This window comes from Eleutherodactylus coqui, chromosome 11 (assembly GCF_035609145.1).
Source record: "Eleutherodactylus coqui strain aEleCoq1 chromosome 11, aEleCoq1.hap1, whole genome shotgun sequence".
Classification (NCBI taxonomy): Eukaryota; Metazoa; Chordata; class Amphibia; order Anura; family Eleutherodactylidae; genus Eleutherodactylus; species Eleutherodactylus coqui.
This window is the reverse complement of record NC_089847.1, coordinates 57,459,712-57,959,935: the sequence shown is the minus strand read 5'-3', so window position 1 is coordinate 57,959,935 and position 500,224 is coordinate 57,459,712. Positions and strand designations below refer to the sequence as shown.

General features: G+C 43.4%; 335 non-coding genes across 335 annotated transcripts; 193 read left to right on the top strand and 142 right to left on the bottom strand.

Annotated features, from left to right (window-relative positions):
- Positions 1 to 3,336: 3,336 nt before the first annotated feature.
- Positions 3,337 to 3,418, bottom strand: TRNAS-GCU (transfer RNA serine (anticodon GCU)). Its single transcript has one exon. It is a non-coding gene; the product is annotated as a tRNA-Ser (tRNA).
- A 2,157-nt stretch (positions 3,419 to 5,575) lies between these two features.
- Positions 5,576 to 5,657, bottom strand: TRNAS-GCU (transfer RNA serine (anticodon GCU)). The gene has a single exon. It is a non-coding gene; the product is annotated as a tRNA-Ser (tRNA).
- Positions 5,658 to 11,173: 5,516 nt separating this feature from the next.
- On the bottom strand, positions 11,174 to 11,255 carry TRNAS-GCU (transfer RNA serine (anticodon GCU)). The gene has a single exon. It is a non-coding gene; the product is annotated as a tRNA-Ser (tRNA).
- Positions 11,256 to 19,010: 7,755 nt separating this feature from the next.
- TRNAS-GCU (transfer RNA serine (anticodon GCU)) lies at positions 19,011 to 19,092 on the bottom strand. The gene has a single exon. It is a non-coding gene; the product is annotated as a tRNA-Ser (tRNA).
- A 19,311-nt stretch (positions 19,093 to 38,403) lies between these two features.
- On the bottom strand, positions 38,404 to 38,485 carry TRNAS-GCU (transfer RNA serine (anticodon GCU)). The gene has a single exon. It is a non-coding gene; the product is annotated as a tRNA-Ser (tRNA).
- A 2,121-nt stretch (positions 38,486 to 40,606) lies between these two features.
- TRNAS-GCU (transfer RNA serine (anticodon GCU)) lies at positions 40,607 to 40,688 on the bottom strand. The gene has a single exon. It is a non-coding gene; the product is annotated as a tRNA-Ser (tRNA).
- Positions 40,689 to 42,822: 2,134 nt separating this feature from the next.
- Positions 42,823 to 42,904, bottom strand: TRNAS-GCU (transfer RNA serine (anticodon GCU)). Its single transcript has one exon. It is a non-coding gene; the product is annotated as a tRNA-Ser (tRNA).
- A 2,121-nt stretch (positions 42,905 to 45,025) lies between these two features.
- Positions 45,026 to 45,107, bottom strand: TRNAS-GCU (transfer RNA serine (anticodon GCU)). Its single transcript has one exon. It is a non-coding gene; the product is annotated as a tRNA-Ser (tRNA).
- Positions 45,108 to 46,120: 1,013 nt separating this feature from the next.
- TRNAS-GCU (transfer RNA serine (anticodon GCU)) lies at positions 46,121 to 46,202 on the bottom strand. Its single transcript has one exon. It is a non-coding gene; the product is annotated as a tRNA-Ser (tRNA).
- Positions 46,203 to 48,323: 2,121 nt separating this feature from the next.
- TRNAS-GCU (transfer RNA serine (anticodon GCU)) lies at positions 48,324 to 48,405 on the bottom strand. Its single transcript has one exon. It is a non-coding gene; the product is annotated as a tRNA-Ser (tRNA).
- Positions 48,406 to 78,007: 29,602 nt separating this feature from the next.
- Positions 78,008 to 78,089, bottom strand: TRNAS-GCU (transfer RNA serine (anticodon GCU)). Its single transcript has one exon. It is a non-coding gene; the product is annotated as a tRNA-Ser (tRNA).
- Positions 78,090 to 80,202: 2,113 nt separating this feature from the next.
- TRNAS-GCU (transfer RNA serine (anticodon GCU)) lies at positions 80,203 to 80,284 on the bottom strand. The gene has a single exon. It is a non-coding gene; the product is annotated as a tRNA-Ser (tRNA).
- Positions 80,285 to 80,892: 608 nt separating this feature from the next.
- On the top strand, positions 80,893 to 80,966 carry TRNAT-AGU (transfer RNA threonine (anticodon AGU)). The gene has a single exon. It is a non-coding gene; the product is annotated as a tRNA-Thr (tRNA).
- A 9,182-nt stretch (positions 80,967 to 90,148) lies between these two features.
- TRNAS-GCU (transfer RNA serine (anticodon GCU)) lies at positions 90,149 to 90,230 on the bottom strand. Its single transcript has one exon. It is a non-coding gene; the product is annotated as a tRNA-Ser (tRNA).
- A 608-nt stretch (positions 90,231 to 90,838) lies between these two features.
- Positions 90,839 to 90,912, top strand: TRNAT-AGU (transfer RNA threonine (anticodon AGU)). Its single transcript has one exon. It is a non-coding gene; the product is annotated as a tRNA-Thr (tRNA).
- Positions 90,913 to 101,298: 10,386 nt separating this feature from the next.
- Positions 101,299 to 101,372, top strand: TRNAT-AGU (transfer RNA threonine (anticodon AGU)). Its single transcript has one exon. It is a non-coding gene; the product is annotated as a tRNA-Thr (tRNA).
- Positions 101,373 to 105,676: 4,304 nt separating this feature from the next.
- On the top strand, positions 105,677 to 105,750 carry TRNAT-AGU (transfer RNA threonine (anticodon AGU)). The gene has a single exon. It is a non-coding gene; the product is annotated as a tRNA-Thr (tRNA).
- A 3,716-nt stretch (positions 105,751 to 109,466) lies between these two features.
- TRNAS-GCU (transfer RNA serine (anticodon GCU)) lies at positions 109,467 to 109,548 on the bottom strand. The gene has a single exon. It is a non-coding gene; the product is annotated as a tRNA-Ser (tRNA).
- A 1,619-nt stretch (positions 109,549 to 111,167) lies between these two features.
- On the top strand, positions 111,168 to 111,241 carry TRNAT-AGU (transfer RNA threonine (anticodon AGU)). The gene has a single exon. It is a non-coding gene; the product is annotated as a tRNA-Thr (tRNA).
- A 2,596-nt stretch (positions 111,242 to 113,837) lies between these two features.
- TRNAS-GCU (transfer RNA serine (anticodon GCU)) lies at positions 113,838 to 113,919 on the bottom strand. Its single transcript has one exon. It is a non-coding gene; the product is annotated as a tRNA-Ser (tRNA).
- Positions 113,920 to 114,957: 1,038 nt separating this feature from the next.
- On the bottom strand, positions 114,958 to 115,039 carry TRNAS-GCU (transfer RNA serine (anticodon GCU)). The gene has a single exon. It is a non-coding gene; the product is annotated as a tRNA-Ser (tRNA).
- A 1,038-nt stretch (positions 115,040 to 116,077) lies between these two features.
- On the bottom strand, positions 116,078 to 116,159 carry TRNAS-GCU (transfer RNA serine (anticodon GCU)). Its single transcript has one exon. It is a non-coding gene; the product is annotated as a tRNA-Ser (tRNA).
- A 608-nt stretch (positions 116,160 to 116,767) lies between these two features.
- Positions 116,768 to 116,841, top strand: TRNAT-AGU (transfer RNA threonine (anticodon AGU)). The gene has a single exon. It is a non-coding gene; the product is annotated as a tRNA-Thr (tRNA).
- A 357-nt stretch (positions 116,842 to 117,198) lies between these two features.
- Positions 117,199 to 117,280, bottom strand: TRNAS-GCU (transfer RNA serine (anticodon GCU)). The gene has a single exon. It is a non-coding gene; the product is annotated as a tRNA-Ser (tRNA).
- A 1,039-nt stretch (positions 117,281 to 118,319) lies between these two features.
- TRNAS-GCU (transfer RNA serine (anticodon GCU)) lies at positions 118,320 to 118,401 on the bottom strand. The gene has a single exon. It is a non-coding gene; the product is annotated as a tRNA-Ser (tRNA).
- A 608-nt stretch (positions 118,402 to 119,009) lies between these two features.
- Positions 119,010 to 119,083, top strand: TRNAT-AGU (transfer RNA threonine (anticodon AGU)). The gene has a single exon. It is a non-coding gene; the product is annotated as a tRNA-Thr (tRNA).
- A 2,167-nt stretch (positions 119,084 to 121,250) lies between these two features.
- Positions 121,251 to 121,324, top strand: TRNAT-AGU (transfer RNA threonine (anticodon AGU)). Its single transcript has one exon. It is a non-coding gene; the product is annotated as a tRNA-Thr (tRNA).
- A 1,477-nt stretch (positions 121,325 to 122,801) lies between these two features.
- Positions 122,802 to 122,883, bottom strand: TRNAS-GCU (transfer RNA serine (anticodon GCU)). Its single transcript has one exon. It is a non-coding gene; the product is annotated as a tRNA-Ser (tRNA).
- Positions 122,884 to 123,949: 1,066 nt separating this feature from the next.
- On the top strand, positions 123,950 to 124,023 carry TRNAT-AGU (transfer RNA threonine (anticodon AGU)). Its single transcript has one exon. It is a non-coding gene; the product is annotated as a tRNA-Thr (tRNA).
- Positions 124,024 to 125,500: 1,477 nt separating this feature from the next.
- On the bottom strand, positions 125,501 to 125,582 carry TRNAS-GCU (transfer RNA serine (anticodon GCU)). The gene has a single exon. It is a non-coding gene; the product is annotated as a tRNA-Ser (tRNA).
- A 607-nt stretch (positions 125,583 to 126,189) lies between these two features.
- On the top strand, positions 126,190 to 126,263 carry TRNAT-AGU (transfer RNA threonine (anticodon AGU)). Its single transcript has one exon. It is a non-coding gene; the product is annotated as a tRNA-Thr (tRNA).
- A 1,047-nt stretch (positions 126,264 to 127,310) lies between these two features.
- TRNAT-AGU (transfer RNA threonine (anticodon AGU)) lies at positions 127,311 to 127,384 on the top strand. The gene has a single exon. It is a non-coding gene; the product is annotated as a tRNA-Thr (tRNA).
- Positions 127,385 to 128,429: 1,045 nt separating this feature from the next.
- On the top strand, positions 128,430 to 128,503 carry TRNAT-AGU (transfer RNA threonine (anticodon AGU)). The gene has a single exon. It is a non-coding gene; the product is annotated as a tRNA-Thr (tRNA).
- A 3,257-nt stretch (positions 128,504 to 131,760) lies between these two features.
- On the top strand, positions 131,761 to 131,834 carry TRNAT-AGU (transfer RNA threonine (anticodon AGU)). Its single transcript has one exon. It is a non-coding gene; the product is annotated as a tRNA-Thr (tRNA).
- A 1,045-nt stretch (positions 131,835 to 132,879) lies between these two features.
- On the top strand, positions 132,880 to 132,953 carry TRNAT-AGU (transfer RNA threonine (anticodon AGU)). The gene has a single exon. It is a non-coding gene; the product is annotated as a tRNA-Thr (tRNA).
- Positions 132,954 to 137,359: 4,406 nt separating this feature from the next.
- Positions 137,360 to 137,433, top strand: TRNAT-AGU (transfer RNA threonine (anticodon AGU)). The gene has a single exon. It is a non-coding gene; the product is annotated as a tRNA-Thr (tRNA).
- A 356-nt stretch (positions 137,434 to 137,789) lies between these two features.
- Positions 137,790 to 137,871, bottom strand: TRNAS-GCU (transfer RNA serine (anticodon GCU)). Its single transcript has one exon. It is a non-coding gene; the product is annotated as a tRNA-Ser (tRNA).
- Positions 137,872 to 138,479: 608 nt separating this feature from the next.
- On the top strand, positions 138,480 to 138,553 carry TRNAT-AGU (transfer RNA threonine (anticodon AGU)). Its single transcript has one exon. It is a non-coding gene; the product is annotated as a tRNA-Thr (tRNA).
- Positions 138,554 to 140,030: 1,477 nt separating this feature from the next.
- On the bottom strand, positions 140,031 to 140,112 carry TRNAS-GCU (transfer RNA serine (anticodon GCU)). Its single transcript has one exon. It is a non-coding gene; the product is annotated as a tRNA-Ser (tRNA).
- Positions 140,113 to 140,720: 608 nt separating this feature from the next.
- On the top strand, positions 140,721 to 140,794 carry TRNAT-AGU (transfer RNA threonine (anticodon AGU)). The gene has a single exon. It is a non-coding gene; the product is annotated as a tRNA-Thr (tRNA).
- A 1,047-nt stretch (positions 140,795 to 141,841) lies between these two features.
- On the top strand, positions 141,842 to 141,915 carry TRNAT-AGU (transfer RNA threonine (anticodon AGU)). Its single transcript has one exon. It is a non-coding gene; the product is annotated as a tRNA-Thr (tRNA).
- Positions 141,916 to 142,271: 356 nt separating this feature from the next.
- On the bottom strand, positions 142,272 to 142,353 carry TRNAS-GCU (transfer RNA serine (anticodon GCU)). The gene has a single exon. It is a non-coding gene; the product is annotated as a tRNA-Ser (tRNA).
- A 1,038-nt stretch (positions 142,354 to 143,391) lies between these two features.
- On the bottom strand, positions 143,392 to 143,473 carry TRNAS-GCU (transfer RNA serine (anticodon GCU)). The gene has a single exon. It is a non-coding gene; the product is annotated as a tRNA-Ser (tRNA).
- A 608-nt stretch (positions 143,474 to 144,081) lies between these two features.
- Positions 144,082 to 144,155, top strand: TRNAT-AGU (transfer RNA threonine (anticodon AGU)). The gene has a single exon. It is a non-coding gene; the product is annotated as a tRNA-Thr (tRNA).
- A 1,047-nt stretch (positions 144,156 to 145,202) lies between these two features.
- TRNAT-AGU (transfer RNA threonine (anticodon AGU)) lies at positions 145,203 to 145,276 on the top strand. The gene has a single exon. It is a non-coding gene; the product is annotated as a tRNA-Thr (tRNA).
- Positions 145,277 to 146,322: 1,046 nt separating this feature from the next.
- On the top strand, positions 146,323 to 146,396 carry TRNAT-AGU (transfer RNA threonine (anticodon AGU)). Its single transcript has one exon. It is a non-coding gene; the product is annotated as a tRNA-Thr (tRNA).
- A 356-nt stretch (positions 146,397 to 146,752) lies between these two features.
- Positions 146,753 to 146,834, bottom strand: TRNAS-GCU (transfer RNA serine (anticodon GCU)). The gene has a single exon. It is a non-coding gene; the product is annotated as a tRNA-Ser (tRNA).
- A 1,038-nt stretch (positions 146,835 to 147,872) lies between these two features.
- On the bottom strand, positions 147,873 to 147,954 carry TRNAS-GCU (transfer RNA serine (anticodon GCU)). The gene has a single exon. It is a non-coding gene; the product is annotated as a tRNA-Ser (tRNA).
- A 1,039-nt stretch (positions 147,955 to 148,993) lies between these two features.
- TRNAS-GCU (transfer RNA serine (anticodon GCU)) lies at positions 148,994 to 149,075 on the bottom strand. The gene has a single exon. It is a non-coding gene; the product is annotated as a tRNA-Ser (tRNA).
- Positions 149,076 to 149,683: 608 nt separating this feature from the next.
- Positions 149,684 to 149,757, top strand: TRNAT-AGU (transfer RNA threonine (anticodon AGU)). Its single transcript has one exon. It is a non-coding gene; the product is annotated as a tRNA-Thr (tRNA).
- Positions 149,758 to 150,803: 1,046 nt separating this feature from the next.
- TRNAT-AGU (transfer RNA threonine (anticodon AGU)) lies at positions 150,804 to 150,877 on the top strand. Its single transcript has one exon. It is a non-coding gene; the product is annotated as a tRNA-Thr (tRNA).
- A 356-nt stretch (positions 150,878 to 151,233) lies between these two features.
- Positions 151,234 to 151,315, bottom strand: TRNAS-GCU (transfer RNA serine (anticodon GCU)). Its single transcript has one exon. It is a non-coding gene; the product is annotated as a tRNA-Ser (tRNA).
- Positions 151,316 to 151,923: 608 nt separating this feature from the next.
- On the top strand, positions 151,924 to 151,997 carry TRNAT-AGU (transfer RNA threonine (anticodon AGU)). Its single transcript has one exon. It is a non-coding gene; the product is annotated as a tRNA-Thr (tRNA).
- A 356-nt stretch (positions 151,998 to 152,353) lies between these two features.
- Positions 152,354 to 152,435, bottom strand: TRNAS-GCU (transfer RNA serine (anticodon GCU)). Its single transcript has one exon. It is a non-coding gene; the product is annotated as a tRNA-Ser (tRNA).
- A 608-nt stretch (positions 152,436 to 153,043) lies between these two features.
- TRNAT-AGU (transfer RNA threonine (anticodon AGU)) lies at positions 153,044 to 153,117 on the top strand. Its single transcript has one exon. It is a non-coding gene; the product is annotated as a tRNA-Thr (tRNA).
- A 1,047-nt stretch (positions 153,118 to 154,164) lies between these two features.
- Positions 154,165 to 154,238, top strand: TRNAT-AGU (transfer RNA threonine (anticodon AGU)). Its single transcript has one exon. It is a non-coding gene; the product is annotated as a tRNA-Thr (tRNA).
- Positions 154,239 to 154,594: 356 nt separating this feature from the next.
- On the bottom strand, positions 154,595 to 154,676 carry TRNAS-GCU (transfer RNA serine (anticodon GCU)). The gene has a single exon. It is a non-coding gene; the product is annotated as a tRNA-Ser (tRNA).
- A 1,038-nt stretch (positions 154,677 to 155,714) lies between these two features.
- On the bottom strand, positions 155,715 to 155,796 carry TRNAS-GCU (transfer RNA serine (anticodon GCU)). The gene has a single exon. It is a non-coding gene; the product is annotated as a tRNA-Ser (tRNA).
- Positions 155,797 to 156,404: 608 nt separating this feature from the next.
- On the top strand, positions 156,405 to 156,478 carry TRNAT-AGU (transfer RNA threonine (anticodon AGU)). The gene has a single exon. It is a non-coding gene; the product is annotated as a tRNA-Thr (tRNA).
- Positions 156,479 to 157,524: 1,046 nt separating this feature from the next.
- Positions 157,525 to 157,598, top strand: TRNAT-AGU (transfer RNA threonine (anticodon AGU)). The gene has a single exon. It is a non-coding gene; the product is annotated as a tRNA-Thr (tRNA).
- Positions 157,599 to 157,954: 356 nt separating this feature from the next.
- On the bottom strand, positions 157,955 to 158,036 carry TRNAS-GCU (transfer RNA serine (anticodon GCU)). The gene has a single exon. It is a non-coding gene; the product is annotated as a tRNA-Ser (tRNA).
- A 2,848-nt stretch (positions 158,037 to 160,884) lies between these two features.
- TRNAT-AGU (transfer RNA threonine (anticodon AGU)) lies at positions 160,885 to 160,958 on the top strand. The gene has a single exon. It is a non-coding gene; the product is annotated as a tRNA-Thr (tRNA).
- A 1,045-nt stretch (positions 160,959 to 162,003) lies between these two features.
- On the top strand, positions 162,004 to 162,077 carry TRNAT-AGU (transfer RNA threonine (anticodon AGU)). Its single transcript has one exon. It is a non-coding gene; the product is annotated as a tRNA-Thr (tRNA).
- A 356-nt stretch (positions 162,078 to 162,433) lies between these two features.
- TRNAS-GCU (transfer RNA serine (anticodon GCU)) lies at positions 162,434 to 162,515 on the bottom strand. The gene has a single exon. It is a non-coding gene; the product is annotated as a tRNA-Ser (tRNA).
- A 608-nt stretch (positions 162,516 to 163,123) lies between these two features.
- TRNAT-AGU (transfer RNA threonine (anticodon AGU)) lies at positions 163,124 to 163,197 on the top strand. The gene has a single exon. It is a non-coding gene; the product is annotated as a tRNA-Thr (tRNA).
- Positions 163,198 to 163,554: 357 nt separating this feature from the next.
- On the bottom strand, positions 163,555 to 163,636 carry TRNAS-GCU (transfer RNA serine (anticodon GCU)). The gene has a single exon. It is a non-coding gene; the product is annotated as a tRNA-Ser (tRNA).
- A 1,039-nt stretch (positions 163,637 to 164,675) lies between these two features.
- On the bottom strand, positions 164,676 to 164,757 carry TRNAS-GCU (transfer RNA serine (anticodon GCU)). Its single transcript has one exon. It is a non-coding gene; the product is annotated as a tRNA-Ser (tRNA).
- Positions 164,758 to 165,365: 608 nt separating this feature from the next.
- Positions 165,366 to 165,439, top strand: TRNAT-AGU (transfer RNA threonine (anticodon AGU)). Its single transcript has one exon. It is a non-coding gene; the product is annotated as a tRNA-Thr (tRNA).
- Positions 165,440 to 166,485: 1,046 nt separating this feature from the next.
- Positions 166,486 to 166,559, top strand: TRNAT-AGU (transfer RNA threonine (anticodon AGU)). The gene has a single exon. It is a non-coding gene; the product is annotated as a tRNA-Thr (tRNA).
- A 356-nt stretch (positions 166,560 to 166,915) lies between these two features.
- On the bottom strand, positions 166,916 to 166,997 carry TRNAS-GCU (transfer RNA serine (anticodon GCU)). Its single transcript has one exon. It is a non-coding gene; the product is annotated as a tRNA-Ser (tRNA).
- A 608-nt stretch (positions 166,998 to 167,605) lies between these two features.
- Positions 167,606 to 167,679, top strand: TRNAT-AGU (transfer RNA threonine (anticodon AGU)). Its single transcript has one exon. It is a non-coding gene; the product is annotated as a tRNA-Thr (tRNA).
- Positions 167,680 to 168,725: 1,046 nt separating this feature from the next.
- TRNAT-AGU (transfer RNA threonine (anticodon AGU)) lies at positions 168,726 to 168,799 on the top strand. The gene has a single exon. It is a non-coding gene; the product is annotated as a tRNA-Thr (tRNA).
- Positions 168,800 to 169,846: 1,047 nt separating this feature from the next.
- On the top strand, positions 169,847 to 169,920 carry TRNAT-AGU (transfer RNA threonine (anticodon AGU)). Its single transcript has one exon. It is a non-coding gene; the product is annotated as a tRNA-Thr (tRNA).
- Positions 169,921 to 170,967: 1,047 nt separating this feature from the next.
- On the top strand, positions 170,968 to 171,041 carry TRNAT-AGU (transfer RNA threonine (anticodon AGU)). The gene has a single exon. It is a non-coding gene; the product is annotated as a tRNA-Thr (tRNA).
- Positions 171,042 to 172,089: 1,048 nt separating this feature from the next.
- On the top strand, positions 172,090 to 172,163 carry TRNAT-AGU (transfer RNA threonine (anticodon AGU)). Its single transcript has one exon. It is a non-coding gene; the product is annotated as a tRNA-Thr (tRNA).
- Positions 172,164 to 173,210: 1,047 nt separating this feature from the next.
- TRNAT-AGU (transfer RNA threonine (anticodon AGU)) lies at positions 173,211 to 173,284 on the top strand. Its single transcript has one exon. It is a non-coding gene; the product is annotated as a tRNA-Thr (tRNA).
- Positions 173,285 to 173,641: 357 nt separating this feature from the next.
- TRNAS-GCU (transfer RNA serine (anticodon GCU)) lies at positions 173,642 to 173,723 on the bottom strand. Its single transcript has one exon. It is a non-coding gene; the product is annotated as a tRNA-Ser (tRNA).
- A 608-nt stretch (positions 173,724 to 174,331) lies between these two features.
- On the top strand, positions 174,332 to 174,405 carry TRNAT-AGU (transfer RNA threonine (anticodon AGU)). Its single transcript has one exon. It is a non-coding gene; the product is annotated as a tRNA-Thr (tRNA).
- A 1,046-nt stretch (positions 174,406 to 175,451) lies between these two features.
- On the top strand, positions 175,452 to 175,525 carry TRNAT-AGU (transfer RNA threonine (anticodon AGU)). The gene has a single exon. It is a non-coding gene; the product is annotated as a tRNA-Thr (tRNA).
- Positions 175,526 to 176,572: 1,047 nt separating this feature from the next.
- On the top strand, positions 176,573 to 176,646 carry TRNAT-AGU (transfer RNA threonine (anticodon AGU)). Its single transcript has one exon. It is a non-coding gene; the product is annotated as a tRNA-Thr (tRNA).
- A 1,046-nt stretch (positions 176,647 to 177,692) lies between these two features.
- Positions 177,693 to 177,766, top strand: TRNAT-AGU (transfer RNA threonine (anticodon AGU)). Its single transcript has one exon. It is a non-coding gene; the product is annotated as a tRNA-Thr (tRNA).
- A 1,047-nt stretch (positions 177,767 to 178,813) lies between these two features.
- Positions 178,814 to 178,887, top strand: TRNAT-AGU (transfer RNA threonine (anticodon AGU)). The gene has a single exon. It is a non-coding gene; the product is annotated as a tRNA-Thr (tRNA).
- Positions 178,888 to 179,934: 1,047 nt separating this feature from the next.
- Positions 179,935 to 180,008, top strand: TRNAT-AGU (transfer RNA threonine (anticodon AGU)). Its single transcript has one exon. It is a non-coding gene; the product is annotated as a tRNA-Thr (tRNA).
- Positions 180,009 to 180,971: 963 nt separating this feature from the next.
- Positions 180,972 to 181,045, top strand: TRNAT-AGU (transfer RNA threonine (anticodon AGU)). The gene has a single exon. It is a non-coding gene; the product is annotated as a tRNA-Thr (tRNA).
- Positions 181,046 to 182,091: 1,046 nt separating this feature from the next.
- Positions 182,092 to 182,165, top strand: TRNAT-AGU (transfer RNA threonine (anticodon AGU)). The gene has a single exon. It is a non-coding gene; the product is annotated as a tRNA-Thr (tRNA).
- Positions 182,166 to 183,212: 1,047 nt separating this feature from the next.
- TRNAT-AGU (transfer RNA threonine (anticodon AGU)) lies at positions 183,213 to 183,286 on the top strand. Its single transcript has one exon. It is a non-coding gene; the product is annotated as a tRNA-Thr (tRNA).
- Positions 183,287 to 184,333: 1,047 nt separating this feature from the next.
- On the top strand, positions 184,334 to 184,407 carry TRNAT-AGU (transfer RNA threonine (anticodon AGU)). The gene has a single exon. It is a non-coding gene; the product is annotated as a tRNA-Thr (tRNA).
- A 357-nt stretch (positions 184,408 to 184,764) lies between these two features.
- Positions 184,765 to 184,846, bottom strand: TRNAS-GCU (transfer RNA serine (anticodon GCU)). The gene has a single exon. It is a non-coding gene; the product is annotated as a tRNA-Ser (tRNA).
- Positions 184,847 to 185,454: 608 nt separating this feature from the next.
- TRNAT-AGU (transfer RNA threonine (anticodon AGU)) lies at positions 185,455 to 185,528 on the top strand. The gene has a single exon. It is a non-coding gene; the product is annotated as a tRNA-Thr (tRNA).
- A 1,047-nt stretch (positions 185,529 to 186,575) lies between these two features.
- On the top strand, positions 186,576 to 186,649 carry TRNAT-AGU (transfer RNA threonine (anticodon AGU)). Its single transcript has one exon. It is a non-coding gene; the product is annotated as a tRNA-Thr (tRNA).
- A 1,047-nt stretch (positions 186,650 to 187,696) lies between these two features.
- TRNAT-AGU (transfer RNA threonine (anticodon AGU)) lies at positions 187,697 to 187,770 on the top strand. Its single transcript has one exon. It is a non-coding gene; the product is annotated as a tRNA-Thr (tRNA).
- A 1,047-nt stretch (positions 187,771 to 188,817) lies between these two features.
- Positions 188,818 to 188,891, top strand: TRNAT-AGU (transfer RNA threonine (anticodon AGU)). Its single transcript has one exon. It is a non-coding gene; the product is annotated as a tRNA-Thr (tRNA).
- Positions 188,892 to 191,059: 2,168 nt separating this feature from the next.
- TRNAT-AGU (transfer RNA threonine (anticodon AGU)) lies at positions 191,060 to 191,133 on the top strand. The gene has a single exon. It is a non-coding gene; the product is annotated as a tRNA-Thr (tRNA).
- Positions 191,134 to 192,180: 1,047 nt separating this feature from the next.
- On the top strand, positions 192,181 to 192,254 carry TRNAT-AGU (transfer RNA threonine (anticodon AGU)). The gene has a single exon. It is a non-coding gene; the product is annotated as a tRNA-Thr (tRNA).
- Positions 192,255 to 193,301: 1,047 nt separating this feature from the next.
- TRNAT-AGU (transfer RNA threonine (anticodon AGU)) lies at positions 193,302 to 193,375 on the top strand. Its single transcript has one exon. It is a non-coding gene; the product is annotated as a tRNA-Thr (tRNA).
- Positions 193,376 to 194,422: 1,047 nt separating this feature from the next.
- Positions 194,423 to 194,496, top strand: TRNAT-AGU (transfer RNA threonine (anticodon AGU)). The gene has a single exon. It is a non-coding gene; the product is annotated as a tRNA-Thr (tRNA).
- A 1,047-nt stretch (positions 194,497 to 195,543) lies between these two features.
- Positions 195,544 to 195,617, top strand: TRNAT-AGU (transfer RNA threonine (anticodon AGU)). The gene has a single exon. It is a non-coding gene; the product is annotated as a tRNA-Thr (tRNA).
- Positions 195,618 to 197,785: 2,168 nt separating this feature from the next.
- Positions 197,786 to 197,859, top strand: TRNAT-AGU (transfer RNA threonine (anticodon AGU)). Its single transcript has one exon. It is a non-coding gene; the product is annotated as a tRNA-Thr (tRNA).
- A 1,047-nt stretch (positions 197,860 to 198,906) lies between these two features.
- Positions 198,907 to 198,980, top strand: TRNAT-AGU (transfer RNA threonine (anticodon AGU)). The gene has a single exon. It is a non-coding gene; the product is annotated as a tRNA-Thr (tRNA).
- Positions 198,981 to 200,635: 1,655 nt separating this feature from the next.
- On the bottom strand, positions 200,636 to 200,717 carry TRNAS-GCU (transfer RNA serine (anticodon GCU)). The gene has a single exon. It is a non-coding gene; the product is annotated as a tRNA-Ser (tRNA).
- Positions 200,718 to 201,503: 786 nt separating this feature from the next.
- Positions 201,504 to 201,577, top strand: TRNAT-AGU (transfer RNA threonine (anticodon AGU)). Its single transcript has one exon. It is a non-coding gene; the product is annotated as a tRNA-Thr (tRNA).
- Positions 201,578 to 201,934: 357 nt separating this feature from the next.
- TRNAS-GCU (transfer RNA serine (anticodon GCU)) lies at positions 201,935 to 202,016 on the bottom strand. The gene has a single exon. It is a non-coding gene; the product is annotated as a tRNA-Ser (tRNA).
- Positions 202,017 to 202,624: 608 nt separating this feature from the next.
- On the top strand, positions 202,625 to 202,698 carry TRNAT-AGU (transfer RNA threonine (anticodon AGU)). Its single transcript has one exon. It is a non-coding gene; the product is annotated as a tRNA-Thr (tRNA).
- Positions 202,699 to 203,745: 1,047 nt separating this feature from the next.
- TRNAT-AGU (transfer RNA threonine (anticodon AGU)) lies at positions 203,746 to 203,819 on the top strand. The gene has a single exon. It is a non-coding gene; the product is annotated as a tRNA-Thr (tRNA).
- A 1,047-nt stretch (positions 203,820 to 204,866) lies between these two features.
- Positions 204,867 to 204,940, top strand: TRNAT-AGU (transfer RNA threonine (anticodon AGU)). The gene has a single exon. It is a non-coding gene; the product is annotated as a tRNA-Thr (tRNA).
- Positions 204,941 to 205,297: 357 nt separating this feature from the next.
- Positions 205,298 to 205,379, bottom strand: TRNAS-GCU (transfer RNA serine (anticodon GCU)). The gene has a single exon. It is a non-coding gene; the product is annotated as a tRNA-Ser (tRNA).
- A 608-nt stretch (positions 205,380 to 205,987) lies between these two features.
- TRNAT-AGU (transfer RNA threonine (anticodon AGU)) lies at positions 205,988 to 206,061 on the top strand. Its single transcript has one exon. It is a non-coding gene; the product is annotated as a tRNA-Thr (tRNA).
- Positions 206,062 to 207,539: 1,478 nt separating this feature from the next.
- TRNAS-GCU (transfer RNA serine (anticodon GCU)) lies at positions 207,540 to 207,621 on the bottom strand. The gene has a single exon. It is a non-coding gene; the product is annotated as a tRNA-Ser (tRNA).
- A 608-nt stretch (positions 207,622 to 208,229) lies between these two features.
- On the top strand, positions 208,230 to 208,303 carry TRNAT-AGU (transfer RNA threonine (anticodon AGU)). The gene has a single exon. It is a non-coding gene; the product is annotated as a tRNA-Thr (tRNA).
- A 355-nt stretch (positions 208,304 to 208,658) lies between these two features.
- TRNAS-GCU (transfer RNA serine (anticodon GCU)) lies at positions 208,659 to 208,740 on the bottom strand. Its single transcript has one exon. It is a non-coding gene; the product is annotated as a tRNA-Ser (tRNA).
- A 608-nt stretch (positions 208,741 to 209,348) lies between these two features.
- TRNAT-AGU (transfer RNA threonine (anticodon AGU)) lies at positions 209,349 to 209,422 on the top strand. Its single transcript has one exon. It is a non-coding gene; the product is annotated as a tRNA-Thr (tRNA).
- A 355-nt stretch (positions 209,423 to 209,777) lies between these two features.
- On the bottom strand, positions 209,778 to 209,859 carry TRNAS-GCU (transfer RNA serine (anticodon GCU)). The gene has a single exon. It is a non-coding gene; the product is annotated as a tRNA-Ser (tRNA).
- A 608-nt stretch (positions 209,860 to 210,467) lies between these two features.
- TRNAT-AGU (transfer RNA threonine (anticodon AGU)) lies at positions 210,468 to 210,541 on the top strand. Its single transcript has one exon. It is a non-coding gene; the product is annotated as a tRNA-Thr (tRNA).
- Positions 210,542 to 210,898: 357 nt separating this feature from the next.
- Positions 210,899 to 210,980, bottom strand: TRNAS-GCU (transfer RNA serine (anticodon GCU)). The gene has a single exon. It is a non-coding gene; the product is annotated as a tRNA-Ser (tRNA).
- Positions 210,981 to 211,588: 608 nt separating this feature from the next.
- TRNAT-AGU (transfer RNA threonine (anticodon AGU)) lies at positions 211,589 to 211,662 on the top strand. Its single transcript has one exon. It is a non-coding gene; the product is annotated as a tRNA-Thr (tRNA).
- Positions 211,663 to 212,019: 357 nt separating this feature from the next.
- TRNAS-GCU (transfer RNA serine (anticodon GCU)) lies at positions 212,020 to 212,101 on the bottom strand. The gene has a single exon. It is a non-coding gene; the product is annotated as a tRNA-Ser (tRNA).
- Positions 212,102 to 212,709: 608 nt separating this feature from the next.
- Positions 212,710 to 212,783, top strand: TRNAT-AGU (transfer RNA threonine (anticodon AGU)). The gene has a single exon. It is a non-coding gene; the product is annotated as a tRNA-Thr (tRNA).
- Positions 212,784 to 213,139: 356 nt separating this feature from the next.
- On the bottom strand, positions 213,140 to 213,221 carry TRNAS-GCU (transfer RNA serine (anticodon GCU)). Its single transcript has one exon. It is a non-coding gene; the product is annotated as a tRNA-Ser (tRNA).
- A 608-nt stretch (positions 213,222 to 213,829) lies between these two features.
- On the top strand, positions 213,830 to 213,903 carry TRNAT-AGU (transfer RNA threonine (anticodon AGU)). Its single transcript has one exon. It is a non-coding gene; the product is annotated as a tRNA-Thr (tRNA).
- A 357-nt stretch (positions 213,904 to 214,260) lies between these two features.
- Positions 214,261 to 214,342, bottom strand: TRNAS-GCU (transfer RNA serine (anticodon GCU)). Its single transcript has one exon. It is a non-coding gene; the product is annotated as a tRNA-Ser (tRNA).
- Positions 214,343 to 214,950: 608 nt separating this feature from the next.
- On the top strand, positions 214,951 to 215,024 carry TRNAT-AGU (transfer RNA threonine (anticodon AGU)). The gene has a single exon. It is a non-coding gene; the product is annotated as a tRNA-Thr (tRNA).
- A 1,476-nt stretch (positions 215,025 to 216,500) lies between these two features.
- TRNAS-GCU (transfer RNA serine (anticodon GCU)) lies at positions 216,501 to 216,582 on the bottom strand. The gene has a single exon. It is a non-coding gene; the product is annotated as a tRNA-Ser (tRNA).
- Positions 216,583 to 217,190: 608 nt separating this feature from the next.
- Positions 217,191 to 217,264, top strand: TRNAT-AGU (transfer RNA threonine (anticodon AGU)). The gene has a single exon. It is a non-coding gene; the product is annotated as a tRNA-Thr (tRNA).
- A 355-nt stretch (positions 217,265 to 217,619) lies between these two features.
- TRNAS-GCU (transfer RNA serine (anticodon GCU)) lies at positions 217,620 to 217,701 on the bottom strand. The gene has a single exon. It is a non-coding gene; the product is annotated as a tRNA-Ser (tRNA).
- Positions 217,702 to 218,740: 1,039 nt separating this feature from the next.
- Positions 218,741 to 218,822, bottom strand: TRNAS-GCU (transfer RNA serine (anticodon GCU)). The gene has a single exon. It is a non-coding gene; the product is annotated as a tRNA-Ser (tRNA).
- A 608-nt stretch (positions 218,823 to 219,430) lies between these two features.
- Positions 219,431 to 219,504, top strand: TRNAT-AGU (transfer RNA threonine (anticodon AGU)). Its single transcript has one exon. It is a non-coding gene; the product is annotated as a tRNA-Thr (tRNA).
- A 1,047-nt stretch (positions 219,505 to 220,551) lies between these two features.
- On the top strand, positions 220,552 to 220,625 carry TRNAT-AGU (transfer RNA threonine (anticodon AGU)). Its single transcript has one exon. It is a non-coding gene; the product is annotated as a tRNA-Thr (tRNA).
- A 355-nt stretch (positions 220,626 to 220,980) lies between these two features.
- Positions 220,981 to 221,062, bottom strand: TRNAS-GCU (transfer RNA serine (anticodon GCU)). The gene has a single exon. It is a non-coding gene; the product is annotated as a tRNA-Ser (tRNA).
- Positions 221,063 to 221,670: 608 nt separating this feature from the next.
- Positions 221,671 to 221,744, top strand: TRNAT-AGU (transfer RNA threonine (anticodon AGU)). The gene has a single exon. It is a non-coding gene; the product is annotated as a tRNA-Thr (tRNA).
- A 355-nt stretch (positions 221,745 to 222,099) lies between these two features.
- TRNAS-GCU (transfer RNA serine (anticodon GCU)) lies at positions 222,100 to 222,181 on the bottom strand. The gene has a single exon. It is a non-coding gene; the product is annotated as a tRNA-Ser (tRNA).
- A 1,037-nt stretch (positions 222,182 to 223,218) lies between these two features.
- TRNAS-GCU (transfer RNA serine (anticodon GCU)) lies at positions 223,219 to 223,300 on the bottom strand. The gene has a single exon. It is a non-coding gene; the product is annotated as a tRNA-Ser (tRNA).
- Positions 223,301 to 224,338: 1,038 nt separating this feature from the next.
- TRNAS-GCU (transfer RNA serine (anticodon GCU)) lies at positions 224,339 to 224,420 on the bottom strand. Its single transcript has one exon. It is a non-coding gene; the product is annotated as a tRNA-Ser (tRNA).
- Positions 224,421 to 225,458: 1,038 nt separating this feature from the next.
- TRNAS-GCU (transfer RNA serine (anticodon GCU)) lies at positions 225,459 to 225,540 on the bottom strand. The gene has a single exon. It is a non-coding gene; the product is annotated as a tRNA-Ser (tRNA).
- A 1,037-nt stretch (positions 225,541 to 226,577) lies between these two features.
- TRNAS-GCU (transfer RNA serine (anticodon GCU)) lies at positions 226,578 to 226,659 on the bottom strand. The gene has a single exon. It is a non-coding gene; the product is annotated as a tRNA-Ser (tRNA).
- A 2,158-nt stretch (positions 226,660 to 228,817) lies between these two features.
- Positions 228,818 to 228,899, bottom strand: TRNAS-GCU (transfer RNA serine (anticodon GCU)). The gene has a single exon. It is a non-coding gene; the product is annotated as a tRNA-Ser (tRNA).
- Positions 228,900 to 229,507: 608 nt separating this feature from the next.
- TRNAT-AGU (transfer RNA threonine (anticodon AGU)) lies at positions 229,508 to 229,581 on the top strand. The gene has a single exon. It is a non-coding gene; the product is annotated as a tRNA-Thr (tRNA).
- A 357-nt stretch (positions 229,582 to 229,938) lies between these two features.
- Positions 229,939 to 230,020, bottom strand: TRNAS-GCU (transfer RNA serine (anticodon GCU)). The gene has a single exon. It is a non-coding gene; the product is annotated as a tRNA-Ser (tRNA).
- Positions 230,021 to 230,628: 608 nt separating this feature from the next.
- On the top strand, positions 230,629 to 230,702 carry TRNAT-AGU (transfer RNA threonine (anticodon AGU)). Its single transcript has one exon. It is a non-coding gene; the product is annotated as a tRNA-Thr (tRNA).
- Positions 230,703 to 231,059: 357 nt separating this feature from the next.
- Positions 231,060 to 231,141, bottom strand: TRNAS-GCU (transfer RNA serine (anticodon GCU)). Its single transcript has one exon. It is a non-coding gene; the product is annotated as a tRNA-Ser (tRNA).
- Positions 231,142 to 231,749: 608 nt separating this feature from the next.
- Positions 231,750 to 231,823, top strand: TRNAT-AGU (transfer RNA threonine (anticodon AGU)). Its single transcript has one exon. It is a non-coding gene; the product is annotated as a tRNA-Thr (tRNA).
- Positions 231,824 to 232,870: 1,047 nt separating this feature from the next.
- Positions 232,871 to 232,944, top strand: TRNAT-AGU (transfer RNA threonine (anticodon AGU)). Its single transcript has one exon. It is a non-coding gene; the product is annotated as a tRNA-Thr (tRNA).
- Positions 232,945 to 233,299: 355 nt separating this feature from the next.
- On the bottom strand, positions 233,300 to 233,381 carry TRNAS-GCU (transfer RNA serine (anticodon GCU)). The gene has a single exon. It is a non-coding gene; the product is annotated as a tRNA-Ser (tRNA).
- Positions 233,382 to 233,989: 608 nt separating this feature from the next.
- On the top strand, positions 233,990 to 234,063 carry TRNAT-AGU (transfer RNA threonine (anticodon AGU)). The gene has a single exon. It is a non-coding gene; the product is annotated as a tRNA-Thr (tRNA).
- A 357-nt stretch (positions 234,064 to 234,420) lies between these two features.
- On the bottom strand, positions 234,421 to 234,502 carry TRNAS-GCU (transfer RNA serine (anticodon GCU)). Its single transcript has one exon. It is a non-coding gene; the product is annotated as a tRNA-Ser (tRNA).
- Positions 234,503 to 235,110: 608 nt separating this feature from the next.
- Positions 235,111 to 235,184, top strand: TRNAT-AGU (transfer RNA threonine (anticodon AGU)). Its single transcript has one exon. It is a non-coding gene; the product is annotated as a tRNA-Thr (tRNA).
- A 1,047-nt stretch (positions 235,185 to 236,231) lies between these two features.
- On the top strand, positions 236,232 to 236,305 carry TRNAT-AGU (transfer RNA threonine (anticodon AGU)). Its single transcript has one exon. It is a non-coding gene; the product is annotated as a tRNA-Thr (tRNA).
- A 355-nt stretch (positions 236,306 to 236,660) lies between these two features.
- TRNAS-GCU (transfer RNA serine (anticodon GCU)) lies at positions 236,661 to 236,742 on the bottom strand. Its single transcript has one exon. It is a non-coding gene; the product is annotated as a tRNA-Ser (tRNA).
- Positions 236,743 to 237,350: 608 nt separating this feature from the next.
- TRNAT-AGU (transfer RNA threonine (anticodon AGU)) lies at positions 237,351 to 237,424 on the top strand. Its single transcript has one exon. It is a non-coding gene; the product is annotated as a tRNA-Thr (tRNA).
- Positions 237,425 to 237,779: 355 nt separating this feature from the next.
- On the bottom strand, positions 237,780 to 237,861 carry TRNAS-GCU (transfer RNA serine (anticodon GCU)). The gene has a single exon. It is a non-coding gene; the product is annotated as a tRNA-Ser (tRNA).
- Positions 237,862 to 238,900: 1,039 nt separating this feature from the next.
- Positions 238,901 to 238,982, bottom strand: TRNAS-GCU (transfer RNA serine (anticodon GCU)). Its single transcript has one exon. It is a non-coding gene; the product is annotated as a tRNA-Ser (tRNA).
- A 1,905-nt stretch (positions 238,983 to 240,887) lies between these two features.
- On the top strand, positions 240,888 to 240,961 carry TRNAT-AGU (transfer RNA threonine (anticodon AGU)). The gene has a single exon. It is a non-coding gene; the product is annotated as a tRNA-Thr (tRNA).
- A 356-nt stretch (positions 240,962 to 241,317) lies between these two features.
- TRNAS-GCU (transfer RNA serine (anticodon GCU)) lies at positions 241,318 to 241,399 on the bottom strand. Its single transcript has one exon. It is a non-coding gene; the product is annotated as a tRNA-Ser (tRNA).
- A 2,735-nt stretch (positions 241,400 to 244,134) lies between these two features.
- TRNAT-AGU (transfer RNA threonine (anticodon AGU)) lies at positions 244,135 to 244,208 on the top strand. The gene has a single exon. It is a non-coding gene; the product is annotated as a tRNA-Thr (tRNA).
- A 358-nt stretch (positions 244,209 to 244,566) lies between these two features.
- TRNAS-GCU (transfer RNA serine (anticodon GCU)) lies at positions 244,567 to 244,648 on the bottom strand. Its single transcript has one exon. It is a non-coding gene; the product is annotated as a tRNA-Ser (tRNA).
- Positions 244,649 to 245,434: 786 nt separating this feature from the next.
- TRNAT-AGU (transfer RNA threonine (anticodon AGU)) lies at positions 245,435 to 245,508 on the top strand. The gene has a single exon. It is a non-coding gene; the product is annotated as a tRNA-Thr (tRNA).
- Positions 245,509 to 245,863: 355 nt separating this feature from the next.
- Positions 245,864 to 245,945, bottom strand: TRNAS-GCU (transfer RNA serine (anticodon GCU)). The gene has a single exon. It is a non-coding gene; the product is annotated as a tRNA-Ser (tRNA).
- Positions 245,946 to 246,553: 608 nt separating this feature from the next.
- Positions 246,554 to 246,627, top strand: TRNAT-AGU (transfer RNA threonine (anticodon AGU)). Its single transcript has one exon. It is a non-coding gene; the product is annotated as a tRNA-Thr (tRNA).
- Positions 246,628 to 246,985: 358 nt separating this feature from the next.
- Positions 246,986 to 247,067, bottom strand: TRNAS-GCU (transfer RNA serine (anticodon GCU)). The gene has a single exon. It is a non-coding gene; the product is annotated as a tRNA-Ser (tRNA).
- Positions 247,068 to 247,853: 786 nt separating this feature from the next.
- On the top strand, positions 247,854 to 247,927 carry TRNAT-AGU (transfer RNA threonine (anticodon AGU)). Its single transcript has one exon. It is a non-coding gene; the product is annotated as a tRNA-Thr (tRNA).
- Positions 247,928 to 248,282: 355 nt separating this feature from the next.
- Positions 248,283 to 248,364, bottom strand: TRNAS-GCU (transfer RNA serine (anticodon GCU)). The gene has a single exon. It is a non-coding gene; the product is annotated as a tRNA-Ser (tRNA).
- A 786-nt stretch (positions 248,365 to 249,150) lies between these two features.
- Positions 249,151 to 249,224, top strand: TRNAT-AGU (transfer RNA threonine (anticodon AGU)). The gene has a single exon. It is a non-coding gene; the product is annotated as a tRNA-Thr (tRNA).
- A 355-nt stretch (positions 249,225 to 249,579) lies between these two features.
- Positions 249,580 to 249,661, bottom strand: TRNAS-GCU (transfer RNA serine (anticodon GCU)). The gene has a single exon. It is a non-coding gene; the product is annotated as a tRNA-Ser (tRNA).
- Positions 249,662 to 250,269: 608 nt separating this feature from the next.
- TRNAT-AGU (transfer RNA threonine (anticodon AGU)) lies at positions 250,270 to 250,343 on the top strand. Its single transcript has one exon. It is a non-coding gene; the product is annotated as a tRNA-Thr (tRNA).
- Positions 250,344 to 250,701: 358 nt separating this feature from the next.
- On the bottom strand, positions 250,702 to 250,783 carry TRNAS-GCU (transfer RNA serine (anticodon GCU)). Its single transcript has one exon. It is a non-coding gene; the product is annotated as a tRNA-Ser (tRNA).
- Positions 250,784 to 251,569: 786 nt separating this feature from the next.
- On the top strand, positions 251,570 to 251,643 carry TRNAT-AGU (transfer RNA threonine (anticodon AGU)). The gene has a single exon. It is a non-coding gene; the product is annotated as a tRNA-Thr (tRNA).
- Positions 251,644 to 251,998: 355 nt separating this feature from the next.
- Positions 251,999 to 252,080, bottom strand: TRNAS-GCU (transfer RNA serine (anticodon GCU)). Its single transcript has one exon. It is a non-coding gene; the product is annotated as a tRNA-Ser (tRNA).
- A 608-nt stretch (positions 252,081 to 252,688) lies between these two features.
- On the top strand, positions 252,689 to 252,762 carry TRNAT-AGU (transfer RNA threonine (anticodon AGU)). The gene has a single exon. It is a non-coding gene; the product is annotated as a tRNA-Thr (tRNA).
- A 355-nt stretch (positions 252,763 to 253,117) lies between these two features.
- TRNAS-GCU (transfer RNA serine (anticodon GCU)) lies at positions 253,118 to 253,199 on the bottom strand. Its single transcript has one exon. It is a non-coding gene; the product is annotated as a tRNA-Ser (tRNA).
- Positions 253,200 to 253,807: 608 nt separating this feature from the next.
- Positions 253,808 to 253,881, top strand: TRNAT-AGU (transfer RNA threonine (anticodon AGU)). Its single transcript has one exon. It is a non-coding gene; the product is annotated as a tRNA-Thr (tRNA).
- Positions 253,882 to 254,926: 1,045 nt separating this feature from the next.
- On the top strand, positions 254,927 to 255,000 carry TRNAT-AGU (transfer RNA threonine (anticodon AGU)). Its single transcript has one exon. It is a non-coding gene; the product is annotated as a tRNA-Thr (tRNA).
- Positions 255,001 to 255,356: 356 nt separating this feature from the next.
- Positions 255,357 to 255,438, bottom strand: TRNAS-GCU (transfer RNA serine (anticodon GCU)). The gene has a single exon. It is a non-coding gene; the product is annotated as a tRNA-Ser (tRNA).
- Positions 255,439 to 256,046: 608 nt separating this feature from the next.
- Positions 256,047 to 256,120, top strand: TRNAT-AGU (transfer RNA threonine (anticodon AGU)). The gene has a single exon. It is a non-coding gene; the product is annotated as a tRNA-Thr (tRNA).
- A 355-nt stretch (positions 256,121 to 256,475) lies between these two features.
- Positions 256,476 to 256,557, bottom strand: TRNAS-GCU (transfer RNA serine (anticodon GCU)). Its single transcript has one exon. It is a non-coding gene; the product is annotated as a tRNA-Ser (tRNA).
- Positions 256,558 to 257,165: 608 nt separating this feature from the next.
- On the top strand, positions 257,166 to 257,239 carry TRNAT-AGU (transfer RNA threonine (anticodon AGU)). The gene has a single exon. It is a non-coding gene; the product is annotated as a tRNA-Thr (tRNA).
- A 356-nt stretch (positions 257,240 to 257,595) lies between these two features.
- On the bottom strand, positions 257,596 to 257,677 carry TRNAS-GCU (transfer RNA serine (anticodon GCU)). Its single transcript has one exon. It is a non-coding gene; the product is annotated as a tRNA-Ser (tRNA).
- Positions 257,678 to 258,285: 608 nt separating this feature from the next.
- TRNAT-AGU (transfer RNA threonine (anticodon AGU)) lies at positions 258,286 to 258,359 on the top strand. The gene has a single exon. It is a non-coding gene; the product is annotated as a tRNA-Thr (tRNA).
- Positions 258,360 to 258,714: 355 nt separating this feature from the next.
- Positions 258,715 to 258,796, bottom strand: TRNAS-GCU (transfer RNA serine (anticodon GCU)). Its single transcript has one exon. It is a non-coding gene; the product is annotated as a tRNA-Ser (tRNA).
- Positions 258,797 to 259,404: 608 nt separating this feature from the next.
- On the top strand, positions 259,405 to 259,478 carry TRNAT-AGU (transfer RNA threonine (anticodon AGU)). Its single transcript has one exon. It is a non-coding gene; the product is annotated as a tRNA-Thr (tRNA).
- Positions 259,479 to 259,833: 355 nt separating this feature from the next.
- On the bottom strand, positions 259,834 to 259,915 carry TRNAS-GCU (transfer RNA serine (anticodon GCU)). Its single transcript has one exon. It is a non-coding gene; the product is annotated as a tRNA-Ser (tRNA).
- A 608-nt stretch (positions 259,916 to 260,523) lies between these two features.
- TRNAT-AGU (transfer RNA threonine (anticodon AGU)) lies at positions 260,524 to 260,597 on the top strand. The gene has a single exon. It is a non-coding gene; the product is annotated as a tRNA-Thr (tRNA).
- Positions 260,598 to 260,952: 355 nt separating this feature from the next.
- TRNAS-GCU (transfer RNA serine (anticodon GCU)) lies at positions 260,953 to 261,034 on the bottom strand. The gene has a single exon. It is a non-coding gene; the product is annotated as a tRNA-Ser (tRNA).
- A 608-nt stretch (positions 261,035 to 261,642) lies between these two features.
- Positions 261,643 to 261,716, top strand: TRNAT-AGU (transfer RNA threonine (anticodon AGU)). The gene has a single exon. It is a non-coding gene; the product is annotated as a tRNA-Thr (tRNA).
- Positions 261,717 to 262,071: 355 nt separating this feature from the next.
- On the bottom strand, positions 262,072 to 262,153 carry TRNAS-GCU (transfer RNA serine (anticodon GCU)). Its single transcript has one exon. It is a non-coding gene; the product is annotated as a tRNA-Ser (tRNA).
- Positions 262,154 to 262,761: 608 nt separating this feature from the next.
- Positions 262,762 to 262,835, top strand: TRNAT-AGU (transfer RNA threonine (anticodon AGU)). Its single transcript has one exon. It is a non-coding gene; the product is annotated as a tRNA-Thr (tRNA).
- A 356-nt stretch (positions 262,836 to 263,191) lies between these two features.
- Positions 263,192 to 263,273, bottom strand: TRNAS-GCU (transfer RNA serine (anticodon GCU)). The gene has a single exon. It is a non-coding gene; the product is annotated as a tRNA-Ser (tRNA).
- A 608-nt stretch (positions 263,274 to 263,881) lies between these two features.
- On the top strand, positions 263,882 to 263,955 carry TRNAT-AGU (transfer RNA threonine (anticodon AGU)). Its single transcript has one exon. It is a non-coding gene; the product is annotated as a tRNA-Thr (tRNA).
- A 1,046-nt stretch (positions 263,956 to 265,001) lies between these two features.
- TRNAT-AGU (transfer RNA threonine (anticodon AGU)) lies at positions 265,002 to 265,075 on the top strand. The gene has a single exon. It is a non-coding gene; the product is annotated as a tRNA-Thr (tRNA).
- A 1,047-nt stretch (positions 265,076 to 266,122) lies between these two features.
- On the top strand, positions 266,123 to 266,196 carry TRNAT-AGU (transfer RNA threonine (anticodon AGU)). The gene has a single exon. It is a non-coding gene; the product is annotated as a tRNA-Thr (tRNA).
- A 357-nt stretch (positions 266,197 to 266,553) lies between these two features.
- On the bottom strand, positions 266,554 to 266,635 carry TRNAS-GCU (transfer RNA serine (anticodon GCU)). The gene has a single exon. It is a non-coding gene; the product is annotated as a tRNA-Ser (tRNA).
- Positions 266,636 to 267,243: 608 nt separating this feature from the next.
- Positions 267,244 to 267,317, top strand: TRNAT-AGU (transfer RNA threonine (anticodon AGU)). Its single transcript has one exon. It is a non-coding gene; the product is annotated as a tRNA-Thr (tRNA).
- Positions 267,318 to 267,672: 355 nt separating this feature from the next.
- On the bottom strand, positions 267,673 to 267,754 carry TRNAS-GCU (transfer RNA serine (anticodon GCU)). Its single transcript has one exon. It is a non-coding gene; the product is annotated as a tRNA-Ser (tRNA).
- A 1,038-nt stretch (positions 267,755 to 268,792) lies between these two features.
- On the bottom strand, positions 268,793 to 268,874 carry TRNAS-GCU (transfer RNA serine (anticodon GCU)). Its single transcript has one exon. It is a non-coding gene; the product is annotated as a tRNA-Ser (tRNA).
- A 608-nt stretch (positions 268,875 to 269,482) lies between these two features.
- TRNAT-AGU (transfer RNA threonine (anticodon AGU)) lies at positions 269,483 to 269,556 on the top strand. The gene has a single exon. It is a non-coding gene; the product is annotated as a tRNA-Thr (tRNA).
- Positions 269,557 to 269,913: 357 nt separating this feature from the next.
- On the bottom strand, positions 269,914 to 269,995 carry TRNAS-GCU (transfer RNA serine (anticodon GCU)). Its single transcript has one exon. It is a non-coding gene; the product is annotated as a tRNA-Ser (tRNA).
- A 608-nt stretch (positions 269,996 to 270,603) lies between these two features.
- On the top strand, positions 270,604 to 270,677 carry TRNAT-AGU (transfer RNA threonine (anticodon AGU)). Its single transcript has one exon. It is a non-coding gene; the product is annotated as a tRNA-Thr (tRNA).
- Positions 270,678 to 271,724: 1,047 nt separating this feature from the next.
- On the top strand, positions 271,725 to 271,798 carry TRNAT-AGU (transfer RNA threonine (anticodon AGU)). The gene has a single exon. It is a non-coding gene; the product is annotated as a tRNA-Thr (tRNA).
- Positions 271,799 to 272,845: 1,047 nt separating this feature from the next.
- Positions 272,846 to 272,919, top strand: TRNAT-AGU (transfer RNA threonine (anticodon AGU)). The gene has a single exon. It is a non-coding gene; the product is annotated as a tRNA-Thr (tRNA).
- Positions 272,920 to 273,966: 1,047 nt separating this feature from the next.
- TRNAT-AGU (transfer RNA threonine (anticodon AGU)) lies at positions 273,967 to 274,040 on the top strand. Its single transcript has one exon. It is a non-coding gene; the product is annotated as a tRNA-Thr (tRNA).
- A 356-nt stretch (positions 274,041 to 274,396) lies between these two features.
- Positions 274,397 to 274,478, bottom strand: TRNAS-GCU (transfer RNA serine (anticodon GCU)). Its single transcript has one exon. It is a non-coding gene; the product is annotated as a tRNA-Ser (tRNA).
- A 608-nt stretch (positions 274,479 to 275,086) lies between these two features.
- Positions 275,087 to 275,160, top strand: TRNAT-AGU (transfer RNA threonine (anticodon AGU)). Its single transcript has one exon. It is a non-coding gene; the product is annotated as a tRNA-Thr (tRNA).
- A 1,045-nt stretch (positions 275,161 to 276,205) lies between these two features.
- Positions 276,206 to 276,279, top strand: TRNAT-AGU (transfer RNA threonine (anticodon AGU)). Its single transcript has one exon. It is a non-coding gene; the product is annotated as a tRNA-Thr (tRNA).
- Positions 276,280 to 276,635: 356 nt separating this feature from the next.
- On the bottom strand, positions 276,636 to 276,717 carry TRNAS-GCU (transfer RNA serine (anticodon GCU)). Its single transcript has one exon. It is a non-coding gene; the product is annotated as a tRNA-Ser (tRNA).
- A 608-nt stretch (positions 276,718 to 277,325) lies between these two features.
- TRNAT-AGU (transfer RNA threonine (anticodon AGU)) lies at positions 277,326 to 277,399 on the top strand. Its single transcript has one exon. It is a non-coding gene; the product is annotated as a tRNA-Thr (tRNA).
- A 1,027-nt stretch (positions 277,400 to 278,426) lies between these two features.
- Positions 278,427 to 278,500, top strand: TRNAT-AGU (transfer RNA threonine (anticodon AGU)). The gene has a single exon. It is a non-coding gene; the product is annotated as a tRNA-Thr (tRNA).
- A 1,045-nt stretch (positions 278,501 to 279,545) lies between these two features.
- Positions 279,546 to 279,619, top strand: TRNAT-AGU (transfer RNA threonine (anticodon AGU)). The gene has a single exon. It is a non-coding gene; the product is annotated as a tRNA-Thr (tRNA).
- A 355-nt stretch (positions 279,620 to 279,974) lies between these two features.
- On the bottom strand, positions 279,975 to 280,056 carry TRNAS-GCU (transfer RNA serine (anticodon GCU)). Its single transcript has one exon. It is a non-coding gene; the product is annotated as a tRNA-Ser (tRNA).
- A 608-nt stretch (positions 280,057 to 280,664) lies between these two features.
- On the top strand, positions 280,665 to 280,738 carry TRNAT-AGU (transfer RNA threonine (anticodon AGU)). Its single transcript has one exon. It is a non-coding gene; the product is annotated as a tRNA-Thr (tRNA).
- A 356-nt stretch (positions 280,739 to 281,094) lies between these two features.
- Positions 281,095 to 281,176, bottom strand: TRNAS-GCU (transfer RNA serine (anticodon GCU)). Its single transcript has one exon. It is a non-coding gene; the product is annotated as a tRNA-Ser (tRNA).
- A 1,731-nt stretch (positions 281,177 to 282,907) lies between these two features.
- TRNAT-AGU (transfer RNA threonine (anticodon AGU)) lies at positions 282,908 to 282,981 on the top strand. The gene has a single exon. It is a non-coding gene; the product is annotated as a tRNA-Thr (tRNA).
- An 8,938-nt stretch (positions 282,982 to 291,919) lies between these two features.
- On the top strand, positions 291,920 to 291,993 carry TRNAT-AGU (transfer RNA threonine (anticodon AGU)). The gene has a single exon. It is a non-coding gene; the product is annotated as a tRNA-Thr (tRNA).
- A 1,476-nt stretch (positions 291,994 to 293,469) lies between these two features.
- On the bottom strand, positions 293,470 to 293,551 carry TRNAS-GCU (transfer RNA serine (anticodon GCU)). The gene has a single exon. It is a non-coding gene; the product is annotated as a tRNA-Ser (tRNA).
- Positions 293,552 to 296,398: 2,847 nt separating this feature from the next.
- Positions 296,399 to 296,472, top strand: TRNAT-AGU (transfer RNA threonine (anticodon AGU)). The gene has a single exon. It is a non-coding gene; the product is annotated as a tRNA-Thr (tRNA).
- Positions 296,473 to 298,641: 2,169 nt separating this feature from the next.
- TRNAT-AGU (transfer RNA threonine (anticodon AGU)) lies at positions 298,642 to 298,715 on the top strand. Its single transcript has one exon. It is a non-coding gene; the product is annotated as a tRNA-Thr (tRNA).
- A 2,638-nt stretch (positions 298,716 to 301,353) lies between these two features.
- On the bottom strand, positions 301,354 to 301,435 carry TRNAS-GCU (transfer RNA serine (anticodon GCU)). Its single transcript has one exon. It is a non-coding gene; the product is annotated as a tRNA-Ser (tRNA).
- Positions 301,436 to 303,162: 1,727 nt separating this feature from the next.
- On the top strand, positions 303,163 to 303,236 carry TRNAT-AGU (transfer RNA threonine (anticodon AGU)). Its single transcript has one exon. It is a non-coding gene; the product is annotated as a tRNA-Thr (tRNA).
- Positions 303,237 to 304,282: 1,046 nt separating this feature from the next.
- Positions 304,283 to 304,356, top strand: TRNAT-AGU (transfer RNA threonine (anticodon AGU)). Its single transcript has one exon. It is a non-coding gene; the product is annotated as a tRNA-Thr (tRNA).
- Positions 304,357 to 305,401: 1,045 nt separating this feature from the next.
- TRNAT-AGU (transfer RNA threonine (anticodon AGU)) lies at positions 305,402 to 305,475 on the top strand. The gene has a single exon. It is a non-coding gene; the product is annotated as a tRNA-Thr (tRNA).
- Positions 305,476 to 305,830: 355 nt separating this feature from the next.
- Positions 305,831 to 305,912, bottom strand: TRNAS-GCU (transfer RNA serine (anticodon GCU)). Its single transcript has one exon. It is a non-coding gene; the product is annotated as a tRNA-Ser (tRNA).
- A 1,731-nt stretch (positions 305,913 to 307,643) lies between these two features.
- On the top strand, positions 307,644 to 307,717 carry TRNAT-AGU (transfer RNA threonine (anticodon AGU)). Its single transcript has one exon. It is a non-coding gene; the product is annotated as a tRNA-Thr (tRNA).
- A 356-nt stretch (positions 307,718 to 308,073) lies between these two features.
- TRNAS-GCU (transfer RNA serine (anticodon GCU)) lies at positions 308,074 to 308,155 on the bottom strand. Its single transcript has one exon. It is a non-coding gene; the product is annotated as a tRNA-Ser (tRNA).
- Positions 308,156 to 308,763: 608 nt separating this feature from the next.
- TRNAT-AGU (transfer RNA threonine (anticodon AGU)) lies at positions 308,764 to 308,837 on the top strand. Its single transcript has one exon. It is a non-coding gene; the product is annotated as a tRNA-Thr (tRNA).
- Positions 308,838 to 309,883: 1,046 nt separating this feature from the next.
- Positions 309,884 to 309,957, top strand: TRNAT-AGU (transfer RNA threonine (anticodon AGU)). The gene has a single exon. It is a non-coding gene; the product is annotated as a tRNA-Thr (tRNA).
- A 1,477-nt stretch (positions 309,958 to 311,434) lies between these two features.
- TRNAS-GCU (transfer RNA serine (anticodon GCU)) lies at positions 311,435 to 311,516 on the bottom strand. Its single transcript has one exon. It is a non-coding gene; the product is annotated as a tRNA-Ser (tRNA).
- Positions 311,517 to 312,124: 608 nt separating this feature from the next.
- Positions 312,125 to 312,198, top strand: TRNAT-AGU (transfer RNA threonine (anticodon AGU)). Its single transcript has one exon. It is a non-coding gene; the product is annotated as a tRNA-Thr (tRNA).
- A 1,046-nt stretch (positions 312,199 to 313,244) lies between these two features.
- Positions 313,245 to 313,318, top strand: TRNAT-AGU (transfer RNA threonine (anticodon AGU)). Its single transcript has one exon. It is a non-coding gene; the product is annotated as a tRNA-Thr (tRNA).
- Positions 313,319 to 313,673: 355 nt separating this feature from the next.
- Positions 313,674 to 313,755, bottom strand: TRNAS-GCU (transfer RNA serine (anticodon GCU)). Its single transcript has one exon. It is a non-coding gene; the product is annotated as a tRNA-Ser (tRNA).
- Positions 313,756 to 314,363: 608 nt separating this feature from the next.
- Positions 314,364 to 314,437, top strand: TRNAT-AGU (transfer RNA threonine (anticodon AGU)). The gene has a single exon. It is a non-coding gene; the product is annotated as a tRNA-Thr (tRNA).
- Positions 314,438 to 315,482: 1,045 nt separating this feature from the next.
- On the top strand, positions 315,483 to 315,556 carry TRNAT-AGU (transfer RNA threonine (anticodon AGU)). Its single transcript has one exon. It is a non-coding gene; the product is annotated as a tRNA-Thr (tRNA).
- A 355-nt stretch (positions 315,557 to 315,911) lies between these two features.
- TRNAS-GCU (transfer RNA serine (anticodon GCU)) lies at positions 315,912 to 315,993 on the bottom strand. The gene has a single exon. It is a non-coding gene; the product is annotated as a tRNA-Ser (tRNA).
- A 1,040-nt stretch (positions 315,994 to 317,033) lies between these two features.
- TRNAS-GCU (transfer RNA serine (anticodon GCU)) lies at positions 317,034 to 317,115 on the bottom strand. The gene has a single exon. It is a non-coding gene; the product is annotated as a tRNA-Ser (tRNA).
- A 608-nt stretch (positions 317,116 to 317,723) lies between these two features.
- On the top strand, positions 317,724 to 317,797 carry TRNAT-AGU (transfer RNA threonine (anticodon AGU)). The gene has a single exon. It is a non-coding gene; the product is annotated as a tRNA-Thr (tRNA).
- A 355-nt stretch (positions 317,798 to 318,152) lies between these two features.
- On the bottom strand, positions 318,153 to 318,234 carry TRNAS-GCU (transfer RNA serine (anticodon GCU)). Its single transcript has one exon. It is a non-coding gene; the product is annotated as a tRNA-Ser (tRNA).
- A 1,040-nt stretch (positions 318,235 to 319,274) lies between these two features.
- On the bottom strand, positions 319,275 to 319,356 carry TRNAS-GCU (transfer RNA serine (anticodon GCU)). Its single transcript has one exon. It is a non-coding gene; the product is annotated as a tRNA-Ser (tRNA).
- Positions 319,357 to 319,964: 608 nt separating this feature from the next.
- TRNAT-AGU (transfer RNA threonine (anticodon AGU)) lies at positions 319,965 to 320,038 on the top strand. The gene has a single exon. It is a non-coding gene; the product is annotated as a tRNA-Thr (tRNA).
- Positions 320,039 to 320,393: 355 nt separating this feature from the next.
- Positions 320,394 to 320,475, bottom strand: TRNAS-GCU (transfer RNA serine (anticodon GCU)). Its single transcript has one exon. It is a non-coding gene; the product is annotated as a tRNA-Ser (tRNA).
- Positions 320,476 to 321,083: 608 nt separating this feature from the next.
- On the top strand, positions 321,084 to 321,157 carry TRNAT-AGU (transfer RNA threonine (anticodon AGU)). Its single transcript has one exon. It is a non-coding gene; the product is annotated as a tRNA-Thr (tRNA).
- A 355-nt stretch (positions 321,158 to 321,512) lies between these two features.
- Positions 321,513 to 321,594, bottom strand: TRNAS-GCU (transfer RNA serine (anticodon GCU)). The gene has a single exon. It is a non-coding gene; the product is annotated as a tRNA-Ser (tRNA).
- A 608-nt stretch (positions 321,595 to 322,202) lies between these two features.
- On the top strand, positions 322,203 to 322,276 carry TRNAT-AGU (transfer RNA threonine (anticodon AGU)). Its single transcript has one exon. It is a non-coding gene; the product is annotated as a tRNA-Thr (tRNA).
- A 355-nt stretch (positions 322,277 to 322,631) lies between these two features.
- Positions 322,632 to 322,713, bottom strand: TRNAS-GCU (transfer RNA serine (anticodon GCU)). Its single transcript has one exon. It is a non-coding gene; the product is annotated as a tRNA-Ser (tRNA).
- Positions 322,714 to 323,751: 1,038 nt separating this feature from the next.
- On the bottom strand, positions 323,752 to 323,833 carry TRNAS-GCU (transfer RNA serine (anticodon GCU)). The gene has a single exon. It is a non-coding gene; the product is annotated as a tRNA-Ser (tRNA).
- Positions 323,834 to 326,053: 2,220 nt separating this feature from the next.
- On the top strand, positions 326,054 to 326,127 carry TRNAT-AGU (transfer RNA threonine (anticodon AGU)). The gene has a single exon. It is a non-coding gene; the product is annotated as a tRNA-Thr (tRNA).
- Positions 326,128 to 329,418: 3,291 nt separating this feature from the next.
- TRNAT-AGU (transfer RNA threonine (anticodon AGU)) lies at positions 329,419 to 329,492 on the top strand. The gene has a single exon. It is a non-coding gene; the product is annotated as a tRNA-Thr (tRNA).
- A 356-nt stretch (positions 329,493 to 329,848) lies between these two features.
- On the bottom strand, positions 329,849 to 329,930 carry TRNAS-GCU (transfer RNA serine (anticodon GCU)). The gene has a single exon. It is a non-coding gene; the product is annotated as a tRNA-Ser (tRNA).
- Positions 329,931 to 332,783: 2,853 nt separating this feature from the next.
- On the top strand, positions 332,784 to 332,857 carry TRNAT-AGU (transfer RNA threonine (anticodon AGU)). Its single transcript has one exon. It is a non-coding gene; the product is annotated as a tRNA-Thr (tRNA).
- A 356-nt stretch (positions 332,858 to 333,213) lies between these two features.
- On the bottom strand, positions 333,214 to 333,295 carry TRNAS-GCU (transfer RNA serine (anticodon GCU)). The gene has a single exon. It is a non-coding gene; the product is annotated as a tRNA-Ser (tRNA).
- A 608-nt stretch (positions 333,296 to 333,903) lies between these two features.
- Positions 333,904 to 333,977, top strand: TRNAT-AGU (transfer RNA threonine (anticodon AGU)). Its single transcript has one exon. It is a non-coding gene; the product is annotated as a tRNA-Thr (tRNA).
- Positions 333,978 to 336,146: 2,169 nt separating this feature from the next.
- TRNAT-AGU (transfer RNA threonine (anticodon AGU)) lies at positions 336,147 to 336,220 on the top strand. Its single transcript has one exon. It is a non-coding gene; the product is annotated as a tRNA-Thr (tRNA).
- A 356-nt stretch (positions 336,221 to 336,576) lies between these two features.
- TRNAS-GCU (transfer RNA serine (anticodon GCU)) lies at positions 336,577 to 336,658 on the bottom strand. Its single transcript has one exon. It is a non-coding gene; the product is annotated as a tRNA-Ser (tRNA).
- A 608-nt stretch (positions 336,659 to 337,266) lies between these two features.
- On the top strand, positions 337,267 to 337,340 carry TRNAT-AGU (transfer RNA threonine (anticodon AGU)). The gene has a single exon. It is a non-coding gene; the product is annotated as a tRNA-Thr (tRNA).
- A 3,291-nt stretch (positions 337,341 to 340,631) lies between these two features.
- On the top strand, positions 340,632 to 340,705 carry TRNAT-AGU (transfer RNA threonine (anticodon AGU)). Its single transcript has one exon. It is a non-coding gene; the product is annotated as a tRNA-Thr (tRNA).
- Positions 340,706 to 341,061: 356 nt separating this feature from the next.
- Positions 341,062 to 341,143, bottom strand: TRNAS-GCU (transfer RNA serine (anticodon GCU)). The gene has a single exon. It is a non-coding gene; the product is annotated as a tRNA-Ser (tRNA).
- A 608-nt stretch (positions 341,144 to 341,751) lies between these two features.
- TRNAT-AGU (transfer RNA threonine (anticodon AGU)) lies at positions 341,752 to 341,825 on the top strand. The gene has a single exon. It is a non-coding gene; the product is annotated as a tRNA-Thr (tRNA).
- Positions 341,826 to 344,459: 2,634 nt separating this feature from the next.
- Positions 344,460 to 344,541, bottom strand: TRNAS-GCU (transfer RNA serine (anticodon GCU)). The gene has a single exon. It is a non-coding gene; the product is annotated as a tRNA-Ser (tRNA).
- Positions 344,542 to 345,149: 608 nt separating this feature from the next.
- Positions 345,150 to 345,223, top strand: TRNAT-AGU (transfer RNA threonine (anticodon AGU)). Its single transcript has one exon. It is a non-coding gene; the product is annotated as a tRNA-Thr (tRNA).
- A 2,170-nt stretch (positions 345,224 to 347,393) lies between these two features.
- Positions 347,394 to 347,467, top strand: TRNAT-AGU (transfer RNA threonine (anticodon AGU)). Its single transcript has one exon. It is a non-coding gene; the product is annotated as a tRNA-Thr (tRNA).
- A 2,172-nt stretch (positions 347,468 to 349,639) lies between these two features.
- On the top strand, positions 349,640 to 349,713 carry TRNAT-AGU (transfer RNA threonine (anticodon AGU)). The gene has a single exon. It is a non-coding gene; the product is annotated as a tRNA-Thr (tRNA).
- Positions 349,714 to 350,069: 356 nt separating this feature from the next.
- Positions 350,070 to 350,151, bottom strand: TRNAS-GCU (transfer RNA serine (anticodon GCU)). The gene has a single exon. It is a non-coding gene; the product is annotated as a tRNA-Ser (tRNA).
- A 608-nt stretch (positions 350,152 to 350,759) lies between these two features.
- Positions 350,760 to 350,833, top strand: TRNAT-AGU (transfer RNA threonine (anticodon AGU)). Its single transcript has one exon. It is a non-coding gene; the product is annotated as a tRNA-Thr (tRNA).
- Positions 350,834 to 353,001: 2,168 nt separating this feature from the next.
- Positions 353,002 to 353,075, top strand: TRNAT-AGU (transfer RNA threonine (anticodon AGU)). The gene has a single exon. It is a non-coding gene; the product is annotated as a tRNA-Thr (tRNA).
- Positions 353,076 to 354,122: 1,047 nt separating this feature from the next.
- Positions 354,123 to 354,196, top strand: TRNAT-AGU (transfer RNA threonine (anticodon AGU)). Its single transcript has one exon. It is a non-coding gene; the product is annotated as a tRNA-Thr (tRNA).
- Positions 354,197 to 356,355: 2,159 nt separating this feature from the next.
- TRNAT-AGU (transfer RNA threonine (anticodon AGU)) lies at positions 356,356 to 356,429 on the top strand. Its single transcript has one exon. It is a non-coding gene; the product is annotated as a tRNA-Thr (tRNA).
- Positions 356,430 to 357,475: 1,046 nt separating this feature from the next.
- On the top strand, positions 357,476 to 357,549 carry TRNAT-AGU (transfer RNA threonine (anticodon AGU)). Its single transcript has one exon. It is a non-coding gene; the product is annotated as a tRNA-Thr (tRNA).
- A 1,047-nt stretch (positions 357,550 to 358,596) lies between these two features.
- On the top strand, positions 358,597 to 358,670 carry TRNAT-AGU (transfer RNA threonine (anticodon AGU)). The gene has a single exon. It is a non-coding gene; the product is annotated as a tRNA-Thr (tRNA).
- A 1,047-nt stretch (positions 358,671 to 359,717) lies between these two features.
- On the top strand, positions 359,718 to 359,791 carry TRNAT-AGU (transfer RNA threonine (anticodon AGU)). Its single transcript has one exon. It is a non-coding gene; the product is annotated as a tRNA-Thr (tRNA).
- A 1,476-nt stretch (positions 359,792 to 361,267) lies between these two features.
- TRNAS-GCU (transfer RNA serine (anticodon GCU)) lies at positions 361,268 to 361,349 on the bottom strand. The gene has a single exon. It is a non-coding gene; the product is annotated as a tRNA-Ser (tRNA).
- Positions 361,350 to 363,077: 1,728 nt separating this feature from the next.
- TRNAT-AGU (transfer RNA threonine (anticodon AGU)) lies at positions 363,078 to 363,151 on the top strand. The gene has a single exon. It is a non-coding gene; the product is annotated as a tRNA-Thr (tRNA).
- A 3,264-nt stretch (positions 363,152 to 366,415) lies between these two features.
- On the top strand, positions 366,416 to 366,489 carry TRNAT-AGU (transfer RNA threonine (anticodon AGU)). Its single transcript has one exon. It is a non-coding gene; the product is annotated as a tRNA-Thr (tRNA).
- Positions 366,490 to 369,753: 3,264 nt separating this feature from the next.
- TRNAT-AGU (transfer RNA threonine (anticodon AGU)) lies at positions 369,754 to 369,827 on the top strand. Its single transcript has one exon. It is a non-coding gene; the product is annotated as a tRNA-Thr (tRNA).
- A 4,359-nt stretch (positions 369,828 to 374,186) lies between these two features.
- Positions 374,187 to 374,260, top strand: TRNAT-AGU (transfer RNA threonine (anticodon AGU)). The gene has a single exon. It is a non-coding gene; the product is annotated as a tRNA-Thr (tRNA).
- Positions 374,261 to 375,307: 1,047 nt separating this feature from the next.
- Positions 375,308 to 375,381, top strand: TRNAT-AGU (transfer RNA threonine (anticodon AGU)). The gene has a single exon. It is a non-coding gene; the product is annotated as a tRNA-Thr (tRNA).
- A 3,264-nt stretch (positions 375,382 to 378,645) lies between these two features.
- On the top strand, positions 378,646 to 378,719 carry TRNAT-AGU (transfer RNA threonine (anticodon AGU)). Its single transcript has one exon. It is a non-coding gene; the product is annotated as a tRNA-Thr (tRNA).
- A 4,359-nt stretch (positions 378,720 to 383,078) lies between these two features.
- Positions 383,079 to 383,152, top strand: TRNAT-AGU (transfer RNA threonine (anticodon AGU)). Its single transcript has one exon. It is a non-coding gene; the product is annotated as a tRNA-Thr (tRNA).
- Positions 383,153 to 385,319: 2,167 nt separating this feature from the next.
- On the top strand, positions 385,320 to 385,393 carry TRNAT-AGU (transfer RNA threonine (anticodon AGU)). Its single transcript has one exon. It is a non-coding gene; the product is annotated as a tRNA-Thr (tRNA).
- A 1,048-nt stretch (positions 385,394 to 386,441) lies between these two features.
- Positions 386,442 to 386,515, top strand: TRNAT-AGU (transfer RNA threonine (anticodon AGU)). Its single transcript has one exon. It is a non-coding gene; the product is annotated as a tRNA-Thr (tRNA).
- A 4,816-nt stretch (positions 386,516 to 391,331) lies between these two features.
- TRNAS-GCU (transfer RNA serine (anticodon GCU)) lies at positions 391,332 to 391,413 on the bottom strand. Its single transcript has one exon. It is a non-coding gene; the product is annotated as a tRNA-Ser (tRNA).
- Positions 391,414 to 393,141: 1,728 nt separating this feature from the next.
- Positions 393,142 to 393,215, top strand: TRNAT-AGU (transfer RNA threonine (anticodon AGU)). Its single transcript has one exon. It is a non-coding gene; the product is annotated as a tRNA-Thr (tRNA).
- Positions 393,216 to 395,416: 2,201 nt separating this feature from the next.
- Positions 395,417 to 395,490, top strand: TRNAT-AGU (transfer RNA threonine (anticodon AGU)). The gene has a single exon. It is a non-coding gene; the product is annotated as a tRNA-Thr (tRNA).
- Positions 395,491 to 397,691: 2,201 nt separating this feature from the next.
- TRNAT-AGU (transfer RNA threonine (anticodon AGU)) lies at positions 397,692 to 397,765 on the top strand. The gene has a single exon. It is a non-coding gene; the product is annotated as a tRNA-Thr (tRNA).
- A 2,166-nt stretch (positions 397,766 to 399,931) lies between these two features.
- TRNAT-AGU (transfer RNA threonine (anticodon AGU)) lies at positions 399,932 to 400,005 on the top strand. Its single transcript has one exon. It is a non-coding gene; the product is annotated as a tRNA-Thr (tRNA).
- Positions 400,006 to 402,206: 2,201 nt separating this feature from the next.
- TRNAT-AGU (transfer RNA threonine (anticodon AGU)) lies at positions 402,207 to 402,280 on the top strand. Its single transcript has one exon. It is a non-coding gene; the product is annotated as a tRNA-Thr (tRNA).
- Positions 402,281 to 404,481: 2,201 nt separating this feature from the next.
- TRNAT-AGU (transfer RNA threonine (anticodon AGU)) lies at positions 404,482 to 404,555 on the top strand. The gene has a single exon. It is a non-coding gene; the product is annotated as a tRNA-Thr (tRNA).
- Positions 404,556 to 406,756: 2,201 nt separating this feature from the next.
- Positions 406,757 to 406,830, top strand: TRNAT-AGU (transfer RNA threonine (anticodon AGU)). The gene has a single exon. It is a non-coding gene; the product is annotated as a tRNA-Thr (tRNA).
- Positions 406,831 to 422,677: 15,847 nt separating this feature from the next.
- On the top strand, positions 422,678 to 422,751 carry TRNAT-AGU (transfer RNA threonine (anticodon AGU)). Its single transcript has one exon. It is a non-coding gene; the product is annotated as a tRNA-Thr (tRNA).
- Positions 422,752 to 424,916: 2,165 nt separating this feature from the next.
- Positions 424,917 to 424,990, top strand: TRNAT-AGU (transfer RNA threonine (anticodon AGU)). Its single transcript has one exon. It is a non-coding gene; the product is annotated as a tRNA-Thr (tRNA).
- Positions 424,991 to 426,035: 1,045 nt separating this feature from the next.
- Positions 426,036 to 426,109, top strand: TRNAT-AGU (transfer RNA threonine (anticodon AGU)). The gene has a single exon. It is a non-coding gene; the product is annotated as a tRNA-Thr (tRNA).
- Positions 426,110 to 427,585: 1,476 nt separating this feature from the next.
- TRNAS-GCU (transfer RNA serine (anticodon GCU)) lies at positions 427,586 to 427,667 on the bottom strand. The gene has a single exon. It is a non-coding gene; the product is annotated as a tRNA-Ser (tRNA).
- A 608-nt stretch (positions 427,668 to 428,275) lies between these two features.
- On the top strand, positions 428,276 to 428,349 carry TRNAT-AGU (transfer RNA threonine (anticodon AGU)). Its single transcript has one exon. It is a non-coding gene; the product is annotated as a tRNA-Thr (tRNA).
- Positions 428,350 to 428,705: 356 nt separating this feature from the next.
- Positions 428,706 to 428,787, bottom strand: TRNAS-GCU (transfer RNA serine (anticodon GCU)). The gene has a single exon. It is a non-coding gene; the product is annotated as a tRNA-Ser (tRNA).
- A 608-nt stretch (positions 428,788 to 429,395) lies between these two features.
- On the top strand, positions 429,396 to 429,469 carry TRNAT-AGU (transfer RNA threonine (anticodon AGU)). The gene has a single exon. It is a non-coding gene; the product is annotated as a tRNA-Thr (tRNA).
- A 356-nt stretch (positions 429,470 to 429,825) lies between these two features.
- On the bottom strand, positions 429,826 to 429,907 carry TRNAS-GCU (transfer RNA serine (anticodon GCU)). Its single transcript has one exon. It is a non-coding gene; the product is annotated as a tRNA-Ser (tRNA).
- A 1,038-nt stretch (positions 429,908 to 430,945) lies between these two features.
- Positions 430,946 to 431,027, bottom strand: TRNAS-GCU (transfer RNA serine (anticodon GCU)). Its single transcript has one exon. It is a non-coding gene; the product is annotated as a tRNA-Ser (tRNA).
- A 1,038-nt stretch (positions 431,028 to 432,065) lies between these two features.
- TRNAS-GCU (transfer RNA serine (anticodon GCU)) lies at positions 432,066 to 432,147 on the bottom strand. The gene has a single exon. It is a non-coding gene; the product is annotated as a tRNA-Ser (tRNA).
- Positions 432,148 to 434,305: 2,158 nt separating this feature from the next.
- TRNAS-GCU (transfer RNA serine (anticodon GCU)) lies at positions 434,306 to 434,387 on the bottom strand. Its single transcript has one exon. It is a non-coding gene; the product is annotated as a tRNA-Ser (tRNA).
- A 1,605-nt stretch (positions 434,388 to 435,992) lies between these two features.
- TRNAS-GCU (transfer RNA serine (anticodon GCU)) lies at positions 435,993 to 436,074 on the bottom strand. Its single transcript has one exon. It is a non-coding gene; the product is annotated as a tRNA-Ser (tRNA).
- Positions 436,075 to 436,682: 608 nt separating this feature from the next.
- Positions 436,683 to 436,756, top strand: TRNAT-AGU (transfer RNA threonine (anticodon AGU)). Its single transcript has one exon. It is a non-coding gene; the product is annotated as a tRNA-Thr (tRNA).
- A 1,476-nt stretch (positions 436,757 to 438,232) lies between these two features.
- TRNAS-GCU (transfer RNA serine (anticodon GCU)) lies at positions 438,233 to 438,314 on the bottom strand. Its single transcript has one exon. It is a non-coding gene; the product is annotated as a tRNA-Ser (tRNA).
- Positions 438,315 to 439,919: 1,605 nt separating this feature from the next.
- TRNAS-GCU (transfer RNA serine (anticodon GCU)) lies at positions 439,920 to 440,001 on the bottom strand. Its single transcript has one exon. It is a non-coding gene; the product is annotated as a tRNA-Ser (tRNA).
- Positions 440,002 to 441,039: 1,038 nt separating this feature from the next.
- On the bottom strand, positions 441,040 to 441,121 carry TRNAS-GCU (transfer RNA serine (anticodon GCU)). The gene has a single exon. It is a non-coding gene; the product is annotated as a tRNA-Ser (tRNA).
- Positions 441,122 to 441,729: 608 nt separating this feature from the next.
- On the top strand, positions 441,730 to 441,803 carry TRNAT-AGU (transfer RNA threonine (anticodon AGU)). Its single transcript has one exon. It is a non-coding gene; the product is annotated as a tRNA-Thr (tRNA).
- Positions 441,804 to 447,760: 5,957 nt separating this feature from the next.
- On the bottom strand, positions 447,761 to 447,842 carry TRNAS-GCU (transfer RNA serine (anticodon GCU)). Its single transcript has one exon. It is a non-coding gene; the product is annotated as a tRNA-Ser (tRNA).
- A 3,278-nt stretch (positions 447,843 to 451,120) lies between these two features.
- On the bottom strand, positions 451,121 to 451,202 carry TRNAS-GCU (transfer RNA serine (anticodon GCU)). Its single transcript has one exon. It is a non-coding gene; the product is annotated as a tRNA-Ser (tRNA).
- Positions 451,203 to 452,240: 1,038 nt separating this feature from the next.
- Positions 452,241 to 452,322, bottom strand: TRNAS-GCU (transfer RNA serine (anticodon GCU)). The gene has a single exon. It is a non-coding gene; the product is annotated as a tRNA-Ser (tRNA).
- A 1,038-nt stretch (positions 452,323 to 453,360) lies between these two features.
- Positions 453,361 to 453,442, bottom strand: TRNAS-GCU (transfer RNA serine (anticodon GCU)). Its single transcript has one exon. It is a non-coding gene; the product is annotated as a tRNA-Ser (tRNA).
- A 1,516-nt stretch (positions 453,443 to 454,958) lies between these two features.
- On the top strand, positions 454,959 to 455,032 carry TRNAT-AGU (transfer RNA threonine (anticodon AGU)). Its single transcript has one exon. It is a non-coding gene; the product is annotated as a tRNA-Thr (tRNA).
- Positions 455,033 to 455,388: 356 nt separating this feature from the next.
- On the bottom strand, positions 455,389 to 455,470 carry TRNAS-GCU (transfer RNA serine (anticodon GCU)). The gene has a single exon. It is a non-coding gene; the product is annotated as a tRNA-Ser (tRNA).
- Positions 455,471 to 457,198: 1,728 nt separating this feature from the next.
- Positions 457,199 to 457,272, top strand: TRNAT-AGU (transfer RNA threonine (anticodon AGU)). The gene has a single exon. It is a non-coding gene; the product is annotated as a tRNA-Thr (tRNA).
- A 3,716-nt stretch (positions 457,273 to 460,988) lies between these two features.
- On the bottom strand, positions 460,989 to 461,070 carry TRNAS-GCU (transfer RNA serine (anticodon GCU)). Its single transcript has one exon. It is a non-coding gene; the product is annotated as a tRNA-Ser (tRNA).
- A 5,088-nt stretch (positions 461,071 to 466,158) lies between these two features.
- TRNAT-AGU (transfer RNA threonine (anticodon AGU)) lies at positions 466,159 to 466,232 on the top strand. The gene has a single exon. It is a non-coding gene; the product is annotated as a tRNA-Thr (tRNA).
- A 4,828-nt stretch (positions 466,233 to 471,060) lies between these two features.
- Positions 471,061 to 471,142, bottom strand: TRNAS-GCU (transfer RNA serine (anticodon GCU)). Its single transcript has one exon. It is a non-coding gene; the product is annotated as a tRNA-Ser (tRNA).
- A 2,158-nt stretch (positions 471,143 to 473,300) lies between these two features.
- Positions 473,301 to 473,382, bottom strand: TRNAS-GCU (transfer RNA serine (anticodon GCU)). Its single transcript has one exon. It is a non-coding gene; the product is annotated as a tRNA-Ser (tRNA).
- A 608-nt stretch (positions 473,383 to 473,990) lies between these two features.
- TRNAT-AGU (transfer RNA threonine (anticodon AGU)) lies at positions 473,991 to 474,064 on the top strand. The gene has a single exon. It is a non-coding gene; the product is annotated as a tRNA-Thr (tRNA).
- A 356-nt stretch (positions 474,065 to 474,420) lies between these two features.
- On the bottom strand, positions 474,421 to 474,502 carry TRNAS-GCU (transfer RNA serine (anticodon GCU)). Its single transcript has one exon. It is a non-coding gene; the product is annotated as a tRNA-Ser (tRNA).
- Positions 474,503 to 478,468: 3,966 nt separating this feature from the next.
- On the top strand, positions 478,469 to 478,542 carry TRNAT-AGU (transfer RNA threonine (anticodon AGU)). The gene has a single exon. It is a non-coding gene; the product is annotated as a tRNA-Thr (tRNA).
- A 1,046-nt stretch (positions 478,543 to 479,588) lies between these two features.
- Positions 479,589 to 479,662, top strand: TRNAT-AGU (transfer RNA threonine (anticodon AGU)). Its single transcript has one exon. It is a non-coding gene; the product is annotated as a tRNA-Thr (tRNA).
- Positions 479,663 to 480,018: 356 nt separating this feature from the next.
- TRNAS-GCU (transfer RNA serine (anticodon GCU)) lies at positions 480,019 to 480,100 on the bottom strand. Its single transcript has one exon. It is a non-coding gene; the product is annotated as a tRNA-Ser (tRNA).
- A 1,036-nt stretch (positions 480,101 to 481,136) lies between these two features.
- TRNAS-GCU (transfer RNA serine (anticodon GCU)) lies at positions 481,137 to 481,218 on the bottom strand. The gene has a single exon. It is a non-coding gene; the product is annotated as a tRNA-Ser (tRNA).
- A 2,848-nt stretch (positions 481,219 to 484,066) lies between these two features.
- Positions 484,067 to 484,140, top strand: TRNAT-AGU (transfer RNA threonine (anticodon AGU)). The gene has a single exon. It is a non-coding gene; the product is annotated as a tRNA-Thr (tRNA).
- A 356-nt stretch (positions 484,141 to 484,496) lies between these two features.
- On the bottom strand, positions 484,497 to 484,578 carry TRNAS-GCU (transfer RNA serine (anticodon GCU)). The gene has a single exon. It is a non-coding gene; the product is annotated as a tRNA-Ser (tRNA).
- Positions 484,579 to 485,186: 608 nt separating this feature from the next.
- Positions 485,187 to 485,260, top strand: TRNAT-AGU (transfer RNA threonine (anticodon AGU)). Its single transcript has one exon. It is a non-coding gene; the product is annotated as a tRNA-Thr (tRNA).
- A 356-nt stretch (positions 485,261 to 485,616) lies between these two features.
- Positions 485,617 to 485,698, bottom strand: TRNAS-GCU (transfer RNA serine (anticodon GCU)). The gene has a single exon. It is a non-coding gene; the product is annotated as a tRNA-Ser (tRNA).
- A 608-nt stretch (positions 485,699 to 486,306) lies between these two features.
- Positions 486,307 to 486,380, top strand: TRNAT-AGU (transfer RNA threonine (anticodon AGU)). The gene has a single exon. It is a non-coding gene; the product is annotated as a tRNA-Thr (tRNA).
- Positions 486,381 to 487,408: 1,028 nt separating this feature from the next.
- On the top strand, positions 487,409 to 487,482 carry TRNAT-AGU (transfer RNA threonine (anticodon AGU)). Its single transcript has one exon. It is a non-coding gene; the product is annotated as a tRNA-Thr (tRNA).
- Positions 487,483 to 488,528: 1,046 nt separating this feature from the next.
- On the top strand, positions 488,529 to 488,602 carry TRNAT-AGU (transfer RNA threonine (anticodon AGU)). The gene has a single exon. It is a non-coding gene; the product is annotated as a tRNA-Thr (tRNA).
- Positions 488,603 to 488,958: 356 nt separating this feature from the next.
- TRNAS-GCU (transfer RNA serine (anticodon GCU)) lies at positions 488,959 to 489,040 on the bottom strand. Its single transcript has one exon. It is a non-coding gene; the product is annotated as a tRNA-Ser (tRNA).
- Positions 489,041 to 489,648: 608 nt separating this feature from the next.
- Positions 489,649 to 489,722, top strand: TRNAT-AGU (transfer RNA threonine (anticodon AGU)). The gene has a single exon. It is a non-coding gene; the product is annotated as a tRNA-Thr (tRNA).
- Positions 489,723 to 490,750: 1,028 nt separating this feature from the next.
- Positions 490,751 to 490,824, top strand: TRNAT-AGU (transfer RNA threonine (anticodon AGU)). Its single transcript has one exon. It is a non-coding gene; the product is annotated as a tRNA-Thr (tRNA).
- A 1,046-nt stretch (positions 490,825 to 491,870) lies between these two features.
- TRNAT-AGU (transfer RNA threonine (anticodon AGU)) lies at positions 491,871 to 491,944 on the top strand. Its single transcript has one exon. It is a non-coding gene; the product is annotated as a tRNA-Thr (tRNA).
- A 356-nt stretch (positions 491,945 to 492,300) lies between these two features.
- On the bottom strand, positions 492,301 to 492,382 carry TRNAS-GCU (transfer RNA serine (anticodon GCU)). Its single transcript has one exon. It is a non-coding gene; the product is annotated as a tRNA-Ser (tRNA).
- Positions 492,383 to 492,990: 608 nt separating this feature from the next.
- On the top strand, positions 492,991 to 493,064 carry TRNAT-AGU (transfer RNA threonine (anticodon AGU)). The gene has a single exon. It is a non-coding gene; the product is annotated as a tRNA-Thr (tRNA).
- A 356-nt stretch (positions 493,065 to 493,420) lies between these two features.
- On the bottom strand, positions 493,421 to 493,502 carry TRNAS-GCU (transfer RNA serine (anticodon GCU)). The gene has a single exon. It is a non-coding gene; the product is annotated as a tRNA-Ser (tRNA).
- A 608-nt stretch (positions 493,503 to 494,110) lies between these two features.
- TRNAT-AGU (transfer RNA threonine (anticodon AGU)) lies at positions 494,111 to 494,184 on the top strand. Its single transcript has one exon. It is a non-coding gene; the product is annotated as a tRNA-Thr (tRNA).
- A 2,576-nt stretch (positions 494,185 to 496,760) lies between these two features.
- Positions 496,761 to 496,842, bottom strand: TRNAS-GCU (transfer RNA serine (anticodon GCU)). Its single transcript has one exon. It is a non-coding gene; the product is annotated as a tRNA-Ser (tRNA).
- A 608-nt stretch (positions 496,843 to 497,450) lies between these two features.
- On the top strand, positions 497,451 to 497,524 carry TRNAT-AGU (transfer RNA threonine (anticodon AGU)). Its single transcript has one exon. It is a non-coding gene; the product is annotated as a tRNA-Thr (tRNA).
- A 356-nt stretch (positions 497,525 to 497,880) lies between these two features.
- On the bottom strand, positions 497,881 to 497,962 carry TRNAS-GCU (transfer RNA serine (anticodon GCU)). The gene has a single exon. It is a non-coding gene; the product is annotated as a tRNA-Ser (tRNA).
- Positions 497,963 to 498,998: 1,036 nt separating this feature from the next.
- TRNAS-GCU (transfer RNA serine (anticodon GCU)) lies at positions 498,999 to 499,080 on the bottom strand. The gene has a single exon. It is a non-coding gene; the product is annotated as a tRNA-Ser (tRNA).
- Positions 499,081 to 500,224: the final 1,144 nt, after the last annotated feature.

Sequence of the window (500,224 nt, the reverse complement as noted above, 5' to 3'; positions counted from 1 at the left end):
TTGCATGCAGAGCACAATGGATTAGCAGTCCATCGCCTTAACCACTCGGCCACCCCATCAACAAAAGTACCTTTACCGAACCCACATTTGGAAAACAGTCGTGATGATTCTTAGGCTTCATTTTCTTTCCACATGCAACAGCGCCGTACATCAGACATTGGCTCAGCAGGTCTTGTTTTACATCCAACGTGATGACCCATGCTAATGGCATACATACTAAACATTCAGTCCTCTCTGCTTCTCATTTATGTTGGCATTTCCCTAGCATTCCCTAAATCTGTCAATTCTGCCTTCTATCTAACTTTTAAAGTAAAATAGGCCACAATTCATGCAAGGCAAATGCATGGATTACATACCTATGGACAAGTTATCCATGTCTTTTCCAAAAAGGATCGTCCCAAGCCGATTTCATTTAGAATTGTCACGATGCAAAATGACAGAGAACTGCATGCTGCTGCCAAGTATGTGATGGGACTCGACTTCCTTGCTGTTCTATAGTGGTAGCCACCTGAAACTACATGCTGCATAGGATCTGTTCACACTTAATTTGCCATCTCTGTGACAAATAGCAAAACTTAGAACCACTCCTCAAAATCATCCTACATTTAAAAATTCTTCTCCTGGACCATCCTTGCCATCTTTCTGGTTTTCCACAGTTTTGCTCATGGGAGCTGTGGCTTAGTTGGTTAAAGCACCTGTCTAGTATACAGGAGATCCTGAGTTCAACTCTCAGCAGTTCCTTGCTCTCTTATTCTGCTCAATAATCAGCTGTTTTTTCCAAAAGGGAGATGTTCATTAGCCAATGACATTAAAGATGCTCGTCCCACATCCCTAGAATACTCCACCCGAGTGGCAAAGAGTCAGCTCTGGTTTAGTTTTAACAAGTAGATGGTTGCAACGTTTTGCAAAATGTAGGATGTCATAAGGCACGATAAATTAGAGGTGCCGATTCACTATTGCCTGACTGATACGCTACATAATGCCTGTAAATATGTTTAGAGACTTCAATAGCATCCTTCTTGAACGGTGATGGTAAATTTTCTTCCTCGGGGCATTGCTTGCGCTGAGCATAGAGAATTTTCCAAAAAGGAATCATACGACGAGGATGGGATTCGAACCCATGCGTGCAGAGCACAATAGATTAGCAGTCCATCGCCTTAACCACTCGGCCACCCCATCAACAAAAGTACCTTTACCGAACCCACATTTGGAAAACAGTCGTGATGATTCTTAGGCTTCATTTTCTTTCCACATGCAACAGCGCCGTACATCAGACATTGGCTCAGCAGGTCTTGTTTTACATCCAACGTGATGACCCATGCTAATGGCATAAATACTAAACATTCAGTCCTCTCTGCTTCTCATTTATGTTGGCATTTCCCTAGCATTCCCTAAATCTGTCAATTCTGCCTTCTATCTAACTTTTAAAGTAAAACAGGCCACAATTCATGCAAGGCAAATGCATGGATTACATACCTATGGACAAGTTATCCATGTCTTTTCCAAAAAGGATCGTCCCAAGCCGATTTCATTTAGAATTGTCACGATGCACAATGACAGAGAACTGCATGCTGCTGCCAAGTATGTGATGGGACTCGACTTCCTTGCTGTTCTATAGTGGTAGCACCTGAAACTACATGCTGCATAGGATCTGTTCACACTTAATTTGCCATCTCTGTGACAAATAGCAAAACTTAGAACCACTCCTCAAAATCATCCTACATTTAAAAATTCTTCTCCTGGATCATCCTTGCCATCTTTCTGGTTTTCCACAGTTTTGCTCATGGGCGCTGTGGCTTAGTTGGTTAAAGTGCCTGTCTAGTAAACAGGAGATCCTGAGTTCAACTCTCAGCAGTGCCTTGTTCTCTTATTCTGCTCAATAATCAGCTTTTTTTTCCAAAAGGGAGATGTTCACTAGCCAATGACATTTAAGATGCTCGTCCCACATCCCTAGAATACTCCACCCGAGTGGCAAAGAGTCAGCTCTGGTTTAGGTTTAACAAGTAGATGGTTGCAACGTTTTGCAAAATGTAGGATGGCATAAGGCACAATAAATTAGAGGTGCCGATTCACTATTGCCTGACTGATACGCTACATAATGCCTGTAAATATGTTTAGAGACTTCAATAGCATCCTTCTTGAACAGTGATGGTAAATTTTCTTCCTCGGGGCATTGCTTGCGCTGAGAAGAGAGAATTTTCCAAAAAGGAATCATACGACGAGGATGGGATTCAAACCCATGCATGCAGAGCTCAATGGATTAGCAGTCCATCGCCTTAACCACTCAGCCACCCCGTCAACAAAAGTGCCTTTACCGAACCCACATTTGGAAAACAGTCGTGATGATTCTTAGGCTTCATTTTCTTTCCACATGCAACAGCGCCGTACATCAGACATTGGCTCAGCAGGTCTTGTTTTACATCCAACGTGATGACCCATGCTAATGGCATACATACTAAACATTCAGTCCTCTCTGCTTCTCATTTATGTTGGCATTTCCCTAGCATTCCCTAAATCTGTCAATTCTGCCTTCTATCTAACTTTTAAAGTAAAACAGGCCACAATTCATGCAAGGCAAATGCATGGATTACATACCTATGGACAAGTTATCCATGTCTTTTCCAAAAAGGATCGTCCCAAGCCGATTTCATTTAGAATTGTCACGATGCAAAATGACAGAGAACTGCATGCTGCTGCCAAGTATGTGATGGGACTCGACTTCCTTGCTGTTCTATAGTGGTAGCCACCTGAAACTACATGCTGCATAGGATCTGTTCACATTTAATTTGCCATCTCTGTGACAAATAGCAAAACTTAGAACCACTCCTCAAAATCATCCTACATTTAAAAATTCTTCTCCTGGATCATCCTTGCCATCTTTCTGGTTTTCCACAGTTTTGCTCATGGGCGCTGTGGCTTAGTTGGTTAAAGCGCCTGTCTAGTAAACAGTAGATCCTGAGTTCAACTCTCAGCAGTGCCTTGTTCTCTTATTCTGCTCAATAATCAGCTTTTTTTTCCAAAAGGGAGATGTTCACTAGCCAATGACATTAAAGATGCTCGTCCCACATCCCTAGAATACTCCACCCGAGTGGCAAAGAGTCAGCTCTGGTTTAGGTTTAACAAGTAGATGGTTGCAACGTTTTGCAAAATGTAGGATGGCATAAGGCACGATAAATTAGAGGTGCCGATTCACTATTGCCTGACTGATACGCTACATAATGCCTGTAAATATGTTTAGAGACTTCAATAGCATCCTTCTTGAACGGCGATGGTAAATTTTCTTCCTCGGGGCATTGCTTGCGCTGAGCATAGAGAATTTTCCAAAAAGGAATCATACGACGAGGATGGGATTCGAACCCATGCGTGCAGAGCACAATGGATTAGCAGTCCATCGCCTTAACCACTCGGCCACCCCGTCAACAAAAGTACCTTTACTGAACCCACATTTGGAAAACAGTCGTGATGATTCTTAGGCTTCATTTTCTTTCCACATGCAACAGCGCCGTACATCAGACATTGGCTCAGCAGGTCTTGTTTTACATCCAACGTGATGACCCATGCTAATGGCATACATACTAAACATTCAGTCCTCTCTGCTTCTCATTTATGTTGGCATTTCCCTAGCATTCCCTAAATCTGTCAATTCTGCCTTCTATCTAACTTTTAAAGTAAAACAGGCCACAATTCATGCAAGGCAAATGCATGGATTACATACCTATGGACAAGTTATCCATGTCTTTTCCAAAAAGGATCGTCCCAAGCCGATTTCATTTAGAATTGTCACGATGCAAAATGACAGAGAACTGCATGCTGCTGCCAAGTATGTGATGGGACTCGACTTCCTTGCTGTTCTATAGTGGTAGCCACCTGAAACTACATGCTGCATAGGATCTGTTCACACTTAATTTGCCATCTCTGTGACAAATAGCAAAACTTAGAACCACTCCTCAAAATCATCCTACATTTAAAAATTCTTCTCCTGGATCATCCTTGCCATCTTTATGGTTTTCCACAGTTTTGCTCATGGGCGCTGTGGCTTAGTTGGTTAAAGCGCCTGTCTAGTAAACAGGAGATCCTGAGTTCAACTCTCAGCAGTGCCTTGTTCTCTTATTCTGCTCAATAATCAGCTTTATTTCCAAAAGGGAGATGTTCACTAGCCAATGACATTAAAGATGCTCGTCCCACATCCCTAGAATACTCCACCCGAGTGGCAAAGAGTCAGCTCTGGTTTAGGTTTAACAAGTAGATGGTTGCAACGTTTTGCAAAATGTAGGATGGCATAAGGCACGATAAATTAGAGGTGCCGATTCACTATTGCCTGACTGATACGCTACATAATGCCTGTAAATATGTTTAGAGACTTCAATAGCATCCTTCTTGAACGGTGATGGTAAATTTTCTTCCTCGGGGCATTGCTTGCGCTGAGCATAGAGAATTTTCCAAAAAGGAATCATACGACGAGGATGGGATTCGAACGCATGCATGCAGAGCACAATGGATTAGCAGTCCATCGCCTTAACCACTCGGCCACCCCGTCAACAAAAGTGCCTTTACCGAACCCACATTTGGAAAACAGTCGTGATGATTCTTAGGCTTCATTTTCTTTCCACATGCAACAGCGCCGTACATCAGACATTGGCTCAGCAGGTCTTGTTTTACATCCAACGTGATGACCCATGCTAATGGCATACATACTAAACATTCAGTCCTCTCTGCTTCTCATTTATGTTGGCATTTCCCTAGCATTCCCTAAATCTGTCAATTCTGCCTTCTATCTAACTTTTAAAGTAAAACAGGCCACAATTCATGCAAGGCAAATGCATGGATTACATACCTATGGACAAGTTATCCATGTCTTTTCCAAAAAGGATCGTCCCAAGCCGATTTCATTTAGAATTGTCACGATGCAAAATGACAGAGAACTGCATGCTGCTGCCAAGTATGTGATGGGACTCGACTTCCTTGCTGTTCTATAGTGGTAGCCACCTGAAACTACATGCTGCATAGGATCTGTTCACACTTAATTTGCCATCTCTGTGACAAATAGCAAAACTTAGAACCACTCCTCAAAATCATCCTACATTTAAAAATTCTTCTCCTGGATCATCCTTGCCATCTTTCTGGTTTTCCACAGTTTTGCTCATGGGCGCTGTGGCTTAGTTGGTTAAAGCGCCTGTCTAGTAAACAGGAGATCCTGAGTTCAACTCTCAGCAGTGCCTTGTTCTCTTATTCTGCTCAATAAGCAGTTTTTTTTTCCAAAAGGGAGATGTTCACTAGCCAATGACATTAAAGATGCTCGTCCCACATCCCTAGAATACTCCACCCGAGTGGCAAAGAGTCAGCTCTGGTTTAGTTTTAACAAGTAGATGGTTGCAACGTTTTGCAAAATGTAGGATGGCATAAGGCACGATAAATTAGAGGTGCCGATTCACTATTGCCTGACTGATACGCTACATAATGCCTGTAAATATGTTTAGAGACTTCAATAGCATCCTTCTTGAACGGTGATGGTAAATTTTCTTCCTCGGGGCATTGCTTGCGCTGAGCATAGAGAATTTTCCAAAAAGGAATCATACGACGAGGATGGGATTCGAACCCATGCGTGCAGAGCACAATGGATTAGCAGTCCATCGCCTTAACCACTCGGCCACCCCGTCAACAAAAGTACCTTTACTGAACCCACATTTGGAAAACAGTCGTGATGATTCTTAGGCTTCATTTTCTTTCCACATGCAACAGCGCCGTACATCAGACATTGGCTCAGCAGGTCTTGTTTTACATCCAACGTGATGACCCATGCTAATGGCATACATACTAAACATTCAGTCCTCTCTGCTTCTCATTTATGTTGGCATTTCCCTAGCATTCCCTAAATCTGTCAATTCTGCCTTCTATCTAACTTTTAAAGTAAAACAGGCCACAATTCATGCAAGGCAAATGCATGGATTACATACCTATGGACAAGTTATCCATGTCTTTTCCAAAAAGGATCGTCCCAAGCCGATTTCATTTAGAATTGTCACGATGCAAAATGACAGAGAACTGCATGCTGCTGCCAAGTATGTGATGGGACTCGACTTCCTTGCTGTTCTATAGTGGTAGCCACCTGAAACTACATGCTGCATAGGATCTGTTCACACTTAATTTGCCATCTCTGTGACAAATAGCAAAACTTAGAACCACTCCTCAAAATCATCCTACATTTAAAAATTCTTCTCCTGGATCATCCTTGCCATCTTTATGGTTTTCCACAGTTTTGCTCATGGGCGCTGTGGCTTAGTTGGTTAAAGCGCCTGTCTAGTAAACAGGAGATCCTGAGTTCAACTCTCAGCAGTGCCTTGTTCTCTTATTCTGCTCAATAATCAGCTTTATTTCCAAAAGGGAGATGTTCACTAGCCAATGACATTAAAGATGCTCGTCCCACATCCCTAGAATACTCCACCCGAGTGGCAAAGAGTCAGCTCTGGTTTAGGTTTAACAAGTAGATGGTTGCAACGTTTTGCAAAATGTAGGATGGCATAAGGCACGATAAATTAGAGGTGCCGATTCACTATTGCCTGACTGATACGCTACATAATGCCTGTAAATATGTTTAGAGACTTCAATAGCATCCTTCTTGAACGGTGATGGTAAATTTTCTTCCTCGGGGCATTGCTTGCGCTGAGCATAGAGAATTTTCCAAAAAGGAATCATACGACGAGGATGGGATTCGAACGCATGCATGCAGAGCACAATGGATTAGCAGTCCATCGCCTTAACCACTCGGCCACCCCGTCAACAAAAGTGCCTTTACCGAACCCACATTTGGAAAACAGTCGTGATGATTCTTAGGCTTCATTTTCTTTCCACATGCAACAGCGCCGTACATCAGACATTGGCTCAGCAGGTCTTGTTTTACATCCAACGTGATGACCCATGCTAATGGCATACATACTAAACATTCAGTCCTCTCTGCTTCTCATTTATGTTGGCATTTCCCTAGCATTCCCTAAATCTGTCAATTCTGCCTTCTATCTAACTTTTAAAGTAAAACAGGCCACAATTCATGCAAGGCAAATGCATGGATTACATACCTATGGACAAGTTATCCATGTCTTTTCCAAAAAGGATCGTCCCAAGCCGATTTCATTTAGAATTGTCACGATGCAAAATGACAGAGAACTGCATGCTGCTGCCAAGTATGTGATGGGACTCGACTTCCTTGCTGTTCTATAGTGGTAGCCACCTGAAACTACATGCTGCATAGGATCTGTTCACACTTAATTTGCCATCTCTGTGACAAATAGCAAAACTTAGAACCACTCCTCAAAATCATCCTACATTTAAAAATTCTTCTCCTGGATCATCCTTGCCATCTTTCTGGTTTTCCACAGTTTTGCTCATGGGCGCTGTGGCTTAGTTGGTTAAAGCGCCTGTCTAGTAAACAGGAGATCCTGAGTTCAACTCTCAGCAGTGCCTTGTTCTCTTATTCTGCTCAATAAGCAGTTTTTTTTTCCAAAAGGGAGATGTTCACTAGCCAATGACATTAAAGATGCTCGTCCCACATCCCTAGAATACTCCACCCGAGTGGCAAAGAGTCAGCTCTGGTTTAGTTTTAACAAGTAGATGGTTGCAACGTTTTGCAAAATGTAGGATGGCATAAGGCACGATAAATTAGAGGTGCCGATTCACTATTGCCTGACTGATACGCTACATAATGCCTGTAAATATGTTTAGAGACTTCAATAGCATCCTTCTTGAACGGTGATGGTAAATTTTCTTCCTCGGGGCATTGCTTGCGCTGAGCATAGAGAATTTTCCAAAAAGGAATCATACGACGAGGATGGGATTCGAACCCTTGCATGCAGAGCACAATGGATTAGCAGTCCATCGCCTTAACCACTCGGCCACCCCATCAACAAAAGTACCTTTACCGAACCCACATTTGGAAAACAGTCGTGATGATTCTTAGGCTTCATTTTCTTTCCACATGCAACAGCGCCGTACATCAGACATTGGCTCAGCAGGTCTTGTTTTACATCCAACGTGATGACCCATGCTAATGGCATACATACTAAACATTCAGTCCTCTCTGCTTCTCATTTATGTTGGCATTTCCCTAGCATTCCCTAAATCTGTCAATTCTGCCTTCTATCTAACTTTTAAAGTAAAATAGGCCACAATTCATGCAAGGCAAATGCATGGATTACATACCTATGGACAAGTTATCCATGTCTTTTCCAAAAAGGATCGTCCCAAGCCGATTTCATTTAGAATTGTCACGATGCAAAATGACAGAGAACTGCATGCTGCTGCCAAGTATGTGATGGGACTCGACTTCCTTGCTGTTCTATAGTGGTAGCCACCTGAAACTACATGCTGCATAGGATCTGTTCACACTTAATTTGCCATCTCTGTGACAAATAGCAAAACTTAGAACCACTCCTCAAAATCATCCTACATTTAAAAATTCTTCTCCTGGACCATCCTTGCCATCTTTCTGGTTTTCCACAGTTTTGCTCATGGGAGCTGTGGCTTAGTTGGTTAAAGCACCTGTCTAGTATACAGGAGATCCTGAGTTCAACTCTCAGCAGTTCCTTGCTCTCTTATTCTGCTCAATAATCAGCTGTTTTTTCCAAAAGGGAGATGTTCATTAGCCAATGACATTAAAGATGCTCGTCCCACATCCCTAGAATACTCCACCCGAGTGGCAAAGAGTCAGCTCTGGTTTAGTTTTAACAAGTAGATGGTTGCAACGTTTTGCAAAATGTAGGATGTCATAAGGCACGATAAATTAGAGGTGCCGATTCACTATTGCCTGACTGATACGCTACATAATGCCTGTAAATATGTTTAGAGACTTCAATAGCATCCTTCTTGAACGGTGATGGTAAATTTTCTTCCTCGGGGCATTGCTTGCGCTGAGCATAGAGAATTTTCCAAAAAGGAATCATACGACGAGGATGGGATTCGAACCCATGCGTGCAGAGCACAATAGATTAGCAGTCCATCGCCTTAACCACTCGGCCACCCCATCAACAAAAGTACCTTTACCGAACCCACATTTGGAAAACAGTCGTGATGATTCTTAGGCTTCATTTTCTTTCCACATGCAACAGCGCCGTACATCAGACATTGGCTCAGCAGGTCTTGTTTTACATCCAACGTGATGACCCATGCTAATGGCATAAATACTAAACATTCAGTCCTCTCTGCTTCTCATTTATGTTGGCATTTCCCTAGCATTCCCTAAATCTGTCAATTCTGCCTTCTATCTAACTTTTAAAGTAAAACAGGCCACAATTCATGCAAGGCAAATGCATGGATTACATACCTATGGACAAGTTATCCATGTCTTTTCCAAAAAGGATCGTCCCAAGCCGATTTCATTTAGAATTGTCACGATGCACAATGACAGAGAACTGCATGCTGCTGCCAAGTATGTGATGGGACTCGACTTCCTTGCTGTTCTATAGTGGTAGCACCTGAAACTACATGCTGCATAGGATCTGTTCACACTTAATTTGCCATCTCTGTGACAAATAGCAAAACTTAGAACCACTCCTCAAAATCATCCTACATTTAAAAATTCTTCTCCTGGATCATCCTTGCCATCTTTCTGGTTTTCCACAGTTTTGCTCATGGGCGCTGTGGCTTAGTTGGTTAAAGTGCCTGTCTAGTAAACAGGAGATCCTGAGTTCAACTCTCAGCAGTGCCTTGTTCTCTTATTCTGCTCAATAATCAGCTTTTTTTTCCAAAAGGGAGATGTTCACTAGCCAATGACATTTAAGATGCTCGTCCCACATCCCTAGAATACTCCACCCGAGTGGCAAAGAGTCAGCTCTGGTTTAGGTTTAACAAGTAGATGGTTGCAACGTTTTGCAAAATGTAGGATGGCATAAGGCACAATAAATTAGAGGTGCCGATTCACTATTGCCTGACTGATACGCTACATAATGCCTGTAAATATGTTTAGAGACTTCAATAGCATCCTTCTTGAACAGTGATGGTAAATTTTCTTCCTCGGGGCATTGCTTGCGCTGAGAAGAGAGAATTTTCCAAAAAGGAATCATACGACGAGGATGGGATTCAAACCCATGCATGCAGAGCTCAATGGATTAGCAGTCCATCGCCTTAACCACTCAGCCACCCCGTCAACAAAAGTGCCTTTACCGAACCCACATTTGGAAAACAGTCGTGATGATTCTTAGGCTTCATTTTCTTTCCACATGCAACAGCGCCGTACATCAGACATTGGCTCAGCAGGTCTTGTTTTACATCCAACGTGATGACCCATGCTAATGGCATACATACTAAACATTCAGTCCTCTCTGCTTCTCATTTATGTTGGCATTTCCCTAGCATTCCCTAAATCTGTCAATTCTGCCTTCTATCTAACTTTTAAAGTAAAACAGGCCACAATTCATGCAAGGCAAATGCATGGATTACATACCTATGGACAAGTTATCCATGTCTTTTCCAAAAAGGATCGTCCCAAGCCGATTTCATTTAGAATTGTCACGATGCAAAATGACAGAGAACTGCATGCTGCTGCCAAGTATGTGATGGGACTCGACTTCCTTGCTGTTCTATAGTGGTAGCCACCTGAAACTACATGCTGCATAGGATCTGTTCACATTTAATTTGCCATCTCTGTGACAAATAGCAAAACTTAGAACCACTCCTCAAAATCATCCTACATTTAAAAATTCTTCTCCTGGATCATCCTTGCCATCTTTCTGGTTTTCCACAGTTTTGCTCATGGGTGCTGTGGCTTAGTTGGTTAAAGCGCCTGTCTAGTAAACAGTAGATCCTGAGTTCAACTCTCAGCAGTGCCTTGTTCTCTTATTCTGCTCAATAATCAGCTTTTTTTTCCAAAAGGGAGATGTTCACTAGCCAATGACATTAAAGATGCTCGTCCCACATCCCTAGAATACTCCACCCGAGTGGCAAAGAGTCAGCTCTGGTTTAGGTTTAACAAGTAGATGGTTGCAACGTTTTGCAAAATGTAGGATGGCATAAGGCACGATAAATTAGAGGTGCCGATTCACTATTGCCTGACTGATACGCTACATAATGCCTGTAAATATGTTTAGAGACTTCAATAGCATCCTTCTTGAACGGCGATGGTAAATTTTCTTCCTCGGGGCATTGCTTGCGCTGAGCATAGAGAATTTTCCAAAAAGGAATCATACGACGAGGATGGGATTCGAACCCATGCGTGCAGAGCACAATGGATTAGCAGTCCATCGCCTTAACCACTCGGCCACCCCGTCAACAAAAGTACCTTTACTGAACCCACATTTGGAAAACAGTCGTGATGATTCTTAGGCTTCATTTTCTTTCCACATGCAACAGCGCCGTACATCAGACATTGGCTCAGCAGGTCTTGTTTTACATCCAACGTGATGACCCATGCTAATGGCATACATACTAAACATTCAGTCCTCTCTGCTTCTCATTTATGTTGGCATTTCCCTAGCATTCCCTAAATCTGTCAATTCTGCCTTCTATCTAACTTTTAAAGTAAAACAGGCCACAATTCATGCAAGGCAAATGCATGGATTACATACCTATGGACAAGTTATCCATGTCTTTTCCAAAAAGGATCGTCCCAAGCCGATTTCATTTAGAATTGTCACGATGCAAAATGACAGAGAACTGCATGCTGCTGCCAAGTATGTGATGGGACTCGACTTCCTTGCTGTTCTATAGTGGTAGCCACCTGAAACTACATGCTGCATAGGATCTGTTCACACTTAATTTGCCATCTCTGTGACAAATAGCAAAACTTAGAACCACTCCTCAAAATCATCCTACATTTAAAAATTCTTCTCCTGGATCATCCTTGCCATCTTTATGGTTTTCCACAGTTTTGCTCATGGGCGCTGTGGCTTAGTTGGTTAAAGCGCCTGTCTAGTAAACAGGAGATCCTGAGTTCAACTCTCAGCAGTGCCTTGTTCTCTTATTCTGCTCAATAATCAGCTTTATTTCCAAAAGGGAGATGTTCACTAGCCAATGACATTAAAGATGCTCGTCCCACATCCCTAGAATACTCCACCCGAGTGGCAAAGAGTCAGCTCTGGTTTAGGTTTAACAAGTAGATGGTTGCAACGTTTTGCAAAATGTAGGATGGCATAAGGCACGATAAATTAGAGGTGCCGATTCACTATTGCCTGACTGATACGCTACATAATGCCTGTAAATATGTTTAGAGACTTCAATAGCATCCTTCTTGAACGGTGATGGTAAATTTTCTTCCTCAGGGCATTGCTTGCGCTGAGCATAGAGAATTTTCCAAAAAGGAATCATACGACGAGGATGGGATTCGAACGCATGCATGCAGAGCACAATGGATTAGCAGTCCATCGCCTTAACCACTCGGCCACCCCGTCAACAAAAGTGCCTTTACCGAACCCACATTTGGAAAACAGTCGTGATGATTCTTAGGCTTCATTTTCTTTCCACATGCAACAGCGCCGTACATCAGACATTGGCTCAGCAGGTCTTGTTTTACATCCAACGTGATGACCCATGCTAATGGCATACATACTAAACATTCAGTCCTCTCTGCTTCTCATTTATGTTGGCATTTCCCTAGCATTCCCTAAATCTGTCAATTCTGCCTTCTATCTAACTTTTAAAGTAAAACAGGCCACAATTCATGCAAGGCAAATGCATGGATTACATACCTATGGACAAGTTATCCATGTCTTTTCCAAAAAGGATCGTCCCAAGCCGATTTCATTTAGAATTGTCACGATGCAAAATGACAGAGAACTGCATGCTGCTGCCAAGTATGTGATGGGACTCGACTTCCTTGCTGTTCTATAGTGGTAGCCACCTGAAACTACATGCTGCATAGGATCTGTTCACACTTAATTTGCCATCTCTGTGACAAATAGCAAAACTTAGAACCACTCCTCAAAATCATCCTACATTTAAAAATTCTTCTCCTGGATCATCCTTGCCATCTTTCTGGTTTTCCACAGTTTTGCTCATGGGTGCTGTGGCTTAGTTGGTTAAAGCGCCTGTCTAGTAAACAGGAGATCCTGAGTTCAACTCTCAGCAGTGCCTTGTTCTCTTATTCTGCTCAATAATCAGCTTTATTTCCAAAAGGGAGATGTTCACTAGCCAATGACATTAAAGATGCTCGTCCCACATCCCTAGAATACTCCACCCGAGTGGCAAAGAGTCAGCTCTGGTTTAGGTTTAACAAGTAGATGGTTGCAACGTTTTGCAAAATGTAGGATGGCATAAGGCACGATAAATTAGAGGTGCCGATTCACTATTGCCTGACTGATACGCTACATAATGCCTGTAAATATGTTTAGAGACTTCAATAGCATCCTTCTTGAACAGTGATGGTAAATTTTCTTCCTCGGGGCATTGCTTGCACTGAGAATAGAGAATTTTCCAAAAAGGAATCATACGACGAGGATGGGATTCGAACCCATGCATGCAGAGCACAATAGATTAGCAGTCCATTGCCTTAACCACTCGGTCACCCCGTCAACAAAAGTACCTTTACCGAACCCACATTTGGAAAACAGTCGTGATGATTCTTAGGCTTCATTTTCTTTCTACATGCAACAGCGCCGTACATCAGACATTGGCTCAGCAGGTCTTGTTTTACATCCAACGTGATGACCCATGCTAATGGCATACATACTAAACATTCAGTCCTCTCTGCTTCTCATTTATGTTGGCATTTCCCTAGCATTCCCTAAATCTGTCAATTCTGCCTTCTATCTAACTTTTAAAGTAAAACAGGCCACAATTCATGCAAGGCAAATGCATGGATTACATACCTATGGACAAATTATCCATGTCTTTTCCAAAAAGGATCGTCCCAAGCCGATTTCATTTAGAATTGTCACGATGCAAAATGACAGAGAACTGCATGCTGCTGCCAAGTATGTGATGGGACTCGACTTCCTTGCTGTTCTATAGTGGTAGCCACCTGAAACTACATGCTGCATAGGATCTGTTCACACTTAATTTGCCATCTCTGTGACAAATAGCAAAACTTAGAACCACTCCTCAAAATCATCCTACATTTAAAAATTCTTCTCCTGGATCATCCTTGCCATCTTTCTGGTTTTCCACAGTTTTGCTCATGGGCGCTGTGGCTTAGTTGGTTAAAGCGCCTGTCTAGTAAACAGGAGATCCTGAGTTCAACTCTCAGCAGTGCCCTGTTCTCTTATTCTGCTCAATAATCAGCTTTTTTTTCCAAAAGGGAGATGTTCACTAGCCAATGACATTAAAGATGCTCGTCCCACATCCCTAGAATACTCCACCCGAGTGGCAAAGAGTCAGCTCTGGTTTAGGTTTAACAAGTAGGTGGTTGCAACGTTTTGCAAAATGTAGGATGGCATAAGGCACGATAAATTAGAGGTGCCGATTCACTATTGCCTGACTGATACGCTACATAATGCCTGTAAATATGTTTAGAGACTTCAATAGCATCCTTCTTGAACAGTGATGGTAAATTTTCTTCCTCGGGGCATTGCTTGCACTGAGAATAGAGAATTTTCCAAAAAGGAATCATACGACGAGGATGGGATTCGAACCCATGCATGCAGAGCACAATAGATTAGCAGTCCATCGCCTTAACCACTCGGTCACCCCGTCAACAAAAGTACCTTTAGCGAACCCACATTTGGAAAACAGTCGTGATGATTCTTAGGCTTCATTTTCTTTCCACATGCAACAGCGCCGTACATCAGACATTGGCTCAGCAGGTCTTGTTTTACATCCAACGTGATGACCCATGCTAATGTCATACATACTAAACATTCAGTCCTCTCTGCTTCTCATTTATGTTGGCATTTCCCTAGCATTCCCTAAATCTGTCAATTCTGCCTTCTATCTAACTTTTAAAGTAAAACAGGCCACAATTCATGCAAGGCAAATGCATGGATTACATACCTATGGACAAGTTATCCATGTCTTTTCCAAAAAGGATCGTCCCAAGCCGATTTCATTTAGAATTGTCACGATGCAAAATGACAGAGAACTGCATGCTGCTGCCAAGTATGTGATGGGACTCGACTTCCTTGCTGTTCTATAGTGGTAGCCACCTGAAACTACATGCTGCATAGGATCTGTTCACACTTAATTTGCCATCTCTGTGACAAATAGCAAAACTTAGAACCACTCCTCAAAATCATCCTACATTTAAAAATTCTTCTCCTGGATCATCCTTGCCATCTTTCTGGTTTTCCACAGTTTTGCTCATGGGCGCTGTGGCTTAGTTGGTTAAAGCGCCTGTCTAGTAAACAGGAGATCCTGAGTTCAACTCTCAGCAGTGCCTTGTTCTCTTATTCTGCTCAATAATCAGCTTTTTTTTCCAAAAGGGAGATGTTCACTAGCCAATGACATTAAAGATGCTCGTCCCACATCCCTAGAATACTCCACCCGAGTGGCAAAGAGTCAGCTCTGGTTTAGGTTTAACAAGTAGATGGTTGCAACGTTTTGCAAAATGTAGGATGGCATAAGGCACGATAAATTAGAGGTGCCGATTCACTATTGCCTGACTGATACGCTACATAATGCCTGTAAATATGTTTAGAGACTTCAATAGCATCCTTCTTGAACAGTGATGGTAAATTTTCTTCCTCGGGGCATTGCTTGCACTGAGAATAGAGAATTTTCCAAAAAGGAATCATACGACGAGGATGGGATTCGAACCCATGCATGCAGAGCACAATAGATTAGCAGTCCATCGCCTTAACCACTCGGCCACCCCGTCAACAAAAGTACCTTTACCGAACCCACATTTGGAAAACAGTCGTGATGATTCTTAGGCTTCATTTTCTTTCCACATGCAACAGCGACGTACATCAGACATTGGCTCAGCAGGTCTTGTTTTACATCCAACGTGATGACCCATGCTAATGGCATACATACTAAACATTCAGTCCTCTCTGCTTCTCATTTATGTTGGCATTTCCCTAGCATTCCCTAAATCTGTCAATTCTGCCTTCTATCTAACTTTTAAAGTAAAACAGGCCACAATTCATGCAAGGCAAATGCATGGATTACATACCTATGGACAAATTATCCATGTCTTTTCCAAAAAGGATCGTCCCAAGCCGATTTCATTTAGAATTGTCACGATGCAAAATGACAGAGAACTGCATGCTGCTGCCAAGTATGTGATGGGACTCGACTTCCTTGCTGTTCTATAGTGGTAGCCACCTGAAACTACATGCTGCATAGGATCTGTTCACACTTAATTTGCCATCTCTGTGACAAATAGCAAAACTTAGAACCACTCCTCAAAATCATCCTACATTTAAAAATTCTTCTCCTGGATCATCCTTGCCATCTTTCTGGTTTTCCACAGTTTTGCTCATGGGCGCTGTGGCTTAGTTGGTTAAAGCGCCTGTCTAGTAAACAGGAAATCCTGAGTTCAACTCTCAGCAGTGCCTTGTTCTCTTATTCTGCTCAATAATCAGCTTTTTTTTCCAAAAGGGAGATGTTCACTAGCCAATGACATTAAAGATGCTCGTCCCACATCCCTAGAATACTCCACCCGAGTGGCAAAGAGTCAGCTCTGGTTTAGTTTTAACAAGTAGATGGTTGCAACGTTTTGCAAAATGTAGGATGGCATAAGGCACGATAAATTAGAGGTGCGGATTCACTATTGCCTGACTGATACGCTACATAATGCCTGTAAATATGTTTAGAGACTTCAATAGCATCCTTCTTGAACAGTGATGGTAAATTTTCTTCCTCGGGGCATTGCTTGCACTGAGAATAGAGAATTTTCCAAAAAGGAATCATACGACGAGGATGGGATTCGAACCCATGCATGCAGAGCACAATAGATTAGCAGTCCATCGCCTTAACCACTCGGTCACCCTGTCAACAAAAGTACCTTTAGCGAACCCACATTTGGAAAACAGTCGTGATGATTCTTAGGCTTCATTTTCTTTCCACATGCAACAGCGCCGTACATCAGACATTGGCTCAGCAGGTCTTGTTTTACATCCAACGTGATGACCCATGCTAATGTCATACATACTAAACATTCAGTCCTCTCTGCTTCTCATTTATGTTGGCATTTCCCTAGCATTCCCTAAATCTGTCAATTCTGCCTTCTATCTAACTTTTAAAGTAAAACAGGCCACAATTCATGCAAGGCAAATGCATGGATTACATACCTATGGACAAATTATCCATGTCTTTTCCAAAAAGGATCGTCCCAAGCCGATTTCATTTAGAATTGTCACGATGCAAAATGACAGAGAACTGCATGCTGCTGCCAAGTATGTGATGGGACTCGACTTCCTTGCTGTTCTATAGTGGTAGCCACCTGAAACTACATGCTGCATAGGATCTGTTCACACTTAATTTGCCATCTCTGTGACAAATAGCAAAACTTAGAACCACTCCTCAAAATCATCCTACATTTAAAAATTCTTCTCCTGGATCATCCTTGCCATCTTTCTGGTTTTCCACAGTTTTGCTCATGGGCGCTGTGGCTTAGTTGGTTAAAGCGCCTGTCTAGTAAACAGGAAATCCTGAGTTCAACTCTCAGCAGTGCCTTGTTCTCTTATTCTGCTCAATAATCAGCTTTTTTTTCCAAAAGGGAGATGTTCACTAGCCAATGACATTAAAGATGCTCGTCCCACATCCCTAGAATACTCCACCCGAGTGGCAAAGAGTCAGCTCTGGTTTAGTTTTAACAAGTAGATGGTTGCAACGTTTTGCAAAATGTAGGATGGCATAAGGCACGATAAATTAGAGGTGCCGATTCACTATTGCCTGACTGATACGCTACATAATGCCTGTAAATATGTTTAGAGACTTCAATAGCATCCTTCTTGAACGGTGATGGTAAATTTTCTTCCTCGGGGCATTGCTTGCGCTGAGCATAGAGAATTTTCCAAAAAGGAATCATACGACGAGGATGGGATTCGAACCCATGCATGCAGAGCACAATGGATTAGCAGTCCATCGCCTTAACCACTCGGCCACCCCGTCAACAAAAGTACCTTTACCGAACCCACATTTGGAAAACAGTCGTGATGATTCTTAGGCTTCATTTTCTTTCCACATGCATGAGCGCCGTACATCAGACATTGGCTCAGCAGGTCTTGTTTTACATCCAACGTGATGACCCATGCTAATGGCATACATACTAAACATTCAGTCCTCTCTGCTTCTCATTTATGTTGGCATTTCCCTAGCATTCCCTAAATCTGTCAATTCTGCCTTCTATCTAACTTTTAAAGTAAAACAGGCCACAATTCATGCAAGGCAAATGCATGGATTACATACCTATGGACAAGTTATCCATGTCTTTTCCAAAAAGGATCGTCCCAAGCCGATTTCATTTAGAATTGTCACGATGCAAAATGACAGAGAACTGCATGCTGCTGCCAAGTATGTGATGGGACTCGACTTCCTTGCTGTTCTATAGTGGTAGCCACCTGAAACTACATGCTGCATAGGATCTGTTCACACTTAATTTGCCATCTCTGTGACAAATAGCAAAACTTAGAACCACTCCTCAAAATCATCCTACATTTAAAAATTCTTCTCCTGGATCATCCTTGCCATCTTTATGGTTTTCCACAGTTTTGCTCATGGGCGCTGTGGCTTAGTTGGTTAAAGCACCTGTCTAGTAAACAGGAGATCCTGAGTTCAACTCTCAGCAGTGCCTTGTTCTCTTATTCTGCTCAATAATCAGCTTTATTTCCAAAAGGGAGATGTTCACTAGCCAATGACATTAAAGATGCTCGTCCTACATCCCTAGAATACTCCACCCGAGTGGCAAAGAGTCAGCTCTGGTTTAGTTTTAACAAGTAGATGGTTGCAACGTTTTGCAAAATGTAGGATGGCATAAGGCACGATAAATTAGAGGTGCCGATTCACTATTGCCTGACTGATACGCTACATAATGCCTGTAAATATGTTTAGAGACTTCAATAGCATCCTTCTTGAACGGTGATGGTACATTTTCTTCCTCGGGGCATTGCTTGCGCTGAGCATAGAGAATTTTCCAAAAAGGAATCATACGACGAGGATGGGATTCGAACCCATGCGTGCAGAGCACAATGGATTAGCAGTCCATCGCCTTAACCACTCGGCCACCCCGTCAACAAAAGTACCTTTACTGAACCCACATTTGGAAAACAGTCGTGATGATTCTTAGGCTTCATTTTCTTTCCACATGCAACAGCGCCGTACATCAGACATTGGCTCAGCAGGTCTTGTTTTACATCCAACGTGATGACCCATGCTAATGGCATACATACTAAACATTCAGTCCTCTCTGCTTCTCATTTATGTTGGCATTTCCCTAGCATTCCCTAAATCTGTCAATTCTGTCTTCTATCTAACTTTTAAAGTAAAATAGGCCACAATTCATGCAAGGCAAATGCATGGATTACATACCTATGGACAAGTTATCCATGTCTTTTCCAAAAAGGATCGTCCCAAGCCGATTTCATTTAGAATTGTCACGATGCAAAATGACAGAGAACTGCATGCTGCTGCCAAGTATGTGATGGGACTCGACTTCCTTGCTGTTCTATAGTGGTAGCCACCTGAAACTACATGCTGCATAGGATCTGTTCACACTTAATTTGCCATCTCTGTGACAAATAGCAAAACTTAGAACCACTCCTCAAAATCATCCTACATTTAAAAATTCTTCTCCTGGATCATCCTTGCCATCTTTCTGGTTTTCCACAGTTTTGCTCATGGGCGCTGTGGCTTAGTTGGTTAAAGCGCCTGTCTAGTAAACAGGAGATCCTGAGTTCAACTCTCAGCAGTGCCTTGTTCTCTTATTCTGCTCAATAATCAGGTTTTTTTTACAAAAGCGAGATGTTCACTAGCCAATGACATTAAAGATGCTCGTCCCACATCCCTAGAATACTCCACCCGAGTGGCAAAGAGTCAGCTCTGGTTTAGTTTTAACAAGTAGATGGTTGCAACGTTTTGCAAAATGTAGGATGGCATAAGGCACGATAAATTAGAGGTGCCGATTCACTATTGCCTGACTGATACGCTACATAATGCCTGTAAATATGTTTAGAGACTTCAATAGCATCCTTCTTGAACGGTGATGGTAAATTTTCTTCCTCGGGGCATTGCTTGCGCTGAGCATAGAGAATTTTCCAAAAAGGAATCATACGACGAGGATGGGATTCGAACCCATGCATGCAGAGCACAATGGATTAGCAGTCCATCGCCTTAATCACTCGGCCACCCCGTCAACAAAAGTACCTTTACCGAACCCACATTTGGAAAACAGTCGTGATGATTCTTAGGCTTCATTTTCTTTCCACACGCAACAGCGCCGTACATCAGACATTGGCTCAGCAGGTCTTGTTTTACATCCAACGTGATGACCCATGCTAATGGCATACATACTAAACATTCAGTCCTCTCTGCTTCTCATTTATGTTGGCATTTCCCTAGCATTCCCTAAATCTGTCAATTCTGCCTTCTATCTAACTTTTAAAGTAAAACAGGCCACAATTCATGCAAGGCAAATGCATGGATTACATACCTATGGACAAATTATCCATGTCTTTTCCAAAAAGGATCGTCCCAAGCCGATTTCATTTAGAATTGTCACGATGCAAAATGACAGAGAACTGCATGCTGCTGCCAAGTATGTGATGGGACTCGACTTCCTTGCTGTTCTATAGTGGTAGCCACCTGAAACTACATGCTGCATAGGATCTGTTCACACTTAATTTGCCATCTCTGTGACAAATAGCAAAACTTAGAACCACTCCTCAAAATCATCCTACATTTAAAAATTCTTCTCCTGGATCATCCTTGCCATCTTTCTGGTTTTCCACAGTTTTGCTCATGGGCGCTGTGGCTTAGTTGGTTAAAGCGCCTGTCTAGTAAACAGGAGATCCTGAGTTCAACTCTCAGCAGTGCCTTGTTCTCTTATTCTGCTCAATAATCAGCTTTTTTTTACAAAAGCGAGATGTTCACTAGCCAATGACATTAAAGATGCTCGTCCCACATCCCTAGAATACTCCACCCGAGTGGCAAAGAGTCAGCTCTGGTTTAGTTTTAACAAGTAGATGGTTGCAACGTTTTGCAAAATGTAGGATGGCATAAGGCACGATAAATTAGAGGTGCCGATTCACTATTGCCTGACTGATACGCTACATAATGCCTGTAAATATGTTTAGAGACTTCAATAGCATCCTTCTTGAACGGTGATGGTAAATTTTCTTCCTCGGGGCATTGCTTGCGCTGAGCATAGAGAATTTTCCAAAAAGGAATCATACGACAAGGATGGGATTTGAACCCATGCGTGCAGAGCACAATGGATTAGCAGTCCATCGCCTTAACCACTCGGCCACCCCATCAACAAAAGTACCTTTACCGAACCCACATTTGGAAAACAGTCGTGATGATTCTTAGGCTTCATTTTCTTTCCACATGCAACAGCGCCGTACATCAGACATTGGCTCAGCAGGTCTTGTTTTACATCCAACGTGATGACCCATGCTAATGGCATACATACTAAACATTCAGTCCTCTCTGCTTCTCATTTATGTTGGCATTTCCCTAGCATTCCCTAAATCTGTCAATTCTGCCTTCTATCTAACTTTTAAAGTAAAACAGGCCACAATTCATGCAAGGCAAATGCATGGATTACATACCTATGGACAAGTTATCCATGTCTTTTCCAAAAAGGATCGTCCCAAGCCGATTTCATTTAGAATTGTCACGATGCAAAATGACAGAGAACTGCATGCTGCTGCCAAGTATGTGATGGGACTCGACTTCCTTGCTGTTCTATAGTGGTAGCCACCTGAAACTACATGCTGCATAGGATCTGTTCACACTTAATTTGCCATCTCTGTGACAAATAGCAAAACTTAGAACCACTCCTCAAAATCATCCTACATTTAAAAATTCTTCTCCTGGATCATCCTTGCCATCTTTCTGGTTTTCCACAGTTTTGCTCATGGGCGCTGTGGCTTAGTTGGTTAAAGCGCCTGTCTAGTAAACAGGAGATCCTGAGTTCAACTCTCAGCAGTGCCTTGTTCTCTTATTCTGCTCAATAATCAGCTTTTTTTTACAAAAGTGAGATGTTCACTAGCCAATGACATTAAAGATGCTCGTCCCACATCCCTAGAATACTCCACCCGAGTGGCAAAGAGTCAGCTCTGGTTTAGTTTTAACAAGTAGATGGTTGCAACGTTTTGCAAAATGTAGGATGGCATAAGGCACGATAAATTAGAGGTGCCGATTCACTATTGCCTGACTGATACGCTACATAATGCCTGTAAATATGTTTAGAGACTTCAATAGCATCCTTCTTGAACGGTGATGGTAAATTTTCTTCCTCGGGGCATTGCTTGCGCTGAGCATAGAGAATTTTCCAAAAAGGAATCATACGACGAGGATGGGATTTGAACCCATGCATGCAGAGCACAATGGATTAGCAGTCCATCGCCTTAACCACTCGGCCACCCCGTCAACAAAAGTACCTTTACCGAACCCACATTTGGAAAACAGTCGTGATGATTCTTAGGCTTCATTTTCTTTCCACATGCAACAGCGCCGTACATCAGACATTGGCTCAGCAGGTCTTGTTTTACATCCAACGTGATGACCCATGCTAATGGCATACATACTAAACATTCAGTCCTCTCTGCTTCTCATTTATGTTGGCATTTCCCTAGCATTCCCTAAATCTGTCAATTCTGCCTTCTATCTAACTTTTAAAGTAAAACAGGCCACAATTCATGCAAGGCAAATGCATGGATTACATACCTATGGACAAGTTATCCATGTCTTTTCCAAAAAGGATCGTCCCAAGCCGATTTCATTTAGAATTGTCACGATGCAAAATGACAGAGAACTGCATGCTGCTGCCAAGTATGTGATGGGACTCGACTTCCTTGCTGTTCTATAGTGGTAGCCACCTGAAACTACATGCTGCATAGGATCTGTTCACACTTAATTTGCCATCTCTGTGACAAATAGCAAAACTTAGAACCACTCCTCAAAATCATCCTACATTTAAAAATTCTTCTCCTGGATCATCCTTGCCATCTTTCTGGTTTTCCACAGTTTTGCTCATGGGCGCTGTGGCTTAGTTGGTTAAAGCGCCTGTCTAGTAAACAGGAGATCCTGAGTTCAACTCTCAGCAGTGCCTTGTTCTCTTATTCTGCTCAATAATCAGGTTTTTTTTTACAAAAGGGAGATGTTCACTAGCCAATGACATTAAAGATGCTCGTCCCACATCCCTAGAATACTCCACCCGAGTGGCAAAGAGTCAGCTCTGGTTTAGTTTTAACAAGTAGATGGTTGCAACGTTTTGCAAAATGTAGGATGGCATAAGGCACGATAAATTAGAGGTGCCGATTCACTATTGCCTGACTGATACGCTACATAATGCCTGTAAATATGTTTAGAGACTACAATAGCATCCTTCTTGAACGGCGATGGTAAATTTTCTTCCTCGGGGCATTGCTTGCGCTGAGCATAGAGAATTTTCCAAAAAGGAATCATACGACGTGGATGGGATTCGAACCCATGCATGCAGAGCACAATGGATTAGCAGTAAAGATGAGCGAACGTGTCCGTTACGGACACATCCGCACCCGGACACCGGCTTTGCCGAACACTGCAGTGTTCGCGCGTAAGGGTCCGGGTGCCGCCGGGGGGCGGGGAGATGCGCGGCGGCGCGGGCGGCAGTAGCGGGGAACAGGGGGGAGCCCTCTCTCTCTCCCTCTCCCCCCCACTCCCCGTCGCACACCCCCGCGCTGCCACGGCGGCCCCCGAACTTTTTCGCCCGAACACTGAAGTGTTCGCAAAGTTCGGTGTTCGGGCGAAAAAGGGGCGGGGCCGAACGTGTTCGCTCATCTCTAATTAGCAGTCCATCGCCTTAACCACTCGGCCACCCCGTCAACAAAAGTACCTTTACTGAACCCACATTTGGAAAACAGTCGTGATGATTCTTAGGCTTCATTTTCTTTCCACATGCAACAGCGCCGTACATCAGACATTGGCTCAGCAGCTCTTGTTTTACATCCAACGTGATGACCCATGCTAATGGCATACATACTAAACATTCAGTCCTCTCTGCTTCTCATTTATGTTGGCATTTCCCTAGCATTCCCTAAATCTGTCAATTCTGCCTTCTATCTAACTTTTAAAGTAAAACAGGCCACAATTCATGCAAGGCAAATGCATGGATTACATACCTATGGACAAATTATCCATGTCTTTTCCAAAAAGGATCGTCCCAAGCCGATTTCATTTAGAATTGTCACGATGCAAAATGACAGAGAACTGCATGCTGCTGCCAAGTATGTGATGGGACTCGACTTCCTTGCTGTTCTATAGTGGTAGCCACCTGAAACTACATGCTGCATAGGATCTGTTCACACTTAATTTGCCATCTCTGTGACAAATAGCAAAACTTAGAACCACTCCTCAAAATCATCCTACATTTAAAAATTCTTCTCCTGGATCATCCTTGCCATCTTTCTGGTTTTCCACAGTTTTGCTCATGGGCGCTGTGGCTTAGTTGGTTAAAGCGCCTGTCTAGTAAACAGGAGATCCTGAGTTCAACTCTCAGCAGTGCCTTGTTCTCTTATTCTGCTCAATAATCAGCTTTTTTTTACAAAAGCGAGATGTTCACTAGCCAATGACATTAAAGATGCTCGTCCCACATCCCTAGAATACTCCACCCGAGTGGCAAAGAGTCAGCTCTGGTTTAGTTTTAACAAGTAGATGGTTGCAACGTTTTGCAAAATGTAGGATGGCATAAGGCACGATAAATTAGAGGTGCCGATTCACTATTGCCTGACTGATACGCTACATAATGCCTGTAAATATGTTTAGAGACTTCAATAGCATCCTTCTTGAACGGTGATGGTAAATTTTCTTCCTCGGGGCATTGCTTGCGCTGAGCATAGAGAATTTTCCAAAAAGGAATCATACGACAAGGATGGGATTTGAACCCATGCATGCAGAGCACAATGGATTAGCAGTCCATCGCCTTAACCACTCGGCCACCCCGTCAACAAAAGTACCTTTACCGAACCCACATTTGGAAAACAGTCGTGATGATTCTTAGGCTTCATTTTCTTTCCACATGCAACAGCGCCGTACATCAGACATTGGCTCAGCAGGTCTTGTTTTACATCCAACGTGATGACCCATGCTAATGGCATACATACTAAACATTCAGTCCTCTCTGCTTCTCATTTATGTTGGCATTTCCCTAGCATTCCCTAAATCTGTCAATTCTGCCTTCTATCTAACTTTTAAAGTAAAACAGGCCACAATTCATGCAAGGCAAATGCATGGATTACATACCTATGGACAAGTTATCCATGTCTTTTCCAAAAAGGATCGTCCCAAGCCGATTTCATTTAGAATTGTCACGATGCAAAATGACAGAGAACTGCATGCTGCTGCCAAGTATGTGATGGGACTCGACTTCCTTGCTGTTCTATAGTGGTAGCCACCTGAAACTACATGCTGCATAGGATCTGTTCACACTTAATTTGCCATCTCTGTGACAAATAGCAAAACTTAGAACCACTCCTCAAAATCATCCTACATTTAAAAATTCTTCTCCTGGATCATCCTTGCCATCTTTCTGGTTTTCCACAGTTTTGCTCATGGGCGCTGTGGCTTAGTTGGTTAAAGCGCCTGTCTAGTAAACAGGAGATCCTGAGTTCAACTCTCAGCAGTGCCTTGTTCTCTTATTCTGCTCAATAATCAGCTTTTTTTTACAAAAGCGAGATGTTCACTAGCCAATGACATTAAAGATGCTCGTCCCACATCCCTAGAATACTCCACCCGAGTGGCAAAGAGTCAGCTCTGGTTTAGTTTTAACAAGTAGATGGTTGCAACGTTTTGCAAAATGTAGGATGGCATAAGTCACGATAAATTAGAGGTGCCGATTCACTATTGCCTGACTGATACGCTACATAATGCCTGTAAATATGTTTAGAGACTTCAATAGCATCCTTCTTGAACGGCGATGGTAAATTTTCTTCCTCGGGGCATTGCTTGCGCTGAGCATAGAGAATTTTCCAAAAAGGAATCATACGACGTGGATGGGATTCGAACCCATGCATGCAGAGCACAATGGATTAGCAGTAAAGATGAGCGAACGTGTCCGTTACGGACACATCCGCACCCGGACACCGGCTTTGCCGAACACTGCAGTGTTCGCGCGTAAAGGTCCGGGTGCCGCCGGGGGGCGGGGAGATGCGCGGCGGCGCGGGCGGCAGTAGCGGGGAACAGGGGGGAGCCCTCTCTCTCCCTCTCCCCGCCGCACACCCCCGCGCTGCCACGGCGGCCCCCGAACTTTTTCGCCCGAACACTGAAGTGTTCGCAAAGTTCGGTGTTCGGGCGAAAAAGGGGCGGGGCCGAATGTGTTCGCTCATCTCTAATTAGCAGTCCATCGCCTTAACCACTCGGCCACCCCGTCAACAAAAGTACCTTTACTGAACCCACATTTGGAAAACAGTCGTGATGATTCTTAGGCTTCATTTTCTTTCCACATGCAACAGCGCCGTACATCAGACATTGGCTCAGCAGGTCTTGTTTTACATCCAACGTGATGACCCATGCTAATGGCATACATACTAAACATTCAGTCCTCTCTGCTTCTCATTTATGTTGGCATTTCCCTAGCATTCCCTAAATCTGTCAATTCTGCCTTCTATCTAACTTTTAAAGTAAAACAGGCCACAATTCATGCAAGGCAAATGCATGGATTACATACCTATGGACAAATTATCCATGTCTTTTCCAAAAAGGATCGTCCCAAGCCGATTTCATTTAGAATTGTCACGATGCAAAATGACAGAGAACTGCATGCTGCTGCCAAGTATGTGATGGGACTCGACTTCCTTGCTGTTCTATAGTGGTAGCCACCTGAAACTACATGCTGCATAGGATCTGTTCACACTTAATTTGCCATCTCTGTGACAAATAGCAAAACTTAGAACCACTCCTCAAAATCATCCTACATTTAAAAATTCTTCTCCTGGATCATCCTTGCCATATTTCTGGTTTTCCACAGTTTTGCTCATGGGCGCTGTGGCTTAGTTGGTTAAAGCGCCTGTCTAGTAAACAGGAGATCCTGAGTTCAACTCTCAGCAGTGCCTTGTTCTCTTATTCTGCTCAATAATCAGCTTTTTTTTACAAAAGCGAGATGTTCACTAGCCAATGACATTAAAGATGCTCGTCCCACATCCCTAGAATACTCCACCCGAGTGGCAAAGAGTCAGCTCTGGTTTAGTTTTAACAAGTAGATGGTTGCAACGTTTTGCAAAATGTAGGATGGCATAAGGCACGATAAATTAGAGGTGCCGATTCACTATTGCCTGACTGATACGCTACATAATGCCTGTAAATATGTTTAGAGACTTCAATAGCATCCTTCTTGAACGGCGATGGTAAATTTTCTTCCTCGGGGCATTGCTTGCGCTGAGCATAGAGAATTTTCCAAAAAGGAATCATACGACGTGGATGGGATTCGAACCCATGCATGCAGAGCACAATGGATTAGCAGTAAAGATGAGCGAACGTGTCCGTTACGGACACATCCGCACCCGGACACCGGCTTTGCCGAACACTGCAGTGTTCGCGCGTAAAGGTCCGGGTGCCGCCGGGGGGCGGGGAGATGCGCGGCGGCGCGGGCGGCAGTGGCGGGGAACAGGGGGGAGCCCTCTCTCTCTCTCCCTCTCCCCCCCACTCCCCGCCGCACACCCCCGCGCTGCCACGGCGGCCCCCGAACTTTTTCGCCCGAACACTGAAGTGTTCGCAAAGTTCGGTGTTCGGGCGAAAAAGGGGCGGGGCCGAACGTGTTCGCTCATCTCTAATTAGCAGTCCATCGCCTTAACCACTCGGCCACCCCGTCAACAAAAGTACCTTTACTGAACCCACATTTGGAAAACAGTCGTGATGATTCTTAGGCTTCATTTTCTTTCCACATGCAACAGCGCCGTACATCAGACATTGGCTCAGCAGGTCTTGTTTTACATCCAACGTGATGACCCATGCTAATGGCATACATACTAAACATTCAGTCCTCTCTGCTTCTCATTTATGTTGGCATTTCCCTAGCATTCCCTAAATCTGTCAATTCTGCCTTCTATCTAACTTTTAAAGTAAAACAGGCCACAATTCATGCAAGGCAAATGCATGGATTACATACCTAGGGAAAAATTATCCATGTCTTTTCCAAAAAGGATCGTCCCAAGCCGATTTCATTTAGAATTGTCACGATGCAAAATGACAGAGAACTGCATGCTGCTGCCAAGTATGTGATGGGACTCGACTTCCTTGCTGTTCTATAGTGGTAGCCACCTGAAACTACATGCTGCATAGGATCTGTTCACACTTAATTTGCCATCTCTGTGACAAATAGCAAAACTTAGAACCACTCCTCAAAATCATCCTACATTTAAAAATTCTTCTCCTGGATCATCCTTGCCATCTTTCTGGTTTTCCACAGTTTTTCCTCATGGGCGCTGTGGCTTAGTTGGTTAAAGTCTAGTTCAACTCTCAGCAGTGCCTTGTTCTCTTATTCTGCTCAATAATCAGCTTTTTTTTCGAAAAGGGAGATGTTCACTAGCCAATGACATTAAAGATGCTCGTCCCACATCCCTAGAATACTCCACCCGAGTGGCAAAGAGTCAGCTCTGGTTTAGTTTTAACAAGTAGATGGTTGCAACGTTTTGCAAAATGTAGGATGGCATAAGGCACGATAAATTAGAGGTGCCGATTCACTATTGCCTGACTGATACGCTACATAATGCCTGTAAATATGTTTAGAGACTTCAATAGCATCCTTCTTGAACGGTGATGGTAAATTTTCTTCCTCGGGGCATTGCTTGCGCTGAGCATAGAGAATTTTCCAAAAAGGAATCATACGACGAGGATGGGATTCGAACCCATGCATGCAGAGCACAATGGATTAGCAGTCCATCGCCTTAACTACTCGGCCACCCCGTCAACAAAAGTACCTTTACCGAACCCACATTTGGAAAACAGTCGTGATGATTCTTAGGCTTCATTTTCTTTCCACATGCAGCAGTGCCGTACATCAGACATTGGCTCAGCAGGTCTTGTTTTACAATCAACGTGATGACCCATGCTAATGGCATAAATACTAAACATTCAGTCCTCTCTGCTTCTCATTTATGTTGGCATTTCCCTAGCATTCCCTAAATCTGTCAATTCTGCCTTCTATCTAACTTTTAAAATAAAACAGGCCACAATTTATGCAAGGCAAATGCATGGATTACATACCTATGGACAAATTATCCATGTCTTTTCCAAAAAGGATCGTCCCAAGCCGATTTCATTTAGAATTGTCACGATGCAAAATGACAGAGAACTGCATGCTGCTGCCAAGTATGTGATGGGACTCGACTTCCTTGCTGTTCTATAGTGGTAGCCACCTGAAACTACATGCTGCATAGGATCTGTTCACACTTAATTTGCCATCTCTGTGACAAATAGCAAAACTTAGAACCACTCCTCAAAATCATCCTACATTTAAAAATTCTTCTCCTGGATCATCCTTGCCATCTTTCTGGTTTTCCACAGTTTTGCTCATGGGCGCTGTGGCTTAGTTGGTTAAAGCGCCTGTCTAGTAAACAGGAGATCCTGAGTTCAACTCTCAGCAGTGCCTTGTTCTCTTATTCTGCTCAATAATCAGCTTTTTTTTACAAAAGCGAGATGTTCACTAGCCAATGACATTAAAGATGCTCGTCCCACATCCCTAGAATACTCCACCCGAGTGGCAAAGAGTCAGCTCTGGTTTAGTTTTAACAAGTAGATGGTTGCAACGTTTTGCAAAATGTAGGATGGCATAAGGCACGATAAATTAGAGGTGCCGATTCACTATTGCCTGACTGATACGCTACATAATGCCTGTAAATATGTTTAGAGACTTCAATAGCATCCTTCTTGAACGGTGATGGTAAATTTTCTTCCTCGGGGCATTGCTTGCGCTGAGCATAGAGAATTTTCCAAAAAGGAATCATACGACAAGGATGGGATTCGAACCCATGCATGCAGAGCACAATGGATTAGCAGTCCATCGCCTTAACCACTCGGCCACCCCGTCAACAAAAGTACCTTTACCGAACCCACATTTGGAAAACAGTCGTGATGATTCTTAGGCTTCATTTTCTTTCCACATGCAACAGCGCCGTACATCAGACATTGGCTCAGCAGGTCTTGTTTTACATCCACCGTGATGACCCATGCTAATGGCATACATACTAAACATTCAGTCCTCTCTGCTTCTCATTTATGTTGGCATTTCCCTAGCATTCCCTAAATCTGTCAATTCTGCCTTCTATCTAACTTTTAAAGTAAAACAGGCCACAATTCATGCAAGGCAAATGCATGGATTACATACCTATGGACAAATTATCCATGTCTTTTCCAAAAAGGATCGTCCCAAGCCGATTTCATTTAGAATTGTCACGATGCAAAATGACAGAGAACTGCATGCTGCTGCCAAGTATGTGATGGGACTCGACTTCCTTGCTGTTCTATAGTGGTAGCCACCTGAAACTACATGCTGCATAGGATCTGTTCACACTTAATTTGCCATCTCTGTGACAAATAGCAAAACTTAGAACCACTCCTCAAAATCATCCTACATTTAAAAATTCTTCTCCTGGATCATCCTTGCCATCTTTCTGGTTTTCCACAGTTTTGCTCATGGGCGCTGTGGCTTAGTTGGTTAAAGTGCCTGTCTAGTAAACAGGAGATCCTGAGTTCAACTCTCAGCAGTGCCTTGTTCTCTTATTCTGCTCAATAATCAGGTTTTTTTTACAAAAGGGAGATGTTCACTAGCCAATGACATTAAAGATGCTCGTCCCACATCCCTAGAATACTCCACCCGAGTGGCAAAGAGTCAGCTCTGGTTTAGTTTTAACAAGTAGATGGTTGCAACGTTTTGCAAAATGTAGGATGGCATAAGGCACGATAAATTAGAGGTGCCGATTCACTATTGCCTGACTGATACGCTACATAATGCCTGTAAATATGTTTAGAGACTTCAATAGCATCCTTCTTGAACGGCGATGGTAAATTTTCTTCCTCGGGGCATTGCTTGCGCTGAGCATAGAGAATTTTCCAAAAAGGAATCATACGACGTGGATGGGATTCGAACCCATGCATGCAGAGCACAATGGATTAGCAGTAAAGATGAGCGAACGTGTCCGTTACGGACACATCCGCACCCGGACACCGGCTTTGCCGAACACTGCAGTGTTCGCGCGTAAAGGTCCGGGTGCCGCCGGGGGGCGGGGAGATGCGCGGCGGCGCGGGCGGCAGTGGCGGGGAACAGGGGGGAGCCCTCTCTCTCTCTCCCTCTCCCCCCCACTCCCCGCCGCACACCCCCGCGCTGCCACGGCGGCCCCCGAACTTTTTCGCCCGAACACTGAAGTGTTCGCAAAGTTCGGTGTTCGGGCGAAAAAGGGGCGGGGCCGAACGTGTTCGCTCATCTCTAATTAGCAGTCCATCGCCTTAACCACTCGGCCACCCCGTCAACAAAAGTACCTTTACTGAACCCACATTTGGAAAACAGTCGTGATGATTCTTAGGCTTCATTTTCTTTCCACATGCAACAGCGCCGTACATCAGACATTGGCTCAGCAGGTCTTGTTTTACATCCAACGTGATGACCCATGCTAATGGCATACATACTAAACATTCAGTCCTCTCTGCTTCTCATTTATGTTGGCATTTCCCTAGCATTCCCTAAATCTGTCAATTCTGCCTTCTATCTAACTTTTAAAGTAAAACAGGCCACAATTCATGCAAGGCAAATGCATGGATTACATACCTATGGACAAATTATCCATGTCTTTTCCAAAAAGGATCGTCCCAAGCCGATTTCATTTAGAATTGTCACGATGCAAAATGACAGAGAACTGCATGCTGCTGCCAAGTATGTGATGGGACTCGACTTCCTTGCTGTTCTATAGTGGTAGCCACCTGAAACTACATGCTGCATAGGATCTGTTCACACTTAATTTGCCATCTCTGTGACAAATAGCAAAACTTAGAACCACTCCTCAAAATCATCCTACATTTAAAAATTCTTCTCCTGGATCATCCTTGCCATCTTTCTGGTTTTCCACAGTTTTGCTCATGGGCGCTGTGGCTTAGTTGGTTAAAGTCTAGTTCAACTCTCAGCAGTGCCTTGTTCTCTTATTCTGCTCAATAATCAGCTTTTTTTTCGAAAAGGGAGATGTTCACTAGCCAATGACATTAAAGATGCTCGTCCCACATCCCTAGAATACTCCACCCGAGTGGCAAAGAGTCAGCTCTGGTTTAGTTTTAACAAGTAGATGGTTGCAACGTTTTGCAAAATGTAGGATGGCATAAGGCACGATAAATTAGAGGTGCCGATTCACTATTGCCTGACTGATACGCTACATAATGCCTGTAAATATGTTTAGAGACTTCAATAGCATCCTTCTTGAACGGTGATGGTAAATTTTCTTCCTCGGGGCATTGCTTGCGCTGAGCATAGAGAATTTTCCAAAAAGGAATCATACGACGAGGATGGGATTCGAACCCATGCATGCAGAGCACAATGGATTAGCAGTCCATCGCCTTAACTACTCGGCCACCCCGTCAACAAAAGTACCTTTACCGAACCCACATTTGGAAAACAGTCGTGATGATTCTTAGGCTTCATTTTCTTTCCACATGCAGCAGTGCCGTACATCAGACATTGGCTCAGCAGGTCTTGTTTTACAATCAACGTGATGACCCATGCTAATGGCATAAATACTAAACATTCAGTCCTCTCTGCTTCTCATTTATGTTGGCATTTCCCTAGCATTCCCTAAATCTGTCAATTCTGCCTTCTATCTAACTTTTAAAATAAAACAGGCCACAATTTATGCAAGGCAAATGCATGGATTACATACCTATGGACAAATTATCCATGTCTTTTCCAAAAAGGATCGTCCCAAGCCGATTTCATTTAGAATTGTCACGATGCAAAATGACAGAGAACTGCATGCTGCTGCCAAGTATGTGATGGGACTCGACTTCCTTGCTGTTCTATAGTGGTAGCCACCTGAAACTACATGCTGCATAGGATCTGTTCACACTTAATTTGCCATCTCTGTGACAAATAGCAAAACTTAGAACCACTCCTCAAAATCATCCTACATTTAAAAATTCTTCTCCTGGATCATCCTTGCCATCTTTCTGGTTTTCCACAGTTTTGCTCATGGGCGCTGTGGCTTAGTTGGTTAAAGCGCCTGTCTAGTAAACAGGAGATCCTGAGTTCAACTCTCAGCAGTGCCTTGTTCTCTTATTCTGCTCAATAATCAGCTTTTTTTTACAAAAGCGAGATGTTCACTAGCCAATGACATTAAAGATGCTCGTCCCACATCCCTAGAATACTCCACCCGAGTGGCAAAGAGTCAGCTCTGGTTTAGTTTTAACAAGTAGATGGTTGCAACGTTTTGCAAAATGTAGGATGGCATAAGGCACGATAAATTAGAGGTGCCGATTCACTATTGCCTGACTGATACGCTACATAATGCCTGTAAATATGTTTAGAGACTTCAATAGCATCCTTCTTGAACGGTGATGGTAAATTTTCTTCCTCGGGGCATTGCTTGCGCTGAGCATAGAGAATTTTCCAAAAAGGAATCATACGACAAGGATGGGATTCGAACCCATGCATGCAGAGCACAATGGATTAGCAGTCCATCGCCTTAACCACTCGGCCACCCCGTCAACAAAAGTACCTTTACCGAACCCACATTTGGAAAACAGTCGTGATGATTCTTAGGCTTCATTTTCTTTCCACATGCAACAGCGCCGTACATCAGACATTGGCTCAGCAGGTCTTGTTTTACATCCACCGTGATGACCCATGCTAATGGCATACATACTAAACATTCAGTCCTCTCTGCTTCTCATTTATGTTGGCATTTCCCTAGCATTCCCTAAATCTGTCAATTCTGCCTTCTATCTAACTTTTAAAGTAAAACAGGCCACAATTCATGCAAGGCAAATGCATGGATTACATACCTATGGACAAATTATCCATGTCTTTTCCAAAAAGGATCGTCCCAAGCCGATTTCATTTAGAATTGTCACAATGCAAAATGACAGAGAACTGCATGCTGCTGCCAAGTATGTGATGGGACTCGACTTCCTTGCTGTTCTATAGTGGTAGCCACCTGAAACTACATGCTGCATAGGATCTGTTCACACTTAATTTGCCATCTCTGTGACAAATAGCAAAACTTAGAACCACTCCTCAAAATCATCCTACATTTAAAAATTCTTCTCCTGGATCATCCTTGCCATCTTTCTGGTTTTCCACAGTTTTGCTCATGGGCGCTGTGGCTTAGTTGGTTAAAGTGCCTGTCTAGTAAACAGGAGATCCTGAGTTCAACTCTCAGCAGTGCCTTGTTCTCTTATTCTGCTCAATAATCAGGTTTTTTTTACAAAAGGGAGATGTTCACTAGCCAATGACATTAAAGATGCTCGTCCCACATCCCTAGAATACTCCACCCGAGTGGCAAAGAGTCAGCTCTGGTTTAGTTTTAACAAGTAGATGGTTGCAACGTTTTGCAAAATGTAGGATGGCATAAGGCACGATAAATTAGAGGTGCCGATTCACTATTGCCTGACTGATACGCTACATAATGCCTGTAAATATGTTTAGAGACTTCAATAGCATCCTTCTTGAACGGCGATGGTAAATTTTCTTCCTCGGGGCATTGCTTGCGCTGAGCATAGAGAATTTTCCAAAAAGGAATCATACGACGTGGATGGGATTCGAACCCATGCATGCAGAGCACAATGGATTAGCAGTAAAGATGAGCGAACGTGTCCGTTACGGACACATCCGCACCCGGACACCGGCTTTGCCGAACACTGCAGTGTTCGCGCGTAAAGGTCCGGGTGCCGCCGGGGGGCGGGGAGATGCGCGGCGGCGCGGGCGGCAGTGGCGGGGAACAGGGGGGAGCCCTCTCTCTCTCTCCCTCTCCCCCCCACTCCCCGCCGCACACCCCCGCGCTGCCACGGCGGCCCCCGAACTTTTTCGCCCGAACACTGAAGTGTTCGCAAAGTTCGGTGTTCGGGCGAAAAAGGGGCGGGGCCGAACGTGTTCGCTCATCTCTAATTAGCAGTCCATCGCCTTAACCACTCGGCCACCCCGTCAACAAAAGTACCTTTACTGAACCCACATTTGGAAAACAGTCGTGATGATTCTTAGGCTTCATTTTCTTTCCACATGCAACAGCGCCGTACATCAGACATTGGCTCAGCAGGTCTTGTTTTACATCCAACGTGATGACCCATGCTAATGGCATACATACTAAACATTCAGTCCTCTCTGCTTCTCATTTATGTTGGCATTTCCCTAGCATTCCCTAAATCTGTCAATTCTGCCTTCTATCTAACTTTTAAAGTAAAACAGGCCACAATTCATGCAAGGCAAATGCATGGATTACATACCTATGGACAAATTATCCATGTCTTTTCCAAAAAGGATCGTCCCAAGCCGATTTCATTTAGAATTGTCACGATGCAAAATGACAGAGAACTGCATGCTGCTGCCAAGTATGTGATGGGACTCGACTTCCTTGCTGTTCTATAGTGGTAGCCACCTGAAACTACATGCTGCATAGGATCTGTTCACACTTAATTTGCCATCTCTGTGACAAATAGCAAAACTTAGAACCACTCCTCAAAATCATCCTACATTTAAAAATTCTTCTCCTGGATCATCATTGCCATCTTTCTGGTTTTCCACAGTTTTGCTCATGGGCGCTGTGGCTTAGTTGGTTAAAGCGCCTGTCTAGTAAACAGGAGATCCTGAGTTCAACTCTCAGCAGTGCCTTGTTCTCTTATTCTGCTCAATAATCAGGTTTTTTTTACAAAAGCGAGATGTTCACTAGCCAATGACATTAAAGATGCTCGTCCCACATCCCTAGAATACTCCACCCGAGTGGCAAAGAGTCAGCTCTGGTTTAGTTTTAACAAGTAGATGGTTGCAACGTTTTGCAAAATGTAGGATGGCATAAGGCACGATAAATTAGAGGTGCCGATTCACTATTGCCTGACTGATACGCTACATAATGCCTGTAAATATGTTTAGAGACTTCAATAGCATCCTTCTTGAACGGTGATGGTAAATTTTCTTCCTCGGGGCATTGCTTGCGCTGAGCATAGAGAATTTTCCAAAAAGGAATCATACGACGAGGATGGGATTCGAACCCATGCATGCAGAGCACAATGGATTAGCAGTCCATCGCCTTAACCACTCGGCCACCCCGTCAACAAAAGTACCTTTACTGAACCCACATTTGGAAAACAGTCGTGATGATTCTTAGGCTTCATTTTCTTTCCACATGCAACAGCGCCGTACATCAGACATTGGCTCAGCAGGTCTTGTTTTACATCCAACGTGATGACCCATGCTAATGGCATACATACTAAACATTCAGTCCTCTCTGCTTCTCATTTATGTTGGCATTTCCCTAGCATTCCCTAAATCTGTCAATTCTGCCTTCTATCTAACTTTTAAAGTAAAACAGGCCACAATTCATGCAAGGCAAATGCATGGATTACATACCTATGGACAAATTATCCATGTCTTTTCCAAAAAGGATCGTCCCAAGCCGATTTCATTTAGAATTGTCACGATGCAAAATGACAGAGAACTGCATGCTGCTGCCAAGTATGTGATGGGACTCGACTTCCTTGCTGTTCTATAGTGGTAGCCACCTGAAACTCCATGCTGCATAGGATCTGTTCACACTTAATTTGCCATCTCTGTGACAAATAGCAAAACTTAGAACCACTCCTCAAAATCATCCTACATTTAAAAATTCTTCTCCTGGATCATCCTTGCCATCTTTCTGGTTTTCCACAGTTTTGCTCATGGGCGCTGTGGCTTAGTTGGTTAAAGTCTAGTTCAACTCTCAGCAGTGCCTTGTTCTCTTATTCTGCTCAATAATCAGCTTTATTTCCAAAAGGGAGATGTTCACTAGCCAATGACATTAAAGATGCTCATCCTACATCCCTAGAATACTCCACCCGAGTGGCAAAGAGTCAGCTCTGGTTTAGTTTTAACAAGTAGATGGTTGCAACGTTTTGCAAAATGTAGGATGGCATAAGGCACGATAAATTAGAGGTGCCGATTCACTATTGCCTGACTGATACGCTACATAATGCCTGTAAATATGTTTAGAGACTTCAATAGCATCCTTCTTGAACGGCGATGGTAAATTTTCTTCCTCGGGGCATTGCTTGCGCTGAGCATAGAGAATTTTCCAAAAAGGAATCATACGACGAGGATAGGATTCGAACCCATGCGTGCAGAGCACAATGGATTAGCAGTCCATCGCCTTAACCACTCGGCCACCCCGTCAACAAAAGTACCTTTACCGAACCCACATTTGGAAAACAGTCGTGATGATTCTTAGGCTTCATTTTCTTTCCACATGCAACAGCGCCGTACATCAGACATTGGCTCAGCAGGTCTTGTTTTACATCCAACGTGATGACCCATGCTAATGGCATACATACTAAACATTCAGTCCTCTCTGCTTCTCATTTATGTTGGCATTTCCCTAGCATTCCCTAAATCTGTCAATTCTGCCTTCTATCTAACTTTTAAAGTAAAACAGGCCACAATTCATGCAAGGCAAATGCATGGATTACATACCTATGGACAAATTATCCATGTCTTTTCCAAAAAGGATCGTCCCAAGCCGATTTCATTTAGAATTGTCACGATGCAAAATGACAGAGAACTGCATGCTGCTGCCAAGTATGTGATGGGACTCGACTTCCTTGCTGTTCTATAGTGGTAGCCACCTGAAACTACATGCTGCATAGGATCTGTTCACACTTAATTTGCCATCTCTGTGACAAATAGCAAAACTTAGAACCACTCCTCAAAATCATCCTACATTTAAAAATTCTTCTCCTGGATCATCCTTGCCATCTTTCTGGTTTTCCACAGTTTTGCTCATGGGCGCTGTGGCTTAGTTGGTTAAAGTCTAGTTCAACTCTCAGCAGTGCCTTGTTCTCTTATTCTGCTCAATAATCAGCTTTATTTCCAAAAGGGAGATGTTCACTAGCCAATGACATTAAAGATGCTCATCCTACATTCCTAGAATACTCCACCCGAGTGGCAAAGAGTCAGCTCTGGTTTAGTTTTAACAAGTAGATGGTTGCAACGTTTTGCAAAATGTAGGATGGCATAAGGCACGATAAATTAGAGGTGCCGATTCACTATTGCCTGACTGATACGCTACATAATGCCTGTAAATATGTTTAGAGACTTCAATAGCATCCTTCTTGAACGGCGATGGTAAATTTTCTTCCTCGGGGCATTGCTTGCGCTGAGCATAGAGAATTTTCCAAAAAGGAATCATACGACGAGGATGGGATTCGAACCCATGCGTGCAGAGCACAATGGATTAGCAGTCCATCGCCTTAACCACTCGGCCACCCCGTCAACAAAAGTACCTTTACCGAACCCACACTTGGAAAACAGTCGTGATGATTCTTAGGCTTCATTTTCTTTCCACATGCAACAGCGCCGTACATCAGACATTGGCTCAGCAGGTCTTGTTTTACATCCAACGTGATGACCCATGCTAATGGCATACATACTAAACATTCAGTCCTCTCTGCTTCTCATTTATGTTGGCATTTCCCTAGCATTCCCTAAATCTGTCAATTCTGCCTTCTATCTAACTTTTAAAGTAAAACAGACCAAAATTCATGCAAGGCAAATGCATGGATTACATACCTATGGACAAATTATCCATGTCTTTTCCAAAAAGGATCGTCCCAAGCCGATTTCATTTAGAATTGTCACGATGCAAAATGACAGAGAACTGCATGCTGCTGCCAAGTATGTGATGGGACTCGACTTCCTTGCTGTTCTATAGTGGTAGCCACCTGAAACTACATGCTGCATAGGATCTGTTCACACTTAATTTGCCATCTCTGTGACAAATAGCAAAACTTAGAACCACTCCTCAAAATCATCCTACATTTAAAAATTCTTCTCCTGGATCATCCTTACCATCTTTCCGGTTTTCCACAGTTTTGCTCATGGGCGCTGTGGCTTAGTTGGTTAAAGCGCCTGTCTAGTAAACTCTCAGCAGTGCCTTGTTCTCTTATTCTGCTCAATAATCAGCTTTATTTCCAAAAGGGAGATGTTCACTAGCCAATGACATTAAAGATGCTCGTCCTACATCCCTAGAATACTCCACCCGAGTGGCAAAGAGTCAGCTCTGGTTTAGTTTTAACAAGTAGATGGTTGCAACGTTTTGCAAAATGTAGGATGGCATAAGGCACGATAAATTAGAGGTGCCGATTCACTATTGCCTGACTGATACGCTACATAATGCCTGTAAATATGTTTAGAGACTTCAATAGCATCCTTCTTGAACGGTGATGGTAAATTTTCTTCCTCGGGGCATTGCTTGCGCTGAGCATAGAGAATTTTCCAAAAAGGAATCATACGACGAGGATGGGATTCGAACCCATGCGTGCAGAGCACAATGGATTAGCAGTCCATCGCCTTAACCACTCGGCCACCCTGTCAACAAAAGTACCTTTACTGAACCCACATTTGGAAAACAGTCGTGATGATTCTTAGGCTTCATTTTCTTTCCACATGCAACAGCGCCGTACATCAGACCATCAGACATTGGCTCAGCAGGTCTTGTTTTACATCCAACGTGATGACTCATGCTAATGGCATACATACTAAACATTCAGTCCTCTCTGCTTCTCATTTATGTTGGCATTTCCCTAGCATTCCCTAAATCTGTCAATTCTGCCTTCTATCTAACTTTTAAAGTAAAACAGGCCACAATTCATGCAAGGCAAATGCATGGATTACATACCTATGGACAAATTATCCATGTCTTTTCCAAAAAGGATCGTCCCAAGCCGATTTCATTTAGAATTGTCACGATGCAAAATGACAGAGAACTGCATGCTGCTGCCAAGTATGTGATGGGACTCGACTTCCTTGCTGTTCTATAGTGGTAGCCACCTGAAACTCCATGCTGCATAGGATCTGTTCACACTTAATTTGCCATCTCTGTGACAAATAGCAAAACTTAGAACCACTCCTCAAAATCATCCTACATTTAAAAATTCTTCTCCTGGATCATCCTTGCCATCTTTCTGGTTTTCCACAGTTTTGCTCATGGGCGCTGTGGCTTAGTTGGTTAAAGTCTAGTTCAACTCTCAGCAGTGCCTTGTTCTCTTATTCTGCTCAATAATCAGCTTTATTTCCAAAAGGGAGATGTTCACTAGCCAATGACATTAAAGATGCTCGTCCTACATCCCTAGAATACTCCACCCGAGTGGCAAAGAGTCAGCTCTGGTTTAGTTTTAACAAGTAGATGGTTGCAACGTTTTGCAAAATGTAGGATGGCATAAGGCACGATAAATTAGAGGTGCCGATTCACTATTGCCTGACTGATACGCTACATAATGCCTGTAAATATGTTTAGAGACTTCAATAGCATCCTTCTTGAACGGCGATGGTAAATTTTCTTCCTCGGGGCATTGCTTGCGCTGAGCATAGAGAATTTTCCAAAAAGGAATCATATGACGAGGATGGGATTCGAACCCATGCGTGCAGAGCACAACGGATTAGCAGTCCATCGCCTTAACCACTCGGCCACCCCGTCAACAAAAGTACCTTTACCGAACCCACATTTGGAAAACAGTCGTGATGATTCTTAGGCTTCATTTTCTTTCCACATGCAACAGCGCCGTACATCAGACATTGGCTCAGCAGGTCTTGTTTTACATCCAACGTGATGACCCATGCTAATGGCATACATACTAAACATTCAGTCCTCTCTGCTTCTCATTTATGTTGGCATTTCCCTAGCATTCCCTAAATCTGTCAATTCTGCCTTCTATCTAACTTTTAAAGTAAAACAGACCACAATTCATGCAAGGCAAATGCATGGATTACATACCTATGGACAAATTATCCATGTCTTTTCCAAAAAGGATCGTCCCAAGCCGATTTCATTTAGAATTGTCACGATGCAAAATGACAGAGAACTGCATGCTGCTGCCAAGTATGTGATGGGACTCGACTTCCTTGCTGTTCTATAGTGGTAGCCACCTGAAACTACATGCTGCATAGGATCTGTTCACACTTAATTTGCCATCTCTGTGACAAATAGCAAAACTTAGAACCACTCCTCAAAATCATCCTACATTTAAAAATTCTTCTCCTGGATCATCCTTGCCATCTTTCTGGTTTTCCACAGTTTTGCTCATGGGCGCTGTGGCTTAGTTGGTTAAAGCGCCTGTCTAGTAAACAGGAGATCCTGAGTTCAACTCTCAGCAGTGCCTTGTTCTCTTATTCTGCTCAATAATCAGCTTTTTTTTACAAAAGGGAGATGTTCACTAGCCAATGACATTAAAGATGCTCGTCCCACATCCCTAGAATACTCCACCCGAGTGGCAAAGAGTCAGCTCTGGTTTAGTTTTAACAAGTAGATGGTTGCAACGTTTTGCAAAATGTAGGATGGCATAAGGCACGATAAATTAGAGGTGCCGATTCACTATTGCCTGACTGATACGCTACATAATGCCTGTAAATATGTTTAGAGACTTCAATAGCATCCTTCTTGAACGGTGATGGTAAATTTTCTTCCTCGGGGCATTGCTTGCGCTGAGCATAGAGAATTTTACAAAAAAGGAATCATACGACGAGGATGGGATTCGAACCCATGCATGCAGAGCACAATGGATTAGCAGTCCATCGCCTTAACCACTCGGCCACCCCGTCAACAAAAGTACCTTTACCGAACCCACATTTGGAAAACAGTCGTGATGATTCTTAGGCTTCATTTTCTTTCCACATGCAACAGCGCCGTACATCAGACATTGGCTCAGCAGGTCTTGTTTTACATCCAACGTGATGACCCATGCTAATGGCATACATACTAAACATTCAGTCCTCTCTGCTTCTCATTTATGTTGGCATTTCCCTAGCATTCCCTAAATCTGTCAATTCTGCCTTCTATCTAACTTTTAAAGTAAAACAGACCACAGTTCATGCAAGGCAAATGCATGGATTACATACCTATGGACAAATTATCCATGTCTTTTCCAAAAAGGATCGTCCCAAGCCGATTTCATTTAGAATTGTCACGATGCAAAATGACAGAGAACTGCATGCTGCTGCCAAGTATGTGATGGGACTCGACTTCCTTGCTGTTCTATAGTGGTAGCCACCTGAAACTACATGCTGCATAGGATCTGTTCACACTTAATTTGCCATCTCTGTGACAAATAGCAAAACTTAGAACCACTCCTCAAAATCATCCTACATTTAAAAATTCTTCTCCTGGATCATCCTTGCCATCTTTCTGGTTTTCCACAGTTTTGCTCATGGGCGCTGTGGCTTAGTTGGTTAAAGTCTAGTTCAACTCTCAGCAGTGCCTTGTTCTCTTATTCTGCTCAATAATCAGCTTTATTTCCAAAAGGGAGATGTTCACTAGCCAATGACATTAAAGATGCTCATCCTACATTCCTAGAATACTCCACCCGAGTGGCAAAGAGTCAGCTCTGGTTTAGTTTTAACAAGTAGATGGTTGCAACGTTTTGCAAAATGTAGGATGGCATAAGGCACGATAAATTAGAGGTGCCGATTCACTATTGCCTGACTGATACGCTACATAATGCCTGTAAATATGTTTAGAGACTTCAATAGCATCCTTCTTGAACGGCGATGGTAAATTTTCTTCCTCGGGGCATTGCTTGCGCTGAGCATAGAGAATTTTCCAAAAAGGAATCATACGACGAGGATGGGATTCGAACCCATGCGTGCAGAGCACAATGGATTAGCAGTCCATCGCCTTAACCACTCGGCCACCCCGTCAACAAAAGTACCTTTACCGAACCCACACTTGGAAAACAGTCGTGATGATTCTTAGGCTTCATTTTCTTTCCACATGCAACAGCGCCGTACATCAGACATTGGCTCAGCAGGTCTTGTTTTACATCCAACGTGATGACCCATGCTAATGGCATACATACTAAACATTCAGTCCTCTCTGCTTCTCATTTATGTTGGCATTTCCCTAGCATTCCCTAAATCTGTCAATTCTGCCTTCTATCTAACTTTTAAAGTAAAACAGACCAAAATTCATGCAAGGCAAATGCATGGATTACATACCTATGGACAAATTATCCATGTCTTTTCCAAAAAGGATCGTCCCAAGCCGATTTCATTTAGAATTGTCACGATGCAAAATGACAGAGAACTGCATGCTGCTGCCAAGTATGTGATGGGACTCGACTTCCTTGCTGTTCTATAGTGGTAGCCACCTGAAACTACATGCTGCATAGGATCTGTTCACACTTAATTTGCCATCTCTGTGACAAATAGCAAAACTTAGAACCACTCCTCAAAATCATCCTACATTTAAAAATTCTTCTCCTGGATCATCCTTGCCATCTTTCTGGTTTTCCACAGTTTTGCTCATGGGCGCTGTGGCTTAGTTGGTTAAAGCGCCTGTCTAGTAAACTCTCAGCAGTGCTTTGTTCTCTTATTCTGCTCAATAATCAGCTTTATTTCCAAAAGGGAGATGTTCACTAGCCAATGACATTAAAGATGCTCGTCCTACATCCCTAGAATACTCCACCCGAGTGGCAAAGAGTCAGCTCTGGTTTAGTTTTAACAAGTAGATGGTTGCAACGTTTTGCAAAATGTAGGATGGCATAAGGCACGATAAATTAGAGGTGCCGATTCACTATTGCCTGACTGATACGCTACATAATGCCTGTAAATATGTTTAGAGACTTCAATAGCATCCTTCTTGAACGGTGATGGTAAATTTTCTTCCTCGGGGCATTGCTTGCGCTGAGCATAGAGAATTTTCCAAAAAGGAATCATACGACGAGGATGGGATTCAAACCCATGCGTGCAGAGCACAATGGATTAGCAGTCCATCGCCTTAACCACTCGGCCACCCTGTCAACAAAAGTACCTTTACTGAACCCACATTTGGAAAACAGTCGTGATGATTCTTAGGCTTCATTTTCTTTCCACATGCAACAGCGCCGTACATCAGACCATCAGACATTGGCTCAGCAGGTCTTGTTTTACATCCAACGTGATGACCCATGCTAATGGCATACATACTAAACATTCAGTCCTCTCTGCTTCTCATTTATGTTGGCATTTCCCTAGCATTCCCTAAATCTGTCAATTCTGCCTTCTATCTAACTTTTAAAGTAAAACAGGCCACAATTCATGCAAGGCAAATGCATGGATTACATACCTATGGACAAATTATCCATGTCTTTTCCAAAAAGGATCGTCCCAAGCCGATTTCATTTAGAATTGTCACGATGCAAAATGACAGAGAACTGCATGCTGCTGCCAAGTATGTGATGGGACTCGACTTCCTTGCTGTTCTATAGTGGTAGCCACCTGAAACTCCATGCTGCATAGGATCTGTTCACACTTAATTTGCCATCTCTGTGACAAATAGCAAAACTTAGAACCACTCCTCAAAATCATCCTACATTTAAAAATTCTTCTCCTGGATCATCCTTGCCATCTTTCTGGTTTTCCACAGTTTTGCTCATGGGCGCTGTGGCTTAGTTGGTTAAAGTCTAGTTCAACTCTCAGCAGTGCCTTGTTCTCTTATTCTGCTCAATAATCAGCTTTATTTCCAAAAGGGAGATGTTCACTAGCCAATGACATTAAAGATGCTCGTCCTACATCCCTAGAATACTCCACCCGAGTGGCAAAGAGTCAGCTCTGGTTTAGTTTTAACAAGTAGATGGTTGCAACGTTTTGCAAAATGTAGGATGGCATAAGGCACGATAAATTAGAGGTGCCGATTCACTATTGCCTGACTGATACGCTACATAATGCCTGTAAATATGTTTAGAGACTTCAATAGCATCCTTCTTGAACGGCGATGGTAAATTTTCTTCCTCGGGGCATTGCTTGCGCTGAGCATAGAGAATTTTCCAAAAAGGAATCATATGACGAGGATGGGATTCGAACCCATGCGTGCAGAGCACAATGGATTAGCAGTCCATCGCCTTAACCACTCGGCCACCCCGTCAACAAAAGTACCTTTACCGAACCCACATTTGGAAAACAGTCGTGATGATTCTTAGGCTTCATTTTCTTTCCACATGCAACAGCGCCGTACATCAGACATTGGCTCAGCAGGTCTTGTTTTACATCCAACGTGATGACCCATGCTAATGGCATACATACTAAACATTCAGTCCTCTCTGCTTCTCATTTATGTTGGCATTTCCCTAGCATTCCCTAAATCTGTCAATTCTGCCTTCTATCTAACTTTTAAAGTAAAACAGACCACAATTCATGCAAGGCAAATGCATGGATTACATACCTATGGACAAATTATCCATGTCTTTTCCAAAAAGGATCGTCCCAAGCCGATTTCATTTAGAATTGTCACGATGCAAAATGACAGAGAACTGCATGCTGCTGCCAAGTATGTGATGGGACTCGACTTCCTTGCTGTTCTATAGTGGTAGCCACCTGAAACTACATGCTGCATAGGATCTGTTCACACTTAATTTGCCATCTCTGTGACAAATAGCAAAACTTAGAACCACTCCTCAAAATCATCCTACATTTAAAAATTCTTCTCCTGGATCATCCTTGCCATCTTTCTGGTTTTCCACAGTTTTGCTCATGGGCGCTGTGGCTTAGTTGGTTAAAGTCTAGTTCAACTCTCAGCAGTGCCTTGTTCTCTTATTCTGCTCAATAATCAGCTTTATTTCCAAAAGGGAGATGTTCACTAGCCAATGACATTAAAGATGCTCATCCTACATTCCTAGAATACTCCACCCGAGTGGCAAAGAGTCAGCTCTGGTTTAGTTTTAACAAGTAGATGGTTGCAACGTTTTGCAAAATGTAGGATGGCATAAGGCACGATAAATTAGAGGTGCCGATTCACTATTGCCTGACTGATACGCTACATAATGCCTGTAAATATGTTTAGAGACTTCAATAGCATCCTTCTTGAACGGCGATGGTAAATTTTCTTCCTCGGGGCATTGCTTGCGCTGAGCATAGAGAATTTTCCAAAAAGGAATCATACGACGAGGATGGGATTCGAACCCATGCGTGCAGAGCACAATGGATTAGCAGTCCATCGCCTTAACCACTCGGCCACCCCGTCAACAAAAGTACCTTTACCGAACCCACATTTGGAAAACAGTCGTGATGATTCTTAGGCTTCATTTTCTTTGCACATGCAACAGCGCCGTACATCAGACATTGGCTCAGCAGGTCTTGTTTTACATCCAACGTGATGACCCATGCTAATGGCATACATACTAAACATTCAGTCCTCTCTGCTTCTCATTTATGTTGGCATTTCCCTAGCATTCCCTAAATCTGTCAATTCTGCCTTCTATCTAACTTTTAAAGTAAAACAGACCACAGTTCATGCAAGGCAAATGCATGGATTACATACCTATGGACAAATTATCCATGTCTTTTCCAAAAAGGATCGTCCCAAGCCGATTTCATTTAGAATTGTCACGATGCAAAATGACAGAGAACTGCATGCTGCTGCCAAGTATGTGATGGGACTCGACTTCCTTGCTGTTCTATAGTGGTAGCCACCTGAAACTACATGCTGCATAGGATCTGTTCACACTTAATTTGCCATCTCTGTGACAAATAGCAAAACTTAGAACCACTCCTCAAAATCATCCTACATTTAAAAATTCTTCTCCTGGATCATCCTTGCCATCTTTCTGGTTTTCCACAGCTTTGCTCATGGGCGCTGTGGCTTAGTTGGTTAAAGCGCCTGTCTAGTAAACTCTCAGCAGTGCCTTGTTCTCTTATTCTGCTCAATAATCAGCTTTATTTCCAAAAGGGAGATGTTCACTAGCCAATGACATTAAAGATGCTCGTCCTACATCCCTAGAATACTCCACCCGAGTGGCAAAGAGTCAGCTCTGGTTTAGTTTTAACAAGTAGATGGTTGCAACGTTTTGCAAAATGTAGGATGGCATAAGGCACGATAAATTAGAGGTGCCGATTCACTATTGCCTGACTGATACGCTACATAATGCCTGTAAATATGTTTAGAGACTTCAATAGCATCCTTCTTGAACGGTGATGGTAAATTTTCTTCCTCGGGGCATTGCTTGCGCTGAGCATAGAGAATTTTCCAAAAAGGAATCATACGACGAGGATGGGATTCAAACCCATGCGTGCAGAGCACAATGGATTAGCAGTCCATCGCCTTAACCACTCGGCCACCCTGTCAACAAAAGTACCTTTACTGAACCCACATTTGGAAAACAGTCGTGATGATTCTTAGGCTTCATTTTCTTTCCACATGCAACAGCGCCGTACATCAGACCATCAGACATTGGCTCAGCAGGTCTTGTTTTACATCCAACGTGATGACCCATGCTAATGGCATACATACTAAACATTCAGTCCTCTCTGCTTCTCATTTATGTTGGCATTTCCCTAGCATTCCCTAAATCTGTCAATTCTGCCTTCTATCTAACTTTTAAAGTAAAACAGGCCACAATTCATGCAAGGCAAATGCATGGATTACATACCTATGGACAAATTATCCATGTCTTTTCCAAAAAGGATCGTCCCAAGCCGATTTCATTTAGAATTGTCACGATGCAAAATGACAGAGAACTGCATGCTGCTGCCAAGTATGTGATGGGACTCGACTTCCTTGCTGTTCTATAGTGGTAGCCACCTGAAACTACATGCTGCATAGGATCTGTTCACACTTAATTTGCCATCTCTGTGACAAATAGCAAAACTTAGAACCACTCCTCAAAATCATCCTACATTTAAAAATTCTTCTCCTGGATCATCCTTGCCATCTTTCTGGTTTTCCACAGTTTTGCTCATGGACGCTGTGGCTTAGTTGGTTAAAGTCTAGTTCAACTCTCAGCAGTGCCTTGTTCTCTTATTCTGCTCAATAATCAGCTTTATTTCCAAAAGGGAGATGTTCACTAGCCAATGACATTAAAGATGCTCATCCTACATCCCTAGAATACTCCACCCGAGTGGCAAAGAGTCAGCTCTGGTTTAGTTTTAACAAGTAGATGGTTGCAACGTTTTGCAAAATGTAGGATGGCATAAGGCACGATAAATTAGAGGTGCCGATTCACTATTGCCTGACTGATACGCTACATAATGCCTGTAAATATGTTTAGAGACTTCAATAGCATCCTTCTTGAACGGCGATGGTAAATTTTCTTCCTCGGGGCATTGCTTGCGCTGAGCATAGAGAATTTTCCAAAAAGGAATCATACGACGAGGATGGGATTCGAACCCATGCGTGCAGAGCACAATGGATTAGCAGTCCATCGCCTTAACCACTCGGCCACCCCGTCAACAAAAGTACCTTTACCGAACCCACATTTGGAAAACAGTCGTGATGATTCTTAGGCTTCATTTTCTTTCCACATGCAACAGCGCCGTACATCAGACATTGGCTCAGCAGGTCTTGTTTTACATCCAACGTGATGACCCATGCTAATGGCATACATACTAAACATTCAGTCCTCTCTGCTTCTCATTTATGTTGGCATTTCCCTAGCATTCCCTAAATCTGTCAATTCTGCCTTCTATCTAACTTTTAAAGTAAAACAGACCACAATTCATGCAAGGCAAATGCATGGATTACATACCTATGGACAAATTATCCATGTCTTTTCCAAAAAGGATCGTCCCAAGCCGATTTCATTTAGAATTGTCACGATGCAAAATGACAGAGAACTGCATGCTGCTGCCAAGTATGTGATGGGACTCGACTTCCTTGCTGTTCTATAGTGGTAGCCACCTGAAACTACATGCTGCATAGGATCTGTTCACACTTAATTTGCCATCTCTGTGACAAATAGCAAAACTTAGAACCACTCCTCAAAATCATCCTACATTTAAAAATTCTTCTCCTGGATCATCCTTGCCATCTTTCTGGTTTTCCACAGTTTTGCTCATGGGCGCTGTGGCTTAGTTGGTTAAAGCGCCTGTCTAGTAAACTCTCAGCAGTGCCTTGTTCTCTTATTCTGCTCAATAATCAGCTTTATTTCCAAAAGGGAGATGTTCACTAGCCAATGACATTAAAGATGCTCGTCCTACATCCCTAGAATACTCCACCCGAGTGGCAAAGAGTCAGCTCTGGTTTAGTTTTAACAAGTAGATGGTTGCAACGTTTTGCAAAATGTAGGATGGCATAAGGCACGATAAATTAGAGGTGCCGATTCACTATTGCCTGACTGATACGCTACATAATGCCTGTAAATATGTTTAGAGACTTCAATAGCATCCTTCTTGAACGGTGATGGTAAATTTTCTTCCTCGGGGCATTGCTTGCGCTGAGCATAGAGAATTTTCCAAAAAGGAATCATACGCCGAGGATGGGATTCGAACCCATGCGTGCAGAGCACAATGGATTAGCAGTCCATCGCCTTAACCACTCGGCCACCCTGTCAACAAAAGTACCTTTACTGAACCCACATTTGGAAAACAGTCGTGATGATTCTTAGGCTTCATTTTCTTTCCACATGCAACAGCGCCGTACATCAGACCATCAGACATTGGCTCAGCAGGTCTTGTTTTACATCCAACGTGATGACCCATGCTAATGGCATACATACTAAACATTCAGTCCTCTCTGCTTCTCATTTATGTTGGCATTTCCCTAGCATTCCCTAAATCTGTCAATTCTGCCTTCTATCTAACTTTTAAAGTAAAACAGGCCACAATTCATGCAAGGCAAATGCATGGATTACATACCTATGGACAAATTATCCATGTCTTTTCCAAAAAGGATCGTCCCAAGCCGATTTCATTTAGAATTGTCACGATGCAAAATGACAGAGAACTGCATGCTGCTGCCAAGTATGTGATGGGACTCGACTTCCTTGCTGTTCTATAGTGGTAGCCACCTGAAACTCCATGCTGCATAGGATCTGTTCACACTTAATTTGCCATCTCTGTGACAAATAGCAAAACTTAGAACCACTCCTCAAAATCATCCTACATTTAAAAATTCTTCTCCTGGATCATCCTTGCCATCTTTCTGGTTTTCCACAGTTTTGCTCATGGGTGCTGTGGCTTAGTTGGTTAAAGCGCCTGTCTAGTAAACAGGAGATCCTGAGTTCAACTCTCAGCAGTGCCTTGTTCTCTTATTCTGCTCAATAATCAGCTTTTTTTTACAAAAGGGAGATGTTCACTAGCCAATGACATTAAAGATGCTCGTCCCACATCCCTAGAATACTCCACCCGAGTGGCAAAGAGTCAGCTCTGGTTTAGTTTTAACAAGTAGATGGTTGCAACGTTTTGCAAAATGTAGGATGGCATAAGGCACGATAAATTAGAGGTGCCGATTCACTATTGCCTGACTGATACGCTACATAATGCCTGTAAATATGTTTAGAGACTTCAATAGCATCCTTCTTGAACGGTGATGGTAAATTTTCTTCCTCGGGGCATTGCTTGCGCTGAGCATAGAGAATTTTACAAAAAAGGAATCATACGACGAGGATGGGATTCGAACCCATGCATGCAGAGCACAATGGATTAGCAGTCCATCGCCTTAACCACTCGGCCACCCCGTCAACAAAAGTACCTTTACCGAACCCACATTTGGAAAACAGTCGTGATGATTCTTAGGCTTCATTTTCTTTGCACATGCAACAGCGCCGTACATCAGACATTGGCTCAGCAGGTCTTGTTTTACATCCAACGTGATGACCCATGCTAATGGCATACATACTAAACATTCAGTCCTCTCTGCTTCTCATTTATGTTGGCATTTCCCTAGCATTCCCTAAATCTGTCAATTCTGCCTTCTATCTAACTTTTAAAGTAAAACAGGCCACAATTCATGCAAGGCAAATGCATGGATTACATACCTATGGACAAGTTATCCATGTCTTTTCCAAAAAGGATCGTCCCAAGCCGATTTCATTTAGAATTGTCACGATGCAAAATGACAGAGAACTGCATGCTGCTGCCAAGTATGTGATGGGACTCGACTTCCTTGCTGTTCTATAGTGGTAGCCACCTGAAACTACATGCTGCATAGGATCTGTTCACACTTAATTTGCCATCTCTGTGACAAATAGCAAAACTTAGAACCACTCCTCAAAATCATCCTACATTTAAAAATTCTTCTCCTGGATCATCCTTGCCATCTTTCTGGTTTTCCACAGTTTTGCTCATGGGCGCTGTGGCTTAGTTGGTTAAAGTCTAGTTCAACTCTCAGCAGTGCCTTGTTCTCTTATTCTGCTCAATAATCAGCTTTATTTCCAAAAGGGAGATGTTCACTAGCCAATGACATTAAAGATGCTCATCCTACATTCCTAGAATACTCCACCCGAGTGGCAAAGAGTCAGCTCTGGTTTAGTTTTAACAAGTAGATGGTTGCAACGTTTTGCAAAATGTAGGATGGCATAAGGCACGATAAATTAGAGGTGCCGATTCACTATTGCCTGACTGATACGCTACATAATGCCTGTAAATATGTTTAGAGACTTCAATAGCATCCTTCTTGAACGGTGATGGTAAATTTTCTTCCTCGGGGCATTGCTTGCGCTGAGCATAGAGAATTTTCCAAAAAGGAATCATACGACGAGGATGGGATTCGAACCCATGCGTGCAGAGCACAATGGATTAGCAGTCCATCGCCTTAACCACTCGGCCACCCTGTCAACAAAAGTACCTTTACTGAACCCACATTTGGAAAACAGTCGTGATGATTCTTAGGCTTCATTTTCTTTCCACATGCAACAGCGCCGTACATCAGACCATCAGACATTGGCTCAGCAGGTCTTGTTTTACATCCAACGTGATGACCCATGCTAATGGCATACATACTAAACATTCAGTCCTCTCTGCTTCTCATTTATGTTGGCATTTCCCTAGCATTCCCTAAATCTGTCAATTCTGCCTTCTATCTAACTTTTAAAGTAAAACAGGCCACAATTCATGCAAGGCAAATGCATGGATTACATACCTATGGACAAATTATCCATGTCTTTTCCAAAAAGGATCGTCCCAAGCCGATTTCATTTAGAATTGTCACGATGCAAAATGACAGAGAACTGCATGCTGCTGCCAAGTATGTGATGGGACTCGACTTCCTTGCTGTTCTATAGTGGTAGCCACCTGAAACTACATGCTGCATAGGATCTGTTCACACTTAATTTGCCATCTCTGTGACAAATAGCAAAACTTAGAACCACTCCTCAAAATCATCCTACATTTAAAAATTCTTCTCCTGGATCATCCTTGCCATCTTTCTGGTTTTCCACAGTTTTGCTCATGGGCGCTGTGGCTTAGTTGGTTAAAGCGCCTGTCTAGTAAACTCTCAGCAGTGCCTTGTTCTCTTATTCTGCTCAATAATCAGCTTTATTTCCAAAAGGGAGATGTTCACTAGCCAATGACATTAAAGATGCTCGTCCTACATCCCTAGAATACTCCACCCGAGTGGCAAAGAGTCAGCTCTGGTTTAGTTTTAACAAGTAGATGGTTGCAACGTTTTGCAAAATGTAGGATGGCATAAGGCACGATAAATTAGAGGTGCCGATTCACTATTGCCTGACTGATACGCTACATAATGCCTGTAAATATGTTTAGAGACTTCAATAGCATCCTTCTTGAACGGTGATGGTAAATTTTCTTCCTCGGGGCATTGCTTGCGCTGAGCATAGAGAATTTTCCAAAAAGGAATCATACGACGAGGATGGGATTCGAACCCATGCGTGCAGAGCACAATGGATTAGCAGTCCATCGCCTTAACCACTCGTCGACCCTGTCAACAAAAGTACCTTTACTGAACCCACATTTGGAAAACAGTCGTGATGATTGTTAGGCTTCATTTTCTTTCCACATGCAACAGCGCCGTACATCAGACATTGGCTCAGTAGGTCTTGTTTTACATCCAACGTGATGACCCATGCTAATGGCATACATACTAAACATTCAGTCCTCTCTGCTTCTCATTTATGTTGGCATTTCCCTAGCATTCCCTAAATCTGTCAATTCTGCCTTCTATCTAACTTTTAAAGTAAAACAGGCCACAATTCATGCAAGGCAAATGCATGGATTACATACCTATGGACAAATTATCCATGTCTTTTCCAAAAAGGATCGTCCCAAGCCGATTTCATTTAGAATTGTCACGATGCAAAATGACAGAGAACTGCATGCTGCTGCCAAGTATGTGATGGGACTAAACTTCCTTGCTGTTCTATAGTGGTAGCCACCTGAAACTACATGCTGCATAGGATCTGTTCACACTTAATTTGCCATCTCTGTGACAAATAGCAAAACTTAGAACCACTCCTCAAAATCATCCTACATTTAAAAATTCTTCTCCTGGATCATCCTTGCCATCTTTCTGGTTTTCCACAGTTTTGCTCATGGGCGCTGTGGCTTAGTTGGTTAAAGTCTAGTTCAACTCTCAGCAGTGCCTTGTTCTCTTATTCTGCTCAATAATCAGCTTTATTTCCAAAAGGGAGATGTTCACTAGCCAATGACATTAAAGATGCTCATCCTACATTCCTAGAATACTCCACCCGAGTGGCAAAGAGTCAGCTCTGGTTTAGTTTTAACAAGTAGATGGTTGCAACGTTTTGCAAAATGTAGGATGGCATAAGGCACGATAAATTAGAGGTGCCGATTCACTATTGCCTGACTGATACGCTACATAATGCCTGTAAATATGTTTAGAGACTTCAATAGCATCCTTCTTGAACGGTGATGGTAAATTTTCTTCCTCGGGGCATTGCTTGCGCTGAGCATAGAGAATTTTCCAAAAAGGAATCATACGACGAGGATGGGATTCGAACCCATGCGTGCAGAGCACAATGGATTAGCAGTCCATCGCCTTAACCACTCGGCCACCCTGTCAACAAAAGTACCTTTACTGAACCCACATTTGGAAAACAGTCGTGATGATTCTTAGGCTTCATTTTCTTTCCACATGCAACAGCGCCGTACATCAGACCATCAGACATTGGCTCAGCAGGTCTTGTTTTACATCCAACGTGATGACCCATGCTAATGGCATACATACTAAACATTCAGTCCTCTCTGCTTCTCATTTATGTTGGCATTTCCCTAGCATTCCCTAAATCTGTCAATTCTGCCTTCTATCTAACTTTTAAAGTAAAACAGGCCACAATTCATGCAAGGCAAATGCATGGATTACATACCTATGGACAAATTATCCATGTCTTTTCCAAAAAGGATCGTCCCAAGCCGATTTCATTTAGAATTGTCACGATGCAAAATGACAGAGAACTGCATGCTGCTGCCAAGTATGTGATGGGACTCGACTTCCTTGCTGTTCTATAGTGGTAGCCACCTGAAACTACATGCTGCATAGGATCTGTTCACACTTAATTTGCCATCTCTGTGACAAATAGCAAAACTTAGAACCACTCCTCAAAATCATCCTACATTTAAAAATTCTTCTCCTGGATCATCCTTGCCATCTTTCTGGTTTTCCACAGTTTTGCTCATGGGCGCTGTGGCTTAGTTGGTTAAAGCGCCTGTCTAGTAAACTCTCAGCAGTGCCTTGTTCTCTTATTCTGCTCAATAATCAGCTTTATTTCCAAAAGGGAGATGTTCACTAGCCAATGACATTAAAGATGCTCGTCCTACATCCCTAGAATACTCCACCCGAGTGGCAAAGAGTCAGCTCTGGTTTAGTTTTAACAAGTAGATGGTTGCAACGTTTTGCAAAATGTAGGATGGCATAAGGCACGATAAATTAGAGGTGCCGATTCACTATTGCCTGACTGATACGCTACATAATGCCTGTAAATATGTTTAGAGACTTCAATAGCATCCTTCTTGAACGGTGATGGTAAATTTTCTTCCTCGGGGCATTGCTTGCGCTGAGCATAGAGAATTTTCCAAAAAGGAATCATACGACGAGGATGGGATTCGAACCCATGCGTGCAGAGCACAATGGATTAGCAGTCCATCGCCTTAACCACTCGTCGACCCTGTCAACAAAAGTACCTTTACTGAACCCACATTTGGAAAACAGTCGTGATGATTCTTAGGCTTCATTTTCTTTCCACATGCAACAGCGCCGTACATCAGACATTGGCTCAGCAGGTCTTGTTTTACATCCAACGTGATGACCCATGCTAATGGCATACATACTAAACATTCAGTCCTCTCTGCTTCTCATTTATGTTGGCATTTCCCTAGCATTCCCTAAATCTGTCAATTCTGCCTTCTATCTAACTTTTAAAGTAAAACAGGCCACAATTCATGCAAGGCAAATGCATGGATTACATACCTATGGACAAATTATCCATGTCTTTTCCAAAAAGGATCGTCCCAAGCCGATTTCATTTAGAATTGTCACGATGCAAAATGACAGAGAACTGCATGCTGCTGCCAAGTATGTGATGGGACTAAACTTCCTTGCTGTTCTATAGTGGTAGCCACCTGAAACTACATGCTGCATAGGATCTGTTCACACTTAATTTGCCATCTCTGTGACAAATAGCAAAACTTAGAACCACTCCTCAAAATCATCCTACATTTAAAAATTCTTCTCCTGGATCATCCTTGCCATCTTTCTGGTTTTCCACAGTTTTGCTCATGGGCGCTGTGGCTTAGTTGGTTAAAGTCTAGTTCAACTCTCAGCAGTGCCTTGTTCTCTTATTCTGCTCAATAATCAGCTTTATTTCCAAAAGGGAGATGTTCACTAGCCAATGACATTAAAGATGCTCATCCTACATCCCTAGAATACTCCACCCGAGTGGCAAAGAGTCAGCTCTGGTTTAGTTTTAACAAGTAGATGGTTGCAACGTTTTGCAAAATGTAGGATGGCATAAGGCACGATAAATTAGAGGTGCCGATTCACTATTGCCTGACTGATACGCTACATAATGCCTGTAAATATGTTTAGAGACTTCAATAGCATCCTTCTTGAACGGCGATGGTAAATTTTCTTCCTCGGGGCATTGCTTGCGCTGAGCATAGAGAATTTTCCAAAAAGGAATCATACGACGAGGATGGGATTCGAACCCATGCGTGCAGAGCACAATGGATTAGCAGTCCATCGCCTTAACCACTCGGCCACCCCATCAACAAAAGTACCTTTACCGAACCCACATTTGGAAAACAGTCGTGATGATTCTTAGGCTTCATTTTCTTTCCACATGCAACAGCGCCGTACATCAGACATTGGCTCAGCAGGTCTTGTTTTACATCCAACGTGATGACCCATGCTAATAGCATAAATACTAAACATTCAGTCCTCTCTGCTTCTCATTTATGTTGGCATTTCCCTAGCATTCCCTAAATCTGTCAATTCTGCCTTCTATCTAACTTTTAAAGTAAAACAGGCCACAATTCATGCAAGGCAAATGCATGGATTACATACCTATGGACAAGTTATCCATGTCTTTTCCAAAAAAGATCGTCCCAAGCCGATTTCATTTAGAATTGTCACGATGCAAAATGACAGAGAACTGCATGCTGCTGCCAAGTATGTGATGGGACTCGACTTCCTTGCTGTTCTATAGTGGTAGCCACCTGAAACTCCATGCTGCATAGGATCTGTTCACACTTAATTTGCCATCTCTGTGACAAATAGCAAAACTTAGAACCACTCCTCAAAATCATCCTACATTTAAAAATTCTTCTCCTGGATCATCCTTGCCATCTTTCTGGTTTTCCACAGTTTTGCTCATGGGCGCTGTGGCTTAGTTGGTTAAAGCGCCTGTCTAGTAAACTCTCAGCAGTGCCTTGTTCTCTTATTCTGCTCAATAATCAGCCTTATTTCCAAAAGGGAGATGTTCACTAGCCAATGACATTAAAGATGCTCATCCTACATCCCTAGAATACTCCACCCGAGTGGCAAAGAGTCAGCTCTGGTTTAGTTTTAACAAGTAGATGGTTGCAACGTTTTGCAAAATGTAGGATGGCATAAGGCACGATAAATTAGAGGTGCCGATTCACTATTGCCTGACTGATACGCTACATAATGCCTGTAAATATGTTTAGAGACTTCAATAGCATCCTTCTTGAACGGCGATGGTAAACTTTCTTCCTCGGGGCATTGCTTGCGCTGAGCATAGAGAATTTTCCAAAAAGGAATCATACGACGAGGATGGGATTCGAACCCAAGCGTGCAGAGCACAATGGATTAGCAGTCCATTGCCTTAACCACTCGGCCACCCCATCAACAAAAGTACCTTTACCGAACCCACATTTGGAAAACAGTCGTGATGATTCTTAGGCTTCATTTTCTTTCCACATGCAACAGCGCCGTACATCAGACATTGGCTCAGCAGGTCTTGTTTTACATCCAACGTGATGACCCATGCTAATGGCATACATACTAAACATTCAGTCCTCTCTGCTTCTCATTTATGTTGGCATTTCCCTAGCATTCCCTAAATCTGTCAATTCTGCCTTCTATCTAACTTTTAAAGTAAAACAGGCCACAATTCATGCAAGGCAAATGCATGGATTACATACCTATGGACAAATTATCCATGTCTTTTCCAAAAAGGATCGTCCCAAGCCGATTTCATTTAGAATTGTCACGATGCAAAATGACAGAGAACTGCATGCTGCTGCCAAGTATGTGATGGGACTCGACTTCCTTGCTGTTCTATAGTGGTAGCCACCTGAAACTACATGCTGCATAGGATCTGTTCACACTTAATTTGCCATCTCTGTGACAAATAGCAAAACTTAGAACCACTCCTCAAAATCATCCTACATTTAAAAATTCTTCTCCTGGATCATCCTTGCCATCTTTCTGGTTTTCCACAGTTTTGCTCATGGGCGCTGTGGCTTAGTTGGTTAAAGTCTAGTTCAACTCTCAGCAGTGCCTTGTTCTCTTATTCTGCTCAATAATCAGCTTTATTTCCAAAAGGGAGATGTTCACTAGCCAATGACATTAAAGATGCTCATCCTACATCCCTAGAATACTCCACCCGAGTGGCAAAGAGTCAGCTCTGGTTTAGTTTTAACAAGTAGATGGTTGCAACGTTTTGCAAAATGTAGGATGGCATAAGGCACGATAAATTAGAGGTGCCGATTCACTATTGCCTGACTGATACGCTACATAATGCCTGTAAATATGTTTAGAGACTTCAATAGCATCCTTCTTGAACGGCGATGGTAAACTTTCTTCCTCGGGGCATTGCTTGCGCTGAGCATAGAGAATTTTCCAAAAAGGAATCATACGACGAGGATGGGATTCGAACCCAAGCGTGCAGAGCACAATGGATTAGCAGTCCATCGCCTTAACCACTCGGCCACCCCATCAACAAAAGTACATTTACCGAACCCACATTTGGAAAACAGTCGTGATGATTCTTAGGCTTCATTTTCTTTCCACATGCAACAGCGCCGTACATCAGACATTGGCTCAGCAGGTCTTGTTTTACATCCAACGTGATGACCCATGCTAATGGCATACATACTAAACATTCAGTCCTCTCTGCTTCTCATTTATGTTGGCATTTCCCTAGCATTCCCTACATCTGTCAATTCTGCCTTCTATCTAACTTTTAAAGTAAAACAGGCCACAATTCATGCAAGGCAAATGCATGGATTACATACCTATGGAGAAATTATCCATGTCTTTTCCAAAAAGGATCGTCCCAAGCCGATTTCATTTAGAATTGTCACGATGCAAAATGACAGAGAACTGCATGCTGCTGCCAAGTATGTGATGGGGCTCGACTTCCTTGCTGTTCTATAGTGGTAGCCACCTGAAACTACATGCTGTATAGGATCTGTTCACACTTAATTTGCCATCTCTGTGACAAATAGCAAAACTTAGAACCACTCCTCAAAATCATCCTACATTTAAAAATTCTTCTCCTGGATCATCCTTGCCATCTTTCTGGTTTTCCACAGTTTTGCTCATGGGCGCTGTGGCTTAGTTGGTTAAAGCGCCTGTCTAGTAAACTCTCAGCAGTGCCTTGTTCTCTTATTCTGCTCAATAATCAGCTTTATTTCCAAAAGGGAGATGTTCACTAGCCAATGACATTAAAGATGCTCATCCTACATCCCTAGAATACTCCACCCGAGTGGCAAAGAGTCAGCTCTGGTTTAGTTTTAACAAGTAGATGGTTGCAACGTTTTGCAAAATGTAGGATGGCATAAGGCACGATAAATTAGAGGTGCCGATTCACTATTGCCTGACTGATACGCTACATAATGCCTGTAAATATGTTTAGAGACTTCAATAGCATCCTTCTTGAACGGCGATGGTAAACTTTCTTCCTCGGGGCATTGCTTGCGCTGAGCATAGAGAATTTTCCAAAAAGGAATCATACGACGAGGATGGGATTCGAACCCAAGCGTGCAGAGCACAATGGATTAGCAGTCCATCGCCTTAACCACTCGGCCACCCCATCAACAAAAGTACATTTACCGAACCCACATTTGGAAAACAGTCGTGATGATTCTTAGGCTTCATTTTCTTTCCACATGCAACAGCGCCGTACATCAGACATTGGCTCAGCAGGTCTTGTTTTACATCCAACGTGATGACCCATGCTAATGGCATACATACTAAACATTCAGTCCTCTCTGCTTCTCATTTATGTTGGCATTTCCCTAGCATTCCCTACATCTGTCAATTCTGCCTTCTATCTAACTTTTAAAGTAAAACAGGCCACAATTCATGCAAGGCAAATGCATGGATTACATACCTATGGAGAAATTATCCATGTCTTTTCCAAAAAGGATCGTCCCAAGCCGATTTCATTTAGAATTGTCACGATGCAAAATGACAGAGAACTGCATGCTGCTGCCAAGTATGTGATGGGACTCGACTTCCTTGCTGTTCTATAGTGGTAGCCACCTGAAACTACATGCTGTATAGGATCTGTTCACACTTAATTTGCCATCTCTGTGACAAATAGCAAAACTTAGAACCACTCCTCAAAATCATCCTACATTTAAAAATTCTTCTCCTGGATCATCCTTGCCATCTTTCTGGTTTTCCACAGTTTTGCTCATGGGCGCTGTGGCTTAGTTGGTTAAAGCGCCTGTCTAGTAAACTCTCAGCAGTGCCTTGTTCTCTTATTCTGCTCAATAATCAGCTTTATTTCCAAAAGGGAGATGTTCACTAGCCAATGACATTAAAGATGCTCATCCTACATCCCTAGAATACTCCACCCGAGTGGCAAAGAGTCAGCTCTGGTTTAGTTTTAACAAGTAGATGGTTGCAACGTTTTGCAAAATGTAGGATGGCATAAGGCACGATAAATTAGAGGTGCCGATTCACTATTGCCTGACTGATACGCTACATAATGCCTGTAAATATGTTTAGAGACTTCAATAGCATCCTTCTTGAACGGCGATGGTAAATTTTCTTCCTCGGGGCATTGCTTGCGCTGAGCATAGAGAATTTTCCAAAAAGGAATCATACGACGAGGATGGGATTCGAACCCATGCGTGCAGAGCACAATGGATTAGCAGTCCATCGCCTTAACCACTCGGCCACCCCATCAACAAAAGTACCTTTACCGAACCCACATTTGGAAAACAGTCGTGATGATTCTTAGGCTTCATTTTCTTTCCACATGCAACAGCGCCGTACATCAGACATTGGCTCAGCAGGTCTTGTTTTACATCCAACGTGATGACCCATGCTAATAGCATAAATACTAAACATTCAGTCCTCTCTGCTTCTCATTTATGTTGGCATTTCCCTAGCATTCCCTAAATCTGTCAATTCTGCCTTCTATCTAACTTTTAAAGTAAAACAGGCCACAATTCATGCAAGGCAAATGCATGGATTACATACCTATGGACAAATTATCCATGTCTTTTCCAAAAAGGATCGTCCCAAGCCGATTTCATTTAGAATTGTCACGATGCAAAATGACAGAGAACTGCATGCTGCTGCCAAGTATGTGATGGGACTCGACTTCCTTGCTGTTCTATAGTGGTAGCCACCTGAAACTACATGCTGCATAGGATCTGTTCACACTTAATTTGCCATCTCTGTGACAAATAGCAAAACTTAGAACCACTCCTCAAAATCATCCTACATTTAAAAATTCTTCTCCTGGATCATCCTTGCCATCTTTCTGGTTTTCCACAGTTTTGCTCATGGGCGCTGTGGCTTAGTTGGTTAAAGCGCCTGTCTAGTAAACTCTCAGCAGTGCCTTGTTCTCTTATTCTGCTCAATAATCAGCTTTATTTCCAAAAGGGAGATGTTCACTAGCCAATGACATTAAAGATGCTCATCCTACATCCCTAGAATACTTCACCCGAGTGGCAAAGAGTCAGCTCTGGTTTAGTTTTAACAAGTAGATGGTTGCAACGTTTTGCAAAATGTAGGATGGCATAAGGCACGATAAATTAGAGGTGCCGATTCACTATTGCCTGACTGATACGCTACATAATGCCTGTAAATATGTTTAGAGACTTCAATAGCATCCTTCTTGAACGGCGATGGTAAACTTTCTTCCTCGGGGCATTGCTTGCGCTGAGCATAGAGAATTTTCCAAAAAGGAATCATACGACGAGGATGGGATTCGAACCCAAGCGTGCAGAGCACAATGGATTAGCAGTCCATCGCCTTAACCACTCGGCCACCCCATCAACAAAAGTACCTTTACCGAACCCACATTTGGAAAACAGTCGTGATGATTCTTAGGCTTCATTTTCTTTCCACATGCAACAGCGCCGTACATCAGACATTGGCTCAGCAGGTCTTGTTTTACATCCAACGTGATGACCCATGCTAATGGCATACATACTAAACATTCAGTCCTCTCTGCTTCTCATTTATGTTGGCATTTCCCTAGCATTCCCTACATCTGTCAATTCTGCCTTCTATCTAACTTTTAAAGTAAAACAGGCCACAATTCATGCAAGGCAAATGCATGGATTACATACCTATGGAGAAATTATCCATGTCTTTTCCAAAAAGGATCGTCCCAAGCCGATTTCATTTAGAATTGTCACGATGCAAAATGACAGAGAACTGCATGCTGCTGCCAAGTATGTGATGGGGCTCGACTTCCTTGCTGTTCTATAGTGGTAGCCACCTGAAACTACATGCTGTATAGGATCTGTTCACACTTAATTTGCCATCTCTGTGACAAATAGCAAAACTTAGAACCACTCCTCAAAATCATCCTACATTTAAAAATTCTTCTCCTGGATCATCCTTGCCATCTTTCTGGTTTTCCACAGTTTTGCTCATGGGCGCTGTGGCTTAGTTGGTTAAAGCGCCTGTCTAGTAAACTCTCAGCAGTGCCTTGTTCTCTTATTCTGCTCAATAATCAGCTTTATTTCCAAAAGGGAGATGTTCACTAGCCAATGACATTAAAGATGCTCGTCCCACATCCCTAGAATACTCCACCCGAGTGGCAAAGAGTCAGCTCTGGTTTAGTTTTAACAAGTAGATGGTTGCAACGTTTTGCAAAATGTAGGATGGCATAAGGCACGATAAATTAGAGGTGCCGATTCACTATTGCCTGACTGATACGCTACATAATGCCTGTAAATATGTTTAGAGACTTCAATAGCATCTTTCTTGAACGGTGATGGTAAATTTTCTTCCTCGGGGCATTGCTTGCGCTGAGCATAGAGAATTTTCCAAAAAGGAATCATACGACGAGGATGGGATTCAAACCCATGCATGCAGAGCACAATGGATTAGCAGTCCATCGCCTTAACCACTCGGCCACCCCGTCAACAAAAGTACCTTTACTGAACCCACATTTGTAAAACAGTCGTGATGATTCTTAGGCTTCATTTTCTTTCCACATGCAACAGCGCCGTACATCAGACATTGGCTCAGCAGGTCTTGTTTTACATCCAACGTGATGACCCATGCTAATGGCATACATACTAAACATTCAGTCCTCTCTGCTTCTCATTTATGTTGGCATTTCCCTAGCATTCCCTAAATCTGTCAATTCTGCCTTCTATCTAACTTTTAAAGTAAAACAGGCCACAATTCATGCAAGGCAAATGCATGGATTACATACCTATGGACAAATTATCCATGTCTTTTCCAAAAAGGATCGTCCCAAGCCGATTTCATTTAGAATTGTCACAATGCAAAATGACAGAGAACTGCATGCTGCTGCCAAGTATGTGATGGGACTCGACTTCCTTGCTGTTCTATAGTGGTAGCCACCTGAAACTACATGCTGCATAGGATCTGTTCACACTTAATTTGCCATCTCTGTGACAAATAGCAAAACTTAGAACCACTCCTCAAAATCATCCTACATTTAAAAATTCTTCTCCTGGATCATCCTTGCCATCTTTCTGGTTTTCCACAGTTTTGCTCATGGGCGCTGTGGCTTAGTTGGTTAAAGTCTAGTTCAACTCTCAGCAGTGCCTTGTTCTCTTATTCTGCTCAATAATCAGCTTTATTTCCAAAAGGGAGATGTTCACTAGCCAATGACATTAAAGATGCTCATCCTACATCCCTAGAATACTCCACCCGAGTGGCAAAGAGTCAGCTCTGGTTTAGTTTTAACAAGTAGATGGTTGCAACGTTTTGCAAAATGTAGGATGGCATAAGGCACGATAAATTAGAGGTGCCGATTCACTATTGCCTGACTGATACGCTACATAATGCCTGTAAATATGTTTAGAGACTTCAATAGCATCCTTCTTGAACGGCGATGGTAAATTTTCTTCCTCGGGGCATTGCTTGCGCTGAGCATAGAGAATTTTCCAAAAAGGAATCATACGACGAGGATGGGATTCGAACCCATGCGTGCAGAGCACAATTGATTAGCAGTCCATCGCCTTAACCACTCGGCCACCCCGTCAACAAAAGTACCTTTACCGAACCCACATTTGGAAAACAGTCGTGATGATTCTTAGGCTTCATTTTCTTTCCACATGCAACAGCGCCGTACATCAGACATTGGCTCAGCAGGTCTTGTTTTACATCCAACGTGATGACCCATGCTAATGGCATAAATACTAAACATTCAGTCCTCTCTGCTTCTCATTTATGTTGGCATTTCCCTAGCATTCCCTAAATCTGCCAATTCTGCCTTCTATCTAACTTTTAAAGTAAAACAGGCCACAATTCATGCAAGGCAAATGCATGGATTACATACCTATGGACAAATTATCCATGTCTTTTCCAAAAAGGATCGTCCCAAGCCGATTTCATTTAGAATTGTCACGATGCAAAATGACAGAGAACTGCATGCTGCTGCCAAGTATGTGATGGGACTCGACTTCCTTGCTGTTCTATAGTGGTAGCCACCTGAAACTACATGCTGCATAGGATCTGTTCACACTTAATTTGCCATCTCTGTGACAAATAGCAAAACTTAGAACCACTCCTCAAAATCATCCTACATTTAAAAATTCTTCTCCTGGATCATCCTTGCCATCTTTCTGGTTTTCCACAGTTTTGCTCATGGGCGCTGTGGCTTAGTTGGTTAAAGCGCCTGTCTAGTAAACTCTCAGCAGTGCCTTGTTCTCTTATTCTGCTCAATAATCAGCTTTATTTCCAAAAGGGAGATGTTCACTAGCCAATGACATTAAAGATGCTCGTCCCACATCCCTAGAATACTCCACCCGAGTGGCAAAGAGTCAGCTCTGGTTTAGTTTTAACAAGTAGATGGTTGCAACGTTTTGCAAAATGTAGGATGGCATAAGGCACGATAAATTAGTGGTGCCGATTCACTATTGCCTGACTGATACGCTACATAATGCCTGTAAATATGTTTAGAGACTTCAATAGCATCCTTCTTGAACGGTGATGGTAAATTTTCTTCCTCGGGGCATTGCTTGCGCTGAGCATAGAGAATTTTCCAAAAAGGAATCATACGACGAGGATGGGATTCGAACCCATGCGTGCAGAGCACAATGGATTAGCAGTCCATCGCCTTAACCACTCGGCCACCCTGTCAACAAAAGTACCTTTACTGAACCCACATTTGGAAAACAGTCGTGATGATTCTTAGGCTTCATTTTCTTTCCACATGCAACAGCGCCGTACATCAGACATTGGCTCAGCAGGTCTTGTTTTACATCCAACGTGATGACCCATGCTAATGGCATACATACTAAACATTCAGTCCTCTCTGCTTCTCATTTATGTTGGCATTTCCCTAGCATTCCCTAAATCTGTCAATTCTGCCTTCTATCTAACTTTTAAAGTAAAACAGGCCACAATTCATGCAAGGCAAATGCATGGATTACATACCTATGGACAAATTATCCATGTCTTTTCCAAAAAGGATCGTCCCAAGCCGATTTCATTTAGAATTGTCACGATGCAAAATGACAGAGAACTGCATGCTGCTGCCAAGTATGTGATGGGACTCGACTTCCTTGCTGTTCTATAGTGGTAGCCACCTGAAACTACATGCTGCATAGGATCTGTTCACACTTAATTTGCCATCTCTGTGACAAATAGCAAAACTTAGAACCACTCCTCAAAATCATCCTACATTTAAAAATTCTTCTCCTGGATCATCCTTGCCATCTTTCTGGTTTTCCACAGTTTTGCTCATGGGCGCTGTGGCTTAGTTGGTTAAAGTCTAGTTCAACTCTCAGCAGTGCCTTGTTCTCTTATTCTGCTCAATAATCAGCTTTATTTCCAAAAGGGAGATGTTCACTAGCCAATGACATTAAAGATGCTCATCCTACATCCCTAGAATACTCCACCCGAGTGGCAAAGAGTCAGCTCTGGTTTAGTTTTAACAAGTAGATGGTTGCAACGTTTTGCAAAATGTAGGATGGCATAAGGCACGATAAATTAGAGGTGCCGATTCACTATTGCCTGACTGATACGCTACATAATGCCTGTAAATATGTTTAGAGACTTCAATAGCATCCTTCTTGAACGGCGATGGTAAATTTTCTTCCTCGGGGCATTGCTTGCGCTGAGCATAGAGAATTTTCCAAAAAGGAATCATACGACGAGGATGGGATTCGAACCCATGCGTGCAGAGCACAATTGATTAGCAGTCCATCGCCTTAACCACTCGGCCACCCCGTCAACAAAAGTACCTTTACCGAACCCACATTTGGAAAACAGTCGTGATGATTCTAAGGCTTCATTTTCTTTCCACATGCAACAGCGCCGTACATCAGACATTGGCTCAGCAGGTCTTGTTTTACATCCAACGTGATGACCCATGCTAATGGCATAAATACTAAACATTCAGTCCTCTCTGCTTCTCATTTATGTTGGCATTTCCCTAGCATTCCCTAAATCTGTCAATTCTGCCTTCTATCTAACTTTTAAAGTAAAACAGGCCACAATTCATGCAAGGCAAATGCATGGATTACATACCTATGGACAAATTATCCATGTCTTTTCCAAAAAGGATCGTCCCAAGCCGATTTCATTTAGAATTGTCACGATGCAAAATGACAGAGAACTGCATGCTGCTGCCAAGTATGTGATGGGACTCGACTTCCTTGCTGTTCTATAGTGGTAGCCACCTGAAACTACATGCTGCATAGGATCTGTTCACACTTAATTTGCCATCTCTGTGACAAATAGCAAAACTTAGAACCACTCCTCAAAATCATCCTACATTTAAAAATTCTTCTCCTGGATCATCCTTGCCATCTTTCTGGTTTTCCACAGTTTTGCTCATGGGCGCTGTGGCTTAGTTGGTTAAAGCGCCTGTCTAGTAAACTCTCAGCAGTGCCTTGTTCTCTTACTCTGCTCAATAATCAGCTTTATTTACAAAAGGGAGATGTTCACTAGCCAATGACATTAAAGATGCTCGTCCCACATCCCTAGAATACTCCACCCGAGTGGCAAAGAGTCAGCTCTGGTTTAGTTTTAACAAGTAGATGGTTGCAACGTTTTGCAAAATGTAGGATGGCATAAGGCACGATAAATTAGAGGTGCCGATTCACTATTGCCTGACTGATACGCTACATAATGCCTGTAAATATGTTTAGAGACTTCAATAGCATCCTTCTTGAACGGTGATGGTAAATTTTCTTCCTCGGGGCACTGCTTGCGCTGAGCATAGAGAATTTTCCAAAAAGGAATCATACGACGAGGATGGGATTCGAACCCATGCGTGCAGAGCACAATGGATTAGCAGTCCATCGCCTTAACCACTCGGCCACCCTGTCAACAAAAGTACCTTTACTGAACCCACATTTGGAAAACAGTCGTGATGATTCTTAGGCTTCATTTTCTTTCCACATGCAACAGCGCCGTACATCAGACATTGGCTCAGCAGGTCTTGTTTTACATCCAACGTGATGACCCATGCTAATGGCATACATACTAAACATTCAGTCCTCTCTGCTTCTCATTTATGTTGGCATTTCCCTAGCATTCCCTAAATCTGTCAATTCTGCCTTCTATCTAACTTTTAAAGTAAAACAGGCCACAATTCATGCAAGGCAAATGCATGGATTACATACCTATGGACAAATTATCCATGTCTTTTCCAAAAAGGATCGTCCCAAGCCGATTTCATTTAGAATTGTCACGATGCAAAATGACAGAGAACTGCATGCTGCTGCCAAGTATGTGATGGGACTCGACTTCCTTGCTGTTCTATAGTGGTAGCCACCTGAAACTACATGCTGCATAGGATCTGTTCACACTTAATTTGCCATCTCTGTGACAAATAGCAAAACTTAGAACCACTCCTCAAAATCATCCTACATTTAAAAATTCTTCTCCTGGATCATCCTTGCCATCTTTCTGGTTTTCCACAGTTTTGCTCATGGGCGCTGTGGCTTAGTTGGTTAAAGCGCCTGTCTAGTAAACAGGAGATCCTGAGTTCAACTCTCAGCAGTGCCTTGTTCTCTTATTCTGCTCAATAATCAGCTTTTTTTTTTACAAAAGGGAGATGTTCACTAGCCAATGACATTAAAGATGCTCGTCCCACATCCCTAGAATACTCCACCCGAGTGGCAAAGAGTCAGCTCTGGTTTAGTTTTAACAAGTAGATGGTTGCAACGTTTTGCAAAATGTAGGATGGCATAAGGCACGATAAATTAGAGGTGCCGATTCACTATTGCCTGACTGATACGCTACATAATGCCTGTAAATATGTTTAGAGACTTCAATAGCATCCTTCTTGAACGGCGATGGTAAATTTTCTTCTTCGGGGCATTGCTTGCGCTGAGCATAGAGAATTTTCCAAAAAGGAATCATACGACGAGGATGGGATTCGAACCCAAGCGTGCAGAGCACAATGGATTAGCAGTCCATCGCCTTAACCACTCGGCCACCCCATCAACAAAAGTACCTTTACCGAACCCACATTTGGAAAACAGTCGTGATGATTCTTAGGCTTCATTTTCTTTCCACATGCAACAGCGCCGTACATCAGACATTGGCTCAGCAGGTCTTGTTTTACATCCAACGTGATGACCCATGCTAATGGCATACATACTAAACATTCAGTCCTCTCTGCTTCTCATTTATGTTGGCATTTCCCTAGCATTCCCTACATCTGTCAATTCTGCCTTCTATCTAACTTTTAAAGTAAAACAGGCCACAATTCATGCAAGGCAAATGCATGGATTACATATCTATGGAGAAATTATCCATGTCTTTTCCAAAAAGGATCGTCCCAAGCCGATTTCATTTAGAATTGTCACGATGCAAAATGACAGAGAACTGCATGCTGCTGCCAAGTATGTGATGGGACTCGACTTCCTTGCTGTTCTATAGTGGTAGCCACCTGAAACTACATGCTGTATAGGATCTGTTCACACTTAATTTGCCATCTCTGTGACAAATAGCAAAACTTAGAACCACTCCTCAAAATCATCCTACATTTAAAAATTCTTCTCCTGGATCATCCTTGCCATCTTTCTGGTTTTCCACAGTTTTGCTCATGGGCGCTGTGGCTTAGTTGGTTAAAGCGCCTGTCTAGTAAACTCTCAGCAGTGCCTTGTTCTCTTATTCTGCTCAATAATCAGCTTTATTTCCAAAAGGGAGATGTTCACTAGCCAATGACATTAAAGATGCTCGTCCCACATCCCTAGAATACTCCACCCGAGTGGCAAAGAGTCAGCTCTGGTTTAGTTTTAACAAGTAGATGGTTGCAACGTTTTGCAAAATGTAGGATGGCATAAGGCACGATAAATTAGTGGTGCCGATTCACTATTGCCTGACTGATACGCTACATAATGCCTGTAAATATGTTTAGAGACTTCAATAGCATCCTTCTTGAACGGTGATGGTAAATTTTCTTCCTCGGGGCATTGCTTGCGCTGAGCATAGAGAATTTTCCAAAAAGGAATCATACGACGAGGATGGGATTCGAACCCATGCGTGCAGAGCACAATGGATTAGCAGTCCATCGCCTTAACCACTCGGCCACCCTGTCAACAAAAGTACCTTTACTGAACCCACATTTGGAAAACAGTCGTGATGATTCTTAGGCTTCATTTTCTTTCCACATGCAACAGCGCCGTACATCAGACATTGGCTCAGCAGGTCTTGTTTTACATCCAACGTGATGACCCATGCTAATAGCATAAATACTAAACATTCAGTCCTCTCTGCAAGGCAAATGCATGGATTACATACCTATGGAGAAAGGCCACAGGCCACAGGCCACAATTCATGCAAGGCAAATGCATGGATTACATACCTATGGAGAAATTATCCATGTCTTTTCCAAAAAAGATCGTCCCAAGCCGATTTCATTTAGAATTGTCACGATGCAAAATGACAGAGAACTGCATGCTGCTGCCAAGTATGTGATGGGACTCGACTTCCTTTCTGTTCTATAGTGGTAGCCACCTGAAACTCCATGCTGCATAGGATCTGTTCACACTTAATTTGCCATCTCTGTGACAAATAGCAAAACTTAGAACCACTCCTCAAAATCATCCTACATTTAAAAATTCTTCTCCTGGATCATCCTTGCCATCTTTCTGGTTTTCCACAGTTTTGCTCATGGGCTCTATGGCTTAGTTGGTTAAAGCGCCTGTCTAGTAAACTCTCAGCAGTGCCTTGTTCTCTTATTCTGCTCAATAATCAGCTTTATTTCCAAAAGGGAGATGTTCACTAGCCAATGACATTAAATATGCTCATCCTACATCCCTAGAATACTCCACCCGAGTGGCAAAGAGTCAGCTCTGGTTTAGTTTTAACAAGTAGGTGGTTGCAACGTTTTGCAAAATGTAGGATGGCATAAGGCACGATAAATTAGAGGTGCCGATTCACTATTGCCTGACTGATACGCTACATAATGCCTGTAAATATGTTTAGAGACTTCAATAGCATCCTTCTTGAACGGCGATGGTAAATTTTCTTCCTCGGGGCATTGCTTGCGCTGAGCATAGAGAATTTTCCAAAAAGGAATCATACGACGAGGATGGGATTCAAACCCATGCATGCAGAGCACAATGGATTAGCAGTCCATCGCCTTAACCACTCGGCCACCCCGTCAACAAAAGTACCTTTACCGAACCCACATTTGTAAAACAGTCGTGATGATTCTTAGGCTTCATTTTCTTTCCACATGCAACAGCGCCGTACATCAGACATTGGCTCAGCAGGTCTTGTTTTACATCCAACGTGATGACCCATGCTAATGGCATACATACTAAACATTCAGTCCTCTCTGCTTCTCATTTATGTTGGCATTTCCCTAGCATTCCCTAAATCTGTCAATTCTGCCTTCTATCTAACTTTTAAAGTAAAACAGGCCACAATTCATGCAAGGCAAATGCATGGATTACATACCTATGGACAAATTATCCATGTCTTTTCCAAAAAGGATCGTCCCAAGCCGATTTCATTTAGAATTGTCACAATGCAAAATGACAGAGAACTGCATGCTGCTGCCAAGTATGTGATGGGACTCGACTTCCTTGCTGTTCTATAGTGGTAGCCACCTGAAACTACATGCTGCATAGGATCTGTTCACACTTAATTTGCCATCTCTGTGACAAATAGCAAAACTTAGAACCACTCCTCAAAATCATCCTACATTTAAAAATTCTACTCCTGGATCATCCTTGCCATCTTTCTGGTTTTCCACAGTTTTGCTCATGGGCGCTGTGGCTTAGTTGGTTAAAGTCTAGTTCAACTCTCAGCAGTGCCTTGTTCTCTTATTCTGCTCAATAATCAGCTTTATTTCCAAAAGGGAGATGTTCACTAGCCAATGACATTAAAGATGCTCATCCTACATCCCTAGAATACTCCACCCGAGTGGCAAAGAGTCAGCTCTGGTTTAGTTTTAACAAGTAGATGGTTGCAACGTTTTGCAAAATGTAGGATGGCATAAGGCACGATAAATTAGAGGTGCCGATTCACTATTGCCTGACTGATACGCTACATAATGCCTGTAAATATGTTTAGAGACTTCAATAGCATCCTTCTTGAACGGCGATGGTAAATTTTCTTCCTCGGGGCATTGCTTGCGCTGAGCATAGAGAATTTTCCAAAAAGGAATCATACGACGAGGATGGGATTCGAACCCATGCGTGCAGAGCACAATTGATTAGCAGTCCATCGCCTTAACCACTCGGCCACCCCGTCAACAAAAGTACCTTTACCGAACCCACATTTGGAAAACAGTCGTGATGATTCTAAGGCTTCATTTTCTTTCCACATGCAACAGCGCCGTACATCAGACATTGGCTCAGCAGGTCTTGTTTTACATCCAACGTGATGACCCATGCTAATGGCATACATACTAAACATTCAGTCCTCTCTGCTTCTCATTTATGTTGGCATTTCCCTAGCATTCCCTAAATCTGTCAATTCTGCCTTCTATCTAACTTTTAAAGTAAAACAGGCCACAATTCATGCAAGGCAAATGCATGGATTACATACCTATGGACAAATTATCCATGTCTTTTCCAAAAAGGATCGTCCCAAGCCGATTTCATTTAGAATTGTCACAATGCAAAATGACAGAGAACTGCATGCTGCTGCCAAGTATGTGATGGGACTCGACTTCCTTGCTGTTCTATAGTGGTAGCCACCTGAAACTACATGCTGCATAGGATCTGTTCACACTTAATTTGCCATCTCTGTGACAAATAGCAAAACTTAGAACCACTCCTCAAAATCATCCTACATTTAAAAATTCTACTCCTGGATCATCCTTGCCATCTTTCTGGTTTTCCACAGTTTTGCTCATGGGCGCTGTGGCTTAGTTGGTTAAAGTCTAGTTCAACTCTCAGCAGTGCCTTGTTCTCTTATTCTGCTCAATAATCAGCTTTATTTCCAAAAGGGAGATGTTCACTAGCCAATGACATTAAAGATGCTCATCCTACATCCCTAGAATACTCCACCCGAGTGGCAAAGAGTCAGCTCTGGTTTAGTTTTAACAAGTAGATGGTTGCAACGTTTTGCAAAATGTAGGATGGCATAAGGCACGATAAATTAGAGGTGCCGATTCACTATTGCCTGACTGATACGCTACATAATGCCTGTAAATATGTTTAGAGACTTCAATAGCATCCTTCTTGAACGGCGATGGTAAATTTTCTTCCTCGGGGCATTGCTTGCGCTGAGCATAGAGAATTTTCCAAAAAGGAATCATACGACGAGGATGGGATTCGAACCCATGCGTGCAGAGCACAATTGATTAGCAGTCCATCGCCTTAACCACTCGGCCACCCCGTCAACAAAAGTACCTTTACCGAACCCACATTTGGAAAACAGTCGTGATGATTCTAAGGCTTCATTTTCTTTCCACATGCAACAGCGCCGTACATCAGACATTGGCTCAGCAGGTCTTGTTTTACATCCAACGTGATGACCCATGCTAATGGCATAAATACTAAACATTCAGTCCTCTCTGCTTCTCATTTATGTTGGCATTTCCCTAGCATTCCCTAAATCTGTCAATTCTGCCTTCTATCTAACTTTTAAAGTAAAACAGGCCACAATTCATGCAAGGCAAATGCATGGATTACATACCTATGGACAAATTATCCATGTCTTTTCCAAAAAGGATCGTCCCAAGCCGATTTCATTTAGAATTGTCACGATGCAAAATGACAGAGAACTGCATGCTGCTGCCAAGTATGTGATGGGACTCGACTTCCTTGCTGTTCTATAGTGGTAGCCACCTGAAACTACATGCTGCATAGGATCTGTTCACACTTAATTTGCCATCTCTGTGACAAATAGCAAAACTTAGAACCACTCCTCAAAATCATCCTACATTTAAAAATTCTTCTCCTGGATCATCCTTGCCATCTTTCTGGTTTTCCACAGTTTTGCTCATGGGCGCTGTGGCTTAGTTGGTTAAAGCGCCTGTCTAGTAAACTCTCAGCAGTGCCTTGTTCTCTTACTCTGCTCAATAATCAGCTTTATTTACAAAAGGGAGATGTTCACTAGCCAATGACATTAAAGATGCTCGTCCCACATCCCTAGAATACTCCACCCGAGTGGCAAAGAGTCAGCTCTGGTTTAGTTTTAACAAGTAGATGGTTGCAACGTTTTGCAAAATGTAGGATGGCATAAGGCACGATAAATTAGAGGTGCCGATTCACTATTGCCTGACTGATACGCTACATAATGCCTGTAAATATGTTTAGAGACTTCAATAGCATCCTTCTTGAACGGTGATGGTAAATTTTCTTCCTCGGGGCACTGCTTGCGCTGAGCATAGAGAATTTTCCAAAAAGGAATCATACGACGAGGATGGGATTCGAACCCATGCGTGCAGAGCACAATGGATTAGCAGTCCATCGCCTTAACCACTCGGCCACCCTGTCAACAAAAGTACCTTTACTGAACCCACATTTGGAAAACAGTCGTGATGATTCTTAGGCTTCATTTTCTTTCCACATGCAACAGCGCCGTACATCAGACATTGGCTCAGCAGGTCTTGTTTTACATCCAACGTGATGACCCATGCTAATGGCATACATACTAAACATTCAGTCCTCTCTGCTTCTCATTTATGTTGGCATTTCCCTAGCATTCCCTAAATCTGTCAATTCTGCCTTCTATCTAACTTTTAAAGTAAAACAGGCCACAATTCATGCAAGGCAAATGCATGGATTACATACCTATGGACAAATTATCCATGTCTTTTCCAAAAAGGATCGTCCCAAGCCGATTTCATTTAGAATTGTCACGATGCAAAATGACAGAGAACTGCATGCTGCTGCCAAGTATGTGATGGGACTCGACTTCCTTGCTGTTCTATAGTGGTAGCCACCTGAAACTACATGCTGCATAGGATCTGTTCACACTTAATTTGCCATCTCTGTGACAAATAGCAAAACTTAGAACCACTCCTCAAAATCATCCTACATTTAAAAATTCTTCTCCTGGATCATCCTTGCCATCTTTCTGGTTTTCCACAGTTTTGCTCATGGGCGCTGTGGCTTAGTTGGTTAAAGCGCCTGTCTAGTAAACAGGAGATCCTGAGTTCAACTCTCAGCAGTGCCTTGTTCTCTTATTCTGCTCAATAATCAGCTTTTTTTTTTACAAAAGGGAGATGTTCACTAGCCAATGACATTAAAGATGCTCGTCCCACATCCCTAGAATACTCCACCCGAGTGGCAAAGAGTCAGCTCTGGTTTAGTTTTAACAAGTAGATGGTTGCAACGTTTTGCAAAATGTAGGATGGCATAAGGCACGATAAATTAGAGGTGCCGATTCACTATTGCCTGACTGATACGCTACATAATGCCTGTAAATATGTTTAGAGACTTCAATAGCATCCTTCTTGAACGGCGATGGCAAATTTTCTTCTTCGGGGCATTGCTTGCGCTGAGCATAGAGAATTTTCCAAAAAGGAATCATACGACGAGGATGGGATTCGAACCCAAGCGTGCAGAGCACAATGGATTAGCAGTCCATCGCCTTAACCACTCGGCCACCCCATCAACAAAAGTACCTTTACCGAACCCACATTTGGAAAACAGTCGTGATGATTCTTAGGCTTCATTTTCTTTCCACATGCAACAGCGCCGTACATCAGACATTGGCTCAGCAGGTCTTGTTTTACATCCAACGTGATGACCCATGCTAATGGCATACATACTAAACATTCAGTCCTCTCTGCTTCTCATTTATGTTGGCATTTCCCTAGCATTCCCTACATCTGTCAATTCTGCCTTCTATCTAACTTTTAAAGTAAAACAGGCCACAATTCATGCAAGGCAAATGCATGGATTACATATCTATGGAGAAATTATCCATGTCTTTTCCAAAAAGGATCGTCCCAAGCCGATTTCATTTAGAATTGTCACGATGCAAAATGACAGAGAACTGCATGCTGCTGCCAAGTATGTGATGGGACTCGACTTCCTTGCTGTTCTATAGTGGTAGCCACCTGAAACTACATGCTGTATAGGATCTGTTCACACTTAATTTGCCATCTCTGTGACAAATAGCAAAACTTAGAACCACTCCTCAAAATCATCCTACATTTAAAAATTCTTCTCCTGGATCATCCTTGCCATCTTTCTGGTTTTCCACAGTTTTGCTCATGGGCGCTGTGGCTTAGTTGGTTAAAGCGCCTGTCTAGTAAACTCTCAGCAGTGCCTTGTTCTCTTATTCTGCTCAATAATCAGCTTTATTTCCAAAAGGGAGATGTTCACTAGCCAATGACATTAAAGATGCTCGTCCCACATCCCTAGAATACTCCACCCGAGTGGCAAAGAGTCAGCTCTGGTTTAGTTTTAACAAGTAGATGGTTGCAACGTTTTGCAAAATGTAGGATGGCATAAGGCACGATAAATTAGTGGTGCCGATTCACTATTGCCTGACTGATACGCTACATAATGCCTGTAAATATGTTTAGAGACTTCAATAGCATCCTTCTTGAACGGTGATGGTAAATTTTCTTCCTCGGGGCATTGCTTGCGCTGAGCATAGAGAATTTTCCAAAAAGGAATCATACGACGAGGATGGGATTCGAACCCATGCGTGCAGAGCACAATGGATTAGCAGTCCATCGCCTTAACCACTCGGCCACCCTGTCAACAAAAGTACCTTTACTGAACCCACATTTGGAAAACAGTCGTGATGATTCTTAGGCTTCATTTTCTTTCCACATGCAACAGCGCCGTACATCAGACATTGGCTCAGCAGGTCTTGTTTTACATCCAACGTGATGACCCATGCTAATAGCATAAATACTAAACATTCAGTCCTCTCTGCAAGGCAAATGCATGGATTACATACCTATGGAGAAAGGCCACAGGCCACAGGCCACAATTCATGCAAGGCAAATGCATGGATTACATACCTATGGAGAAATTATCCATGTCTTTTCCAAAAAAGATCGTCCCAAGCCGATTTCATTTAGAATTGTCACGATGCAAAATGACAGAGAACTGCATGCTGCTGCCAAGTATGTGATGGGACTCGACTTCCTTTCTGTTCTATAGTGGTAGCCACCTGAAACTCCATGCTGCATAGGATCTGTTCACACTTAATTTGCCATCTCTGTGACAAATAGCAAAACTTAGAACCACTCCTCAAAATCATCCTACATTTAAAAATTCTTCTCCTGGATCATCCTTGCCATCTTTCTGGTTTTCCACAGTTTTGCTCATGGGCTCTGTGGCTTAGTTGGTTAAAGCGCCTGTCTAGTAAACTCTCAGCAGTGCCTTGTTCTCTTATTCTGCTCAATAATCAGCTTTATTTCCAAAAGGGAGATGTTCACTAGCCAATGACATTAAATATGCTCATCCTACATCCCTAGAATACTCCACCCGAGTGGCAAAGAGTCAGCTCTGGTTTAGTTTTAACAAGTAGGTGGTTGCAACGTTTTGCAAAATGTAGGATGGCATAAGGCACGATAAATTAGAGGTGCCGATTCACTATTGCCTGACTGATACGCTACATAATGCCTGTAAATATGTTTAGAGACTTCAATAGCATCCTTCTTGAACGGCGATGGTAAACTTTCTTCCTCGGGGCATTGCTTGCGCTGAGCATAGAGAATTTTCCAAAAAGGAATCATACGACGAGGATGGGATTCGAACCCAAGCGTGCAGAGCACAATGGATTAGCAGTCCATTGCCTTAACCACTCGGCCACCCCATCAACAAAAGTACCTTTACCGAACCCACATTTGGAAAACAGTCGTGATGATTCTTAGGCTTCATTTTCTTTCCACATGCAACAGCGCCGTACATCAGACATTGGTTCAGCAGGTCTTGTTTTACATCCAACGTGATGACCCATGCTAATGGCATACATACTAAACATTCAGTCCTCTCTGCTTCTCATTTATGTTGGCATTTCCCTAGCATTCCCTACATCTGTCAATTCTGCCTTCTATCTAACTTTTAAAGTAAAACAGGCCACAATTCATGCAAGGCAAATGCATGGATTACATACCTATGGAGAAATTATCCATGTCTTTTCCAAAAAGGATCGTCCCAAGCCGATTTCATTTAGAATTGTCACGATGCAAAATGACAGAGAACTGCATGCTGCTGCCAAGTATGTGATGGGACTCGACTTCCTTGCTGTTCTATAGTGGTAGCCACCTGAAACTACATGCTGCATAGGATCTGTTCACACTTAATTTGCCATCTCTGTGACAAATAGCAAAACTTAGAACCACTCCTCAAAATCATCCTACATTTAAAAATTCTTCTCCTGGATCATCCTTGCCATCTTTCTGGTTTTCCACAGTTTTGCTCATGGGCGCTGTGGCTTAGTTGGTTAAAGTCTAGTTCAACTCTCAGCAGTGCCTTGTTCTCTTATTCTGCTCAATAATCAGCTTTATTTCCAAAAGGGAGATGTTCACTAGCCAATGACATTAAAGATGCTCATCCTACATCCCTAGAATACTCCACCCGAGTGGCAAAGAGTCAGCTCTGGTTTAGTTTTAACAAGTAGATGGTTGCAACGTTTTGCAAAATGTAGGATGGCATAAGGCACGATAAATTAGAGGTGCCGATTCACTATTGCCTGACTGATACGCTACATAATGCCTGTAAATATGTTTAGAGACTTCAATAGCATCCTTCTTGAACGGCGATGGTAAATTTTCTTCCTCGGGGCATTGCTTGCGCTGAGCATAGAGAATTTTCCAAAAAGGAATCATACGACGAGGATGGGATTCGAACCCATGCGTGCAGAGCACAATGGATTAGCAGTCCATCGCCTTAACCACTCGGCCACCCCGTCAACAAAAGTACCTTTACCGAACCCACATTTGGAAAACAGTTGTGATGATTCTTAGGCTTCATTTTCTTTCCACATGCAACAGCGCCGTACATCAGACATTGGCTCAGCAGGTCTTGTTTTACATCCAACGTGATGACCCATGCTAATGGCATACATACTAAACATTCAGTCCTCTCTGCTTCTCATTTATGTTGGCATTTCCCTAGCATTCCCTAAATCTGTCAATTCTGCCTTCTATCTAACTTTTAAAGTAAAACAGGCCACAATTCATGCAAGGCAAATGCATGGATTACATACCTATGGACAAATTATCCATGTCTTTTCCAAAAAGGATCGTCCCAAGCCGATTTCATTTAGAATTGTCACGATGCAAAATGACAGAGAACTGCATGCTGCTGCCAAGTATGTGATGGGACTCGACTTCCTTGCTGTTCTATAGTGGTAGCCACCTGAAACTACATGCTGCATAGGATCTGTTCACACTTAATTTGCCATCTCTGTGACAAATAGCAAAACTTAGAACCACTCCTCAAAATCATCCTACATTTAAAAATTCTTCTCCTGGATCATCCTTGCCATCTTTCTGGTTTTCCACAGTTTTGCTCATGGGCGCTGTGGCTTAGTTGGTTAAAGCGCCTGTCTAGTAAACTCTCAGCAGTGCCTTGTTCTCTTATTCTGCTCAATAATCAGCTTTATTTCCAAAAGGGAGATGTTCACTAGCCAATGACATTAAAGATGCTCATCCTACATCCCTAGAATACTTCACCCGAGTGGCAAAGAGTCAGCTCTGGTTTAGTTTTAACAAGTAGATGGTTGCAACGTTTTGCAAAATGTAGGATGGCATAAGGCACGATAAATTAGAGGTGCCGATTCACTATTGCCTGACTGATACGCTACATAATGCCTGTAAATATGTTTAGAGACTTCAATAGCATCCTTCTTGAACGGCGATGGTAAACTTTCTTCCTCGGGGCATTGCTTGCGCTGAGCATAGAGAATTTTCCAAAAAGGAATCATACGACGAGGATGGGATTCGAACCCAAGCGTGCAGAGCACAATGGATTAGCAGTCCATCGCCTTAACCACTCGGCCACCCCATCAACAAAAGTACCTTTACCGAACCCACATTTGGAAAACAGTCGTGATGATTCTTAGGCTTCATTTTCTTTCCACATGCAACAGCGCCGTACATCAGACATTGGCTCAGCAGGTCTTGTTTTACATCCAACGTGATGACCCATGCTAATGGCATACATACTAAACATTCAGTCCTCTCTGCTTCTCATTTATGTTGGCATTTCCCTAGCATTCCCTACATCTGTCAATTCTGCCTTCTATCTAACTTTTAAAGTAAAACAGGCCACAATTCATGCAAGGCAAATGCATGGATTACATACCTATGGAGAAATTATCCATGTCTTTTCCAAAAAGGATCGTCCCAAGCCGATTTCATTTAGAATTGTCACGATGCAAAATGACAGAGAACTGCATGCTGCTGCCAAGTATGTGATGGGACTCGACTTCCTTGCTGTTCTATAGTGGTAGCCACCTGAAACTACATGCTGCATAGGATCTGTTCACACTTAATTTGCCATCTCTGTGACAAATAGCAAAACTTAGAACCACTCCTCAAAATCATCCTACATTTAAAAATTCTTCTCCTGGATCATCCTTGCCATCTTTCTGGTTTTCCACAGTTTTGCTCATGGGCGCTGTGGCTTAGTTGGTTAAAGTCTAGTTCAACTCTCAGCAGTGCCTTGTTCTCTTATTCTGCTCAATAATCAGCTTTATTTCCAAAAGGGAGATGTTCACTAGCCAATGACATTAAAGATGCTCATCCTACATCCCTAGAATACTCCACCCGAGTGGCAAAGAGTCAGCTCTGGTTTAGTTTTAACAAGTAGATGGTTGCAACGTTTTGCAAAATGTAGGATGGCATAAGGCACGATAAATTAGAGGTGCCGATTCACTATTGCCTGACTGATACGCTACATAATGCCTGTAAATATGTTTAGAGACTTCAATAGCATCCTTCTTGAACGGCGATGGTAAATTTTCTTCCTCGGGGCATTGCTTGCGCTGAGCATAGAGAATTTTCCAAAAAGGAATCATACGACGAGGATGGGATTCGAACCCATGCGTGCAGAGCACAATGGATTAGCAGTCCATCGCCTTAACCACTCGGCCACCCCGTCAACAAAAGTACCTTTACCGAACCCACATTTGGAAAACAGTTGTGATGATTCTTAGGCTTCATTTTCTTTCCACATGCAACAGCGCCGTACATCAGACATTGGCTCAGCAGGTCTTGTTTTACATCCAACGTGATGACCCATGCTAATGGCATACATACTAAACATTCAGTCCTCTCTGCTTCTCATTTATGTTGGCATTTCCCTAGCATTCCCTAAATCTGTCAATTCTGCCTTCTATCTAACTTTTAAAGTAAAACAGGCCACAATTCATGCAAGGCAAATGCATGGATTACATACCTATGGACAAATTATCCATGTCTTTTCCAAAAAGGATCGTCCCAAGCCGATTTCATTTAGAATTGTCACGATGCAAAATGACAGAGAACTGCATGCTGCTGCCAAGTATGTGATGGGACTCGACTTCCTTGCTGTTCTATAGTGGTAGCCACCTGAAGCTACATGCTGCATAGGATCTGTTCACACTTAATTTGCCATCTCTGTGACATATAGCAAAACTTAGAACCACTCCTCAAAATCATCCTACATTTAAAAATTCTTCTCCTGGATCATCCTTGCCATCTTTCTGGTTTTCCACAGTTTTGCTCATGGGCACTGTGGCTTAGTTGGTTAAAGCGCCTGTCTAGTAAACAGGAGATCCTGAGTTCAACTCTCAGCAGTGCCTTGTTCTCTTATTCTGCTCAATAATCAGCTTTTTTTTCCAAAAGGGAGATGTTCACTAGCCAATGACATTAAAGATGCTCGTCCCACATCCCTAGAATACTCCACCCGAGTGGCAAAGAGTCAGCTCTGGTTTAGTTTTAACAAGTAGATGGTTGCAACGTTTTGCAAAATGTAGGATGGCATAAGGCACGATAAATTAGAGGTGCCGATTCACTATTGCCTGACTGATACGCTACATAATGCCTGTAAATATGTTTAGAGACTTCAATAGCATCCTTCTTGAACGGTGATGGTAAATTTTCTTCCTCGGGGCACTGCTTGCGCTGAGCATAGAGAATTTTCCAAAAAGGAATCATACGACGAGGATGGGATTCGAACCCATGCGTGCAGAGCACAATGGATTAGCAGTCCATCGCCTTAACCACTCGGCCACCCTGTCAACAAAAGTACCTTTACTGAACCCACATTTGGAAAACAGTCGTGATGATTCTTAGGCTTCATTTTCTTTCCACATGCAACAGCGCCGTACATCAGACATTGGCTCAGCAGGTCTTGTTTTACATCCAACGTGATGACCCATGCTAATGGCATACATACTAAACATTCAGTCCTCTCTGCTTCTCATTTATGTTGGCATTTCCCTAGCATTCCCTAAATCTGTCAATTCTGCCTTCTATCTAACTTTTAAAGTAAAACAGGCCACAATTCATGCAAGGCAAATGCATGGATTACATACCTATGGACAAATTATCCATGTCTTTTCCAAAAAGGATCGTCCCAAGCCGATTTCATTTAGAATTGTCACGATGCAAAATGACAGAGAACTGCATGCTGCTGCCAAGTATGTGATGGGACTCGACTTCCTTGCTGTTCTATAGTGGTAGCCACCTGAAACTACATGCTGCATAGGATCTGTTCACACTTAATTTGCCATCTCTGTGACAAATAGCAAAACTTAGAACCACTCCTCAAAATCATCCTACATTTAAAAATTCTTCTCCTGGATCATCCTTGCCATCTTTCTGGTTTTCCACAGTTTTGCTCATGGGCGCTGTGGCTTAGTTGGTTAAAGCGCCTGTCTAGTAAACTCTCAGCAGTGCCTTGTTCTCTTATTCTGCTCAATAATCAGCTTTATTTCCAAAAGGGAGATGTTCACTAGCCAATGACATTAAAGATGCTCATCCTACATCCCTAGAATACTTCACCCGAGTGGCAAAGAGTCAGCTCTGGTTTAGTTTTAACAAGTAGATGGTTGCAACGTTTTGCAAAATGTAGGATGGCATAAGGCACGATAAATTAGAGGTGCCGATTCACTATTGCCTGACTGATACGCTACATAATGCCTGTAAATATGTTTAGAGACTTCAATAGCATCCTTCTTGAACGGCGATGGTAAACTTTCTTCCTCGGGGCATTGCTTGCGCTGAGCATAGAGAATTTTCCAAAAAGGAATCATACGACGAGGATGGGATTCGAACCCAAGCGTGCAGAGCACAATGGATTAGCAGTCCATCGCCTTAACCACTCGGCCACCCCATCAACAAAAGTACCTTTACCGAACCCACATTTGGAAAACAGTCGTGATGATTCTTAGGCTTCATTTTCTTTCCACATGCAACAGCGCCGTACATCAGACATTGGCTCAGCAGGTCTTGTTTTACATCCAACGTGATGACCCATGCTAATGGCATACATACTAAACATTCAGTCCTCTCTGCTTCTCATTTATGTTGGCATTTCCCTAGCATTCCCTACATCTGTCAATTCTGCCTTCTATCTAACTTTTAAAGTAAAACAGGCCACAATTCATGCAAGGCAAATGCATGGATTACATACCTATGGAGAAATTATCCATGTCTTTTCCAAAAAGGATCGTCCCAAGCCGATTTCATTTAGAATTGTCACGATGCAAAATGACAGAGAACTGCATGCTGCTGCCAAGTATGTGATGGGGCTCGACTTCCTTGCTGTTCTATAGTGGTAGCCACCTGAAACTACATGCTGTATAGGATCTGTTCACACTTAATTTGCCATCTCTGTGACAAATAGCAAAACTTAGAACCACTCCTCAAAATCATCCTACATTTAAAAATTCTTCTCCTGGATCATCCTTGCCATCTTTCTGGTTTTCCACAGTTTTGCTCATGGGCGCTGTGGCTTAGTTGGTTAAAGCGCCTGTCTAGTAAACTCTCAGCAGTGCCTTGTTTTCTTATTCTGCTCAATAATCAGCTTTATTTCCAAAAGGGAGATGTTCACTAGCCAATGACATTAAAGATGCTCGTCCCACATCCCTAGAATACTCCACCCGAGTGGCAAAGAGTCAGCTCTGGTTTAGTTTTAACAAGTAGATGGTTGCAACGTTTTGCAAAATGTAGGATGGCATAAGGCACGATAAATTAGAGGTGCCGATTCACTATTGCCTGACTGATACGCTACATAATGCCTGTAAATATGTTTAGAGACTTCAATAGCATCTTTCTTGAACGGTGATGGTAAATTTTCTTCCTCGGGGCATTGCTTGCGCTGAGCATAGAGAATTTTCCAAAAAGGAATCATACGACGAGGATGGGATTCAAACCCATGCATGCAGAGCACAATGGATTAGCAGTCCATCGCCTTAACCACTCGGCCACCCCGTCAACAAAAGTACCTTTACTGAACCCACATTTGTAAAACAGTCGTGATGATTCTTAGGCTTCATTTTCTTTCCACATGCAACAGCGCCGTACATCAGACATTGGCTCAGCAGGTCTTGTTTTACATCCAACGTGATGACCCATGCTAATGGCATACATACTAAACATTCAGTCCTCTCTGCTTCTCATTTATGTTGGCATTTCCCTAGCATTCCCTAAATCTGTCAATTCTGCCTTCTATCTAACTTTTAAAGTAAAACAGGCCACAATTCATGCAAGGCAAATGCATGGATTACATACCTATGGACAAATTATCCATGTCTTTTCCAAAAAGGATCGTCCCAAGCCGATTTCATTTAGAATTGTCACAATGCAAAATGACAGAGAACTGCATGCTGCTGCCAAGTATGTGATGGGACTCGACTTCCTTGCTGTTCTATAGTGGTAGCCACCTGAAACTACATGCTGCATAGGATCTGTTCACACTTAATTTGCCATCTCTGTGACAAATAGCAAAACTTAGAACCACTCCTCAAAATCATCCTACATTTAAAAATTCTTCTCCTGGATCATCCTTGCCATCTTTCTGGTTTTCCACAGTTTTGCTCATGGGCGCTGTGGCTTAGTTGGTTAAAGTCTAGTTCAACTCTCAGCAGTGCCTTGTTCTCTTATTCTGCTCAATAATCAGCTTTATTTCCAAAAGGGAGATGTTCACTAGCCAATGACATTAAAGATGCTCATCCTACATCCCTAGAATACTCCACCCGAGTGGCAAAGAGTCAGCTCTGGTTTAGTTTTAACAAGTAGATGGTTGCAACGTTTTGCAAAATGTAGGATGGCATAAGGCACGATAAATTAGAGGTGCCGATTCACTATTGCCTGACTGATACGCTACATAATGCCTGTAAATATGTTTAGAGACTTCAATAGCATCCTTCTTGAACGGCGATGGTAAATTTTCTTCCTCGGGGCATTGCTTGCGCTGAGCATAGAGAATTTTCCAAAAAGGAATCATACGACGAGGATGGGATTCGAACCCATGCGTGCAGAGCACAATTGATTAGCAGTCCATCGCCTTAACCACTCGGCCACCCCGTCAACAAAAGTACCTTTACCGAACCCACATTTGGAAAACAGTCGTGATGATTCTTAGGCTTCATTTTCTTTCCACATGCAACAGCGCCGTACATCAGACATTGGCTCAGCAGGTCTTGTTTTACATCCAACGTGATGACCCATGCTAATGGCATAAATACTAAACATTCAGTCCTCTCTGCTTCTCATTTATGTTGGCATTTCCCTAGCATTCCCTAAATCTGCCAATTCTGCCTTCTATCTAACTTTTAAAGTAAAACAGGCCACAATTCATGCAAGGCAAATGCATGGATTACATACCTATGGACAAATTATCCATGTCTTTTCCAAAAAGGATCGTCCCAAGCCGATTTCATTTAGAATTGTCACGATGCAAAATGACAGAGAACTGCATGCTGCTGCCAAGTATGTGATGGGACTCGACTTCCTTGCTGTTCTATAGTGGTAGCCACCTGAAACTACATGCTGCATAGGATCTGTTCACACTTAATTTGCCATCTCTGTGACAAATAGCAAAACTTAGAACCACTCCTCAAAATCATCCTACATTTAAAAATTCTTCTCCTGGATCATCCTTGCCATCTTTCTGGTTTTCCACAGTTTTGCTCATGGGCGCTGTGGCTTAGTTGGTTAAAGCGCCTGTCTAGTAAACAGGAGATCCTGAGTTCAACTCTCAGCAGTGCCTTGTTCTCTTATTCTGCTCAATAATCAGCTTTTTTTTCCAAAAGGGAGATGTTCACTAGCCAATGACATTAAAGATGCTCGTCCCACATCCCTAGAATACTCCACCCGAGTGGCAAAGAGTCAGCTCTGGTTTAGTTTTAACAAGTAGATGGTTGCAACGTTTTGCAAAATGTAGGATGGCATAAGGCACGATAAATTAGAGGTGCCGATTCACTATTGCCTGACTGATACGCTACATAATGCCTGTAAATATGTTTAGAGACTTCAATAGCATCCTTCTTGAACGGCGATGGTAAATTTTCTTCCTCGGGGCATTGCTTGCGCTGAGCATAGAGAATTTTCCAAAAAGGAATCATACGACGAGGATGGGATTCAAACCCATGCATGCAGAGCACAATGGATTAGCAGTCCATCGCCTTAACCACTCGGCCACCCCGTCAACAAAAGTACCTTTACTGAACCCACATTTGTAAAACAGTCGTGATGATTCTTAGGCTTCATTTTCTTTCCACATGCAACAGCGCCGTACATCAGACATTGGCTCAGCAGGTCTTGTTTTACATCCAACGTGATGACCCATGCTAATGGCATACATACTAAACATTCAGTCCTCTCTGCTTCTCATTTATGTTGGCATTTCCCTAGCATTCCCTAAATCTGTCAATTCTGCCTTCTATCTAACTTTTAAAGTAAAACAGGCCACAATTCATGCAAGGCAAATGCATGGATTACATACCTATGGACAAATTATCCATGTCTTTTCCAAAAAGGATCGTCCCAAGCCGATTTCATTTAGAATTGTCACAATGCAAAATGACAGAGAACTGCATGCTGCTGCCAAGTATGTGATGGGACTCGACTTCCTTGCTGTTCTATAGTGGTAGCCACCTGAAACTACATGCTGCATAGGATCTGTTCACACTTAATTTGCCATCTCTGTGACAAATAGCAAAACTTAGAACCACTCCTCAAAATCATCCTACATTTAAAAATTCTACTCCTGGATCATCCTTGCCATCTTTCTGGTTTTCCACAGTTTTGCTCATGGGCGCTGTGGCTTAGTTGGTTAAAGTCTAGTTCAACTCTCAGCAGTGCCTTGTTCTCTTATTCTGCTCAATAATCAGCTTTATTTCCAAAAGGGAGATGTTCACTAGCCAATGACATTAAAGATGCTCATCCTACATCCCTAGAATACTCCACCCGAGTGGCAAAGAGTCAGCTCTGGTTTAGTTTTAACAAGTAGATGGTTGCAACGTTTTGCAAAATGTAGGATGGCATAAGGCACGATAAATTAGAGGTGCCGATTCACTATTGCCTGACTGATACGCTACATAATGCCTGTAAATATGTTTAGAGACTTCAATAGCATCCTTCTTGAACGGTGATGGTAAATTTTCTTCCTCGGGGCACTGCTTGCGCTGAGCATAGAGAATTTTCCAAAAAGGAATCATACGACGAGGATGGGATTCGAACCCATGCGTGCAGAGCACAATGGATTAGCAGTCCATCGCCTTAACCACTCGGCCACCCTGTCAACAAAAGTACCTTTACTGAACCCACATTTGGAAAACAGTCGTGATGATTCTTAGGCTTCATTTTCTTTCCACATGCAACAGCGCCGTACATCAGACATTGGCTCAGCAGGTCTTGTTTTACATCCAACGTGATGACCCATGCTAATGGCATACATACTAAACATTCAGTCCTCTCTGCTTCTCATTTATGTTGGCATTTCCCTAGCATTCCCTAAATCTGTCAATTCTGCCTTCTATCTAACTTTTAAAGTAAAACAGGCCACAATTCATGCAAGGCAAATGCATGGATTACATACCTATGGACAAATTATCCATGTCTTTTCCAAAAAGGATCGTCCCAAGCCGATTTCATTTAGAATTGTCACGATGCAAAATGACAGAGAACTGCATGCTGCTGCCAAGTATGTGATGGGACTCGACTTCCTTGCTGTTCTATAGTGGTAGCCACCTGAAACTACATGCTGCATAGGATCTGTTCACACTTAATTTGCCATCTCTGTGACAAATAGCAAAACTTAGAACCACTCCTCAAAATCATCCTACATTTAAAAATTCTTCTCCTGGATCATCCTTGCCATCTTTCTGGTTTTCCACAGTTTTGCTCATGGGCGCTGTGGCTTAGTTGGTTAAAGCGCCTGTCTAGTAAACAGGAGATCCTGAGTTCAACTCTCAGCAGTGCCTTGTTCTCTTATTCTGCTCAATAATCAGCTTTTTTTTTACAAAAGGGAGATGTTCACTAGCCAATGACATTAAAGATGCTCGTCCCACATCCCTAGAATACTCCACCCGAGTGGCAAAGAGTCAGCTCTGGTTTAGTTTTAACAAGTAGATGGTTGCAACGTTTTGCAAAATGTAGGATGGCATAAGGCACGATAAATTAGAGGTGCCGATTCACTATTGCCTGACTGATACGCTACATAATGCCTGTAAATATGTTTAGAGACTTCAATAGCATCCTTCTTGAACGGCGATGGTAAATTTTCTTCTTCGGGGCATTGCTTGCGCTGAGCATAGAGAATTTTCCAAAAAGGAATCATACGACGAGGATGGGATTCGAACCCAAGCGTGCAGAGCACAATGGATTAGCAGTCCATCGCCTTAACCACTCGGCCACCCCATCAACAAAAGTACCTTTACCGAACCCACATTTGGAAAACAGTCGTGATGATTCTTAGGCTTCATTTTCTTTCCACATGCAACAGCGCCGTACATCAGACATTGGCTCAGCAGGTCTTGTTTTACATCCAACGTGATGACCCATGCTAATGGCATACATACTAAACATTCAGTCCTCTCTGCTTCTCATTTATGTTGGCATTTCCCTAGCATTCCCTACATCTGTCAATTCTGCCTTCTATCTAACTTTTAAAGTAAAACAGGCCACAATTCATGCAAGGCAAATGCATGGATTACATATCTATGGAGAAATTATACATGTCTTTTCCAAAAAGGATCGTCCCAAGCCGATTTCATTTAGAATTGTCACGATGCAAAATGACAGAGAACTGCATGCTGCTGCCAAGTATGTGATGGGACTCGACTTCCTTGCTGTTCTATAGTGGTAGCCACCTGAAACTACATGCTGTATAGGATCTGTTCACACTTAATTTGCCATCTCTGTGACAAATAGCAAAACTTAGAACCACTCCTCAAAATCATCCTACATTTAAAAATTCTTCTCCTGGATCATCCTTGCCATCTTTCTGGTTTTCCACAGTTTTGCTCATGGGCGCTGTGGCTTAGTTGGTTAAAGCGCCTGTCTAGTAAACTCTCAGCAGTGCCTTGTTCTCTTATTCTGCTCAATAATCAGCTTTATTTCCAAAAGGGAGATGTTCACTAGCCAATGACATTAAAGATGCTCGTCCCACATCCCTAGAATACTCCACCCGAGTGGCAAAGAGTCAGCTCTGGTTTAGTTTTAACAAGTAGATGGTTGCAACGTTTTGCAAAATGTAGGATGGCATAAGGCACGATAAATTAGTGGTGCCGATTCACTATTGCCTGACTGATACGCTACATAATGCCTGTAAATATGTTTAGAGACTTCAATAGCATCCTTCTTGAACGGTGATGGTAAATTTTCTTCCTCGGGGCATTGCTTGCGCTGAGCATAGAGAATTTTCCAAAAAGGAATCATACGACGAGGATGGGATTCGAACCCATGCGTGCAGAGCACAATGGATTAGCAGTCCATCGCCTTAACCACTCGGCCACCCTGTCAACAAAAGTACCTTTACTGAACCCACATTTGGAAAACAGTCGTGATGATTCTTAGGCTTCATTTTCTTTCCACATGCAACAGCGCCGTACATCAGACATTGGCTCAGCAGGTCTTGTTTTACATCCAACGTGATGACCCATGCTAATGGCATACATACTAAACATTCAGTCCTCTCTGCTTCTCATTTATGTTGGCATTTCCCTAGCATTCCCTAAATCTGTCAATTCTGCCTTCTATCTAACTTTTAAAGTAAAACAGGCCACAATTCATGCAAGGCAAATGCATGGATTACATACCTATGGACAAATTATCCATGTCTTTTCCAAAAAGGATCGTCCCAAGCCGATTTCATTTAGAATTGTCACGATGCAAAATGACAGAGAACTGCATGCTGCTGCCAAGTATGTGATGGGACTCGACTTCCTTGCTGTTCTATAGTGGTAGCCACCTGAAACTACATGCTGCATAGGATCTGTTCACACTTAATTTGCCATCTCTGTGACAAATAGCAAAACTTAGAACCACTCCTCAAAATCATCCTACATTTAAAAATTCTTCTCCTGGATCATCCTTGCCATCTTTCTGGTTTTCCACAGTTTTGCTCATGGGCGCTGTGGCTTAGTTGGTTAAAGTCTAGTTCAACTCTCAGCAGTGCCTTGTTCTCTTATTCTGCTCAATAATCAGCTTTATTTCCAAAAGGGAGATGTTCACTAGCCAATGACATTAAAGATGCTCATCCTACATCCCTAGAATACTCCACCCGAGTGGCAAAGAGTCAGCTCTGGTTTAGTTTTAACAAGTAGATGGTTGCAACGTTTTGCAAAATGTAGGATGGCATAAGGCACGATAAATTAGAGGTGCCGATTCACTATTGCCTGACTGATACGCTACATAATGCCTGTAAATATGTTTAGAGACTTCAATAGCATCCTTCTTGAACGGCGATGGTAAATTTTCTTCCTCGGGGCATTGCTTGCGCTGAGCATAGAGAATTTTCCAAAAAGGAATCATACGACGAGGATGGGATTCGAACCCATGCGTGCAGAGCACAATGGATTAGCAGTCCATCGCCTTAACCACTCGGCCACCCCGTCAACAAAAGTACCTTTACCGAACCCACATTTGGAAAACAGTTGTGATGATTCTTAGGCTTCATTTTCTTTCCACATGCAACAGCGCCGTACATCAGACATTGGCTCAGCAGGTCTTGTTTTACATCCAACGTGATGACCCATGCTAATGGCATACATACTAAACATTCAGTCCTCTCTGCTTCTCATTTATGTTGGCATTTCCCTAGCATTCCCTAAATCTGTCAATTCTGCCTTCTATCTAACTTTTAAAGTAAAACAGGCCACAATTCATGCAAGGCAAATGCATGGATTACATACCTATGGACAAATTATCCATGTCTTTTCCAAAAAGGATCGTCCCAAGCCGATTTCATTTAGAATTGTCACGATGCAAAATGACAGAGAACTGCATGCTGCTGCCAAGTATGTGATGGGACTCGACTTCCTTGCTGTTCTATAGTGGTAGCCACCTGAAGCTACATGCTGCATAGGATCTGTTCACACTTAATTTGCCATCTCTGTGACATATAGCAAAACTTAGAACCACTCCTCAAAATCATCCTACATTTAAAAATTCTTCTCCTGGATCATCCTTGCCATCTTTCTGGTTTTCCACAGTTTTGCTCATGGGCACTGTGGCTTAGTTGGTTAAAGCGCCTGTCTAGTAAACAGGAGATCCTGAGTTCAACTCTCAGCAGTGCCTTGTTCTCTTATTCTGCTCAATAATCAGCTTTTTTTTCCAAAAGGGAGATGTTCACTAGCCAATGACATTAAAGATGCTCGTCCCACATCCCTAGAATACTCCACCCGAGTGGCAAAGAGTCAGCTCTGGTTTAGTTTTAACAAGTAGATGGTTGCAACGTTTTTCAAAATGTAGGATGGCATAAGGCACGATAAATTAGAGGTGCCGATTCACTATTGCCTGACTGATACGCTACATAATGCCTGTAAATATGTTTAGAGACTTCAATAGCATCCTTCTTGAACGGCGATGGTAAATTTTCTCCCTCGGGGCATTGCTTGCGCTGAGCATAGAGAATTTTCCAAAAAGGAATCATACGACGAGGATGGGATTCGAACCCATGCGTGCAGAGCACAATGGATTAGCAGTAGAGATGAGCGAACACCAAAATGTTCGGGTGTTCGTTATTCGTAACGAACTTCCCGTGATGCTCGAGGGTTCATTTCGAACAACGAACCCCATTGAAGTCAATGGGCGACCAGAACATTTTTGTATTTCGCCGATGCTCGCTAAGGTTTTCATGTGTGAAAATCTGGGCAATTCAGGAAAGTGATGGGAATGACACAGTGACGGATAGGGCAGGCGAGGGGCTACATGATGGGCTGCATCCTAAGTTCACAGGTCCCACTATTAAGCCACAATAGCGGCAAGAGTGGGCCCCCCCCTCCCAACAACTTTTACTTCTGAAAAGCGCTCATTAGCATGGCATACCTTTGCTAAGCACCACACTACCTCCAACAAAGCACAATCACTGCCTGCATGACACTCCACTGACACTTCTCCTGGGTTACATGCTGCCCAACCGCCCCCCCTCCCCCCCCACAGCGCACACCAAAGTGTCCCTGGGCAGCCTTCAGCTGCCCTCATGCCACACCACGCTCATGTCTATTTAGAATTGCGTCTGCCATGAGGAGGAACCGCAGGCACACACTGCAGAGGTTGGCACGGCTAGGCAGCGACCCTCTTTAAAAGTGGCGGAGCGATAGCCCACAATGCTGTACAGAAGCAATGAGAAATAGAATCCTGTGCCACCGCCATCAGGAGCTGCACACGTGGGCATAGCAATGGGGAACCTATGTGCCACACACTATTCATTCTGTCAAGGTGTCTGCATGCCCCAGTCAGACCGGGCTTTTTAATTCATAGACACAGGCAGGTACAACTCCCTATTGTGAAGTCCCTGTCGACCCACAGCATGGGTGGCTCCCTGGAACCCACCGGCGGTACACAGAAATATCCCATTGCATTGCCCAACACAGCTGAGGTAGTAATGTCGTGCTTAATGCAGGTGGGCTTCGGCCCACACTGCATGCCCCAGTCTGACTGGGGTTCTTTATAAGTGTACAGATGTAGTAAAAAGTCCGTGTGCACCTACAGCATGGGTGGGTGCCAGGAAGCCACCGGCGGTACATAGAAATATCCCATTGCATTGCCCAACACAGCTGAGGTAGTAATGTTGTGCTTAACCCTTTCCAATCCAATTTGTATATGGTTTTCCTAGGGGGCTTACTCTTTTTCTGCTGTTATACAACGGCGCTATATGCTGGCTAAAGCCAGTACTGCATGAGCTGACACGTAGGATAGGCTCCGACAGCAGAGAGGCTGGCAATATACAGTAAGAGAACCCCGACGGACGTCTACCAACAACGGAGCTGTACAGCCTTAAACCCTAATGTCTTCAAAGGTCACACAGTGGACTGGAAAGGGTTAATGCAGGTGGGTTTCGGCCCACACTGCATGCCCCAGTCAGACTGGGGTTCTTTACAAGTGGACACATGTAGGTTAAACTCCCTGTGGACCCACTGCCTGGGTGGGTGCCAGGAAGCCACCGGCGTTACATAGAAATATCCCACTGCATTGCCCAACACAGCTGAGGTAGTAATGTCGTGCGTAATACAGGTGGGCTTCGGCCCACACTGCATGCCCCAGTCAGACGGGTTCTTTAGAAGTGTACAGATGTATTAAAAACTCAGTGTGCACCTACAGCATGGGTGGCTCCCTGGAACCCACCGGCGGTACATAAAAATATCCCATTGCATTGCCCAACACAGCTGAGGTAGTAATGTCGTGCGTAATACAGGTGGGCTTCGGCCCACACTGCATGCCCCAGTCAGACGGGTTCTTTAGAAGTGTACAGATGTATTAAAAACTCAGTGTGCACCTACAGCATGGGTGGCTCCCTGGAACCCACCGGCGGTACATAAAAATATCCCATTGCATTGCCCAACACAGCTGAGGTAACGTCAGCTGTAATGCAGGTGGGCTAAAAATTAATTTGATTACACTGTAGGCGAGGGCCCACAAAAATTGCTGTATCAACAGTACTAATGTACATCCCAAAAATTGGCCATGGCCAGCCAAGAGGGCAGGTGAAACCCATTAATCGCTTTGGTTAATGTGGCTTAAGTGGTAACTAGGCCTGGAGGCAGCCCAGTGTAACGAAAAATTGGTTCAAGTTAAAGTTCCAATGCTTTTAAGCGCATTGAAACTTATAAAAATTGTTCAGAAAAATTATTTGAGTGAGCCTTGTGGCCCTAAGAAAAATTGCCCGTTCAGCGTGATTACGTGAGGTTTCAGGAGGAGGAGCAGGAGGAGGAGGAGGAGGAATATTAGACACAGATTGATGAAGCAGAAATGTCCCCGTTTTGGATGGTGAGAGAGAACGTAGCTTCCATCCGCGGGTGCAGCCTACGTATTGCTTACGTATCGCTGCTGTCCGCTGGTGGAGAACAGAAGTCTGGGGAAATCCAGCCTTTGTTCATCTTGATGAGTGTTAGCCTGTCGGCACTGTCGGTTGACAAGCGGCTACGCTTATCTGTGATGATTCCCCCAGCCGCACTAAACACCCTCTCCGACAGGACGCTAGCCGCAGGACAAGCAAGCACCTCCAGGGCATACAGCGCTAGTTCAGGCCACATGTCCAGCTTCGACACCCAGTAGTTGTAGGGGGCAGAGGCGTCACCAAGGATGGTCGTGCGATCCGCTACGTACTCCCTCACCATCCTTTTACAGTGCTCCCGCCGACTCAGCCGTGACTGGGGAGCGGTGACACAGTCTTGGTGGGGAGCCATAAAGCTGGCCAGGCCCTTAAAGACTGTTGCACTGCCTGGGATGTACATGCTGCTCGATCTACGCACATCCCCTGCTACCTTGCCCTCGGTACTGCGCCTTCTGCCACTAGCGCTGTCGGCTGGGAATTTTACCATCAGCTTGTCCGCAAGGGTCCTGTGGTATAGCAACACTCTCGAACCCCTTTCCTCTTCGGGAATCAGAGTGGGCAGGTTCTCCTTATACCGTGGATCGAGCAGTGTGTACACCCAGTAATCCGTCGTGGCCAGAATGCGTGCAACGCGAGGGTCACGAGAAAGGCATCCTAACATGAAGTCAGCCATGTGTGCCAGGGTACCAGTACGCAACACATGGCTGTCCTCACTAGGAAGATCACTTTCAGGATCCTCCTCCTCCTCCTCCTCCTCCTCAGGCCATACACGCTGAAAGGATGACAGGCAATCAGCCGGTGTACCGTCAGCAGCGGCCCAAGCTGTCTCTTCCCCCTCCTCCTCATCCTCCTCATGCTCCTCCTCCTCCTCCTGTACGCGCTGAGAAATAGACAGGAGGGTGCCCTGACTATCCAGCGGCATACTGTCTTCCCCCGCCCCCGTTTCCGAGCGCAAAGCAGCTGCCTTTATGGTTTGCAGGGAATTTCTCAAGATGCATAGCAGAGGAATGGTGACGCTAATGATTGTAGCATCGCCGCTCACCACCTGGGTAGACTCCTCAAAATTACCAAGGACATGGCAGATGTCTGCCAACCAGGCCCACTCTTCTGAAAGGAATTGAGGAGGCTGACTCCCACTGCGCCGCCCATGTTGGAGTTGGTATTCGACTATAGCTCTCCGTTGTTCATAGAGCCTGGCCAACATGTGGAGCGTAGAGTTCCACCGTGTGGGCACGTCGCACAGCAGTCGGTGCACTGGCAGCTTAAAGTGATGTTGCAGGGTGCGCAGGGTGGCAGCGTCCGTGTGGGACTTGCGGAAATGTGCGCAGAGCCGGCGCGCCTTTACGAGCAGGTCTGACAAGCGTGGGTAGCTTTTCAGAAAGCGCTGAACCACCAAATTAAAGACGTGGGCCAGGCATGGCACGTGCGTGAGGCTGCCGAGCTGCAGAGCTGCCACCAGGTTACGGCCGTTGTCACACACGACCATGCCCGGTTGGAGGCTCAGCGGCGCAAGCCAGCGGTCGGTCTGCTGTGTCAGACCCTGCAGCAGTTCGTGGGCTGTGTGCCTCTTATCGCCTAAGCTGAGTAGTTTCAGCACGGCCTGCTGACGCTTGCCCACCGCTGTGCTGCCACACCGCGCGACACCGACTGCTGGCGACATGCTGCTGCTAACACATCTTGATTGTGAGACAGAGGAGGAGGAGGAGGAGGAGGGTGCTTTAGTGGAGGAAGCATACACCTCCGCAGATACCAGCACCGAGCTGGGGCCCGCAATTCTGGGGGTGGGTAGGACGTGAGCGGTCCCAGGCTCTGACTCTGTCCCAGCCTCCACTAAATTCACCCAATGTGCCGTCAGGGAGATGTAGTGGCCCTGCCCGCCTGTGCTTGTCCACGTGTCCGTAGTTAAGTGGACCGTGGCAGTAACCGCGTTGGTGAGGGCGCGCACAATGTTGCGGGAGACGTGGTCGTGCAGGGCTGGGACGGCACATCGGGAAAAGTAGTGGCGACTGGGAACTGAGTAGCGCGGGGCCGCCGCCTCCATGATACTTTTGAAAGACTCCGTTTCCACAACCCTATACGGCAGCATCTCAAGGCTGATGAATTTTGCGATGCGGACGGTTAACGTTTGAGCGTGCGGGTGCGTGGCGGCGTACTTGCGCTTGCGCTCGAACACTTGCGCAAGCGACGGCTGAACGGTGCGCTGAACTATACTGCTGGATGGGGCCGAGGACAGCGGAGATGAGGGTGTGGGTGCAGGCCATGAGGCGGTAGTGCCTGTGTCCTGAGAGGGGGGTTGCATCTCAGTGGCAGGTTGGGGCACAGGGGGAGAGGCAGGGGTGCAAACCGGAGGCGGTGAACGGCCTTTGTCCCACCTTGCGGGGTGCTTGGCCATCATATGTCTGCGCATGGTGGTGGTGGTGAGGCTGTTGGTGTTGGCTCCCCGGCTGAGCTTTGCGCGACAAAGGTTGCACACCACTGTTCGTCGGTCGTCAGGCGTCTCTGTGAAAAACTGCCAGACCTTAGAGCACCTCGGCCTCCGCAGGGTGGCATGGCGCGAGGGGGCGCTTTGGGAAACACTTGGTGGATTATTCGGTCTGGCCCTGCCTCTACCCCTGGCCCTGGACACCGCACTGCCTCTTGCAACCTGCCCTGCTGATGCCCTTGACTCCCCCTCTGAAGACCTGTCCTCCTGAGTAAGCGTTGCACACCAGGTGGGGTCAGTCACCTCATCGTCCTGCTGCTCTTCCTCCGAATCCTCTGTGCGCTGCTCCCTGGGACTTACTGCCCTTACTACTACCTCACTGCAAGACAACTGTGTCTGATCGTCATCGTCCTCCTGACCCACAGAAAGTTGTTGAGACAGTTGGCGGAAGTCCCCAGCCTCTTCCCCCGGACCCCGGGAACTTTCGAATGGTTGGGCATCAGTGACGATAAACTCCTCTGGTGGGAGAGGAACCGCTGCTGCCCAATCTAAGCAGGGGCCCGAGAACAGTTCCTGGGAGTGCTCCTGCTCCTGAGCAGGTGTTATTGTAGTGGAGTGAGGAGGCTGGGAGGAAGGAGGAGCAGCAGACAGAGGATTCGGATTGGCAGCAGTGGACGGCGCAGAACTGCGGGTAGACGATAGGTTGCTCGAAGCACTTTCTGCCATCCAGGACAGGACCTGCTCACACTGCTCATTTTCTAATAACCGTCTCCCGCGTGGACCCATTAATTGGGCGATGAATGTGGGGACGCCAGAAACGTGCCTCTCTCCTAATCGCGCAGTAGTCGGCTGCGACACACCTGGATCAGGAGCTTGGCCTGTGCCCACACCCTGACTTGGCCCTCCGCGTCCTCGGCCGCGTCCACGTCCTCTAGGCCTACCCCTACCCCTCAGCATGCTGTATTACCAGTGATTTGATTTCACAGGCAGGAAATAAATTGGCGCAAGACTGCAGGCCAAATATAATTTTTGCCCTTTTTGGAAAACGAAAGGCCCCACTGCCTCTAGTGAATGAATTATCTAAGTTTAATAACTGTGCTGTGTCCCTGCTTATGTGTCACAGAACGTGAGGGTAGCAGAGTTATTATAACTCTTGGAGAGCAGGTATTTTTTTCCCAATTAAGGAAAGCAAATGGCGAAGCCAGCAGTAAAGCGTAGCTGGGTGCGTATGATTTAGCAATGTTTTTCACGCAGCTCACACGTCTCCACAGGCGTAAGGACGGACAGAGGCTGGACAAATAGATTTGTTTTCAGTTTTTTCCCACCAACAGGCAGCACTGCGTATATTCAATGAACATGAGAAGTTTAATAACTGTGCTGTGTCCCTGCTTATGTGTCACAGAACGTGAGGGTAGCAGAGTTATTATAACTCTGGCAGAGCAGGTATTTTTTTTCCCAATTAAGGAAAGCAAATGGCGAAGCCAGCAGTAAAGCGTAGCTGGGTGCGTATGATTTAGCAATGTTTTTCACGCAGCTCACACGTCTCCACAGGCGTAAGGACGGACAGAGGCTGGACAAATAGATTTGTTTTCAGTTTTTTCCCACCAACAGGCAGCACTGCGTATATTCAATGAACATGAGAAGTTTAATAACTGTGCTGTGTCCCTGCTTATGTGTCACAGAACGTGAGGGTTGCAGAGTTATTATAACTCTGGCAGAGCAGGTATTTTTTTTCCCAATTAAGGAAAGCAAATGGCGAAGCCAGCAGTAAAGCGTAGCTGGGTGCGTATGATTTAGCAATGTTTTTCACGCAGCTCACACGTCTCCACAGGCGTAAGGACGGACAGAGGCTGGACAAATAGATTTGTTTTCAGTTTTTTCCCACCAACAGGCAGCACTGCGTATATTCAATGAACATGAGAAGTTTAATAACTGTGCTGTGTCCCTGCTTATGTGTCACAGAACGTGAGGGTAGCAGAGTTATTATAACTCTGGCAGAGCAGGTATTTTTTTCCCAATTAAGGAAAGCAAATGGCGAAGCCAGCAGTAAAGCGTAGCTGGGTGCGTATGATTTAGCAATGTTTTTCACGCAGCTCACACGTCTCCACAGGCGTAAGGACGGACAGAGGCTGGACAAATAGATTTGTTTTCAGTTTTTTCCCACCAACAGGCAGCACTGCGTATATTCAATGAACATGAGAAGTTTAATAACTGTGCTGTGTCCCTGCTTATGTGTCACAGAACGTGAGGGTAGCAGAGTTATTATAACTCTGGCAGAGCAGGTATTTTTTTCCCAATTAAGGAAAGCAAATGGCGAAGCCAGCAGTAAAGCGTAGCTGGGTGCGTATGATTTAGCAATGTTTTTCACGCAGCTCACACGTGTCCACAGGCGTAAGGACAGACAGAGGCTGGACAAATAGATTTGTTTTCAGTTTTTTCCCACCAACAGGCAGCACTGCGTATATTCAATGAACATGAGAAGTTTAATAACTGTGCTGTGTCCCTGCTTATGTGTCACAGAACGTGAGGGTAGCAGAGTTATTATAACTCTGGCAGAGCAGGTATTTTTTTCCCAATTAAGGAAAGCAAATGGCGAAGCCAGCAGTAAAGCGTAGCTGGGTGCGTATGATTTAGCAATGTTTTTCACGCAGCTCACACGTGTCCACAGGCGTTAGGACGGACAGAGGCTGGACAAATAGATTTGTTTTCAGTTTTTTCCCACCAACAGGCAGCACTGCGTATATTCTATGAATAATAACTGTGTTGTGGCCCTGCCTATACAATTCTTTCCCTGCAGTATCAATGGAGGGTGGAATGCTCTGCAGAGGCGATTTTGAGAAGCCCAAAAAAAATGCAGCACAGCTAACAGCAGCCTGGACAGTACTGCACACGGATAAATATGGCCCTAGAAAGGACCGTTGAGGTTCTTGAAGGCTACACTCACTCCTAACACTCTCCCTGCCTATGCAGCACTTCTGTCCCTAATGCCAGGTGCAACGGTCTGCAGAGGCGATTTTGAGAAAAAAAAAAATCCCACTGCTAACAGCAGCCAACACACAGCTATCAGTGGCCCTAATAAGGACCTTTGGGGGGTCTTGAAGCCTACACTAACTACCAATTCTTTCCCTACAGCAGCTCCGGTATAAACAGCACTGTCCCTCATCTAACTCACACCGCATCTGAGGCGAGCCGCGGGAGGGGCCGACTTTTATATTAGGCGAACACCTGATCTCGCCAGCCACTCACAGCAGGGGGGTGGTATAGGGCTTAAACGTTGCAGGGGGAAGTTGTAATGCCTTCCCTGTCTTTCAATTGGCCAGAAAAGCGCGCTAACGTCTCAGGGAAGGAAGTGAAAGTAACCAGAACACCGCATGGTGTTCGTTACGAATAACGAACATCCCGAACACCCTAATATTCGCACGAATATCAAGCTCGGACGAACGCGTTCGCTCATCTCTAATTAGCAGTCCATCGCCTTAACCACTCGGCCACCCCGTCAACAAAAGTACCTTTACTGAACCCACATTTGGAAAACAGTCGTGATGATTCTTAGGCTTCATTTTCTTTCCACATGCAACAGTGCCGTACATCAGACATTGGCTCAGCAGGTCTTGTTTTACATCCAACGTGATGACCCATGCTAATGGCATAAATACTAAACATTCAGTCCTCTCTGCTTCTCATTTATGTTGGCATTTCCCTAGCATTCCCTAAATCTGTCAATTCTGCCTTCTATCTAACTTTTAAAGTAAAACAGGCCACAATTCATGCAAGGCAAATGCATGGATTACATACCTATGGACAAATTATCCATGTCTTTTCCAAAAAAGATCGTCCCAAGCCGATTTCATTTAGAATTGTCACGATGCAAAATGACAGAGAACTGCATGCTGCTGCCAAGTATGTGATGGGACTCGACTTCCTTTCTGTTCTATAGTGGTAGCCACCTGAAACTCCATGCTGCATAGGATCTGTTCACACTTAATTTGCCATCTCTGTGACAAATAGCAAAACTTAGAACCACTCCTCAAAATCATCCTACATTTAAAATATCTTCTCCTGGATCATCCTTGCCATCTTTCTGGTTTTCCACAGTTTTGCTCATGGGCACTGTGGCTTAGTTGGTTAAAGCGCCTGTCTAGTAAACTCTCAGCAGTGCCTTGTTCTCTTATTCTGCTCAATAATCAGCTTTATTTCCAAAAGGGAGATGTTCACTAGCCAATGACATTAAAGATGCTCGTCCTACATCCCTAGAATACTCCACCCGAGTGGCAAAGAGTCAGCTCTGGTTTAGTTTTAACAAGTAGGTGGTTGCAACGTTTTGCAAAATGTAGGATGGCATAAGGCACGATAAATTAGAGGTGCCGATTCACTATTGCCTGACTGATACACTACATAATGCCTGTAAATATGTTTAGAGACTTCAATAGCATCCTTCTTGAACGGCGATGGTAAATTTTCTTCCTCGGGGCATTGCTTGCGCTGAGCATAGAGAATTTTCCAAAAAGGAATCATACGACGAGGATGGGATTCAAACCCAAGCGTGCAGAGCACAATGGATTAGCAGTCCATTGCCTTAACCACTCGGCCACTCCATCAACAAAAGTACCTTTACCGAACCCACATTTGGAAAACAGTCGTGATGATTCTTAGGCTTCATTTTCTTTCCACATGCAACAGCGCCGTACATCAGACATTGGCTCACCAGGTCTTGTTTTACATCCAACGTGATGACCCATGCTAATGGCATACATACTAAACATTCAGTCCTCTCTGCTTCTTATTTATGTTGGCATTTCCCTAGCATTCCCTAAATCTGTCAATTCTGCCTTCTATCTAACTTTTAAAGTAAAACAGGCCACAATTCATGCAAGGCAAATGCATGGATTACATACCTATGGAGAAATTATCCATGTCTTTTCCAAAAAGGATCGTCCCAAGCCGATTTCATTTAGAATTGTCACGATGCAAAATGACAGAGAACTGCATGCTGCTGCCAAGTATGTGATGGGACTCGACTTCCTTGCTGTTCTATAGTGGTAGCCACCTGAAACTACATGCTGCATAGGATCTGTTCACACTTAATTTGCCATCTCTGTGACAAATAGCAAAACTTAGAACCACTCCTCAAAATCATCCTACATTTAAAAATTCTTCTCCTGGATCATCCTTGCCATCTTTCTGGTTTTCCACAGTTTTGCTCATGGGCACTGTGGCTTAGTTGGTTAAAGCGCCTGTCTAGTAAACAGGAGATCCTGAGTTCAACTCTCAGCAGTGCCTTGTTCTCTTATTCTGCTCAATAATCAGCTTTTTTTTCCAAAAGGGAGATGTTCACTAGCCAATGACATTAAAGATGCTCGTCCCACATCCCTAGAATACTCCACCCGAGTGGCAAAGAGTCAGCTCTGGTTTAGTTTTAACAAGTAGATGGTTGCAACGTTTTGCAAAATGTAGGATGGCATAAGGCACGATAAATTAGAGGTGCCGATTCACTATTGCCTGACTGATACGCTACATAATGCCTGTAAATATGTTTAGAGACTTCAATAGCATCCTTCTTGAACGGCGATGGTAAATTTTCTTCCTCGGGGCATTGCTTGCGCTGAGCATAGAGAATTTTCCAAAAAGGAATCATACGACGAGGATGGGATTCGAACCCATGCGTGTAGAGCACAATGGATTAGCAGTCCATCGCCTTAAACACTCGGCCACCCCGTCAACAAAAGTACCTTTACTGAACCCACATTTGGAAAACAGTCGTGATGATTCTTAGGCTTCATTTTCTTTCCACATGCAACAGCGCCGTACATCAGACATTGGCTCAGCAGGTCTTGTTTTACATCCAACGTGATGACCCATGCTAATGGCATACATACTAAACATTCAGTCCTCTCTGCTTCTCATTTATGTTGGCATTTCCCTAGCATTCCCTAAATCTGTCAATTCTGCCTTCTATCTAACTTTTAAAGTAAAACAGGCCACAATTCATGCAAGGCAAATGCATGGATTACATACCTATGGACAAATTATCCATGTCTTTTCCAAAAAGGATCGTCCCAAGCCGATTTCATTTAGAATTGTCACGATGCAAAATGACAGAGAACTGCATGCTGCTGCCAAGTATGTGATGGGACTCGACTTCCTTGCTGTTCTATAGTGGTAGCCACCTGAAACTACATGCTGCATAGGATCTGTTCACACTTAATTTGCCATCTCTGTGACAAATAGCAAAACTTAGAACCACTCCTCAAAATCATCCTACATTTAAAAATTCTTCTCCTGGATCATCCTTGCCATCTTTCTGGTTTTCCACAGTTTTGCTCATGGGCACTGTGGCTTAGTTGGTTAAAGCGCCTGTCTAGTAAACTCTCAGCAGTGCCTTGTTCTCTTATTCTGCTCAATAATCAGCTTTATTTCCAAAAGGGAGATGTTCACTAGCCAATGACATTAAAGATGCTCATCCTACATCCCTAGAATACTCCACCCGAGTGGCAAAGAGTCAGCTCTGGTTTAGTTTTAACAAGTAGATGGTTGCAACGTTTTGCAAAATGTACGATGGCATAAGGCACGATAAATTAGAGGTGCCGATTCACTATTGCCTGACTGATACGCTACATAATGCCTGTAAATATGTTTAGAGACTTCAATAGCATCCTTCTTGAACGGTGATGGTAAATTTTCTTCCTCGGGGCATTGCTTGCGCTGAGCATAGAAAATTTTCCAAAAAGGAATCATATGACGTGGATGGGATTCGAACCCATGCGTGCAGAGCACAATGGATTAGCAGTCCATCGCCTTAAACACTCGGCCACCCCGTCAACAAAAGTACCTTTACTGAACCCACATTTGGAAAACAGTCGTGATGATTCTTAGGCTTTATTTTCTTTCCACATGCAACAGCGCCGTACATCAGACATTGGCTCAGCAGGTCTTGTTTTACATCCAACGTGATGACCCATGCTAATGGCATACATACTAAACATTCAGTCCTCTCTGCTTCTCATTTATGTTGACATTTCCCTAGCATTCCCTAAATCTGTCAATTCTGCCTTCTATCTAACTTTTAAAGTAAAACAGGCCACAATTCATGCAAGGCAAATGCATGGATTACATACCTATGGACAAATTATCCATGTCTTTTCCAAAAAGGATCGTCCCAAGCCGATTTCATTTAGAATTGTCACGATGCAAAATGACAGAGAACTGCATGCTGCTGCCAAGTATGTGATGGGACTCGACTTCCTTGCTGTTCTATAGTGGTAGCCACCTGAAACTACATGCTGCATAGGATCTGTTCACACTTAATTTGCCATCTCTGTGACAAATAGCAAAACTTAGAACCACTCCTCAAAATCATCCTACATTTAAAAATTCTTCTCCTGGATCATCCTTGCCATCTTTCTGGTTTTCCACAGTTTTGCTCATGGGCGCTGTGGCTTAGTTGGTTAAAGCGCCTGTCTAGTAAACAGGAGATCCTGAGTTCAACTCTCAGCAGTGCCTTGTTCTCTTATTCTGCTCAATAATCAGCTTTTTTTTTCCAAAAGGGAGATGTTCACTAGCCAATGACATTAAAGAAGCTCGTCCCACATCCCTAGAATACTCCACCCGAGTGGCAAAGAGTCAGCTCTGGTTTAGTTTTAACAAGTAGACGGTTGCAACGTTTTGCAAAATGTAGGATGGCATAAGGCACGATAAATTAGAGGTGCCGATTCACTATTGCCTGACTGATACGCTACATAATGCCTGTAAATATGTTTAGAGACTTCAATAGCATCCTTCTTGAACGGTGATGGTAAATTTTCTTCCTCGGGGCATTGCTTGCGCTGAGCATAGAGAATTTTCCAAAAAGGAATCATACGACGAGGATGGGATTCGAACCCATGCATGCAGAGCACAATGGATTAGCAGTCCATCGCCTTAACCACTCGGCCACCCCGTCAACAAAAGTACCTTTACCGAACCCACATTTGGAAAACAGTCGTGATGATTCTTAGGCTTCATTTTCTTTCCACATGCAACAGCGCCGTACATCAGACATTGGCTCAGCAGGTCTTGTTTTACATCCAACGTGATGACCCATGCTAATGGCATACATACTAAACATTCAGTCCTCTCTGCTTCTCATTTATGTTGGCATTTCCCTAGCATTCCCTAAATCTGTCAATTCTGCCTTCTATCTAACTTTTTAAGTAAAACAGGCCACAATTCATGCAAGGCAAATGCATGGATTACATACCTATGGACAAGTTATCCATGTCTTTTCCAAAAAGGATCGTCCCAAGCCGATTTCATTTAGAATTGTCACGATGCAAAATGACAGAGAACTGCATGCTGCTGCCAAGTATGTGATGGGACTCGACTTCCTTGCTGTTCTATAGTGGTAGCCACCTGAAACTACATGCTGCATAGGATCTGTTCACACTTAATTTGCCATCTCTGTGACAAATAGCAAAACTTAGAACCACTCCTCAAAATCATCCTACATTTAAAAATTCTTCTCCTGGATCATCCTTGCCATCTTTCTGGTTTTCCACAGTTTTGCTCATGGGCGCTGTGGCTTAGTTGGTTAAAGCGCCTGTCTAGTAAACAGGAGATCCTGAGTTCAACTCTCAGCAGTGCCTTGTTCTCTTATTCTGCTCAATAATCAGCTTTTTTTTTCCAAAAGGGAGATGTTCACTAGCCAATGACATTAAAGATGCTCGTCCCACATCCCTAGAATACTCCACCCGAGTGGCAAAGAGTCAGCTCTGGTTTAGTTTTAACAAGTAGACGGTTGCAACGTTTTGCAAAATGTAGGATGGCATAAGGCACGATAAATTAGAGGTGCCGATTCACTATTGCCTGACTGATACGCTACATAATGCCTGTAAATATGTTTAGAGACTTCAATAGCATCCTTCTTGAACGGTGATGGTAAATTTTCTTCCTCGGGGCATTGCTTGCGCTGAGCATAGAGAATTTTCCAAAAAGGAATCATATGACGTGGATGGGGTTCGAACCCATGCGTGCAGAGCACAATGGATTAGCAGTCCATCGCCTTAACCACTCGGCCACCCCGTCAACAAAAGTACCTTTACTGAACCCACATTTGGAAAACAGTCGTGATGATTCTTAGGCTTCATTTTCTTTCCACATGCAACAGCGCCGTACATCAGACATTGGCTCAGCAGGTCTTGTTTTACATCCAACGTGATGACCCATGCTAATGGCATACATACTAAACATTCAGTCCTCTCTGCTTCTCATTTATGTTGACATTTCCCTAGCATTCCCTAAATCTGTCAATTCTGCCTTCTATCTAACTTTTAAAGTAAAACAGGCCACAATTCATGCAAGGCAAATGCATGGATTACATACCTATGGACAAATTATCCATGTCTTTTCCAAAAAGGATCGTCCCAAGCCGATTTCATTTAGAATTGTCACGATGCAAAATGACAGAGAACTGCATGCTGCTGCCAAGTATGTGATGGGACTCGACTTCCTTGCTGTTCTATAGTGGTAGCCACCTGAAACTACATGCTGCATAGGATCTGTTCACACTTAATTTGCCATCTTTCTGGTTTTCCACAGTTTTGCTCATGGGCACTGTGGCTTAGTTGGTTAAAGCGCCTGTCTAGTAAACAGGAGATCCTGAGTTCAACTCTCAGCAGTGCCTTGTTCTCTTATTCTGCTCAATAATCATTTTTTTTTTCCAAAAGGGAGATGTTCACTAGCCAATGACATTAAAGATGCTCGTCCCACATCCCTAGAATACTCCAACCGAGTGGCAAAGAGTCAGCTCTGGTTTAGTTTTAACAAGTAGATGGTTGCAACGTTTTGCAAAATGTAGGATGGCATAAGGCACGATAAATTAGAGGTGCCGATTCACTATTGCCTGACTGATACGCTACATAATGCCTGTAAATATGTTTAGAGACTTCAATAGCATCCTTCTTGAACGGTGATGGTAAATTTTCTTCCTCGGGGCATTGCTTGCGCTGAGCATAGAGAATTTTCCAAAAAGGAATCATACGACGAGGATGGGATTCGAACCCATGCATGCAGAGCACAATGGATTAGCAGTCCATCGCCTTAACCACTCGGCCACCCCGTCAACAAAAGTACCTTTACCGAACCCACATTTGGAAAACAGTCGTGATGATTCTTAGGCTTCATTTTCTTTCCACATGCAACAGCGCCGTACATCAGACATTGGCTCAGCAGGTCTTGTTTTACATCCAACATGATGACCCATGCTAATGGCATACATACTAAACATTCAGTCCTCTCTGCTTCTCATTTATGTTGGCATTTCCCTAGCATTCCCTAAATCTGTCAATTCTGCCTTCTATCTAACTTTTTAAGTAAAACAGACCACAATTCATGCAAGGCAAATGCATGGATTACATACCTATGGACAAGTTATCCATGTCTTTTCCAAAAAGGATCGTCCCAAGCCGATTTCATTTAGAATTGTCACGATGCAAAATGACAGAGAACTGCATGCTGCTGCCAAGTATGTGATGGGACTCGACTTCCTTGCTGTTCTATAGTGGTAGCCACCTGAAACTACATGCTGCATAGGATCTGTTCACACTTAATTTGCCATCTCTGTGACAAATAGCAAAACTTAGAACCACTCCTCAAAATCATCCTACATTTAAAAATTCTTCTCCTGGATCATCCTTGCCATCTTTCTGGTTTTCCACAGTTTTGCTCATGGGCGCTGTGGCTTAGTTGGTTAAAGCGCCTGTCTAGTAAACAGGAGATCCTGAGTTCAACTCTCAGCAGTGCCTTGTTCTCTTATTCTGCTCAATAATCAGCTTTTTTTTTCCAAAAGGGAGATGTTCACTAGCCAATGACATTAAAGATGCTCGTCCCACATCCCTAGAATACTCCACCCGAGTGGCAAAGAGTCAGCTCTGGTTTAGTTTTAACAAGTAGACGGTTGCAACGTTTTGCAAAATGTAGGATGGCATAAGGCACGATAAATTAGAGGTGCCGATTCACTATTGCCTGACTGATACGCTACATAATGCCTGTAAATATGTTTAGAGACTTCAATAGCATCCTTCTTGAACGGTGATGGTAAATTTTCTTCCTCGGGGCATTGCTTGCGCTGAGCATAGAGAATTTTCCAAAAAGGAATCATACGACGAGGATGGGATTCGAACCCATGCATGCAGAGCACAATGGATTAGCAGTCCATCGCCTTAACCACTCGGCCACCCCGTCAACAAAAGTACCTTTACCGAACCCACATTTGGAAAACAGTCGTGATGATTCTTAGGCTTCATTTTCTTTCCACATGCAACAGCGCCGTACATCAGACATTGGCTCAGCAGGTCTTGTTTTACATCCAACGTGATGACCCATGCTAATGGCATACATACTAAACATTCAGTCCTCTCTGCTTCTCATTTATGTTGGCATTTCCCTAGCATTCCCTAAATCTGTCAATTCTGCCTTCTATCTAACTTTTTAAGTAAAACAGGCCACAATTCATGCAAGGCAAATGCATGGATTACATACCTATGGACAAGTTATCCATGTCTTTTCCAAAAAGGATCGTCCCAAGCCGATTTCATTTAGAATTGTCACGATGCAAAATGACAGAGAACTGCATGCTGCTGCCAAGTATGTGATGGGACTCGACTTCCTTGCTGTTCTATAGTGGTAGCCACCTGAAACTACATGCTGCATAGGATCTGTTCACACTTAATTTGCCATCTCTGTGACAAATAGCAAAACTTAGAACCACTCCTCAAAATCATCCTACATTTAAAAATTCTTCTCCTGGATCATCCTTGCCATCTTTCTGGTTTTCCACAGTTTTGCTCATGGGCGCTGTGGCTTAGTTGGTTAAAGCGCCTGTCTAGTAAACAGGAGATCCTGAGTTCAACTCTCAGCAGTGCCTTGTTCTCTTATTCTGCTCAATAATCAGCTTTTTTTTCCAAAAGGGAGATGTTCACTAGCCAATGACATTAAAGATGCTCGTCCCACATCCCTAGAATACTCCACCCGAGTGGCAAAGAGTCAGCTCTGGTTTAGGTTTAACAAGTAGATGGTTGCAACGTTTTGCAAAATGTAGGATGGCATAAGGCACGATAAATTAGAGGTGCCGATTCACTATTGCCTGACTGATACGCTACATAATGCCTGTAAATATGTTTAGAGACTTCAATAGCATCCTTCTTGAACAGTGATGGTAAATTTTCTTCCTCGGGGCATTGCTTGCACTGAGAATAGACAATTTTCCAAAAAGGAATCATACGACGAGGATGGGATTCGAACCCATGCATGCAGAGCACAATAGATTAGCAGTCCATCGCCTTAACCACTCGGCCACCCCGTCAACAAAAGTGCCTTTACCGAACCCACATTTGGAAAACAGTCGTGATGATTCTTAGGCTTCATTTTCTTTCCACATGCAACAGCGACGTACATCAGACATTGGCTCAGCAGGTCTTGTTTTACATCCAACGTGATGACCCATGCTAATGGCATACATACTAAACATTCAGTCCTCTCTGCTTCTCATTTATGTTGGCATTTCCCTAGCATTCCCTAAATCTGTCAATTCTGCCTTCTATCTAACTTTTAAAGTTAAACAGGCCACAATTCATGCAAGGCAAATGCATGGATTACATACCTATGGACAAGTTATCCATGTCTTTTCCAAAAAGGATCGTCCCAAGCCGATTTCATTTAGAATTGTCACGATGCAAAATGACAGAGAACTGCATGCTGCTGCCAAGTATGTGATGGGACTCGACTTCCTTGCTGTTCTATAGTGGTAGCCACCTGAAACTACATGCTGCATAGGATCTGTTCACACTTAATTTGCCATCTCTGTGACAAATAGCAAAACTTAGAACCACTCCTCAAAATCATCCTACATTTAAAAATTCTTCTCCTGGATCATCCTTGCCATCTTTCTGGTTTTCCCAGTTTTGCTCATGGGCGCTGTGGCTTAGTTGGTTAAAGCGCCTGTCTAGTAAACAGGAGATCCTGAGTTCAACTCTCAGCAGTGCCTTCTTCTCTTATTCTGCTCAATAATCAGCTTTTTTTTCCAAAAGGGAGATGTTCACTAGCCAATGACATTAAAGATGCTTGTCCCACATCCCTAGAATACTCCACCTGAGTGGCAAAGAGTCTGCTCTGGTTTAGTTTTAACAAGTAGATGGTTGCAACGTTTTGCAAAATGTAGGATGGCATAAGGCACGATAAATTAGAGGTGTCGATTCACTATTGCCTGACTGATACGCTACATAATGCCTGTAAATATGTTTAGAGACTTCAATAACATCCTTCTTGAACGGCGATGGTAAATTTTCTTCCTCGGGGCATCGCTTGCGCTGAGCATAGAGAATTTTCCAAAAAGGAATCATACGACGAGGATGGGATTCGAACCCATGCGTGCAGAGCACAATGGATTAGCAGTCCATCGCCTTAACCACTCGGCCACCCCGTCAACAAAAGTACCTTTACCGAACCCACATTTGGAAAACAGTCGTGATGATTCTTAGGCTTCATTTTCTTTCCACATGCAACAGCGCCGTACATCAGACATTGGCTCAGCAGGTCTTGTTTTACATCCAACGTGATGACCCATGCTAATGGCATAAATACTAAACATTCAGTCCTCTCTGCTTCTCATTTATGTTGGCATTTCCCTAGCATTCCCTAAATCTGTCAATTCTGCCTTCTATCTAACTTTTTAAGTAAAACAGGCCACAATTCATGCAAGGCAAATGCATGGATTACATACCTATGGAGAAATTATCCATGTCTTTTCCAAAAAGGATCGTCCCAAGCCGATTTCATTTAGAATTGTCACGATGCAAAATGACAGAGAACTGCATGCTGCTGCCAAGTATGTGATGGGACTCGACTTCCTTGCTGTTCTATAGTGGTAGCCACCTGAAACTACATGCTGCATAGGATCTGTTCACACTTAATTTGCCATCTCTGTGACAAATAGCAAAACTTAGAACCACTCCTCAAAATCATCCTACATTTAAAAATTCTTCTCCTGGATCATCCTTGCCATCTTTCTGGTTTTCCACAGTTTTGCTCATGGGCGCTGTGGCTTAGTTGGTTAAAGCGCCTGTCTAGTAAACAGGAGATCCTGAGTTCAACTCTCAGCAGTGCCTTGTTCTCTTATTCTGCTCAATAATCAGCTTTTTTTTCCAAAAGGGAGATGTTCATTAGCCAATGACATTAAAGATGCTCGTCCCACATCCCTAGAATACTCCACCCGAGTGGCAAAGAGTCAGCTCTGGTTTAGTTTTAACAAGTAGATGGTTGCAACGTTTTGCAAAATGTAGGATGGCATAAGGCACGATAAATTAGAGGTGCCGATTCACTATTGCCTGACTGATACGCTACATAATGCCTGTAAATATGTTTAGAGACTTCAATAGCATCCTTCTTGAACGGCGATGGTAAATTTTCTTCCTCGGGGCACTGCTAGCGCTGAGCATAGAGAATTTTCCAAAAAGGAATCATACGACGAGGATGGGATTCGAACCCATGCGTGCAGAGAACAATGGATTAGCAGTCCATCGCCTTAACCACCTTTACCGAACCCACATTTGGAAAACAGTCGTGATGATTCTTAGGCTTCATTTTCTTTCCACATGCAACAGCGCCGTACATCAGACATTGGCTCAGCAGGTCTTGTTTTACATCCAACGTGATGACCCATGCTAATGGCATACATACTAAACATTCAGTCCTCTCTGCTTCTCATTTATGTTGGCATTTCCCTAGCATTCCCTAAATCTGTCAATTCTGCCTTCTATCTAACTTTTAAAGTAAAACAGGCCACAATTCATGCAAGGCAAATGCATGGATTACATACCTATGGACAAATTATCCATGTCTTTTCCAAAAAGGATCGTCCCAAGCCGATTTCATTTAGAATTGTCACGATGCAAAATGACAGAGAACTGCATGCTGCTGCCAAGTATGTGATGGGACTCGACTTCCTTGCTGTTCTATAGTGGTAGCCACCTGAAACTACATGCTGCATAGGATCTGTTCACACTTAATTTGGCATCTTTCTGGTTTTCCACAGTTTTGCTCATGGGCACTGTGGCTTAGTTGGTTAAAGCGCCTGTCTAGTAAACAGGAGATCCTGAGTTCAACTCTCAGCAGTGCCTTGTTCTCTTATTCTGCTCAATAATCAGTTTTTTTTTCCAAAAGGGAGATGTTCACTAGCCAATGACATTAAAGATGCTCGTCCCACATCCCTAGAATACTCCACCCGAGTGGCAAAGAGTCAGCTCTGGTTTAGTTTTAACAAGTAGATGGTTGCAACGTTTTGCAAAATGTAGGATGGCATAAGGCACGATAAATTAGAGGTGCCGATTCACTATTGCCTGACTGATACGCTACATAATGCCTGTAAATATGTTTAGAGACTTCAATAGCATCCTTCTTGAACGGCGATGGTAAATTTTCTTCCTCGGGGCATTGCTTGCGCTGAGCATAGAGAATTTTCCAAAAAGGAATCATACGACGAGGATGGGATTCGAACCCATAAGTGCAGAGCACAATGGATTAGCACTCCATCGCCTTAACCACTCGGCCACCCCGTCAACAACAGTACCTTTACCGAACCCACATTTGGAAAACAGTCGTGATGATTCTTAGGCTTCATTTTCTATCCACATGCAACAGTGCCGTACATCAGACATTGGCTCAGCAGGTCTTGTTTTACATCCAACGTGATGACCCATGCTAATGGCATAAATACTAAACATTCAGTCCTCTCTGCTTCTCATTTATGTTGGCATTTCCCTAGAATTCCCTAAATCTGTCAATTCTGCCTTCTATCTAACTTTTAAAGTAAAACAGGCCACAATTCATGCAAGGCAAATGCATGGATTACATACCTATGGACAAATTATCCATGTCTTTTCCAAAAAGGATCGTCCCAAGCCGATTTCATTTAGAATTGTCACGATGCAAAATGACAGAGAACTGCATGCTGCTGCCAAGTATGTGATGGGACTCGACTTCCTTGCTGTTCTATAGTGGTAGCCACATGAAACTACATGCTGCATAGGATCTGTTCACACTTAATTTGCCATCTCTGTGACAAATAGCAAAACTTAGAACCACTCCTCAAAATCATCCTACATTTAAAAATTCTTCTCCTGGATCATCCTTGCCATCTTTCTGGTTTTCCACAGTTTTGCTCATGGGCGCTGTGGCTTAGTTGGTTAAAGCGCCTGTCTAGTAAACAGGAGATCCTGAGTTAAACTCTTAGCAGTGCCTTGTTCTCTTATTCTGCTCAATAATCAGCTTTTTTTTCCAAAAGGGAGATGTTCACTAGCCAATGACATTAAAGATGCTCGTCCCACATCCCTAGAATACTCCACCCGAGTGGCAAAGAGTCAGCTCTGGTTTAGTTTTAACAAGTAGATGGTTGCAACGTTTTGCAAAATGTAGGATGGCATAAGGCACGATAAATTAGAGGTGCCGATTCACTATTGCCTGACTGATACGCTACATAATGCCTGTAAATATGTTTAGAGACTTCAATAGCATCCTTCTTGAACGGTGATGGTAAATTTTCTTCCTCGGGGCATTGCTTGCGCTGAGCATAGAGAATTTTCCAAAAAGGAATCATACGACGAGGATGGGATTCGAACCCATGCATGCAGAGCACAATAGATTAGCAGTCCATCGCCTTAACCACTCGGCCACCCCGTCAACAAAAGTACCTTTACCGAACCCACATTTGGAAAACAGTCGTGATGATTCTTAGGCTTCATTTTCTTTCCAAATGCAACAGCGCCGTACATCAGACATTGGCTCAGCAGGTCTTGTTTTACATCCAACGTGATGACCTATGCTAATGGCATACATACTAAACATTCAGTCCTCTCTGCTTCTCATTTATGTTGGCATTTCCCTAGCATTCCCTAAATCTGTCAATTCTGCCTTCTATCTAACTTTTAAAGTAAAACAGGCCACAATTCATGCAAGGCAAATGCATGGATTACATACCTATGGACAAATTATCCATGTCTTTTCCAAAAAGGATCGTCCCAAGCCGATTTCATTTAGAATTGTCACGATGCAAAATGACAGAGAACTGCATGCTGCTGCCAAGTATGTGATGGGACTCGACTTCCTTGCTGTTCTATAGTGGTAGCCACCTGAAACTACATGCTGCATAGGATCTGTTCACACTTAATTTGCCATCTCTGTGACAAATAGCAAAACTTAGAACCACTCCTCAAAATCATCCTACATTTAAAAATTCTTCTACTGGATCATCCTTGCCATCTTTCTGGTTTTCCACAGTTTTGCTCATGGGTGCTGTGGCTTAGTTGGTTAAAGCGCCTGTCTAGTAAACAGGAGATCCTGAGTTCAACTCTCAGCAGTGCCTTGTTCTCTTATTCTGCTCAATAATCAGCTTTTTTTTCCAAAAGGGAGATGTTCACTAGCCAATGACATTAAAGATGCTCGTCCCACATCCCTAGAATACTCCACCAGAGTGGCAAAGAGTCAGCTCTGGTTAAGTTTTAACAAGTAGATGGTTGCAACGTTTTGCAAAATGTAGGATGGCATAAGGCACGATAAATTAGAGGTGCCGATTCACTATTGCCTGACTGATACGCTACATAATGCCTGTAAATATGTTTAGAGACTTCAATAGCATCCTTCTTGAACGGCGATGGTAAATTTTCTTCCTCGGGGCATTGCTTGCGCTGAGCATAGAGAATTTTCCAAAAAGGAATCATACGACGAGGATGGGATTCGAACCCATGCGTGCAGAGCACAATGGATTAGCAGTCCATCGCCTTAACCACTCGGCCACCCCGTCAACAAAAGTACCTTTACCGAACCCACATTTGGAAAACAGTCGTGATGATTCTTAGGCTTCATTTTCTTTCCACATGCAACAGCGCCGTACATCAGACATTGGCTCAGCAGGTCTTGCTTTACATCCAACGTGATGACCCATGCTAATGGCATACATACTAAACATTCAGTCCTCTCTGCTTCTCATTTATGTTGGCATTTCCCTAGCATTCCCTAAATCTGTCAATTCTGCCTTCTATCTAACTTTTAAAGTAAAACAGGCCACAATTCATGCAAGGCAAATGCATGGATTACATACCTATGGACAAGTTATCCATGTCTTTTCCAAAAAGGATCGTCCCAAGCCGATTTCATTTAGAATTGTCACGATGCAAAATGACAGAGAACTGCATGCTGCTGCCAAGTATGTGATGGGACTCGACTTCCTTGCTGTTCTATAGTGGTAGCCACCTGAAACTACATGCTGCATAGGATCTGTTCACACTTAATTTGCCATCTCTGTGACAAATAGCAAAACTTAGAACCACTCCTCAAAATCATCCTACATTTAAAAATTCTTCTCCTGGATCATCCTTGCCATCTTTCTGGTTTTCCACAGTTTTGCTCATGGGCGCTGTGGCTTAGTTGGTTAAAGCGCCTGTCTAGTAAACAGGAGATCCTGAGTTCAACTCTCAGCAGTGCCTTGTTCTCTTATTCTGCTCAATAATCAGCTTTTTTTTCCAAAAGGGAGATGTTCACTAGCCAATGACATTAAAGATGCTCGTCCCACATCCCTAGAATACTCCACCTGAGTGGCAAAGAGTCAGCTCTGGTTTAGTTTTAACAAGTAGATGGTTGCAACGTTTTGCAAAATGTAGGATGGCATAAGGCACGATAAATTAGAGGTGTCGATTCACTATTGCCTGACTGATACGCTACATAATGCCTGTAAATATGTTTAGAGACTTCAATAGCATCCTTCTTGAACGGCGATGGTAAATTTTCTTCCTCGGGGCATCGCTTGCGCTGAGCATAGAGAATTTTCCAAAAAGGAATCATACGACGAGGATGGGATTCGAACCCATGCGTGCAGAGCACAATGGATTAGCAGTCCATCGCCTTAACCACTCGGCCACCCCGTCAACAAAAGTACCTTTACCGAACCCACATTTGGAAAACAGTCGTGATGATTCTTAGGCTTCATTTTCTTTCCACATGCAACAGCGCCGTACATCAGACATTGGCTCAGCAGGTCTTGTTTTACATCCAACGTGATGACCCATGCTAATGGCATAAATACTAAACATTCAGTCCTCTCTGCTTCTCATTTATGTTGGCATTTCCCTAGCATTCCCTAAATCTGTCAATTCTGCCTTCTATCTAACTTTTAAAGTAAGACAGGCCACAATTCATGCAAGGCAAATGCATGGATTACATACCTATGGACAAATTATCCATGTCTTTTCCAAAAAGGATCGTCCCAAGCCGATTTCATTTAGAATTGTCACGATGCAAAATGACAGAGAACTGCATGCTGCTGCCAAGTATGTGATGGGACTCGACTTCCTTGCTGTTCTATAGTGGTAGCCACCTGAAACTACATGCTGCATAGGATCTGTTCACACTTAATTTGCCATCTCTGTGACAAATAGCAAAACTTAGAACCACTCCTCAAAATCATCCTACATTTAAAAATTCTTCTCCTGGATCATCCTTGCCATCTTTCTGGTTTTCCACAGTTTTGCTCATGGGTGCTGTGGCTTAGTTGGTTAAAGCGCCTGTCTAGTAAACAGGAGATCCTGAGTTCAACTCTCAGCAGTGCCTTGTTCTCTTATTCTGCTCAATAATCAGCTTTTTTTTCCAAAAGGGAGATGTTCACTAGCCAATGACATTAAAGATGCTCGTCCCACATCCCTAGAATACTCCACCCGAGTGGCAAAGAGTCAGCTCTGGTTTAGTTTTAACAAGTAGATGGTTGCAACGTTTTGCAAAATGTAGGATGGCATAAGGCACGATAAATTAGAGGTGTCGATTCACTATTGCCTGACTGATACGCTACATAATGCCTGTAAATATGTTTAGAGACTTAAATAGCATCCTTCTTGAACGGCGATGGTAAATTTTCTTCCTCGGGGCATTGCTTGCGCTGAGCATAGAGAATTTTCCAAAAAGGAATCATACGACGAGGATGGGATTCGAACCCATGCGTGCAGAGCACAATGGATTAGCAGTCCATCGCCTTAACCACTCGGCCACCCCGTCAACAAAAGTACCTTTACCGAACCCACATTTGGAAAACAGTCGTGATGATTCTTAGGCTTCATTTTCTTTCCACATGCAACAGCGCCGTACATCAGACATTGGCTCAGCAGGTCTTGTTTTACATCCAACGTGATGACCCATGCTAATGGCATAAATACTAAACATTCAGTCCTCTCTGCTTCTCATTTATGTTGGCATTTCCCTAGCATTCCCTAAATCTGTCAATTCTGCCTTCTATCTAACTTTTTAAGTAAAACAGGCCACAATTCATGCAAGGCAAATGCATGGATTACATACCTATGGACAAATTATCCATGTCTTTTCCAAAAAGGATCGTCCCAAGCCGATTTCATTTAGAATTGTCACGATGCAAAATGACAGAGAACTGCATGCTGCTGCCAAGTATGTGATGGGACTCGACTTCCTTGCTGTTCTATAGTGGTAGCCACCTGAAACTACATGCTGCATAGGATCTGTTCACACTTAATTTGCCATCTCTGTGACAAATAGCAAAACTTAGAACCACTCCTCAAAATCATCCTACATTTAAAAATTCTTCTCCTGGATCATCCTTGCCATCTTTCTGGTTTTCCACAGTTTTGCTCATGGGCGCTGTGGCTTAGTTGGTTAAAGCGCCTGTCTAGTAAACAGGAGATCCTGAGTTCAACTCTCAGCAGTGCCTTGTTCTCTTATTCTGCTCAATAATCAGCTTTTTTTTTCCAAAAGGGAGATGTTCATTAGCCAATGACATTAAAGATGCTCGTCCCACATCCCTAGAATACTCCACCCGAGTGGCAAAGAGTCAGCTCTGGTTTAGTTTTAACAAGTAGATGGTTGCAACGTTTTGCAAAATGTAGGATGGCATAAGGCACGATAAATTAGAGGTGCCAATTCACTATTGCCTGACTGATACGCTACATAATGCCTGTAAATATGTTTAGAGACTTCAATAGCATCCTTCTTGAACGGCGATGGTAAATTTTCTTCCTCGGGGCATCGCTTGCGCTGATCATAGAGAATTTTCCAAAAAGGAATCATACGACGAGGATGGGATTCGAACCCATGCGTGCAGAGCACAATGGATTAGCAGTCCATCGCCTTAACCACTCGGCCACCCCGTCAACAAAAGTACCTTTACCGAACCCACATTTGGAAAACAGTCGTGATGATTCTTAGGCTTCATTTTCTTTCCACATGCAACAGCGCCATACATCAGACATTGGCTCAGCAGGTCTTGTTTTACATCCAACGTGATGACCCATGCTAATGGCATAAATACTAAACATTCAGTCCTCTCTGCTTCTCATTTATGTTGGCATTTCCCTAGCATTCCCTAAATCTGTCAATTCTGCCTTCTATCTAACTTTTAAAGTAAAACAGGCCACAATTCATGCAAGGCAAATGCATGGATTACATACCTATGGACAAATTATCCATGTCTTTTCCAAAAAGGATCGTCCCAAGCCGATTTCATTTAGAATTGTCACGATGCAAAATGACAGAGAACTGCATGCTGCTGCCAAGTATGTGATGGGACTCGACTTCCTTGCTGTTCTATAGTGGTAGCCACATGAAACTACATGCTGCATAGGATCTGTTCACACTTAATTTGCCATCTCTGTGACAAATAGCAAAACTTAGAACCACTCCTCAAAATCATCCTACATTTAAAAATTCTTCTCCTGGATCATCCTTGCCATCTTTCTGGTTTTCCACAGTTTTGCTCATGGGCGCTGTGGCTTAGTTGGTTAAAGCGCCTGTCTAGTAGACAGGAGATCCTGAGTTCAACTCTCAGCAGTGCCTTGTTCTCTTATTCTGCTCAATAATCAGCTTTTTTTTTCCAAAAGGAAGATGTTCATTAGCCAATGACATTAAAGATGCTCGTCCCACATCCCTAGAATACTCCACCCGAGTGGCAAAGAGTCAGCTCTGGTTTAGTTTTAACAAGTAGATGGTTGCAACGTTTTGCAAAATGTAGGATGGCATAAGGCACGATAAATTAGAGGTGCCGATTCACTATTGCCTGACTGATACGCTACATAATGCCTGTAAATATGTTTAGAGACTTCAATAGCATCCTTCTTGAACGGTGATGGTAAATTTTCTTCCTCGGGGCATCGCTTGCGCTGAGCATAGAGAATTTTCCAAAAAGGAATCATACGACGAGGATGGGATTCGAACCCATGCGTGCAGAGCACAATGGATTAGCAGTCCATCGCCTTAACCACTCGGCCACCCCGTCAACAAAAGTACCTTTACCGAACCCACATTTGGAAAACAGTCGTGATGATTCTTAGGCTTCATTTTCTATCCACATGCAACAGCGCCGTACATCAGACATTGGCTCAGCAGGTCTTGTTTTACATCCAACGTGATGACCCATGCTAATGGCATAAATACTAAACATTCAGTCCTCTCTGCTTCTCATTTATGTTGGCATTTCCCTAGAACTCCCTAAATCTGTCAATTCTGCCTTATATCTAACTTTTAAAGTAAAACAGGCCACAATTCATGCAAGGCAAATGCATGGATTACATACCTATGGACAAGTTATCCATGTCTTTTCCAAAAAGGATCGTCCCAAGCCGATTTCATTTAGAATTGTCACGATGCAAAATGACAGAGAACTGCATGCTGCTGCCAAGTATGAGATGGGACTCGACTTCCTTGCTGTTCTATAGTGGTAGCCACATGAAACTACATGCTGCATAGGATCTGTTCACACTTAATTTGCCATCTCTGTGACAAATAGCAAAACTTAGAACCACTCCTCAAAATCATCCTACTTTTAAAAATTCTTCTCCTGGATCATCCTTGCCATCTTTCTGGTTTTCCACAGTTTTGCTCATGGGCGCTGTGGCTTAGTTGGTTAAAGCGCCTGTCTAGTAAACAGGAGATCCTGAGTTCAACTCTCAGCAGTGCCTTGTTCTCTTATTCTGCTCAATAATCAGCTTTTTTTTTCCAAAAGGGAGATGTTCACTAGCCAATGACATTAAAGATGCTCGTCCCACATCCCTAGAATACTCCACCCGAGTGGCAAAGAGTCAGCTCTGGTTTAGTTTTAACAAGTAGATGGTTGCAACGTTTTGCAAAATGTAGGATGGCATAAGGCACGATAAATTAGAGGTGCCGATTCACTATTGCCTGACTGATACGCTACATAATGCCTGTAAATATGTTTAGAGACTTCAATAGCATCCTTCTTGAACGGTGATGGTAAATTTTCTTCCTCGGGGCATTGCTTGCGCTGAGCATAGAGAATTTTCCAAAAAGGAATCATACGATGAGGATGGGATTCGAACCCATGCATGCAGAGCACAATAGATTAGCAGTCCATCGCCTTAACCACTCGGCCACCCCGTCAACAAAAGTACCTTTACCGAACCCACATTTGGAAAACAGTCGTGATGATTCTTAGGCTTCATTTTCTTTCCAAATGCAACAGCGCCGTACATCAGACATTGGCTCAGCAGGTCTTGTTTTACATCCAACGTGATGACCTATGCTAATGGCATACATACTAAACATTCAGTCCTCTCTGCTTCTCATTTATGTTGGCATTTCCCTAGCATTCCCTAAATCTGTCAATTCTGCCTTCTATCTAACTTTTAAAGTAAAACAGGCCACAATTCATGCAAGGCAAATGCATGGATTACATACCTATGGACAAATTATCCATGTCTTTTCCAAAAAGGATCGTCCCAAGCCGATTTCATTTAGAATTGTCACGATGCAAAATGACAGAGAACTGCATGTTGCTGCCAAGTATGTGATGGGACTCGACTTCCTTGCTGTTCTATAGTGGTAGCCACCTGAAACTACATGCTGCATAGGATCTGTTCACACTTAATTTGCCATCTCTGTGACAAATAGCAAAACTTAGAACCACTCCTCAAAATCATCCTACATTTAAAAATTCTTCTCCTGGATCATCCTTGCCATCTTTCTGGTTTTCCACAGTTTTGCTCATGGGTGCTGTGGCTTAGTTGGTTAAAGCGCCTGTCTAGTAAACAGGAGATCCTGAGTTCAACTCTCAGCAGTGCCTTGTTCTCTTATTCTGCTCAATAATCAGCTTTTTTTTCCAAAAGGGAGATGTTCACTAGCCAATGACATTAAAGATGCTCGTCCCACATCCCTAGAATACTCCACCAGAGTGGCAAAGAGTCAGCTCTGGTTTAGTTTTAACAAGTAGATGGTTGCAACGTTTTGCAAAATGTAGGATGGCATAAGGCACGATAAATTAGAGGTGTCGATTCACTATTGCCTGACTGATACGCTACATAATGCCTGTAAATATGTTTAGAGACTTCAATAGCATCCTTCTTGAACGGCGATGGTAAATTTTCTTCCTCGGGGCATTGCTTGCGCTGAGCATAGAGAATTTTCCAAAAAGGAATCGTACAACGAGGATGGGATTCGAACCCATGCGTGCAGAGCACAATGGATTAGCAGTCCATCGCCTTAACCACTCGGCCACCCCGTCAACAAAAGTACCTTTACCGAACCCACATTTGGAAAACAGTCGTGATGATTCTTAGGCTTCATTTTCTTTCCACATGCAACAGCGCCGTACATCAGACATTGGCTCAGCAGGTCTTGCTTTACATCCAACGTGATGACCCATGCTAATGGCATACATACTAAACATTCAGTCCTCTCTGCTTCTCATTTATGTTGGCATTTCCCTAGCATTCCCTAAATCTGTCAATTCTGCCTTCTATCTAACTTTTAAAGTAAAACAGGCCACAATTCATGCAAGGCAAATGCATGGATTACATACCTATGGACAAGTTATCCATGTCTTTTCCAAAAAGGATCGTCCCAAGCCGATTTCATTTAGAATTGTCACGATGCAAAATGACAGAGAACTGCATGCTGCTGCCAAGTATGTGATGGGACTCGACTTCCTTGCTGTTCTATAGTGGTAGCCACCTGAAACTACATGCTGCATAGGATCTGTTCACACTTAATTTGCCATCTCTGTGACAAATAGCAAAACTTAGAACCACTCCTCAAAATCATCCTACATTTAAAAATTCTTCTCCTGGATCATCCTTGCCATCTTTCTGGTTTTCCACAGTTTTGCTCATGGGCGCTGTGGCTTAGTTGGTTAAAGCGCCTGTCTAGTAAACAGGAGATCCTGAGTTCAACTCTCAGCAGTGCCTTGTTCTCTTATTCTGCTCAATAATCAGCTTTTTTTTTCCAAAAGGGAGATGTTCATTAGCCAATGACATTAAAGATGCTCGTCCCACATCCCTAGAATACTCCACCCGAGTGGCAAAGAGTCAGCTCTGGTTTAGTTTTAACAAGTAGATGGTTGCAACGTTTTGCAAAATGTAGGATGGCATAAGGCACGATAAATTAGAGGTGCCGATTCACTATTGCCTGACTGATACGCTACATAATGCCTGTAAATATGTTTAGAGACTTCAATAGCATCCTTCTTGAACGGTGATGGTAAATTTTCTTCCTCGGGGCATTGCTTGCGCTGAGCATAGAGAATTTTCCAAAAAGGAATCGTACAACGAGGATGGGATTCAAACCCATGCGTGCAGAGCACAATGGATTAGCAGTCCATCGCCTTAACCACTCGGCCACCCCGTCAACAAAAGTACCTTTACCGAACCCACATTTGGAAAACAGTCGTGATGATTCTTAGGCTTCATTTTCTTTCCACATGCAACAGCGCCGTACATCAGACATTGGCTCAGCAGGTCTTGTTTTACATCCAACGTGATGACCTATGCTAATGGCATACATACTAAACATTCAGTCCTCTCTGCTTCTCATTTATGTTGGCATTTCCCTAGCATTCCCTAAATCTGTCAATTCTGCCTTCTATCTAACTTTTTAAGTAAAACAGGCCACAATTCATGCAAGGCAAATGCATGGATTACATACCTATGGACAAATTATCCATGTCTTTTCCAAAAAGGATCGTCCCAAGCCGATTTCATTTAGAATTGTCACGATGCAAAATGACAGAGAACTGCATGCTGCTGCCAAGTATGTGATGGGACTCGACTTCCTTGCTGTTCTATAGTGGTAGCCACCTGAAACTACATGCTGCATAGGATCTGTTCACACTTAATTTGCCATCTCTGTGACAAATAGCAAAACTTAGAACCACTCCTCAAAATCATCCTACATTTAAAAATTCTTCTCCTGGATCATCCTTGCCATCTTTCTGGTTTTCCACAGTTTTGCTCATGGGTGCTGTGGCTTAGTTGGTTAAAGCGCCTGTCTAGTAAACAGGAGATCCTGAGTTCAACTCTCAGCAGTGCCTTGTTCTCTTATTCTGCTCAATAATCAGCTTTTTTTTCCAAAAGGGAGATGTTCACTAGCCAATGACATTAAAGATGCTCGTCCCACATCCCTAGAATACTCCACCAGAGTGGCAAAGAGTCAGCTCTGGTTAAGTTTTAACAAGTAGATGGTTGCAACGTTTTGCAAAATGTAGGATGGCATAAGGCACGATAAATTAGAGGTGTCGATTCACTATTGCCTGACTGATACGCTACATAATGCCTGTAAATATGTTTAGAGACTTCAATAGCATCCTTCTTGAACGGCGATGGTAAATTTTCTTCCTCGGGGCATTGCTTGCGCTGAGCATAGAGAATTTTCCAAAAAGGAATCATACGACGAGGATGGGATTCGAACCCATGCGTGCAGAGCACAATGGATTAGCAGTCCATCGCCTTAACCACTCGGCCACCCCGTCAACAAAAGTACCTTTACCGAACCCACATTTGGAAAACAGTCGTGATGATTCTTAGGCTTCATTTTCTTTCCACATGCAACAGCGCCGTACATCAGACATTGGCTCAGCAGGTCTTGTTTTACATCCAACGTGATGACCTATGCTAATGGCATACATACTAAACATTCAGTCCTCTCTGCTTCTCATTTATGTTGGCATTTCCCTAGCATTCCCTAAATCTGTCAATTCTGCCTTCTATCTAACTTTTAAAGTAAAACAGGCCACAATTCATGCAAGGCAAATGCATGGATTACATACCTATGGACAAATTATCCATGTCTTTTCCAAAAAGGATCGTCCCAAGCCGATTTCATTTAGAATTGTCACGATGCAAAATGACAGAGAACTGCATGCTGCTGCCAAGTATGTGATGGGACTCGACTTCCTTGCTGTTCTATAGTGGTAGCCACCTGAAACTACATGCTGCATAGGATCTGTTCACACTTAATTTGCCATCTCTGTGACAAATAGCAAAACTTAGAACCACTCCAAATGCAACAGCGCCGTACATCAGACATTGGCTCAGCAGGTCTTGTTTTACATCCAACGTGATGACCTATGCTAATGGCATACATACTAAACATTCAGTCCTCTCTGCTTCTCATTTATGTTGGCATTTCCCTAGCATTCCCTAAATCTGTCAATTCTGCCTTCTATCTAACTTTTTAAGTAAAACAGGCCACAATTCATGCAAGGCAAATGCATGGATTACATACCTATGGACAAGTTATCCATGTCTTTTCCAAAAAGGATCGTCCCAAGCCGATTTCATTTAGAATTGTCACGATGCAAAATGACAGAGAACTGCATGCTGCTGCCAAGTATGTGATGGGACTCGACTTCCTTGCTGTTCTATAGTGGTAGCCACCTGAAACTACATGCTGCATAGGATCTGTTCACACTTAATTTGCCATCTCTGTGACAAATAGCAAAACTTAGAACCACTCCTCAAAATCATCCTACATTTAAAAATTCTTCTCCTGGATCATCCTTGCCATCTTTCTGGTTTTCCACAGTTTTGCTCATGGGCGCTGTGGCTTAGTTGGTTAAAGCGCCTGTCTAGTAAACAGGAGATCCTGAGTTCAACTCTCAGCAGTGCCTTGTTCTCTTATTCTGCTCAATAATCAGCTTTTTTTTTCCAAAAGGGAGATGTTCATTAGCCAATGACATTAAAGATGCTCGTCCCACATCCCTAGAATACTCCACCCGAGTGGCAAAGAGTCAGCTCTGGTTTAGTTTTAACAAGTAGATGGTTGCAACGTTTTGCAAAATGTAGGATGGCATAAGGCACGATAAATTAGAGGTGCCGATTCACTATTGCCTGACTGATACGCTACATAATGCCTGTAAATATGTTTAGAGACTTCAATAGCATCCTTCTTGAACGGTGATGGTAAATTTTCTTCCTCGGGGCATTGCTTGCGCTGAGCATAGAGAATTTTCCAAAAAGGAATCGTACAACGAGGATGGGATTCAAACCCATGCGTGCAGAGCACAATGGATTAGCAGTCCATCGCCTTAACCACTCGGCCACCCCGTCAACAAAAGTACCTTTACCGAACCCACATTTGGAAAACAGTCGTGATGATTCTTAGGCTTCATTTTCTTTCCACATGCAACAGCGCCGTACATCAGACATTGGCTCAGCAGGTCTTGTTTTACATCCAACGTGATGACCCATGCTAATGGCATAAATACTAAACATTCAGTCCTCTCTGCTTCTCATTTATGTTGGCATTTCCCTAGCATTCCCTAAATCTGTCAATTCTGCCTTCTATCTAACTTTTTAAGTAAAACAGGCCACAATTCATGCAAGGCAAATGCATGGATTACATACCTATGGACAAGTTATCCATGTCTTTTCCAAAAAGGATCGTCCCAAGCCGATTTCATTTAGAATTGTCACGATGCAAAATGACAGAGAACTGCATGCTGCTGCCAAGTATGTGATGGGACTCGACTTCCTTGCTGTTCTATAGTGGTAGCCACCTGAAACTACATGCTGCATAGGATCTGTTCACACTTAATTTGCCATCTCTGTGACAAATAGCAAAACTTAGAACCACTCCTCAAAATCATCCTACATTTAAAAATTCTTCTCCTGGATCATCCTTGCCATCTTTCTGGTTTTCCACAGTTTTGCTCATGGGTGCTGTGGCTTAGTTGGTTAAAGCGCCTGTCTAGTAAACAGGAGATCCTGAGTTCAACTCTCAGCAGTGCCTTGTTCTCTTATTCTGCTCAATAATCAGCTTTTTTTTCCAAAAGGGAGATGTTCACTAGCCAATGACATTAAAGATGCTCGTCCCACATCCCTAGAATACTCCACCAGAGTGGCAAAGAGTCAGCTCTGGTTAAGTTTTAACAAGTAGATGGTTGCAACGTTTTGCAAAATGTAGGATGGCATAAGGCACGATAAATTAGAGGTGTCGATTCACTATTGCCTGACTGATACGCTACATAATGCCTGTAAATATGTTTAGAGACTTCAATAGCATCCTTCTTGAACGGCGATGGTAAATTTTCTTCCACGGGGCATTGCTTGCGCTGAGCATAGAGAATTTTCCAAAAAGGAATCATACGACGAGGATGGGATTCGAACCCATGCGTGCAGAGCACAATGGATTAGCAGTCCATCGCCTTAACCACTCGGCCACCCCGTCAACAAAAGTACCTTTACCGAACCCACATTTGGAAAACAGTCGTGATGATTCTTAGGCTTCATTTTCTTTCCACATGCAACAGCGCCGTACATCAGACATTGGCTCAGCAGGTCTTGCTTTACATCCAACGTGATGACCCATGCTAATGGCATACATACTAAACATTCAGTCCTCTCTGCTTCTCATTTATGTTGGCATTTCCCTAGCATTCCCTAAATCTGTCAATTCTGCCTTCTATCTAACTTTTAAAGTAAAACAGGCCACAATTCATGCAAGGCAAATGCATGGATTACATACCTATGGACAAGTTATCCATGTCTTTTCCAAAAAGGATCGTCCCAAGCCGATTTCATTTAGAATTGTCACGATGCAAAATGACAGAGAACTGCATGCTGCTGCCAAGTATGTGATGGGACTCGACTTCCTTGCTGTTCTATAGTGGTAGCCACCTGAAACTACATGCTGCATAGGATCTGTTCACACTTAATTTGCCATCTCTGTGACAAATAGCAAAACTTAGAACCACTCCTCAAAATCATCCTACATTTAAAAATTCTTCTCCTGGATCATCCTTGCCATCTTTCTGGTTTTCCCAGTTTTGCTCATGGGCGCTGTGGCTTAGTTGGTTAAAGCGCCTGTCTAGTAAACAGGAGATCCTGAGTTCAACTCTCAGCAGTGCCTTGTTCTCTTATTCTGCTCAATAATCAGCTTTTTTTTTCCAAAAGGGAGATGTTCATTAGCCAATGACATTAAAGATGCTCGTCCCACATCCCTAGAATACTCCACCCGAGTGGCAAAGAGTCAGCTCTGGTTTAGTTTTAACAAGTAGATGGTTGCAACGTTTTGCAAAATGTAGGATGGCATAAGGCACGATAAATTAGAGGTGCCGATTCACTATTGCCTGACTGATACGCTACATAATGCCTGTAAATATGTTTAGAGACTTCAATAGCATCCTTCTTGAACGGTGATGGTAAATTTTCTTCCTCGGGGCATTGCTTGCGCTGAGCATAGAGAATTTTCCAAAAAGGAATCGTACAACGAGGATGGGATTCAAACCCATGCGTGCAGAGCACAATGGATTAGCAGTCCATTGCCTTAACCACTCGGCCACCCCGTCAACAAAAGTACCTTTACCGAACCCACATTTGGAAAACAGTCGTGATGATTCTTAGGCTTCATTTTCTTTCCACATGCAACAGCGCCGTACATCAGACATTGGCTCAGCAGGTCTTGTTTTACATCCAACGTGATGACCCATGCTAATGGCATAAATACTAAACATTCAGTCCTCTCTGCTTCTCATTTATGTTGGCATTTCCCTAGCATTCCCTAAATCTGTCAATTCTGCCTTCTATCTAACTTTTTAAGTAAAACAGGCCACAATTCATGCAAGGCAAATGCATGGATTACATACCTATGGACAAGTTATCCATGTCTTTTCCAAAAAGGATCGTCCCAAGCCGATTTCATTTAGAATTGTCACGATGCAAAATGACAGAGAACTGCATGCTGCTGCCAAGTATGTGATGGGACTCGACTTCCTTGCTGTTCTATAGTGGTAGCCACCTGAAACTACATGCTGCATAGGATCTGTTCACACTTAATTTGCCATCTCTGTGACAAATAGCAAAACTTAGAACCACTCCTCAAAATCATCCTACATTTAAAAATTCTTCTCCTGGATCATCCTTGCCATCTTTCTGGTTTTCCACAGTTTTGCTCATGGGCGCTGTGGCTTAGTTGGTTAAAGCGCCTGTCTAGTAAACAGGAGATCCTGAGTTCAACTCTCAGCAGTGCCTTGTTCTCTTATTCTGCTCAATAATCAGCTTTACTTCCAAAAGGGAGATGTTCACTAGCCAATGACATTAAAGATGCTCGTCCCACATCCCTAGAATACTCCACCAGAGTGGCAAAGAGTCAGCTCTGGTTAAGTTTTAACAAGTAGATGGTTGCAACGTTTTGCAAAATGTAGGATGGCATAAGGCACGATAAATTAGAGGTGTCGATTCACTATTGCCTGACTGATACGCTACATAATGCCTGTAAATATGTTTAGAGACTTCAATAGCATCCTTCTTGAACGGCGATGGTAAATTTTCTTCCTCGGGGCATTGCTAGCGCTGAGCATAGAGAATTTTCCAAAAAGGAATCATACGACGAGGATGGGATTCGAACCCATGTGTGCAGAGCACAATGGATTAGCAGTCCATCGCCTTAACCACTCGGCCACCCCGTCAACAAAAGTACCTTTACCGAACCCACATTTGGAAAACAGTCGTGATGATTCTTAGGCTTCATTTTCTTTCCAAATGCAACAGCGCCGTACATCAGACATTGGCTCAGCAGGTCTTGTTTTACATCCAACGTGATGACCCATGCTAATGGCATAAATACTAAACATTCAGTCCTCTCTGCTTCTCATTTATGTTGGCATTTCCCTAGCATTCCCTAAATCTGTCAATTCTGCCTTCTATCTAACTTTTTAAGTAAAACAGGCCACAATTCATGCAAGGCAAATGCATGGATTACATACCTATGGACAAATTATCCATGTCTTTTCCAAAAAGGATCGTCCCAAGCCGATTTCATTTAGAATTGTCACGATGCAAAATGACAGAGAACTGCATGCTGCTGCCAAGTATGTGATGGGACTCGACTTCCTTGCTGTTCTATAGTGGTAGCCACCTGAAACTACATGCTGCATAGGATCTGTTCACACTTAATTTGCCATCTCTGTGACAAATAGCAAAACTTAGAACCACTCCTCAAAATCATCCTACATTTAAAAATTCTTCTCCTGGATCATCCTTGCCATCTTTCTGGTTTTCCACAGTTTTGCTCATGGGCGCTGTGGCTTAGTTGGTTAAAGCGCCTGTCTAGTAAACAGGAGATCCTGAGTTCAACTCTCAGCAGTGCCTTGTTCTCTTATTCTGCTCAATAATCAGCTTTTTTTTCCAAAAGGGAGATGTTCACTAGCCAATGACATTAAAGATGCTCGTCCCACATCCCTAGAATACTCCACCCGAGTGGCAAAGAGTCAGCTCTGGTTTAGTTTTAACAAGTAGATGGTTGCAACGTTTTGCAAAATGTAGGATGGCATAAGGCACGATAAATTAGAGGTGCCGATTCACTATTGCCTGACTGATACGCTACATAATGCCTGTAAATATGTTTAGAGACTTCAATAGCATCCTTCTTGAACGGTGATGGTAAATTTTCTTCCTCGGGGCATTGCTTGCGCTGAGCATAGAGAATTTTCCAAAAAGGAATCGTACAACAAGGATGGGATTCAAACCCATGCGTGCAGAGCACAATGGATTAGCAGTCCATCGCCTTAACCACTCGGCCACCCCGTCAACAAAAGTACCTTTACCGAACCCACATTTGGAAAACAGTCGTGATGATTCTTAGGCTTCATTTTCTTTCCACATGCAACAGCGCCGTACATCAGACATTGGCTCAGCAGGTCTTGTTTTACATCCAACGTGATGACCTATGCTAATGGCATACATACTAAACATTCAGTCCTCTCTGCTTCTCATTTATGTTGGCATTTCCCTAGCATTCCCTAAATCTGTCAATTCTGCCTTCTATCTAACTTTTTAAGTAAAACAGGCCACAATTCATGCAAGGCAAATGCATGGATTACATACCTATGGACAAATTATCCATGTCTTTTCCAAAAAGGATCGTCCCAAGCCGATTTCATTTAGAATTGTCACGATGCAAAATGACAGAGAACTGCATGCTGCTGCCAAGTATGTGATGGGACTCGACTTCCTTGCTGTTCTATAGTGGTAGCCACCTGAAACTACATGCTGCATAGGATCTGTTCACACTTAATTTGCCATCTCTGTGACAAATAGCAAAACTTAGAACCACTCCTCAAAATCATCCTACATTTAAAAATTCTTCTCCTGGATCATCCTTGCCATCTTTCTGGTTTTCCACAGTTTTGCTCATGGGCGCTGTGGCTTAGTTGGTTAAAGCGCCTGTCTAGTAAACAGGAGATCCTGAGTTCTACTCTCAGCAGTGCCTTGTTCTCTTATTCTGCTCAATAATCAGCTTTTTTTTTCCAAAAGGGAGATGTTCATTAGCCAATGACATTAAAGATGCTCGTCCCACATCCCTAGAATACTCCACCCGAGTGGCAAAGAGTCAGCTCTGGTTTAGTTTTAACAAGTAGATGGTTGCAACGTTTTGCAAAATGTAGGATGGCATAAGGCACGATAAATTAGAGGTGCCGATTCACTATTGCCTGACTGATACGCTACATAATGCCTGTAAATATGTTTAGAGACTTCAATAGCATCCTTCTTGAACGGTGATGGTAAATTTTCTTCCTCGGGGCATTGCTTGCGCTGAGCATAGAGAATTTTCCAAAAAGGAATCGTACAACGAGGATGGGATTCAAACCCATGCGTGCAGAGCACAATGGATTAGCAGTCCATCGCCTTAACCACTCGGCCACCCCGTCAACAAAAGTACCTTTACCGAACCCACATTTGGAAAACAGTCGTGATGATTCTTAGGCTTCATTTTCTTTCCACATGCAACAGCGCCGTACATCAGACATTGGCTCAGCAGGTCTTGTTTTACATCCAACGTGATGACCTATGCTAATGGCATACATACTAAACATTCAGTCCTCTCTGCTTCTCATTTATGTTGGCATTTCCCTAGCATTCCCTAAATCTGTCAATTCTGCCTTCTATCTAACTTTTTAAGTAAAACAGGCCACAATTCATGCAAGGCAAATGCATGGATTACATACCTATGGACAAATTATCCATGTCTTTTCCAAAAAGGATCGTCCCAAGCCGATTTCATTTAGAATTGTCACGATGCAAAATGACAGAGAACTGCATGCTGCTGCCAAGTATGTGATGGGACTCGACTTCCTTGCTGTTCTATAGTGGTAGCCACCTGAAACTACATGCTGCATAGGATCTGTTCACACTTAATTTGCCATCTCTGTGACAAATAGCAAAACTTAGAACCACTCCTCAAAATCATCCTACATTTAAAAATTCTTCTCCTGGATCATCCTTGCCATCTTTCTGGTTTTCCACAGTTAAAGCGCCTGTCTAGTAAACAGGAGATCCTGAGTTCAACTCTCAGCAGTGCCTTGTTCTCTTATTCTGCTCAATAATCAGCTTTTTTTTCCAAAAGGGAGATGTTCACTAGCCAATGACATTAAAGATGCTCGTCCCACATCCCTAGAATACTCCACCAGAGTGGCAAAGAGTCAGCTCTGGTTAAGTTTTAACAAGTAGATGGTTGCAACGTTTTGCAAAATGTAGGATGGCATAAGGCACGATAAATTAGAGGTGTCGATTCACTATTGCCTGACTGATACGCTACATAATGCCTGTAAATATGTTTAGAGACTTCAATAGCATCCTTCTTGAACGGCGATGGTAAATTTTCTTCCACGGGGCATTGCTTGCGCTGAGCATAGAGAATTTTCCAAAAAGGAATCATACGACGAGGATGGGATTCGAACCCATGCGTGCAGAGCACAATGCATTAGCAGTCCATCGCCTTAACCACTCGGCCACCCCGTCAACAAAAGTACCTTTACCGAACCCACATTTGGAAAACAGTCGTGATGATTCTTAGGCTTCATTTTCTTTCCACATGCAACAGCGCCGTACATCAGACATTGGCTCAGCAGGTCTTGCTTTACATCCAACGTGATGACCCATGCTAATGGCATACATACTAAACATTCAGTCCTCTCTGCTTCTCATTTATGTTGGCATTTCCCTAGCATTCCCTAAATCTGTCAATTCTGCCTTCTATCTAACTTTTAAAGTAAAACAGGCCACAATTCATGCAAGGCAAATGCATGGATTACATACCTATGGACAAGTTATCCATGTCTTTTCCAAAAAGGATCGTCCCAAGCCGATTTCATTTAGAATTGTCACGATGCAAAATGACAGAGAACTGCATGCTGCTGCCAAGTATGTGATGGGACTCGACTTCCTTGCTGTTCTATAGTGGTAGCCACCTGAAACTACATGCTGCATAGGATCTGTTCACACTTAATTTGCCATCTCTGTGACAAATAGCAAAACTTAGAACCACTCCTCAAAATCATCCTACATTTAAAAATTCTTCTCCTGGATCATCCTTGCCATCTTTCTGGTTTTCCACAGTTTTGCTCATGGGCGCTGTGGCTTAGTTGGTTAAAGCGCCTGTCTAGTAAACAGGAGATCCTGAGTTCAACTCTCAGCAGTGCCTTGTTCTCTTATTCTGCTCAATAATCAGCTTTACTTCCAAAAGGGAGATGTTCACTAGCCAATGACATTAAAGATGCTCGTCCCACATCCCTAGAATACTCCACCAGAGTGGCAAAGAGTCAGCTCTGGTTAAGTTTTAACAAGTAGATGGTTGCAACGTTTTGCAAAATGTAGGATGGCATAAGGCACGATAAATTAGAGGTGTCGATTCACTATTGCCTGACTGATACGTTACATAATGCCTGTAAATATGTTTAGAGACTTCAATAGCATCCTTCTTGAACGGCGATGGTAAATTTTCTTCCTCGGGGCATTGCTAGCGCTGAGCATAGAGAATTTTCCAAAAAGGAATCATACGACGAGGATGGGATTCGAACCCATGTGTGCAGAGCACAATGGATTAGCAGTCCATCGCCTTAACCACTCGGCCACCCCGTCAACAAAAGTACCTTTACCGAACCCACATTTGGAAAACAGTCGTGATGATTCTTAGGCTTCATTTTCTTTCCAAATGCAACAGCGCCGTACATCAGACATTGGCTCAGCAGGTCTTGTTTTACATCCAACGTGATGACCCATGCTAATGGCATAAATACTAAACATTCAGTCCTCTCTGCTTCTCATTTATGTTGGCATTTCCCTAGCATTCCCTAAATCTGTCAATTCTGCCTTCTATCTAACTTTTTAAGTAAAACAGGCCACAATTCATGCAAGGCAAATGCATGGATTACATACCTATGGACAAATTATCCATGTCTTTTCCAAAAAGGATCGTCCCAAGCCGATTTCATTTAGAATTGTCACGATGCAAAATGACAGAGAACTGCATGCTGCTGCCAAGTATGTGATGGGACTCGACTTCCTTGCTGTTCTATAGTGGTAGCCACCTGAAACTACATGCTGCATAGGATCTGTTCACACTTAATTTGCCATCTCTGTGACAAATAGCAAAACTTAGAACCACTCCTCAAAATCATCCTACATTTAAAAATTCTTCTCCTGGATCATCCTTGCCATCTTTCTGGTTTTCCACAGTTTTGCTCATGGGCGCTGTGGCTTAGTTGGTTAAAGCGCCTGTCTAGTAAACAGGAGATCCTGAGTTCAACTCTCAGCAGTGCCTTGTTCTCTTATTCTGCTCAATAATCAGCTTTTTTTTCCAAAAGGGAGATGTTCACTAGCCAATGACATTAAAGATGCTCGTCCCACATCCCAGGAATACTCCACCCGAGTGGCAAAGAGTCAGCTCTGGTTTAGTTTTAACAAGTAGATGGTTGCAACGTTTTGCAAAATGTAGGATGGCATAAGGCACGATAAATTAGAGGTGCCGATTCACTATTGCCTGACTGATACGCTACATAATGCCTGTAAATATGTTTAGAGACTTCAATAGCATCCTTCTTGAACGGTGATGGTAAATTTTCTTCCTCGGGGCATTGCTTGCGCTGAGCATAGAGAATTTTCCAAAAAGGAATCGTACAACAAGGATGGGATTCAAACCCATGCGTGCAGAGCACAATGGATTAGCAGTCCATCGCCTTAACCCCTCGGCCACCCCGTCAACAAAAGTACCTTTACCGAACCCACATTTGGAAAACAGTCGTGATGATTCTTAGGCTTCATTTTCTTTCCACATGCAACAGCGCCGTACATCAAACATTGGCTCAGCAGGTCTTGTTTTACATCCAACGTGATGACCTATGCTAATGGCATACATACTAAACATTCAGTCCTCTCTGCTTCTCATTTATGTTGGCATTTCCCTAGCATTCCCTAAATCTGTCAATTCTGCCTTCTATCTAACTTTTTAAGTAAAACAGGCCACAATTCATGCAAGGCAAATGCATGGATTACATACCTATGGACAAATTATCCATGTCTTTTCCAAAAAGGATCGTCCCAAGCCGATTTCATTTAGAATTGTCACGATGCAAAATGACAGAGAACTGCATGCTGCTGCCAAGTATGTGATGGGACTCGACTTCCTTGCTGTTCTATAGTGGTAGCCACCTGAAACTACATGCTGCATAGGATCTGTTCACACTTAATTTGCCATCTCTGTGACAAATAGCAAAACTTAGAACCACTCCTCAAAATCATCCTACATTTAAAAATTCTTCTCCTGGATCATCCTTGCCATCTTTCTGGTTTTCCACAGTTTTGCTCATGGGTGCTGTGGCTTAGTTGGTTAAAGCGCCTGTCTAGTAAACAGGAGATCCTGAGTTCAACTCTCAGCAGTGCCTTGTTCTCTTATTCTGCTCAATAATCAGCTTTTTTTTCCAAAAGGGAGATGTTCACTAGCCAATGACATTAAAGATGCTCGTCCCACATCCCTAGAATACTCCACCCGAGTGGCAAAGAGTCAGCTCTGGTTTAGTTTTAACAAGTAGATGGTTGCAACGTTTTGCAAAATGTAGGATGGCATAAGGCACGATAAATTAGAGGTGCCGATTCACTATTGCCTGACTGATACGCTACATAATGCCTGTAAATATGTTTAGAGACTTCAATAGCATCCTTCTTGAACGGTGATGGTAAATTTTCTTCCTCGGGGCATTGCTTGCGCTGAGCATAGAGAATTTTCCAAAAAGGAATCATACGATGAGGATGGGATTCGAACCCATGCATGCAGAGCACAATAGATTAGCAGTCCATCGCCTTAACCACTCGCCCACCCCGTCAACAAAAGTACCTTTACCGAACCCACATTTGGAAAACAGTCGTGATGATTCTTAGGCTTCATTTTCTTTCCAAATGCAACAGCGCCGTACATCAGACATTGGCTCAGCAGGTCTTGTTTTACATCCAACGTGATGACCTATGCTAATGGCATACATACTAAACATTCAGTCCTCTCTGCTTCTCATTTATGTTGGCATTTCCCTAGCATTCCCTAAATCTGTCAATTCTGCCTTCTATCTAACTTTTTAAGTAAAACAGGCCACAATTCATGCAAGGCAAATGCATGGATTACATACCTATGGACAAGTTATCCATGTCTTTTCCAAAAAGGATCGTCCCAAGCCGATTTCATTTAGAATTGTCACGATGCAAAATGACAGAGAACTGCATGCTGCTGCCAAGTATGTGATGGGACTCGACTTCCTTGCTGTTCTATAGTGGTAGCCACCTGAAACTACATGCTGCATAGGATCTGTTCACACTTAATTTGCCATCTCTGTGACAAATAGCAAAACTTAGAACCACTCCTCAAAATCATCCTACATTTAAAAATTCTTCTCCTGGATCATCCTTGCCATCTTTCTGGTTTTCCACAGTTTTGCTCATGGGCGCTGTGGCTTAGTTGGTTAAAGCGCCTGTCTAGTAAACAGGAGATCCTGAGTTCTACTCTCAGCAGTGCCTTGTTCTCTTATTCTGCTCAATAATCAGCTTTTTTTTTCCAAAAGGGAGATGTTCATTAGCCAATGACATTAAAGATGCTCGTCCCACATCCCTAGAATACTCCACCCGAGTGGCAAAGAGTCAGCTCTGGTTTAGTTTTAACAAGTAGATGGTTGCAACGTTTTGCAAAATGTAGGATGGCATAAGGCACGATAAATTAGAGGTGCCGATTCACTATTGCCTGACTGATACGCTACATAATGCCTGTAAATATGTTTAGAGACTTCAATAGCATCCTTCTTGAACGGTGATGGTAAATTTTCTTCCTCGGGGCATTGCTTGCGCTGAGCATAGAGAATTTTCCAAAAAGGAATCGTACAACGAGGATGGGATTCAAACCCATGCGTGCAGAGCACAATGGATTAGCAGTCCATCGCCTTAACCACTCGGCCACCCCGTCAACAAAAGTACCTTTACCGAACCCACATTTGGAAAACAGTCGTGATGATTCTTAGGCTTCATTTTCTTTCCACATGCAACAGCGCCGTACATCAGACATTGGCTCAGCAGGTCTTGTTTTACATCCAACGTGATGACCTATGCTAATGGCATACATACTAAACATTCAGTCCTCTCTGCTTCTCATTTATGTTGGCATTTCCCTAGCATTCCCTAAATCTGTCAATTCTGCCTTCTATCTAACTTTTTAAGTAAAACAGGCCACAATTCATGCAAGGCAAATGCATGGATTACATACCTATGGACAAATTATCCATGTCTTTTCCAAAAAGGATCGTCCCAAGCCGATTTCATTTAGAATTGTCACGATGCAAAATGACAGAGAACTGCATGCTGCTGCCAAGTATGTGATGGGACTCGACTTCCTTGCTGTTCTATAGTGGTAGCCACCTGAAACTACATGCTGCATAGGATCTGTTCACACTTAATTTGCCATCTCTGTGACAAATAGCAAAACTTAGAACCACTCCTCAAAATCATCCTACATTTAAAAATTCTTCTCCTGGATCATCCTTGCCATCTTTCTGGTTTTCCACAGTTTTGCTCATGGGTGCTGTGGCTTAGTTGGTTAAAGCGCCTGTCTAGTAAACAGGAGATCCTGAGTTCAACTCTCAGCAGTGCCTTGTTCTCTTATTCTGCTCAATAATCAGCTTTTTTTTCCAAAAGGGAGATGTTCACTAGCCAATGACATTAAAGATGCTCGTCCCACATCCCTAGAATACTCCACCAGAGTGGCAAAGAGTCAGCTCTGGTTAAGTTTTAACAAGTAGATGGTTGCAACGTTTTGCAAAATGTAGGATGGCATAAGGCACGATAAATTAGAGGTGTCGATTCACTATTGCCTGACTGATACGCTACATAATGCCTGTAAATATGTTTAGAGACTTCAATAGCATCCTTCTTGAACGGCGATGGTAAATTTTCTTCCACGGGGCATTGCTTGCGCTGAGCATAGAGAATTTTCCAAAAAGGAATCATACGACGAGGATGGGATTCGAACCCATGCGTGCAGAGCACAATGCATTAGCAGTCCATCGCCTTAACCACTCGGCCACCCCGTCAACAAAAGTACCTTTACCGAACCCACATTTGGAAAACAGTCGTGATGATTCTTAGGCTTCATTTTCTTTCCACATGCAACAGCGCCGTACATCAGACATTGGCTCAGCAGGTCTTGCTTTACATCCAACGTGATGACCCATGCTAATGGCATACATACTAAACATTCAGTCCTCTCTGCTTCTCATTTATGTTGGCATTTCCCTAGCATTCCCTAAATCTGTCAATTCTGCCTTCTATCTAACTTTTAAAGTAAAACAGGCCACAATTCATGCAAGGCAAATGCATGGATTACATACCTATGGACAAGTTATCCATGTCTTTTCCAAAAAGGATCGTCCCAAGCCGATTTCATTTAGAATTGTCACGATGCAAAATGACAGAGAACTGCATGCTGCTGCCAAGTATGTGATGGGACTCGACTTCCTTGCTGTTCTATAGTGGTAGCCACCTGAAACTACATGCTGCATAGGATCTGTTCACACTTAATTTGCCATCTCTGTGACAAATAGCAAAACTTAGAACCACTCCTCAAAATCATCCTACATTTAAAAATTCTTCTCCTGGATCATCCTTGCCATCTTTCTGGTTTTCCCAGTTTTGCTCATGGGCGCTGTGGCTTAGTTGGTTAAAGCGCCTGTCTAGTAAACAGGAGATCCTGAGTTCAACTCTCAGCAGTGCCTTCTTCTCTTATTCTGCTCAATAATCAGCTTTTTTTTCCAAAAGGGAGATGTTCACTAGCCAATGACATTAAAGATGCTTGTCCCACATCCCTAGAATACTCCACCTGAGTGGCAAAGAGTCAGCTCTGGTTTAGTTTTAACAAGTAGATGGTTGCAACGTTTTGCAAAATGTAGGATGGCATAAGGCACGATAAATTAGAGGTGTCGATTCACTATTGCCTGACTGATACGCTACATAATGCCTGTAAATATGTTTAGAGACTTCAATAACATCCTTCTTGAACGGCGATGGTAAATTTTCTTCCTCGGGGCATCGCTTGCGCTGAGCATAGAGAATTTTCCAAAAAGGAATCATACGACGAGGATGGGATTCGAACCCATGCGTGCAGAGCACAATGGATTAGCAGTCCATCGCCTTAACCACTCGGCCACCCCGTCAACAAAAGTACCTTTACCGAACCCACATTTGGAAAACAGTCGTGATGATTCTTAGGCTTCATTTTCTTTCCACATGCAACAGCGCCGTACATCAGACATTGGCTCAGCAGGTCTTGTTTTACATCCAACGTGATGACCCATGCTAATGGCATAAATACTAAACATTCAGTCCTCTCTGCTTCTCATTTATGTTGGCATTTCCCTAGCATTCCCTAAATCTGTCAATTCTGCCTTCTATCTAACTTTTTAAGTAAAACAGGCCACAATTCATGCAAGGCAAATGCATGGATTACATACCTATGGACAAATTATCCATGTCTTTTCCAAAAAGGATCGTCCCAAGCCGATTTCATTTAGAATTGTCACGATGCAAAATGACAGAGAACTGCATGCTGCTGCCAAGTATGTGATGGGACTCGACTTCCTTGCTGTTCTATAGTGGTAGCCACCTGAAACTACATGCTGCATAGGATCTGTTCACACTTAATTTGCCATCTCTGTGACAAATAGCAAAACTTAGAACCACTCCTCAAAATCATCCTACATTTAAAAATTCTTCTCCTGGATCATCCTTGCCATCTTTCTGGTTTTCCACAGTTTTGCTCATGGGCGCTGTGGCTTAGTTGGTTAAAGCGCCTGTCTAGTAAACAGGAGATCCTGAGTTCAACTCTCAGCAGTGCCTTGTTCTCTTATTCTGCTCAATAATCAGCTTTTTTTTTCCAAAAGGGAGATGTTCATTAGCCAATGACATTAAAGATGCTCGTCCCACATCCCTAGAATACTCCACCCGAGTGGCAAAGAGTCAGCTCTGGTTTAGTTTTAACAAGTAGATGGTTGCAACGTTTTGCAAAATGTAGGATGGCATAAGGCACGATAAATTAGAGGTGCCGATTCACTATTGCCTGACTGATACGCTACATAATGCCTGTAAATATGTTTAGAGACTTCAATAGCATCCTTCTTGAACGGCGATGGTAAATTTTCTTCCTCGGGGCATCGCTTGCGCTGAGCATAGAGAATTTTCCAAAAAGGAATCATACGACGAGGATGGGATTCGAACCCATGCATGCAGAGCACAATAGACTAGCAGTCCATCGCCTTAACCACTCGGCCACCCCGTCAACAAAAGTACCTTTACCGAACCCACATTTGGAAAACAGTCGTGATGATTCTTAGGCTTCATTTTCTTTCCAAATGCAACAGCGCCGTACATCAGACATTGGCTCAGCAGGTCTTGTTTTACATCCAACGTGATGACCTATGCTAATGGCATACATACTAAACATTCAGTCCTCTCTGCTTCTCATTTATGTTGGCATTTCCCTAGCATTCCCTAAATCTGTCAATTCTGCCTTCTATCTAACTTTTTAAGTAAAACAGGCCACAATTCATGCAAGGCAAATGCATGGATTACATACCTATGGACAAATTATCCATGTCTTTTCCAAAAAGGATCGTCCCAAGCCGATTTCATTTAGAATTGTCACGATGCAAAATGACAGAGAACTGCATGCTGCTGCCAAGTATGTCATGGGACTCGACTTCCTTGCTGTTCTATAGTGGTAGCCACCTGAAACTACATGCTGCATAGGATCTGTTCACACTTAATTTGCCATCTCTGTGACAAATAGCAAAACTTAGAACCACTCCTCAAAATCATCCTACATTTAAAAATTCTTCTCCTGGATCATCCTTGCCATCTTTCTGGTTTTCCACAGTTTTGCTCATGGATGCTGTGGCTTAGTTGGTTAAAGCGCCTGTCTAGTAAACAGGAGATCCTGAGTTCAACTCTCAGCAGTGCCTTGTTCTCTTATTCTGCTCAATAATCAGCTTTTTTTTCCAAAAGGGAGATGTTCACTAGCCAATGACATTAAAGATGCTCGTCCCACATCCCTAGAATACTCCACCCGAGTGGCAAAGAGTCAGCTCTGGTTTAGTTTTAACAAGTAGATGGTTGCAACGTTTTGCAAAATGTAGGATGGCATAAGGCACGATAAATTAGAGGTGTCGATTCACTATTGCCTGACTGATACGCTACATAATGCCTGTAAATATGTTTAGAGACTTCAATAGCATCCTTCTTGAACGGCGATGGTAAATTTTCTTCCTCGGGGCATTGCTTGCGCTGAGCATAGAGAATTTTCCAAAAAGGAATCATACGACGAGGATGGGATTCGAACCCATGCGTGCAGAGCACAATGGATTAGCAGTCCATCGCCTTAACCACTCGGCCACCCCGTCAACAAAAGTACCTTTACCGAACCCACATTTGGAAAACAGTCGTGATGATTCTTAGGCTTCATTTTCTTTCCACATGCAACAGCGCCGTACATCAGACATTGGCTCAGCAGGTCTTGCTTTACATCCAACGTGATGACCCATGCTAATGGCATACATACTAAACATTCAGTCCTCTCTGCTTCTCATTTATGTTGGCATTTCCCTAGCATTCCCTAAATCTGTCAATTCTGCCTTCTATCTAACTTTTAAAGTAAAACAGGCCACAATTCATGCAAGGCAAATGCATGGATTACATACCTATGGACAAGTTATCCATGTCTTTTCCAAAAAGGATCGTCCCAAGCCGATTTCATTTAGAATTGTCACGATGCAAAATGACAGAGAACTGCATGCTGCTGCCAAGTATGTGATGGGACTCGACTTCCTTGCTGTTCTATAGTGGTAGCCACCTGAAACTACATGCTGCATAGGATCTGTTCACACTTAATTTGCCATCTCTGTGACAAATAGCAAAACTTAGAACCACTCCTCAAAATCATCCTACATTTAAAAATTCTTCTCCTGGATCATCCTTGCCATCTTTCTGGTTTTCCACAGTTTTGCTCATGGGCGCTGTGGCTTAGTTGGTTAAAGCGCCTGTCTAGTAAACAGGAGATCCTGAGTTCAACTCTCAGCAGTGCCTTGTTCTCTTATTCTGCTCAATAATCAGCTTTTTTTTTCCAAAAGGGAGATGTTCATTAGCCAATGACATTAAAGATGCTCGTCCCACATCCCTAGAATACTCCACCCGAGTGGCAAAGAGTCAGCTCTGGTTTAGTTTTAACAAGTAGATGGTTGCAACGTTTTGCAAAATGTAGGATGGCATAAGGCACGATAAATTAGAGGTGCCGATTCACTATTGCCTGACTGATACGCTACATAATGCCTGTAAATATGTTTAGAGACTTCAATAGCATCCTTCTTGAACGGTGATGGTAAATTTTCTTCCTCGGGGCATTGCTTGCGCTGAGCATAGAGAATTTTCCAAAAAGGAATCGTACAACGAGGATGGGATTCAAACCCATGCGTGCAGAGCACAATGGATTAGCAGTCCATCGCCTTAACCACTCGGCCACCCCGTCAACAAAAGTACCTTTACCGAACCCACATTTGGAAAACAGTCGTGATGATTCTTAGGCTTCATTTTCTTTCCACATGCAACAGCGCCGTACATCAGACATTGGCTCAGCAGGTCTTGTTTTACATCCAACGTGATGACCCATGCTAATGGCATAAATACTAAACATTCAGTCCTCTCTGCTTCTCATTTATGTTGGCATTTCCCTAGAATTCCCTAAATCTGTCAATTCTGCCTTCTATCTAACTTTTAAAGTAAAACAGGCCACAATTCATGCAAGGCAAATGCATGGATTACATACCTATGGACAAGTTATCCATGTCTTTTCCAAAAAGGATCGTCCCAAGCCGATTTCATTTAGAATTGTCACGATGCAAAATGACAGAGAACTGCATGCTGCTGCCAAGTATGTGATGGGACTCGACTTCCTTGCTGTTCTATAGTGGTAGCCACCTGAAACTACATGCTGCATAGGATCTGTTCACACTTAATTTGCCATCTCTGTGACAAATAGCAAAACTTAGAACCACTCCTCAAAATCATCCTACATTTAAAAATTCTTCTCCTGGATCATCCTTGCCATCTTTCTGGTTTTCCACAGTTTTGCTCATGGGCGCTGTGGCTTAGTTGGTTAAAGCGCCTGTCTAGTAAACAGGAGATCCTGAGTTCAACTCTCAGCAGTGCCTTGTTCTCTTATTCAGCTCAATAATCAGCTTTTTTTTCCAAAAGGGAGATGTTCACTAGCCAATGACATTAAAGATGCTCGTCCCACATCCCTAGAATACTCCACCCGAGTGGCAAAGAGTCAGCTCTGGTTTAGTTTTAACAAGTAGATGGTTGCAACATTTTGCAAAATGTAGGATGGCATAAGGCACGATAAATTAGAGGTGTCGATTCACTATTGCCTGACTGATACGCTACATAATGCCTGTAAATATGTTTAGAGACTTCAATAGCATCCTTCTTGAACGGCGATGGTAAATTTTCTTCCTCGGGGCATTGCTTGCGCTGAGCATAGAGAATTTTCCAAAAAGGAATCATACGACGAGGATGGGATTCGAACCCATGCGTGCAGAGCACAATGGATTAGCAGTCCATCGCCTTAACCACTCGGCCACCCCGTCAACAAAAGTACCTTTACCGAACCCACATTTGGAAAACAGTCGTGATGATTCTTAGGCTTCATTTTCTTTCCACATGCAACAGCGCCGTACATCAGACATTGGCTCAGCAGGTCTTGTTTTACATCCAACGTGATGACCTATGCTAATGGCATACATACTAAACATTCAGTCCTCTCTGCTTCTCATTTATGTTGGCATTTCCCTAGCATTCCCTAAATCTGTCAATTCTGCCTTCTATCTAACTTTTTAAGTAAAACAGGCCACAATTCATGCAAGGCAAATGCATGGATTACATACCTATGGACAAATTATCCATGTCTTTTCCAAAAAGGATCGTCCCAAGCCGATTTCATTTAGAATTGTCACGATGCAAAATGACAGAGAACTGCATGCTGCTGCCAAGTATGTGATGGGACTCGACTTCCTTGCTGTTCTATAGTGGTAGCCACCTGAAACTACATGCTGCATAGGATCTGTTCACACTTAATTTGCCATCTCTGTGACAAATAGCAAAACTTAGAACCACTCCTCAAAATCATCCTACATTTAAAAATTCTTCTCCTGGATCATCCTTGCCATCTTTCTGGTTTTCCACAGTTTTGCTCATGGGTGCTGTGGCTTAGTTGGTTAAAGCGCCTGTCTAGTAAACAGGAGATCCTGAGTTCAACTCTCAGCAGTGCCTTGTTCTCTTATTCTGCTCAATAATCAGCTTTTTTTTCCAAAAGGGAGATGTTCACTAGCCAATGACATTAAAGATGCTCGTCCCACATCCCTAGAATACTCCACCCGAGTGGCAAAGAGTCAGCTCTGGTTTAGTTTTAACAAGTAGATGGTTGCAACGTTTTGCAAAATGTAGGATGGCATAAGGCACGATAAATTAGAGGTGCCGATTCACTATTGCCTGACTGATACGCTACATAATGCCTGTAAATATGTTTAGAGACTTCAATAGCATCCTTCTTGAACGGCGATGGTAAATTTTCTTCCTCGGGGCATTGCTTGCGCTGAGCATAGAGAATTTTCCAAAAAGGAATCATACGACGAGGATGGGATTCGAACCCATGCGTGCAGAGCACAATGGATTAGCAGTCCATCGCCTTAACCACTCGGCCACCCCGTCAACAAAAGTACCTTTACCGAACCCACATTTGGAAAACAGTCGTGATGATTCTTAGGCTTCATTTTCTTTCCACATGCAACAGCGCCGTACATCAGACATTGGCTCAGCAGGTCTTGCTTTACATCCAACGTGATGACCCATGCTAATGGCATACATACTAAACATTCAGTCCTCTCTGCTTCTCATTTATGTTGGCATTTCCCTAGCATTCCCTAAATCTGTCAATTCTGCCTTCTATCTAACTTTTAAAGTAAAACAGGCCACAATTCATGCAAGGCAAATGCATGGATTACATACCTATGGACAAGTTATCCATGTCTTTTCCAAAAAGGATCGTCCCAAGCCGATTTCATTTAGAATTGTCACGATGCAAAATGACAGAGAACTGCATGCTGCTGCCAAGTATGTGATGGGACTCGACTTCCTTGCTGTTCTATAGTGGTAGCCACCTGAAACTACATGCTGCATAGGATCTGTTCACACTTAATTTGCCATCTCTGTGACAAATAGCAAAACTTAGAACCACTCCTCAAAATCATCCTACATTTAAAAATTCTTCTCCTGGATCATCCTTGCCATCTTTCTGGTTTTCCACAGTTTTGCTCATGGGCGCTGTGGCTTAGTTGGTTAAAGCGCCTGTCTAGTAAACAGGAGATCCTGAGTTCAACTCTCAGCAGTGCCTTGTTCTCTTATTCTGCTCAATAATCAGCTTTTTTTTTCCAAAAGGGAGATGTTCATTAGCCAATGACATTAAAGATGCTCGTCCCACATCCCTAGAATACTCCACCCGAGTGGCAAAGAGTCAGCTCTGGTTTAGTTTTAACAAGTAGATGGTTGCAACGTTTTGCAAAATGTAGGATGGCATAAGGCACGATAAATTAGAGGTGCCGATTCACTATTGCCTGACTGATACGCTACATAATGCCTGTAAATATGTTTAGAGACTTCAATAGCATCCTTCTTGAACGGTGATGGTAAATTTTCTTCCTCGGGGCATTGCTTGCGCTGAGCATAGAGAATTTTCCAAAAAGGAATCGTACAACGAGGATGGGATTCAAACCCATGCGTGCAGAGCACAATGGATTAGCAGTCCATCGCCTTAACCACTCGGCCACCCCGTCAACAAAAGTACCTTTACCGAACCCACATTTGGAAAACAGTCGTGATGATTCTTAGGCTTCATTTTCTTTCCACATGCAACAGCGCCGTACATCAGACATTGGCTCAGCAGGTCTTGTTTTACATCCAACGTGATGACCTATGCTAATGGCATACATACTAAACATTCAGTCCTCTCTGCTTCTCATTTATGTTGGCATTTCCCTAGCATTCCCTAAATCTGTCAATTCTGCCTTCTATCTAACTTTTTAAGTAAAACAGGCCACAATTCATGCAAGGCAAATGCATGGATTACATACCTATGGACAAATTATCCATGTCTTTTCCAAAAAGGATCGTCCCAAGCCGATTTCATTTAGAATTGTCACGATGCAAAATGACAGAGAACTGCATGCTGCTGCCAAGTATGTGATGGGACTCGACTTCCTTGCTGTTCTATAGTGGTAGCCACCTGAAACTACATGCTGCATAGGATCTGTTCACACTTAATTTGCCATCTCTGTGACAAATAGCAAAACTTAGAACCACTCCTCAAAATCATCCTACATTTAAAAATTCTTCTCCTGGATCATCCTTGCCATCTTTCTGGTTTTCCACAGTTTTGCTCATGGGCGCTGTGGCTTAGTTGGTTAAAGCGCCTGTCTAGTAAACAGGAGATCCTGAGTTCAACTCTCAGCAGTGCCTTGTTCTCTTATTCAGCTCAATAATCAGCTTTTTTTTCCAAAAGGGAGATGTTCACTAGCCAATGACATTAAAGATGCTCGTCCCACATCCCTAGAATACTCCACCCGAGTGGCAAAGAGTCAGCTCTGGTTTAGTTTTAACAAGTAGATGGTTGCAACGTTTTGCAAAATGTAGGATGGCATAAGGCACGATAAATTAGAGGTGTCGATTCACTATTGCCTGACTGATACGCTACATAATGCCTGTAAATATGTTTAGAGACTTCAATAGCATCCTTCTTGAACGGCGATGGTAAATTTTCTTCCTCGGGGCATTGCTTGCGCTGAGCATAGAGAATTTTCCAAAAAGGAATTATACGACGAGGATGGGATTCGAACCCATGCGTGCAGAGCACAATGGATTAGCAGTCCATCGCCTTAACCACTCCGCCACCCCGTCAACAAAAGTACCTTTACCGAACCCACATTTGGAAAACAGTCGTGATGATTCTTAGGCTTCATTTTCTATCCACATGCAACAGTGCCGTACATCAGACATTGGCTCAGCAGGTCTTGTTTTACATCCAACGTGATGACCCATGCTAATGGCATACATACTAAACATTCAGTTCTCTCTGCTTCTCATTTATGTTGGCATTTCCCTAGCATTCCCTAAATCTGTCAATTCTGCCTTCTATCTAACTTTTAAAGTAAAACAGGCCACAATTCATGCAAGGCAAATGCATGGATTACATACCTATGGACAAGTTATCCATGTCTTTTCCAAAAAGGATCGTCCCAAGCCGATTTCATTTAGAATTGTCACGATGCAAAATGACAGAGAACTGCATGCTGCTGCCAAGTATGTGATGGGACTCGACTTCCTTGCTGTTCTATAGTGGTAGCCACCTGAAACTACATGCTGCATAGGATCTGTTCACACTTAATTTGCCATCTCTGTGACAAATAGCAAAACTTAGAACCACTCCTCAAAATCATCCTACATTTAAAAATTCTTCTCCTGGATCATCCTTGCCATCTTTCTGGTTTTGCACAGTTTTGCTCATGGGCGCTGTGGCTTAGTTGGTTAAAGCGCCTGTCTAGTAAACAGGAGATCCTGAGTTCAACTCTCAGCAGTGCCTTGTTCTCTTATTCTGCTCAATAATCAGCTTTTTTTTCCAAAAGGGAGATGTTCACTAGCCAATGACATTAAAGATGCTCGTCCCACATCCCTAGAATACTCCACCAGAGTGGCAAAGAGTCAGCTCTGGTTAAGTTTTAACAAGTAGATGGTTGCAACATTTTGCAAAATGTAGGATGGCATAAGGCACGATAAATTAGAGGTGTCGATTCACTATTGCCTGACTGATACGCTACATAATGCCTGTAAATATGTTTAGAGACTTCAATAGCATCCTTCTTGAACGGCGATGGTAAATTTTCTTCCTCGGGGCATTGCTTGCGCTGAGCATAGAGAATTTTCCAAAAAGGAATCATACGACGAGGATGGGATTCGAACCCATGCGTGCAGAGCACAATGGATTAGCAGTCCATCGCCTTAACCACTCGGCCACCCCGTCAACAAAAGTACCTTTACCGAACCCACATTTGGAAAACAGTCGTGATGATTCTTAGGCTTCATTTTCTTTCCACATGCAACAGCGCCGTACATCAGACATTGGCTCAGCAGGTCTTGTTTTACATCCAACGTGATGACCTATGCTAATGGCATACATACTAAACATTCAGTCCTCTCTGCTTCTCATTTATGTTGGCATTTCCCTAGCATTCCCTAAATCTGTCAATTCTGCCTTCTATCTAACTTTTTAAGTAAAACAGGCCACAATTCATGCAAGGCAAATGCATGGATTACATACCTATGGACAAATTATCCATGTCTTTTCCAAAAAGGATCGTCCCAAGCCGATTTCATTTAGAATTGTCACGATGCAAAATGACAGAGAACTGCATGCTGCTGCCAAGTATGTGATGGGACTCGACTTCCTTGCTGTTCTATAGTGGTAGCCACCTGAAACTACATGCTGCATAGGATCTGTTCACACTTAATTTGCCATCTCTGTGACAAATAGCAAAACTTAGAACCACTCCTCAAAATCATCCTACATTTAAAAATTCTTCTCCTGGATCATCCTTGCCATCTTTCTGGTTTTCCACAGTTTTGCTCATGGGTGCTGTGGCTTAGTTGGTTAAAGCGCCTGTCTAGTAAACAGGAGATCCTGAGTTCAACTCTCAGCAGTGCCTTGTTCTCTTATTCTGCTCAATAATCAGCTTTTTTTTCCAAAAGGGAGATGTTCACTAGCCAATGACATTAAAGATGCTCGTCCCACATCCCTAGAATACTCCACCCGAGTGGCAAAGAGTCAGCTCTGGTTTAGTTTTAACAAGTAGATGGTTGCAACGTTTTGCAAAATGTAGGATGGCATAAGGCACGATAAATTAGAGGTGTCGATTCACTATTGCCTGACTGATACGCTACATAATGCCTGTAAATATGTTTAGAGACTTCAATAACATCCTTCTTGAACGGCGATGGTAAATTTTCTTCCTCGGGGCATCGCTTGCGCTGAGCATAGAGAATTTTCCAAAAAGGAATCATACGACGAGGATGGGATTCGAACCCATGCGTGCAGAGCACAATGGATTAGCAGTCCATCGCCTTAACCACTCGGCCACCCCGTCAACAAAAGTACCTTTACCGAACCCACATTTGGAAAACAGTCGTGATGATTCTTAGGCTTCATTTTCTTTCCACATGCAACAGCGCCGTACATCAGACATTGGCTCAGCAGGTCTTGTTTTACATCCAACGTGATGACCCATGCTAATGGCATAAATACTAAACATTCAGTCCTCTCTGCTTCTCATTTATGTTGGCATTTCCCTAGCATTCCCTAAATCTGTCAATTCTGCCTTCTATCTAACTTTTTAAGTAAAACAGGCCACAATTCATGCAAGGCAAATGCATGGATTACATACCTATGGACAAATTATCCATGTCTTTTCCAAAAAGGATCGTCCCAAGCCGATTTCATTTAGAATTGTCACGATGCAAAATGACAGAGAACTGCATGCTGCTGCCAAGTATGTGATGGGACTCGACTTCCTTGCTGTTCTATAGTGGTAGCCACCTGAAACTACATGCTGCATAGGATCTGTTCACACTTAATTTGCCATCTCTGTGACAAATAGCAAAACTTAGAACCACTCCTCAAAATCATCCTACATTTAAAAATTCTTCTCCTGGATCATCCTTGCCATCTTTCTGGTTTTCCACAGTTTTGCTCATGGGTGCTGTGGCTTAGTTGGTTAAAGCGCCTGTCTAGTAAACAGGAGATCCTGAGTTCAACTCTCAGCAGTGCCTTGTTCTCTTATTCTGCTCAATAATCAGCTTTTTTTTTCCAAAAGGTTGATGTTCACTAGCCAATGACATTAAAGATGCTCGTCCCACATCCCTAGAATACTCCACCAGAGTGGCAAAGAGTCAGCTCTGGTTTAGTTTTAACAAGTGGATGGTTGCAACGTTTTGCAAAATGTAGGATGGCATAAGGCACGATAAATTAGAGGTGCCGATTCACTATTGCCTGACTGATACGCTACATAATGCCTGTAAATATGTTTAGAGACTTCAATAGCATCCTTCTTGAACGGCGATGGTAAATTTTCTTCCTCGGGGCATTGCTTGCGCTGAGCATAGAGAATTTTCCAAAAAGGAATCATACGACGAGAATGGGATTCGAACCCATGCGTGCAGAGCACAATGGATTAGCAGTCCATCGCCTTAACCACTCGGCCACCCCGTCAACAAAAGTACTTTTACCGAACCCACATTTGGAAAACAGTCGTGATGATTCTTAGGCTTCATTTTCTTTCCACATGCAACAGCGCCGTACATCAGACATTGGCTCAGCAGGTCTTGCTTTACATCCAACGTGATGACCCATGCTAATGGCATACATACTAAACATTCAGTCCTCTCTGCTTCTCATTTATGTTGGCATTTCCCTAGCATTCCCTAAATCTGTCAATTCTGCCTTCTATCTAACTTTTAAAGTAAAACAGGCCACAATTCATGCAAGGCAAATGCATGGATTACATACCTATGGACAAGTTATCCATGTCTTTTCCAAAAAGGATCGTCCCAAGCCGATTTCATTTAGAATTGTCACGATGCAAAATGACAGAGAACTGCATGCTGCTGCCAAGTATGTGATGGGACTCGACTTCCTTGCTGTTCTATAGTGGTAGCCACCTGAAACTACATGCTGCATAGGATCTGTTCACACTTAATTTGCCATCTCTGTGACAAATAGCAAAACTTAGAACCACTCCTCAAAATCATCCTACATTTAAAAATTCTTCTCCTGGATCATCCTTGCCATCTTTCTGGTTTTCCACAGTTTTGCTCATGGGCGCTGTGGCTTAGTTGGTTAAAGCGCCTGTCTAGTAAACAGGAGATCCTGAGTTCAACTCTCAGCAGTGCCTTGTTCTCTTATTCAGCTCAATAATCAGCTTTTTTTTCCAAAAGGGAGATGTTCACTAGCCAATGACATTAAAGATGCTCGTCCCACATCCCTAGAATACTCCACCCGAGTGGCAAAGAGTCAGCTCTGGTTAAGTTTTAACAAGTAGATGGTTGCAACGTTTTGCAAAATGTAGGATGGCATAAGGCACGATAAATTAGAGGTGTCGATTCACTATTGCCTGACTGATACGCTACATAATGCCTGTAAATATGTTTAGAGACTTCAATAGCATCCTTCTTGAACGGTGATGGTAAATTTTCTTCCTCGGGGCATTGCTTGCGCTGAGCATAGAGAATTTTCCAAAAAGGAATTATACGACGAGGATGGGATTCGAACCCATGCGTGCAGAGCACAATGGATTAGCAGTCCATCGCCTTAACCACTCCGCCACCCCGTCAACAAAAGTACCTTTACCGAACCCACATTTGGAAAACAGTCGTGATGATTCTTAGGCTTCATTTTCTATCCACATGCAACAGTGCCGTACATCAGACATTGGCTCAGCAGGTCTTGTTTTACATCCAACGTGATGACCCATGCTAATGGCATACATACTACACATTCAGTCCTCTCTGCTTCTCATTTATGTTGGCATTTCCCTAGCATTCCCTAAATCTGTCAATTCTGCCTTCTATCTAACTTTTAAAGTAAAACAGGCCACAATTCATGCAAGGCAAATGCATGGATTACATACCTATGGACAAGTTATCCATGTCTTTTCCAAAAAGGATCGTCCCAAGCCGATTTCATTTAGAATTGTCACGATGCAAAATGACAGAGAACTGCATGCTGCTGCCAAGTATGTGATGGGACTCGACTTCCTTGCTGTTCTATAGTGGTAGCCACCTGAAACTACATGCTGCATAGGATCTGTTCACACTTAATTTGCCATCTCTGTGACAAATAGCAAAACTTAGAACCACTCCTCAAAATCATCCTACATTTAAAAATTCTTCTCCTGGATCATCCTTGCCATCTTTCTGGTTTTCCACAGTTTTGCTCATGGGCGCTGTGGCTTAGTTGGTTAAAGCGCCTGTCTAGTAAACAGGAGATCCTGAGTTCAACTCTCAGCAGTGCCTTGTTCTCTTATTCTGCTCAATAATCAGCTTTTTTTTCCAAAAGGGAGATGTTCACTAGCCAATGACATTAAAGATGCTCGTCCCACATCCCTAGAATACTCCACCAGAGTGGCAAAGAGTCAGCTCTGGTTAAGTTTTAACAAGTAGATGGTTGCAACGTTTTGCAAAATGTAGGATGGCATAAGGCACGATAAATTAGAGGTGTCGATTCACTATTGCCTGACTGATACGCTACATAATGCCTGTAAATATGTTTAGAGACTTCAATAGCATCCTTCTTGAACGGCGATGGTAAATTTTCTTCCTCGGGGCATTGCTTGCGCTGAGCATAGAGAATTTTCCAAAAAGGAATCATACGACGAGGATGGGATTCGAACCCATGCGTGCAGAGCACAATGGATTAGCAGTCCATCGCCTTAACCACTCGGCCACCCCGTCAACAAAAGTACCTTTACCGAACCCACATTTGGAAAACAGTCGTGATGATTCTTAGGCTTCATTTTCTTTCCACATGCAACAGCGCCGTACATCAGACATTGGCTCAGCAGGTCTTGCTTTACATCCAACGTGATGACCCATGCTAATGGCATACATACTAAACATTCAGTCCTCTCTGCTTCTCATTTATGTTGGCATTTCCCTAGCATTCCCTAAATCTGTCAATTCTGCCTTCTATCTAACTTTTAAAGTAAAACAGGCCACAATTCATGCAAGGCAAATGCATGGATTACATACCTATGGACAAGTTATCCATGTCTTTTCCAAAAAGGATCGTCCCAAGCCGATTTCATTTAGAATTGTCACGATGCAAAATGACAGAGAACTGCATGCTGCTGCCAAGTATGTGATGGGACTCGACTTCCTTGCTGTTCTATAGTGGTAGCCACCTGAAACTACATGCTGCATAGGATCTGTTCACACTTAATTTGCCATCTCTGTGACAAATAGCAAAACTTAGAACCACTCCTCAAAATCATCCTACATTTAAAAATTCTTCTCCTGGATCATCCTTGCCATCTTTCTGGTTTTCCACAGTTTTGCTCATGGGCGCTGTGGCTTAGTTGGTTAAAGCGCCTGTCTAGTAAACAGGAGATCCTGAGTTCAACTCTCAGCAGTGCCTTGTTCTCTTATTCTGCTCAATAATCAGCTTTTTTTTCCAAAAGGGAGATGTTCACTAGCCAATGACATTAAAGATGCTTGTCCCACATCCCTAGAATACTCCACCTGAGTGGCAAAGAGTCAGCTCTGGTTTAGTTTTAACAAGTAGATGGTTGCAACGTTTTGCAAAATGTAGGATGGCATAAGGCACGATAAATTAGAGGTGTCGATTCACTATTGCCTGACTGATACGCTACATAATGCCTGTAAATATGTTTAGAGACTTCAATAGCATCCTTCTTGAACGGCGATGGTAAATTTTCTTCCTCGGGGCATCGCTTGCGCTGAGCATAGAGAATTTTCCAAAAAGGAATCATACGACGAGGATGGGATTCGAACCCATGCGTGCAGAGCACAATGGATTAGCAGTCCATCGCCTTAACCACTCGGCCACCCCGTCAACAAAAGTACCTTTACCGAACCCACATTTGGAAAACAGTCGTGATGATTTTTAGGCTTCATTTTCTTTCCACATGCAACAGCGCCGTACATCAGACATTGGCTCAGCAGGTCTTGTTTTACATCCAACGTGATGACGCATGCTAATGGCATAAATACTAAACATTCAGTCCTCTCTGCTTCTCATTTATGTTGGCATTTCCCTAGCATTCCCTAAATCTGTCAATTCTGCCTTCTATCTAACTTTTAAAGTAAAACAGGCCACAATTCATGCAAGGCAAATGCATGGATTACATACCTATGGACAAATTATCCATGTCTTTTCCAAAAAGGATCGTCCCAAGCCGATTTCATTTAGAATTGTCACGATGCAAAATGACAGAGAACTGCATGCTGCTGCCAAGTATGTGATGGGACTCGACTTCCTTGCTGTTCTATAGTGGTAGCCACCTGAAACTACATGCTGCATAGGATCTGTTCACACTTAATTTGCCATCTCTGTGACAAATAGCAAAACTTAGAACCACTCCTCAAAATCATCCTACATTTAAAAATTCTTCTCCTGGATCATCCTTGCCATCTTTCTGGTTTTCCACAGTTTTGCTCATGGGCGCTGTGGCTTAGTTGGTTAAAGCGCCTGTCTAGTAAACAGGAGATCCTGAGTTCAACTCTCAGCAGTGCCTTGTTCTTTTATTCTGCTCAATAATCAGCTTTTTTTTTCCAAAAGGGAGATGTTCATTAGCCAATGACATTAAAGATGCTCGTCCCACATCCCTAGAATACTCCACCCGAGTGGCAAAGAGTCAGCTCTGGTTTATTTTTAACAAGTAGATGGTTGCAACGTTTTGCATAATGTAGGATGGCATAAGGCACGATAAATTAGAGGTGCCGATTCACTATTGCCTGACTGATACGCTACATAATGCCTGTAAATATGTTTAGAGACTTCAATAGCATCCTTCTTGAACGGTGATGGTAAATTTTCTTCCTCGGGGCATTGCTTGCGCTGAGCATAGAGAATTTTCCAAAAAGGAATCGTACAACGAGGATGGGATTCAAACCCATGTGTGCAGAGCACAATGGATTAGCAGTCCATCGCCTTAACCACTCGGCCACCCCGTCAACAAAAGTACCTTTACCGAACCCACATTTGGAAAACAGTCGTGATGATTTTTAGGCTTCATTTTCTTTCCACATGCAACAGCGCCGTACATCAGACATTGGCTCAGCAGGTCTTGTTTTACATCCAACGTGATGACCCATGCTAATGGCATAAATACTAAACATTCAGTCCTCTCTGCTTCTCATTTATGTTGGCATTTCCCTAGAATTCCCTAAATCTGTCAATTCTGCCTTCTATCTAACTTTTAAAGTAAAACAGGCCACAATTCATGCAAGGCAAATGCATGGATTACATACCTATGGACAAGTTATCCATGTCTTTTCCAAAAAGGATCGTCCCAAGCCGATTTCATTTAGAATTGTCACGATGCAAAATGACAGAGAACTGCATGCTGCTGCCAAGTATGTGATGGGACTCGACTTCCTTGCTGTTCTATAGTGGTAGCCACCTGAAACTACATGCTGCATAGGATCTGTTCACACTTAATTTGCCATCTCTGTGACAAATAGCAAAACTTAGAACCACTCCTCAAAATCATCCTACATTTAAAAATTCTTCTCCTGGATCATCCTTGCCATCTTTCTGGTTTTCCACAGTTTTGCTCATGGGCGCTGTGGCTTAGTTGGTTAAAGCGCCTGTCTAGTAAACAGGAGATCCTGAGTTCAACTCTCAGCAGTGCCTTGTTCTCTTATTCAGCTCAATAATCAGCTTTTTTTTCCAAAAGGGAGATGTTCACTAGCCAATGACATTAAAGATGCTCGTCCCACATCCCTAGAATACTCCACCCGAGTGGCAAAGAGTCAGCTCTGGTTTAGTTTTAACAAGTAGATGGTTGCAACATTTTGCAAAATGTAGGATGGCATAAGGCACGATAAATTAGAGGTGTCGATTCACTATTGCCTGACTGATACGCTACATAATGCCTGTAAATATGTTTAGAGACTTCAATAGCATCCTTCTTGAACGGCGATGGTAAATTTTCTTCCTCGGGGCATTGCTTGCGCTGAGCATAGAGAATTTTCCAAAAATGAATCATACGACGAGGATGGGATTCGAACCCATGCGTGCAGAGCACAATGGATTAGCAGTCCATCGCCTTAACCACTCGGCCACCCCGTCAACAAAAGTACCTTTACCGAACCCACATTTGGAAAACAGTCGTGATGATTCTTAGGCTTCATTTTCTTTCCACATGCAACAGCGCCGTACATCAGACATTGGCTCAGCAGGTCTTGTTTTACATCCAACGTGATGACCTATGCTAATGGCATACATACTAAACATTCAGTCCTCTCTGCTTCTCATTTATGTTGGCATTTCCCTAGCATTCCCTAAATCTGTCAATTCTGCCTTCTATCTAACTTTTTAAGTAAAACAGGCCACAATTCATGCAAGGCAAATGCATGGATTACATACCTATGGACAAATTATCCATGTCTTTTCCAAAAAGGATCGTCCCAAGCCGATTTCATTTAGAATTGTCACGATGCAAAATGACAGAGAACTGCATGCTGCTGCCAAGTATGTGATGGGACTCGACTTCCTTGCTGTTCTATAGTGGTAGCCACCTGAAACTACATGCTGCATAGGATCTGTTCACACTTAATTTGCCATCTCTGTGACAAATAGCAAAACTTAGAACCACTCCTCAAAATCATCCTACATTTAAAAATTCTTCTCCTGGATCATCCTTGCCATCTTTCTGGTTTTCCACAGTTTTGCTCATGGGTGCTGTGGCTTAGTTGGTTAAAGCGCCTGTCTAGTAAACAGGAGATCCTGAGTTCAACTCTCAGCAGTTCCTTGTTCTCTTATTCTGCTCAATAATCAGCTTTTTTTTCCAAAAGGGAGATGTTCACTAGCCAATGACATTAAAGATGCTCGTCCCACATCCCTAGAATACTCCACCCGAGTGGCAAAGAGTCAGCTCTGGTTTAGTTTTAACAAGTAGATGGTTGCAACGTTTTGCAAAATGTAGGATGGCATAAGGCACGATAAATTAGAGGTGCCGATTCACTATTGCCTGACTGATACGCTACATAATGCCTGTAAATATGTTTAGAGACTTCAATAGCATCCTTCTTGAACGGCGATGGTAAATTTTCTTCCTCGGGGCATTGCTTGCGCTGAGCATAGAGAATTTTCCAAAAAGGAATCATACGACGAGGATGGGATTCGAACCCATGCGTGCAGAGCACAATGGATTAGCAGTCCATCGCCTTAACCACTCGGCCACCCCGTCAACAAAAGTACCTTTACCGAACCCACATTTGGAAAACAGTCGTGATGATTCTTAGGCTTCATTTTCTTTCCACATGCAACAGCGCCGTACATCAGACATTGGCTCAGCAGGTCTTGTTTTACATCCAACGTGATGACCCATGCTAATGGCATAAATACTAAACATTCAGTCCTCTCTGCTTCTCATTTATGTTGGCATTTCCCTAGAATTCCCTAAATCTGTCAATTCTGCCTTCTATCTAACTTTTAAAGTAAAACAGGCCACAATTCATGCAAGGCAAATGCATGGATTACATACCTATGGACAAGTTATCCATGTCTTTTCCAAAAAGGATCGTCCCAAGCCGATTTCATTTAGAATTGTCACGATGCAAAATGACAGAGAACTGCATGCTGCTGCCAAGTATGTGATGGGACTCGACTTCCTTGCTGTTCTATAGTGGTAGCCACCTGAAACTACATGCTGCATAGGATCTGTTCACACTTAATTTGCCATCTCTGTGACAAATAGCAAAACTTAGAACCACTCCTCAAAATCATCCTACATTTAAAAATTCTTCTCCTGGATCATCCTTGCCATCTTTCTGGTTTTCCACAGTTTTGCTCATGGGCGCTGTGGCTTAGTTGGTTAAAGCGCCTGTCTAGTAAACAGGAGATCCTGAGTTCAACTCTCAGCAGTGCCTTGTTCTCTTATTCAGCTCAATAATCAGCTTTTTTTTCCAAAAGGGAGATGTTCACTAGCCAATGACATTAAAGATGCTCGTCCCACATCCCTAGAATACTCCACCCGAGTGGCAAAGAGTCAGCTCTGGTTTAGTTTTAACAAGTAGATGGTTGCAACGTTTTGCAAAATGTAGGATGGCATAAGGCACGATAAATTAGAGGTGTCGATTCACTATTGCCTGACTGATACGCTACATAATGCCTGTAAATATGTTTAGAGACTTCAATAGCATCCTTCTTGAACGGCGATGGTAAATTTTCTTCCTCGGGGCATTGCTTGCGCTGAGCATAGAGAATTTTCCAAAAAGGAATTATACGACGAGGATGGGATTCGAACCCATGCGTGCAGAGCACAATGGATTAGCAGTCCATCGCCTTAACCACTCCGCCACCCCGTCAACAAAAGTACCTTTACCGAACCCACATTTGGAAAACAGTCGTGATGATTCTTAGGCTTCATTTTCTATCCACATGCAACAGTGCCGTACATCAGACATTGGCTCAGCAGGTCTTGTTTTACATCCAACGTGATGACCCATGCTAATGGCATACATACTAAACATTCAGTTCTCTCTGCTTCTCATTTATGTTGGCATTTCCCTAGCATTCCCTAAATCTGTCAATTCTGCCTTCTATCTAACTTTTAAAGTAAAACAGGCCACAATTCATGCAAGGCAAATGCATGGATTACATACCTATGGACAAGTTATCCATGTCTTTTCCAAAAAGGATCGTCCCAAGCCGATTTCATTTAGAATTGTCACGATGCAAAATGACAGAGAACTGCATGCTGCTGCCAAGTATGTGATGGGACTCGACTTCCTTGCTGTTCTATAGTGGTAGCCACCTGAAACTACATGCTGCATAGGATCTGTTCACACTTAATTTGCCATCTCTGTGACAAATAGCAAAACTTAGAACCACTCCTCAAAATCATCCTACATTTAAAAATTCTTCTCCTGGATCATCCTTGCCATCTTTCTGGTTTTGCACAGTTTTGCTCATGGGCGCTGTGGCTTAGTTGGTTAAAGCGCCTGTCTAGTAAACAGGAGATCCTGAGTTCAACTCTCAGCAGTGCCTTGTTCTCTTATTCTGCTCAATAATCAGCTTTTTTTTCCAAAAGGGAGATGTTCACTAGCCAATGACATTAAAGATGCTCGTCCCACATCCCTAGAATACTCCACCAGAGTGGCAAAGAGTCAGCTCTGGTTAAGTTTTAACAAGTAGATGGTTGCAACATTTTGCAAAATGTAGGATGGCATAAGGCACGATAAATTAGAGGTGTCGATTCACTATTGCCTGACTGATACGCTACATAATGCCTGTAAATATGTTTAGAGACTTCAATAGCATCCTTCTTGAACGGCGATGGTAAATTTTCTTCCTCGGGGCATTGCTTGCGCTGAGCATAGAGAATTTTCCAAAAAGGAATCATACGACGAGGATGGGATTCGAACCCATGCGTGCAGAGCACAATGGATTAGCAGTCCATCGCCTTAACCACTCGGCCACCCCGTCAACAAAAGTACCTTTACCGAACCCACATTTGGAAAACAGTCGTGATGATTCTTAGGCTTCATTTTCTTTCCACATGCAACAGCGCCGTACATCAGACATTGGCTCAGCAGGTCTTGTTTTACATCCAACGTGATGACCTATGCTAATGGCATACATACTAAACATTCAGTCCTCTCTGCTTCTCATTTATGTTGGCATTTCCCTAGCATTCCCTAAATCTGTCAATTCTGCCTTCTATCTAACTTTTTAAGTAAAACAGGCCACAATTCATGCAAGGCAAATGCATGGATTACATACCTATGGACAAATTATCCATGTCTTTTCCAAAAAGGATCGTCCCAAGCCGATTTCATTTAGAATTGTCACGATGCAAAATGACAGAGAACTGCATGCTGCTGCCAAGTATGTGATGGGACTCGACTTCCTTGCTGTTCTATAGTGGTAGCCACCTGAAACTACATGCTGCATAGGATCTGTTCACACTTAATTTGCCATCTCTGTGACAAATAGCAAAACTTAGAACCACTCCTCAAAATCATCCTACATTTAAAAATTCTTCTCCTGGATCATCCTTGCCATCTTTCTGGTTTTCCACAGTTTTGCTCATGGGTGCTGTGGCTTAGTTGGTTAAAGCGCCTGTCTAGTAAACAGGAGATCCTGAGTTCAACTCTCAGCAGTGCCTTGTTCTCTTATTCTGCTCAATAATCAGCTTTTTTTTCCAAAAGGGAGATGTTCACTAGCCAATGACATTAAAGATGCTCGTCCCACATCCCTAGAATACTCCACCCGAGTGGCAAAGAGTCAGCTCTGGTTTAGTTTTAACAAGTAGATGGTTGCAACGTTTTGCAAAATGTAGGATGGCATAAGGCACGATAAATTAGAGGTGCCGATTCACTATTGCCTGACTGATACGCTACATAATGCCTGTAAATATGTTTAGAGACTTCAATAGCATCCTTCTTGAACGGTGATGGTAAATTTTCTTCCTCGGGGCATTGCTTGCGCTGAGCATAGAGAATTTTCCAAAAAGGAATCATACGATGAGGATGGGATTCGAACCCATGCATGCAGAGCACAATAGATTAGCAGTCCATTGCCTTAACCACTCGCCCACCCCGTCAACAAAAGTACCTTTACCGAACCCACATTTGGAAAACAGTCGTGATGATTCTTAGGCTTCATTTTCTTTCCACATGCAACAGCGCCGTACATCAGACATTGGCTCAGCAGGTCTTGTTTTACATCCAACGTGATGACCTATGCTAATGGCATACATACTAAACATTCAGTCCTCTCTGCTTCTCATTTATGTTGGCATTTCCCTAGCATTCCCTAAATCTGTCAATTCTGCCTTCTATCTAACTTTTTAAGTAAAACAGGCCACAATTCATGCAAGGCAAATGCATGGATTACATACCTATGGACAAATTATCCATGTCTTTTCCAAAAAGGATCGTCCCAAGCCGATTTCATTTAGAATTGTCACGATGCAAAATGACAGAGAACTGCATGCTGCTGCCAAGTATGTGATGGGACTCGACTTCCTTGCTGTTCTATAGTGGTAGCCACCTGAAACTACATGCTGCATAGGATCTGTTCACACTTAATTTGCCATCTCTGTGACAAATAGCAAAACTTAGAACCACTCCTCAAAATCATCCTACATTTAAAAATTCTTCTCCTGGATCATCCTTGCCATCTTTCTGGTTTTCCACAGTTTTGCTCATGGGTGCTGTGGCTTAGTTGGTTAAAGCGCCTGTCTAGTAAACAGGAGATCCTGAGTTCAACTCTCAGCAGTGCCTTGTTCTCTTATTCTGCTCAATAATCAGCTTTTTTTTCCAAAAGGGAGATGTTCACTAGCCAATGACATTAAAGATGCTCGTCCCACATCCCTAGAATACTCCACCCGAGTGGCAAAGAGTCAGCTCTGGTTTAGTTTTAACAAGTAGATGGTTGCAACGTTTTGCAAAATGTAGGATGGCATAAGGCACGATAAATTAGAGGTGCCGATTCACTATTGCCTGACTGATACGCTACATAATGCCTGTAAATATGTTTAGAGACTTCAATAGCATCCTTCTTGAACGGTGATGGTAAATTTTCTTCCTCGGGGCATTGCTTGCGCTGAGCATAGAGAATTTTCCAAAAAGGAATCATACGATGAGGATGGGATTCGAACCCATGCATGCAGAGCACAATAGATTAGCAGTCCATTGCCTTAACCACTCGCCCACCCCGTCAACAAAAGTACCTTTACCGAACCCACATTTGGAAAACAGTCGTGATGATTCTTAGGCTTCATTTTCTTTCCAAATGCAACAGCGCCGTACATCAGACATTGGCTCAGCAGGTCTTGTTTTACATCCAACGTGATGACCTATGCTAATGGCATACATACTAAACATTCAGTCCTCTCTGCTTCTCATTTATGTTGGCATTTCCCTAGCATTCCCTAAATCTGTCAATTCTGCCTTCTATCTAACTTTTTAAGTAAAACAGGCCACAATTCATGCAAGGCAAATGCATGGATTACATACCTATGGACAAGTTATCCATGTCTTTTCCAAAAAGGATCGTCCCAAGCCGATTTCATTTAGAATTGTCACGATGCAAAATGACAGAGAACTGCATGCTGCTGCCAAGTATGTGATGGGACTCGACTTCCTTGCTGTTCTATAGTGGTAGCCACCTGAAACTACATGCTGCATAGGATCTGTTCACACTTAATTTGCCATCTCTGTGACAAATAGCAAAACTTAGAACCACTCCTCAAAATCATCCTACATTTAAAAATTCTTCTCCTGGATCATCCTTGCCATCTTTCTGGTTTTCCACAGTTTTGCTCATGGGCGCTGTGGCTTAGTTGGTTAAAGCGCCTGTCTAGTAAACAGGAGATCCTGAGTTCAACTCTCAGCAGTGCCTTGTTCTCTTATTCTGCTCAATAATCAGCTTTTTTTTCCAAAAGGGAGATGTTCACTAGCCAATGACATTAAAGATGCTCGTCCCACATCCCTAGAATACTCCACCCGAGTGGCAAAGAGTCAGCTCTGGTTTAGTTTTAACAAGTAGATGGTTGCAACGTTTTGCAAAATGTAGGATGGCATAAGGCACGATAAATTAGAGGTGCCGATTCACTATTGCCTGACTGATACGCTACATAATGCCTGTAAATATGTTTAGAGACTTCAATAGCATCCTTCTTGAACGGTGATGGTAAATTTTCTTCCTCGGGGCATTGCTTGCGCTGAGCATAGAGAATTTTCCAAAAAGGAATCGTACAACGAGGATGGGATTCAAACCCATGCGTGCAGAGCACAATGGATTAGCAGTCCATCGCCTTAACCACTCGGCCACCCCGTCAACAAAAGTACCTTTACCGAACCCACATTTGGAAAACAGTCGTGATGATTCTTAGGCTTCATTTTCTTTCCACATGCAACAGCGCCGTACATCAGACATTGGCTCAGCAGGTCTTGTTTTACATCCAACGTGATGACCTATGCTAATGGCATAAATACTAAACATTCAGTCCTCTCTGCTTCTCATTTATGTTGGCATTTCCCTAGCATTCCCTAAATCTGTCAATTCTGCCTTCTATCTAACTTTTTAAGTAAAACAGGCCACAATTCATGCAAGGCAAATGCATGGATTACATACCTATGGACAAATTATCCATGTCTTTTCCAAAAAGGATCGTCCCAAGCCGATTTCATTTAGAATTGTCACGATGCAAAATGACAGAGAACTGCATGCTGCTGCCAAGTATGTGATGGGACTCGACTTCCTTGCTGTTCTATAGTGGTAGCCACCTGAAACTACATGCTGCATAGGATCTGTTCACACTTAATTTGCCATCTCTGTGACAAATAGCAAAACTTAGAACCACTCCTCAAAATCATCCTACATTTAAAAATTCTTCTCCTGGATCATCCTTGCCATCTTTCTGGTTTTCCCAGTTTTGCTCATGGGCGCTGTGGCTTAGTTGGTTAAAGCGCCTGTCTAGTAAACAGGAGATCCTGAGTTCAACTCTCAGCAGTGCCTTCTTCTCTTATTCTGCTCAATAATCAGCTTTTTTTTCCAAAAGGGAGATGTTCACTAGCCAATGACATTAAAGATGCTTGTCCCACATCCCTAGAATACTCCACCTGAGTGGCAAAGAGTCAGCTCTGGTTTAGTTTTAACAAGTAGATGGTTGCAACGTTTTGCAAAATGTAGGATGGCATAAGGCACGATAAATTAGAGGTGTCGATTCACTATTGCCTGACTGATACGCTACATAATGCCTGTAAATATGTTTAGAGACTTCAATAACATCCTTCTTGAACGGCGATGGTAAATTTTCTTCCTCGGGGCATCGCTTGCGCTGAGCATAGAGAATTTTCCAAAAAGGAATCATACGACGAGGATGGGATTCGAACCCATGCGTGCAGAGCACAATGGATTAGCAGTCCATCGCCTTAACCACTCGGCCACCCCGTCAACAAAAGTACCTTTACCGAACCCACATTTGGAAAACAGTCGTGATGATTCTTAGGCTTCATTTTCTTTCCACATGCAACAGCGCCGTACATCAGACATTGGCTCAGCAGGTCTTGTTTTACATCCAACGTGATGACCCATGCTAATGGCATAAATACTAAACATTCAGTCCTCTCTGCTTCTCATTTATGTTGGCATTTCCCTAGCATTCCCTAAATCTGTCAATTCTGCCTTCTATCTAACTTTTTAAGTAAAACAGGCCACAATTCATGCAAGGCAAATGCATGGATTACATACCTATGGACAAATTATCCATGTCTTTTCCAAAAAGGATCGTCCCAAGCCGATTTCATTTAGAATTGTCACGATGCAAAATGACAGAGAACTGCATGCTGCTGCCAAGTATGTGATGGGACTCGACTTCCTTGCTGTTCTATAGTGGTAGCCACCTGAAACTACATGCTGCATAGGATCTGTTCACACTTAATTTGCCATCTCTGTGACAAATAGCAAAACTTAGAACCACTCCTCAAAATCATCCTACATTTAAAAATTCTTCTCCTGGATCATCCTTGCCATCTTTCTGGTTTTCCACAGTTTTGCTCATGGGCGCTGTGGCTTAGTTGGTTAAAGCGCCTGTCTAGTAAACAGGAGATCCTGAGTTCAACTCTCAGCAGTGCCTTGTTCTCTTATTCTGCTCAATAATCAGCTTTTTTTTTCCAAAAGGGAGATGTTCATTAGCCAATGACATTAAAGATGCTCGTCCCACATCCCTAGAATACTCCACCCGAGTGGCAAAGAGTCAGCTCTGGTTTAGTTTTAACAAGTAGATGGTTGCAACGTTTTGCAAAATGTAGGATGGCATAAGGCACGATAAATTAGAGGTGTCGATTCACTATTGCCTGACTGATACGCTACATAATGCCTGTAAATATGTTTAGAGACTTCAATAACATCCTTCTTGAACGGCGATGGTAAATTTTCTTCCTCGGGGCATCGCTTGCGCTGAGCATAGAGAATTTTCCAAAAAGGAATCATACGACGAGGATGGGATTCGAACCCATGCGTGCAGAGCACAATGGATTAGCAGTCCATCGCCTTAACCACTCGGCCACCCCGTCAACAAAAGTACCTTTACCGAACCCACATTTGGAAAACAGTCGTGATGATTCTTAGGCTTCATTTTCTTTCCACATGCAACAGCGCCGTACATCAGACATTGGCTCAGCAGGTCTTGTTTTACATCCAACGTGATGACCCATGCTAATGGCATAAATACTAAACATTCAGTCCTCTCTGCTTCTCATTTATGTTGGCATTTCCCTAGCATTCCCTAAATCTGTCAATTCTGCCTTCTATCTAACTTTTTAAGTAAAACAGGCCACAATTCATGCAAGGCAAATGCATGGATTACATACCTATGGACAAATTATCCATGTCTTTTCCAAAAAGGATCGTCCCAAGCCGATTTCATTTAGAATTGTCACGATGCAAAATGACAGAGAACTGCATGCTGCTGCCAAGTATGTGATGGGACTCGACTTCCTTGCTGTTCTATAGTGGTAGCCACCTGAAACTACATGCTGCATAGGATCTGTTCACACTTAATTTGCCATCTCTGTGACAAATAGCAAAACTTAGAACCACTCCTCAAAATCATCCTACATTTAAAAATTCTTCTCCTGGATCATCCTTGCCATCTTTCTGGTTTTCCACAGTTTTGCTCATGGGTGCTGTGGCTTAGTTGGTTAAAGCGCCTGTCTAGTAAACAGGAGATCCTGAGTTCAACTCTCAGCAGTGCCTTGTTCTCTTATTCTGCTCAATAATCAGCTTTTTTTTTCCAAAAGGTTGATGTTCACTAGCCAATGACATTAAAGATGCTCGTCCCACATCCCTAGAATACTCCACCAGAGTGGCAAAGAGTCAGCTCTGGTTTAGTTTTAACAAGTGGATGGTTGCAACGTTTTGCAAAATGTAGGATGGCATAAGGCACGATAAATTAGAGGTGCCGATTCACTATTGCCTGACTGATACGCAACATAATGCCTGTAAATATGTTTAGAGACTTCAATAGCATCCTTCTTGAACGGCGATGGTAAATTTTCTTCCTCGGGGCATTGCTTGCGCTGAGCATAGAGAATTTTCCAAAAAGGAATCATACGACGAGAATGGGATTCGAACCCATGCGTGCAGAGCACAATGGATTAGCAGTCCATCGCCTTAACCACTCGGCCACCCCGTCAACAAAAGTACTTTTACCGAACCCACATTTGGAAAACAGTCGTGATGATTCTTAGGCTTCATTTTCTTTCCACATGCAACAGCGCCGTACATCAGACATTGGCTCAGCAGGTCTTGCTTTACATCCAACGTGATGACCCATGCTAATGGCATACATACTAAACATTCAGTCCTCTCTGCTTCTCATTTATGTTGGCATTTCCCTAGCATTCCCTAAATCTGTCAATTCTGCCTTCTATCTAACTTTTAAAGTAAAACAGGCCACAATTCATGCAAGGCAAATGCATGGATTACATACCTATGGACAAGTTATCCATGTCTTTTCCAAAAAGGATCGTCCCAAGCCGATTTCATTTAGAATTGTCACGATGCAAAATGACAGAGAACTGCATGCTGCTGCCAAGTATGTGATGGGACTCGACTTCCTTGCTGTTCTATAGTGGTAGCCACCTGAAACTACATGCTGCATAGGATCTGTTCACACTTAATTTGCCATCTCTGTGACAAATAGCAAAACTTAGAACCACTCCTCAAAATCATCCTACATTTAAAAATTCTTCTCCTGGATCATCCTTGCCATCTTTCTGGTTTTCCACAGTTTTGCTCATGGGCGCTGTGGCTTAGTTGGTTAAAGCGCCTGTCTAGTAAACAGGAGATCCTGAGTTCAACTCTCAGCAGTGCCTTGTTCTCTTATTCAGCTCAATAATCAGCTTTTTTTTCCAAAAGGGAGATGTTCACTAGCCAATGACATTAAAGATGCTCGTCCCACATCCCTAGAATACTCCACCCGAGTGGCAAAGAGTCAGCTCTGGTTTAGTTTTAACAAGTAGATGGTTGCAACGTTTTGCAAAATGTAGGATGGCATAAGGCACGATAAATTAGAGGTGTCGATTCACTATTGCCTGACTGATACGCTACATAATGCCTGTAAATATGTTTAGAGACTTCAATAGCATCCTTCTTGAACGGCGATGGTAAATTTTCTTCCTCGGGGCATTGCTTGCGCTGAGCATAGAGAATTTTCCAAAAAGGAATTATACGACGAGGATGGGATTCGAACCCATGCGTGCAGAGCACAATGGATTAGCAGTCCATCGCCTTAACCACTCCGCCACCCCGTCAACAAAAGTACCTTTACCGAACCCACATTTGGAAAACAGTCGTGATGATTCTTAGGCTTCATTTTCTATCCACATGCAACAGTGCCGTACATCAGACATTGGCTCAGCAGGTCTTGTTTTACATCCAACGTGATGACCCATGCTAATGGCATACATACTACACATTCAGTCCTCTCTGCTTCTCATTTATGTTGGCATTTCCCTAGCATTCCCTAAATCTGTCAATTCTGCCTTCTATCTAACTTTTAAAGTAAAACAGGCCACAATTCATGCAAGGCAAATGCATGGATTACATACCTATGGACAAGTTATCCATGTCTTTTCCAAAAAGGATCGTCCCAAGCCGATTTCATTTAGAATTGTCACGATGCAAAATGACAGAGAACTGCATGCTGCTGCCAAGTATGTGATGGGACTCGACTTCCTTGCTGTTCTATAGTGGTAGCCACCTGAAACTACATGCTGCATAGGATCTGTTCACACTTAATTTGCCATCTCTGTGACAAATAGCAAAACTTAGAACCACTCCTCAAAATCATCCTACATTTAAAAATTCTTCTCCTGGATCATCCTTGCCATCTTTCTGGTTTTCCACAGTTTTGCTCATGGGCGCTGTGGCTTAGTTGGTTAAAGCGCCTGTCTAGTAAACAGGAGATCCTGAGTTCAACTCTCAGCAGTGCCTTGTTCTCTTATTCTGCTCAATAATCAGCTTTTTTTTCCAAAAGGGAGATGTTCACTAGCCAATGACATTAAAGATGCTCGTCCCACATCCCTAGAATACTCCACCAGAGTGGCAAAGAGTCAGCTCTGGTTAAGTTTTAACAAGTAGATGGTTGCAACGTTTTGCAAAATGTAGGATGGCATAAGGCACGATAAATTAGAGGTGTCGATTCACTATTGCCTGACTGATACGCTACATAATGCCTGTAAATATGTTTAGAGACTTCAATAGCATCCTTCTTGAACGGCGATGGTAAATTTTCTTCCTCGGGGCATTGCTTGCGCTGAGCATAGAGAATTTTCCAAAAAGGAATCATACGACGAGGATGGGATTCGAACCCATGCGTGCAGAGCACAATGGATTAGCAGTCCATCGCCTTAACCACTCGGCCACCCCGTCAACAAAAGTACCTTTACCGAACCCACATTTGGAAAACAGTCGTGATGATTCTTAGGCTTCATTTTCTTTCCACATGCAACAGCGCCGTACATCAGACATTGGCTCAGCAGGTCTTGCTTTACATCCAACGTGATGACCCATGCTAATGGCATACATACTAAACATTCAGTCCTCTCTGCTTCTCATTTATGTTGGCATTTCCCTAGCATTCCCTAAATCTGTCAATTCTGCCTTCTATCTAACTTTTAAAGTAAAACAGGCCACAATTCATGCAAGGCAAATGCATGGATTACATACCTATGGACAAGTTATCCATGTCTTTTCCAAAAAGGATCGTCCCAAGCCGATTTCATTTAGAATTGTCACGATGCAAAATGACAGAGAACTGCATGCTGCTGCCAAGTATGTGATGGGACTCGACTTCCTTGCTGTTCTATAGTGGTAGCCACCTGAAACTACATGCTGCATAGGATCTGTTCACACTTAATTTGCCATCTCTGTGACAAATAGCAAAACTTAGAACCACTCCTCAAAATCATCCTACATTTAAAAATTCTTCTCCTGGATCATCCTTGCCATCTTTCTGGTTTTCCACAGTTTTGCTCATGGGCGCTGTGGCTTAGTTGGTTAAAGCGCCTGTCTAGTAAACAGGAGATCCTGAGTTCAACTCTCAGCAGTGCCTTGTTCTCTTATTCTGCTCAATAATCAGCTTTTTTTTCCAAAAGGGAGATGTTCACTAGCCAATGACATTAAAGATGCTTGTCCCACATCCCTAGAATACTCCACCTGAGTGGCAAAGAGTCAGCTCTGGTTTAGTTTTAACAAGTAGATGGTTGCAACGTTTTGCAAAATGTAGGATGGCATAAGGCACGATAAATTAGAGGTGTCGATTCACTATTGCCTGACTGATACGCTACATAATGCCTGTAAATATGTTTAGAGACTTCAATAGCATCCTTCTTGAACGGCGATGGTAAATTTTCTTCCTCGGGGCATCGCTTGCGCTGAGCATAGAGAATTTTCCAAAAAGGAATCATACGACGAGGATGGGATTCAAACCCATGCGTGCAGAGCACAATGGATTAGCAGTCCATCGCCTTAACCACTCGGCCACCCCGTCAACAAAAGTACCTTTACCGAACCCACATTTGGAAAACAGTCGTGATGATTTTTAGGCTTCATTTTCTTTCCACATGCAACAGCGCCGTACATCAGACATTGGCTCAGCAGGTCTTGTTTTACATCCAACGTGATGACCCATGCTAATGGCATAAATACTAAACATTCAGTCCTCTCTGCTTCTCATTTATGTTGGCATTTCCCTAGCATTCCCTAAATCTGTCAATTCTGCCTTCTATCTAACTTTTAAAGTAAAACAGGCCACAATTCATGCAAGGCAAATGCATGGATTACATACCTATGGACAAATTATCCATGTCTTTTCCAAAAAGGATCGTCCCAAGCCGATTTCATTTAGAATTGTCACGATGCAAAATGACAGAGAACTGCATGCTGCTGCCAAGTATGTGATGGGACTCGACTTCCTTGCTGTTCTATAGTGGTAGCCACCTGAAACTACATGCTGCATAGGATCTGTTCACACTTAATTTGCCATCTCTGTGACAAATAGCAAAACTTAGAACCACTCCTCAAAATCATCCTACATTTAAAAATTCTTCTCCTGGATCATCCTTGCCATCTTTCTGGTTTTCCACAGTTTTGCTCATGGGCGCTGTGGCTTAGTTGGTTAAAGCGCCTGTCTAGTAAACAGGAGATCCTGAGTTCAACTCTCAGCAGTGCCTTGTTCTCTTATTCTGCTCAATAATCAGCTTTTTTTTTCCAAAAGGGAGATGTTCATTAGCCAATGACATTAAAGATGCTCGTCCCACATCCCTAGAATACTCCACCCGAGTGGCAAAGAGTCAGCTCTGGTTTAGTTTTAACAAGTAGATGGTTGCAACGTTTTGCAAAATGTAGGATGGCATAAGGCACGATAAATTAGAGGTGCCAATTCACTATTGCCTGACTGATACGCTACATAATGCCTGTAAATATGTTTAGAGACTTCAATAGCATCCTTCTTGAACGGTGATGGTAAATTTTCTTCCTCGGGGCATTGCTTGCGCTGAGCATAGAGAATTTTCCAAAAAGGAATCGTACGACGAGGATGGGATTCAAACCCATGCGTGCAGAGCACAATGGATTAGCAGTCCATCGCCTTAACCACTCGGCCACCCCGTCAACAAAAGTACCTTTACCGAACCCACATTTGGAAAACAGTCGTGATGATTCTTAGGCTTCATTTTCTTTCCACATGCAACAGCGCCGTACATCAGACATTGGCTCAGCAGGTCTTGTTTTACATCCAACGTGATGACCCATGCTAATGGCATAAATACTAAACATTCAGTCCTCTCTGCTTCTCATTTATGTTGGCATTTCCCTAGCATTCCCTAAATCTGTCAATTCTGCCTTCTATCTAACTTTTAAAGTAAAACAGGCCACAATTCATGCAAGGCAAATGCATGGATTACATACCTATGGACAAATTATCCATGTCTTTTCCAAAAAGGATCGTCCCAAGCCGATTTCATTTAGAATTGTCACGATGCAAAATGACAGAGAACTGCATGCTGCTGCCAAGTATGTGATGGGACTCGACTTCCTTGCTGTTCTATAGTGGTAGCCACCTGAAACTACATGCTGCATAGGATCTGTTCACACTTAATTTGCCATCTCTGTGACAAATAGCAAAACTTAGAACCACTCCTCAAAATCATCCTACATTTAAAAATTCTTCTCCTGGATCATCCTTGCCATCTTTCTGGTTTTCCACAGTTTTGCTCATGGGCGCTGTGGCTTAGTTGGTTAAAGCGCCTGTCTAGTAAACAGGAGATCCTGAGTTCAACTCTCAGCAGTGCCTTGTTCTCTTATTCTGCTCAATAATCAGCTTTTTTTTTCCAAAAGGGAGATGTTCATTAGCCAATGACATTAAAGATGCTCGTCCCACATCCCTAGAATACTCCACCCGAGTGGCAAAGAGTCAGCTCTGGTTTATTTTTAACAAGTAGATGGTTGCAACGTTTTGCATAATGTAGGATGGCATAAGGCACGATAAATTAGAGGTGCCGATTCACTATTGCCTGACTGATACGCTACATAATGCCTGTAAATATGTTTAGAGACTTCAATAGCATCCTTCTTGAACGGTGATGGTAAATTTTCTTCCTCGGGGCATTGCTTGCGCTGAGCATAGAGAATTTTCCAAAAAGGAATCGTACAACGAGGATGGGATTCAAACCCATGCGTGCAGAGCACAATGGATTAGCAGTCCATCGCCTTAACCACTCGGCCACCCCGTCAACAAAAGTACCTTTACCGAACCCACATTTGGAAAACAGTCGTGATGATTTTTAGGCTTCATTTTCTTTCCACATGCAACAGCGCCGTACATCAGACATTGGCTCAGCAGGTCTTGTTTTACATCCAACGTGATGACCCATGCTAATGGCATAAATACTAAACATTCAGTCCTCTCTGCTTCTCATTTATGTTGGCATTTCCCTAGCATTCCCTAAATCTGTCAATTCTGCCTTCTATCTAACTTTTAAAGTAAAACAGGCCACAATTCATGCAAGGCAAATGCATGGATTACATACCTATGGACAAATTATCCATGTCTTTTCCAAAAAGGATCGTCCCAAGCCGATTTCATTTAGAATTGTCACGATGCAAAATGACAGAGAACTGCATGCTGCTGCCAAGTATGTGATGGGACTCGACTTCCTTGCTGTTCTATAGTGGTAGCCACCTGAAACTACATGCTGCATAGGATCTGTTCACACTTAATTTGCCATCTCTGTGACAAATAGCAAAACTTAGAACCACTCCTCAAAATCATCCTACATTTAAAAATTCTTCTTCTGGATCATCCTTGCCATCTTTCTGGTTTTCCACAGTTTTGCTCATGGGCGCTGTGGCTTAGTTGGTTAAAGCGCCTGTCTAGTAAACAGGAGATCCTGAGTTCAACTCTCAGCAGTGCCTTGTTCTTTTATTCTGCTCAATAATCAGCTTTTTTTTTTCCAAAAGGGAGATGTTCATTAGCCAATGACATTAAAGATGCTCGTCCCACATCCCTAGAATACTCCACCCGAGTGGCAAAGAGTCAGCTCTGGTTTATTTTTAACAAGTAGATGGTTGCAACGTTTTGCATAATGTAGGATGGCATAAGGCACGATAAATTAGAGGTGCCGATTCACTATTGCCTGACTGATACGCTACATAATGCCTGTAAATATGTTTAGAGACTTCAATAGCATCCTTCTTGAACGGTGATGGTAAATTTTCTTCCTCGGGGCATTGCTTGCGCTGAGCATAGAGAATTTTCCAAAAAGGAATCGTACAACGAGGATGGGATTCAAACCCATGCGTGCAGAGCACAATGGATTAGCAGTCCATCGCCTTAACCACTCGGCCACCCCGTCAACAAAAGTACCTTTACCGAACCCACATTTGGAAAACAGTCGTGATGATTTTTAGGCTTCATTTTCTTTCCACATGCAACAGCGCCGTACATCAGACATTGGCTCAGCAGGTCTTGTTTTACATCCAACGTGATGACCCATGCTAATGGCATAAATACTAAACATTCAGTCCTCTCTGCTTCTCATTTATGTTGGCATTTCCCTAGCATTCCCTAAATCTGTCAATTCTGCCTTCTATCTAACTTTTAAAGTAAAACAGGCCACAATTCATGCAAGGCAAATGCATGGATTACATACCTATGGACAAATTATCCATGTCTTTTCCAAAAAGGATCGTCCCAAGCCGATTTCATTTAGAATTGTCACGATGCAAAATGACAGAGAACTGCATGCTGCTGCCAAGTATGTGATGGGACTCGACTTCCTTGCTGTTCTATAGTGGTAGCCACCTGAAACTACATGCTGCATAGGATCTGTTCACACTTAATTTGCCATCTCTGTGACAAATAGCAAAACTTAGAACCACTCCTCAAAATCATCCTACATTTAAAAATTCTTCTCCTGGATCATCCTTGCCATCTTTCTGGTTTTCCACAGTTTTGCTCATGGGCGCTGTGGCTTAGTTGGTTAAAGCGCCTGTCTAGTAAACAGGAGATCCTGAGTTCAACTCTCAGCAGTGCCTTGTTCTCTTATTCTGCTCAATAATCAGCTTTTTTTTTCCAAAAGGGAGATGTTCATTAGCCAATGACATTAAAGATGCTCGTCCCACATCCCTAGAATACTCCACCCGAGTGGCAAAGAGTCAGCTCTGGTTTAGTTTTAACAAGTAGATGGTTGCAACGTTTTGCAAAATGTAGGATGGCATAAGGCACGATAAATTAGAGGTGCCGATTCACTATTGCCTGACTGATACGCTACATAATGCCTGTAAATATGTTTAGAGACTTCAATAGCATCCTTCTTGAACGGTGATGGTAAATTTTCTTCCTCGGGGCATTGCTTGCGCTGAGCATAGAGAATTTTCCAAAAAGGAATCGTACAACGAGGATGGGATTCAAACCCATGCGTGCAGAGCACAATGGATTAGCAGTCCATCGCCTTAACCACTCGGCCACCCCGTCAACAAAAGTACCTTTACCGAACCCACATTTGGAAAACAGTCGTGATGATTTATAGGCTTCATTTTCTTTCCACATGCAACAGCGCCGTACATCAGACATTGGCTCAGCAGGTCTTGTTTTACATCCAACGTGATGACCCATGCTAATGGCATAAATACTAAACATTCAGTCCTCTCTGCTTCTCATTTATGTTGGCATTTCCCTAGCATTCCCTAAATCTGTCAATTCTGCCTTCTATCTAACTTTTAAAGTAAAACAGGCCACAATTCATGCAAGGCAAATGCATGGATTACATACCTATGGACAAATTATCCATGTCTTTTCCAAAAAGGATCGTCCCAAGCCGATTTCATTTAGAATTGTCACGATGCAAAATGACAGAGAACTGCATGCTGCTGCCAAGTATGTGATGGGACTCGACTTCCTTGCTGTTCTATAGTGGTAGCCACCTGAAACTACATGCTGCATAGGATCTGTTCACACTTAATTTGCCATCTCTGTGACAAATAGCAAAACTTAGAACCACTCCTCAAAATCATCCTACATTTAAAAATTCTTCTCCTGGATCATCCTTGCCATCTTTCTGGTTTTCCACAGTTTTGCTCATGGGCGCTGTGGCTTAGTTGGTTAAAGCGCCTGTCTAGTAAACAGGAGATCCTGAGTTCAACTCTCAGCAGTGCCTTGTTCTTTTATTCTGCTCAATAATCAGCTTTTTTTTTCCAAAAGGGAGATGTTCATTAGCCAATGACATTAAAGATGCTCGTCCCACATCCCTAGAATACTCCACCCGAGTGGCAAAGAGTCAGCTCTGGTTTATTTTTAACAAGTAGATGGTTGCAACGTTTTGCATAATGTAGGATGGCATAAGGCACGATAAATTAGAGGTGCCGATTCACTATTGCCTGACTGATACGCTACATAATGCCTGTAAATATGTTTAGAGACTTCAATAGCATCCTTCTTGAACGGTGATGGTAAATTTTCTTCCTCGGGGCATTGCTTGCGCTGAGCATAGAGAATTTTCCAAAAAGGAATCATACGACGAGGATGGGATTCGAACCCATGCGTGCAGAGCACAATGGATTAGCAGTCCATCGCCTTAACCACTCGGCCACCCCGTCAACAAAAATACCTTTACCGAACCCACATTTGGAAAACAGTCGTGATGATTCTTAGGCTTCATTTTCTTTCCACATGCAACAGCGCCGTACATCAGACATTGGCTCAGCAGGTCTTGTTTTACATCCAACGTGATGACCCATGCTAATGGCATAAATACTAAACATTCAGTCCTCTCTGCTTCTCATTTATGTTGGCATTTCCCTAGCATTCCCTAAATCTGTCAATTCTGCCTTCTATCTAACTTTTAAAGTAAAACAGGCCACAATTCATGCAAGGCAAATGCATGGATTACATACCTATGGACAAATTATCCATGTCTTTTCCAAAAAGGATCGTCCCAAGCCGATTTCATTTAGAATTGTCACGATGCAAAATGACAGAGAACTGCATGCTGCTGCCAAGTATGTGATGGGACTCGACTTCCTTGCTGTTCTATAGTGGTAGCCACCTGAAACTACATGCTGCATAGGATCTGTTCACACTTAATTTGCCATCTCTGTGACAAATAGCAAAACTTAGAACCACTCCTCAAAATCATCCTACATTTAAAAATTCTTCTCCTGGATCATCCTTGCCATCTTTCTGGTTTTCCACAGTTTTGCTCATGGGCACTGTGGCTTAGTTGGTTAAAGCGCCTGTCTAGTAAACAGGAGATCCTGAGTTCAACTCTCAGCAGTGCCTTGTTCTCTTATTCTGCTCAATAATCATTTTTTTTTTCCAAAAGGGAGATGTTCACTAGCCAATGACATTAAAGATGCTCGTCCCACATCCCTAGAATACTCCAACCGAGTGGCAAAGAGTCAGCTCTGGTTTAGTTTTAACAAGTAGATGGTTGCAACGTTTTGCAAAATGTAGGATGGCATAAGGCACGATAAATTAGAGGTGCCGATTCACTATTGCCTGACTGATACGCTACATAATGCCTGTAAATATGTTTAGAGACTTCAATAGCATCCTTCTTGAACGGTGATGGTAAATTTTCTTCCTCGGGGCATTGCTTGCGCTGAGCATAGAGAATTTTCCAAAAAGGAATCATACGACGAGGATGGGATTCGAACCCATGCATGCAGAGCACAATGGATTAGCAGTCCATCGCCTTAACCACTCGGCCACCCCGTCAACAAAAGTACCTTTACCGAACCCACATTTGGAAAACAGTCGTGATGATTCTTAGGCTTCATTTTCTTTCCACATGCAACAGCGCCGTACATCAGACATTGGCTCAGCAGGTCTTGTTTTACATCCAACATGATGACCCATGCTAATGGCATACATACTAAACATTCAGTCCTCTCTGCTTCTCATTTATGTTGGCATTTCCCTAGCATTCCCTAAATCTGTCAATTCTGCCTTCTATCTAACTTTTTAAGTAAAACAGACCACAATTCATGCAAGGCAAATGCATGGATTACATACCTATGGACAAGTTATCCATGTCTTTTCCAAAAAGGATCGTCCCAAGCCGATTTCATTTAGAATTGTCACGATGCAAAATGACAGAGAACTGCATGCTGCTGCCAAGTATGTGATGGGACTCGACTTCCTTGCTGTTCTATAGTGGTAGCCACCTGAAACTACATGCTGCATAGGATCTGTTCACACTTAATTTGCCATCTCTGTGACAAATAGCAAAACTTAGAACCACTCCTCAAAATCATCCTACATTTAAAAATTCTTCTCCTGGATCATCCTTGCCATCTTTCTGGTTTTCCACAGTTTTGCTCATGGGCGCTGTGGCTTAGTTGGTTAAAGCGCCTGTCTAGTAAACAGGAGATCCTGAGTTCAACTCTCAGCAGTGCCTTGTTCTCTTATTCTGCTCAATAATCAGCTTTTTTTTTCCAAAAGGGAGATGTTCATTAGCCAATGACATTAAAGATGCTCGTCCCACATCCCTAGAATACTCCACCCGAGTGGCAAAGAGTCAGCTCTGGTTTATTTTTAACAAGTAGATGGTTGCAACGTTTTGCATAATGTAGGATGGCATAAGGCACGATAAATTAGAGGTGCCGATTCACTATTGCCTGACTGATACGCTACATAATGCCTGTAAATATGTTTAGAGACTTCAATAGCATCCTTCTTGAACGGTGATGGTAAATTTTCTTCCTCGGGGCATTGCTTGCGCTGAGCATAGAGAATTTTCCAAAAAGGAATCGTACAACGAGGATGGGATTCAAACCCATGCGTGCAGAGCACAATGGATTAGCAGTCCATCGCCTTAACCACTCGGCCACCCCGTCAACAAAAATACCTTTACCGAACCCACATTTGGAAAACAGTCGTGATGATTCTTAGGCTTCATTTTCTTTCCACATGCAACAGCGCCGTACATCAGACATTGGCTCAGCAGGTCTTGTTTTACATCCAACGTGATGACCCATGCTAATGGCATAAATACTAAACATTCAGTCCTCTCTGCTTCTCATTTATGTTGGCATTTCCCTAGCATTCCCTAAATCTGTCAATTCTGCCTTCTATCTAACTTTTAAAGTAAAACAGGCCACAATTCATGCAAGGCAAATGCATGGATTACATACCTATGGACAAATTATCCATGTCTTTTCCAAAAAGGATCGTCCCAAGCCGATTTCATTTAGAATTGTCACGATGCAAAATGACAGAGAACTGCATGCTGCTGCCAAGTATGTGATGGGACTCGACTTCCTTGCTGTTCTATAGTGGTAGCCACCTGAAACTACATGCTGCATAGGATCTGTTCACACTTAATTTGCCATCTCTGTGACAAATAGCAAAACTTAGAACCACTCCTCAAAATCATCCTACATTTAAAAATTCTTCTCCTGGATCATCCTTGCCATCTTTCTGGTTTTCCACAGTTTTGCTCATGGGCACTGTGGCTTAGTTGGTTAAAGCGCCTGTCTAGTAAACAGGAGATCCTGAGTTCAACTCTCAGCAGTGCCTTGTTCTCTTATTCTGCTCAATAATCATTTTTTTTTTCCAAAAGGGAGATGTTCACTAGCCAATGACATTAAAGATGCTCGTCCCACATCCCTAGAATACTCCAACCGAGTGGCAAAGAGTCAGCTCTGGTTTAGTTTTAACAAGTAGATGGTTGCAACGTTTTGCAAAATGTAGGATGGCATAAGGCACGATAAATTAGAGGTGCCGATTCACTATTGCCTGACTGATACGCTACATAATGCCTGTAAATATGTTTAGAGACTTCAATAGCATCCTTCTTGAACGGTGATGGTAAATTTTCTTCCTCGGGGCATTGCTTGCGCTGAGCATAGAGAATTTTCCAAAAAGGAATCATACGACGAGGATGGGATTCGAACCCATGCATGCAGAGCACAATGGATTAGCAGTCCATCGCCTTAACCACTCGGCCACCCCGTCAACAAAAGTACCTTTACCGAACCCACATTTGGAAAACAGTCGTGATGATTCTTAGGCTTCATTTTCTTTCCACATGCAACAGCGCCGTACATCAGACATTGGCTCAGCAGGTCTTGTTTTACATCCAACATGATGACCCATGCTAATGGCATACATACTAAACATTCAGTCCTCTCTGCTTCTCATTTATGTTGGCATTTCCCTAGCATTCCCTAAATCTGTCAATTCTGCCTTCTATCTAACTTTTTAAGTAAAACAGACCACAATTCATGCAAGGCAAATGCATGGATTACATACCTATGGACAAGTTATCCATGTCTTTTCCAAAAAGGATCGTCCCAAGCCGATTTCATTTAGAATTGTCACGATGCAAAATGACAGAGAACTGCATGCTGCTGCCAAGTATGTGATGGGACTCGACTTCCTTGCTGTTCTATAGTGGTAGCCACCTGAAACTACATGCTGCATAGGATCTGTTCACACTTAATTTGCCATCTCTGTGACAAATAGCAAAACTTAGAACCACTCCTCAAAATCATCCTACATTTAAAAATTCTTCTCCTGGATCATCCTTGCCATCTTTCTGGTTTTCCACAGTTTTGCTCATGGGCGCTGTGGCTTAGTTGGTTAAAGCGCCTGTCTAGTAAACAGGAGATCCTGAGTTCAACTCTCAGCAGTGCCTTGTTCTCTTATTCTGCTCAATAATCAGCTTTTTTTTTCCAAAAGGGAGATGTTCATTAGCCAATGACATTAAAGATGCTCGTCCCACATCCCTAGAATACTCCACCCGAGTGGCAAAGAGTCAGCTCTGGTTTATTTTTAACAAGTAGATGGTTGCAACGTTTTGCATAATGTAGGATGGCATAAGGCACGATAAATTAGAGGTGCCGATTCACTATTGCCTGACTGATACGCTACATAATGCCTGTAAATATGTTTAGAGACTTCAATAGCATCCTTCTTGAACGGTGATGGTAAATTTTCTTCCTCGGGGCATTGCTTGCGCTGAGCATAGAGAATTTTCCAAAAAGGAATCGTACAACGAGGATGGGATTCAAACCCATGCGTGCAGAGCACAATGGATTAGCAGTCCATCGCCTTAACCACTCGGCCACCCCGTCAACAAAAGTACCTTTACCGAACCCACATTTGGAAAACAGTCGTGATGATTTTTAGGCTTCATTTTCTTTCCACATGCAACAGCGCCGTACATCAGACATTGGCTCAGCAGGTCTTGTTTTACATCCAACGTGATGACCCATGCTAATGGCATAAATACTAAACATTCAGTCCTCTCTGCTTCTCATTTATGTTGGCATTTCCCTAGCATTCCCTAAATCTGTCAATTCTGCCTTCTATCTAACTTTTAAAGTAAAACAGGCCACAATTCATGCAAGGCAAATGCATGGATTACATACCTATGGACAAATTATCCATGTCTTTTCCAAAAAGGATCGTCCCAAGCCGATTTCATTTAGAATTGTCACGATGCAAAATGACAGAGAACTGCATGCTGCTGCCAAGTATGTGATGGGACTCGACTTCCTTGCTGTTCTATAGTGGTAGCCACCTGAAACTACATGCTGCATAGGATCTGTTCACACTTAATTTGCCATCTCTGTGACAAATAGCAAAACTTAGAACCACTCCTCAAAATCATCCTACATTTAAAAATTCTTCTTCTGGATCATCCTTGCCATCTTTCTGGTTTTCCACAGTTTTGCTCATGGGCGCTGTGGCTTAGTTGGTTAAAGCGCCTGTCTAGTAAACAGGAGATCCTGAGTTCAACTCTCAGCAGTGCCTTGTTCTTTTATTCTGCTCAATAATCAGCTTTTTTTTTCCAAAAGGGAGATGTTCATTAGCCAATGACATTAAAGATGCTCGTCCCACATCCCTAGAATACTCCACCCGAGTGGCAAAGAGTCAGCTCTGGTTTATTTTTAACAAGTAGATGGTTGCAACGTTTTGCATAATGTAGGATGGCATAAGGCACGATAAATTAGAGGTGCCGATTCACTATTGCCTGACTGATACGCTACATAATGCCTGTAAATATGTTTAGAGACTTCAATAGCATCCTTCTTGAACGGTGATGGTAAATTTTCTTCCTCGGGGCATTGCTTGCGCTGAGCATAGAGAATTTTCCAAAAAGGAATCGTACAACGAGGATGGGATTCAAACCCATGCGTGCAGAGCACAATGGATTAGCAGTCCATCGCCTTAACCACTCGGCCACCCCCTCAACAAAAGTACCTTTACCGAACCCACATTTGGAAAACAGTCGTGATGATTTTTAGGCTTCATTTTCTTTCCACATGCAACAGCGCCGTACATCAGACATTGGCTCAGCAGGTCTTGTTTTACATCCAACGTGATGACCCATGCTAATGGCATAAATACTAAACATTCAGTCCTCTCTGCTTCTCATTTATGTTGGCATTTCCCTAGCATTCCCTAAATCTGTCAATTCTGCCTTCTATCTAACTTTTAAAGTAAAACAGGCCACAATTCATGCAAGGCAAATGCATGGATTACATACCTATGGACAAATTATCCATGTCTTTTCCAAAAAGGATCGTCCCAAGCCGATTTCATTTAGAATTGTCACGATGCAAAATGACAGAGAACTGCATGCTGCTGCCAAGTATGTGATGGGACTCGACTTCCTTGCTGTTCTATAGTGGTAGCCACCTGAAACTACATGCTGCATAGGATCTGTTCACACTTAATTTGCCATCTCTGTGACAAATAGCAAAACTTAGAACCACTCCTCAAAATCATCCTACATTTAAAAATTCTTCTCCTGGATCATCCTTGCCATCTTTCTGGTTTTCCACAGTTTTGCTCATGGGCGCTGTGGCTTAGTTGGTTAAAGCGCCTGTCTAGTAAACAGGAGATCCTGAGTTCAACTCTCAGCAGTGCCTTGTTCTCTTATTCTGCTCAATAATCAGCTTTTTTTTTCCAAAAGGGAGATGTTCATTAGCCAATGACATTAAAGATGCTCGTCCCACATCCCTAGAATACTCCACCCGAGTGGCAAAGAGTCAGCTCTGGTTTAGTTTTAACAAGTAGATGGTTGCAACGTTTTGCAAAATGTAGGATGGCATAAGGCACGATAAAGTAGAGGTGCCAATTCACTATTGCCTGACTGATACGCTACATAATGCCTGTAAATATGTTTAGAGACTTCAATAGCATCCTTCTTGAACGGTGATGGTAAATTTTCTTCCTCGGGGCATTGCTTGCGCTGAGCATAGAGAATTTTCCAAAAAGGAATCGTACGACGAGGATGGGATTCAAACCCATGCGTGCAGAGCACAATGGATTAGCAGTCCATCGCCTTAACCACTCGGCCACCCCGTCAACAAAAGTACCTTTACCGAACCCACATTTGGAAAACAGTCGTGATGATTCTTAGGCTTCATTTTCTTTCCACATGCAACAGCGCCGTACATCAGACATTGGCTCAGCAGGTCTTGTTTTACATCCAACGTGATGACCCATGCTAATGGCATAAATACTAAACATTCAGTCCTCTCTGCTTCTCATTTATGTTGGCATTTCCCTAGCATTCCCTAAATCTGTCAATTCTGCCTTCTATCTAACTTTTAAAGTAAAACAGGCCACAATTCATGCAAGGCAAATGCATGGATTACATACCTATGGACAAATTATCCATGTCTTTTCCAAAAAGGATCGTCCCAAGCCGATTTCATTTAGAATTGTCACGATGCAAAATGACAGAGAACTGCATGCTGCTGCCAAGTATGTGATGGGACTCGACTTCCTTGCTGTTCTATAGTGGTAGCCACCTGAAACTACATGCTGCATAGGATCTGTTCACACTTAATTTGCCATCTTTCTGGTTTTCCACAGTTTTGCTCATGGGCACTGTGGCTTAGTTGGTTAAAGCGCCTGTCTAGTAAACAGGAGATCCTGAGTTCAACTCTCAGCAGTGCCTTGTTCTCTTATTCTGCTCAATAATCATTTTTTTTTTCCAAAAGGGAGATGTTCACTAGCCAATGACATTAAAGATGCTCGTCCCACATCCCTAGAATACTCCAACCGAGTGGCAAAGAGTCAGCTCTGGTTTAGTTTTAACAAGTAGATGGTTGCAACGTTTTGCAAAATGTAGGATGGCATAAGGCACGATAAATTAGAGGTGCCGATTCACTATTGCCTGACTGATACGCTACATAATGCCTGTAAATATGTTTAGAGACTTCAATAGCATCCTTCTTGAACGGTGATGGTAAATTTTCTTCCTCGGGGCATTGCTTGCGCTGAGCATAGAGAATTTTCCAAAAAGGAATCATACGACGAGGATGGGATTCGAACCCATGCATGCAGAGCACAATGGATTAGCAGTCCATCGCCTTAACCACTCGGCCACCCCGTCAACAAAAGTACCTTTACCGAACCCACATTTGGAAAACAGTCGTGATGATTCTTAGGCTTCATTTTCTTTCCACATGCAACAGCGCCGTACATCAGACATTGGCTCAGCAGGTCTTGTTTTACATCCAACATGATGACCCATGCTAATGGCATACATACTAAACATTCAGTCCTCTCTGCTTCTCATTTATGTTGGCATTTCCCTAGCATTCCCTAAATCTGTCAATTCTGCCTTCTATCTAACTTTTTAAGTAAAACAGACCACAATTCATGCAAGGCAAATGCATGGATTACATACCTATGGACAAGTTATCCATGTCTTTTCCAAAAAGGATCGTCCCAAGCCGATTTCATTTAGAATTGTCACGATGCAAAATGACAGAGAACTGCATGCTGCTGCCAAGTATGTGATGGGACTCGACTTCCTTGCTGTTCTATAGTGGTAGCCACCTGAAACTACATGCTGCATAGGATCTGTTCACACTTAATTTGCCATCTCTGTGACAAATAGCAAAACTTAGAACCACTCCTCAAAATCATCCTACATTTAAAAATTCTTCTCCTGGATCATCCTTGCCATCTTTCTGGTTTTCCACAGTTTTGCTCATGGGCGCTGTGGCTTAGTTGGTTAAAGCGCCTGTCTAGTAAACAGGAGATCCTGAGTTCAACTCTCAGCAGTGCCTTGTTCTCTTATTCTGCTCAATAATCAGCTTTTTTTTTCCAAAAGGGAGATGTTCATTAGCCAATGACATTAAAGATGCTCGTCCCACATCCCTAGAATACTCCACCCGAGTGGCAAAGAGTCAGCTCTGGTTTATTTTTAACAAGTAGATGGTTGCAACGTTTTGCATAATGTAGGATGGCATAAGGCACGATAAATTAGAGGTGCCGATTCACTATTGCCTGACTGATACGCTACATAATGCCTGTAAATATGTTTAGAGACTTCAATAGCATCCTTCTTGAACGGTGATGGTAAATTTTCTTCCTCGGGGCATTGCTTGCGCTGAGCATAGAGAATTTTCCAAAAAGGAATCGTACAACGAGGATGGGATTCAAACCCATGCGTGCAGAGCACAATGGATTAGCAGTCCATCGCCTTAACCACTCGGCCACCCCGTCAACAAAAGTACCTTTACCGAACCCACATTTGGAAAACAGTCGTGATGATTTTTAGGCTTCATTTTCTTTCCACATGCAACAGCGCCGTACATCAGACATTGGCTCAGCAGGTCTTGTTTTACATCCAACGTGATGACCCATGCTAATGGCATAAATACTAAACATTCAGTCCTCTCTGCTTCTCATTTATGTTGGCATTTCCCTAGCATTCCCTAAATCTGTCAATTCTGCCTTCTATCTAACTTTTAAAGTAAAACAGGCCACAATTCATGCAAGGCAAATGCATGGATTACATACCTATGGACAAATTATCCATGTCTTTTCCAAAAAGGATCGTCCCAAGCCGATTTCATTTAGAATTGTCACGATGCAAAATGACAGAGAACTGCATGCTGCTGCCAAGTATGTGATGGGACTCGACTTCCTTGCTGTTCTATAGTGGTAGCCACCTGAAACTACATGCTGCATAGGATCTGTTCACACTTAATTTGCCATCTCTGTGACAAATAGCAAAACTTAGAACCACTCCTCAAAATCATCCTACATTTAAAAATTCTTCTTCTGGATCATCCTTGCCATCTTTCTGGTTTTCCACAGTTTTGCTCATGGGCGCTGTGGCTTAGTTGGTTAAAGCGCCTGTCTAGTAAACAGGAGATCCTGAGTTCAACTCTCAGCAGTGCCTTGTTCTTTTATTCTGCTCAATAATCAGCTTTTTTTTTCCAAAAGGGAGATGTTCATTAGCCAATGACATTAAAGATGCTCGTCCCACATCCCTAGAATACTCCACCCGAGTGGCAAAGAGTCAGCTCTGGTTTATTTTTAACAAGTAGATGGTTGCAACGTTTTGCATAATGTAGGATGGCATAAGGCACGATAAATTAGAGGTGCCGATTCACTATTGCCTGACTGATACGCTACATAATGCCTGTAAATATGTTTAGAGACTTCAATAGCATCCTTCTTGAACGGTGATGGTAAATTTTCTTCCTCGGGGCATTGCTTGCGCTGAGCATAGAGAATTTTCCAAAAAGGAATCGTACAACGAGGATGGGATTCAAACCCATGCGTGCAGAGCACAATGGATTAGCAGTCCATCGCCTTAACCACTCGGCCACCCCGTCAACAAAAGTACCTTTACCGAACCCACATTTGGAAAACAGTCGTGATGATTTTTAGGCTTCATTTTCTTTCCACATGCAACAGCGCCGTACATCAGACATTGGCTCAGCAGGTCTTGTTTTACATCCAACGTGATGACCCATGCTAATGGCATAAATACTAAACATTCAGTCCTCTCTGCTTCTCATTTATGTTGGCATTTCCCTAGCATTCCCTAAATCTGTCAATTCTGCCTTCTATCTAACTTTTAAAGTAAAACAGGCCACAATTCATGCAAGGCAAATGCATGGATTACATACCTATGGACAAATTATCCATGTCTTTTCCAAAAAGGATCGTCCCAAGCCGATTTCATTTAGAATTGTCACGATGCAAAATGACAGAGAACTGCATGCTGCTGCCAAGTATGTGATGGGACTCGACTTCCTTGCTGTTCTATAGTGGTAGCCACCTGAAACTACATGCTGCATAGGATCTGTTCACACTTAATTTGCCATCTCTGTGACAAATAGCAAAACTTAGAACCACTCCTCAAAATCATCCTACATTTAAAAATTCTTCTCCTGGATCATCCTTGCCATCTTTCTGGTTTTCCACAGTTTTGCTCATGGGCGCTGTGGCTTAGTTGGTTAAAGCGCCTGTCTAGTAAACAGGAGATCCTGAGTTCAACTCTCAGCAGTGCCTTGTTCTCTTATTCTGCACAATAATCAGCTTTTTTTTTCCAAAAGGGAGATGTTCATTAGCCAATGACATTAAAGATGCTCTTCCCACATCCCTAGAATACTCCACCCGAGTGGCAAAGAGTCAGCTCTGGTTTAGTTTTAACAAGTAGATGGTTGCAACGTTTTGCAAAATGTAGGATGGCATAAGGCACGATAAATTAGAGGTGCCGATTCACTATTGCCTGACTGATACGCTACATAATGCCTGTAAATATGTTTAGAGACTTCAATAGCATCCTTCTTGAACGGTGATGGTAAATTTTCTTCCTCGGGGCATTGCTTGCGCTGAGCATAGAGAATTTTCCAAAAAGGAATCATACGACGAGGATGGGATTCGAACCCATGCGTGCAGAGCACAATGGATTAGCAGTCCATCGCCTTAACCACTCGGCCACCCCGTCAACAAAAATACCTTTACCGAACCCACATTTGGAAAACAGTCGTGATGATTCTTAGGCTTCATTTTCTTTCCACATGCAACAGCGCCGTACATCAGACATTGGCTCAGCAGGTCTTGTTTTACATCCAACGTGATGACCCATGCTAATGGCATAAATACTAAACATTCAGTCCTCTCTGCTTCTCATTTATGTTGGCATTTCCCTAGCATTCCCTAAATCTGTCAATTCTGCCTTCTATCTAACTTTTAAAGTAAAACAGGCCACAATTCATGCAAGGCAAATGCATGGATTACATACCTATGGACAAATTATCCATGTCTTTTCCAAAAAGGATCGTCCCAAGCCGATTTCATTTAGAATTGTCACGATGCAAAATGACAGAGAACTGCATGCTGCTGCCAAGTATGTGATGGGACTCGACTTCCTTGCTGTTCTATAGTGGTAGCCACCTGAAACTACATGCTGCATAGGATCTGTTCACACTTAATTTGCCATCTCTGTGACAAATAGCAAAACTTAGAACCACTCCTCAAAATCATCCTACATTTAAAAATTCTTCTCCTGGATCATCCTTGCCATCTTTCTGGTTTTCCACAGTTTTGCTCATGGGCGCTGTGGCTTAGTTGGTTAAAGCGCCTGTCTAGTAAACAGGAGATCCTGAGTTCAACTCTCAGCAGTGCCTTGTTCTCTTATTCTGCTCAATAATCAGCTTTTTTTTTCCAAAAGGGAGATGTTCATTAGCCAATGACATTAAAGATGCTCGTCCCACATCCCTAGAATACTCCACCCGAGTGGCAAAGAGTCAGCTCTGGTTTAGTTTTAACAAGTAGATGGTTGCAACGTTTTGCAAAATGTAGGATGGCATAAGGCACGATAAATTAGAGGTGCCGATTCACTATTGCCTGACTGATACGCTACATAATGCCTGTAAATATGTTTAGAGACTTCAATAGCATCCTTCTTGAACGGTGATGGTAAATTTTCTTCCTCGGGGCATTGCTTGCGCTGAGCATAGAGAATTTTCCAAAAAGGAATCGTACAACGAGGATGGGATTCAAACCCATGCGTGCAGAGCACAATGGATTAGCAGTCCATCGCCTTAACCACTCGGCCACCCCGTCAACAAAAGTACCTTTACCGAACCCACATTTGGAAAACAGTCGTGATGATTTATAGGCTTCATTTTCTTTCCACATGCAACAGCGCCGTACATCAGACATTGGCTCAGCAGGTCTTGTTTTACATCCAACGTGATGACCCATGCTAATGGCATAAATACTAAACATTCAGTCCTCTCTGCTTCTCATTTATGTTGGCATTTCCCTAGCATTCCCTAAATCTGTCAATTCTGCCTTCTATCTAACTTTTAAAGTAAAACAGGCCACAATTCATGCAAGGCAAATGCATGGATTACATACCTATGGACAAATTATCCATGTCTTTTCCAAAAAGGATCGTCCCAAGCCGATTTCATTTAGAATTGTCACGATGCAAAATGACAGAGAACTGCATGCTGCTGCCAAGTATGTGATGGGACTCGACTTCCTTGCTGTTCTATAGTGGTAGCCACCTGAAACTACATGCTGCATAGGATCTGTTCACACTTAATTTGCCATCTCTGTGACAAATAGCAAAACTTAGAACCACTCCTCAAAATCATCCTACATTTAAAAATTCTTCTCCTGGATCATCCTTGCCATCTTTCTGGTTTTCCACAGTTTTGCTCATGGGCGCTGTGGCTTAGTTGGTTAAAGCGCCTGTCTAGTAAACAGGAGATCCTGAGTTCAACTCTCAGCAGTGCCTTGTTCTTTTATTCTGCTCAATAATCAGCTTTTTTTTTCCAAAAGGGAGATGTTCATTAGCCAATGACATTAAAGATGCTCGTCCCACATCCCTAGAATACTCCACCCGAGTGGCAAAGAGTCAGCTCTGGTTTATTTTTAACAAGTAGATGGTTGCAACGTTTTGCATAATGTAGGATGGCATAAGGCACGATAAATTAGAGGTGCCGATTCACTATTGCCTGACTGATACGCTACATAATGCCTGTAAATATGTTTAGAGACTTCAATAGCATCCTTCTTGAACGGTGATGGTAAATTTTCTTCCTCGGGGCATTGCTTGCGCTGAGCATAGAGAATTATCCAAAAAGGAATCGTACAACGAGGATGGGATTCAAACCCATGTGTGCAGAGCACAATGGATTAGCAGTCCATCGCCTTAACCACTCGGCCACCCCGTCAACAAAAGTACCTTTACCGAACCCACATTTGGAAAACAGTCGTGATGATTTTTAGGCTTCATTTTCTTTCCACATGCAACAGCGCCGTACATCAGACATTGGCTCAGCAGGTCTTGTTTTACATCCAACGTGATGACCCATGCTAATGGCATAAATACTAAACATTCAGTCCTCTCTGCTTCTCATTTATGTTGGCATTTCCCTAGCATTCCCTAAATCTGTCAATTCTGCCTTCTATCTAACTTTTAAAGTAAAACAGGCCACAATTCATGCAAGGCAAATGCATGGATTACATACCTATGGACAAATTATCCATGTCTTTTCCAAAAAGGATCGTCCCAAGCCGATTTCATTTAGAATTGTCACGATGCAAAATGACAGAGAACTGCATGCTGCTGCCAAGTATGTGATGGGACTCGACTTCCTTGCTGTTCTATAGTGGTAGCCACCTGAAACTACATGCTGCATAGGATCTGTTCACACTTAATTTGCCATCTCTGTGACAAATAGCAAAACTTAGAACCACTCCTCAAAATCATCCTACATTTAAAAATTCTTCTCCTGGATCATCCTTGCCATCTTTCTGGTTTTCCACAGTTTTGCTCATGGGCGCTGTGGCTTAGTTGGTTAAAGCGCCTGTCTAGTAAACAGGAGATCCTGAGTTCAACTCTCAGCAGTGCCTTGTTCTCTTATTCTGCTCAATAATCAGCTTTTTTTTTCCAAAAGGGAGATGTTCATTAGCCAATGACATTAAAGATGCTCGTCCCACATCCCTAGAATACTCCACCCGAGTGGCAAAGAGTCAGCTCTGGTTTATTTTTAACAAGTAGATGGTTGCAACGTTTTGCATAATGTAGGATGGCATAAGGCACGATAAATTAGAGGTGCCGATTCACTATTGCCTGACTGATACGCTACATAATGCCTGTAAATATGTTTAGAGACTTCAATAGCATCCTTCTTGAACGGTGATGGTAAATTTTCTTCCTCGGGGCATTGCTTGCGCTGAGCATAGAGAATTATCCAAAAAGGAATCGTACAACGAGGATGGGATTCAAACCCATGTGTGCAGAGCACAATGGATTAGCAGTCCATCGCCTTAACCACTCGGCCACCCCGTCAACAAAAGTACCTTTACCGAACCCACATTTGGAAAACAGTCGTGATGATTTTTAGGCTTCATTTTCTTTCCACATGCAACAGCGCCGTACATCAGACATTGGCTCAGCAGGTCTTGTTTTACATCCAACGTGATGACCCATGCTAATGGCATAAATACTAAACATTCAGTCCTCTCTGCTTCTCATTTATGTTGGCATTTCCCTAGCATTCCCTAAATCTGTCAATTCTGCCTTCTATCTAACTTTTAAAGTAAAACAGGCCACAATTCATGCAAGGCAAATGCATGGATTACATACCTATGGACAAATTATCCATGTCTTTTCCAAAAAGGATCGTCCCAAGCCGATTTCATTTAGAATTGTCACGATGCAAAATGACAGAGAACTGCATGCTGCTGCCAAGTATGTGATGGGACTCGACTTCCTTGCTGTTCTATAGTGGTAGCCACCTGAAACTACATGCTGCATAGGATCTGTTCACACTTAATTTGCCATCTCTGTGACAAATAGCAAAACTTAGAACCACTCCTCAAAATCATCCTACATTTAAAAATTCTTCTCCTGGATCATCCTTGCCATCTTTCTGGTTTTCCACAGTTTTGCTCATGGGCGCTGTGGCTTAGTTGGTTAAAGCGCCTGTCTAGTAAACAGGAGATCCTGAGTTCAACTCTCAGCAGTGCCTTGTTCTCTTATTCTGCTCAATAATCAGCTTTTTTTTTCCAAAAGGGAGATGTTCATTAGCCAATGACATTAAAGATGCTCGTCCCACATCCCTAGAATACTCCACCCGAGTGGCAAAGAGTCAGCTCTGGTTTATTTTTAACAAGTAGATGGTTGCAACGTTTTGCATAATGTAGGATGGCATAAGGCACGATAAATTAGAGGTGCCGATTCACTATTGCCTGACTGATACGCTACATAATGCCTGTAAATATGTTTAGAGACTTCAATAGCATCCTTCTTGAACGGTGATGGTAAATTTTCTTCCTCGGGGCATTGCTTGCGCTGAGCATAGAGAATTTTCCAAAAAGGAATCGTACAACGAGGATGGGATTCAAACCCATGCGTGCAGAGCACAATGGATTAGCAGTCCATCGCCTTAACCACTCGGCCACCCCATCAACAAAAGTACCTTTACCGAACCCACATTTGGAAAACAGTCGTGATGATTTTTAGGCTTCATTTTCTTTCCACATGCAACAGCGCCGTACATCAGACATTGGCTCAGCAGGTCTTGTTTTACATCCAACGTGATGACCCATGCTAATGGCATAAATACTAAACATTCAGTCCTCTCTGCTTCTCATTTATGTTGGCATTTCCCTAGCATTCCCTAAATCTGTCAATTCTGCCTTCTATCTAACTTTTAAAGTAAAACAGGCCACAATTCATGCAAGGCAAATGCATGGATTACATACCTATGGACAAATTATCCATGTCTTTTCCAAAAAGGATCGTCCCAAGCCGATTTCATTTAGAATTGTCACGATGCAAAATGACAGAGAACTGCATGCTGCTGCCAAGTATGTGATGGGACTCGACTTCCTTGCTGTTCTATAGTGGTAGCCACCTGAAACTACATGCTGCATAGGATCTGTTCACACTTAATTTGCCATCTCTGTGACAAATAGCAAAACTTAGAACCACTCCTCAAAATCATCCTACATTTAAAAATTCTTCTTCTGGATCATCCTTGCCATCTTTCTGGTTTTCCACAGTTTTGCTCATGGGCGCTGTGGCTTAGTTGGTTAAAGCGCCTGTCTAGTAAGCAGGAGATCCTGAGTTCAACTCTCAGCAGTGCCTTGTTCTTTTATTCTGCTCAATAATCAGCTTTTTTTTTCCAAAAGGGAGATGTTCATTAGCCAATGACATTAAAGATGCTCGTCCCACATCCCTAGAATACTCCACCCGAGTGGCAAAGAGTCAGCTCTGGTTTATTTTTAACAAGTAGATGGTTGCAACGTTTTGCATAATGTAGGATGGCATAAGGCACGATAAATTAGAGGTGCCGATTCACTATTGCCTGACTGATACGCTACATAATGCCTGTAAATATGTTTAGAGACTTCAATAGCATCCTTCTTGAACGGTGATGGTAAATTTTCTTCCTCGGGGCATTGCTTGCGCTGAGCATAGAGAATTTTCCAAAAAGGAATCGTACAACGAGGATGGGATTCAAACCCATGCGTGCAGAGCACAATGGATTAGCAGTCCATCGCCTTAACCACTCGGCCACCCCGTCAACAAAAGTACCTTTACCGAACCCACATTTGGAAAACAGTCGTGATGATTTTTAGGCTTCATTTTCTTTCCACATGCAACAGCGCCGTACATCAGACATTGGCTCAGCAGGTCTTGTTTTACATCCAACGTGATGACCCATGCTAATGGCATAAATACTAAACATTCAGTCCTCTCTGCTTCTCATTTATGTTGGCATTTCCCTAGCATTCCCTAAATCTGTCAATTCTGCCTTCTATCTAACTTTTAAAGTAAAACAGGCCACAATTCATGCAAGGCAAATGCATGGATTACATACCTATGGACAAATTATCCATGTCTTTTCCAAAAAGGATCGTCCCAAGCCGATTTCATTTAGAATTGTCACGATGCAAAATGACAGAGAACTGCATGCTGCTGCCAAGTATGTGATGGGACTCGACTTCCTTGCTGTTCTATAGTGGTAGCCACCTGAAACTACATGCTGCATAGGATCTGTTCACACTTAATTTGCCATCTCTGTGACAAATAGCAAAACTTAGAACCACTCCTCAAAATCATCCTACATTTAAAAATTCTTCTCCTGGATCATCCTTGCCATCTTTCTGGTTTTCCACAGTTTTGCTCATGGGCGCTGTGGCTTAGTTGGTTAAAGCGCCTGTCTAGTAAACAGGAGATCCTGAGTTCAACTCTCAGCAGTGCCTTGTTCTCTTATTCTGCACAATAATCAGCTTTTTTTTTCCAAAAGGGAGATGTTCATTAGCCAATGACATTAAAGATGCTCTTCCCACATCCCTAGAATACTCCACCCGAGTGGCAAAGAGTCAGCTCTGGTTTAGTTTTAACAAGTAGATGGTTGCAACGTTTTGCAAAATGTAGGATGGCATAAGGCACGATAAATTAGAGGTGCCGATTCACTATTGCCTGACTGATACGCTACATAATGCCTGTAAATATGTTTAGAGACTTCAATAGCATCCTTCTTGAACGGTGATGGTAAATTTTCTTCCTCGGGGCATTGCTTGCGCTGAGCATAGAGAATTTTCCAAAAAGGAATCGTACAACGAGGATGGGATTCAAACCCATGCGTGCAGAGCACAATGGATTAGCAGTCCATCGCCTTAACCACTCGGCCACCCCGTCAACAAAAGTACCTTTACCGAACCCACATTTGGAAAACAGTCGTGATGATTTATAGGCTTCATTTTCTTTCCACATGCAACAGCGCCGTACATCAGACATTGGCTCAGCAGGTCTTGTTTTACATCCAACGTGATGACCCATGCTAATGGCATAAATACTAAACATTCAGTCCTCTCTGCTTCTCATTTATGTTGGCATTTCCCTAGCATTCCCTAAATCTGTCAATTCTGCCTTCTATCTAACTTTTAAAGTAAAACAGGCCACAATTCATGCAAGGCAAATGCATGGATTACATACCTATGGACAAATTATCCATGTCTTTTCCAAAAAGGATCGTCCCAAGCCGATTTCATTTAGAATTGTCACGATGCAAAATGACAGAGAACTGCATGCTGCTGCCAAGTATGTGATGGGACTCGACTTCCTTGCTGTTCTATAGTGGTAGCCACCTGAAACTACATGCTGCATAGGATCTGTTCACACTTAATTTGCCATCTCTGTGACAAATAGCAAAACTTAGAACCACTCCTCAAAATCATCCTACATTTAAAAATTCTTCTCCTGGATCATCCTTGCCATCTTTCTGGTTTTCCACAGTTTTGCTCATGGGCGCTGTGGCTTAGTTGGTTAAAGCGCCTGTCTAGTAAACAGGAGATCCTGAGTTCAACTCTCAGCAGTGCCTTGTTCTTTTATTCTGCTCAATAATCAGCTTTTTTTTTCCAAAAGGGAGATGTTCATTAGCCAATGACATTAAAGATGCTCGTCCCACATCCCTAGAATACTCCACCCGAGTGGCAAAGAGTCAGCTCTGGTTTATTTTTAACAAGTAGATGGTTGCAACGTTTTGCATAATGTAGGATGGCATAAGGCACGATAAATTAGAGGTGCCGATTCACTATTGCCTGACTGATACGCTACATAATGCCTGTAAATATGTTTAGAGACTTCAATAGCATCCTTCTTGAACGGTGATGGTAAATTTTCTTCCTCGGGGCATTGCTTGCGCTGAGCATAGAGAATTTTCCAAAAAGGAATCGTACAACGAGGATGGGATTCAAACCCATGCGTGCAGAGCACAATGGATTAGCAGTCCATCGCCTTAACCACTCGGCCACCCCGTCAACAAAAGTACCTTTACCGAACCCACATTTGGAAAACAGTCGTGATGATTTTTAGGCTTCATTTTCTTTCCACATGCAACAGCGCCGTACATCAGACATTGGCTCAGCAGGTCTTGTTTTACATCCAACGTGATGACCCATGCTAATGGCATAAATACTAAACATTCAGTCCTCTCTGCTTCTCATTTATGTTGGCATTTCCCTAGCATTCCCTAAATCTGTCAATTCTGCCTTCTATCTAACTTTTAAAGTAAAACAGGCCACAATTCATGCAAGGCAAATGCATGGATTACATACCTATGGACAAATTATCCATGTCTTTTCCAAAAAGGATCGTCCCAAGCCGATTTCATTTAGAATTGTCACGATGCAAAATGACAGAGAACTGCATGCTGCTGCCAAGTATGTGATGGGACTCGACTTCCTTGCTGTTCTATAGTGGTAGCCACCTGAAACTACATGCTGCATAGGATCTGTTCACACTTAATTTGCCATCTCTGTGACAAATAGCAAAACTTAGAACCACTCCTCAAAATCATCCTACATTTAAAAATTCTTCTCCTGGATCATCCTTGCCATCTTTCTGGTTTTCCACAGTTTTGCTCATGGGCGCTGTGGCTTAGTTGGTTAAAGCGCCTGTCTAGTAAACAGGAGATCCTGAGTTCAACTCTCAGCAGTGCCTTGTTCTCTTATTCTGCACAATAATCAGCTTTTTTTTTCCAAAAGGGAGATGTTCATTAGCCAATGACATTAAAGATGCTCTTCCCACATCCCTAGAATACTCCACCCGAGTGGCAAAGAGTCAGCTCTGGTTTAGTTTTAACAAGTAGATGGTTGCAACGTTTTGCAAAATGTAGGATGGCATAAGGCACGATAAATTAGAGGTGCCGATTCACTATTGCCTGACTGATACGCTACATAATGCCTGTAAATATGTTTAGAGACTTCAATAGCATCCTTCTTGAACGGTGATGGTAAATTTTCTTCCTCGGGGCATTGCTTGCGCTGAGCATAGAGAATTTTCCAAAAAGGAATCATACGACGAGGATGGAATTCGAACCCATGCGTGCAGAGCACAATGGATTAGCAGTCCATCGCCTTAACCACTCGGCCACCCCGTCAACAAAAGTACCTTTACCGAACCCACATTTGGAAAACAGTCGTGATGATTCTTAGGCTTCATTTTCTTTCCACATGCAACAGCGCCGTACATCAGACATTGGCTCAGCAGGTCTTGTTTTACATCCAACGTGATGACCCATGCTAATGGCATAAATACTAAACATTCAGTCCTCTCTGCTTCTCATTTATGTTGGCATTTCCCTAGCATTCCCTAAATCTGTCAATTCTGCCTTCTATCTAACTTTTAAAGTAAAACAGGCCACAATTCATGCAAGGCAAATGCATGGATTACATACCTATGGACAAATTATCCATGTCTTTTCCAAAAAGGATCGTCCCAAGCCGATTTCATTTAGAATTGTCACGATGCAAAATGACAGAGAACTGCATGCTGCTGCCAAGTATGTGATGGGACTCGACTTCCTTGCTGTTCTATAGTGGTAGCCACCTGAAACTACATGCTGCATAGGATCTGTTCACACTTAATTTGCCATCTCTGTGACAAATAGCAAAACTTAGAACCACTCCTCAAAATCATCCTACATTTAAAAATTCTTCTCCTGGATCATCCTTGCCATCTTTCTGGTTTTCCACAGTTTTGCTCATGGGCGCTGTGGCTTAGTTGGTTAAAGCGCCTGTCTAGTAAACAGGAGATCCTGAGTTCAACTCTCAGCAGTGCCTTGTTCTCTTATTCTGCTCAATAATCAGCTTTTTTTTTCCAAAAGGGAGATGTTCATTAGCCAATGACATTAAAGATGCTCGTCCCACATCCCTAGAATACTCCACCCGAGTGGCAAAGAGTCAGCTCTGGTTTAGTTTTAACAAGTAGATGGTTGCAACGTTTTGCAAAATGTAGGATGGCATAAGGCACGATAAATTAGAGGTGCCGATTCACTATTGCCTGACTGATACGCTACATAATGCCTGTAAATATGTTTAGAGACTTCAATAGCATCCTTCTTGAACGGTGATGGTAAATTTTCTTCCTCGGGGCATTGCTTGCGCTGAGCATAGAGAATTTTCCAAAAAGGAATCGTACAACGAGGATGGGATTCAAACCCATGCGTGCAGAGCACAATGGATTAGCAGTCCATCGCCTTAACCACTCGGCCACCCCGTCAACAAAAGTACCTTTACCGAACCCACATTTGGAAAACAGTCGTGATGATTTATAGGCTTCATTTTCTTTCCACATGCAACAGCGCCGTACATCAGACATTGGCTCAGCAGGTCTTGTTTTACATCCAACGTGATGACCCATGCTAATGGCATAAATACTAAACATTCAGTCCTCTCTGCTTCTCATTTATGTTGGCATTTCCCTAGCATTCCCTAAATCTGTCAATTCTGCCTTCTATCTAACTTTTAAAGTAAAACAGGCCACAATTCATGCAAGGCAAATGCATGGATTACATACCTATGGACAAATTATCCATGTCTTTTCCAAAAAGGATCGTCCCAAGCCGATTTCATTTAGAATTGTCACGATGCAAAATGACAGAGAACTGCATGCTGCTGCCAAGTATGTGATGGGACTCGACTTCCTTGCTGTTCTATAGTGGTAGCCACCTGAAACTACATGCTGCATAGGATCTGTTCACACTTAATTTGCCATCTCTGTGACAAATAGCAAAACTTAGAACCACTCCTCAAAATCATCCTACATTTAAAAATTCTTCTCCTGGATCATCCTTGCCATCTTTCTGGTTTTCCACAGTTTTGCTCATGGGCGCTGTGGCTTAGTTGGTTAAAGCGCCTGTCTAGTAAACAGGAGATCCTGAGTTCAACTCTCAGCAGTGCCTTGTTCTTTTATTCTGCTCAATAATCAGCTTTTTTTTTCCAAAAGGGAGATGTTCATTAGCCAATGACATTAAAGATGCTCGTCCCACATCCCTAGAATACTCCACCCGAGTGGCAAAGAGTCAGCTCTGGTTTATTTTTAACAAGTAGATGGTTGCAACGTTTTGCATAATGTAGGATGGCATAAGGCACGATAAATTAGAGGTGCCGATTCACTATTGCCTGACTGATACGCTACATAATGCCTGTAAATATGTTTAGAGACTTCAATAGCATCCTTCTTGAACGGTGATGGTAAATTTTCTTCCTCGGGGCATTGCTTGCGCTGAGCATAGAGAATTTTCCAAAAAGGAATCGTACAACGAGGATGGGATTCAAACCCATGCGTGCAGAGCACAATGGATTAGCAGTCCATCGCCTTAACCACTCGGCCACCCCATCAACAAAAGTACCTTTACCGAACCCACATTTGGAAAACAGTCGTGATGATTTTTAGGCTTCATTTTCTTTCCACATGCAACAGCGCCGTACATCAGACATTGGCTCAGCAGGTCTTGTTTTACATCCAACGTGATGACCCATGCTAATGGCATAAATACTAAACATTCAGTCCTCTCTGCTTCTCATTTATGTTGGCATTTCCCTAGCATTCCCTAAATCTGTCAATTCTGCCTTCTATCTAACTTTTAAAGTAAAACAGGCCACAATTCATGCAAGGCAAATGCATGGATTACATACCTATGGACAAATTATCCATGTCTTTTCCAAAAAGGATCGTCCCAAGCCGATTTCATTTAGAATTGTCACGATGCAAAATGACAGAGAACTGCATGCTGCTGCCAAGTATGTGATGGGACTCGACTTCCTTGCTGTTCTATAGTGGTAGCCACCTGAAACTACATGCTGCATAGGATCTGTTCACACTTAATTTGCCATCTCTGTGACAAATAGCAAAACTTAGAACCACTCCTCAAAATCATCCTACATTTAAAAATTCTTCTTCTGGATCATCCTTGCCATCTTTCTGGTTTTCCACAGTTTTGCTCATGGGCGCTGTGGCTTAGTTGGTTAAAGCGCCTGTCTAGTAAGCAGGAGATCCTGAGTTCAACTCTCAGCAGTGCCTTGTTCTTTTATTCTGCTCAATAATCAGCTTTTTTTTTCCAAAAGGGAGATGTTCATTAGCCAATGACATTAAAGATGCTCGTCCCACATCCCTAGAATACTCCACCCGAGTGGCAAAGAGTCAGCTCTGGTTTATTTTTAACAAGTAGATGGTTGCAACGTTTTGCATAATGTAGGATGGCATAAGGCACGATAAATTAGAGGTGCCGATTCACTATTGCCTGACTGATACGCTACATAATGCCTGTAAATATGTTTAGAGACTTCAATAGCATCCTTCTTGAACGGTGATGGTAAATTTTCTTCCTCGGGGCATTGCTTGCGCTGAGCATAGAGAATTTTCCAAAAAGGAATCGTACAACGAGGATGGGATTCAAACCCATGCGTGCAGAGCACAATGGATTAGCAGTCCATCGCCTTAACCACTCGGCCACCCCGTCAACAAAAGTACCTTTACCGAACCCACATTTGGAAAACAGTCGTGATGATTTTTAGGCTTCATTTTCTTTCCACATGCAACAGCGCCGTACATCAGACATTGGCTCAGCAGGTCTTGTTTTACATCCAACGTGATGACCCATGCTAATGGCATAAATACTAAACATTCAGTCCTCTCTGCTTCTCATTTATGTTGGCATTTCCCTAGCATTCCCTAAATCTGTCAATTCTGCCTTCTATCTAACTTTTAAAGTAAAACAGGCCACAATTCATGCAAGGCAAATGCATGGATTACATACCTATGGACAAATTATCCATGTCTTTTCCAAAAAGGATCGTCCCAAGCCGATTTCATTTAGAATTGTCACGATGCAAAATGACAGAGAACTGCATGCTGCTGCCAAGTATGTGATGGGACTCGACTTCCTTGCTGTTCTATAGTGGTAGCCACCTGAAACTACATGCTGCATAGGATCTGTTCACACTTAATTTGCCATCTCTGTGACAAATAGCAAAACTTAGAACCACTCCTCAAAATCATCCTACATTTAAAAATTCTTCTCCTGGATCATCCTTGCCATCTTTCTGGTTTTCCACAGTTTTGCTCATGGGCGCTGTGGCTTAGTTGGTTAAAGCGCCTGTCTAGTAAACAGGAGATCCTGAGTTCAACTCTCAGCAGTGCCTTGTTCTCTTATTCTGCACAATAATCAGCTTTTTTTTTCCAAAAGGGAGATGTTCATTAGCCAATGACATTAAAGATGCTCTTCCCACATCCCTAGAATACTCCACCCGAGTGGCAAAGAGTCAGCTCTGGTTTAGTTTTAACAAGTAGATGGTTGCAACGTTTTGCAAAATGTAGGATGGCATAAGGCACGATAAATTAGAGGTGCCGATTCACTATTGCCTGACTGATACGCTACATAATGCCTGTAAATATGTTTAGAGACTTCAATAGCATCCTTCTTGAACGGTGATGGTAAATTTTCTTCCTCGGGGCATTGCTTGCGCTGAGCATAGAGAATTTTCCAAAAAGGAATCATACGACGAGGATGGAATTCGAACCCATGCGTGCAGAGCACAATGGATTAGCAGTCCATCGCCTTAACCACTCGGCCACCCCGTCAACAAAAGTACCTTTACCGAACCCACATTTGGAAAACAGTCGTGATGATTCTTAGGCTTCATTTTCTTTCCACATGCAACAGCGCCGTACATCAGACATTGGCTCAGCAGGTCTTGTTTTACATCCAACGTGATGACCCATGCTAATGGCATAAATACTAAACATTCAGTCCTCTCTGCTTCTCATTTATGTTGGCATTTCCCTAGCATTCCCTAAATCTGTCAATTCTGCCTTCTATCTAACTTTTAAAGTAAAACAGGCCACAATTCATGCAAGGCAAATGCATGGATTACATACCTATGGACAAATTATCCATGTCTTTTCCAAAAAGGATCGTCCCAAGCCGATTTCATTTAGAATTGTCACGATGCAAAATGACAGAGAACTGCATGCTGCTGCCAAGTATGTGATGGGACTCGACTTCCTTGCTGTTCTATAGTGGTAGCCACCTGAAACTACATGCTGCATAGGATCTGTTCACACTTAATTTGCCATCTCTGTGACAAATAGCAAAACTTAGAACCACTCCTCAAAATCATCCTACATTTAAAAATTCTTCTCCTGGATCATCCTTGCCATCTTTCTGGTTTTCCACAGTTTTGCTCATGGGCGCTGTGGCTTAGTTGGTTAAAGCGCCTGTCTAGTAAACAGGAGATCCTGAGTTCAACTCTCAGCAGTGCCTTGTTCTCTTATTCTGCTCAATAATCAGCTTTTTTTTCCAAAAGGGAGATGTTCACTAGCCAATGACATTAAAGATGCTCGTCCCACATCCCTAGAATACTCCACCCGAGTGGCAAAGAGTCAGCTCTGGTTTAGTTTTAACAAGTAGATGGTTGCAACGTTTTGCAAAATGTAGGATGGCATAAGGCACGATAAATTAGAGGTGCCGATTCACTATTGCCTGACTGATACGCTACATAATGCCTGTAAATATGTTTAGAGACTTCAATAGCATCCTTCTTGAACGGTGATGGTAAATTTTCTTCCTCGGGGCATTGCTTGCGCTGAGCATAGAGAATTTTCCAAAAAGAAATCATACGACGAGGATGGGATTCGAACCCATGTGTGCAGAGCACAATGGATTAGCAGTCCATCACCTTAACCACTCGGCCACCCCGTCAACAAAAGTACCTTTACCGAACCCACATTTGGAAAACAGTCGTGATGATTCTTAGGCTTCATTTTCTTTCCACATGCAACAGCGCCGTACATCAGACATTGGCTCAGCAGGTCTTGTTTTACATCCAACGTGATGACCCATGCTAATGGCATAAATACTAAACATTCAGTCCTCTCTGCTTCTCATTTATGTTGGCATTTCCCTAGCATTCCCTAAATCTGTCAATTCTGCCTTCTATCTAACTTTTAAAGTAAAACAGGCCACAATTCATGCAAGGCAAATGCATGGATTACATACCTATGGACAAATTATCCATGTCTTTTCCAAAAAGGATCGTCCCAAGCCGATTTCATTTAGAATTGTCACGATGCAAAATGACAGAGAACTGCATGCTGCTGCCAAGTATGTGATGGGACTCGACTTCCTTGCTGTTCTATAGTGGTAGCCACCTGAAACTACGTATCAGTCAGGCAATAGTGAATCGGCACCTCTAATTTATCGTGCCTTATGCCATCCTAGATTTTGCAAAACGTTGCAACCATCTACTTGTTAAAACTAAACCAGAGCTGACTCTTTGCCACTCGGGTGGAGTATTCTAGGGATGTGGGTAGCTATAGTGGTAGCCACCTGAAACTACATGCTGCATAGGATCTGTTCACACTTAATTTGCCATCTCTGTGACAAATAGCAAAACTTAGAACCACTCCTCAAAATCATCCTACATTTAAAAATTCTTCTCCTGGATCATCCTTGCCATCTTTCTGGTTTTCCACAGTTTTGCTCATGGGCGCTGTGGCTTAGTTGGTTAAAGCGCCTGTCTAGTAAACAGGAGATCCTGAGTTCAACTCTCAGGAGTGCCTTGTTCTCTTATTCTGCTCAATAATCAGCTTTTTTTTTCCAAAAGGGAGATGTTCACTAGCCAATGACATTAAAGATGCTCGTCCCACATCCCTAGAATACTCCACCCGAGTGGCAAAGAGTCAGCTCTGGTTTAGTTTTAACAAGTAGATGGTTGCAACGTTTTGCAAAATGTAGGATGGCATAATGCACGATAAATTAGAGGTGCCGATTCACTATTGCCTGACTGATACGCTACATAATGCCTGTAAATATGTTTAGAGACTTCAATAGCATCCTTCTTGAACGGTGATGGTAAATTTTCTTCCTCGGGGCATTGCTTGCGCTGAGCATAGAGAATTTTCCAAACAGGAATCATACGACGAGGATGGGATTCGAACCCATGCGTGCAGAGCACAATGGATTAGCAGTCCATCGCCTTAACCACTCGGCCACCCCGTCAACAAAAGTACCTTTACCGAACCCACATTTGGAAAACAGTCGTGATGATTCTTAGGCTTCATTTTCTTTCCACATGCAACTGCGCCGTACATCAGACATTGGCTCAGCAGGTCTTGTTTTACATCCAACGTGATGACCCATGCTAATGGCATAAATACTAAACATTCAGTCCTCTCTGCTTCTCATTTATGTTGGCATTTCCCTAGCATTCCCTAAATCTGTCAATTCTGCCTTCTATCTAACTTTTAAAGTTAAACAGGCCACAATTCATGCAAGGCAAATGCATGGATTACATACCTATGGAGAAATTATCCATGTCTTTTCCAAAAAGGATCGTCCCAAGCCGATTTCATTTAGAATTGTCACGATGCAAAATGACAGAGAACTGCATGCTGCTGCCAAGTATGTGATGGGACTCGACTTCCTTGCTGTTCTATAGTGGTAGCCACCTGAAACTACGTATCAGTCAGGCAATAGTGAATCGGCACCTCTAATTTATCGTGCCTTATGCCATCCTAGATTTTGCAAAACGTTGCAACCATCTACTTGTTAAAACTAAACCAGAGCTAACTCTTTGCCACTCGGGTGGAGTATTCTAGGGATGTGGGTAGCTATAGTGGTAGCCACCTGAAACTACATGCTGCATAGGATCTGTTCACACTTAATTTGCCATCTCTGTGACAAATAGCAAAACTTAGAACCACTCCTCAAAATCATCCTACATTTAAAAATTCTTCTCCTGGATCATCCTTGCCATCTTTCTGGTTTTCCACAGTTTTGCTCATGGGCGCTGTGGCTTAGTTGGTTAAAGCGCCTGTCTAGTAAACAGGAGATCCTGAGTTCAACTCTCAGCAGTGCCTTGTTCTCTTATTCTGCTCAATAATCAGCTTTTTTTTTCCAAAAGGGAGATGTTCATTAGCCAATGACATTAAAGATGCTCGTCCCACATCCCTAGAATACTCCACCCGAGTGGCAAAGAGTCAGCTCTGGTTTAGTTTTAACAAGTAGATGGTTGCAACGTTTTGCAAAATGTAGGATGGCATAAGGCACGATAAATTAGAGGTGCCGATTCACTATTGCCTGACTGATACGCTACATAATGCCTGTAAATATGTTTAGAGACTTCAATAGCATCCTTCTTGAACGGTGATGGTAAATTTTCTTCCTCGGGGCATTGCTTGCGCTGAGCATAGAGAATTTTCCAAAAAGGAATCATACGACGAGGATGGGATTCGAACCCATGCGTGCAGAGCACAATGGATTAGCAGTCCATCGCCTTAACCACTCGGCCACCCCGTCAACAAAAGTACCTTTACCGAACCCACATTTGGAAAACAGTCGTGATGATTCTTAGGCTTCATTTTCTTTCCACATGCAACAGCGCCGTACATCAGACATTGGCTCAGCAGGTCTTGTTTTACATCCAACGTGATGACCCATGCTAATGGCATAAATACTAAACATTCAGTCCTCTCTGCTTCTCATTTATGTTGGCATTTCCCTAGCATTCCCTAAATCTGTCAATTCTGCCTTCTATCTAACTTTTAAAGTAAAACAGGCCACAATTCATGCAAGGCAAATGCATGGATTACATACCTATGGACAAATTATCCATGTCTTTTCCAAAAAGGATCGTCCCAAGCCGATTTCATTTAGAATTGTCACGATGCAAAATGACAGAGAACTGCATGCTGCTGCCAAGTATGTGATGGGACTCGACTTCCTTGCTGTTCTATAGTGGTAGCCACCTGAAACTACATGCTGCATAGGATCTGTTCACACTTAATTTGCCATCTCTGTGACAAATAGCAAAACTTAGAACCACTCCTCAAAATCATCCTACATTTAAAAATTCTTCTCCTGGATCATCCTTGCCATATTTCTGGTTTTCCACAGTTTTGCTCATGGGCGCTGTGGCTTAGTTGGTTAAAGCGCCTGTCTAGTAAACAGGAGATCCTGAGTTCAACTCTCAGCAGTGCCTTGTTCTCTTATTCTGCTCAATAATCAGCTTTTTTTTTCCAAAAGGGAGATGTTCATTAGCCAATGACATTAAAGATGCTCGTCCCACATCCCTAGAATACTCCACCCGAGTGGCAAAGAGTCAGCTCTGGTTTAGTTTTAACAAGTAGATGGTTACAACGTTTTGCAAAATGTAGGATGGCATAAGGCACGATAAATTAGAGGTGCCGATTCACTATTGCCTGACTGATACGCTACATAATGCCTGTAAATATGTTTAGAGACTTCAATAGCATCCTTCTTGAACGGTGATGGTAAATTTTCTTCCTCGGGGCATTGCTTGCGCTGAGCATAGAGAATTTTCCAAAAAGGAATCGTACAACGAGGATGGGATTCAAACCCATGCGTGCAGAGCACAATGGATTAGCAGTCCATCGCCTTAACCACTCGGCCACCCCGTCAACAAAACTACCTTTACCGAACCCACATTTGGAAAACAGTCGTGATGATTTTTAGGCTTCATTTTCTTTCCACATGCAACAGCGCCGTACATCAGACATTGGCTCAGCAGGTCTTGTTTTACATCCAACGTGATGACCCATGCTAATGGCATAAATACTAAACATTCAGTCCTCTCTGCTTCTCATTTATGTTGGCATTTCCCTAGCATTCCCTAAATCTGTCAATTCTGCCTTCTATCTAACTTTTAAAGTAAAACAGGCCACAATTCATGCAAGGCAAATGCATGGATTACATACCTATGGACAAATTATCCATGTCTTTTCCAAAAAGGATCGTCCCAAGCCGATTTCATTTAGAATTGTCACGATGCAAAATGACAGAGAACTGCATGCTGCTGCCAAGTATGTGATGGGACTCGACTTCCTTGCTGTTCTATAGTGGTAGCCACCTGAAACTACATGCTGCATAGGATCTGTTCACACTTAATTTGCCATCTCTGTGACAAATAGCAAAACTTAGAACCACTCCTCAAAATCATCCTACATTTAAAAATTCTTCTCCTGGATCATCCTTGCCATCTTTCTGGTTTTCCACAGTTTTGCTCATGGGCGCTGTGGCTTAGTTGGTTAAAGCGCCTGTCTAGTAAACAGGAGATCCTGAGTTCAACTCTCAGCAGTGCCTTGTTCTCTTATTCTGCTCAATAATCAGCTTTTTTTTTCCAAAAGGGAGATGTTCATTAGCCAATGACATTAAAGATGCTCGTCCCACATCCCTAGAATACTCCACCCGAGTGGCAAAGAGTCAGCTCTGGTTTAGTTTTAACAAGTAGATGGTTGCAACGTTTTGCAAAATGTAGGATGGCATAAGGCACGATAAATTAGAGGTGCCGATTCACTATTGCCTGACTGATACGCTACATAATGCCTGTAAATATGTTTAGAGACTTCAATAGCATCCTTCTTGAACGGTGATGGTAAATTTTCTTCCTCGGGGCATTGCTTGCGCTGAGCATAGAGAATTTTCCAAAAAGGAATCGTACAACGAGGATGGGATTCAAACCCATGCGTGCAGAGCACAATGGATTAGCAGTCCATCGCCTTAACCACTCGGCCACCCCGTCAACAAAAGTACCTTTACCGAACCCACATTTGGAAAACAGTCGTGATGATTTTTAGGCTTCATTTTCTTTCCACATGCAACAGCGCCGTACATCAGACATTGGCTCAGCAGGTCTTGTTTTACATCCAACGTGATGACCCATGCTAATGGCATAAATACTAAACATTCAGTCCTCTCTGCTTCTCATTTATGTTGGCATTTCCCTAGCATTCCCTAAATCTGTCAATTCTGCCTTCTATCTAACTTTTAAAGTAAAACAGGCCACAATTCATGCAAGGCAAATGCATGGATTACATACCTATGGACAAATTATCCATGTCTTTTCCAAAAAGGATCGTCCCAAGCCGATTTCATTTAGAATTGTCACGATGCAAAATGACAGAGAACTGCATGCTGCTGCCAAGTATGTGATGGGACTCGACTTCCTTGCTGTTCTATAGTGGTAGCCACCTGAAACTACATGCTGCATAGGATCTGTTCACACTTAATTTGCCATCTCTGTGACAAATAGCAAAACTTAGAACCACTCCTCAAAATCATCCTACATTTAAAAATTCTTCTCCTGGATCATCCTTGCCATCTTTCTGGTTTTCCACAGTTTTGCTCATGGGCGCTGTGGCTTAGTTGGTTAAAGCGCCTGTCTAGTAAACAGGAGATCCTGAGTTCAACTCTCAGCAGTGCCTTGTTCTCTTATTCTGCTCAATAATCAGCTTTTTTTTTCCAAAAGGGAGATGTTCATTAGCCAATGACATTAAAGATGCTCGTCCCACATCCCTAGAATACTCCACCCGAGTGGCAAAGAGTCAGCTCTGGTTTAGTTTTAACAAGTAGATGGTTGCAACGTTTTGCAAAATGTAGGATGGCATAAGGCACGATAAATTAGAGGTGCCGATTCACTATTGCCTGACTGATACGCTACATAATGCCTGTAAATATGTTTAGAGACTTCAATAGCATCCTTCTTGAACGGTGATGGTAAATTTTCTTCCTCGGGGCATTGCTTGCGCTGAGCATAGAGAATTTTCCAAAAAGGAATCATACGACGAGGATGGGATTCGAACCCATGCGTGCAGAGCACAATGGATTAGCAGTCCATCGCCTTAACCACTCGGCCACCCCGTCAACAAAAGTACCTTTACCGAACCCACATTTGGAAAACAGTCGTGATGATTCTTAGGCTTCATTTTCTTTCCACATGCAACAGCGCCGTACATCAGACATTGGCTCAGCAGGTCTTGTTTTACATCCAACGTGATGACCCATGCTAATGGCATAAATACTAAACATTCAGTCCTCTCTGCTTCTCATTTATGTTGGCATTTCCCTAGCATTCCCTAAATCTGTCAATTCTGCCTTCTATCTAACTTTTAAAGTAAAACAGGCCACAATTCATGCAAGGCAAATGCATGGATTACATACCTATGGACAAATTATCCATGTCTTTTCCAAAAAGGATCGTCCCAAGCCGATTTCATTTAGAATTGTCACGATGCAAAATGACAGAGAACTGCATGCTGCTGCCAAGTATGTGATGGGACTCGACTTCCTTGCTGTTCTATAGTGGTAGCCACCTGAAACTACATGCTGCATAGGATCTGTTCACACTTAATTTGCCATCTCTGTGACAAATAGCAAAACTTAGAACCACTCCTCAAAATCATCCTACATTTAAAAATTCTTCTCCTGGATCATCCTTGCCATCTTTCTGGTTTTCCACAGTTTTGCTCATGGGCACTGTGGCTTAGTTGGTTAAAGCGCCTGTCTAGTAAACAGGAGATCCTGAGTTCAACTCTCAGCAGTGCCTTGTTCTCTTATTCTGCTCAATAATCAGCTTTTTTTTTCCAAAAGGGAGATGTTCATTAGCCAATGACATTAAAGATGCTCGTCCCACATCCCTAGAATACTCCACCCGAGTGGCAAAGAGTCAGCTCTGGTTTAGTTTTAACAAGTAGATGGTTGCAACGTTTTGCAAAATGTAGGATGGCATAAGGCACGATAAATTAGAGGTGCCGATTCACTATTGCCTGACTGATACGCTACATAATGCCTGTAAATATGTTTAGAGACTTCAATAGCATCCTTCTTGAACGGTGATGGTAAATTTTCTTCCTCGGGGCATTGCTTGCACTGAGCATAGAGAATTTTCCAAAAAGGAATCATACGACGAGGATGGGATTCAAACCCATGCGTGCAGAGCACAATGGATTAGCAGTCCATCGCCTTAACCACTCGGCCACCCCGTCAACAAAAGTACCTTTACCGAACCCACATTTGGAAAACAGTCGTGATGATTCTTAGGCTTCATTTTCTTTCCACATGCAACAGCGCCGTACATCAGACATTGGCTCAGCAGGTCTTGTTTTACATCCAACGTGATGACCCATGCTAATGGCATAAATACTAAACATTCAGTCCTCTCTGCTTCTCATTTATGTTGGCATTTCCCTAGCATTCCCTAAATCTGTCAATTCTGCCTTCTATCTAACTTTTAAAGTAAAACAGGCCACAATTCATGCAAGGCAAATGCATGGATTACATACCTATGGACAAATTATCCATGTCTTTTCCAAAAAGGATCGTCCCAAGCCGATTTCATTTAGAATTGTCACGATGCAAAATGACAGAGAACTGCATGCTGCTGCCAAGTATGTGATGGGACTCGACTTCCTTGCTGTTCTATAGTGGTAGCCACCTGAAACTACATGCTGCATAGGATCTGTTCACACTTAATTTGCCATCTCTGTGACAAATAGCAAAACTTAGAACCACTCCTCAAAATCATCCTACATTTAAAAATTCTTCTCCTGGATCATCCTTGCCATCTTTCTGGTTTTCCACAGTTTTGCTCATGGGCGCTGTGGCTTAGTTGGTTAAAGCGCCTGTTTAGTAAACAGGAGATCCTGAGTTCAACTCTCAGCAGTGCCTTGTTCTCTTATTCTGCTCAATAATCAGCTTTTTTTTTCCAAAAGGGAGATGTTCATTAGCCAATGACATTAAAGATGCTCGTCCCACATCCCTAGAATACTCCACCCGAGTGGCAAAGAGTCAGCTCTGGTTTAGTTTTAACAAGTAGATGGTTGCAACGTTTTGCAAAATGTAGGATGGCATAAGGCACGATAAATTAGAGGTGCCGATTCACTATTGCCTGACTGATACGCTACATAATGCCTGTAAATATGTTTAGAGACTTCAATAGCATCCTTCTTGAACGGTGATGGTAAATTTTCTTCCTCGGGGCATTGCTTGCGCTGAGCATAGAGAATTTTCCAAAAAGGAATCATACGACGAGGATGGGATTCGAACCCATGCGTGCAGAGCACAATGGATTAGCAGTCCATCGCCTTAACCACTCGGCCACCCCGTCAACAAAAGTACCTTTACCGAACCCACATTTGGAAAACAGTCGTGATGATTCTTAGGCTTCATTTTCTTTCCACATGCAACAGCGCCGTACATCAGACATTGGCTCAGCAGGTCTTGTTTTACATCCAACGTGATGACCCATGCTAATGGCATAAATACTAAACATTCAGTCCTCTCTGCTTCTCATTTATGTTGGCATTTCCCTAGCATTCCCTAAATCTGTCAATTCTGCCTTCTATCTAACTTTTAAAGTAAAACAGGCCACAATTCATGCAAGGCAAATGCATGGATTACATACCTATGGACAAATTATCCATGTCTTTTCCAAAAAGGATCGTCCCAAGCCGATTTCATTTAGAATTGTCACGATGCAAAATGACAGAGAACTGCATGCTGCTGCCAAGTATGTGATGGGACTCGACTTCCTTGCTGTTCTATAGTGGTAGCCACCTGAAACTACATGCTGCATAGGATCTGTTCACACTTAATTTGCCATCTCTGTGACAAATAGCAAAACTTAGAACCACTCCTCAAAATCATCCTACATTTAAAAATTCTTCTCCTGGATCATCCTTGCCATCTTTCTGGTTTTCCACAGTTTTGCTCATGGGCGCTGTGGCTTAGTTGGTTAAAGCGCCTGTCTAGTAAACAGGAGATCCTGAGTTCAACTCTCAGCAGTGCCTTGTTCTCTTATTCTGCTCAATAATCAGCTTTTTTTCCAAAAGGGAGATGTTCACTAGCCAATGACATTAAAGATGCTCGTCCCACATCCCTAGAATACTCCACCCGAGTGGCAAAGAGTCAGCTCTGGTTTAGTTTTAACAAGTGGATGGTTGCAACGTTTTGCAAAATGTAGGATGGCATAAGGCACGATAAATTAGAGGTGCCGATTCACTATTGCCTGACTGATACGCTACATAATGCCTGTAAATATGTTTAGAGACTTCAATAGCATGCTTCTTGAACGGTGATGGTAAATTTTCTTCCTAGGGGCATTGCTTGCGCTGAGCATAGAGAATTTTCCAAAAAGGAATCATACGACGAGGATGGGATTCGAACCCATGCGTGCAGAGCACAATGGATTAGCAGTCCATCGCCTTAACCACTCGGCCACCCCGTCAACAAAAGGACCTATACCGAACCCACATTTGGAAAACAGTCGTGATGATTCTTAGGCTTCATTTTCTTTCCACATGCAACAGCGCCGTACATCAGACATTGGCTCAACAGGTCTGGTTTTACATCCAACGTGATGACCCATGCTAATGGCATACATACTAAACATTCAGTCCTCTCTGCTTCTCATTTATGTTGGCATTTCCCTAGAATTCCCTAAATCTGTCAATTCTGCCTTTTATCTAACTTTTAAAGTAAAACAGGCCACAATTCATGCAAGGCAAATGCATGGATTACATACCTATGGACAAGTTATCCATGTCTTTTCCAAAAAGGATCGTCCCAAGCCGATTTCATTTAGAATTGTCACGATGCAAAATGACAGAGAACTGCATGCTGCTGCCAAGTATGTGATGGGACTCGACTTCCTTGCTGTTCTATAGTGGTAGCCACCTGAAACTACATGCTGCATAGGATCTGTTCACACTTAATTTGCCATCTCTGTGACAAATAGCAAAACTTAGAACCACTCCTCAAAATCATCCTACATTTAAAAATTCTTCTCCTGGATCATCCTTGCCATCTTTCTGGTTTTCCACAGTTTTGCTCATGGGCGCTGTGGCTTAGTTGGTTAAAGCGCCTGTCTAGTAAACAGGAGATCCTGAGTTCAACTCTCAGCAGTGCCTTGTTCTCTTATTCTGCTCAATAATCAGCTTTTTTTCCAAAAGGGAGATGTTCACTAGCCAATGACATTAAAGATGCTCGTCCCACATCCCTAGAATACTCCACCCGAGTGGCAAAGAGTCAGCTCTGGTTTAGTTTTAACAAGTGGATGGTTGCAACGTTTTGCAAAATGTAGGATGGCATAAGGCACGATAAATTAGAGGTGCCGATTCACTATTGCCTGACTGATACGCTACATAATGCCTGTAAATATGTTTAGAGACTTCAATAGCATGCTTCTTGAACGGTGATGGTAAATTTTCTTCCTCGGGGCATTGCTTGCGCTGAGCATAGAGAATTTTCCAAAAAGGAATCATACGACGAGGATGGGATTCGAACCCATGCGTGCAGAGCACAATGGATTAGCAGTCCATCGCCTTAACCACTCGGCCACCCCGTCAACAAAAGGACCTATACCGAACCCACATTTGGAAAACAGTCGTGATGATTCTTAGGCTTCATTTTCTTTCCACATGCAACAGCGCCGTACATCAGACATTGGCTCAACAGGTCTGGTTTTACATCCAACGTGATGACCCATGCTAATGGCAGACATACTAAACATTCAGTCCTCTCTGCTTCTCATTTATGTTGGCATTTCCCTAGAATTCCCTAAATCTGTCAATTCTGCCTTTTATCTAACTTTTAAAGTAAAACAGGCCACAATTCATGCAAGGCAAATGCATGGATTACATACCTATGGACAAGTTATCCATGTCTTTTCCAAAAAGGATCGTCCCAAGCCGATTTCATTTAGAATTGTCACGATGCAAAATGACAGAGAACTGCATGCTGCTGCCAAGTATGTGATGGGACTCGACTTCCTTGCTGTTCTATAGTGGTAGCCACCTGAAACTACATGCTGCATAGGATCTGTTCACACTTAATTTGCCATCTCTGTGACAAATAGCAAAACTTAGAACCACTCCTCAAAATCATCCTACATTTAAAAATTCTTCTCCTGGATCATCCTTGCCATCTTTCTGGTTTTCCACAGTTTTGCTCATGGGCGCTGTGGCTTAGTTGGTTAAAGCGCCTGTCTAGTAAACAGGAGATCCTGAGTTCAACTCTCAGCAGTGCCTTGTTCTCTTATTCTGCTCAATAATCAGCTTTTTTTTTCCAAAAGGGAGATGTTCATTAGCCAATGACATTAAAGATGCTCGTCCCACATCCCTAGAATACTCCACCCGAGTGGCAAAGAGTCAGCTCTGGTTTAGTTTTAACAAGTAGATGGTTGCAACGTTTTGCAAAATGTAGGATGGCATAAGGCACGATAAATTAGAGGTGCCGATTCACTATTGCCTGACTGATACGCTACATAATGCCTGTAAATATGTTTAGAGACTTCAATAGCATCCTTCTTGAACGGTGATGGTAAATTTTCTTCCTCGGGGCATTGCTTGCGCTGAGCATAGAGAATTTTCCAAAAAGGAATCATACGACGAGGATGGGATTCGAACCCATGCGTGCAGAGCACAATGGATTAGCAGTCCATCGCCTTAACCACTCGGCCACCCCGTCAACAAAAGTACCTTTACCGAACCCACATTTGGAAAACAGTCGTGATGATTCTTAGGCTTCATTTTCTTTCCACATGCAACAGCGCCGTACATCAGACATTGGCTCAACAGGTCTGGTTTTACATCCAACGTGATGACCCATGCTAATGGCATACATACTAAACATTCAGTCCTCTCTGCTTCTCATTTATGTTGGCATTTCCCTAGAATTCCCTAAATCTGTCAATTCTGCCTTCTATCTAACTTTTAAAGTAAAACAGGCCACAATTCATGCAAGGCAAATGCATGGATTACATACCTATGGACAAGTTATCCATGTCTTTTCCAAAAAGGATCGTCCCAAGCCGATTTCATTTAGAATTGTCACGATGCAAAATGACAGAGAACTGCATGCTGCTGCCAAGTATGTGATGGGACTCGACTTCCTTGCTGTTCTATAGTGGTAGCCACCTGAAACTACATGCTGCATAGGATCTGTTCACACTTAATTTGCCATCTCTGTGACAAATAGCAAAACTTAGAACCACTCCTCAAAATCATCCTACATTTAAAAATTCTTCTCCTGGATCATCCTTGCCATCTTTCTGGTTTTCCACAGTTTTGCTCATGGGCACTGTGGCTTAGTTGGTTAAAGCGCCTGTCTAGTAAACAGGAGATCCTGAGTTCAACTCTCAGCAGTGCCTTGTTCTCTTATTCTGCTCAATAATCAGCTTTTTTTTTCCAAAAGGGAGATGTTCATTAGCCAATGACATTAAAGATGCTCGTCCCACATCCCTAGAATACTCCACCCGAGTGGCAAAGAGTCAGCTCTGGTTTAGTTTTAACAAGTAGATGGTTGCAACGTTTTGCAAAATGTAGGATGGCATAAGGCACGATAAATTAGAGGTGCCGATTCACTATTGCCTGACTGATACGCTACATAATGCCTGTAAATATGTTTAGAGACTTCAATAGCATCCTTCTTGAACGGTGATGGTAAATTTTCTTCCTCGGGGCATTGCTTGCACTGAGCATAGAGAATTTTCCAAAAAGGAATCATACGACGAGGATGGGATTCGAACCCATGCGTGCAGAGCACAATGGATTAGCAGTCCATCGCCTTAACCACTCGGCCACCCCGTCAACAAAAGTACCTTTACCGAACCCACATTTGGAAAACAGTCGTGATGATTCTTAGGCTTCATTTTCTTTCCACATGCAACAGCGCCGTACATCAGACATTGGCTCAGCAGGTCTTGTTTTACATCCAACGTGATGACCCATGCTAATGGCATAAATACTAAACATTCAGTCCTCTCTGCTTCTCATTTATGTTGGCATTTCCCTAGCATTCCCTAAATCTGTCAATTCTGCCTTCTATCTAACTTTTAAAGTAAAACAGGCCACAATTCATGCAAGGCAAATGCATGGATTACATACCTATGGACAAATTATCCATGTCTTTTCCAAAAAGGATCGTCCCAAGCCGATTTCATTTAGAATTGTCACGATGCAAAATGACAGAGAACTGCATGCTGCTGCCAAGTATGTGATGGGACTCGACTTCCTTGCTGTTCTATAGTGGTAGCCACCTGAAACTACATGCTGCATAGGATCTGTTCACACTTAATTTGCCATCTCTGTGACAAATAGCAAAACTTAGAACCACTCCTCAAAATCATCCTACATTTAAAAATTCTTCTCCTGGATCATCCTTGCCATCTTTCTGGTTTTCCACAGTTTTGCTCATGGGCGCTGTGGCTTAGTTGGTTAAAGCGCCTGTCTAGTAAACAGGAGATCCTGAGTTCAACTCTCAGCAGTGCCTTGTTCTCTTATTCTGCTCAATAATCAGCTTTTTTTTCCAAAAGGGAGATGTTCATTAGCCAATGACATTAAAGATGCTCGTCCCACATCCCTAGAATACTCCACCCGAGTGGCAAAGAGTCAGCTCTGGTTTAGTTTTAACAAGTAGATGGTTGCAACGTTTTGCAAAATGTAGGATGGCATAAGGCACGATAAATTAGAGGTGCCGATTCACTATTGCCTGACTGATACGCTACATAATGCCTGTAAATATGTTTAGAGACTTCAATAGCATCCTTCTTGAACGGTGATGGTAAATTTTCTTCCTCGGGGCATTGCTTGCGCTGAGCATAGAGAATTTTCCAAAAAGGAATCATACGACGAGGATGGGATTCGAACCCATGCGTGCAGAGCACAATGGATTAGCAGTCCATCGCCTTAACCACTCGGCCACCCCGTCAGCAAAAGTACCTTTACCGAACCCACATTTGGAAAACAGTCGTGATGATTCTTAGGCTTCATTTTCTTTCCACATGCAACAGCGCCGTACATCAGACATTGGCTCAACAGGTCTGGTTTTACATCCAACGTGATGACCCATGCTAATGGCATACATACTAAACATTCAGTCCTCTCTGCTTCTCATTTATGTTGGCATTTCCCTAGCATTCCCTAAATCTGTCAATTCTGCCTTCTATCTAACTTTTAAAGTAAAACAGGCCACAATTCATGCAAGGCAAATGCATGGATTACATACCTATGGACAAATTATCCATGTCTTTTCCAAAAAGGATCGTCCCAAGCCGATTTCATTTAGAATTGTCACGATGCAAAATGACAGAGAACTGCATGCTGCTGCCAAGTATGTGATGGGACTCGACTTCCTTGCTGTTCTATAGTGGTAGCCACCTGAAACTACATGCTGCATAGGATCTGTTCACACTTAATTTGCCATCTCTGTGACAAATAGCAAAACTTAGAACCACTCCTCAAAATCATCCTACATTTAAAAATTCTTCTCCTGGATCATCCTTGCCATCTTTCTGGTTTTCCACAGTTTTGCTCATGGGCGCTGTGGCTTAGTTGGTTAAAGCGCCTGTCTAGTAAACAGGAGATCCTGAGTTCAACTCTCAGCAGTGCCTTGTTCTCTTATTCTGCTCAATAATCAGCTTTTTTTTTCCAAAAGGGAGATGTTCATTAGCCAATGACATTAAAGATGCTCGTCCCACATCCCTAGAATACTCCACCCGAGTGGCAAAGAGTCAGCTCTGGTTTAGTTTTAACAAGTAGATGGTTGCAACGTTTTGCAAAATGTAGGATGGCATAAGGCACGATAAATTAGAGGTGCCGATTCACTATTGCCTGACTGATACGCTACATAATGCCTGTAAATATGTTTAGAGACTTCAATAGCATCCTTCTTGAACGGTGATGGTAAATTTTCTTCCTCGGGGCATTGCTTGCGCTGAGCATAGAGAATTTTCCAAAAAGGAATCATACGACGAGGATGGGATTCGAACCCATGCGTGCAGAGCACAATGGATTAGCAGTCCATCGCCTTAACCACTCGGCCACCCCGTCAGCAAAAGTACCTTTACCGAACCCACATTTGGAAAACAGTCGTGATGATTCTTAGGCTTCATTTTCTTTCCACATGCAACAGCGCCGTACATCAGACATTGGCTCAACAGGTCTGGTTTTACATCCAACGTGATGACCCATGCTAATGGCATACATACTAAACATTCAGTCCTCTCTGCTTCTCATTTATGTTGGCATTTCCCTAGCATTCCCTAAATCTGTCAATTCTGCCTTCTATCTAACTTTTAAAGTAAAACAGGCCACAATTCATGCAAGGCAAATGCATGGATTACATACCTATGGACAAATTATCCATGTCTTTTCCAAAAAGGATCGTCCCAAGCCGATTTCATTTAGAATTGTCACGATGCAAAATGACAGAGAACTGCATGCTGCTGCCAAGTATGTGATGGGACTCGACTTCCTTGCTGTTCTATAGTGGTAGCCACCTGAAACTACATGCTGCATAGGATCTGTTCACACTTAATTTGCCATCTCTGTGACAAATAGCAAAACTTAGAACCACTCCTCAAAATCATCCTACATTTAAAAATTCTTCTCCTGGATCATCCTTGCCATCTTTCTGGTTTTCCACAGTTTTGCTCATGGGCGCTGTGGCTTAGTTGGTTAAAGCGCCTGTCTAGTAAACAGGAGATCCTGAGTTCAACTCTCAGCAGTGCCTTGTTCTCTTATTCTGCTCAATAATCAGCTTTTTTTTTCCAAAAGGGAGATGTTCATTAGCCAATGACATTAAAGATGCTCGTCCCACATCCCTAGAATACTCCACCCGAGTGGCAAAGAGTCAGCTCTGGTTTAGTTTTAACAAGTAGATGGTTGCAACGTTTTGCAAAATGTAGGATGGCATAAGGCACGATAAATTAGAGGTGCCGATTCACTATTGCCTGACTGATACGCTACATAATGCCTGTAAATATGTTTAGAGACTTCAATAGCATCCTTCTTGAACGGTGATGGTAAATTTTCTTCCTCGGGGCATTGCTTGCGCTGAGCATAGAGAATTTTCCAAAAAGGAATCGTACAACGAGGATGGGATTCAAACCCATGCGTGCAGAGCACAATGGATTAGCAGTCCATCGCCTTAACCACTCGGCCACCCCGTCAACAAAAGTACCTTTACCGAACCCACATTTGGAAAACAGTCGTGATGATTTTTAGGCTTCATTTTCTTTCCACATGCAACAGCGCCGTACATCAGACATTGGCTCAGCAGGTCTTGTTTTACATCCAACGTGATGACCCATGCTAATGGCATAAATACTAAACATTCAGTCCTCTCTGCTTCTCATTTATGTTGGCATTTCCCTAGCATTCCCTAAATCTGTCAATTCTGCCTTCTATCTAACTTTTAAAGTAAAACAGGCCACAATTCATGCAAGGCAAATGCATGGATTACATACCTATGGACAAATTATCCATGTCTTTTCCAAAAAGGATCGTCCCAAGCCGATTTCATTTAGAATTGTCACGATGCAAAATGACAGAGAACTGCATGCTGCTGCCAAGTATGTGATGGGACTCGACTTCCTTGCTGTTCTATAGTGGTAGCCACCTGAAACTACATGCTGCATAGGATCTGTTCACACTTAATTTGCCATCTCTGTGACAAATAGCAAAACTTAGAACCACTCCTCAAAATCATCCTACATTTAAAAATTCTTCTCCTGGATCATCCTTGCCATCTTTCTGGTTTTCCACAGTTTTGCTCATGGGTGCTGTGGCTTAGTTGGTTAAAGCGCCTGTCTAGTAAACAGGAGATCCTGAGTTCAACTCTCAGCAGTGCCTTGTTCTCTTATTCTGCTCAATAATCAGCTTTTTTTCCAAAAGGGAGATGTTCACTAGCCAATGACATTAAAGATGCTCGTCCCACATCCCTAGAATACTCCACCCGAGTGGCAAAGAGTCAGCTCTGGTTTAGTTTTAACAAGTGGATGGTTGCAACGTTTTGCAAAATGTAGGATGGCATAAGGCACGATAAATTAGAGGTGCCGATTCACTATTGCCTGACTGATACGCTACATAATGCCTGTAAATATGTTTAGAGACTTCAATAGCATGCTTCTTGAACGGTGATGGTAAATTTTCTTCCTAGGGGCATTGCTTGCGCTGAGCATAGAGAATTTTCCAAAAAGGAATCATACGACGAGGATGGGATTCGAACCCATGCGTGCAGAGCACAATGGATTAGCAGTCCATCGCCTTAACCACTCGGCCACCCCGTCAACAAAAGGACCTATACCGAACCCACATTTGGAAAACAGTCGTGATGATTCTTAGGCTTCATTTTCTTTCCACATGCAACAGCGCCGTACATCAGACATTGGCTCAACAGGTCTGGTTTTACATCCAACGTGATGACCCATGCTAATGGCATACATACTAAACATTCAGTCCTCTCTGCTTCTCATTTATGTTGGCATTTCCCTAGAATTCCCTAAATCTGTCAATTCTGCCTTTTATCTAACTTTTAAAGTAAAACAGGCCACAATTCATGCAAGGCAAATGCATGGATTACATACCTATGGACAAGTTATCCATGTCTTTTCCAAAAAGGATCGTCCCAAGCCGATTTCATTTAGAATTGTCACGATGCAAAATGACAGAGAACTGCATGCTGCTGCCAAGTATGTGATGGGACTCGACTTCCTTGCTGTTCTATAGTGGTAGCCACCTGAAACTACATGCTGCATAGGATCTGTTCACACTTAATTTGCCATCTCTGTGACAAATAGCAAAACTTAGAACCACTCCTCAAAATCATCCTACATTTAAAAATTCTTCTCCTGGATCATCCTTGCCATCTTTCTGGTTTTCCACAGTTTTGCTCATGGGCGCTGTGGCTTAGTTGGTTAAAGCGCCTGTCTAGTAAACAGGAGATCCTGAGTTCAACTCTCAGCAGTGCCTTGTCCTCTTATTCTGCTCAATAATCAGCTTTTTTTCCAAAAGGGAGATGTTCACTAGCCAATGACATTAAAGATGCTCGTCCCACATCCCTAGAATACTCCACCCGAGTGGCAAAGAGTCAGCTCTGGTTTAGTTTTAACAAGTGGATGGTTGCAACGTTTTGCAAAATGTAGGATGGCATAAGGCACGATAAATTAGAGGTGCCGATTCACTATTGCCTGACTGATACGCTACATAATGCCTGTAAATATGTTTAGAGACTTCAATAGCATGCTTCTTGAACGGTGATGGTAAATTTTCTTCCTCGGGGCATTGCTTGCGCTGAGCATAGAGAATTTTCCAAAAAAGAATCATACGACGAGGATGGGATTCGAACCCATGCGTGCAGAGCACAATGGATTAGCAGTCCATCGCCTTAACCACTCGGCCACCCCGTCAACAAAAGGACCTATACCGAACCCACATTTGGAAAACAGTCGTGATGATTCTTAGGCTTCATTTTCTTTCCACATGCAACAGCGCCGTACATCAGACATTGGCTCAACAGGTCTGGTTTTACATCCAACGTGATGACCCATGCTAATGGCATACATACTAAACATTCAGTCCTCTCTGCTTCTCATTTATGTTGGCATTTCCCTAGAATTCCCTAAATCTGTCAATTCTGCCTTTTATCTAACTTTTAAAGTAAAACAGGCCACAATTTTATGCAAGGCAAATGCATGGATTACATACCTATGGACAAGTTATCCATGTCTTTTCCAAAAAGGATCGTCCCAAGCCGATTTCATTTAGAATTGTCACGATGCAAAATGACAGAGAACTGCATGCTGCTGCCAAGTATGTGATGGGACTCGACTTCCTTGCTGTTCTATAGTGGTAGCCACCTGAAACTACATGCTGCATAGGATCTGTTCACACTTAATTTGCCATCTCTGTGACAAATAGCAAAACTTAGAACCACTCCTCAAAATCATCCTACATTTAAAAATTCTTCTCCTGGATCATCCTTGCCATCTTTCTGGTTTTCCACAGTTTTGCTCATGGGCGCTGTGGCTTAGTTGGTTAAAGTGCCTGTCTAGTAAACAGGAGATCCTGAGTTCATCTCTCAGCAGTGCCTTGTTCTCTTATTCTGCTCAATAATCAGCTTTTTTTTCCAAAAGGGAGATGTTCACTAGCCAATGACATTAAAGATGCTCGTCCCACATCCCTAGAATACTCCACCCGAGTGGCAAAGAGTCAGCTCTGGTTTAGTTTTAACAAGTAGATGGTTGCAACGTTTTGCAAAATGTAGGATGGCATAAGGCACGATAAATTAGAGGTGCCGATTCACTATTGCCTGACTGATACGCTACATAATGCCTGTAAATATGTTTAGAGACTTCAATAGCATCCTTCTTGAACGGTGATGGTAAATTTTCTTCCTCGGGGCATTGCTTGCGCTGAGCATAGAGAATTTTCCAAAAAGGAATCATACGACGAGGATGGGATTCGAACCCATGCGTGCAGAGCACAATGGATTAGCAGTCCATCGCCTTAACCACTCGGCCACCCCGTCAACAAAAGTACCTTTACCGAACCCACATTTGGAAAACAGTCGTGATGATTCTTAGGCTTCATTTTCTTTCCACATGCAACAGCGCCGTACATCAGACATTGGCTCAACAGGTCTGGTTTTACATCCAACGTGATGACCCATGCTAATGGCATACATACTAAACATTCAGTCCTCTCTGCTTCTCATTTATGTTGGCATTTCCCTAGCATTCCCTAAATCTGTCAATTCTGCCTTCTATCTAACTTTTAAAGTAAAACAGGCCACAATTCATGCAAGGCAAATGCATGGATTACATACCTATGGACAAATTATCCATGTCTTTTCCAAAAAGGATCGTCCCAAGCCGATTTCATTTAGAATTGTCACGATGCAAAATGACAGAGAACTGCATGCTGCTGCCAAGTATGTGATGGGACTCGACTTCCTTGCTGTTCTATAGTGGTAGCCACCTGAAACTACATGCTGCATAGGATCTGTTCACACTTAATTTGCCATCTCTGTGACAAATAGCAAAACTTAGAACCACTCCTCAAAATCATCCTACATTTAAAAATTCTTCTCCTGGATCATCCTTGCCATCTTTCTGGTTTTCCACAGTTTTGCTCATGGGCGCTGTGGCTTAGTTGGTTAAAGCGCCTGTCTAGTAAACAGGAGATCCTGAGTTCAACTCTCAGCAGTGCCTTGTTCTCTTATTCTGCTCAATAATCAGCTTTTTTTTTCCAAAAGGGAGATGTTCATTAGCCAATGACATTAAAGATGCTCGTCCCACATCCCTAGAATACTCCACCCGAGTGGCAAAGAGTCAGCTCTGGTTTAGTTTTAACAAGTAGATGGTTGCAACGTTTTGCAAAATGTAGGATGGCATAAGGCACGATAAATTAGAGGTGCCGATTCACTATTGCCTGACTGATACGCTACATAATGCCTGTAAATATGTTTAGAGACTTCAATAGCATCCTTCTTGAACGGTGATGGTAAATTTTCTTCCTCGGGGCATTGCTTGCGCTGAGCATAGAGAATTTTCCAAAAAGGAATCGTACAACGAGGATGGGATTCAAACCCATGCGTGCAGAGCACAATGGATTAGCAGTCCATCGCCTTAACCACTCGGCCACCCCGTCAACAAAAGTACCTTTACCGAACCCACATTTGGAAAACAGTCGTGATGATTTTTAGGCTTCATTTTCTTTCCACATGCAACAGCGCCGTACATCAGACATTGGCTCAGCAGGTCTTGTTTTACATCCAACGTGATGACCCATGCTAATGGCATAAATACTAAACATTCAGTCCTCTCTGCTTCTCATTTATGTTGGCATTTCCCTAGCATTCCCTAAATCTGTCAATTCTGCCTTCTATCTAACTTTTAAAGTAAAACAGGCCACAATTCATGCAAGGCAAATGCATGGATTACATACCTATGGACAAATTATCCATGTCTTTTCCAAAAAGGATCGTCCCAAGCCGATTTCATTTAGAATTGTCACGATGCAAAATGACAGAGAACTGCATGCTGCTGCCAAGTATGTGATGGGACTCGACTTCCTTGCTGTTCTATAGTGGTAGCCACCTGAAACTACATGCTGCATAGGATCTGTTCACACTTAATTTGCCATCTCTGTGACAAATAGCAAAACTTAGAACCACTCCTCAAAATCATCCTACATTTAAAAATTCTTCTCCTGGATCATCCTTGCCATCTTTCTGGTTTTCCACAGTTTTGCTCATGGGCGCTGTGGCTTAGTTGGTTAAAGCGCCTGTCTAGTAAACAGGAGATCCTGAGTTCAACTCTCAGCAGTGCCTTGTTCTCTTATTCTGCTCAATAATCAGCTTTTTTTCCAAAAGGGAGATGTTCACTAGCCAATGACATTAAAGATGCTCGTCCCACATCCCTAGAATACTCCACCCGAGTGGCAAAGAGTCAGCTCTGGTTTAGTTTTAACAAGTGGATGGTTGCAACGTTTTGCAAAATGTAGGATGGCATAAGGCACGATAAATTAGAGGTGCCGATTCACTATTGCCTGACTGATACGCTACATAATGCCTGTAAATATGTTTAGAGACTTCAATAGCATGCTTCTTGAACGGTGATGGTAAATTTTCTTCCTAGGGGCATTGCTTGCGCTGAGCATAGAGAATTTTCCAAAAAGGAATCATACGACGAGGATGGGATTCGAACCCATGCGTGCAGAGCACAATGGATTAGCAGTCCATCGCCTTAACCACTCGGCCACCCCGTCAACAAAAGGACCTATACCGAACCCACATTTGGAAAACAGTCGTGATGATTCTTAGGCTTCATTTTCTTTCCACATGCAACAGCGCCGTACATCAGACATTGGCTCAACAGGTCTGGTTTTACATCCAACGTGATGACCCATGCTAATGGCATACATACTAAACATTCAGTCCTCTCTGCTTCTCATTTATGTTGGCATTTCCCTAGAATTCCCTAAATCTGTCAATTCTGCCTTTTATCTAACTTTTAAAGTAAAACAGGCCACAATTCATGCAAGGCAAATGCATGGATTACATACCTATGGACAAGTTATCCATGTCTTTTCCAAAAAGGATCGTCCCAAGCCGATTTCATTTAGAATTGTCACGATGCAAAATGACAGAGAACTGCATGCTGCTGCCAAGTATGTGATGGGACTCGACTTCCTTGCTGTTCTATAGTGGTAGCCACCTGAAACTACATGCTGCATAGGATCTGTTCACACTTAATTTGCCATCTCTGTGACAAATAGCAAAACTTAGAACCACTCCTCAAAATCATCCTACATTTAAAAATTCTTCTCCTGGATCATCCTTGCCATCTTTCTGGTTTTCCACAGTTTTGCTCATGGGCGCTGTGGCTTAGTTGGTTAAAGCGCCTGTCTAGTAAACAGGAGATCCTGAGTTCAACTCTCAGCAGTGCCTTGTTCTCTTATTCTGCTCAATAATCAGCTTTTTTTCCAAAAGGGAGATGTTCACTAGCCAATGACATTAAAGATGCTCGTCCCACATCCCTAGAATACTCCACCCGAGTGGCAAAGAGTCAGCTCTGGTTTAGTTTTAACAAGTGGATGGTTGCAACGTTTTGCAAAATGTAGGATGGCATAAGGCACGATAAATTAGAGGTGCCGATTCACTATTGCCTGACTGATACGCTACATAATGCCTGTAAATATGTTTAGAGACTTCAATAGCATCCTTCTTGAACGGTGATGGTAAATTTTCTTCCTCGGGGCATTGCTTGCGCTGAGCATAGAGAATTTTCCAAAAAGGAATCATACGACGAGGATGGGATTCGAACCCATGCGTGCAGAGCACAATGGATTAGCAGTCCATCGCCTTAACCACTCGGCCACCCCGTCAACAAAAGTACCTTTACCGAACCCACATTTGGAAAACAGTCGTGATGATTCTTAGGCTTCATTTTCTTTCCACATGCAACAGCGCCGTACATCAGACATTGGCTCAACAGGTCTGGTTTTACATCCAACGTGATGACCCATGCTAATGGCATACATACTAAACATTCAGTCCTCTCTGCTTCTCATTTATGTTGGCATTTCCCTAGCATTCCCTAAATCTGTCAATTCTGCCTTCTATCTAACTTTTAAAGTAAAACAGGCCACAATTCATGCAAGGCAAATGCATGGATTACATACCTATGGACAAATTATCCATGTCTTTTCCAAAAAGGATCGTCCCAAGCCGATTTCATTTAGAATTGTCACGATGCAAAATGACAGAGAACTGCATGCTGCTGCCAAGTATGTGATGGGACTCGACTTCCTTGCTGTTCTATAGTGGTAGCCACCTGAAACTACATGCTGCATAGGATCTGTTCACACTTAATTTGCCATCTCTGTGACAAATAGCAAAACTTAGAACCACTCCTCAAAATCATCCTACATTTAAAAATTCTTCTCCTGGATCATCCTTGCCATCTTTCTGGTTTTCCACAGTTTTGCTCATGGGCGCTGTGGCTTAGTTGGTTAAAGCGCCTGTCTAGTGAACAGGAGATCCTGAGTTCAACTCTCAGCAGTGCCTTGTTCTCTTATTCTGCTCAATAATCAGCTTTTTTTCCAAAAGGGAGATGTTCACTAGCCAATGACATTAAAGATGCTCGTCCCACATCCCTAGAATACTCCACCCGATTGGCAAAGAGTCAGCTCTGGTTTAGTTTTAACAAGTGGATGGTTGCAACGTTTTGCAAAATGTAGGATGGCATAAGGCACGATAAATTAGAGGTGCCGATTCACTATTGCCTGACTGATACGCTACATAATGCCTGTAAATATGTTTAGAGACTTCAATAGCATGCTTCTTGAACGGTGATGGTAAATTTTCTTCCTCGGGGCATTGCTTGCGCTGAGCATAGAGAATTTTCCAAAAAGGAATCATACGACGAGGATGGGATTCGAACCCATGCGTGCAGAGCACAATGGATTAGCAGTCCATCGCCTTAACCACTCGGCCACCCCGTCAACAAAAGGACCTATACCGAACCCACATTTGGAAAACAGTCGTGATGATTCTTAGGCTTCATTTTCTTTCCACATGCAACAGCGCCGTACATCAGACATTGGCTCAACAGGTCTGGTTTTACATCCAACGTGATGACCCATGCTAATGGCATACATACTAAACATTCAGTCCTCTCTGCTTCTCATTTATGTTGGCATTTCCCTAGAATTCCCTAAATCTGTCAATTCTGCCTTTTATCTAACTTTTAAAGTAAAACAGGCCACAATTCATGCAAGGCAAATGCATGGATTACATACCTATGGACAAGTTATCCATGTCTTTTCCAAAAAGGATCGTCCCAAGCCGATTTCATTTAGAATTGTCACGATGCAAAATGACAGAGAACTGCATGCTGCTGCCAAGTATGTGATGGGACTCGACTTCCTTGCTGTTCTATAGTGGTAGTCACCTGAAACTACATGCTGCATAGGATCTGTTCACACTTAATTTGCCATCTCTGTGACAAATAGCAAAACTTAGAACCACTCCTCAAAATCATCCTACATTTAAAAATTCTTCTCCTGGATCATCCTTGCCATCTTTCTGGTTTTCCACAGTTTTGCTCATGGGCGCTGTGGCTTAGTTGGTTAAAGCGCCTGTCTAGTAAACAGGAGATCCTGAGTTCAACTCTCAGCAGGGCCTTGTTCTCTTATTCTGCTCAATAGTCAGCTTTTTTTTCCAAAAGGGAGATGTTCACTAGCCAATGACATTAAAGATGCTCGTCCCACATCCCTAGAATACTCCACCCGAGTGGCAAAGAGTCAGCTCTGGTTTAGTTTTAACAAGTAGATGGTTGCAACGTTTTGCAAAATGTAGGATGGCATAAGGCACGATAAATTAGAGGTGCCGATTCACTATTGCCTGACTGATACGCTACATAATGCCTGTAAATATGTTTAGAGACTTCAATAGCATGCTTCTTGAACGGTGATGGTAAATTTTCTTCCTCGGGGCATTGCTTGCGCTGAGCATAGAGAATTTTCCAAAAAGGAATCATACGACGAGGATGGGATTCGAACCCATGCGTGCAGAGCACAATGGATTAGCAGTCCATCGCCTTAACCACTCGGCCACCCCGTCAACGAAAGGACCTATACCGAACCCACATTTGGAAAACAGTCGTGATGATTCTTAGGCTTCATTTTCTTTCCACATGCAACAGCGCCGTACATCAGACATTGGCTCAACAGGTCTGGTTTTACATCCAACGTGATGACCCATGCTAATGGCATACATACTAAACATTCAGTCCTCTCTGCTTCTCATTTATGTTGGCATTTCCCTAGAATTCCCTAAATCTGTCAATTCTGCCTTTTATCTAACTTTTAAAGTAAAACAGGCCACAATTCATGCAAGGCAAATGCATGGATTACATACCTATGGACAAGTTATCCATGTCTTTTCCAAAAAGGATCGTCCCAAGCCGATTTCATTTAGAATTGTCACGATGCAAAATGACAGAGAACTGCATGCTGCTGCCAAGTATGTGATGGGACTCGACTTCCTTGCTGTTCTATAGTGGTAACCACCTGAAACTACATGCTGCATAGGATCTGTTCACACTTAATTTGCCATCTCTGTGACAAATAGCAAAACTTAGAACCACTCCTCAAAATCATCCTACATTTAAAAATTCTTCTCCTGGATCATCCTTGCCATCTTTCTGGTTTTCCACAGTTTTGCTCATGGGCGCCGTGGCTTAGTTGGTTAAAGCGCCTGTCTAGTAAACAGGAGATCCTGAGTTCAACTCTCAGCAGGGCCTTGTTCTCTTATTCTGCTCAATAGTCAGCTTTTTTTTCCAAAAGGGAGATGTTCACTAGCCAATGACATTAAAGATGCTCGTCCCACATCCCTAGAATACTCCACCCGAGTGGCAAAGAGTCAGCTCTGGTTTAGTTTTAACAAGTAGATGGTTGCAACGTTTTGCAAAATGTAGGATGGCATAAGGCACGATAAATTAGAGGTGCCGATTCACTATTGCCTGACTGATACGCTACATAATGCCTGTAAATATGTTTAGAGACTTCAATAGCATCCTTCTTGAACGGTGATGGTAAATTTTCTTCCTCGGGGCATTGCTTGCGCTGAGCATAGAGAATTTTCCAAAAAGGAATCATACGACGAGGATGGGATTCGAACCCATGCGTGCAGAGCACAATGGATTAGCAGTCCATCGCCTTAACCACTCGGCCACCCCGTCAACAAAAGTACCTTTACCGAACCCACATTTGGAAAACAGTCGTGATGATTCTTAGGCTTCATTTTCTTTCCACATGCAACAGCGCCGTACATCAGACATTGGCTCAACAGGTCTGGTTTTACATCCAACGTGATGACCCATGCTAATGGCATACATACTAAACATTCAGTCCTCTCTGCTTCTCATTTATGTTGGCATTTCCCTAGCATTCCCTAAATCTGTCAATTCTGCCTTCTATCTAACTTTTAAAGTAAAACAGGCCACAATTCATGCAAGGCAAATGCATGGATTACATACCTATGGACAAATTATCCATGTCTTTTCCAAAAAGGATCGTCCCAAGCCGATTTCATTTAGAATTGTCACGATGCAAAATGACAGAGAACTGCATGCTGCTGCCAAGTATGTGATGGGACTCGACTTCCTTGCTGTTCTATAGTGGTAGCCACCTGAAACTACATGCTGCATAGGATCTGTTCACACTTAATTTGCCATCTCTGTGACAAATAGCAAAACTTAGAACCACTCCTCAAAATCATCCTACATTTAAAAATTCTTCTCCTGGATCATCCTTGCCATCTTTCTGGTTTTCCACAGTTTTGCTCATGGGCGCTGTGGCTTAGTTGGTTAAAGCGCCTGTCTAGTGAACAGGAGATCCTGAGTTCAACTCTCAGCAGTGCCTTGTTCTCTTATTCTGCTCAATAATCAGCTTTTTTTCCAAAAGGGAGATGTTCACTAGCCAATGACATTAAAGATGCTCGTCCCACATCCCTAGAATACTCCACCCGATTGGCAAAGAGTCAGCTCTGGTTTAGTTTTAACAAGTGGATGGTTGCAACGTTTTGCAAAATGTAGGATGGCATAAGGCACGATAAATTAGAGGTGCCGATTCACTATTGCCTGACTGATACGCTACATAATGCCTGTAAATATGTTTAGAGACTTCAATAGCATGCTTCTTGAACGGTGATGGTAAATTTTCTTCCTCGGGGCATTGCTTGCGCTGAGCATAGAGAATTTTCCAAAAAGGAATCCTACGACGAGGATGGGATTCGAACCCATGCGTGCAGAGCACAATGGATTAGCAGTCCATCGCCTTAACCACTCGGCCACCCCGTCAACAAAAGGACCTATACCGAACCCACATTTGGAAAACAGTCGTGATGATTCTTAGGCTTCATTTTCTTTCCACATGCAACAGCGCCGTACATCAGACATTGGCTCAACAGGTCTGGTTTTACATCCAACGTGATGACCCATGCTAATGGCATACATACTAAACATTCAGTCCTCTCTGCTTCTCATTTATGTTGGCATTTCCCTAGAATTCCCTAAATCTGTCAATTCTGCCTTTTATCTAACTTTTAAAGTAAAACAGGCCACAATTCATGCAAGGCAAATGCATGGATTACATACCTATGGACAAGTTATCCATGTCTTTTCCAAAAAGGATCGTCCCAAGCCGATTTCATTTAGAATTGTCACGATGCAAAATGACAGAGAACTGCATGCTGCTGCCAAGTATGTGATGGGACTCGACTTCCTTGCTGTTCTATAGTGGTAGCCACCTGAAACTACATGCTGCATAGGATCTGTTCACACTTAATTTGCCATCTCTGTGACAAATAGCAAAACTTAGAACCACTCCTCAAAATCATCCTACATTTAAAAATTCTTCTCCTGGATCATCCTTGCCATCTTTCTGGTTTTCCACAGTTTTGCTCATGGGCGCCGTGGCTTAGTTGGTTAAAGCGCCTGTCTAGTAAACAGGAGATCCTGAGTTCAACTCTCAGCAGGGCCTTGTTCTCTTATTCTGCTCAATAGTCAGCTTTTTTTTCCAAAAGGGAGATGTTCACTAGCCAATGACATTAAAGATGCTCGTCCCACATCCCTAGAATACTCCACCCGAGTGGCAAAGAGTCAGCTCTGGTTTAGTTTTAACAAGTAGATGGTTGCAACGTTTTGCAAAATGTAGGATGGCATAAGGCACGATAAATTAGAGGTGCCGATTCACTATTGCCTGACTGATACGCTACATAATGCCTGTAAATATGTTTAGAGACTTCAATAGCATCCTTCTTGAACGGCGATGGTAAATTTTCTTCCTCGGGGCATTGCTTGCGCTGAGCATAGAGAATTTTCCAAAAAGGAATCATACGACGAGGATGGGATTCGAGCCCATGCGTGCAGAGCACAATGGATTAGCAGTCCATCGCCTTAACCACTCGGCCACCCCGTCAACAAAAGTACCTTTACCGAACCCACATTTGGAAAACAGTCGTGATGATTCTTAGGCTTCATTTTCTTTCCACATGCAACAGCGCCGTACATCAGACATTGGCTCAGCAGGTCTGGTTTTACATCCAACGTGATGACCCATGCTAATGGCATAAATACTAAACATTCAGTCCTCTCTGCTTCTCATTTATGTTGGCATTTCCCTAGCATTCCCTAAATCTGTCAATTCTGCCTTCTATCTAACTTTTAAAGTAAAACAGGCCACAATTCATGCAAGGCAAATGCATGGATTACATACCTATGGACAAATTATCCATGTCTTTTCCAAAAAGGATCGTCCCAAGCCGATTTCATTTAGAATTGTCACGATGCAAAATGACAGAGAACTGCATGCTGCTGCCAAGTATGTGATGGGACTCGACTTCCTTGCTGTTCTATAGTGGTAGCCACCTGAAACTACATGCTGCATAGGATCTGTTCACACTTAATTTGCCATCTCTGTGACAAATAGCAAAACTTAGAACCACTCCTCAAAATCATCCTACATTTAAAAATTCTTCTCCTGGATCATCCTTGCCATCTTTCTGGTTTTCCACAGTTTTGCTCATGGGTGCTGTGGCTTAGTTGGTTAAAGCGCCTGTCTAGTAAACAGGAGATCCTGAGTTCAACTCTCAGCAGTGCCTTGTTCTCTTATTCTGCTCAATAATCAGCTTTTTTTTCCAAAAGGGAGATGTTCACTAGCCAATGACATTAAAGATGCTCGTCCCACATCCCTAGAATACTCCACCCGAGTGGCAAAGAGTCAGCTCTGGTTTAGTTTTAACAAGTAGATGGTTGCAACGTTTTGCAAAATGTAGGATGGCATAAGGCACGATAAATTAGAGGTGCCGATTCACTATTGCCTGACTGATACGCTACATAATGCCTGTAAATATGTTTAGAGACTTCAATAGCATCCTTCTTGAACGGTGATGGTAAATTTTCTTCCTCGGGGCATTGCTTGCGCTGAGCATAGAGAATTTTCCAAAAAGGAATCATACGACGAGGATGGGATTCGAACCCATGCGTGCAGAGCACAATGGATTAGCAGTCCATCGCCTTAACCACTCGGCCACCCCGTCAACAAAAGTACCTTTACCGAACCCACATTTGGAAAACAGTCGTGATGATTCTTAGGCTTCATTTTCTTTCCACATGCAACAGCGCCGTACATCAGACATTGGCTCAACAGGTCTGGTTTTACATCCAACGTGATGACCCATGCTAATGGCATACATACTAAACATTCAGTCCTCTCTGCTTCTCATTTATGTTGGCATTTCCCTAGAATTCCCTAAATCTGTCAATTCTGCCTTCTATCTAACTTTTAAAGTAAAACAGGCCACAATTCATGCAAGGCAAATGCATGGATTACATACCTATGGACAAGTTATCCATGTCTTTTCCAAAAAGGATCGTCCCAAGCCGATTTCATTTAGAATTGTCACGATGCAAAATGACAGAGAACTGCATGCTGCTGCCAAGTATGTGATGGGACTCGACTTCCTTGCTGTTCTATAGTGGTAGCCACCTGAAACTACATGCTGCATAGGATCTGTTCACACTTAATTTGCCATCTCTGTGACAAATAGCAAAACTTAGAACCACTCCTCAAAATCATCCTACATTTAAAAATTCTTCTCCTGGATCATCCTTGCCATCTTTCTGGTTTTCCACAGTTTTGCTCATGGGCACTGTGGCTTAGTTGGTTAAAGCGCCTGTCTAGTAAACAGGAGATCCTGAGTTCAACTCTCAGCAGTGCCTTGTTCTCTTATTCTGCTCAATAATCAGCTTTTTTTTTCCAAAAGGGAGATGTTCATTAGCCAATGACATTAAAGATGCTCGTCCCACATCCCTAGAATACTCCACCCGAGTGGCAAAGAGTCAGCTCTGGTTTAGTTTTAACAAGTAGATGGTTGCAACGTTTTGCAAAATGTAGGATGGCATAAGGCACGATAAATTAGAGGTGCCGATTCACTATTGCCTGACTGATACGCTACATAATGCCTGTAAATATGTTTAGAGACTTCAATAGCATCCTTCTTGAACGGTGATGGTAAATTTTCTTCCTCGGGGCATTGCTTGCACTGAGCATAGAGAATTTTCCAAAAAGGAATCATACGACGAGGATGGGATTCGAACCCATGCGTGCAGAGCACAATGGATTAGCAGTCCATCGCCTTAACCACTCGGCCACCCCGTCAACAAAAGTACCTTTACCGAACCCACATTTGGAAAACAGTCGTGATGATTCTTAGGCTTCATTTTCTTTCCACATGCAACAGCGCCGTACATCAGACATTGGCTCAGCAGGTCTTGTTTTACATCCAACGTGATGACCCATGCTAATGGCATAAATACTAAACATTCAGTCCTCTCTGCTTCTCATTTATGTTGGCATTTCCCTAGCATTCCCTAAATCTGTCAATTCTGCCTTCTATCTAACTTTTAAAGTAAAACAGGCCACAATTCATGCAAGGCAAATGCATGGATTACATACCTATGGACAAATTATCCATGTCTTTTCCAAAAAGGATCGTCCCAAGCCGATTTCATTTAGAATTGTCACGATGCAAAATGACAGAGAACTGCATGCTGCTGCCAAGTATGTGATGGGACTCGACTTCCTTGCTGTTCTATAGTGGTAGCCACCTGAAACTACATGCTGCATAGGATCTGTTCACACTTAATTTGCCATCTCTGTGACAAATAGCAAAACTTAGAACCACTCCTCAAAATCATCCTACATTTAAAAATTCTTCTCCTGGATCATCCTTGCCATCTTTCTGGTTTTCCACAGTTTTGCTCATGGGCGCTGTGGCTTAGTTGGTTAAAGCGCCTGTCTAGTAAACAGGAGATCCTGAGTTCAACTCTCAGCAGTGCCTTGTTCTCTTATTCTGCTCAATAATCAGCTTTTTTTTTCCAAAAGGGAGATGTTCATTAGCCAATGACATTAAAGATGCTCGTCCCACATCCCTAGAATACTCCACCCGAGTGGCAAAGAGTCAGCTCTGGTTTAGTTTTAACAAGTAGATGGTTGCAACGTTTTGCAAAATGTAGGATGGCATAAGGCACGATAAATTAGAGGTGCCGATTCACTATTGCCTGACTGATACGCTACATAATGCCTGTAAATATGTTTAGAGACTTCAATAGCATCCTTCTTGAACGGTGATGGTAAATTTTCTTCCTCGGGGCATTGCTTGCGCTGAGCATAGAGAATTTTCCAAAAAGGAATCATACGACGAGGATGGGATTCGAACCCATGCGTGCAGAGCACAATGGATTAGCAGTCCATCGCCTTAACCACTCGGCCACCCCGTCAACAAAAGTACCTTTACCGAACCCACATTTGGAAAACAGTCGTGATGATTCTTAGGCTTCATTTTCTTTCCACATGCAACAGCGCCGTACATCAGACATTGGCTCAACAGGTCTGGTTTTACATCCAACGTGATGACCCATGCTAATGGCATACATACTAAACATTCAGTCCTCTCTGCTTCTCATTTATGTTGGCATTTCCCTAGCATTCCCTAAATCTGTCAATTCTGCCTTCTATCTAACTTTTAAAGTAAAACAGGCCACAATTCATGCAAGGCAAATGCATGGATTACATACCTATGGACAAATTATCCATGTCTTTTCCAAAAAGGATCGTCCCAAGCCGATTTCATTTAGAATTGTCACGATGCAAAATGACAGAGAACTGCATGCTGCTGCCAAGTATGTGATGGGACTCGACTTCCTTGCTGTTCTATAGTGGTAGCCACCTGAAACTACATGCTGCATAGGATCTGTTCACACTTAATTTGCCATCTCTGTGACAAATAGCAAAACTTAGAACCACTCCTCAAAATCATCCTACATTTAAAAATTCTTCTCCTGGATCATCCTTGCCATCTTTCTGGTTTTCCACAGTTTTGCTCATGGGCGCTGTGGCTTAGTTGGTTAAAGCGCCTGTCTAGTAAACAGGAGATCCTGAGTTCAACTCTCAGCAGTGCCTTGTTCTCTTATTCTGCTCAATAATCAGCTTTTTTTTTCCAAAAGGGAGATGTTCATTAGCCAATGACATTAAAGATGCTCGTCCCACATCCCTAGAATACTCCACCCGAGTGGCAAAGAGTCAGCTCTGGTTTAGTTTTAACAAGTAGATGGTTGCAACGTTTTGCAAAATGTAGGATGGCATAAGGCACGATAAATTAGAGGTGCCGATTCACTATTGCCTGACTGATACGCTACATAATGCCTGTAAATATGTTTAGAGACTTCAATAGCATCCTTCTTGAACGGTGATGGTAAATTTTCTTCCTCGGGGCATTGCTTGCGCTGAGCATAGAGAATTTTCCAAAAAGGAATCGTACAACGAGGATGGGATTCAAACCCATGCGTGCAGAGCACAATGGATTAGCAGTCCATCGCCTTAACCACTCGGCCACCCCGTCAACAAAAGTACCTTTACCGAACCCACATTTGGAAAACAGTCGTGATGATTTTTAGGCTTCATTTTCTTTCCACATGCAACAGCGCCGTACATCAGACATTGGCTCAGCAGGTCTTGTTTTACATCCAACGTGATGACCCATGCTAATGGCATAAATACTAAACATTCAGTCCTCTCTGCTTCTCATTTATGTTGGCATTTCCCTAGCATTCCCTAAATCTGTCAATTCTGCCTTCTATCTAACTTTTAAAGTAAAACAGGCCACAATTCATGCAAGGCAAATGCATGGATTACATACCTATGGACAAATTATCCATGTCTTTTCCAAAAAGGATCGTCCCAAGCCGATTTCATTTAGAATTGTCACGATGCAAAATGACAGAGAACTGCATGCTGCTGCCAAGTATGTGATGGGACTCGACTTCCTTGCTGTTCTATAGTGGTAGCCACCTGAAACTACATGCTGCATAGGATCTGTTCACACTTAATTTGCCATCTCTGTGACAAATAGCAAAACTTAGAACCACTCCTCAAAATCATCCTACATTTAAAAATTCTTCTCCTGGATCATCCTTGCCATCTTTCTGGTTTTCCACAGTTTTGCTCATGGGCGCTGTGGCTTAGTTGGTTAAAGCGCCTGTCTAGTAAACAGGAGATCCTGAGTTCAACTCTCAGCAGTGCCTTGTTCTCTTATTCTGCTCAATAATCAGCTTTTTTTCCAAAAGGGAGATGTTCACTAGCCAATGACATTAAAGATGCTCGTCCCACATCCCTAGAATACTCCACCCGAGTGGCAAAGAGTCAGCTCTGGTTTAGTTTTAACAAGTGGATGGTTGCAACGTTTTGCAAAATGTAGGATGGCATAAGGCACGATAAATTAGAGGTGCCGATTCACTATTGCCTGACTGATACGCTACATAATGCCTGTAAATATGTTTAGAGACTTCAATAGCATGCTTCTTGAACGGTGATGGTAAATTTTCTTCCTAGGGGCATTGCTTGCGCTGAGCATAGAGAATTTTCCAAAAAGGAATCATACGACGAGGATGGGATTCGAACCCATGCGTGCAGAGCACAATGGATTAGCAGTCCATCGCCTTAACCACTCGGCCACCCCGTCAACAAAAGGACCTATACCGAACCCACATTTGGAAAACAGTCGTGATGATTCTTAGGCTTCATTTTCTTTCCACATGCAACAGCGCCGTACATCAGACATTGGCTCAACAGGTCTGGTTTTACATCCAACGTGATGACCCATGCTAATGGCATACATACTAAACATTCAGTCCTCTCTGCTTCTCATTTATGTTGGCATTTCCCTAGAATTCCCTAAATCTGTCAATTCTGCCTTTTATCTAACTTTTAAAGTAAAACAGGCCACAATTCATGCAAGGCAAATGCATGGATTACATACCTATGGACAAGTTATCCATGTCTTTTCCAAAAAGGATCGTCCCAAGCCGATTTCATTTAGAATTGTCACGATGCAAAATGACAGAGAACTGCATGCTGCTGCCAAGTATGTGATGGGACTCGACTTCCTTGCTGTTCTATAGTGGTAGCCACCTGAAACTACATGCTGCATAGGATCTGTTCACACTTAATTTGCCATCTCTGTGACAAATAGCAAAACTTAGAACCACTCCTCAAAATCATCCTACATTTAAAAATTCTTCTCCTGGATCATCCTTGCCATCTTTCTGGTTTTCCACAGTTTTGCTCATGGGCGCTGTGGCTTAGTTGGTTAAAGCGCCTGTCTAGTAAACAGGAGATCCTGAGTTCAACTCTCAGCAGTGCCTTGTTCTCTTATTCTGCTCAATAATCAGCTTTTTTTTTCCAAAAGGGAGATGTTCATTAGCCAATGACATTAAAGATGCTCGTCCCACATCCCTAGAATACTCCACCCGAGTGGCAAAGAGTCAGCTCTGGTTTAGTTTTAACAAGTAGATGGTTGCAACGTTTTGCAAAATGTAGGATGGCATAAGGCACGATAAATTAGAGGTGCCGATTCACTATTGCCTGACTGATACGCTACATAATGCCTGTAAATATGTTTAGAGACTTCAATAGCATCCTTCTTGAACGGTGATGGTAAATTTTCTTCCTCGGGGCATTGCTTGCGCTGAGCATAGAGAATTTTCCAAAAAGGAATCATACGACGAGGATGGGATTCGAACCCATGCGTGCAGAGCACAATGGATTAGCAGTCCATCGCCTTAACCACTCGGCCACCCCGTCAACAAAAGTACCTTTACCGAACCCACATTTGGAAAACAGTCGTGATGATTCTTAGGCTTCATTTTCTTTCCACATGCAACAGCGCCGTACATCAGACATTGGCTCAACAGGTCTGGTTTTACATCCAACGTGATGACCCATGCTAATGGCATACATACTAAACATTCAGTCCTCTCTGCTTCTCATTTATGTTGGCATTTCCCTAGCATTCCCTAAATCTGTCAATTCTGCCTTCTATCTAACTTTTAAAGTAAAACAGGCCACAATTCATGCAAGGCAAATGCATGGATTACATACCTATGGACAAATTATCCATGTCTTTTCCAAAAAGGATCGTCCCAAGCCGATTTCATTTAGAATTGTCACGATGCAAAATGACAGAGAACTGCATGCTGCTGCCAAGTATGTGATGGGACTCGACTTCCTTGCTGTTCTATAGTGGTAGCCACCTGAAACTACATGCTGCATAGGATCTGTTCACACTTAATTTGCCATCTCTGTGACAAATAGCAAAACTTAGAACCACTCCTCAAAATCATCCTACATTTAAAAATTCTTCTCCTGGATCATCCTTGCCATCTTTCTGGTTTTCCACAGTTTTGCTCATGGGCGCTGTGGCTTAGTTGGTTAAAGCGCCTGTCTAGTAAACAGGAGATCCTGAGTTCAACTCTCAGCAGTGCCTTGTTCTCTTATTCTGCTCAATAATCAGCTTTTTTTTTCCAAAAGGGAGATGTTCATTAGCCAATGACATTAAAGATGCTCGTCCCACATCCCTAGAATACTCCACCCGAGTGGCAAAGAGTCAGCTCTGGTTTAGTTTTAACAAGTAGATGGTTGCAACGTTTTGCAAAATGTAGGATGGCATAAGGCACGATAAATTAGAGGTGCCGATTCACTATTGCCTGACTGATACGCTACATAATGCCTGTAAATATGTTTAGAGACTTCAATAGCATCCTTCTTGAACGGTGATGGTAAATTTTCTTCCTCGGGGCATTGCTTGCGCTGAGCATAGAGAATTTTCCAAAAAGGAATCGTACAACGAGGATGGGATTCAAACCCATGCGTGCAGAGCACAATGGATTAGCAGTCCATCGCCTTAACCACTCGGCCACCCCGTCAACAAAAGTACCTTTACCGAACCCACATTTGGAAAACAGTCGTGATGATTTTTAGGCTTCATTTTCTTTCCACATGCAACAGCGCCGTACATCAGACATTGGCTCAGCAGGTCTTGTTTTACATCCAACGTGATGACCCATGCTAATGGCATAAATACTAAACATTCAGTCCTCTCTGCTTCTCATTTATGTTGGCATTTCCCTAGCATTCCCTAAATCTGTCAATTCTGCCTTCTATCTAACTTTTAAAGTAAAACAGGCCACAATTCATGCAAGGCAAATGCATGGATTACATACCTATGGACAAATTATCCATGTCTTTTCCAAAAAGGATCGTCCCAAGCCGATTTCATTTAGAATTGTCACGATGCAAAATGACAGAGAACTGCATGCTGCTGCCAAGTATGTGATGGGACTCGACTTCCTTGCTGTTCTATAGTGGTAGCCACCTGAAACTACATGCTGCATAGGATCTGTTCACACTTAATTTGCCATCTCTGTGACAAATAGCAAAACTTAGAACCACTCCTCAAAATCATCCTACATTTAAAAATTCTTCTCCTGGATCATCCTTGCCATCTTTCTGGTTTTCCACAGTTTTGCTCATGGGCGCTGTGGCTTAGTTGGTTAAAGCGCCTGTCTAGTAAACAGGAGATCCTGAGTTCAACTCTCAGCAGTGCCTTGTTCTCTTATTCTGCTCAATAATCAGCTTTTTTTCCAAAAGGGAGATGTTCACTAGCCAATGACATTAAAGATGCTCGTCCCACATCCCTAGAATACTCCACCCGAGTGGCAAAGAGTCAGCTCTGGTTTAGTTTTAACAAGTGGATGGTTGCAACGTTTTGCAAAATGTAGGATGGCATAAGGCACGATAAATTAGAGGTGCCGATTCACTATTGCCTGACTGATACGCTACATAATGCCTGTAAATATGTTTAGAGACTTCAATAGCATGCTTCTTGAACGGTGATGGTAAATTTTCTTCCTAGGGGCATTGCTTGCGCTGAGCATAGAGAATTTTCCAAAAAGGAATCATACGACGAGGATGGGATTCGAACCCATGCGTGCAGAGCACAATGGATTAGCAGTCCATCGCCTTAACCACTCGGCCACCCCGTCAACAAAAGGACCTATACCGAACCCACATTTGGAAAACAGTCGTGATGATTCTTAGGCTTCATTTTCTTTCCACATGCAACAGCGCCGTACATCAGACATTGGCTCAACAGGTCTGGTTTTACATCCAACGTGATGACCCATGCTAATGGCATACATACTAAACATTCAGTCCTCTCTGCTTCTCATTTATGTTGGCATTTCCCTAGAATTCCCTAAATCTGTCAATTCTGCCTTTTATCTAACTTTTAAAGTAAAACAGGCCACAATTCATGCAAGGCAAATGCATGGATTACATACCTATGGACAAGTTATCCATGTCTTTTCCAAAAAGGATCGTCCCAAGCCGATTTCATTTAGAATTGTCACGATGCAAAATGACAGAGAACTGCATGCTGCTGCCAAGTATGTGATGGGACTCGACTTCCTTGCTGTTCTATAGTGGTAGCCACCTGAAACTACATGCTGCATAGGATCTGTTCACACTTAATTTGCCATCTCTGTGACAAATAGCAAAACTTAGAACCACTCCTCAAAATCATCCTACATTTAAAAATTCTTCTCCTGGATCATCCTTGCCATCTTTCTGGTTTTCCACAGTTTTGCTCATGGGCGCTGTGGCTTAGTTGGTTAAAGCGCCTGTCTAGTAAACAGGAGATCCTGAGTTCAACTCTCAGCAGTGCCTTGTTCTCTTATTCTGCTCAATAATCAGCTTTTTTTCCAAAAGGGAGATGTTCACTAGCCAATGACATTAAAGATGCTCGTCCCACATCCCTAGAATACTCCACCCGAGTGGCAAAGAGTCAGCTCTGGTTTAGTTTTAACAAGTGGATGGTTGCAACGTTTTGCAAAATGTAGGATGGCATAAGGCACGATAAATTAGAGGTGCCGATTCACTATTGCCTGACTGATACGCTACATAATGCCTGTAAATATGTTTAGAGACTTCAATAGCATGCTTCTTGAACGGTGATGGTAAATTTTCTTCCTCGGGGCATTGCTTGCGCTGAGCATAGAGAATTTTCCAAAAAAGAATCATACGACGAGGATGGGATTCGAACCCATGCGTGCAGAGCACAATGGATTAGCAGTCCATCGCCTTAACCACTCGGCCACCCCGTCAACAAAAGGACCTATACCGAACCCACATTTGGAAAACAGTCGTGATGATTCTTAGGCTTCATTTTCTTTCCACATGCAACAGCGCCGTACATCAGACATTGGCTCAACAGGTCTGGTTTTACATCCAACGTGATGACCCATGCTAATGGCATACATACTAAACATTCAGTCCTCTCTGCTTCTCATTTATGTTGGCATTTCCCTAGAATTCCCTAAATCTGTCAATTCTGCCTTTTATCTAACTTTTAAAGTAAAACAGGCCACAATTTTATGCAAGGCAAATGCATGGATTACATACCTATGGACAAGTTATCCATGTCTTTTCCAAAAAGGATCGTCCCAAGCCGATTTCATTTAGAATTGTCACGATGCAAAATGACAGAGAACTGCATGCTGCTGCCAAGTATGTGATGGGACTCGACTTCCTTGCTGTTCTATAGTGGTAGCCACCTGAAACTACATGCTGCATAGGATCTGTTCACACTTAATTTGCCATCTCTGTGACAAATAGCAAAACTTAGAACCACTCCTCAAAATCATCCTACATTTAAAAATTCTTCTCCTGGATCATCCTTGCCATCTTTCTGGTTTTCCACAGTTTTGCTCATGGGCGCTGTGGCTTAGTTGGTTAAAGTGCCTGTCTAGTAAACAGGAGATCCTGAGTTCAACTCTCAGCAGTGCCTTGTTCTCTTATTCTGCTCAATAATCAGCTTTTTTTTCCAAAAGGGAGATGTTCACTAGCCAATGACATTAAAGATGCTCGTCCCACATCCCTAGAATACTCCACCCGAGTGGCAAAGAGTCAGCTCTGGTTTAGTTTTAACAAGTAGATGGTTGCAACGTTTTGCAAAATGTAGGATGGCATAAGGCACGATAAATTAGAGGTGCCGATTCACTATTGCCTGACTGATACGCTACATAATGCCTGTAAATATGTTTAGAGACTTCAATAGCATCCTTCTTGAACGGTGATGGTAAATTTTCTTCCTCGGGGCATTGCTTGCGCTGAGCATAGAGAATTTTCCAAAAAGGAATCATACGACGAGGATGGGATTCGAACCCATGCGTGCAGAGCACAATGGATTAGCAGTCCATCGCCTTAACCACTCGGCCACCCCGTCAACAAAAGTACCTTTACCGAACCCACATTTGGAAAACAGTCGTGATGATTCTTAGGCTTCATTTTCTTTCCACATGCAACAGCGCCGTACATCAGACATTGGCTCAACAGGTCTGGTTTTACATCCAACGTGATGACCCATGCTAATGGCATACATACTAAACATTCAGTCCTCTCTGCTTCTCATTTATGTTGGCATTTCCCTAGCATTCCCTAAATCTGTCAATTCTGCCTTCTATCTAACTTTTAAAGTAAAACAGGCCACAATTCATGCAAGGCAAATGCATGGATTACATACCTATGGACAAATTATCCATGTCTTTTCCAAAAAGGATCGTCCCAAGCCGATTTCATTTAGAATTGTCACGATGCAAAATGACAGAGAACTGCATGCTGCTGCCAAGTATGTGATGGGACTCGACTTCCTTGCTGTTCTATAGTGGTAGCCACCTGAAACTACATGCTGCATAGGATCTGTTCACACTTAATTTGCCATCTCTGTGACAAATAGCAAAACTTAGAACCACTCCTCAAAATCATCCTACATTTAAAAATTCTTCTCCTGGATCATCCTTGCCATCTTTCTGGTTTTCCACAGTTTTGCTCATGGGCGCTGTGGCTTAGTTGGTTAAAGCGCCTGTCTAGTGAACAGGAGATCCTGAGTTCAACTCTCAGCAGTGCCTTGTTCTCTTATTCTGCTCAATAATCAGCTTTTTTTCCAAAAGGGAGATGTTCACTAGCCAATGACATTAAAGATGCTCGTCCCACATCCCTAGAATACTCCACCCGATTGGCAAAGAGTCAGCTCTGGTTTAGTTTTAACAAGTGGATGGTTGCAACGTTTTGCAAAATGTAGGATGGCATAAGGCACGATAAATTAGAGGTGCCGATTCACTATTGCCTGACTGATACGCTACATAATGCCTGTAAATATGTTTAGAGACTTCAATAGCATCCTTCTTGAACGGCGATGGTAAATTTTCTTCCTCGGGGCATTGCTTGCGCTGAGCATAGAGAATTTTCCAAAAAGGAATCATGCGACGAGGATGGGATTCGAGCCCATGCGTGCAGAGCACAATGGATTAGCAGTCCATCGCCTTAACCACTCGGCCACCCCGTCAACAAAAGTACCTTTACCGAACCCACATTTGGAAAACAGTCGTGATGATTCTTAGGCTTCATTTTCTTTCCACATGCAACAGCGCCGTACATCAGACATTGGCTCAGCAGGTCTTGTTTTACATCCAACGTGATGACCCATGCTAATGGCATAAATACTAAACATTCAGTCCTCTCTGCTTCTCATTTATGTTGGCATTTCCCTAGCATTCCCTAAATCTGTCAATTCTGCCTTCTATCTAACTTTTAAAGTAAAACAGGCCACAATTCATGCAAGGCAAATGCATGGATTACATACCTATGGACAAATTATCCATGTCTTTTCCAAAAAGGATCGTCCCAAGCCGATTTCATTTAGAATTGTCACGATGCAAAATGACAGAGAACTGCATGCTGCTGCCAAGTATGTGATGGGACTCGACTTCCTTGCTGTTCTATAGTGGTAGCCACCTGAAACTACGTATCAGTCAGGCAATAGTGAATCGGCACCTCTAATTTATCGTGCCTTATGCCATCCTAGATTTTGCAAAACGTTGCAACCATTTACTTGTTAAAACTAAACCAGAGCTGACTCTTTGCCACTCGGGTGGAGTATTCTAGGGATGTGGGTAGCTATAGTGGTAGCCACCTGAAACTACATGCTGCATAGGATCTGTTCACACTTAATTTGCCATCTCTGTGACAAATAGCAAAACTTAGAACCACTCCTCAAAATCATCCTACATTTAAAAATTCTTCTCCTGGATCATCCTTGCCATCTTTCTGGTTTTCAACAGTTTTGCTCATGGGCACTGTGGCTTAGTTGGTTAAAGCGCCTGTCTAGTAAACAGGAGATCCTGAGTTCAACTCTCAGCAGTGCCTTGTTCTCTTATTCTGCTCAATAATCAGCTTTTTTTTCCAAAAGGGAGTTGTTCACTAGCCAATGACATTAAAGATGCTCGTCCCACATCCCTAGAATACTCCACCCGAGTGGCAAAGAGTCAGCTCTGGTTTAGTTTTAACAAGTAGATGGTTGCAACGTTTTGCAAAATGTAGGATGGCATAAGGCACGATAAATTAGAGGTGCCGATTCACTATTGCCTGACTGATACGCTACATAATGCCTGTAAATATGTTTAGAGACTTCAATAGCATCCTTCTTGAACGGCGATGGTAAATTTTCTTCCTCGGGGCATTGCTTGCGCTGAGCATAGAGAATTTTCCAAAAAGGAATCATACGACGAGGATGGGATTCGAACCCATGCGTGCAGAGCACAATGGATTAGCAGTCCATCGCCTTAACCACTCGGCCACCCCGTCAACAAAAGTACCTTTACCGAACCCACATTTGGAAAACAGTCGTGATGATTCTTAGGCTTCATTTTCTTTCCACATGCAACAGCGCCGTACATCAGACATTGGCTCAGCAGGTCTTGTTTTACATCCAACGTGATGACCCATGCTAATGGCATAAATACTAAACATTCAGTCCTCTCTGCTTCTCATTTATGTTGGCATTTCCCTAGCATTCCCTAAATCTGTCAATTCTGCCTTCTATCTAACTTTTAAAGTAAAACAGGCCACAATTCATGCAAGGCAAATGCATGGATTACATACCTATGGACAAATTATCCATGTCTTTTCCAAAAAGGATCGTCCCAAGCCGATTTCATTTAGAATTGTCACGATGCAAAATGACAGAGAACTGCATGCTGCTGCCAAGTATGTGATGGGACTCGACTTCCTTGCTGTTCTATAGTGGTAGCCACCTGAAACTACATGCTGCATAGGATCTGTTCACACTTAAAGGAGATGTCTCGAGGAAGCAGTTAATTTTTTTTTTTGCCCAGTCCCCCCCATTAAACATACATTACAAAGCCCCCCTGTAAATGACATTTCTAGCTGGTTCGTACTTACCGTTCCAGCGTTTCAGCAAGTTATAAAAGTTTCCTCAAGATGGCCGCCGGCTCTTTCCCAGTCGCTCGCTGCAGCCCGACGTGCGCGCTCCCGAGACGCCGCCAGCTGTGTCTCCATGGCAACCGGACGCATCGCAGCCGCCGACCAGACGCCCCGCAGCCGCCGATCAGACAGCAGGTAACCGGCGCTAGCCCCCGGCTCCCCAGCGCTAGCTCCCCCGGCGCAGCGACAGCCCCCCCCATCGCAGCGACAGCCCCCCCGGCCTAGCGCTAGCTCCCCCGGCCTAGCGACAGCCCCCCCGGCCTAGCGCTAGCTCCCCCGGCGCAGCGACAGCCCCCCCGGCCTAGCGACAGCCCCCCCCATCGCAGCGACAGCCCCCCCGGCCTAGCGCTAGCTCCCCCGGCGCAGCGGCAGCCCCCCCGGCGCAGCGGCAGCCCCCCCCCCCGGCGCAGCCCGGCGCAGCGGCAGCCCCCCCCGACCCATCACTTACCTGGGAGGCTTCTCGGGGCTGCTGGGCTGGGCTGGGCTGGTCTTCTCCGCTGGGCAGCTCCAGTTTCTGCACCTTCCTCTAACAGAGGATGGTGCAGAATGGCCGCTTCAGCGCGCTCCCGAGCAGTGACAGCTCGTCTGCGCATGCGCAGAAGAGCTGTAGCGGGGAGCACACTGAAGCGGCTCGTGCTGAATGGAGAAGACCGGACTGCGCAAGCGCGTCTAAAAAAGCAAGCTGCCAGCGAATTTAGACGGAACCATGGAGACGAGGACGCTAGCAACGGAGCAGGTAAGTGGAATAACTTCTGTATGGCTCATATTTAATGCACAATGTACATTACAAAGTGCATTAATATGGCCATACGGAAGTGTATAACCCCACTTGGTTTCGCGAGACCACCCCTTTAATTTGCCATCTCTGTGACAAATAGCAAAACTTAGAACCACTCCTCAAAATCATCCTACATTTAAAAATTCTTCTCCTGGATCATCCTTGCCATCTTTCTGGTTTTCCACAGTTTTGCTCATGGGTGCTGTGGCTTAGTTGGTTAAAGCGCCTGTCTAGTAAACAGGAGATCCTGAGTTCAACTCTCAGCAGTGCCTTGTTCTCTTATTCTGCTCAATAATCAGCTTTTTTTTCCAAAAGGGAGATGTTCACTAGCCAATGACATTAAAGATGCTCGTCCCACATCCCTAGAATACTCCACCCGAGTGGCAAAGAGTCAGCTCTGGTTTAGTTTTAACAAGTAGATGGTTGCAACGTTTTGCAAAATGTAGGATGGCATAAGGCACGATAAATTAGAGGTGCCGATTCACTATTGCCTGACTGATACGCTACATAATGCCTGTAAATATGTTTAGAGACTTCAATAGCATCCTTCTTGAACGGCGATGGTAAATTTTCTTCCTCGGGGCATTGCTTGCGCTGAGCATAGAGAATTTTCCAAAAAGGAATCATACGACGAGGATGGGATTCGAGCCCATGCGTGCAGAGCACAATGGATTAGCAGTCCATCGCCTTAACCACTCGGCCACCCCGTCAACAAAAGTACCTTTACCGAACCCACATTTGGAAAACAGTCGTGATGATTCTTAGGCTTCATTTTCTTTCCACATGCAACAGCGCCGTACATCAGACATTGGCTCAGCAGGTCTTGTTTTACATCCAACGTGATGACCCATGCTAATGGCATAAATACTAAACATTCAGTCCTCTCTGCTTCTCATTTATGTTGGCATTTCCCTAGCATTCCCTAAATCTGTCAATTCTGCCTTCTATCTAACTTTTAAAGTAAAACAGGCCACAATTCATGCAAGGCAAATGCATGGATTACATACCTATGGACAAATTATCCATGTCTTTTCCAAAAAGGATCGTCCCAAGCTGATTTCATTTAGAATTGTCACGATGCAAAATGACAGAGAACTGCATGCTGCTGCCAAGTATGTGATGGGACTCGACTTCCTTGCTGTTCTATAGTGGTAGCCACCTGAAACTACATGCTGCATAGGATCTGTTCACACTTAATTTGCCATCTCTGTGACAAATAGCAAAACTTAGAACCACTCCTCAAAATCATCCTACATTTAAAAATTCTTCTCCTGGATCATCCTTGCCATCTTTCTGGTTTTCCACAGTTTTGCTCATGGGCGCTGTGGCTTAGTTGGTTAAAGCGCCTGTCTAGTAAACAGGAGATCCTGAGTTCAACTCTCAGCAGTGCCTTGTTCTCTTATTCTGCTCAATAATCAGCTTTTTTTTTTCCAAAAGGAAGATGTTCATTAGCCAATGACATTAAAGATGCTCGTCCCACATCCCTAGAATACTCCACCCGAGTGGCAAAGAGTCAGCTCTGGTTTAGTTTTAACAAGTAGATGGTTGCAACGTTTTGCAAAATGTAGGATGGCATAAGGCACGATAAACTAGAGGTGCCGATTCACTATTGCCTGACTGATACGCTACATAATGCCTGTAAATATGTTTAGAGACTTCAATAGCATCCTTCTTGAACGGTGATGGTAAATTTTCTTCCTCGGGGCATCGCTTGCGCTGAGCATAGAGAATTTTCCAAAAAGGAATCATACGACGAGGATGGGATTCGAACCCATGCGTGCAGAGCACAATGGATTAGCAGTCCATCGCCTTAACCACTCGGCCACCCCGTCAACAAAAGGACCTATACCGAACCCACATTTGGAAAACAGTCGTGATGATTCTTAGGCTTCATTTTCTTTCCACATGCAACAGCGCCGTACATCAGACATTGGCTCAGCAGGTCTGGTTTTACATCCAACGTGATGACCCATGCTAATGGCATACATACTAAACATTCAGTCCTCTCTGCTTCTCATTTATGTTGGCATTTCCCTAGAATTCCCTAAATCTGTCAATTCTGCCTTCTATCTAACTTTTAAAGTAAAACAGGCCACAATTCATGCAAGGCAAATGCATGGATTACATACCTATGGACAAGTTATCCATGTCTTTTCCAAAAAGGATCGTCCCAAGCCGATTTAATTTAGAATTGTCACGATGCAAAATGACAGAGAACTGCATGCTGCTGCCAAGTATGTGATGGGACTCGACTTCCTTGCTGTTCTATAGTGATAGCCACCTGAAACTACGTATCAGTCAGGCAATAGTGAATCGGCACCTCTAATTTATCGTGCCTTATGCCATCCTAGATTTTGCAAAACGTTGCAACCATCTACTTGTTAAAACTAAACCAGAGCTGACTCTTTGCCACTCGGGTGGAGTATTCTAGGGATGTGGGTAGCTATAGTGGTAGCCACCTGAAACTACATGCTGCATAGGATCTGTTCACACTTAATTTGCCATCTCTGTGACAAATAGCAAAACTTAGAACCACTCCTCAAAATCATCCTACATTTAAAAATTCTTCTCCTGGATCATCCTTGCCATCTTTCTGGTTTTCCACAGTTTTGCTCATGGGCGCTGTGGCTTAGTTGGTTAAAGCGCCTGTCTAGTAAACAGGAGATCCTGAGTTCAACTCTCAGCAGTGCCTTGTTCTCTTATTCTGCTCAATAATCAGCTTTTTTTTCCAAAAGGGAGATGTTCACTAGCCAATGACATTAAAGATGCTCGTCCCACATCCCTAGAATACTCCACCCGAGTGGCAAAGAGTCAGCTCTGGTTTAGTTTTAACAAGTAGATGGTTGCAACGTTTTGCAAAATGTAGGATGGCATAAGGCACGATAAATTAGAGGTGCCGATTCACTATTGCCTGACTGATACGCTACATAATGCCTGTAAATATGTTTAGAGACTTCAATAGCATCCTTCTTGAACGGTGATGGTAAATTTTCTTCCTCGGGGATCGCTTGCGCTGAGCATAGAGAATTTTCCAAAAAGGAATCATACGACGAGGATGGGATTCGAACCCATGCGTGCAGAGCACAATGGATTAGCAGTCCATCGCCTTAACCACTCGGCCACCCCGTCAACAAAAGTACCTTTACCGAACCCACATTTGGAAAACAGTCGTGATGATTTTTAGGCTTCATTTTCTTTCCACATGCAACAGCGCCGTACATCAGACATTGGCTCAGCAGGTCTTGTTTTATATCCAACGTGATGACCCATGCTAATGGCATACATACTAAACATTCAGTCCTCTCTGCTTCTCATTTATGTTGGCATTTCCCTAGCATTCCCTAAATCTGTCAATTCTGCCTTCTATCTAACTTTTAAAGTAAAACAGGCCACAATTCATGCAAGGCAAATGCATGGATTACATACCTATGGACAAATTATCCATGTCTTTTCCAAAAAGGATCGTCCCAAGCTGATTTCATTTAGAATTGTCACGATGCAAAATGACAGAGAACTGCATGCTGCTGCCAAGTATGTGATGGGACTCGACTTCCTTGCTGTTCTATAGTGGTAGCCACCTGAAACTACATGCTGCATAGGATCTGTTCACACTTAATTTGCCATCTCTGTGACAAATAGCAAAACTTAGAACCACTCCTCAAAATCATCCTACATTTAAAAATTCTTCTCCTGGATCATCCTTGCCATCTTTCTGGTTTTCCACAGTTTTGCTCATGGGCGCTGTGGCTTAGTTGGTTAAAGCGCCTGTCTAGTAAACAGGAGATCCTGAGTTCAACTCTCAGCAGTGCCTTGTTCTCTTATTCTGCTCAATAATCAGCTTTTTTTTTTCCAAAAGGAAGATGTTCATTAGCCAATGACATTAAAGATGCTCGTCCCACATCCCTAGAATACTCCACCCGAGTGGCAAAGAGTCAGCTCTGGTTTAGTTTTAACAAGTAGATGGTTGCAACGTTTTGCAAAATGTAGGATGGCATAAGGCACGATAAACTAGAGGTGCCGATTCACTATTGCCTGACTGATACGCTACATAATGCCTGTAAATATGTTTAGAGACTTCAATAGCATCCTTCTTGAACGGTGATGGTAAATTTTCTTCCTCGGGGCATCGCTTGCGCTGAGCATAGAGAATTTTCCAAAAAGGAATCATACGACGAGGATGGGATTCGAACCCATGCGTGCAGAGCACAATGGATTAGCAGTCCATCGCCTTAACCACTCGGCCACCCCGTCAACAAAAGGACCTATACCGAACCCACATTTGGAAAACAGTCGTGATGATTCTTAGGCTTCATTTTCTTTCCACATGCAACAGCGCCGTACATCAGACATTGGCTCAGCAGGTCTGGTTTTACATCCAACGTGATGACCCATGCTAATGGCATACATACTAAACATTCAGTCCTCTCTGCTTCTCATTTATGTTGGCATTTCCCTAGAATTCCCTAAATCTGTCAATTCTGCCTTCTATCTAACTTTTAAAGTAAAACAGGCCACAATTCATGCAAGGCAAATGCATGGATTACATACCTATGGACAAGTTATCCATGTCTTTTCCAAAAAGGATCGTCCCAAGCCGATTTAATTTAGAATTGTCACGATGCAAAATGACAGAGAACTGCATGCTGCTGCCAAGTATGTGATGGGACTCGACTTCCTTGCTGTTCTATAGTGATAGCCACCTGAAACTACGTATCAGTCAGGCAATAGTGAATCGGCACCTCTAATTTATCGTGCCTTATGCCATCCTAGATTTTGCAAAACGTTGCAACCATCTACTTGTTAAAACTAAACCAGAGCTGACTCTTTGCCACTCGGGTGGAGTATTCTAGGGATGTGGGTAGCTATAGTGGTAGCCACCTGAAACTACATGCTGCATAGGATCTGTTCACACTTAATTTGCCATCTCTGTGACAAATAGCAAAACTTAGAACCACTCCTCAAAATCATCCTACATTTAAAAATTCTTCTCCTGGATCATCCTTGCCATCTTTCTGGTTTTCCACAGTTTTGCTCATGGGCGCTGTGGCTTAGTTGGTTAAAGCGCCTGTCTAGTAAACAGGAGATCCTGAGTTCAACTCTCAGCAGTGCCTTGTTCTCTTATTCTGCTCAATAATCAGCTTTTTTTTCCAAAAGGGAGATGTTCACTAGCCAATGACATTAAAGATGCTCGTCCCACATCCCTAGAATACTCCACCCGAGTGGCAAAGAGTCAGCTCTGGTTTAGTTTTAACAAGTAGATGGTTGCAACGTTTTGCAAAATGTAGGATGGCATAAGGCACGATAAATTAGAGGTGCCGATTCACTATTGCCTGACTGATACGCTACATAATGCCTGTAAATATGTTTAGAGACTTCAATAGCATCCTTCTTGAACGGTGATGGTAAATTTTCTTCCTCGGGGATCGCTTGCGCTGAGCATAGAGAATTTTCCAAAAAGGAATCATACGACGAGGATGGGATTCGAACCCATGCGTGCAGAGCACAATGGATTAGCAGTCCATCGCCTTAACCACTCGGCCACCCCGTCAACAAAAGTACCTTTACCGAACCCACATTTGGAAAACAGTCGTGATGATTTTTAGGCTTCATTTTCTTTCCACATGCAACAGCGCCGTACATCAGACATTGGCTCAGCAGGTCTTGTTTTATATCCAACGTGATGACCCATGCTAATGGCATACATACTAAACATTCAGTCCTCTCTGCTTCTCATTTATGTTGGCATTTCCCTAGCATTCCCTAAATCTGTCAATTCTGCCTTCTATCTAACTTTTAAAGTAAAACAGGCCACAATTCATGCAAGGCAAATGCATGGATTACATACCTATGGACAAATTATCCATGTCTTTTCCAAAAAGGATCGTCCCAAGCTGATTTCATTTAGAATTGTCACGATGCAAAATGACAGAGAACTGCATGCTGCTGCCAAGTATGTGATGGGACTCGACTTCCTTGCTGTTCTATAGTGATAGCCACCTGAAACTACGTATCAGTCAGGCAATAGTGAATCGGCACCTCTAATTTATCGTGCCTTATGCCATCCTAGATTTTGCAAAACGTTGCAACCATCTACTTGTTAAAACTAAACCAGAGCTGACTCTTTGCCACTCGGGTGGAGTATTCTAGGGATGTGGGTAGCTATAGTGGTAGCCACCTGAAACTACATGCTGCATAGGATCTGTTCACACTTAATTTGCCATCTCTGTGACAAATAGCAAAACTTAGAACCACTCCTCAAAATCATCCTACATTTAAAAATTCTTCTCCTGGATCATCCTTGCCATCTTTCTGGTTTTCCACAGTTTTGCTCATGGGCGCTGTGGCTTAGTTGGTTAAAGCGCCTGTCTAGTAAACAGGAGATCCTGAGTTCAACTCTCAGCAGTGCCTTGTTCTCTTATTCTGCTCAATAATCAGCTTTTTTTTCCAAAAGGGAGATGTTCACTAGCCAATGACATTAAAGATGCTCGTCCCACATCCCTAGAATACTCCACCCGAGTGGCAAAGAGTCAGCTCTGGTTTAGTTTTAACAAGTAGATGGTTGCAACGTTTTGCAAAATGTAGGATGGCATAAGGCACGATAAATTAGAGGTGCCGATTCACTATTGCCTGACTGATACGCTACATAATGCCTGTAAATATGTTTAGAGACTTCAATAGCATCCTTCTTGAACGGTGATGGTAAATTTTCTTCCTCGGGGATCGCTTGCGCTGAGCATAGAGAATTTTCCAAAAAGGAATCATACGACGAGGATGGGATTCGAACCCATGCGTGCAGAGCACAATGGATTAGCAGTCCATCGCCTTAACCACTCGGCCACCCCGTCAACAAAAGTACCTTTACCGAACCCACATTTGGAAAACAGTCGTGATGATTTTTAGGCTTCATTTTCTTTCCACATGCAACAGCGCCGTACATCAGACATTGGCTCAGCAGGTCTTGTTTTATATCCAACGTGATGACCCATGCTAATGGCATACATACTAAACATTCAGTCCTCTCTGCTTCTCATTTATGTTGGCATTTCCCTAGCATTCCCTAAATCTGTCAATTCTGCCTTCTATCTAACTTTTAAAGTAAAACAGGCCACAATTCATGCAAGGCAAATGCATGGATTACATACCTATGGACAAATTATCCATGTCTTTTCCAAAAAGGATCGTCCCAAGCTGATTTCATTTAGAATTGTCACGATGCAAAATGACAGAGAACTGCATGCTGCTGCCAAGTATGTGATGGGACTCGACTTCCTTGCTGTTCTATAGTGGTAGCCACCTGAAACTACATGCTGCATAGGATCTGTTCACACTTAATTTGCCATCTCTGTGACAAATAGCAAAACTTAGAACCACTCCTCAAAATCATCCTACATTTAAAAATTCTTCTCCTGGATCATCCTTGCCATCTTTCTGGTTTTCCACAGTTTTGCTCATGGGCGCTGTGGCTTAGTTGGTTAAAGCGCCTGTCTAGTAAACAGGAGATCCTGAGTTCAACTCTCAGCAGTGCCTTGTTCTCTTATTCTGCTCAATAATCAGCTTTTTTTTTTCCAAAAGGAAGATGTTCATTAGCCAATGACATTAAAGATGCTCGTCCCACATCCCTAGAATACTCCACCCGAGTGGCAAAGAGTCAGCTCTGGTTTAGTTTTAACAAGTAGATGGTTGCAACGTTTTGCAAAATGTAGGATGGCATAAGGCACGATAAACTAGAGGTGCCGATTCACTATTGCCTGACTGATACGCTACATAATGCCTGTAAATATGTTTAGAGACTTCAATAGCATCCTTCTTGAACGGTGATGGTAAATTTTCTTCCTCGGGGCATCGCTTGCGCTGAGCATAGAGAATTTTCCAAAAAGGAATCATACGACGAGGATGGGATTCGAACCCATGCGTGCAGAGCACAATGGATTAGCAGTCCATCGCCTTAACCACTCGGCCACCCCGTCAACAAAAGGACCTATACCGAACCCACATTTGGAAAACAGTCGTGATGATTCTTAGGCTTCATTTTCTTTCCACATGCAACAGCGCCGTACATCAGACATTGGCTCAGCAGGTCTGGTTTTACATCCAACGTGATGACCCATGCTAATGGCATACATACTAAACATTCAGTCCTCTCTGCTTCTCATTTATGTTGGCATTTCCCTAGAATTCCCTAAATCTGTCAATTCTGCCTTCTATCTAACTTTTAAAGTAAAACAGGCCACAATTCATGCAAGGCAAATGCATGGATTACATACCTATGGACAAGTTATCCATGTCTTTTCCAAAAAGGATCGTCCCAAGCCGATTTAATTTAGAATTGTCACGATGCAAAATGACAGAGAACTGCATGCTGCTGCCAAGTATGTGATGGGACTCGACTTCCTTGCTGTTCTATAGTGATAGCCACCTGAAACTACGTATCAGTCAGGCAATAGTGAATCGGCACCTCTAATTTATCGTGCCTTATGCCATCCTAGATTTTGCAAAACGTTGCAACCATCTACTTGTTAAAACTAAACCAGAGCTGACTCTTTGCCACTCGGGTGGAGTATTCTAGGGATGTGGGTAGCTATAGTGGTAGCCACCTGAAACTACATGCTGCATAGGATCTGTTCACACTTAATTTGCCATCTCTGTGACAAATAGCAAAACTTAGAACCACTCCTCAAAATCATCCTACATTTAAAAATTCTTCTCCTGGATCATCCTTGCCATCTTTCTGGTTTTCCACAGTTTTGCTCATGGGCGCTGTGGCTTAGTTGGTTAAAGCGCCTGTCTAGTAAACAGGAGATCCTGAGTTCAACTCTCAGCAGTGCCTTGTTCTCTTATTCTGCTCAATAATCAGCTTTTTTTTCCAAAAGGGAGATGTTCACTAGCCAATGACATTAAAGATGCTCGTCCCACATCCCTAGAATACTCCACCCGAGTGGCAAAGAGTCAGCTCTGGTTTAGTTTTAACAAGTAGATGGTTGCAACGTTTTGCAAAATGTAGGATGGCATAAGGCACGATAAATTAGAGGTGCCGATTCACTATTGCCTGACTGATACGCTACATAATGCCTGTAAATATGTTTAGAGACTTCAATAGCATCCTTCTTGAACGGTGATGGTAAATTTTCTTCCTCGGGGATCGCTTGCGCTGAGCATAGAGAATTTTCCAAAAAGGAATCATACGACGAGGATGGGATTCGAACCCATGCGTGCAGAGCACAATGGATTAGCAGTCCATCGCCTTAACCACTCGGCCACCCCGTCAACAAAAGTACCTTTACCGAACCCACATTTGGAAAACAGTCGTGATGATTTTTAGGCTTCATTTTCTTTCCACATGCAACAGCGCCGTACATCAGACATTGGCTCAGCAGGTCTTGTTTTATATCCAACGTGATGACCCATGCTAATGGCATACATACTAAACATTCAGTCCTCTCTGCTTCTCATTTATGTTGGCATTTCCCTAGCATTCCCTAAATCTGTCAATTCTGCCTTCTATCTAACTTTTAAAGTAAAACAGGCCACAATTCATGCAAGGCAAATGCATGGATTACATACCTATGGACAAATTATCCATGTCTTTTCCAAAAAGGATCGTCCCAAGCTGATTTCATTTAGAATTGTCACGATGCAAAATGACAGAGAACTGCATGCTGCTGCCAAGTATGTGATGGGACTCGACTTCCTTGCTGTTCTATAGTGGTAGCCACCTGAAACTACATGCTGCATAGGATCTGTTCACACTTAATTTGCCATCTCTGTGACAAATAGCAAAACTTAGAACCACTCCTCAAAATCATCCTACATTTAAAAATTCTTCTCCTGGATCATCCTTGCCATCTTTCTGGTTTTCCACAGTTTTGCTCATGGGCGCTGTGGCTTAGTTGGTTAAAGCGCCTGTCTAGTAAACAGGAGATCCTGAGTTCAACTCTCAGCAGTGCCTTGTTCTCTTATTCTGCTCAATAATCAGCTTTTTTTCCAAAAGGGAGATGTTCACTAGCCAATGACATTAAAGATGCTCGTCCCACATCCCTAGAATACTCCACCCGAGTGGCAAAGAGTCAGCTCTGGTTTAGTTTTAACAAGTAGATGGTTGCAACGTTTTGCAAAATGTAGGATGGCATAAGGCACGATAAATTAGAGGTGCCGATTCACTATTGCCTGACTGATACGCTACATAATGCCTGTAAATATGTTTAGAGACTTCAATAGCATCCTTCTTGAACGGTGATGGTAAATTTTCTTCCTCGGGGCATCGCTTGCGCTGAGCATAGAGAATTTTCCAAAAAGGAATCATACGACGAGGATGGGATTCGAACCCATGCGTGCAGAGCACAATGGATTAGCAGTCCATCGCCTTAACCACTCGGCCACCCCGTCAACAAAAGGACCTATACCGAACCCACATTTGGAAAACAGTCGTGATGATTCTTAGGCTTCATTTTCTTTCCACATGCAACAGCGCCGTACATCAGACATTGGCTCAGCAGGTCTGGTTTTACATCCAACGTGATGACCCATGCTAATGGCATACATACTAAACATTCAGTCCTCTCTGCTTCTCATTTATGTTGGCATTTCCCTAGAATTCCCTAAATCTGTCAATTCTGCCTTCTATCTAACTTTTAAAGTAAAACAGGCCACAATTCATGCAAGGCAAATGCATGGATTACATACCTATGGACAAGTTATCCATGTCTTTTCCAAAAAGGATCGTCCCAAGCCGATTTCATTTAGAATTGTCACGATGCAAAATGACAGAGAACTGCATGCTGCTGCCAAGTATGTGATGGGACTCGACTTCCTTGCTGTTCTATAGTGGTAGCCACCTGAAACTACATGCTGCATAGGATCTGTTCACACTTAATTTGCCATCTCTGTGACAAATAGCAAAACTTAGAACCACTCCTCAAAATCATCCTACATTTAAAAATTCTTCTCCTGGATCATCCTTGCCATCTTTCTGGTTTTCCACAGTTTTGCTCATGGGCGCTGTGGCTTAGTTGGTTAAAGCGCCTGTCTAGTAAACAGGAGATCCTGAGTTCAACTCTCAGCAGTGCCTTGTTCTCTTATTCTGCTCAATAATCAGCTTTTTTTCCAAAAGGGAGATGTTCACTAGCCAATGACATTAAAGATGCTCGTCCCACATCCCTAGAATACTCCACCCGAGTGGCAAAGAGTCAGCTCTGGTTTAGTTTTAACAAGTAGATGGTTGCAACGTTTTGCAAAATGTAGGATGGCATAAGGCACGATAAATTAGAGGTGCCGATTCACTATTGCCTGACTGATACGCTACATAATGCCTGTAAATATGTTTAGAGACTTCAATAGCATCCTTCTTGAACGGTGATGGTAAATTTTCTTCCTCGGGGCATCGCTTGCGCTGAGCATAGAGAATTTTCCAAAAAGGAATCATACGACGAGGATGGGATTCGAACCCATGCGTGCAGAGCACAATGGATTAGCAGTCCATCGCCTTAACCACTCAGCCACCCCGTCAACAAAAGTACCTATACCGAACCCACATTTGGAAAACAGTCGTGATGATTCTTAGGCTTCATTTTCTTTCCACATGCAACAGCGCCGTACATCAGACATTGGCTCAGCAGGTCTGGTTTTACATCCAACGTGATGACCCATGCTAATGGCATACATACTAAACATTCAGTCCTCTCTGCTTCTCATTTATGTTGGCATTTCCCTAGAATTCCCTAAATCTGTCAATTCTGCCTTCTATCTAACTTTTAAAGTAAAACAGGCCACAATTCATGCAAGGCAAATGCATGGATTACATACCTATGGACAAGTTATCCATGTCTTTTCCAAAAAGGATCGTCCCAAGCCGATTTCATTTAGAATTGTCACGATGCAAAATGACAGAGAACTGCATGCTGCTGCCAAGTATGTGATGGGACTCGACTTCCTTGCTGTTCTATAGTGGTAGCCACCTGAAACTACATGCTGCATAGGATCTGTTCACACTTAATTTGCCATCTCTGTGACAAATAGCAAAACTTAGAACCACTCCTCAAAATCATCCTACATTTAAAAATTCTTCTCCTGGATCATCCTTGCCATCTTTCTGGTTTTCCACAGTTTTGCTCATGGGCGCTGTGGCTTAGTTGGTTAAAGCGCCTGTCTAGTAAACAGGAGATCCTGAGTTCAACTCTCAGCAGTGCCTTGTTCTCTTATTCTGCTCAATAATCAGCTTTTTTTTCCAAAAGGGAGATGTTCACTAGTCAATGACATTAAAGATGCTCGTCCCACATCCCTAGAATACTCCACCCGAGTGGCAAAGAGTCAGCTCTGGTTTAGTTTTAACAAGTAGATGGTTGCAACGTTTTGCAAAATGTAGGATGGCATAAGGCACGATAAATTAGAGGTGCCGATTCACTATTGCCTGACTGATACGCTACATAATGCCTGTAAATATGTTTAGAGACTTCAATAGCATGCTTCTTGAACGGTGATGGTAAATTTTCTTCCTCGGGGCATTGCTTGCGCTGAGCATAGAGAATTTTCCAAAAAGGAATCATACGACGAGGATGGGATTCGAACCCATGCGTGCAGAGCACAATGGATTAGCAGTCCATCGCCTTAACCACTCGGCCACCCCGTCAACAAAAGGACCTATACCGAACCCACATTTGGAAAACAGTCGTGATGATTCTTAGGCTTCATTTTCTTTCCACATGCAACAGCGCCGTACATCAGACATTGGCTCAACAGGTCTGGTTTTACATCCAACGTGATGACCCATGCTAATGGCATACATACTAAACATTCAGTCCTCTCTGCTTCTCATTTATGTTGGCATTTCCCTAGAATTCCCTAAATCTGTCAATTCTGCCTTTTATCTAACTTTTAAAGTAAAACAGGCCACAATTCATGCAAGGCAAATGCATGGATTACATACCTATGGACAAGTTATCCATGTCTTTTCCAAAAAGGATCGTCCCAAGCCGATTTCATTTAGAATTGTCACGATGCAAAATGACAGAGAACTGCATGCTGCTGCCAAGTATGTGATGGGACTCGACTTCCTTGCTGTTCTATAGTGGTAGCCACCTGAAACTACATGCTGCATAGGATCTGTTCACACTTAATTTGCCATCTCTGTGACAAATAGCAAAACTTAGAACCACTCCTCAAAATCATCCTACATTTAAAAATTCTTCTCCTGGATCATCCTTGCCATCTTTCTGGTTTTCCACAGTTTTGCTCATGGGCGCTGTGGCTTAGTTGGTTAAAGCGCCTGTCTAGTAAACAGGAGATCCTGAGTTCAACTCTCAGCAGTGCCTTGTTCTCTTATTCTGCTCAATAATCAGCTTTTTTTCCAAAAGGGAGATGTTCACTAGCCAATGACATTAAAGATGCTCGTCCCACATCCCTAGAATACTCCACCCGAGTGGCAAAGAGTCAGCTCTGGTTTAGTTTTAACAAGTGGATGGTTGCAACGTTTTGCAAAATGTAGGATGGCATAAGGCACGATAAATTAGAGGTGCCGATTCACTATTGCCTGACTGATACGCTACATAATGCCTGTAAATATGTTTAGAGACTTCAATAGCATGCTTCTTGAACGGTGATGGTAAATTTTCTTCCTCGGGGCATTGCTTGCGCTGAGCATAGAGAATTTTCCAAAAAGGAATCATACGACGAGGATGGGATTCGAACCCATGCGTGCAGAGCACAATGGATTAGCAGTCCATCGCCTTAACCACTCGGCCACCCCGTCAACAAAAGGACCTATACCGAACCCACATTTGGAAAACAGTCGTGATGATTCTTAGGCTTCATTTTCTTTCCACATGCAACAGCGCTGTACATCAGACATTGGCTCAACAGGTCTGGTTTTACATCCAACGTGATGACCCATGCTAATGGCATACATACTAAACATTCAGTCCTCTCTGCTTCTCATTTATGTTGGCATTTCCCTAGAATTCCCTAAATCTGTCAATTCTGCCTTTTATCTAACTTTTAAAGTAAAACAGGCCACAATTCATGCAAGGCAAATGCATGGATTACATACCTATGGACAAGTTATCCATGTCTTTTCCAAAAAGGATCGTCCCAAGCCGATTTCATTTAGAATTGTCACGATGCAAAATGACAGAGAACTGCATGCTGCTGCCAAGTATGTGATGGGACTCGACTTCCTTGCTGTTCTATAGTGGTAGCCACCTGAAACTACATGCTGCATAGGATCTGTTCACACTTAATTTGCCATCTCTGTGACAAATAGCAAAACTTAGAACCACTCCTCAAAATCATCCTACATTTAAAAATTCTTCTCCTGGATCATCCTTGCCATCTTTCTGGTTTTCCACAGTTTTGCTCATGGGCGCTGTGGCTTAGTTGGTTAAAGCGCCTGTCTAGTAAACAGGAGATCCTGAGTTCAACTCTCAGCAGTGCCTTGTTCTCTTATTCTGCTCAATAATCAGCTTTTTTTTCCAAAAGGGAGATGTTCACTAGCCAATGACATTAAAGATGCTCGTCCCACATCCCTAGAATACTCCACCCGAGTGGCAAAGAGTCAGCTCTGGTTTAGTTTTAACAAGTAGATGGTTGCAACGTTTTGCAAAATGTAGGATGGCATAAGGCACGATAAATTAGAGGTGCCGATTCACTATTGCCTGACTGATACGCTACATAATGCCTGTAAATATGTTTAGAGACTTCAATAGCATCCTTCTTGAACGGTGATGGTAAATTTTCTTCCTCGGGGCATTGCTTGCGCTGAGCATAGAGAATTTTCCAAAAAGGAATCATACGACGAGGATGGGATTCGAACCCATGCGTGCAGAGCACAATGGATTAGCAGTCCATCGCCTTAACCACTCGGCCACCCCGTCAACAAAAGTACCTTTACCGAACCCACATTTGGAAAACAGTCGTGATGATTCTTAGGCTTCATTTTCTTTCCACATGCAACAGCGCCGTACATCAGACATTGGCTCAACAGGTCTGGTTTTACATCCAACGTGATGACCCATGCTAATGGCATACATACTAAACATTCAGTCCTCTCTGCTTCTCATTTATGTTGGCATTTCCCTAGAATTCCCTAAATCTGTCAATTCTGCCTTCTATCTAACTTTTAAAGTAAAACAGGCCACAATTCATGCAAGGCAAATGCATGGATTACATACCTATGGACAAATTATCCATGTCTTTTCCAAAAAGGATCGTCCCAAGCTGATTTCATTTAGAATTGTCACGATGCAAAATGACAGAGAACTGCATGCTGCTGCCAAGTATGTGATGGGACTCGACTTCCTTGCTGTTCTATAGTGGTAGCCACCTGAAACTACATGCTGCATAGGATCTGTTCACACTTAATTTGCCATCTCTGTGACAAATAGCGAAACTTAGAACCACTCCTCAAAATCATCCTACATTTAAAAATTCTTCTCCTGGATCATCCTTGCCATCTTTCTGGTTTTCCACAGTTTTGCTCATGGGCGCTGTGGCTTAGTTGGTTAAAGCGCCTGTCTAGTAAACAGGAGATCCTGAGTTCAACTCTCAGCAGTGCCTTGTTCTCTTATTCTGCTCAATAATCAGCTTTTTTTCCAAAAGGGAGATGTTCACTAGCCAATGACATTAAAGATGCTCGTCCCACATCCCTAGAATACTCCACCCGAGTGGCAAAGAGTCAGCTCTGGTTTAGTTTTAACAAGTAGATGGTTGCAACGTTTTGCAAAATGTAGGATGGCATAAGGCACGATAAATTAGAGGTGCCGATTCACTATTGCCTGACTGATACGCTACATAATGCCTGTAAATATGTTTAGAGACTTCAATAGCATCCTTCTTGAACGGTGATGGTAAATTTTCTTCCTCGGGGCATTGCTTGCGCTGAGCATAGAGAATTTTCCAAAAAGGAATCATACGACGAGGATGGGATTCGAACCCATGCGTGCAGAGCACAATGGATTAGCAGTCCATCGCCTTAACCACTCGGCCACCCCGTCAACAAAAGTACCTTTACCGAACCCACATTTGGAAAACAGTCGTGATGATTCTTAGGCTTCATTTTCTTTCCACATGCAACAGCGCCGTACATCAGACATTGGCTCAACAGGTCTGGTTTTACATCCAACGTGATGACCCATGCTAATGGCATACATACTAAACATTCAGTCCTCTCTGCTTCTCATTTATGTTGGCATTTCCCTAGAATTCCCTAAATCTGTCAATTCTGCCTTCTATCTAACTTTTAAAGTAAAACAGGCCACAATTCATGCAAGGCAAATGCATGGATTACATACCTATGGACAAATTATCCATGTCTTTTCCAAAAAGGATCGTCCCAAGCTGATTTCATTTAGAATTGTCACGATGCAAAATGACAGAGAACTGCATGCTGCTGCCAAGTATGTGATGGGACTCGACTTCCTTGCTGTTCTATAGTGGTAGCCACCTGAAACTACATGCTGCATAGGATCTGTTCACACTTAATTTGCCATCTCTGTGACAAATAGCAAAACTTAGAACCACTCCTCAAAATCATCCTACATTTAAAAATTCTTCTCCTGGATCATCCTTGCCATCTTTCTGGTTTTCCACAGTTTTGCTCATGGGCGCTGTGGCTTAGTTGGTTAAAGCGCCTGTCTAGTAAACAGGAGATCCTGAGTTCAACTCTCAGCAGTGCCTTGTTCTCTTATTCTGCTCAATAATCAGCTTTTTTTCCAAAAGGGAGATGTTCACTAGCCAATGACATTAAAGATGCTCGTCCCACATCCCTAGAATACTCCACCCGAGTGGCAAAGAGTCAGCTCTGGTTTAGTTTTAACAAGTAGATGGTTGCAACGTTTTGCAAAATGTAGGATGGCATAAGGCACGATAAATTAGAGGTGCCGATTCACTATTGCCTGACTGATACGCTACATAATGCCTGTAAATATGTTTAGAGACTTCAATAGCATCCTTCTTGAACGGTGATGGTAAATTTTCTTCCTCGGGGCATCGCTTGCGCTGAGCATAGAGAATTTTCCAAAAAGGAATCATACGACGAGGATGGGATTCGAACCCATGCGTGCAGAGCACAATGGATTAGCAGTCCATCGCCTTAACCACTCGGCCACCCCGTCAACAAAAGTACCTATACCGAACCCACATTTGGAAAACAGTCGTGATGATTCTTAGGCTTCATTTTCTTTCCACATGCAACAGCGCCGTACATCAGACATTGGCTCAGCAGGTCTGGTTTTACATCCAACGTGATGACCCATGCTAATGGCATACATACTAAACATTCAGTCCTCTCTGCTTCTCATTTATGTTGGCATTTCCCTAGAATTCCCTAAATCTGTCAATTCTGCCTTCTATCTAACTTTTAAAGTAAAACAGGCCACAATTCATGCAAGGCAAATGCATGGATTACATACCTATGGACAAGTTATCCATGTCTTTTCCAAAAAGGATCGTCCCAAGCCGATTTCATTTAGAATTGTCACGATGCAAAATGACAGAGAACTGCATGCTGCTGCCAAGTATGTGATGGGACTCGACTTCCTTGCTGTTCTATAGTGGTAGCCACCTGAAACTACATGCTGCATAGGATCTGTTCACACTTAATTTGCCATCTCTGTGACAAATAGCAAAACTTAGAACCACTCCTCAAAATCATCCTACATTTAAAAATTCTTCTCCTGGATCATCCTTGCCATCTTTCTGGTTTTCCACAGTTTTGCTCATGGGCGCTGTGGCTTAGTTGGTTAAAGCGCCTGTCTAGTAAACAGGAGATCCTGAGTTCAACTCTCAGCAGTGCCTTGTTCTCTTATTCTGCTCAATAATCAGCTTTTTTTCCAAAAGGGAGATGTTCACTAGCCAATGACATTAAAGATGCTCGTCCCACATCCCTAGAATACTCCACCCGAGTGGCAAAGAGTCAGCTCTGGTTTAGTTTTAACAAGTAGATGGTTGCAACGTTTTGCAAAATGTAGGATGGCATAAGGCACGATAAATTAGAGGTGCCGATTCACTATTGCCTGACTGATACGCTACATAATGCCTGTAAATATGTTTAGAGACTTCAATAGCATCCTTCTTGAACGGTGATGGTAAATTTTCTTCCTCGGGGCATCGCTTGCGCTGAGCATAGAGAATTTTCCAAAAAGGAATCATACGACGAGGATGGGATTCGAACCCATGCGTGCAGAGCACAATGGATTAGCAGTCCATCGCCTTAACCACTCGGCCACCCCGTCAACAAAAGTACCTATACCGAACCCACATTTGGAAAACAGTCGTGATGATTCTTAGGCTTCATTTTCTTTCCACATGCAACAGCGCCGTACATCAGACATTGGCTCAGCAGGTCTGGTTTTACATCCAACGTGATGACCCATGCTAATGGCATACATACTAAACATTCAGTCCTCTCTGCTTCTCATTTATGTTGGCATTTCCCTAGAATTCCCTAAATCTGTCAATTCTGCCTTCTATCTAACTTTTAAAGTAAAACAGGCCACAATTCATGCAAGGCAAATGCATGGATTACATACCTATGGACAAGTTATCCATGTCTTTTCCAAAAAGGATCGTCCCAAGCCGATTTCATTTAGAATTGTCACGATGCAAAATGACAGAGAACTGCATGCTGCTGCCAAGTATGTGATGGGACTCGACTTCCTTGCTGTTCTATAGTGGTAGCCACCTGAAACTACATGCTGCATAGGATCTGTTCACACTTAATTTGCCATCTCTGTGACAAATAGCAAAACTTAGAACCACTCCTCAAAATCATCCTACATTTAAAAATTCTTCTCCTGGATCATCCTTGCCATCTTTCTGGTTTTCCACAGTTTTGCTCATGGGCGCTGTGGCTTAGTTGGTTAAAGCGCCTGTCTAGTAAACAGGAGATCCTGAGTTCAACTCTCAGCAGTGCCTTGTTCTCTTATTCTGCTCAATAATCAGCTTTTTTTCCAAAAGGGAGATGTTCACTAGCCAATGACATTAAAGATGCTCGTCCCACATCCCTAGAATACTCCACCCGAGTGGCAAAGAGTCAGCTCTGGTTTAGTTTTAACAAGTAGATGGTTGCAACGTTTTGCAAAATGTAGGATGGCATAAGGCACGATAAATTAGAGGTGCCGATTCACTATTGCCTGACTGATACGCTACATAATGCCTGTAAATATGTTTAGAGACTTCAATAGCATCCTTCTTGAACGGTGATGGTAAATTTTCTTCCTCGGGGCATCGCTTGCGCTGAGCATAGAGAATTTTCCAAAAAGGAATCATACGACGAGGATGGGATTCGAACCCATGCGTGCAGAGCACAATGGATTAGCAGTCCATCGCCTTAACCACTCGGCCACCCCGTCAACAAAAGTGCCTATACCGAACCCACATTTGGAAAACAGTCGTGATGATTCTTAGGCTTTATTTTCTTTCCACATGCAACAGCGCCGTACATCAGACATTGGCTCAGCAGGTCTGGTTTTACATCCAACGTGATGACCCATGCTAATGGCATACATACTAAACATTCAGTCCTCTCTGCTTCTCATTTATGTTGGCATTTCCCTAGAATTCCCTAAATCTGTCAATTCTGCCTTCTATCTAACTTTTAAAGTAAAACAGGCCACAATTCATGCAAGGCAAATGCATGGATTACATACCTATGGACAAGTTATCCATGTCTTTTCCAAAAAGGATCGTCCCAAGCCGATTTCATTTAGAATTGTCACGATGCAAAATGACAGAGAACTGCATGCTGCTGCCAAGTATGTGATGGGACTCGACTTCCTTGCTGTTCTATAGTGGTAGCCACCTGAAACTACATGCTGCATAGGATCTGTTCACACTTAATTTGCCATCTCTGTGACAAATAGCAAAACTTAGAACCACTCCTCAAAATCATCCTACATTTAAAAATTCTTCTCCTGGATCATCCTTGCCATCTTTCTGGTTTTCCACAGTTTTGCTCATGGGCGCTGTGGCTTAGTTGGTTAAAGCGCCTGTCTAGTAAACAGGAGATCCTGAGTTCAACTCTCAGCAGTGCCTTGTTCTCTTATTCTGCTCAATAATCAGCTTTTTTTTCCAAAAGGGAGATGTTCACTAGCCAATGACATTAAAGATGCTCGTCCCACATCCCTAGAATACTCCACCCGAGTGGCAAAGAGTCAGCTCTGGTTTAGTTTTAACAAGTAGATGGTTGCAACGTTTTGCAAAATGTAGGATGGCATAAGGCACGATAAATTAGAGGTGCCGATTCACTATTGCCTGACTGATACGCTACATAATGCCTGTAAATATGTTTAGAGACTTCAATAGCATCCTTCTTGAACGGTGATGGTAAATTTTCTTCCTCGGGGCATCGCTTGCGCTGAGCATAGAGAATTTTCCAAAAAGGAATCATACGACGAGGATGGGATTCGAACCCATGCGTGCAGAGCACAATGGATTAGCAGTCCATCGCCTTAACCACTCGGCCACCCCGTCAACAAAAGTACCTATACCGAACCCACATTTGGAAAACAGTCGTGATGATTCTTAGGCTTCATTTTCTTTCCACATGCAACAGCGCCGTACATCAGACATTGGCTCAGCAGGTCTGGTTTTACATCCAACGTGATGACCCATGCTAATGGCATACATACTAAACATTCAGTCCTCTCTGCTTCTCATTTATGTTGGCATTTCCCTAGAATTCCCTAAATCTGTCAATTCTGCCTTCTATCTAACTTTTAAAGTAAAACAGGCCACAATTCATGCAAGGCAAATGCATGGATTACATACCTATGGACAAGTTATCCATGTCTTTTCCAAAAAGGATCGTCCCAAGCCGATTTCATTTAGAATTGTCACGATGCAAAATGACAGAGAACTGCATGCTGCTGCCAAGTATGTGATGGGACTCGACTTCCTTGCTGTTCTATAGTGGTAGCCACCTGAAACTACATGCTGCATAGGATCTGTTCACACTTAATTTGCCATCTCTGTGACAAATAGCAAAACTTAGAACCACTCCTCAAAATCATCCTACATTTAAAAATTCTTCTCCTGGATCATCCTTGCCATCTTTCTGGTTTTCCACAGTTTTGCTCATGGGCGCTGTGGCTTAGTTGGTTAAAGCGCCTGTCTAGTAAACAGGAGATCCTGAGTTCAACTCTCAGCAGTGCCTTGTTCTCTTATTCTGCTCAATAATCAGCTTTTTTTTCCAAAAGGGAGATGTTCACTAGTCAATGACATTAAAGATGCTCGTCCCACATCCCTAGAATACTCCACCCGAGTGGCAAAGAGTCAGCTCTGGTTTAGTTTTAACAAGTAGATGGTTGCAACGTTTTGCAAAATGTAGGATGGCATAAGGCACGATAAATTAGAGGTGCCGATTCACTATTGCCTGACTGATACGCTACATAATGCCTGTAAATATGTTTAGAGACTTCAATAGCATCCTTCTTGAACGGTGATGGTAAATTTTCTTCCTCGGGGCATTGCTTGCGCTGAGCATAGAGAATTTTCCAAAAAGGAATCATACGACGAGGATGGGATTCAAACCCATGCGTGCAGAGCACAATGGATTAGCAGTCCATCGCCTTAACCACTCGGCCACCCCGTCAACAAAAGTACCTATACCGAACCCACATTTGGAAAACAGTCGTGATGATTCTTAGGCTTCATTTTCTTTCCACATGCAACAGCGCCGTACATCAGACATTGGCTCAGCAGGTCTGGTTTTACATCCAACGTGATGACCCATGCTAATGGCATACATACTAAACATTCAGTCCTCTCTGCTTCTCATTTATGTTGGCATTTCCCTAGAATTCCCTAAATCTGTCAATTCTGCCTTCTATCTAACTTTTAAAGTAAAACAGGCCACAATTCATGCAAGGCAAATGCATGGATTACATACCTATGGACAAGTTATCCATGTCTTTTCCAAAAAGGATCGTCCCAAGCCGATTTCATTTAGAATTGTCACGATGCAAAATGACAGAGAACTGCATGCTGCTGCCAAGTATGTGATGGGACTCGACTTCCTTGCTGTTCTATAGTGGTAGCCACCTGAAACTACATGCTGCATAGGATCTGTTCACACTTAATTTGCCATCTCTGTGACAAATAGCAAAACTTAGAACCACTCCTCAAAATCATCCTACATTTAAAAATTCTTCTCCTGGATCATCCTTGCCATCTTTCTGGTTTTCCACAGATTTGCTCATGGGCGCTGTGGCTTAGTTGGTTAAAGCGCCTGTCTAGTAAACAGGAGATCCTGAGTTCAACTCTCAGCAGTGCCTTGTTCTCTTATTCTGCTCAATAATCAGCTTTTTTTTTCCAAAAGGGAGATGTTCATTAGCCAATGACATTAAAGATGCTCGTCCCACATCCCTAGAATACTCCACCCGAGTGGCAAAGAGTCAGCTCTGGTTTATTTTTAACAAGTAGATGGTTGCAACGTTTTGCATAATGTAGGATGGCATAAGGCACGATAAATTAGAGGTGCCGATTCACTATTGCTTGACTGATACGCTACATAATGCCTGTAAATATGTTTAGAGACTTCAATAGCATCCTTCTTGAACGGTGATGGTAAATTTTCTTCCTCGGGGCATTGCTTGCGCTGAGCATAGAGAATTTTCCAAAAAGGAATCGTACAACGAGGATGGGATTCAAACCCATGCGTGCAGAGCACAATGGATTAGCAGTCCATCGCCTTAACCACTCGGCCACCCCGTCAACAAAAGTACCTTTACCGAACCCACATTTGGAAAACAGTCGTGATGATTTTTAGGCTTCATTTTCTTTCCACATGCAACAGCGCCGTACATCAGACATTGGCTCAGCAGGTCTTGTTTTACATCCAACGTGATGACCCATGCTAATGGCATAAATACTAAACATTCAGTCCTCTCTGCTTCTCATTTATGTTGGCATTTCCCTAGCATTCCCTAAATCTGTCAATTCTGCCTTCTATCTAACTTTTAAAGTAAAACAGGCCACAATTCATGCAAGGCAAATGCATGGATTACATACCTATGGACAAATTATCCATGTCTTTTCCAAAAAGGATCGTCCCAAGCCGATTTCATTTAGAATTGTCACGATGCAAAATGACAGAGAACTGCATGCTGCTGCCAAGTATGTGATGGGACTCGACTTCCTTGCTGTTCTATAGTGGTAGCCACCTGAAACTACATGCTGCATAGGATCTGTTCACACTTAATTTGCCATCTCTGTGACAAATAGCAAAACTTAGAACCACTCCTCAAAATCATCCTACATTTAAAAATTCTTCTCCTGGATCATCCTTGCCATCTTTCTGGTTTTCCACAGTTTTGCTCATGGGCGCTGTGGCTTAGTTGGTTAAAGCGCCTGTCTAGTAAACAGGAGATCCTGAGTTCAACTCTCAGCAGTGCCTTGTTCTCTTATTCTGCTCAATAATCAGCTTTTTTTTTCCAAAAGGGAGATGTTCATTAGCCAATGACATTAAAGATGCTCGTCCCACATCCCTAGAATACTCCACCCGAGTGGCAAAGAGTCAGCTCTGGTTTAGTTTTAACAAGTAGATGGTTGCAACGTTTTGCAAAATGTAGGATGACATAAGGCACGATAAATTAGAGGTGCCGATTCACTATTGCCTGACTGATACGCTACATAATGCCTGTAAATATGTTTAGAGACTTCAATAGCATCCTTCTTGAACGGTGATGGTAAATTTTCTTCCTCGGGGCATTGCTTGCGCTGAGCATAGAGAATTTTCCAAAAAGGAATCATACGACGAGGATGGGATTCGAACCCATGCGTGCAGAGCACAATGGATTAGCAGTCCATCGCCTTAACCACTCGGCCACCCCGTCAACAAAAGTACCTTTACCGAACCCACATTTGGAAAACAGTCGTGATGATTCTTAGGCTTCATTTTCTTTCCACATGCAACAGCGCCGTACATCAGACATTGGCTCAGCAGGTCTTGTTTTACATCCAACGTGATGACCCATGCTAATGGCATAAATACTAAACATTCAGTCCTCTCTGCTTCTCATTTATGTTGGCATTTCCCTAGCATTCCCTAAATCTGTCAATTCTGCCTTCTATCTAACTTTTAAAGTAAAACAGGCCACAATTCATGCAAGGCAAATGCATGGATTACATACCTATGGACAAATTATCCATGTCTTTTCCAAAAAGGATCGTCCCAAGCCGATTTCATTTAGAATTGTCACGATGCAAAATGACAGAGAACTGCATGCTGCTGCCAAGTATGTGATGGGACTCGACTTCCTTGCTGTTCTATAGTGGTAGCCACCTGAAACTACATGCTGCATAGGATCTGTTCACACTTAATTTGCCATCTCTGTGACAAATAGCAAAACTTAGAACCACTCCTCAAAATCATCCTACATTTAAAAATTCTTCTCCTGGATCATCCTTGCCATCTTTCTGGTTTTCCACAGTTTTGCTCATGGGCGCTGTGGCTTAGTTGGTTAAAGCGCCTGTCTAGTAAACAGGAGATCCTGAGTTCAACTCTCAGCAGTGCCTTGTTCTCTTATTCTGCTCAATAATCAGCTTTTTTTCCAAAAGGGAGATGTTCACTAGCCAATGACATTAAAGATGCTCGTCCCACATCCCTAGAATACTCCACCCGAGTGGCAAAGAGTCAGCTCTGGTTTAGTTTTAACAAGTGGATGGTTGCAACGTTTTGCAAAATGTAGGATGGCATAAGGCACGATAAATTAGAGGTGCCGATTCACTATTGCCTGACTGATACGCTACATAATGCCTGTAAATATGTTTAGAGACTTCAATAGCATCCTTCTTGAACGGTGATGGTAAATTTTCTTCCTCGGGGCATTGCTTGCGCTGAGCATAGAGAATTTTCCAAAAAGGAATCATACGACGAGGATGGGATTCGAACCCATGCGTGCAGAGCACAATGGATTAGCAGTCCATCGCCTTAACCACTCGGCCACCCCGTCAACAAAAGTACCTATACCGAACCCACATTTGGAAAACAGTCGTGATGATTCTTAGGCTTCATTTTCTTTCCACATGCAACAGCGCCGTACATCAGACATTGGCTCAACAGGTCTGGTTTTACATCCAACGTGATGACCCATGCTAATGGCATACGTACTAAACATTCAGTCCTCTCTGCTTCTCATTTATGTTGGCATTTCCCTAGAATTCCCTAAATCTGTCAATTCTGCCTTTTATCTAACTTTTAAAGTAAAACAGGCCACAATTCATGCAAGGCAAATGCATGGATTACATACCTATGGGCAAGTTATCCATGTCTTTTCCAAAAAGGATCGTCCCAAGCCGATTTCATTTAGAATTGTCACGATGCAAAATGACAGAGAACTGCATGCTGCTGCCAAGTATGTGATGGGACTCGACTTCCTTGCTGTTCTATAGTGGTAGCCACCTGAAACTACATGCTGCATAGGATCTGTTCACACTTAATTTGCCATCTCTGTGACAAATAGCAAAACTTAGAACCACTCCTCAAAATCATCCTACATTTAAAAATTCTTCTCCTGGATCATCCTTGCCATCTTTCTGGTTTTCCACAGTTTTGCTCATGGGTGCTGTGGCTTAGTTGGTTAAAGCGCCTGTCTAGTAAACAGGAGATCCTGAGTTCAACTCTCAGCAGTGCCTTGGTCTCTTATTCTGCTCAATAATCAGCTTTTTTTTCCAAAAGGGAGATGTTCACTAGCCAATGACATTAAAGATGCTCGTCCCACATCCCTAGAATACTCCACCCGAGTGGCAAAGAGTCAGCTCTGGTTTAGTTTTAACAAGTAGATGGTTGCAACGTTTTGCAAAATGTAGGATGGCATAAGGCACGATAAATTAGAGGTGCCGATTCACTATTGCCTGACTGATACGCTACATAATGCCTGTAAATATGTTTAGAGACTTCAATAGCATCCTTCTTGAACGGCGATGGTAAATTTTCTTCCTCGGGGCATTGCTTGCGCTGAGCATAGAGAATTTTCCAAAAAGGAATCATACGACGAGGATGGGATTCGAACCCATGCGTGCAGAGCACAATGGATTAGCAGTCCATCGCCTTAACCACTCGGCCACCCCGTCAACAAAAGTACCTTTACCGAACCCACATTTGGAAAACAGTCGTGATGATTCTTAGGCTTCATTTTCTTTCCACATGCAACAGCGCCGTACATCAGACATTGGCTCAGCAGGTCTTGTTTTACATCCAACGTGATGACCCATGCTAATGGCATAAATACTAAACATTCAGTCCTCTCTGCTTCTCATTTATGTTGGCATTTCCCTAGCATTCCCTAAATCTGTCAATTCTGCCTTCTATCTAACTTTTAAAGTAAAACAGGCCACAATTCATGCAAGGCAAATGCATGGATTACATACCTATGGACAAATTATCCATGTCTTTTCCAAAAAGGATCGTCCCAAGCCGATTTCATTTAGAATTGTCACGATGCAAAATGACAGAGAACTGCATGCTGCTGCCAAGTATGTGATGGGACTCGACTTCCTTGCTGTTCTATAGTGGTAGCCACCTGAAACTACATGCTGCATAGGATCTGCTCACACTTAATTTGCCATCTCTGTGACAAATAGCAAAACTTAGAACCACTCCTCAAAATCATCCTACATTTAAAAATTCTTCTCCTGGATCATCCTTGCCATCTTTCTGGTTTTCCACAGATTTGCTCATGGGCGCTGTGGCTTAGTTGGTTAAAGCGCCTGTCTAGTAAACAGGAGATCCTGAGTTCAACTCTCAGCAGTGCCTTGTTCTCTTATTCTGCTCAATAATCAGCTTTTTTTTTCCAAAAGGGAGATGTTCATTAGCCAATGACATTAAAGATGCTCGTCCCACATCCCTAGAATACTCCACCCGAGTGGCAAAGAGTCAGCTCTGGTTTATTTTTAACAAGTAGATGGTTGCAACGTTTTGCATAATGTAGGATGGCATAAGGCACGATAAATTAGAGGTGCCGATTCACTATTGCCTGACTGATACGCTACATAATGCCTGTAAATATGTTTAGAGACTTCAATAGCATCCTTCTTGAACGGTGATGGTAAATTTTCTTCCTCGGGGCATTGCTTGCGCTGAGCATAGAGAATTTTCCAAAAAGGAATCATACGACGAGGATGGGATTCGAACCCATGCGTGCAGAGCACAATGGATTAGCAGTCCATCGCCTTAACCACTCGGCCACCCCGTCAACAAAAGTACCTTTACCGAACCCACATTTGGAAAACAGTCGTGATGATTCTTAGGCTTCATTTTCTTTCCACATGCAACAGCGCCGTACATCAGACATTGGCTCAGCAGGTCTTGTTTTACATCCAACGTGATGACCCATGCTAATGGCATAAATACTAAACATTCAGTCCTCTCTGCTTCTCATTTATGTTGGCATTTCCCTAGCATTCCCTAAATCTGTCAATTCTGCCTTCTATCTAACTTTTAAAGTAAAACAGGCCACAATTCATGCAAGGCAAATGCATGGATTACATACCTATGGACAAATTATCCATGTCTTTTCCAAAAAGGATCGTCCCAAGCCGATTTCATTTAGAATTGTCACGATGCAAAATGACAGAGAACTGCATGCTGCTGCCAAGTATGTGATGGGACTCGACTTCCTTGCTGTTCTATAGTGGTAGCCACCTGAAACTACATGCTGCATAGGATCTGTTCACACTTAATTTGCCATCTCTGTGACAAATAGCAAAACTTAGAACCACTCCTCAAAATCATCCTACATTTAAAAATTCTTCTCCTGGATCATCCTTGCCATCTTTCTGGTTTTCCACAGTTTTGCTCATGGGCGCTGTGGCTTAGTTGGTTAAAGCGCCTGTCTAGTAAACAGGAGATCCTGAGTTCAACTCTCAGCAGTGCCTTGGTCTCTTATTCTGCTCAATAATCAGCTTTTTTTTTCCAAAAGGGAGATGTTCATTAGCCAATGACATTAAAGATGCTCGTCCCACATCCCTAGAATACTCCACCCGAGTGGCAAAGAGTCAGCTCTGGTTTAGTTTTAACAAGTAGATGGTTGCAACGTTTTGCAAAATGTAGGATGGCATAAGGCACGATAAATTAGAGGTGCCGATTCACTATTGCCTGACTGATACGCTACATAATGCCTGTAAATATGTTTAGAGACTTCAATAGCATCCTTCTTGAACGGTGATGGTAAATTTTCTTCCTCGGGGCATTGCTTGCGCTGAGCATAGAGAATTTTCCAAAAAGGAATCGTACAACGAGGATGGGATTCAAACCCATGCGTGCAGAGCACAATGGATTAGCAGTCCATCGCCTTAACCACTCGGCCACCCCGTCACCACAAGTGCCTTTACCGAACCCACATTTGGAAAACAGTCGTGATGATTCTTAGGCTTCATTTTCTTTCCACATGCAACAGCGCCGTACATCAGACATTGGCTCAGCAGGTCTTGTTTTACATCCAACGTGATGACCCATGCTAATGGCATAAATACTAAACATTCAGTCCTCTCTGCTTCTCATTTATGTTGGCATTTCCCTAGCATTCCCTAAATCTGTCAATTCTGCCTTCTATCTAACTTTTAAAGTAAAACAGGCCACAATTCATGCAAGGCAAATGCATGGATTACATACCTATGGACAAATTATCCATGTCTTTTCCAAAAAGGATCGTCCCAAGCCGATTTCATTTAGAATTGTCACGATGCAAAATGACAGAGAACTGCATGCTGCTGCCAAGTATGTGATGGGACTCGACTTCCTTGCTGTTCTATAGTGGTAGCCACCTGAAACTACATGCTGCATAGGATCTGTTCACACTTAATTTGCCATCTCTGTGACAAATAGCAAAACTTAGAACCACTCCTCAAAATCATCCTACATTTAAAAATTCTTCTCCTGGATCATCCTTGCCATCTTTCTGGTTTTCCACAGTTTTGCTCATGGGCGCTGTGGCTTAGTTGGTTAAAGCGCCTGTCTAGTAAACAGGAGATCCTGAGTTCAACTCTCAGCAGTGCCTTGTTCTCTTATTCTGCTCAATAATCAGCTTTTTTTTTCCAAAAGGGAGATGTTCATTAGCCAATGACATTAAAGATGCTCGTCCCACATCCCTAGAATACTCCACCCGAGTGGCAAAGAGTCAGCTCTGGTTTAGTTTTAACAAGTAGATGGTTGCAACGTTTTGCAAAATGTAGGATGGCATAAGGCACGATAAATTAGAGGTGCCGATTCACTATTGCCTGACTGATACGCTACATAATGCCTGTAAATATGTTTAGAGACTTCAATAGCATCCTTCTTGAACGGTGATGGTAAATTTTCTTCCTCGGGGCATTGCTTGCGCTGAGCATAGAGAATTTTCCAAAAAGGAATCGTACAACGAGGATGGGATTCAAACCCATGCGTGCAGAGCACAATGGATTAGCAGTCCATCGCCTTAACCACTCGGCCACCCCGTCAACAAAAGTACCTTTACCGAACCCACATTTGGAAAACAGTCGTGATGATTCTTAGGCTTCATTTTCTTTCCACATGCAACAGCGCCGTACATCAGACATTGGCTCAGCAGGTCTTGTTTTACATCCAACGTGATGACCCATGCTAATGGCATAAATACTAAACATTCAGTCCTCTCTGCTTCTCATTTATGTTGGCATTTCCCTAGCATTCCCTAAATCTGTCAATTCTGCCTTCTATCTAACTTTTAAAGTAAAACAGGCCACAATTCATGCAAGGCAAATGCATGGATTACATACCTATGGACAAATTATCCATGTCTTTTCCAAAAAGGATCGTCCCAAGCCGATTTCATTTAGAATTGTCACGATGCAAAATGACAGAGAACTGCATGCTGCTGCCAAGTATGTGATGGGACTCGACTTCCTTGCTGTTCTATAGTGGTAGCCACCTGAAACTACATGCTGCATAGGATCTGTTCACACTTAATTTGCCATCTCTGTGACAAATAGCAAAACTTAGAACCACTCCTCAAAATCATCCTACATTTAAAAATTCTTCTCCTGGATCATCCTTGCCATCTTTCTGGTTTTCCACAGTTTTGCTCATGGGCGCTGTGGCTTAGTTGGTTAAAGCGCCTGTCTAGTAAACAGGAGATCCTGAGTTCAACTCTCAGCAGTGCCTTGTTCTCTTATTCTGCTCAATAATCAGCTTTTTTTTTCCAAAAGGGAGATGTTCATTAGCCAATGACATTAAAGATGCTCGTCCCACATCCCTAGAATACTCCACCCGAGTGGCAAAGAGTCAGCTCTGGTTTAGTTTTAACAAGTAGATGGTTGCAACGTTTTGCAAAATGTAGGATGGCATAAGGCACGATAAATTAGAGGTGCCGATTCACTATTGCCTGACTGATACGCTACATAATGCCTGTAAATATGTTTAGAGACTTCAATAGCATCCTTCTTGAACGGTGATGGTAAATTTTCTTCCTCGGGGCATTGCTTGCGCTGAGCATAGAGAATTTTCCAAAAAGGAATCGTACAACGAGGATGGGATTCAAACCCATGCGTGCAGAGCACAATGGATTAGCAGTCCATCGCCTTAACCACTCGGCCACCCCGTCAACAAAAGTACCTTTACCGAACCCACATTTGGAAAACAGTCGTGATGATTCTTAGGCTTCATTTTCTTTCCACATGCAACAGCGCCGTACATCAGACATTGGCTCAGCAGGTCTTGTTTTACATCCAACGTGATGACCCATGCTAATGGCATAAATACTAAACATTCAGTCCTCTCTGCTTCTCATTTATGTTGGCATTTCCCTAGCATTCCCTAAATCTGTCAATTCTGCCTTCTATCTAACTTTTAAAGTAAAACAGGCCACAATTCATGCAAGGCAAATGCATGGATTACATACCTATGGACAAATTATCCATGTCTTTTCCAAAAAGGATCGTCCCAAGCCGATTTCATTTAGAATTGTCACGATGCAAAATGACAGAGAACTGCATGCTGCTGCCAAGTATGTGATGGGACTCGACTTCCTTGCTGTTCTATAGTGGTAGCCACCTGAAACTACATGCTGCATAGGATCTGTTCACACTTAATTTGCCATCTCTGTGACAAATAGCAAAACTTAGAACCACTCCTCAAAATCATCCTACATTTAAAAATTCTTCTCCTGGATCATCCTTGCCATCTTTCTGGTTTTCCACAGTTTTGCTCATGGGCGCTGTGGCTTAGTTGGTTAAAGCGCCTGTCTAGTAAACAGGAGATCCTGAGTTCAACTCTCAGCAGTGCCTTGTTCTCTTATTCTGCTCAATAATCAGCTTTTTTTTCCAAAAGGGAGATGTTCACTAGCCAATGACATTAAAGATGCTCGTCCCACATCCCTAGAATACTCCACCCGAGTGGCAAAGAGTCAGCTCTGGTTTAGTTTTAACAAGTAGATGGTTGCAACGTTTTGCAAAATGTATGATGGCATAAGGCACGATAAATTAGAGGTGCCGATTCACTATTGCCTGACTGATACGCTACATAATGCCTGTAAATATGTTTAGAGACTTCAATAGCATCCTTCTTGAACGGCGATGGTAAATTTTCTTCCTCGGGGCATTGCTTGCGCTGAGCAAAGAGAATTTTCCAAAAAGGAATCATACGACGAGGATGGGATTCGAACCCATGCGTGCAGAGCACAATGGATTAGCAGTCCATCGCCTTAACCACTCGGCCACCCCGTCAACAAAAGTACCTTTACCGAACCCACATTTGGAAAACAGTCGTGATGATTCTTAGGCTTCATTTTCTTTCCACATGCAACAGCGCCGTACATCAGACATTGGCTCAGCAGGTCTTGTTTTACATCCAACGTGATGACCCATGCTAATGGCATAAATACTAAACATTCAGTCCTCTCTGCTTCTCATTTATGTTGGCATTTCCCTAGCATTCCCTAAATCTGTCAATTCTGCCTTCTATCTAACTTTTAAAGTAAAACAGGCCACAATTCATGCAAGGCAAATGCATGGATTACATACCTATGGACAAATTATCCATGTCTTTTCCAAAAAGGATCGTCCCAAGCCGATTTCATTTAGAATTGTCACGATGCAAAATGACAGAGAACTGCATGCTGCTGCCAAGTATGTGATGGGACTCGACTTCCTTGCTGTTCTATAGTGGTAGCCACCTGAAACTACATGCTGCATAGGATCTGTTCACACTTAATTTGCCATCTCTGTGACAAATAGCAAAACTTAGAACCACTCCTCAAAATCATCCTACATTTAAAAATTCTTCTCCTGGATCATCCTTGCCATCTTTCTGGTTTTCCACAGTTTTGCTCATGGGCGCTGTGGCTTAGTTGGTTAAAGCGCCTGTCTAGTAAACAGGAGATCCTGAGTTCAACTCTCAGCAGTGCCTTGTTCTCTTATTCTGCTCAATAATCAGCTTTTTTTCCAAAAGGGAAATGTTCACTAGCCAATGACATTAAAGATGCTCGTCCCACATCCCTAGAATACTCCACCCGAGTGGCAAAGAGTCAGCTCTGGTTTAGTTTTAACAAGTGGATGGTTGCAACGTTTTGCAAAATGTAGGATGGCATAAGGCACGATAAACTAGAGGTGCCGATTCACTATTGCCTGACTGATACGCTACATAATGCCTGTAAATATGTTTAGAGACTTCAATAGCATCCTTCTTGAACGGTGATGGTAAATTTTCTTCCTCGGGGCATCGCTTGCGCTGAGCATAGAGAATTTTCCAAAAAGGAATCATACGACGAGGATGGGATTCGAACCCATGCGTGCAGAGCACAATGGATTAGCAGTCCATCGCCTTAACCACTCGGCCACCCCATCAACAAAAGTACCTTTACCGAACCCACATTTGGAAAACAGTCGTGATGATTCTTAGGCTTCATTTTCTTTCCACATGCAACAGCGCCGTACATCAGACATTGGCTCAGCAGGTCTTGTTTTACATCCAACGTGATGACCCATGCTAATGGCATAAATACTAAACATTCAGTCCTCTCTGCTTCTCATTTATGTTGGCATTTCCCTAGCATTCCCTAAATCTGTCAATTCTGCCTTCTATCTAACTTTTAAAGTAAAACAGGCCACAATTCATGCAAGGCAAATGCATGGATTACATACCTATGGACAAATTATCCATGTCTTTTCCAAAAAGGATCGTCCCAAGCCGATTTCATTTAGAATTGTCACGATGCAAAATGACAGAGAACTGCATGCTGCTGCCAAGTATGTGATGGGACTCGACTTCCTTGCTGTTCTATAGTGGTAGCCACCTGAAACTACATGCTGCATAGGATCTGTTCACACTTAATTTGCCATCTCTGTGACAAATAGCAAAACTTAGAACCACTCCTCAAAATCATCCTACATTTAAAAATTCTTCTCCTGGATCATCCTTGCCATCTTTCTGGTTTTCCACAGTTTTGCTCATGGGCGCTGTGGCTTAGTTGGTTAAAGCGCCTGTCTAGTAAACAGGAGATCCTGAGTTCAACTCTCAGCAGTGCCTTGTTCTCTTATTCTGCTCAATAATCAGCTTTTTTTTCCAAAAGGGAGATGTTCACTAGCCAATGACATTAAAGATGCTCGTCCCACATCCCTAGAATACTCCACCCGAGTGGCAAAGAGTCAGCTCTGGTTTAGTTTTAACAAGTGGATGGTTGCAACGTTTTGCAAAATGTAGGATGGCATAAGGCACGATAAATTAGAGGTGCCGATTCACTATTGCCTGACTGATACGCTACATAATGCCTGTAAATATGTTTAGAGACTTCAATAGCATCCTTCTTGAACGGCGATGGTAAATTTTCTTCCTCGGGGCATTGCTTGCGCTGAGCATAGAGAATTTTCCAAAAAGGAATCATACGACGAGGATGGGATTCGAACCCATGCGTGCAGAGCACAATGGATTAGCAGTCCATCGCCTTAACCACTCGGCCACCCCGTCAACAAAAGTACCTTTACCGAACCCACATTTGGAAAACAGTCGTGATGATTCTTAGGCTTCATTTTCTTTCCACATGCAACAGCGCCGTACATCAGACATTGGCTCAACAGGTCTGGTTTTACATCCAACGTGATGACCCATGCTAATGGCATACGTACTAAACATTCAGTCCTCTCTGCTTCTCATTTATGTTGGCATTTCCCTAGAATTCCCTAAATCTGTCAATTCTGCCTTTTATCTAACTTTTAAAGTAAAACAGGCCACAATTCATGCAAGGCAAATGCATGGATTACATACCTATGGGCAAGTTATCCATGTCTTTTCCAAAAAGGATCGTCCCAAGCCGATTTCATTTAGAATTGTCACGATGCAAAATGACAGAGAACTGCATGCTGCTGCCAAGTATGTGATGGGACTCGACTTCCTTGCTGTTCTATAGTGGTAGCCACCTGAAACTACATGCTGCATAGGATCTGTTCACACTTAATTTGCCATCTCTGTGACAAATAGCAAAACTTAGAACCACTCCTCAAAATCATCCTACATTTAAAAATTCTTCTCCTGGATCATCCTTGCCATCTTTCTGGTTTTCCACAGTTTTGCTCATGGGCGCTGTGGCTTAGTTGGTTAAAGCGCCTGTCTAGTAAACAGGAGATCCTGAGTTCAACTCTCAGCAGTGCCTTGTTCTCTTATTCTGCTCAATAATCAGCTTTTTTTCCAAAAGGGAAATGTTCACTAGCCAATGACATTAAAGATGCTCGTCCCACATCCCTAGAATACTCCACCCGAGTGGCAAAGAGTCAGCTCTGGTTTAGTTTTAACAAGTGGATGGTTGCAACGTTTTGCAAAATGTAGGATGGCATAAGGCACGATAAACTAGAGGTGCCGATTCACTATTGCCTGACTGATACGCTACATAATGCCTGTAAATATGTTTAGAGACTTCAATAGCATCCTTCTTGAACGGTGATGGTAAATTTTCTTCCTCGGGGCATCGCTTGCGCTGAGCATAGAGAATTTTCCAAAAAGGAATCATACGACGAGGATGGGATTCGAACCCATGCGTGCAGAGCACAATGGATTAGCAGTCAACACCCCGTCAACAAAAGTACCTTTACCGAACCCACATTTGGAAAACAGTCGTGATGATTCTTAGGCTTCATTTTCTTTCCACATGCAACAGCGCCGTACATCAGACATTGGCTCAGCAGGTCTTGTTTTACATCCAACGTGATGACCCATGCTAATGGCATAAATACTAAACATTCAGTCCTCTCTGCTTCTCATTTATGTTGGCATTTCCCTAGCATTCCCTAAATCTGTCAATTCTGCCTTCTATCTAACTTTTAAAGTAAAACAGGCCACAATTCATGCAAGGCAAATGCATGGATTACATACCTATGGACAAATTATCCATGTCTTTTCCAAAAAGGATCGTCCCAAGCCGATTTCATTTAGAATTGTCACGATGCAAAATGACAGAGAACTGCATGCTGCTGCCAAGTATGTGATGGGACTCGACTTCCTTGCTGTTCTATAGTGGTAGCCACCTGAAACTACATGCTGCATAGGATCTGTTCACACTTAATTTGCCATCTCTGTGACAAATAGCAAAACTTAGAACCACTCCTCAAAATCATCCTACATTTAAAAATTCTTCTCCTGGATCATCCTTGCCATCTTTCTGGTTTTCCACAGTTTTGCTCATGGGCGCTGTGGCTTAGTTGGTTAAAGCGCCTGTCTAGTAAACAGGAGATCCTGAGTTCAACTCTCAGCAGTGCCTTGTTCTCTTATTCTGCTCAATAATCAGCTTTTTTTCCAAAAGGGAAATGTTCACTAGCCAATGACATTAAAGATGCTCGTCCCACATCCCTAGAATACTCCACCCGAGTGGCAAAGAGTCAGCTCTGGTTTAGTTTTAACAAGTGGATGGTTGCAACGTTTTGCAAAATGTAGGATGGCATAAGGCACGATAAACTAGAGGTGCCGATTCACTATTGCCTGACTGATACGCTACATAATGCCTGTAAATATGTTTAGAGACTTCAATAGCATCCTTCTTGAACGGTGATGGTAAATTTTCTTCCTCGGGGCATCGCTTGCGCTGAGCATAGAGAATTTTCCAAAAAGGAATCATACGACGAGGATGGGATTCGAACCCATGCGTGCAGAGCACAATGGATTAGCAGTCCATCGCCTTAACCACTCGGCCACCCCATCAACAAAAGTACCTTTACCGAACCCACATTTGGAAAACAGTCGTGATGATTCTTAGGCTTCATTTTCTTTCCACATGCAACAGCGCCGTACATCAGACATTGGCTCAGCAGGTCTTGTTTTACATCCAACGTGATGACCCATGCTAATGGCATAAATACTAAACATTCAGTCCTCTCTGCTTCTCATTTATGTTGGCATTTCCCTAGCATTCCCTAAATCTGTCAATTCTGCCTTCTATCTAACTTTTAAAGTAAAACAGGCCACAATTCATGCAAGGCAAATGCATGGATTACATACCTATGGACAAATTATCCATGTCTTTTCCAAAAAGGATCGTCCCAAGCCGATTTCATTTAGAATTGTCACGATGCAAAATGACAGAGAACTGCATGCTGCTGCCAAGTATGTGATGGGACTCGACTTCCTTGCTGTTCTATAGTGGTAGCCACCTGAAACTACATGCTGCATAGGATCTGTTCACACTTAATTTGCCATCTCTGTGACAAATAGCAAAACTTAGAACCACTCCTCAAAATCATCCTACATTTAAAAATTCTTCTCCTGGATCATCCTTGCCATCTTTCTGGTTTTCCACAGTTTTGCTCATGGGCGCTGTGGCTTAGTTGGTTAAAGCGCCTGTCTAGTAAACAGGAGATCCTGAGTTCAACTCTCAGCAGTGCCTTGTTCTCTTATTCTGCTCAATAATCAGCTTTTTTTCCAAAAGGGAAATGTTCACTAGCCAATGACATTAAAGATGCTCGTCCCACATCCCTAGAATACTCCACCCGAGTGGCAAAGAGTCAGCTCTGGTTTAGTTTTAACAAGTGGATGGTTGCAACGTTTTGCAAAATGTAGGATGGCATAAGGCACGATAAACTAGAGGTGCCGATTCACTATTGCCTGACTGATACGCTACATAATGCCTGTAAATATGTTTAGAGACTTCAATAGCATCCTTCTTGAACGGCGATGGTAAATTTTCTTCCTCGGGGCATTGCTTGCGCTGAGCATAGAGAATTTTCCAAAAAGGAATCATACGACGAGGATGGGATTCGAACCCATGCGTGCAGAGCACAATGGATTAGCAGTCCATCGCCTTAACCACTCGGCCACCCCGTCAACAAAAGATCCTTTACCGAACCCACATTTGGAAAACAGTCGTGATGATTCTTAGGCTTCATTTTCTTTCCACATGCAACAGCGCCGTACATCAGACATTGGCTCAGCAGGTCTTGTTTTACATCCAACGTGATGACCCATGCTAATGGCATAAATACTAAACATTCAGTCCTCTCTGCTTCTCATTTATGTTGGCATTTCCCTAGCATTCCCTAAATCTGTCAATTCTGCCTTCTATCTAACTTTTAAAGTAAAACAGGCCACAATTCATGCAAGGCAAATGCATGGATTACATACCTATGGACAAATTATCCATGTCTTTTCCAAAAAGGATCGTCCCAAGCCGATTTCATTTAGAATTGTCACAATGCAAAATGACAGAGAACTGCATGCTGCTGCCAAGTATGTGATGGGACTCGACTTCCTTGCTGTTCTATAGTGGTAGCCACCTGAAACTACATGCTGCATAGGATCTGTTCACACTTAATTTGCCATCTCTGTGACAAATAGCAAAACTTAGAACCACTCCTCAAAATCATCCTACATTTAAAAATTCTTCTCCTGGATCATCCTTGCCATCTTTCTGGTTTTCCACAGTTTTGCTCATGGGCGCTGTGGCTTAGTTGGTTAAAGCGCCTGTCTAGTAAACAGGAGATCCTGAGTTCAACTCTCAGCAGTGCCTTGTTCTCTTATTCTGCTCAATAATCAGCTTTTTTTTCCAAAAGGGAGATGTTCACTAGCCAATGACATTAAAGATGCTCGTCCCACATCCCTAGAATACTCCACCCGAGTGGCAAAGAGTCAGCTCTGGTTTAGTTTTAACAAGTAGATGGTTGCAACGTTTTGCAAAATGTAGGATGGCATAAGGCACGATAAATTAGAGGTGCCGATTCACTATTGCCTGACTGATACGCTACATAATGCCTGTAAATATGTTTAGAGACTTCAATAGCATCCTTCTTGAACGGCGATGGTAAATTTTCTTCCTCGGGGCATTGCTTGCGCTGAGCATAGAGAATTTTCCAAAAAGGAATCATACGACGAGGATGGGATTCGAACCCATGCGTGCAGAGCACAATGGATTAGCAGTCCATCGCCTTAACCACTCGGCCACCCCGTCAACAAAAGTACCTTTACCGAACCCACATTTGGAAAACAGTCGTGATGATTCTTAGGCTTCATTTTCTTTCCACATGCAACAGCGCCGTACATCAGACATTGGCTCAGCAGGTCTTGTTTTACATCCAACGTGATGACCCATGCTAATGGCATAAATACTAAACATTCAGTCCTCTCTGCTTCTCATTTATGTTGGCATTTCCCTAGCATTCCCTAAATCTGTCAATTCTGCCTTCTATCTAACTTTTAAAGTAAAACAGGCCACAATTCATGCAAGGCAAATGCATGGATTACATACCTATGGACAAATTATCCATGTCTTTTCCAAAAAGGATCGTCCCAAGCCGATTTCATTTAGAATTGTCACGATGCAAAATGACAGAGAACTGCATGCTGCTGCCAAGTATGTGATGGGACTCGACTTCCTTGCTGTTCTATAGTGGTAGCCACCTGAAACTACATGCTGCATAGGATCTGTTCACACTTAATTTGCCATCTCTGTGACAAATAGCAAAACTTAGAACCACTCCTCAAAATCATCCTACATTTAAAAATTCTTCTCCTGGATCATCCTTGCCATCTTTCTGGTTTTCCACAGTTTTGCTCATGGGCGCTGTGGCTTAGTTGGTTAAAGCGCCTGTCTAGTAAACAGGAGATACTGAGTTCAACTCTCAGCAGTGCCTTGTTCTCTTATTCTGCTCAATAATCAGCTTTTTTTTTCCAAAAGGGAGATGTTCATTAGCCAATGACATTAAAGATGCTCGTCCCACATCCCTAGAATACTCCACCCGAGTGGCAAAGAGTCAGCTCTGGTTTAGTTTTAACAAGTAGATGGTTGCAACGTTTTGCAAAATGTAGGATGGCATAAGGCACGATAAAAATTAGAGGTGCCGATTCACTATTGCCTGACTGATACGCTACATAATGCCTGTAAATATGTTTAGAGACTTCAATAGCATCCTTCTTGAACGGTGATGGTAAATTTTCTTCCTCGGGGCATTGCTTGCGCTGAGCATAGAGAATTTTCCAAAAAGGAATCATACGACGAGGATGGGATTCGAACCCATGCGTGCAGAGCACAATGGATTAGCAGTCCATCGCCTTAACCACTCGGCCACCCCTTCAACAAAAGTACCTTTACCGAACCCACATTTGGAAAACAGTCGTGATGATTCTTAGGCTTCATTTTCTTTCCACATGCAACAGCGCCGTACATCAGACATTGGCTCAGCAGGTCTTGTTTTACATCCAACGTGATGACCCATGCTAATGGCATAAATACTAAACATTCAGTCCTCTCTGCTTCTCATTTATGTTGGCATTTCCCTAGCATTCCCTAAATCTGTCAATTCTGCCTTCTATCTAACTTTTAAAGTAAAACAGGCCACAATTCATGCAAGGCAAATGCATGGATTACATACCTATGGACAAATTATCCATGTCTTTTCCAAAAAGGATCGTCCCAAGCCGATTTCATTTAGAATTGTCACGATGCAAAATGACAGAGAACTGCATGCTGCTGACAAGTATGTGATGGGACTCAACTTCCTTGCTGTTCTATAGTGGTAGCCACCTGAAACTACATGCTGCATAGGATCTGTTTACACTTAATTTGCCATCTCTGTGACAAATAGCAAAACTTAGAACCACTCCTCAAAATCATCCTACATTTAAAAATTCTTCTCCTGGATCATCCTTGCCATCTTTCTGGTTTTCCACAGTTTTGCTCATGGGCGCTGTGGCTTAGTTGGTTAAAGCGCCTGTCTAGTAAACAGGAGATCCTGAGTTCAACTCTCAGCAGTGCCTTGTTCTCTTATTCTGCTCAATAATCAGCTTTTTTTTTCCAAAAGGGAGATGTTCATTAGCCAATGACATTAAAGATGCTCGTCCCACATCCCTAGAATACTCCACCCGAGTGGCAAAGAGTCAGCTCTGGTTTAGTTTTAACAAGTAGATGGTTGCAACGTTTTGCAAAATGTAGGATGGCATAAGGCACGATAAATTAGAGGTGCCGATTCACTATTGCCTGACTGATACGCTACATAATGCCTGTAAATATGTTTAGAGACTTCAATAGCATCCTTCTTGAACGGTGATGGTAAATTTTCTTCCTCGGGGCATTGCTTGCGCTGAGCATAGAGAATTTTCCAAAAAGTAATCATACGACGAGGATGGGATTCGAACCCATGCGTGCAGAGCACAATGGATTAGCAGTCCATCGCCTTAACCACTCGGCCACCCCCTCAACAAAAGTACCTTTACCGAACCCACATTTGGAAAACAGTCGTGATGATTCTTAGGCTTCATTTTCTTTCCACATGCAACAGCGCCGTACATCAGACATTGGCTCAGCAGGTCTTGTTTTACATCCAACGTGATGACCCATGCTAATGGCATAAATACTAAACATTCAGTCCTCTCTGCTTCTCATTTATGTTGGCATTTCCCTAGCATTCCCTAAATCTGTCAATTCTGCCTTCTATCTAACTTTTAAAGTAAAACAGGCCACAATTCATGCAAGGCAAATGCATGGATTACATACCTATGGACAAATTATCCATGTCTTTTCCAAAACGGATCGTCCCAAGCCGATTTCATTTAGAATTGTCACGATGCAAAATGACATAGAACTGCATGCTGCTGCCAAGTATGTGATGGGACTCGACTTCCTTGCTGTTCTATAGTGGTAGCCACCTGAAACTACATGCTGCATAGGATCTGTTCACACTTAATTTGCCATCTCTGTGACAAATAGCAAAACTTAGAACCACTCCTCAAAATCATCCTACATTTAAAAATTCTTCTCCTGGATCATCCTTGCCATCTTTCTGGTTTTCCACAGTTCTGCTCATGGGCGCTGTGGCTTAGTTGGTTAAAGCGCCTGTCTAGTAAACAGGAGATCCTGAGTTCAACTCTCTGTCTACTAAACAGGAGATCCAGAGTTCAACTCTCAGCAGTGCTTTGTTCTCTTATTCTGCTCAATAATTAACTTTTTTTTCCAAAAGGGAGATGTTCACTAGCCAATGACATTAAAGATGCTCGTCCCACATCCCTAGAATACTCCACCCGAGTGGCAAAGAGTCAGCTCTGGTTTAGTTTTAACAAGTAGATGGTCGCAACGTTTTGCAAAATGTAGGATGGCATAAGGCACGATAAATTAGAGGTGTCCCGATTCACTATTGCCTGACTGATACGCTACATAATGCCTGTAAATATGTTTAGAGACTTCAATAGCATCCTTCTTGAACGGTGATGGTAAATTTTCTTCCTCGGGGCATCGCTTGCGCTGAGCATAGAGAATTTTCCAAAAAGGAATCATACGACGAGGATGGGATTCGAACCCATGCGTGCAGAGCACAATGGATTAGCAGTGTATCGCCTTAACCACTCGGCCACCCCGTCAACAAAAGTACCTTTACCGAACCCACATTTGGAAAACAGTCGAGATGATTCTTAGGCTTCATTTTCTTTCCACATGCAACAGCGCCGTACATCAGACATTGGCTCAGCAGGTCTTGTTTTACATCCAACGTGATGACCCATGCTAATGGCATAAATACTAAACATTCAGTCCTCTCTGCTTCTCATTTATGTTGGCATCTCCCTAGCATTCCCTAAATCTGTCAATTCTGCCTTCTATCTAACTTTTAAAGTAAAACAGGCCACAATTCATGCAAGGCAAATGCATGGATTACATACCTATGGACAAATTATCCATGTCTTTTCCAAAAAGGATCGTCCCAAGCCGATTTCATTTAGAATTGTCACGATGCAAAATGACAGAGAACTGCATGCTGCTGCCAAGGTTGTGATGGGACTCGACTTCCTTGCTGTTCTATAGTGGTAGCCACCTGAAACTACATGCTGCATAGGATCTGTTCACACTTAATTTGCCATCTCTGTGACAAATAGCAAAACTTAGAACCACTCCTCAAAATCATCCTACATTTAAAAATTCTTCTCCTGGATCATCCTTGTCATCTTTCTGGTTTTCCACAGTTTTGCTCATGGGTGCTGTGGCTTAGTTGGTTAAAGCGCCTGTCTAGTAAACAGGAGATCCTGAGTTCAACTCTCTGTCTAGGAAACAGGAGATCCCTTATTCTGCTCAATAATCAGCTTTTTTTCCAAAAGGGAGATGTTCACTAGCCAATGACATTAAAGATGCTCGTCCCACATCCCTAGAATACTCCACCCGAGTGGCAAAGAGTCAGCTCTGGTTTACTTTTAACAAGTAGATGGTTGCAACGTTTTGCAAAATGTAGGATGGCATAAGGCACGATAAATTAGAGGTGCCGATTCACTATTGCCTGACTGATACGCTACATAATGCCTGTAAATATGTTTAGAGACTTCAATAGCATCCTTCTTGAACGGTGATGGTAAATTTTCTTCCTCGGGGCATCGCTTGCGCTGAGCATAGAGAATTTTCCAAAAAGGAATCATACGACGAGGATGGGATTCGAACCCATGCGTGCAGAGCACAATCGCCTTAACCACTCGGCCACCCCGTCAACAAAAGTACTTTTACCGAACCCACATTTGGAAAACAGTCGTGATGATTCTTAGGCTTCATTTTCTTTCCACATGCAACAGCGCCGTACATCAGACATTGGCTCAGCAGGTCTTGTTTTACATCCAACGTGATGACCCATGCTAATGGCATAAATACTAAACATTCAGTCCTCTCTGCTTCTCATTTATGTTGGCATTTCCCTAGCATTCCCTAAATCTGTCAATTCTGCCTTCTATCTAACTTTTAAAGTAAAACAGGCCACAATTCATGCAAGGCAAATGCATGGATTACATACCTATGTACAAATTATCCATGTCTTTTCCAAAAAGGATCGTCCCAAGCCGATTTCATTTAGAATTGTCACGATGCAAAATGACAGAGAACTGCATGCTGCTGCCAAGTATGTGATGGGACTCGACTTCCTTGCTGTTCTATAGTGGTAGCCACCTGAAACTACATGCTGCATAGGATCTGTTCACACTTAATTTGCCATCTCTGTGACAAATAGCAAAACTTAGAACCACTCCTCAAAATCATCCTACATTTAAAAATTCTTCTCCTGGATCATCCTTGCCATCTTTCTGGTTTTCCACAGTTTTGCTCATGGGTGCTGTGGCTTAGTTGGTTAAAGCGCCTGTCTAGTAAACAGGAGATCCTGAGTTCAACTCTCAGCAGTGCCTTGTTCCCTTATTCTGCTCAATAATCAGCTTTTTTTTCCAAAAGGGAGATGTTCACTAGCCAATGACATTAAAGATGCTCGTCCCACATCCCTAGAATACTCCACCCGAGTGGCAAAGAGTCAGCTCTGGTTTAGTTTTAACAAGTAGATGGTTGCAACGTTTTGCAAAATGTAGGATGGCATAAGGCACGATAAATTAGAGGTGCCGATTCACTATTGCCTGACTGATACGCTACATAATGCCTGTAAATATGTTTAGAGACTTCAATAGCATCCTTCTTGAACGGTGATGGTAAATTTTCTTCCTCGGGGCATCGCTTGCGCTGAGCATAGAGAATTTTCCAAAAAGGAATCATACGACGAGGATGGGATTCGAACCCATGCATGCAGAGCACAATGGATTAGCAGTCCATCGCCTTAACCACTCGGCCACCCCGTCAACAAAAGTACTTTTACCGAACCCACATTTGGAAAACAGTCGTGATGATTCTTAGGCTTCATTTTCTTTCCACATGCAACAGCGCCGTACATCAGACATTGGCTCAGCAGGTCTTGTTTTACATCCAACGTGATGACCCATGCTAATGGCATAAATACTAAACATTCAGTCCTCTCTGCTTCTCATTTATGTTGGCATTTCCCTAGCATTCCCTAAATCTGTCAATTCTGCCTTCTATCTAACTTTTAAAGTAAAACAGGCCACAATTCATGCAAGGCAAATGCATGGATTACATACCTATGGACAAATTATCCATGTCTTTTCCAAAAAGGATCGTCCCAAGCCGATTTCATTTAGAATTGTCACGATGCAAAATGACAGAGAACTGCATGCTGCTGCCAAGTATGTGATGGGACTCGACTTCCTTGCTGTTCTATAGTGGTAGCCACCTGAAACTACATGCTGCATAGGATCTGTTCACACTTAATTTGCCATCTCTGTGACAAATAGCAAAACTTAGAACCACTCCTCAAAATCATCCTACATTTAAAAATTCTTCTCCTGGATCATCCTTGCCATCTTTCTGGTTTTCCACAGTTTTGCTCATGGGCGCTGTGGCTTAGTTGGTTAAAGCGCCTGTCTAGTAAACAGGAGATCCTGAGTTCAACTCTCTGTCTACTAAACAGGAGATCCAGAGTTCAACTCTCAGCAGTGCTTTGTTCTCTTATTCTGCTCAATAATTAACTTTTTTTTCCAAAAGGGAGATGTTCACTAGCCAATGACATTAAAGATGCTCGTCCCACATCCCTAGAATACTCCACCCGAGTGGCAAAGAGTCAGCTCTGGTTTAGTTTTAACAAGTAGATGGTCGCAACGTTTTGCAAAATGTAGGATGGCATAAGGCACGATAAATTAGAGGTGTCCCGATTCACTATTGCCTGACTGATACGCTACATAATGCCTGTAAATATGTTTAGAGACTTCAATAGCATCCTTCTTGAACGGTGATGGTAAATTTTCTTCCTCGGGGCATCGCTTGCGCTGAGCATAGAGAATTTTCCAAAAAGGAATCATACGACGAGGATGGGATTCGAACCCATGCGTGCAGAGCACAATGGATTAGCAGTGTATCGCCTTAACCACTCGGCCACCCCGTCAACAAAAGTACCTTTACCGAACCCACATTTGGAAAACAGTCGAGATGATTCTTAGGCTTCATTTTCTTTCCACATGCAACAGCGCCGTACATCAGACATTGGCTCAGCAGGTCTTGTTTTACATCCAACGTGATGACCCATGCTAATGGCATAAATACTAAACATTCAGTCCTCTCTGCTTCTCATTTATGTTGGCATCTCCCTAGCATTCCCTAAATCTGTCAATTCTGCCTTCTATCTAACTTTTAAAGTAAAACAGGCCACAATTCATGCAAGGCAAATGCATGGATTACATACCTATGGACAAATTATCCATGTCTTTTCCAAAAAGGATCGTCCCAAGCCGATTTCATTTAGAATTGTCACGATGCAAAATGACAGAGAACTGCATGCTGCTGCCAAGGTTGTGATGGGACTCGACTTCCTTGCTGTTCTATAGTGGTAGCCACCTGAAACTACATGCTGCATAGGATCTGTTCACACTTAATTTGCCATCTCTGTGACAAATAGCAAAACTTAGAACCACTCCTCAAAATCATCCTACATTTAAAAATTCTTCTCCTGGATCATCCTTGTCATCTTTCTGGTTTTCCACAGTTTTGCTCATGGGTGCTGTGGCTTAGTTGGTTAAAGCGCCTGTCTAGTAAACAGGAGATCCTGAGTTCAACTCTCTGTCTAGGAAACAGGAGATCCCTTATTCTGCTCAATAATCAGCTTTTTTTCCAAAAGGGAGATGTTCACTAGCCAATGACATTAAAGATGCTCGTCCCACATCCCTAGAATACTCCACCCGAGTGGCAAAGAGTCAGCTCTGGTTTACTTTTAACAAGTAGATGGTTGCAACGTTTTGCAAAATGTAGGATGGCATAAGGCACGATAAATTAGAGGTGCCGATTCACTATTGCCTGACTGATACGCTACATAATGCCTGTAAATATGTTTAGAGACTTCAATAGCATCCTTCTTGAACGGTGATGGTAAATTTTCTTCCTCGGGGCATCGCTTGCGCTGAGCATAGAGAATTTTCCAAAAAGGAATCATACGACGAGGATGGGATTCGAACCCATGCGTGCAGAGCACAATCGCCTTAACCACTCGGCCACCCCGTCAACAAAAGTACTTTTACCGAACCCACATTTGGAAAACAGTCGTGATGATTCTTAGGCTTCATTTTCTTTCCACATGCAACAGCGCCGTACATCAGACATTGGCTCAGCAGGTCTTGTTTTACATCCAACGTGATGACCCATGCTAATGGCATAAATACTAAACATTCAGTCCTCTCTGCTTCTCATTTATGTTGGCATTTCCCTAGCATTCCCTAAATCTGTCAATTCTGCCTTCTATCTAACTTTTAAAGTAAAACAGGCCACAATTCATGCAAGGCAAATGCATGGATTACATACCTATGTACAAATTATCCATGTCTTTTCCAAAAAGGATCGTCCCAAGCCGATTTCATTTAGAATTGTCACGATGCAAAATGACAGAGAACTGCATGCTGCTGCCAAGTATGTGATGGGACTCGACTTCCTTGCTGTTCTATAGTGGTAGCCACCTGAAACTACATGCTGCATAGGATCTGTTCACACTTAATTTGCCATCTCTGTGACAAATAGCAAAACTTAGAACCACTCCTCAAAATCATCCTACATTTAAAAATTCTTCTCCTGGATCATCCTTGCCATCTTTCTGGTTTTCCACAGTTTTGCTCATGGGTGCTGTGGCTTAGTTGGTTAAAGCGCCTGTCTAGTAAACAGGAGATCCTGAGTTCAACTCTCAGCAGTGCCTTGTTCCCTTATTCTGCTCAATAATCAGCTTTTTTTTCCAAAAGGGAGATGTTCACTAGCCAATGACATTAAAGATGCTCGTCCCACATCCCTAGAATACTCCACCCGAGTGGCAAAGAGTCAGCTCTGGTTTAGTTTTAACAAGTAGATGGTTGCAACGTTTTGCAAAATGTAGGATGGCATAAGGCACGATAAATTAGAGGTGCCGATTCACTATTGCCTGACTGATACGCTACATAATGCCTGTAAATATGTTTAGAGACTTCAATAGCATCCTTCTTGAACGGTGATGGTAAATTTTCTTCCTCGGGGCATCGCTTGCGCTGAGCATAGAGAATTTTCCAAAAAGGAATCATACGACGAGGATGGGATTCGAACCCATGCATGCAGAGCACAATGGATTAGCAGTCCATCGCCTTAACCACTCGGCCACCCCGTCAACAAAAGTACTTTTACCGAACCCACATTTGGAAAACAGTCGTGATGATTCTTAGGCTTCATTTTCTTTCCACATGCAACAGCGCCGTACATCAGACATTGGCTCAGCAGGTCTTGTTTTACATCCAACGTGATGACCCATGCTAATGGCATAAATACTAAACATTCAGTCCTCTCTGCTTCTCATTTATGTTGGCATTTCCCTAGCATTCCCTAAATCTGTCAATTCTGCCTTCTATCTAACTTTTAAAGTAAAACAGGCCACAATTCATGCAAGGCAAATGCATGGATTACATACCTATGGACAAATTATCCATGTCTTTTCCAAAAAGGATCGTCCCAAGCCGATTTCATTTAGAATTGTCACGATGCAAAATGACAGAGAACTGCATGCTGCTGCCAAGTATGTGATGGGACTCGACTTCCTTGCTGTTCTATAGTGGTAGCCACCTGAAACTACATGCTGCATAGGATCTGTTCACACTTAATTTGCCATCTCTGTGACAAATAGCAAAACTTAGAACCACTCCTCAAAATCATCCTACATTTAAAAATTCTTCTCCTGGATCATCCTTGCCATCTTTCTGGTTTTCCACAGTTTTGCTCATGGGCGCTGTGGCTTAGTTGGTTAAAGCGCCTGTCTAGTAAACAGGAGATCCTGAGTTCAACTGTCAGCAGTGCCTTGTTCCCTTATTCTGCTCAATAATCAGCTTTTTTTCCAAAAGGGAGATGTTCACTAGCCAATGACATTAAAGATGCTCGTCCCACATCCCTAGAATACTCCACCCGAGTGGCAAAGAGTCAGCTCTGGTTTAGTTTTAACAAGTAGATGGTTGCAACGTTTTGCAAAATGTAGGATGGCATAAGGCACGATAAATTAGAGGTGCCGATTCACTATTGCCTGACTGATACGCTACATAATGCCTGTAAATATGTTTAGAGACTTCAATAGCATCCTTCTTGAACGGTGATGGTAAATTTTCTTCCTCGGGGCATCGCTTGCGCTGAGCATAGAGAATTTTCCAAAAAGGAATCATACGACGAGGATGGGATTCAAACCCATGCGTGCAGAGCACAATGGATTAGCAGTCCATCGCCTTAACCTCTCGGCCACCCCGTCAACAAAAGTACCTTTACCGAACCCACATTTGGAAAACAGTCGTGATGATTCTTAGGCTTCATTTTCTTTCCACATGCAACAGCGCCGTACATCAGACATTGGCTCAGCAGGTCTTGTTTTACATCCAACGTGATGACCCATGCTAATGGCATAAATACTAAACATTCAGTCCTCTCTGCTTCTCATTTATGTTGGCATTTCCCTAGCATTCCCTAAATCTGTCAATTCTGCCTTCTATCTAACTTTTAAAGTAAAACAGGCCACAATTCATGCAAGGCAAATGCATGGATTACATACCTATGGACAAATTATCCATGTCTTTTCCAAAAAAGATCGTCCCAAGCCGATTTCATTTAGAATTGTCACGATGCAAAATGACAGAGAACTGCATGCTGCTGCCAAGTATGTGATGGGACTCGACTTCCTTGCTGTTCTATAGTGGTAGCCACCTGAAACTACATGCTGCATAGGATCTGTTCACACTTAATTTGCCATCTCTGTGACAAATAGCAAAACTTAGAACCACTCCTCAAAATCATCCTACATTTAAAAATTCTTCTCCTGGATCATCCTTGCCATCTTTCTGGTTTTCCACAGTTTTGCTCATGGGCGCTGTGGCTTAGTTGGTTAAAGCGCCTGTCTAGTAAACAGGAGATCCTGAGTTCAACTCTCAGCAGTGCCTTGTTCCCTTATTCTGCTCAATAATCAGCTTTTTTTTCCAAAAGGGAGATGTTCACTAGCCAATGACATTAAAGATGCTCGTCCCACATCCCTAGAATACTCCACCCGAGTGGCAAAGAGTCAGCTCTGGTTTAGTTTTAACAAGTAGATGGTTGCAACGTTTTGCAAAATGTAGGATGGCATAAGGCACGATAAATTAGAGGTGCCGATTCACTATTGCCTGACTGATACGCTACATAATGCCTGTAAATATGTTTAGAGACTTCAATAGCATCCTTCTTGAACGGCGATGGTAAATTTTCTTCCTCGGGGCATCGCTTGCGCTGAGCATAGAGAATTTTCCAAAAAGGAATCATACGACGAGGATGGGATTCGAACCCATGCGTGCAGAGCACAAAGGATTAGCAGTCCATCGCCTTAACCACTCGGCCACCCCGTCAACAAAAGTACCTTTACCGAACCCACATTTGGAAAACAGTCGTGATGATTCTTAGGCTTCATTTTCTTTCCACATGCAACAGCGCCGTACATCAGACATTGGCTCAGCAGGTCTTGTTTTACATCCAACGTGATGACCCATGCTAATGGCATACATACTAAACATTCAGTCCTCTCTGCTTCTCATTTATGTTGGCATTTCCCTAGCATTCCCTAAATCTGTCAATTCTGCCTTCTATCTAACTTTTAAAGTAAAACAGGCCACAATTCATGCAAGGCAAATGCATGGATTACATACCTATGGACAAATTATCCATGTCTTTTCCAAAAAGGATCGTCCCAAGCCGATTTCATTTAGAATTGTCACGATGCAAAATGACAGAGAACTGCATGCTGCTGCCAAGTATGTGATGGGACTCGACTTCCTTGCTGTTCTATAGTGGTAGCCACCTGAAACTACATGCTGCATAGGATCTGTTCACACTTAATTTGCCATCTCTGTGACAAATAGCAAAACTTAGAACCACTCCTCAAAATCATCCTACATTTAAAAATTCTTCTCCTGGATCATCCTTGCCATCTTTCTGGTTTTCCACAGTTTTGCTCATGGGTGCTGTGGCTTGGTTGGTTAAAGCGCCTGTCTAGTAAACAGGAGATCCCGAGTTCAACTCTCAGCAGTGCCTTGTTCTCTTATCGTGCTCAATAATCAGCTTTTTTTTCCAAAAGGGAGATGTTCACTAGCCAATGACATTAAAGATGCTCGTCCCACATCCCTAGAATACTCCACCCGAGTGGCAAAGAGTCAGCTCTGGTTTAGTTTTAACAAGTAGATGGTTGCAACGTTTTGCAAAATGTAGAATGGCATAAGGCACGATAAATTAGAGGTGCCAATTCACTATTGCCTGACTGATACGCTACATAATGCCTGTAAATATGTTTAGAGACTTCAATAGCATCCTTCTTGAACGGTGATGGTAAATTTTCTTCCTCGGGGCATTGCTTGCGCTGAGCATAGAGAATTTTCCAAAAAGGAATCATACGACGAGGATGGGATTCGAACCCATGCGTGCAGAGCACAATGGATTAGCAGTCCATCGCCTTAACCACTCGGCCACCCCGTCAACAAAAGTACCTTTACCGAACCCACATTTGGAAAACAGTCGTGATGATTCTTAGGCTTCATTTTCTTTCCACATGCAACAGCGCCGTACATCAGACATTGGCTCAGCAGGTCTTGTTTTACATCCAACGTGAAGACCCATGCTAATGGCATAAATACTAAACATTCAGTCCTCTCTGCTTCTCATTTATGTTGGCATTTCCCTAGCATTCCCTAAATCTGTCAATTCTGCCTTCTATCTAACTTTTAAAGTAAAACAGGCCACAATTCATGCAAGGCAAATGCATGGATTACATACCTATGTACAAATTATCCATGTCTTTTCCAAAAAGGATCGTCCCAAGCCGATTTCATTTAGAATTGTCACGATGCAAAATGACAGAGAACTGCATGCTGCTGCCAAGTATGTGATGGGACTCGACTTCCTTGCTGTTCTATAGTGGTAGCCACCTGAAACTACATGCTGCATAGGATCTGTTCACACTTAATTTGCCATCTCTGTGACAAATAGCAAAACTTAGAACCACTCCTCAAAATCATCCTACATTTAAAAATTCTTCTCCTGGATCATCCTTGCCATCTTTCTGGTTTTCCACAGTTTTGCTCATGGGTGCTGTGGCTTAGTTGGTTAAAGCGCCTGTCTAGTAAACAGGAGATCCTGAGTTCAACTCTCAGCAGTGCCTTGTTCCCTTATTCTGCTCAATAATCAGCTTTTTTTTCCAAAAGGGAGATGTTCACTAGCCAATGACATTAAAGATGCTCGTCCCACATCCCTAGAATACTCCACCCGAGTGGCAAAGAGTCAGCTCTGGTTTAGTTTTAACAAGTAGATGGTTGCAACGTTTTGCAAAATGTAGGATGGCATAAGGCACGATAAATTAGAGGTGCCGATTCACTATTGCCTGACTGATACGCTACATAATGCCTGTAAATATGTTTAGAGACTTCAATAGCATCCTTCTTGAACGGTGATGGTAAATTTTCTTCCTCGGGGCATCGCTTGCGCTGAGCATAGAGAATTTTCCAAAAAGGAATCATACGACGAGGATGGGATTCGAACCCATGCATGCAGAGCACAATGGATTAGCAGTCCATCGCCTTAACCACTCGGCCACCCCGTCAACAAAAGTACTTTTACCGAACCCACATTTGGAAAACAGTCGTGATGATTCTTAGGCTTCATTTTCTTTCCACATGCAACAGCGCCGTACATCAGACATTGGCTCAGCAGGTCTTGTTTTACATCCAACGTGATGACCCATGCTAATGGCATAAATACTAAACATTCAGTCCTCTCTGCTTCTCATTTATGTTGGCATTTCCCTAGCATTCCCTAAATCTGTCAATTCTGCCTTCTATCTAACTTTTAAAGTAAAACAGGCCACAATTCATGCAAGGCAAATGCATGGATTACATACCTATGGACAAATTATCCATGTCTTTTCCAAAAAGGATCGTCCCAAGCCGATTTCATTTAGAATTGTCACGATGCAAAATGACAGAGAACTGCATGCTGCTGCCAAGTATGTGATGGGACTCGACTTCCTTGCTGTTCTATAGTGGTAGCCACCTGAAACTACATGCTGCATAGGATCTGTTCACACTTAATTTGCCATCTCTGTGACAAATAGCAAAACTTAGAACCACTCCTCAAAATCATCCTACATTTAAAAATTCTTCTCCTGGATCATCCTTGCCATCTTTCTGGTTTTCCACAGTTTTGCTCATGGGCGCTGTGGCTTAGTTGGTTAAAGCGCCTGTCTAGTAAACAGGAGATCCTGAGTTCAACTGTCAGCAGTGCCTTGTTCCCTTATTCTGCTCAATAATCAGCTTTTTTTCCAAAAGGGAGATGTTCACTAGCCAATGACATTAAAGATGCTCGTCCCACATCCCTAGAATACTCCACCCGAGTGGCAAAGAGTCAGCTCTGGTTTAGTTTTAACAAGTAGATGGTTGCAACGTTTTGCAAAATGTAGGATGGCATAAGGCACGATAAATTAGAGGTGCCGATTCACTATTGCCTGACTGATACGCTACATAATGCCTGTAAATATGTTTAGAGACTTCAATAGCATCCTTCTTGAACGGTGATGGTAAATTTTCTTCCTCGGGGCATCGCTTGCGCTGAGCATAGAGAATTTTCCAAAAAGGAATCATACGACGAGGATGGGATTCAAACCCATGCGTGCAGAGCACAATGGATTAGCAGTCCATCGCCTTAACCTCTCGGCCACCCCGTCAACAAAAGTACCTTTACCGAACCCACATTTGGAAAACAGTCGTGATGATTCTTAGGCTTCATTTTCTTTCCACATGCAACAGCGCCGTACATCAGACATTGGCTCAGCAGGTCTTGTTTTACATCCAACGTGATGACCCATGCTAATGGCATAAATACTAAACATTCAGTCCTCTCTGCTTCTCATTTATGTTGGCATTTCCCTAGCATTCCCTAAATCTGTCAATTCTGCCTTCTATCTAACTTTTAAAGTAAAACAGGCCACAATTCATGCAAGGCAAATGCATGGATTACATACCTATGGACAAATTATCCATGTCTTTTCCAAAAAAGATCGTCCCAAGCCGATTTCATTTAGAATTGTCACGATGCAAAATGACAGAGAACTGCATGCTGCTGCCAAGTATGTGATGGGACTCGACTTCCTTGCTGTTCTATAGTGGTAGCCACCTGAAACTACATGCTGCATAGGATCTGTTCACACTTAATTTGCCATCTCTGTGACAAATAGCAAAACTTAGAACCACTCCTCAAAATCATCCTACATTTAAAAATTCTTCTCCTGGATCATCCTTGCCATCTTTCTGGTTTTCCACAGTTTTGCTCATGGGCGCTGTGGCTTAGTTGGTTAAAGCGCCTGTCTAGTAAACAGGAGATCCTGAGTTCAACTCTCAGCAGTGCCTTGTTCCCTTATTCTGCTCAATAATCAGCTTTTTTTTCCAAAAGGGAGATGTTCACTAGCCAATGACATTAAAGATGCTCGTCCCACATCCCTAGAATACTCCACCCGAGTGGCAAAGAGTCAGCTCTGGTTTAGTTTTAACAAGTAGATGGTTGCAACGTTTTGCAAAATGTAGGATGGCATAAGGCACGATAAATTAGAGGTGCCGATTCACTATTGCCTGACTGATACGCTACATAATGCCTGTAAATATGTTTAGAGACTTCAATAGCATCCTTCTTGAACGGCGATGGTAAATTTTCTTCCTCGGGGCATCGCTTGCGCTGAGCATAGAGAATTTTCCAAAAAGGAATCATACGACGAGGATGGGATTCGAACCCATGCGTGCAGAGCACAAAGGATTAGCAGTCCATCGCCTTAACCACTCGGCCACCCCGTCAACAAAAGTACCTTTACCGAACCCACATTTGGAAAACAGTCGTGATGATTCTTAGGCTTCATTTTCTTTCCACATGCAACAGCGCCGTACATCAGACATTGGCTCAGCAGGTCTTGTTTTACATCCAACGTGATGACCCATGCTAATGGCATAAATACTAAACATTCAGTCCTCTCTGCTTCTCATTTATGTTGGCATTTCCCTAGCATTCCCTAAATCTGTCAATTCTGCCTTCTATCTAACTTTTAAAGTAAAACAGGCCACAATTCATGCAAGGCAAATGCATGGATTACATACCTATGGACAAATTATCCATGTCTTTTCCAAAAAGGATCGTCCCAAGCCGATTTCATTTAGAATTGTCACGATGCAAAATGACAGAGAACTGCATGCTGCTGCCAAGTATGTGATGGGACTCGACTTCCTTGCTGTTCTATAGTGGTAGCCACCTGAAACTACATGCTGCATAGGATCTGTTCACACTTAATTTGCCATCTCTGTGACAAATAGCAAAACTTAGAACCACTCCTCAAAATCATCCTACATTTAAAAATTCTTCTCCTGGATCATCCTTGCCATCTTTCTGGTTTTCCACAGTTTTGCTCATGGGCGCTGTGGCTTAGTTGGTTAAAGCGCCTGTCTAGTAAACAGGAGATACTGAGTTCAACTCTCAGCAGTGCCTTGTTCTCTTATTCTGCTCAATAATCAGCTTTTTTTTTCCAAAAGGGAGATGTTCATTAGCCAATGACATTAAAGATGCTCGTCCCACATCCCTAGAATACTCCACCCGAGTGGCAAAGAGTCAGCTCTGGTTTAGTTTTAACAAGTAGATGGTTGCAACGTTTTGCAAAATGTAGGATGGCATAAGGCACGATAAAAATTAGAGGTGCCGATTCACTATTGCCTGACTGATACGCTACATAATGCCTGTAAATATGTTTAGAGACTTCAATAGCATCCTTCTTGAACGGTGATGGTAAATTTTCTTCCTCGGGGCATTGCTTGCGCTGAGCATAGAGAATTTTCCAAAAAGGAATCATACGACGAGGATGGGATTCGAACCCATGCGTGCAGAGCACAATGGATTAGCAGTCCATCGCCTTAACCACTCGGCCACCCCTTCAACAAAAGTACCTTTACCGAACCCACATTTGGAAAACAGTCGTGATGATTCTTAGGCTTCATTTTCTTTCCACATGCAACAGCGCCGTACATCAGACATTGGCTCAGCAGGTCTTGTTTTACATCCAACGTGATGACCCATGCTAATGGCATAAATACTAAACATTCAGTCCTCTCTGCTTCTCATTTATGTTGGCATTTCCCTAGCATTCCCTAAATCTGTCAATTCTGCCTTCTATCTAACTTTTAAAGTAAAACAGGCCACAATTCATGCAAGGCAAATGCATGGATTACATACCTATGGACAAATTATCCATGTCTTTTCCAAAAAGGATCGTCCCAAGCCGATTTCATTTAGAATTGTCACGATGCAAAATGACAGAGAACTGCATGCTGCTGACAAGTATGTGATGGGACTCAACTTCCTTGCTGTTCTATAGTGGTAGCCACCTGAAACTACATGCTGCATAGGATCTGTTTACACTTAATTTGCCATCTCTGTGACAAATAGCAAAACTTAGAACCACTCCTCAAAATCATCCTACATTTAAAAATTCTTCTCCTGGATCATCCTTGCCATCTTTCTGGTTTTCCACAGTTTTGCTCATGGGCGCTGTGGCTTAGTTGGTTAAAGCGCCTGTCTAGTAAACAGGAGATCCTGAGTTCAACTCTCAGCAGTGCCTTGTTCTCTTATTCTGCTCAATAATCAGCTTTTTTTTTCCAAAAGGGAGATGTTCATTAGCCAATGACATTAAAGATGCTCGTCCCACATCCCTAGAATACTCCACCCGAGTGGCAAAGAGTCAGCTCTGGTTTAGTTTTAACAAGTAGATGGTTGCAACGTTTTGCAAAATGTAGGATGGCATAAGGCACGATAAATTAGAGGTGCCGATTCACTATTGCCTGACTGATACGCTACATAATGCCTGTAAATATGTTTAGAGACTTCAATAGCATCCTTCTTGAACGGTGATGGTAAATTTTCTTCCTCGGGGCATTGCTTGCGCTGAGCATAGAGAATTTTCCAAAAAGTAATCATACGACGAGGATGGGATTCGAACCCATGCGTGCAGAGCACAATGGATTAGCAGTCCATCGCCTTAACCACTCGGCCACCCCCTCAACAAAAGTACCTTTACCGAACCCACATTTGGAAAACAGTCGTGATGATTCTTAGGCTTCATTTTCTTTCCACATGCAACAGCGCCGTACATCAGACATTGGCTCAGCAGGTCTTGTTTTACATCCAACGTGATGACCCATGCTAATGGCATAAATACTAAACATTCAGTCCTCTCTGCTTCTCATTTATGTTGGCATTTCCCTAGCATTCCCTAAATCTGTCAATTCTGCCTTCTATCTAACTTTTAAAGTAAAACAGGCCACAATTCATGCAAGGCAAATGCATGGATTACATACCTATGGACAAATTATCCATGTCTTTTCCAAAAAGGATCGTCCCAAGCCGATTTCATTTAGAATTGTCACGATGCAAAATGACAGAGAACTGCATGCTGCTGCCAAGTATGTGATGGGACTCGACTTCCTTGCTGTTCTATAGTGGTAGCCACCTGAAACTACATGCTGCATAGGATCTGTTCACACTTAATTTGCCATCTCTGTGACAAATAGCAAAACTTAGAACCACTCCTCAAAATCATCCTACATTTAAAAATTCTTCTCCTGGATCATCCTTGCCATCTTTCTGGTTTTCCACAGTTCTGCTCATGGGCGCTGTGGCTTAGTTGGTTAAAGCGCCTGTCTAGTAAACAGGAGATCCTGAGTTCAACTCTCTGTCTACTAAACAGGAGATCCAGAGTTCAACTCTCAGCAGTGCTTTGTTCTCTTATTCTGCTCAATAATTAACTTTTTTTTCCAAAAGGGAGATGTTCACTAGCCAATGACATTAAAGATGCTCGTCCCACATCCCTAGAATACTCCACCCGAGTGGCAAAGAGTCAGCTCTGGTTTAGTTTTAACAAGTAGATGGTCGCAAAGTTTTGCAAAATGTAGGATGGCATAAGGCACGATAAATTAGAGGTGTCCCGATTCACTATTGCCTGACTGATACGCTACATAATGCCTGTAAATATGTTTAGAGACTTCAATAGCATCCTTCTTGAACGGTGATGGTAAATTTTCTTCCTCGGGGCATCGCTTGCGCTGAGCATAGAGAATTTTCCAAAAAGGAATCATACGACGAGGATGGGATTCGAACCCATGCGTGCAGAGCACAATGGATTAGCAGTGTATCGCCTTAACCACTCGGCCACCCCGTCAACAAAAGTACCTTTACCGAACCCACATTTGGAAAACAGTCGAGATGATTCTTAGGCTTCATTTTCTTTCCACATGCAACAGCGCCGTACATCAGACATTGGCTCAGCAGGTCTTGTTTTACATCCAACGTGATGACCCATGCTAATGGCATAAATACTAAACATTCAGTCCTCTCTGCTTCTCATTTATGTTGGCATCTCCCTAGCATTCCCTAAATCTGTCAATTCTGCCTTCTATCTAACTTTTAAAGTAAAACAGGCCACAATTCATGCAAGGCAAATGCATGGATTACATACCTATGGACAAATTATCCATGTCTTTTCCAAAAAGGATCGTCCCAAGCCGATTTCATTTAGAATTGTCACGATGCAAAATGACAGAGAACTGCATGCTGCTGCCAAGGTTGTGATGGGACTCGACTTCCTTGCTGTTCTATAGTGGTAGCCACCTGAAACTACATGCTGCATAGGATCTGTTCACACTTAATTTGCCATCTCTGTGACAAATAGCAAAACTTAGAACCACTCCTCAAAATCATCCTACATTTAAAAATTCTTCTCCTGGATCATCCTTGTCATCTTTCTGGTTTTCCACAGTTTTGCTCATGGGTGCTGTGGCTTAGTTGGTTAAAGCGCCTGTCTAGTAAACAGGAGATCCTGAGTTCAACTCTCTGTCTAGGAAACAGGAGATCCCTTATTCTGCTCAATAATCAGCTTTTTTTCCAAAAGGGAGATGTTCACTAGCCAATGACATTAAAGATGCTCGTCCCACATCCCTAGAATACTCCACCCGAGTGGCAAAGAGTCAGCTCTGGTTTACTTTTAACAAGTAGATGGTTGCAACGTTTTGCAAAATGTAGGATGGCATAAGGCACGATAAATTAGAGGTGCCGATTCACTATTGCCTGACTGATACGCTACATAATGCCTGTAAATATGTTTAGAGACTTCAATAGCATCCTTCTTGAACGGTGATGGTAAATTTTCTTCCTCGGGGCATCGCTTGCGCTGAGCATAGAGAATTTTCCAAAAAGGAATCATACGACGAGGATGGGATTCGAACCCATGCGTGCAGAGCACAATGGATTAGCAGTCCATCGCCTTAACCACTCGGCCACCCCGTCAACAAAAGTACCTTTACCGAACCCACATTTGGAAAACAGTCGTGATGATTCTTAGGCTTCATTTTCTTTCCACATGCAACAGCGCCGTACATCAGACATTGGCTCAGCAGGTCTTGTTTTACATCCAACGTGATGACCCATGCTAATGGCATAAATACTAAACATTCAGTCCTCTCTGCTTCTCATTTATGTTGGCATTTCCCTAGCATTCCCTAAATCTGTCAATTCTGCCTTCTATCTAACTTTTAAAGTAAAACAGGCCACAATTCATGCAAGGCAAATGCATGGATTACATACCTATGGACAAATTATCCATGTCTTTTCCAAAAAGGATCGTCCCAAGCCGATTTCATTTAGAATTGTCACGATGCAAAATGACAGAGAACTGCATGCTGCTGCCAACTATGTGATGGGACTCGACTTCCTTGCTGTTCTATAGTGGTAGCCACCTGAAACTACATGCTGCATAGGATCTGTTCACACTTAATTTGCCATCTCTGTGACAAATAGCAAAACTTAGAACCACTCCTCAAAATCATCCTACATTTAAAAATTCTTCTCCTGGATCATCCTTGCCATCTTTCTGGTTTTCCACAGTTTTGCTCATGAGCGCTGTGGCTTAGTTGGTTAAAGCGCCTGTCTAGTAAACAGGAGATCCTGAGTTCAACTGTCAGCAGTGCCTTGTTCCCTTATTCTGCTCAATAATCAGCTTTTTTTCCAAAAGGGAGATGTTCACTAGCCAATGACATTAAAGATGCTCGTCCCACATCCCTAGAATACTCCACCCGAGTGGCAAAGAGTCAGCTCTGGTTTAGTTTTAACAAGTAGATGGTTGCAACGTTTTGCAAAATGTAGGATGGCATAAGGCACGATAAATTAGAGGTGCCAATTCACTATTGCCTGACTGATACGCTACATAATGCCTGTAAATATGTTTAGAGACTTCAATAGCATCCTTCTTGAACGGTGATGGTAAATTTTCTTCCTCGGGGCATCGCTTGCGCTGAGCATAGAGAATTTTCCAAAAAGGAATCATACGACGAGGATGGGATTCAAACCCATGCGTGCAGAGCACAATGGATTAGCAGTCCAGCGCCTTAACCTCTCGGCCACCCCGTCAACAAAAGTACCTTTACCGAACCCACATTTGGAAAACAGTCGTGATGATTCTTAGGCTTCATTTTCTTTCCACATGCAACAGCGCCGTACATCAGACATTGGCTCAGCAGGTCTTGTTTTACATCCAACGTGATGACCCATGCTAATGGCATAAATACTAAACATTCAGTCCTCTCTGCTTCTCATTTATGTTGGCATTTCCCTAGCATTCCCTAAATCTGTCAATTCTGCCTTCTATCTAACTTTTAAAGTAAAACAGGCCACAATTCATGCAAGGCAAATGCATGGATTACATACCTATGGACAAATTATCCATGTCTTTTCCAAAAAAGATCGTCCCAAGCCGATTTCATTTAGAATTGTCACGATGCAAAATGACAGAGAACTGCATGCTGCTGCCAAGTATGTGATGGGACTCGACTTCCTTGCTGTTCTATAGTGGTAGCCACCTGAAACTACATGCTGCATAGGATCTGTTCACACTTAATTTGCCATCTCTGTGACAAATAGCAAAACTTAGAACCACTCCTCAAAATCATCCTACATTTAAAAATTCTTCTCCTGGATCATCCTTGCCATCTTTCTGGTTTTCCACAGTTTTGCTCATGGGCGCTGTGGCTTAGTTGGTTAAAGCGCCTGTCTAGTAAACAGGAGATCCTGAGTTCAACTCTCAGCAGTGCCTTGTTCCCTTATTCTGCTCAATAATCAGCTTTTTTTTCCAAAAGGGAGATGTTCACTAGCCAATGACATTAAAGATGCTCGTCCCACATCCCTAGAATACTCCACCCGAGTGGCAAAGAGTCAGCTCTGGTTTAGTTTTAACAAGTAGATGGTTGCAACGTTTTGCAAAATGTAGGATGGCATAAGGCACGATAAATTAGAGGTGCCGATTCACTATTGCCTGACTGATACGCTACATAATGCCTGTAAATATGTTTAGAGACTTCAATAGCATCCTTCTTGAACGGCGATGGTAAATTTTCTTCCTCGGGGCATCGCTTGCGCTGAGCATAGAGAATTTTCCAAAAAGGAATCATACGACGAGGATGGGATTCGAACCCATGCGTGCAGAGCACAAAGGATTAGCAGTCCATCGCCTTAACCACTCGGCCACCCCGTCAACAAAAGTACCTTTACCGAACCCACATTTGGAAAACAGTCGTGATGATTCTTAGGCTTCATTTTCTTTCCACATGCAACAGCGCCGTACATCAGACATTGGCTCAGCAGGTCTTGTTTTACATCCAACGTGATGACCCATGCTAATGGCATAAATACTAAACATTCAGTCCTCTCTGCTTCTCATTTATGTTGGCATTTCCCTAGCATTCCCTAAATCTGTCAATTCTGCCTTCTATCTAACTTTTAAAGTAAAACAAGCCACAATTCATGCAAGGCAAATGCATGGATTACATACCTATGGACAAATTATCCATGTCTTTTCCAAAAAGGATCGTCCCAAGCCGATTTCATTTAGAATTGTCATGATGCAAAATGACAGAGAACTGCATGCTGCTGCCAAGTATGTGATGGGACTCGACTTCCTTGCTGTTCTATAGTGGTAGCCACCTGAAACTACATGCTGCATAGGATCTGTTCACACTTAATTTGCCATCTCTGTGACAAATAGCAAAACTTAGAACCACTCCTCAAAATCATCCTACATTTAAAAATTCTTCTCCTGGATCATCCTTGCCATCTTTCTGGTTTTCCACAGTTTTGCTCATGGGCGCTGTGGCTTAGTTGGTTAAAGCGCCTGTCTAGTAAACAGGAGATCCTGAGTTCAACTCTCAGCAGTGCCTTGTTCTCTTATTCTGCTCAATAATCAGCTTTTTTTCCAAAAGGGAGATGTTCACTAGCCAATGACATTAAAGATGCTCGTCCCACATCCCTAGAATACTCCACCCGAGTGGCAAAGAGTCAGCTCTGGTTTAGTTTTAACAAGTAGATGGTTGCAACGTTTTGCAAAATGTAGGATGGCATAAGGCACGATAAATTAGAGGTGCCGATTCACTATTGCCTGACTGATACGCTACATAATGCCTGTAAATATGTTTAGAGACTTCAATAGCATCCTTCTTGAACGGCGATGGTAAATTTTCTTCCTCGGGGCATCGCTTGCGCTGAGCATAGAGAATTTTCCAAAAAGGAATCATACGACGAGGATGGGATTCGAACCCATGTGTGCAGAGCACAAAGGATTAGCAGTCCATCGCCTTAACCACTCGGCCACCCCGTCAACAAAAGTACCTTTACCGAACCCACATTTGGAAAACAGTCGTGATGATTCTTAGGCTTCATTTTCTTTCCACATGCAACAGCGCCGTACATCAGACATTGGCTCAGCAGGTCTTGTTTTACATCCAACGTGATGACCCATGCTAATGGCATAAATACTAAACATTCAGTCCTCTCTGCTTCTCATTTATGTTGGCATTTCCCTAGCATTCCCTAAATCTGTCAATTCTGCCTTCTATCTAACTTTTAAAGTAAAACAGGCCACAATTCATGCAAGGCAAATGCATGGATTACATACCTATGGACAAATTATCCATGTCTTTTCCAAAAAGGATCGTCCCAAGCCGATTTCATTTAGAATTGTCACGATGCAAAATGACAGAGAACTGCATGCTGCTGCCAAGTATGTGATGGGACTCGACTTCCTTGCTGTTCTATAGTGGTAGCCACCTGAAACTACATGCTGCATAGGATCTGTTCACACTTAATTTGCCATCTCTGTGACAAATAGCAAAACTTACAACCACTCCTCAAAATCATCCTACATTTAAAAATTCTTCTCCTGGATCATCCTTGCCATCTTTCTGGTTTTCCACAGTTTTGCTCATGGGCGCTGTGGCTTAGTTGGTTAAAGCGCCTGTCTAGTAAACAGGAGATCCTGAGTTCAACTCTCAGCAGTGCCTTGTTCTCTTATTCTGCTCAATAATCAGCTTTTTTTCCAAAAGGGAGATGTTCACTAGCCAATGACATTAAAGATGCTTGTCCCACATCCCTAGAATACTCCACCCGAGTGGCAAAGAGTCAGCTCTGGTTTAGTTTTAACAAGTAGATGGTTGCAACGTTTTGCAAAATGTAGGATGGCATAAGGCACGATAAATTAGAGGTGCCGATTCACTATTGCCTGACTGATACGCTACATAATGCCTGTAAATATGTTTAGAGACTTCAATAGCATCCTTCTTGAACGGCGATGGTAAATTTTCTTCCTCGGGGCATCGCTTGCGCTGAGCATAGAGAATTTTCCAAAAAGGAATCATACGACAAGGATGGGATTCGAACCCATGCGTGCAGAGCACAATGGATTAGCAGTCCATCGCCTTAACCACTCGGCCACCCCGTCAACAAAAGTACCTTTACCGAACCCACATTTGGAAAACAGTCGTGATGATTCTTAGGCTTCATTTTCTTTCCACATGCAACAGCGCCGTACATCAGACATTGGCTCAGCAGGTCTTGTTTTACATCCAACGTGATGACCCATGCTAATGGCATAAATACTAAACATTCAGTCCTCTCTGCTTCTCATTTATGTTGGCATTTCCCTAGCATTCCCTAAATCTGTCAATTCTGCCTTCTATCTAACTTTTAAAGTAAAACAGGCCACAATTCATGCAAGGCAAATGCATGGATTACATACCTATGGACAAATTATCCATGTCTTTTCCAAAAAGGATCGTCCCAAGCCGATTTCATTTAGAATTGTCACGATGCAAAATGACAGAGAACTGCATGCTGCTGCCAAGTATGTGATGGGACTCGACTTCCTTGCTGTTCTATAGTGGTAGCCACCTGAAACTACATGCTGCATAGGATCTGTTCACACTTAATTTGCCATCTCTGTGACAAATAGCAAAACTTAGAACCACTCCTCAAAATCATCCTACATTTAAAAATTCTTCTCCTGGATCATCCTTGCCATCTTTCTGGTTTTCCACAGTTTTGCTCATGGGCGCTGTGGCTTAGTTGGTTAAAGCGCCTGTCTAGTAGACAGGAGATCCTGAGTTCAACTCTCAGCAGTGCCTTGTTCTCTTATTCTGCTCAATAATCAGCTTTTTTTTTTTCCAAAAGGAAGATGTTCATTAGCCAATGACATTAAAGATGCTCGTCCCACATCCCTAGAATACTCCACCCGAGTGGCAAAGAGTCAGCTCTGGTTTAGTTTTAACAAGTAGATGGTTGCAACGTTTTGCCAAATGTAGGATGGCATAAGGCACGATAAATTAGAGGTGCCGATTCACTATTGCCTGACTGATACGCTACATAATGCCTGTAAATATGTTTAGAGACTTCAATAGCATCCTTCTTGAACGGTGATGGTAAATTTTCTTCCTCGGGGCATCGCTTGCGCTGAGCATAGAGAATTTTTCAAAAAGGAATCATACGACGAGGATGGGATTCGAACCCGTGCGTGCAGAGCACAATGGATTAGCAGTCCATCGCCTTAACCACTCGGCCACCCCGTCAACAAAAGTACCTTTACCGAACCCACATTTGGAAAACAGTCGTGATGATTCTTAGGCTTCATTTTCTTTCCACATGCAACAGCGCCGTACATCAGACATTGGCTCAGCAGGTCTTGTTTTACATCCAACGTGATGACCCATGCTAATGGCATAAATACTAAACATTCAGTCCTCTCTGCTTCTCATTTATGTTGGCATTTCCCTAGCATTCCCTAAATCTGTCAATTCTGCCTTCTATCTAACTTTTAAAGTAAAACAGGCCACAATTCATGCAAGGCAAATGCATGGATTACATACCTATGGACAAATTATCCATGTCTTTTCCAAAAAGGATCGTCCCAAGCCGATTTCATTTAGAATTGTCACGATGCAAAATGACAGAGAACTGCATGCTGCTGCCAAGTATGTGATGGGACTCGACTTCCTTGCTGTTCTATAGTGGTAGCCACCTGAAACTACATGCTGCATAGGATCTGTTCACACTTAATTTGCCATCTCTGTGACAAATAGCAAAACTTAGAACCACTCCTCAAAATCATCCTACATTTAAAAATTCTTCTCCTGGATCATCCTTGCCATCTTTCTGGTTTTCCACAGTTTTGCTCATGGGCGCTGTGGCTTAGTTGGTTAAAGCGCCTGTCTAGTAAACAGGAGATCCTGAGTTCAACTCTCAGCAGTGCCTTGTTCTCTTATTCTGCTCAATAATCAGCTTTTTTTTCCAAAAGGGAGATGTTCACTAGCCAATGACATTAAAGATGCTTGTCCCACATCCCTAGAATACTCCACCCGAGTGGCAAAGAGTCAGCTCTGGTTTAGTTTTAACAAGTAGATGGTTGCAACGTTTTGCAAAATGTAGGATGGCATAAGGCACGATAAATTAGAGGTGCCGATTCACTATTGCCTGACTGATACGCTACATAATGCCTGTAAATATGTTTAGAGACTTCAATAGCATCCTTCTTGAACGGCGATGGTAAATTTTCTTCCTCGGGGCATCGCTTGCGCTGAGCATAGAGAATTTTCCAAAAAGGAATCATACGACAAGGATGGGATTCGAACCCATGCGTGCAGAGCACAATGGATTAGCAGTCCATCGCCTTAACCACTCGGCCACCCCGTCAACAAAAGTACCTTTACCGAACCCACATTTGGAAAACAGTCGTGATGATTCTTAGGCTTCATTTTCTTTCCACATGCAACAGCGCCGTACATCAGACATTGGCTCAGCAGGTCTTGTTTTACATCCAACGTGATGACCCATGCTAATGGCATAAATACTAAACATTCAGTCCTCTCTGCTTCTCATTTATGTTGGCATTTCCCTAGCATTCCCTAAATCTGTCAATTCTGCCTTCTATCTAACTTTTAAAGTAAAACAGGCCACAATTCATGCAAGGCAAATGCATGGATTACATACCTATGGACAAATTATCCATGTCTTTTCCAAAAAGGATCGTCCCAAGCCGATTTCATTTAGAATTGTCACGATGCAAAATGACAGAGAACTGCATGCTGCTGCCAAGTATGTGATGGGACTCGACTTCCTTGCTGTTCTATAGTGGTAGCCACCTGAAACTACATGCTGCATAGGATCTGTTCACACTTAATTTGCCATCTCTGTGACAAATAGCAAAACTTAGAACCACTCCTCAAAATCATCCTACATTTAAAAATTCTTCTCCTGGATCATCCTTGCCATCTTTCTGGTTTTCCACAGTTTTGCTCATGGGCGCTGTGGCTTAGTTGGTTAAAGCGCCTGTCTAGTAAACAGGAGATCCTGAGTTCAACTCTCAGCAGTGCCTTGTTCCCTTATTCTGCTCAATAATCAGCTTTTTTTTCCAAAAGGGAGATGTTCACTAGCCAATGACATTAAAGATGCTCGTCCCACATCCCTAGAATACTCCACCCGAGTGGCAAAGAGTCAGCTCTGGTTTAGTTTTAACAAGTAGATGGTTGCAACGTTTTGCAAAATGTAGGATGGCATAAGGCACGATAAATTAGAGGTGCCGATTCACTATTGCCTGACTGATACGCTACATAATGCCTGTAAATATGTTTAGAGACTTCAATAGCATCCTTCTTGAACGGCGATGGTAAATTTTCTTCCTCGGGGCATCGCTTGCGCTGAGCATAGAGAATTTTCCAAAAAGGAATCATACGACGAGGATGGGATTCGAACCCATGCGTGCAGAGCACAAAGGATTAGCAGCCCATCGCCTTAACCACTCGGCCACCCCGTCAACAAAAGTACCTTTACCGAACCCACATTTGGAAAACAGTCGTGATGATTCTTAGGCTTCATTTTCTTTCCACATGCAACAGCGCCGTACATCAGACATTGGCTCAGCAGGTCTTGTTTTACATCCAACGTGATGACCCATGCTAATGGCATAAATACTAAACATTCAGTCCTCTCTGCTTCTCATTTATGTTGGCATTTCCCTAGCATTCCCTAAATCTGTCAATTCTGCCTTCTATCTAACTTTTAAAGTAAAACAGGCCACAATTCATGCAAGGCAAATGCATGGATTACATACCTATGGACAAATTATCCATGTCTTTTCCAAAAAGGATCGTCCCAAGCCGATTTCATTTAGAATTGTCACGATGCAAAATGACAGAGAACTGCATGCTGCTGCCAAGTATGTGATGGGACTCGACTTCCTTGCTGTTCTATAGTGGTAGCCACCTGAAACTACATGCTGCATAGGATCTGTTCACACTTAATTTGCCATCTCTGTGACAAATAGCAAAACTTAGAACCACTCCTCAAAATCATCCTACATTTAAAAATTCTTCTCCTGGATCATCCTTGCCATCTTTCTGGTTTTCCACAGTTTTGCTCATGGGCGCTGTGGCTTAGTTGGTTAAAGCGCCTGTCTAGTAAACAGGAGATCCTGAGTTCAACTCTCAGCAGTGCCTTGTTCTCTTATTCTGCTCAATAATCAGCTTTTTTTCCAAAAGGGAGATGTTCACTAGCCAATGACATTAAAGATGCTCGTCCCACATCCCTAGAATACTCCACCCGAGTGGCAAAGAGTCAGCTCTGGTTTAGTTTTAACAAGTAGATGGTTGCAACGTTTTGCAAAATGTAGGATGGCATAAGGCACGATAAATTAGAGGTGCCGATTCACTATTGCCTGACTGATACGCTACATAATGCCTGTAAATATGTTTAGAGACTTCAATAGCATCCTTCTTGAACGGCGATGGTAAATTTTCTTCCTCGGGGCATCGCTTGCGCTGAGCATAGAGAATTTTCCAAAAAGGAATCATACGACAAGGATGGGATTCGAACCCATGCGTGCAGAGCACAATGGATTAGCAGTTCATCGCCTTAACCACTCGGCCACCCCGTCAACAAAAGTACCTTTACCGAACCCACATTTGGAAAACAGTCGTGATGATTCTTAGGCTTCATTTTCTTTCCACATGCAACAGCGCCGTACATCAGACATTGGCTCAGCAGGTCTTGTTTTACATCCAACGTGATGACCCATGCTAATGGCATAAATACTAAACATTCAGTCCTCTCTGCTTCTCATTTATGTTGGCATTTCCCTAGCATTCCCTAAATCTGTCAATTCTGCCTTCTATCTAACTTTTAAAGTAAAACAGGCCACAATTCATGCAAGGCAAATGCATGGATTACATACCTATGGACAAATTATCCATGTCTTTTCCAAAAAGGATCGTCCCAAGCCGATTTCATTTAGAATTGTCACGATGCAAAATGACAGAGAACTGCATGCTGCTGCCAAGTATGTGATGGGACTCGACTTCCTTGCTGTTCTATAGTGGTAGCCACCTGAAACTACATGCTGCATAGGATCTGTTCACACTTAATTTGCCATCTCTGTGACAAATAGCAAAACTTAGAACCACTCCTCAAAATCATCCTACATTTAAAAATTCTTCTCCTGGATCATCCTTGCCATCTTTCTGGTTTTCCACAGTTTTGCTCATGGGCGCTGTGGCCTAGTTGGTTAAAGCGCCTGTCTAGTAGACAGGAGATCCTGAGTTCAACTCTCAGCAGTGCCTTGTTCTCTTATTCTGCTCAATAATCAGCTTTTTTTTTTCCAAAAGGAAGATGTTCATTAGCCAATGACATTAAAGATGCTCGTCCCACATCCCTAGAATACTCCACCCGAGTGGCAAAGAGTCAGCTCTGGTTTAGTTTTAACAAGTAGATGGTTGCAACGTTTTGCCAAATGTAGGATGGCATAAGGCACGATAAATTAGAGGTGCCGATTCACTATTGCCTGACTGATACGCTACATAATGCCTGTAAATATGTTTAGAGACTTCAATAGCATCCTTCTTGAACGGTGATGGTAAATTTTCTTCCTCGGGGCATCGCTTGCGCTGAGCATAGAGAATTTTCCAAAAAGGAATCATACGACGAGGATGGGATTCGAACCCATGCGTGCAGAGCACAATGGATTAGCAGTCCATCGCCTTAACCACTCGGCCACCCCGTCAACAAAAGTACCTTTACCGAACCCACATTTGGAAAACAGTCGTGATGATTCTTAGGCTTCATTTTCTTTCCACATGCAACAGCGCCGTACATCAGACATTGGCTCAGCAGGTCTTGTTTTACATCCAACGTGATGACCCATGCTAATGGCATAAATACTAAACATTCAGTCCTCTCTGCTTCTCATTTATGTTGGCATTTCCCTAGCATTCCCTAAATCTGTCAATTCTGCCTTCTATCTAACTTTTAAAGTAAAACAGGCCACAATTCATGCAAGGCAAATGCATGGATTACATACCTATGGACAAATTATCCATGTCTTTTCCAAAAAGGATCGTCCCAAGCCGATTTCATTTAGAATTGTCACGATGCAAAATGACAGAGAACTGCATGCTGCTGCCAAGTATGTGATGGGACTCGACTTCCTTGCTGTTCTATAGTGGTAGCCACCTGAAACTACATGCTGCATAGGATCTGTTCACACTTAATTTGCCATCTCTGTGACAAATAGCAAAACTTAGAACCACTCCTCAAAATCATCCTACATTTAAAAATTCTTCTCCTGGATCATCCTTGCCATCTTTCTGGTTTTCCACAGTTTTGCTCATGGGCGCTGTGGCTTAGTTGGTTAAAGCGCCTGTCTAGTAAACAGGAGATCCTGAGTTCAACTCTCAGCAGTGCCTTGTTCCCTTATTCTGCTCAATAATCAGCTTTTTTTTCCAAAAGGGAGATGTTCACTAGCCAATGACATTAAAGATGCTCGTCCCACATCCCTAGAATACTCCACCCGAGTGGCAAAGAGTCAGCTCTGGTTTAGTTTTAACAAGTAGATGGTTGCAACGTTTTGCAAAATGTAGGATGGCATAAGGCACGATAAATTAGAGGTGCCGATTCACTATTGCCTGACTGATACGCTACATAATGCCTGTAAATATGTTTAGAGACTTCAATAGCATCCTTCTTGAACGGCGATGGTAAATTTTCTTCCTCGGGGCATCGCTTGCGCTGAGCATAGAGAATTTTCCAAAAAGGAATCATACGACGAGGATGGGATTCGAACCCATGCGTGCAGAGCACAAAGGATTAGCAGTCCATCGCCTTAACCACTCGGCCACCCCGTCAACAAAAGTACCTTTACCGAACCCACATTTGGAAAACAGTCGTGATGATTCTTAGGCTTCATTTTCTTTCCACATGCAACAGCGCCGTACATCAGACATTGGCTCAGCAGGTCTTGTTTTACATCCAACGTGATGACCCATGCTAATGGCATAAATACTAAACATTCAGTCCTCTCTGCTTCTCATTTATGTTGGCATTTCCCTAGCATTCCCTAAATCTGTCAATTCTGCCTTCTATCTAACTTTTAAAGTAAAACAGGCCACAATTCATGCAAGGCAAATGCATGGATTACATACCTATGGACAAATTATCCATGTCTTTTCCAAAAAGGATCGTCCCAAGCCGATTTCATTTAGAATTGTCACGATGCAAAATGACAGAGAACTGCATGCTGCTGCCAAGTATGTGATGGGACTCGACTTCCTTGCTGTTCTATAGTGGTAGCCACCTGAAACTACATGCTGCATAGGATCTGTTCACACTTAATTTGCCATCTCTGTGACAAATAGCAAAACTTAGAACCACTCCTCAAAATCATCCTACATTTAAAAATTCTTCTCCTGGATCATCCTTGCCATCTTTCTGGTTTTCCACAGTTTTGCTCATGGGCGCTGTGGCTTAGTTGGTTAAAGCGCCTGTCTAGTAAACAGGAGATCCTGAGTTCAACTCTCAGCAGTGCCTTGTTCTCTTATTCTGCTCAATAATCAGCTTTTTTTCCAAAAGGGAGATGTTCACTAGCCAATGACATTAAAGATGCTCGTCCCACATCCCTAGAATACTCCACCCGAGTGGCAAAGAGTCAGCTCTGGTTTAGTTTTAACAAGTAGATGGTTGCAACGTTTTGCAAAATGTAGGATGGCATAAGGCACGATAAATTAGAGGTGCCGATTCACTATTGCCTGACTGATACGCTACATAATGCCTGTAAATATGTTTAGAGACTTCAATAGCATCCTTCTTGAACGGCGATGGTAAATTTTCTTCCTCGGGGCATCGCTTGCGCTGAGCATAGAGAATTTTCCAAAAAGGAATCATACGACAAGGATGGGATTCGAACCCATGCGTGCAGAGCACAATGGATTAGCAGTCCATCGCCTTAACCACTCGGCCACCCTGTCAACAAAAGTACCTTTACCGAACCCACATTTGGAAAACAGTCGTGATGATTCTTAGGCTTCATTTTCTTTCCACATGCAACAGCGCCGTACATCAGACATTGGCTCAGCAGGTCTTGTTTTACATCCAACGTGATGACCCATGCTAATGGCATAAATACTAAACATTCAGTCCTCTCTGCTTCTCATTTATGTTGGCATTTCCCTAGCATTCCCTAAATCTGTCAATTCTGCCTTCTATCTAACTTTTAAAGTAAAACAGGCCACAATTCATGCAAGGCAAATGCATGGATTACATACCTATGGACAAATTATCCATGTCTTTTCCAAAAAGGATCGTCCCAAGCCGATTTCATTTAGAATTGTCACGATGCAAAATGACAGAGAACTGCATGCTGCTGCCAAGTATGTGATGGGACTCGACTTCCTTGCTGTTCTATAGTGGTAGCCACCTGAAACTACATGCTGCATAGGATCTGTTCACACTTAATTTGCCATCTCTGTGACAAATAGCAAAACTTACAACCACTCCTCAAAATCATCCTACATTTAAAAATTCTTCTCCTGGATCATCCTTGCCATCTTTCTGGTTTTCCACAGTTTTGCTCATGGGCGCTGTGGCTTAGTTGGTTAAAGCGCCTGTCTAGTAAACAGGAGATCCTGAGTTCAACTCTCAGCAGTGCCTTGTTCTCTTATTCTGCTCAATAATCAGCTTTTTTTCCAAAAGGGAGATGTTCACTAGCCAATGACATTAAAGATGCTCGTCCCACATCCCTAGAATACTCCACCCGAGTGGCAAAGAGTCAGCTCTGGTTTAGTTTTAACAAGTAGATGGTTGCAACGTTTTGCAAAATGTAGGATGGCATAAGGCACGATAAATTAGAGGTGCCGATTCACTATTGCCTGACTGATACGCTACATAATGCCTGTAAATATGTTTAGAGACTTCAATAGCATCCTTCTTGAACGGCGATGGTAAATTTTCTTCCTCGGGGCATCGCTTGCGCTGAGCATAGAGAATTTTCCAAAAAGGAATCATACGACGAGGATGGGATTCGAACCCGTGCGTGCAGAGCACAATGGATTAGCAGTCCATCGCCTTAACCACTCGGCCACCCCGTCAACAAAAGTACCTTTACCGAACCCACATTTGGAAAACAGTCGTGATGATTCTTAGGCTTCATTTTCTTTCCACATGCAACAGCGCCGTACATCAGACATTGGCTCAGCAGGTCTTGTTTTACATCCAACGTGATGACCCATGCTAATGGCATAAATACTAAACATTCAGTCCTCTCTGCTTCTCATTTATGTTGGCATTTCCCTAGCATTCCCTAAATCTGTCAATTCTGCCTTCTATCTAACTTTTAAAGTAAAACAGGCCACAATTCATGCAAGGCAAATGCATGGATTACATACCTATGGACAAATTATCCATGTCTTTTCCAAAAAGGATCGTCCCAAGCCGATTTCATTTAGAATTGTCACGATGCAAAATGACAGAGAACTGCATGCTGCTGCCAAGTATGTGATGGGACTCGACTTCCTTGCTGTTCTATAGTGGTAGCCACCTGAAACTACATGCTGCATAGGATCTGTTCACACTTAATTTGCCATCTCTGTGACAAATAGCAAAACTTAGAACCACTCCTCAAAATCATCCTACATTTAAAAATTCTTCTCCTGGATCATCCTTGCCATCTTTCTGGTTTTCCACAGTTTTGCTCATGGGCGCTGTGGCTTAGTTGGTTAAAGCGCCTGTCTAGTAAACAGGAGATCCTGAGTTCAACTCTCAGCAGTGCCTTGTTCTCTTATTCTGCTCAATAATCAGCTTTTTTTCCAAAAGGGAGATGTTCACTAGCCAATGACATTAAAGATGCTTGTCCCACATCCCTAGAATACTCCACCCGAGTGGCAAAGAGTCAGCTCTGGTTTAGTTTTAACAAGTAGATGGTTGCAACGTTTTGCAAAATGTAGGATGGCATAAGGCACGATAAATTAGAGGTGCCGATTCACTATTGCCTGACTGATACGCTACATAATGCCTGTAAATATGTTTAGAGACTTCAATAGCATCCTTCTTGAACGGCGATGGTAAATTTTCTTCCTCGGGGCATCGCTTGCGCTGAGCATAGAGAATTTTCCAAAAAGGAATCATACGACAAGGATGGGATTCGAACCCATGCGTGCAGAGCACAATGGATTAGCAGTCCATCGCCTTAACCACTCGGCCACCCCGTCAACAAAAGTACCTTTACCGAACCCACATTTGGAAAACAGTCGTGATGATTCTTAGGCTTCATTTTCTTTCCACATGCAACAGCGCCGTACATCAGACATTGGCTCAGCAGGTCTTGTTTTACATCCAACGTGATGACCCATGCTAATGGCATAAATACTAAACATTCAGTCCTCTCTGCTTCTCATTTATGTTGGCATTTCCCTAGCATTCCCTAAATCTGTCAATTCTGCCTTCTATCTAACTTTTAAAGTAAAACAGGCCACAATTCATGCAAGGCAAATGCATGGATTACATACCTATGGACAAATTATCCATGTCTTTTCCAAAAAGGATCGTCCCAAGCCGATTTCATTTAGAATTGTCACGATGCAAAATGACAGAGAACTGCATGCTGCTGCCAAGTATGTGATGGGACTCGACTTCCTTGCTGTTCTATAGTGGTAGCCACCTGAAACTACATGCTGCATAGGATCTGTTCACACTTAATTTGCCATCTCTGTGACAAATAGCAAAACTTAGAACCACTCCTCAAAATCATCCTACATTTAAAAATTCTTCTCCTGGATCATCCTTGCCATCTTTCTGGTTTTCCACAGTTTTGCTCATGGGCGCTGTGGCCTAGTTGGTTAAAGCGCCTGTCTAGTAGACAGGAGATCCTGAGTTCAACTCTCAGCAGTGCCTTGTTCTCTTATTCTGCTCAATAATCAGCTTTTTTTTTTCCAAAAGGAAGATGTTCATTAGCCAATGACATTAAAGATGCTCGTCCCACATCCCTAGAATACTCCACCCGAGTGGCAAAGAGTCAGCTCTGGTTTAGTTTTAACAAGTAGATGGTTGCAACGTTTTGCCAAACGTAGGATGGCATAAGGCACGATAAATTAGAGGTGCCGATTCACTATTGCCTGACTGATACGCTACATAATGCCTGTAAATATGTTTAGAGACTTCAATAGCATCCTTCTTGAACGGTGATGGTAAATTTTCTTCCTCGGGGCATCGCTTGCGCTGAGCATAGAGAATTTTCCAAAAAGGAATCATACGACGAGGATGGGATTCGAACCCATGCGTGCAGAGCACAATGGATTAGCAGTCCATCGCCTTAACCACTCGGCCACCCCGTCAACAAAAGTACCTTTACCGAACCCACATTTGGAAAACAGTCGTGATGATTCTTAGGCTTCATTTTCTTTCCACATGCAACAGCGCCGTACATCAGACATTGGCTCAGCAGGTCTTGTTTTACATCCAACGTGATGACCCATGCTAATGGCATAAATACTAAACATTCAGTCCTCTCTGCTTCTCATTTATGTTGGCATTTCCCTAGCATTCCCTAAATCTGTCAATTCTGCCTTCTATCTAACTTTTAAAGTAAAACAGGCCACAATTCATGCAAGGCAAATGCATGGATTACATACCTATGGACAAATTATCCATGTCTTTTCCAAAAAGGATCGTCCCAAGCCGATTTCATTTAGAATTGTCACGATGCAAAATGACAGAGAACTGCATGCTGCTGCCAAGTATGTGATGGGACTCGACTTCCTTGCTGTTCTATAGTGGTAGCCACCTGAAACTACATGCTGCATAGGATCTGTTCACACTTAATTTGCCATCTCTGTGACAAATAGCAAAACTTAGAACCACTCCTCAAAATCATCCTACATTTAAAAATTCTTCTCCTGGATCATCCTTGCCATCTTTCTGGTTTTCCACAGTTTTGCTCATGGGCGCTGTGGCTTAGTTGGTTAAAGCGCCTGTCTAGTAAACAGGAGATCCTGAGTTCAACTCTCAGCAGTGCCTTGTTCTCTTATTCTGCTCAATAATCAGCTTTTTTTCCAAAAGGGAGATGTTCACTAGCCAATGACATTAAAGATGCTCGTCCCACATCCCTAGAATACTCCACCCGAGTGGCAAAGAGTCAGCTCTGGTTTAGTTTTAACAAGTAGATGGTTGCAACGTTTTGCAAAATGTAGGATGGCATAAGGCACGATAAATTAGAGGTGCCGATTCACTATTGCCTGACTGATACGCTACATAATGCCTGTAAATATGTTTAGAGACTTCAATAGCATCCTTCTTGAACGGCGATGGTAAATTTTCTTCCTCGGGGCATCGCTTGCGCTGAGCATAGAGAATTTTCCAAAAAGGAATCATACGACAAGGATGGGATTCGAACCCATGCGTGCAGAGCACAATGGATTAGCAGTCCATCGCCTTAACCACTCGGCCACCCCGTCAACAAAAGTACCTTTACCGAACCCACATTTGGAAAACAGTCGTGATGATTCTTAGGCTTCATTTTCTTTCCACATGCAACAGCGCCGTACATCAGACATTGGCTCAGCAGGTCTTGTTTTACATCCAACGTGATGACCCATGCTAATGGCATAAATACTAAACATTCAGTCCTCTCTGCTTCTCATTTATGTTGGCATTTCCCTAGCATTCCCTAAATCTGTCAATTCTGCCTTCTATCTAACTTTTAAAGTAAAACAGGCCACAATTCATGCAAGGCAAATGCATGGATTACATACCTATGGACAAATTATCCATGTCTTTTCCAAAAAGGATCGTCCCAAGCCGATTTCATTTAGAATTGTCACGATGCAAAATGACAGAGAACTGCATGCTGCTGCCAAGTATGTGATGGGACTCGACTTCCTTGCTGTTCTATAGTGGTAGCCACCTGAAACTACATGCTGCATAGGATCTGTTCACACTTAATTTGCCATCTCTGTGACAAATAGCAAAACTTACAACCACTCCTCAAAATCATCCTACATTTAAAAATTCTTCTCCTGGATCATCCTTGCCATCTTTCTGGTTTTCCACAGTTTTGCTCATGGGCGCTGTGGCTTAGTTGGTTAAAGCGCCTGTCTAGTAAACGGGAGATACTGAGTTCAACTCTCAGCAGTGCCTTGTTCTCTTATTCTGCTCAATAATCAGCTTTTTTTTTTCCAAAAGGAAGATGTTCATTAGCCAATGACATTAAAGATGCTCGTCCCACATCCCTAGAATACTCCACCCGAGTGGCAAAGAGTCAGCTCTGGTTTAGTTTTAACAAGTAGATGGTTGCAACGTTTTGCCAAATGTAGGATGGCATAAGGCACGATAAATTAGAGGTGCCGATTCACTATTGCCTGACTGATACGCTACATAATGCCTGTAAATATGTTTAGAGACTTCAATAGCATCCTTCTTGAACGGTGATGGTAAATTTTCTTCCTCGGGGCATCGCTTGCGCTGAGCATAGAGAATTTTCCAAAAAGGAATCATACGACGAGGATGGGATTCGAACCCATGCGTGCAGAGCACAATGGATTAGCAGTCCATCGCCTTAACCACTCGGCCACCCCGTCAACAAAAGTACCTTTACCGAACCCACATTTGGAAAACAGTCGTGATGATTCTTAGGCTTCATTTTCTTTCCACATGCAACAGCGCCGTACATCAGACATTGGCTCAGCAGGTCTTGTTTTACATCCAACGTGATGACCCATGCTAATGGCATAAATACTAAACATTCAGTCCTCTCTGCTTCTCATTTATGTTGGCATTTCCCTAGCATTCCCTAAATCTGTCAATTCTGCCTTCTATCTAACTTTTAAAGTAAAACAGGCCACAATTCATGCAAGGCAAATGCATGGATTACATACCTATGGACAAATTATCCATGTCTTTTCCAAAAAGGATCGTCCCAAGCCGATTTCATTTAGAATTGTCACGATGCAAAATGACAGAGAACTGCATGCTGCTGCCAAGTATGTGATGGGACTCGACTTCCTTGCTGTTCTATAGTGGTAGCCACCTGAAACTACATGCTGCATAGGATCTGTTCACACTTAATTTGCCATCTCTGTGACAAATAGCAAAACTTAGAACCACTCCTCAAAATCATCCTACATTTAAAAATTCTTCTCCTGGATCATCCTTGCCATCTTTCTGGTTTTCCACAGTTTTGCTCATGGGCGCTGTGGCTTAGTTGGTTAAAGCGCCTGTCTAGTAAACAGGAGATCCTGAGTTCAACTCTCAGCAGTGCCTTGTTCTCTTATTCTGCTCAATAATCAGCTTTTTTTCCAAAAGGGAGATGTTCACTAGCCAATGACATTAAAGATGCTTGTCCCACATCCCTAGAATACTCCACCCGAGTGGCAAAGAGTCAGCTCTGGTTTAGTTTTAACAAGTAGATGGTTGCAACGTTTTGCAAAATGTAGGATGGCATAAGGCACGATAAATTAGAGGTGCCGATTCACTATTGCCTGACTGATACGCTACATAATGCCTGTAAATATGTTTAGAGACTTCAATAGCATCCTTCTTGAACGGCGATGGTAAATTTTCTTCCTCGGGGCATCGCTTGCGCTGAGCATAGAGAATTTTCCAAAAAGGAATCATACGACAAGGATGGGATTCGAACCCATGCGTGCAGAGCACAATGGATTAGCAGTCCATCGCCTTAACCACTCGGCCACCCCGTCAACAAAAGTACCTTTACCGAACCCACATTTGGAAAACAGTCGTGATGATTCTTAGGCTTCATTTTCTTTCCACATGCAACAGCGCCGTACATCAGACATTGGCTCAGCAGGTCTTGTTTTACATCCAACGTGATGACCCATGCTAATGGCATAAATACTAAACATTCAGTCCTCTCTGCTTCTCATTTATGTTGGCATTTCCCTAGCATTCCCTAAATCTGTCAATTCTGCCTTCTATCTAACTTTTAAAGTAAAACAGGCCACAATTCATGCAAGGCAAATGCATGGATTACATACCTATGGACAAATTATCCATGTCTTTTCCAAAAAGGATCGTCCCAAGCCGATTTCATTTAGAATTGTCACGATGCAAAATGACAGAGAACTGCATGCTGCTGCCAAGTATGTGATGGGACTCGACTTCCTTGCTGTTCTATAGTGGTAGCCACCTGAAACTACATGCTGCATAGGATCTGTTCACACTTAATTTGCCATCTCTGTGACAAATAGCAAAACTTAGAACCACTCCTCAAAATCATCCTACATTTAAAAATTCTTCTCCTGGATCATCCTTGCCATCTTTCTGGTTTTCCACAGTTTTGCTCATGGGCGCTGTGGCTTAGTTGGTTAAAGCGCCTGTCTAGTAAACAGGAGATCCTGAGTTCAACTCTCAGCAGTGCCTTGTTCTCTTATTCTGCTCAATAATCAGCTTTTTTTCCAAAAGGGAGATGTTCACTAGCCAATGACATTAAAGATGCTCGTCCCACATCCCTAGAATACTCCACCCGAGTGGCAAAGAGTCAGCTCTGGTTTAGTTTTAACAAGTAGATGGTTGCAACGTTTTGCAAAATGTAGGATGGCATAAGGCACGATAAATTAGAGGTGCCGATTCACTATTGCCTGACTGATACGCTACATAATGCCTGTAAATATGTTTAGAGACTTCAATAGCATCCTTCTTGAACGGCGATGGTAAATTTTCTTCCTCGGGGCATCGCTTACGCTGAGCATAGAGAATTTTCCAAAAAGGAATCATACGACAAGGATGGGATTCGAACCCATGCGTGCAGAGCACAATGGATTAGCAGTCCATCGCCTTAACCACTCGGCCACCCCGTCAACAAAAGTACCTTTACCGAACCCACATTTGGAAAACAGTCGTGATGATTCTTAGGCTTCATTTTCTTTCCACATGCAACAGCGCCGTACATCAGACATTGGCTCAGCAGGTCTTGTTTTACATCCAACGTGATGACCCATGCTAATGGCATAAATACTAAACATTCAGTCCTCTCTGCTTCTCATTTATGTTGGCATTTCCCTAGCATTCCCTAAATCTGTCAATTCTGCCTTCTATCTAACTTTTAAAGTAAAACAGGCCACAATTCATGCAAGGCAAATGCATGGATTACATACCTATGGACAAATTATCCATGTCTTTTCCAAAAAGGATCGTCCCAAGCCGATTTCATTTAGAATTGTCACGATGCAAAATGACAGAGAACTGCATGCTGCTGCCAAGTATGTGATGGGACTCGACTTCCTTGCTGTTCTATAGTGGTAGCCACCTGAAACTACATGCTGCATAGGATCTGTTCACACTTAATTTGCCATCTCTGTGACAAATAGCAAAACTTAGAACCACTCCTCAAAATCATCCTACATTTAAAAATTCTTCTCCTGGATCATCCTTGCCATCTTTCTGGTTTTCCACAGTTTTGCTCATGGGCGCTGTGGCTTAGTTGGTTAAAGCGCCTGTCTAGTAAACAGGAGATCCTGAGTTCAACTCTCAGCAGTGCCTTGTTCTCTTATTCTGCTCAATAATCAGCTTTTTTTCCAAAAGGGAGATGTTCACTAGCCAATGACATTAAAGATGCTTGTCCCACATCCCTAGAATACTCCACCCGAGTGGCAAAGAGTCAGCTCTGGTTTAGTTTTAACAAGTAGATGGTTGCAACGTTTTGCAAAATGTAGGATGGCATAAGGCACGATAAATTAGAGGTGCCGATTCACTATTGCCTGACTGATACGCTACATAATGCCTGTAAATATGTTTAGAGACTTCAATAGCATCCTTCTTGAACGGCGATGGTAAATTTTCTTCCTCGGGGCATCGCTTGCGCTGAGCATAGAGAATTTTCCAAAAAGGAATCATACGACAAGGATGGGATTCGAACCCATGCGTGCAGAGCACAATGGATTAGCAGTCCATCGCCTTAACCACTCGGCCACCCCGTCAACAAAAGTACCTTTACCGAACCCACATTTGGAAAACAGTCGTGATGATTCTTAGGCTTCATTTTCTTTCCACATGCAACAGCGCCGTACATCAGACATTGGCTCAGCAGGTCTTGTTTTACATCCAACGTGATGACCCATGCTAATGGCATAAATACTAAACATTCAGTCCTCTCTGCTTCTCATTTATGTTGGCATTTCCCTAGCATTCCCTAAATCTGTCAATTCTGCCTTCTATCTAACTTTTAAAGTAAAACAGGCCACAATTCATGCAAGGCAAATGCATGGATTACATACCTATGGACAAATTATCCATGTCTTTTCCAAAAAGGATCGTCCCAAGCCGATTTCATTTAGAATTGTCACGATGCAAAATGACAGAGAACTGCATGCTGCTGCCAAGTATGTGATGGGACTCGACTTCCTTGCTGTTCTATAGTGGTAGCCACCTGAAACTACATGCTGCATAGGATCTGTTCACACTTAATTTGCCATCTCTGTGACAAATAGCAAAACTTAGAACCACTCCTCAAAATCATCCTACATTTAAAAATTCTTCTCCTGGATCATCCTTGCCATCTTTCTGGTTTTCCACAGTTTTGCTCATGGGCGCTGTAGCTTAGTTGGTTAAAGCGCCTGTCTAGTAAACAGGAGATCCTGAGTTCAACTCTCAGCAGTGCCTTGTTCTCTTATTCTGCTCAATAATCAGCTTTTTTTTCCAAAAGGGAGATGTTCACTAGCCAATGACATTAAAGATGCTCGTCCCACATCCCTAGAATACTCCACCCGAGTGGCAAAGAGTCAGCTCTGGTTTAGTTTTAACAAGTAGATGGTTGCAACGTTTTGCAAAATGTAGGATGGCATAAGGCACGATAAATTAGAGGTGCCGATTCACTATTGCCTGACTGATACGCTACATAATGCCTGTAAATATGTTTAGAGACTTCAATAGCATCCTTCTTGAACGGTGATGGTAAATTTTCTTCCTCGGGGCATTGCTTGCGCTGAGCATAGAGAATTTTCCAAAAAGGAATCATACGACGAGGATGGGATTCGAACCCATGCGTGCAGAGCACAATGGATTAGCAGTCCATCGCCTTAACCACTCGGCCACCCCGTCAACAAAAGTACCTTTACCGAACCCACATTTGGAAAACAGTCGTGATGATTCTTAGGCTTCATTTTCTTTCCACATGCAACAGCGCCGTACATCAGACATTGGCTCAACAGGTCTGGTTTTACATCCAACGTGATGACCCATGCTAATGGCATACATACTAAACATTCAGTCCTCTCTGCTTCTCATTTATGTTGGCATTTCCCTAGAATTCCCTAAATCTGTCAATTCTGCCTTCTATCTAACTTTTAAAGTAAAACAGGCCACAATTCATGGAAGGCAAATGCATGGATTACATACCTATGGGCAAGTTATCCATGTCTTTTCCAAAAAGGATCGTCCCAAGCCGATTTCATTTAGAATTGTCACGATGCAAAATGACAGAGAACTGCATGCTGCTGCCAAGTATGTGATGGGACTCGACTTCCTTGCTGTTCTATAGTGGTAGCCACCTGAAACTACATGCTGCATAGGATCTGTTCACACTTAATTTGCCATCTCTGTGACAAATAGCAAAACTTAGAACCACTCCTCAAAATCATCCTACATTTAAAAATTCTTCTCCTGGATCATCCTTGCCATCTTTCTGGTTTTCCACAGTTTTGCTCATGGGTGCTGTGGCTTAGTTGGTTAAAGCGCCTGTCTAGTAAACAGGAGATCCTGAGTTCAACTCTCAGCAGTGCCTTGTTCTCTTATTCTGCTCAATAATCAGCTTTTTTTTTCCAAAAGGGAGATGTTCATTAGCCAATGACATTAAAGATGCTCGTCCCACATCCCTAGAATACTCCACCCGAGTGGCAAAGAGTCAGCTCTGGTTTAGTTTTAACAAGTAGATGGTTGCAACGTTTTGCAAAATGTAGGATGGCATAAGGCACGATAAATTAGAGGTGCCGATTCACTATTGCCTGACTGATACGCTACATAATGCCTGTAAATATGTTTAGAGACTTCAATAGCATCCTTCTTGAACGGTGATGGTAAATTTTCTTCCTCGGGGCATTGCTTGCGCTGAGCATAGAGAATTTTCCAAAAAGGAATCGTACAACGAGGATGGGATTCAAACCCATGCGTGCAGAGCACAATGGATTAGCAGTCCATCGCCTTAACCACTCGGCCACCCCGTCAACAAAAGTGCATCTACCGAACCCACATTTGGAAAACAGTCGTGATGATTCTTAGGCTTCATTTTCTTTCCACATGCAACAGCGCCGTACATCAGACATTGGCTCAGCAGGTCTTGTTTTACATCCAACGTGATGACCCATGCTAATGGCATAAATACTAAACATTCAGTCCTCTCTGCTTCTCATTTATGTTGGCATTTCCCTAGCATTCCCTAAATCTGTCAATTCTGCCTTCTATCTAACTTTTAAAGTAAAACAGGCCACAATTCATGCAAGGCAAATGCATGGATTACATACCTATGGACAAATTATCCATGTCTTTTCCAAAAAGGATCGTCCCAAGCCGATTTCATTTAGAATTGTCACGATGCAAAATGACAGAGAACTGCATGCTGCTGCCAAGTATGTGATGGGACTCGACTTCCTTGCTGTTCTATAGTGGTAGCCACCTGAAACTACATGCTGCATAGGATCTGTTCGGCCACCCCGTCAACAAAAGTACCTTTACCGAACCCACATTTGGAAAACAGTCGTGATGATTCTTAGGCTTCATTTTCTTTCCACATGCAACAGCGCCGTACATCAGACATTGGCTCAGCAGGTCTTGTTTTACATCCAACGTGATGACCCATGCTAATGGCATAAATACTAAACATTCAGTCCTCTCTGCTTCTCATTTATGTTGGCATTTCCCTAGCATTCCCTAAATCTGTCAATTCTGCCTTCTATCTAACTTTTAAAGTAAAACAGGCCACAATTCATGCAAGGCAAATGCATGGATTACATACCTATGGACAAATTATCCATGTCTTTTCCAAAAAGGATCGTCCCAAGCCGATTTCATTTAGAATTGTCACGATGCAAAATGACAGAGAACTGCATGCTGCTGCCAAGTATGTGATGGGACTCGACTTCCTTGCTGTTCTATAGTGGTAGCCACCTGAAACTACATGCTGCATAGGATCTGTTCACACTTAATTTGCCATCTCTGTGACAAATAGCAAAACTTAGAACCACTCCTCAAAATCATCCTACATTTAAAAATTCTTCTCCTGGATCATCCTTGCCATCTTTCTGGTTTTCCACAGTTTTGCTCATGGGCGCTGTGGCTTAGTTGGTTAAAGCGCCTGTCTAGTAAACAGGAGATCCTGAGTTCAACTCTCAGCAGTGCCTTGTTCTCTTATTCTGCTCAATAATCAGCTTTTTTTTTCCAAAAGGGAGATGTTCATTAGCCAATGACATTAAAGATGCTCGTCCCACATCCCTAGAATACTCCACCCGAGTGGCAAAGAGTCAGCTCTGGTTTAGTTTTAACAAGTAGATGGTTGCAACGTTTTGCAAAATGTAGGATGGCATAAGGCACGATAAATTAGAGGTGCCGATTCACTATTGCCTGACTGATACGCTACATAATGCCTGTAAATATGTTTAGAGACTTCAATAGCATCCTTCTTGAACGGTGATGGTAAATTTTCTTCCTCGGGGCATTGCTTGCGCTGAGCATAGAGAATTTTCCAAAAAGGAATCGTACAACGAGGATGGGATTCAAACCCATGCGTGCAGAGCACAATGGATTAGCAGTCCATCGCCTTAACCACTCGGCCACCCCGTCAACAAAAGTACATCTACCGAACCCACATTTGGAAAACAGTCGTGATGATTCTTAGGCTTCATTTTCTTTCCACATGCAACAGCGCCGTACATCAGACATTGGCTCAGCAGGTCTTGTTTTACATCCAACGTGATGACCCATGCTAATGGCATAAATACTAAACATTCAGTCCTCTCTGCTTCTCATTTATGTTGGCATTTCCCTAGCATTCCCTAAATCTGTCAATTCTGCCTTCTATCTAACTTTTAAAGTAAAACAGGCCACAATTCATGCAAGGCAAATGCATGGATTACATACCTATGGACAAATTATCCATGTCTTTTCCAAAAAGGATCGTCCCAAGCCGATTTCATTTAGAATTGTCACGATGCAAAATGACAGAGAACTGCATGCTGCTGCCAAGTATGTGATGGGACTCGACTTCCTTGCTGTTCTATAGTGGTAGCCACCTGAAACTACATGCTGCATAGGATCTGTTCACACTTAATTTGCCATCTCTGTGACAAATAGCAAAACTTAGAACCACTCCTCAAAATCATCCTACATTTAAAAATTCTTCTCCTGGATCATCCTTGCCATCTTTCTGGTTTTCCACAGCTTTGCTCATGGGCGCTGTGGCTTAGTTGGTTAAAGCGTCTGTCTAGTAAACGGGAGATCCTGAGTTCAACTCTCAGCAGTGCCTTGTTCTCTTATTCTGCTCAATAATCAGCACTTTTTTCCAAAAGGGAGATGTTCACTAGCCAATGACATTAAAGATGCTCGTCCCACATCCCTAGAATACTCCACCCGAGTGGCAAAGAGTCAGCTCTGGTTTAGTTTTAACAAGTAGATGGTTGCAACGTTTTGCAAAATGTAGGATGGCATAAGGCACGATAAATTAGAGGTGCCGATTCACTATTGCCTGACTGATACGCTACATAATGCCTGTAAATATGTTTAGAGACTTCAATAGCATCCTTCTTGAACGGTGATGGTAAATTTTCTTCCTCGGGGCATTGCTTGCGCTGAGCATAGAGAATTTTCCAAAAAGGAATCATACGACGAGGATGGCATTCGAACCCATGCGTGCAGAGCACAATGGATTAGCAGTCCATCGCCTTAACCACTCGGCCACCCCGTCAACAAAAGTACCTTTACCGAACCCACATTTGGAAAACAGTCGTGATGATTCTTAGGCTTCATTTTCTTTCCACATGCAACAGCGCCGTACATCAGACATTGGCTCAGCAGGTCTTGTTTTACATCCAACGTGATGACCCATGCTAATGGCATAAATACTAAACATTCAGTCCTCTCTGCTTCTCATTTATGTTGGCATTTCCCTAGCATTCCCTAAATCTGTCAATTCTGCCTTCTATCTAACTTTTAAAGTAAAACAGGCCACAATTCATGCAAGGCAAATGCATGGATTACATACCTATGGACAAATTATCCATGTCTTTTCCAAAAAGGATCGTCCCAAGCCGATTTCATTTAGAATTGTCACGATGCAAAATGACAGAGAACTGCATGCTGCTGCCAAGTATGTGATGGGACTCGACTTCCTTGCTGTTCTATAGTGGTAGCCACCTGAAACTACATGCTGCATAGGATCTGTTCACACTTAAAGGGGTGGTCTCGCGAAACCAAGTGGGGTTATACACTTCCGTATGGCCATATTAATGCACTTTGTAATGTACATTGTGCATTAAATATGAGCCATACAGAAGTTATTCCACTTACCTGCTCCGTTGCTAGCGTCCTCGTCTCCATGGTTCCGTCTAAATTCGCCGGCAGCTTGCTTTTTTAGACGCGCTTGCGCAGTCCGGTCTTCTCCATTCAGCACGAGCCGCTTCAGTGTGCTCCCCGCTACAGCTCTTCTGCGCATGCGCAGACGAGCTGTCACTGCTCGGGAGCGCGCTGAAGCGGCCATTCTGCACCATCCTCTGTTAGAGGAAGGTGCAGAAACTGGAGCTGCCCAGCGGAGAAGCCCAGCCCAGCAGCCCCGAGAAGCCTCCCAGGTAAGTGATGGGTTGGGGGGGGGGCTGCCGCTGCGCCGGGCTGCGCCGGGGGGGCTGTCGCTGCACCGGGGGGGCTGTCGCTGCGCCGGGGGGGCTGTCGCTAGGCCGGGGGGGGCTGCCGCTGTGATGGGGGGGGCTGTCGCTAGGCCGGGGGGGGGGGGCTGCCGCTGCGCCGGGCTGCGCCGGGGGGGCTGTTGCTGCGCCGGGGGGGCTGTCGCTAGGCCGGGGGGGGGCTGCCGCTGTGATGGGGGGGCTGTCGCTAGGCCGGGGGGGGCTGCCGCTGCGCCGGGCTGCGCCGGGGGGGCTGTCGCTAGGCCGGGGGGGGGCTGCCGCTAGGCCGGGGGAACTAGCGCTGGGCTCCGGAACCTAGCGCTGGGCTCCGGGGCCTTCACCTGGGCTGAGGGTCTAGCGCTGGGGAGCCGGGGGCTAGCGCCGGTTACCTGCTGTCTGGTCGGCGGCTGCGGGGCGTCTGGTCGGCGGCTGCGATGCGTCCGGTTGCCATGGAGACACAGCTGGCGGCGTCTCGGGAGCGCGCACGTCGGGCTGCAGCGAGCGACGGGGAAAGAGCCGGCGGCCATCTTGAGGAAACTTTTATAAGTTGCTGAAACGCTGGAACGGTAAGTACGAACCAGCTAGAAATGTCATTTACAGGGGGGCTTTGTAATGTATGTTTAATGGGGGGGACTGGGCAAAAAAAAAAATTAACTGCTTCCTCGAGACATCTCCTTTAATTTGCCATCTCTGTGACAAATAGCAAAACTTAGAACCACTCCTCAAAATCATCCTACATTTAAAAATTCTTCTCCTGGATCATCCTTGCCATCTTTCTGGTTTTCTACAGTTTTGCTCATGGGCGCTGTGGCTTAGTTGGTTAAAGCGCCTGTCTAGTAAACAGGAGATCCTGAGTTCAACTCTCAGCAGTGCCTTGTTCTCTTATTCTGCTCAATAATCAGCTTTTTTTTCCAAAAGGGAGATGTTCACTAGCCAATGACATTAAAGATGCTCGTCCCACATCCCTAGAATACTCCACCCGAGTGGCAAAGAGTCAGCTCTGGTTTAGTTTTAACAAGAAGATGGTTGCAACGTTTTGCAAAATGTAGGATGGCATAAGGCACGATAAACTAGAGGTGCCGATTCACTATTGCCTGACTGATACGCTACATAATGCCTGTAAATATGTTTAGAGACTTCAATAGCATCCTTCTTGAACGGTGATGGTAAATTTTCTTCCTCGGGGCATCGCTTGCGCTGAGCATAGAGAATTTTCCAAAAAGGAATCATACGACGAGGATGGGATTCGAACCCATGCGTGCAGAGCACAATGGATTAGCAGTCCATTGCCTTAACCACTCGGCCACCCCGTCAACAAAAGTACCTTTACCGAACCCACATTTGGAAAACAGTCGTGATGATTCTTAGGCTTCATTTTCTTTCCACATGCAACAGCGCCGTACATCAGACATTGGCTCAGCAGGTCTTGTTTTACATCCAACGTGATGACCCATGCTAATGGCATAAATACTAAACATTCAGTCCTCTCTGCTTCTCATTTATGTTGGCATTTCCCTAGCATTCCCTAAATCTGTCAATTCTGCCTTCTATCTAACTTTTAAAGTAAAACAGGCCACAATTCATGCAAGGCAAATGCATGGATTACATACCTATGGACAAATTATCCATGTCTTTTCCAAAAAGGATCGTCCCAAGCCGATTTCATTTAGAATTGTCACGATGCAAAATGACAGAGAACTGCATGCTGCTGCCAAGTATGTGATGGGACTCGACTTCCTTGCTGTTCTATAGTGGTAGCCACCTGAAACTACATGCTGCATAGGATCTGTTCACACTTAATTTGCCATCTCTGTGACAAATAGCAAAACTTAGAACCACTCCTCAAAATCATCCTACATTTAAAAATTCTTCTCCTGGATCATCCTTGCCATCTTTCTGGTTTTCCACAGTTTTGCTCATGGGTGCTGTGGCTTAGTTGGTTAAAGCGCCTGTCTAGTAAACAGGAGATCCTGAGTTCAACTCTCAGCAGTGCCTTGTTCTCTTATTCTGCTCAATAATCAGCTTTTTTTTTCCAAAAGGGAGATGTTCATTAGCCAATGACATTAAAGATGCTCGTCCCACATCCCTAGAATACTCCACCCGAGTGGCAAAGAGTCAGCTCTGGTTTAGTTTTAACAAGTAGATGGTTGCAACGTTTTGCAAAATGTAGGATGGCATAAGGCACGATAAATTAGAGGTGCCGATTCACTATTGCCTGACTGATACGCTACATAATGCCTGTAAATATGTTTAGAGACTTCAATAGCATCCTTCTTGAACGGTGATGGTAAATTTTCTTCATCGGGGCATCGCTTGCGCTGAGCATAGAGAATTTTCCAAAAAAGAATCATACGATGAGGATGGGATTCGAACCCATGCGTGCAGAGCACAATGGATCAGCAGTCCATCGCCTTAACCACTCGGCCACCCCATCAACAAAAGTACCTTTACCGAACCCACATTTGGAAAACAGTCGTGATGATTCTTAGGCTTCATTTTCTTTCCACATGCAACAGCGCCGTACATCAGACATTGGCTCAGCAGGTCTTGTTTTACATCCAACGTGATGACCCATGCTAATGGCATAAATACTAAACATTCAGTCCTCTCTGCTTCTCATTTATGTTGGCATTTCCCTAGCATTCCCTAAATCTGTCAATTCTGCCTTCTATCTAACTTTTAAAGTAAAACAGGCCACAATTCATGCAAGGCAAATGCATGGATTACATACCTATGGACAAATTATCCATGTCTTTTCCAAAAAGGATCGTCCCAAGCCGATTTCATTTAGAATTGTCACGATGCAAAATGACAGAGAACTGCATGCTGCTGCCAAGTATGTGATGGGACTCGACTTCCTTGCTGTTCTATAGTGGTAGCCACCTGAAACTACATGCTGCATAGGATCTGTTCACACTTAAAGGGGTGGTCTCGCGAAACCAAGTGGGGTTATACACTTCCGTATGGCCATATTAATGCACTTTGTAATGTACATTGTGCATTAAATATGAGCCATACAGAAGTTATTCCACTTACCTGCTCCGTTGCTAGCGTCCTCGTCTCCATGGTTCCGTCTAAATTCGCCGGCAGCTTGCTTTTTTAGACGCGCTTGCGCAGTCCGGTCTTCTCCATTCAGCACGAGCCGCTTCAGTGTGCTCCCCGCTACAGCTCTTCTGCGCATGCGCAGACGAGCTGTCACTGCTCGGGAGCGCGCTGAAGCGGCCATTCTGCACCATCCTCTGTTAGAGGAAGGTGCAGAAACTGGAACTGCCCAGCGGAGAAGCCCAGCCCAGCAGCCCCGAGAAGCCTCCCAGGTAAGTGATGGGTCGGGGGGGGGGGCTGCCGCTGCGCCGGGCTGCGCCGGGGGGGCTGTCGCTGCACCGGGGGGGCTGTCGCTGCGCCGGGGGGGCTGTCGCTAGGCCGGGGGGGGGCTGCCGCTGTGATGGGGGGGGCTGTCGCTAGGCCGGGGGGGGGCTGCCGCTGCGCCGGGCTGCGCCGGGGGGGCTGTCGCTGCGCCGGGGGGGCTGTCGCTAGGCCGGGGGGGGGCTGCCGCTGTGATGGGGGGGCTGTCGCTAGGCCGGGGGGGGCTGCCGCTGCGCCGGGCTGCGCCGGGGGGGCTGTCGCTAGGCCGGGGGGGGGGCTGCCGCTAGGCCGGGGGAACTAGCGCTGGGCTCCGGAACCTAGCGCTGGGCTCCGGGGCCTTCACCTGGGCTGAGGGTCTAGCGCTGGGGAGCCGGGGGCTAGCGCCGGTTACCTGCTGTCTGGTCGGCGGCTGCGGGGCGTCTGGTCGGCGGCTGCGATGCGTCCGGTTGCCATGGAGACACAGCTGGCGGCGTCTCGGGAGCGCGCACGTCGGGCTGCAGCGAGCGACGGGGAAAGAGCCGGCGGCCATCTTGAGGAAACTTTTATAAGTTGCTGAAACGCTGGAACGGTAAGTACGAACCAGCTAGAAATGTCATTTACAGGGGGGCTTTGTAATGTATGTTTAATGGGGGGGACTGGGCAAAAAAAAAAATTAACTGCTTCCTCGAGACATCTCCTTTAATTTGCCATCTCTGTGACAAATAGCAAAACTTAGAACCACTCCTCAAAATCATCCTACATTTAAAAATTCTTCTCCTGGATCATCCTTGCCATCTTTCTGGTTTTCCACAGTTTTGCTCATGGGCGCTGTGGCTTAGTTGGTTAAAGCGCCTGTCTAGTAAACAGGAGATCCTGAGTTCAACTCTCAGCAGTGCCTTGTTCTCTTATTCTGCTCAATAATCAGCTTTTTTTTCCAAAAGGGAGATGTTCACTAGCCAATGACATTAAAGATGCTCGTCCCACATCCCTAGAATACTCCACCCGAGTGGCAAAGAGTCAGCTCTGGTTTAGTTTTAACAAGAAGATGGTTGCAACGTTTTGCAAAATGTAGGATGGCATAAGGCACGATAAACTAGAGGTGCCGATTCACTATTGCCTGACTGATACGCTACATAATGCCTGTAAATATGTTTAGAGACTTCAATAGCATCCTTCTTGAACGGTGATGGTAAATTTTCTTCCTCGGGGCATCGCTTGCGCTGAGCATAGAGAATTTTCCAAAAAGGAATCATACGACGAGGATGGGATTCGAACCCATGCGTGCAGAGCACAATGGATTAGCAGTCCATCACCTTAACCACTCGGCCACCCCGTCAACAAAAGTGCATCTACCGAACCCACATTTGGAAAACAGTCGTGATGATTCTTAGGCTTCATTTTCTTTCCACATGCAACAGCGCCGTACATCAGACATTGGCTCAGCAGGTCTTGTTTTACATCCAACGTGATGACCCATGCTAATGGCATAAATACTAAACATTCAGTCCTCTCTGCTTCTCATTTATGTTGGCATTTCCCTAGCATTCCCTAAATCTGTCAATTCTGCCTTCTATCTAACTTTTAAAGTAAAACAGGCCACAATTCATGCAAGGCAAATGCATGGATTACATACCTATGGACAAATTATCCATGTCTTTTCCAAAAAGGATCGTCCCAAGCCGATTTCATTTAGAATTGTCACGATGCAAAATGACAGAGAACTGCATGCTGCTGCCAAGTATGTGATGGGACTCGACTTCCTTGCTGTTCTATAGTGGTAGCCACCTGAAACTACATGCTGCATAGGATCTGTTCACACTTAATTTGCCATCTCTGTGACAAATAGCAAAACTTAGAACCACTCCTCAAAATCATCCTACATTTAAAAATTCTTCTCCTGGATCATCCTTGCCATCTTTCTGGTTTTCCACAGTTTTGCTCATGGGCGCTGTGGCTTAGTTGGTTAAAGCGCCTGTCTAGTAAACAGGAGATCCTGAGTTCAACTCTCAGCAGTGCCTTGTTCTCTTATTCTGCTCAATAATCAGCTTTTTTTTTCCAAAAGGGAGATGTTCACTAGCCAATGACATTAAAGATGCTCGTCCCACATCCCTAGAATACTCCACCCGAGTGGCAAAGAGTCAGCTCTGGTTTAGTTTTAACAAGTAGATGGTTGCAACGTTTTGCAAAATGTAGGATGGCATAAGGCACGATAAATTAGAGGTGCCGATTCACTATTGCCTGACTGATACGCTACATAATGCCTGTAAATATGTTTAGAGACTTCAATAGCATCCTTCTTGAACGGTGATGGTAAATTTTCTTCCTCGGGGCATTGCTTGCGCTGAGCATAGAGAATTTTCCAAAAAGGAATCGTACAACGAGGATGGGATTCAAACCCATGCGTGCAGAGCACAATGGATTAGCAGTCCATCGCCTTAACCACTCGGCCACCCCGTCAACAAAAGTGCATCTACCGAACCCACATTTGGAAAACAGTCGTGATGATTCTTAGGCTTCATTTTCTTTCCACATGCAACAGCGCCGTACATCAGACATTGGCTCAGCAGGTCTTGTTTTACATCCAACGTGATGACCCATGCTAATGGCATAAATACTAAACATTCAGTCCTCTCTGCTTCTCATTTATGTTGGCATTTCCCTAGCATTCCCTAAATCTGTCAATTCTGCCTTCTATCTAACTTTTAAAGTAAAACAGGCCACAATTCATGCAAGGCAAATGCATGGATTACATACCTATGGACAAATTATCCATGTCTTTTCCAAAAAGGATCGTCCCAAGCCGATTTCATTTAGAATTGTCACGATGCAAAATGACAGAGAACTGCATGCTGCTGCCAAGTATGTGATGGGACTCGACTTCCTTGCTGTTCTATAGTGGTAGCCACCTGAAACTACATGCTGCATAGGATCTGTTCACACTTAAAGGGGTGGTCTCGCGAAACCAAGTGGGGTTATACACTTCCGTATGGCCATATTAATGCACTTTGTAATGTACATTGTGCATTAAATATGAGCCATACAGAAGTTATTCCACTTACCTGCTCCGTTGCTAGCGTCCTCGTCTCCATGGTTCCGTCTAAATTCGCCGGCAGCTTGCTTTTTTAGACGCGCTTGCGCAGTCCGGTCTTCTCCATTCAGCACGAGCCGCTTCAGTGTGCTCCCCGCTACAGCTCTTCTGCGCATGCGCAGACGAGCTGTCACTGCTCGGGAGCGCGCTGAAGCGGCCATTCTGCACCATCCTCTGTTAGAGGAAGGTGCAGAAACTGGAGCTGCCCAGCGGAGAAGCCCAGCCCAGCAGCCCCGAGAAGCCTCCCAGGTAAGTGATGGGTCGGGGGGGGGCTGCCGCTGCGCCGGGCTGCGCCGGGGGGGCTGTCGCTGCACCGGGGGGGCTGTCGCTGCGCCGGGGGGGCTGTCGCTAGGCCGGGGGGGGGCTGCCGCTGTGATGGGGGGGGCTGTCGCTAGGCCGGGGGGGGGCTGCCGCTGCGCCGGGCTGCGCCGGGGGGGCTGTCGCTGCGCCGGGGGGGCTGTCGCTAGGCCGGGGGGGGGCTGCCGCTGTGATGGGGGGGCTGTCGCTAGGCCGGGGGGGGCTGCCGCTGCGCCGGGCTGCGCCGGGGGGGCTGTCGCTAGGCCGGGGGGGGGGCTGCCGCTAGGCCGGGGGAACTAGCGCTGGGCTCCGGAACCTAGCGCTGGGCTCCGGGGCCTTCACCTGGGCTGAGGGTCTAGCGCTGGGGAGCCGGGGGCTAGCGCCGGTTACCTGCTGTCTGGTCGGCGGCTGCGGGGCGTCTGGTCGGCGGCTGCGATGCGTCCGGTTGCCATGGAGACACAGCTGGCGGCGTCTCGGGAGCGCGCACGTCGGGCTGCAGCGAGCGACGGGGAAAGAGCCGGCGGCCATCTTGAGGAAACTTTTATAAGTTGCTGAAACGCTGGAACGGTAAGTACGAACCAGCTAGAAATGTCATTTACAGGGGGGCTTTGTAATGTATGTTTAATGGGGGGGACTGGGCAAAAAAAAAAATTAACTGCTTCCTCGAGACATCTCCTTTAATTTGCCATCTCTGTGACAAATAGCAAAACTTAGAACCACTCCTCAAAATCATCCTACATTTAAAAATTCTTCTCCTGGATCATCCTTGTCATCTTTCTGGTTTTCCACAGTTTTGCTCATGGGCGCTGTGGCTTAGTTGGTTAAAGCGCCTGTCTAGTAAACAGGAGATCCTGAGTTCAACTCTCAGCAGTGCCTTGTTCTCTTATTCTGCTCAATAATCAGCTTTTTTTTCCAAAAGGGAGATGTTCACTAGCCAATGACATTAAAGATGCTCGTCCCACATCCCTAGAATACTCCACCCGAGTGGCAAAGAGTCAGCTCTGGTTTAGTTTTAACAAGAAGATGGTTGCAACGTTTTGCAAAATGTAGGATGGCATAAGGCACGATAAACTAGAGGTGCCGATTCACTATTGCCTGACTGATACGCTACATAATGCCTGTAAATATGTTTAGAGACTTCAATAGCATCCTTCTTGAACGGTGATGGTAAATTTTCTTCCTCGGGGCATCGCTTGCGCTGAGCATAGAGAATTTTCCAAAAAGGAATCATACGACGAGGATGGGATTCGAACCCATGCGTGCAGAGCACAATGGATTAGCAGTCCATCGCCTTAACCACTCGGCCACCCCGTCAACAAAAGTACCTTTACCGAACCCACATTTGGAAAACAGTCGTGATGATTCTTAGGCTTCATTTTCTTTCCACATGCAACAGCGCCGTACATCAGACATTGGCTCAGCAGGTCTTGTTTTACATCCAACGTGATGACCCATGCTAATGGCATAAATACTAAACATTCAGTCCTCTCTGCTTCTCATTTATGTTGGCATTTCCCTAGCATTCCCTAAATCTGTCAATTCTGCCTTCTATCTAACTTTTAAAGTAAAACAGGCCACAATTCATGCAAGGCAAATGCATGGATTACATACCTATGGACAAATTATCCATGTCTTTTCCAAAAAGGATCGTCCCAAGCCGATTTCATTTAGAATTGTCACGATGCAAAATGACAGAGAACTGCATGCTGCTGCCAAGTATGTGATGGGACTCGACTTCCTTGCTGTTCTATAGTGGTAGCCACCTGAAACTACATGCTGCATAGGATCTGTTCACACTTAATTTGCCATCTCTGTGACAAATAGCAAAACTTAGAACCACTCCTCAAAATCATCCTACATTTAAAAATTCTTCTCCTGGATCATCCTTGCCATCTTTCTGGTTTTCCACAGTTTTGCTCATGGGCGCTGTGGCTTAGTTGGTTAAAGCGCCTGTCTAGTAAACAGGAGATCCTGAGTTCAACTCTCAGCAGTGCCTTGTTCTCTTATTCTGCTCAATAATCAGCTTTTTTTTTCCAAAAGGGAGATGTTCATTAGCCAATGACATTAAAGATGCTCGTCCCACATCCCTAGAATACTCCACCCGAGTGGCAAAGAGTCAGCTCTGGTTTAGTTTTAACAAGTAGATGGTTGCAACGTTTTGCAAAATGTAGGATGGCATAAGGCACGATAAATTAGAGGTGCCGATTCACTATTGCCTGACTGATACGCTACATAATGCCTGTAAATATGTTTAGAGACTTCAATAGCATCCTTCTTGAACGGTGATGGTAAATTTTCTTCATCGGGGCATTGCTTGCGCTGAGCATAGAGAATTTTCCAAAAAGGAATCATACGATGAGGATGGGATTCGAACCCATGCGTGCAGAGCACAATGGATTAGCAGTCCATCGCCTTAACCACTCGGCCACCCCGTCAACAAAAGTACCTTTACCGAACCCACATTTGGAAAACAGTCGTGATGATTCTTAGGCTTCATTTTCTTTCCACATGCAACAGCGCCGTACATCAGACATTGGCTCAGCAGGTCTTGTTTTACATCCAACGTGATGACCCATGCTAATGGCATAAATACTAAACATTCAGTCCTCTCTGCTTCTCATTTATGTTGGCATTTCCCTAGCATTCCCTAAATCTGTCAATTCTGCCTTCTATCTAACTTTTAAAGTAAAACAGGCCACAATTCATGCAAGGCAAATGCATGGATTACATACCTATGGACAAATTATCCATGTCTTTTCCAAAAAGGATCGTCCCAAGCCGATTTCATTTAGAATTGTCACGATGCAAAATGACAGAGAACTGCATGCTGCTGCCAAGTATGTGATGGGACTCGACTTCCTTGCTGTTCTATAGTGGTAGCCACCTGAAACTACATGCTGCATAGGATCTGTTCACACTTAATTTGCCATCTCTGTGACAAATAGCAAAACTTAGAACCACTCCTCAAAATCATCCTACATTTAAAAATTCTTCTCCTGGATCATCCTTGCCATCTTTCTGGTTTTCCACAGTTTTGCTCATGGGCGCTGTGGCTTAGTTGGTTAAAGCGCCTGTCTAGTAAACAGGAGATCCTGAGTTCAACTCTCAGCAGTACCTTGTTCTCTTATTCTGCTCAATAATCAGCTTTTTTTTTCCAAAAGGGAGATGTTCATTAGCCAATGACATTAAAGATGCTCGTCCCACATCCCTAGAATACTCCACCCGAGTGGCAAAGAGTCAGCTCTGGTTTAGTTTTAACAAGTAGATGGTTGCAACGTTTTGCAAAATGTAGGATGGCATAAGGCACGATAAATTAGAGGTGCCGATTCACTATTGCCTGACTGATACGCTACATAATGCCTGTAAATATGTTTAGAGACTTCAATAGCATCCTTCTTGAACGGTGATGGTAAATTTTCTTCATCGGGGCATCGCTTGCGCTGAGCATAGAGAATTTTCCAAAAAAGAATCATACGATGAGGATGGGATTCGAACCCATGCGTGCAGAGCACAATGGATCAGCAGTCCATCGCCTTAACCACTCGGCCACCCCATCAACAAAAGTACCTTTACCGAACCCACATTTGGAAAACAGTCGTGATGATTCTTAGGCTTCATTTTCTTTCCACATGCAACAGCGCCGTACATCAGACATTGGCTCAGCAGGTCTTGTTTTACATCCAACGTGATGACCCATGCTAATGGCATAAATACTAAACATTCAGTCCTCTCTGCTTCTCATTTATGTTGGCATTTCCCTAGCATTCCCTAAATCTGTCAATTCTGCCTTCTATCTAACTTTTAAAGTAAAACAGGCCACAATTCATGCAAGGCAAATGCATGGATTACATACCTATGGACAAATTATCCATGTCTTTTCCAAAAAGGATCGTCCCAAGCCGATTTCATTTAGAATTGTCACGATGCAAAATGACAGAGAACTGCATGCTGCTGCCAAGTATGTGATGGGACTCGACTTCCTTGCTGTTCTATAGTGGTAGCCACCTGAAACTACATGCTGCATAGGATCTGTTCACACTTAAAGGGGTGGTCTCGCGAAACCAAGTGGGGTTATACACTTCCGTATGGCCATATTAATGCACTTTGTAATGTACATTGTGCATTAAATATGAGCCATACAGAAGTTATTCCACTTACCTGCTCCGTTGCTAGCGTCCTCGTCTCCATGGTTCCGTCTAAATTCGCCGGCAGCTTGCTTTTTTAGACGCGCTTGCGCAGTCCGGTCTTCTCCATTCAGCACGAGCCGCTTCAGTGTGCTCCCCGCTACAGCTCTTCTGCGCATGCGCAGACGAGCTGTCACTGCTCGGGAGCGCGCTGAAGCGGCCATTCTGCACCATCCTCTGTTAGAGGAAGGTGCAGAAACTGGAACTGCCCAGCGGAGAAGCCCAGCCCAGCAGCCCCGAGAAGCCTCCCAGGTAAGTGATGGGTCGGGGGGGGGGGCTGCCGCTGCGCCGGGCTGCGCCGGGGGGGCTGTCGCTGCACCGGGGGGGCTGTCGCTGCGCCGGGGGGGCTGTCGCTAGGCCGGGGGGGGCTGCCGCTGTGATGGGGGGGGCTGTCGCTAGGCCGGGGGGGGGCTGCCGCTGCGCCGGGCTGCGCCGGGGGGGCTGTCGCTGCGCCGGGGGGGCTGTCGCTAGGCCGGGGGGGGGCTGCCGCTGTGATGGGGGGGCTGTCGCTAGGCCGGGGGGGGCTGCCGCTGCGCCGGGCTGCGCCGGGGGGGCTGTCGCTAGGCCGGGGGGGGGGCTGCCGCTAGGCCGGGGGAACTAGCGCTGGGCTCCGGAACCTAGCGCTGGGCTCCGGGGCCTTCACCTGGGCTGAGGGTCTAGCGCTGGGGAGCCGGGGGCTAGCGCCGGTTACCTGCTGTCTGGTCGGCGGCTGCGGGGCGTCTGGTCGGCGGCTGCGATGCGTCCGGTTGCCATGGAGACACAGCTGGCGGCGTCTCGGGAGCGCGCACGTCGGGCTGCAGCGAGCGACGGGGAAAGAGCCGGCGGCCATCTTGAGGAAACTTTTATAAGTTGCTGAAACGCTGGAACGGTAAGTACGAACCAGCTAGAAATGTCATTTACAGGGGGGCTTTGTAATGTATGTTTAATGGGGGGGACTGGGCAAAAAAAAAAATTAACTGCTTCCTCGAGACATCTCCTTTAATTTGCCATCTCTGTGACAAATAGCAAAACTTAGAACCACTCCTCAAAATCATCCTACATTTAAAAATTCTTCTCCTGGATCATCCTTGCCATCTTTCTGGTTTTCCACAGTTTTGCTCATGGGCGCTGTGGCTTAGTTGGTTAAAGCGCCTGTCTAGTAAACAGGAGATCCTGAGTTCAACTCTCAGCAGTGCCTTGTTCTCTTATTCTGCTCAATAATCAGCTTTTTTTTCCAAAAGGGAGATGTTCACTAGCCAATGACATTAAAGATGCTCGTCCCACATCCCTAGAATACTCCACCCGAGTGGCAAAGAGTCAGCTCTGGTTTAGTTTTAACAAGAAGATGGTTGCAACGTTTTGCAAAATGTAGGATGGCATAAGGCACGATAAACTAGAGGTGCCGATTCACTATTGCCTGACTGATACGCTACATAATGCCTGTAAATATGTTTAGAGACTTCAATAGCATCCTTCTTGAACGGTGATGGTAAATTTTCTTCCTCGGGGCATCGCTTGCGCTGAGCATAGAGAATTTTCCAAAAAGGAATCATACGACGAGGATGGGATTCGAACCCATGCGTGCAGAGCACAATGGATTAGCAGTCCATCACCTTAACCACTCGGCCACCCCGTCAACAAAAGTGCATCTACCGAACCCACATTTGGAAAACAGTCGTGATGATTCTTAGGCTTCATTTTCTTTCCACATGCAACAGCGCCGTACATCAGACATTGGCTCAGCAGGTCTTGTTTTACATCCAACGTGATGACCCATGCTAATGGCATAAATACTAAACATTCAGTCCTCTCTGCTTCTCATTTATGTTGGCATTTCCCTAGCATTCCCTAAATCTGTCAATTCTGCCTTCTATCTAACTTTTAAAGTAAAACAGGCCACAATTCATGCAAGGCAAATGCATGGATTACATACCTATGGACAAATTATCCATGTCTTTTCCAAAAAGGATCGTCCCAAGCCGATTTCATTTAGAATTGTCACGATGCAAAATGACAGAGAACTGCATGCTGCTGCCAAGTATGTGATGGGACTCGACTTCCTTGCTGTTCTATAGTGGTAGCCACCTGAAACTACATGCTGCATAGGATCTGTTCACACTTAATTTGCCATCTCTGTGACAAATAGCAAAACTTAGAACCACTCCTCAAAATCATCCTACATTTAAAAATTCTTCTCCTGGATCATCCTTGCCATCTTTCTGGTTTTCCACAGTTTTGCTCATGGGCGCTGTGGCTTAGTTGGTTAAAGCGCCTGTCTAGTAAACAGGAGATCCTGAGTTCAACTCTCAGCAGTGCCTTGTTCTCTTATTCTGCTCAATAATCAGCTTTTTTTTTCCAAAAGGGAGATGTTCACTAGCCAATGACATTAAAGATGCTCGTCCCACATCCCTAGAATACTCCACCCGAGTGGCAAAGAGTCAGCTCTGGTTTAGTTTTAACAAGTAGATGGTTGCAACGTTTTGCAAAATGTAGGATGGCATAAGGCACGATAAATTAGAGGTGCCGATTCACTATTGCCTGACTGATACGCTACATAATGCCTGTAAATATGTTTAGAGACTTCAATAGCATCCTTCTTGAACGGTGATGGTAAATTTTCTTCCTCGGGGCATTGCTTGCGCTGAGCATAGAGAATTTTCCAAAAAGGAATCGTACAACGAGGATGGGATTCAAACCCATGCGTGCAGAGCACAATGGATTAGCAGTCCATCGCCTTAACCACTCGGCCACCCCGTCAACAAAAGTGCATCTACCGAACCCACATTTGGAAAACAGTCGTGATGATTCTTAGGCTTCATTTTCTTTCCACATGCAACAGCGCCGTACATCAGACATTGGCTCAGCAGGTCTTGTTTTACATCCAACGTGATGACCCATGCTAATGGCATAAATACTAAACATTCAGTCCTCTCTGCTTCTCATTTATGTTGGCATTTCCCTAGCATTCCCTAAATCTGTCAATTCTGCCTTCTATCTAACTTTTAAAGTAAAACAGGCCACAATTCATGCAAGGCAAATGCATGGATTACATACCTATGGACAAATTATCCATGTCTTTTCCAAAAAGGATCGTCCCAAGCCGATTTCATTTAGAATTGTCACGATGCAAAATGACAGAGAACTGCATGCTGCTGCCAAGTATGTGATGGGACTCGACTTCCTTGCTGTTCTATAGTGGTAGCCACCTGAAACTACATGCTGCATAGGATCTGTTCACACTTAAAGGGGTGGTCTCGCGAAACCAAGTGGGGTTATACACTTCCGTATGGCCATATTAATGCACTTTGTAATGTACATTGTGCATTAAATATGAGCCATACAGAAGTTATTCCACTTACCTGCTCCGTTGCTAGCGTCCTCGTCTCCATGGTTCCGTCTAAATTCGCCGGCAGCTTGCTTTTTTAGACGCGCTTGCGCAGTCCGGTCTTCTCCATTCAGCACGAGCCGCTTCAGTGTGCTCCCCGCTACAGCTCTTCTGCGCATGCGCAGACGAGCTGTCACTGCTCGGGAGCGCGCTGAAGCGGCCATTCTGCACCATCCTCTGTTAGAGGAAGGTGCAGAAACTGGAGCTGCCCAGCGGAGAAGCCCAGCCCAGCAGCCCCGAGAAGCCTCCCAGGTAAGTGATGGGTCGGGGGGGGGCTGCCGCTGCGCCGGGCTGCGCCGGGGGGGCTGTCGCTGCACCGGGGGGGCTGTCGCTGCGCCGGGGGGGCTGTCGCTAGGCCGGGGGGGGGCTGCCGCTGTGATGGGGGGGGCTGTCGCTAGGCCGGGGGGGGGCTGCCGCTGCGCCGGGCTGCGCCGGGGGGGCTGTCGCTGCGCCGGGGGGGCTGTCGCTAGGCCGGGGGGGGGCTGCCGCTGTGATGGGGGGGCTGTCGCTAGGCCGGGGGGGGCTGCCGCTGCGCCGGGCTGCGCCGGGGGGGCTGTCGCTAGGCCGGGGGGGGGGCTGCCGCTAGGCCGGGGGAACTAGCGCTGGGCTCCGGAACCTAGCGCTGGGCTCCGGGGCCTTCACCTGGGCTGAGGGTCTAGCGCTGGGGAGCCGGGGGCTAGCGCCGGTTACCTGCTGTCTGGTCGGCGGCTGCGGGGCGTCTGGTCGGCGGCTGCGATGCGTCCGGTTGCCATGGAGACACAGCTGGCGGCGTCTCGGGAGCGCGCACGTCGGGCTGCAGCGAGCGACGGGGAAAGAGCCGGCGGCCATCTTGAGGAAACTTTTATAAGTTGCTGAAACGCTGGAACGGTAAGTACGAACCAGCTAGAAATGTCATTTACAGGGGGGCTTTGTAATGTATGTTTAATGGGGGGGACTGGGCAAAAAAAAAAATTAACTGCTTCCTCGAGACATCTCCTTTAATTTGCCATCTCTGTGACAAATAGCAAAACTTAGAACCACTCCTCAAAATCATCCTACATTTAAAAATTCTTCTCCTGGATCATCCTTGCCATCTTTCTGGTTTTCCACAGTTTTGCTCATGGGCGCTGTGGCTTAGTTGGTTAAAGCGCCTGTCTAGTAAACAGGAGATCCTGAGTTCAACTCTCTGTCTAGTAAACAGGAGATCCTGAGTTCAACTCTCAGCAGTGCCTTGTTCTCTTATTCTGCTCAATAATCAGCTTTTTTTTCCAAAAGGGAGATGTTCACTAGCCAATGACATTAAAGATGCTCGTCCCACATCCCTAGAATACTCCACCCGAGTGGCAAAGAGTCAGCTCTGGTTTAGTTTTAACAAGAAGATGGTTGCAACGTTTTGCAAAATGTAGGATGGCATAAGGCACGATAAACTAGAGGTGCCGATTCACTATTGCCTGACTGATACGCTACATAATGCCTGTAAATATGTTTAGAGACTTCAATAGCATCCTTCTTGAACGGTGATGGTAAATTTTCTTCCTCGGGGCATCGCTTGCGCTGAGCATAGAGAATTTTCCAAAAAGGAATCATACGACGAGGATGGGATTCGAACCCATGCGTGCAGAGCACAATGGATTAGCAGTCCATCGCCTTAACCACTCGGCCACCCCGTCAACAAAAGTACCTTTACCGAACCCACATTTGGAAAACAGTCGTGATGATTCTTAGGCTTCATTTTCTTTCCACATGCAACAGCGCCGTACATCAGACATTGGCTCAGCAGGTCTTGTTTTACATCCAACGTGATGACCCATGCTAATGGCATAAATACTAAACATTCAGTCCTCTCTGCTTCTCATTTATGTTGGCATTTCCCTAGCATTCCCTAAATCTGTCAATTCTGCCTTCTATCTAACTTTTAAAGTAAAACAGGCCACAATTCATGCAAGGCAAATGCATGGATTACATACCTATGGACAAATTATCCATGTCTTTTCCAAAAAGGATCGTCCCAAGCCGATTTCATTTAGAATTGTCACGATGCAAAATGACAGAGAACTGCATGCTGCTGCCAAGTATGTGATGGGACTCGACTTCCTTGCTGTTCTATAGTGGTAGCCACCTGAAACTACATGCTGCATAGGATCTGTTCACACTTAATTTGCCATCTCTGTGACAAATAGCAAAACTTAGAACCACTCCTCAAAATCATCCTACATTTAAAAATTCTTCTCCTGGATCATCCTTGCCATCTTTCTGGTTTTCCACAGTTTTGCTCATGGGCGCTGTGGCTTAGTTGGTTAAAGCGCCTGTCTAGTAAACAGGAGATCCTGAGTTCAACTCTCAGCAGTGCCTTGTTCTCTTATTCTGCTCAATAATCAGCTTTTTTTTTCCAAAAGGGAGATGTTCATTAGCCAATGACATTAAAGATGCTCGTCCCACATCCCTAGAATACTCCACCCGAGTGGCAAAGAGTCAGCTCTGGTTTAGTTTTAACAAGTAGATGGTTGCAACGTTTTGCAAAATGTAGGATGGCATAAGGCACGATAAATTAGAGGTGCCGATTCACTATTGCCTGACTGATACGCTACATAATGCCTGTAAATATGTTTAGAGACTTCAATAGCATCCTTCTTGAACGGTGATGGTAAATTTTCTTCATCGGGGCATCGCTTGCGCTGAGCATAGAGAATTTTCCAAAAAAGAATCATACGATGAGGATGGGATTCGAACCCATGCGTGCAGAGCACAATGGATCAGCAGTCCATCGCCTTAACCACTCGGCCACCCCATCAACAAAAGTACCTTTACCGAACCCACATTTGGAAAACAGTCGTGATGATTCTTAGGCTTCATTTTCTTTCCACATGCAACAGCGCCGTACATCAGACATTGGCTCAGCAGGTCTTGTTTTACATCCAACGTGATGACCCATGCTAATGGCATAAATACTAAACATTCAGTCCTCTCTGCTTCTCATTTATGTTGGCATTTCCCTAGCATTCCCTAAATCTGTCAATTCTGCCTTCTATCTAACTTTTAAAGTAAAACAGGCCACAATTCATGCAAGGCAAATGCATGGATTACATACCTATGGACAAATTATCCATGTCTTTTCCAAAAAGGATCGTCCCAAGCCGATTTCATTTAGAATTGTCACGATGCAAAATGACAGAGAACTGCATGCTGCTGCCAAGTATGTGATGGGACTCGACTTCCTTGCTGTTCTATAGTGGTAGCCACCTGAAACTACATGCTGCATAGGATCTGTTCACACTTAAAGGGGTGGTCTCGCGAAACCAAGTGGGGTTATACACTTCCGTATGGCCATATTAATGCACTTTGTAATGTACATTGTGCATTAAATATGAGCCATACAGAAGTTATTCCACTTACCTGCTCCGTTGCTAGCGTCCTCGTCTCCATGGTTCCGTCTAAATTCGCCGGCAGCTTGCTTTTTTAGACGCGCTTGCGCAGTCCGGTCTTCTCCATTCAGCACGAGCCGCTTCAGTGTGCTCCCCGCTACAGCTCTTCTGCGCATGCGCAGACGAGCTGTCACTGCTCGGGAGCGCGCTGAAGCGGCCATTCTGCACCATCCTCTGTTAGAGGAAGGTGCAGAAACTGGAACTGCCCAGCGGAGAAGCCCAGCCCAGCAGCCCCGAGAAGCCTCCCAGGTAAGTGATGGGTCGGGGGGGGGGGCTGCCGCTGCGCCGGGCTGCGCCGGGGGGGCTGTCGCTGCACCGGGGGGGCTGTCGCTGCGCCGGGGGGGCTGTCGCTAGGCCGGGGGGGGCTGCCGCTGTGATGGGGGGGGCTGTCGCTAGGCCGGGGGGGGGCTGCCGCTGCGCCGGGCTGCGCCGGGGGGGCTGTCGCTGCGCCGGGGGGGCTGTCGCTAGGCCGGGGGGGGGCTGCCGCTGTGATGGGGGGGCTGTCGCTAGGCCGGGGGGGGCTGCCGCTGCGCCGGGCTGCGCCGGGGGGGCTGTCGCTAGGCCGGGGGGGGGGCTGCCGCTAGGCCGGGGGAACTAGCGCTGGGCTCCGGAACCTAGCGCTGGGCTCCGGGGCCTTCACCTGGGCTGAGGGTCTAGCGCTGGGGAGCCGGGGGCTAGCGCCGGTTACCTGCTGTCTGGTCGGCGGCTGCGGGGCGTCTGGTCGGCGGCTGCGATGCGTCCGGTTGCCATGGAGACACAGCTGGCGGCGTCTCGGGAGCGCGCACGTCGGGCTGCAGCGAGCGACGGGGAAAGAGCCGGCGGCCATCTTGAGGAAACTTTTATAAGTTGCTGAAACGCTGGAACGGTAAGTACGAACCAGCTAGAAATGTCATTTACAGGGGGGCTTTGTAATGTATGTTTAATGGGGGGGACTGGGCAAAAAAAAAAATTAACTGCTTCCTCGAGACATCTCCTTTAATTTGCCATCTCTGTGACAAATAGCAAAACTTAGAACCACTCCTCAAAATCATCCTACATTTAAAAATTCTTCTCCTGGATCATCCTTGCCATCTTTCTGGTTTTCCACAGTTTTGCTCATGGGCGCTGTGGCTTAGTTGGTTAAAGCGCCTGTCTAGTAAACAGGAGATCCTGAGTTCAACTCTCAGCAGTGCCTTGTTCTCTTATTCTGCTCAATAATCAGCTTTTTTTTTCCAAAAGGGAGATGTTCATTAGCCAATGACATTAAAGATGCTCGTCCCACATCCCTAGAATACTCCACCCGAGTGGCAAAGAGTCAGCTCTGGTTTAGTTTTAACAAGTAGATGGTTGCAACGTTTTGCAAAATGTAGGATGGCATAAGGCACGATAAATTAGAGGTGCCGATTCACTATTGCCTGACTGATACGCTACATAATGCCTGTAAATATGTTTAGAGACTTCAATAGCATCCTTCTTGAACGGTGATGGTAAATTTTCTTCATCGGGGCATCGCTTGCGCTGAGCATAGAGAATTTTCCAAAAAAGAATCATACGATGAGGATGGGATTCGAACCCATGCGTGCAGAGCACAATGGATCAGCAGTCCATCGCCTTAACCACTCGGCCACCCCATCAACAAAAGTACCTTTACCGAACCCACATTTGGAAAACAGTCGTGATGATTCTTAGGCTTCATTTTCTTTCCACATGCAACAGCGCCGTACATCAGACATTGGCTCAGCAGGTCTTGTTTTACATCCAACGTGATGACCCATGCTAATGGCATAAATACTAAACATTCAGTCCTCTCTGCTTCTCATTTATGTTGGCATTTCCCTAGCATTCCCTAAATCTGTCAATTCTGCCTTCTATCTAACTTTTAAAGTAAAACAGGCCACAATTCATGCAAGGCAAATGCATGGATTACATACCTATGGACAAATTATCCATGTCTTTTCCAAAAAGGATCGTCCCAAGCCGATTTCATTTAGAATTGTCACGATGCAAAATGACAGAGAACTGCATGCTGCTGCCAAGTATGTGATGGGACTCGACTTCCTTGCTGTTCTATAGTGGTAGCCACCTGAAACTACATGCTGCATAGGATCTGTTCACACTTAAAGGGGTGGTCTCGCGAAACCAAGTGGGGTTATACACTTCCGTATGGCCATATTAATGCACTTTGTAATGTACATTGTGCATTAAATATGAGCCATACAGAAGTTATTCCACTTACCTGCTCCGTTGCTAGCGTCCTCGTCTCCATGGTTCCGTCTAAATTCGCCGGCAGCTTGCTTTTTTAGACGCGCTTGCGCAGTCCGGTCTTCTCCATTCAGCACGAGCCGCTTCAGTGTGCTCCCCGCTACAGCTCTTCTGCGCATGCGCAGACGAGCTGTCACTGCTCGGGAGCGCGCTGAAGCGGCCATTCTGCACCATCCTCTGTTAGAGGAAGGTGCAGAAACTGGAACTGCCCAGCGGAGAAGCCCAGCCCAGCAGCCCCGAGAAGCCTCCCAGGTAAGTGATGGGTCGGGGGGGGGGGCTGCCGCTGCGCCGGGCTGCGCCGGGGGGGCTGTCGCTGCACCGGGGGGGCTGTCGCTGCGCCGGGGGGGCTGTCGCTAGGCCGGGGGGGGCTGCCGCTGTGATGGGGGGGGCTGTCGCTAGGCCGGGGGGGGGCTGCCGCTGCGCCGGGCTGCGCCGGGGGGGCTGTCGCTGCGCCGGGGGGGCTGTCGCTAGGCCGGGGGGGGGGGCTGCCGCTGTGATGGGGGGGCTGTCGCTAGGCCGGGGGGGGCTGCCGCTGCGCCGGGCTGCGCCGGGGGGGCTGTCGCTAGGCCGGGGGGGGGGCTGCCGCTAGGCCGGGGGAACTAGCGCTGGGCTCCGGAACCTAGCGCTGGGCTCCGGGGCCTTCACCTGGGCTGAGGGTCTAGCGCTGGGGAGCCGGGGGCTAGCGCCGGTTACCTGCTGTCTGGTCGGCGGCTGCGGGGCGTCTGGTCGGCGGCTGCGATGCGTCCGGTTGCCATGGAGACACAGCTGGCGGCGTCTCGGGAGCGCGCACGTCGGGCTGCAGCGAGCGACGGGGAAAGAGCCGGCGGCCATCTTGAGGAAACTTTTATAAGTTGCTGAAACGCTGGAACGGTAAGTACGAACCAGCTAGAAATGTCATTTACAGGGGGGCTTTGTAATGTATGTTTAATGGGGGGGACTGGGCAAAAAAAAAAATTAACTGCTTCCTCGAGACATCTCCTTTAATTTGCCATCTCTGTGACAAATAGCAAAACTTAGAACCACTCCTCAAAATCATCCTACATTTAAAAATTCTTCTCCTGGATCATCCTTGCCATCTTTCTGGTTTTCCACAGTTTTGCTCATGGGCGCTGTGGCTTAGTTGGTTAAAGCGCCTGTCTAGTAAACAGGAGATCCTGAGTTCAACTCTCAGCAGTGCCTTGTTCTCTTATTCTGCTCAATAATCAGCTTTTTTTTCCAAAAGGGAGATGTTCACTAGCCAATGACATTAAAGATGCTCGTCCCACATCCCTAGAATACTCCACCCGAGTGGCAAAGAGTCAGCTCTGGTTTAGTTTTAACAAGAAGATGGTTGCAACGTTTTGCAAAATGTAGGATGGCATAAGGCACGATAAACTAGAGGTGCCGATTCACTATTGCCTGACTGATACGCTACATAATGCCTGTAAATATGTTTAGAGACTTCAATAGCATCCTTCTTGAACGGTGATGGTAAATTTTCTTCCTCGGGGCATCGCTTGCGCTGAGCATAGAGAATTTTCCAAAAAGGAATCATACGACGAGGATGGGATTCGAACCCATGCGTGCAGAGCACAATGGATTAGCAGTCCATCGCCTTAACCACTCGGCCACCCCGTCAACAAAAGTACCTTTACCGAACCCACATTTGGAAAACAGTCGTGATGATTCTTAGGCTTCATTTTCTTTCCACATGCAACAGCGCCGTACATCAGACATTGGCTCAGCAGGTCTTGTTTTACATCCAACGTGATGACCCATGCTAATGGCATAAATACTAAACATTCAGTCCTCTCTGCTTCTCATTTATGTTGGCATTTCCCTAGCATTCCCTAAATCTGTCAATTCTGCCTTCTATCTAACTTTTAAAGTAAAACAGGCCACAATTCATGCAAGGCAAATGCATGGATTACATACCTATGGACAAATTATCCATGTCTTTTCCAAAAAGGATCGTCCCAAGCCGATTTCATTTAGAATTGTCACGATGCAAAATGACAGAGAACTGCATGCTGCTGCCAAGTATGTGATGGGACTCGACTTCCTTGCTGTTCTATAGTGGTAGCCACCTGAAACTACATGCTGCATAGGATCTGTTCACACTTAATTTGCCATCTCTGTGACAAATAGCAAAACTTAGAACCACTCCTCAAAATCATCCTACATTTAAAAATTCTTCTCCTGGATCATCCTTGCCATCTTTCTGGTTTTCCACAGTTTTGCTCATGGGCGCTGTGGCTTAGTTGGTTAAAGCGCCTGTCTAGTAAACAGGAGATCCTGAGTTCAACTCTCAGCAGTGCCTTGTTCTCTTATTCTGCTCAATAATCAGCTTTTTTTTTCCAAAAGGGAGATGTTCATTAGCCAATGACATTAAAGATGCTCGTCCCACATCCCTAGAATACTCCACCCGAGTGGCAAAGAGTCAGCTCTGGTTTAGTTTTAACAAGTAGATGGTTGCAACGTTTTGCAAAATGTAGGATGGCATAAGGCACGATAAATTAGAGGTGCCGATTCACTATTGCCTGACTGATACGCTACATAATGCCTGTAAATATGTTTAGAGACTTCAATAGCATCCTTCTTGAACGGTGATGGTAAATTTTCTTCATCGGGGCATTGCTTGCGCTGAGCATAGAGAATTTTCCAAAAAGGAATCATACGATGAGGATGGGATTCGAACCCATGCGTGCAGAGCACAATGGATTAGCAGTCCATCGCCTTAACCACTCGGCCACCCCGTCAACAAAAGTACCTTTACCGAACCCACATTTGGAAAACAGTCGTGATGATTCTTAGGCTTCATTTTCTTTCCACATGCAACAGCGCCGTAGATCAGACATTGGCTCAGCAGGTCTTGTTTTACATCCAACGTGATGACCCATGCTAATGGCATAAATACTAAACATTCAGTCCTCTCTGCTTCTCATTTATGTTGGCATTTCCCTAGCATTCCCTAAATCTGTCAATTCTGCCTTCTATCTAACTTTTAAAGTAAAACAGGCCACAATTCATGCAAGGCAAATGCATGGATTACATACCTATGGACAAATTATCCATGTCTTTTCCAAAAAGGATCGTCCCAAGCCGATTTCATTTAGAATTGTCACGATGCAAAATGACAGAGAACTGCATGCTGCTGCCAAGTATGTGATGGGACTCGACTTCCTTGCTGTTCTATAGTGGTAGCCACCTGAAACTACATGCTGCATAGGATCTGTTCACACTTAATTTGCCATCTCTGTGACAAATAGCAAAACTTAGAACCACTCCTCAAAATCATCCTACATTTAAAAATTCTTCTCCTGGATCATCCTTGCCATCTTTCTGGTTTTCCACAGTTTTGCTCATGGGCGCTGTGGCTTAGTTGGTTAAAGCGCCTGTCTAGTAAACAGGAGATCCTGAGTTCAACTCTCAGCAGTACCTTGTTCTCTTATTCTGCTCAATAATCAGCTTTTTTTTTCCAAAAGGGAGATGTTCATTAGCCAATGACATTAAAGATGCTCGTCCCACATCCCTAGAATACTCCACCCGAGTGGCAAAGAGTCAGCTCTGGTTTAGTTTTAACAAGTAGATGGTTGCAACGTTTTGCAAAATGTAGGATGGCATAAGGCACGATAAATTAGAGGTGCCGATTCACTATTGCCTGACTGATACGCTACATAATGCCTGTAAATATGTTTAGAGACTTCAATAGCATCCTTCTTGAACGGTGATGGTAAATTTTCTTCCTCGGGGCATTGCTTGCGCTGAGCATAGAGAATTTTCCAAAAAGGAATCGTACAACGAGGATGGGATTCAAACCCATGCGTGCAGAGCACAATGGATTAGCAGTCCATCGCCTTAACCACTCGGCCACCCCGTCAACAAAAGTGCATCTACCGAACCCACATTTGGAAAACAGTCGTGATGATTCTTAGGCTTCATTTTCTTTCCACATGCAACAGCGCCGTACATCAGACATTGGCTCAGCAGGTCTTGTTTTACATCCAACGTGATGACCCATGCTAATGGCATAAATACTAAACATTCAGTCCTCTCTGCTTCTCATTTATGTTGGCATTTCCCTAGCATTCCCTAAATCTGTCAATTCTGCCTTCTATCTAACTTTTAAAGTAAAACAGGCCACAATTCATGCAAGGCAAATGCATGGATTACATACCTATGGACAAATTATCCATGTCTTTTCCAAAAAGGATCGTCCCAAGCCGATTTCATTTAGAATTGTCACGATGCAAAATGACAGAGAACTGCATGCTGCTGCCAAGTATGTGATGGGACTCGACTTCCTTGCTGTTCTATAGTGGTAGCCACCTGAAACTACATGCTGCATAGGATCTGTTCACACTTAATTTGCCATCTCTGTGACAAATAGCAAAACTTAGAACCACTCCTCAAAATCATCCTACATTTAAAAATTCTTCTCCTGGATCATCCTTGCCATCTTTCTGGTTTTCCACAGTTTTGCTCATGGGCGCTGTGGCTTAGTTGGTTAAAGCGCCTGTCTAGTAAACAGGAGATCCTGAGTTCAACTCTCAGCAGTGCCTTGTTCTCTTATTCTGCTCAATAATCAGCTTTTTTTTTCCAAAAGGGAGATGTTCATTAGCCAATGACATTAAAGATGCTCGTCCCACATCCCTAGAATACTCCACCCGAGTGGCAAAGAGTCAGCTCTGGTTTAGTTTTAACAAGTAGATGGTTGCAACGTTTTGCAAAATGTAGGATGGCATAAGGCACGATAAATTAGAGGTGCCGATTCACTATTGCCTGACTGATACGCTACATAATGCCTGTAAATATGTTTAGAGACTTCAATAGCATCCTTCTTGAACGGTGATGGTAAATTTTCTTCATCGGGGCATTGCTTGCGCTGAGCATAGAGAATTTTCCAAAAAGGAATCATACGATGAGGATGGGATTCGAACCCATGCGTGCAGAGCACAATGGATTAGCAGTCCATCGCCTTAACCACTCGGCCACCCCGTCAACAAAAGTACCTTTACCGAACCCACATTTGGAAAACAGTCGTGATGATTCTTAGGCTTCATTTTCTTTCCACATGCAACAGCGCCGTACATCAGACATTGGCTCAGCAGGTCTTGTTTTACATCCAACGTGATGACCCATGCTAATGGCATAAATACTAAACATTCAGTCCTCTCTGCTTCTCATTTATGTTGGCATTTCCCTAGCATTCCCTAAATCTGTCAATTCTGCCTTCTATCTAACTTTTAAAGTAAAACAGGCCACAATTCATGCAAGGCAAATGCATGGATTACATACCTATGGACAAATTATCCATGTCTTTTCCAAAAAGGATCGTCCCAAGCCGATTTCATTTAGAATTGTCACGATGCAAAATGACAGAGAACTGCATGCTGCTGCCAAGTATGTGATGGGACTCGACTTCCTTGCTGTTCTATAGTGGTAGCCACCTGAAACTACATGCTGCATAGGATCTGTTCACACTTAATTTGCCATCTCTGTGACAAATAGCAAAACTTAGAACCACTCCTCAAAATCATCCTACATTTAAAAATTCTTCTCCTGGATCATCCTTGCCATCTTTCTGGTTTTCCACAGTTTTGCTCATGGGCGCTGTGGCTTAGTTGGTTAAAGCGCCTGTCTAGTAAACAGGAGATCCTGAGTTCAACTCTCAGCAGTGCCTTGTTCTCTTATTCTGCTCAATAATCAGCTTTTTTTTTCCAAAAGGGAGATGTTCATTAGCCAATGACATTAAAGATGCTCGTCCCACATCCCTAGAATACTCCACCCGAGTGGCAAAGAGTCAGCTCTGGTTTAGTTTTAACAAGAAGATGGTTGCAACGTTTTGCAAAATGTAGGATGGCATAAGGCACGATAAACTAGAGGTGCCGATTCACTATTGCCTGACTGATACGCTACATAATGCCTGTAAATATGTTTAGAGACTTCAATAGCATCCTTCTTGAATGGTGATGGTAAATTTTCTTCCTCGGGGCATTGCTTGCGCTGAGCATAGAGAATTTTCCAAAAAGGAATCATACGACGAGGATGGGATTCGAACCCATGCGTGCAGAGCACAATAGATTAGCAGTCCATCGCCTTAACCACTCGGCCACCCCGTCAACAAAAGTACCTTTACCGAACCCACATTTGGAAAACAGTCGTGATGATTCTTAGGCTTCATTTTCTTTCCACATGCAACAGCGCCGTACATCAGACATTGGCTCAGCAGGTCTTGTTTTACATCCAACGTGATGACCCATGCTAATGGCATAAATACTAAACATTCAGTCCTCTCTGCTTCTCATTTATGTTGGCATTTCCCTAGCATTCCCTAAATCTGTCAATTCTGCCTTCTATCTAACTTTTAAAGTAAAACAGGCCACAATTCATGCAAGGCAAATGCATGGATTACATACCTATGGACAAATTATCCATGTCTTTTCCAAAAAGGATCGTCCCAAGCCGATTTCATTTAGAATTGTCACGATGCAAAATGACAGAGAACTGCATGCTGCTGCCAAGTATGTGATGGGACTCGACTTCCTTGCTGTTCTATAGTGGTAGCCACCTGAAACTACATGCTGCATAGGATCTGTTCACACTTAAAGGGGTGGTCTCGCGAAACCAAGTGGGGTTATACACTTCCGTATGGCCATATTAATGCACTTTGTAATGTACATTGTGCATTAAATATGAGCCATACAGAAGTTATTCCACTTACCTGCTCCGTTGCTAGCGTCCTCGTCTCCATGGTTCCGTCTAAATTCGCCGGCAGCTTGCTTTTTTAGACGCGCTTGCGCAGTCCGGTCTTCTCCATTCAGCACGAGCCGCTTCAGTGTGCTCCCCGCTACAGCTCTTCTGCGCATGCGCAGACGAGCTGTCACTGCTCGGGAGCGCGCTGAAGCGGCCATTCTGCACCATCCTCTGTTAGAGGAAGGTGCAGAAACTGGAGCTGCCCAGCGGAGAAGCCCAGCCCAGCAGCCCCGAGAAGCCTCCCAGGTAAGTGATGGGTCGGGGGGGGGGGCTGCCGCTGCGCCGGGGGGGCTGTCGCTGCACCGGGGGGGCTGTCGCTGCGCCGGGGGGGCTGTCGCTAGGCCGGGGGGGGCTGCCGCTGTGATGGGGGGGGCTGTCGCTAGGCCGGGGGGGGGCTGCCGCTGCGCCGGGCTGCGCCGGGGGGGCTGTCGCTGCGCCGGGGGGGCTGTCGCTAGGCCGGGGGGGGCTGCCGCTGTGATGGGGGGGCTGTCGCTAGGCCGGGGGGGGGCTGCCGCTGCGCCGGGCTGCGCCGGGGGGGCTGTCGCTAGGCCGGGGGGGGGCTGCCGCTAGGCCGGGGGAACTAGCGCTGGGCTCCGGAACCTAGCGCTGGGCTCCGGGGCCTTCACCTGGGCTGAGGGTCTAGCGCTGGGGAGCCGGGGGCTAGCGCCGGTTACCTGCTGTCTGGTCGGCGGCTGCGGGGCGTCTGGTCGGCGGCTGCGATGCGTCCGGTTGCCATGGAGACACAGCTGGCGGCGTCTCGGGAGCGCGCACGTCGGGCTGCAGCGAGCGACGGGGAAAGAGCCGGCGGCCATCTTGAGGAAACTTTTATAAGTTGCTGAAACGCTGGAACGGTAAGTACGAACCAGCTAGAAATGTCATTTACAGGGGGGCTTTGTAATGTATGTTTAATGGGGGGGACTGGGCAAAAAAAAAAATTAACTGCTTCCTCGAGACATCTCCTTTAATTTGCCATCTCTGTGACAAATAGCAAAACTTAGAACCACTCCTCAAAATCATCCTACATTTAAAAATTCTTCTCCTGGATCATCCTTGCCATCTTTCTGGTTTTCCACAATTTTGCTCATGGGCGCTGTGGCTTAGTTGGTTAAAGCGCCTGTCTAGTAAACAGGAGATCCTGAGTTCAACTCTCAGCAGTGCCTTGTTCTCTTATTCTGCTCAATAATCAGCTTTTTTTTCCAAAAGGGAGATGTTCACTAGCCAATGACATTAAAGATGCTCGTCCCACATCCCTAGAATACTCCACCCGAGTGGCAAAGAGTCAGCTCTGGTTTAGTTTTAACAAGAAGATGGTTGCAACGTTTTGCAAAATGTAGGATGGCATAAGGCACGATAAACTAGAGGTGCCGATTCACTATTGCCTGACTGATACGCTACATAATGCCTGTAAATATGTTTAGAGACTTCAATAGCATCCTTCTTGAACGGTGATGGTAAATTTTCTTCCTCGGGGCATCGCTTGCGCTGAGCATAGAGAATTTTCCAAAAAGGAATCATACGACGAGGATGGGATTCGAACCCATGCGTGCAGAGCACAATGGATTAGCAGTCCATCGCCTTAACCACTCGGCCACCCCATCAACAAAAGTACCTTTACCGAACCCACATTTGGAAAACAGTCGTGATGATTCTTAGGCTTCATTTTCTTTCCACATGCAACAGCGCCGTACATCAGACATTGGCTCAGCAGGTCTTGTTTTACATCCAACGTGATGACCCATGCTAATGGCATAAATACTAAACATTCAGTCCTCTCTGCTTCTCATTTATGTTGGCATTTCCCTAGCATTCCCTAAATCTGTCAATTCTGCCTTCTATCTAACTTTTAAAGTAAAACAGGCCACAATTCATGCAAGGCAAATGCATGGATTACATACCTATGGACAAATTATCCATGTCTTTTCCAAAAAGGATCGTCCCAAGCCGATTTCATTTAGAATTGTCACGATGCAAAATGACAGAGAACTGCATGCTGCTGCCAAGTATGTGATGGGACTCGACTTCCTTGCTGTTCTATAGTGGTAGCCACCTGAAACTACATGCTGCATAGGATCTGTTCACACTTAATTTGCCATCTCTGTGACAAATAGCAAAACTTAGAACCACTCCTCAAAATCATCCTACATTTAAAAATTCTTCTCCTGGATTATCCTTGCCATCTTTCTGGTTTTCCACAGTTTTGCTCATGGGCGCTGTGGCTTAGTTGGTTAAAGCGCCTGTCTAGTAAACAGGAGATCCTGAGTTCAACTCTCAGCAGTGCCTTGTTCTCTTATTCTGCTCAATAATCAGCTTTTTTTTTCCAAAAGGGAGATGTTCATTAGCCAATGACATTAAAGATGCTTGTCCCACATCCCTAGAATACTCCACCCGAGTGGCAAAGAGTCAGCTCTGGTTTAGTTTTAACAAGTAGATGGTTGCAACGTTTTGCAAAATGTAGGATGGCATAAGGCACGATAAATTAGAGGTGCCGATTCACTATTGCCTGACTGATACGCTACATAATGCCTGTAAATATGTTTAGAGACTTCAATAGCATCCTTCTTGAACGGTGATGGTAAATTTTCTTCATCGGGGCATTGCTTGCGCTGAGCATAGAGAATTTTCCAAAAAGGAATCATACGATGAGGATGGGATTCGAACCCATGCGTGCAGAGCACAATGGATTAGCAGTCCATCGCCTTAACCACTCGGCCACGCCGTCAACAAAAGTACCTTTACCGAACCCACATTTGGAAAACAGTCGTGATGATTCTTAGGCTTCATTTTCTTTCCACATGCAACAGCGCCGTACATCAGACATTGGCTCAGCAGGTCTTGTTTTACATCCAACGTGATGACCCATGCTAATGGCATAAATACTAAACATTCAGTCCTCTCTGCTTCTCATTTATGTTGGCATTTCCCTAGCATTCCCTAAATCTGTCAATTCTGCCTTCTATCTAACTTTTAAAGTAAAACAGGCCACAATTCATGCAAGGCAAATGCATGGATTACATACCTATGGACAAATTATCCATGTCTTTTCCAAAAAGGATCGTCCCAAGCCGATTTCATTTAGAATTGTCACGATGCAAAATGACAGAGAACTGCATGCTGCTGCCAAGTATGTGATGGGACTCGACTTCCTTGCTGTTCTATAGTGGTAGCCACCTGAAACTACATGCTGCATAGGATCTGTTCACACTTAATTTGCCATCTCTGTGACAAATAGCAAAACTTAGAACCACTCCTCAAAATCATCCTACATTTAAAAATTCTTCTCCTGGATCATCCTTGCCATCTTTCTGGTTTTCCACAGTTTTGCTCATGGGCGCTGTGGCTTAGTTGGTTAAAGCGCCTGTCTAGTAAACAGGAGATCCTGAGTTCAACTCTCAGCAGTGCCTTGTTCTCTTATTCTGCTCAATAATCAGCTTTTTTTTTCCAAAAGGGAGATGTTCATTAGCCAATGACATTAAAGATGCTCGTCCCACATCCCTAGAATACTCCACCCGAGTGGCAAAGAGTCAGCTCTGGTTTAGTTTTAACAAGTAGATGGTTGCAACGTTTTGCAAAATGTAGGATGGCATAAGGCACGATAAATTAGAGGTGCCGATTCACTATTGCCTGACTGATACGCTACATAATGCCTGTAAATATGTTTAGAGACTTCAATAGCATCCTTCTTGAACGGTGATGGTAAATTTTCTTCCTCGGGGCATTGCTTGCGCTGAGCATAGAGAATTTTCCAAAAAGGAATCGTACAACGAGGATGGGATTCAAACCCATGCGTGCAGAGCACAATGGATTAGCAGTCCATCGCCTTAACCACTCGGCCACCCCGTCAACAAAAGTGCATCTACCGAACCCACATTTGGAAAACAGTCGTGATGATTCTTAGGCTTCATTTTCTTTCCACATGCAACAGCGCCGTACATCAGACATTGGCTCAGCAGGTCTTGTTTTACATCCAACGTGATGACCCATGCTAATGGCATAAATACTAAACATTCAGTCCTCTCTGCTTCTCATTTATGTTGGCATTTCCCTAGCATTCCCTAAATCTGTCAATTCTGCCTTCTATCTAACTTTTAAAGTAAAACAGGCCACAATTCATGCAAGGCAAATGCATGGATTACATACCTATGGACAAATTATCCATGTCTTTTCCAAAAAGGATCGTCCCAAGCCGATTTCATTTAGAATTGTCACGATGCAAAATGACAGAGAACTGCATGCTGCTGCCAAGGTTGTGATGGGACTCGACTTCCTTGCTGTTCTATAGTGGTAGCCACCTGAAACTACATGCTGCATAGGATCTGTTCACACTTAATTTGCCATCTCTGTGACAAATAGCAAAACTTAGAACCACTCCTCAAAATCATCCTACATTTAAAAATTCTTCTCCTGGATCATCCTTGCCATCTTTCTGGTTTTCCACAGTTTTGCTCATGGGCGCTGTGGCTTAGTTGGTTAAAGCGCCTGTCTAGTAAACAGGAGATCCTGAGTTCAACTCTCAGCAGTGCCTTGTTCTCTTATTCTGCTCAATAATCAGCTTTTTTTTTCCAAAAGGGAGATGTTCATTAGCCAATGACATTAAAGATGCTCGTCCCACATCCCTAGAATACTCCACCCGAGTGGCAAAGAGTCAGCTCTGGTTTAGTTTTAACAAGTAGATGGTTGCAACGTTTTGCAAAATGTAGGATGGCATAAGGCACGATAAATTAGAGGTGCCGATTCACTATTGCCTGACTGATACGCTACATAATGCCTGTAAATATGTTTAGAGACTTCAATAGCATCCTTCTTGAACGGTGATGGTAAATTTTCTTCCTCGGGGCATTGCTTGCGCTGAGCATAGAGAATTTTCCAAAAAGGAATCGTACAACGAGGATGGGATTCAAACCCATGCGTGCAGAGCACAATGGATTAGCAGTCCATCGCCTTAACCACTCGGCCACCCCGTCAACAAAAGTGCATCTACCGAACCCACATTTGGAAAACAGTCGTGATGATTCTTAGGCTTCATTTTCTTTCCACATGCAACAGCGCCGTACATCAGACATTGGCTCAGCAGGTCTTGTTTTACATCCAACGTGATGACCCATGCTAATGGCATAAATACTAAACATTCAGTCCTCTCTGCTTCTCATTTATGTTGGCATTTCCCTAGCATTCCCTAAATCTGTCAATTCTGCCTTCTATCTAACTTTTAAAGTAAAACAGGCCACAATTCATGCAAGGCAAATGCATGGATTACATACCTATGGACAAATTATCCATGTCTTTTCCAAAAAGGATCGTCCCAAGCCGATTTCATTTAGAATTGTCACGATGCAAAATGACAGAGAACTGCATGCTGCTGCCAAGGTTGTGATGGGACTCGACTTCCTTGCTGTTCTATAGTGGTAGCCACCTGAAACTACATGCTGCATAGGATCTGTTCACACTTAATTTGCCATCTCTGTGACAAATAGCAAAACTTAGAACCACTCCTCAAAATCATCCTACATTTAAAAATTCTTCTCCTGGATCATCCTTGCCATCTTTCTGGTTTTCCACAGTTTTGCTCATGGGCGCTGTGGCTTAGTTGGTTAAAGTGCCTGTCTAGTAAACAGGAGATCCTGAGTTCAACTCTCAGCAGTGCCTTGTTCTCTTATTCTGTTAATAATCAGCTTTTTTTTCCAAAAGGGAGATGTTCACTAGCCAATGACATTAAAGATGCTCGTCCCACATCCCTAGAATACTCCACCCGAGTGGCAAAGAGTCAGCTCTGGTTTAGTTTTAACAAGAAGATGGTTGCAACGTTTTGCAAAATGTAGGATGGCATAAGGCACGATAAACTAGAGGTGCCGATTCACTATTGCCTGACTGATACGCTACATAATGCCTGTAAATATGTTTAGAGACTTCAATAGCATCCTTCTTGAATGGTGATGGTAAATTTTCTTCCTCGGGGCATTGCTTGCGCTGAGCATAGAGAATTTTCCAAAAAGGAATCATACGACGAGGATGGGATTCGAACCCATGCGTGCAGAGCACAATGGATTAGCAGTCCATCGCCTTAACCACTCGGCCACCCCGTCAACAAAAGTACCTTTACCGAACCCACATTTGGAAAACAGTCGTGATGATTCTTAGGCTTCATTTTCTTTCCACATGCAACAGCGCCGTACATCAGACATTGGCTCAGCAGGTCTTGTTTTACATCCAACGTGATGACCCATGCTAATGGCATAAATACTAAACATTCAGTCCTCTCTGCTTCTCATTTATGTTGGCATTTCCCTAGCATTCCCTAAATCTGTCAATTCTGCCTTCTATCTAACTTTTAAAGTAAAACAGGCCACAATTCATGCAAGGCAAATGCATGGATTACATACCTATGGACAAATTATCCATGTCTTTTCCAAAAAGGATCGTCCCAAGCCGATTTCATTTAGAATTGTCACGATGCAAAATGACAGAGAACTGCATGCTGCTGCCAAGTATGTGATGGGACTCGACTTCCTTGCTGTTCTATAGTGGTAGCCACCTGAAACTACATGCTGCATAGGATCTGTTCACACTTAATTTGCCATCTCTGTGACAAATAGCAAAACTTAGAACCACTCCTCAAAATCATCCTACATTTAAAAATTCTTCTCCTGGATCATCCTTGCCATCTTTCTGGTTTTCCACGGTTTTGCTCATGGGCGCTGTGGCTTAGTTGGTTAAAGCGCCTGTCTAGTAAATAGGAGATCCTGAGTTCAACTCTCAGCAGTGCCTTGTTCTCTTATTCTGCTCAATAATCAGCTTTTTTTTCCAAAAGGGAGATGTTCACTAGCCAATGACATTAAAGATGCTCGTCCCACATCCCTAGAATACTCCACCCGAGTGGCAAAGAGTCAGCTCTGGTTTAGTTTTAACAAGTAGATGGTTGCAACGTTTTGCAAAATGTAGGATGGCATAAGGCACGATAAACTAGAGGTGCCGATTCACTATTGCCTGACTGATACGCTACATAATGCCTGTAAATATGTTTAGAGACTTCAATAGCATCCTTCTTGAATGGTGATGGTAAATTTTCTTCCTCGGGGCATTGCTTGCGCTGAGCATAGAGAATTTTCCAAAAAGGAATCGTACGACGAGGATGGGATTCAAACCCATGCGTGCAGAGCACAATGGATTAGCAGTGTATCGCCTTAACCACTCGGCCACCCCGTCAACAAAAGTACCTTTACCGAACCCACATTTGGAAAACAGTCGAGATGATTCTTAGGCTTCATTTTCTTTCCACATGCAACAGCGCCGTACATCAGACATTGGCTCAGCAGGTCTTGTTTTACATCCAACGTGATGACCCATGCTAATGGCATAAATACTAAACATTCAGTCCTCTCTGCTTCTCATTTATGTTGGCATCTCCCTAGCATTCCCTAAATCTGTCAATTCTGCCTTCTATCTAACTTTTAAAGTAAAACAGGCCACAATTCATGCAAGGCAAATGCATGGATTACATACCTATGGACAAATTATCCATGTCTTTTCCAAAAAGGATCGTCCCAAGCCGATTTCATTTAGAATTGTCACGATGCAAAATGACAGAGAACTGCATGCTGCTGCCAAGGTTGTGATGGGACTCGACTTCCTTGCTGTTCTATAGTGGTAGCCACCTGAAACTACATGCTGCATAGGATCTGTTCACACTTAATTTGCCATCTCTGTGACAAATAGCAAAACTTAGAACCACTCCTCAAAATCATCCTACATTTAAAAATTCTTCTCCTGGATCATCCTTGCCATCTTTCTGGTTTTCCACAGTTTTGCTCATGGGCGCTGTGGCTTAGTTGGTTAAAGCGCCTGTCTAGTAAACAGGAGATCCTGAGTTCAACTCTCAGCAGTGCCTTGTTCTCTTATTCTGCTCAATAATCAGCTTTTTTTTTCCAAAAGGGAGATGTTCATTAGCCAATGACATTAAAGATGCTCGTCCCACATCCCTAGAATACTCCACCCGAGTGGCAAAGAGTCAGCTCTGGTTTAGTTTTAACAAGTAGATGGTTGCAACGTTTTGCAAAATGTAGGATGGCATAAGGCACGATAAATTAGAGGTGCCGATTCACTATTGCCTGACTGATACGCTACATAATGCCTGTAAATATGTTTAGAGACTTCAATAGCATCCTTCTTGAAGGGTGATGGTAAATTTTCTTCCTCAGGGCATCGCTTGCGCTGAGCATAGAGAATTTTCCAAAAAGGAATCATACGACGAGGATGGGATTCGAACCCATGCGTGCAGAGCACAATGGATTAGCAGTCCATCGCCTTAACCACCTTTACCGAACCCACATTTGGAAAACAGTTGTGATGATTCTTAGGCTTCATTTTCTTTCCACATGCAACAGCGCCGTACATCAGACATTGGCTCAGCAGGTCTTGTTTTACATCCAACGTGATGACCCATGCTAATGGCATACATACTAAACATTCAGTCCTCTCTGCTTCTCATTTATGTTGGCATTTCCCTAGCATTCCCTAAATCTGTCAATTCTGCCTTCTATCTAACTTTTAAAGTAAAACAGGCCACAATTCATGCAAGGCAAATGCATGGATTACATACCTATGGACAAATTATCCATGTCTTTTCCAAAAAGGATCGTCCCAAGCCGATTTCATTTAGAATTGTCACGATGCAAAATGACAGAGAACTGCATGCTGCTGCCAAGTATGTGATGGGACTCGACTTCCTTGCTGTTCTATAGTGGTAGCCACCTGAAACTACATGCTGCATAGGATCTGTTCACACTTAATTTGCCATCTCTGTGACAAATAGCAAAACTTAGAACCACTCCTCAAAATTATCCTACATTTAAAAATTCTTCTCCTGGATCATCCTTGCCATCTTTCTGGTTTTCCACAGTTTTGCTCATGGGCGCTGTGGCTTAGTTGGTTAAAGCGCCTGTCTAGTAAATAGGAGATCCTGAGTTCAACTCTCAGCAGTGCCTTGTTCTCTTATTCTGCTCAATAATCAGCTTTTTTTTCCAAAAGGGAGATGTTCACTAGCCAATGACATTAAAGATGCTCGTCCCCCATCCCTAGAATACTCCACCCAAGTGGCAAAGAGTCAGCTCTGGTTTAGTTTTAACAAGTAGATGGTTGCAACGTTTTGCAAAATGTAGGATGGCATAAGGCACGATAAACTAGAGGTGCCGATTCACTATTGCCTGACTGATACGCTACATAATGCCTGTAAATATGTTTAGAGACTTCAATAGCATCCTTCTTGAATGGTGATGGTAAATTTTCTTCCTCGGGGCATTGCTTGCGCTGAGCATAGAGAATTTTCCAAAAAGGAATCGTACGACGAGGATGGGATTCAAACCCATGCGTGCAGAGCACAATGGATTAGCAGTGTATCGCCTTAACCACTCGGCCACCCCGTCAACAAAAGTACCTTTACCGAACCCACATTTGGAAAACAGTCGAGATGATTCTTAGGCTTCATTTTCTTTCCACATGCAACAGCGCCGTACATCAGACATTGGCTCAGCAGGTCTTGTTTTACATCCAACGTGATGACCCATGCTAATGGCATAAATACTAAACATTCAGTCCTCTCTGCTTCTCATTTATGTTGGCATCTCCCTAGCATTCCCTAAATCTGTCAATTCTGCCTTCTATCTAACTTTTAAAGTAAAACAGGCCACAATTCATGCAAGGCAAATGCATGGATTACATACCTATGGACAAATTATCCATGTCTTTTCCAAAAAGGATCGTCCCAAGCCGATTTCATTTAGAATTGTCACGATGCAAAATGACAGAGAACTGCATGCTGCTGCCAAGGTTGTGATGGGACTTGACTTCCTTGCTGTTCTATAGTGGTAGCCACCTGAAACTACATGCTGCATAGGATCTGTTCACACTTAATTTGCCATCTCTGTGACAAATAGCAAAACTTAGAACCACTCCTCAAAATCATCCTACATTTAAAAATTCTTCTCCTGGATCATCCTTGCCATCTTTCTGGTTTTCCACAGTTTTGCTCATGGGCGCTGTGGCTTAGTTGGTTAAAGCGCCTGTCTAGTAAACAGGAGATCCTGAGTTCAACTGTCAGCAGTGCCTTGTTCTCTTATTCTGCTCAATAATCAGCTTTTTTTTTTCCAAAAGGGAGATGTTCATTAGCCAATGACATTAAAGATGCTCGTCCCACATCCCTAGAATACTCCACCCGAGTGGCAAAGAGTCAGCTCTGGTTTAGTTTTAACAAGTAGATGGTTGCAACGTTTTGCAAAATGTAGGATGGCATAAGGCACGATAAATTAGAGGTGCCGATTCACTATTGCCTGACTGATACGCTACATAATGCCTGTAAATATGTTTAGAGACTTCAATAGCATCCTTCTTGAACGGTGATGGTAAATTTTCTTCCTCGGGGCATTGCTTGCGCTGAGCATAGAGAATTTTCCAAAAAGGAATCATACGACGAGGATGGGATTCGAACGCATGCGTGCAGAGCACAATGGATTAGCAGTGTATCGCCTTAACCACTCGGCCACCCCGTCAACAAAAGTACCTTTACCGAACCCACATTTGGAAAACAGTCGAGATGATTCTTAGGCTTCATTTTCTTTCCACATGCAACAGCGCCGTACATCAGACATTGGCTCAGCAGGTCTTGTTTTACATCCAACGTGATGACCCATGCTAATGGCATAAATACTAAACATTCAGTCCTCTCTGCTTCTCATTTTTGTTGGCATCTCCCTAGCATTCCCTAAATCTGTCAATTCTGCCTTCTATCTAACTTTTAAAGTAAAACAGGCTACAATTCATGCAAGGCAAATGCATGGATTACATACCTATGGACAAATTATCCATGTCTTTTCCAAAAAGGATCGTCCCAAGCCGATTTCATTTAGAATTGTCACGATGCAAAATGACAGAGAACTGCATGCTGCTGCCAAGGTTGTGATGGGACTCGACTTCCTTGCTGTTCTATAGTGGTAGCCACCTGAAACTACATGCTGCATAGGATCTGTTCACACTTAATTTGCCATCTCTGTGACAAATAGCAAAACTTAGAACCACTCCTCAAAATCATCCTACATTTAAAAATTCTTCTCCTGGATCATCCTTGCCATCTTTCTGGTTTTCCACAGTTTTGCTCATGGGCGCTGTGGCTTAGTTGGTTAAAGCGCCTGTCTAGTAAACAGGAGATCCTGAGTTCAACTCTCAGCAGTGCCTTGTTCTCTTATTCTGCTCAATAATCAGCTTTTTTTTTCCAAAAGGGAGATGTTCATTAGCCAATGACATTAAAGATGCTCGTCCCACATCCCTAGAATACTCCACCCGAGTGGCAAAGAGTCAGCTCTGGTTTAGTTTTAACAAGTAGATGGTTGCAACGTTTTGCAAAATGTAGGATGGCATAAGGCACGATAAATTAGAGGTGCCGATTCACTATTGCCTGACTGATACGCTACATAATGCCTGTAAATATGTTTAGAGACTTCAATAGCATCCTTCTTGAACGGTGATGGTAAATTTTCTTCCTCAGGGCATCGCTTGCGCTGAGCATAGAGAATTTTCCAAAAAGGAATCATACGACGAGGATGGGATTCGAACCCATGCGTGCAGAGCACAATGGATTAGCAGTCCATCGCCTTAACCACCTTTACCGAACCCACATTTGGAAAACAGTTGTGATGATTCTTAGGCTTCATTTTCTTTCCACATGCAACAGCGCCGTACATCAGACATTGGCTCAGCAGGTCTTGTTTTACATCCAACGTGATGACCCATGCTAATGGCATACATACTAAACATTCAGTCCTCTCTGCTTCTCATTTATGTTGGCATTTCCCTAGCATTCCCTAAATCTGTCAATTCTGCCTTCTATCTAACTTTTAAAGTAAAACAGGCCACAATTCATGCAAGGCAAATGCATGGATTACATACCTATGGACAAATTATCCATGTCTTTTCCAAAAAGGATCGTCCCAAGCCGATTTCATTTAGAATTGTCACGATGCAAAATGACAGAGAACTGCATGCTGCTGCCAAGTATGTGATGGGACTCGACTTCCTTGCTGTTCTATAGTGGTAGCCACCTGAAACTACATGCTGCATAGGATCTGTTCACACTTAATTTGCCATCTCTGTGACAAATAGCAAAACTTAGAACCACTCCTCAAAATTATCCTACATTTAAAAATTCTTCTCCTGGATCATCCTTGCCATCTTTCTGGTTTTCCACAGTTTTGCTCATGGGCGCTGTGGCTTAGTTGGTTAAAGCGCCTGTCTAGTAAATAGGAGATCCTGAGTTCAACTCTCAGCAGTGCCTTGTTCTCTTATTCTGCTCAATAATCAGCTTTTTTTTCCAAAAGGGAGATGTTCACTAGCCAATGACATTAAAGATGCTCGTCCCACATCCCTAGAATACTCCACCCGAGTGGCAAAGAGTCAGCTCTGGTTTAGTTTTAACAAGTAGATGGTTGCAACGTTTTGCAAAATGTAGGATGGCATAAGGCACGATAAACTAGAGGTGCCGATTCACTATTGCCTGACTGATACGCTACATAATGCCTGTAAATATGTTTAGAGACTTCAATAGCATCCTTCTTGAATGGTGATGGTAAATTTTCTTCCTCGGGGCATTGCTTGCGCTGAGCATAGAGAATTTTCCAAAAAGGAATCGTACGACGAGGATGGGATTCAAACCCATGCGTGCAGAGCACAATGGATTAGCAGTGTATCGCCTTAACCACTCGGCCACCCCGTCAACAAAAGTACCGTTACCGAACCCACATTTGGAAAACAGTCGAGATGATTCTTAGGCTTCATTTTCTTTCCACATGCAACAGCGCCGTACATCAGACATTGGCTCAGCAGGTCTTGTTTTACATCCAACGTGATGACCCATGCTAATGGCATAAATACTAAACATTCAGTCCTCTCTGCTTCTCATTTATGTTGGCATCTCCCTAGCATTCCCTAAATCTGTCAATTCTGCCTTCTATCTAACTTTTAAAGTAAAACAGGCCACAATTCATGCAAGGCAAATGCATGGATTACATACCTATGGACAAATTATCCATGTCTTTTCCAAAAAGGATCGTCCCAAGCCGATTTCATTTAGAATTGTCACGATGCAAAATGACAGAGAACTGCATGCTGCTGCCAAGGTTGTGATGGGACTTGACTTCCTTGCTGTTCTATAGTGGTAGCCACCTGAAACTACATGCTGCATAGGATCTGTTCACACTTAATTTGCCATCTCTGTGACAAATAGCAAAACTTAGAACCACTCCTCAAAATCATCCTACATTTAAAAATTCTTCTCCTGGATCATCCTTGCCATCTTTCTGGTTTTCCACAGTTTTGCTCATGGGCGCTGTGGCTTAGTTGGTTAAAGCGCCTGTCTAGTAAACAGGAGATCCTGAGGTCAACTGTCAGCAGTGCCTTGTTCTCTTATTCTGCTCAATAATCAGCTTTTTTTTTTCCAAAAGGGAGATGTTCATTAGCCAATGACATTAAAGATGCTCGTCCCACATCCCTAGAATACTCCACCCGAGTGGCAAAGAGTCAGCTCTGGTTTAGTTTTAACAAGTAGATGGTTGCAACGTTTTGCAAAATGTAGGATGGCATAAGGCACGATAAATTAGAGGTGCCGATTCACTATTGCCTGACTGATACGCTACATAATGCCTGTAAATATGTTTAGAGACTTCAATAGCATCCTTCTTGAACGGTGATGGTAAATTTTCTTCCTCGGGGCATTGCTTGCGCTGAGCATAGAGAATTTTCCAAAAAGGAATCATACGACGAGGATGGGATTCGAACGCATGCGTGCAGAGCACAATGGATTAGCAGTGTATCGCCTTAACCACTCGGCCACCCCGTCAACAAAAGTACCTTTACCGAACCCACATTTGGAAAACAGTCGAGATGATTCTTAGGCTTCATTTTCTTTCCACATGCAACAGCGCCGTACATCAGACATTGGCTCAGCAGGTCTTGTTTTACATCCAACGTGATGACCCATGCTAATGGCATAAATACTAAACATTCAGTCCTCTCTGCTTCTCATTTATGTTGGCATCTCCCTAGCATTCCCTAAATCTGTCAATTCTGCCTTCTATCTAACTTTTAAAGTAAAACAGGCTACAATTCATGCAAGGCAAATGCATGGATTACATACCTATGGACAAATTATCCATGTCTTTTCCAAAAAGGATCGTCCCAAGCCGATTTCATTTAGAATTGTCACGATGCAAAATGACAGAGAACTGCATGCTGCTGCCAAGGTTGTGATGGGACTCGACTTCCTTGCTGTTCTATAGTGGTAGCCACCTGAAACTACATGCTGCATAGGATCTGTTCACACTTAATTTGCCATCTCTGTGACAAATAGCAAAACTTAGAACCACTCCTCAAAATCATCCTACATTTAAAAATTCTTCTCCTGGATCATCCTTGCCATCTTTCTGGTTTTCCACAGTTTTGCTCATGGGCGCTGTGGCTTAGTTGGTTAAAGCGCCTGTCTAGTAAACAGGAGATCCTGAGTTCAACTCTCAGCAGTGCCTTGTTCTCTTATTCTGCTCAATAATCAGCTTTTTTTTTCCAAAAGGGAGATGTTCATTAGCCAATGACATTAAAGATGCTCGTCCCACATCCCTAGAATACTCCACCCGAGTGGCAAAGAGTCAGCTCTGGTTTAGTTTTAACAAGTAGATGGTTGCAACGTTTTGCAAAATGTAGGATGGCATAAGGCACGATAAATTAGAGGTGCCGATTCACTATTGCCTGACTGATACGCTACATAATGCCTGTAAATATGTTTAGAGACTTCAATAGCATCCTTCTTGAACGGTGATGGTAAATTTTCTTCCTCAGGGCATCGCTTGCGCTGAGCATAGAGAATTTTCCAAAAAGGAATCATACGACGAGGATGGGATTCGAACCCATGCGTGCAGAGCACAATGGATTAGCAGTCCATCGCCTTAACCACCTTTACCGAACCCACATTTGGAAAACAGTTGTGATGATTCTTAGGCTTCATTTTCTTTCCACATGCAACAGCGCCGTACATCAGACATTGGCTCAGCAGGTCTTGTTTTACATCCAACGTGATGACCCATGCTAATGGCATACATACTAAACATTCAGTCCTCTCTGCTTCTCATTTATGTTGGCATTTCCCTAGCATTCCCTAAATCTGTCAATTCTGCCTTCTATCTAACTTTTAAAGTAAAACAGGCCACAATTCATGCAAGGCAAATGCATGGATTACATACCTATGGACAAATTATCCATGTCTTTTCCAAAAAGGATCGTCCCAAGCCGATTTCATTTAGAATTGTCACGATGCAAAATGACAGAGAACTGCATGCTGCTGCCAAGTATGTGATGGGACTCGACTTCCTTGCTGTTCTATAGTGGTAGCCACCTGAAACTACATGCTGCATAGGATCTGTTCACACTTAATTTGCCATCTCTGTGACAAATAGCAAAACTTAGAACCACTCCTCAAAATTATCCTACATTTAAAAATTCTTCTCCTGGATCATCCTTGCCATCTTTCTGGTTTTCCACAGTTTTGCTCATGGGCGCTGTGGCTTAGTTGGTTAAAGCGCCTGTCTAGTAAATAGGAGATCCTGAGTTCAACTCTCAGCAGTGCCTTGTTCTCTTATTCTGCTCAATAATCAGCTTTTTTTTCCAAAAGGGAGATGTTCACTAGCCAATGACATTAAAGATGCTCGTCCCACATCCCTAGAATACTCCACCCGAGTGGCAAAGAGTCAGCTCTGGTTTAGTTTTAACAAGTAGATGGTTGCAACGTTTTGCAAAATCTAGGATGGCATAAGGCACGATAAACTAGAGGTGCCGATTCACTATTGCCTGACTGATACGCTACATAATGCCTGTAAATATGTTTAGAGACTTCAATAGCATCCTTCTTGAATGGTGATGGTAAATTTTCTTCCTCGGGGCATTGCTTGCGCTGAGCATAGAGAATTTTCCAAAAAGGAATCGTACGACGAGGATGGGATTCAAACCCATGCGTGCAGAGCACAATGGATTAGCAGTGTATCGCCTTAACCACTCGGCCACCCCGTCAACAAAAGTACCTTTACCGAACCCACATTTGGAAAACAGTCGAGATGATTCTTAGGCTTCATTTTCTTTCCACATGCAACAGCGCCGTACATCAGACATTGGCTCAGCAGGTCTTGTTTTACATCCAACGTGATGACCCATGCTAATGGCATAAATACTAAACATTCAGTCCTCTCTGCTTCTCATTTATGTTGGCATCTCCCTAGCATTCCCTAAATCTGTCAATTCTGCCTTCTATCTAACTTTTAAAGTAAAACAGGCCACAATTCATGCAAGGCAAATGCATGGATTACATACCTATGGACAAATTATCCATGTCTTTTCCAAAAAGGATCGTCCCAAGCCGATTTCATTTAGAATTGTCACGATGCAAAATGACAGAGAACTGCATGCTGCTGCCAAGTATGTGATGGGACTTGACTTCCTTGCTGTTCTATAGTGGTAGCCACCTGAAACTACATGCTGCATAGGATCTGTTCACACTTAATTTGCCATCTCTGTGACAAATAGCAAAACTTAGAACCACTCCTCAAAATCATCCTACATTTAAAAATTCTTCTCCTGGATCATCCTTGCCATCTTTCTGGTTTTCCACAGTTTTGCTCATGGGCGCTGTGGCTTAGTTGGTTAAAGCGCCTGTCTAGTAAATAGGAGATCCTGAGTTCAACTCTCAGCAGTGCCTTGTTCTCTTATTCTGCTCAATAATCAGCTTTTTTTTCCAAAAGGGAGATGTTCACTAGCCAATGACATTAAAGATGCTCGTCCCACATCCGTAGAATACTCCACCCGAGTGGCAAAGAGTCAGCTCTGGTTTAGTTTTAACAAGTAGATGGTTGCAACGTTTTGCAAAATGTAGGATGGCATAAGGCACGATAAATTAGAGGTGCCGATTCACTATTGCCTGACTGATACGCTACATAATGCCTGTAAATATGTTTAGAGACTTCAATAGCATCCTTCTTGAATGGTGATGGTAAATTTTCTTCCTCGGGGCATTGCTTGCGCTGAGCATAGAGAATTTTCCAAAAAGGAATCGTACGACGAGGATGGGATTCAAACCCATGCGTGCAGAGCACAATGGATTAGCAGTGTATCGCCTTAACCACTCGGCCACCCCGTCAATGAAAGTACCTTTACCGAACCCACATTTGGAAAACAGTCGAGATGATTCTTAGGCTTCATTTTCTTTCCACATGCAACAGCGCCGTACATCAGACATTGGCTCAGCAGGTCTTGTTTTACATCCAACGTGATGACCCATGCTAATGGCATACATACTAAACATTCAGTCCTCTCTGCTTCTCATTTATGTTGGCATTTCCCTAGCATTCCCTAAATCTGTCAATTCTGCCTTCTATCTAACTTTTAAAGTAAAACAGGCTACAATTCATGCAAGGCAAATGCATGGATTACATACCTATGGACAAATTATCCATGTCTTTTCCAAAAAGGATCGTCCCAAGCCGATTTCATTTAGAATTGTCACGATGCAAAATGACAGAGAACTGCATGCTGCTGCCAAGGTTGTGATGGGACTCGACTTCCTTGCTGTTCTATAGTGGTAGCCACCTGAAACTACATGCTGCATAGGATCTGTTCACACTTAATTTGCCATCTCTGTGACAAATAGCAAAACTTAGAACCACTCCTCAAAATCATCCTACATTTAAAAATTCTTCTCCTGGATCATCCTTGCCATCTTTCTGGTTTTCCACAGTTTTGCTCATGGGCGCTGTGGCTTAGTTGGTTAAAGCGCCTGTCTAGTAAACAGGAGATCCTGAGTTCAACTGTCAGCAGTGCCTTGTTCTCTTATTCTGCTCAATAATCAGCTTTTTTTTTTCCAAAAGGGAGATGTTCATTAGCCAATGACATTAAAGATGCTCGTCCCACATCCCTAGAATACTCCACCCGAGTGGCAAAGAGTCAGCTCTGGTTTAGTTTTAACAAGTAGATGGTTGCAACGTTTTGCAAAATGTAGGATGGCATAAGGCACGATAAATTAGAGGTGCCGATTCACTATTGCCTGACTGATACGCTACATAATGCCTGTAAATATGTTTAGAGACTTCAATAGCATCCTTCTTGAACGGTGATGGTAAATTTTCTTCCTCAGGGCATCGCTTGCGCTGAGCATAGAGAATTTTCCAAAAAGGAATCATACGACGAGGATGGGATTCGAACCCATGCGTGTAGAGCACAATGGATTAGCAGTCCATTGCCTTAACCACCTTTACCGAACCCACATTTGGAAAACAGTCGTGATGATTCTTAGGCTTCATTTTCTTTCCACATGCAACAGCGCCGTACATCAGACATTGGCTCAGCAGGTCTTGTTTTACATCCAACGTGATGACCCATGCTAATGGCATACATACTAAACATTCAGTCCTCTCTGCTTCTCATTTATGTTGGCATTTCCCTAGCATTCCCTAAATCTGTCAATTCTGCCTTCTATCTAACTTTTAAAGTAAAACAGGCCACAATTCATGCAAGGCAAATGCATGGATTACATACCTATGGACAAATTATCCATGTCTTTTCCAAAAAGGATCGTCCCAAGCCGATTTCATTTAGAATTGTCACGATGCAAAATGACAGAGAACTGCATGCTGCTGCCAAGTATGTGATGGGACTCGACTTCCTTGCTGTTCTATAGTGGTAGCCACCTGAAACTACATGCTGCATAGGATCTGTTCACACTTAATTTGCCATCTCTGTGACAAATAGCAAAACTTAGAACCACTCCTCAAAATTATCCTACATTTAAAAATTCTTCTCCTGGATCATCCTTGCCATCTTTCTGGTTTTCCACAGTTTTGCTCATGGGCGCTGTGGCTTAGTTGGTTAAAGCGCCTGTCTAGTAAACAGGAGATCCTGAGTTCAACTCTCAGCAGTGCCTTGTTCTCTTATTCTGCTCAATAATCAGCTTTTTTTTTCCAAAAGGGAGATGTTCATTAGCCAATGACATTAAAGATGCTAGTCCCACATCCCTAGAATACTCCACCCGAGTGGCAAAGAGTCAGCTCTGGTTTAGTTTTAACAAGTAGATGGTTGCAACGTTTTGCAAAATGTAGGATGGCATAAGGCACGATAAACTAGAGGTGCCGATTCACTATTGCCTGACTGATACGCTACATAATGCCTGTAAATATGTTTAGAGACTTCAATAGCATCCTTCTTGAATGGTGATGGTAAATTTTCTTCCTCGGGGCATTGCTTGCGCTGAGCATAGAGAATTTTCCAAAAAGGAATCGTACGACGAGGATGGGATTCAAACCCATGCGTGCAGAGCACAATGGATTAGCAGTGTATCGCCTTAACCACTCGGCCACCCCGTCAACAAAAGTACCTTTACCGAACCCACATTTGGAAAACAGTCGAGATGATTCTTAGGCTTCATTTTCTTTCCACATGCAACAGCGCCGTACATCAGACATTGGCTCAGCAGGTCTTGTTTTACATCCAACGTGATGACCCATGCTAATGGCATAAATACTAAACATTCAGTCCTCTCTGCTTCTCATTTATGTTGGCATCTCCCTAGCATTCCCTAAATCTGTCAATTCTGCCTTCTATCTAACTTTTAAAGTAAAACAGGCCACAATTCATGCAAGGCAAATGCATGGATTACATACCTATGGACAAATTATCCATGTCTTTTCCAAAAAGGATCGTCCCAAGCCGATTTCATTTAGAATTGTCACGATGCAAAATGACAGAGAACTGCATGCTGCTGCCAAGGTTGTGATGGGACTCGACTTCCTTGCTGTTCTATAGTGGTAGCCACCTGAAACTACATGCTGCATAGGATCTGTTCACACTTAATTTGCCATCTCTGTGACAAATAGCAAAACTTAGAACCACTCCTCAAAATCATCCTACATTTAAAAATTCTTCTCCTGGATCATCCTTGCCATCTTTCTGGTTTTCCACAGTTTTGCTCATGGGCGCTGTGGCTTAGTTGGTTAAAGCGCCTGTCTAGTAAACAGGAGATCCTGAGTTCAACTCTCAGCAGTGCCTTGTTCTCTTATTCTGCTCAATAATCAGCTTTTTTTTTCCAAAAGGGAGATGTTCATTAGCCAATGACATTAAAGATGCTCGTCCCACATCCCTAGAATACTCCACCCGAGTGGCAAAGAGTCAGCTCTGGTTTAGTTTTAACAAGTAGATGGTTGCAACGTTTTGCAAAATGTAGGATGGCATAAGGCACGATAAATTAGAGGTGCCGATTCACTATTGCCTGACTGATACGCTACATAATGCCTGTAAATATGTTTAGAGACTTCAATAGCATCCTTCTTGAACGGTGATGGTAAATTTTCTTCCTCAGGGCATCGCTTGCGCTGAGCATAGAGAATTTTCCAAAAAGGAATCATACGACGAGGATGGGATTCGAACCCATGCGTGCAGAGCACAATGGATTAGCAGTCCATCGCCTTAACCACCTTTACCGAACCCACATTTGGAAAACAGTTGTGATGATTCTTAGGCTTCATTTTCTTTCCACATGCAACAGCGCCGTACATCAGACATTGGCTCAGCAGGTCTTGTTTTACATCCAACGTGATGACCCATGCTAATGGCATACATACTAAACATTCAGTCCTCTCTGCTTCTCATTTATGTTGGCATTTCCCTAGCATTCCCTAAATCTGTCAATTCTGCCTTCTATCTAACTTTTAAAGTAAAACAGGCCACAATTCATGCAAGGCAAATGCATGGATTACATACCTATGGACAAATTATCCATGTCTTTTCCAAAAAGGATCGTCCCAAGCCGATTTCATTTAGAATTGTCACGATGCAAAATGACAGAGAACTGCATGCTGCTGCCAAGTATGTGATGGGACTCGACTTCCTTGCTGTTCTATAGTGGTAGCCACCTGAAACTACATGCTGCATAGGATCTGTTCACACTTAATTTGCCATCTCTGTGACAAATAGCAAAACTTAGAACCACTCCTCAAAATTATCCTACATTTAAAAATTCTTCTCCTGGATCATCCTTGCCATCTTTCTGGTTTTCCACAGTTTTGCTCATGGGCGCTGTGGCTTAGTTGGTTAAAGCGCCTGTCTAGTAAATAGGAGATCCTGAGTTCAACTCTCAGCAGTGCCTTGTTCTCTTATTCTGCTCAATAATCAGCTTTTTTTTCCAAAAGGGAGATGTTCACTAGCCAATGACATTAAAGATGCTCGTCCCACATCCCTAGAATACTCCACCCGAGTGGCAAAGAGTCAGCTCTGGTTTAGTTTTAACAAGTAGATGGTTGCAACGTTTTGCAAAATGTAGGATGGCATAAGGCACGATAAACTAGAGGTGCCGATTCACTATTGCCTGACTGATACGCTACATAATGCCTGTAAATATGTTTAGAGACTTCAATAGCATCCTTCTTGAATGGTGATGGTAAATTTTCTTCCTCGGGGCATTGCTTGCGCTGAGCATAGAGAATTTTCCAAAAAGGAATCGTACGACGAGGATGGGATTCAAACCCATGCGTGCAGAGCACAATGGATTAGCAGTGTATCGCCTTAACCACTCGGCCACCCCGTCAACAAAAGTACCTTTACCGAACCCACATTTGGAAAACAGTCGAGATGATTCTTAGGCTTCATTTTCTTTCCACATGCAACAGCGCCGTACATCAGACATTGGCTCAGCAGGTCTTGTTTTACATCCAACGTGATGACCCATGCTAATGGCATAAATACTAAACATTCAGTCCTCTCTGCTTCTCATTTATGTTGGCATCTCCCTAGCATTCCCTAAATCTGTCAATTCTGCCTTCTATCTAACTTTTAAAGTAAAACAGGCCACAATTCATGCAAGGCAAATGCATGGATTACATACCTATGGACAAATTATCCATGTCTTTTCCAAAAAGGATCGTCCCAAGCCGATTTCATTTAGAATTGTCACGATGCAAAATGACAGAGAACTGCATGCTGCTGCCAAGGTTGTGATGGGACTTGACTTCCTTGCTGTTCTATAGTGGTAGCCACCTGAAACTACATGCTGCATAGGATCTGTTCACACTTAATTTGCCATCTCTGTGACAAATAGCAAAACTTAGAACCACTCCTCAAAATCATCCTACATTTAAAAATTCTTCTCCTGGATCATCCTTGCCATCTTTCTGGTTTTCCACAGTTTTGTTCATGGGCGCTGTGGCTTAGTTGGTTAAAGCGCCTGTCTAGTAAACAGGAGATCCTGAGTTCAACTGTCAGCAGTGCCTTGTTCTCTTATTCTGCTCAATAATCAGCTTTTTTTTTTCCAAAAGGGAGATGTTCATTAGCCAATGACATTAAAGATGCTCGTCCCACATCCCTAGAATACTCCACCCGAGTGGCAAAGAGTCAGCTCTGGTTTAGTTTTAACAAGTAGATGGTTGCAACGTTTTGCAAAATGTAGGATGGCATAAGGCACGATAAATTAGAGGTGCCGATTCACTATTGCCTGACTGATACGCTACATAATGCCTGTAAATATGTTTAGAGACTTCAATAGCATCCTTCTTGAACGGTGATGGTAAATTTTCTTCCTCGGGGCATTGCTTGCGCTGAGCATAGAGAATTTTCCAAAAAGGAATCATACGACGAGGATGGGATTCGAACGCATGCGTGCAGAGCACAATGGATTAGCAGTGTATCGCCTTAACCACTCGGCCACCCCGTCAACAAAAGTACCTTTACCGAACCCACATTTGGAAAACAGTCGAGATGATTCTTAGGCTTCATTTTCTTTCCACATGCAACAGCGCCGTACATCAGACATTGGCTCAGCAGGTCTTGTTTTACATCCAACGTGATGACCCATGCTAATGGCATAAATACTAAACATTCAGTCCTCTCTGCTTCTCATTTTTGTTGGCATCTCCCTAGCATTCCCTAAATCTGTCAATTCTGCCTTCTATCTAACTTTTAAAGTAAAACAGGCTACAATTCATGCAAGGCAAATGCATGGATTACATACCTATGGACAAATTATCCATGTCTTTTCCAAAAAGGATCGTCCCAAGCCGATTTCATTTAGAATTGTCACGATGCAAAATGACAGAGAACTGCATGCTGCTGCCAAGGTTGTGATGGGACTCGACTTCCTTGCTGTTCTATAGTGGTAGCCACCTGAAACTACATGCTGCATAGGATCTGTTCACACTTAATTTGCCATCTCTGTGACAAATAGCAAAACTTAGAACCACTCCTCAAAATCATCCTACATTTAAAAATTCTTCTCCTGGATCATCCTTGCCATCTTTCTGGTTTTCCACAGTTTTGCTCATGGGCGCTGTGGCTTAGTTGGTTAAAGCGCCTGTCTAGTAAACAGGAGATCCTGAGTTCAACTCTCAGCAGTGCCTTGTTCTCTTATTCTGCTCAATAATCAGCTTTTTTTTTCCAAAAGGGAGATGTTCATTAGCCAATGACATTAAAGATGCTCGTCCCACATCCCTAGAATACTCCACCCGAGTGGCAAAGAGTCAGCTCTGGTTTAGTTTTAACAAGTAGATGGTTGCAACGTTTTGCAAAATGTAGGATGGCATAAGGCACGATAAATTAGAGGTGCCGATTCACTATTGCCTGACTGATACGCTACATAATGCCTGTAAATATGTTTAGAGACTTCAATAGCATCCTTCTTGAACGGTGATGGTAAATTTTCTTCCTCAGGGCATCGCTTGCGCTGAGCATAGAGAATTTTCCAAAAAGGAATCATACGACGAGGATGGGATTCGAACCCATGCGTGCAGAGCACAATGGATTAGCAGTCCATCGCCTTAACCACCTTTACCGAACCCACATTTGGAAAACAGTTGTGATGATTCTTAGGCTTCATTTTCTTTCCACATGCAACAGCGCCGTACATCAGACATTGGCTCAGCAGGTCTTGTTTTACATCCAACGTGATGACCCATGCTAATGGCATACATACTAAACATTCAGTCCTCTCTGCTTCTCATTTATGTTGGCATTTCCCTAGCATTCCCTAAATCTGTCAATTCTGCCTTCTATCTAACTTTTAAAGTAAAACAGGCCACAATTCATGCAAGGCAAATGCATGGATTACATACCTATGGACAAATTATCCATGTCTTTTCCAAAAAGGATCGTCCCAAGCCGATTTCATTTAGAATTGTCACGATGCAAAATGACAGAGAACTGCATGCTGCTGCCAAGTATGTGATGGGACTCGACTTCCTTGCTGTTCTATAGTGGTAGCCACCTGAAACTACATGCTGCATAGGATCTGTTCACACTTAATTTGCCATCTCTGTGACAAATAGCAAAACTTAGAACCACTCCTCAAAATTATCCTACATTTAAAAATTCTTCTCCTGGATCATCCTTGCCATCTTTCTGGTTTTCCACAGTTTTGCTCATGGGCGCTGTGGCTTAGTTGGTTAAAGCGCCTGTCTAGTAAATAGGAGATCCTGAGTTCAACTCTCAGCAGTGCCTTGTTCTCTTATTCTGCTCAATAATCAGCTTTTTTTTCCAAAAGGGAGATGTTCACTAGCCAATGACATTAAAGATGCTCGTCCCACATCCCTAGAATACTCCACCCGAGTGGCAAAGAGTCAGCTCTGGTTTAGTTTTAACAAGTAGATGGTTGCAACGTTTTGCAAAATGTAGGATGGCATAAGGCACGATAAACTAGAGGTGCCGATTCACTATTGCCTGACTGATACGCTACATAATGCCTGTAAATATGTTTAGAGACTTCAATAGCATCCTTCTTGAATGGTGATGGTAAATTTTCTTCCTCGGGGCATTGCTTGCGCTGAGCATAGAGAATTTTCCAAAAAGGAATCGTACGACGAGGATGGGATTCAAACCCATGCGTGCAGAGCACAATGGATTAGCAGTGTATCGCCTTAACCACTCGGCCACCCCGTCAACAAAAGTACCGTTACCGAACCCACATTTGGAAAACAGTCGAGATGATTCTTAGGCTTCATTTTCTTTCCACATGCAACAGCGCCGTACATCAGACATTGGCTCAGCAGGTCTTGTTTTACATCCAACGTGATGACCCATGCTAATGGCATAAATACTAAACATTCAGTCCTCTCTGCTTCTCATTTATGTTGGCATCTCCCTAGCATTCCCTAAATCTGTCAATTCTGCCTTCTATCTAACTTTTAAAGTAAAACAGGCCACAATTCATGCAAGGCAAATGCATGGATTACATACCTATGGACAAATTATCCATGTCTTTTCCAAAAAGGATCGTCCCAAGCCGATTTCATTTAGAATTGTCACGATGCAAAATGACAGAGAACTGCATGCTGCTGCCAAGGTTGTGATGGGACTTGACTTCCTTGCTGTTCTATAGTGGTAGCCACCTGAAACTACATGCTGCATAGGATCTGTTCACACTTAATTTGCCATCTCTGTGACAAATAGCAAAACTTAGAACCACTCCTCAAAATCATCCTACATTTAAAAATTCTTCTCCTGGATCATCCTTGCCATCTTTCTGGTTTTCCACAGTTTTGCTCATGGGCGCTGTGGCTTAGTTGGTTAAAGCGCCTGTCTAGTAAATAGGAGATCCTGAGTTCAACTCTCAGCAGTGCCTTGTTCTCTTATTCTGCTCAATAATCAGCTTTTTTTTCCAAAAGGGAGATGTTCACTAGCCAATGACATTAAAGATGCTCGTCCCACATCCCTAGAATACTCCACCCGAGTGGCAAAGAGTCAGCTCTGGTTTAGTTTTAACAAGTAGATGGTTGCAACGTTTTGCAAAATGTAGGATGGCATAAGGCACGATAAATTAGAGGTGCCGATTCACTATTGCCTGACTGATACGCTACATAATGCCTGTAAATATGTTTAGAGACTTCAATAGCATCCTTCTTGAATGGTGATGGTAAATTTTCTTCCTCGGGGCATTGCTTGCGCTGAGCATAGAGAATTTTCCAAAAAGGAATCGTACGACGAGGATGGGATTCAAACCCATGCGTGCAGAGCACAATGGATTAGCAGTGTATCGCCTTAACCACTCGGCCACCCCGTCAATGAAAGTACCTTTACCGAACCCACATTTGGAAAACAGTCGAGATGATTCTTAGGCTTCATTTTCTTTCCACATGCAACAGCGCCGTACATCAGACATTGGCTCAGCAGGTCTTGTTTTACATCCAACGTGATGACCCATGCTAATGGCATACATACTAAACATTCAGTCCTCTCTGCTTCTCATTTATGTTGGCATTTCCCTAGCATTCCCTAAATCTGTCAATTCTGCCTTCTATCTAACTTTTAAAGTAAAACAGGCTACAATTCATGCAAGGCAAATGCATGGATTACATACCTATGGACAAATTATCCATGTCTTTTCCAAAAAGGATCGTCCCAAGCCGATTTCATTTAGAATTGTCACGATGCAAAATGACAGAGAACTGCATGCTGCTGCCAAGGTTGTGATGGGACTCGACTTCCTTGCTGTTCTATAGTGGTAGCCACCTGAAACTACATGCTGCATAGGATCTGTTCACACTTAATTTGCCATCTCTGTGACAAATAGCAAAACTTAGAACCACTCCTCAAAATCATCCTACATTTAAAAATTCTTCTCCTGGATCATCCTTGCCATCTTTCTGGTTTTCCACAGTTTTGCTCATGGGCGCTGTGGCTTAGTTGGTTAAAGCGCCTGTCTAGTAAACAGGAGATCCTGAGTTCAACTGTCAGCAGTGCCTTGTTCTCTTATTCTGCTCAATAATCAGCTTTTTTTTTTCCAAAAGGGAGATGTTCATTAGCCAATGACATTAAAGATGCTCGTCCCACATCCCTAGAATACTCCACCCGAGTGGCAAAGAGTCAGCTCTGGTTTAGTTTTAACAAGTAGATGGTTGCAACGTTTTGCAAAATGTAGGATGGCATAAGGCACGATAAATTAGAGGTGCCGATTCACTATTGCCTGACTGATACGCTACATAATGCCTGTAAATATGTTTAGAGACTTCAATAGCATCCTTCTTGAACGGTGATGGTAAATTTTCTTCCTCAGGGCATCGCTTGCGCTGAGCATAGAGAATTTTCCAAAAAGGAATCATACGACGAGGATGGGATTCGAACCCATGCGTGCAGAGCACAATGGATTAGCAGTCCATCGCCTTAACCACCTTTACCGAACCCACATTTGGAAAACAGTCGTGATGATTCTTAGGCTTCATTTTCTTTCCACATGCAACAGCGCCGTACATCAGACATTGGCTCAGCAGGTCTTGTTTTACATCCAACGTGATGACCCATGCTAATGGCATACATACTAAACATTCAGTCCTCTCTGCTTCTCATTTATGTTGGCATTTCCCTAGCATTCCCTAAATCTGTCAATTCTGCCTTCTATCTAACTTTTAAAGTAAAACAGGCCACAATTCATGCAAGGCAAATGCATGGATTACATACCTATGGACAAATTATCCATGTCTTTTCCAAAAAGGATCGTCCCAAGCCGATTTCATTTAGAATTGTCACGATGCAAAATGACAGAGAACTGCATGCTGCTGCCAAGTATGTGATGGGACTCGACTTCCTTGCTGTTCTATAGTGGTAGCCACCTGAAACTACATGCTGCATAGGATCTGTTCACACTTAATTTGCCATCTCTGTGACAAATAGCAAAACTTAGAACCACTCCTCAAAATTATCCTACATTTAAAAATTCTTCTCCTGGATCATCCTTGCCATCTTTCTGGTTTTCCACAGTTTTGCTCATGGGCGCTGTGGCTTAGTTGGTTAAAGCGCCTGTCTAGTAAACAGGAGATCCTGAGTTCAACTCTCAGCAGTGCCTTGTTCTCTTATTCTGCTCAATAATCAGCTTTTTTTTTCCAAAAGGGAGATGTTCATTAGCCAATGACATTAAAGATGCTAGTCCCACATCCCTAGAATACTCCACCCGAGTGGCAAAGAGTCAGCTCTGGTTTAGTTTTAACAAGTAGATGGTTGCAACGTTTTGCAAAATGTAGGATGGCATAAGGCACGATAAATTAGAGGTGCCGATTCACTATTGCCTGACTGATACGCTACATAATGCCTGTAAATATGTTTAGAGACTTCAATAGCATCCTTCTTGAACGGTGATGGTAAATTTTCTTCCTCGGGGCATCGCTTGCGCTGAGCATAGAGAATTTTCCAAAAAGGAATCATACGACGTGGATGGGATTCGAACCCATGCGTGCAGAGCACAATGGATTAGCAGTCCATCGCCTTAACCACTCGGCCACCCCGTCAACAAAAGTACCTTTACCGAACCCACATTTGGAAAACAGTCGTGATGATTCTTAGGCTTCATTTTCTTTCCACATGCAACAGCGCCGTACATCAGACATTGGCTCAGCAGGTCTTGTTTTACATCCAACGTGATGACCCATGCTAATGGCATAAATACTAAACATTCAGTCCTCTCTGCTTCTCATTTATGTTGGCATTTCCCTAGCATTCCCTAAATCTGTCAATTCTGCCTTCTATCTAACTTTTAAAGTAAAACAGGCCACAATTCATGCAAGGCAAATGCATGGATTACATACCTATGGACAAATTATCCATGTCTTTTCCAAAAAGGATCGTCCCAAGCCGATTTCATTTAGAATTGTCACGATGCAAAATGACAGAGAACTGCATGCTGCTGCCAAGTATGTGATGGGACTCGACTTCCTTGCTGTTCTATAGTGGTAGCCACCTGAAACTACATGCTGCATAGGATCTGTTCACACTTAATTTGCCATCTCTGTGACAAATAGCAAAACTTAGAACCACTCCTCAAAATCATCCTACATTTAAAAATTCTTCTCCTGGATCATCCTTGCCATCTTTCTGGTTTTCCACGGTTTTGCTCATGGGCGCTGTGGCTTAGTTGGTTAAAGCGCCTGTCTAGTAAATAGGAGATCCTGAGTTCAACTCTCAGCAGTGCCTTGTTCTCTTATTCTGCTCAATAATCAGCTTTTTTTTCCAAAAGGGAGATGTTCACTAGCCAATGACATTAAAGATGCTCGTCCCACATCCCTAGAATACTCCACCCGAGTGGCAAAGAGTCAGCTCTGGTTTAGTTTTAACAAGTAGATGGTTGCAACGTTTTGCAAAATGTAGGATGGCATAAGGCACGATAAATTAGAGGTGCCGATTCACTATTGCCTGACTGATACGCTACATAATGCCTGTAAATATGTTTAGAGACTTCAATAGCATCCTTCTTGAATGGTGATGGTAAATTTTCTTCCTCGGGGCATTGCTTGCGCTGAGCATAGAGAATTTTCCAAAAAGGAATCGTACGACGAGGATGGGATTCAAACCCATGCGTGCAGAGCACAATGGATTAGCAGTGTATCGCCTTAACCACTCGGCCACCCCGTCAACAAAAGTACCTTTACCGAACCCACATTTGGAAAACAGTCGAGATGATTCTTAGGCTTCATTTTCTTTCCACATGCAACAGCGCCGTACATCAGACATTGGCTCAGCAGGTCTTGTTTTACATCCAACGTGATGACCCATGCTAATGGCATAAATACTAAACATTCAGTCCTCTCTGCTTCTCATTTATGTTGGCATCTCCCTAGCATTCCCTAAATCTGTCAATTCTGCCTTCTATCTAACTTTTAAAGTAAAACAGGCCACAATTCATGCAAGGCAAATGCATGGATTACATACCTATGGACAAATTATCCATGTCTTTTCCAAAAAGGATCGTCCCAAGCCGATTTCATTTAGAATTGTCACGATGCAAAATGACAGAGAACTGCATGCTGCTGCCAAGGTTGTGATGGGACTCGACTTCCTTGCTGTTCTATAGTGGTAGCCACCTGAAACTACATGCTGCATAGGATCTGTTCACACTTAATTTGCCATCTCTGTGACAAATAGCAAAACTTAGAACCACTCCTCAAAATCATCCTACATTTAAAAATTCTTCTCCTGGATCATCCTTGCCATCTTTCTGGTTTTCCACAGTTTTGCTCATGGGCGCTGTGGCTTAGTTGGTTAAAGCGCCTGTCTAGTAAACAGGAGATCCTGAGTTCAACTCTCAGCAGTGCCTTGTTCTCTTATTCTGCTCAATAATCAGCTTTTTTTTTTCCAAAAGGGAGATGTTCATTAGCCAATGACATTAAAGATGCTCGTCCCACATCCCTAGAATACTCCACCCGAGTGGCAAAGAGTCAGCTCTGGTTTAGTTTTAACAAGTAGATGGTTGCAACGTTTTGCAAAATGTAGGATGGCATAAGGCACGATAAATTAGAGGTGCCGATTCACTATTGCCTGACTGATACGCTACATAATGCCTGTAAATATGTTTAGAGACTTCAATAGCATCCTTCTTGAACGGTGATGGTAAATTTTCTTCCTCGGGGCATTGCTTGCGCTGAGCATAGAGAATTTTCCAAAAAGCAATCATACGACGAGGATGGGATTCGAACGCATGCGTGCAGAGCACAATGGATTAGCAGTCCATCGCCTTAACCACTCGGCCACCCCGTCAACAAAAGTACCTTTACCGAACCCACATTTGGAAAACAGTCGTGATGATTCTTAGGCTTCATTTTCTTTCCACATGCAACAGCGCCGTACATCAGACATTGGCTCAGCAGGTCTTGTTTTACATCCAACGTGATGACCCATGCTAATGGCATAAATACTAAACATTCAGTCCTCTCTGCTTCTCATTTATGTTGGCATTTCCCTAGCATTCCCTAAATCTGTCAATTCTGCCTTCTATCTAACTTTTAAAGTAAAACAGGCCACAATTCATGCAAGGCAAATGCATGGATTACATACCTATGGACAAATTATCCATGTCTTTTCCAAAAAGGATCGTCCCAAGCCGATTTCATTTAGAATTGTCACGATGCAAAATGACAGAGAACTGCATGCTGCTGCCAAGGTTGTGATGGGACTCGACTTCCTTGCTGTTCTATAGTGGTAGCCACCTGAAACTACATGCTGCATAGGATCTGTTCACACTTAATTTGCCATCTCTGTGACAAATAGCAAAACTTAGAACCACTACTCAAAATCATCCTACATTTAAAAATTCTTCTCCTGGATCATCCTTGCCATCTTTCTGGTTTTCCACAGTTTTGCTCATGGGCGCTGTGGCTTAGTTGGTTAAAGCGCCTGTCTAGTAAACAGGAGATCCTGAGTTCAACTCTCAGCAGTGCCTTGTTCTCTTATTCTGCTCAATAATCAGCTTTTTTTTTCCAAAAGGGAGATGTTCATTAGCCAATGACATTAAAGATGCTCGTCCCACATCCCTAGAATACTCCACCCGAGTGGCAAAGAGTCAGCTCTGGTTTAGTTTTAACAAGTAGATGGTTGCAACGTTTTGCAAAATGTAGGATGGCATAAGGCACGATAAATTAGAGGTGCCGATTCACTATTGCCTGACTGATACGCTACATAATGCCTGTAAATATGTTTAGAGACTTCAATAGCATCCTTCTTGAACGGTGATGGTAAATTTTCTTCCTCAGGGCATCGCTTGCGCTGAGCATAGAGAATTTTCCAAAAAGGAATCATACGACGAGGATGGGATTCGAACCCATGCGTGCAGAGCACAATGGATTAGCAGTCCATCGCCTTAACCACCTTTACCGAACCCACATTTGGAAAACAGTCGTGATGATTCTTAGGCTTCATTTTCTTTCCACATGCAACAGCGCCGTACATCAGACATTGGCTCAGCAGGTCTTGTTTTACATCCAACGTGATGACCCATGCTAATGGCATAAATACTAAACATTCAGTCCTCTCTGCTTCTCATTTATGTTGGCATTTCCCTAGCATTCCCTAAATCTGTCAATTCTGCCTTCTATCTAACTTTTAAAGTAAAACAGGCCACAATTCATGCAAGGCAAATGCATGGATTACATACCTATGGACAAATTATCCATGTCTTTTCCAAAAAGGATCGTCCCAAGCCGATTTCATTTAGAATTGTCACGATGCAAAATGACAGAGAACTGCATGCTGCTGCCAAGTATGTGATGGGACTCGACTTCCTTGCTGTTCTATAGTGGTAGCCACCTAAAACTACATGCTGCATAGGATCTGTTCACACTTAATTTGCCATCTCTGTGACAAATAGCAAAACTTAGAACCACTCCTCAAAATCATCCTACATTTAAAAATTCTTCTCCTGGATCATCCTTGCCATCTTTCTGGTTTTCCACGGTTTTGCTCATGGGCGCTGTGGCTTAGTTGGTTAAAGCGCCTGTCTAGTAAAAAGGAGATCCTGAGTTCAACTCTCAGCAGTGCCTTGTTCTCTTATTCTGCTCAATAATCAGCTTTTTTTTCCAAAAGGGAGATGTTCACTAGCCAATGACATTAAAGATGCTCGTCCCACATCCCTAGAATACTCCACCCGAGTGGCAAAGAGTCAGCTCTGGTTTAGTTTTAACAAGTAGATGGTTGCAACGTTTTGCAAAATGTAGGATGGCATAAGGCACGATAAACTAGAGGTGCCGATTCACTATTGCCTGACTGATACGCTACATAATGCCTGTAAATATGTTTAGAGACTTCAATAGCATCCTTCTTGAATGGTGATGGTAAATTTTCTTCCTCGGGGCATTGCTTGCGCTGAGCATAGAGAATTTTCCAAAAAGGAATCGTACGACGAGGATGGGATTCGAACCCATGCGTGCAGAGCACAATGGATTAGCAGTGTATCGCCTTAACCACTCGGCCACCCCGTCAACAAAAGTACCTTTACCGAACCCACATTTGGAAAACAGTCGAGATGATTCTTAGGCTTCATTTTCTTTCCACATGCAACAGCGCCGTACATCAGACATTGGCTCAGCAGGTCTTGTTTTACATCCAACGTGATGACCCATGCTAATGGCATAAATACTAAACATTCAGTCCTCTCTGCTTCTCATTTATGTTGGCATCTCCCTAGCATTCCCTAAATCTGTCAATTCTGCCTTCTATCTAACTTTTAAAGTAAAACAGGCTACAATTCATGCAAGGCAAATGCATGGATTACATACCTATGGACAAATTATCCATGTCTTTTCCAAAAAGGATCGTCCCAAGCCGATTTCATTTAGAATTGTCACGATGCAAAATGACAGAGAACTGCATGCTGCTGCCAAGGTTGTGATGGGACTCGACTTCCTTGCTGTTCTATAGTGGTAGCCACCTGAAACTACATGCTGCATAGGATCTGTTCACACTTAATTTGCCATCTCTGTGACAAATAGCAAAACTTAGAACCACTCCTCAAAATCATCCTACATTTAAAAATTCTTCTCCTGGATCATCCTTGCCATCTTTCTGGTTTTCCACAGTTTTGCTCATGGGCGCTGTGGCTTAGTTGGTTAAAGCGCCTGTCTAGTAAACAGGAGATCCTGAGTTCAACTGTCAGCAGTGCCTTGTTCTCTTATTCTGCTCAATAATCAGCTTTTTTTTTTCCAAAAGGGAGATGTTCATTAGCCAATGACATTAAAGATGCTCGTCCCACATCCCTAGAATACTCCACCCGAGTGGCAAAGAGTCAGCTCTGGTTTAGTTTTAACAAGTAGATGGTTGCAACGTTTTGCAAAATGTAGGATGGCATAAGGCACGATAAATTAGAGGTGCCGATTCACTATTGCCTGACTGATACGCTACATAATGCCTGTAAATATGTTTAGAGACTTCAATAGCATCCTTCTTGAACGGTGATGGTAAATTTTCTTCCTCGGGGCATTGCTTGCGCTGAGCATAGAGAATTTTCCAAAAAGGAATCATACGACGAGGATGGGATTCGAACGCATGCGTGCAGAGCACAATGGATTAGCAGTCCATCGCCTTAACCACTCGGCCACCCCGTCAACAAAAGTACCTTTACCGAACCCACATTTGGAAAACAGTCGTGATGATTCTTAGGCTTCATTTTCTTTCCACATGCAACAGCGCCGTACATCAGACATTGGCTCAGCAGGTCTTGTTTTACATCCAACGTGATGACCCATGCTAATGGCATAAATACTAAACATTCAGTCCTCTCTGCTTCTCATTTATGTTGGCATCTCCCTAGCATTCCCTAAATCTGTCAATTCTGCCTTCTATCTAACTTTTAAAGTAAAACAGGCCACAATTCATGCAAGGCAAATGCATGGATTACATACCTATGGACAAATTATCCATGTCTTTTCCAAAAAGGATCGTCCCAAGCCGATTTCATTTAGAATTGTCACGATGCAAAATGACAGAGAACTGCATGCTGCTGCCAAGGTTGTGATGGGACTCGACTTCCTTGCTGTTCTATAGTGGTAGCCACCTGAAACTACATGCTGCATAGGATCTGTTCACACTTAATTTGCCATCTCTGTGACAAATAGCAAAACTTAGAACCACTCCTCAAAATCATCCTACATTTAAAAATTCTTCTCCTGGATCATCCTTGCCATCTTTCTGGTTTTCCACAGTTTTGCTCATGGGCGCTGTGGCTTAGTTGGTTAAAGCACCTGTCTAGTAAACAGGAGATCCTGAGTTCAACTGTCAGCAGTGCCTTGTTCTCTTATTCTGCTCAATAATCAGCTTTTTTTTTTCCAAAAGGGAGATGTTCATTAGCCAATGACATTAAAGATGCTCGTCCCACATCCCTAGAATACTCCACCCGAGTGGCAAAGAGTCAGCTCTGGTTTAGTTTTAACAAGTAGATGGTTGCAACGTTTTGCAAAATGTAGGATGGCATAAGGCACGATAAATTAGAGGTGCCGATTCACTATTGCCTGACTGATACGCTACATAATGCCTGTAAATATGTTTAGAGACTTCAATAGCATCCTTCTTGAACGGTGATGGTAAATTTTCTTCCTCGGGGCATTGCTTGCGCTGAGCATAGAGAATTTTCCAAAAAGGAATCATACGACGAGGATGGGATTCGAACGCATGCGTGCAGAGCACAATGGATTAGCAGTCCATCGCCTTAACCACTCGGCCACCCCGTCAACAAAAGTACCTTTACCGAACCCACATTTGGAAAACAGTCGTGATGATTCTTAGGCTTCATTTTCTTTCCACATGCAACAGCGCCGTACATCAGACATTGGCTCAGCAGGTCTTGTTTTACATCCAACGTGATGACCCATGCTAATGGCATAAATACTAAACATTCAGTCCTCTCTGCTTCTCATTTATGTTGGCATTTCCCTAGCATTCCCTAAATCTGTCAATTCTGCCTTCTATCTAACTTTTAAAGTAAAACAGGCCACAATTCATGCAAGGCAAATGCATGGATTACATACCTATGGACAAATTATCCATGTCTTTTCCAAAAAGGATCGTCCCAAGCCGATTTCATTTAGAATTGTCACGATGCAAAATGACAGAGAACTGCATGCTGCTGCCAAGTATGTGATGGGACTCGACTTCCTTGCTGTTCTATAGTGGTAGCCACCTGAAACTACATGCTGCATAGGATCTGTTCACACTTAATTTGCCATCTCTGTGACAAATAGCAAAACTTAGAACCACTCCTCAAAATCATCCTACATTTAAAAATTCTTCTCCTGGATCATCCTTGCCATCTTTCTGGTTTTCCACAGTTTTGCTCATGGGCGCTGTGGCTTAGTTGGTTAAAGCGCCTGTCTAGTAAACAGGAGATCCTGAGTTCAACTCCCAGCAGTGCCTTGTTCTCTTATTCTGCTCAATAATCAGCTTTTTTTTCCAAAAGGGAGATGTTCACTAGCCAATGACATTAAAGATGCTCGTCCCACATCCCTAGAATACTCCACCCGAGTGGCAAAGAGTCAGCTCTGGTTTAGTTTTAACAAGTAGATGGTTGCAACGTTTTGCAAAATGTAGGATGGCATAAGGCACGATAAATTAGAGGTGCCGATTCACTATTGCCTGACTGATACGCTACATAATGCCTGTAAATATGTTTAGAGACTTCAATAGCATCCTTCTTGAACGGTGATGGTAAATTTTCTTCCTCGGGGCATCGCTTGCGCTGAGCATAGAGAATTTTCCAAAAAGGAATCATACGACGAAGATGGGATTCGAACCCATGCGTGCAGAGCACAATGGATTAGCAGTCCATCGCCTTAACCACTCGGCCACCCCGTCAACAAAAGTACCTTTACCGAACCCACATTTGGAAAACAGTCGTGATGATTCTTAGGCTTCATTTTCTTTCCACATGCAACAACGCCGTACATCAGACATTGGCTCAGCAGGTCTTGTTTTACATCCAACGTGATGACCCATGCTAATGGCATAAATACTAAACATTCAGTCCTCTCTGCTTCTCATTTATGTTGGCATTTCCCTAGCATTCCCTAAATCTGTCAATTCTGCCTTCTATCTAACTTTTAAAGTAAAACAGGCCACAATTCATGCAAGGCAAATGCATGGATTACATACCTATGGACAAATTATCCATGTCTTTTCCAAAAAGGATCGTCCCAAGCCGATTTCATTTAGAATTGTCACGATGCAAAATGACAGAGAACTGCATGCTGCTGCCAAGTATGTGATGGGACTCGACTTCCTTGCTGTTCTATAGTGGTAGCCACCTGAAACTACATGCTGCATAGGATCTGTTCACACTTAATTTGCCATCTCTGTGACAAATAGCAAAACTTAGAACCACTCCTCAAAATCATCCTACATTTAAAAATTCTTCTCCTGGATCATCCTTGCCATCTTTCTGGTTTTCCACAGTTTTGCTCATGGGCGCTGTGGCTTAGTTGGTTAAAGCGCCTGTCTAGTAAATAGGAGATCCTGAGTTCAACTCCCAGCAGTGCCTTGTTCTCTTATTCTGCTCAATAATCAGCTTTTTTTTCCAAAAGGGAGATGTTCACTAGCCAATGACATTAAAGATGCTCGTCCCACATCCCTAGAATACTCCACCCGAGTGGCAAAGAGTCAGCTCTGGTTTAGTTTTAACAAGTAGATGGTTGCAACGTTTTGCAAAATGTAGGATGGCATAAGGCACGATAAACTAGAGGTGCCGATTCACTATTGCCTGACTGATACGCTACATAATGCCTGTAAATATGTTTAGAGAGTTCAATAGCATCCTTCTTGAATGGTGATGGTAAATTTTCTTCCTCGGGGCATTGCTTGCGCTGAGCATAGAGAATTTTCCAAAAAGGAATCGTACGACGAGAATGGGATTCAAACCCATGCGTGCAGAGCACAATGGATTAGCAGTGTATCGCCTTAACCACTCGGCCACCCCGTCAACAAAAGTACCTTTACCGAACCCACATTTGGAAAACAGTCGAGATGATTCTTAGGCTTCATTTTCTTTCCACATGCAACAGCGCCGTACATCAGACATTGGCTCAGCAGGTCTTGTTTTACATCCAACGTGATGACCCATGCTAATGGCATAAATACTAAACATTCAGTCCTCTCTGCTTCTCATTTATGTTGGCATCTCCCTAGCATTCCCTAAATCTGTCAATTCTGCCTTCTATCTAACTTTTAAAGTAAAACAGGCCACAATTCATGCAAGGCAAATGCATGGATTACATACCTATGGACAAATTATCCATGTCTTTTCCAAAAAGGATCGTCCCAAGCCGATTTCATTTAGAATTGTCACGATGCAAAATGACAGAGAACTGCATGCTGCTGCCAAGGTTGTGATGGGACTCGACTTCCTTGCTGTTCTATAGTGGTAGCCACCTGAAACTACATGCTGCATAGGATCTGTTCACACTTAATTTGCCATCTCTGTGACAAATAGCAAAACTTAGAACCACTCCTCAAAATCATCCTACATTTAAAAATTCTTCTCCTGGATCATCCTTGCCATCTTTCTGGTTTTCCACAGTTTTGCTCATGGGCGCTGTGGCTTAGTTGGTTAAAGCGCCTGTCTAGTAAACAGGAGATCCTGAGTTCAACTCTCAGCAGTGCCTTGTTCTCTTATTCTGCTCAATAATCAGCTTTTTTTTCCAAAAGGGAGATGTTCACTAGCCAATGACATTAAAGATGCTCGTCCCACATCCCTAGAATACTCCACCCGAGTGGCAAAGAGTCAGCTCTGGTTTAGTTTTAACAAGTAGATGGTTGCAACGTTTTGCAAAATGTAGGATGGCATAAGGCACGATAAATTAGAGGTGCCGATTCACTATTGCCTGACTGATACGCTACATAATGCCTGTAAATATGTTTAGAGACTTCAATAGCATCCTTCTTGAATGGTGATGGTAAATTTTCTTCCTCGGGGCATTGCTTGCGCTGAGCATAGAGAATTTTCCAAAAAGGAATCGTACGACGAGGATGGGATTCAAACCCATGCGTGCAGAGCACAATGGATTAGCAGTGTATCGCCTAAACCACTCGGCCACCCCGTCAACAAAAGTACCTTTACCGAACCCACATTTGGAAAACAGTCGAGATGATTCTTAGGCTTCATTTTCTTTCCACATGCAACAGCGCCGTACATCAGACATTGGCTCAGCAGGTCTTGTTTTACATCCAACGTGATGACCCATGCTAATGGCATAAATACTAAACATTCAGTCCTCTCTGCTTCTCATTTATGTTGGCATCTCCCTAGCATTCCCTAAATCTGTCAATTCTGCCTTCTATCTAACTTTTAAAGTAAAACAGGCCACAATTCATGCAAGGCAAATGCATGGATTACATACCTATGGACAAATTATCCATGTCTTTTCCAAAATGGATCGTCCCAAGCCGATTTCATTTAGAATTGTCACGATGCAAAATGACAGAGAACTGCATGCTGCTGCCAAGGTTGTGATGCGACTCGACTTCCTTGCTGTTCTATAGTGGTAGCCACCTGAAACTACATGCTGCATAGGATCTGTTCACACTTAATTTGCCATCTCTGTGACAAATAGCAAAACTTAGAACCACTCCTCAAAATCATCCTACATTTAAAAATTCTTCTCCTGGATCATCCTTGCCATCTTTCTGGTTTTCCACAGTTTTGCTCATGGGCGCTGTGGCTTAGTTGGTTAAAGCGCCTGTCTAGTAAACAGGAGATCCTGAGTTCAACTCTCTGTCTAGTAAACAGGAGATCCTGAGTTCAACTCTCAGCAGTGCCTTGTTCTCTTATTCTGCTCAATAATCAGCTTTTTTTTCCAAAAGGGAGATGTTCACTAGCCAATGACATTAAAGATGCTCGTCCCACATCCCTAGAATACTCCACCCGAGTGGCAAAGAGTCAGCTCTGGTTTAGTTTTAACAAGTAGATGGTTGCAACGTTTTGCAAAATGTAGGATGGCATAAGGCACGATAAACTAGAGGTGCCGATTCACTATTGCCTGACTGATACGCTACATAATGCCTGTAAATATGTTTAGAGAGTTCAATAGCATCCTTCTTGAATGGTGATGGTAAATTTTCTTCCTCGGGGCATTGCTTGCGCTGAGCATAGAGAATTTTCCAAAAAGGAATCGTACGACGAGAATGGGATTCAAACCCATGCGTGCAGAGCACAATGGATTAGCAGTGTATCGCCTTAACCACTCGGCCACCCCGTCAACAAAAGTACCTTTACCGAACCCACATTTGGAAAACAGTCGAGATGATTCTTAGGCTTCATTTTCTTTCCACATGCAACAGCGCCGTACATCCTACATTGGCTCAGCAGGTCTTGTTTTACATCCAACGTGATGACCCATGCTAATGGCATAAATACTAAACATTCAGTCCTCTCTGCTTCTCATTTATGTTGGCATCTCCCTAGCATTCCCTAAATCTGTCAATTCTGCCTTCTATCTAACTTTTAAAGTAAAACAGGCCACAATTCATGCAAGGCAAATGCATGGATTACATACCTATGGACAAATTATCCATGTCTTTTCCAAAAAGGATCGTCCCAAGCCGATTTCATTTAGAATTGTCACGATGCAAAATGACAGAGAACTGCATGCTGCTGCCAAGGTTGTGATGGGACTCGACTTCCTTGCTGTTCTATAGTGGTAGCCACCTGAAACTACATGCTGCATAGGATCTGTTCACACTTAATTTGCCATCTCTGTGACAAATAGCAAAACTTAGAACCACTCCTCAAAATCATCCTACATTTAAAAATTCTTCTCCTGGATCATCCTTGCCATCTTTCTGGTTTTCCACAGTTTTGCTCATGGGCGCTGTGGCTTAGTTGGTTAAAGCGCCTGTCTAGTAAACAGGAGATCCTGAGTTCAACTCTCAGCAGTGCCTTGTTCTCTTATTCTGCTCAATAATCAGCTTTTTTTTCCAAAAGGGAGATATTCAGTAGCCAATGACATTAAAGATGCTCGTCCCACATCCCTAGAATACTCCACCCGAGTGGCAAAGAGTCAGCTCTGGTTTAGTTTTAACAAGTAGATGGTTGCAACGTTTTGCAAAATGTAGGATGGCATAAGGCACGATAAACTAGAGGTGCCGATTCACTATTGCCTGACTGATACGCTACATAATGCCTGTAAATATGTTTAGAGACTTCAATAGCATCCTTCTTGAATGGTGATGGTAAATTTTCTTCCTCGGGGCATTGCTTGCGCTGAGCATAGAGAATTTTCCAAAAAGGAATCGTACGACGAGGATGGGATTCAAACCCATGCGTGCAGAGCACAATGGATTAGCAGTGTATCGCCTAAACCACTCGGCCACCCCGTCAACAAAAGTACCTTTACCGAACCCACATTTGGAAAACAGTCGAGATGATTCTTAGGCTTCATTTTCTTTCCACATGCAACAGCGCCGTACATCAGACATTGGCTCAGCAGGTCTTGTTTTACATCCAACGTGATGACCCATGCTAATGGCATAAATACTAAACATTCAGTCCTCTCTGCTTCTCATTTATGTTGGCATCTCCCTAGCATTCCCTAAATCTGTCAATTCTGCCTTCTATCTAACTTTTAAAGTAAAACAGGCCACAATTCATGCAAGGCAAATGCATGGATTACATACCTATGGACAAATTATCCATGTCTTTTCCAAAATGGATCGTCCCAAGCCGATTTCATTTAGAATTGTCACGATGCAAAATGACAGAGAACTGCATGCTGCTGCCAAGGTTGTGATGCGACTCGACTTCCTTGCTGTTCTATAGTGGTAGCCACCTGAAACTACATGCTGCATAGGATCTGTTCACACTTAATTTGCCATCTCTGTGACAAATAGCAAAACTTAGAACCACTCCTCAAAATCATCCTACATTTAAAAATTCTTCTCCTGGATCATCCTTGCCATCTTTCTGGTTTTCCACAGTTTTGCTCATGGGCGCTGTGGCTTAGTTGGTTAAAGCGCCTGTCTAGTAAACAGGAGATCCTGAGTTCAACTCTCTGTCTAGTAAACAGGAGATCCTGAGTTCAACTCTCAGCAGTGCCTTGTTCTCTTATTCTGCTCAATAATCAGCTTTTTTTTCCAAAAGGGAGATGTTCACTAGCCAATGACATTAAAGATGCTCGTCCCACATCCCTAGAATACTCCACCCGAGTGGCAAAGAGTCAGCTCTGGTTTAGTTTTAACAAGTAGATGGTTGCAACGTTTTGCAAAATGTAGGATGGCATAAGGCACGATAAATTAGAGGTGCCGATTCACTATTGCCTGACTGATACGCTACATAATGCCTGTAAATATGTTTAGAGACTTCAATAGCATCCTTCTTGAACGGTGATGGTAAATTTTCTTCCTCGGGGCATCGCTTGCGCTGAGCATAGAGAATTTTCCAAAAAGGAATCATACGACGAGGATGGGATTCGAACCCATGCCTGCAGAGCACAATGGATTAACAGTCCATCGCCTTAACCACTCGGCCACACCGTCAACAAAAGTACCTTTACCGAACCCGCATTTGGAAAACAGTCGTGATGATTCTTAGGCTTCATTTTCTTTCCACATGCAACAGTGCCGTACATCAGACATTGGCTCAGCAGGTCTTGTTTTACATCCAACGTGATGACCCATGCTAATGGCATAAATACTAAACATTCAGTCCTCTCTGCTTCTCATTTATGTTGGCATTTCCCTAGCATTCCCTAAATCTGTCAATTCTGCCTTCTATCTAACTTTTAAAGTAAAACAGGCCACAATTCATGCAAGGCAAATGCATGGATTACATACCTATGGACAAATTATCCATGTCTTTTCCAAAAAGGATCGTCCCAAGCCGATTTCATTTAGAATTGTCACGATGCAAAATGACAGAGAACTGCATGCTGCTGCCAAGTATGTGATGGGACTCGACTTCCTTGCTGTTCTATAGTGGTAGCCACCTGAAACTACATGCTGCATAGGATCTGTTCACACTTAATTTGCCATCTCTGTGACAAATAGCAAAACTTAGAACCACTCCTCAAAATCATCCTACATTTAAAAATTCTTCTCCTGGATCATCCTTGCCATCTTTCTGGTTTTCCACAGTTTTGCTCATGGGCGCTGTGGCTTAGTTGGTTAAAGCGCCTGTCTAGTAAACAGGAGATCCTGAGTTCAACTCTCAGCAGTGCCTTGTTCTCTTATTCTGCTCAATAATCAGCTTTTTTTTCCAAAAGGGAGATGTTCACTAGCCAATGACATTAAAGATGCTCGTCCCACATCCCTAGAATACTCCACCCGAGTGGCAAAGAGTCAGCTCTGGTTTAGTTTTAACAAGTAGATGGTTGCAACGTTTTGCAAAATGTAGGATGGCATAAGGCACGATAAACTAGAGGTGCCGATTCACTATTGCCTGACTGATACGCTACATAATGCCTGTAAATATGTTTAGAGACTTCAATAGCATCCTTCTTGAATGGTGATGGTAAATTTTCTTCCTCGGGGCATTGCTTGCGCTGAGCATAGAGAATTTTCCAAAAAGGAATCGTACGACGAGGATGGGATTCAAACCCATGCGTGCAGAGCACAATGGATTAGCAGTGTATCGCCTAAACCACTCGGCCACCCCGTCAACAAAAGTACCTTTACCGAACCCACATTTGGAAAACAGTCGAGATGATTCTTAGGCTTCATTTTCTTTCCACATGCAACAGCGCCGTACATCAGACATTGGCTCAGCAGGTCTTGTTTTACATCCAACGTGATGACCCATGCTAATGGCATAAATACTAAACATTCAGTCCTCTCTGCTTCTCATTTATGTTGGCATTTCCCTAGCATTCCCTAAATCTGTCAATTCTGCCTTCTATCTAACTTTTAAAGTAAAACAGGCCACAATTCATGCAAGGCAAATGCATGGATTACATACCTATGGACAAATTATCCATGTCTTTTCCAAAAAGGATCGTCCCAAGCCGATTTCATTTAGAATTGTCACGATGCAAAATGACAGAGAACTGCATGCTGCTGCCAAGTATGTGATGGGACTCGACTTCCTTGCTGTTCTATAGTGGTAGCCACCTGAAACTACATGCTGCATAGGATCTGTTCACACTTAATTTGCCATCTCTGTGACAAATAGCAAAACTTAGAACCACTCCTCAAAATCATCCTACATTTAAAAATTCTTCTCCTGGATCATCCTTGCCATCTTTCTGGTTTTCCACAGTTTTGCTCATGGGCGCTGTGGCTTAGTTGGTTAAAGCGCCTGTCTAGTAAATAGGAGATCCTGAGTTCAACTCCCAGCAGTGCCTTGTTCTCTTATTCTGCTCAATAATCAGCTTTTTTTTCCAAAAGGGAGATGTTCACTAGCCAATGACATTAAAGATGCTCGTCCCACATCCCTAGAATACTCCACCCGAGTGGCAAAGAGTCAGCTCTGGTTTAGTTTTAACAAGTAGATGGTTGCAACGTTTTGCAAAATGTAGGATGGCATAAGGCACGATAAACTAGAGGTGCCGATTCACTATTGCCTGACTGATACGCTACATAATGCCTGTAAATATGTTTAGAGAGTTCAATAGCATCCTTCTTGAATGGTGATGGTAAATTTTCTTCCTCGGGGCATTGCTTGCGCTGAGCATAGAGAATTTTCCAAAAAGGAATCGTACGACGAGAATGGGATTCAAACCCATGCGTGCAGAGCACAATGGATTAGCAGTGTATCGCCTTAACCACTCGGCCACCCCGTCAACAAAAGTACCTTTACCGAACCCACATTTGGAAAACAGTCGAGATGATTCTTAGGCTTCATTTTCTTTCCACATGCAACAGCGCCGTACATCAGACATTGGCTCAGCAGGTCTTGTTTTACATCCAACGTGATGACCCATGCTAATGGCATAAATACTAAACATTCAGTCCTCTCTGCTTCTCATTTATGTTGGCATCTCCCTAGCATTCCCTAAATCTGTCAATTCTGCCTTCTATCTAACTTTTAAAGTAAAACAGGCCACAATTCATGCAAGGCAAATGCATGGATTACATACCTATGGACAAATTATCCATGTCTTTTCCAAAAAGGATCGTCCCAAGCCGATTTCATTTAGAATTGTCACGATGCAAAATGACAGAGAACTGCATGCTGCTGCCAAGGTTGTGATGGGACTCGACTTCCTTGCTGTTCTATAGTGGTAGCCACCTGAAACTACATGCTGCATAGGATCTGTTCACACTTAATTTGCCATCTCTGTGACAAATAGCAAAACTTAGAACCACTCCTCAAAATCATCCTACATTTAAAAATTCTTCTCCTGGATCATCCTTGCCATCTTTCTGGTTTTCCACAGTTTTGCTCATGGGCGCTGTGGCTTAGTTGGTTAAAGCGCCTGTCTAGTAAACAGGAGATCCTGAGTTCAACTCTCAGCAGTGCCTTGTTCTCTTATTCTGCTCAATAATCAGCTTTTTTTTCCAAAAGGGAGATGTTCACTAGCCAATGACATTAAAGATGCTCGTCCCACATCCCTAGAATACTCCACCCGAGTGGCAAAGAGTCAGCTCTGGTTTAGTTTTAACAAGTAGATGGTTGCAACGTTTTGCAAAATGTAGGATGGCATAAGGCACGATAAATTAGAGGTGCCGATTCACTATTGCCTGACTGATACGCTACATAATGCCTGTAAATATGTTTAGAGACTTCAATAGCATCCTTCTTGAATGGTGATGGTAAATTTTCTTCCTCGGGGCATTGCTTGCGCTGAGCATAGAGAATTTTCCAAAAAGGAATCGTACGACGAGGATGGGATTCAAACCCATGCGTGCAGAGCACAATGGATTAGCAGTGTATCGCCTAAACCACTCGGCCACCCCGTCAACAAAAGTACCTTTACCGAACCCACATTTGGAAAACAGTCGAGATGATTCTTAGGCTTCATTTTCTTTCCACATGCAACAGCGCCGTACATCAGACATTGGCTCAGCAGGTCTTGTTTTACATCCAACGTGATGACCCATGCTAATGGCATAAATACTAAACATTCAGTCCTCTCTGCTTCTCATTTATGTTGGCATCTCCCTAGCATTCCCTAAATCTGTCAATTCTGCCTTCTATCTAACTTTTAAAGTAAAACAGGCCACAATTCATGCAAGGCAAATGCATGGATTACATACCTATGGACAAATTATCCATGTCTTTTCCAAAATGGATCGTCCCAAGCCGATTTCATTTAGAATTGTCACGATGCAAAATGACAGAGAACTGCATGCTGCTGCCAAGGTTGTGATGCGACTCGACTTCCTTGCTGTTCTATAGTGGTAGCCACCTGAAACTACATGCTGCATAGGATCTGTTCACACTTAATTTGCCATCTCTGTGACAAATAGCAAAACTTAGAACCACTCCTCAAAATCATCCTACATTTAAAAATTCTTCTCCTGGATCATCCTTGCCATCTTTCTGGTTTTCCACAGTTTTGCTCATGGGCGCTGTGGCTTAGTTGGTTAAAGCGCCTGTCTAGTAAACAGGAGATCCTGAGTTCAACTCTCTGTCTAGTAAACAGGAGATCCTGAGTTCAACTCTCAGCAGTGCCTTGTTCTCTTATTCTGCTCAATAATCAGCTTTTTTTTCCAAAAGGGAGATGTTCACTAGCCAATGACATTAAAGATGCTCGTCCCACATCCCTAGAATACTCCACCCGAGTGGCAAAGAGTCAGCTCTGGTTTAGTTTTAACAAGTAGATGGTTGCAACGTTTTGCAAAATGTAGGATGGCATAAGGCACGATAAACTAGAGGTGCCGATTCACTATTGCCTGACTGATACGCTACATAATGCCTGTAAATATGTTTAGAGAGTTCAATAGCATCCTTCTTGAATGGTGATGGTAAATTTTCTTCCTCGGGGCATTGCTTGCGCTGAGCATAGAGAATTTTCCAAAAAGGAATCGTACGACGAGAATGGGATTCAAACCCATGCGTGCAGAGCACAATGGATTAGCAGTGTATCGCCTTAACCACTCGGCCACCCCGTCAACAAAAGTACCTTTACCGAACCCACATTTGGAAAACAGTCGAGATGATTCTTAGGCTTCATTTTCTTTCCACATGCAACAGCGCCGTACATCCTACATTGGCTCAGCAGGTCTTGTTTTACATCCAACGTGATGACCCATGCTAATGGCATAAATACTAAACATTCAGTCCTCTCTGCTTCTCATTTATGTTGGCATCTCCCTAGCATTCCCTAAATCTGTCAATTCTGCCTTCTATCTAACTTTTAAAGTAAAACAGGCCACAATTCATGCAAGGCAAATGCATGGATTACATACCTATGGACAAATTATCCATGTCTTTTCCAAAAAGGATCGTCCCAAGCCGATTTCATTTAGAATTGTCACGATGCAAAATGACAGAGAACTGCATGCTGCTGCCAAGGTTGTGATGGGACTCGACTTCCTTGCTGTTCTATAGTGGTAGCCACCTGAAACTACATGCTGCATAGGATCTGTTCACACTTAATTTGCCATCTCTGTGACAAATAGCAAAACTTAGAACCACTCCTCAAAATCATCCTACATTTAAAAATTCTTCTCCTGGATCATCCTTGCCATCTTTCTGGTTTTCCACAGTTTTGCTCATGGGCGCTGTGGCTTAGTTGGTTAAAGCGCCTGTCTAGTAAACAGGAGATCCTGAGTTCAACTCTCAGCAGTGCCTTGTTCTCTTATTCTGCTCAATAATCAGCTTTTTTTTCCAAAAGGGAGATATTCAGTAGCCAATGACATTAAAGATGCTCGTCCCACATCCCTAGAATACTCCACCCGAGTGGCAAAGAGTCAGCTCTGGTTTAGTTTTAACAAGTAGATGGTTGCAACGTTTTGCAAAATGTAGGATGGCATAAGGCACGATAAACTAGAGGTGCCGATTCACTATTGCCTGACTGATACGCTACATAATGCCTGTAAATATGTTTAGAGACTTCAATAGCATCCTTCTTGAATGGTGATGGTAAATTTTCTTCCTCGGGGCATTGCTTGCGCTGAGCATAGAGAATTTTCCAAAAAGGAATCGTACGACGAGGATGGGATTCAAACCCATGCGTGCAGAGCACAATGGATTAGCAGTGTATCGCCTAAACCACTCGGCCACCCCGTCAACAAAAGTACCTTTACCGAACCCACATTTGGAAAACAGTCGAGATGATTCTTAGGCTTCATTTTCTTTCCACATGCAACAGCGCCGTACATCAGACATTGGCTCAGCAGGTCTTGTTTTACATCCAACGTGATGACCCATGCTAATGGCATAAATACTAAACATTCAGTCCTCTCTGCTTCTCATTTATGTTGGCATCTCCCTAGCATTCCCTAAATCTGTCAATTCTGCCTTCTATCTAACTTTTAAAGTAAAACAGGCCACAATTCATGCAAGGCAAATGCATGGATTACATACCTATGGACAAATTATCCATGTCTTTTCCAAAATGGATCGTCCCAAGCCGATTTCATTTAGAATTGTCACGATGCAAAATGACAGAGAACTGCATGCTGCTGCCAAGGTTGTGATGCGACTCGACTTCCTTGCTGTTCTATAGTGGTAGCCACCTGAAACTACATGCTGCATAGGATCTGTTCACACTTAATTTGCCATCTCTGTGACAAATAGCAAAACTTAGAACCACTCCTCAAAATCATCCTACATTTAAAAATTCTTCTCCTGGATCATCCTTGCCATCTTTCTGGTTTTCCACAGTTTTGCTCATGGGCGCTGTGGCTTAGTTGGTTAAAGCGCCTGTCTAGTAAACAGGAGATCCTGAGTTCAACTCTCTGTCTAGTAAACAGGAGATCCTGAGTTCAACTCTCAGCAGTGCCTTGTTCTCTTATTCTGCTCAATAATCAGCTTTTTTTTCCAAAAGGGAGATGTTCACTAGCCAATGACATTAAAGATGCTCGTCCCACATCCCTAGAATACTCCACCCGAGTGGCAAAGAGTCAGCTCTGGTTTAGTTTTAACAAGTAGATGGTTGCAACGTTTTGCAAAATGTAGGATGGCATAAGGCACGATAAATTAGAGGTGCCGATTCACTATTGCCTGACTGATACGCTACATAATGCCTGTAAATATGTTTAGAGACTTCAATAGCATCCTTCTTGAACGGTGATGGTAAATTTTCTTCCTCGGGGCATCGCTTGCGCTGAGCATAGAGAATTTTCCAAAAAGGAATCATACGACGAGGATGGGATTCGAACCCATGCCTGCAGAGCACAATGGATTAACAGTCCATCGCCTTAACCACTCGGCCACACCGTCAACAAAAGTACCTTTACCGAACCCGCATTTGGAAAACAGTCGTGATGATTCTTAGGCTTCATTTTCTTTCCACATGCAACAGTGCCGTACATCAGACATTGGCTCAGCAGGTCTTGTTTTACATCCAACGTGATGACCCATGCTAATGGCATAAATACTAAACATTCAGTCCTCTCTGCTTCTCATTTATGTTGGCATTTCCCTAGCATTCCCTAAATCTGTCAATTCTGCCTTCTATCTAACTTTTAAAGTAAAACAGGCCACAATTCATGCAAGGCAAATGCATGGATTACATACCTATGGACAAATTATCCATGTCTTTTCCAAAAAGGATCGTCCCAAGCCGATTTCATTTAGAATTGTCACGATGCAAAATGACAGAGAACTGCATGCTGCTGCCAAGTATGTGATGGGACTCGACTTCCTTGCTGTTCTATAGTGGTAGCCACCTGAAACTACATGCTGCATAGGATCTGTTCACACTTAATTTGCCATCTCTGTGACAAATAGCAAAACTTAGAACCACTCCTCAAAATCATCCTACATTTAAAAATTCTTCTCCTGGATCATCCTTGCCATCTTTCTGGTTTTCCACAGTTTTGCTCATGGGCGCTGTGGCTTAGTTGGTTAAAGCGCCTGTCTAGTAAACAGGAGATCCTGAGTTCAACTCTCAGCAGTGCCTTGTTCTCTTATTCTGCTCAATAATCAGCTTTTTTTTCCAAAAGGGAGATGTTCACTAGCCAATGACATTAAAGATGCTCGTCCCACATCCCTAGAATACTCCACCCGAGTGGCAAAGAGTCAGCTCTGGTTTAGTTTTAACAAGTAGATGGTTGCAACGTTTTGCAAAATGTAGGATGGCATAAGGCACGATAAACTAGAGGTGCCGATTCACTATTGCCTGACTGATACGCTACATAATGCCTGTAAATATGTTTAGAGACTTCAATAGCATCCTTCTTGAATGGTGATGGTAAATTTTCTTCCTCGGGGCATTGCTTGCGCTGAGCATAGAGAATTTTCCAAAAAGGAATCGTACGACGAGGATGGGATTCAAACCCATGCGTGCAGAGCACAATGGATTAGCAGTGTATCGCCTAAACCACTCGGCCACCCCGTCAACAAAAGTACCTTTACCGAACCCACATTTGGAAAACAGTCGAGATGATTCTTAGGCTTCATTTTCTTTCCACATGCAACAGCGCCGTACATCAGACATTGGCTCAGCAGGTCTTGTTTTACATCCAACGTGATGACCCATGCTAATGGCATAAATACTAAACATTCAGTCCTCTCTGCTTCTCATTTATGTTGGCATCTCCCTAGCATTCCCTAAATCTGTCAATTCTGCCTTCTATCTAACTTTTAAAGTAAAACAGGCCACAATTCATGCAAGGCAAATGCATGGATTACATACCTATGGACAAATTATCCATGTCTTTTCCAAAATGGATCGTCCCAAGCCGATTTCATTTAGAATTGTCACGATGCAAAATGACAGAGAACTGCATGCTGCTGCCAAGGTTGTGATGCGACTCGACTTCCTTGCTGTTCTATAGTGGTAGCCACCTGAAACTACATGCTGCATAGGATCTGTTCACACTTAATTTGCCATCTCTGTGACAAATAGCAAAACTTAGAACCACTCCTCAAAATCATCCTACATTTAAAAATTCTTCTCCTGGATCATCCTTGCCATCTTTCTGGTTTTCCACAGTTTTGCTCATGGGCGCTGTGGCTTAGTTGGTTAAAGCGCCTGTCTAGTAAACAGGAGATCCTGAGTTCAACTCTCTGTCTAGTAAACAGGAGATCCTGAGTTCAACTCTCAGCAGTGCCTTGTTCTCTTATTCTGCTCAATAATCAGCTTTTTTTTCCAAAAGGGAGATGTTCACTAGCCAATGACATTAAAGATGCTCGTCCCACATCCCTAGAATACTCCACCCGAGTGGCAAAGAGTCAGCTCTGGTTTAGTTTTAACAAGTAGATGGTTGCAACGTTTTGCAAAATGTAGGATGGCATAAGGCACGATAAATTAGAGGTGCCGATTCACTATTGCCTGACTGATACGCTACATAATGCCTGTAAATATGTTTAGAGACTTCAATAGCATCCTTCTTGAACGGTGATGGTAAACTTTCTTCCTCGGGGCATCGCTTGCGCTGAGCATAGAGAATTTTCCAGAAAGGAATCATACGACGAGGATGGGATTCGAACCCATGCCTGCAGAGCACAATGGATTAGCAGTCCATCGCCTTAACCACTCGGCCACCCCTTCAACAAAAGTACCTTTACCGAACCCGCATTTGGAAAACAGTCGTGATGATTCTTAGGCTTCATTTTCTTTCCACATGCAACAGTGCCGTACATCAGACATTGGCTCAGCAGGTCTTGTTTTACATCCAACGTGATGACCCATGCTAATGGCATAAATACTAAACATTCAGTCCTCTCTGCTTCTCATTTATGTTGGCATTTCCCTAGCATTCCCTAAATCTGTCAATTCTGCCTTCTATCTAACTTTTAAAGTAAAACAGGCCACAATTCATGCAAGGCAAATGCATGGATTACATACCTATGGACAAGTTATCCATGTCTTTTCCAAAAAGGATCGTCCCAAGCCGATTTCATTTAGAATTGTCACGATGCAAAATGACAGAGAACTGCATGCTGCTGCCAAGTATGTGATGGGACTCGACTTCCTTGCTGTTCTATAGTGGTAGCCACCTGAAACTACATGCTGCATAGGATCTGTTCACACTTAATTTGCCATCTCTGTGACAAATAGCAAAACTTAGAACCACTCCTCAAAATCATCCTACATTTAAAAATTCTTCTCCTGGATCATCCTTGCCATCTTTCTGGTTTTCCACAGTTTTGCTCATGGGCGCTGTGGCTTAGTTGGTTAAAGCGCCTGTCTAGTAAACAGGAGATCCTGAGTTCAACTCTCAGCAGTGCCTTGTTCTCTTATTCTGCTCAATAATCAGCTTTTTTTTTCCAAAAGGGAGATGTTCATTAGCCAATGACATTAAAGATGCTCGTCCCACATCCCTAGAATACTCCACCCGAGTGGCAAAGAGTCAGCTCTGGTTTAGTTTTAACAAGTAGATGGTTGCAACGTTTTGCAAAATGTAGGATGGCATAAGGCACGATAAATTAGAGGTGCCGATTCACTATTGCCTGACTGATACGCTACATAATGCCTGTAAATATGTTTAGAGACTTCAATAGCATCCTTCTTGAACGGTGATGGTAAATTTTCTTCCTCGGGGCATTGCTTGCGCTGAGCATAGAGAATTTTCCAAAAAGGAATCATACGACGAGGATGGGATTCGAACCCATGCGTGCAGAGCACAATGGATTAGCAGTCCATCGCCTTAACCACTCGGCCATCGCGTAAACAAAAGTACCTTTACCGAACCCACATTTGGAAAACAGTCGTGATGATTCTTAGGCTTCATTTTTAGAGATGAGCGAACGCGTTCGTCCGAGCTTGATATTCGTGCGAATATTAGGGTGTTCGGGATGTTCGTTATTCGTAACAAACACCATGCGGTGTTCTGGTTACTTTCACTTCCTTCCCTGAGACGTTAGCGCGCTTTTCTGGCCAATTGAAAGACAGGGAAGGCATTACAACTTCCCCCTGCAACGTTTAAGCCCTATACCACCCCCCTGCTGTGAGTGGCTGGCGAGATCAGGTGTTCGCCTAATATAAAAGTCGGCCCCTCCCGCGGCTCGCCTCAGATGCGGTGTGAGTTAGATGAGGGACAGTGCTGTTTATACCGGAGCTGCTGTAGGGAAAGAATTGGTAGTTAGTGTAGGCTTCAAGACCCCCCAAAGGTCCTTATTAGGGCCACTGATAGCTGTGTGTTGGCTGCTGTTAGCAGTGGGATTTTTTTTTTTCTCAAAATCGCCTCTGCAGACCGTTGCACCTGGCATTAGGGACAGAAGTGCTGCATAGGCAGGGAGAGTGTTAGGAGTGAGTGTAGCCTTCAAGAACCTCAACGGTCCTTTCTAGGGCCATATTTATCCGTGTGCAGTACTGTCCAGGCTGCTGTTAGCTGTGCTGCATTTTTTTTGGGCTTCTCAAAATCGCCTCTGCAGAGCATTCCACCCTCCATTGACACTGCAGGGAAAGAATTGTATAGGCAGGGCCACAACACAGTTATTATTCATAGAATATACGCAGTGCTGCCTTTTGGTGGGAAAAAACTGAAAACAAATCTATTTGTCCAGCCTCTGTCCGTCCTTACGGGCGGTGGAGACGTGTGAGCTGCGTGAAGAACAGTGCTAAATCATACGCACCCAGCTACGCTTTACTGCTGGCTTCGCCATTTGCTTTCCTTAATTGGGAAAAAAAATACCTGCTCTGCCAGAGTTATAATAACTCTGCTACCCTCACGTTCTGTGACACATAAGCAGGGACACAGCACAGTTATTAAACTTCTCATGTTCATAGAATATACGCAGTGCTGCCTTTTGGTGGGAAAAAACTGAAAACAAATCTATTTGTCCAGCCTCTGTCCGTCCTTACGGGCGGTGGAGACGTGTGAGCTGCGTGAAGAACAGTGCTAAATCATACGCACCCAGCTACGCTTTACTGCTGGCTTCGCCATTTGCTTTCCTTAATTGGGAAAAAAAAAACCTGCTCTGCCAGAGTTATAATAACTCTGCTACCCTCACGTTCTGTGACACATAAGCAGGGACACAGCACAGTTATTAAACTTCTCATGTTCATAGAATATACGCAGTGCTGCCTTTTGGTGGGAAAAAACTGAAAACAAATCTATTTGTCCAGCCTCTGTCCGTCCTTACGGGCGGTGGAGACGTGTGAGGTGCGTGAAGAACAGTGCTAAATCATACTCACCCAGCTACGCTTTACTGCTGGCTTCGCCATTTGCTTTCCTTAATTGGGAAAAAAAATACCTGCTCTGCCAGAGTTATAATAACTCTGCTACCCTCACGTTCTGTGACACATAAGCAGGGACACAGCACAGTTATTAAACTTCTCATGTTCATAGAATATACGCAGTGCTGCCTTTTGGTGGGAAAAAACTGAAAACAAATCTATTTGTCCAGCCTCTGTCCGTCCTTACGGGCGGTGGAGACGTGTGAGCTGCGTGAAGAACAGTGCTAAATCATACGCACCCAGCTACGCTTTACTGCTGGCTTCGCCATTTGCTTTCCTTAATTGGGAAAAAAAAAACCTGCTCTGCCAGAGTTATAATAACTCTGCTACCCTCACGTTCTGTGACACATAAGCAGGGACACAGCACAGTTATTAAACTTCTCATGTTCATAGAATATACGCAGTGCTGCCTTTTGGTGGGAAAAAACTGAAAACAAATCTATTTGTCCAGCCTCTGTCCGTCCTTACGGGCGGTGGAGACGTGTGAGCTGCGTGAAGAACAGTGCTAAATCATACTCACCCAGCTACGCTTTACTGCTGGCTTCGCCATTTGCTTTCCTTAATTGGGAAAAAAAATACCTGCTCTGCCAGAGTTATAATAACTCTGCTACCCTCACGTTCTGTGACACATAAGCAGGGACACAGCACAGTTATTAAACTTCTCATGTTCATAGAATATACGCAGTGCTGCCTTTTGGTGGGAAAAAACTGAAAACAAATCTATTTGTCCAGCCTCTGTCCGTCCTTACGGGCGGTGGAGACGTGTGAGCTGCGTGAAGAACAGTGCTAAATCATACGCACCCAGCTACGCTTTACTGCTGGCTTCGCCATTTGCTTTCCTTAATTGGGAAAAAAAATACCTGCTCTGCCAGAGTTATAATAACTCTGCTACCCTCACGTTCTGTGACACATAAGCAGGGACACAGCACAGTTATTAAACTTCTCATGTTCATAGAATATACGCAGTGCTGCCTTTTGGTGGGAAAAAACTGAAAACAAATCTATTTGTCCAGCCTCTGTCCGTCCTTACGGGCGGTGGAGACGTGTGAGCTGCGTGAAGAACAGTGCTAAATCATACGCACCCAGCTACGCTTTACTGCTGGCTTCGCCATTTGCTTTCCTTAATTGGGAAAAAAAATACCTGCTCTGCCAGAGTTATAATAACTCTGCTACCCTCACGTTCTGTGACACATAAGCAGGGACACAGCACAGTTATTAAACTTCTCATGTTCATAGAATATACGCAGTGCTGCCTTTTGGTGGGAAAAAACTGAAAACAAATCTATTTGTCCAGCCTCTGTCCGTCCTTACGGGCGGTGGAGACGTGTGAGCTGCGTGAAGAACAGTGCTAAATCATACGCACCCAGCTACGCTTTACTGCTGGCTTCGCCATTTGCTTTCCTTAATTGGGAAAAAAAAAACCTGCTCTGCCAGAGTTATAATAACTCTGCTACCCTCACGTTCTGTGACACATAAGCAGGGACACAGCACAGTTATTAAACTTAGATAATTCATTCACTAGAGGCAGTGGGGCCTTTCGTTTTCCAAAAAGGGCAAAAATTATATTTGGCCTGCAGTCTTGCGCCAATTTATTTCCTGCCTGTGAAATCAAATCACTGGTAATACAGCATGCTGAGGGGTAGGGGTAGGCCTAGAGGACGTGGACGCGGCCGAGGACGCGGAGGGCCAAGTCAGGGTGTGGGCACAGGCCAAGCTCCTGATCCAGGTGTGTCGCAGCCGACTGCTGCGCGATTAGGAGAGAGGCACGTTTCTGGCGTCCCCACATTCATCGCCCAATTAATGGGTCCACGCGGGAGACGGTTATTAGAAAATGAGCAGTGTGAGCAGGTCCTGTCCTGGATGGCAGAAAGTGCTTCGAGCAACCTATCGTCTACCCGCAGTTCTGCGCCGTCCACTGCTGCCAATCCGAATCCTCTGTCTGCTGCTCCTCCTTCCTCCCAGCCTCCTCACTCCACTACAATAACACCTGCTCAGGAGCGGGAGCACTCCCAGGAACTGTTCTCGGGCCCCTGCTTAGATTGGGCAGCAGCGGTTCCTCTCCCACCAGAGGAGTTTATCGTCACTGATGCCCAACCATTCGAAAGTTCCCGGGGTCCGGGGGAAGAGGCTGGGGACTTCCGCCAACTGTCTCAACAACTTTCTGTGGGTGAGGAGGACGATGACGATCAGACACAGTTGTCTTGCAGTGAGGTAGTAGTAAGGGCAGTAAGTCCCAGGGAGCAGCGCACAGAGGATTCGGAGGAAGAGCAGCAGGACGATGAGGTGACTGACCCCACCTGGTGTGCAACGCTTACTCAGGAGGACAGGTCTTCAGAGGGGGAGTCAAGGGCATCAGCAGGGCAGGTTGCAAGAGGCAGTGCAGTGGCCAGGGGTAGAGGCAGGGCCAGACCGAATAATCCACCAAGTGTTTCCCAAAGCGCCCCCTCGCGCCATGCCACCCTGCGGAGGCCGAGGTGCTCTAAGGTCTGGCAGTTTTTCACAGAGACGCCTGACGACCGACGAACAGTGGTGTGCAACCTTTGTCGCGCAAAGCTCAGCCGGGGAGCCAACACCAACAGCCTCACCACCACCACCATGCGCAGACATATGATGGCCAAGCACCCCGCAAGGTGGGACAAAGGCCGTTCACCGCCTCCGGTTTGCACCCCTGCCTCTCCCCCTGTGCCCCAACCTGCCACTGAGATGCAACCCCCCTCTCAGGACACAGGCACTACCGCCTCATGGCCTGCACCCACACCCTCATCTCCGCTGTCCTCGGCCCCATCCAGCAGTGTAGTTCAGCGCACCGTTCAGCCGTCGCTTGCGCAAGTGTTCGAGCGCAAGCGCAAGTACGCCGCCACGCACCCGCACGCTCAAACGTTAACCGTCCGCATCGCAAAATTCATCAGCCTTGAGATGCTGCCGTATAGGGTTGTGGAAACGGAGTCCTTCAAAAGTATCATGGAGGCGGCGGCCCCGCGCTACTCAGTTCCCAGTCGCCACTACTTTTCCCGATGTGCCGTCCCAGCCCTGCACGACCACGTCTCCCGCAACATTGTGCGCGCCCTCACCAACGCGGTTACTGCCACGGTCCACTTAACTACGGACACGTGGACAAGCACAGGCGGGCAGGGCCACTACATCTCCCTGACGGCACATTGGGTGAATTTAGTGGAGGCTGGGACAGAGTCAGAGCCTGGGACCGCTCACGTCCTACCCACCCCCAGAATTGCGGGCCCCAGCTCGGTGCTGGTATCTGCGGAGGTGTATGCTTCCTCCACTAAAGCACCCTCCTCCTCCTCCTCCTCCTCTGTCTCACAATCAAGATGTGTTAGCAGCAGCATGTCGCCAGCAGTCGGTGTCGCGCGGTGTGGCAGCACAGCGGTGGGCAAGCGTCAGCAGGCCGTGCTGAAACTACTCAGCTTAGGCGATAAGAGGCACACGGCCCACGAACTGCTGCAGGGTCTGACACAGCAGACCGACCGCTGGCTTGCGCCGCTGAGCCTCCAACCGGGCATGGTCGTGTGTGACAACGGCCGTAACCTGGTGGCGGCTCTGCAGCTCGGCAGCCTCACGCACGTGCCATGCCTGGCCCACGTCTTTAATTTGGTGGTTCAGCGCTTTCTGAAAAGCTACCCACGCTTGTCAGACCTGCTCGTAAAGGCGCGCCGGCTCTGCGCACATTTCCGCAAGTCCCACACGGACGCTGCCACCCTGCGCACCCTGCAACATCACTTTAAGCTGCCAGTGCACCGACTGCTGTGCGACGTGCCCACACGGTGGAACTCTACGCTCCACATGTTGGCCAGGCTCTATGAACAACGGAGAGCTATAGTCGAATACCAACTCCAACATGGGCGGCGCAGTGGGAGTCAGCCTCCTCAATTCCTTTCAGAAGAGTGGGCCTGGTTGGCAGACATCTGCCATGTCCTTGGTAATTTTGAGGAGTCTACCCAGGTGGTGAGCGGCGATGCTACAATCATTAGCGTCACCATTCCTCTGCTATGCATCTTGAGAAATTCCCTGCAAACCATAAAGGCAGCTGCTTTGCGCTCGGAAACGGGGGCGGGGGAAGACAGTATGCCGCTGGATAGTCAGGGCACCCTCCTGTCTATTTCTCAGCGCGTACAGGAGGAGGAGGAGGAGCATGAGGAGGATGAGGAGGAGGGGGAAGAGACAGCTTGGGCCGCTGCTGACGGTACACCGGCTGATTGCCTGTCATCCTTTCAGCGTGTATGGCCTGAGGAGGAGGAGGAGGAGGAGGAGGATCCTGAAAGTGATCTTCCTAGTGAGGACAGCCATGTGTTGCGTACTGGTACCCTGGCACACATGGCTGACTTCATGTTAGGATGCCTTTCTCGTGACCCTCGCGTTGCACGCATTCTGGCCACGACGGATTACTGGGTGTACACACTGCTCGATCCACGGTATAAGGAGAACCTGCCCACTCTGATTCCCGAAGAGGAAAGGGGTTCGAGAGTGTTGCTATACCACAGGACCCTTGCGGACAAGCTGATGGTAAAATTCCCAGCCGACAGCGCTAGTGGCAGAAGGCGCAGTACCGAGGGCAAGGTAGCAGGGGATGTGCGTAGATCGAGCAGCATGTACATCCCAGGCAGTGCAACAGTCTTTAAGGGCCTGGCCAGCTTTATGGCTCCCCACCAAGACTGTGTCACCGCTCCCCAGTCACGGCTGAGTCGGCGGGAGCACTGTAAAAGGATGGTGAGGGAGTACGTAGCGGATCGCACGACCATCCTTGGTGACGCCTCTGCCCCCTACAACTACTGGGTGTCGAAGCTGGACACGTGGCCTGAACTCGCGCTGTATGCCCTGGAGGTGCTTGCTTGTCCTGCGGCTAGCGTCTTGTCGGAAAGGGTGTTTAGTGCGGCTGGGGGAATCATCACAGATAAGCGTAGCCGCTTGTCAACCGACAGTGCCGACAGGCTAACACTCATCAAGATGAACAAAGGCTGGATTTCCCCAGACTTCTGTTCTCCACCAGCGGACAGCAGCGATACGTAAGCAATACGTAGGCTGCACCCGCGGATGGAAGCTACGTTCTCTCTCACCATCCAAAACGGGGACATTTCTGCTTCATCAATCTGTGTCTAATATTCCTCCTCCTCCTCCTCCTGCTCCTCCTCCTGAAACCTCACGTAATCACGCTGAACGGGCAATTTTTCTTAGGGCCACAAGGCTCAGTCAAATAATTTTTCAGAACAATTTTTAAAAGTTTCAATGCGCTTAAAAGCATTGGAACTTTAACTTGAACCAATTTTTCGTTACACTGGGCTGCCTCCAGGCCTAGTTACCACTTAAGCCACATTAACCAAAGCGATTAATGTGTTTCACCTGCCCTCTTGGCTGGCCATGGCCAATTTTTGGGATGTACATTAGTACTGTTGATACAGCAATTTTTGTGGGCCCTCGCCTACAGTGTAATCAAATTAATTTTTAGCCCACCTGCATTACAGCTGACGTAACCTCAGCTGTGTTGGGCAATGCAATGGGATATTTTTGTGTACCGCCGGTGGGTTCCAGGGAGCCACCCATGCTGTAGGTGCACACGGAGTTTTTAATACATCTGTACACTTCTAAAGAACCCCAGTCTGACTGGGGCATGCAGTGTGGGCCGAAGCCCACCTGTATTACGCACAACATTACTACCTCAGCTGTGTTGGGCAATGCAATGGGATATTTCTATGTACCGCCGGTGGCTTCCTGGCACCCACCCAGGCAGTGGGTCCACAGGGAGTTTAACCTACATGTGTCCACTTGTAAAGAACCCCAGTCTGACTGGGGCATGCAGTGTGGGCCGAAGCCCACCTGCATTAAGCATGACATTACTACCTCAGCTGTGTTGGGCAATGCAATGGGATATTTTTGTGTACCGCCGGTGGGTTCCAGGGAGCCACCCATGCTGTAGGTGCACACGGAGTTTTTAATACATCTGTACACTTCTAAAGAACCCCAGTCTGACTGGGGCATGCAGTGTGGGCCGAAGCCCACCTGTATTACGCACAACATTACTACCTCAGCTGTGTTGGGCAATGCAATGGGATATTTCTATGTACCGCCGGTGGCTTCCTGGCACCCACCCAGGCAGTGGGTCCACAGGGAGTTTAACCTACATGTGTCCACTTGTAAAGAACCCCAGTCTGACTGGGGTATGCAGTGTGGGCCGAAGCCCACCTGCATTAAGCACGACATTACTACCTCAGCTGTGTTGGGCAATGCAATGGGATATTTTTGTGTACCGCCGGTGGGTTCCAGGGAGCCACCCATGCTGTAGGTGCACACGGAGTTTTTAATACATCTGTACACTTCTAAAGAACCCCAGTCTGACTGGGGCATGCAGTGTGGGCCGAAGCCCACCTGTATTACGCACAACATTACTACCTCAGCTGTGTTGGGCAATGCAATGGGATATTTCTATGTACCGCCGGTGGCTTCCTGGCACCCACCCAGGCAGTGGGTCCACAGGGAATTATAAATGCATCTGTTTCCACTTATAAAGAAACCCAGTCTGACTGGGGCATGCAGTGTGGGCCGAAACCCACCTGCATTAACCCTTTCCAGTCCACTGTGTGACCTGTGAAGACATTAGGGTTTAAGGCTGTACAGCTCCGTTGTTGGTAGACGTCCGTCGGGGTTCTCTTACTGTATATTGCCAGCCTCTCTGCTGTCGGAGCCTATCCTACGTGTCAGCTCATGCAGTACTGGCTTTAGCCAGCATATAGCGCCTGTTACGGCACTCTGCCCCCCGAGCGCCAGTTGGGGGGCCCTGATCTCCTGCACCCCACTGTCCCTGCCTACTTGCCTCGGCCCTGGCTAACCCCAGGCGGACAACTGGGCGGCAGTCCCTGCACTGGCTAGGGACCTGGCGACTACCTGGATGGAACTACTAACAGGGGACAGAGTGCCGACAGAAGAGGCAGGTGTAACAGACCAACAAAACTACTAGGGTAAAACAAGGCTGGAGGTGTAGCTCACAGGCAACGAAAGGAAACTGACAAGCAACTAGGACAGACTAGAATAGACCTGACTAGAGGCTAGCAGAACCAATAACTGGCAGTGAGTTCAGGTCACTGCCAGCCTTTTAACTAAAAGCCTCCGCCCCGGGGCGGAGAGGGGAGGAGCCGACTCTCCCCCTGTTGCATAAGGGAGGTGGATGAGAGCGGGCGGCACCCTACGGGCGGACACGCCCACGCCGCAGCACGCTGGCTGCTCCACGCTGCTGCACGCCGGCTGCTCCACGCCGCCGGGAGATCCCTGACAGCACAGCTCCGGGACGCCGAAGCCGAGCTCGAAGCGGCGCGCGCCGGCCGCGGGACCCAGCGCCGCCCTGCATGGTAACATTACCCCCCCTCTGACGGGGGACCTCCGGGCCCCCGGAAACTCGACCAGGCTTATCTGGAAAACGACGGTGGAACCGCCGTACCAACACGGGAGCATGAACATCACATGCGGCCACCCAGGAATGATCTTCTGGTGGAAAACCCTTCCAGGCCACCAAGTATTGTAGGATTCCTCGACACCGACGAGAGTCCAGTATCTCCTGGACCTCGTATTCGACTTCATCCCGGACCAGGGTGGGCGGAGGGGGACCGGAGGTGGGTATCACCGAAGGGACAAAAGGTTTCAGCAGCGACTTATGGAATACCCTGTGAACCCTCCATGTGGTTGGCAACCCCAGCTCGTAGGCGAGTGGGTTCACCACACGTGTGATGGCAAACGGCCCCACGTAACGTGGCGCCAGCTTCAAGGACGGGACCCGCAATTTGAGATTTTTAGAAGACAGGTATACCTTCTGTCCCACCCTATAAGGTTCAGACACAGACAGACTCTTCCCACTGCGCAACTGCATACGGGCCCCCGCTGCCTCCAAGTTTCTCTGCACCTCTTTCCATACTCCCCGAAGCGTATCTGTGGCGTCATCCGCTGCCGGACAGAGCGACGGAGTAGGGATTGCTGTAAGGAAGCGAGGATGCTGACCGTATACACTAAAAAATGGAGACACCCCAGTAGAAGAACAAAGGCGGTTGTTTAGTGCAAACTCTGCCAACGGCAGGAACTCTGCCCACTGGTAAGCCTTTTCGCTGGCAAACAACCGTAAATATTGCACTAAGTCTTGGTTCTTCCGCTCAGTCTGACCATTAGTCTGCGGGTGGAACGCTGACGAGAAGGAAAGCGACGTTCCCAGGTTTCTGCAGAAGGCACGCCAAAACTGCGACACAAACTGAACCCCGCGATCAGATACAATATTTTGGGGAACCCCATGTAGGCGAATTATTTCCTTTACAAAAATCGTGGCAAATTCTTTTGCCGAGGGTAGCTTTTTTAACGCCACAAAGTGTGCCATCTTTGAGAACCGGTCGACCACCACTAAGATAGTGGTGCATTTCTGGGATTCTGGTAGGTCAGTGATGAAATCTACTGATAAGTGAGACCAGGGACTGGAAGGAACCGGTAGTGGTCTCAGAGGACCCTCCGGAGGACGCCGCCGACTCTTATTGCGAGCACAGACCGAGCAACCCCTCACAAAGTTGCGGATCTCCTGAGACATGCCTGGCCACCAGAAGTATCGGGAGCAAAGCTCCAGGGTCCCCTGGAACCCTGGATGCCCGGCGAGAGCCGACGAGTGGGACTCATCCATGACTCTAGGGCGTAGGGTCTCTGGCACAAACCATCTGCCCTCCGGCACCCCTGACGGAGCGTCCTGCTGAGCATCCTGTAGTTGAGGGACGAAGTTAGACTCTAACACTGCCACCACCACGCCGGGGGCTAAGATATTCTCGGGAGTCATGGTCCCACTGTCTGGTACCCCGAAACTCCGTGACAGAGCATCCGCCTTCACGTTCTTCTCTCCGGGGATATATGTCACGACGAAGTTAAACCTGGCGAAGAACAACGCCCACCTGGCTTGACGAGCAGTGAGTCTTTTCGCATTGGCGAGATATACCAGATTCTTGTGATCAGTATATACGGTAATTGGGTGTCTAGCACCCTCAAGATGGTGTCGCCACTCTTCCAGAGCCCATTTGATAGCCAACAATTCCCGGTTACCCACGTCGTAATTGCGCTCTGCTGAATTGAACTTTCGCGAAAAGAACGCACATGGGCTATAGCCAGACCTCCCACTGACTTCCTGCGACAATACTGCTCCTGTCCCCACTTCCGACGCGTCTACCTCAATAAAAAAGGGTAGTAGTGCGTCCGGCTGTATTAGCACCGGGGCAGTCGTGAATGCCTTTTTTAGACGGCTAAAGGCCTCAAGGGCTGCAGGCGACCACTTACCCAAGTCAGCCCCCTTCTTAGTCAGGTCGGTCAGAGGTTGAGCAATAACTGAGTAATTTCTAATGAATTTGCGGTAGAAATTTGCAAAACCTAAGAACCGCTGGAGAGCCTTGAGGTTGTCGGGTCTGACCCATTGGGAGATTGCTGCTACTTTATCAGACTCCATCTGAATCTCTGTGGGGGAAATTACATAACCAAGGAAGGATACTTGTTTAGAGCCAAATGTACATTTCTCTAATTTGACAAAAAGTTGATACTCGCGCAAACGGGTCAGGACCAACCTCAGGTGCCGCACATGTGAATCCCAGTCAGGTGAGTACACCAGGATGTCGTCCAGATAAATGACCAAAAATACCCCCAGGAAGTCGTGGAAGACTGCGTTCATAAAACCCTGAAACACAGCGGGGGCATTACAGAGTCCAAAAGGCATGACCAGACATTCAAAATGTCCTAACGGGGTGTTGAACGCTGTCTTCCATTCATCTCCCTCTCTGATGCGAATTAAATTGTAAGCCCCCCTTAAGTCCAGTTTGGAGAACCAGTGAGCCCCTACCACCTGATTCAACAAGTCAGGAATTAGGGGCAAGGAGCACTGGTTCTTCACAGTGATTTTATTCAAGGCCCGATAATCCACACAAGGCCTTAGTGTCCCGTCCTTCTTCTCTACAAAGAAGAGACCTGCCCCGGCAGGGGACCTGGACGGCCGGATATGTCGGTTGGCCAGAGCTTCCGAGACATAGGACTTGAGGGCTTCATGCTCACGACCTGACAGATTGAAAATGGCTCCCTTAGGGATGGGACCGTCGGGAATCAGGTCGATACCACAGTCCCACTCCCTATGGGGGGGCAGAGCCTTAGACAATCGTTTGGAGAATACATCCTGAAAGTCTGACAAATACTCCGGAATGAGCACCGTATCTGCGGAGCACACAGCTATGGTAGACAGGTGATTGTGACACGATGACCCCCAATGAGTCAATTCCCGGGTGGACCAATCAAATTGGGGGTTGTGCAGTGCCAACCAGGGCATACCAAGCACCACATCAACCGACATTTTTTCCATAACCAAGAACGACAGTTCTTCCGAGTGGAGGACCCCCACCGTGAACTGTAATCTTGGGGTCCTCCATCGTACCAAACCTGTAGAGAGAGGGGTAGCATCAATGCTGGTAAAATGAATTGGCGTCTTCAACGCCACAAATTCCGCCATCAGAGAACGGACAAAACCCAGACTTATCAAGTTAGCGGCTGCTCCGGAATCAATAAACGCCCGCCCTGATCGGGAAAAATCCCTGAATCTAACATGACACGGTACCAAAAGTTTAGGAAGTACCTGAAGTCCTAGGCGATCCTCCCTGCAATCGCCTAGGACTCGGAGTTTTCCGCCGGTTCCGGCTGCGGGCGTTTGAGACCTCAGTGGGCAGGTTATCACCCGATGTCCAGCTTTCCCGCAGTAGAGGCAGAGACGATGCAACAAACGGATCCGGCGTCGCTCTTTGGGGTCCAGCGGGTCCACCTCCATCGGCTCGGGCGCAGAGACTGGTAAGGAAGAGGAGGGGCCAGGGCCACTGACCTCCCTGACTCTACGGGTCTGCCTGTCCTGCTTCCTAGACCTGAGCCTCCTATCTGCTCTCACCGCTAGCTCCATAGCCTCCCTTAAGGACCCGGGAACGGGATGGGAAATTAACAGGTCTTTAACTGCGTCCGAGAGGCTCTGCAGAAAAACGTCCTTCAGCGCGCTATCGTTCCATGTCGTATCCCCCGCATAGCGTCTGAAGTTGGAGCAATAATCCTCCACACACGACAACCCCTGCCGCAGCGCCAACAACCGTGAAACCGCCAACCCCGCTCGGTCCGGTTCGTCGAAGATACCCCCGAGTTCCTGAAAAAAGGAGTCCACGGACTGCAGGCAGGAGGAACCCTCGGGGATGGAGAAAGCCCATGTCTGTGCCGAGCCCCGCAGCAGGGACATTATCAGCCCGACCCTCTGAGCCTCCGACCCGGAAGAACGGGGACGCATGCGAAAAAACAGGCGACACGCCTGTCGGAAAACAAAAAACTTGTTCCTCTCCCCAGAAAACACCTCGGGAAGAGGGCACTTGGGTTCGGGGCTGGTTGAGGCGTCCGACCCCTGCGACACCCCCCGCTGCTCCTGGGCCACCATGCGGGCGGATAAATCCTGAATCACAGGCACCAGGGCCTGCAGCTGGTTCGTGAGGGAACTGATCGCCTCCATGACAAAAACGGTTTAAAAGGGCCAGTTATTATGTTACGGCACTCTGCCCCCCGAGCGCCAGTTGGGGGGCCCTGATCTCCTGCACCCCACTGTCCCTGCCTACTTGCCTCGGCCCTGGCTAACCCCAGGCGGACAACTGGGCGGCAGTCCCTGCACTGGCTAGGGACCTGGCGACTACCTGGATGGAACTACTAACAGGGGACAGAGTGCCGACAGAAGAGGCAGGTGTAACAGACCAACAAAACTACTAGGGTAAAACAAGGCTGGAGGTGTAGCTCACAGGCAACGAAAGGAAACTGACAAGCAACTAGGACAGACTAGAATAGACCTGACTAGAGGCTAGCAGAACCAATAACTGGCAGTGAGTTCAGGTCACTGCCAGCCTTTTAACTAAAAGCCTCCGCCCCGGGGCGGAGAGGGGAGGAGCCGACTCTCCCCCTGTTGCATAAGGGAGGTGGATGAGAGCGGGCGGCACCCTACGGGCGGACACGCCCACGCCGCAGCACGCTGGCTGCTCCACGCTGCTGCACGCCGGCTGCTCCACGCCGCCGGGAGATCCCTGACAGCACAGCTCCGGGACGCCGAAGCCGAGCTCGAAGCGGCGCGCGCCGGCCGCGGGACCCAGCGCCGCCCTGCATGGTAACAGCGCCGTTGTATAACGGCAGAAAAAGAGTAAGCCCCCTAGGAAAACCATATACAAATTGGATTGGAAAGGGTTAAGCACAACATTACTACCTCAGCTGTGTTGGGCAATGCAATGGGATATTTCTATGTACCGCCGGTGGCTTCCTGGCACCCACCCATGCTGTAGGTGCACACGGAGTTTTTACTACATCTGTACACTTATAAAGAACCCCAGTCAGACTGGGGCATGCAGTGTGGGCCGAAGCCCACCTGCATTAAGCACGACATTACTACATCAGCTGTGTTGGGCAATGCAATGGGATATTTCTGTGTACCACCGGTGGGTTCCAGGGAGCCACCCATGCTGTGGGTCGACAGGGACTTCACAATAGGGAGTTGTACCTGCCTGTGTCTATGAATTAAAAAGCCCGGTCTGACTGGGGCATGCAGACACCTTGACAGAATGAATAGTGTGTGGCACATAGGTTCCCCATTGCTATGCCCACGTGTGCAGCTCCTGATGGCGGTGGCACAGGATTCTATTTCTCATTGCTTCTGTACAGCATTGTGGGCTATCGCTCCGCCACTTTTAAAGAGGGTCGCTGCCTAGCCGTGCCAACCTCTGCAGTGTGTGCCTGCGGTCCCTCGTCATGGCAGACGCAATTCTAAATAGACATGAGCGTGGTGTGGCATGAGGGCAGCTGAAGGCTGCCCAGGGACACTTTGGTGTGCGCTGTGGGGGGGAGGGGGGGCGGTTGGTCAGCATGTAACCCAGGAGAAGTGTCAGTGGAGTGTCATGCAGGCAGTGATTGTGCTTTGTTGGAGGTAGTGTGGTGCTTAGCAAAGGTATGCCATGCTAATGAGCGCTTTTCAGAAGTAAAAGTTGTTGGGAGGGGGGGGGGCCCACTCTTGCCGCTATTGTGGCTTAATAGTGGGACCTGTGAACTTAGGATGCAGCCCAACATGTAGCCCCTCGCCTGCCCTACCGTCACTGTGTCATTCCCATCACTTTCCTGAATTGCCCAGATTTTCACACATGAAAACCTTAGCGAGCATCGGCGAAATACAAAAATGTTCTGGTCGCCCATTGACTTCAATGGGGTTCGTTGTTCAAAACGAACCCTCGAGCATCACGGGAAGTTCGTTACGAATAACGAACACCCGAACATTTTGGTGTTCGCTCATCTCTATTCATTTTCTTTCCACATGCAACAGCGCCGTACATCAGACATTGGCTCAGCAGGTCTTGTTTTACATCCAACGTGATGACCCATGCTAATGGCATACATACTAAACATTCAGTCCTCTCTGCTTCTCATTTATGTTGGCATTTCCCTAGCATTCCCTAAATCTGTCAATTCTGCCTTCTATCTAACTTTTAAAGTAAAACAGGCCACAATTCATGCAAGGCAAATGCATGGATTACATACCTATGGACAAATTATCCATGTCTTTTCCAAAAAGGATCGTCCCAAGCCGATTTCATTTAGAATTGTCACGATGCAAAATGACAGAGAACTGCATGCTGCTGCCAAGTATGTGATGGGACTCGACTTCCTTGCTGTTCTATAGTGGTAGCCACCTGAAACTACATACTGCATAGGATCTGTTCACACTTAATTTGCCATCTCTGTGACAAATAGCAAAACTTAGAACCACTCCTCAAAATCATCCTACATTTAAAAATTCTTCTCCTGGATCATCCTTGCCATCTTTCTGGTTTTCCACAGTTTTGCTCATGGGCGCTGTGGCTTAGTTGGTTAAAGCGCCTGTCTAGTAAACAGGAGATCCTGAGTTCAACTCTCAGCAGTGCCTTGTTCTCTTATTCTGCTCAATAATCAGCTTTTTTTTCCAAAAGGGAGATGTTCACTAGCCAATGACATTAAAGATGCTCGTCCTACATCCCTAGAATACTCCACCCGAGTGGCAAAGAGTCAGCTCTGGTTTAGTTTTAACAAGTAGATGGTTGCAACGTTTTGCAAAATGTAGGATGGCATAAGGCACGATAAATTAGAGGTGCCGATTCACTATTGCCTGACTGATACGCTACATAATGCCTGTAAATATGTTTAGAGACTTCAATAGCATCCTTCTTGAACGGCGATGGTAAATTTTCTTCCTCGGGGCATTGCTTGCGCTGAGCATAGAGAATTTTCCAAAAAGGAATCATACGACGAGGATGGGATTCGAACCCATGCATGCAGAGCACAATGGATTAGCAGTCCATCGCCTTAACCACTCGGCCACCCCGTCAACGAAAGTACCTTTACCGAACCCACATTTGGAAAACAGTCGTGATGATTTTTAGGCTTCATTTTCTTTCCACATGCAACAGCGCCGTACATCAGACATTGGCTCAGCAGGTCTTGCTTTACATCCAACGTGATGACCCATGCTAATGGCATAAATACTAAACATTCAGTCCTCTCTGCTTCTCATTTATGTTGGCATTTCCCTAGCATTCCCTAAATCTGTCAATTCTGCCTTCTATCTAACTTTTAAAGTAAAACAGGCCACAATTCATGCAAGGCAAATGCATGGATTACATACCTATGGACAAATTATCCATGTCTTTTCCAAAAAGGATCGTCCCAAGCCGATTTCATTTAGAATTGTCACGATGCAAAATGACAGAGAACTGCATGCTGCTGCCAAGTATGTGATGGGACTCGACTTCCTTGCTGTTCTATAGTGGTAGCCACCTGAAACTACATGCTGCATAGGATCTGTTCACACTTAATTTGCCATCTCTGTGACAAATAGCAAAACTTAGAACCACTCCTCAAAATCATCCTACATTTACAAATTCTTCTCCTGGATCATCCTTGCCATCTTTCTGGTTTTCCACAGTTTTGCTCATGGGCGCTGTGGCTTAGTTGGTTAAAGCGACTGTCTAGTAAACAGGAGATCCTGAGTTCAACTCTCAGCAGTGCCTTGTTCCCTTATTCTGCTCAATAATCAGCTTTTTTTCCAAAAGGGAGATGTTCACTAGCCAATGACATTAAAGATGCTCGTCCCACATCCCTAGAATACTCCACCCGAGTGGCAAAGAGTCAGCTCTGGTTTACTTTTAACAAGTAGATGGTTGCAACGTTTTGCAAAATGTAGGATGGCATAAGGCACGATAAATTAGAGGTGCCGATTCACTATTGCCTGACTGATACGCTACATAATGCCTGTAAATATGTTTAGAGACTTCAATAGCATCCTTCTTGAATGGCGATGGTAAATTTTCTTCCTCGGGGCATTGCTTGCGCTGAGCATAGAGAATTTTCCAAAAAGGAATCATACGACGAGGATGGGATTCGAACCCATGCATGCAGAGCACAATGGATTAGCAGTTCATCGCCTTAACCACTCAGCCACCCCGTCAACGAAAGTACCTTTACCGAACCCACATTTGGAAAACAGTCGTGATGATTTTTAGGCTTCATTTTCTTTCCACATGCAACAGCGCCGTACATCAGACATTGGCTCAGCAGGTCTTGCTTTACATCCAACGTGATGACCCATGCTAATGGCATAAATACTAAACATTCAGTCCTCTCTGCTTCTCATTTATGTTGGCATTTCCCTAGCATTCCCTAAATCTGTCAATTCTGCCTTCTATCTAACTTTTAAAGTAAAACAGGCCACAATTCATGCAAGGCAAATGCATGGATTACATACCTATGGACAAATTATCCATGTCTTTTCCAAAAAGGATCGTCCCAAGCCGATTTCATTTAGAATTGTCACGATGCAAAATGACAGAGAACTGCATGCTGCTGCCAAGTATGTGATGGGACTCGACTTCCTTGCTGTTCTATAGTGGTAGCCACCTGAAACTACATGCTGCATAGGATCTGTTCACACTTAATTTGCCATCTCTGTGACAAATAGCAAAACTTAGAACCACTCCTCAAAATCATCCTACATTTACAAATTCTTCTCCTGGATCATCCTTGCCATCTTTCTGGTTTTCCACAGTTTTGCTCATGGGCGCTGTGGCTTAGTTGGTTAAAGCGCCTGTCTAGTAAACAGGAGATCCTGAGTTCAACTCTCAGCAGTGCCTTGTTCCCTTATTCTGCTCAATAATCAGCTTTTTTTCCTAAAGGGAGATGTTCACTAGCCAATGACATTAAAGATGCTCGTCCCACATCCCTAGAATACTCCACCCGAGTGGCAAAGAGTCAGCTCTGGTTTACTTTTAACAAGTAGATGGTTGCAACGTTTTGCAAAATGTAGGATGGCATAAGGCACGATAAATTAGAGGTGCCGATTCCCTATTGCCTGACTGATACGCTACATAATGCCTGTAAATATGTTTAGAGACTTCAATAGCATCCTTCTTGAACGGTGATGGTAAATTTTCTTCCTCGGGGCATTGCTTGCGCTGAGCATAGAGAATTTTCCAAAAAGGAATCATACGACGAGGATGGGATTCGAACCCATGCATGCAGAGCACAATGGATTAGCAGTCCATCGCCTTAACCACTCGGCCACCCCGTCAACAAAAGTACCTTTACCGAACCCACATTTGGAAAACAGTCGTGATGATTCTTAGGCTTCATTTTCTTTCCACATGCAACAGCGCCGTACATCAGACATTGGCTCAGCAGGTCTTGTTTTACATCCAACGTGATGACCCATGCTAATGGCATACATACTAAACATTCAGTCCTCTCTGCTTCTCATTTATGTTGGCATTTCCCTAGCATTCCCTAAATCTGTCAATTCTGCCTTCTATCTAACTTTTAAAGTAAAACAGGCCACAATTCATGCAAGGCAAATGCATGGATTACATACCTATGGACAAATTATCCATGTCTTTTCCAAAAAGGATCGTCCCAAGCCGATTTCATTTAGAATTGTCACGATGCAAAATGACAGAGAACTGCATGCTGCTGCCAAGTATGTGATGGGACTCGACTTCCTTGCTGTTCTATAGTGGTAGCCACCTGAAACTACATGCTGCATAGGATCTGTTCACACTTAATTTGCCATCTCTGTGACAAATAGCAAAACTTAGAACCACTCCTCAAAATCATCCTACATTTAAAAATTCTTCTCCTGGATCATCCTTGCCATCTTTCTGGTTTTCCACAGTTTTGCTCATGGGCGCTGTGGCTTAGTTGGTTAAAGCGCCTGTCTAGTAAACAGGAGATCCTGAGTTCAACTCTCAGCAGTGCCTTGTTCTCTTATTCTGCTCAATAATCAGCTTTTTTTTCCAAAAGGGAGATGTTCACTAGCCAATGACATTAAAGATGCTCGTCCTACATCCCTAGAATACTCCACCCGAGTGGCAAAGAGTCAGCTCTGGTTTAGTTTTAACAAGTAGATGGTTGCAACGTTTTGCAAAATGTAGGATGGCATAAGGCACGATAAATTAGAGGTGCCGATTCACTATTGCCTGACTGATACGCTACATAATGCCTGTAAATATGTTTAGAGACTTCAATAGCATCCTTCTTGAACGGCGATGGTAAATTTTCTTCCTCGGGGCATTGCTTGCGCTGAGCATAGAGAATTTTCCAAAAAGGAATCATACGACGAGGATGGGATTCGAACCCATGCATGCAGAGCACAATGGATTAGCAGTCCATCGCCTTAACCACTCGGCCACCCCGTCAACGAAAGTACCTTTACCGAACCCACATTTGGAAAACAGTCGTGATGATTTTTAGGCTTCCTTTTCTTTCCACATGCAACAGCGCCGTACATCAGACATTGGCTCAGCAGGTCTTGCTTTACATCCAACGTGATGACCCATGCTAATGGCATAAATACTAAACATTCAGTCCTCTCTGCTTCTCATTTATGTTGGCATTTCCCTAGCATTCCCTAAATCTGTCAATTCTGCCTTCTATCTAACTTTTAAAGTAAAACAGGCCACAATTCATGCAAGGCAAATGCATGGATTACATACCTATGGACAAATTATCCATGTCTTTTCCAAAAAGGATCGTCCCAAGCCGATTTCATTTAGAATTGTCACGATGCAAAATGACAGAGAACTGCATGCTGCTGCCAAGTATGTGATGGGACTCGACTTCCTTGCTGTTCTATAGTGGTAGCCACCTGAAACTACATGCTGCATAGGATCTGTTCACACTTAATTTGCCATCTCTGTGACAAATAGCAAAACTTAGAACTACTCCTCAAAATCATCCTACATTTACAAATTCTTCTCCTGGATCATCCTTGCCATCTTTCTGGTTTTCCACAGTTTTGCTCATGGGCGCTGTGGCTTAGTTGGTTAAAGCGCCTGTCTAGTAAACAGGAGATCCTGATTTCAGCTCTCAGCAGTGCCTTGTTCTCTTATTCTGCTCAATAATCAGCTTTTTTTTCCAAAAGGGAGATGTTCACTAGCCAATGACATTAAAGATGCTCGTCCCACATCCCTAGAATACTCCACCCGAGTGGCAAAGAGTCAGCTCTGGTTTAGTTTTAACAAGTAGATGGTTGCAACGTTTTGCAAAATCTAGGATGGCATAAGGCACGATAAATTAGAGGTGCCGATTCACTATTGCCTGACTGATACGCTACATAATGCCTGTAAATATGTTTAGAGACTTCAATAGCATCCTTCTTGAACGGCGATGGTAAATTTTCTTCCTCGGGGCATTGCTTGCGCTGAGCATAGAGAATTTTCCAAAAAGGAATCATACGACGAAGATGGGATTCGAACCCATGCGTGCAGAGCACAATGGATTAGCAGTCCATCGCCTTAACCACTCGGCCACCCCGTCAACGAAAGTACCTTTACCGAACCCACATTTGGAAAACAGTCGTGATGATTCTTAGGCTTCATTTTCTTTCCACATGCAACAGCGCCGTACATCAGACATTGGCTCAGCAGGTCTTGCTTTACATCCAACGTGAGGACCCATGCTAATGGCATAAATACTAAACATTCAGTCCTCTCTGCTTCTCATTTATGTTGGCATTTCCCTAGCATTCCCTAAATCTGTCAATTCTGCCTTCTATCTAACTTTTAAAGTAAAACAGGCCACAATTCATGCAAGGCAAATGCATGGATTACATACCTATGGACAAGTTATCCATGTCTTTTCCAAAAAGGATCGTCCCAAGCCGATTTCATTTAGAATTGTCACGATGCAAAATGACAGAGAACTGCATGCTGCTGCCAAGTATGTGATGGGACTCGACTTCCTTGCTGTTCTATAGTGGTAGCCACCTGAAACTACATGCTGCATAGGATCTGTTCACACTTAATTTGCCATCTCTGTGACAAATAGCAAAACTTAGAACCACTCCTCAAAATCATCCTACATTTAAAAATTCTTCTCCTGGATCATCCTTGCCATCTTTCTGGTTTTCCACAGTTTTGCTCATGGGCGCTGTGGCTTAGTTGGTTAAAGCGCCTGTCTAGTAAACAGGAGATCCTGAGTTCAACTCTCAGCAGTGCCTTGTTCTCTTATTCTGCTCAATAATCAGCTTTTTTTTCCAAAAGGGAGATGTTCACTAGCCAATGACATTAAAGATGCTCGTCCCACATCCCTAGAATACTCCACCCGAGTGGCAAAGAGTCAGCTCTGGTTTAGTTTTAACAAGTAGATGGTTGCAACGTTTTGCAAAATCTAGGATGGCATAAGGCACGATAAATTAGAGGTGCCGATTCACTATTGCCTGACTGATACGCTACATAATGCCTGTAAATATGTTTAGAGACTTCAATAGCATCCTTCTTGAACGGCGATGGTAAATTTTCTTCCTCGGGGCATTGCTTGCGCTGAGCATAGAGAATTTTCCAAAAAGGAATCATACGACGAGGATGGGATTCGAACCCATGCGTGCAGAGCACAATGGATTAGCAGTCCATCGCCTTAACCACTCGGCCACCCCGTCAACAAAAGTACCTTTACCGAACCCACATTTGGAAAACAGTCGTGATGATTCTTAGGCTTCATTTTCTTTCCACATGCAACAGCGCCGTACATCAGACATTGGCTCAGCAGGTCTTGTTTTACATCCAACGTGATGACCCATGCTAATGGCATACATACTAAACATTCAGTCCTCTCTGCTTCTCATTTATGTTGGCATTTCCCTAGCATTCCCTAAATCTGTCAATTCTGCCTTCTATCTAACTTTTAAAGTAAAACAGGCCACAATTCATGCAAGGCAAATGCATGGATTACATACCTATGGACAAGTTATCCATGTCTTTTCCAAAAAGGATCGTCCCAAGCCGATTTCATTTAGAATTGTCACGATGCAAAATGACAGAGAACTGCATGCTGCTGCCAAGTATGTGATGGGACTCGACTTCCTTGCTGTTCTATAGTGGTAGCCACCTGAAACTACATGCTGCATAGGATCTGTTCACACTTAATTTGCCATCTCTGTGACAAATAGCAAAACTTAGAACCACTCCTCAAAATCATCCTACATTTAAAAATTCTTCTCCTGGATCATCCTTGCCATCTTTCTGGTTTTCCACAGTTTTGCTCATGGGCGCTGTGGCTTAGTTGGTTAAAGCGCCTGTCTAGTAAACAGGAGATCCTGAGTTCAACTCTCAGCAGTGCCTTGTTCTCTTATTCTGCTCAATAATCAGCTTTTTTTTCCAAAAGGGAGATGTTCACTAGCCAATGACATTAAAGATGCTCGTCCCACATCCCTAGAATACTCCACCCGAGTGGCAAAGAGTCAGCTCTGGTTTAGTTTTAACAAGTAGATGGTTGCAACGTTTTGCAAAATCTAGGATGGCATAAGGCACGATAAATTAGAGGTGCCGATTCACTATTGCCTGACTGATACGCTACATAATGCCTGTAAATATGTTTATAGACTTCAATAGCATCCTTCTTGAACGGTGATGGTAAATTTTCTTTCTCGGGGCATTGCTTGCGCTGAGCATAGAGAATTTTCCAAAAAGGAATCATACGACGAGGATGGGATTCGAACCCATGCGTGCAGAGCACAATGGATTAGCAGTCCATCGCCTTAACCACTCGGCCACCCCGTCAACAAAAGTACCTTTACCGAACCCACATTTGGAAAACAGTCGTGATGATTCTTAGGCTTCATTTTCTTTCCACATGCAACAGCGCCGTACATCCTACATTGGCTCAGCAGGTCTTGTTTTACATCCAACGTGATGACCCATGCTAATGGCATAAATACTAAACATTCAGTCCTCTCTGCTTCTCATTTATGTTGGCATTTCCCTAGCATTCCCTAAATCTGTCAATTCTGCCTTCTATCTAACTTTTAAAGTAAAACAGGCCACAATTCATGCAAGGCAAATGCATGGATTACATACCTATGGACAAGTTATCCATGTCTTTTCCAAAAAGGATCGTCCCAAGCCGATTTCATTTAGAATTGTCACGATGCAAAATGACAGAGAACTGCATGCTGCTGCCAAGTATGTGATGGGACTCGACTTCCTTGCTGTTCTATAGTGGTAGCCACCTGAAACTACATGCTGCATAGGATCTGTTCACACTTAATTTGCCATCTCTGTGACAAATAGCAAAACTTAGAACCACTCCTCAAAATCATCCTACATTTAAAAATTCTTCTCCTGGATCATCCTTGCCATCTTTCTGGTTTTCCACAGTTTTGCTCATGGGTGCTGTGGCTTAGTTGGTTAAAGCGCCTGTCTAGTAAACAGGAGATCCTGAGTTCAACTCTCAGCAGTGCCTTGTTCTCTTATTCTGCTCAATAATCAGCTTTTTTTTCCAAAAGGGAGATGTTCACTAGCCAATGACATTAAAGATGCTCGTCCCACATCCCTAGAATACTCCACCCGAGTGGCAAAGAGTCAGCTCTGGTTTAGTTTTAACAAGTAGATGGTTGCAACGTTTTGCAAAATGTAGGATGGCATAAGGCACGATAAATTAGAGGTGCCGATTCCCTATTGCCTGACTGATACGCTACATAATGCCTGTAAATATGTTTATAGACTTCAATAGCATCCTTCTTGAACGGTGATGGTAAATTTTCTTCCTCGGGGCATTGCTTGCGCTGAGCATAGAGAATTTTCCAAAAAGGAATCATACGACGAGGATGGGATTCGAACCCATGCGTGCAGAGCACAATGGATTAGCAGTCCATCGCCTTAACCACTCGGCCACCCCGTCAACAAAAGTACCTTTACCGAACCCACATTTGGAAAACAGTCGTGATGATTCTTAGGCTTCATTTTCTTTCCACATGCAACAGCGCCGTACATCAGACATTGGCTCAGCAGGTCTTGTTTTACATCCAACGTGATGACCCATGCTAATGGCATACATACTAAACATTCAGTCCTCTCTGCTTCTCATTTATGTTGGCATTTCCCTAGCATTCCCTAAATCTGTCAATTCTGCCTTCTATCTAACTTTTAAAGTAAAACAGGCCACAATTCATGCAAGGCAAATGCATGGATTACATACCTATGGACAAGTTATCCATGTCTTTTCCAAAAAGGATCGTCCCAAGCCGATTTCATTTAGAATTGTCACGATGCAAAATGACAGAGAACTGCATGCTGCTGCCAAGTATGTGATGGGACTCGACTTCCTTGCTGTTCTATAGTGGTAGCCACCTGAAACTACATGCTGCATAGGATCTGTTCACACTTAATTTGCCATCTCTGTGACAAATAGCAAAACTTAGAACCACTCCTCAAAATCATCCTACATTTAAAAATTCTTCTCCTGGATCATCCTTGCCATCTTTCTGGTTTTCCACAGTTTTGCTCATGGGTGCTGTGGCTTAGTTGGTTAAAGCGCCTGTCTAGTAAACAGGAGATCCTGAGTTCAACTCTCAGCAGTGCCTTGTTCTCTTATTCTGCTCAATAATCAGCTTTTTTTTCCAAAAGGGAGATGTTCACTAGCCAATGACATTAAAGATGCTCGTCCCACATCCCTAGAATACTCCACCCGAGTGGCAAAGAGTCAGCTCTGGTTTAGTTTTAACAAGTAGATGGTTGCAACGTTTTGCAAAATGTAGGATGGCATAAGGCACGATAAATTAGAGGTGCCGATTCACTATTGCCTGACTGATACGCTACATAATGCCTGTAAATATGTTTATAGACTTCAATAGCATCCTTCTTGAACGGTGATGGTAAATTTTCTTCCTCGGGGCATTGCTTGCGCTGAGCATAGAGAATTTTCCAAAAAGGAATCATACGACGAGGATGGGATTCGAACCCATGCGTGCAGAGCACAATGGATTAGCAGTCCATCGCCTTAACCACTCGGCCACCCCGTCAACAAAAGTACCTTTACCGAACCCACATTTGGAAAACAGTCGTGATGATTCTTAGGCTTCATTTTCTTTCCACATGCAACAGCGCCGTACATCAGACATTGGCTCAGCAGGTCTTGTTTTACATCCAACGTGATGACCCATGCTAATGGCATACATACTAAACATTCAGTCCTCTCTGCTTCTCATTTATGTTGGCATTTCCCTAGCATTCCCTAAATCTGTCAATTCTGCCTTCTATCTAACTTTTAAAGTAAAACAGGCCACAATTCATGCAAGGCAAATGCATGGATTACATACCTATGGACAAGTTATCCATGTCTTTTCCAAAAAGGATCGTCCCAAGCCGATTTCATTTAGAATTGTCACGATGCAAAATGACAGAGAACTGCATGCTGCTGCCAAGTATGTGATGGGACTCGACTTCCTTGCTGTTCTATAGTGGTAGCCACCTGAAACTACATGCTGCATAGGATCTGTTCACACTTAATTTGCCATCTCTGTGACAAATAGCAAAACTTAGAACCACTCCTCAAAATCATCCTACATTTAAAAATTCTTCTCCTGGATCATCCTTGCCATCTTTCTGGTTTTCCACAGTTTTGCTCATGGGTGCTGTGGCTTAGTTGGTTAAAGCGCCTGTCTAGTAAACAGGAGATCCTGAGTTCAACTCTCAGCAGTGCCTTGTTCTCTTATTCTGCTCAATAATCAGCTTTTTTTTCCAAAAGGGAGATGTTCACTAGCCAATGACATTAAAGATGCTCGTCCCACATCCCTAGAATACTCCACCCGAGTGGCAAAGAGTCAGCTCTGGTTTAGTTTTAACAAGTAGATGGTTGCAACGTTTTGCAAAATCTAGGATGGCATAAGGCACGATAAATTAGAGGTGCCGACTCACTATTGCCTGACTGATACGCTACATAATGCCTGTAAATATGTTTATAGACTTCAATAGCATCCTTCTTGAACGGTGATGGTAAATTTTCTTCCTCGGGGCATTGCTTGCGCTGAGCATAGAGAATTTTCCAAAAAGGAATCATACGACGAGGATGGGATTCGAACCCATGCATGCAGAGCACAACGGATTAGCAGTCCATCGCCTTAACCACTCGGCCACCCCGTCAACAAAAGTACCTTTACCGAACCCACTTTTGGAAAACAGTCGTGATGATTCTTAGGCTTCATTTTCTTTCCACATGCAACAGCGCCGTACATCCTACATTGGCTCAGCAGGTCTTGTTTTACATCCAACGTGATGACCCATGCTAATGGCATAAATACTAAACATTCAGTCCTCTCTGCTTCTCATTTATGTTGGCATTTCCCTAGCATTCCCTAAATCTGTCAATTCTGCCTTCTATCTAACTTTTAAAGTAAAACAGGCCACAATTCATGCAAGGCAAATGCATGGATTACATACCTATGGACAAATTATCCATGTCTTTTCCAAAAAGGATCGTCCCAAGCCGATTTCATTTAGAATTGTCACGATGCAAAATGACAGAGAACTGCATGCTGCTGCCAAGTATGTGATGGGACTCGACTTCCTTGCTGTTCTATAGTGGTAGCCTCCTGAAACTACATGCTGCATAGGATCTGTTCACACTTAATTTGCCATCTCTGTGACAAATAGCAAAACTTAGAACCACTCCTCAAAATCATCCTACATTTAAAAATTCTTCTCCTGGATCATCCTTGCCATCTTTCTGGTTTTCCACAGTTTTGCTCATGGGCGCTGTGGCTTAGCTGGTTAAAGCGCCTGTCTAGTAAACAGGAGATCCTGAGTTCAACTCTCAGCAGTGCCTTGTTCTCTTATTCTGCTCAATAATCAGCTTTTTTTTCCAAAAGGGTGATGTTCACTAGCCAATGACATTAAAGATGCTTGTCCCACATCCCTAGAATACTCCACCCGAGTGGCAAAGAGTCAGCTCTGGTTTAGTTTTAACAAGTAGATGGTTGCAACGTTTTGCAAAATGTAGGATGGCATAAGGCACGATAAATTAGAGGTGCCGATTCCCTATTGCCTGACTGATACGCTACATAATGCCTGTAAATATGTTTATAGACTTCAATAGCATCCTTCTTGAACGGTGATGGTAAATTTTCTTCCTCGGGGCATTGCTTGCGCTGAGCATAGAGAATTTTCCAAAAAGGAATCATACGACGAGGATGGGATTCGAACCCATGCGTGCAGAGCACAATGGATTAGCAGTCCATCGCCTTAACCACTCGGCCACCCCGTCAACAAAAGTACCTTTACCGAACCCACATTTGGAAAACAGTCGTGATGATTCTTAGGCTTCATTTTCTTTCCACATGCAACAGCGCCGTACATCAGACATTGGCTCAGCAGGTCTTGTTTTACATCCAACGTGATGACCCATGCTAATGGCATACATACTAAACATTCAGTCCTCTCTGCTTCTCATTTATGTTGGCATTTCCCTAGCATTCCCTAAATCTGTCAATTCTGCCTTCTATCTAACTTTTAAAGTAAAACAGGCCACAATTCATGCAAGGCAAATGCATGGATTACATACCTATGGACAAGTTATCCATGTCTTTTCCAAAAAGGATCGTCCCAAGCCGATTTCATTTAGAATTGTCACGATGCAAAATGACAGAGAACTGCATGCTGCTGCCAAGTATGTGATGGGACTCGACTTCCTTGCTGTTCTATAGTGGTAGCCACCTGAAACTACATGCTGCATAGGATCTGTTCACACTTAATTTGCCATCTCTGTGACAAATAGCAAAACTTAGAACCACTCCTCAAAATCATCCTACATTTAAAAATTCTTCTCCTGGATCATCCTTGCCATCTTTCTGGTTTTCCACAGTTTTGCTCATGGGCGCTGTGGCTTAGCTGGTTAAAGCGCCTGTCTAGTAAACAGGAGATCCTGAGTTCAACTCTCAGCAGTGCCTTGTTCTCTTATTCTGCTCAATAATCAGCTTTTTTTTCCAAAAGGGAGATGCTCACTAGCCAATGACATTAAAGATGCTCGTCCCACATCCCTAGAATACTCCACCCGAGTGGCAAAGAGTCAGCTCTGGTTTAGTTTTAACAAGTAGATGGTTGCAACGTTTTGCAAAATGTAGGATGGCATAAGGCACGATAAATTAGAGGTGCCGATTCACTATTGCCTGACTGATACGCTACATAATGCCTGCAAATATGTTTATAGACTTCAATAGCATCCTTCTTGAACGGTGATGGTAAATTTTCTTCCTCGGGGCATTGCTTGCGCTGAGCATAGAGAATTTTCCAAAAATGAATCATACGACGAGGATGGGATTCGAACCCATGTGTGTAGAGCACAATGGATTAGCAGTCCATCGCCTTAACCACTCGGCCACCCCGTCAACAAAAGTACCTTTACCGAACCCATCTTTCTGGTTTTCCACAGTTTTGCTCATGGGCGCTGTGGCTTAGTTGGTTAAAGCGCCTGTCTAGTAAACAGGAGATTCTGAGTTCAACTCTCAGCAGTGCCTTGTTCTCTTATTCTGCTCAATAATCAGCTTTTTTTTCCAAAAGGGAGATGTTCACTAGCCAATGACATTAAAGATGCTCGTCCCACATCCCTAGAATACTCCACCCGAGTGGCAAAGAGTCAGCTCTGGTTTAGTTTTAACAAGTAGATGGTTGCAACGTTTTGCAAAATGTAGGATGGCATAAGGCACGATAAATTAGAGGTGCCGATTCACTATTGCCTGACTGATACGCTACATAATGCCTGTAAATATGTTTAGAGACTTCAATAGCATCCTTCTTGAACGGCGATGGTAAATTTTCTTCCTCGGGGCATTGCTTGCGCTGAGCATAGAGAATTTTCCAAAAAGGAATCATACGACGAGGATGGGATTCGAACCCATGCGTGCAGAGCACAATGGATTAGCAGTCCATCGCCTTAACCACTCGGCCACCCCGTCAACAAAAGTACCTTTACCGAACCCACATTTGGAAAACAGTCGTGATGATTTTTAGGCTTCATTTTCTTTCCACATGCAACAGCGCCGTACATCAGACATTGGCTCAGCAGGTCTTGTTTTACATCCAACGTGATGACCCATGCTAATGGCATACATACTAAACATTCAGTCCTCTCTGCTTCTCATTTATGTTGGCATTTCCCTAGCATTCCCTAAATCTGTCAATTCTGCCTTCTATCTAACTTTTAAAGTAAAACAGGCCACAATTCATGCAAGGCAAATGCATGGATTACATACCTATGGACAAATTATCCATGTCTTTTCCAAAAAGGATCGTCCCAAGCCGAATTCATTTAGAATTGTCACGATGCAAAATGACAGAGAACTGCATGCTGCTGCCAAGTATGTGATGGGACTCGACTTCCTTGCTGTTCTATAGTGGTAGCCACCTGAAACTACATGCTGCATAGGATCTGTTCACACTTAATTTGCCATCTCTGTGACAAATAGCAAAACTTAGAACCACTCCTCAAAATCATCCTACATTTAAAAATTCTTCTCCTGGATCATCCTTGCCATCTTTCTGGTTTTCCACAGTTTTGCTCATGGGCGCTGTGGCTTAGTTGGTTAAAGCGCCTGTCTAGTAAACAGGAGATCCTGAGTTCAACTCTCAGCAGTGCCTTGTTCTCTTATTCTGCTCAATAATCAGCTTTTTTTTCCAAAAGGGAGATGTTCACTAGCCAATGACATTAAAGATGCTCGTCCCACATCCCTAGAATACTCCACCCGAGTGGCAAAGAGTCAGCTCTGGTTTAGTTTTAACAAGTAGATGGTTGCAACGTTTTGCAAAATCTAGGATGGCATAAGGCACGATAAATTAGAGGTGCCGACTCACTATTGCCTGACTGATACGCTACATAATGCCTGTAAATATGTTTATAGACTTCAATAGCATCCTTCTTGAACGGTGATGGTAAATTTTCTTCCTCTGGGCATTGCTTGCGCTGAGCATAGAGAATTTTCCAAAAAGGAATCATACGACGAGGATGGGATTCGAACCCATGCATGCAGAGCACAACGGATTAGCAGTCCATCGCCTTAACCACTCGGCCACCCCGTCAACAAAAGTACCTTTACCGAACCCACTTTTGGAAAACAGTCGTGATGATTCTTAGGCTTCATTTTCTTTCCACATGCAACAGCGCCGTACATCCTACATTGGCTCAGCAGGTCTTGTTTTACATCCAACGTGATGACCCATGCTAATGGCATAAATACTAAACATTCAGTCCTCTCTGCTTCTCATTTATGTTGGCATTTCCCTAGCATTCCCTAAATCTGTCAATTCTGCCTTCTATCTAACTTTTAAAGTAAAACAGGCCACAATTCATGCAAGGCAAATGCATGGATTACATACCTATGGACAAATTATCCATGTCTTTTCCAAAAAGGATCGTCCCAAGCCGATTTCATTTAGAATTGTCACGATGCAAAATGACAGAGAACTGCATGCTGCTGCCAAGTATGTGATGGGACTCGACTTCCTTGCTGTTCTATAGTGGTAGCCTCCTGAAACTACATGCTGCATAGGATCTGTTCACACTTAATTTGCCATCTCTGTGACAAATAGCAAAACTTAGAACCACTCCTCAAAATCATCCTACATTTAAAAATTCTTCTCCTGGATCATCCTTGCCATCTTTCTGGTTTTCCACAGTTTTGCTCATGGGCGCTGTGGCTTAGTTGGTTAAAACGCCTGTCTAGTAAACAGGAGATCCTGAGTTCAACTCTCAGCAGTGCCTTGTTCTCTTATTCTGCTCAATAATCAGCTTTTTTTTCCAAAAGGGAGATGTTCACTAGCCAATGACATTAAAGATGCTCGTCCCACATCCCTAGAATACTCCACCCGAGTGGCAAAGAGTCAGCTCTGGTTTAGTTTTAACAAGTAGATGGTTGCAACGTTTTGCAAAATCTAGGATGGCATAAGGCACGATAAATTAGAGGTGTCGATTCACTATTGCCTGACTGATACGCTACATAATGCCTGTAAATATGTTTAGAGACTTCAATAGCATCCTTCTTGAACGGCGATGGTAAATTTTCTTCCTCGGGGCATTGCTTGCGCTGAGCATAGAGAATTTTCCAAAAAGGAATCATACGACGAGGATGGGATTCGAACCCATGCGTGCAGAGCACAATGGATTAGCAGTCCATCGCCTTAACCACTCGGCCACCCCGTCAACGAAAGTACCTTTACCGAACCCACATTTGGAAAACAGTCGTGATGATTTTTAGGCTTCATTTTCTTTCCACATGCAACAGCGCCGTACATCAGACATTGGCTCAGCAGGTCTTGTTTTACATCCAACGTGATGACCCATGCTAATGGCATACATACTAAACATTCAGTCCTCTCTGCTTCTCATTTATGTTGGCATTTCCCTAGCATTCCCTAAATCTGTCAATTCTGCCTTCTATCTAACTTTTAAAGTAAAACAGGCCACAATTCATGCAAGGCAAATGCATGGATTACATACCTATGGACAAATTATCCATGTCTTTTCCAAAAAGGATCGTCCCAAGCCGATTTCATTTAGAATTGTCACGATGCAAAATGACAGAGAACTGCATGCTGCTGCCAAGTATGTGATGGGACTCGACTTCCTTGCTGTTCTATAGTGGTAGCCACCTGAAACTACATGCTGCATAGGATCTGTTCACACTTAATTTGCCATCTCTGTGACAAATAGCAAAACTTAGAACCACTCCTCAAAATCATCCTACATTTAAAAATTCTTCTCCTGGATCATCCTTGCCATCTTTCTGGTTTTCCACAGTTTTGCTCATGGGCGCTGTGGCTTAGCTGGTTAAAGCGCCTGTCTAGTAAACAGGAGATCCTGAGTTCAACTCTCAGCAGTGCCTTGTTCTCTTATTCTGCTCAATAATCAGCTTTTTTTTCCAAAAGGGAGATGTTCACTAGCCAATGACATTAAAGATGCTCGTCCCACATCCCTAGAATACTCCACCCGAGTGGCAAAGAGTCAGCTCTGGTTTAGTTTTAACAAGTAGATGGTTGCAACGTTTTGCAAAATGTAGGATGGCATAAGGCACGATAAATTAGAGGTGCCGATTCACTATTGCCTGACTGATACGCTACATAATGCCTGCAAATATGTTTATAGACTTCAATAGCATCCTTCTTGAACGGTGATGGTAAATTTTCTTCCTCGGGGCATTGCTTGCGCTGAGCATAGAGAATTTTCCAAAAATGAATCATACGACGAGGATGGGATTCGAACCCATGCGTGTAGAGCACAATGGATTAGCAGTCCATCGCCTTAACCACTCGGCCACCCCGTCAACAAAAGTACCTTTACCGAACCCATCTTTCTGGTTTTCCACAGTTTTGCTCATGGGCGCTGTGGCTTAGTTGGTTAAAGCGCCTGTCTAGTAAACAGGAGATTCTGAGTTCAACTCTCAGCAGTGCCTTGTTCTCTTATTCTGCTCAATAATCAGCTTTTTTTTCCAAAAGGGAGATGTTCACTAGCCAATGACATTAAAGATGCTCGTCCCACATCCCTAGAATACTCCACCCGAGTGGCAAAGAGTCAGCTCTGGTTTAGTTTTAACAAGTAGATGGTTGCAACGTTTTGCAAAATGTAGGATGGCATAAGGCACGATAAATTAGAGGTGCCGATTCACTATTGCCTGACTGATACGCTACATAATGCCTGTAAATATGTTTAGAGACTTCAATAGCATCCTTCTTGAACGGCGATGGTAAATTTTCTTCCTCGGGGCATTGCTTGCGCTGAGCATAGAGAATTTTCCAAAAAGGAATCATACGACGAGGATGGGATTCGAACCCATGCGTGCAGAGCACAATGGATTAGCAGTCCATCGCCTTAACCACTCGGCCACCCCGTCAACAAAAGTACCTTTACCGAACCCACATTTGGAAAACAGTCGTGATGATTCTTAGGCTTCATTTTCTTTCCACATGCAACAGCGCCGTACATCAGACATTGGCTCAGCAGGTCTTGTTTTACATCCAACGTGATGACCCATGCTAATGGCATAAATACTAAACATTCAGTCCTCTCTGCTTCTCATTTATGTTGGCATTTCCCTAGAATTCCCTAAATCTGTCAATTCTGCCTTCTATCTAACTTTTAAAGTAAAACAGGCCACAATTCATGCAAGGCAAATGCATGGATTACATACCTATGGACAAGTTATCCATGTCTTTTCCAAAAAGGATCGTCCCAAGCCGATTTCATTTAGAATTGTCACGATGCAAAATGACAGAGAACTGCATGCTGCTGCCAAGTATGTGATGGGACTCGACTTCCTTGCTGTTCTATAGTGGTAGCCTCCTGAAACTACATGCTGCATAGGATCTGTTCACACTTAATTTGCCATCTCTGTGACAAATAGCAAAACTTAGAACCACTCCTCAAAATCATCCTACATTTAAAAATTCTTCTCCTGGATCATCCTTGCCATCTTTCTGGTTTTCCACAGTTTTGCTCATGGGCGCTGTGGCTTAGTTGGTTAAAACGCCTGTCTAGTAAACAGGAGATCCTGAGTTCAACTCTCAGCAGTGCCTTGTTCTCTTATTCTGCTCAATAATCAGCTTTTTTTTCCAAAAGGGAGATGTTCACTAGCCAATGACATTAAAGATGCTCGTCCCACATCCCTAGAATACTCCACCCGAGTGGCAAAGAGTCAGCTCTGGTTTAGTTTTAACAAGTAGATGGTTGCAACGTTTTGCAAAATCTAGGATGGCATAAGGCACGATAAATTAGAGGTGCCGATTCACTATTGCCTGACTGATACGCTACATAATGCCTGTAAATATGTTTAGAGACTTCAATAGCATCCTTCTTGAACGGCGATGGTAAATTTTCTTCCTCGGGGCATTGCTTGCGCTGAGCATAGAGAATTTTCCAAAAAGGAATCATACGACGAGGATGGGATTCGAACCCATGCGTGCAGAGCACAATGGATTAGCAGTCCATCGCCTTAACCACTCGGCCACCCCGTCAACGAAAGTACCTTTACCGAACCCACATTTGGAAAACAGTCGTGATGATTTTTAGGCTTCATTTTCTTTCCACATGCAACAGCGCCGTACATCAGACATTGGCTCAGCAGGTCTTGTTTTACATCCAACGTGATGACCCATGCTAATGGCATACATACTAAACATTCAGTCCTCTCTGCTTCTCATTTATGTTGGCATTTCCCTAGCATTCCCTAAATCTGTCAATTCTGCCTTCTATCTAACTTTTAAAGTAAAACAGGCCACAATTCATGCAAGGCAAATGCATGGATTACATACCTATGGACAAATTATCCATGTCTTTTCCAAAAAGGATCGTCCCAAGCCGAATTCATTTAGAATTGTCACGATGCAAAATGACAGAGAACTGCATGCTGCTGCCAAGTATGTGATGGGACTCGACTTCCTTGCTGTTCTATAGTGGTAGCCACCTGAAACTACATGCTGCATAGGATCTGTTCACACTTAATTTGCCATCTCTGTGACAAATAGCAAAACTTAGAACCACTCCTCAAAATCATCCTACATTTAAAAATTCTTCTCCTGGATCATCCTTGCCATCTTTCTGGTTTTCCACAGTTTTGCTCATGGGCGCTGTGGCTTAGTTGGTTAAAGCGCCTGTCTAGTAAACAGGAGATCCTGAGTTCAACTCTCAGCAGTGCCTTGTTCTCTTATTCTGCTCAATAATCAGCTTTTTTTTCCAAAAGGGAGATGTTCACTAGCCAATGACATTAAAGATGCTCGTCCCACATCCCTAGAATACTCCACCCGAGTGGCAAAGAGTCAGCTCTGGTTTAGTTTTAACAAGTAGATGGTTGCAACGTTTTGCAAAATCTAGGATGGCATAAGGCACGATAAATTAGAGGTGTCGATTCACTATTGCCTGACTGATACGCTACATAATGCCTGTAAATATGTTTAGAGACTTCAATAGCATCCTTCTTGAACGGCGATGGTAAATTTTCTTCCTCGGGGCATTGCTTGCGCTGAGCATAGAGAATTTTCCAAAAAGGAATCATACGACGAGGATGGGATTCGAACCCATGCGTGCAGAGCACAATGGATTAGCAGTCCACCGCCTTAACCACTCGGCCACCCCATCAACAAAAGTACCTTTACCGAACCCACATTTGGAAAACAGTCGTGATGATTCTTAGGCTTCATTTTCTTTCCACATGCAACAGCGCCGTACATCAGACATTGGCTCAGCAGGTCTTGTTTTACATCCAACGTGATGACCCATGCTAATGGCATACATACTAAACATTCAGTCCTCTCTGCTTCTCATTTATGTTGGCATTTCCCTAGCATTCCCTAAATCTGTCAATTCTGTCTTCTATCTAACTTTTAAAGTAAAACAGGCCACAATTCATGCAAGGCAAATGCATGGATTACATACCTATGGACAAGTTATCCATGTCTTTTCCAAAAAGGATCGTCCCAAGCCGATTTCATTTAGAATTGTCACGATGCAAAATGACAGAGAACTGCATGCTGCTGCCAAGTATGTGATGGGACTCGACTTCCTTGCTGTTCTATAGTGGTAGCCACCTGAAACTACATGCTGCATAGGATCTGTTCACACTTAATTTGCCATCTCTGTGACAAATAGCAAAACTTAGAACCACTCCTCAAAATCATCCTACATTTAAAAATTCTTCTCCTGGATCATCCTTGCCATCTTTCTGGTTTTCCACAGTTTTGCTCATGGGTGCTGTGGCTTAGTTGGTTAAAGCGCCTGTCTAGTAAACAGGAGATCCTGAGTTCAACTCTCAGCAGTGCCTTGTTCTCTTATTCTGCTCAATAATCAGCTTTTTTTTCCAAAAGGGAGATGTTCACTAGCCAATGACATTAAAGATGCTCGTCCCACATCCCTAGAATACTCCACCCGAGTGGCAAAGAGTCAGCTCTGGTTTAGTTTTAACAAGTAGATGGTTGCAACGTTTTGCAAAATGTAGGATGGCATAAGGCACGATAAATTAGAGGTGCCGATTCACTATTGCCTGACTGATACGCTACATAATGCCTGTAAATATGTTTATAGACTTCAATAGCATCCTTCTTGAACGGTGATGGTAAATTTTCTTCCTCGGGGCATTGCTTGCGCTGAGCATAGAGAATTTTCCAAAAAGGAATCATACGACGAGGATGGGATTCGAACCCATGCGTGCAGAGCACAATGGATTAGCAGTCCATCGCCTTAACCACTCGGCCACCCCATCAACAAAAGTACCTTTACCGAACCCACATTTGGAAAACAGTCGTGATGATTCTTAGGCTTCATTTTCTTTCCACATGCAACAGCGCCGTACATCAGACATTGGCTCAGCAGGTCTTGTTTTACATCCAACGTGATGACCCATGCTAATGGCATACATACTAAACATTCAGTCCTCTCTGCTTCTCATTTATGTTGGCATTTCCCTAGCATTCCCTAAATCTGTCAATTCTGTCTTCTATCTAACTTTTAAAGTAAAACAGGCCACAATTCATGCAAGGCAAATGCATGGATTACATACCTATGGACAAGTTATCCATGTCTTTTCCAAAAAGGATCGTCCCAAGCCGATTTCATTTAGAATTGTCACGATGCAAAATGACAGAGAACTGCATGCTGCTGCCAAGTATGTGATGGGACTCGACTTCCTTGCTGTTCTATAGTGGTAGCCACCTGAAACTACATGCTGCATAGGATCTGTTCACACTTAATTTGCCATCTCTGTGACAAATAGCAAAACTTAGAACCACTCCTCAAAATCATCCTACATTTAAAAATTCTTCTCCTGGATCATCCTTGCCATCTTTCTGGTTTTCCACAGTTTTGCTCATGGGTGCTGTGGCTTAGTTGGTTAAAGCGCCTGTCTAGTAAACAGGAGATCCTGAGTTCAACTCTCAGCAGTGCCTTGTTCTCTTATTCTGCTCAATAATCAGCTTTTTTTTCCAAAAGGGAGATGTTCACTAGCCAATGACATTAAAGATGCTCGTCCCACATCCCTAGAATACTCCACCCGAGTGGCAAAGAGTCAGCTCTGGTTTAGTTTTAACAAGTAGATGGTTGCAACGTTTTTGCAAAATCTAGGATGGCATAAGGCACGATAAATTAGAGGTGCCGATTCACTATTGCCTGACTGATACGCTACATAATGCCTGTAAATATGTTTATAGACTTCAATAGCATCCTTCTTGAACGGTGATGGTAAATTTTCTTCCTCGGTGCATTGCTTGCGCTGAGCATAGAGAATTTTCCAAAAAGGAATCATACGACGAGGATGGGATTCGAACCCATGCATGCAGAGCACAACGGATTAGCAGTCCATCGCCTTAACCACTCGGCCACCCCGTCAACAAAAGTACCTTTACCGAACCCACTTTTGGAAAACAGTCGTGATGATTCTTAGGCTTCATTTTCTTTCCACATGCAACAGCGCCGTACATCAGACATTGGCTCAGCAGGTCTTGTTTTACATCCAACGTGATGACCCATGCTAATGGCATAAATACTAAACATTCAGTCCTCTCTGCTTCTCATTTATGTTGGCATTTCCCTAGCATTCCCTAAATCTGTCAATTCTGCCTTCTATCTAACTTTTAAAGTAAAACAGGCCACAATTCATGCAAGGCAAATGCATGGATTACATACCTATGGACAAATTATCCATGTCTTTTCCAAAAAGGATCGTCCCAAGCCGATTTCATTTAGAATTGTCACGATGCAAAATGACAGAGAACTGCATGCTGCTGCCAAGTATGTGATGGGACTCGACTTCCTTGCTGTTCTATAGTGGTAGCCACCTGAAACTACATGCTGCATAGGATCTGTTCACACTTAATTTGCCATCTCTGTGACAAATAGCAAAACTTAGAACCACTCCTCAAAATCATCCTACATTTAAAAATTCTTCTCCTGGATCATCCTTGCCATCTTTCTGGTTTTCCACAGTTTTGCTCATGGGTGCTGTGGCTTAGTTGGTTAAAGCGCCTGTCTAGTAAACAGGAGATCCTGAGTTCAACTCTCAGCAGTGCCTTGTTCTCTTATTCTGCTCAATAATCAGCTTTTTTTTCCAAAAGGGAGATGTTCACTAGCCAATGACATTAAAGATGCTCGTCCCACATCCCTAGAATACTCCACCCGAGTGGCAAAGAGTCAGCTCTGGTTTAGTTTTAACAAGTAGATGGTTGCAACGTTTTGCAAAATGTAGGATGGCATAAGGCACGATAAATTAGAGGTGCCGATTCACTATTGCCTGACTGATACGCTACATAATGCCTGTAAATATGTTTATAGACTTCAATAGCATCCTTCTTGAACGGTGATGGTAAATTTTCTTCCTCGGGGCATTGCTTGCGCTGAGCATAGAGAATTTTCCAAAAAGGAATCATACGACGAGGATGGGATTCGAACCCATGCGTGCAGAGCACAATGGATTAGCAGTCCATCGCCTTAACCACTCGGCCACCCCATCAACAAAAGTACCTTTACCGAACCCACATTTGGAAAACAGTCGTGATGATTCTTAGGCTTCATTTTCTTTCCACATGCAACAGCGCCGTACATCAGACATTGGCTCAGCAGGTCTTGTTTTACATCCAACGTGATGACCCATGCTAATGGCATACATACTAAACATTCAGTCCTCTCTGCTTCTCATTTATGTTGGCATTTCCCTAGCATTCCCTAAATCTGTCAATTCTGTCTTCTATCTAACTTTTAAAGTAAAACAGGCCACAATTCATGCAAGGCAAATGCATGGATTACATACCTATGGACAAGTTATCCATGTCTTTTCCAAAAAGGATCGTCCCAAGCCGATTTCATTTAGAATTGTCACGATGCAAAATGACAGAGAACTGCATGCTGCTGCCAAGTATGTGATGGGACTCGACTTCCTTGCTGTTCTATAGTGGTAGCCACCTGAAACTACATGCTGCATAGGATCTGTTCACACTTAATTTGCCATCTCTGTGACAAATAGCAAAACTTAGAACCACTCCTCAAAATCATCCTACATTTAAAAATTCTTCTCCTGGATCATCCTTGCCATCTTTCTGGTTTTCCACAGTTTTGCTCATGGGTGCTGTGGCTTAGTTGGTTAAAGCGCCTGTCTAGTAAACAGGAGATCCTGAGTTCAACTCTCAGCAGTGCCTTGTTCTCTTATTCTGCTCAATAATCAGCTTTTTTTTCCAAAAGGGAGATGTTCACTAGCCAATGACATTAAAGATGCTCGTCCCACATCCCTAGAATACTCCACCCGAGTGGCAAAGAGTCAGCTCTGGTTTAGTTTTAACAAGTAGATGGTTGCAACGTTTTGCAAAATCTAGGATGGCATAAGGCACGATAAATTAGAGGTGCCGATTCACTATTGCCTGACTGATACGCTACATAATGCCTGTAAATATGTTTATAGACTTCAATAGCATCCTTCTTGAACGGTGATGGTAAATTTTCTTCCTCGGGGCATTGCTTGCGCTGAGCATAGAGAATTTTCCAAAAAGGAATCATACGACGAGGATGGGATTCGAACCCATGCATGCAGAGCACAACGGATTAGCAGTCCATCGCCTTAACCACTCGGCCACCCCGTCAACAAAAGTACCTTTACCGAACCCACTTTTGGAAAACAGTCGTGATGATTCTTAGGCTTCATTTTCTTTCCACATGCAACAGCGCCGTACATCCTACATTGGCTCAGCAGGTCTTGTTTTACATCCAACGTGATGACCCATGCTAATGGCATAAATACTAAACATTCAGTCCTCTCTGCTTCTCATTTATGTTGGCATTTCCCTAGCATTCCCTAAATCTGTCAATTCTGCCTTCTATCTAACTTTTAAAGTAAAACAGGCCACAATTCATGCAAGGCAAATGCATGGATTACATACCTATGGACAAATTATCCATGTCTTTTCCAAAAAGGATCGTCCCAAGCCGATTTCATTTAGAATTGTCACGATGCAAAATGACAGAGAACTGCATGCTGCTGCCAAGTATGTGATGGGACTCGACTTCCTTGCTGTTCTATAGTGGTAGCCACCTGAAACTACATGCTGCATAGGATCTGTTCACACTTAATTTGCCATCTCTGTGACAAATAGCAAAACTTAGAACCACTCCTCAAAATCATCCTACATTTAAAAATTCTTCTCCTGGATCATCCTTGCCATCTTTCTGGTTTTCCACAGTTTTGCTCATGGGCGCTGTGGCTTAGTTGGTTAAAACGCCTGTCTAGTAAACAGGAGATCCTGAGTTCAACTCTCAGCAGTGCCTTGTTCTCTTATTCTGCTCAATAATCAGCTTTTTTTTCCAAAAGGGAGATGTTCACTAGCCAATGACATTAAAGATGCTCGTCCCACATCCCTAGAATACTCCACCCGAGTGGCAAAGAGTCAGCTCTGGTTTAGTTTTAACAAGTAGATGGTTGCAACGTTTTGCAAAATCTAGGATGGCATAAGGCACGATAAATTAGAGGTGCCGATTCACTATTGCCTGACTGATACGCTACATAATGCCTGTAAATATGTTTAGAGACTTCAATAGCATCCTTCTTGAACGGCGATGGTAAATTTTCTTCCTCGGGGCATTGCTTGCGCTGAGCATAGAGAATTTTCCAAAAAGGAATCATACGACGAGGATGGGATTCGAACCCATGCGTGCAGAGCACAATGGATTAGCAGTCCATCGCCTTAACCACTCGGCCACCCCGTCAACGAAAGTACCTTTACCGAACCCACTTTTGGAAAACAGTCGTGATGATTCTTAGGCTTCATTTTCTTTCCACATGCAACAGCGCCGTACATCCTACATTGGCTCAGCAGGTCTTGTTTTACATCCAACGTGATGACCCATGCTAATGGCATAAATACTAAACATTCAGTCCTCTCTGCTTCTCATTTATGTTGGCATTTCCCTAGCATTCCCTAAATCTGTCAATTCTGCCTTCTATCTAAATTTTTAAGTAAAACAGGCCACAATTCATGCAAGGCAAATGCATGGATTACATACCTATGGACAAATTATCCATGTCTTTTCCAAAAAGGATCGTCCCAAGCCGATTTCATTTAGAATTGTCACGATGCAAAATGACAGAGAACTGCATGCTGCTGCCAAGTATGTGATGGGACTCGACTTCCTTGCTGTTCTATAGTGGTAGCCACCTGAAACTACATGCTGCATAGGATCTGTTCACACTTAATTTGCCATCTCTGTGACAAATAGCAAAACTTAGAACCACTCCTCAAAATCATCCTACATTTAAAAATTCTTCTCCTGGATCATCCTTGCCATCTTTCTGGTTTTCCACAGTTTTGCTCATGGGCGCTGTGGCTTAGTTGGTTAAAACGCCTGTCTAGTAAACAGGAGATCCTGAGTTCAACTCTCAGCAGTGCCTTGTTCTCTTATTCTGCTCAATAATCAGCTTTTTTTTCCAAAAGGGAGATGTTCACTAGCCAATGACATTAAAGATGCTCGTCCCACATCCCTAGAATACTCCACCCGAGTGGCAAAGAGTCAGCTCTGGTTTAGTTTTAACAAGTAGATGGTTGCAACGTTTTGCAAAATGTAGGATGGCATAAGGCACGATAAATTAGAGGTGCCGATTCACTATTGCCTGACTGATACGCTACATAATGCCTGTAAATATGTTTATAGACTTCAATAGCATCCTTCTTGAACGGTGATGGTAAATTTTCTTCCTCGGGGCATTGCTTGCGCTGAGCATAGAGAATTTTCCAAAAAGGAATCATACGACGAGGATGGGATTCGAACCCATGCGTGCAGAGCACAATGGATTAGCAGTCCATCGCCTTAACCACTCGGCCACCCCATCAACAAAAGTACCTTTACCGAACCCACATTTGGAAAACAGTCGTGATGATTCTTAGGCTTCATTTTCTTTCCACATGCAACAGCGCCGTACATCAGACATTGGCTCAGCAGGTCTTGTTTTACATCCAACGTGATGACCCATGCTAATGGCATACATACTAAACATTCAGTCCTCTCTGCTTCTCATTTATGTTGGCATTTCCCTAGCATTCCCTAAATCTGTCAATTCTGTCTTCTATCTAACTTTTAAAGTAAAACAGGCCACAATTCATGCAAGGCAAATGCATGGATTACATACCTATGGACAAGTTATCCATGTTTTTTCCAAAAAGGATCGTCCCAAGCCGATTTCATTTAGAATTGTCACGATGCAAAATGACAGAGAACTGCATGCTGCTGCCAAGTATGTGATGGGACTCGACTTCCTTGCTGTTCTATAGTGGTAGCCACCTGAAACTACATGCTGCATAGGATCTGTTCACACTTAATTTGCCATCTCTGTGACAAATAGCAAAACTTAGAACCACTCCTCAAAATCATCCTACATTTAAAAATTCTTCTCCTGGATCATCCTTGCCATCTTTCTGGTTTTCCACAGTTTTGCTCATGGGTGCTGTGGCTTAGTTGGTTAAAGCGCCTGTCTAGTAAACAGGAGATCCTGAGTTCAACTCTCAGCAGTGCCTTGTTCTCTTATTCTGCTCAATAATCAGCTTTTTTTTCCAAAAGGGAGATGTTCACTAGCCAATGACATTAAAGATGCTCGTCCCACATCCCTAGAATACTCCACCCGAGTGGCAAAGAGTCAGCTCTGGTTTAGTTTTAACAAGTAGATGGTTGCAACGTTTTGCAAAATCTAGGATGGCATAAGGCACGATAAATTAGAGGTGCCGATTCACTATTGCCTGACTGATACGCTACATAATGCCTGTAAATATGTTTATAGACTTCAATAGCATCCTTCTTGAACGGTGATGGTAAATTTTCTTCCTCGGTGCATTGCTTGCGCTGAGCATAGAGAATTTTCCAAAAAGGAATCATACGACGAGGATGGGATTCGAACCCATGCATGCAGAGCACAACGGATTAGCAGTCCATCGCCTTAACCACTCGGCCACCCCGTCAACAAAAGTACCTTTACCGAACCCACTTTTGGAAAACAGTCGTGATGATTCTTAGGCTTCATTTTCTTTCCACATGCAACAGCGCCGTACATCCTACATTGGCTCAGCAGGTCTTGTTTTACATCCAACGTGATGACCCATGCTAATGGCATAAATACTAAACATTCAGTCCTCTCTGCTTCTCATTTATGTTGGCATTTCCCTAGCATTCCCTAAATCTGTCAATTCTGCCTTCTATCTAACTTTTAAAGTAAAACAGGCCACAATTCATGCAAGGCAAATGCATGGATTACATACCTATGGACAAATTATCCATGTCTTTTCCAAAAAGGATCGTCCCAAGCCGATTTCATTTAGAATTGTCACGATGCAAAATGACAGAGAACTGCATGCTGCTGCCAAGTATGTGATGGGACTCGACTTCCTTGCTGTTCTATAGTGGTAGCCACCTGAAACTACATGCTGCATAGGATCTGTTCACACTTAATTTGCCATCTCTGTGACAAATAGCAAAACTTAGAACCACTCCTCAAAATCATCCTACATTTAAAAATTCTTCTCCTGGATCATCCTTGCCATCTTTCTGGTTTTCCACAGTTTTGCTCATGGCCGCTGTGGCTTAGTTGGTTAAAACGCCTGTCTAGTAAACAGGAGATCCTGAGTTCAACTCTCAGCAGTGCCTTGTTCTCTTATTCTGCTCAATAATCAGCTTTTTTTTCCAAAAGGGAGATGTTCACTAGCCAATGACATTAAAGATGCTCGTCCCACATCCCTAGAATACTCCACCCGAGTGGCAAAGAGTCAGCTCTGGTTTAGTTTTAACAAGTAGATGGTTGCAACGTTTTGCAAAATCTAGGATGGCATAAGGCACGATAAATTAGAGGTGCCGATTCACTATTGCCTGACTGATACGCTACATAATGCCTGTAAATATGTTTAGAGACTTCAATAGCATCCTTCTTGAACGGCGATGGTAAATTTTCTTCCTCGGGGCATTGCTTGCGCTGAGCATAGAGAATTTTCCAAAAAGGAATCATACGACGAGGATGGGATTCGAACCCATGCGTGCAGAGCACAATGGATTAGCAGTCCATCGCCTTAACCACTCGGCCACCCCGTCAACGAAAGTACCTTTACCGAACCCACTTTTGGAAAACAGTCGTGATGATTCTTAGGCTTCATTTTCTTTCCACATGCAACAGCGCCGTACATCCTACATTGGCTCAGCAGGTCTTGTTTTACATCCAACGTGATGACCCATGCTAATGGCATAAATACTAAACATTCAGTCCTCTCTGCTTCTCATTTATGTTGGCATTTCCCTAGCATTCCCTAAATCTGTCAATTCTGCCTTCTATCTAAATTTTTAAGTAAAACAGGCCACAATTCATGCAAGGCAAATGCATGGATTACATACCTATGGACAAATTATCCATGTCTTTTCCAAAAAGGATCGTCCCAAGCCGATTTCATTTAGAATTGTCACGATGCAAAATGACAGAGAACTGCATGCTGCTGCCAAGTATGTGATGGGACTCGACTTCCTTGCTGTTCTATAGTGGTAGCCACCTGAAACTACATGCTGCATAGGATCTGTTCACACTTAATTTGCCATCTCTGTGACAAATAGCAAAACTTAGAACCACTCCTCAAAATCATCCTACATTTAAAAATTCTTCTCCTGGATCATCCTTGCCATCTTTCTGGTTTTCCACAGTTTTGCTCATGGGCGCTGTGGCTTAGTTGGTTAAAACGCCTGTCTAGTAAACAGGAGATCCTGAGTTCAACTCTCAGCAGTGCCTTGTTCTCTTATTCTGCTCAATAATCAGCTTTTTTTTCCAAAAGGGAGATGTTCACTAGCCAATGACATTAAAGATGCTCGTCCCACATCCCTAGAATACTCCACCCGAGTGGCAAAGAGTCAGCTCTGGTTTAGTTTTAACAAGTAGATGGTTGCAACGTTTTGCAAAATCTAGGATGGCATAAGGCACGATAAATTAGAGGTGCCGATTCACTATTGCCTGACTGATACGCTACATAATGCCTGTAAATATGTTTAGAGACTTCAATAGCATCCTTCTTGAACGGCGATGGTAAATTTTCTTCCTCGGGGCATTGCTTGCGCTGAGCATAGAGAATTTTCCAAAAAGGAATCATACGACGAGGATGGGATTCGAACCCATGCGTGCAGAGCACAATGGATTAGCAGTCCATCGCCTTAACCACTCGGCCACCCCGTCAACGAAAGTACCTTTACCGAACCCACTTTTGGAAAACAGTCGTGATGATTCTTAGGCTTCATTTTCTTTCCACATGCAACAGCGCCGTACATCAGACATTGGCTCAGCAGGTCTTGTTTTACATCCAACGTGATGACCCATGCTAATGGCATAAATACTAAACATTCAGTCCTCTCTGCTTCTCATTTATGTTGGCATTTCCCTAGCATTCCCTAAATCTGTCAATTCTGCCTTCTATCTAACTTTTAAAGTAAAACAGGCCACAATTCATGCAAGGCAAATGCATGGATTACATACCTATGGACAAATTATCCATGTCTTTTCCAAAAAGGATCGTCCCAAGCCGATTTCATTTAGAATTGTCACGATGCAAAATGACAGAGAACTGCATGCTGCTGCCAAGTATGTGATGGGACTCGACTTCCTTGCTGTTCTATAGTGGTAGCCACCTGAAACTACATGCTGCATAGGATCTGTTCACACTTAATTTGCCATCTCTGTGACAAATAGCAAAACTTAGAACCACTCCTCAAAATCATCCTACATTTAAAAATTCTTCTCCTGGATCATCCTTGCCATCTTTCTGGTTTTCCACAGTTTTGCTCATGGGCGCTGTGGCTTAGTTGGTTAAAGCGCCTGCCTAGTAAACAGGAGATCCTGAGTTCAACTCTCAGCAGTGCCTTGTTCTCTTATTCTGCTCAATAATCAGCTTTTTTTTCCAAAAGGGAGATGTTCACTAGCCAATGACATTAAAGATGCTCGTCCCACATCCCTAGAATACTCCACCCGAGTGGCAAAGAGTCAGCTCTGGTTTAGTTTTAGCAAGTAGATGGTTGCAACGTTTTGCAAAATCTAGGATGGCATAAGGCACGATAAATTAGAGGTGCCGATTCACTATTGCCTGACTGATACGCTACATAATGCCTGTAAATATTTTTAGAGACTTCAATAGCATCCTTCTTGAACGGCGATGGTAAATTTTCTTCCTCGGGGCATTGCTTGCGCTGAGCATAGAGAATTTTCCAAAAAGGAATCATACGACGAGGATGGGATTCGAACCCATGCGTGCAGAGCACAATGGATTAGCAGTCCATCGCCTTAACCACTCGGCCACCCCGTCAACAAAAGTACCTTTACCGAACCCACATTTGGAAAACAGTCGTGATGATTCTTAGGCTTCATTTTCTTTCCACATGCAACAGCGCCGTACATCAGACATTGGCTCAGCAGGTCTTGTTTTACATCCAACGTGATGACCCATGCTAATGGCATACATACTAAACATTCAGTCCTCTGCATGCTGCTGCCAAGTATGTGATGGGACTCGACTTCCTTGCTGTTCTATAGTGGTAGCCTCCTGAAACTACATGCTGCATAGGATCTGTTCACACTTAATTTGCCATCTCTGTGACAAATAGCAAAACTTAGAACCACTCCTCAAAATCATCCTACATTTAAAAATTCTTCTCCTGGATCATCCTTGCCATCTTTCTGGTTTTCCACAGTTTTGCTCATGGGCGCTGTGGCTTAGTTGGTTAAAACGCCTGTCTAGTAAACAGGAGATCCTGAGTTCAACTCTCAGCAGTGCCTTGTTCTCTTATTCTGCTCAATAATCAGCTTTTTTTTCCAAAAGGGAGATGTTCACTAGCCAATGACATTAAAGATGCTCGTCCCACATCCCTAGAATACTCCACCCGAGTGGCAAAGAGTCAGCTCTGGTTTAGTTTTAACAAGTAGATGGTTGCAACGTTTTGCAAAATCTAGGATGGCATAAGGCACGATAAATTAGAGGTGCCGATTCACTATTGCCTGACTGATACGCTACATAATGCCTGTAAATATGTTTAGAGACTTCAATAGCATCCTTCTTGAACGGCGATGGTAAATTTTCTTCCTCGGGGCATTGCTTGCGCTGAGCATAGAGAATTTTCCAAAAAGGAATCATACGACGAGGATGGGATTCGAACCCATGCGTGCAGAGCACAATGGATTAGCAGTCCATCGCCTTAACCACTCGGCCACTCCGTCAACGAAAGTACCTTTACCGAACCCACATTTGGAAAACAGTCGTGATGATTTTTAGGCTTCATTTTCTTTCCACATGCAACAGCGCCGTACATCAGACATTGGCTCAGCAGGTCTTGTTTTACATCCAACGTGATGACCCATGCTAATGGCATACATACTAAACATTCAGTCCTCTCTGCTTCTCATTTATGTTGGCATTTCCCTAGCATTCCCTAAATCTGTCAATTCTGCCTTCTATCTAACTTTTAAAGTAAAACAGGCCACAATTCATGCAAGGCAAATGCATGGATTACATACCTATGGACAAATTATCCATGTCTTTTCCAAAAAGGATCGTCCCAAGCCGATTTCATTTAGAATTGTCACGATGCAAAATGACAGAGAACTGCATGCTGCTGCCAAGTATGTGATGGGACTCGACTTCCTTGCTGTTCTATAGTGGTAGCCACCTGAAACTACATGCTGCATAGGATCTGTTCACACTTAATTTGCCATCTCTGTGACAAATAGCAAAACTTAGAACCACTCCTCAAAATCATCCTACATTTACAAATTCTTCTCCTGGATCATCCTTGCCATCTTTCTGGTTTTCCACAGTTTTGCTCATGGGCGCTGTGGCTTAGTTGGTTAAAGCGCCTGTCTAGTAAACAGGAGATCCTGAGTTCAACTCTCAGCAGTGCCTTGTTCTCTTATTCTGGTCAATAATCAGCTTTTTTTTCCAAAAGGGAGATGTTCACTAGCCAATGACATTAAAGATGCTCGTCCCACATCCCTAGAATACTCCACCCGAGTGGCAAAGAGTCAGCTCTGGTTTAGTTTTAACAAGTAGATGGTTGCAACGTTTTGCAAAATGTAGGATGGCATAAGGCACGATAAATTAGAGGTGCCGATTCACTATTGCCTGACTGATACGCTACATAATGCCTGTAAATATGTTTAGAGACTTCAATAGCATCCTTCTTGAACGGCGATGGTAAATTTTCTTCCTTGGGGCATTGCTTGCGCTGAGCATAGAGAATTTTCCAAAAAGGAATCATACGACGAGGATGGGATTCGAACCCATGCGTGCAGAGCACAATGGATTAGCAGTCCATCGCCTTAACCACTCGGCCACCCCGTCAACAAAAGTACCTTTACCGAACCCACATTTGGAAAACAGTCGTGATGATTCTTAGGCTTCATTTTCTTTCCACATGCAACAGCGCCGTACATCAGACATTGGCTCAGCAGGTCTTGTTTTACATCCAACGTGATGACCCATGCTAATGGCATAAATACTAAACATTCAGTCCTCTCTGCTTCTCATTTATGTTGGCATTTCCCTAGAATTCCCTAAATCTGTCAATTCTGCCTTCTATCTAACTTTTAAAGTAAAACAGGCCACAATTCATGCAAGGCAAATGCATGGATTACATACCTATGGACAAGTTATCCATGTCTTTTCCAAAAAGGATCGTCCCAAGCCGATTTCATTTAGAATTGTCACGATGCAAAATGACAGAGAACTGCATGCTGCTGCCAAGTATGTGATGGGACTCGACTTCCTTGCTGTTCTATAGTGGTAGCCTCCTGAAACTACATGCTGCATAGGATCTGTTCACACTTAATTTGCCATCTCTGTGACAAATAGCAAAACTTAGAACCACTCCTCAAAATCATCCTACATTTAAAAATTCTTCTCCTGGATCATCCTTGCCATCTTTCTGGTTTTCCACAGTTTTGCTCATGGGCGCTGTGGCTTAGTTGGTTAAAACGCCTGTCTAGTAAACAGGAGATCCTGAGTTCAACTCTCAGCAGTGCCTTGTTCTCTTATTCTGCTCAATAATCAGCTTTTTTTTCCAAAAGGGAGATGTTCACTAGCCAATGACATTAAAGATGCTCGTCCCACATCCCTAGAATACTCCACCCGAGTGGCAAAGAGTCAGCTCTGGTTTAGTTTTAACAAGTAGATGGTTGCAACGTTTTGCAAAATCTAGGATGGCATAAGGCACGATAAATTAGAGGTGCCGATTCACTATTGCCTGACTGATACGCTACATAATGCCTGTAAATATGTTTAGAGACTTCAATAGCATCCTTCTTGAACGGCGATGGTAAATTTTCTTCCTCGGGGCATTGCTTGCGCTGAGCATAGAGAATTTTCCAAAAAGGAATCATACGACGAGGATGGGATTCGAACCCATGTGTGCAGAGCACAATGGATTAGCAGTCCATCGCCTTAACCACTCGGCCACCCCGTCAACGAAAGTACCTTTACCGAACCCACATTTGGAAAACAGTCGTGATGATTTTTAGGCTTCATTTTCTTTCCACATGCAACAGCGCCGTACATCAGACATTGGCTCAGCAGGTCTTGTTTTACATCCAACGTGATGACCCATGCTAATGGCATACATACTAAACATTCAGTCCTCTCTGCTTCTCATTTATGTTGGCATTTCCCTAGCATTCCCTAAATCTGTCAATTCTGCCTTCTATCTAACTTTTAAAGTAAAACAGGCCACAATTCATGCAAGGCAAATGCATGGATTACATACCTATGGACAAATTATCCATGTCTTTTCCAAAAAGGATCGTCCCAAGCCGAATTCATTTAGAATTGTCACGATGCAAAATGACAGAGAACTGCATGCTGCTGCCAAGTATGTGATGGGACTCGACTTCCTTGCTGTTCTATAGTGGTAGCCACCTGAAACTACATGCTGCATAGGATCTGTTCACACTTAATTTGCCATCTCTGTGACAAATAGCAAAACTTAGAACCACTCCTCAAAATCATCCTACATTTAAAAATTCTTCTCCTGGATCATCCTTGCCATCTTTCTGGTTTTCCACAGTTTTGCTCATGGGCGCTGTGGCTTAGTTGGTTAAAGCGCCTGTCTAGTAAACAGGAGATCCTGAGTTCAACTCTCAGCAGTGCCTTGTTCTCTTATTCTGCTCAATAATCAGCTTTTTTTTCCAAAAGGGAGATGTTCACTAGCCAATGACATTAAAGATGCTTGTCCCACATCCCTAGAATACTCCACCCGAGTGGCAAAGAGTCAGCTCTGGTTTAGTTTTAACAAGTAGATGGTTGCAACGTTTTGCAAAATCTAGGATGGCATAAGGCACGATAAATTAGAGGTGTCGATTCACTATTGCCTGACTGATACGCTACATAATGCCTGTAAATATGTTTAGAGACTTCAATAGCATCCTTCTTGAACGGCGATGGTAAATTTTCTTCCTCGGGGCATTGCTTGCGCTGAGCATAGAGAATTTTCCAAAAAGGAATCATACGACGAGGATGGGATTCGAACCCATGCATGCAGAGCACAATGGATTAGCAGTCCATCGCCTTAACCACTCGGCCACCCCATCAACAAAAGTACCTTTACCGAACCCACATTTGGAAAACAGTCGTGATGATTCTTAGGCTTCATTTTCTTTCCACATGCAACAGCGCCGTACATCAGACATTGGCTCAGCAGGTCTTGTTTTACATCCAACGTGATGACCCATGCTAATGGCATACATACTAAACATTCAGTCCTCTCTGCTTCTCATTTATGTTGGCATTTCCCTAGCATTCCCTAAATCTGTCAATTCTGTCTTCTATCTAACTTTTAAAGTAAAACAGGCCACAATTCATGCAAGGCAAATGCATGGATTACATACCTATGGACAAGTTATCCATGTCTTTTCCAAAAAGGATCGTCCCAAGCCGATTTCATTTAGAATTGTCACGATGCAAAATGACAGAGAACTGCATGCTGCTGCCAAGTATGTGATGGGACTCGACTTCCTTGCTGTTCTATAGTGGTAGCCACCTGAAACTACATGCTGCATAGGATCTGTTCACACTTAATTTGCCATCTCTGTGACAAATAGCAAAACTTAGAACCACTCCTCAAAATCATCCTACATTTAAAAATTCTTCTCCTGGATCATCCTTGCCATCTTTCTGGTTTTCCACAGTTTTGCTCATGGGTGCTGTGGCTTAGTTGGTTAAAGCGCCTGTCTAGTAAACAGGAGATCCTGAGTTCAACTCTCAGCAGTGCCTTGTTCTCTTATTCTGCTCAATAATCAGCTTTTTTTTCCAAAAGGGAGATGTTCACTAGCCAATGACATTAAAGATGCTCGTCCCACATCCCTAGAATACTCCACCCGAGTGGCAAAGAGTCAGCTCTGGTTTAGTTTTAACAAGTAGATGGTTGCAACGTTTTGCAAAATGTAGGATGGCATAAGGCACGATAAATTAGAGGTGCCGATTCACTATTGCCTGACTGATACGCTACATAATGCCTGTAAATATGTTTATAGACTTCAATAGCATCCTTCTTGAACGGTGATGGTAAATTTTCTTCCTCGGGGCATTGCTTGCGCTGAGCATAGAGAATTTTCCAAAAAGGAATCATACGACGAGGATGGGATTCGAACCCATGCGTGCAGAGCACAATGGATTAGCAGTCCATCGCCTTAACCACTCGGCCACCCCATCAACAAAAGTACCTTTACCGAACCCACATTTGGAAAACAGTCGTGATGATTCTTAGGCTTCATTTTCTTTCCACATGCAACAGCGCCGTACATCCTACATTGGCTCAGCAGGTCTTGTTTTACATCCAACGTGATGACCCATGCTAATGGCATAAATACTAAACATTCAGTCCTCTCTGCTTCTCATTTATGTTGGCATTTCCCAAGCATTCCCTAAATCTGTCAATTCTGCCTTCTATCTAACTTTTAAAGTAAAACAGGCCACAATTCATGCACGGCAAATGCATGGATTACATACCTATGGACAAATTATCCATGTCTTTTCCAAAAAGGATCGTCCCAAGCCGATTTCATTTAGAATTGTCACGATGCAAAATGACAGAGAACTGCATGCTGCTGCCAAGTATGTGATGGGACTCGACTTCCTTGCTGTTCTATAGTGGTAGCCACCTGAAACTACATGCTGCATAGGATCTGTTCACACTTAATTTGCCATCTCTGTGACAAATAGCAAAACTTAGAACCACTCCTCAAAATCATCCTACATTTAAAAATTCTTCTCCTGGATCATCCTTGCCATCTTTCTGGTTTTCCACAGTTTTGCTCATGGGTGCTGTGGCTTAGTTGGTTAAAGCGCCTGTCTAGTAAACAGGAGATCCTGAGTTCAACTCTCAGCAGTGCCTTGTTCTCTTATTCTGCTCAATAATCAGCTTTTTTTTCCAAAAGGGAGATGTTCACTAGCCAATGACATTAAAGATGCTCGTCCCACATCCCTAGAATACTCCACCCGAGTGGCAAAGAGTCAGCTCTGGTTTAGTTTTAACAAGTAGATGGTTGCAACGTTTTGCAAAATCTAGGATGGCATAAGGCACGATAAATTAGAGGTGCCGATTCACTATTGCCTGACTGATACGCTACATAATGCCTGTAAATATGTTTATAGACTTCAATAGCATCCTTCTTGAACGGTGATGGTAAATTTTCTTCCTCGGGGCATTGCTTGCGCTGAGCATAGAGAATTTTCCAAAAAGGAATCATACGACGAGGATGGGATTCGAACCCATGCATGCAGAGCACAACGGATTAGCAGTCCATCGCCTTAACCACTCGGCCACCCCGTCAACAAAAGTACCTTTACCGAACCCACTTTTGGAAAACAGTCGTGATGATTCTTAGGCTTCATTTTCTTTCCACATGCAACAGCGCCGTACATCCTACATTGGCTCAGCAGGTCTTGTTTTACATCCAACGTGATGACCCATGCTAATGGCATAAATACTAAACATTCAGTCCTCTCTGCTTCTCATTTATGTTGGCATTTCCCTAGCATTCCCTAAATCTGTCAATTCTGCCTTCTATCTAACTTTTAAAGTAAAACAGGCCACAATTCATGCAAGGCAAATGCATGGATTACATACCTATGGACAAATTATCCATGTCTTTTCCAAAAAGGATCGTCCCAAGCCGATTTCATTTAGAATTGTCACGATGCAAAATGACAGAGAACTGCATGCTGCTGCCAAGTATGTGATGGGACTCGACTTCCTTGCTGTTCTATAGTGGTAGCCACCTGAAACTACATGCTGCATAGGATCTGTTCACACTTAATTTGCCATCTCTGTGACAAATAGCAAAACTTAGAACCACTCCTCAAAATCATCCTACATTTAAAAATTCTTCTCCTGGATCATCCTTGCCATCTTTCTGGTTTTCCACAGTTTTGCTCATGGGCGCTGTGGCTTAGTTGGTTAAAGCGCCTGCCTAGTAAACAGGAGATCCTGAGTTCAACTCTCAGCAGTGCCTTGTTCTCTTATTCTGCTCAATAATCAGCTTTTTTTTCCAAAAGGGAGATGTTCACTAGCCAATGACATTAAAGATGCTCGTCCCACATCCCTAGAATACTCCACCCGAGTGGCAAAGAGTCAGCTCTGGTTTAGTTTTAACAAGTAGATGGTTGCAACGTTTTGCAAAATCTAGGATGGCATAAGGCACGATAAATTAGAGGTGCCGATTCACTATTGCCTGACTGATACGCTACATAATGCCTGTAAATATTTTTAGAGACTTCAATAGCATCCTTCTTGAACGGCGATGGTAAATTTTCTTCCTCGGGGCATTGCTTGCGCTGAGCATAGAGAATTTTCCAAAAAGGAATCATACGACGAGGATGGGATTCGAACCCATGCGTGCAGAGCACAATGGATTAGCAGTCCATCGCCTTAACCACTCGGCCACCCCGTCAACAAAAGTACCTTTACCGAACCCACATTTGGAAAACAGTCGTGATGATTCTTAGGCTTCATTTTCTTTCCACATGCAACAGCGCCGTACATCAGACATTGGCTCAGCAGGTCTTGTTTTACATCCAACGTGATGACCCATGCTAATGGCATACATACTAAACATTCAGTCCTCTCTGCTTCTCATTTATGTTGGCATTTCCCTAGCATTCCCTAAATCTGTCAATTCTGCCTTCTATCTAACTTTTAAAGTAAAACAGGCCACAATTCATGCAAGGCAAATGCATGGATTACATACCTATGGACAAATTATCCATGTCTTTTCCAAAAAGGATCGTCCCAAGCCGAATTCATTTAGAATTGTCACGATGCAAAACGACAGAGAACTGCATGCTGCTGCCAAGTATGTGATGGGACTCGACTTCCTTGCTGTTCTATAGTGGTAGCCACCTGAAACTACATGCTGCATAGGATCTGTTCACACTTAATTTGCCATCTCTGTGACAAATAGCAAAACTTAGAACCACTCCTCAAAATCATCCTACATTTAAAAATTCTTCTCCTGGATCATCCTTGCCATCTTTCTGGTTTTCCACAGTTTTGCTCATGGGCGCTGTGGCTTAGTTGGTTAAAGCGCCTGTCTAGTAAACAGGAGATCCTGAGTTCAACTCTCAGCAGTGCATTGTTCTCTTATTCTGCTCAATAATCAGCTTTTTTTTCCAAAAGGGAGATGTTCACTAGCCAATGACATTAAAGATGCTCGTCCCACATCCCTAGAATACTCCACCCGAGTGGCAAAGAGTCAGCTCTGGTTTAGTTTTAACAAGTAGATGGTTGCAACGTTTTGCAAAATCTAGGATGGCATAAGGCACGATAAATTAGAGGTGTCGATTCACTATTGCCTGACTGATACGCTACATAATGCCTGTAAATATGTTTAGAGACTTCAATAGCATCCTTCTTGAACGGCGATGGTAAATTTTCTTCCTCGGGGCATTGCTTGCGCTGAGCATAGAGAATTTTCCAAAAAGGAATCATACGACGAGGATGGGATTCGAACCCATGCGTGCAGAGCACAATGGATTAGCAGTCCATCGCCTTAACCACTCGGCCACCCCATCAACAAAAGTACCTTTACCGAACCCACATTTGGAAAACAGTCGTGATGATTCTTAGGCTTCATTTTCTTTCCACATGCAACAGCGCCGTACATCAGACATTGGCTCAGCAGGTCTTGTTTTACATCCAACGTGATGACCCATGCTAATGGCATACATACTAAACATTCAGTCCTCTCTGCTTCTCATTTATGTTGGCATTTCCCTAGCATTCCCTAAATCTGTCAATTCTGCCTTCTATCTAACTTTTAAAGTAAAACAGGCCACAATTCATGCAAGGCAAATGCATGGATTACATACCTATGGACAAGTTATCCATGTCTTTTCCAAAAAGGATCGTCCCAAGCCGATTTCATTTAGAATTGTCACGATGCAAAATGACAGAGAACTGCATGCTGCTGCCAAGTATGTGATGGGACTCGACTTCCTTGCTGTTCTATAGTGGTAGCCACCTGAAACTACATGCTGCATAGGATCTGTTCACACTTAATTTGCCATCTCTGTGACAAATAGCAAAACTTAGAACCACTCCTCAAAATCATCCTACATTTAAAAATTCTTCTCCTGGATCATCCTTGCCATCTTTCTGGTTTTCCACAGTTTTGCTCATGGGTGCTGTGGCTTAGTTGGTTAAAGCGCCTGTCTAGTAAACAGGAGATCCTGAGTTCAACTCTCAGCAGTGCCTTGTTCTCTTATTCTGCTCAATAATCAGCTTTTTTTTCCAAAAGGGAGATGTTCACTAGCCAATGACATTAAAGATGCTCGTCCCACATCCCTAGAATACTCCACCCGAGTGGCAAAGAGTCAGCTCTGGTTTAGTTTTAACAAGTAGATGGTTGCAACGTTTTGCAAAATCTAGGATGGCATAAGGCACGATAAATTAGAGGTGTCGATTCACTATTGCCTGACTGATACGCTACATAATGCCTGTAAATATGTTTAGAGACTTCAATAGCATCCTTCTTGAACGGCGATGGTAAATTTTCTTCCTCGGGGCATTGCTTGCGCTGAGCATAGAGAATTTTCCAAAAAGGAATCATACGACGAGGATGGGATTCGAACCCATGCGTGCAGAGCACAATGGATTAGCAGTCCATCGCCTTAACCACTCGGCCACCCCATCAACAAAAGTACCTTTACCGAACCCACATTTGGAAAACAGTCGTGATGATTCTTAGGCTTCATTTTCTTTCCACATGCAACAGCGCCGTACATCAGACATTGGCTCAGCAGGTCTTGTTTTACATCCAACGTGATGACCCATGCTAATGGCATACATACTAAACATTCAGTCCTCTCTGCTTCTCATTTATGTTGGCATTTCCCTAGCATTCCCTAAATCTGTCAATTCTGCCTTCTATCTAACTTTTAAAGTAAAACAGGCCACAATTCATGCAAGGCAAATGCATGGATTACATACCTATGGACAAGTTATCCATGTCTTTTCCAAAAAGGATCGTCCCAAGCCGATTTCATTTAGAATTGTCACGATGCAAAATGACAGAGAACTGCATGCTGCTGCCAAGTATGTGATGGGACTCGACTTCCTTGCTGTTCTATAGTGGTAGCCACCTGAAACTACATGCTGCATAGGATCTGTTCACACTTAATTTGCCATCTCTGTGACAAATAGCAAAACTTAGAACCACTCCTCAAAATCATCCTACATTTAAAAATTCTTCTCCTGGATCATCCTTGCCATCTTTCTGGTTTTCCACAGTTTTGCTCATGGGTGCTGTGGCTTAGTTGGTTAAAGCGCCTGTCTAGTAAACAGGAGATCCTGAGTTCAACTCTCAGCAGTGCCTTGTTCTCTTATTCTGCTCAATAATCAGCTTTTTTTTCCAAAAGGGAGATGTTCACTAGCCAATGACATTAAAGATGCTCGTCCCACATCCCTAGAATACTCCACCCGAGTGGCAAAGAGTCAGCTCTGGTTTAGTTTTAACAAGTAGATGGTTGCAACGTTTTGCAAAATGTAGGATGGCATAAGGCACGATAAATTAGAGGTGCCGATTCACTATTGCCTGACTGATACGCTACATAATGCCTGTAAATATGTTTATAGACTTCAATAGCATCCTTCTTGAACGGTGATGGTAAATTTTCTTCCTCGGGGCATTGCTTGCGCTGAGCATAGAGAATTTTCCAAAAAGGAATCATACGACGAGGATGGGATTCGAACCCATGCATGCAGAGCACAACGGATTAGCAGTCCATCGCCTTAACCACTCGGCCACCCCGTCAACAAAAGTACCTTTACCGAACCCACTTTTGGAAAACAGTCGTGATGATTCTTAGGCTTCATTTTCTTTCCACATGCAACAGCGCCGTACATCCTACATTGGCTCAGCAGGTCTTGTTTTACATCCAACGTGATGACCCATGCTAATGGCATAAATACTAAACATTCAGTCCTCTCTGCTTCTCATTTATGTTGGCATTTCCCTAGCATTCCCTAAATCTGTCAATTCTGCCTTCTATCTAACTTTTAAAGTAAAACAGGCCACAATTCATGCAAGGCAAATGCATGGATTACATACCTATGGACAAATTATCCATGTCTTTTCCAAAAAGGATCGTCCCAAGCCGATTTCATTTAGAATTGTCACGATGCAAAATGACAGAGAACTGCATGCTGCTGCCAAGTATGTGATGGGACTCGACTTCCTTGCTGTTCTATAGTGGTAGCCACCTGAAACTACATGCTGCATAGGATCTGTTCACACTTAATTTGCCATCTCTGTGACAAATAGCAAAACTTAGAACCACTCCTCAAAATCATCCTACATTTAAAAATTCTTCTCCTGGATCATCCTTGCCATCTTTCTGGTTTTCCACAGTTTTGCTCATGGGCGCTGTGGCTTAGTTGGTTAAAGCGCCTGCCTAGTAAACAGGAGATCCTGAGTTCAACTCTCAGCAGTGCCTTGTTCTCTTATTCTGCTCAATAATCAGCTTTTTTTTCCAAAAGGGAGATGTTCACTAGCCAATGACATTAAAGATGCTCGTCCCACATCCCTAGAATACTCCACCCGAGTGGCAAAGAGTCAGCTCTGGTTTAGTTTTAACAAGTAGATGGTTGCAACGTTTTGCAAAATCTAGGATGGCATAAGGCACGATAAATTAGAGGTGCCGATTCACTATTGCCTGACTGATACGCTACATAATGCCTGTAAATATTTTTAGAGACTTCAATAGCATCCTTCTTGAACGGCGATGGTAAATTTTCTTCCTCGGGGCATTGCTTGCGCTGAGCATAGAGAATTTTCCAAAAAGGAATCATACGACGAGGATGGGATTCGAACCCATGCGTGCAGAGCACAATGGATTAGCAGTCCATCGCCTTAACCACTCGGCCACACCGTCAACAAAAGTACCTTTACCGAACCCACATTTGGAAAACAGTCGTGATGATTCTTAGGCTTCATTTTCTTTCCACATGCAACAGCGCCGTACATCAGACATTGGCTCAGCAGGTCTTGTTTTACATCCAACGTGATGACCCATGCTAATGGCATACATACTAAACATTCAGTCCTCTCTGCTTCTCATTTATGTTGGCATTTCCCTAGCATTCCCTAAATCTGTCAATTCTGCCTTCTATCTAACTTTTAAAGTAAAACAGGCCACAATTCATGCAAGGCAAATGCATGGATTACATACCTATGGACAAATTATCCATGTCTTTTCCAAAAAGGATCGTCCCAAGCCGAATTCATTTAGAATTGTCACGATGCAAAATGACAGAGAACTGCATGCTGCTGCCAAGTATGTGATGGGACTCGACTTCCTTGCTGTTCTATAGTGGTAGCCACCTGAAACTACATGCTGCATAGGATCTGTTCACACTTAATTTGCCATCTCTGTGACAAATAGCAAAACTTAGAACCACTCCTCAAAATCATCCTACGTTTAAAAATTCTTCTCCTGGATCATCCTTGCCATCTTTCTGGTTTTCCACAGTTTTGCTCATGGGCGCTGTGGCTTAGTTGGTTAAAGCGCCTGTCTAGTAAACAGGAGATCCTGAGTTCAACTCTCAGCAGTGCCTTGTTCTCTTATTCTGCTCAATAATCAGCTTTTTTTTCCAAAAGGGAGATGTTCACTAGCCAATGACATTAAAGATGCTCGTCCCACATCCCTAGAATACTCCACCCGAGTGGCAAAGAGTCAGCTCTGGTTTAGTTTTAACAAGTAGATGGTTGCAACGTTTTGCAAAATCTAGGATGGCATAAGGCACGATAAATTAGAGGTGTCGATTCACTATTGCCTGACTGATACGCTACATAATGCCTGTAAATATGTTTAGAGACTTCAATAGCATCCTTCTTGAACGGTGATGGTAAATTTTCTTCCTCGGGGCATTGCTTGCGCTGAGCATAGAGAATTTTCCAAAAAGGAATCATACGACGAGGATGGGATTCGAACCCATGCATGCAGAGCACAACGGATTAGCAGTCCATCGCCTTAACCACTCGGCCACCCCGTCAACAAAAGTACCTTTACCGAACCCACTTTTGGAAAACAGTCGTGATGATTCTTAGGCTTCATTTTCTTTCCACATGCAACAGCGCCGTACATCCTACATTGGCTCAGCAGGTCTTGTTTTACATCCAACGTGATGACCCATGCTAATGGCATAAATACTAAACATTCAGTCCTCTCTGCTTCTCATTTATGTTGGCATTTCCCTAGCATTCCCTAAATCTGTCAATTCTGCCTTCTATCTAACTTTTAAAGTAAAACAGGCCACAATTCATGCAAGGCAAATGCATGGATTACATACCTATGGACAAATTATCCATGTCTTTTCCAAAAAGGATCGTCCCAAGCCGATTTCATTTAGAATTGTCACGATGCAAAATGACAGAGAACTGCATGCTGCTGCCAAGTATGTGATGGGACTCGACTTCCTTGCTGTTCTATAGTGGTAGCCACCTGAAACTACATGCTGCATAGGATCTGTTCACACTTAATTTGCCATCTCTGTGACAAATAGCAAAACTTAGAACCACTCCTCAAAATCATCCTACATTTAAAAATTCTTCTCCTGGATCATCCTTGCCATCTTTCTGGTTTTCCACAGTTTTGCTCATGGGTGCTGTGGCTTAGTTGGTTAAAGCGCCTGTCTAGTAAACAGGAGATCCTGAGTTCAACTCTCAGCAGTGCCTTGTTCTCTTATTCTGCTCAATAATCAGCTTTTTTTTCCAAAAGGGAGATGTTCACTAGCCAATGACATTAAAGATGCTCGTCCCACATCCCTAGAATACTCCACCCGAGTGGCAAAGAGTCAGCTCTGGTTTAGTTTTAACAAGTAGATGGTTGCAACGTTTTGCAAAATGTAGGATGGCATAAGGCACGATAAATTAGAGGTGCCGATTCACTATTGCCTGACTGATACGCTACATAATGCCTGTAAATATGTTTATAGACTTCAATAGCATCCTTCTTGAACGGTGATGGTAAATTTTCTTCCTCGGGGCATTGCTTGCGCTGAGCATAGAGAATTTTCCAAAAAGGAATCATACGACGAGGATGGGATTCGAACCCATGCGTGCAGAGCACAATGGATTAGCAGTCCATCGCCTTAACCACTCGGCCACCCCATCAACAAAAGTACCTTTACCGAACCCACATTTGGAAAACAGTCGTGATGATTCTTAGGCTTCATTTTCTTTCCACATGCAACAGCGCCGTACATCAGACATTGGCTCAGCAGGTCTTGTTTTACATCCAACGTGATGACCCATGCTAATGGCATACATACTAAACATTCAGTCCTCTCTGCTTCTCATTTATGTTGGCATTTCCCTAGCATTCCCTAAATCTGTCAATTCTGCCTTCTATCTAACTTTTAAAGTAAAACAGGCCACAATTCATGCAAGGCAAATGCATGGATTACATACCTATGGACAAATTATCCATGTCTTTTCCAAAAAGGATCGTCCCAAGCCGAATTCATTTAGAATTGTCACGATGCAAAATGACAGAGAACTGCATGCTGCTGCCAAGTATGTGATGGGACTCGACTTCCTTGCTGTTCTATAGTGGTAGCCACCTGAAACTACATGCTGCATAGGATCTGTTCACACTTAATTTGCCATCTCTGTGACAAATAGCAAAACTTAGAACCACTCCTCAAAATCATCCTACATTTAAAAATTCTTCTCCTGGATCATCCTTGCCATCTTTCTGGTTTTCCACAGTTTTGCTCATGGGTGCTGTGGCTTAGTTGGTTAAAGCGCCTGCCTAGTAAACAGGAGATCCTGAGTTCAACTCTCAGCAGTGCCTTGTTCTCTTATTCTGCTCAATAATCAGCTTTTTTTTCCAAAAGGGAGATGTTCACTAGCCAATGACATTAAAGATGCTCGTCCCACATCCCTAGAATACTCCACCCGAGTGGCAAAGAGTCAGCTCTGGTTTAGTTTTAACAAGTAGATGGTTGCAACGTTTTGCAAAATCTAGGATGGCATAAGGCACGATAAATTAGAGGTGTCGATTCACTATTGCCTGACTGATACGCTACATAATGCCTGTAAATATGTTTATAGACTTCAATAGCATCCTTCTTGAACGGTGATGGTAAATTTTCTTCCTCGGTGCATTGCTTGCGCTGAGCATAGAGAATTTTCCAAAAAGGAATCATACGACGAGGATGGGATTCGAACCCATGCATGCAGAGCACAACGGATTAGCAGTCCATCGCCTTAACCACTCGGCCACCCCGTCAACAAAAGTACCTTTACCGAACCCACTTTTGGAAAACAGTCGTGATGATTCTTAGGCTTCATTTTCTTTCCACATGCAACAGCGCCGTACATCCTACATTGGCTCAGCAGGTCTTGTTTTACATCCAACGTGATGACCCATGCTAATGGCATAAATACTAAACATTCAGTCCTCTCTGCTTCTCATTTATGTTGGCATTTCCCTAGCATTCCCTAAATCTGTCAATTCTGCCTTCTATCTAACTTTTAAAGTAAAACAGGCCACAATTCATGCAAGGCAAATGCATGGATTACATACCTATGGACAAATTATCCATGTCTTTTCCAAAAAGGATCGTCCCAAGCCGATTTCATTTAGAATTGTCACGATGCAAAATGACAGAGAACTGCATGCTGCTGCCAAGTATGTGATGGGACTCGACTTCCTTGCTGTTCTATAGTGGTAGCCACCTGAAACTACATGCTGCATAGGATCTGTTCACACTTAATTTGCCATCTCTGTGACAAATAGCAAAACTTAGAACCACTCCTCAAAATCATCCTACATTTAAAAATTCTTCTCCTGGATCATCCTTGCCATCTTTCTGGTTTTCCACAGTTTTGCTCATGGGCGCTGTGGCTTAGTTGGTTAAAGCGCCTGTCTAGTAAACAGGAGATTCTGAGTTCAACTCTCAGCAGTGCCTTATTCTGCTCAATAATCAGCTTTTTTTCCCAAAAGGGAGATGTTCACTAGCCAATGACATTAAAGATGCTCGTCCTACATCCCTAGAGTACTCCACCCGAGTGGCAAAGAGTCAGCTCTGGTTTAGTTTTAACAAGTAGATGGTTGCAACGTTTTGCAAAATGTAGGATGGCATAAGGCACGATAAATTAGAGGTGCCGATTCACTATTGCCTGACTGATACGCTACATAATGCCTGTAAATATGTTTAGAGACTTCAATAGCATCCTTCTTGAACGGCGATGGTAAATTTTCTTCCTCGGGGCATTGCTTGCGCTGAGCATAGAGAATTTTCCAAAAAGGAATCATACGACGAGGATGGGATTCAAACCCATGCGTGCAGAGCACAATGGATTAGCAGTCCATCGCCTTAACCACTCGGCCACCCCGTCAACGAAAGTACCTTTACCGAACCCACATTTGGAAAACAGTCGTGATGATTTTTAGGCTTCATTTTCTTTCCACATGCAACAGCGCCGTACATCAGACATTGGCTCAGCAGGTCTTGTTTTACATCCAACGTGATGACCCATGCTAATGACATAAATACTAAACATTTAGTCCTCTCTGCTTCTCATTTATGTTGGCATTTCCCTAGCATTCCCTAAATCTGTCAATTCTGCCTTCTATCTAACTTTTAAAGTAAAACAGGCCACAATTCATGCAAGGCAAATGCATGGATTACATACCTATGGACAAGTTATCCATGTCTTTTCCAAAAAGGATCGTCCCAAGCCGATTTCATTTAGAATTGTCACGATGCAAAATGACAGAGAACTGCATGCTGCTGCCAAGTATGTGATGGGACTCGACTTCCTTGCTGTTCTATAGTGGTAGCCACCTGAAACTACATGCTGCATAGGATCTGTTCACACTTAATTTGCCATCTCTGTGACAAATAGCAAAACTTAGAACCACTCCTCAAAATCATCCTACATTTAAAAATTCTTCTCCTGGATCATCCTTGCCATCTTTCTGGTTTTCCACAGTTTTGCTCATGGGCGCTGTGGCTTAGTTGGTTAAAACGCCTGTCTAGTAAACAGGAGATACTGAGTTCAACTCTCAGCAGTGCCTTGTTCTCTTATTCTGCTCAATAATCAGCTTTTTTTTCCAAAAGGGAGATGTTCACTAGCCAATGACATTAAAGATGCTCGTCCCACATCCCTAGAATACTCCACCCGAGTGGCAAAGAGTCAGCTCTGGTTTAGTTTTAACAAGTAGATGGTTGCAACGTTTTGCAAAATGTAGGATGGCATAAGGCACGATAAATTAGAGGTGCCGATTCACTATTGCCTGACTGATACGCTACATAATGCCTGTAAATATGTTTAGAGACTTCAATAGCATCCTTCTTGAACGGCGATGGTAAATTTTCTTCCTCGGGGCATTGCTTGCGCTGAGCATAGAGAATTTTCCAAAAAGGAATCATACGACGAGGATGGGATTCGAACCCATGCGTGCAGAGCACAATGGATTAGCAGTCCATCGCCTTAACCACTCGGCCACCCCGTCAACAAAAGTACCTTTACCGAACCCACATTTGGAAAACAGTCGTGATGATTCTTAGGCTTCATTTTCTTTCCACATGCAACAGCGCCGTACATCAGACATTGGCTCAGCAGGTCTTGTTTTACATCCAACGTGATGACCCATGCTAATGGCATAAATACTAAACATTCAGTCCTCTCTGCTTCTCATTTATGTTGGCATTTCCCTAGAATTCCCTAAATCTGTCAATTCTGCCTTCTATCTAACTTTTAAAGTAAAACAGGCCACAATTCATGCAAGGCAAATGCATGGATTACATACCTATGGACAAGTTATCCATGTCTTTTCCAAAAAGGATCGTCCCAAGCCGATTTCATTTAGAATTGTCACGATGCAAAATGACAGAGAACTGCATGCTGCTGCCAAGTATGTGATGGGACTCGACTTCCTTGCTGTTCTATAGTGGTAGCCTCCTGAAACTACATGCTGCATAGGATCTGTTCACACTTAATTTGCCATCTCTGTGACAAATAGCAAAACTTAGAACCACTCCTCAAAATCATCCTACATTTAAAAATTCTTCTCCTGGATCATCCTTGCCATCTTTCTGGTTTTCCACAGTTTTGCTCATGGGCGCTGTGGCTTAGCTGGTTAAAGCGCCTGTCTAGTAAACAGGAGATCCTGAGTTCAACTCTCAGCAGTGCCTTGTTCTCTTATTCTGCTCAATAATCAGCTTTTTTTTCCAAAAGGGAGATGTTCACTAGCCAATGACATTAAAGATGCTCGTCCCACATCCCTAGAATACTCCACCCGAGTGGCAAAGAGTCAGCTCTGGTTTAGTTTTAACAAGTAGATGGTTGCAACGTTTTGCAAAATCTAGGATGGCATAAGGCACGATAAATTAGAGGTGCCGATTCACTATTGCCTGACTGATACGCTACATAATGCCTGCAAATATGTTTATAGACTTCAATAGCATCCTTCTTGAACGGTGATGGTAAATTTTCTTCCTCGGGGCATTGCTTGCGCTGAGCATAGAGAATTTTCCAAAAATGAATCATACGACGAGGATGGGATTCGAACCCATGCGTGTAGAGCACAATAGATTAGCAGTCCATCGCCTTAACCACTCGGCCACCCCGTCAACAAAAGTACCTTTACCGAACCCACATTTGGAAAACAGTCGTGATGATTCTTAGGCTTCATTTTCTTTCCACATGCAACAGCGCCGTACATCAGACATTGGCTCAGCAGGTCTTGTTTTACATCCAACGTGATGACCCATGCTAATGGCATAAATACTAAACATTCAGTCCTCTCTGCTTCTCATTTATGTTGGCATTTCCCTAGAATTCCCTAAATCTGTCAATTCTGCCTTCTATCTTACTTTTAAAGTAAAACAGGCCACAATTCATGCAAGGCAAATGCATGGATTACATACCTATGGACAAGTTATCCATGTCTTTTCCAAAAAGGATCGTCCCAAGCCGATTTCATTTAGAATTGTCACGATGCAAAATGACAGAGAACTGCATGCTGCTGCCAAGTATGTGATGGGACTCGACTTCCTTGCTGTTCTATAGTGGTAGCCACCTGAAACTACATGCTGCATAGGATCTGTTCACACTTAATTTGCCATCTCTGTGACAAATAGCAAAACTTAGAACCACTCCTCAAAATCATCCTACATTTAAAAATTCTTCTCCTGGATCATCCTTGCCATCTTTCTGGTTTTCCACAGTTTTGCTCATGGGCGCTGTGGTTTAGTTGGTTAAAGCGCCTGTCTAGTAAACAGGAGATCCTGAGTTCAACTCTCAGCAGTGCCTTGTTCTCTTATTCTGCTCAATAATCAGCTTTTTTTTCCAAAAGGGAGATGTTCACTAGCCAATGACATTAAAGATGCTCGTCCCACATCCCTAGAATACTCCACCCGAGTGGCAAAGAGTCAGCTCTGGTTTAGTTTTAACAAGTAGATGGTTGCAACGTTTTGCAAAATGTAGGATGGCATAAGGCACGATAAATTAGAGGTGCCGATTCACTATTGCCTGACTGATACGCTACATAATGCCTGTAAATATGTTTAGAGACTTCAATAGCATCCTTCTTGAACGGCGATGGTAAATTTTCTTCCTCGGGGCATTGCTTGCGCTGAGCATAGAGAATTTTCCAAAAAGGAATCATACGACGAGGATGGGATTCGAACCCATGCGTGCAGAGCACAATGGATTAGCAGTCCATCGCCTTAACCACTCGGCCACCCCGTCAACAAAAGTACCTTTACCGAACCCACATTTGGAAAACAGTCGTGATGATTCTTAGGCTTCATTTTCTTTCCACATGCAACAGCGCCGTACATCAGACATTGGCTCAGCAGGTCTTGTTTTACATCCAACGTGATGACCCATGCTAATGGCATAAATACTAAACATTCAGTCCTCTCTGCTTCTCATTTATGTTGGCATTTCCCTAGAATTCCCTAAATCTGTCAATTCTGCCTTCTATCTAACTTTTAAAGTAAAACAGGCCACAATTCATGCAAGGCAAATGCATGGATTACATACCTATGGACAAGTTATCCATGTCTTTTCCAAAAAGGATCGTCCCAAGCCGATTTCATTTAGAATTGTCACGATGCAAAATGACAGAGAACTGCATGCTGCTGCCAAGTATGTGATGGGACTCGACTTCCTTGCTGTTCTATAGTGGTAGCCACCTGAAACTACATGCTGCATAGGATCTGTTCACACTTAATTTGCCATCTCTGTGACAAATAGCAAAACTTAGAACCACTCCTCAAAATCATCCTACATTTAAAAATTCTTCTCCTGGATCATCCTTGCCATCTTTCTGGTTTTCCACAGTTTTGCTCATGGGCGCTGTGGCTTAGTTGGTTAAAGCGCCTGTCTAGTAAACAGGAGATCCTGAGTTCAACTCTCAGCAGTGCCTTGTTCTCTTATTCTGCTCAATAATCAGCTTTTTTTTCCAAAAGGGAGATGTTCACTAGCCAATGACATTAAAGATGCTCGTCCCACATCCCTAGAATACTCCACCCGAGTGGCAAAGAGTCAGCTCTGGTTTAGTTTTAACAAGTAGATGGTTGCAACGTTTTGCAAAATGTAGGATGGCATAAGGCACGATAAATTAGAGGTGCCGATTCACTATTGCCTGACTGATACGCTTCATAATGCCTGTAAATATGTTTAGAGACTTCAATAGCATCCTTCTTGAACGGCGATGGTAAATTTTCTTCCTCGGGGCATTGCTTGCGCTGAGCATAGAGAATTTTCCAAAAAGGAATCATACGACGAGGATGGGATTCGAACCCATGCGTGCAGAGCACAATGGATTAGCAGTCCATCGCCTTAACCACTCGGCCACCCCGTCAACAAAAGTACCTTTACCGAACCCACATTTGGAAAACAGTCGTGATGATTCTTAGGCTTCATTTTCTTTCCACATGCAACAGCGCCGTACATCAGACATTGGCTCAGCAGGTCTTGTTTTACATCCAACGTGATGACCCATGCTAATGGCATAAATACTAAACATTCAGTCCTCTCTGCTTCTCATTTATGTTGGCATTTCCCTAGAATTCCCTAAATCTGTCAATTCTGCCTTCTATCTAACTTTTAAAGTAAAACAGGCCACAATTCATGCAAGGCAAATGCATGGATTACATACCTATGGACAATTTATCCATGTCTTTTCCAAAAAGGATCGTCCCAAGCCGATTTCATTTAGAATTGTCACGATGCAAAATGACAGAGAACTGCATGCTGCTGCCAAGTATGTGATGGGACTCGACTTCCTTGCTGTTCTATAGTGGTAGCCACCTGAAACTACATGCTGCATAGGATCTGTTCACACTTAATTTGCCATCTCTGTGACAAATAGCAAAACTTAGAACCACTCCTCAAAATCATCCTACATTTAAAAATTCTTCTCCTGGATCATCCTTGCCATCTTTCTGGTTTTCCAGTTTTGCTCATGGGCGCTGTGGCTTAGTTGGTTAAAGCGCCTATCTAGTAAACAGGAGATCCTGAGTTCAACTCTCAGCAGTGCCTTGTTCTCTTATTCTGCTCAATAATCAGCTTTTTTTTCCAAAAGGGAGATGTTCACTAGCCAATGACATTAAAGATGCTCGTCCCACATCCCTAGAATACTCCACCCGAGTGGCAAAGAGTCAGCTCTGGTTTAGTTTTAACAAGTAGATGGTTGCAACGTTTTGCAAAATCTAGGATGGCATAAGGCACGATAAATTAGAGGTGCCGATTCACTATTGCCTGACTGATACGCTACATAATGCCTGTAAATATGTTTAGAGACTTCAATAGCATCCTTCTTGAACGGCGATGGTAAATTTTCTTCCTCGGGGCATTGCTTGCGCTGAGCATAGAGAATTTTCCAAAAAGGAATCATACGACAAGGATGGGATTCGAACCCATGCGTGCAGAGCACAATGGATTAGCAGTCCATCGCCTTAACCACTCGGCCACCCCATCAACAAAAGTACCTTTACCGAACCCACATTTGGAAAACAGTCGTGATGATTCTTAGGCTTCATTTTCTTTCCACATGCAACAGCGCCGTACATCAGACATTGGCTCAGCAGGTCTTGTTTTACATCCAACGTGATGACCCATGCTAATGGCATACATACTAAACATTCAGTCCTCTCTGCTTCTCATTTATGTTGGCATTTCCCTAGCATTCCCTAAATCTGTCAATTCTGCCTTCTATCTAACTTTTAAAGTAAAACAGGCCACAATTCATGCAAGGCAAATGCATGGATTACATACCTATGGACAAGTTATCCATGTCTTTTCCAAAAAGGATCGTCCCAAGCCGATTTCATTTAGAATTGTCACGATGCAAAATGACAGAGAACTGCATGCTGCTGCCAAGTATGTGATGGGACTCGACTTCCTTGCTGTTCTATAGTGGTAGCCACCTGAAACTACATGCTGCATAGGATCTGTTCACACTTAATTTGCCATCTCTGTGACAAATAGCAAAACTTAGAACCACTCCTCAAAATCATCCTACATTTAAAAATTCTTCTCCTGGATCATCCTTGCCATCTTTCTGGTTTTCCACAGTTTTGCTCATGGGCGCTGTGGCTTAGTAGGTTAAAGCGCCTGTCTAGTAAACAGGAGATCCTGAGTTCAACTCTCAGCAGTGCCTTGTTCTCTTATTCTGCTCAATAATCAGCTTTTTTTTCCAAAAGGGAGATGTTCACTAGCCAATGACATTAAAGATGCTCGTCCCACATCCCTAGAATACTCCACCCGAGTGGCAAAGAGTCAGCTCTGGTTTAGTTTTAACAAGTAGATGGTTGCAACGTTTTGCAAAATGTAGGATGGCATAAGGCACGATAAATTAGAGGTGCCGATTCACTATTGCCTGACTGATACGCTTCATAATGCCTGTAAATATGTTTAGAGACTTCAATAGCATCCTTCTTGAACGGCGATGGTAAATTTTCTTCCTCGGGGCATTGCTTGCGCTGAGCATAGAGAATTTTCCAAAAAGGAATCATACGACGAGGATGGGATTCGAAACCATGCGTGCAGAGCACAATGGATTAGCAGTCCATCGCCTTAACCACTCGGTCACCCCGTCAACAAAAGTACCTTTACCGAACCCACATTTGGAAAACAGTCGTGATGATTCTTAGGCTTCATTTTCTTTCCACATGCAACAGCGCCGTACATCAGACATTGGCTCAGCAGGTCTGGTTTTACATCCAACGTGATGACCCATGCTAATGGCTTACATACTAAACATTTAGTCCTCTCTGCTTCTCATTTATGTTGGCATTTCCCTAGAATTCCCTAAATCTGTCAATTCTGCCTTCTATCTAACTTTTAAAGTAAAACAGGCCACAATTCATGCAAGGCAAATGCATGGATTACATACCTATGGACAAGTTATCCATGTCTTTTCCAAAAAGGATCGTCCCAAGCCGATTTCATTTAGAATTGTCACGATGCAAAATGACAGAGAACTGCATGCTGCTGCCAAGTATGTGATGGGACTCGACTTCCTTGCTGTTCTATAGTGGTAGCCACCTGAAACTACATGCTGCATAGGATCTGTTCACACTTAATTTGCCATCTCTGTGACAAATAGCAAAACTTAGAACCACTCCTCAAAATCATCCTACATTTAAAAATTCTTCTCCTGGATCATCCTTGCCATCTTTCTGGTTTTCCACAGTTTTGCTCATGGGCGCTGTGGCTTAGTAGGTTAAAGCGCCTGTCTAGTAAACAGGAGATCCTGAGTTCAACTCTCAGCAGTGCCTTGTTCTCTTATTCTGCTCAATAATCAGCTTTTTTTTCCAAAAGGGAGATGTTCACTAGCCAATGACATTAAAGATGCTCGTCCCACATCCCTAGAATACTCCACCCGAGTGGCAAAGAGTCAGCTCTGGTTTAGTTTTAACAAGTAGATGGTTGCAACGTTTTGCAAAATCTAGGATGGCATAAGGCACGATAAATTAGAGGTGCCGATTCACTATTGCCTGACTGATACGCTTCATAATGCCTGTAAATATGTTTAGAGACTTCAATAGCATCCTTCTTGAACGGCGATGGTAAATTTTCTTCCTCGGGGCATTGCTTGCGCTGAGCATAGAGAATTTTCCAAAAAGGAATCATACGACGAGGATGGGATTCGAACCCATGCGTGCAGAGCACAATGGATTAGCAGTCCATCGCCTTAACCACTCGGTCACCCCGTCAACAAAAGTACCTTTACCGAACCCACATTTGGAAAACAGTCGTGATGATTCTTAGGCTTCATTTTCTTTCCACATGCAACAGCGCCGTACATCAGACATTGGCTCAGCAGGTCTGGTTTTGCATCCAACGTGATGACCCATGCTAATGGCATACATACTAAACATTTAGTCCTCTCTGCTTCTCATTTATGTTGGCATTTCCCTAGAATTCCCTAAATCTGTCAATTCTGCCTTCTATCTAACTTTTAAAGTAAAACAGGCCACAATTCATGCAAGGCAAATGCATGGATTACATACCTATGGACAAGTTATCCATGTCTTTTCCAAAAAGGATCGTCCCAAGCCGATTTCATTTAGAATTGTCACGATGCAAAATGACAGAGAACTGCATGCTGCTGCCAAGTATGTGATGGGACTCGACTTCCTTGCTGTTCTATAGTGGTAGCCACCTGAAACTACATGCTGCATAGGATCTGTTCACACTTAATTTGCCATCTCTGTGACAAATAGCAAAACTTAGAACCACTCCTCAAAATCATCCTACATTTAAAAATTCTTCTCCTGGATCATCCTTGCCATCTTTCTGGTTTTCCACAGTTTTGCTCATGGGCGCTGTGGCTTAGTTGGTTAAAGCGCCTGTCTAGTAAACAGGAGATCCTGAGTTCAACTCTCAGCAGTGCCTTGTTCTCTTATTCTGCTCAATAATCAGCTTTTTTTTCCAAAAGGGAGATGTTCACTAGCCAATGACATTAAAGATGCTCGTCCCACATCCCTAGAATACTCCACCCGAGTGGCAAAGAGTCAGCTCTGGTTTAGTTTTAACAAGTAGATGGTTGCAACGTTTTGCAAAATGTAGGATGGCATAAGGCACGATAAGTTAGAGGTGCCGATTCACTATTGCCTGACTGATACGCTACATAATGCCTGTAAATATGTTTAGAGACTTCAATAGCATCCTTCTTGAACGGCGATGGTAAATTTTCTTCCTCGGGGCATTGCTTGCGCTGAGCATAGAGAATTTTCCAAAAAGGAATCATACGACGAGGATGGGATTCAAACCCATGCCTGCAGAGCACAATGGATTAGCAGTCCATCGCCTTAACCACTCGGCCACCCCGTCAACAAAAGTACCTTTACCGAACCCACATTTGGAAAACAGTCGTGATGATTCTTAGGCTTCATTTTCTTTCCACATGCAACAGCGCCGTACATCAGACATTGGCTCAGCAGGTCTTGTTTTACATCCAACGTGATGACCCATGCTAATGGCATAAATACTAAACATTCAGTCCTCTCTGCTTCTCATTTATGTTGGCATTTCCCTAGAATTCCCTAAATCTGTCAATTCTGCCTTCTATCTAACTTTTAAAGTAAAACAGGCCACAATTCATGCAAGGCAAATGCATGGATTACATACCTATGGACAAGTTATCCATGTCTTTTCCAAAAAGGATCGTCCCAAGCCGATTTCATTTAGAATTGTCACGATGCAAAATGACAGAGAACTGCATGCTGCTGCCAAGTATGTGATGGGACTCGACTTCCTTGCTGTTCTATAGTGGTAGCCACCTGAAACTACATGCTGCATAGGATCTGTTCACACTTAATTTGCCATCTCTGTGACAAATAGCAAAACTTAGAACCACTCCTCAAAATCATCCTACATTTAAAAATTCTTCTCCTGGATCATCCTTGCCATCTTTCTGGTTTTCCACAGTTTTGCTCATGGGCGCTGTGGCTTAGTTGGTTAAAGCGCCTGTCTAGTAAACAGGAGATCCTGAGTTCAACTCTCAGCAGTGCCTTGTTCTCTTATTCTGCTCAATAATCAGCTTTTTTTTCCAAAAGGGAGATGTTCACTAGCCAATGACATTAAAGATGCTCGTCCCACATCCCTAGAATACTCCACCCGAGTGGCAAAGAGTCAGCTCTGGTTTAGTTTTAACAAGTAGATGGTTGCAACGTTTTGCAAAATGTAGGATGGCATAAGGCACGATAAATTAGAGGTGCCGATTCACTATTGCCTGACTGATACGCTTCATAATGCCTGTAAATATGTTTAGAGACTTCAATAGCATCCTTCTTGAACGGCGATGGTAAATTTTCTTCCTCGGGGCATTGCTTGCGCTGAGCATAGAGAATTTTCCAAAAAGGAATCATACGACGAGGATGGGATTCGAACCCATGCGTGCAGAGCACAATGGATTAGCAGTCCATCGCCTTAACCACTCGGCCACCCCGTCAACAAAAGTACCTTTACCGAACCCACATTTGGAAAACAGTCGTGATGATTCTTAGGCTTCATTTTCTTTCCACATGCAACAGCGCCGTACATCAGACATTGGCTCAGCAGGTCTTGTTTTACATCCAACGTGATGACCCATGCTAATGGCATAAATACTAAACATTCAGTCCTCTCTGCTTCTCATTTATGTTGGCATTTCCCTAGAATTCCCTAAATCTGTCAATTCTGCCTTCTATCTAACTTTTAAAGTAAAACAGGCCACAATTCATGCAAGGCAAATGCATGGATTACATACCTATGGACAATTTATCCATGTCTTTTCCAAAAAGGATCGTCCCAAGCCGATTTCATTTAGAATTGTCACGATGCAAAATGACAGAGAACTGCATGCTGCTGCCAAGTATGTGATGGGACTCGACTTCCTTGCTGTTCTATAGTGGTAGCCACCTGAAACTACATGCTGCATAGGATCTGTTCACACTTAATTTGCCATCTCTGTGACAAATAGCAAAACTTAGAACCACTCCTCAAAATCATCCTACATTTAAAAATTCTTCTCCTGGATCATCCTTGCCATCTTTCTGGTTTTCCAGTTTTGCTCATGGGCGCTGTGGCTTAGTTGGTTAAAGCGCCTATCTAGTAAACAGGAGATCCTGAGTTCAACTCTCAGCAGTGCCTTGTTCTCTTATTCTGCTCAATAATCAGCTTTTTTTTCCAAAAGGGAGATGTTCACTAGCCAATGACATTAAAGATGCTCGTCCCACATCCCTAGAATACTCCACCCGAGTGGCAAAGAGTCAGCTCTGGTTTAGTTTTAACAAGTAGATGGTTGCAACGTTTTGCAAAATCTAGGATGGCATAAGGCACGATAAATTAGAGGTGCCGATTCACTATTGCCTGACTGATACGCTACATAATGCCTGTAAATATGTTTAGAGACTTCAATAGCATCCTTCTTGAACGGCGATGGTAAATTTTCTTCCTCGGGGCATTGCTTGCGCTGAGCATAGAGAATTTTCCAAAAAGGAATCATACGACAAGGATGGGATTCGAACCCATGCGTGCAGAGCACAATGGATTAGCAGTCCATCGCCTTAACCACTCGGCCACCCCGTCAACAAAAGTACCTTTACCGAACCCACATTTGGAAAACAGTCGTGATGATTCTTAGGCTTCATTTTCTTTCCACATGCAACAGCGCCGTACATCAGACATTGGCTCAGCAGGTCTTGTTTTACATCCAACGTGATGACCCATGCTAATGGCATACATACTAAACATTCAGTCCTCTCTGCTTCTCATTTATGTTGGCATTTCCCTAGCATTCCCTAAATCTGTCAATTCTGCCTTCTATCTAACTTTTAAAGTAAAACAGGCCACAATTCATGCAAGGCAAATGCATGGATTACATACCTATGGACAAGTTATCCATGTCTTTTCCAAAAAGGATCGTCCCAAGCCGATTTCATTTAGAATTGTCACGATGCAAAATGACAGAGAACTGCATGCTGCTGCCAAGTATGTGATGGGACTCGACTTCCTTGCTGTTCTATAGTGGTAGCCACCTGAAACTACATGCTGCATAGGATCTGTTCACACTTAATTTGCCATCTCTGTGACAAATAGCAAAACTTAGAACCACTCCTCAAAATCATCCTACATTTAAAAATTCTTCTCCTGGATCATCCTTGCCATCTTTCTGGTTTTCCACAGTTTTGCTCATGGGCGCTGTGGCTTAGTAGGTTAAAGCGCCTGTCTAGTAAACAGGAGATCCTGAGTTCAACTCTCAGCAGTGCCTTGTTCTCTTATTCTGCTCAATAATCAGCTTTTTTTTCCAAAAGGGAGATGTTCACTAGCCAATGACATTAAAGATGCTCGTCCCACATCCCTAGAATACTCCACCCGAGTGGCAAAGAGTCAGCTCTGGTTTAGTTTTAACAAGTAGATGGTTGCAACGTTTTGCAAAATGTAGGATGGCATAAGGCACGATAAATTAGAGGTGCCGATTCACTATTGCCTGACTGATACGCTTCATAATGCCTGTAAATATGTTTAGAGACTTCAATAGCATCCTTCTTGAACGGCGATGGTAAATTTTCTTCCTCGGGGCATTGCTTGCGCTGAGCATAGAGAATTTTCCAAAAAGGAATCATACGACGAGGATGGGATTCGAAACCATGCGTGCAGAGCACAATGGATTAGCAGTCCATCGCCTTAACCACTCGGTCACCCCGTCAACAAAAGTACCTTTACCGAACCCACATTTGGAAAACAGTCGTGATGATTCTTAGGCTTCATTTTCTTTCCACATGCAACAGCGCCGTACATCAGACATTGGCTCAGCAGGTCTGGTTTTACATCCAACGTGATGACCCATGCTAATGGCATACATACTAAACATTTAGTCCTCTCTGCTTCTCATTTATGTTGGCATTTCCCTAGAATTCCCTAAATCTGTCAATTCTGCCTTCTATCTAACTTTTAAAGTAAAACAGGCCACAATTCATGCAAGGCAAATGCATGGATTACATACCTATGGACAAGTTATCCATGTCTTTTCCAAAAAGGATCGTCCCAAGCCGATTTCATTTAGAATTGTCACGATGCAAAATGACAGAGAACTGCATGCTGCTGCCAAGTATGTGATGGGACTCGACTTCCTTGCTGTTCTATAGTGGTAGCCACCTGAAACTACATGCTGCATAGGATCTGTTCACACTTAATTTGCCATCTCTGTGACAAATAGCAAAACTTAGAACCACTCCTCAAAATCATCCTACATTTAAAAATTCTTCTCCTGGATCATCCTTGCCATCTTTCTGGTTTTCCACAGTTTTGCTCATGGGCGCTGTGGCTTAGTAGGTTAAAGCGCCTGTCTAGTAAACAGGAGATCCTGAGTTCAACTCTCAGCAGTGCCTTGTTCTCTTATTCTGCTCAATAATCAGCTTTTTTTTCCAAAAGGGAGATGTTCACTAGCCAATGACATTAAAGATGCTCGTCCCACATCCCTAGAATACTCCACCCGAGTGGCAAAGAGTCAGCTCTGGTTTAGTTTTAACAAGTAGATGGTTGCAACGTTTTGCAAAATCTAGGATGGCATAAGGCACGATAAATTAGAGGTGCCGATTCACTATTGCCTGACTGATACGCTTCATAATGCCTGTAAATATGTTTAGAGACTTCAATAGCATCCTTCTTGAACGGCGATGGTAAATTTTCTTCCTCGGGGCATTGCTTGCGCTGAGCATAGAGAATTTTCCAAAAAGGAATCATACGACGAGGATGGGATTCGAACCCATGCGTGCAGAGCACAATGGATTAGCAGTCCATCGCCTTAACCACTCGGTCACCCCGTCAACAAAAGTACCTTTACCGAACCCACATTTGGAAAACAGTCGTGATGATTCTTAGGCTTCATTTTCTTTCCACATGCAACAGCGCCGTACATCAGACATTGGCTCAGCAGGTCTGGTTTTACATCCAACGTGATGACCCATGCTAATGGCATACATACTAAACATTTAGTCCTCTCTGCTTCTCATTTATGTTGGCATTTCCCTAGAATTCCCTAAATCTGTCAATTCTGCCTTCTATCTAACTTTTAAAGTAAAACAGGCCACAATTCATGCAAGGCAAATGCATGGATTACATACCTATGGACAAGTTATCCATGTCTTTTCCAAAAAGGATCGTCCCAAGCCGATTTCATTTAGAATTGTCACGATGCAAAATGACAGAGAACTGCATGCTGCTGCCAAGTATGTGATGGGACTCGACTTCCTTGCTGTTCTATAGTGGTAGCCACCTGAAACTACATGCTGCATAGGATCTGTTCACACTTAATTTGCCATCTCTGTGACAAATAGCAAAACTTAGAACCACTCCTCAAAATCATCCTACATTTAAAAATTCTTCTCCTGGATCATCCTTGCCATCTTTCTGGTTTTCCACAGTTTTGCTCATGGGCGCTGTGGCTTAGTTGGTTAAAGCGCCTGTCTAGTAAACAGGAGATCCTGAGTTCAACTCTCAGCAGTGCCTTGTTCTCTTATTCTGCTCAATAATCAGCTTTTTTTTCCAAAAGGGAGATGTTCACTAGCCAATGACATTAAAGATGCTCGTCCCACATCCCTAGAATACTCCACCCGAGTGGCAAAGAGTCAGCTCTGGTTTAGTTTTAACAAGTAGATGGTTGCAACGTTTTGCAAAATGTAGGATGGCATAAGGCACGATAAGTTAGAGGTGCCGATTCACTATTGCCTGACTGATACGCTACATAATGCCTGTAAATATGTTTAGAGACTTCAATAGCATCCTTCTTGAACGGCGATGGTAAATTTTCTTCCTCGGGGCATTGCTTGCGCTGAGCATAGAGAATTTTCCAAAAAGGAATCATACGACGAGGATGGGATTCGAACCCATGCGTGCAGAGCACAATGGATTAGCAGTCCATCGCCTTAACCACTCGGCCACCCCGTCAACAAAAGTACCTTTACCGAACCCACATTTGGAAAACAGTCGTGATGATTCTTAGGCTTCATTTTCTTTCCACATGCAACAGCGCCGTACATCAGACATTGGCTCAGCAGGTCTTGTTTTACATCCAACGTGATGACCCATGCTAATGGCATACATACTAAACATTCAGTCCTCTCTGCTTCTCATTTATGTTGGCATTTCCCTAGCATTCCCTAAATCTGTCAATTCTGCCTTCTATCTAACTTTTAAAGTAAAACAGGCCACAATTCATGCAAGGCAAATGCATGGATTACATACCTATGGACAAATTATCCATGTCTTTTCCAAAAAGGATCGTCCCAAGCCGATTTCATTTAGAATTGTCACGATGCAAAATGACAGAGAACTGCATGCTGCTGCCAAGTATGTGATGGGACTCGACTTCCTTGCTGTTCTATAGTGGTAGCCACCTGAAACTACATGCTGCATAGGATCTGTTCACACTTAATTTGCCATCTCTGTGACAAATAGCAAAACTTAGAACCACTCCTCAAAATTATCCTACATTTAAAAATTCTTCTCCTGGATCATCCTTGCCATCTTTCTGGTTTTCCACAGTTTTGCTCATGGGCGCTGTGGCTTAGTTGGTTAAAGCGCCTGTCTAGTAAACAGGAGATCCTGAGTTCAACTCTCAGCAGTGCCTTGTTCTCTTATTCTGCTCAATAATCAGCTTTTTTTTCCAAAAGGGAGATGTTCACTAGCCAATGACATTAAAGATGCTCGTCCCACATCCCTAGAATACTCCACCCGAGTGGCAAAGAGTCAGCTCTGGTTTAGTTTTAACAAGTAGATGGTTGCAACGTTTTGCAAAATCTAGGATGGCATAAGGCACGATAAATTAGAGGTGCCGATTCACTATTGCCTGACTGATACGCTACATAATGCCTGTAAATATGTTTAGAGACTTCAATAGCATCCTTCTTGAACGGCGATGGTAAATTTTCTTCCTCGGGGCATTGCTTGCGCTGAGCATAGAGAATTTTCCAAAAAGGAATCATACGACGAGGATGGGATTCGAACCCATGCGTGCAGAGCACAATGGATTAGCAGTCCATCGCCTTAACCACTCGGCCACCCCGTCAACAAAAGTACCTTTACCGAACCCACATTTGGAAAACAGTCGTGATGATTCTTAGGCTTCATTTTCTTTCCACATGCAACAGCGCCGTACATCAGACATTGGCTCAGCAGGTCTTGTTTTACATCCAACGTGATGACCCATGCTAATGGCATACATACTAAACATTCAGTCCTCTCTGCTTCTCATTTATGTTGGCATTTCCCTAGCATTCCCTAAATCTGTCAATTCTGCCTTCTATCTAACTTTTAAAGTAAAACAGGCCACAATTCATGCAAGGCAAATGCATGGATTACATACCTATGGACAAGTTATCCATGTCTTTTCCAAAAAGGATCGTCCCAAGCCGATTTCATTTAGAATTGTCACGATGCAAAATGACAGAGAACTGCATGCTGCTGCCAAGTATGTGATGGGACTCGACTTCCTTGCTGTTCTATAGTGGTAGCCTCCTGAAACTACATGCTGCGTAGGATCTGTTCACACTTAATTTGCCATCTCTGTGACAAATAGCAAAACTTAGAACCACTCCTCAAAATCATCCTACATTTAAAAATTCTTCTCCTGGATCATCCTTGCCATCTTTCTGGTTTTCCACAGTTTTGCTCATGGGCGCTGTGGCTTAGTTGGTTAAAGCGCCTGTCTAGTAAACAGGAGATCCTGAGTTCAACTCTCAGCAGTGCCTTGTTCTCTTATTCTGCTCAATAATCAGCTTTTTTTTCCAAAAGGGAGATGTTCACTAGCCAATGACATTAAAGATGCTCGTCCCACATCCCTAGAATACTCCACCCGAGTGGCAAAGAGTCAGCTCTGGTTTAGTTTTAACAAGTAGATGGTTGCAACGTTTTGCAAAATGTAGGATGGCATAAGGCACGATAAATTAGAGGTGCCGATTCACTATTGCCTGACTGATACGCTACATAATGCCTGTAAATATGTTTAGAGACTTCAATAGCATCCTTCTTGAACGGCGATGGTAAATTTTCTTCCTCGGGGCATTGCTTGCGCTGAGCATAGAGAATTTTCCAAAAAGGAATCATACGACGAGGATGGGATTCGAACCCATGCGTGCAGAGCACAATGGATTAGCAGTCCATCGCCTTAACCTTAAAGTACCTTTACCGAACCCACATTTGGAAAACAGTCGTGATGATTCTTAGGCTTCATTTTCTTTCCACATGCAACAGCGCCGTACATCAGACATTGGCTCAGCAGGTCTTGTTTTACATCCAACGTGATGACCCATGCTAATGGCATAAATACTAAACATTCAGTCCTCTCTGCTTCTCATTTATGTTGGCATTTCCCTAGAATTCCCTAAATCTGTCAATTCTGCCTTCTATCTAACTTTTAAAGTAAAACAGGCCACAATTCATGCAAGGCAAATGCATGGATTACATACCTATGGACATGTTATCCATGTCTTTTCCAAAAAGGATCGTCCCAAGCCGATTTCATTTAGAATTGTCACGATGCAAAATGACAGAGAACTGCATGCTGCTGCCAAGTATGTGATGGGACTCGACTTCCTTGCTGTTCTATAGTGGTAGCCACCTGAAACTACATGCTGCATAGGATCTGTTCACACTTAATTTGCCATCTCTGTGACAAATAGCAAAACTTAGAACCACTCCTCAAAATCATCCTACATTTAAAAATTCTTCTCCTGGATCATCCTTGCCATCTTTCTGGTTTTCCACAGTTTTGCTCATGGGCGCTGTGGCTTAGTTGGTTAAAGCGCCTGTCTAGTAAACAGGAGATCCTGAGTTCAACTCTCAGCAGTGCCTTGTTCTCTTATTCTGCTCAATAATCAGCTTTTTTTTCCAAAAGGGAGATGTTCACTAGCCAATGACATTAAAGATGCTCGTCCCACATCCCTAGAATACTCCACCCGAGTGGCAAAGAGTCAGCTCTGGTTTAGTTTTAACAAGTAGATGGTTGCAACGTTTTGCAAAATGTAGGATGGCATAAGGCACGATAAATTAGAGGTGCCGATTCACTATTGCCTGACTGATACGCTTCATAATGCCTGTAAATATGTTTAGAGACTTCAATAGCATCCTTCTTGAACGGCGATGGTAAATTTTCTTCCTCGGGGCATTGCTTGCGCTGAGCATAGAGAATTTTCCAAAAAGGAATCATACGACGAGGATGGGATTCAAACCCATGCCTGCAGAGCACAATGGATTAGCAGTCCATCGCCTTAACCACTCGGCCACCCCGTCAACAAAAGTACCTTTACCGAACCCACATTTGGAAAACAGTCGTGATGATTCTTAGGCTTCATTTTCTTTCCACATGCAACAGCGCCGTACATCAGACATTGGCTCAGCAGGTCTTGTTTTACATCCAACGTGATGACCCATGCTAATGGCATACATACTAAACATTCAGTCCTCTCTGCTTCTCATTTATGTTGGCATTTCCCTAGCATTCCCTAAATCTGTCAATTCTGCCTTCTATCTAACTTTTAAAGTAAAACAGGCCACAATTCATGCAAGGCAAATGCATGGATTACATACCTATGGACAAATTATCCATGTCTTTTCCAAAAAGGATCGTCCCAAGCCGATTTCATTTAGAATTGTCACGATGCAAAATGACAGAGAACTGCATGCTGCTGCCAAGTATGTGATGGGACTCGACTTCCTTGCTGTTCTATAGTGGTAGCCACCTGAAACTACATGCTGCATAGGATCTGTTCACACTTAATTTGCCATCTCTGTGACAAATAGCAAAACTTAGAACCACTCCTCAAAATTATCCTACATTTAAAAATTCTTCTCCTGGATCATCCTTGCCATCTTTCTGGTTTTCCACAGTTTTGCTCATGGGCGCTGTGGCTTAGTTGGTTAAAGCGCCTGTCTAGTAAACAGGAGATCCTGAGTTCAACTCTCAGCAGTGCCTTGTTCTCTTATTCTGCTCAATAATCAGCTTTTTTTTCCAAAAGGGAGATGTTCACTAGCCAATGACATTAAAGATGCTCGTCCCACATCCCTAGAATACTCCACCCGAGTGGCAAAGAGTCAGCTCTGGTTTAGTTTTAACAAGTAGATGGTTGCAACGTTTTGCAAAATCTAGGATGGCATAAGGCACGATAAATTAGAGGTGCCGATTCACTATTGCCTGACTGATACGCTACATAATGCCTGTAAATATGTTTAGAGACTTCAATAGCATCCTTCTTGAACGGCGATGGTAAATTTTCTTCCTCGGGGCATTGCTTGCGCTGAGCATAGAGAATTTTCCAAAAAGGAATCATACGACGAGGATGGGATTCGAACCCATGCGTGCAGAGCACAATGGATTAGCAGTCCATCGCCTTAACCACTCGGCCACCCCGTCAACAAAAGTACCTTTACCGAACCCACATTTGGAAAACAGTCGTGATGATTCTTAGGCTTCATTTTCTTTCCACATGCAACAGCGCCGTACATCAGACATTGGCTCAGCAGGTCTTGTTTTACATCCAACGTGATGACCCATGCTAATGGCATACATACTAAACATTCAGTCCTCTCTGCTTCTCATTTATGTTGGCATTTCCCTAGCATTCCCTAAATCTGTCAATTCTGCCTTCTATCTAACTTTTAAAGTAAAACAGGCCACAATTCATGCAAGGCAAATGCATGGATTACATACCTATGGACAAGTTATCCATGTCTTTTCCAAAAAGGATCGTCCCAAGCCGATTTCATTTAGAATTGTCACGATGCAAAATGACAGAGAACTGCATGCTGCTGCCAAGTATGTGATGGGACTCGACTTCCTTGCTGTTCTATAGTGGTAGCCTCCTGAAACTACATGCTGCGTAGGATCTGTTCACACTTAATTTGCCATCTCTGTGACAAATAGCAAAACTTAGAACCACTCCTCAAAATCATCCTACATTTAAAAATTCTTCTCCTGGATCATCCTTGCCATCTTTCTGGTTTTCCACAGTTTTGCTCATGGGCGCTGTGGCTTAGTTGGTTAAAGCGCCTGTCTAGTAAACAGGAGATCCTGAGTTCAACTCTCAGCAGTGCCTTGTTCTCTTATTCTGCTCAATAATCAGCTTTTTTTTCCAAAAGGGAGATGTTCACTAGCCAATGACATTAAAGATGCTCGTCCCACATCCCTAGAATACTCCACCCGAGTGGCAAAGAGTCAGCTCTGGTTTAGTTTTAACAAGTAGATGGTTGCAACGTTTTGCAAAATGTAGGATGGCATAAGGCACGATAAATTAGAGGTGCCGATTCACTATTGCCTGACTGATACGCTACATAATGCCTGTAAATATGTTTAGAGACTTCAATAGCATCCTTCTTGAACGGCGATGGTAAATTTTCTTCCTCGGGGCATTGCTTGCGCTGAGCATAGAGAATTTTCCAAAAAGGAATCATACGACGAGGATGGGATTCGAACCCATGCGTGCAGAGCACAATGGATTAGCAGTCCATCGCCTTAACCTTAAAGTACCTTTACCGAACCCACATTTGGAAAACAGTCGTGATGATTCTTAGGCTTCATTTTCTTTCCACATGCAACAGCGCCGTACATCAGACATTGGCTCAGCAGGTCTTGTTTTACATCCAACGTGATGACCCATGCTAATGGCATAAATACTAAACATTCAGTCCTCTCTGCTTCTCATTTATGTTGGCATTTCCCTAGAATTCCCTAAATCTGTCAATTCTGCCTTCTATCTAACTTTTAAAGTAAAACAGGCCACAATTCATGCAAGGCAAATGCATGGATTACATACCTATGGACATGTTATCCATGTCTTTTCCAAAAAGGATCGTCCCAAGCCGATTTCATTTAGAATTGTCACGATGCAAAATGACAGAGAACTGCATGCTGCTGCCAAGTATGTGATGGGACTCGACTTCCTTGCTGTTCTATAGTGGTAGCCACCTGAAACTACATGCTGCATAGGATCTGTTCACACTTAATTTGCCATCTCTGTGACAAATAGCAAAACTTAGAACCACTCCTCAAAATCATCCTACATTTAAAAATTCTTCTCCTGGATCATCCTTGCCATCTTTCTGGTTTTCCACAGTTTTGCTCATGGGCGCTGTGGCTTAGTTGGTTAAAGCGCCTGTCTAGTAAACAGGAGATCCTGAGTTCAACTCTCAGCAGTGCCTTGTTCTCTTATTCTGCTCAATAATCAGCTTTTTTTTCCAAAAGGGAGATGTTCACTAGCCAATGACATTAAAGATGCTCGTCCCACATCCCTAGAATACTCCACCCGAGTGGCAAAGAGTCAGCTCTGGTTTAGTTTTAACAAGTAGATGGTTGCAACGTTTTGCAAAATGTAGGATGGCATAAGGCACGATAAATTAGAGGTGCCGATTCACTATTGCCTGACTGATACGCTTCATAATGCCTGTAAATATGTTTAGAGACTTCAATAGCATCCTTCTTGAACGGCGATGGTAAATTTTCTTCCTCGGGGCATTGCTTGCGCTGAGCATAGAGAATTTTCCAAAAAGGAATCATACGACGAGGATGGGATTCAAACCCATGTGTGCAGAGCACAATGGATTAGCAGTCCATCGCCTTAACCACTCGGCCACCCCGTCAACAAAAGTACCTTTACCGAACCCACATTTGGAAAACAGTCGTGATGATTCTTAGGCTTCATTTTCTTTCCACATGCAACAGCGCCGTACATCAGACATTGGCTCAGCAGGTCTTGTTTTACATCCAACGTGATGACCCATGCTAATGGCATACATACTAAACATTCAGTCCTCTCTGCTTCTCATTTATGTTGGCATTTCCCTAGCATTCCCTAAATCTGTCAATTCTGCCTTCTATCTAACTTTTAAAGTAAAACAGGCCACAATTCATGCAAGGCAAATGCATGGATTACATACCTATGGACAAATTATCCATGTCTTTTCCAAAAAGGATCGTCCCAAGCCGATTTCATTTAGAATTGTCACGATGCAAAATGACAGAGAACTGCATGCTGCTGCCAAGTATGTGATGGGACTCGACTTCCTTGCTGTTCTATAGTGGTAGCCACCTGAAACTACATGCTGCATAGGATCTGTTCACACTTAATTTGCCATCTCTGTGACAAATAGCAAAACTTAGAACCACTCCTCAAAATTATCCTACATTTAAAAATTCTTCTCCTGGATCATCCTTGCCATCTTTCTGGTTTTCCACAGTTTTGCTCATGGGCGCTGTGGCTTAGTTGGTTAAAGCGCCTGTCTAGTAAACAGGAGATCCTGAGTTCAACTCTCAGCAGTGCCTTGTTCTCTTATTCTGCTCAATAATCAGCTTTTTTTTCCAAAAGGGAGATGTTCACTAGCCAATGACATTAAAGATGCTCGTCCCACATCCCTAGAATACTCCACCCGAGTGGCAAAGAGTCAGCTCTGGTTTAGTTTTAACAAGTAGATGGTTGCAACGTTTTGCAAAATCTAGGATGGCATAAGGCACGATAAATTAGAGGTGCCGATTCACTATTGCCTGACTGATACGCTACATAATGCCTGTAAATATGTTTAGAGACTTCAATAGCATCCTTCTTGAACGGCGATGGTAAATTTTCTTCCTCGGGGCATTGCTTGCGCTGAGCATAGAGAATTTTCCAAAAAGGAATCATACGACGAGGATGGGATTCGAACCCATGCGTGCAGAGCACAATGGATTAGCAGTCCATCGCCTTAACCACTCGGCCACCCCGTCAACAAAAGTACCTTTACCGAACCCACATTTGGAAAACAGTCGTGATGATTCTTAGGCTTCATTTTCTTTCCACATGCAACAGCGCCGTACATCAGACATTGGCTCAGCAGGTCTTGTTTTACATCCAACGTGATGACCCATGCTAATGGCATACATACTAAACATTCAGTCCTCTCTGCTTCTCATTTATGTTGGCATTTCCCTAGCATTCCCTAAATCTGTCAATTCTGCCTTCTATCTAACTTTTAAAGTAAAACAGGCCACAATTCATGCAAGGCAAATGCATGGATTACATACCTATGGACAAGTTATCCATGTCTTTTCCAAAAAGGATCGTCCCAAGCCGATTTCATTTAGAATTGTCACGATGCAAAATGACAGAGAACTGCATGCTGCTGCCAAGTATGTGATGGGACTCGACTTCCTTGCTGTTCTATAGTGGTAGCCTCCTGAAACTACATGCTGCGTAGGATCTGTTCACACTTAATTTGCCATCTCTGTGACAAATAGCAAAACTTAGAACCACTCCTCAAAATCATCCTACATTTAAAAATTCTTCTCCTGGATCATCCTTGCCATCTTTCTGGTTTTCCACAGTTTTGCTCATGGGCGCTGTGGCTTAGTTGGTTAAAGCGCCTGTCTAGTAAACAGGAGATCCTGAGTTCAACTCTCAGCAGTGCCTTGTTCTCTTATTCTGCTCAATAATCAGCTTTTTTTTCCAAAAGGGAGATGTTCACTAGCCAATGACATTAAAGATGCTCGTCCCACATCCCTAGAATACTCCACCCGAGTGGCAAAGAGTCAGCTCTGGTTTAGTTTTAACAAGTAGATGGTTGCAACGTTTTGCAAAATCTAGGATGGCATAAGGCACGATAAATTAGAGGTGCCGATTCACTATTGCCTGACTGATACGCTACATAATGCCTGTAAATATGTTTAGAGACTTCAATAGCATCCTTCTTGAACGGCGATGGTAAATTTTCATCCTCGGGGCATTGCTTGCGCTGAGCATAGAGAATTTTCCAAAAAGGAATCATACGACGAGGATGGGATTCGAACCCATGCGTGCAGAGCACAATGGATTAGCAGTCCATCGCCTTAACCACTCGGCCACCCCGTCAACAAAAGTACCTTTACCGAACCCACATTTGGAAAACAGTCGTGATGATTCTTAGGCTTCATTTTCTTTCCACATGCAACAGCGCCGTACATCAGACATTGGCTCAGCAGGTCTTGTTTTACATCCAACGTGATGACCCATGCTAATGGCATACATACTAAACATTCAGTCCTCTCTGCTTCTCATTTATGTTGGCATTTCCCTAGCATTCCCTAAATCTGTCAATTCTGCCTTCTATCTAACTTTTAAAGTAAAACAGGCCACAATTCATGCAAGGCAAATGCATGGATTACATACCTATGGACAAGTTATCCATGTCTTTTCCAAAAAGGATCGTCCCAAGCCGATTTCATTTAGAATTGTCACGATGCAAAATGACAGAGAACTGCATGCTGCTGCCAAGTATGTGATGGGACTCGACTTCCTTGCTGTTCTATAGTGGTAGCCTCCTGAAACTACATGCTGCGTAGGATCTGTTCACACTTAATTTGCCATCTCTGTGACAAATAGCAAAACTTAGAACCACTCCTCAAAATCATCCTACATTTAAAAATTCTTCTCCTGGATCATCCTTGCCATCTTTCTGGTTTTCCACAGTTTTGCTCATGGGCGCTGTGGCTTAGTTGGTTAAAGCGCCTGTCTAGTAAACAGGAGATCCTGAGTTCAACTCTCAGCAGTGCCTTGTTCTCTTATTCTGCTCAATAATCAGCTTTTTTTTCCAAAAGGGAGATGTTCACTAGCCAATGACATTAAAGATGCTCGTCCCACATCCCTAGAATACTCCACCCGAGTGGCAAAGAGTCAGCTCTGGTTTAGTTTTAACAAGTAGATGGTTGCAACGTTTTGCAAAATCTAGGATGGCATAAGGCACGATAAATTAGAGGTGCCGATTCACTATTGCCTGACTGATACGCTACATAATGCCTGTAAATATGTTTAGAGACTTCAATAGCATCCTTCTTGAACGGCGATGGTAAATTTTCTTCCTCGGGGCATTGCTTGCGCTGAGCATAGAGAATTTTCCAAAAAGGAATCATACGACGAGGATGGGATTCGAACCCATGCGTGCAGAGCACAATGGATTAGCAGTCCATCGCCTTAACCTTAAAGTACCTTTACCGAACCCACATTTGGAAAACAGTCGTGATGATTCTTAGGCTTCATTTTCTTTCCACATGCAACAGCGCCGTACATCAGACATTGGCTCAGCAGGTCTTGTTTTACATCCAACGTGATGACCCATGCTAATGGCATAAATACTAAACATTCAGTCCTCTCTGCTTCTCATTTATGTTGGCATTTCCCTAGAATTCCCTAAATCTGTCAATTCTGCCTTCTATCTAACTTTTAAAGTAAAACAGGCCACAATTCATGCAAGGCAAATGCATGGATTACATACCTATGGACAAGTTATCCATGTCTTTTCCAAAAAGGATCGTCCCAAGCCGATTTCATTTAGAATTGTCACGATGCAAAATGACAGAGAACTGCATGCTGCTGCCAAGTATGTGATGGGACTCGACTTCCTTGCTGTTCTATAGTGGTAGCCACCTGAAACTACATGCTGCATAGGATCTGTTCACACTTAATTTGCCATCTCTGTGACAAATAGCAAAACTTAGAACCACTCCTCAAAATCATCCTACATTTAAAAATTCTTCTCCTGGATCATCCTTGCCATCTTTCTGGTTTTCCAGTTTTGCTCATGGGCGCTGTGGCTTAGTTGGTTAAAGCGCCTATCTAGTAAACAGGAGATCCTGAGTTCAACTCTCAGCAGTGCCTTGTTCTCTTATTCTGCTCAATAATCAGCTTTTTTTTCCAAAAGGGAGATGTTCACTAGCCAATGACATTAAAGATGCTCGTCCCACATCCCTAGAATACTCCACCCGAGTGGCAAAGAGTCAGCTCTGGTTTAGTTTTAACAAGTAGATGGTTGCAACGTTTTGCAAAATCTAGGATGGCATAAGGCACGATAAATTAGAGGTGCCGATTCACTATTGCCTGACTGATACGCTACATAATGCCTGCAAATATGTTTATAGACTTCAATAGCATCCTTCTTGAACGGTGATGGTAAATTTTCTTCCTCGGGGCATTGCTTGCGCTGAGCATAGAGAATTTTCCAAAAATGAATCATACGACGAGGATGGGATTCGAACCCATGCGTGTAGAGCACAATGGATTAGCAGTCCATCGCCTTAACCACTCGGCCACCCCGTCAACAAAAGTACCTTTACCGAACCCACATTTGGAAAACAGTCGTGATGATTCTTAGGCTTCATTTTCTTTCCACATGCAACAGCGCCGTACATCAGACATTGGCTCAGCAGGTCTTGTTTTACATCCAACGTGATGACCCATGCTAATGGCATAAATACTAAACATTCAGTCCTCTCTGCTTCTCATTTATGTTGGCATTTCCCTAGAATTCCCTAAATCTGTCAATTCTGCCTTCTATCTTACTTTTAAAGTAAAACAGGCCACAATTCATGCAAGGCAAATGCATGGATTACATACCTATGGACAAGTTATCCATGTCTTTTCCAAAAAGGATCGTCCCAAGCCGATTTCATTTAGAATTGTCACGATGCAAAATGACAGAGAACTGCATGCTGCTGCCAAGTATGTGATGGGACTCGACTTCCTTGCTGTTCTATAGTGGTAGCCACCTGAAACTACATGCTGCATAGGATCTGTTCACACTTAATTTGCCATCTCTGTGACAAATAGCAAAACTTAGAACCACTCCTCAAAATCATCCTACATTTAAAAATTCTTCTCCTGGATCATCCTTGCCATCTTTCTGGTTTTCCACAGTTTTGCTCATGGGCGCTGTGGTTTAGTTGGTTAAAGCGCCTGTCTAGTAAACAGGAGATCCTGAGTTCAACTCTCAGCAGTGCCTTGTTCTCTTATTCTGCTCAATAATCAGCTTTTTTTTCCAAAAGGGAGATGTTCACTAGCCAATGACATTAAAGATGCTCGTCCCACATCCCTAGAATACTCCACCCGAGTGGCAAAGAGTCAGCTCTGGTTTAGTTTTAACAAGTAGATGGTTGCAACGTTTTGCAAAATGTAGGATGGCATAAGGCACGATAAATTAGAGGTGCCGATTCACTATTGCCTGACTGATACGCTACATAATGCCTGTAAATATGTTTAGAGACTTCAATAGCATCCTTCTTGAACGGCGATGGTAAATTTTCTTCCTCGGGGCATTGCTTGCGCTGAGCATAGAGAATTTTCCAAAAAGGAATCATACGACGAGGATGGGATTCGAACCCATGCGTGCAGAGCACAATGGATTAGCAGTCCATCGCCTTAACCACTCGGCCACCCCGTCAACAAAAGTACCTTTACCGAACCCACATTTGGAAAACAGTCGTGATGATTCTTAGGCTTCATTTTCTTTCCACATGCAACAGCGCCGTACATCAGACATTGGCTCAGCAGGTCTTGTTTTACATCCAACGTGATGACCCATGCTAATGGCATAAATACTAAACATTCAGTCCTCTCTGCTTCTCATTTATGTTGGCATTTCCCTAGAATTCCCTAAATCTGTCAATTCTGCCTTCTATCTAACTTTTAAAGTAAAACAGGCCACAATTCATGCAAGGCAAATGCATGGATTACATACCTATGGACAAGTTATCCATGTCTTTTCCAAAAAGGATCGTCCCAAGCCGATTTCATTTAGAATTGTCACGATGCAAAATGACAGAGAACTGCATGCTGCTGCCAAGTATGTGATGGGACTCGACTTCCTTGCTGTTCTATAGTGGTAGCCACCTGAAACTACATGCTGCATAGGATCTGTTCACACTTAATTTGCCATCTCTGTGACAAATAGCAAAACTTAGAACCACTCCTCAAAATCATCCTACATTTAAAAATTCTTCTCCTGGATCATCCTTGCCATCTTTCTGGTTTTCCACAGTTTTGCTCATGGGCGCTGTGGCTTAGTTGGTTAAAGCGCCTGTCTAGTAAACAGGAGATCCTGAGTTCAACTCTCAGCAGTGCCTTGTTCTCTTATTCTGCTCAATAATCAGCTTTTTTTTCCAAAAGGGAGATGTTCACTAGCCAATGACATTAAAGATGCTCGTCCCACATCCCTAGAATACTCCACCCGAGTGGCAAAGAGTCAGCTCTGGTTTAGTTTTAACAAGTAGATGGTTGCAACGTTTTGCAAAATGTAGGATGGCATAAGGCACGATAAATTAGAGGTGCCGATTCACTATTGCCTGACTGATACGCTTCATAATGCCTGTAAATATGTTTAGAGACTTCAATAGCATCCTTCTTGAACGGCGATGGTAAATTTTCTTCCTCGGGGCATTGCTTGCGCTGAGCATAGAGAATTTTCCAAAAAGGAATCATACGACGAGGATGGGATTCGAACCCATGCGTGCAGAGCACAATGGATTAGCAGTCCATCGCCTTAACCACTCGGCCACCCCGTCAACAAAAGTACCTTTACCGAACCCACATTTGGAAAACAGTCGTGATGATTCTTAGGCTTCATTTTCTTTCCACATGCAACAGCGCCGTACATCAGACATTGGCTCAGCAGGTCTTGTTTTACATCCAACGTGATGACCCATGCTAATGGCATAAATACTAAACATTCAGTCCTCTCTGCTTCTCATTTATGTTGGCATTTCCCTAGAATTCCCTAAATCTGTCAATTCTGCCTTCTATCTAACTTTTAAAGTAAAACAGGCCACAATTCATGCAAGGCAAATGCATGGATTACATACCTATGGACAATTTATCCATGTCTTTTCCAAAAAGGATCGTCCCAAGCCGATTTCATTTAGAATTGTCACGATGCAAAATGACAGAGAACTGCATGCTGCTGCCAAGTATGTGATGGGACTCGACTTCCTTGCTGTTCTATAGTGGTAGCCACCTGAAACTACATGCTGCATAGGATCTGTTCACACTTAATTTGCCATCTCTGTGACAAATAGCAAAACTTAGAACCACTCCTCAAAATCATCCTACATTTAAAAATTCTTCTCCTGGATCATCCTTGCCATCTTTCTGGTTTTCCAGTTTTGCTCATGGGCGCTGTGGCTTAGTTGGTTAAAGCGCCTATCTAGTAAACAGGAGATCCTGAGTTCAACTCTCAGCAGTGCCTTGTTCTCTTATTCTGCTCAATAATCAGCTTTTTTTTCCAAAAGGGAGATGTTCACTAGCCAATGACATTAAAGATGCTCGTCCCACATCCCTAGAATACTCCACCCGAGTGGCAAAGAGTCAGCTCTGGTTTAGTTTTAACAAGTAGATGGTTGCAACGTTTTGCAAAATCTAGGATGGCATAAGGCACGATAAATTAGAGGTGCCGATTCACTATTGCCTGACTGATACGCTACATAATGCCTGTAAATATGTTTAGAGACTTCAATAGCATCCTTCTTGAACGGCGATGGTAAATTTTCTTCCTCGGGGCATTGCTTGCGCTGAGCATAGAGAATTTTCCAAAAAGGAATCATACGACAAGGATGGGATTCGAACCCATGCGTGCAGAGCACAATGGATTAGCAGTCCATCGCCTTAACCACTCGGCCACCCCGTCAACAAAAGTACCTTTACCGAACCCACATTTGGAAAACAGTCGTGATGATTCTTAGGCTTCATTTTCTTTCCACATGCAACAGCGCCGTACATCAGACATTGGCTCAGCAGGTCTTGTTTTACATCCAACGTGATGACCCATGCTAATGGCATACATACTAAACATTCAGTCCTCTCTGCTTCTCATTTATGTTGGCATTTCCCTAGCATTCCCTAAATCTGTCAATTCTGCCTTCTATCTAACTTTTAAAGTAAAACAGGCCACAATTCATGCAAGGCAAATGCATGGATTACATACCTATGGACAAGTTATCCATGTCTTTTCCAAAAAGGATCGTCCCAAGCCGATTTCATTTAGAATTGTCACGATGCAAAATGACAGAGAACTGCATGCTGCTGCCAAGTATGTGATGGGACTCGACTTCCTTGCTGTTCTATAGTGGTAGCCACCTGAAACTACATGCTGCATAGGATCTGTTCACACTTAATTTGCCATCTCTGTGACAAATAGCAAAACTTAGAACCACTCCTCAAAATCATCCTACATTTAAAAATTCTTCTCCTGGATCATCCTTGCCATCTTTCTGGTTTTCCACAGTTTTGCTCATGGGCGCTGTGGCTTAGTAGGTTAAAGCGCCTGTCTAGTAAACAGGAGATCCTGAGTTCAACTCTCAGCAGTGCCTTGTTCTCTTATTCTGCTCAATAATCAGCTTTTTTTTCCAAAAGGGAGATGTTCACTAGCCAATGACATTAAAGATGCTCGTCCCACATCCCTAGAATACTCCACCCGAGTGGCAAAGAGTCAGCTCTGGTTTAGTTTTAACAAGTAGATGGTTGCAACGTTTTGCAAAATGTAGGATGGCATAAGGCACGATAAATTAGAGGTGCCGATTCACTATTGCCTGACTGATACGCTTCATAATGCCTGTAAATATGTTTAGAGACTTCAATAGCATCCTTCTTGAACGGCGATGGTAAATTTTCTTCCTCGGGGCATTGCTTGCGCTGAGCATAGAGAATTTTCCAAAAAGGAATCATACGACGAGGATGGGATTCGAAACCATGCGTGCAGAGCACAATGGATTAGCAGTCCATCGCCTTAACCACTCGGTCACCCCGTCAACAAAAGTACCTTTACCGAACCC